Source organism: Pinus tabuliformis, chromosome X (genome assembly GCF_031772625.1).
Source record: "Pinus tabuliformis cultivar Carrire ecotype Pingquan chromosome X, CPIR1, whole genome shotgun sequence".
Taxonomy (NCBI): Eukaryota; Viridiplantae; Streptophyta; class Pinopsida; order Pinales; family Pinaceae; genus Pinus; species Pinus tabuliformis.
Window position 1 is genome coordinate 689,921,785 of NC_142308.1, and position 576,716 is coordinate 690,498,500.

Here is a 576,716-nt window from a genome sequence, read left to right on the forward strand (position 1 = left end):
AACTACTCCAATACATGGATATTCCTATAGAATAGTTTGTCACAACATATTTTGTATCATATTGAAGTATTTTATTATGCAAGATTATTTCCTTGATCTTAGATTTGTTGTCACTAGATTATTGTTGAAATTTTTGAAAATAATTGAAATGCAAAATAAAAGAACAAGCAAATGAACACACCATCCACACAAACAAACAAAAGATGTATAATAGGAAACTTGAAACAAGAGAAAACCCAACAAGAAGGTGAGGCCCATGCTTTGTTCTCTTTCCTTTAGTTATGAAAATGCGAAGAAAAAGAAAGGGGGCTCTTCTTATGGAGTTGCCTTTCACATTGTAGTATGCATGGCTATCATAGAGTCTTCCTCTTCCTATTTTATGTTCTCAAATCCCACTCCTAGATGCTTTGCTCAACTATGGGACAAGTGCAATGCTAAAAGAATGGAACTCCCTCTCCTCCCAATGGCCCAATATTTAATACAATTTGATAGTTGTCCAGGGTTATGATTTTTGCATACCTTAACCCTCAATCCGTGTCAAGGTTTTGGACCTTTTAAAGTATTTTTAAAAATCCACATGGGACTATCGCTCCATGCAAGTAATGGGGGCTAGCATGGCATCCACTCAATACCATGGTGGTCAATAACATAGATAAACTTGCAGGAGGGGTAACTTTTGCATACAAATTTCATTTGAGGTATTTTTTGTGTCCTTAGAAAGGTCTTGTTATGGATAAGAGCATCAAGGGTTAGGAGTTGTAATTAAAATTCTTGTCCCAAAATGTGTTGTTTGATGCCTCAAAATGGACTTGGAAGGTTCCATACCTCAAATCTCCAAAATTGGACTTGCTATTAAAATGGACCTTGCAAGCTAATTCCTTTGATTGTTCCCCCCTATATAAAGTACCAAAATAGATAGAAAATTATATAATGATATATCTGATATCACATTATGTTAGTAGGAGGACCACCATGACCATGGATACCCTCATTGGCATAAGCATCGATGCATGTTGAGAGTTATGATTTGTCTCGAACTAGGTTTTCAAAACTAACATGGGATATCACACAAGAGGAGATTTTAAAATTTGTGAAGCTACTCCAAGGCATCAAACACATCATATATGCCTATCTACAATCTTGCTTAATATTCATAGCTCATTATAACATACATGCACCTACGCAACATGTTTGATAGAGGAGAGAGTGACCCCACAAACAAGCATATTCATCTTACAACAATCAATCATTATGCTAGTAGGAGGGCCACTAAATTTATGAACACCATCATTAGCACAAGGATCATGTTATGTTGGGGCTTATACACTGGCATGGACCATAAATCACAACTAATGCAGAATAATACACAAGAAGAGGAACCAATTTTAAATTATAGAAAAGAATCTAAAATCCCAAACATAACATATCTTATTATTTATTATCTCATTTGCTCAAATAAAAAATCCCACAAAATAGGAGAAAAAGACCAAACAACTATACATTCAATGTAACAAACATCTTAATGCCATATGAATAACAAGCTTATAAATAATCTGTATTACATTATCTTATACAATCCTTTCAATGATGTTTCATTAGAGTTCTTTATTCTAATACACCTAAAACAATATAATTTTTTTTTTCAACAAGAAAATTACATTTAACTAGTACCAACAACAACAAATACAATAATCCTAGTAAAAATTTAGAACTTAAAAAATTGAAATATTAGAACTGGATTTGTGATGTTGTTCATTTCTTCAAAATAAACTTTTATTTTATTACGTCTATTGACAATATGCGCTGCGAGCCTGCTCAGGCTTGACCTAGCCGCCCCCATCTTCGAGCTGCCCCTGCGGCCTCCCCGCCTAGCAGCCTTCTGCTGCTGGGCTCGATCATCCTCCTCGACACCCCTGGATCGCTCCCATCTGTCGACTGAATTCGCTGAAGTGATAAGCACCTCGGATAAGGGCTAGCACAGGCCCCTGCGCTGCTGTGCTCAGCCATGCCTCCTTCTGAGGACCTGAATAACATGAATCCGCCCCCGCCTCCCCCCCTGGAGGTTACAACCTTCAAAGCAATGATAGCAGCTGGAAATAAGCGCCCGCCATCAGCCATACAACAGAAATTTGTAAAAAAGATGGAATCCATTCCTTCGGTAGCACTCCCGGAAGAAGAAACGTGCAAGGCAGCACTGAATCTAGCTGAGAGAGGACTTATAGGCCAGTTCACGGGCCTCTGGCCCTCTCCCAAATCGGTGGAGGACTAGACTCAAAGGAACTGGAAACCCTTAATCAAAGAAGGTATAAAAAGTTATTTCGTAGGCAAAGGTTTCTTCGTCTTCGTTTTCGAAAGTGCAGAGGATAAAAGCCTAATCTTCAGAAATGGACCCTATTTCATGGGTCCTCAAGGATTATACCTCAACAAATGGTCGCCAGACTTTGATCCAGCCCAGGATGTTCCATCTGCTGTTCCGGTGTGGGTGCGACTCCCCCACCTCCCTCTCCATTGCTGGAATCAAAAGTCTCTCCAGATTATTGGCAATGGACTAGGCAAATACATAGACCAAGCTGTAAGGAAAGATCAATACTCATGCGCCCGCATCTGCGTTGAAGTAGATCTGGAGGAGGGCCTGCCGGAAGCCATCAATCTTACAGTCGCAGGATGGACGCATGTACAAGAGCTGGATTATGAACAACTTCCCTTTAAGTGCAGACACTGCCATGGCTACGGGCATTTTGCCAAACACTGTAAGAAGAAGGCGGATGAACAACCAGAACAACAAAATGGGGAACAATGGACCCGAATCCAAAAAACTACTAATCACAAAAAAGGCAGTGGGAAAAGCATTCAGAAAGAGGCACCAAGCAGCTCCAACCCCCCTCAAGAAAAGAACCAAAAATCCAAAGAAAGCAATCAGAGCATCCCAGTTACAGTAGATACTGAAGATCTGGAACAGATAGATCCCCAAATCCCCAACAAAGAAGACGGTGAAATGGCATATCAGGAAGCTCCTCAAGGGAGCCCTTCTAATCCTTCTTATGCAGAAATCACTAGGAAAAAACTAGCGGACAGTTCTGGTTCATCGGAGGATGAAACCTTCGAGCAGCCCACAAGAAAAGTTGGCAGGAAATCTCGCAAAGAGATAAGAGAAGAGGAAGCGGAAAGGCTTAAAACACAAGGAAGTCAGCCCACAATAGAGATGTCTATTGGGAGAAACTCCAGGAATAGGCCCTCTAAGGGAGGCTCTCAACCCACCTCTGGTAAATAATGCGTCTCGTCTCTTGGAACTGTAGAGGACTGGGGAATCCCTCGAAAGCAGAAGCAGTCAAGGACCTACTCAAAATAGAACCCTCAGACATCCTCTTGCTCCAAGAGACCAAGATAGAGGGGAATACCCTTCTAGATATCAGTAAGAAGAAATGGAAGAAAAGCATGGGAAGAGCAGTCAGCTCAAGAGGCTCAGCCGGAGGACTTGCAACCCTTTGGGCAGAAGATCTCTTCCTTCTGAACAAAGCCCACGAGACTCAGCACTGGATCTTCACAGAGCTAACGCACTGTACAAGTAAGTTGACCATCTCCCTTTTCAATCTTTATGTACCTGTTAATTATTCTGAAAAGAGAGATTGCTGGAATTCCCTCCTTGAATTCTTAGAACAACAATCCCCAAACAACATCATTCTCGCTGGGGATCTTAATATTGTCTTAAAACCAAAAGAAAAAAGGGGAGGAACTAACAACAGAGATCCCATTCTCCCCCTGGTGGAAGACCTTATACAACAGTGGGAATTAATAGATTTTATTCCAATCAGAGGGCAATACACATGGACCAACAACAGGGTGGGGGTGGATCATATCGCGGCCCGCCTGGATCGATTCCTAGTACAAGGCACTCTGATGATGAATAAGAAAATTATCATTACCAAAATTCTCCCCAAGCTGACCTCAGACCACAAACCAGTCCAGCTCATATTGGAAGATGAAGAAGATTTGGGCCCAATTCCCTTCCGATTCAGTCCACTCTGGATAGAAAGGAATGGATTCATGGATACAGTGAGAACAACGTGGGCCAAACCAGTCACTGGGTCCTCCAGCTATGTATGGGAACAGAAGCTCAAAGCTACAAAGTTAGCCCTGAAGGATTGGATAAGGAAGCCTGTCCCGAATCCTACCAGTCAAAGAAAAGAAGCAATTCAGACATTAGATACACTGCAAACTGAAATGGAAAGCAGAGAGATAACCACATCACTGCTAGAAAAAGAAGTCAAAACCCAATGCTCAGCATTCCGATCCTTCAGAACAGAGGAAGAACATTGGAGATTAAAATCCCGAAGCCTGTGGTTGAAAGCTGGAGATCGTAACACCACCTTTTTTCACCGTCAATTTAGAGCAAGACTCTCCAGGAACCACATATCTGAAATCACATCAGCAGAAGGACAGCTATGTAAAGGTTTCAGTCAAATAAAAGAGGCAGCGGAAAGACATTATAAAAGTTTGTATACAGCAGATAACCAAGGCAGTGAGGAAGATACCGCAGATCTTCTCTCAAACATCCCTCTTTTGGTCAGCTCTGAAGACAATTCAGCTCTCACTCAACCTATCACGGAAGAAGAGATCATCAAAGTCATTTGGTCTATGGAACCGGATAAGGCCCCCGGGCCTGACGGATTCACCATTCATTTTTATATGACTTGCTGGGAAATCATCAAAGAAGATCTAATAAAAATGATAAAAGGTTTCATGAAAAAAGCCAAGGTAGGAGGAGGAACCAATTCCACCTACCTCGCCCTCATCCCCAAGGAAACTAATCCTGAAACCTTTGCCAGATTTAGGCCAATTTCGCTTTGCAATGCCTCTTATAAAATTCTGGCTAAGCTCCTAGCTACCAGGATGAAACCATTGCTTAGCAGGCTGATCTCTTGCAATCAAGGGGGCTTTGTAGAAGGCAGACACATCTTGGACAATGTCATTCAAGTTCAGGAGACTATTCACTCCAGCAACCAGCGAAAGGAAAAAGGAATGCTGGTAAAGCTTGACATGGCCAATGCGTTCGACCGAGTCAACCGCTCCTTCCTGTACAAAGTCCTCCTCTCTTTCGGTTTCTCCTCTCATTTTGTCGATCTAATCACTGCCTGCACTCAGAATCCCTGGATCGCCCCCCTTGTCAATGGACGCCCCACCTCCTTCTTCCAAGCTCAGAGAGGGCTCAGGCAGGGATGCCCGCTCTCCCCCTTCCTATATATTCTGATGGCAGACTCCCTCAGCAGAAAGCTATCCATTGAAAAATCCTCAGGCTCCCTTCCTGGCCTCAAACCATCAATCAGTTCCCCTGCTCTGAATCATGCCCTTTTCGCGGACGACTCTCTTCTCTTGGGAGGGGCATCTGCTCGAATTGCTAAAGCTATGGATTCAGTCCTCAAAAGTTATTGCAGGGTATCGGGCGCCTCCATTAACGAAAGAAAAAGTGAAGTATATGGATGGAATATCGGGCAGCAAGAGCTCACAGGCATAGCAAACATTCTGGGCTTCAAAGGGCATGCCCAATGGGATATGATAAAATACCTCGGCCTCCCTATTACTATTGGGACCAATAAGAGGACGTTGTGGACGGATATCATTGGCAAAATTAAGTCAAAAATTACTTCCTGGGGTGGGCACTGGCTCACAAAAGGAGGCAAGGTTATTCTGATAAAATCCGTGTTATCGGCTCTACCAATCTATCAAGCAGCATATCTTCTTGCCCCAAAGAGAGTGACAGATCAAATATCAAGACTCCTGCGCGATTTTCTATGGCAAGGGGGAAAGGGTAACCAGCAAAAAATACACCTTGTCAAATGGGAGACGGTGAAGCGCTCAATTTCAGAAGGCGGACTGCAAATCCGTGATCCAGCCTTGGCAAATTTGGCGATGGGAGGGAAATTATTATGGAAACTGTACAAGGAATCATCGCACCCTGTAAGCGTAACGCTGAAGTCCAAATATGCCTGTAATGTGCCGCTCAGGAATCTTCAGACATGCCAAACTCCCAACAGCACGCAAACTTGGAAACTCTGCAATAAAAGCATAAATTTATTTAAAAGGAAGGCATACAAAATTCCAGGAAATGGCAAACGCACAAATTTGTGGTTTGACCGAATTATGGACCAAAATCCGATCGCAGAGATAGATGAAATTGCAGGAATAAAAGAATGGTTGGAACGCGCAGGGATCACCAGCATATTCGACAGCAGGGATGGGACTTCCTCGGAGTTCCTGAAAGACTTCAACAGCAGAAACAGATTCTCGAAGAACTGTTGGAAGATGCGGCCCCAGTAAATAGGAATGCTAAAGACAGCTGGGGTTGGGGGCGCTCTGGAACATACACCATAGCAGAAGCGTATAACACCATTCAACCAAACAGGAACAGCAACAGAACACCTGAATTCTGGAAGAAAGTTTGGGATCCGCTCGCCTTGCCCAAGGTAAACTTCTTCTTCTGGACGCTGGCGCATGATAAGCTCCTAACCGGAGACAATTTAATGAAAAAAAACATTGCTGGCCCGCACAGATGTGAGATGTGCAGAAGCAGCGTAGAAAGTGCCAAGCACCTATTCATAGACTGTAAGTTTGCGAAAGAAGTATGGGGATTCTCCCTCCATGGGCTACAAATCACAGTTCCGACTCACAACTCAGTAGCTGATCTATTCGACACATGGAACCACTGTTATCCCAGCAAAATTCCTGTCAAATCCATCTGGAGGAAGATCTGGAATGCCATACCCAAATTTGTGTGTTGGCAGATTTGGTTATCCAGGAACGATTTGATTTTCAATGAAAAGGCACACACTCCCCTCTCCGCAGCGGTAAAAGCCAAGTCTCTTCTCCTAGAAGCAGTGCAACAACAAAACAATACAGGTGACCCATTGCTCCTCCCGGAAGAAGAGCGGTGGTTGGGACCCCTCCACACTCAACCAAGGAAGCAGCTATCAGTTCCTCAAGCAGGAAATCAGACTTGGCGCATAAGAGAAACTGAAGAAAAATTTCAAGAATGGTGGAGAATGCAAAAAATTACAACAATATTCTTTGACGGAGCCTCCAAAGGAAATCCCGGGGCAGCAGGTGCTGGAGGGGTCATCTTCGCTCCGAACGGAATAAAAAGGGACAGTTTTAGTTGGGGCATTGGGCAGAAAACCAATAATCAAGCGGAGATCCTAGGCCTTCTCAAAGCTTGTCAAATTGCCAGGGAAAGAGGAGATAAAGAATTTCAAGCGTTTGGAGATTCGGAGATCATAATTAAAAATCTAAATACAGGAAATCTGTTCACTAAAGCATGCCTCAACAAAACTCTAAATAGGCTGAAGAGAGTGCTGCTCGATTTTGACTCCTACAAATTCTTCCACATACTCAGAAATCTGAACAAAGAAGCAGATCAAATGGCGAATAAAGGGTGCACCCTCCGGAAAGATCAACTTCTCACAAACGATGAGAGCTCACTTCATCCCTGCAATCCTTGAGGAAATGGAATTCTGTAACAATCGCTGCCATGGTGTAATTTTGAGTTTCTTATCAAATAAATAAAATCATATCCGTTTGAGTTAAAAAAAAGAAAAAAAGAAAAAAATAAATAAAAATAAATATAAAAATATTAAAAAATACTCCCAAATGGAATTTCTCCTCAAAAACCTATACCTTGAGCCCCCCTCTATAATTTCTCTAGAAAACACCTACACTTTAAGCCTCATTACAACATATTAATATTAATTATTAAGCAAGTAAAGACTCTACCTCTCGTCCTATACCTTGAGCCCCCTCTATGATTTCTCTTCCGAGGAAACACCTACACTTTAAGCCTCATTACAGCGTATTAATATTAATTATTAAGCAGGTAAAGGCTCTACCTCTCTTTAATATTTGAATCCATAAAGAGACACACATTCTTAAACCATACAAAGATAAATTATGAACATTAAGGGTTTGAAGCCTTCTAAGATTGGAATGATTTATTTATAACGAAGGGCAATCAAAATAAAGGTTTTCGCAAACGTTCTTTACAACGAAGGGGCAATAGGGCACTCATAATGAAGGCCTTCGCAATTTTTTTTTATTATGGATGTCCATGTCGACAAGTTCAAAATCGAATATATATATTGTTATATATCTATAAAAGAGCAGCAGCGGGAGCGGAAATTTGTAAGAATTACAGCTTGCCATCGCATTGGCGGGGGCGACAGTGTTTCCATCTCACTCGCAGGTAACACTCTTTCCGGAACGAAGTTATTGTGAAATAAATAAATGGTATGTCTAGTTTCAGCAGGCTAGTCTTACTTGGCTAGTTTCTCAGGTTCATGATCGTCCACCCCCTCCCCCCATCCGTGACCAAAAGCGAGGACACCTTTCTATCTGCTTTGAACCAAATGGTCGGGCAGGGCACAGTTTGATGGCTTTCAGTACACTTCTGGTAAATCCCGAGCTTTTTCAAGTTTCTTAACTCTCTCCTATTCCAGAGCTAGAATAGAATGGAGTGTCTTGGTTTCTTTGAAGGAGGATGGCCCTGCTTTTCGCTTGCGAATTCCGGGAGGACACCCTTCCTATGATATGTAGGCATTTGATCTCAGAGGCATTTTAAATAGCGTACTTCGTGCTGAATCTCGATAGTAGCTACTTTGATTGAATTTTTGTATCCGCTTTGTAAACTTATTGTTTCACATGGCAAGCAATTGTATGGAAGAAAACTTAGAATACAACTGTACAGCTTGAGTATCGAGAAGAATTGAGCTTTCTAAGAAGACATCTACACTGAAACAAACTCTTCGGGAGGTTTTGAAGGACTCTGAAATATGTTAATTTTAATACCAGGTCTGATTTATTTCTCTCCTCAATAGTTTTATATACAGAAAAATATTTATTCTCAAACAAAAATATGAACTTGCTGGAATAAATGCACTAGTATTCATAACTTCACAATAAAATTATGTAGTGGAAATTAATAGGAAAATCAACAACATGACAGCAATATTTTTCTGCCCATCAAATCTTCCTTCGCTTTTAATAATCTAGAAAATTAGGGGCTTGACCCACAGACAAATAAACAGGAATTAGAACATTAAATTGAACCCGGTAATGGCCCTTTGGATTTTCAGCCTAAGGGAAATTCGGCCATTGGAAAATGGTATTGGCAAATCTCGGCCTCTACCTGCAAATTTTGACCCTCCTGTCCGTACGCCCCGTGCACCGGAAGTTTCGGCTTCCTAGCTGAAACTTAGCATCCAAGTCTTGGCCCTCTAGCAACTCGCCCTCTATGCAACCTAGCTGGAAAAACTCAGCCTTCACCCACAATTTTGGCCTGCACAGGAACCTTGGCTTCTCTCATTAAGCTGCACCTTCACAAATTCCCGTCCAAAAAGCCTTTGCTCCACACTTTTTGTTTCTCCCCTGTCAGTAAGCTTCTCCTTGAGAAAATCGTTTCCTTATTCACAATTCCATCGTGAGCTAATCCCTTCACCTCTCCCTTATGCTTATATTATAATTCCATCGTGAGCTAATCCCTAACCCCCAATCTCTAAAGTGATAGATGGCTAGGATTAATTTCTAACACACTTAGATCAATGGTAGAGATTAGATCTAAGTCACTTAAATAATTAGATTGTAAATCGTTAGAAAGTTAGCTCAATAGCCAACATTAATCAATTAAATTAATTAATGTGCTTTTTCTAAATTAGAATTGGAAAAGAAATCGTAATAACACTTACTCCTCTCAAGCAAACACGTAAAGACGGAGTCTGACATCATTTGCATGCTAAAACACCAAGCCTATGGAGAAGCCCCTGTTCGAGCTAATAACATCGTTGCTTTATCCTAGTGAGGAAAGTGTTTTGCACCACCCCCATCTTACCCTTGTAGAAAACAAACTTCCCCTTCACAAGGGGCTTGCTGAGAATATCTGCACCCTACTCATCTATGGTTATGTACTGAAGCTTCACAACTCCCCTCTGGACCTTGTCTTGGATGAAGTGCTACTTGATCTCTATATGCTGGGACTTGTCATGAAACACCATATTTTTCGAGAACTTGATGCAACTCTGATTGTCACAGTGAATCCCTGTCATATCCAACTCTAGAACAAACAATCTTGTGAAGTCAAATTGCCTCACAACTCGCCAAACTTAGTGGGCTGGTTGCAGGTGTTAAGGATAATCGTTCAAAACGAGAAACTATTCCTTCAAGTTCGGGTGGAATTTCTTCTCGGTTTTCCTTTGGAGTATCAGTCATCAACCTCCAAATTTAGCTCTTTTGCTAAAATAGCAAACTTATTTAATTTACCCGATATATGGCAAAACTTCAATTTTTCCACGGAACCAAAAGGAATTTAAAACCCCAGTTCATAACCTTATCACATTCGAAATTTAAATTAACTCACATGCATCTTCCGACACGATCACCGTTAGATCTGACCCCTTCAAGCAAACGGTCACGATTAATTGAGCTATTAACTCAGTTTTATAAATTATCGCGTTCGATTTTGGAATTAACGTTTGCGCTTGTTGGCACGCGATGACCATTAGATCTGTTGGATCTGTCTGATCGAACGATTTTGATCTTCTTCTGGGTTTCTCGCGAATTTGTCAGGTTTCCTCGTTCCGCCAAACTTAGCACTTCCGCCAAGTTTATTTCTCATCTGTCAGATTCAAGATATCGCTAACTAACTCTGTGATTTTGAAATACATCCAAGTTATTTCAATGCACAGTGAGTGAAGATTTAGATGCGACAATGCCAGATTATACAAAATCTAATTCTAAAGGGCTTAAACTGGAAATCAACAAAACCCAAAAAATCTTTCGAAGGAAATTAAAACCTCTGGGATTCGACCATTCATGCACAGTACTCACGAAGATACAAAGAGATTCCATATTTTACATTCCAATCCTCCTCAACCAAAATCCCATTCTACTAATTCAAAACTTACATAAATACCTGTACATACAACAATCAGATCTTAAATCAATGGATCGAATCTGCCTAATTCTAGATAATATCTAGTCTGCATGATATTCTCCTCAAGAATCTCAGCTAAGCCTAAATACTTGAATTAGTTACAAGATAATTCAAATCCCTGAATTCTAGCTCAAATCCTATCTAAAAAGCTTTGTAAAGTGACAGCTAAAGGATCCCACTCCTTTGCTTGTAAATTTTTTTTTTTTTTTTTTTGTATTTTTGGAATAAAATTCGAAGTCTTTTATCTTCAAGCCTCATGCTCCTGCATCAGACCCCTGAGGAAAAAATTCTTCATGGGCTCCTGTCCATGAGCTCTTCTACAGAATTGCTCAACTTTTGTAGCATGGCATCTGTCATCTAGGTAGCATCAACAATTGGTTGATCCTTCCACTTGATCAAATACTAAAAATACTCCTGTCCTCTTGTCTTTTTAAACAATCTCTTATCTAAAATATTTTCTGGCTGCAATGCCTTTGCCGTAGATAACTGTTTTACCCAGTCAACCTTTTGTTCTTCTTTCTCTTCTGCTGTCTCATCTGCATTTCTATTTTCATACCTGTACAAATCAACAACATTGAAAATTGGAGATATTCCAATGTCAGGGGGTAATTCAATTTCATATGCATTTGCAGAAAATTTTCTCAAGATTGCATGGTCCAATTTTCTTAAATTTTAACTTGTTATACTCCCTTTTTGGAAATCTTTCCTTCCTCAGGTGTGCTAAAACCAAATCTCCAACCTCAAAATTAACTTCTCTCTTTTTCAAATCTGCTCTGCTCTTGTACTTTATGTTGCTATCCTGTAACCGCTGTTTTACCTGTTCATGTATTGCTTGAATATTTGAAGCAAAATCTTCTCCTTTAGCACTTCTCATTTCAGCTTTTCCCAAGTCTCTTAATTCAGACACTCCTCTTGGGTGCATTCCATAAACTATATGAAATGGACTCTACCCTGTACTCATGTTAGGAGAATCATTATAAGCATATTTAGCCTGTGCCAAAATTTGATCCCACTGTTTTGGATGTTCACTTGTAAGACTTCTCAGAAGATTACCCAAGCTTCTGTTTACAACTTTAGTTTGTCCATCAGTCTGAGGATGATAAGCTGAACTGAAACTCAGTTTAGTATCAAGTTTCTTCCATAAGGTCCTCCAGAAATGACCAACAAATCTGATGTCTCTGTTTGAAACAATGCTCTTAGGTAACCCATGCAACCTTACTATCTCCTTAAAAAATAGATTAGCAATGTGAGTAGCATCACTGGTTTTATAACATGGAATAAAATGTGCCATTTTAGAAAATCTGTCAACCACAACATAAATTGAATCATTTCCTCTTTAAGTTTTTGGTAAACCCAAAACAAAATCCATACTTATCATATCCCAAGGTTTATCTGGAATAGGTAATGGAACATACAAACCTGTGTTTTGGCTCCTTCCTTTTGCATACTGACAGATTTTACAATTTTTTACATGCTTTTCTGCTTTAGATCTCATCTTCGGCCAAAAATAAAATTGATTCAACTGTTCATAAGTCTTGTCTGCACCAAAATGTCCTCCTAGTCCACCACTATGTTTCTTCTTGATTAATTTTTCCCTCGTAGAGCAATTTGGAATGCACAGTTGATTTCTTTTAAACAATAATCCTTCTTGCAAGAAAAAATCCAGCCACTTACTTTTGTCTAACAAAATAGGATTTTTACAAGCTTCATATGCTTCTTTAAAATCTAAATCTTTCTCATATAATTCTTTAAGAAAATCAAAATCCAACACTTGAATTTGACTTTCCTGAACTAGGATACTTTTTCTGCTTAAGGCATCTGCTACTTTGTTTGATTGGCCATTTATATGTTTTAATACAAAATTAAATTTTGAAGATATTCTACCCATTTTGCATGTTTCTGACTAAGCTTTGGTTGTTGCATAATGTACTGCAATGCATGATTGTCTGAATAAAGTATAAAATCCTTAGACATCAAGTAATGTCTCCACTTTTTCAATGACTGCACAACTGCATAAAATTCCTTATCATAAGAAGAATATTTCTTCTTCGATTCATTCAGTTTTTCATTGAAATAAGCTACAGGTCTGTCCTCCTGACTTAAAACAACGCCAATAGCTTCTCCACTAGCATCACATTTCACTTGAAAAGGTTTATTAAAATTAGGCAAAATTAAAATAGGCTTTTCAGTGATCTTTCTTTTCAACAACTGGAAGTTCTTTTTTGTGTCTACAGTCCATTTAAATCGCTGTTTATCTTTCTTTATAGTGTCAATAATAGAAGCATTGATCTTACTAAAATTCCTTATGAATTTTCTATAAAAACTAGCAAGACCATGAAAACTTCTTACCTCAAAAACACTTTTCGGTGAAGGCCACTCTATGATTGCCTTTATCTTCTCTGGATCCATCTTTAATCCATCAGTAGAAACAACAAAGCCCAAATATACCAACTTTTCCTTCATGAATGAACATTTCTTTAAATTTAGCAGTAACTTTTCTTGTTGCAGCTTCTGTAAGACATAATTCAGATGTCTCATATGCTCCTCTTTAGATTTGCTGTAAACTAATATATCATCCAGATATACTATTACAAATTTACCAATAAATTCTTTCAGCACTTCATTCATAAGCCTCATAAATGTACTAGGAGCATTTGATAACCCAAAAGGCATTACCATCCATTCATATAGTCCTTCATTTGTTTTAAAAGCAGTTTTCCATTCATCTCCTTCTCTAATCCTTATTTGATGATACCCACTTTTTAAATCCAGCTTTGTAAAATATCTTGCTCCACTTAAACAATCCATCAAATCTTCAATTCTAGGTAAAGAAAATCTGTACCTGATTGTTATTTTGTTAATTGCTCTTGAATCAATGCACATTCTCCAACCTCCATCTTTCTTTGGACTCTCTCTAATCAGTCCTTTATCTAACAATTCCTGACCCTGTTTTCTGATTTCTTCATTTTCTGTGGGAGTCATCCCGTAAGCTGCTTTATTTGGCAGATTCGCCCGTGGAATCAAATCTATATGATGATTGATTTTTCTAATGGGTGGTAACTCATTAGGCAAATCATCTACAATGATATCACAATAATTTTCCAGCATCTCTTGAATTTCAATTGGCAAATTAGAAATTTTAGTAGAAGTAGTTATTACCTTGGGTTTGCAAATCAATGCAAAATTTACCTCATTCTCTTCAATCTGCTGCAAGTATTCTTTTCCACTCAGCAATAGAGTCTTTGGATAAGATTTTCTTGATGCATCCTCTTCTTCCATAGGCAGCAATGTATGATTAATACCATCTTTACCAAATTTGTATGTGTTCTTTTTCCCATCATGCATAGCTCCTCTGTCATACTGCCAAGGTCTTCCCAACAATATGTGACACACATCCATAGGCATCACATCACACAGAATTTTGTCTTTGTAGCTGCCCAACTGCAACTCCACTTCACACTGTTCTTTCACTAACAATTGATGTCCTTTTTGAAGCCATGACACCTTGTAAGGTGTTGGATGTTTCTTTGTCTTTAATTTCAACTTTTCCACCACTTCTGTAGAGACCAAATTATCGGTGCTGCCACTATCAATTACCATTTGACAGCATTTTCCTTGAACCTTGCACACAGTCCTGAACAAAGTCTTTCTCTGTGCTGGTTCAACAACTTCCTTTGCTGGCTTTAACAAAACTTTGTTAACTACCAAAGATTCCCCTTTCTCTGGTACATTTTCTTCTTCTGGCACCTTTGCTGCTTCCTCTTTAGTTTGAGCAACAATTACATTTCTCTGATTTGTCCCTGCATTTTCTGGGCACTCATAGGCTCTGTGTCCCAGCTTGTTACATCTGTAACATCTGATTTCTCTTCCTCTGCCTCTGCCTCCTCTTCCTCTGGAAAAACTCCTTCTGCCACTTGCATCACCTTCTGTGGGTGTATGTTGATTTGAGCTGCTGCTAGCTCCATCTCTAGGTGTTGTAAATCTTCCTCTACCACCTTGACTTCCTCTTCCTCGGAAAGTACCTCTACTTTTGGCAAATTGCTTCCTCATGAGTTTTTCTTCAGCCTTAAATACCATCTGATAAGCCTCTTCTACTGTTTTAGGAGACAACACACTTATCTCATCTTGGATCTCCATTTTGAGACCATTTATATATCTTGCAACCTTCTCGTCTGTATCTTGAATTTGTCCAGCTCTTATGCTCACTTTGTAAAATTCCTCTGTGTATTCTTTCACTGTTAGAGACCTCTGTCTAAGATTCTGCATCTGTCTAAATAATGACTGTTGATAATCACCTGGCAAAAACTTACCTCTCAACTTTGCCACCATCCTGTTCCAATTTTTAATTGGCTGCTTACCAAGTCTCCTTCTTTCTGCTTGCACTCCATCCCACCAAAGTGCTGCATGTCCTTTCAATTTTGTGACAACAAATTTCACTCTCTTTCCTTCTTCCATTTCTTCATAATCAAAGAATTTATCCATGTCATTAATCTAGTCTATCAACTCCTCAGGGTTTAAACCTCCTGTATAAACTGAAACCTCAAGTCTGGGTTTAGATGTGGATCCCAACACTGATTTAAAGAATCTCATTTCAGGAGTAACTTCTGCAGGTTCCTCTTCTTCTGCAGCTTCAACTTCAGGCTCACTAACATCTCCAGCACCTGCATCTCTTTGATTTCCCATTTCCATTGCTTCTAATCTAGCTTGCATCTGTTGCATTGCTTCCAACACTTCAACATTTGCAACTGGTCTTCCTCTTCTTTGACTACCACCATGTCTTCCTCCAACTCTAAAAGCCATGTTGGATTTCTTTTTCTGATCTTTGAGATCTTGCTCAGTGTCAATAAGCTGCTCTGATACCACTAATGGTGGGCTGGTTGCAGGTGTTAAGGATAATCGTTCAAAACGAGAAACTATTCCTTCAAGTTCGGGTGGAACTTCTTCTCGGTTTTCCTTTGGAGTATCAGTCATCAACCTCCAAATTTAGCTCTTCTGCTAAAATAACAAACTTATTTAATTTACCCGGTATATGGAAAAACTTCAAATTTTCCACGGAACCAAAAGGAATTAAAACCCCAGTTCATAACCTTATCGCGTCCGAAATTTAAATTAACTCACATGCATCTTCTGACGCGATCACCGTCAGATCTGACCCCTTCAAGCAGACGGTCACGATTAACTGAGCTATTAACTCAGTTTTATAAATTATCGCGTCCAATTTTGGAATTAACGTCTGGGCTTGTTGGCACGCAATGACCATTAAATCTGTTGGATCTGTTCGATCGAACAATTTTGATCTTCTTCTGTGTTTCTCGCGAATTTGTCAGGTTTCCTCGTTTCACCAGACTTAGCACTTCTACCAAGTTTATTTCTCATCTGTCAGATTCAGGATATCGCTAGCTAACTCTGTGATTTCGAAATACATCCAAGTTATTTCAATGCACAGTGAGTGAAGATTTAGATGGGACAACGCCAGATTATACAAAATCTAATTCTAAAGGGCTCAAACTGGTAATCAACAAAACTCAGATATTTCGAAGGAAATTAAAACCTTTGGGATTTGACCATTCATGTACAGTACTCACGGAGATACAGAGAGATTACAAATTTTACATTCCAATCCTCCTCAGCCAAAATCCCATTCTACTAATTCAAGACTTACATAAATACTTGTACGTACAATAATCAGATCCTAAATCAATGGATCGAATCTGCCTAATCCTAGATAATATTTAATCTACACGATATTCTCCTCAAGAATCTCAACTAAGCCTAAATACTTGAATTAATTACAAGATAATTCAAATCCCTGAATTCTAGCTCAAATCCTAATCTAGAAAGCTTTGTAAAGTGACAGCTAAAAGATCCCACTCCTTTGCTTGTAAACTTTTTTTGTATTTTTGGAATAAAATTCGAAGTCTTTTGTCTTCAAGACTCATGCTCCTGCATCAAAACTCGTAGCCATATAGTCGACCTATGCTGAGCTAAGTGCCGTTAAGTTTTGCTTCCTTCTAAACCATGAGATAATTGTTGATCCCAACTAAAGAAACACTTTGAGGTGCTTTTCTTGTTAGTTGCACTCCCAACTCAATACGAGTTCGTACAACCCATTAATCACACTCCAACACCTTTGACATACTTAAGTCCATGCTCCACCATAAACTGGCTCAGTGTATTCACAACATAGCATATATTTGGCCTAGTGTTGATCAGATACATCAAAGAACATATCGACAATCTATACAATGTGGGATTCGCCAAATCATTCTCAGAAGCATTCAACTTCCTCAAGATGGTAATCATGGGTGTCGATATAGGTCTGCAATCTTCTATCTTGTTTCTCTTCAAGATCTCAACTGAAGATCTCTCCTATCTGCTGCCACACCTTCATTTTGAAAAAGTAGTGCATCATGTCGATGTTCTTCATCTCAAACTCTCTCACAAGATCCTGCTTGCACATCTCTGTGAGCTTCTTTGACCTTGTAAGAAAGAGGTCATCCACATACAACATTAGAATTAGTGGATCATCTCAAACAAGTGTGTAGTACAAGTTGGGATCCGCCTATCTGTTTGTGAAGCCCATACTTAGCATATACCTGTCAATCCTTGAGTACCAATAGGTGTTGTTTGAAACCATACAATGCTTTCTTCAACATGCATACATGAGACTCTCTCCCTTGCACCTTAAATCCTTGCAACTGCTCGATGTACACCTCTTCCTCAATAACCCCATTGAGTAAGGTCGTCTTCACATCGATTTGATGTATCCCCCACCCATTTCTCTAGCAATAGATATCACAACCTTAATAGAAGTGTACCTGGCGATTGGAGCAAATGCCTTGTCATAGTCCAGTCCCTCATAGGAGAACCCTCTTGCCATAAACCTAACCTTATACTTCTCGATGTTGCCATCTGCAACATGCTTGAACTTATAGATCCACTTGGAATTGACCACTGATTTCCCCTATGGCCTTGGAACAATGTCTCACACACATCTTCATGATGGAGGCATGCTCCTCCACCGGGCATCTCTCCAAACTTGTTGGTTTGTTGCCTCGTCACAACTACTAGGCTTATAGTCAATGATGTCACTCATGAGCACCATGTAACGAGGAAATTGTCTTGGTGGCCTGCTCTCTTGGAACATCCTCCTAGGAGTCTCCACATGCTCCTCAACATCCCTAATAGTCTTCTCCAGTCATCTCGGCCTCCTGCTAATAGAAGTAGAAGGTGCCTCCCATGCCTTCTCTTGATTTGATGGTTGAGTACTTGCTATTGGTGTTACTGGCCTCTCCTCAACCTTTGGAGCCTCTTACTCCTGATCATCTACCACAAATGGTACTAAATCATGTGACTTCCTCAAGACCATGTGCTCCTCAAATCTCATATCCCTACTTACCATAGTCTTCCCTTGTAATGGGATGTTGTACACCCTGTATGCCTTCGAAGTCTCACTGTACCCTAAAAAATGCCCTTCAATATTGAGGGCTCCAACTTGGTCCGCTTTTCATATGGTACATGGATATATATTGGACACTCAAAAATGCGAAAATGCCCCATCTCTGGTTTCACTCTTGTCAACACCTTCTTAAGATTCTTGTCCCCCAAGACATTGTGAGGAATCTTGTTTTGAATGTAGACTGCTGCATTACATGCTTCTGCCCACAAGAACATAGTAAGATCCTAATCATGAACCATGGCTTTGGTAGCCCCGACGGTTACCCTGATTTTCCTCTCAGGAACCCCATTTTGTTGCAGGTTGTGAGGAATTGTCAACTCCTTATTTATACTTTCCTCTCTGCAAATGTCCTTGAACTCATTAGAGGTATACTCACCCCCATTGTCCGATCCAAAGACTTCGATCTTCCTCCCGGTTTGGTTGTTTGTAATATCCCAGTTTTTGGTTTCACTTATGATGTAGTTAGGGTGGATTTCCAAGGTTTGTGTCAACCATGTCATAGGAACGAGATTATATCATTGGTGGGATCAAAGGGTTTTGGAGGAGTTTTATGGGGTTCAACGGGGTTTGCTTGCTATATTTCATCATTAGGGTCAATTTCACACAATTTGTTTTTGGTTTCATTGCATTTCAATGATTTTCATAAAATGGGGTAATTATCCAACATATTTTAATTAAATACGCTAAAGGTGTTATTTGGGGCAGATTATTTGGAGGAATACATTAGTGTAATAATTCGTTGGAATCAAGATGAAGAGATCTACATGATGGGATGATGAAAAGTGACTTTTAGTGGCTAGAGAGATCGTGGAGGCATATTAATCATTTTCCGAGACTAAAAGCTACTCAAATAAAATAAAATAAAAGACACTCAGATAAAATAAAAGGGAGGAGTTTCTAGAATGAAAATAAAATAATAAAATAAAAGTGCTTCTAGAAGGTTGGAGAGAGATCTATCAAATCTTGTTTTTAAAGGAATAGATTATTAGAGTTTGTATATTAAAAAAAGCGGGATTTTGGGCTAGAACCCTTACAACATTCCTCATGATCCAGATATTCAATACTTTCACTGATCCACAAAATGGAGATTATGTTCTTATGACAACTTTCCCCCCTATTCTAAATACATGCTTACTGAAACTCAATAGAAAACCCCCAATATCAAAATATATTTCCATAACATCATATTAAACCAAAATTTGAATTTTACAGTGTTACTAACAGAGACTTTATCAATTTCAAGCAGTGGTACCAAGCCCATTATGCTCCACCTTTATTCTGAATTTCCAGATGTCCATGTTTGGCGAATTTTCTTCCTCGTAGGATCAGTGCTAGTCCAAGTTGCCTCCACATCATGTTGGTTAGCACTGCTATTAAATTTTTCCAGTTTAGTCACCCTTAGGTCCAATGTCGTCATCTCTGACCGAACTTTAGCCTTGAAGTGCTCCAGGTTGCTTCGTTGCAACTCCTGCTTTGTTTCCAGTAACAATTGAAATGATTGCCATTGCTGCTTTGCTGTGTCATTATGTTGTTGAATGGTTGCCAACAATCCCTCAATAGATTCCAACAATCTCTCCAACAACCGATTGGTTTTGGCATTCTCAGATTATAGAGGAAGTTTTGCCATTGTCGAGGTAAACCGCTCCGTGTGACAAACAACCAAAAGACCAAGCCATCACTGCTCACCGATGCCCACTTGTGACAACAACACACTACGGGGTTGAGGAATCACTAAACAAGACCATTCCTTAAATAACCACGTCTAGGCCATTGCCTTATGCCAGTGTGATGTGGAGCATCCATATCCAGACCGACATCTTGACGACACCAGAGAAGAGATAGTCGAGAGATATGGAGGGATGTCGATATTAACTCCAACCAGTTACAAAATGAATGTATCTCCAGCACTGAGGATATTCTCATCATCGTCTGTCCCTGGCGAATTAACTTCATATGCCACTTGTTACTAGTGCTCCCTTCTTGAGATTGCCATTTATTAAATTAATTAAGACATAGATTTAATGCCTTAAGACTCCGTGGCCGATATATTAATGAACACCTTATTCCAATACATGCTTGCTCTATTTTGCAGGCTGTGATCCTTTCAAAAAATGGGATATGAGCTATATCCACCACGCATGCTTGAGCCATTATTCTATTGCTAAGGCCTTTGAAGATTATATTACAACAACTTTGGTTTTTGCTCATATTTAAGGTATGGGTGAGTGTCGAAGCAAACTTTGATCCAATTCTAATCTTCCTTGCTCCATTGTAGCCCCTTTTTTTAACCATTTTGGTTGCCTCTGTGTTCAAGTGCTTGTACACATGAAAGAACTCAAGTTGTTCAAATTGCCTTGATAGTAAAATAATCCTTTGAAGAATAGGAGGATGGTTTGGATTTAGCATTTCCTTAGTCTTCGACAATTGGCAGATAACGAGCATTGAATCTTCGAACACTAATAATTTAAGGATATTGTTGGCTAGTGCTAGTTCCATGCCCTTCCGTAGTGCTAGATATTTTTCTTGATTATTGGATACAATGCCCAATCCCTAAGCATATTGAGACTCAATTTTACCATCGGGGCAAAGAATAATCCCTCTTGCTCCTGCCTCCCCTGAGATTCGTCAAATCTTTAAAAGAGGGGAAAGCAAGTCATTCGGGATATCTTGGATTTGGAATATTTTCTCCCGGTAGAGTTTTTAAGAACTTGGCTTTCAAGTTCAGAGAGCGCTAGGATGAAAACCCTTGGGTATCTTGGTGTGTTGGACGAAACCCCAACACATTATTGTGGAGATTTCATTGACATCAATTGGTGAGTAGATTTGGAGCAGATCTGTGGGTTGGATGTGGGGATCACCCAAACCTCCAATATGGGTTTCATTTCCAGTGATGTAATGGAAGATCATGAGCTATTGTCAGCCATTTGCTGTTGTTTGTAACAGGTTCTCAAAACTCTATTTTATAAAATGAGGCTGGATTTTACTAAGTTTGCTGCCATTTCTTGTGTGTATTTTTGAGTTGCAACATTTCATTTAATTTCTAGGTTTTATTGCAAATTTGATTAATTTGCTGGCAATATGCACATTTTATGGTGTTTTCGGATGTAATTCACGGAAAAATTCTGCTGAAGAAAAATCCCTAATATTTTAACGAAAGTAAACAAAGGGATATTACAGTGGTATGAAAGCAGTTTTTGTGGATTTGTATGACATTTTATTTTCGACATAATTTATGTTGTAATATTTTATGGGTATTTTTAGCTAAATATTTCCAAAAGGAATATTACAATGGTATCAAAGAAAAAATTGTGGAATGTATTTGTGGGTTTTATAGTAAATTATTTGCAAATTTTTGGGAATTTTAGATAAATTATTAAAAGGAATATTACATTGTCCGCTAGAGCTTTGAACTCGTGAAACTAATTGAAGACTTCTGCCTTGGTCTTCATGAAGTAGATTCATGTCCTCTTGGAACAATCATCTATAAAAGTCACATAATAGTTGTACTCACTCAAGGACCCCACTAACATAGGACCACACATGTTTGAATGCACTAGATCCAACTATTATTTGGACCTAGAATATCTAGTTGTAAAAGCTGTCTTGACATACTTGCCCAAAGCATACCCTTTGCAAGCACCCTGTTGCTCCACATTGAATTTTGGAAGACTAGTGACAATCTGTTGTAATATAGGTAGAGCCCTGTGACTCGAATGTGCCATCTTTCTGTGCCACAACTCACACAAGTTTTCACTGTCATCCACTAATGCTTGCACCGGTTGAACCCTCAACATATATAGGCTCCCTTCCCTTCTTCCAATCACTTGGCCTGTGCTCGAATTGGAATCCCTCAACCTGACAAGTACTTGTCCATCGCAGAAGTACACCTTGTGCCCCTTGTCTTCCATCACTTAGATTGCTAGAAGATTCTTTGTTATCCCTGGTACATATAAAACCTATGTCACCCCCATAGTCTCCCTTGAATCTACCTGAAACTTGATGCTACCAATCCCCTCTGTTGCATACCTGGCATTGTTGTCAAGCCCCCCATGTAGCTTCGAGTCTGACTCTGGCATACTAGTGAACAACTCATGTGATCCTATCATATGAAAAGAAGCAGAACTATCCACGAACCATTCACCCTTGGCAATGGTGCCAGAATGACAAGATACCAGTGAGAATTTGTTATCAACCACGGTGGAAAACTTGCTCGCCTACGTGTTTATTAAAGCTGCTAGCCCAGTCTTCCCCTTGCCTTTGTTGTTCAGACATTGACTTGCATACTGGCCAAACTTGTGACATGCAAAGCACTTGACTTTGCTCATGCCTTTCTCTCCAACTCTTAAGGTACTCTTTCCTCCCGTGCTCCTCTTTCCTCTGCCCTTCCCTGCTTGATTGGCAAAGGCAAGGTCCTATGAAGGGACTCCTGTTGAATCTCCTTCTGTACAAAGTTATTCCATAACCTCTACTAGTTGAGTAGATTCTCACGTGCTATGATCTTTTTGATGAAGAATTCCCATGGCATGGAAAACCTATTTGGTGCTGTTCTCACCATTGCCTTATCTTACACTTCCTCCGCAACTGCAGCCAACTCGTCTCGAACCTGTGTGATCTTGGTGAGATATGTAGCAAGTGTATTTGACTTGGACATCTTGTTTCCCTTGAGTTTCTCCCTCAGCACCCTTATTCTGTTTGCTCGTTGCTTTGATATGGCTTGGTCAAAGCCTCCCACAATTCCTTGGCTGATTTCTTCATGAAGAGATGGGGATCACATGATCCTTCACCCCATCCAGGATAATTCTCTTGGCCTTCACATCTTTTAGGTTAAAGATGGCTAGTTCTGCGACATTAGTAGGAGGAGTGAGAGTGCTACTTGCAAACTCCCAAATTCTTTTCTCCATTAACATGAATGCTATCCTCTCCTTCCAGGGACTGTAGTTGGACACCCCCTCCATCCGATCTTCATATCTCAAACCTATTGTGGCCATCCTTGCAAACCCCACATCAAATATCTAGGAACCCTAGAAAATATACTGTTGGAAAATAAAATTTGTTGCTGTAAGCCTCTATGACCTCTTGATTTTCCCCATAGAGTTTGTAGCTTTGGTACCATGTTAATTTTAATAATAGGTTTGATTTATTTCTCTCCACAATTTTTTTATACCCAAAAAAGTATGTATGCTCAAATAACTTATGAACTTGTTGGAAAATAAATACATCGGTATTTATAACTTCAAAATCAAATGATGTAGCGGAAACTAATAGGAAAATCAACCACAAGATAGTAGGAATTTCCTACCCAACAAATCTTCCTTCACTTGTATTAATTTGTAAAATTAGTGCCTTGACCTATTCAGAAATACATAGAAATTACATCAATAAATTGATCTTGGAAATGGTCCTTTGGATTTTCGGCCGAAGGGAAATTTGACCTTTGGAAATTGACAACTCTGAAAGATAAATCGGCCTTGGCCAATCTTGGCTTCTACGTGTAAATTTTAGCCCTCTTGGCTGTACAACCTACGCACTGGAAATCTTGGCCTTCTAGCTGAAACTTGGCCTCCAAATCTCAACCCTTTAGCAAACTCGGCCTCCATGCAACCCGATTGGAAAAACTCGGCCTTCACCCACAGGTTTGCCTTGCACAAGAATCTCATCTTCTCTCTCCTCAAGCTCGACCTTCAGAAATTTCCTTCTGGAAAACCCTTGCTATACACCTTTACGGACTTTCACCGATGGGAGGAATCCCAGTATGAGAGGAATCACAAGAATAGATGGATCAATCATAAGATATGGGTGATTCCCAAAGCCTATTCACAAGAGAGGCTCAAATAATTGGCTTGCTTGCTGTGAAAGCTTGGTTATGGGCAATCTAAGAAGGGCTAAGAGGATACTTAAGCCTAGGTTTGGATAATATCCCTTGATAAGAAGCTTCCTAGACCTAAGAATCCTTGTGGAGAAATGGCTTTTATGCAATCCTTGTGGAATTTGAGTTATAAAGTTGTAGAACCACAACGAAGCAAAGTGGACCCAAACTAGGTCAAGGATATGGAGTTGATCAACACTATGTTGAAAAGTGTAACTAGGTTCGGTCTTCATAATGACATGTAATTATGATTTTATGTAATAAGATGTAAATAAGAAAAATAAATAAAATGAAATTATCATATTGAATTGCTTCAGGGGTTTCATGAGCAAGGGATTTTGTTTTTGAGTCAAGACTCCCATTGAGAGTCTTTAGGATTTATTTGTCATCTAGTCATAAAATGTAAGAGTCATTGTCATGTAAATGAAGTCATGTTACACTTTGTAAAAGGTCAATCTTGTCTATGTAATGTATCCTCCAAGACCTTGTCACCTATCCTCTTCAAGTCAGCCTACAACGATGAAGGAACATGCTAGAATAAGTCGGCCTAACCTCCAACGGTCATGTTGGCCTAACCTCCAACGGTCATGTTGGCCTAACCTCCAATGATCATGTGGGCCTAAAGAACATGAGAAGAAGTGTATATATAGCCTAACTCGACCTCACTTGAATACACACATTCGATCAAGCAACTTGACTTGACTTCGATAAGCAGAAGTGCGAAGTAGAAGGGAAAGAGAAGTGCGATGAAGGAGTCTAAGAGAAGTACGAAGAAAGAGGCTTCAAGGAAGTGTGAAGAAGAGAGAGAATGGTTTCTTCTGGGCAGTGCGAAGATAGGATTCTTCTGGGCAAGTGAAGGAGGATTCTTCTGGGATCTGCGAAGGAGAGATTCTTCTGGGTATAGTGAAGGAGGTTTCTTCTGGGGCAGCGAAGAGAAGAATTCTTCTGGGTGACCAAGATCTAGAGACCGAGTTTCTCTAGAGACCAGTGAAAGCCTAGAGACCGAGATTCTCTAGAGGAAGCCAAGTAGAAGCAGTGTAAAGTATAGAGACCGAGTTTCTCTAGAAGGAGTCGAGGAGAGCAGTTCTAGATCAAGTAGAAAGTCGAGAAAGGAAGAGGCAGAGCATCAAGGTTAGTGACAAGGTTCTTGGGAGGATACTAGAGTCAAGGGTTTGTGTCATGGTCTTGGTACTTATCAATTGAAGATTAAGAGAAGAATTTTGATCGGGTTTTCCTCTCAAGAGCTGAGAGGTTTTGTCCTTGGCTGAGAAACCTACATACTATGTCACTTGTCTTTTATTGTGCATATTGGTAATTGTCTTGATGAAGAGAACACAATAATAACATATTGAAGAAAAGACTATAAGCTAAGAAGTAAAAGTACATCACAAGCAATTATTAAGGAGACAAATCTTTTAACTCTGAATGTCCTAGATTTCTCAACACACTAGAGGGGCTTGACCTGTTCAGGGAGGAGAATAGGATCAAATGCAAATTTTCTTTTGAAATACAAATGCAATGACCTGAGTGAGGACAATAACCCAAATCAACCTAGGGAAGGAGATGGTCTTGTGGCTAGTGCTTGCTATATGTTGGGATTCCACGTCGGATTCACCTTAAACTTGGAGGACTTGTTGAGAAAACCCTAGCGCGGTAGTGGACCAAAATTCAAGGGTTTTGGATGGCTACAAAGAATTTTGCTTGATGCCCTAGGTGACTTAATAGGGTTAGGCCTAGAAAGAGGAAAAAGGCAATAAAAATATTCTTTTGGGTGACCACCAAGAGGCTAGATTAGTGCCTTGACCTGGGAGAGATGGAGTCAAGGTGATTTTGAAATTTGGAGAGACTTTTATCCAATCAAGGAGTCCTTAGGCAACTTCGCATGCCAAATTAGGGCATGAACTTGACTACCAAAGGATTTTATACTTTGATGTGCAAGAATTGATGACTTATCAAGATGTATTCAATAAAATTAAACCTCTAGGAACATTCATTCGTCATACATGACACATGTAACATATGCAACACTTCAAAAGTCCAAAATTTCCATAATTTTGCATAAATTAGGGAAAATTTCAGATCTAGAGAACAAAAATTCCATACATTGTTCATGTAACAAGATAAATGTAAAGAATAGACATGAAAAATATCACTTACATGTACAACGAGTATATCCTTAATCATCAATTCAAGACAGATTTGAAGCTCCAAGACAAAGGGAATAATATCCAAACATCAAAATTCATCCATGAAACCAAACTTGTTCTCCAAAATGGAATGCGAAATTCTCACAAGAGCTACTAATCCAATGATGATGAGAGGAATGAATGAGCCTCTCATCTATTTATATCCTTCCTAAAGAGTTCGATTTGCCTAATTAGGCCTATTTAAGCCCCAAATAATAAAATAATGCGCAATAATAACATCCCTTGGTGACAAGCCTACCAAGATAGCTCCATAATACAAAAAAAAGCCTCTCAAGAGGGAAAAGTAGTAAACATGATGAGTCGTTGGGCCATTGAGAAGGCCTGGTGGAGTCCAAAGTTTGCAAGTTGAGAGAATGGGCTCCAAACACAGTGATCAAGGGGTTGGCCCCTTGATATCCATGCAAGTCACATGTGGTGTCCCCAAGTTGGTGTGGGGGCACAATGACATCCTCATGGGTCTCCAAGTAGATCGACAATGCCTGTAAACCATCTGTAAGGGTTAGAATGATGACATAAGCCCTCCCTTTGTCTCCCATGGTGAGACACATCCTTGTCTAAGCCCTAGAACATTTGCCAAGTGTATGGTACAATTGTGAAGCCGACTGGGTGTGGTGGTCCAGGGGCATCATCCTCATCCAAAAAGTTGGAATATGAGCAATCAATGGATGGTGCTGGGGATCCATGAAGTGCTCTTTGCTATGGTGGAGGCCCATGGCTCTCAACGTTCACCCTACAAGTGCCAATGTGACCCTCTGGAGGGGTTGGACCCCGTATAGGGAGACCAAACCCCAAATGGAGACCCACCTGCAATCATGCATAAGATCCAATGCATCCAGTTGCCCTCCAATACAACAAATTATTAGAGTAATCAAGTAAAAGAGCTTACAAATCATGGAATCAAATGGACACTTCATGGTGGCATGCCCTTCCATAGTGGGCTTTGACATGTACAGGTGTCTCCAAGTTTAATAAAGGGGCTAACCAAGGACCCTATTAGTTGGTTTCAACCTTTAAAGGGGGTGACATGTCCATGGTGCATCCATCAAGTGGTAGGTGGCATGTGATACAATGATAGAATGGAGTGGTGATCAGGGGAAGGCTCCAAGCCACATGCCATGGTACAAGGGTAGCTATAATAGGGTAAGCCCACACTTGGATATATGAGTGTAGGAGGGAGCAATAGTGGTACATGAGTTACCTCAGCGTTTGTTTTTCCACCCTTCTTCATATGCCTTTTGCCTTTGATTGATTTTTCTTCATCACTGCTTGGGGCTCTAGGGAATGAGAGCATGATGTGTAGGATACAACAGTAGATACCCCTTTTAAGGTGGGGTAGTTCATTGCTCACTGAGGGTTGGAACAATCTTGAGTTCCTAAATGTAGAGGGGGCTCATCTGGGGCCCATAGAAACCAGGGTGATGGACATAGATAAGGGGTAGAGCTTACAACAGTAGATACCCCTTTTAAGGTGGGGCAGTTCATTGCCCATTGGGGGTTGGGACAATCTTGAGTTCCTAAATGTGGAGGGGGCTCATCTAGGGCCCATAGAAACCAGGGTGATGGACATAGATAAGGGCTAGAGCTCATGTTTGGCTTTTGTCCACGCACTAAATTTGTATGTCCCGGCCATCTTTTGCATTTTGTGGTACATTTCATGTTGAAAGTGGCCAAATTATGCTTTTTCTTTTCTTTTTATTTGCATCAACCTCCGGGGCATCGTTTCAGGCCCGACCCAAGGTGTGGACAACAGGAGGAGGAAGCTACGCCTTGTGGACCCAATGGACAAATGCAGACTCGGATGGGAAAAGTGATGAATGGGGTTATAATAAGCAGAGGGGAGTGATGTATAGGGTGTCGGGAAGCGGGACCACGCAACCATTATCGAGATTTCCCATGTAGTGCCAACCCTAAAGCTAATAGCCAGTAAAGGAGATCCCACGAGACTAGGATACAAGGCTAACCACCAAATCGAGTAGAGGAGACAAGAGTATAGACCTAGCTCACTCTTTTCGCTGAATCCCCCCACCAATCCATGCCCAAAGTGTCCATGATAAGTACACAAAATTACTCAACTACACCAATGAAAAGCCATAACTTTGAGATTGGGAGGTCCACCTTCAAACATATCTTAGTATTAGGCCATAAAATCAACAAGAAAATAAAATTTTATTTTAAATGCAATTTTAATCTAAATGCAACTAGTTTATCATGATAATATCATATGATGTTAGTTCTAATGAGAAAATCAAAATGCAATGCATCCTACCCTAACATGCATATGATACAATGTCAAGTGTCAAGGAAAGGGGTGATACGACTCAATTTGACCGGTTGTGGCCAAAGTTCATCGTTAAGTTTGGCAATGTAATAATAATCTTCTCCAACCTTTCCATGAATCTTGACAGGCACAGGGTTTTTGTCTACCAAAACCACATCCCCAACCTTGTATTCTTTCTTAGGCTTCCATTTTTTGTTTTGTTTTGTTTATGACTAGGCCTTTTAAGGATACAAACTTCTTGTGAAGGAAGAATGGGAGAAGGTTTCTCAATCTCGGGCATCTTATAATAAGGGATTGGTCCAGGCTTCACCACATGGGTAGGGTATGCAGGTTCTCTATAAAGGATGAAAGGAGTCCCATCAGACTGCGGAATGGTGACATAAGATAAGTCCATTTGAAGTTGACCACCCACAGTGGCACCCCATTTCCTTGATAATAGCATCCCCCATACATCAGGAATATCTATGACCACAACATCCATGAGTAATGATATATCAGGATTCATAGCCAAAGAAACTTTGAGATCCTTTATGAGGCCCTCTACTTCAATGGGTTGAGAATTGAACCCACAAACCACCTTGTACCTATGAGTAATGCTAAGATTCAATTGCTTCATGACCTTTAGTGGCATAATATTTGCAGAAGCCCCTGAATCTAACATGTAGTTATGCAATAGGAGGTCATTAACAACTAAGGTGAGGAGGAATGGCTCATGCCTTGGGTTTAAATCGGGAAGTTGGATATTTTGCAATGCTACGGGTATGTCTTCTTCTTCAAACCCAAGGGTTTTCTTGGCTTGCCAACGCTGTCGTGGAAGTTTCACAATCTCTTTTAATGGAACCTGGACGGTCATCTTTCCTATAACAACCTCTATATCAACATCAAGCTCGACCTCTTTACCCTTATCCCTTTTTGTGGGTTCCCCCTTTTGAGGGTTCCTTTTAGAATTGACTTTCTTTGGAGGATCCTTCTTAGGGGGCTCTTTAAGGAGAGGTTCTTTGTGAGGGGTCTGCTTAGGAAAAGATTCATTCTTGTTGGTTTCCTTGGAGGTTGTGGGGTTCTCATCATTGTTCTTTCGTGAATATTGGATCCCTTTAAATCTTCCACTATCATCGACGTTGAGGATTGGCTCATTTTTCTCTTCCTTAATAGTCACTTCACTAATGGGAGGATGAGTGTATGAGCCACCTAGCAAAATGTTAAAGGCTTTGGATTCTACGATATTAGCCTGCTCATTGATTTCTTCATCTTCACTCTCATCTTCATCACTTTGTTCGTCCTCAGAGGATGATTCTTGTTCCACAACATTTGTTGGAGCCAAAGTGTTGGGGACTTGAGATGAGCTTGGCTTGTCTTCATCATTTTGCTTCCTAGGGAAAGGCTTGCCTTTGGGAATATAATTTGATTTTTGGGCCCTTTCCAAGGTGGTGAGCTTGTTCATGTAGAGTCTATCTTGTGAGTTCATCTCCTCAGTTAGCTTATCAACTTTCTTAAGGAGCACTAAAAGGGTCTCTTTGGTTTGGTCCTTGGATTTTCCCTTTTTGACTTCAACCTTAGCTTTAGGGTGTTCATCCACATCTGTTTTGGAAATTTGTAGGTTTTGTTCAACGGCGGCAAACAATGTTGTCGCACAAAGTGTCCAGGCACCGTGACAACGCTCAGAATAAGGGCTGTCACTCTAATCCTTACTCATTTTGTTTAGATTCTCTCCTAGACAAGTCAAGGGGGGTAGTCCCTAAGGTGAATGAATGAGAATAGCTTGTGGAACACAGACTTTGGGAGACTTAAAGATGGACAACTTGACGAATGTAAATGAGTCCTGGTTAACTGAGATGAATAAATTAAACACTAATACAACCAAGACACAATCACATGATAGAAATGACTATAGACCAATGCCTTAATATTCAATTAACCATAAACTAAATGAGAACAAGTTACTCAGAGCAATTTATAATGTGATGAATAGTGACGATCATAAATGATTAAATGCGAATGCCCAAAATTTTATCATGCAAGAGATTCTAGCTATTAAATTCTATGAAGAATTATGAAAATTAAATGCTAAGCAATGATTCTAGATTAAAAATGATTTTCTTCAATAACCCAGATCTAGAATTAATCAATAGGCAATATAATTTTTAAAACATTAATCGCACTTGCCAATAGAGAAATCAATACCACAAAAATAAAATTTTACACTTAACAACAATGACAACCAAGGAACTTTAAATTTGAATGTTAATTATCCCTTAGGCAATCAATCAAATGTGGTAAATGAAGAAATTAAATTTTTAATGTGACAAAAGTTAAAAAATAATTTTTTTTTAATCAAATTTAAATTTTTTAATGGGTCGTAGGCCACATAAAAAATTTTAAAATTTTAAAATATGAAAGTTTTGCTTTTGATTTATTTCATTGAATCATTAGCAATCAAAGTCAATTTTTTTTTTGAAATTTTTTAATTTTTTAGATTTTTTAATGTTTTTTAAATATTTTTTGAATGAAAATAAAAAAATCAAAACACAAAGTCATAAAAAAAATAAAAAAATAAAAACACAAAGTCATAAAAAAAATAAAAACAACCCAGGACCCGGATATACAAAAATAAATAAAACCCCTGAAACCCAAGTCAGAAAACCAAAAATTTTTACAGATCTATGTACAAAAATGGTAGATCTATCAGATTTGAGGAGTATGAGTCCAACTCTGCTCCCAGATCTGATAATCTAAGGCTCTTAACAACCAGATCTATCAATTTCCCACATAAAAATTAAATTTTTAAATTTTAAGGAGGTGCTAATTTGAAACCCTTCGTGCATCACCAAAAAAATTCGTATGATAAGTCCGAGAATAATTTTACTGGGCTCTTCAGAAAACACAGATCGAGAGTTGGTTGGTCCAACTGAAAACTTCCCCTAATGCCCGAGGATCTAAAATCAAAATTTCTCTACAAAACTCGATCCAGCCATTAAAAATAGAGCAAGAAAATGATAATAAAACTCAGACAAATAGAGATACTTGCTATTATGTTCAAACTTTAGATTCTTATTCAAACCCCAGCAGCCGAGCAAGATACCTGTACTCAAATCACTTTTTAGAAGCTATCATCAATGGCTTTAGAAAAAAATTATGCATGAAAACAACACATCTTACAGTACTCCCATAAAGAGCAACACTAGCAAAACTTAACCCCAAAGTCTTTCTTTATTATCTGAAAAAGATTACACAAAAGCTTCTTGCTAAGCACACGACTCAAAGGTCGGATAGATCAACTGACAAATGACTTCCTATTTAAAGATAAGTTCTCCAACTGCTAGTTCGAGTGATCCTCGTCAAAGCAATCTTGACCATTGATGAAGATTAAAATTTCTTTTAATCTTATCAATCGAAATATTTAAATATTTGAGGAAATTCGAATTTTTTATTAAATGTATTTTAATTAACTAAAAAATAATTTATTTTGAGTTAATTTCCCTAAAAACTTGACTTTGACTTAACCCCCCAGGGATCAAAGGTTTAAAATTTAACAAAATAATTAATTTACCTTAGTCCCGGGACCTTTTAAAATTTATTTTTTTAGAACCAACGAATTTTTTCCTTTGGAGAATTTAAATTTACCCAGAATCTAGAATTAATTAAATTTTTGGCTTAGGATTTTAATTAATTTTTGGCCAAAAAATTTAAATAATTAACCAATGAGGGGATACATTATTTTTCCAACCCTCAAGACACTTTACATCATGATTCTTATTTTTTTACATCATAAGGGGGAAACCCATTTGTAATAGACCTTCACAGACTACCCACTTCTGCGACACAAATATAATCTAGTAGACCAAGTAATTTGTAATAAAATAATCTAATCAAATAGGTAGGATTATTCTCAAATTACTTTAATCAATTAACCAATGAGGGGATAAATTATTTTTCCAACCCTCAAGACACTTTACATCATGATTCTTATTTTTTTACATCATAAGGGGAAACCCATTTGTAATAGACCCTCACAGACTACTCACTTCTGCAACACTAATATAATCCCGCAAACCAAGTAATCTATGATAAAATAATCTAACCAAATAGTTAGGATCACTGTTGATAATATCGGCGATATTCGAAAATATCGTGATATTTTCGGCAAAACGATATATCGCCGAAAAAATATCGCGATATTTTGAAAATATCGGCAAAATATCGCGATATTTTGAAAATATCGGCAAAATATCGCGATATTTTGAAAATATTGGCAAAATATCGGCTATGTTTAAAAATTTGAATATATATATATATATATATATATATATATTTGCGGATATTTTCGCCGATATTGCCGATAAGATGTTTTCTGGACCCTCGCCGATATTTTGCCGATACCGATATTATCAACACTGGTTAAGATTATTCCAAAATTACTTTAATTAATTAACTAATGAGGGGATAAATTATTTTTCCAACCCTCAAGACACTTTACATCATGATTTTTATTTTTTTACATCATAAGGGGGAAACCCATTTGTAATAGACTCTCACAGGCTACCCACTTCTGTGACACAAATATAATGCAGCAGACCAAGTAATCTGTAATAAAATAATTTAACCAAATAGTTAGGATTATTTCCAAATTACTTTTACATAGACTCGATCTAGAATACTAGGACTCGCCTAAGATCCTAGTGACAAAATCCATTTCGGCTTTGGGGTAAGACTGAGGAAAAACTCTGCCGACCATCCGAGAATGGATCGGTGAGACAAAAAACCTCTCAAAATGGAGAGCGTCACTAGAAAAGTAGGTTTACCTAGGTCGTTACATACATGACACGGATCTGTTGAGATTATATACATTATACACATGCAGAAAGGGTTTACATAATAACATGATGCTCAGGCTAATGTTGATAGCTGGATGACACAGACACATCGATCAGGCGCTATCCCTTTTGCAAAAAAAAGGGGGTGTACTGTTATGGGTCATTGACATGTAGTGGTCAATAGGAGGTATGAGAGGAATAACAAGAATAGATGGATTAATGATAAGATACGGGGTGATTCCCAAAGTCTATTCACAAGAGAGGCTCAAATAATTGGCTTGCTTGCTTTGAAAGCAAGGTGATGGGCTCTCTAAGAAGGGCTAAGAGGATATTTAAGCATAGGTTTGGAGAATATCCGTTGATAAGAAGCTTCCTAGACCTAAGAATCCTTGTGGAGAAACGACTTCTATGCAATCCTTCTCCCTTGATAAGAAGCTTCCTAGACCTAAGAATCCTTGTGGAATTTGAGTTATAAAGTTGTGGGTTTATTACCGCTCAAACTAGCAGGTGTACTAGGAGGGGATCTTATAGAGCAACTACTAGGTCAAGAGGCAACAATGGAGCGATAGACCACTGTCACCTCAGCTAAGGCTCCCTGCTCTTTACGGACTTTCACCAATGGGAGGAGACCCAATATGAGGAATGATGTGAATGAACAAGTCAATGAAAGGATGAAGGGTGATTCCCAAGGCCCATTCACAGGAGAGACTCAATAATATGGTTTTCTTGCTTGGAAATCAAGGTGATAGGCTCTCTAGGAAAGGCTAAGAGGGTTCTTGAGGTTAGGGTTTGGGAGTATATCTTGCCAAGAGGTTTCCTAGACTCGAGAATCCTTATGGAGAATTGGCCTTTATGTGATCTTTGTGAAATTAGAGTTGTAAAGTTGCGGGACCACAAAGACCAAGTGGACCCGAACTAGGTCAAGGGTATGGAGTTGATCACTTAAAGAGGGGCTTGACCTAATTGGGGAGGAGAATAGGATCAATGGACTAATTTTCTTTTGAAATACAAATGCAATGACCCAAGTGAGGACACTAACCTAAATTAGCTTAGGGCAAGAGATGGTCATGAGGCTAGGGCTTGCTATATCTCGGGATTCCACCATCAAAATTGCTTGAAATTTGGAGGACCCCTTGAGCAAACTACAACGCAGTAGTGGACCAATTTTCAAGGTGTTTGGATGGCTACAAAGAGATTCGTTTGATGCCCTAGGTGACCTTCTAGGGTTAGGCCTAGAAATTGGAAAAGTGAAGGAAAGAGAGGTAAATTTGACCACCAAAGGGATACGAGGATCAGTGCCTTATTGCTTGGGCTTAATGGAGTTAAGATACACATATATCATGAATTTTCGTGAGCTAAGGAGCCCTTATTGATCTTCTAGCGTCTCTAAGGGCAACAACTAGATCAATAGAGATTTATACTTCAAATTTGTGAAGGAGACAAATTTTCGAGGTCTTTAACCTAAGAGGTGCCTCTAGGAACATTTGCCCAATCCCTCAAAGGTCAACGCATGCATTTAATCACTTATTCAAGGTCCCAAAAGAATTTCGCATTACATTTAACCCATACAAGAATAAAGATAACAACATACATGCAGTTAACCAGTAAGATAACAAGAATAACATCAAAATTTTGACTTACATGAGAGAGAGTATATCCATTTATCAATTTCGCATTAGAGAAGCTCCAAAGAAAATAGCGAAATCCAAACATCATAGTGCATCAAGAAAAGCTCCAAAAATTCATCCCAGTAAAAAGTGCGAAAATCTCATAAGAGATACTAATCCAATCCAAGTGATGATGAGAGAATGAATCACCTCTCATCTATTTATACAATTTCTAATGAGTTCAATTTGCCTAATTTGGCCTAGATGAGCCCCAAATAATAAAATAATGTGCAATAATAACATCCCTTGGTGACAAGCCCACCAAGATAGCTCAATAACATAAGAATAAGCCTCTCAAGACGGTAGAATGATCAATAAAGTGAGTTGTTGGGCCTTTGAGGAGGCCTAATAAAGTCCTGAGTGTGCCATGATGCAAGAGTGGACCTCAAACATAGTGAACAAGGGGTTGGAACCTTGTTTTCTGAGCAAATCTTTGTGGTGCCCCCAAGTGGGTGTGAGGGGCACAAGGACACCTCATGGGTCTCCAAATGGATTGAAAATGCCTGTAGACCATCTGTAAGGGCTAGGATGATGACATAACCCTCATCTGGACCCCGGATCATCTGCCAAGTGTATGGTGCAAGTGTGGAGCTGACTGGGCACGGTGAACCAAGTGCATCATCCTCATCCAAAAGGTGGAACATGAGCAATCAATAAGTGGTGCTGGGGATCCATGAAGTACTCTCTACTATGGTGGAGGTCCATGGCTCTCAACGTTCACCCTACAAGTGCTAATGTGGCCCTTTGGGGGGGCAAAACCCCGTATAAGGAGACCAAGCCCCAAATGGAGATTCGTCTGCAATCCTACATAAGATCCAATGTGTCCCCTTGCCCTTTAATACAACAAATCATTAGAATAATCAAGTAAAAGAGCTTACAAGTCATGGAACCAATGGTGCATTTCATGGTGGCATGCCATTCCATAGTGGGCTTTGGCATGTACAAATGTCTCCAAGCTCAATAAGGAGGTTAATCAAGGACTTTGTTAGGTGGTTTCAACCTCTAAAGGGGTGACATGTCCATGGTACATCCTCCAAGTGGTAGGTGGCAAATGATATAGGAATGGAATGAAGTGGGGATCAGGGGAAATATCCTTTCCACATGTCATGGTACAAGGGTAGCTATAATAAGGGAAACCCACATCTGGGTATAGGAGTGTAGGAGGGAGAAAATCGTGGTACATGAGTTACCCCGACCTTTGTTTTTCCACTTTTCTTCATATGCGTTTTACCTTTCACTGATTTTTCTTCATAACTGTTCAGGGCTCCAGGGGATGAGAGCATGATGTGTAATATATAACAGTGGATACCCTCATAAGGTGGGGCAGTTCATCGCCCACCAGTGGTTGGGAAAATCTGGGTTCCTTAATGATGGAGGGGGCTCATCTACAACCCATAGGAACCAAGGTGATAGCCATGGATAAGGGGTAAAGCTCATGTTTGGCTTTTGCCCACGTGCTAAATTTGTATGTCCCGACCATCTTTTGCATTTGGTGGTACATTTCCTGTTGAGAGCGGCCAAATTATGCTTTTTCTTTTCCTTTAGATGCATCAACCTTCGGGGCATCATTCCAAGCCTGATTCAAGGTGTGGAGAAGGGGAGGGGGAGGTTAACCCTATTTGGACCTAGTGGACACATGTGGACCTGAATGGGAAAAGAGATGAATGGGGCTTGTTGACTACTACATGTCAACGACCCATAGCAGTACACCCTCTTTTTTCGCAAAAGGGATAGCACTTGATCGACGTGTCCGTGCCATTCATTTATCATCATCAGCCTGATCATCACGTTATAATGTAAACCCATTCCGCATGTGTATATGATGTAAATAATCTCAGTAGATCCGTGTCATGCATGTAATTGTCTAGGTAAACCTACTTTTCTGGTGATGATTTACATTCTGGGAGGTTTTTTGTCTCACCGATCCATTCTTGAATGGTTGGCAAATTTTTTCTTCAGCCTTACCCCAAAGTCGGAATGGATTTTGTCACTGGGATCTTAGGCGAGTCCTAGTGTTCTAGATCGAGTCTATGTAAAAGTGATTTGGGAATAATCCTAACTATTTGGTTAGGTTATTTTATTACAAATTGCTTGGTCTGCTAGATTATATGTGTCACACAAATGGGTAGTCTGTGAGGGTCTATTACAAATGGGTTTCTCCCCTTATGATGTAGAGTGTCTTGAGGGTTGGAAAAATAATTTATCCCCTCATAGGTTAATAAATTAAATTTTTTGGCCAAAAATTAATTAAAATCCTAAGCCAGAAATTTAATTAATTCTAGGTCCCAGGTAAATTTAAAGTCTCCGAAGGCAAAATTCGTTGGTCCTTAAAAATCAAAATTTAAAAGGTCCCGGGACTAAGGTAAATTAATTATTTTGTTAAATTTTAAGCCTTTGGTCCTTAGGGTTAAGTCAGCGAAAATTTTGAGGAAATTAATTCAAAAATTTATTTTTTGAATGAATTAAAATGCATTTAATTGAAAAATTTGAATTTCCTCAAGAATTTAAAATTTCGACGGATGAGATTAAAAGAAATTTTGATTCTCATCAACGGTCGAGATTGCTTTGACGAGGATCACTCAAACTAGCCGTTGGAGGATTTATCTTTAAATAGGAGGTCATTTGTCAGTCAATTCATCTGACCTTTGAGTCGTGTGCTAAGCGAAAAGCTCTCTTGTAAATTTTATTCGGATTATAAAGAAAGACTTTGGGGTTAATTTTTCGCCGGTGTTACTTTTCATGGAAATACTATAAGATGTGCCATTTTCATTCATAAATTTCTTTTTAGCCATTGATAATAGCTTCTGAAGAGTGATTTGAATACAGATATCTTGCTCAGTCTCTAGGGTTTAAGTGATAATTTAAATTTTGAATGTAATAGCATGTATCTCTATTTATCTGAATTTTATTATCATTTTCGCACTCTATTTTAATGGTTGGATTGAGTTTTGTTGGAAAGTCTTGATTTTTAGATCATCAGGCGTTCAGGGAAGTTTTCAGTTGGATCGGCCAACTCCCAATTCGTATTTTCCGAAGAGCCCAACTTGATTTGATCCTGGACTTATCATAAGATTTTTATTGGTGATGCATGAAGGGTTTTGGGTTAAGCACCTCCTTTTAAATTTAAAAATTTATTTATTTATTTATTTTTGTGCTAAATTGATAAATCTGGTTGTTAAGAGCCTTAGATTATCAGATCTGGGAGCGGAGTTGGACTCACACTCGCCAGATCTGGTAGATTTGCTATTCCTGTGCATAGATCTGTAAATTTTTTGGTTTTTTTTGACTTGGGTTTCTGGGGTTTTATTTTTATTTTTTTGTATATCCGGGTTTTGGGTGTTTTTATTTTCAGGTACAGGTTGCAGATCTGAAGGCGAAGTTTGATTTGAAGCCAGATCTAGGCCCTGGAGGGTAAGATCTGGCCTCAAAACCAGCTTTTGCAGGGTCATTATTTCGCAGTCCAAGGGTTTTAAAATATTTTAAATCTGGAAATAATTTTACGAGGGTTTCATTGATAAATCTGAAGCACAAGTGTGAAATTTGTTTTTCTGGGTTTGTCTTGAGTTTGGGCTATAGTTTCTTTGTCTTCCTGAGGTTTTTCGAAATCGTTTTTGCTGCCTGGGGTTTTCAACAGAAAATTTCGGATTTGTTTTGCTGCCTTGGGTTTATTCTTGCTGTGTTTTTCTATTCTCTGGGAGATTTCGAAATTTTTCTGACGTTTTTGTTTCATTTCTGCGTCCCCTTGACTTGCATCTGCTCCCTTGTCATTGCCCTCGCTGCTCCTTCAACCTGCAACAGATCCGTCGAACTTATCTCGCTCACCCTTCACACGGTTCCCTTCCTCGTCCGTTAGCTCTCCTTCCCTTGCGTTCTGTCCATCCTCGAAACCCCTGCCACCTACGTCCATTGTTGCCATCGCATCTTTTATTTGCCGTGTTAACACTCTGTCCCTTCTCGCAGTCTGCTGTCGTAGCTCCCTTCCCCACCTCGCCCTCAACCTACACACATTCTTCACTCCCGCCCGTTCCTTCTACCTCCCCTCTCCGTAGCCTTTCCAACCTTGCTCCTTTTCTCGCCACCGCCATCGAAGTTTGGAACTCCATAAGCCATCAAACCTGCAAAACGATAGTCGACTTACCTTTTGTTTTGTGTAGTTTTAATTTATTTCGATTTCATTTAGTTTAGGTTTTTTTTTTAATCCAATTTTGTCAAATAAAACTTTAGATTCAATTTTTTAACTTTCGATTTTTTGTTTTGTTTTGGCATTTGTTTTTATTTTTATTTTTTTTTATTTAATTTCATTTAGTTTTTTATGATTTTGATTTAAGATATAAAAAATCTAAAAAAATAAATTAAAATATAAATTTTTTAAAAATTCTAAAAAATTTCTAAACATTTCAAAAAACCCTAAAAATAAAATACTAAAAAATAAAAAAGGAAGGGGCTTCATTTTTATTTTTTATGTGAAGTTGAGATATCCTAATTTTTTTTTAAATTAAAAGCCATTTTTCGCATTTAAAGATTTTAAATTTTTTATGTGGCCTCTAGCCCATAAAAAATTTAAAAAATTATTAAATCCTTTTGATTTATTTTGGTCACATTAAAAAGTCTAAATTGATCATTTACCGCATTAAGTCTGTCTTCATAAAACTTAGCACATTGAAAAATTTCCTAAGGACTAATTAAATTGTCAATCTTTAGTTCCTTTTTGGTGTAATTGGGAGCCAAGGGTAAAATCTAAAGAGAACTTTTGTGGTATTAACATTTTTCATTTCTCTATAGTTAAACACGCTTAAATTTTTTTGTATCTAAAGATTAACTATAGGAAAGTGGTAATTTTTTCTAGATTTGGGTCACTAAGCATAAATCATTTTAATTCTAGGATTGGAATTGATTAGCATTTAAATTTCATGGTTGTTTAAAGTATTTGTATCTTGAAAAATTTAACTGCTAGAATATCTTGCATCTATTGAAATTGATCATCATTGCTTGAATCATTTGATGTGTGTTACATGTTAGATATATTGTGAATATTTTCAAGTAATTGTTAAAGTGCTTTGTCATGGAATTATACTAGATTGCATATCTTTGTTTCCTAAGTTGAGTATACTTTTGAGCATCTGTTGACATTGATATTAATTACAAAGAAGTTTTTGTTCTCTTTGAGCTATAATTGTATCAGAAAGATTTGAAATAAGCTTGTTGTTTAATTGTAATATTTTCAGGAGTTTACTTTTAAGTCTTCATCCATAAAGTGAATATTTAATTTTGGTGATTGAGGGCCTCTGCGACACAAGTGTTTTCCCATCCTCGAGTCTAACTTTATTTTATCATCCGGTGCATTTGCATATAAGTTATCTTTGCATAAATAAAATTTACTTCCAAACATAAGCTTGGTCGATAGAGAGATAGGTATCCATCCATCTTTTCTTGAGAAGCTTGCTTTTTATAGTACTTAAAACGGTGACCTTGCAGTCGTTAGAGCCACAACTCTCTGCAGTGCTGGAGGCATCAGGTATGTTAGATTCTTAGGAGAGGTATCGTTAATCACACCTTAATGTGCTTCACCTTATCTTCTTTCTACCAATTACTACGAAATCAGACTCAACACAGAAAGGATCGAAGGATTCACATTTAAGTAGGCATTTAACTAGAATTAACCAATATTCTTGCATCTCACATTAGTTTTAGGATCTGCGTTTCATATAAGATAGTCATTCATCTAAGCAACAGTCGCTAATCGATTACTTTGTCTTAAATTTCCCTAGCAGGATCGTTGACTCCATAAGGCACTGGTATCATTCGTTTAAAATCTAATCAAATCCTATAAGTGTTTCTAAATCTTAATCAAGTACTTGATCGCTTCACTGTGTCACTCGAACTGGTTGGTTTCCAACTAGTTCTTCTTCATTCCATTTTTCCATAGGGTCTACCCCTCTTAGCCTGCTGTAGGGAGACAACTTAAAGAGAGATTGGGGATCAGGGTGACAACCCCTGATCTGAGCCATTGTCGTGGTGCCTAGACATTTTGTGCGACAACAGGGCTAAAATGAGTGGAAGGGGGGCATGTATGTGGTGTCGAGGAGCGGGACCACGCAACCAAAGTCTGCATTTCCCAAGTAGTGCCAACCCTGGAGCTAGGGGCCAGTAAAGGAGATCCGCGGGACTAGGATACCAGGTTAACCACAGAATCAAGTGTTGGAGACAAGAGTACATACCTAGCCCACTCTTTCTGTCGAATCCCCCCACCAATCCATGCCCAAAGTGTCCATGACAAGTAAGGAAAATTACTCAACTATATCAATGAAAAGTCATACCTTAGAGGTCAGGAGGCCCACCTTCAAATATACGATAATAACAAGTGGGCAAGGGACCACATGGCTGGCTTAGGTGGCGGAGATAATGGCACATCGAACTATCTGGTGGTTGCTGGATGCCGGCTAAGGACCATCTAGGAGAAAAAAATATTTCTCCTATATATACTACCCATAGGTGGTGGGTAATAGAGACAACAAAGAACCAAAGTGCACTCGACCTAGGTCAAGGATATGGAGTTGATCAACACTAGAGTGGCTTGACCTGTTCAGGGAGGAGAATATGATCAAAGGACAAATTACCTTTTGAAATACAAATGCAATGACCCAAGTGAGCACACTAACCCAAATCAACCTAGGGAGGGAGATGGCCTTGTGGGTAGGGCTTGCCATATCTCGGGATTCACCTCAAACTTGGAGGACCTCTTGAGAAAACCCTAGCGCAATAGTGGATCAAAATTCAAGGGTTTTGGATGGCTACAAATAATTTTGCTTGATGCCTTAGGTGAATCTCTGGAGGGCTTGGACCCTGTATAAGGAGACCAAACCCCAAATGGAGACCCACTTGCAATCCTGCATAAGGTCCAATGCATCCCCTTGCCCTCCAATACAACAAATCATTAGAGCAATCAAGTAAAAGAGCTCACAAATCGTGGAATCAAATGGACACTTCATGGTGGCATGCCCTTCCATGGTAGGCTTTGGCATGTATAGTTGCCTCCAAGCTCAATAAAGGGGGTGAACCAAGGATCCTATTAGGTGGTTCCCACCTTTAAAGTGGGTGACATGTCCATGGTACATCAATCAAGTTGTAGGTGGCATGTGATACAATGATGGAATGAAGTGGGGATCAGGGGAAGGCTCCAAAGCACATGCCATGGTACAAGGGTAGCTATAATAGGGGAAGCCCACACTTGGGTATATGGGTGTAGGAGGGAGCACTCATGGTACATGAGTTACTCTGCTCTTTGTTTTTCCACCCTTCTTCATATGCCTTTTGCCTTTGATTGCTTTTTCTTCATAACTATTCGGGGCTCTAGGGAATGAGAGCATGATGTGTAGGATACAACAATAGAGTTCATGTTCATTGCCCACCGGGGGTTGGGACAATCATGGGTTCCTAAATGTGGAGGGGGCTCATCTAGGGCCCATAGGAACCAGTGTGATGGCCATAGATAAAGGGTAGAGCTCATGTTTGGCTTTTGTCCACGCGCTAAATTTGTATGTCCCAGCCATCTTTTGCATTTTGTGGTACATTTCCTGTTGAAAGTGGCCAAATTATGCTTTTTCTTTTCTTTTTAGTTGCATCAACATCCGGGGCGTCGTTCCAGGCCCGACCCAAAGTATGGACAAGGGGAGGAGGAAGCTAACTCCTTGTGGACCCAATGGACAAATGTGGACCCGGATGGTAAAAGTGATGAATGGGGTTATAATAAGCGGAGGGGAGTGATGTATATGGTGTCAGGAAGTGGGACCACACAACCATAATCGGGATTTCCCATGTAGTGTCAGCCCTAAAGCTAATAGCCAATAAAGGAGATCTCAGAAGACTAAGATACAAGGCTAATTACCAAATCGGGTAGAGGAAAGAAGAGTACAGACCTAGCTCGCTCTTTCTACCGAATCCTTCCACCAATCCATGCCCAAAAGTGTCCATGATAAGTAAACATAATTATTCAACTACACTAATGAAAAGCCATACCTTTGGGGTCGAGAGGCCTCCCTTCAAACATACGATCATAACAGATGGGCGAGGGACCACATGGCTGGCTCAGGTGGCGGAGATAGTGGCACATTGAGCTATTTGGTGGCTGTAAGGGGTTGCAGGCTGCTGACTGAGGATCATCTAGGAGAAAAATTTCTTGTATGGATGCTACCCACTTGTAGTGGGTAACATGACCATCAATTAAAAAAAAAAACTGGTTGCAGAGGCAAATGATAGTTGTTGATAGGATTAATTTTAGGTACAAGGACATGCACAAAAATAGGTTAGACAGAGAGTCAAATTTCCTACTTTGGAATGTTAGGGTGACCTGGGTACTCAAGGAAAACGATCTCTGAGAGATTGTTCAGACCAAGACCTTGGGGTCGTCAGATCCTTAGTTAAAAGGCCCTTTTGGCAGAGAAGGTGATATAGGCACAAAGGGCACTTATGGATGTTGTGAAGGATCATTTTATCCTTCACTTAACCGAGAAGAAGACAATGAAGGAGTTGTTCGAACTTCGAAGCATTTATGGGATTATACCAGAACAAGATAATAAACAGGAAGATGATTTTGAAAGATATGCTCCAAACTATGTAAATGACCAGATTTGTTTGAGTGATGAGTTATTTGATGAAGATCATGCTGATTCGTGATTAGCTTGTAATAGTGGGAGAAAAGGTAGAAGACTCTGAACTAGTAAATGTGGCATTGAACAAGTTCTCAGAGGCATGGGATTTGTTCATCAGAGGAGTATGTGCTAGAGATAAACTACCCACATTTGATAGGCTCAAGGATGACCGAGGAAATAAGGTTACAGTTGAATAACAAAATTAGCAAATAAGTAGATGATAAGAACGTGGCTTTGATTGCAAAAGGAAAATGCAAGAGCTTGAGCAAGAGTGAGGAGTGTTGATTTTTCAAGTGCAATAGATACAAGCACAATATTTATGAACTATTGGTAATTACTTTGAATGATATAGATCTTCTTTTAACAATTCCAGTTTATCATTAAGAAATTACACTTCAAAAATTCAACCATAAACCATAAAGACAATAGAGATCACAATGCACAAAAAGAGAAAACAAGATTTACCTTGGGAAACCCCACTCGGGGAAAAACCCAACAACCTTTTTTCTTACATAAATTCTTCAGTTCAACAAGAGATACATCTAATGCAGCTAGTCAACTATGACATCATCAAGATCAACAAGCTCTGGTCAAACTTGGTCTCCAACCCTCAAGTCAAGTCAAACTAAGTCAAACATTTGCCCTTCAAAGTTTCAGCCTTCTCAGATTTACCGAAAATTTTGGCCTGCCTAGAATATACTGTCCAGAAGTTACCTAGAATTTTGGCCTACCTAGAACACTGCCTAGAAATTCGGCTTATCTAGAAAGCTACCTAGAAAACGTCACACCCACGAAATCTTTAGAGAGAGAGATAGGTGGGAACTATAGAGAGATCTTGGTCCTTTGTCTTGCTGTTGTCCTTTGCTTGGTTGCCTAGAACTCGTCTTCTTGTGTGATGGTCGAATGGTGCTCTTGTGGGGGAGGTCAAATGCTTTCATATAGAGATCTTCCTGTCCATAATGGGTGTGTCTCTTCACTAGGCCGACTTGACTTGAGGGAGGGTCGACTTGACTAACTTGGGGCCAAAAATTCAAATTTCAATTTTCAAAAATTTCAGTTTTAAATCTGACATGAAGAACATGTCTTATACAAATTCTTTCAAGGGCTTAAATAATCAAAATGACATGAAGAACATATCTTACAAATTCTTTTTGCATTAAAAAGACAAGAATATAATTTGAGAGACCGACCATAGCTACAAAAATTCAACAAGGAGTCAGCGTCATAGTCGAAGAAGAAGGACTTGACTAAGGTTAGGTGTCATTGTTGTGATAAGATGGGACACTATGCTTCACAGTGTTTGGAGAAGAGGAAAGGGGGAAGGAAATGTAGTCAGTTGTAGCCACATTGGTATAAGCTCATGAGGAGTTTGCCAGGCAGTTTGAGTAGAATTTTCACTTGTTACCTAACTTACCTGGAGCACATTACCGGTGTATGCGTAGATAGTGGAGCCACAAGACATGACAGGAACATGAGAGCAATTCACCACGCTGACTGAGTAAGACTCAAAATTGGATGTGAAGTTAGGCATTGATACGAAGCATGCAGTTAGAGAGGTTGGAACAATGTTATTCCAACTTGAGTGAGGAGGTAGGATGGAAGTGAAGGACGTGCTATGGGTGCCAAAACTCAGGTGGAGTTTGCTCTCAGTGTTGATGATCGAGAAGAAGGGGTTTGATGTAGTGTTCCAGGATGGACAAACATTGATCAGACCTAGGGGATTTAGCTTAGACAACGGCCACATCATTGAAGTTAGAGAAAGAAACCTATATAGGCTAAAGCGCTATTCTATTCGAGCAACAACAAGAAGTAGAGTCGTGATAGAGAACAGGGAGCAAGCAACTTTGAAGGTTGAGCAGCTAAGAGGGAGTCAACTTTCAGGTTTGGGGGGGAGGAGCAGTGGGCATATTCCCCCCAATTTTTCAAGGTGGTCTCTTGGTACAAGATGACCTTACAAGATGTTTAAGAGCAGAGGCTTCTAGGAAAAATTTCATATGGAGCGGGTTTTCAAGGATGATGGCAGGGCTTCTAGTTTAGAGGGAGCAACCACGATAGCAGTTGCAGGTCCATGATCAGAGCCAGTCCCAAGTGGTAGAAGTACCTCCCTTGCTAAGAGAGAATGTTGGGTTTTGTAGCTCGGGTAGGTACTTTTGCATAAGCCTATCTGCTTAGGCGTGCAAAAGTTGCCCATAGTCTCCCTAAAACACTTGCTCAAATATGAACAAGTTGCTGATGTAACTTAGCATAAGTCCTACTTAGGAAAAAGCACATATTATTATGTTGGCTTATTGAGCTAAACGAGACTTAGGAAAAGTAAATAATTTACTTTAGTGATTATGTTTTAATCTTAGTTGTCGATCTCAAGTGAGGCAGGATCTAATCTTGGCCATTAACCACTTTGGAGATTAGGGTTATGGTTAGGGATTTAGCTCAATGTAAAGTTATAAAAGCAATGCTAAGGAGAGGAGAAAGACACACTATGACAACACAAGATTGAGAGAGGCATCTCAGTGAGCAGTGTGCTGGGTCCAAGGGAGTAGAGAGAGGTTGGAGGTCCTGATTTGTAGAGAAGGTTGAGCACCGATCTAGGGTAGATCTGCTGGATCAAATCTAGGTTTATTTGTATTATGTATTTTCTTAGTTAGGCCATTATTCTAGGACGAGAGCCTAACTAAGTGTGGTTATTAATTAAAAACTGTGATTGGGCAAAATTTGTTGTGTCATTGTGATTGAGATCAATATATTTTGCTTCTGCTAATTTTATCGTGTTAACGAACCTAGCTATGTATCTAATCAGTAGATCTGTTAACTATGCTAGGAATTATGTGTCAGGTGCTAGGTTTGTAGGAGATGTAACAAGTAACCCCACCATTGTCATGAGGTTCATGGATGACATCTTCTGACTACACATAGATCAGTTCTTGGTGGTTTACTTGGATGGTATTTTAATTTTCAGAAAAATTTAGTCAAATCATTTGCAACATGTTTGAATAATTTTTGACCTCCATTGCCAACATAAGATGTAGGAAAAAATGAAGAAATCATTCTTTGGATAAATCCTTATCCAATTTGTGGGCTTTGTAATTGATGAGATAGGAGTTCACACAGATCTTGCCAATATTTTGGTTTTTAAGGATTATCCCACTCCCATTGGTGCCATAGATCTCTTAAATTTCTTAGATGCATGGATTTCTGTAGAAAATGCATTTGCCATTAGTCCCACATTTGTTTTAGACCAAGCCAACAATCATTAAATTCTTCGTTAAATTCTTGACCAGTTGAATATTTGTTAGAAATTGAAGGATGGTCTTTTCTTTGCCTCGATGTTTGCTCTCTTAGTTCTACATCAACCTTTGAGATTGAGTGTCACATTGCCCCATATGCCATAGGCATTGTCTTCAGTGGGAAGGACATCTAGTAGCATACCATTCAAAGACCTTGTCCTATGCCAAGCTCAAACACAACACTTACAATAAAGAATTTCATGAGATGATCCAAGCAATGAATTAATGGTGACAATACATCCTTGGTAAGGAGACAATCCTACAATCTAATCATCAACCTCTCTAGTTTTTGATCTCACAATTAAAAATTCAAGAGTAGAGACATTTGAGACGGGCTTCTTACTTTCAACAATTTCATTTAGTCATTAAAGATAAGAAGGGTACTAAGATGATCTTGATAAACAAGCTCATATCCATCCAAATGTTGAGGTTTGATAACATTACGAACTATTCATGGAGATCACCCAAATATAGGAACATCTTGCAACCATTGGGGAGAAAGTGGATGAGATTGAACTGATCAACGTGGCATTGAATGGATTCATCTAGCCATGGGAACCATTTTTCAAGGGAGTTTGTGCTCGGGAGAAAGTTCCCAAATGGGAGAGGCTTGGGAAGAGTCTAAGGCCAACAAGTAAGGAGATGGAGAGGAGAACTTGACCTTCGTTAATTTGGCCAAGAAGGGCAAAGGGAAGGGCTCCAAGGGTAATGGTGATGGATCATAGTTGAGAAAGAAAAAAGCGTTGAGCAAACTCAATTGTTTCATTTGCCACAAAAATGGGCACTATGCATCACAATAGACAACAACATCAACACAGGTACAACTTGATGAGTTTGTAGCAAAGTTCATGAAGGACTTCTCATTGGTCTCCTATCTATCCACTAGCACCGTCACCATGAGTTCTTGGTACTTCTGCAGTGGTACATCATGCCATATGATAGAAGCATAAGAGTTGTTTAGCAATATGACAGAGAGAGACTCAAGGGTTCATGTGGTGTTTGGTGAGGATTCCAAGATGTGGTGACAGGTGAGGGAACCATTAAGTTTCAGCTTGAGTCAGGAGGAATGTTGGAAGCCAAGAACATGTTGATTGTACTAGTACTGAAGAAGCACTTGTTGTCAGTCTCAGTGATGGAGGATAGAGGATATGAGGCCATGTTCAAGAATGGGTATGAATCATTCATCCAAAGGATACTAGTTGAGACACATTAGTGGCCATCGGGGTTAGAGAAGGAAACTTATACAGGTTGAAGGAAAACTTATTTAGACTTTGGTACATGATAGTGACAACTTGTGTGAGTTGTGGCATAGGAGGTTGGGACACTTACACTATAGGGTGTTGCCGATCCTGAGGGATATTGTCACTAGTCTCCCAGATGTGAGTATTGAGTAATAGGACATGTGTAGATGGTGTGCATTTGGCAAGAATGCCAAGGCTACCTCTCCAAGCAGTGACAGTAGGTCCAAGGGGATCTTGGATCTCATTCATTCAAATGTGTGTGCACTGTTGTCAATCACATTAATGCAGGGAGTACTATATTATGTCACGTTTATTGATGAATGTTTTAGGAAACTTGAATTTTCTTTATGAAGACCAAGGATGAAGTCTTTAGACAATTTTGGGAGTTCAAGGTCCAGATGGAAAATGAGAGAAACAAAAAAATCAAGGTCAGATAATCGAGGAGAGTACACCTCTAATTAATGTGAGTTTTTGGTAGCATCGGAAGTGCTCTAGCATTGAAAATTGCTAGAGAGGCTAAGGCACATGAGTTCTAAAGAACCCAAAAACCGTTCGGTGAAATTCGATCCGGATTGTATTTTATTAAAATAATTAATATTTCACCAGCTTTTTGTCCAGTATTTTCTCTGCAAAGGATTGCTAGATGATCATCCTAGATTTGTATTCAGATATTTCTCCTGCATAATAATAAACCCTCAAAACTGTTGTGCTGGTTTTCCCGCATTGGGTTTTCCGGGGACTATTGTGTCCAAAAATAAGTGTGTCCTATGTATCTTGTTCTTTGCTCTGTTTTCTGTTTCATGAGATCAAATATTTAATAAGTGTAGGCTGCAAAAGTAATTTGCTTCAGTATTCAGAAGAATAACTTGGTTAATGCATGTTAAATTTCAAGTAGGTGAAGTAGATTCAGATTTGCTGCAGCAGGGGTTCCTTCAAGTCTAGGATTTTTCACATGGTATCAAAGGGTTGATTTTGAAACAGGAAGAGCAGATCAAGTGCTGAGCAGTAAGGTCGAAAGCTGCACTTGGCAACAATTCGAATCCCCTTGGAGGGATTGCGCAATTCTTACCGGGAAGCAGATCCGGGGAAACCTTTGTCTGAGTGAGATGACAGAGAGGTACAATTTCCAGTTCGTGAGTTTGCAGAGGCAGAGGGAGTGACGCAGAGCCTCAACGCTGTTGATTTGGGGTAGCATCGGATGTGCTTTAGCAACGAAAATTAGTGGAGAGGCTATAGCACATGAGATCTCCAAGACCCAGAAATGGTTTGGGTAGAATCTAACCAGTTTGGGAGATATTAAAATAATTAATATTTTTAATGGAGTTCTTAAGTCTAAACTTAGGAAAAATAAAATATTAATGTGAATTAATATAAAACTGAGTTAGAATGGTCCAAAAGTCATGGATCAAGCCAATCTAATCTTAGCTGTTGATTAGAGATTTAATCTCGACTGTTGATGAACCAACGAGAAAAATATTAGAGGAGGCTTGAGGGTCAATTGGAGGACCCACCGAGTTGATCAAGAATTCGGTTTTCTGGGGCAGGGTTTGCTGAGGAAATCGAAGGAGTGATCAGAGTTGCAGCTGAGGGGCAGTGAATACAGTAGCAAAGAGCCAGAGATAGTACGGGAGCATCAGCGCAGACGCTGGGAGAGGGTTGATGCAGAGCCAGCTAGAGGCCACAGAGAGGCAGTGAGAGGCCACGCAGAGGCAGCCAGGAGCTGCGCAGAGTCTGAGGAGGGTTCGCGTGGGAGACGCAGAGGCTCTAGAGGCTGACACAGAGCCCCGAGAGGCTGATGCTGGGAGATTTCTTGGGGAAGATTGGAGTTGGAGAGTCGGATAGGGTGACGCAGTCCCTATCAGGGTGACAAAGAGCCGTAGAAGTGCTGCAGTGTTGCTGTGGGATCGTTCATCCGATGATTTAGCCGGAATATCTGTCTCCGACTGAGAGGTACTACTGCCAAGGGCATTCTCTGTTGGGTGAGCCATTATTGGCACCCAGATTGTATTCTGAAACTGCTTAATAATAAAACCCTCTGATAGCTACACCGGTTTTCTCGCATTGGTTTTTTTTTCCGGGGACATTAGTCCAAAAACAACGGTGTCACTTGTGCTTGTTTTTCTTTCAGTTGATGATCTGTATGTGTTGATACTGTACTTGTATTTATTTTCAGTATTTACATAGTAAATAACTTGTTAAGTAACTGAACAAGTAGGAAGAAATAAATTAGATAGTACAGGAAGAATTTCTAACGGACAGACTTAGAAATTCCAACAAACGCAGTGCTTGAAAGGCGCAGTTTTTGCCGGGGAAGAAATCCGCTGGAAAAGAACGAAGACACGTAGAAGGGGAATTTTCTCCTCAGAGAACTTTTCGCCAAAAAGTTTGAATTTCTTACTTGCTGAGCAGTGACTAGAGGAGTCCGTTTGACAATTGGGTGAGATGGCATCGCCGCATCACATGGGCTCAGAGGTTTGGACAGGTTGGAAGGTGCTTCCAACTATGTCATATGGAAGACCAGAATCTTAGCTATTCTGGAGGAATATGATCTAGAGGCCTACATCAATAGTGTTGTAGCTGTTCCTGTTGACAACGATCAAAAGAAGTACAAGGTCGAGCAGGGGAAGGCAAAGAGGCTCATTCTCGATGGAGTTCGAGATCATGTGGTCTCACACTTGCAGGGCAAGGATATAGCTCGAGAGATGTGGGAAGCCTTGTCTTCTTTGTATGAAAGCTCTTTCGAACAACGAAAGATGTATTTGGAGCAAAAGTTGCAGTGAACTTTGATGCAGAAAGGAGAAGGGGTGAACCTCTATTTTCAATGTGTTTAGGACACCAAAGACCAACTTGCTGCAGTGGGGTCCACTCCTCAGCCAACCGCGGTGGTGAGGATAACCCTGAATGGAGTCTCGAATGAATGGCAAGTTTTCGTCCAAAGCATATTGGGCAGGGAAAAACTACCTTTATGAGAGGAGATGTGGGCGGCTCTTCAACAGGAGGAGTTAAGGAGGGACCTGGTGAAGGTCAACCTTAGTGGCAGCGGTGGGAGTGGCATGAAGACTAAGGAGGAGGAGGAGAACGCAACTCTAGCATCAAAGGGACAACAGAAGCCAAAGTGAAAGGACATTTCGAAGGTGAAATGTTTCAGTTGTGGCGAGATGGGCCACTATGCATCCCAGTGTCCTTTGAAGAAAAAGGACAAGGATGAGAAACATGATCCTAAGGTTGCTTCAGCAAAGATTGACGAGGATGAGTTTGCCATGAGTGCCCACACATCTCTAGTCGGGAGATGGGGCGATATTGAGCTGTAGTCGAGAGGACTACATGTGGGCAGGATCCTTGAGGAATCCACCTCTTGGATCAATTCCTTGCTACGGGAGCCCAAGATTCAGCAGTAGCGAGATGGACTTAGTGTCAGATGATGCAGTGGAGTGTTTGGAGGACAAATGCAGTAGCTGGGGACCAGAGATTGATCAACATAGAGCAACGTTGGAAACAATGCAGTTGGCACAGTGAAAATGTTAGTAGCAACGCAGAAGATTCAGAGGATCAGAATCAGCAGCAGTCAGATTCCAACATTCATTGTATTATGTTGAACACAGTTAAGTTCAACTAAGCTTGGATGTTTTTCAGTTGCTTCTCTCAACAATTGAGTTGCAGTACGATGCAGTGTTAGCAGTGGCAGTGCTAGTAGCATAGCAGATGCAACATTTGAGAGGGAGCTGTAGTACAAATGCAGCAGTGGCAGTGGGAGTGTCATGGGCAATAGTACAGTAGTAGCAGCAACACAGTGTTGGTGGCAGCAACAGTGCAAAAAGGAGGTGCTTCAGAAACAGAGCAGCATGCATGTGGACATTGTTGCTAGAGCACTTTCTTCGCTAAGAGGGACTGTTAGTTTTGGTAGCATCGGAAGTGCTCTATTTTTGAATATTGGTGGAGAGACTAAGGCACATGAGTTCTAAAGAACCCAGAAACCGTCTTGTGAAATTCCACCTGGATTGTATTTTATTAAAATAATTAATATTTTTAATGGAGTTCCTAAGTCTAAACTTAGGGAAATTAAAATATTAATGGGTATTAATCAAATATGGTCCTCAATCATTCCCACCTATAGTACCAATGACTTAGTATCTATGTAATACATTTTGATTTTGATTACTTAATGAGAAACTGCAATTTATGCTTTTAATTTCTTGCGTGTTTGTCATTTGATCATCATTGATGTAGTACAAATGACTAGTTGTATGATTGAATTTATATCGTTTATGTCATATGATGTATCGATATTTTGTAAATGTTCTAGTTCCTGACAAATTTTGAATTTTATGTCTATATTTCATTAAATGTTTTATTTGTGTCTTATTTCTGGGGTCATTGTGTCTCATGTCAGACACACGTATTTCTTTGTCCTCCATGTCTTGTATCCTTGTGTGACGTGACATAGGTTGTCATCCTTATCTACTGATGAGGTGTTGTCTTATCCATTGATGAGTTGTTAGTGAGATCTAGATCTAGATGTGCTCAGTTACATGTACCATATATTGATATCATTGGATGAATACGGGTGTTGAGAATGGCTTAAGCCTTTTCTGCCAAGTTCTTGTCTTGCTTGTTGTATCTCTTAACAACAGCATATTCAAAGATTATACACTTTTCCTTTCACCAATGATTGATATTACCCCTCATTCTCCATAGGTGTTAACAATAGATTTTTCTCAGATATGCTTTCGATATTTAATCCTATATGCATAAACCCCTCCCTTATGATCTGTGTGGATTTTTATGTCTTTTACCTTATTTATCTGGATGATTAGTTTCTCAGTTTTGCATTCATGTCCTGTAGCTTGTGAAGATGATTACTGGTTTTACTAAGCAACAAATGTTCTTGCTGTCAATGTTGTTATGAATTTATCACCTAAAGTTTTTCACATTTGGGGGTTATTCCCTGATTAAAGTTGGATTGTAATTCCAACTAACGCTACTCATTTACCCACTCTCTGCATACCAAATTTTAACTTGTGTTGTATGAGGCGTATTGATTGCTGCATGTAAACTTGTAAAGTGCATATTGAACTCTCTAATTCTCTGCTTGATATAATTTCTTCTCTATGTATGTGTTCCTGCACTTTTAAATCCCACGAGGGTGAAATAATTATAAAGTCGTTCATGACTAATGATATTTTTTTATCCTGAACAGTTTTAAATATTCATGCATTAAAATGGTCACCTGAATTAGCATACTTGCATTAATTAGGATGGTTAAACATTCCTTCCTGCAGTTTGGACAAGATAAGAGTGAAGGAAAATTGGGCTTAGAATACGAAATTTTGTCAAAGGAGTTGACATAGGGAAAACAAAGATGCAAATGTCACAATGTTGTATTTAAATAAAATGCAAATGTCAAAATGAATAGCTTTCAATGCTGTGGTTTTGTAACTTTCTTCTTGGATGTTAGAATCAGGTTTTGTGCAGCTAGAGATAGTCAACAGAATGTGTGGGATTAGCTTGATCGTTTCTGGTTTTCAACTTCATAGTTCATCATCAGATCACATAAATGGTTTCGAAGATGTTGCTTTTGGAAATTTATTGCAGAAGGAAAAATGGGTATGCTCATCATTCCCTTGGCAAGAAACTAGTTACATGTATATTTGGGATTTTCTTTGAGCAGTTTTATGGTGTTTTGTCTTTGACCTTTATTTCCAACCTCATTTCCTTCGTTTCCATAGATAGAATATCAAATCAAGGAATATAATCCTTAGTTTTCCATGTTTTTTCTGCACCTTAATTGAAATATATGTACATGAATATGTGAAATGTTTAACATAGACAGTAAAAGTAATTGAATGGGACTTACAATTGCAACATTAAAATAAACATGTTATAATCCAAGTTACCCAAGATAGCACAGTAAAGACAGAGTAGGCCAAATATAGAAGGGAAGCATGGCTTTCAAGTACAAGATGATGAGTTGCCTCTGCAACTCTAAATAAATAGGAGAAAATCTCATAATCTCAAAAGGTAAGAGTATTGAAGAATCACATACAACTATGTATGAATGACTATAATAATATCCTATACATACAAATGATCACACATTGTTCACGTGTCTCCAGTTACAGGATGACCTACTATTTGTTTATGCAGTTGTTCCTAGGAGCATAACAAAATACATTGAACAACACACCAGATTAGGACCAATCACATTCTCTGAGCGAAACACTTCAATTACACAACAACAAGGTTGACGGGAGGTTGATGGCCAAAGGCCTGGTGATCAGCCAACCTGGCTTTGGTGCCAAATGAAGCGAACAAAGTTCGATCTTCAGGTTAAATACTCCAGAAGACTTGGAATATGCAGATCTCCATTGAGATACAAGATTATATATAAAATGTATGAATAAGAATTGACGATGATCAATGTTACAAATGAGGCCCGCTTATATACCTAAGCAGGTGCCTCTTCATGGAAGGTCATGTCCCATTAGACATGCCTCTTTAGTACTAATTACTAATTAATTATCATTATTTATGATTATTATCATTTACATTATTTTCTATATATTTTATTCATAACAAAAAACCAATTGCCTTAGAGAACATTAAGCTTTACAATGTTAAACTCTTACCCTTTCTCTATCATAATCCACACATTTGTATGGCAATATACACAATCAACTACCCAATTAAGTGTAACTTCTAAATTCTAAGCAACCAACTTTATATGAAAAGTACTATGATTTATTTAAAAATTCCATTGGCATCACCTTGGGTCATTGGTTGGACCATGAGTTGGTTTGCTTGCCTTATAGTGAGTTCGTTGCTAGGAGGGACCGGATCTCATGGATGATGGAATCACTTTAATGGAGTCGCAGTTTGGTGGGTTTAGCTATTTATTGGATTAGCACTCCGTGGGAATTACAACCAAGTGGGTTCATGATTTGGTGGTTCACAGCTTGTGGGTGTTCTTGTGATGGATTAATATCTATTTTGTGTTTGTCTTTTATCTTTGAAACATATAATCAAAAGATAACTGTTAAGAGGGTACCATGCAAATATACCAATTTAGTCACCAAGGGGATCGATGCGATGGTGCTAATAAACCATCCTATGGCACCCCTTGAGCGAGGCAATAAAATATGGCAATCAACTATCCTCCCATTTCGCACAAAATCATTCGACAAACCCTTGTGTAAGCTATCTCATTCTCTCTTTAATGTATTTATACAACATGAAGAGGTTACGGATAGTTCATCTGACTAGCCAACTCTCTTACTAACATAGTAACAAGATAACATAATGACATAGTTGAGGACATGTTATCTTATGGGGTAATGGCCCCAGATAGAGGAATTAATATACAAAGAAAAAAAACAAAAATTGGATTTTTAGTTTTATTAAAGGGCAGCTTGAATAAAGAAATAATGAACATTTTACTAGAGGGTTAACTCAATTAATTTTTGTTGTTGATGAAGACTTCTGGAGAACTGCGTGTTATGATTGTGGATTTGCCCAATGTTTCAGGTGAACCCTTCACCCATCTTTAGGGTCTTGAAGCTTATCATCTGATGTGAAGAGAGCTAGACCAAAATAAATAGATGGCATTAAAATATGACCGTTAGATTATGACCATTAGAGGTTGAAAAATTCTGTAACTGTTAGGGAGGGAATAATGAAGAAACCGAGGATTATTTTAATAAGAGAAAATATGATTATATTGAGTCTAGCTCTCTTCACATTAGATGATAAGCTTCAAGCCCCTGAAGATGGGTGAAGGGTTCACGGGAAAAGTTGGGCAAATCCATGATCATGATTCATAACACACAGTTCTCCAGAAGTCTTCATCAACAACAATTTATTGACTGTGGAAATATTTATGCTAAAATTCAATTGATTTTCACCAATGTTGTTGGGCATTTGGTTAGTTTCATGCTAGCAGGTGCTTGGTTCAAAATTCAAATCCCCCTAGGTGAGGTGCTTTAGTCTATATCAAAATGGTTTTCCTAGGGATGCCATCCATGATGTGGGGCAACATCCCTTGGGTTTTCTTGCGAGGAAATAGTATTTGTTGTAGGAAGGGTTTCCATATTTATGTTGATACAGTGTGTTTCTTTTTTCCTATTGCAGGTTTCTGAAACATTCTCTCCAACAGTGAATGATCTCAAGGAGGTTATCAAGCGGAGGGGTCCAGATCATGTAGGGATTGAAAAGGTGCAACTCAATGTATTCAATGCACATGAACCTGCCTGTAGAGGAGGAGGAAAGACACTTATAAGAGAAGAAAAGCCTCATCTGTTAGAAGAGATTTCATATAAAAGTTCCCTGAAGGAAAAGCTGGAGATCTTTATGCAAGAATCCAATGACTCTGAAATTCAAACTGTATATACTGAGAAGATCAAGAAGGAATCTAGCTGCCAAGAATACATCAACAGTTGTTCAGATTGTAGCTGCAACACTCTTCAAGCGTCAAAAAATTGCATTGTTTCCAGCATTGCGGAAGAAGTTAATGGACAGTCATTCGATGGTTTTCAAGAAAGCACCTTTGCTGAGATGCTGTTCCTGGGTGCCACTTTGCAGCTTCGAGGGGTTCATCCAGTATTTCAGCCTCTCAGGGATTCGTGGATGAATATATTAGTTTACAATGGTGCTCTGTTTTTATTTCACTCTATACTATATTCATTTCTTCAGTGCAATGCTTGGCAAATTCCTTTAAGTTTTTGTTTTCTGAAATCCTGCCTTCGCATAGAAACAACAATTTTTCTGGTTGCTTCCAGCATTTTATGAATGCCTTCCACATCATGAATCTATGCTGTTTCTATCTTTAAATCATCAGATTAAGCATACGATCAAGATTTTTAATTTATGTTCTCTTTAAATATCAGCAGAGAAATTTATCGATGCTTTAATGTTTGAGTTCACTGTCAGTCTATCAAATCATGTTTTGCCTCTTAAATTATGAGTTATTGGTTTCAAAATTTTGTGCCCTGCAGATGGTGGATACATAGGTTGAATGTGCAAGGAGTATCAAAACCACCAAGGCTGAATCAGAAGCAAATGCATGCACTCAGCATTTGCTTGCATGTTCTCACACTTTTAAATATTGTCAAATTGTCTGATCTTCCTGGAGAAGATGAAGTAGGAAGAGATCAGGGCTACAATAGACATCTTCAACAACTAGAATGCTCAATGGCGCCTTGGCCAGTGGAAGATGTGTTCTCACCAACTGCAAATCAATATAGATCACATCCCTTGGAGAGATATGATTTGCTTGCTGTGTTCTCTATAGGAGGTTGAGGATGACGAACATTTCATTTGTAGGTGACTTATTTATTGCGAGATACAAGGGAGATTTCTTTGTCTTTACAGAGATTTGAGGGGATAGCTTCCTAACTCTTTCTGCTGTCCTGATTAGAGATGCTTAGATTTGTTTCTCAGAGACATGATTGCTTCTAGATGACCTACTTCCTTGCTCCTCCCTACCTCCTTGCTTTGTTTACCATGCATGTGAGTTTGGTTTAAGGAGAATTCAATTAGGGTTTGCCTTCCTGCATGGTGGGTGCTTATTAGAGAGAAAAAACAACCACAAAGAGCATTGTTACCACCCAAATTAGCAGATCTCATTAAGTTTTTCATGAGATTCTAAGGCAGCAGCATGCAGGACAAGTGCCCATTGTCACCTTGGCACGAGTCCCCACTCTTAAGGCCAACTCCTACAAAACCAAGGGAGGCCTCCCTACACTGAATAGCCTCCACCACAGGTTAATAGACTAGTGCCTAATAGCACCTTTTGGGTGATGGATTCTAGAGGTTAATTTTAAACACCTTGTTGATCTAGAAATGAGAAATTGACTGCAGAAAAACACAAGCCAATAAAAAAAATAACACTCTAACTACAAGAAATAAGCCTTGAAATAGCACAAAATAGAGTGTTAGGATTCCTTACCGATTTAGAGATGAATACCTTGTTGTAGACCTTGGTAAATGGCTACAGATGACCAATTAGTTTGCCGTCTTGCAACTTCAGAGTTGTAAAAATACAAAGAAAATGTAGAAAACAACAAGCTAAACCCCCTTTTGGGAGCACCCAAAAGTATATAGATACTCCCAGGAGTTGGATCTAGGGGTTGTAATGTTGGGGCAATAAATGAATATCAAGTAAAACAACATAGCATTTTAAATCAATGAGTAAATTGAAAGATAATGCAATTTGGTAAAAGTTTACTCAATGGTCAAAACTCTGTGGGGTCAAAACTCAGATTTTATTTTTATGCAGAAATTTAATTTCTAGCAAGTTGGAAAGTGTTTATCACTTCTAATAATGATGAGTTTATTACCTGGAAGTGAAAATATGATAAGGGTTCACACGTACATACGTTTAAGATGAAACCCTTTCATGAGGGTTTCACTTACCACCTAGAATATGCTACTGTAAATTTGTTGTAGATCTGTAAAACCTTTGGACAACCCGTTGAAATTGCTTAAGATCAACTTTCTTATGCAATGCAAGAGAGTTATACCTTCCTTGTGCTAAATAGATAAGATTTAAGGCTTAAGCATAGCCCAAGTGATGAAATCAATGTTGCACGAAACGCCCCCCCCAACAGATCAAAACCTGGAATTGCGACCTGTTCTCTTAATAGGGAAAACCTCTTCTATATCTTCCTATTGTGAGATTGGGGGAAGTTGGTAAATGTCTGACTCGTGAAATCGGGCTAGGGGCTTGTTTCCCCTAATGTTGTATCTCCTTGCGGACGGGTTGACTTGTTAAATCAGGGGAGTGCATGAAGCCTAAACTTCCCCCTGTTGGATCTGCTTGCATCTTTCCTTAACCCAATGAGGATAAGGATGGAAGAGGACCAAACCTTAGTTAGATTTAATTTATTGCATCAACATTTCATGTTGTGCACCCACACACTAAACTAACCTAAGCCCAAGTGAAATCTAATTTTAACTAAAATGTACCAAGAGACATTTCAAAACATTTCCTATTGCAACATTCTTGTACTTTGTTAATTTCAGAGCACATTTACTTTTAGAGCATTTACATTTCCAAGTTCAAGTATTTTACCTTTCAAGCAATCATCTTTCACTTCAAGGGTTTACTTTTGAACTTTCTGTTTCCAAGTATTTATTTTTCAAAGCACTTTACTTCCACCCAATTATCTCCTATTTTGAGCATTCAAGTCCTCTTACTTTGGCACTGGTCTCTACTTGTTACATCTTTTGCTTTAAGAGTGTTTCATTCATCAACCATTGTAGCTATATCTTTTATGGATGATCATGGTTATTTATGCTAATTGATTTTATTTACATGCTTTGAAGTAACACACTGTAATATGCATATTGATGGTTGAATGTTTCTTGGTCAATCTTAATTAACTCCTAGAACTTTATTTTGTTTAGCTTAGCCTAACCAAGCCTTAGGTTTTGTCTCATAGGATCCAACCCCCTTGGCTTCGCTAGGAGATAGCCTAGACGAAGGAGTTGGGATTTGAGTGGCAACTTCTCAACTATGTACCCATTTTGTACCTCTGGATGTGTATGGGGTTTTCTCCTAACCCCACCCCCAGGTGTAAGTTTGGCCTACCAAGATGGAGAGTAGTATTTTAGCGTAAGGACATATGCCAAGGCATGGAGTGGATTATCATCCCACCTTTTGACCACATGTTTGTGAATATGATCATACAAGATGGCATCCTTCAGTTGAAGAATATCTTTTATTTGCCCTAGCATGCTATCCACCTGCTCGTACACCTTCCCAATCACTGACACATTTGTATCTACAAAATGAAACATGTTATAAATGGGCTTGGTGAACTGCAAAACATATTTCAAACTTCCCAAAACTGACCATCAAGAATGGTGTCCTCCACCTCTTGAAAATCTTCCCTGTTAGATGCGGTTGTAGCCTTGTCCTTTAGTACCTACCATGATTCACTTGATACTTTGCTAGCCAAATCTAGTCTTTGCAATCTTCAACAGCTCCAACCTCTGGATCTATATGGGGTTTTCTCCAAACCCCACTCCCAGGTGCAGGTTTGGCTAACCAAGATGGGGAGTAGTATTATGGCGTAAGGACATATGCCAAGTCATGGAGTGGAACATTAAGATTATCTCACCTTTTGACCACATGTTTGTGAGTATGATCATACAAGATGGCATTTTTCAGTTGAACAATATCTTTGATTTCCCCTAACATGCTATCCATTATCTCATACACCTCCCCATTCACTGGTGCATCTATATCTACAAAACGAATCATGTTATAAATGGGCTTGGTGAACTGCAGAACCTACTTCACCCTTCCCCAAAACTGACCGTTAAGAATGGTGTCCTCCACTTCTTGAAAATATCCCCTGTCAGATGTGGTTGAAACACTGTCCTTTAATACCTGCCATGATTCACTTAATAACATGCTAGCCATGCCTCTTACCTTCAAAAGGTGCCTAAAGGTGAGGTAATAGGTGGCAAATCTAATCTTTGCAATCTTCAATAGCTCCAACCTTGAGTGACTGCGGAAAAGGCCATGTGCATTGCTATGATTGGTAAGAAATCTTATCATGTACTTACCTCTCTTGTACAATGAACCAATCCACTTGTATTCGGATTCCTTTTGTTGGATGAAAGTTGTTATTGATGTCAAAGCCCTAATCTTAGGGATGATGGCCTAACTTTGGGATGATCAAAGCATGTGATAATAGTTCAAGAAGCCCTAAAGAGCAAAAGGGTTTAAGCCTTCAAATGCAAATTGATAGTCTAAAGAAGATTAAGGAAAAGGTGGTCAAATCCAAAGCAAATTCAAGGAAGAACTATATCCTCATGTAGCTCTCATCAAGGCCTTTCCAATGGTATATAACACTCCCTCTAACTCCTCACAGTTGAAGAAAAATGATTTTTGGATTTTTGATGCTCCATTTGGATACCCTATCTTTGAATGCATTTTTACTCCATTTACCTAGCTCAAATGGAAGTATAACATACATGGTTGGAAAGCTTATTTTGAGACCTTTCCAATGGTATATGGAACTCCCTCTAACTCCTCATGGTTGAGGAGAAATGATTTTTTGAATATTCACTATACATTTTGCTAGTTGCACAAGTTGGCCCAGCGAGTGGACAACTTGGCCCAATCTAGACCTCGAATGCACTATATATAGGTGTGAGGAGGAGGCATTTTAGCAATTCGCTTAAGGAAAATTCGGATCTATTTAAACAAGCGAAGAAAAGAAGTGTTTCTTGGTTTCATATCTCATGAACCAGAAGTGAGGAGAGGTTAGATTGGGGAGGCTATCTATGGAAGGACTATTGGCACATTCTTAAAGGATTTTGGCATAGTTTTTGAAATTCTTTTTGGCCTCATTCTTGTAGAAGTTTTGAGCATATCTTAAAGTTATTCTTGTAGACGTTTGGAGTAGATCTTGAAGTTATTCTTGTAGAAGTTTGGAGTAGATCTTGAAGTTATTCTTGTAGAATTTTGGAGCATATCTTGTGTTGAAGAATCTAGGGCTAATGTAGCTAATGAGATTCTTCTTAGCATGATAACTATTTGTGAGGCGTTTTTCAATTTTCTTCTTATTCCAATCTTCACTTATTATTATTAGAGTGTGTCTTCTTTAGTTCATCAAATAGCTACCAAAACAAAGAGACAGGAACACAAGAAGTTGGCATTCTTCTAGGGCCAAAACCTCTCCCTCTTGGAGAGGAAAACTCGCATAAATTTTTTTCTTATAGAGATTCCAATTGACGAATACCAAGACCATGACCCTTGACTTTCTAGACCACTCTAAAAACAAGACACCAATCCTCTTCTTACTGTTGAGATCATCATCACTGTTGGAACACTGAAGTCATCTTTACTGCATCGTTGAGATCATCATTACTGTTGCAACATCAAGGGCAATACTACTTCACTGTCGAGATCTTTATTAAGATTATGATCTTGAGGATCATAACTGAGATCATGATCACCATCATCCAGAATGCTTGCTGATATAGAGTGTCACTGTGAACAACTTCATTATATGTATGCCCGGTCTATCATTGTGTTTTTCTTCATGCAATGAGATCTTTATTATCATACGTATGCTGGGACTGTGTTACGGTTGAGTAACTGCATCATAACACATATGCTAAGACATCATGATCCTTCTTTGCCGAGATTGTAATTATGCCGAGACTGAGAGATTATATTGAGACAATGATTGTGCATTCACTCAGAAAGAATGCCGAGGTTGTATGCTGTGTCAGAACGTGTGACTGAGATATATGCTTCACATATATATCGAGACTGAGTTGAGATCCTATTTATGTTATCTATCCGAAGAACTAATACCTTCTTGAGATTGCGAGGTCTTACTCACTATAATTATCATTGAATAGTCCGAGATCCTGTAGCTGTAACCACGAAGAATCACGGAGAAAATCCGAGTTCTCTTCTCTCACTTTTGTGCAGACCCTATTGGGTATTGTTATCACCCCAAGAAACTCTCCTAGGTTGTATATTAGAGATGCTCGGGAACATTACAAACTCAACAAAATGTTGGATAAATGGTGGATGAATGAAAGAAACGCTGCATATTCAAGCCAGATAACCACTTCTATTGTGCTTAACCCCAGACATGGGTGAACACCCCCAGACTACAAGGCTTTAGACCACCAATTACTCACAATTTTAAAGAAAATGTGATGATGGAGAAGACTGACCACACCAGCAGATGCACAGGACTCTGTGATGGCCAGCTGCAACCAGTTAAAAGGTCTGTAAGTCTGTTTCCTAATACACAGACAGGATGACAGCTCTATGGCTTTAAAATAACAGAAACCTACATACAAATTCAATGATACATGCTAGATTCAAATACAGAGGTGGGATGACAGCCCCTCTAATGCTAAACATCTACAACACATGAATAAATGCATAACAGGCACAACCTAGAACAAAGAAGAAGAAGTCGACAATGAGAAATTAACTGCAAAAGAAGCTTGCATTAGCTGAAAATGAAGACCAGACGCTGCAGGTATCACAGTAGTTACAGTTTCTAGAAGTTGAACCTTACAACAAAATAACACTCATCAACCTATTACATTTTGTCTTCTGGATATATATAGAGGTTGGTTTCAAAATTGCCCTGCTGCGCTATACAAGAAAGGATAATAATGGGCCAACAACCATATTAATTCTTTGGAATGGGCCTCTGCCATGATCTGACTGTGTTAATGAACAAATCGGCCTTTCTTTGGTGTTCTGATGTCCTTCTCGGGTAGCTGGAGTAAATTATGGATTAAATTCCATGCCTGATAAATGCTTGAATTGCTCGAGAGTGTACTTTTTGTCCTTCGGCCATTCTGTTGTTTAATGTGGTTGCTGAGATATTAACTGTGCAGGTACAGGGTGGCTGATCACTTGCTTTCTCCTTCGCGCGCACGGGACAGGCCAAAAACACTGAAAAATGCATGGACAACGAACTAGGAGGTGAGAAAGAATGCTAGTCGTCGGATCGCTTAGACGGACGGCCGAGATCTGATGGCGGGCAGCGATGGGAAGACACAGAGGTGCGATTAAATATAAGCCGTTGGATCTGTCAAATGAACGGCTGAGATCGCATTGGGAGGTGGATGATCAGGGTTAACGAGGGCCGTTGGATCAGGCAGCAGCGGATCCAACAGTGATTGCGCGCGAAAGTTGCGCGAGGTTTAAACAGCGGGGATGGCGGTTTTGCGTGGCGGGCGGTATTCCCTGCATCGCCTATGGACCCTCGGCGGTTTCTGTATTCAACAACGCGATCCAATAAGAAAGCAACACGTGGTAGGTGGGAAACCACTTCCCCGCGGGTTAACGCGTGCGCAGGTCGCGCGATCGGGGGGAGCGTCCACCGTTCGATGGTGCGATGGACGACCAGATTGAGAGGAAATGCACGATGTTTAACGTGCGAAGACAGAACTGTGGAGACTGTTAGATCTTGCGGGAAAAGATTGGACGGATAGGGTTTAAAGAGCGACAAAGAGTTAAAATGGCGCGGGTTATATGAATATGGTCGTGTGGACTTAAACCTTGCACCTGGGGGTTAAAACGAAAAAAGGTTAATACGGGGATTTTAACAGGTTATCGGGTTTTTTAAAGGTTTTAAATAAAAAAGCCCGGGAGCTGGGAAAAAAGGTTTAGGCGGGGTTATGGAGAAATTTAAGTGGAAAACGGAGGAATGGGGAGTTTAAGAGTGTAAGCGGGGGTTTAAGTAAATATGGGTTTACACCGAGCTTAGGAAGAAAACAGAGATTAAGGGGTTACGAGGGAGAATAAGGAGAATGAAGGGGAAGAAGAAATCCACTGCTGCGAACCTCTTGAAAGCACAACCAGCACTGCCAAACCTGCTTTTTTCCCATCAAATGCTGCAAACTGTAGCAGAGCTAACAGGTATATATAGTGGTCTGTCCTGTATGTAAGCCGACTTGTATTCATGAATAGATATGCCACCTTAATTGAGCCAACCTAACTGTTCTTTCATATCGTTTTTCTTTCCGACTTGACTACATTTGACATTGTTTTGTTTGTTGCTCTTTTCAAGAGGACTATGCTTGTTCTTGGAGGGCTAATCTAGTCACTAGGTAGACTTATATTCATTACATATATGACATTGACTCCTAAGGCTCTCAATGGGAGCCATCTATAAAATAAACTTCTCACTCATGAAACCTGTGCACCAAGGAATAATAAATTCATTTTACAAAAATCATAATTACAATGTCATGAAGACCGAACCTAGTTACACTTTCTTCATCATTCCCTCTTAACTAGGGAGATATTCATGATGGTCTTTGGTCATTCTCAATCTGAAGAATTTCTCATAAGAAGAATCATATTAGTAACCGGTCTGTATAACATCATAGTGACCAACATTGTTTCCACAACAAGGCCTTGACTGACAACTCTATCTCTCATTAGATCAAAGCACAATGTTGGCGAGACCAATGATTATAGACACCTTAATCATTGTCTCTCAAGGTACATACCCACCCGGGTGTTCACTGAGTATGACCTTCTAGGACTATTCTTATCTTGGGTTCCCAACCCTCAAAGAATATCGGTCCTCTTGCCTACTCTTGTCTTGGATGCCCTACACATCCTCAAAGAGCATCGGATGCCAGATGATTACTCAATCCTCCATTCTTTCTTCCAAAGTGAAGACAAGAATGTTGTGTCTATCTCTCCCTCTCAACTAGGGAGGATATCATGTGTCTTCATTTCTCTTCATGGCCTTCACCTGGACTTACGACTATTAGTCCTGGTCTAGTGCATGACACATGAAATAGAAAAACACAACTGCCACTCCTTTTTAATCAAGGATGATCCAATCCAAGCTCCCTCTTGATCAGGGACCTATCAGAGCTCCCTCTTAGCTAAGTACTCTTATATACATCAACAACTTCTTTCTTTGTGGGTCCTTCAGCTGCTTGATCAACTTCTCTCCTTGATGTCATGAAAATCAGTTGAGCTTCTTCCTTGTAGGGCAACAACCATCGATCACTTTCCTCCTTAGTTCATTATGTCATTCCTTTCTTCATGGAAAGTGGCCTTCTTTATATCTAGAACCTTCGTTATATGACTACTTCTTTCTCATCATGCTTCTTCCATCCACCACATGAATGCTAGTTGTAATTGTATTTACAACTCTTGTTCGAGTAGCCTTGCATTATCTAGATATTATTCAAGAAATCAAAACATCATATTAAATTAAATCATACCTTATGAGATGGCTCTTCATCATGACATCTTCTTGTAGGTATCAACATCCTGCACACATATTGACATATCTCCCAAAGATATCCATTGTCAAGGGTCTTCATCTTTTTCAGACTTTCATCAGAGTCTTCATATCTTTCTGGGAGATTTCCTAGTCAAATCTTCTTGGTCTTTTGGATGTTGATTGCCTTCATCATGGTTGCATATCTCACGATCTCTTCCTTCCTCACACATTCCATTCCCAGTAGCTTTCAATTAGAGTTTCTTCATTGTAGTCAATCACCTCATACTTCATATGAGGACATATTATGTTGATTTCATCTAGTGTGACTTATGCCTTCCTGCATCTTTTCAAAGGAGGAGATCCTTTTTCTCTTGATCATGCTTCTTAAGATAGAAGCAATGATCCATGTTACCTACAACCATATGACATGACATTATAATATTAAACACAAGCATACATACCTTATTTTACCTTCAGGTCATCAAGGCTTCTTCCAATAGCTTCCTTGATTGAAAAGATCTTCAATCCCTTGATCTGCTTCATGTCATCATATCATCATCTCATGGATTCCATAAGTTGGAGTTCTTGTTGAAACACTTGCTTCCTCTCTAGATTAGTGAACCCTACGATGAGGATTCCATTAGAGAATTTTGAGGATCTTGTATATCCCCAACTGGCAGATGTTTCCTTTTTGACTTGATGTATGATGAGCCTTGTCTTAGATGACTCCTTCCTTTCCTTCAATGTCCACTGAGGTTACCAAGAGCTATATCCTACATGTTTGTCTGCCATGGATTTTTTCCTTCATGATTCCCATGGTGATGTCATGAGCTCTTGTTTCTAATGCTTCCATGATGCCATGATGCATCTTATTATCATTGTCATATCTTATAACACAAGATTTAGGAGCTTATGATAGGACCCTTTTATGAGGGATACTATCTTACTCATAGGAGAGATTTGTTACTCCCTCTTTCCTTGGCCCTTTTCTTCAGCTTCCTCCATCTTTCATTGATATGAGATTTCAAAATATTTCTATAGCATTGAATCTTAGCTATACTTATTCTATCTTGCTTGAGGACCAACCTTGCCTTTCCTTTTTGCACATGGTTGAGTTCTTTTAACCTTCAATATTCTTGCCATCGACTAGTCTTTCTCTATCTAGCATAGAGTGTTGGAATTTCCAAGTCTAACTTGTTAGAAATTCTTCCTGCACTATCTAGTTTATTTCACCTACTTGTTTAATTACTTAACAAGTTATTTAACCATATAAATATTGAAAATAAACACAAGTATAGTCTCAACCATCTACAGATCATCAAATGAAAGAATAGACAAACACACAAGGGACACCGTTATTTTTGGACAATTGTCCCCGGAAAAACCCAACTTGGGAAAACCGGTGTAGCAGTTTTGAGGGTTTTATTATTAAGTAGCTTTCTTGAGTACAATTGGGTGCCAAACTGGCCTACCTGACAGAGAAATCAATCTTGAAGTAATACCTCTCTTCGAAAGCAGATATTCGGTAAGTTTGCTCCACGAAAAATTCTCCAACGCCTTTCTGAGGCTCTGCGTCAAACCTCCTGGCCTTTGCGTTAGCCTGGAACCCTTTGCGTCAGCCCTCTTGGCCTCTACGTCAACCATGAACCCTTTGTGTTAGCCCTCTAATGCTCTGCGCAGGCTCTCTGGCCCTCTGCGTCACTTACACAGGCCCTGGTAGCCTTTGCGCAATCCCTCTGGCCCTCTGCGTGGCTCCTATTGGCTCTGCGTAGCCTTCTCTGCCTCAACGCTGATCCTTCGGCACTATCTCTGCCTCTTTGCTATGCACTCACTGCCCTTCGCTGCAACTCCGATCACTTGTTCGATTTCTTTCAGCAAACCTCGCTCTAGAAAATCGCACTAACTGATCAATCTTGGTGTATTTCCAACTGACCCTCAAGCCTCCTCTTATACTTTTTCTGTTGAGTCTTCAACGACCGAGATTAAATCTCTAATCAATGGCTAAGATTAGATTTGGCTTGATCCATGTCATTTAGAACCTTCTCACACACTTTTATATTAATACCCATTAATATTTTTATTTTCCTAAGTTTAGACTTAGGAACCCATTTAAAATTTTAATTATTTTAATATCACTCTAATTGGGTGGAATTTCCCCAAACCATTTCTGGGTCTTGGAGATCTCATGTGCTTTAGCCTCTCCACCAGTTTTCATGGCTAGGGCACATCCGATGCTACCCCAAATCAACATAGAGACCACAAGTTGTTGAATGAGGTAACCTTCTTGTTCATGGACATTTGTTACCTTGCCTATCAGTTAGAATGATGATGATTATCTTCCTTCCTAGATCTTGTAGATGGGATCTTATGAAGATATCCTACATCCCTTGATACCCTTTTACTTTCATGAAGATTAGATTCCATGTGACCTTCTTCATTGCACCTTCTGAGAGTGAGTTTTTCTTTGATGTCTCCAATATTGCTATATGAGGGGATCTTTCATAAGTATCCCTTTCCATGAATTCAGAGGAGACCTTTTGATGACTTCAGCTACTTAGAGGACTATGTCTATCCTCCTTCTTCATGCAAGGAATCTTGATGACCCATCCAACCTATAGATGTCCTTGCAATCATGAAGTCATTTAACCAAATTTATAAATTGAAAAGATACTTACTTGTCATGTGAAGATGAAATCTTCACCTTGATTGCTTTGATGATGGTTGAAGAAGATATATGATGGCTTCTTCTCCGATGATCTTCTTTCAAATGAGAAAGCCTTTTCCTTAATAGAAAAAGGTTGCTCCTTTTGATAGGGATGATTTGCTGGATGATCTTCTTCTCAGATAAGGAGATGATCCTTGCTTGATTATAACCTTGAAGATGACAATGCCTTCTTTTGTAGGGTAGGTCTGGACTGCTTCAATCTTTTCCAAGATGATAAGATCTTCATTTTGAGGTCCTTTGAGTTTCATAGCTTTGTAGATATCTTGATGAGAGTCTTGTATGTCTCTTATGCTACCCTTCCTTTGATTTCAACACCTTAGCTCTATTTCCGTGTTGAAGAATCTAGGGCAAATGTAGTTAATGAGATTCTTCTTAGCATGATAACTATTTGTCAGGTGTTTTTCAATTTTCTTCTTATTCCAATCTTCACTTATTATTATTAGAGTGTGTTTTTTTTAGTTCCTCAAATAGCTACCAAAAAAAAGAGACAGGAACACAAGAAGTTGGCATTCTGCCAGGGCCAAAACCTCTCCCTCTTGGAGAGGAAAACCTGCTTAAAAATTCTTCTTATAGAGATTCCAATTGACAAATACCATGATCATGACCCTTGACTTTCTAGACCACTCCATGAACAAGACACTAATCCTCTTTTATTGTTGAGATCATCATTACTGCTGCAACAATGAAGTCATCTTTACTGCATCGCTGAGATCATCATTACTGCTGCAACATCAAGGCCAGTACTACTTCACTGTCAAGATCTTTATTAAGATTATGATCTTGAGGATCATAACTGAGATCATGATCACCATCATCCAGAACGCTTGCTGATATAGAGTGTCACTGTTGAACAACTTCATTATATGTATGCCAGGTCTATGACTGTGTTTTTCTTCATGCAATGAGATCTTTATTATCATACGTATGCTGGGACTGTTTAGTATGCCGAGACAGAGTATTACGGTTGAGTAACTTCATCATAACACATACACTGAGACATCATGATCCTTCTTTGCCGAGACTGTAATTATGCTGAGACCGAGATTATATTGAGACAGTGATTGTGTGTTTACTTACAAAGAATGCTGAGGTTGTATGCTGTGTCAGAACGTGTGACTGTGAGATATATACATGCTTCACAATTATATCAAGACTGAGTTGAGATCCTCTTTATGTTGTCTATCCGAAGGACTGATACCTTCTTGAGGTTGTGAGGTCTTAGTCACTGTAATTATCATTGAATAGTCCGAGATCCTGTAACTGTACCCACGAAAAATCACAGAGAAAATCTGAGTTCTCTTCTCTCACTTTTGCGCAGACCCTATTGGGTATATATAGTGGTCTGTCCTGTATGTAAGCCGACTTGTATTCATGAATAGATATGTCACCTTAATTGAGCCGACCTAACTGTTCTTTCATATCGTTTTGCTGGTTGACTTGACTGCATTTGACATCGTTTTGTTTGCTGCTCTTTTCAAGAGGACTGTGCTTGTTCTTGGAGGGCTAATCTAGTTACTAGGTAGACTTATATTCATTACATATATGACATTGACTACTAAGGCTCTCAATGGGAGCCATCTATAAAATAAACTTCTTGCTCATGAAACCCATGCAACAAGGAATAATAAATTCATTTTACAAAAATCATAATTACAATGTCATGAAGACCGAACCTAGTTACACTTTCTTCAACATCTTGAAATCATTCTTGTAGAATTTTGGCGCAAACCCTAATGTCATCCTTGTAGAAATTTTGAAGCAGATCCAAGCTACCTTTTGAGGAAAATCAACAATCTTTTCTGAGGCAGAGTTTTTGAGGAAGATCTGAGCACTAAAAGCACAATTCGAGGTCTGTTCTAAGGCATATCCAAAACAACTGATTGAAGGTATGAATTAGAATCTATTTTGTTGCATTGGAGAGCTACAATGGCATACTTATTGGAGCAGATCTAAAGTTGAATATGTTTAGGAAGAGATAACAATGACTGTATATTGTTGTACTTGGGTCACTATCCTAGGTACGAGAGCCCAAGATTATTGTTTTGTATTTTATTGTTAAGGGTGGTAGGGTAGTGCTAGACAAGGAAGTTGTAGCTTCTTTCAGGAGGTTGTAGTCTCCTTCCAGTGGACGTTGGTAAACCAGGGGTTGTAGCTCCTTCCAATAGTGGCTGGTAAATATCTTGGGGTTGTAGCCCTTCTAGTTGTAGTTGGTAAACCGAAAGTTGTAACTTCCCTATAAATTGTTCATATATTTTTTGTGTACTCTTCATATGATCTGATTAGTTAATGCTTGTGATACTTAAATATTAAGAATAAGTGAAATACTGATCCCCCCCCCATAGTATTTCCAACAATTGGTATCAGAGTAGGCTATCCTCTAACGGTCTAATCATTGGAGGGAAGATTGTGAAAAAATATGGATCATATGGAAGACATCTATTCACGAACAATTATGGTGTTTGATGGAAATGATTATCCACTTGGCGCAGTTGCATGAAAACCTACTTGAAGGCTTTAGGAGTGGATGTTTGGCTCTCCATCGTAAATGGCTACGAAGTTCCTAAAAATCCTCCAACTGATCCAGACAAGAAGAAGTTGTTTAGCTGCGATTCAAAAGCTCTTCATGCCATCACGAGTGGCTTGTCAAGAACCCTTGAAGAAGCTATGAAGTATGAAGAAGCTATGAATGTAGTCCGTAAGATAACTAATCCTGACACATCAAAACTAATTTAAAATTTGCCTAAAATCTACATTCTTTAGTTTTATGGGTGAAGTGTACGAACAAACTTGCGGTGTAGCCATGGGCTCTCCTCTATCACCCATCATTGCTAATTTATTCATGGAGGACTTTGAGACTAAAGCCTTGAATTATTTGCCCTTAAAACCAAAAGTATGGAAAAGATTTGTAGATGACACCTTCATCATATGGCCTCATGGACGTAAAACATTAGAAGATTTTAAGCAACACCTAAACAATCTATCTTCATCAATAAAATTCACCATGGAAGTTGAAGTCAATAATAGTCTCCCTTTTCTTGACATCCTCATAACTAGAAATCATGATGGTTCCCTATCTCACCAAGTATACCGAAAAAAGACCCATATTGAGCAATATCTTCATGCCACCTCACACCATCATCCCACCCAAAAATTTGGGATTCTTAACACTTTAGCAACTAGGGCGTTAAGAATCTCTGCTAAGGAACACTTAGATAAGGAAAAAAACATCTTATAAATGTGTTCTTAAATAATGGTTACAAAAAACATCAAGCCATTAAAGCTCTCCGTAATGCTAACCTAGAACGTAAGAAAAATAAAAATTTGGATAAATCTGGTGGCAAAGTAAACCTCCCTTACATTCTAGGGACCATTGACAAAATAACCCACATTCTAAAAAGAAATAACATTATGACCACCTTCAAACCTTTAAACACCATCCGTAGTTATCTCAATTCTGTTAAATATCCCATAGACCCCAAGTGCCATAAAGGTGTGTATTTAATTCCCTGTTTGTGCAGAATGCCATATATTGGGGAAAATGGTTGATCCATCAATAGTAAATACTAGAATCCAGGAACATTCCGCTGATATAAAGTATAATCGTTCTAAAATTTCAGCGTTAGCTGAATATTCCAATAATACCAAACACCAAATTTGTATTGAAAAGGTATGCATTCTAGATAAAATTGATCACTATTTCCATAGAGAATTTAGGGAGGCCATGCAGATTAATAGACACCCTAAAAACCTTAATAGAGATGAAGGATGGAATATAAGTGAGAATTGGATTCCCACCTTAACATCCAAGTCCTTCTCTTCCCAGAACCCCACCTTATATGAATCCTAATTTATCATTCATTAATTAATTAATTTTTAACCTAATTAAATTTCACCTCTTATTCTATAAATTTATACATGTCTTAACCTCCTATATCATTTAATCTAATCATGTATAATTTGAAATAATTAATTATATTAAAAAAATTAATAAACATTACATTAAGTTCAATCTATGAATTTAAAATTATTAAATTTAATATTTTCAAACAAACATATTATTCAACATTTCTCACATTATTTTCTAAAAACATAGTTCCTTTTCCCCTTAAACACTTTAATTATTTAAAAATTGAAAAATAACATTATAATTAATTTAACATACATATTTTGATTATGTACATTACGTTTAATCTATTAAAATATTCACATTATATTAAATTCAGTATTTCAGCTAGCACATTATTAAACTTATCTCTCATCATTTTCTAAAAAACATTTCTCTTTTTTCCCCTTTTGGATTTTACTGTCGGCCTTTTTTTGACCTATCATTGTCTATTTATTTCAACCCTATGGTTGATCAATTCTCCATATTTTCTTCTTATCCTGAAGATGAACCACAGTTGAGGGTTCGAAACGTCTATCACAAAACATTGTTGAATGCGATGGATCCGGAAAGCTATTTGAAACAAGAGCCATTAAGTCCAAGCTGATGTCCTGCACCATAGCCATAAAAGTTTGGGATAAACTTAAAACTCTGTATGAAGGTGATGATAAGGTCAAGCAAGTCAAACTTAAAAAATATAGAGCTCAGTTTGAAAACCTGAAAATGGATGAGAAAGAAGACATTGTGACTTATTTGCTCATAGTAGATGAAGTTGTCAATTCCATTTGAGGATCAGGAGAAGAATTTAAAGATTCTTTGATCGTACAAAAGTTCCCGAGATCGCTTCCCTTGAGATACGATGCCAAGGTATTTGCCATAGAAGAAACCAAGGACTTGATCAAGATGACACTGGAAAAACTACATAGCACTCTTTCAGCATCACAAAATCTAGTAGAAATGTTGCAATCCTGCCAATTGTGAAATCTTGAAAACTGTAAAGCTGCTGAATTTTGAATGGGATCTAAAATTGTAATTTCTCCATATGAAATTCAATGCGATTGTAACTACTCTCAAACATACTGAAATAGTTAATGGCAATGTTAAAAATTTAAGTGAAAGTGGATGAGAATGAAAGATAAAGGAGAATGCCACTTTAAGAATTTAATTTTAGCATTAACTACTCTTGAGATGAACCATGGGAAATGAAAACAATAGATTTCTGCTTGTGTGCTTTATGTAAAATAGTCACAGTATCCTTAGAGCACAATCCCCTAACTCACTTTTAAAAAGTGATGGTTTAATGACCAAAAATTTGGTTATAAGGTAATAAAGACATATAGAGCCATACTTTCCAAATTATTTCAATAATCACCTAAATTATCATGGTAATTTCAAAAGGGAAACTTATCATGATGTATACTGCTGATAATATTTCCAAGGTTGGTTTTGGCGATATTATCATCACAATTATGAAAATATTGCTATAAGTGCAACAATGGTTTTGAGTGTATGAGGTTGTGATGCATTAGGGTTTTGGTGGATGACTCCACCCAATCCTTACATTTTTGGGCCTCTTTTTTAATTAAAAAATAGAACCATTTTGTGGAGGATGCACTCCTAGATTATTTTAAAACCACTCGAAATTCGGGTTTGAGTTCCTGTTTCAAGGTGCTGTCACCACCCATGTGCTGGGGAAAGCCTGATTGTTAAGTGAAGAACCTGGTTTATGTGGTTCTTGAGATGAAATCCTTGTTCCCAAATCTGGTGTATGAGAAAGGAACCTGAGACGAATATTTTGACACCCTTATTCTGGCTGTAGGTACCCATGCAACTTAGTGTTTAGGTTGTAATATCATTTCCATTCTAAAGGGAAAATTCTTCTTCACTCGAGGATAAGTGACTTTTGGTAGCTCCATCCCTCCTGCAATATTTTTTTATATATTTTTTTAAGTAATCACAAAAGTTTCTTAAATACTTTTAACAAGTTTAGTTTTCTTTCTTTAATAAATCACAAATGATTTCGTGTATACATGTAATATGTATGCCTTTTCCTTTCATAGTAGAGTAGGTAAATGGTAAATATCATGTCCAATGGTACTAATATGTTCGTGTAATGCCCCTTTTTCTGAGCATTGGGAACTAAGACTAACTTAGTAGCCTAGCCATTCCCGTAGGCTACAATTTAAAAAAGTAATGATGAAATGTTAGGGAATTAGTTAAAAAATGACTAAGGGAAAAGAATATTATAAGTCACTTTTATTAAAAGAAGAAAACGACCCATGGTATTCGGATTGCCATCTTAGTAAATGTAATATCCCCAATTTGATTTTTCATTTGAGGGGATTAATGGAGTTTATTGGGGAGGTGCTAAGCATAGCACAATTTTGTCATTTGGGCATTGGAGACATTTTTGGAGCATGTGACTTAGGAGAAATGGAAAATTATAGCTCTAGTGGAATGTGGGGGTCACAAGAGAAGGAAATTTGACCCAATGGAGCAAATCACATTAGTGAGAAGAGAGAAGAAGGAAGGGGTGCAAATTAGTGGAAGGTGGGGACCCCCAAGGGAAAGAGGGCCAACAATTATAAATAAAGCTTGGAGGCCTCCATTTGGTATCTTTGATCATTTGACAATTCAACATTAGTTCTCTTGAGCTGCTTAGACAAGACAACCGTGCTGTTCAACACAAGGAATTTCCAAGTGGGAATACCACCCTCGTTTTGGAGAGCTTCGAGTGTCTCCGTAGTGAGACAATTTGGGGAGCTCAATTCAGAGTTTCCATTGGGCGTATTTGCAAGTTATTTCAACTGGTACGTTTTTCTTCCAGGGCACAAAAGTGGTTCAAATTGCTTGTGGGGAGATCCATTACAGAGGAGTAGAACACCAGAGGATTTGCAGGGGTTTTTCCCCTAATTTAGCCAAAGATTTTGTGGTGATTAGTAGGGCTGAGTTGAGAGATTTCTTGGGGCCGAAATTCTACATTTTTGGAATTGCACAGGGGCTGGAGGAATATAGGTTGAGGAGAGATAATGGTCGGAGATTGGAGGTATTCCTCTGAGAAGAATTTAGCCAAAGCTGGGAGAGATTTCCAGTGGTGGATTTGGGCTTAATTCGGCAGTATCAGTTTTGTGGGGCGTTTTCTGGCCAAATTGGGCAATTTGCACTTATTAGGTCCTGAAATCCTAATTCTTATCGCTGGGGAATTTGCATCATTTTGTGGGTTTGACTTTGGCTTGGAGATAAGCCAAACCTTTTCTGGGTATTTTCAGGTTTGAGAAGAGGAGCTTGCGGCTGCAATTTTAGAGCATTCCAGACATTATTTTGAGCAGGACGATTAGTTCCATTCAGCAGTCTGCAATGGAGTTTCTGGGCGAGTTTGAGCTATAGATTTGGGCCAATTCCAGTACCTGATCCTACACATTCTAACCTGGGGATTGCGTTGCTTGCTGTAGCAAGCCCAGGTTCTATGGATTTCATCCTCTTGTACTTGATTTTCCATGCATAATTAATAAAATGGCTCAGGACTATTGCCCAGATTTTGGGGTTTTCTGATTTGTGCTCTTGTTCAATTTTTTATTGTTGTATTTTAGTTCATGCATCTGTTATTTGCTGTAAATTTCAATTTGGAATATTACAGTAAAAGGAAAGAGGAGCTCATTCGGGGGATGATTGGATGTTTTGGTAAATTGATTTGTGGGCTTGTAGAGCTTGTGTGAGGGTTTGTAACCTTGAGTGTGGATTTTCTTCTGGAGTGAAGCTATCCTCCCTAGGGATCAAAACTAGTTTCGGTGGTGAAACATCCACCCTAGCTAGACAAGAGGGAGAACCACTTTAGGTTCTTCATTGGTGCTTAGCAAAGGAGGAGGATCAAGAATCGTCAGAATCTAGGGTTCGGGAGATCGTTGTATTTGCAGCAGACCGGGATTATTTTGGCGAGAGCAATTACATTACAGAGGTTGAGTTAATTGGGGGCCGCGAAATATCTTGAAGGAGGTTGAGTTGATTTAGGGGTAACCAGCCAAATTTTGCTAACAGGTTCTGCTAATAATTTGTGTAAAAATTGGGTGGAATTTGGTGTGGAATCTCATTTGGAAATTACGGTTATTGGGTCTTATTTTTTCTGTGTGGATTTAAATGTGGTTTCTCCAAATCTATCCTGTTGAATTTAATGGAATTTTATGGAAAAACTATAATTAATTAATTAATTAATTTTTTGCTTTTTTGTTCTTCTGGGAAAATTTGGGGAAAATTAAAAAAAATTAAAAAAGGGATATTACAGTTCATATAGGATCAACTGTTTCAACTTCTTAATAGCTGCCCTTGACAGCAAAATAGAACAGCATTGATGGAGAAATATGGGATCCATTTCTTGATTCTGATTTTTATATATCTTCTTCAGTTGATTGAAGATTCTATTTCCTGAAGTAAATTGTTCGTACTTGTGAAAAATAGGTAGTTTCTCCACTTCTATGCTATTGGACATACTAGTCTACAGTGTCCTATGGATTGATGGATCAGATACATTCCTAAAAATATTGTTGAAATTGTTTCCGCTGCCAAAGATACATTCCTATAATAGCCTCCTATTGTTTTCCATCTGAGTGCATTGAGTTTTCCTTTGCTTTCGTTTTATTTTGGTTTTCTCAATTGATCATTTTTTCCTTATCATGTTTGAATTTTTTGTTTGTTTGTTTGTTTGGTAGGTAAGAACCCACGGGGGATTTGAACCAGTGACCTATCACAAGGAGTGCCTTAACAGTGCACCCATTCACCGTCAATCCAAAGCCCTGTGGGCTTATCATGTTTGAATTTCATTTCTACCATCTGACAAGACTTTATTCTACAGAACATGAAATATCTTCTAATCAATAATTAGACTGCCATGCTATTTAGATTCTAGAATGCTAATTACAGACTTATTTATGGAGTTACCGTTCAGTGCTAATTTATGACAATTTAGTTGTGTCCATTTTAGGTATGACAGCTGAGTCCTTCCATATTTTTTGTCTTTGACATGTTTGGCCTTGGAGCTACTCCAGGGTCTCTCGAGGATATAAATGCTTTCTGTATTTGCATTTCGTTGGGCCCATTTTAGTATTTCAAGGAAATTAATATAAATTTCATTTATTTTCTTGAAACAATCAATATGCTATTGATTCTCATTTCACATAAGTTTTCCTTGTCCTAAGACAGGTGAAAGTCTTTGTAAGTGAAGCTATACGAGTCATCATTGCATCCTGTATGATCAAAGAAATCTTCAGCATTGTGTGGTTCTGAATATCTTGGATTTCTGAACAGGTGAAATCTTTGGAGGCATTTTTGTTGGAAAGGAAGAGAATGATACAAAAGTATTAATGGATGCTTTACAAGGGTGCTGTTCCTGTCCTTGCCATGCTAATGGAAGTGACTGCTGCTCTTGTGTCCAAGAAGATCATGTATCTGTACCACAATTACTATCGAAAATAAAGGGTCCCTGGGCTTTGATTTATTGGCAGGTATTTGAACATCTTTAGATTGGTTACATATGTGATCCTTTTGAAGCAGTCCGTTGAAATTTAATGGTAGCAAAACATTTCCATTAATACACTTCAACATGACTAATTTAAATTTCTTACTTTTCAGGCAAAGTCAAAAATTTTGTGGTTTGGAAGAGATGCTTTTGGGAGGCGGAGCCTTTTAGTACATTGGCCTTCTTTACGTGACTCGCGACTTTTGCTTTCATCTGTAGCACCTTTTGAAAGTAATAAGAAAGGTGGCTGTGGAAGGTAAGGTGGAAGTAACAGTTCAATAAATTTCTCAAGCACTTCCATTAAAATGTATGTCAATGGTATTTGTAAGTATTCCAGATATGAATATGGTAACCTTTGTTACTTGAAAAGACACATTGAATAAATAGAAGAACAAGATGGAAGATGATACCGGCACATAGTGGAAACCGATAATGGAGAGATAATTGCTCTCGAATTGTATGTCTTTGTATTACGCAACAATACATATTTATAGTGAAATATTCGTTAAAATTAGGTAGCGAGATATAAATAGATCTTCAACTTTTAGCGATTTATCCTGGAGTAGACCAAACAATCATTAACAGCTTTTCAATTTTCTAACATGAGGAGCACTAAAATGGACATGGCAATAATAAAATAAACTTCTAAAAATAGACTAAGTGCTTATCAAAATTGTCCTCAATTTCAACTAGAGATAGGTGAACCATTGTCTGACTTATTTGAGAAATCTACTTGGCTTACAAAGGCAATCTGTAAATCGTCTTGGACTTGGTGTCAAGCTGTAAATTGTCTAAGAGGAGAGGTAAAAAATATGAAAAATTGTCTCTTGGATGCACTTGCAAAGGCAGGTCCTTGTTCTTTCAATCAAGTTTTTAGTATTTTGATTGCTTTGTGAGGCTTCGGGCATGGTGTTCAGCATTATATTGCCCAAGAGGGGAGGTAGAATATGTGTGTTAGTTTTTGGTAGCATCGGAAGTGCTCTAGCCTTGAAAATTGGTGGAGAGGCTAAGGCACATGAGTTCTAAAAACCCAAAAACCGTTTGGTGAAATTCCACCCGGATTGTATTTTATTAAAATAATTAATATTTTTAATGGGTTTCCTAAGTCTAAACTTAGGAAAATTACAATATTAATGGGTATTAATAAAAATATGGGTGAGAATGATCTAGAAGGCAGATCAAGTCATGTTTTAATCTTATCCGTTGATTAGAGACTTAATCTCGGCCGTTGAAGACTCAACAGGAAAAGTATAAAATGGAGGCTTGGGGTTCATTTGGAAACACACAGAGAGAGATTGAGGAAATCGATTTTCTGAGGTGAGAAGTTTTCAAGAGGAAAATCGATTGGGGAGATCTTGCAGCTGAGGGGCAGAGAGAATTTGGGAGAAGGGCTTTCTGGAAAATACAGAACAAAGAGGTGGAGAGAGCTTTCAGAGAGGCAGCGCAGCAGCCGGGAAAGCTAATGCAGAAAAGATGCCTGCCATGCAGTATCCAGAACAGCCAGGAAAGCTGACGCAGAGGACAGAAGTCGGAATTGCCGGGAACAACCGGAACTGTCGGCAGCTGCCAGAACAACTGGGAAAGTTGATGCAAAGCGCAGAAGCCAGAAATGTCGGTAACAACTGGAACTACCATGAATTGCTAGAATAGTCGGGAAAGATGACGTAGAGGGTAGAAGCCGGAACTGCCGGAACAACCGGGAGAGCTAACACAGAGGGCAAAGAAGGTGACGCAGGGCTGACGCAGAGCCAACGCAGAAATAGTTGGGGTTAGCCAGTCTTGTGCCGGATTAGTCAAAATTTTGCCCGGTGAAGTGAGGTAAAGCTCACTCAGATTTTCTCCAATAGTTTCTCTGTAAAGGATTGCTAGATGAGCATCCTAGATTTGTATTCAGATATTTCTTCTGCATAATAATAAACCCTTAGAGCTGCTACACCGGTTTTCCCACATTGGGTTTTTCCGGGGACTATTGTGTCCAGAAATAAGTGTGTCCTATGTATCTTGTTCTTTGCTGCGTTTTCTGTTTCATGAGATCAAATATTTAATTAGTGTAGGCTGCAGAAGTAATTTGCTTCAGTATTTAGAAGAATAACTTGATGAATGTAATTTAAAAAAAAATCAGGGAGGTGAAGTAGATTCGGATTTGCTGCAGTAGGGGTTCCTTGGACTAGGAATTTTCACAATGTGAAATGGTATAATATATCAAATTATAAATTTGCTCCAAAATTTACACCGTCAACTTGATAAACAAATTATGCAGATTGAATCACAAAATTAATGACAAAACTGGAAAAATATATTCTGCAATTGAAGACTAAACAAGATAAACATGCAGAAGAACTCAACCTTATTTTATTGATATAAATAGTACATGCAAATACTGGAAATGGTTGAGAGGATGGCCTCCCACAAATATCTGCTACAAGCTATACCCGACCTCCAAAATGAAAGCTAAATTGATAAAGCACCAGTGAATTCTGGATGAATTCACCAAGGGGAGATGGGTTCTTGCCCACTCTCACTAAATCACCCGAGGGTTTTCGTCCTGAGGCTACTATGCAGAGAACTAAATTCTCCAATCTACACCAAAGACAAGTCCTCAAAACCAAGATGTCCCAAATGATCTCCTCCTCCTCCTTTTAAAGGGCCGATAGATAGATCTCCAAACTTATAGAAGAATTTTATTATATTATTATTCTAGAAACTCCTCCTTGACTTTTTAATTTATTTAAGTCACTTTTGGCCTTTTCCCTTTGATTAATCTTTTCACTTTTTAATTAAGTGATTAATTTGTTAGAAAATCATAAAGCCAAAGGGATTTCTTATCTTGATAGTTACTTGTGATTTCTTTGAATTCTTATTATCTTCTTATATCATCAAGCTGCTACCAAAAACATAAGTACATGAAGACCAACACAACAGAGACACAGGATGTAGGCTCCAGCCAGGGCAAAACCCCCCTCTAGGGGAAAACCCAAAAACTTCTCTTCTCTTCTTTTAGAACCAAATCAAATGAGGTAACTACCATGTTTGTCTTATCATCGAGGTTGCATCTATCATGGCTCAGAAAATAACACGAACGTCCTTGTACTACTGTCAGACCTTGGCATCACCTTGGATTTCTTTTCATCATAGTTGGAATAAGTAGTATCTTTGTCATGTATCTTGTATCTCTGAAATGTAACTCGCATGAGTAATTTGTTATAACTCCTTTGCATTTCAATCAGGTTATGAATCTTGCATGTTATGGCTTTTAATAGTTTTACTGTCATCCTTCACTGTATCATTAGTATGTATTGAAGCAACCTATAATTCATATTTTGTCTAGCTAGTCAACCGAAATAGATAATCCTTTGAATTGATTTAGTGACGTGCTAATGATGAGAGCCAAAGATCTTCAAGCTGCCTTTTCCTTTCTCCTCCACATTGCACGGATACCATGTTAGAAAATCATAAAGACATAAATTTTTTTCTTATCTTGATAGTTACTTGTGATTTCTTTGAATTCTTATTATCTTCTTTTATCTTCTTATCATCAAGAAACTACCAAAAACACAAATACATGAAGATCAACACAACAAAGACACAGGATGTAGGCTCTCAGCTAGGGCAAAACCCAAAAAATTCTATTCTCTTCCTTTTAGAACCAAATGAAATGAGACAACCAAGACTATTAGACCAAGACAAAGATCTTCTCCAATCCACCAAGTCAACCTCCCAAGATGATTGGCTAAACTCCAAAAGTCAACTCAAGTCAAACTGCATCAATATTGCATCATTCACAAAATTTCGGCCTCCTACATCAAGAATTTCGGCCTTACTACAGGTCTGCAACTTTGGCCCTCCTGCAACTTCAGATCCTCGCATGTGTGAGCTGGAAACAAGAGAAAAATATCCTTTCTTCCTTCGCTAGAGTTTCTTCCTTCTTCGCTAGGGTTTCTTTGTCCTTTTTCAAGCCTTGTCACTTCTTTTCCTTGTCTTCACACCTCCTTAGAATTGTAGATCGAACTTCTTGAGTGGATGCACCAATAGGTCGAGTTGCACTACTATTTATAGTGGTTGTAGCTCCCTTAATGAGGCCGACTTAATGAAGGGTAGGCTGACTTGGTGGAAGGTTTACATGACCAATTACATAAAATAAATTTTGTTTCTTTGACACAATAAGCCTAAGAAGGGTCTATTACATGATGACATGGACAATGACTCATGACACAAACCCTAGAAGCACTCAATGGGTGCTTTGACCTAGAGACAAAATAAATAGAGCATGAAACCCGTGCTTATAAATGAATTTTCTTTTCTGTCTTTTGATAAATACATTACATCATGACTCAAATACAATTATGAAGACCGATACTAGTTACATTTCTGAACATAATTAAAGTCACTTTTTAATCTGGGAAAATGGTAAATTGCCCACCATATTTTATCTAGCCTTTGGAAGTCACTTCTTAGTACTTATCCTGTGGATCTTACCATTTCAGTTCTGACGAGCTATTACACTAAGGTGTTTCATCAAATATTCCTCTCGGAATGCCACCTCAAACTTAATTAAGTTATGCTCAATAAGAACTTTGTTTTATGTGAATTATCAAAAAGCAACGAAACCAAAAACAAGTTGTGCGAAACTGCTCTTGATGATGAATATGCTAAGCGAACGTCGTTGGATCCCATAAAAACTCCTCAAAACCCCTCCGAGACTCCTGATGACATAATCCTGCTCGTGTGACTTGGCCATCACGTACCATGAAAATCCATCTTGGCTGTACCATAGAGGACTTTGAAAATGGGGACATTACAGGTCCTCTCGCCCCAAGATTGCTTGTCCTCAAGCAATCCGTATCTGACCGTTGCAAAGACAACTGTATAGTGATACCAAGATCTTAGACAAATGCCTCCGCGTTATCCAATCATGCATGGATCCCTTAATACTTGGATCCCAAACAAATCTCTAGCTCACCCCGCTACCAATAGATCCACTTGGATCCCAATTCCACCATGGTCAATCATCTCCACCCATATCCTGTGGCTCTTTAATGTCCCAAACTGAAAAGTTTGGTGAATTCTCAGAATTTATTCAAAATAATGCTTCGTATAAAAATTTCATTCATTTGACAGAAAATTGCTAGTAAAATGGGGACATTACAAGTCCTCCCACCCCAAGATTGCTTGCCCTCAAGCAATTTGTATCTGACCGTTGCAGAGGCAATTGTATACCGTTACCAGGATCCTAGACAAATGCCTCCATGTTATCCAATCATGCATGGATCCCTTCATACTTGGATCCCAAACAAATTTTTGGCTCACCCTACTACCAATAGATCCAATTGGATCCCAATGTCACCATGGTTAATCATCTTTGCCCATATCCCATGGCTCTTTAGTGTCCCAAACTAAAAAAATTGGCGAATTCGCATAATTATTTCAACAAGAATGCTTCAAATAAAAATTTCATTCATTTAACAGAAAAGTACCAGTAAAATGGGGACATTACAAGTCCTCCCGCCCCAAGATTGCTTGCCCTCGAGCAATCCGTATTTGACTATTGCAGAGGCAACTGTATAACAATACCAGGGTCCCAGACAAATGCCTCTGCATTACCCAATCATGCATGGATCCCTTAATACTTGGATCCCAAACAAATCTGTGCGTCACCTTGCTACCAATAGGTCCACTTCGATCTCAATGCCATCATGGTCAATCATCTCCGCCCATATCTTGTGGCTCTTTAGTGTCCCAAACTAAAAAATTTGCAAATTCTCAGAATTTATTCCACAAGAATGCTTCATATAAAAATTTCATTCATTTAACAAAAAATTGCCAGTAAAATGGGTACATTACAAGTCCTCCTGCCACAAGATTGCTTGCCCTCAAGCAATCTGTATCTGACCATTGCATAGGCAACTGTATAACGATACCAGGATCCCAGACAAATGCCTCCGCATTATCCAATCATGCCTGGCTCCCTTAATACTTGGATCCCAAGCAAATCTCTGGCTCACCCTGCTACCAATAGATCCACTTGGATGCCAATGCCACCATGGTCAATCATCTCTGCTCATATCCTGTGGCTCTTTCTTGTCCCAAACTGAAAAATTTGGCGAATTCTCAGAATTTATTTCAACAAGAATGCTTCATATAAAAATTTCATTCATTTAGCACAAAATTGCCAGTAAAATGGGGAAATTACAAGTCTTCCTGCCCCAAGATTGCTTGCCCTCAAGCAATCCATATCTGACCATTACAAAGACAACTGTATACCGATACCAGGATTCCAAACAAATACCTCCGCGTTATTCAATCATGCATGGATCCCTTAATACTTGGATCCCAAACAAATCTCTGGCTCACCTCGCTACCAATAGATCCACTTGGATCCCAATGCCACCATGGTCAATCATCTCCGCCCATATCCCATGGCTCCTAGATAACCGGATTCGTCCTATAGGCCCCACGAATCCCGAATCCATCGTGTCCGACACGATTCTCTCAAGATTCGTGTCCAAAAACCATGACACGTCGTGTCCTATTTTGACATGTCGAATCCGACAGCGTGTCATGATTTTGGCAGTGTGTCCTGTTTTCCAGGACTCGTTAGGCGGCAAAAGTGACCTGCACGGGTATGAAAAGGCAGCATTTGGTCATTACAACCACGCATATTTTCATTTGGCAAGTGTTTTGGCAGCTTAATGATCAAGTCTAGGCCCTACTATTGGTATACTATTCATGGTGATGTTAAATTCTTAAAGTAAAAGTGACATTCTCCTTAATCTTCATTTTCATCCTTTTACTTAAATTTTTAACATTACCATGAAATGATTCAGGATGTTTGAGAGTGGTTCCGACCTCATTGGATTTCATATGGAGAAAGTAGAATTTTAGATTTCATTCAAAATCCAACAGACTTATCAGTTTTTCAGGATTTTAGGATTGGGGGATTGCAATTTTTCCATTGAATTTTGTCATGTATTAGGGTATGGAACTCGTATTTAATAAAGAGCACCAATCCCTCTATGTACCTTGATGTTAGTGACATTGGTTGTCGAACTTTTGTATCATGACCCTCCTAAAAATGTACACATCACTCAAACAAAATCTTGACTTGACATGTTATGCTTGTTCTATCTTATGTTAATGCTTAAAGGGTGATATTAATGACAAAGATCCATATGCAGATACAGAGGTAATGACAAAGATACCTCTGGATATTAATGCTTAGAGGGTGATATTAATGACAAAGATCCAGATTTTCCAACAAGACTAAAAAATTAGACATTTCTCATGGTGGCAAGAGGGCCAAGCATAAGAAATAGATAATAGATTGACATGTATTTGAATTTTGTATGTACTATGCATCCTAATAGCTATAGATGAAGATCTATATTTGAAATCAATAAATTTGTATCATTAATTAAAATTTGTGTAAGAAATATCTAATTTTTAATATATATATATGTATTTTAAATATATATATATATATATATTTAAAATACATATATATATATATTTAAAATACATATATATATATATTTAATAAAATAATATATAATGAATCCTATGTGTCTTGTTCCGGGGGGTCAACGTGTCCAAATCTGACACCACAAATCTGGAATCCTACGTGTCCCGAATCCCCGTGTCAGGTGACTTAGCATGGCTCTTTATGTTGAGAAATCTAGGGGGACATAAGTGAAGGTGATTTCTCTTACTTTGATAACTACTTGTGATGTATTTTTGCTTAACTTGATTAGCTTCTTTTTACACTTGATTATTATTAGTGTTCTTTATCATCAAACAACTACCAAACAATAAAATCAATGTGACAATAGGACACAACATGTAGGCGATCAACCAAGGCCAAATCCTCTCCAACTGAGAGGAAAACCCACAAAAATTCTTCTCTTCTTATAGAAATTCAATTGACGAATTGCAAGACTTATGACCCTTGACCAAGACCTTCCAAGACCAAGTCAAACCTCGCTTCCAACAACTTCTGCAATTTTTGACTTACCCAACAGATTCTTTTGGAACTTCGACCTGCCCAACAAATTCTTCTACAACTTCGACCTACCCAACAAACTTTTCTGCAACTTCGACTTGCTCAAGAAATTCTTTTGCAACTTCGACCTGCCCAACAAATTCTTTTGTCTAGCAAATTTTTCTGCCCAACAAATTTTTCTGCCTAACAAATGTAGAAGTCCTAACATGAGAGAGAGAGGCCCAAAAACTTCGATCTAGTTCTTCTCCTTCTTTTTCATCCTTTCCAGCTTCTATCTTAAGAAGATTGAACTTTCTTGAGTGAGTCTCCAAATGAGGTTGAGTTCCTTCTTATTTATAGGCTTGTGAGGGGTAGGAATTGCTATCTTTAGGCTGACTTGTCTCTTCATGTAAGCCGACTTGATCTTTGCACCATGACGAGGTCTTGGAGGGTCTTTTGACTTTATTTTGACTCAAATAAATTCTTTTTACAATATGTAACATACCCAAATGGGTCTTCAATACATGACAATGACTCAATTGACTTGTAGACTAAATAACAAGCTCTAGAAGCACTCAATGGGTGCTTGACCTAAAAAATAAATTTCCCTTGAGCATGAAATCCATGCCTCAAGAGAAACAAAAATAGATTTATTTTTTTGTTTTCATTAAATACAAAAATCATGATTACATATGTTATTATGAAGACCGAACCTAGTTACATATTTCAACACTCCCTCTTAACTAGGGAGGTATTCATAATTCATACAAGGTACTTGGACATTTTCAATCTGAAGAATTCTCATAAGAAGAGTCGGATTGGTAACCCATCTGTTTAACATCATATCATCCAACATTGTCACATAGCAAGGCCTTGACTAACAACTCTATCTCTCCACAAGATCAGAGCATAACGCTGGCGAGACCAATGATTTATAGACACCTTCATCATTGTCTCTCAAGGAACATACCCCACCCTGGTGTTGGCAGGGTATGTCTTTCCAAGACTATTCTTACCTTGGATTCCCAATCTTCAAAGAATATTGGTCCTCTATGACTACTCTTATCTTGGATGCCCTACCACATTCTCAAAGAGTATCAGATGCCAGATGCTTACCCAATCCTCCATTCTTTCTTCCCAAGTGAAGACAAGAATGATGTGCCTATCTCTCCCTCTCAACTAGGGAGGATATACCTATTCCTATGAAGGAATATACCCATTCCTATAAAAGGAATATACCCAAGTTCCCTCTCAACCAGGGGCTTGTCCAAGCTCCCAATTAGATAGGGACTTGCTTTCCAAGTTTCTTCTTTACCAGAAACTTGCTTCCAGGCTCCCTCTTAACTAGGGAGTTATTTCCAGTAGCAGTTATCTCTTCTTTGGTGAAGATCATGGGACCTTCAGCGACTTGTAGAGCTCCTTCATTCGATGTCATGAATTTTTACATTCATTATTATGGAGCCTTCATCTTGTAGGGCATTGACCATCCATCACTTTCCTCGAGTCAGTCATGTCGTCCTTCCCCTTATTAGAAAGTGATTTTCTAGTCCACATCTGTCTTTCCTTCATAGAGCTACCTCTTCCACATCATGTTTCCTTGAGGATCTTCCATCCCACCACATGAGTGCTAGTTGTAGGTGATGTTGTCGCCTAGAATGTATAGGCATTGCGACAACGCTCAGGACGAGGGCTGTCACTTTGATCCCCGCCCACTCTGTTCTATCTGTCTCCCTATAGTAGACTATGGGGGGTAGTCCCTATGGAATGAAGTGGAGGAAAGGAAGTTGAGAATCAACTTACTTGGGAGACACGGATGAGTGGCCTAGCCACTTGGTTGAAATTAAGCAAGATTGTTGATTAAATTAGATTTTCTATTATGAGACCAGTGCCTTAATGGAGTCACAAATTCTTGCTTCTTATGAATTGAAATCAAATGACTGGATGGACACCTGTTGCTTGAATGATTGACTAACTTATATGATTTGCAAATCCTAGGACCTATGTGAGATGCAATGATCCTGGTAAATTTTAGTTAGATGCCTAGTCTATGTGTAACCTTACTTTAACTATCTTGAAGTTGGGCTCCAAGGTAGGTTGTGGGAGGAGGCTAACAGGAAGCAGGCTAGGGCTTGATTAACGATACCTTCTGTTAGACTTCTATAATCCGATGCCTCCGGTGCTGCAGAGACTGTGGCTCTGACGATTGCAAGGTCACCGTGTTAACCACTGAAGAGTTGCCGAGGCCCCTCAAGTTAGATAGGAAGGGTTGACATATATCTCTATCAACCTAGCTTATGCTAGGAGGTAAATTATTAATGCAAATTTAGATCTAGAATGCTTATGCAAGAGATTATGAGTGAGATCTATCTTGAGTTAAGATTTTCTTAAGTTGTTTAAATTGTTTATAGATACAAGTGCATATTTCAACAAAATTTCACAAGATACCAAATAACCCAAGATGCCAAATGCTAACAATAGTCAATCAAGATGCTAATCACATATTTATGACAGTTTATATCAACAATACTACTTCAGAAAATTTAGATTTATCAATGTTGTAGCAGTAGTGCATAAACTACTTCAAATGACGAAATTTGCCCAACACATTGAAACATAAAATTTCCAATTTGACTAACAATGTAAATTAGCTTCTTTAGCACACTTTATGATGGTGTATTCAACAATATTTCATATTTGATTTTGACATTACAACAGTAAGTAAAGATAGATCAGTAAGATATAACTGCCCAAGATAGATGGCCAATATGTCCAAAAATAGCAAAATGCACCAGAATTTGAAAATTTCAATTTTAGGGCTTTTGGTGAGTTTGACTTAGCGATTTTCAGATCTGATATGATTATTACAGCAGTGAGTAACCACAGATTAACAAATTAATCTAGCCAAAAATAGATGCCCAATATGGCAATACTTCTAAAAATAGAGAAATTTTACCAAATTCGGAAAAATTAATTTTTTGAGTTTTTTAGAGAATGTGATTCAGAAATTGCAGAACTGATAAATTAATTACAGTAGTAAGTTAGCTACAGATCAACAAGCTAAAATAATGAATATGCTGCCCCAAATGTCTAAAAATAGTAAGTTTTTTGCCGGGAATTGAAAATTCAAAATTTTTAGTCCTTATCAAGTATATGCTTCAGAAATATTTTTAGACTTGAATTTCACAGTTATGTAGTAAATTCTAGAAAACTAAAATGTTAGATCCAGATCAAATTAGAGATGCCCAAGTGGCCAAAACTTGTCAGAAATTAGATTTTGCAATTTTAATCGATTTTGACCAATTAAAATATGATTTTAAGGCCTATAAATTAATGATTTCACTGTTGGAATGAAACTGAAGCAAAATAAGGGTTTGGAGGTCAAACCTTAGGCCCAAGGCCTTGAAGATCCCACCATTGAAAATCGTTGAAACTTTGGGATTACCTTGCTTCTTGTGAGATATGAATTTTGAGATCTTAATCCTGCAAAACTGTCGAGTATTTAGCCTTAAAACTTTAGGTTAGGGTTTCAGGTCAATTTTGTGGCAAAGGAGGCCAAAAATTGGAGAACAAGGTCAAGGGAAGCGGATTTGCGGGGATAAATGGGCTAGGATGATAGATCGGGGCACAAGGATGGAGAAAATGGCCAAGAAGGGCCAACATTTTGCCCAGTGAGGTTAGCATTTGGGAAATAAGGGTTTAGGGGCTAAGGCCTAAATGATTCACAAGGGCGCCGTAAGCCCTTAGAGGGCTGCGGCCAAGGAAGAGGAGGAGATGAGGGCCGAGGGAGGAGGGTCGAAAGGAGGAGGGGAGGCTGAGAAGGCTAGGAGAGGAAGACGCAAGGGAAGGAGGCCGAGAGGAGGGAAGCTGAGAGGAGGAGGGGCTAACGACTAGCCTAGGAGGGCCAAGGAGAAGAGGAGGAGGGAGGCCGAAGACTCAAAACCCCACGACGAGGCCTAGAGAGGCCCTAAACCAAGACACAAAGGGTAAAAGGGGAGACACTAGGGATAAGGAGAGTAGAAATGGGCCAGAAGCCCTGAAAAGTTTGAAACCCTTGCTCCAAATTTTTTTAATGCTTCAGCTCTTTGATTTTTTGAAAATCCTTTCGTGGGAACCCTACAAAAAATTCCAAGAGACTAGATCTTACTCTCAAGGGCCTAGATTTAGCTCTTCTTCCACTTAACTCCTTGATCTAACCTGCAAAAATGAAAATAGAGACACCCAAACCCCAAATATATACAAAATAAATCTAAAACCCCAACCCAAGTTAGAAAAATAAATTACAATTACAATTTACAATTTTATTTACAAAATATACATGGGTTTTCAAATGGATTTTGAGAAAATAATTTTTTTAATATTTTTTACTTGAAAGAATGGCTAAAATGCTTTAGAAAAATTAATGATCACTATAGCCCAAGCGAAGATTAAATCCACCATATAAAAACTAGAGATCCAAGCAAAGTAACCCTTGCCCACAGTGTGTGAACTTGAAGACCAAGGATCGAGTACCTGCAAACACTGTGTATTATCTCAAATATAATAATCATAAAGCTCCACATATGAAGCCTGTAGTCAATACAAATTGTTGTTGTAAAGCTCTTCCTTTGTAATATAATAAGAAAGATCTTGTCCTTTGAGGAAGCTTAGGATTTCAATCCCATGGTATCTTGCCTCCTTATTTAAAAGGGAGGGTTTCTCCTTCTTCTTCTCTTAGTCTTTAGATCTAGCTTACTAACTTGTCTCTCTTGCATTCATAGTTTAGATCTGATCTCTTAAATTGCATTCATTAATTGGCTATTTGATCTATTGCATTTGAAATAGTTCTTGTCTTTGTTTCACTTGCAATTGTAGATTTAAAGTAGTCTCTCTAATCTATAATTTCTTGTTAGCAATCTCATTTGCCATCATTCACTTGTGCTTTTATCATATAACTTTACTTGTTTCCATTGTCTAATATAAGTAAAGAACATCTTAAGAAGCATTTCTTGTTAAAGGCATATTGAGATATTGCTCTAACATCCAAATCTAATTGCATCTCTCTTGTTTCATTGAGTAATCTTAAAATTTGCTTCATCGATCATCGTTGTAAGCTAATAATCTTGTGTTTTAAGTGACTATCATAAATCTTGGTTATAAGTTCTCTTTATTGAAGCATTATTGTTATTGAATCTCATTGAAGCATTTGCATTTGCATCCTAGATCTAGATTTGCATTCCTAAAATTTACCTCCAAGCATAAGCTTGGTTGATAGAAAGATATGATAACCTTCTTCACATTCAATTTAAGGAGCTTGACCCTTAAACAACAGTTAAAACGAGTGACCTTGCAGTTCTCTTGCGGTCGATCCCTTGTAGGAACAGAGGCACTTGGGTTGCTAGAAGTCCCGGGTAGGTATCATTAATGAGGTCGTAGCTTCCTTCCTCAACACTTCTACCAACAACCTTGTTCTAAGACTTGCTTTGATAATTGAGGAGAAGGCTTTCACCCTTAGCTTAGGCATATAATTAAAATTAACAAGACTTTGCATCTCACATAGATTAGTCTTGCATTCATCTTGCATTTCAATTGATTATTTGTAATTGGAATTGTGGGCTCATTCTATACTTGCAAGTTTTATATTGTTACACTTGCAAGTTTTATATTGTTACACTTGTCAATTTCAAGCTTATTGTCTCTTGAATATCATCTTGAAGTACAAGTTTTATTTCTCTTGCAGGCTTATCTCTTGTTGCTCATATCTTTAATTGCTGATAATCTCTTGATTTCTTGTACTAACACCTTTTTGCAACATTGCCTACCTTATAGCTTGATATTGTATTGTTATCTGCAAGTACATGAGCATTGTTATTAAGGCACTAGTCTCTCACTTTTAAAATCTCATTAAGTGTCATATTGATCTAATCAAATCTATCTTTTAACATTCACCTTGCTCAATAATAATAATCTTACTTGCTAATCCTTAATCAAGTTGTCTAGAGAGGTGATTGCCTTGCCCTTAGTCTCCTAGAACTTGTTGTTTCAACAAGTTTTCCTTTTCCATTGATTTTTAGGTACTACCCCCCATAACTTGTTTAAGAGAGCTTAAACAGAGTGAGTGGGGAATAGGTGACAACCCCTACATTGAGAATTGTGCCTTAGGTGTACACTTTGGGCAACAACAGGATCAACATTAGTCTTCAAGAATTCAAGCCATCTTCACATCATGGATCAAGACATGCTTCAATTAGACTGATCATGTCTCCTCCCTTTGAGTCCAAAGCCTCATTCAATCACGAGTCCTTCTGTCACTTTGTTCTTCCATCTTTTCAATGATTGCCATAGCCTGGACATACTTCATCATGTACCTGAAATTCTTACTCAGAGGCCATGGAAGAACAAATACAACCAAGCAAGAGATACAAAGATGAGTGACTCATAATGAAACAATCAGGAAAGTACTTATCTCTTGAGAGTGTGTCATCTCCCTCTTGATCTTAGTCTTCTTGGGTCCAATCAACCTCATTCAACTCATCAAGGAGTTAATTTCGTCCACATCATTATCATCAAAGAGTCCACATCATCAAGGAGTCCATATCAAGAAATCCACATCATCAAGAAGTCTACACCATTAAGGAGTCCACATCAAGAAATCCACATCATTAAGGAGTTAGGGTTTCTTCTTTCAAGAGGTCATAATTTAGATTTTCTTCTCCAAACCCTACCCAGGGTTCATACACAATCCAATGTCAGTAATGATTAAAATAATAAAATTTATACAAGATACTTACCTTTTGAGATCATGACAACTCCCCCTTGATCTTTAATCTTCTTGAATCCAACCTGAAAATCAATCTGATCATCAAGATGTCAAACCTTTCTAGGATCTATGATCTCTTGTTCTTTCTTTTAAGTGGAAGCGATCAATCCATAAAGCCTTTGGCCCCTTTTTTTCTTGATAGGGTTAACCATTGTTTGGCTAGGGTTTTAACTCCAAACCCTAATGATCTTTTAAGTTTAGTGTAGGGTTTACAAACCTTAGATGAATAAAGTTTATCTTCACCAAATCCTATTGTTTCACAAACCCTAGGGATTTCTTGATCAAACCCTCACTAGGGTTTCTGCAAACCCAAAATATTTCAAGAATCTAGACATAAGCCTTAGGTGATGCAAACAAGTTCTTAGATCCTTAGCAATAATCTGATCATACTTTAGGCTTAGAGGTGGAGTAATCTTGACATCCTTGCATCAATGTCCATGAATCATATCACAATGTTTCAACTGCATTGCCTTTTTGCAAATACGTTTCATCATTCAGGTCAAGACTTATTCAACTATTCATGTCAAGACTAAGGGATGATGGGATTGAAGAGAGACAAGTAGCATCTATAGATTTAGTAGACCTTTTGCTTCTTAGAGTCTTGACACTTTTCCTTAGACTTGCAACTTGATCATCTTTTACATAGCCACACATCATTGTTTGATTGTTCCATAGGTCAACACAAACTTGAAGGGAGATCATTAGTGAGACTGACAGATCATATTCTTGAAAACTTGCGAAGAAGCATGGCTTTCGAACATACATAATAGACCTTGCAGAAGGCACGGTCTTGGATCTGAAATCTATGAGGGTCGACTTCTTGTTTTTAGATTACTCAGGTCGGCCTTATTTGTAATGTAGGATTTGTTCTTCGTTTATTTATAAAACCTTAACATCAGATGGAGAATTTATTTCCATAGAGATGTCTTCAGACTTGAATGAGATCATAGAGACACAAGCAAGAATCCCTTCACAATAGCATTGGATGAATCAATATAATATTATGGCATAATGAGCTCGAATGGTAATTACAGGGACTTGGATTCATCATAAAGATATAGAATTCAACCCGTGCCATAGTCTCAAATCTTAGCCTTCAAACAAATTTAAGGAATTGTTCGACCTTCATTACTTGAATAACAATACTTAATACAGAGAAATGTCATCATAATTTTAATATTGGATAGAGACTTAGATTCAGCTCATATCAAAGTTGCATGATGATACTCACCTTATTAAATTACGTCACACAACTCGGTCACCCTTTTTGATTTATCAAAGATATACATCACAAAGGGAGACTCAGACCTACTCTTTTCATAGAGGTATATAAGATTGGATAACGGGGATCTACAGGCTTCGAACCTTCCTTCACTTTGTCAATAATATATATATATATATATATATATATATTTTGACCACTGAGATGCCGTAGACATATACCATATCCCGTGGAGCAATTTTGCATAAGAGATGTGATTTGGTCAAAATACAAATCTTAGTGCTCAAACTTAACTTAGATCACGTGTTAGGATACAAACAATAGAGGACAATACAAATTACAAATAAACTCGAATCAATTTCAAATAGAATTTGGACTTTTTCAATTCAGAACATTGATCTCTTGAAGTTGGGATTACCCATAAAGGAAGCTCAGACATTGCATAAATATCTTTCACATATTCAATGTACGAATCACATACTTTTGCATCTTCAGAACTTCGCATAAGAAAATAGGTGACTTGGATTGATCATATGACTCTTAGATTAAATCAATCTTTAGAGAGGAAACCAGGACGCCTTAGAGAATAAAATGAACCCAAATTTCAGATCTTCGGATCAATTGCACACCTCGTTTAGGTTATACCTCAGTGCATGGTTCAAGGTTCCATAATTTTCCTTAGGTTTGCAAATTTGAAGAAAAGTTATTGAACATTTCTTTACAATGAATAACATCACAGAGAAGCTTGCATACAATACAGAGAAACTCGCATATGGTAGGAGAATATAAAGAAGATCGTATGAATTGAACTTATAGAACTCGCAAATTTACTTATCACGGACGTAAAGTGCCTATACCATGCCACGAACTCATCTAACAGAGAATGCGTGCCACAGGAAATGCTTTGCAGAGAATACATGTAACAGGAAGCTTGCATAACATAGATTTGAGGTGTGGATCCTTACAAGTGAACTCTTTTGTAGCTTGCATATATACAATGAACTTTAGCTTCGCACTATGATAATACTTGAAATTCGGCCTTTTACAAAACTAGGTTTCCTGGATCCACAGAGGTTCAGCCTACTAGCAGAGAGAGAGATTTCATTCTTTTTCAAGAAATATAGTCTTCAACTTCTCTTTGACTGGCTCTAATGCGATGTTGAGTTTTGTAGGACATTTCCTTCATTATGATAACTACTTCTAATGATCAATTAACATAAATTCCTATTAAAATTGGAAACTAGGGCCAAACTCCACATGGGTCATCTTATTTATGACAACTGATATTTTTCTTGGATTCCTCTCTTCGAGAGTTGTAGGATTGATCTAAAGATTATCCGATTCCGACATGTACAAATGAAGTTATGAATTTATTTTGATTATGGACAAATTGTCAAGGTCGGCCAACAAACTTATGTAGGCTCAGAAGCCCAACAATCATGTCTATTCATCCTCAACGCTTGCTATAAATACATGATGCCTTAGCCTCATTTGGACACACTCATCTTCACACTTCTCTCTGTCTCTCCTCATTGATTGGGTATGAATTTCTGGGCCTCTCTCTCTCTCTCCATATGTCCGAAATTTCAGGAGAGCGAAATTTTAGGAGGCCGAAATTTCAGGAGACCAAATTTCTGGACAGTTTGACCAAACGTTGACCAACATGCGTTGACCTCCTTTGACTGCATTTTTGTGAGGGCTATCTCTGTTTGGGCAGGCCACATTTCTGGGCACAGAAAGCGAGGCTAAACATTGATTGTTGACCAACGTTGACTGCAACTAGGGCTGGTCGCAAGTGGGCTGTTTGACTAGACTTTGACTGGGCTGAATTTGACTGTTTTGAGGGCTGTTTTATCTTGCTGTTTGGAGGCCGAAGTTGACTAATTTGCTGAGGGTCAAATCTACCCTGTTGACCAACGTTGACTTTTTTGGTTAGGGCTCTTTTTCTGCAGTTATAAATTATCAGATTTGTAAATTGTACTATCTCTCTCTGTGCTGGACTATTGAAGGCTATAAGAAGAATTGATGAAGGGTTCCCCACATTGGGGTTTGTCCCCAGCTGGTGCCACATCTTGTGTCCTCTTGTCTTGACTTGTCTTCTACTATTTATGTTTATGTTCTATCTGAATTTTACTTTCATGTTGATGTGATTGCTAAACTGAATATTGATATTGGGCTAATAAAGAAATTGAAGTGAAATTGCTCTTAAGCATAGAACATACCATTGTTGCCTAAAATTAACATGGTATCAGACTGAGGTGAAGACAAATCCCAAGCAAGAGTGAAAGAGCAATCACCAAAGACAGTTGGACAAGGACAAAAGGCTCAATGGGTTCCTCATCCTACTTCCCGGCTGAAGACAAGCTCCATGATAAATCTGACTATCATGGATGGAAGATGTTTCTTGATTTGACCTTGGAAGAAAAAGAAGTGATGGATTATGTGTAGGGTAAAATTCTTGAGCATCCTTCAAATGCATCGGCTCTTGCGAAGACCAAGTACAATAGGGCTGAAGTCAAAGCGAAGAAGATTATCAGGGATTCCATTGACAAGCATCTGGTGGCCTACATCTCTGAATTGAAGACCTCCAAGGAGATCTATGACAGGTTGGTCGGCATGTTCAAGGTTAGTAATGCTAATCAAATTCTATTTCTCAAGAATAAGTTGAAGGATATTAAGAAGGGCAAGGACGGGGATATTCATTACTGAGATCAAGAATGATCTACTTTCGATTGGAGAAGTCATTCTTGGTAGGGAACGTACTCTCACCACCCTTGGAGGACTTCCACCTGAGTGGTATTTATTTAGAAACACTATACTCAACAATAATCGAATTCTAGGGTTTGAAGAATTGATGTTGAGATGCATTTAAGAAGAAACAAGAATAGTGGAGCAAGAAATGCCTTCTAATAGAAGCAACCCCACTGCATTCTCCGCTCATGCCAAGAGGAAGAACAATGCAGGTTCAAGGAAGTAAAGTCAAAGAAGACCGAGATTCAAAAATGGAAGCAAGGGAAGATGCCTTGTTTGCAATAAGTTTGGCCACTATGCAAGGGAGTGTACAAATAGAAGGGACACATCGCATGATGATGATTACAATCATTCCAGGGGCAACTTCAACAACAACGATCAAAGGAATGGCAAGTCCAATGGCAAAGGAAAAAGGAATCCGAGACATCAAGGAAATGTTCGACCCTCCAAGAAATCAAGGAAATACAGGTATGAAGAATCCAATGTTGTTAACAATAAGCAAAAGGAGTACTATCTTATATCGGCCCTCTCCACTGCCTCTCCTTCAGACACTTTGGGAAATTGGCTGATTGATAGTGGTGCCTCAAGGCACTTCACCAGATATATGGAAGCCCTCTCTAATTTGATAGAAAAGGAGACAAACTTGGAAATCATCCTTGGAGACGATGCCACCTATCCCGTGAAAGGAGTAGGGAATGTTACCCTTCAATTGAATCAAGGTAACACTATTCATTTGCAAGAAGTACTATATGTACCCGATCTCAAGAAGAACCTAGTGTCCATTTCGGCAATGGAAGACAAAGGATTCAAGGTGGCTTTTATCGATGGAAAGGTACATGTTTGGAAAAGAAATTTTAAAGATGCTTTTACTCTTGGGTTTAGGGTTGACACTTTATATCAAGTTGGAGGAAGTCCATTGGGAGCCATGTCTTGTGACACATCTCTACAATCTGAACTATGGCACCAGAGGTTTGCCCATCTTCATTATAAGGCCCTACCCGATGTGAGACAGATGGTGACAGGTATGCCCGAGTTCAAAGTAGAGCATGAAGGTGTATGTCCGGGATGTGCCGAAGGAAAACTTACAAGGGGACCATTCCCCTCAAGTAATAGCAAGACCACATATATATTGTAATTGATCCACTCCAACATATCTGGTATGATGCCCATAAACTCTTTGGGAGGATACTTATATTATCTCACCTTTACGGATGATTATTCTCGCAAGACCTGGATCTACTTCTTGAAAAAGAAGGATGAAGTGTTCACTTGGTTCCAACACTTCAAAGCCGGATCGAAAACCAATTCGAGAAGAAAATCAAAATATTGAGTACTGATAATGGGACTGAGTACGAATCCAATGAATTCCAAGATTATTGCAGAGAAGCTGCCATTAAGAGGGAGACTACAACGCCATACACCCCCGAGCATAATGGTGTGGCTGAAACGAAGAATCGCTTTATTGTAGAATGTTATGCTCTTGGCTTGCGAGAAATTCTAGAATACCAAATATGCGAAGAAATACAACCCAGAGCACAGAATAAAATGAGAAAAACAACAAGTATTTTATTATTCAGAGATAAAAGCAATGTTCACTTGCCTCTTCGAGGGGGCAACCTCCAGCAGAGCAGAGATCGATTACAAAATAAGACTCGATGATCTTTTCCTTCTAACTACGACTATTTATAGCTAAATGACCTTCAACAACCTAACGACTAGTGGTACTTTGCATAACAAGGTTAACCACTTTATTTATTAATTATGGCCCGTTGCAACTAACTGTGGTCCCTTTCTTAAATGCGGGTCAACCACTTACAATTATTAATACGGGCTTTATTGACTCCTTAACTAACTATGACTATGACTCGACCCTATTGGGTTTATTACATAAATAAAGGGGTTAGGGTTGGACCCTAACATGCCCTCCCCCATCAAAAGCAACCTTTTCCTCAAGGTTGAAGCTGTGGAAACTGTTGAAGAATAGTGGTTGGTTCCTAGGTCGCATCTTTTAGAGAGGTGTCTTTCCACTTGACGAGGACTTCCTTGATCGTGCGGCCGCACATATGTCGTTCTCGAGTATCGAGGACCTGTTCAGGTTGGAGCCAGAGTGAACCTTCTTCATCCAATTCAGGTAGACTGGTTTGAATTATGCAATTGTTCCCCACCACTTTCTTGAGGCATGATACATGGAAGACTGGATGGATTTTTGAAGTTGGTGGCAAGGCCAGCTTGTAGGCTACTGCTCCAATGCGCTGAATTATTTGATAAGGTCCGTAGAATTTGGGAGCTAATTTCTGGAAGCCCTTTTCTTTGAGCGATGTTTGCTTATATGGTTGCAGCCGCAAGAATACCTGATCCCCTTCTTGAAATGTGCACTCTGAACAATGCTGGTCGGCTTGTTGCTTCATTCGATTATGAGCTTGATGGAGATTATCTTTGAGACAAGCTATCATGGCGACATGGTTCTGTAGGAGTTGATCAACTGCTTGCACCTTAGAGCATCTAGGGATATAAGAAATAGGTGAAGGTGGGAGTTGGCCATACACTGCTTCATATGGAGTCATCTTGGTGGCTTCATGATAGTTAGTATTATACCACCATTCAGCTAAAGGTAGCCATTGTACCCATTGATGCTGCTTTTCTGAAGTGAAGCACCTTAGGTATGTCTCCAAACATTTGTTGACTGCTTCAGTTTGACCATCAGTTTGGGGATGATAGGCAATACTTAGTTGGAGTTGGGTGCCTTGTAGCTTGAAAAGTTCTTGCCAAAATTTGCTGGTGAAAGTCGGGTCACGATCAGACACAATGGAAGTTGGCATGCCATGCAGTTTGAAGATCTGGTCCATGAAAGCTTGAGCCACCAAAGTGGGGGTAAATGGGTGGGGAAGAGCGCAAAAAACAACATATTTAGAAAGTTTGTCCACAACCACCACGATGACTAATTTGTTGCCCAACTTTGGTAGACTAGTAATGAAATCCATAGAAACATCCGTCCAGACGGAGGCAAGGATTGGCAATGGTTGTAAGGTTCTTGGTAACTTGACTGTTTCTCCTTTGTGGCGTTGACACACATTGCATTTAGCTACAAAGGTAAGAATGTCATTTTTCATGCCCGTCCAAAAGAAAGAACGACGAGTGCGAGCATAAGTCTTCTTAAATCCTGCATGCCCAGCAGTGGGAGATGAGTGCAACTTTGCCAAAATGCGAGTTTTGAGGGTGGATGTCGACGATATCACTACTCGATCCTTGTAGCGAAGAATCTCATCCTTCCAAGAGTAGCCAACTGAGGAATTAGGATCTGCTCTCAAGTTATTAATGAGTTGAGAGAGAGAGGGGTGTGAAAACCATTCCTTGCGGGCTTCTTCAATCTAATCTGGTATGGGAAGAGAGATTGATAGCAGGGTGCTTTCATCTAGTGTTGCGAAAATCGCGATTTAATCACGATTTTTTGACTCAGCTGATATTATCGCTCGATTTTTACAAGGTTTTTTTTGTTTTTGTTTTTTTGTTCCTTTGTTTTGTGGTTCGAAAAAATTGCTGAAAAAATCGCGACCCTCTGGGACAATGCATTTTATAAGCAAATTGATAAGTTTTATTTCTCATTTTGAGCAGACAACAGACTTGTTTGAGAGTTGAGGAGGAGAGGAAGGCGTCTACTAGGGCAGAGGAGGAGAAAAACGGGAGATTTAGCATCCCAAGCAAGAGAACTTCGTGTTTGGACCAAATTTCTTCGACAAACCGTGGTTTCTAGGTATGGGCAGCAAATTTGGCCATTTTGTTTTGGTTTTTTTCTTGTTTTTGTTTGGGTTTCTATAACCCATTGATTATCAATGATTTTTGAGTGGATTTGATGCTTATGGAGAGGCACCCTACTTCATTTTGGACACCTTGTGCTGCACATTGTATTGATTTGATGTTGGAGGACATAGGAAAAATTTCCTTTGTCAAAAATATTGTTGACTCATCAAAAAGCATTACAAAATTTATATAAAATCATGCATCTGTTCTTAGCTTGATGAGAAAATTCACCAACAACAAGGAGTTGGTGCGCCCTACCATTACACGGTTTGCCATCAGTTTATATCTCTTCAATCCCTCTTGAATTCTATGTGGGATGTGAAGAGCATGTTTCTTTTAGATGAGTGGCGTGCTTTGACATTTAGCCACAAACTAGAGGGAGAGCCCATATGTAGATTAGTTTCATACCAGGAAAACTTCTGGGTGGGAGTGCAAGAGGTATGCAGCGTTACTGAACCTTTGGTAAATGTTCTTCGATTAGTTGATGGTGAGAAGCCCACAATGGGCTATTTGTATGAGGCCATGGACAGGGCCAAAGAATCCATCTGGGCCTACTATGATGATAACAGAGATGAGGGGTTTCAGAAACAACTCCTCCTATGGGAAGTGATTGATGAATGATGGAACAACACACTCCATCATCCCATTCATGCTGCAGGGATCTACCTGAACCCCGCATTTTCTTACCCATGTGGGTTCTTATTTGATGCTGAGATCATGGATGGATTCTTAACCTGTCTTTAGAGGATGGTTTGATCTCCAGCAGAATGTGCAGAAATTTCCAAAGAAATGGAGATATACAGGATGGCAGGTGGTACATTTAGCTTTGAGATGGCTGTGGTTGATAGGAAGACTAAAATGCCAGGTATTTTTTAGTTTGTTTCAAATTTCATTGTCTCTTCAAGTTCATAACTTCATACTTTGCTTCAACTTTCAAATTTCATTTTTTTCTTATGTTTATCTTATTTGTAATTTTGTTGTAGATGCATGGTGGACTTGATATGGTGCCAGAGTACCTCATCTGCGAAAGCTTGCCATTCGAATCCTTAGCCAAACATGTGGCTTCTCAGGATGCGAACGCAACTGGAGTGTATTTGAAAAAATACACTACAAGAAGCGTAACAGGTTAAACTTAAAACTAAAATATTCCAAATTTCCAATTAATTTTTTGAATTCATTAAATAATATATATTTTTTTATAATTATTATTTTATGATCTTCGTACAGGTTGGAGTTCCAGCTACTTAATGACATGGTCTACGTCTACTATTATCTTCGATTGTGGGTGAGGCAACTTGAGAGGATACCTGATATGGAGGCCATCTCAATGGATGGGATTGACACCACTACGGCATGGAGGGTTCAGGTCAACAGGCCTCTCATGGAGTCTGCCGATGATTTGTTAGAGGAAGAGGTAGTGGAAGGCGTAGAGGGGTAGGAGGAGGAGGAGAAGCAACAAGAGGAGGAGGTGACACCACCTACCCTAGCACCCCTGCCACCCGTAGAGGATGTGGTCTACCTCCTGTAGCTCCTAGTTCTTCAGCTTCTAGAGAACAGCAAAGTCCACTGCCAACTCCACCGACATCTACATCTAGAGGGAAAGGGAAAGCTATTGCGTTTTCTCGCAAGAGGGACAGAGGAAATAAGTAGTATTAGTTATTTGGTTCATTTCATTGTATATGACATTATGACTCATGATATGAGATACATTATTATATTTTTTGTTGATATTTTGAGGCTGAGTTGGGACTTAGGAGTCAAGACTGACTATTCAGGACATGATTCACTGTTATGTGTGATTGAGCACTATAAATGATATTACACATCTTATATATTAGTTATTTTATCATATTTATGTGTCAATGTATTTATTTTATGTTGTAGATGCTTTAGATATTAAAAAAATTGAAAAAAATGAATATTTTTGTATTTTACGATTTTTTCCCTTTTTTTACCGATTTTTTCCCGATTTTTTCCGAATTTTTCCCCTCGTCGATTTAACTCCGATCGCGATTTTCGCAACATTTCTTTCATCCTCAAATTGGCGCGATAAAGCATTCACTACTACATTGTCATGCCCTTTCTTATAAATTATCTCATAATCATATCCCAACATTTTGGCCAACCATTTATTTTGTTGTGGCGATGAAAGACGTTGCTCCAAAAAATATTTGAGGTTTTGATGGTCTGTGCTGATTTGGAAACGCCATCCCAATAAGTATGGTCGCCAGGTATCTACTGCACGTAAGATGGCTATCATCTCCTTCTCACAGGTAGATTGTCCTAGATGTTTCCCACTTAGTTGTTGGCTCGTGAAAGCCAAGGGTCGACCTTCCTGCATTAAGACAACACCAATACCAGTACCTGAAGCATCACATTCAATCACAAATGATTTGGTGAAGACGGGCAGTGCCAATACTGGAGTGGAACACATGGCTTGTTTGAGAGCCACAAACGCCTGTTGTGCTGCATCAGTCCAGAGGAATGAATTTTCCTTGAGAATGTTAATGAGGGTTCTATTGAAAATGGCAACAAGAAATGCTAAAAATAGAAATGCTAAAAATAGCATTGCTATAAATAGCATTTCAGGATAGATTCCAATTTTAATTAGTTCTTGAATTAAAATTCGAATTTAGTCTCACTAGTTGTTTGAAAAATAATTAATTAATTCATCTTGAGTTAATTAGTTGGAGAAAATCAAACATGAAGTCTATGTGAAGACATGTAACAATTATTACTTTGATTGAGGAAGTTATCCCTTAATTAAGGAGATAAGGATGAGTTGTAATTAGTTAGCTCAGTTAACTGAGTTAAGTCCAGTTAAGTTAGTTCCAAACAGTTGGAGGAACTAATTGTGAGTTCAGTCAGTTAATGCATGAATGCATGCAACTAGTGTTCTCCAAATAACTGAATATTCTCTCATAAATAACTCATGCATGTCAGTTCAGACAGAGACCCAGTTGAGATTAAAGGAAGGCACATTGTATTATCAGTTGGAGGAATTTTTCTATAAAGGAAACTCATCCATGCAGAAGGAATTATCTCCTTCAGGATTGCGCAGTTATTTCAGAGGTCAGTGTTGTGTGTGAGGTGAGAATCACACAAGGTGCAACTGGAGGACCCAGGAGAAACTGCGCAAGGAAACAGGAGGCTTGGAGGACTGAAGGAAGGCATATGTGTTGTCTATTCTGTCTATGAGCAGCAACGAGGGATTGTACTGAGAGCTGGATAGCTTGTGAGCTAAAGCTTTGTGTAATCCTGAGATATTTCCAATTGTATGATAATACAAATAGCGGGGTTTTTAGCTGAGGCTTTCCCTAGAGCATTTTTCTGTGTTTCATGTGTGATTGAATCTTCTTCTTTGTTATATGTGTTCTGTTTGATCTTGCTCAAAATCGATTAAGCTTCCGCAAGTTTGATGGTAGAAGTAGATTAAGTATTTTGCTTTTAGTACATTGCATAATCAGTTTAATCTACAGTGAAATTTCTACATGGTATCAGAGCTAGCTGATCTATAGAGAAATTTCTACATGGTATCGGAGTTGAGTTTATCGGAGCTGTGAATGGTATACGAAGAAGAGAAATCGAAGTAAAAAAAATAAAAAATGAGCTGCGAGTTTGCAGAGCAGATCTGAATTTTTTTTTACAAAATTTTCAGAAACAAATAGCAGATCTAGATTCCTTGCGAAAAAATACCCAAATTCAAAAAAAAAATCGGCTGAATCAGAGTTCGGATGAGGGAGATATCACTGATTTAAAATCAGCTCTTTTTCTAGAAAATTTCGTGACGGTGGGAAAGATGAAACAGATTGGTGTGCTAGCCAAGAACCTGTATGCTCTTGAGGTTCAAGATGCATGCAAAGCCTTGAGGAGCAAGGCAAAGGTTAGAGACTTGGTGGTTGAGAGGGAGAGTAAATTACCTCTCAACATGCAGCCCCAGAAGAAGTCTCAGACAATTGTGGAGGAGCCACAATTGGAGATGTTGAGAGGAGATCGAGTGAAGGCATCCACTCATGTAGAGACCTCCAGTGGGGGGCAATTTCGAGCCAAGTGAGCAGAGGGATCACATGCAGCCATACCTCCAAGTGGAGGTGGGGCGATATGAAGTGATATTTCCAAGAAGGCTGAAATAGGGGCAGGATCCTTGAGGTACCCAACCTTTTTGATTAGACCTTGCTACGGGAGCCCCGACGAGGAGTAGCAGGACTGGTTGAGTGGGTAGAGACAGATGCGGATGGAGCGACAGAGAGAGCTACACTGTAGGAGTCCCAAGACAACACAGAGCTAGCAGGCTGCAACAATGCGAGAGGCACAGGAGTGTTGCACCAGTGCAGGATGGCACAGAGAGGTGTGCAACAGTGTGAGATGTAGGGAGTTGTTGCAGCAGCGCAGAGGTCAGAGAGAGAGCACTTATCAGCGATAGAGGGAGATTCAGCATCAGAAGGTGTTTCTAGCCCAACAGGGAGGTCAGTTGGGAGATCAGTTATTTACTTCTGAGTAACTAAGTTGCAGTGCAGCACGATGCAACATGATGAGAGGAGATGCAGTGCAGATGCAGTGTTGGGAGATAGGACCAACAATAGCACGGATGCAACATGAGGAATCAGTGTGATTGATGCAGTCAGAGATCAAAGTGACAGATGCTAGAGCAGTCAGATTCTGAAGAGCACAGAGGTGCAGAGTTTTCAGTCGACAGAGGCAATAGCAGTCAGAGACTTTGATGACAGAGGCATCATTCTGATTCAGGTTGGATATGTTTTGTTTCTGGAGTTGCTGCAACAACAACACTTGAGAGAAGTGTTGCATGCAGAACATTCCAAAGGTTTAGGATTGGGTTTTAGTTGAATGCCTTTCTTGTTGTGAGGGAGTGTTGAAAATGACAAGAAGAAATGCCAAAAATAGAAATGCTAAAAATAGCATTGCTATAAATAGCATTTCTGGATATACTCCAACTTTGTTGGAAATTGCAAAAAATAGAAATGCTAAAAATAGCATTTCAGGATAGATTCCAATTTTAATTAGTCCCTGAATTAAAATTCGAATTTAGTCTCACCGGCTGTTTGAAAAATAATTAATTAATTCATCTTGAATTAATTAGTTGGAGAAAATCAAACATGAAGTCTATGTGAAGACATGCAACAGTTATTCTTTTGATTGAGGAAGTTATGCCTTAATTAAGGAGATAAGGATGAGTTGTAATTAGTTAGCTCAGTTAACTGAGTTAAGTCCAGTTAAATTAGTTCCAAACAGTTGGAGGAACTAATTGTGAGTCCAGTCAATTAATGCATGCATGCATACAACTAGTGTTCTCCAGATAACTGAATATTCTCTCATAAATAACTCATGCATGTCAGTTCAGACAGAGACCCAGTTGAGATTAAAGGAAGGGACAGTGTACTATCAGTTGGAGGAATTTTCCTATAAAGGAAACTCATCCATGCAGAAGGAATTTTCTCCTTCAGGATTGCATAGTTATTTCAGAGGTCAGTGTTGTGTGTGAGGTGAGAATCACACAGGGTTGCAGCTGGAGGACCCAGGAGAAACTACACAAGGAAATTGGAGGCTTGGAGGACTGAAGGAAGGCATATGTGTTGTTTATTCTGTCTATGAGTAGCAGTGAGGGATTGTACTGAGAGCTGGATAGCTTGTGAGCTAAAGCTTTGTGTAATCCTGAGATATTTCCATTTGTATGATAATACAAATAGCGGGGTTTTTCGCTGAGGCTTTCCCTAGAGTATTCTTCTGTGTTTCATGTGTGATTGAATCTTCTTCTCTGTTATATGTGTTCTGTTTGATCTTGCTCAAAATCGATTAAGCTTCCGCAAGTTTGATGGTAGAAGTAGATTAAGTATTTTGCTTTAGTACAATGCATAATCAGTTTAATCTGCGGTGAAATTTCTACAGGTTCTAGCAATGCAACCATAATTGCGGACAAATTTGCAATAGTAGCTAGTGAGGCCCAAGAATCCCCTCAAACTCTTCAAGGTTTTTGGTTGGGGCCAATCTTGCATTGCCTGTATCTTTTTGGGATCAACCTTGACACCTTCACGACCCACAATGTGTCCCAAATACTCAACTTCTTCCACGCCAAAAGAGCACTTGGACAATTTGACAAATAATTTGTGATTCCGGAGCAGTTGCAAGATCAGGTCTACATGATGAAGATGTTTTTCCCAGGTTAGGCTGTAGATGAGAATGTCATCAAAGAACATGAGGACAAATTTTCAGAGATATGGTTTCAACAGGTGATTCATGAGGCTTTGAAAAGTGGATGGAGCATTACAGAGACCAAATGGCATGACCAAGAATTCATAATGGCCTTCATGAGTGCGGAAAGCAGTCTTGGGAATGTCTACTTCTTTCATGCGTATTTGGTGATAGCCAGAGTGAAGATCTAGCTTGGTAAAGAATTGAGCACCATGTAGTTCATCAAGCAGATCATCAACAACCGGGATAGGGAATTTGTCTTTGACAGTGAGCTTGTTGAGGGCCCGAAACTCTGGACAAATGTGCCATTCTCCATCTTTCTTGAGCACCATGACCATTGGTGATGAATAGGACTGATGCTAGGACGAATAACACTGGCTTCAAGGAGTTCCTTGGTGATTTTTTCAATTTCATTCTTTTGGGCGAAAGGATATCGATATGGGCGCACATTAGGCGGTTGGGCCCCAGGGACCAAAGTGATGCTATGATCATGTTCTCCTCTAGAGGGTGGAAGCTCTTTAGGTTTTTCAAATATCGACTGGTGGCGGTTTAAGACCTGTTGCATCTCAAGATGAATATGAAGAGGAGTGGATTCTATGGCCTGGATGGCATTAAATTGGGCGATGACTCCATGATGGCCCTTTTTTAACAACTTTTCCATTCGATGCGAGCTGATGATAGAAGGCGCACCTGCCTGGAGTCCACGGAGTGTATGAATGTGGTCATTCTGCTTAAAGCTCATATATAACTCCTGGAAATCCATTGTGATTGGGCCTAGTGTGCGAAGCCATTCAACACCCAAGACAATGTCACAACCACCCATGTTAATCACAAACATGTGGGTCTTTAGGTGGTAGTCTCCCATTTGAAGTTTAATATTTTCGCATCGGCCTTCACATTTCATTGTACCCCCATCAACAATAAGGACCTGGAAATTAGAGACTGCCCTTACAAAACAATGAACAGCTTTGGCGACTCGCTTATGGATAAAGTTATGAGTGCTGCCACTATCAATCAATACTACTACAGGGCGATGTTTAAGAAAGCCTCTGATTTTGAGAGTTTGGGGTGCAAAAATGCCCACCAAAGCATGTAGCGAGATAACTGGTTCATCTGGCATAGCTGTGAGATCATTGTCCTGCTGGGTCTCCTCAACTTCGTCCTCTGGCCCCCCAAGGGGTGGGGCTTCCTCAGATGAGCTGTGATCAGTAACATCAATTTGAAATAATTTTGGCTCCTTGCATTTATGCCCCGGGGAGTATTTGTCATCACAGTAGTAGCACAATCCTTGTTTTCTTCTTTCAGCCATTTCTGCTGGAGACACCTTTTGAACCTTAAGTGTTTGGGTAGGGCCCTGAGCCTGGGTGGAACGCCCCTTGGCTATGAAATTTGGACGAGTAGACTGGGCAGCTAAGGCAAGTTCTACCTCGACAACCTTTTTGCAAGCGTCTATCCATGTAGGAGGGTGGTGCATTCAGACATGTGCTTGGATGGCTTCTTTGAGACCACTGATGAAACACTCCAAGTAGAATTCATCTCCTAGACCTTCTGTTTTGAAGGCCAATGTCTCAAAGGCTACAATGTAGTCTTTTATTGTGCCTGTCTGTCGGAGCTTAGTGAGATGGCCCAAAAAATTAGATTCTCTGTCAAAGCGGTCACAAAGGGATTTTGAGAACACGTGCCACGTTATGTTCCCGGGATAACATTTCCAATGCCACTGCCACCATTGCCATCTTTCTTGGTCCAAGTAAAGGGCTCCCACAGGTAGTTTAGTTTGATCATCATAGATATCATTCAGGGTGAAATATTGTTCCATTTGTGCTACCCATACTGCCGGATTAGAGCCATCAAATTTATACATGTCTAGCTTGGGTGGCTGAGGGTGGGAATGTTGGTGATTTCCATGGAAGTGAATATGATGGCTAGATTCTCCTTCAAGGTGTTCATCAATACTAGGCACCTCCTGATGATACCCCATCCTGCTCTTGGTGAATTGTTCAAGCGTTTTTGTAATGTTGTCCAGTTGTTCCCTGAACGAATCCAATGTTGTTTCAAGGCGCTTGATCTTCTCATTGGCCATGACTTGAGCTGTGGTTTCTACCATGCACAGATCCCGGTTACTTGAAGTCACTCCGAAAAAATTTGGGACCGCCCGAAAATTGAGGCTGACCAGTGAATGGTACCACTGCGATCAGCTCGTTGTCCTGAATATTATGGGCTAAGTCTCTTGTAAGCGTCCCGGGGAGGACTCAAACTTTTTTTTTTAATACTCCGAACGAAGTTTTACTCCCCGTGGATCAATACTGCAGTGGCCAAATTCCAGAAAACTTGATCCTGCCCAATGTCCTGCGAAAATTGGCCCAGACTATAGCAGCAACAAGCCTCACTACGCAGAGAGTTAGATCTGCCTGCAAAACCCCAACTGCTGAATGTGTGTTGTACTGCGGCGGCAGAACCCCAACTGGTGGATCTGATTGGTGCGGCGGCGACAGAACCCCAACTGCTAGATCTGAATTGAACTGCGGTGGTAGAACCCCAATTGGTGGATCTGATCTGGTAGATAAGATAATGGGTGATCTTTAGAGAGCCGAGGGAACTATGGTCACAAAGGAGTGTCAGGTGCTACAGATCGCAATATACATAAGGGTCCAACAATAGTACTCGGCCCAATCTTTCAGGGCACTAACTAAGGAGGATCAACCGTACCCTTAGCCGTACTACCCGACTACCCTATCGTACGCGCGAGTAATCTCCCCGAGTGCTGTTCTCAGTGTACTGTAGCAGCAAGACGACCGACGGCTTATCTAAGGCGAGGTTTCAGGTGAGCCTAGGGGGCTTCCGATATACCCAGAGGGTACGTGGAAGTGCAGTCCGTGCACGGTTTTGTCTAATGCGCTACTACTCAAAGGGGTACCCACAGGGGTTACAAGGGAGTCCAACAAGCGTGACCACCTCTTGTATTTCCTGCGTGCATGCCTTCCCAAATCCACAGATTTATGCGCTCAACGACAGATCACGTGGTTTAAAGACGCTGGAACACGTCTCTAGCCTAATTTTTTTTTTGCAAAAATGGAGGTACCACTGGCCTTGGAAAGTGCTTTGATACCACTTGTTATGCTCTTGACCTGCGAGAAATTCTAGAATACCAAATATGCGAAGAAATACAACCCAGAACACAGAATAAAATGAGAAAAACAGCAAGTATTTTATTATTCAGAGATAAAAGCAATGTTCACTTGCCTCTTCGAGGGGGCAACCTCCAGCAGAGCAGAGCTCGATTACAAAATAAGACTCGATGATATTTCCCTTCTAACTACGACTATTTATAGCTAAATGACCTTCAACAACCTAACGACTAGTGGTCCTTTGCATAACAAGGGTTAACCACTTTATTTATTAATTATGGCTCGTTGCAACTAACTGTGGTCCCTTTCTTAAATGCGGGTCAACCACTTACAATTATTAATACGGGCTTTATTGACTCCTTAACTAACTATGACTATGACTCGACCCTATTGGGTTTATTACATAAATAAAGGGGTTAGGGTTGGACCCTAACATAGAAGCTGTTCGTGCCATGCTTCATGATCAGTGCCTTCTGAAGTTTCTATGGGCTCAAGCTGCAAATACTGCTGTGTATGTTCAAAACCAATGCCCTCATCAAGCATTGGACTCCAAGACTCCCAAAGAAATGTTCACTGGTAAGAAACCCGATTTCTCTCATTTTGGCATTTTTGGAAGTCCCGTATATTTTCATGTGCCGAAAGAGAATAAAGCAAATTGGGTGCATCTGGGAAGAAAGGAATCTTTGTGGGCTATAGTGAAAATTCCAAGGGATATAGAATTTATGTGGCTGGTCAAAAGGAAGTTGAGATAAGTCATGACGTAACCTTCGACAAAGATATGGCCTTTAGGAAGATCAACGACCTTCCTATCCTAAGGAAGGACAAAGAAGCTGACACTGGAAATCAGGGTGAAAAAGAGGACTAAACGATGCCTGATGTTGATGAACCTATGGATCCTATAGATCCTCCTCCTCATGAGCCTTCCTCCTCCAAGAGGAGACCCTCATGGCTTAGGGAGACTCTGGAAGATGTCGAGAGACATATTGCACCAAGGGGGACTTTTCGTCAAAGCAAGAAGCCAGACAGGTATCAAGGATACTTGACCGTCATGAGCACTATCATTCAAAATGAGCCTTCATCATTCGAAGAAGCCGTGAAGCAACAAGTATGAAAGGATGCTATGAATGAAGAATACAAGTCAATTATGAAGAATGATGTTTGGGATGTGGTCCCTAGACCCTAGGACAAATCAGTTGTCACCTCCAAGTGGCTCTTCAAAATCAAGCATGGCGCTGATGGAAGTGCATAAAAGTTCAAGGCTCGCTTTGTTGCTCGAGGCTTCTCTCAAAAAGAAGGTGTAGAATGCGATGAGATATTTGCACTTGTTGCCTGATACACCACCATTCGCTCGATCATAACCCTTGTTGCCTCGCAAGGATGGAACCTACATCAGATGGATGTCAAGACCGCTTTCTTGAATGGTTCAATCAAAGAGCAAGTCTATGTGGAACAACCCGAGGGGTTTGAGGTTCATGATCCAGAATCTCATGTATGCAGGTTGAAGAAAGCTCTCTATGTGTTGAAGCAAGCACCTCGGGCTTGGTATGAGAGGATCGATAGCTATTTGATGAAGTTGGGATTCACTAGAAGTGAAGCCGATCTGAACCTTTACTTTTAGGTTGAAAATGATAAATCTATCATTTTGGTACTTTATGTGGACGACCTCTTTCTGACAGGTGTAGACCCTCTCATTCACAAATGTAAGAGGGAGTTGGCTTCTGAATTTGAGATGAAGGACCTAGGATCGATGCAGTACTTCCTAGGGTTGGAGGTTTGGCAAAAGCTAGGTGAAATTTTCCTATCTCAAGGAAAATATGTTGTGAAGATATTGGAAAGAATTGGGACAGTGGATTGCAAGCTTGTGACTACTCCAGTGGAACTTAACTTTAAGAAGTTATGTGGTAGTGCTGCTGGACCTGAATTGGGAAATGCTTCTGAGTATCGTCAACTCATAGGAGCACTGATGTTCTTGGTGAACTCCCGTCCAGACATTTGTTTTGCAATTAACACATTGAGCCAATACATGGTTGAGCCTCATCATATACATTGGATTGCTGCCAAGAATCTTCTGAGATATCTTCGGGGCACAATCACTCATGGACTGAGATACACTGCTGGAAATGTGAGGCTGCATGGTTATTCTGATGTTGATTGGGCTGGTAGTGTGGTGGATCGCAAGAGCACTTTTGGATGCTGTTTTTCTTTGGGTTCTGCTTCGATATCTTGGATGAGCAGGAAGCAGAAATCGGTTGCCTTGAGCACCGCCGAGGCCGAATACATAGCTGCTAGTATGGCCTCCTGTGAAGCTGTTTGGTTGAGGAAGCTCTTCAGTGAGTTGTTTGGACATGTGCTGGATACCACCATGATCCTCTGTGACAACCAGAGTGGGATCTGATTATCAGTTTCATGATTGCTCCAAGCATATAGATATCAGGTACCACTTTATCCGAGACATGGTAAAACGAAGAGCAATAAGGCTCCATCACATTGGGATTGATAAGCAGGTCGCCGATATTTTGACGAAGCCCCTGGGGAAGGTCAAGTTCTTGGCCTTCCGAGAACGACTTGGAGTCATGGAGAGACCCTCTTATGAGGGTCCTGTATGAGATGGACATTGAGCTCTGGGAGCTCTGGGGGGCTTGGGGTACTTCTTGGAGCGATGAGCAACCATAGGGTGAGTGGTTCAACCTTCCCCTAGTGGTTTGCTGTGTACAGGGTGAGTGGTTCAGCCTTCCCCTGCGATACCCCTTGGCGACATGTAGGCAGGATGAGTGGTTCATCCTTCTCCTGCTGAGACATCCTACCCATGTAGTCTGGGACTCATGGGAAGTACCTCTCATCTGGCCAATGAGTAGGGAAATGAGGATAGGGACCATAGTACTATCGATAGATGCATTGTGCACTACAGTACTCTCTATGCTAGGATGACCGATATTGATCTGGGATCAATGAGAACTGACTTCGGGTCAGTAAGAGTGGTATGAGACACTCTCTTTTGATTGGAACCGACTTCGGGTCAGTAAGAGTGGTATGAGACTTACTCTTTTATTTGGGATTGATTTCGGGTCAGTAGAGAATGGTATGATACATTCTCGATCACTTCTTCTTCTTCATAGTTCAATAGAGTAGAGCAGTGCATTGATGGCATAGATAGTACAGACTGGCAGATGGATTAGCAGATGGAGTTCTCCCTAGTTGAGAGGGAGTGTTAAAATTGACAACTAGGGCCAAACTCCACATGGGTCATCTTATTTATGACAACTGATATTTTTCTTGGATTCCTCTCTCCGAGAGGTGTAAGATTGATCTAAAGATCATTTGATTCCGACATGTACAAATGAAGTTATGAATTTATTTTGATTATGGACAAATTGTCAAGGTCGGCCAGCAAACTTATATCAGTGTTCCACGGGGACACATCCCCCAGGGTCGGGTGTGCGCGCCCCTCGCACCCTACACACCTGGGACGAGGGGACGTTTGGGGAAACGTTTCCCCATGTCCCCCTTTTGGGGAGACGCAGGGGGGGACGTTTCCCAGTGTGGGGGACGTGACTCCCCAAAAGGGGGGCGTCCCCCCTTAAAATGGGCTATGCGTCCCCCCTTAAATTTGCTTGTAAACAATGATTTATGATAGGGAAAACCTAGTATTTGACCATATTTCCCTACTAATGCTACGCAATTCATGGTAATGTTAAATTCTTAAAGTAAAAGTGACATTCTCCTTTATCTTTCATTTTCATCCTTCTACTTAAATAATTTTTAACATTACTATGAAATGACTCAGGATGTTTGAGAGTGGTTCTGACCTCATTGGATTTCATATGGAGAAAGTAAAATTTTAGATCTCACTCAAAATCCAGGAGATTTAACAGCGTTTTAAGAATTGAGGATTCGATGGATTGCAATGTTTCCATTGCATTTTGTCATGTACAAGGGTATGGAATTAGTATTTAATCAAGAGCACCAAGCCCTCTGTGTATTTTAGAGTGACTTTTAGACTCATCACTCCACTATTTTTGAGTTTTAGCTATATCAATTTACTATTCCAGACTTTAGATTTCAGTATCTATTATAGTCTATTTTTCTTAGTACTAATTAGATTCTAGAATGATGAATGATGAATTTAAATTTTAAATCAATTTAGAATCTAGAATGATGAATTTAATTTTTAAATCAATGTAGATTCTAGAATGGTGAATAATGAATAATGAATATGGATTAGAGTATTTCATTATTGAATCTCGTGGTCTATGGATGAATCATGTATGTATTAGTAAGGATGATGAGTATGGATCAATGTATTTCATTATTTAATTCAAATATGTATGTATTATTGTATTTATGCTTTCATTATAGAATATGAATTTGATATATATATATATATATATATATATATAATATTAAAAAGGAAAAAAATTATATACCCCAACGTCCCCCCGTCCCCCCTAAATTTCCCTAAAATTTGAGGGTACTCCCACACGTCCCCTTTGTGCGTCTCCCCGCACCCGCGTCTCCTCGTCTCAGAGTCTTGGTGGAACATTGACTTATATAGGCTCAGAAGCCCAACAATCACGTCTATTCATCGTCAACGCTTGCTATAAATACATGATGCTTTAGCCTCATTTGGACATACTCATCTTCACACTTTTCTCTGTCTTTCCTCATTGATTGGGTACGGATTTCTGGGCCTCTCTCTCTCCACACGTCCGAAATTTCAGGAGGCCGAAATTTCAGGAGATCGAAATATCAGGAGATCGAAATTTCAGGAGATCGAATTTCTGGACAGTTTGACCATGTGTTGACCTCCTTTGACTGTGTTTTTGTGAGGGCTATCTTTGTTTGGGTAGGCAACATTTATGGGCACAGAAATCGAGGCTAAACGTTGACTGTTGACTACAGCTAGGGTTGACCACAGGTGGGCTGTTTGACCAGACTTTGACTGGGCTGAATTTCACTGTTTTGAGGGTTGTTTTATCTTGCTGTTTGGAGGCTAAAGTTGACTGAAGTTGACCAATTTGCTGAGGGTCAAATCTGCCCTGTTGACCAACGTTGACTTTTCTGGTTAGGGCTCTTTTGTTGCTGTTATAAATTATTAGATTTGTAAATTGTACTATCTCTCCCTCTGTTTAACTATTGAAGACTATCAGAAGAATTGATCAAGGGTTTCCCCACATTGGGGTTTGTCCCTGGCTGGTGCCACATCTTGTGTCCTCTTCTCTTGGCTTGTCTTCTACTGTTTATGTTTATGTTCTATCTGCATTTTATTATCATGTTGATGTGATTGCTAAACTGAATATTGATATTGGGCTAATAAAGAAATTGAAGTAAAATTGCTCTTAAGCATAGACCATACCATTGTTGCTTAAAATTAACAATTCCATATAACATTCATTAAAAAAAATCATTAAGCAGTTATACAAAAGAAAATATCAACCATTAAACATGAAAGAGCAACAAAAAATAACCATGAAACCATGAGACAAGAGACTTGGGCCCCAGTTAAGTTGCCCAACCCATAAATCGAACCATCTACCGATTGCACAATATGTTGTGCTGCAACTTTCATCATCAGATACATTTAATCATTTTTGTATCTATGTGAACCAAGCTTGCAAGTAATGGGCAATTTGATATTTTATACAAGGTTTCCCATCCAAATTTGAGGCTTTGAACTCACAAAGGTGTCACCTCCCTAGGTAGGAGTGGTTAATAGGCTACCCTATTAGGTGCTTCCAGCCCCTAAGGGGATGTAACATGTCCTTGTTCCACCCTTCTGTAAATAGGTGTCAGTGAATGTAATGATAGAACGGAGGGGAGAAGACTTCATGGCCAAGTGTCATGGTCAGTGGGACCAACAATATGTTGAATTCGACATCCAGAGTGTATAGATGTAAGGAGGGGGCAATCGTAGATGAGTTACCAATTCGGCTTTTGTTTTTCCACCCTTCTTATTGCCTTTTTCTTTTTCTTGACTTTTCTTTTTATTACTGCTCATAACTCAAAGGTTTTGGAGCTTCCTTTGTATGAGGTGTAACAGTTATTACCCCCCTTAAGGGTGTGGCAGTTCATTGCCCATCAAGGGTAGGGACATGCAAGGGTTACTTATCTTCTATGAGATGGGCAACATTGGGCCGAGAACCGAATGATGGCCATATGAGTGCAGTAGAGCTCATGCTTGGCTTTTGCCCACATGCTAATTTTAATGTTCTTTTTCTTTTCTTTTGTGGCTGTCATATGCTCTTTCTTATTTCTTTTAGCTGCATCAACCTCTCGGGTAATATTTCCAAGCTCAAATAAGATATATGGATGGGGAAAGGGGTATGCCAAATGCCAAAGGGCCCATGGTCAGTTGATCCAGAAGAATGGAGGTGGAACAAGGGCTTATAATGTGAGATGGAAAGTGGTTAGTATGGAATAGGGAGATATGGGACTATGCTATCTCAATCGGGGTTTCCCAAGTAGTGCCTTTCCTATATCTATTGGGCCATTGGGGGAGGTCCCACTGGACTAGGGTTGAAGATAACTCGCCATTTAAGGTGAGGGAAATCGAACCCTTCCTTCTTTCAATTCACCCCATAATCCATGCCAAATGCCCAATCACAAACGAGCATAAACAATGACTACAAATATGAATAAAGTACCTTTTGATTAGAAGCTCACCTTCCAACATGCGATATCGACAAATGGGTGAGGAAACATATGATTGGTACAGGTGGCAGAGATATGATTGGCACATTGTCATCGACTATAGGTGGCTGTCAGGGGTTGCTGAATGGCCCGCTGGAAGAGATGATGAAAAATTCCTCCTATGGGGTCATCCATTTTTGGTGAGTAATAGATCCCACATTGTATAGGAAAGCTAATTGGGTCTGTTGTCACAGAATGTCTAGGCACCGCGACAACAACTGAGATTGGGGGCTGTCACCTTGATCCCCAATCTCTCTGTTTAAGCTGTCTCCCTACAGCAGGCTAAGGGGGGTAGACCCTACAAAAATGGAATGAAGGAGAACTAGTTGGAAAATAGCCAGTTCGGGAGACACAGTGAAGCGACCAAGTACTTGATTTAGATTTAGCAAGACTTCTAGGATTTGATTAGATTTTAAACGATTGATACCAGTGTCTTATGGAGTCAACGATCTTGTTAGAGAAATTAAGACCAAGTAATTGATTAACAACTGCTGCTTCGATGAATGACTATCTTATATGAAATGCAGATCCTAAAACTAATGTGAAATGCAAGAATCTTGGTTAATTTTAGTCAAATGCCTATTTAAATGTGAATCTTTCAATCTTTTCTCTGTTGAGCCTAATTTCATAGTAATTGGTAGAGAGAAGATAAAGCGAAGCACACTAAGGTGTGATTAATGATACCTCTTCTGAAAATCTAACATACCCTGTGCCTCCGGCGCTGCAGAGAGCTGTGGCTCTAACGACTGCAAGGTCACCGTTTTAAGTACTATTAAAAGCATGTTTCTCAAGCAAAGATGGATGGATACTTATCTCTCTATCGACCAAGCTTATGCTTGGAAGTAAATTTTAGTTATGTAGAACTGACTTAATACGCAAACGCACGAGATGATTAGAATTTGAGATGAAGTTAGATTCAAGGATGAAAAGTGATTATGCTATGATCTGATTCAGAGTTATATATCAAAGCCCTTAATTATCAAAATGAATGTTCACTTCATTAGACAAAGATTGAAAGATAAACTTTTTAGCAATATCATAATTATACCACAAGCTTACTTCAAATCTTCTAGATTCTTTCAAATGCAATTATAGTTCAAATAGAACAAAAACATCTTCACAAATTAATATCAGATGCTCGAAAAATACTCAATATATGAAACAAAAGATATGCATTTTATCACAATTTCATGACAGAGTACTTAATTTTCAAAAATTAGTTTTTAGGACAGTAGTAAGAAAAACTTTATGAGAGCAGTGATATGACAATGAAAACAATAAGCTATCAATGATATCTTTATGCCAAAAATTTACCGAAATTTTACCCAACTTGCCCACATGAATTATCAAAAAATTTCAGCCTGTTATGATGTGATCTCCAGAATTATATCAGATCTGATATACTTATTATAGTCAGCAATTAAAACATGAAATAAGCCTAATGATGAATGTCCATCTCAAGAAATTAATTCTTTAATGTATTAGACAACTTAGGAATTGATTTTAGGCTAACCCACATGAAATTTTCCTCCTGTTATATTTCAGACTTCAGAAACAGAATTATTCAGAGATAACAGTCACCCAAAATGTAGATCTAGGTCAAATTTTTGATACACATCAAACATAAATGACTTATTAATGTATTTAGTAATTTTTTTAGTTAAGTTCAAACCACTTAGATGTGTTTTTCACCACTATTAGAAATGTATATGACTGCTGTAGCAAACAGTGAGGAAAAAGATGGTTTAGAGATCAAACCCTTAGGCTCTAGGCCTTGAAGATCACTTGCCCAAGTTGCAAAAAAAATTTCAATACCTGAAACACAAATTTTTACTAAATTTTCTGCAAAACCCACCAATGATCAGTGTCAGAAAATTAAATATTCAAATAAAAAATGGAGCAAGGGGGAACCTAGGGCCAATGAGAGCTAGTACTAGGCCCAATAGAACTAGTGTTGGGCTAGGAGAAGGCAGATCTGGGCTTAGGAGCCCCAAAACTTGAAACCCTTGTTCTGAAAAACATTATTTTGCTTAAGATCTTCAGATTTATTGCAAAATCTTTAATCGCTGGCCTTGCAAAAATATTTGGGACAAGATATTTCCCTCCAGAGCCTAGATTTGTTTCAAAACTGCTAGATCTGCTTGAAAAAATCTCAGATTTGAAGATTTTCTTAGCTTATTTTTCAGATCTATTCCTATAAACAATCTTTGAGCCTAGATCTTGTCCTCCAGGGTCTACATTTAGCTCAGATTTGAAGATTTTTTTGGCTGATTTCTCAGATCTATTCCTGCAAACAGTCTTTGAGCCCACATCTTGCCCTCCAAGGTCTAGATCTAGCTCTGATTTTTCAGATCTATTCCTACACAAGTGAAAAGAGAAAATCCCAATACCCAATATGTACAAAAATAGAGAAAATCCCAAAACCCAAGTGTTAAAATTCAAAATTATGTTACAAAATTTCAGATCTACACAAGTAAATAACAGATCTATACAAATAATTTATAGATCTATCAGATCTGAGGAGTATGAGTCCAACTCCGCTCCCAAATCTGATAATCTAAGGCTCTTAATAGCTAGATCTATCAAAATTTCCACAAAATATTTAAAAGATTTTGAAATTTTAGAGAGGTACTAGCCCAAAAACACCCTGCATAAAAGAGATTATCGTTAGATAAATCCTGAGACTTATATGAAGTAGGCTCTTTAGAAAATATGTGTTGAGAGTTGGCTGGTCCAACCGAAGATTATCCCCAAATGCTCGACGAGAACTTGAGAGATCTTTTGCAAACACTAGATCAACCATCAATTCAAGTAGAGAAATAGAACAACAATAAAATTATGAAGAAATTGAGATACCTGCTACTTTAATCAAAATTAAAAATGTTACCCTAGATCCAACAAACTGAATAAGATACTTGTATTCAGATTATTCTAAGAGAGCTAGTGATTGATAGGTTTCACATAATATTAAGCAGAAATTAAAACAATGTTACCATAAATTCATGAAGAGGAACACTATAGCATGTTGAAACCCCAAAGACTTTTGTATTAAATCAAAAAAGTATACAAGAGAGCTTGAGAGCTTAGTACACGATTCAAAGGTCGGTTGAATTGACTGACAAATGACTTCCTATTTAAAGATAAATCTTTCGATGACGAGTTCGAGTGATCTTTGTCAAAGCAATCTCGATCGTTGATGAGGATCAAAATTTCTTTTAATCTCATCCATCAAAATTTTAAATTCTTGAGGAAATATAATTTTTTCAATTAAATGCTTTTTAATTAATTTAAAAATTAATTTCCTCAAAATTCTGACTTTGACTTAATTCCAGGGACCAAAGGCTTAAAATTTAGCAAAATAATTATTTTACCTTAGTCACAGGACCTTTTAAAATCTGAATTTTAAGGACCAACGAATTTTGCCTTTGGAGAATTTAAATTTACCTAGGACCTAGAATTAATTAAATTTCTGGCTTAGGATTTTAATTAATTTTTTGGCCAGAAAATTTAATTAATTAACCTATGAGGGGATAAATTATTTTTCCAACCCTCAAGACACTTTACATCATAATTTTCATATTTTTACACCATAAGGGGGAAAACCCATTTGAAAAATACCCTCACAGACTACCCATTTCTGCAACACAAATATAATCAAGAAGACCAAGCAATTTGTAATAAAATAACCTAACCAAATAGTTATGATTATTCCCAAATCAATTTTACATAGACTCGAACTATAACACTAGGACTTGCCTAAGATCCCAGTGACAAAATCCATTCCGGCTTTGGGGTAAGGCTGAAGGAAAACTCTGTCGACCATTCGAGAATGGATCGGTGAGACAAAAAACCTCCCGGAATGTAGAACATCACCAGAAAAATAGGTTTACCTAGGCAATTATATACACGACACGGATCTGCTGAGATTATTTACATTATATACATGCAGAATAGGTTTACATTATAACATGATGATCAGGCTGATGATGATAGTTGGACGACACAAACACATCGATTATGCGCTATCCCGTTTGTGAAAATGGGGTGTACTGCTATGGGTCGTTGACACGTGGTCAACATCTGGCTCTACTTGGGGACATGTTGCTGCATCAGAAGAATGTGAGAATCCAAAATCTGCATCCATGCAACACACAACATAACATAAGTAACGTCCATCCAAAAATCATCATATAACGTTAAGCACATAAAAGATATAAGCTTTTCATTTATTAACTATCCTAATAACTTGAAAAACACAAATCTAACTACAAAATGAAATACTGAAATAGCAGGGTATAAGGTTAGAAATACAATACAAAGATGCCCCATGGCATCAGGTGCATTCAATATAGTGCATACTGAGCATTTGCCCGCTTTCAGGCAAATCTGTCGGCTGTTTCTCAGATGTGCCATGTCTAATCCTGCACATGGTAGGACTTCTTCCTATCCGAAAATCAAGCTTCTCGCGACCATCTGATGCATCAAATCGCTTTCTCATTCTCTTTCTCTTGCATCTTTTCTTTGTGGCAGACTGTATCACTGATGATGTGGAACATTCTGCTTCAAAACTCTCAGATGAAGTATGTAAGATATGCATGACATGTCTTTCTTCATTCTGCATCTGCTCTGTTAAGAATGATGGATCAGTCTCACAGGTGTCATGAGTTATAACTTGATCTTTTATGACCGGTGGATCGAACATGCAAGCATCAACTTGATTCTTATTAATTTCCATTTTATCTGAGTCACCTTCAATTAACCACTCTTCATTGACCTCATAATAAGATGGAGCTTGTTGCAGCAGATAGGGAGGCTTATGATCTGTCGACGTTTCCTTGTTTCTTTCATCCTTTGACTGATTCTGAAGTTTCTGTACCTGTATTGTTATGGCATCCATCTGGGTAGAGTGTTCAACCTTCATAGCACTGACTTCCTTGGCATGGTTTTCCTCCATGGTCAATAACTTATTTTGAAGACATATCTGACCAATGTCCATATTTTTTATTACTTTGTCGTTATCTGCTTTTATGGTCATCAAGCAATGTTGCATAGAGTTTATCTCTTTCTCATGATTTACTTGTATGATAGTTAACTGATTATTATAATCGAATCTCATGATGGTCATTTCTTTACCCATAGTTGATAATCTGTTCTGAATCGAACTTATTTCTTCTTGGTAACTTGTTTCCATGACAGTCACGTGATTTGAATGATTAAATTCCATGATCGTCATATTTTCCTTTAGGGCTAATAACTTGCTTTGCATAGAATTAATTTCCCTGTCATGATTAGCTTTCATGGTTTCCATTTCCTTAGCATGCTGACTCTGCATGTCGGTCCTCATATCCTCCATATTCTGAGCACACTTTTCTACTGCGGTGGCTACGTGATCGAAGTGTTTAATTTTCATGATTTCCATCTCCTCATCATGTTTTTCTAGTTGAGTGTACAAAGTTCTCATATCCTTGACGTAATCAGTTATAAATTTTTCTTAATTAAGCTCCATATTTTTTATCAGCTATGTTTGACTGAACTGCATGTCTTTAACCAACTACTTTAGTTGTTTTGTAAGATGCTTATCATTCTCCCTTTCACTGTCGACACTGATTTCATAACTTGTTCCCGCTTTTCCACTATCATGGATTCGTCTTGCAACGGTACAAGTGGATGGCACATTCTGATATGGAGAATTGTCTTGAAATCTTTCATTGACAGCTGGATCCTTTACAAGATCACTCTCATTCTGTTGCACAATGTTAGGGGCACAAGACGAGCTACCTTGATCACCATATTTATCTATAAAAGCATTGATGATGTTTTGTAAAGAAGCGAAAGAATCTTCAGGACAATTATGAAACCAATTCAAAGCATCACCCTCTAAAGAAAAGGCAAATAGACGCATTTTGACATCTTCATGTTTATATTGGGGAGAACTACAATATTTGATTATTGTATGAGTAAACTTGCGTAGATGCTTTCTAACAATCACTGAATCACCACTCGAGAACAAAGGCAATTTATGAATGGCCTCTTTCGGCATATCATGGAGAAAATTAGTAAAATGACACGGGGTAAACAAGTCATCCATGGTGATGTTGAAGTTTCTAAATTTACTTAGTTTAGAAACCTTTCATGCACTTTTTCTGATTTATTCCTACCTACTTGTTATTTTTCTTTAACAAGTTATTTACAAACTAAATGATGAAAATAAACACCAGTGCATGCTCAACATATTACAGATTAGAAACTAAAAGAAACACGAACAAACATACCACATGACACCATTATTTTTGGACCAATGTCCCCGAAAAAACCCAATGCGGGAAAACCGGTGCAACTATTTGAGGGTTTTCTTATTAAGCAATATCAGAGTACAATCTGGGTGCTGAAACTGGCCTACCCAACAAAGAATTTCCTTAGCAGCTATACCTCACAGTTTGAGAGAAATCTCTTGGCTGAAACCCTGGAAAATCCTTCCGGCAGCTTCTCAGCACAAAATTGCTCTGTAACCCCAGCGTTTGCCCAATCTGGACTGCGTTAGCCCCTCTCTGTCTCATGCTGGCTCTGCGTCAGCCCCAAGAGGCCCCGCGTCAGCTTTCTGGGCCTCTCCGTCAAAAACGCTGGCCTCTCTGGTGCTCTGCGCAGCACTTGGCTGCCTCTACGTGGCCCTGCGTGAGCCCTTGCTGGCTCTGCGTCACTCTCCTTGGCTGCTGCGTTGCTCTCTCGGCACAATCTCTGTATTCTTTGTTTCTCTGTACTCAGTGCCCCTCAGCTGCTCTCCCGACCACTGATTCTATCTCTCTTAGCAAACCCCGCTCTAGAGAATAGAATGACTGATCACTCTGGTGTCCTCTCCAAGTGACCCTCAAGCCTCCTCTTATACTTTTCCTGTTGACATCTCAATGGCCGAGATTAAGTCCCTAATCAACGGCTAAGATTAGATCTGGCTTGATCCATGTCTTTTGGACCATTCTAACACAAATTCATATTAATACACATTAATATTTTATTTTCCCTAAGTTTAGACTTAGGGACTCCATTAAAAATATTAATTATTTTAATATCTCCTGATCTGTTTAGAATCTGCTCAAATCCTTTCTAGGTATTGGAGATCTCATGTGCCCCAACCTCTATACCAAATTTCGTGGCTGGAGCACATCCGATGCTACCCCAAATCAACACTCCCTCTTAGCGAGGACTGTGCTTTAGCAATACTCCTGAGTATTACTTTGATCAATCGGCATCGGTACCTGTGTTGATTCTAGGCCTTCCTGCCCAACATCCTCTGCATTGCTGCCTCCTGTACTATTGCCCATGGTTCTGCCACTGCCACTGCTGCATCTGTATGACAGCTTCCTCTGCATCCATGTTGCTGCTGGTCCTTTCTCCCAGCACTGTATCCGCACTGCACCTCCTCTCATCATGCTGCATCGTGCTGCCCACTGCTGCACTGCAACTCAGTCACTGAGAAGTAAGTAACTGATCTCCCAACTGACCTCGCTATTGGGCTAGAGACACACACTGATGCTGGAGCTCCCTCTGCGCTGACAAGTGCTCCCTCTCTGACCTCTGCGCTGCTACAACAACTTTCCTACATCTCGCATCGTTGCACACCTCTCTGTGCTGTCTTGCACTGGTGCAACACTCCTGTGCCTCTCGCATTGTTGCAGTCTGCTAGCCTCGAGACTCCTGCATTGTAGCTCTCTCTTTTGCTCCATCCGCATTCGTCTCTACCCACTCAGCCAGTCTTGCTACTCCTCGTTGGGGCTCCCGTAGCAAGGTCTAATCCAAGAGGCTGTGTACCTCAAGGATCCTGCCCCTCATCGCTTGTAGTCCGCCTACAGCTCGATGTCTCCTCACTTCTGCTCAAGTGGCGTGTGTGCACTCATGGCACAATCATCATCTGTCAAAACTTCCTTCTCTGCCCGTGCTGGCACTGCCTTAGTCTCGGAAGACTCTCCCTTACTCTTCTTCCTTGGGCACTGGGTCGCATAATGACCCATCTCCCCACAGTGGAAGCACTTGATCTTGGAAAGATCTTTCTTCTTCCGCTTCTCCTTCTTTCCCTCAGATGTTAGGGCCACATCCTCCTCCTCCTGCTTGACCTTGATCCCTTTGCTGCTGCTACCTGTCTTCGATTGCTGTCTGATCTCTTCCTGGTGAAGAGCTGCCCACATCTCGTCCCAAGGTGGGAGAGTCCCTCTGCCCAGGATACTCTGGACAAACACTTCTCAATCTTCTGAGATAACATTCAGGGTTGTCCTCACCATAAGCTCCTGATCTGGTGTCGCTCATATAGCAGTCAACTGGTCTCAGATCTCATTCAGTCCTCCGAGGAAGGTGTCAATCGATTGACCCTTCTTCATCTGATACGACCTCATTTGGTTCTCGAGCAACATTCTTCTCTGCACAGAAGTATGCTGGTACAAGTTCTTGAGAGCCTCCCACATCTCAACTGCCATTTCCTTCTCGGCTATATGTGGTACCACATGATCCTTGACCCCGTCAAGGATAATGCACTTGGCCCTCGCCATTGCCTCTTCGTACTTGTCGTTATCATTGAGGTCGACTGGGATAGCTATAACCTTCAAGGCGAAGTTATTGACACGATTCCTGTCAAGCACTGATAAGATTCTGGCCTTTCAGACTGCGCAGTTCGATGCTCCGTCTAGTCTATCCTGGTCTCTTACCTCGTGTAGTGCCATGACGCCCCTCAACTTCCCTCCTGGAAGTTCTCTGTTCGACTCCTCTGAGTCTCTACTTCCCGTCTGGAAGTTCTCTTCTGGACTCCCTCTGAGTCCTGATTTCCCTCCTGGAAATCCTTCTGCTGCTTGTCGAGATGCCCCCTAGTCTGATCGTCTTGTGCAACTGCACTGCTGAATATGGTTCCTCGGCTAGAAACCCTCGGTAGCAACTCCTCTGGCCATGCTTTGTTAGGTACTGTTCTGACTATAGTACCTCACCAGCTGCACTTTGCAATATTTCTGCAACCTTCTGGACTCCAGCAACTGCCTCTCTGTGAACTGCGTCAGCTTCTCTCTGCCTCACGCTGGCTCTGCGTCACCCCAGATGGGTCTGCGTCAGTCTTGGGATGCCCTGCGTCAGCCCTCTGATCCTGTGCGTCAGCAACGTTGGCCTCTTTGAGGCTCTGCGCAGCTCCCAACTTCTTCTGCGTGGCTCTGGCTGGCTTTGCGTCACACTTCTTGGCTTCTGCACTGCTAGAAACAACTTTTGTCACCTTGGGACCACTGTTTTTTGCTGCTCTTGCTCAGCTCGACTGATGTCTTTTAGTCCACTTGTGATTTGCAATCACGCTCTGATACCATGTTGAAGTTTCTAAGTTTACTTAGTTTAGAAACCCTTCATGCACTTTTTTTGATTTATTCCTACCTACTTGTTATTTTTCTTTTAACAAGTTATTTACAAAGTAGATACTGAAAATAAACACCAGTCCATGCTCAACATATTACAGATCAACAACTAAAAGAAACAAGAACAAACACACCACATGACACCATTATTTTTGGACCAATGTCCCCAGAAAAACCCAATGCGGGAAAACCGGTGCAACTATCTGAGGGTTTTCTTATTAAGCAATATCAGAGTACAATCTGGGTGCCAAAACTGGCCTACCCAACAAAGAATTTCCTTAGCAGCTATACCTCACAGTTTGAGAGAAATCTCCTGGCTGAAACCCTGGAAAATCCTTCCGGCAACTCTTTAGCACAAAACTGCTCTGCAACCCCAACATCTACCCAATTTGGATTACGTTAGCCCCTCTTTGTCTCACGCTGGCCCTGCGTCAGCCTCAGGAGGCCCTGCGTGAGCTTTCTGGGCGTCTGCATTAGACACACTGGCCTCTCTGGTGCTCTGCGCAACACTTGGATGCTCTGTGTGGCCCTGCATGAGCCCTTGCTGGCTCTGTGCCACTCTCCTTGGCTGCTGCGCTGCTCTCCCGGCACAATCTTTGCCTTCTTTGTTTCTTGTTTCTTTGTACTCAATGCCCTTCAACTGCTCTTCGATCACTGATTCTATCTCTCTTAGCAAACCCCGCTCTAGAGAATAGAATGACTGATCACTCTGGTGTCCTATCCAAGTGACCCTCAAGCCTCCTCTTATACTTTTTTCTGTTGACATTTCAATGGCCGAGATTAAGTCCCTAATTAATGGCTAAGATTAGATCTGACTTGATCCATGTCTTTTGGACCATTCTAACACAGATTCATATTAATACACATTAATATTTTATTTTCCCTAAGTTTAGACTTAGGGACTCCATTAAAAATATTAATTATTTTAATATCTCCTGATCTGTTTAGAATCTGCCCAAACCCTTTCTGGGTATTGGAGATCTCATGTGCCCCAACCTCTCCATCAAATTTCGTGGCTGGAGCACATCCGATGCTAGCCCAAATCAACAGGTGTTTTTCTTAAAGGGATAAGGAAGGACCAAATGGATGCTAGAGAGAGACCCCTGCTCAAGAAAATCAAGAGATACACAAGAAGCGAGCTTCTAGTAGAAATTCTCGTAAGAAATGAAAGAAGTGGAGTTGCCACTTGAACATGAATCTAGCTCTAGGATCCAAAAGGCAAAAACAAATGGATATAAGGGAGGGCTTCTTGTCTGAGAAATAATAAATGAAAGAAGTGGAGTCGTCACCCAAACAAGAAACGAACCGATATGTCCAGGTGCTAAAAGTGCAGATGAAACGATTAATGAGATGACAAAAGATGAAGCGATGAAAAGATCAAAGGACGCCAAAAAATGTTGTGCTTCTTGACAGGCTAATGAATGGCGGAAAAGATGAAATGATTAAAATGATGTCGAGAAAACCAAGGACAGAAAAACTCTATCCCCGGCAATGGCGCCAAAAAATGTTGTCGCTGTCCGCTGAAATGAAATGATGAGGAAATGTCGTTGAAGCGTCGAGAATAAAATATCCCTGGCAATGGTGCCAAAAAATGTTGGCGTTGCTGGCTAAAGTGAATGATAGAAAGATGTAAGATGAATGTCGTAGAGCCAAGGCCCAATAAATCGGTCCCCTACAACGATGCCAAAAAATGTTGGCGTTGCCGGTAAAAATGATAAAGATGATGAGGAGAATGAAGATAAAATGTTATTGAAGTGCCGAGAATAAAATATCCCTGGCAATGGCGCCAAAAAATGTTGTCGCATAGAATGTCTAGGCACCGCGACAACGGCTCAGATCGGGTGCTGTCACCCTGATCCCCAATCTCTCCATTTAAGCTGTCTCCCTACAACAGGCTAAGTTGGTTAGACCCTATGAAAATGGAATGAAGGAGAACTAGTTGGAAACCAGCCAGTTCAAGAGACAACAGTTGCAAATCAATTACTTGGTCCTAAATTTCCTAGCAAGATAGTTGATTCCATAAGTCACTGGCATCAATTGCTTAAAATCTAATCAAATCCCATAAATCTTGCTAAATCTAAATCAAGTACTTGGTCGCTTCACTGCGTCTCCTGAACTGGCTGGTTTCCAACTAGTTCTCCTTCACTCCATTTTCGTAGGGTCTACCCCCCTTAGCCTGCTGTAGCCTGTAGGGAGACAGCTTAAACGGAGAAATTGGGGATCAGGGTGACAACCCTCGATCTGAGCCGTTGTCGCAGTGCCTAGACATTCTATGCGATAACAGGGTCCTTGATGTATCCATCAATGCTAGGCCGAATAATTTTTTTGCTGTGAATACACTTGGCTAGTTCATGGTGGAGCCGAGATAGTTTCATTGGGTGGTAGCAAAGCATGGGTTGAGATATCTGCAAGGTACAATGGGCTTTGGATTAAGATATGTTGGAGTTGGTGGAGTAGAGTTGTAGGGGTGCACAAATTCTGATTGGGTTGGGATTGTCGTGGACCAAAAGTCCACATTTGGATGTTATTTCAACTTAGGATTAGTTGTGATCTTGTGGTGTAGTAGGAAGCAACAATCAGTGGCATTTAGCTCAATAGAGGTAGAGTACATGGCAACAAATGCTCATAGGATTATTTGGTCTTGAGTTGGATTCCACAATGGTTCACTGCGATAGATAGAGTTGCATTAAGCTCTTTGAAAATCCCGTGTTTCATGGCATATCCAAATATATAGAGATTTCAGATTAGATATCATTTTATCAAAGACAAGGTCTAGAGGTGCTGTGAGATTGCAATACATTTCCACAAAGGAGCAGGAAGCAAATATTCCCACCAAGCCTCTAGTGAAAGGGAAGTTCGAGTTATATAGGGACAAGTTGGGGGTGGTGAAGAATCCCTTGTTGAGAAATCTATAGGGCAATGATTAGAGTGATTTCTCTTTCCTTGATAACTGCTTGTGATGTATTTTAACTTTTTTCTTACTTATTAACTTCTTTACTTATTATTATGTTTGTATATCATCAAACATCTACCAAAACAAGAAGAACAAGAACACATAATATAGGTTGCAAGCCATGGCCAAAACCTCTCCATCTGAGAGGAAAACCTGCAAATCTCTTCTCTTCCTTATAGATTCTTCAATTGACAAATTCCAAGACCTCTAAACCAAGACCAATACCCTCCAAGACCAAGTCCAACCTTTTTGGATGATGTGCTTTCCTTGAACAAGTCAAACCTAGTCAAATCTCTTCCAGTAGCACAACTTCGACCCCTAGCTGCAGAATTTCGGCCTCCACTGCAAACCTGAAATTTTCGGCCCTCCTACAGTTGCTGTTGCCACACGTGTGAGCTTTGTTTAGCCTTCCAAGGCTTCCTCAGACCTTCGCTTGGCTTTCTCTTCCTTTTGGAGCTTGAGGATGGCTTCTTGTGACCTTCACTTGACCTTCTTTCCTTCCCTTCTTCAAGATCGAACTTGTAGAAGAAAACCCTAGATCTGTTGCAGAAACCCTAGCCTTCCTTCGCACGTGTGAGAGAGAAATAGCCCAAAAAAAGTCTCCTTTGTCCTCTTCCTTCTTCGTTGCCTTCTTCTTGTTCCTTCTTCGCTTGGATGAATGTGCTTCAAGGAGGTCGAGTTTCCTCCTTTATATAGGCTTCTCAAGGTGGACGTGGCTCCTCAAATTAGGCTGACTTGCCAGCTGCTAGGCCGACTTGGTCTTGAAGGGTATTTTGACACTTTTAAGGACAAAAATAATTTTCTTTACAAGTTACAATGTGCCCGATGGGGTCTTCAACTTATGACAATGACTCTTTTGACTTCTTGACCTAGGACCAACCCTAGAAGCACTCAATGGGTGCTTGACCTATAAAATAAAAGACCTTGAGCATGAAACCCATGCTCCAAAAATAATAATAATAATTTTCTTTCATTTTATAATTTACAAGAATCAAAAGTACATTTCATATTTATGAAGACCGAACCTAGTTACACATTTTTCAACATCCCTTCCTTGCTAGGAGGGATTGTTGAAGGTTTTGGTAGTTTCGAAAGGTTTTCTACATGAGCTTGGTGCCTTAGCATGTAGGAGATGGTTGATTGCCTCTTTAGGTGCTTGCTTGGTGGAGTAAGTGATTTGTGACTTCTTTCCTAAGTCTAACTTAGGAAAAGTACAATAATTAATCCCAGTTAATTATTGTGGACTATTAAGCCAAAGTACTAAGGGTAAATAATAAATTTATTGAAGTGACTTAGATATGATCTTAACTATTGATTTGAAGTGAGTTGAGATCTAATCTCGATCGTCAATCACTTAGGAGAGTAGGATTAGGGATTTGGCTTAATGAAGTTATAAAATAAGCCTAAGGGGGAGGCAAAGACACACAAGAAGAGGAAGTGATTTTCTCTAGACCAAGAGGCTCAGCTAGATTGAAGAGAAGGGAGGAAGAGCCTGAGGGAATTTTAGGAGTATTTCCGGGATGGCGAGTTTAGGAAATCAAGAGGCTGAGTAGCTGAAGTGTAGAGGAGGTTGAGTTGTGGAGAGACAAGTTCCAGTGGGGGGCAAGTTACAGGTTCCAACAATGCATTTTTTCTTCTCTGTCGGTCTAGGCCTGTATTTTCCTGAGAATTTTAATGAAGGAAAATTGTTACGAGTGCATACTTACTGTTGTCATGTGATTGATCCCTCTGATTTTATTTTTCTGCTGTAAATATTTTATTTCAGAATTTAAATACCATTGATTTTATTTTCGTAGCAATTCAGAATTTTATTTAATAATTTTCTGGGAATAAAAAATTGTTGAGGTGTAAATAGATCTGGACTGATATTGGAAATTTAACACTCATTATTAGACTCCATTTTGTTTCTGTTGAAAATTTTCATTAAAGGTTACTTTGATTATGAAGCTTATATAACCCTTGATACCAAAAACGTTAATCATTCCCTTAATAGAGTCCTATAATATATCCTCCTTACGAATGGTATTGTTTAAATTTGAATCACCCCCTTGTTTAACTCATATTAAATGATTCTTTTTAACTGTTTTTTGTTTCGTTTGTTTTGTTTTTTTTTTTTTTTTCCGTTAATTATTACTTTGACCTTTAATTTGGTATGCTTACCAGTGATCCTATTAACCTTTGACACTTCTAAATTAAAGTGAAAACCTTGGCAAATTTGGATGTACTTTTTATTTTTTTGAAAGACTTTGGTGCTTTGAGCATTTAGTCATGTTTAAACCCCTAATAATTAATTAATGGTCATGACTTGGAATGGGAGATGGGCAGCATTCGATCTAGGTTAGTATTCATCTTGATGATTTTGTATTTATCTCTTATGGACAGTGCGTCTCTGTGAATAATTACAGCAATAGAGGATGGTAGTATTTGGATCAGGGTATGATTATGTGTGGTGCTGAGAACTGTTTGCGCTGCCCCTTTATTTTACCGATAGTTACAACATATAACCCTATTGCCGGTAATAGAAACGGGAAATGAATTCCCATGAATTCCCATGAATTTGAAAACAGTGATTTGGACTTAGTTTAATTCTGGTCATTGAATGATATACTTCTCTTATAATTATATTGGATGGTGGCTCAATTGATGGTTGTCACTGCCACAGTTGGTAGATGCACAAAGAGACTCCTGACATAGACATTTTACAATTATATTGACTAGGCTTTTACTCGATTATCCTTGCACTGATCTTTATGAGATGATTTGTAACCTAGTTATGAGAAATTGAATTGGCAAAACAGACCCTACCAATGCAGTGTGTATCTTTCAATGATCTATTTTTTGTCGAGCTTTTGTTTGTAGACTTGTGGCTTTAGACATACACTCTGATTTTCTGTTCTTATTGATTATTTCTTCCACAGTGCTTCTTGAGAATGAAATAGCCAAATGCTAGTTTATGGTCAAAGACCAAGATCAGGGGAACACTGATAATTGAGTGGTCAAGGTCTAGATCTGAAACATAGCTCTGATACCAAATGGAATGAACAAAGTTCATTTCATGAACATTACATGAACAACTTGGTTCATAAACTGAATATCCAAAATAAATGGGTTAATATAAAATAATCCAGACAGATTAAATAATATATTGAAAGTATGATATGAGGGATGATGATTACAGTGATGAATGGGCTAGGCATTCGTAAGCCTCAAGGTAACCTTTCATGTAAAGCCTAAAGGTGTGTCTTTATGCAACACACCTTTTAATTATATTATTTAAGTTCTATACTATATGTATATATATATATATATACACCTTTTAATTATATTATTTAAGTTCTATACTATATATATATATATCTATATATATATATATATATATATATATATATATAACCCTAGTTTTTCCTTGCCCTGAAGCTCCATTAACATCTTTTCCTTGTATCAGAACCTTCATTAGTAATTTAAAATTTGAAACACCTCATAAACTGCTTGTGTGCCTCTCGTAGGATTTTTTAAGCAGAGTAAGTTGAGATTTAACGTTTTTATGAGCTTAAAGAACAGTTTGGATTATGGAGGGATCATGTCTGCTTTTACACATCTAAAATAATATTATCAAATTGAAATCTCCCAAGCAGATAACATGTATCTAAGGTCGAATTGGAGTACTGATTTTTCTCCTACAGCAGGTTATGGTTACATGTGAGGGTATTTTTATTTCTTGATAGTAAAGATTGTTGCTGTTCTTTTGCTGCACCCAATTCCTTTACATTTTCTGTGTGTGGTAGTCTTTCATGTCTTTCTTTGTTTTTCCTCCTTATTGTGATCCATAAAGTGGATCTTGAGCATTGAGATTTTTTGAGTGTAACTTGAAACAGTATTTTAAGTTTGAGATCCTAAGAGCATGCAATTTGTTTGTTTTAATGCCCATGAAAGTTTTTGAATTTCATTTTCAAATTTGCCTCACATAAAATTCCTGGATATAGAAGTTTCAGCTTTTGTAAATGTTTTCATTGAATTTAGCCTTCTGGCAGTGATTAATCATTTTGGGACGTACATGAAGCATGGATTTAGATTGTCGGATGCCACCTGTGGCAGGAATGAAGATGTAGGTGCTCAGTATCAAAGTTATAATTATATGCTGGTGAATGGAACTGAAGGTTCAGATGATCTTGAGTACTGGGATGAATTGGCATGTGGAATTTACAGTATATCCTTGGAAACTACTAAAGGCTCTGGCTGTAATGGAAGAGATTCCTCTCTTATGCTTGTTGGCAGAGTTAAAAAGCATAGCTGGTCTAATCCCCAATTGAAGAAACTGCTAGAATGGCAACGGGATCTGGTTGAGCCTGGATCAAATGATAGCATTATAAGCAAGTCCAACTGTTGTAACCTGGATGTAGACAACATTTTCAGCAAGGACAATTTCTGGAAATCATCTGTCACAGAGAGGAAATCAGCAAAGTTGGGCTATCAGGAGTTCTGTAATGCAGATCAAACGAAAGGTAGGGTTGCTGTGAAAGATAGCGAGGGCAATGGAAAAATGGTTTGCAGAGGTTCTTTAGGGCAACTAGCAATTGACAAAGCACATCAGTCTGAAGTGATTCAGCTGTTTAAAAGCATGTATTATATTTCTGTGAATTCGTCTGTGCAACAAAATAATGCTAACATGCAGGTTTCTCTTGGATTATCAGATTCTCAGATTCCATGTGACTTGTCAAACTTTGCGACCATTAGCGGTGACATTCATATCGACTCTTCCTCCACACAAGCTACTGGATTTCAGCAAATGGCAGAAATTCTTAAAGATTCCAATATTTGTTCAGTACAACGTGTTGTTTTTGCACTTAAGCAAGCTGTTATGCGTCGTGCATGTCAAAGCCAATCTAACAAGGTTGTAAAACTTTGGTCCCATATTTTTATTTGGAAATGCAACAAAAGCTATTTTGTTTACATTAAGGCAAACTACATGCAAATTGAATATTTTGTTGTTCATTTTAGGAGCAGACTACACATAATATCTCTTGTTTACTTCATGATAAGTGTGTAAATCTCCTTTACTGAAATTTTTTGATTAGTATTCTGTATTTTGCATTGTAAATATTTTCATATTATATGTTTTAACTTGCTCTGTGATGACTTGCCTTTTGCTGTTGACACCTCCTCAATTTCATTGTCATTTTTCAGTAATTCATTATATACTAGTGAATGTGTTGACATCACAATAATAACTCTTTAAATTGAGTAACGATTGGTGCTTGTGTTTGTTGAACACCTTACTAATCTCATATTGGTGTGGCTTCATTTTCATAATTTGCTTGTCCTGGCAGATTGTGTGAGAGGCACTCGCAACTAAACTGGACATCAGCCTAAGTTCTGTGATTTTCTACAGAGAGAGACTTCTCCAAGACTGCAGTTCTTAGCCAAAAGGTGTATCTGCTGGAATTGATGCAGAAAGAGGTACCTTTGAGACTGCAGTTCTTAGCTAAAAGGTGTCTACAGGGAAGTTGATACTGAAACTTATTACCACATGGAATAGAAGTCTTGCAAAGATCTGGCAAGATGCTAGAGTGGCACCACACATGACAAGTGCCCGTTGTTGCCTCAGCACGAGTCCCCATTCTTTAGGCAAACTCATAAAATGCCACAAGAGGTTTCCCTAAATATTCCACCACAACATTAGTGGAATGGTGCTTATGAAATCTCTATTAGGTGATGGGGTCTAGGAGCGAGTTTAAACAATTGCCAATCTGAAAATAATAATTTACTGCAGAATAATGCAAACGAACAATCAGAACACTCAATAAATGAAGAATAAATTCTTTAACAAAACACAAAATTGAGTGTAAGGCAATCCTTACCAACTCTAGGATGATTTTTGTTGATATTAACTTTGGTGTGAGGCTATAAAATAAACTTTTTGCTTGCTGTTCTGGACTTGCAAACCTGCAATTCTGTAATATCCTCTTTTCTAAAATTTGCTATTTTAACCCACAAATTTTCAAAATTTTCTTTGAGGACTTTTGTCAAACTTTTAGTGAGCAAACATTTTCACAAACACTTGGCAAATAAAATAAATAACATGTAAAGAAAGAATATTGCAAGGGCAACCAAAAATTTTATTAGCTGAAATAGAGGGTTTACATGCAAATATCAGCTTTATGAACTTGGACACCTCTCTGGCAAATGGCTGAACCAACTTGACCTCCAAAGATAATGACTTCAGCAAAATGAATCAATTACCAGCAAATGAATACACACTTTGGCAAATGGATCTAACCTTGGCAAATGAATATCAACCCTAGCAAAATGGATAGAACCTCAACAAATAAGTGTCAACTTTGACAAGATGGATAAAACCCCAACAAATAAATATCAACGCCAACAAAATGGATAGAATTCTCAACAAATACCACAACCCAGTAAATAATATCTGCAAACAAACTCGACTCTGATTAGTTAATGAAGCTCGACCTAGTAGTTGAGATGAATTTGTCCGAATGAAGATGGTGACAAGAGATAAATTTAGCCTTCTCAATAAATTTGATCCCAATAGCAGCAACTCGATCTCCGAAAAATATATATAAATTCACCTATTTGAGATATAGCTGCAAATTAACTTGCAATTCAAGCACAAATTGAAATCTGAATAATTTCCCCACAATGCCAACTAGGGTGGCAATGGTTGTTAGAAAACCACGAAGGCAGAAATATTTTCTTTAGTTGATAATCACTTGTGATATCTTTGAATTCTTTTGCATCTTTCTTATGTTATTCTTTTATCTTAGTTCATCAAGCAATTATCAAAAACAAAATATGAAGATCAGGGACACCAGATGTAGGCGGACAGCCAGAGCTAAAACCCCTATATAGGAGACAACTCAGTCAAGAACTCTTCCTTCAGTTATTCAAGTTGAGATGGACTAAGACCCTAGACCAACAAACTTTCCTCCTCCACCGAATCAGTCTTCTAAGAAGATATAGTAGTCTCTTCTTATCCAGAAGCTCCAGCCCAACAACGATCCAAAAATTCGACTTCCCAGTTGCAGTTTTTCTCTGGTTTATTTCTCCTACTTGTTTAATTATTAACAAGTTATTTAACCATATAAATATCGAAATAAACACAATACAGTCTCAACCATCTATAGATCAGCAACTGAAAGAAATGAACAAACACACAAAGGACACTGTTATTTCTAGACAATCGTCCCCGAAAATACCCAACTTGGGAAAACTGGTGCAACAATTCTGAGGGTTATATTATTATGCAATCTTTTTGAGTACAACTGGGTGCCAAACTGGCTCACCCGACAGAGAAAATAATCCTGTAGTAATACCTCTCTATTCGGAAGCAGATATTTGGAAAGTCTGCCCGACAAAACCCTCTCCAGTACAATCTGAAGCTCAGTGTCAGCCCTCCTGGCCTTTGCGTCAGCTTGAAACCCTCCGCATCAGGCTTCTAAGGCTCTACCCAGCCTCTCTGGCCCTCTGCGTCACTCCTGCAGCCTCTGCGTGGATGACGCAGGCCCTTCTGGCCTTTGTGCTGTCTCTGCTAGCCTCTGCGTGGCTCCCTCTGGCTTTGCGTCTGCCTCTCTGCCTCTGCGCTGGTCTTCCAGCACTATCTCCGCCTCTATGGCTCATACTCATTGCCCCTCTTTGCAAACTGATCACTGATTCGATTTCTCTTAGCAAACCCTGCTCTAGAAAATTGAATGACTGATCACACTGGTGTATTCTCCAACTGACCCTCAAACTTTCTCTTATACTTTTCATGTTGGTCCTTCAATGGCCGAGATTACATCTCTAATCAACGACTAAGATTAGATTTGGTTTGATCCATGTCATTTAGAATCTTCTAACCTTGTTTTATATTAGTACCCATTAATATTTTTTTTTTCCCAAGTTTAGACTTAGGAACTCCATTAAAAATATTAATTATTTTAATATCTCCTTAATGGGTAGAATCTGCCCAAACCATTTCTGGGTCTTGGAGATCTCATGTGCTTTGGCCTCTCCACCTAAGTAACTAGATTCATTATATAGGGGCCACGTGTCAGAATCCGGCGTGTCAGACACGATTCGTCCAAAAAACGTGTCCCAAAAACAGGATTCGTCGAATCCTATCAGGATTCTTCGAATCCCAAACGTGTCCTGAAATTCTCCAATGTGTCCCGATTTTTCACTGCGTGTCCCAATTTCCAAGATTCGTTTAGCGGAGGTATGCCAACGGATTTTCTAAATTTGCACGTCCTAGTAGTATTGTGCTAAACCATTTCACTAGTTTTGCAGGGTTCCTCTAGCGGCAACAGAACCCTGGCAGACATAGAACCCTAATTTTGAAATAATTTGTTTCTTTCTGCATGCACTCGCAGAAATAAGTGTCTCGTTTATTTCCTTTGAATAAAATATTTAACGAACAAAAACGATCGAATCGATGCGCTTTCTCTTTTACTGATGTTCAATCCGCACCCTGATTCTTTTTAACTGGCTTTCAATTTGTACCCTAGTTCTTTTAAATAATAATTTGTTTGGAGGGACAAATGGATAAAACTGCCAGACCGACCATCACCGGAGGTATGCCCACGGATTTTCTAAATTTGCAGGTCCTATTTGTATTGTGTTAAGCCATTTCACTAGTTTTGCTGCCTCTACGGGCAACACAACCCTCGCATAGATAAGAACCCTAATCTTCGCAAACCTAATATTTTGAAATACTTTATTTCTTTCTAGATGTTTAATTCTTAAATAGCTTAGGTTTTGGGTCAATGTTTTTTTCTTTCCTGCTAAATCATTGGTCAATTTTGTAAAGAGGTGGCATCCTCACCAATTCTAGCAGCATAGATTATTACCAATGTTGGTAGCATATCCTCACCAATGCTGGCAGCATAGATTGTTACTAATATTGATATCCTCTATGTTTGAAATCAATAAATTTGTATCATTAATTAAAATTTGTGTAAGAATTATCTAATTTTTAATATATATATATATATATATATATATATATTTTTAATAAAATAATATATAACGAATCCTATGTGTCCTGTTCCGGGGGGTCAACGTGTCCGAATCCGATACTACGAATCCCGAATCCTACGAATCCCGAATCCCAGTGTCAGGTGACTTAGCTCTCCACCAATTTTCATGGCTAGAGCACATCCGATGCTACTGCAAATCAACACTTGATCCCTATTTCTCTTCTTATTTCTTGGATTCTCAGGACAATGACTCTTGTAATGACCCATCTTGTGGCAATTGTAACATTCAACCTTGGATAGGTCCATTTTCTTCTTTGGTCCTTTGAACTTCTTGAAGGTTCCCTTCTTCTTGTGATGAGAAGAATACACATTCGAGGTGTTTTCTTCATCCTCCTTTTTGCCACTGATATTCTAGCTTCTTCTTGACTACATGCATTCCACATTTGTTCAAATGTTGGAGTATCCTTCCAACTGTTAAGTCTTGATGCAAAAGCACTCCAAGATTTAGGTAGTCCTAGAAGGGCAGTAATTACGAGCTCCTTTTCTGGGACAACTTCATCTATTGCTTGGAGTTCATCCCTGATTCTAGATATCCTTATAAAGTATGATGAAACAATATCATCATTTGAAATCTTAACAGTTCTTAGTTCATTCTTGATGCTTGCTATTTGATCAATGTTCTTGATTGTGAATAACTTGGAGAGAGCCTCATACATTTCTTGAGCGAAATTTATGTTGGATATGTATGGAATTAAGTTATCCTTAACTCCATCCACTATTAGATTCATAGCCACGATTTCAAGTTCTCTAAACTTCTTTCTCTGCATTACTTGATTCATCAATAGGATTCTTGACTTTTCCTTGAACAAGATCTACAACTTTGTTCTTTTCCAGAATGAGATCTGTTACCTCTCAAACTAGCAGGTGTCCTAAAGGGGGATCCTTGAAGGGCTACTACTAGGCTAAGGGAAACAATGGAGCAATAGCCCACTGTCACCTCGGCTAAGGCTCCTTGCTCTTTACGGACTTTCACTGATGGGAGGAGACCCGTTATGATGAGGATCACTAAATGGATAGACCAATGATAGGGTGAGGGGTGATCCTAGAAGCCTATTCACAAGAGAGGCTCAAATATGTGGCTTGCTTGCTTTGGAGGCAAGGTTTAAAGCTCTCAAGGAAGGGCTTAAGGGGAATTTCAAGGTTTAGGTTTAGGGTATGTATCTTATAATGGAGGTTCCTAGGCCTTGAAATTCTTGTGAAAGCTTGGATTCCCAGTGATCCTTGAAGAATTACCCTTAATAGTGTATGGGACCACACAGGGCCAAGTGGACCCGGGGTAGGTCAAAGGGGTAGGGTTTAGCAACCAATGATATGCTTGACCTATTCCGAAGGGGGAAAGGGACCAAAGAAATAATTTTTAATGCAAGACAATGTGAGGGTCCCAATGAGGCTTCTAGCCTAAGGAAACCAAGGGCAAGATTCAATCTCGAGGTTAGGGCTTGAGATATCTCAAGATCCCATTGTCAGAATTTCTTCAAAATTGGAGGGCACCTAGGAGACACACCAACGCAATAGGGTCCAAGAGATCGAACTTTTTTGATGGGTGGTTTACAAGATAAATGATGCCCTAGGAGACCTAATGGGCTAGGCCTAGAAAAGGAGAGGGATTTGGATAAGAAAGGTTTAAGATGATTACTTTTGGTGGACAAGTGCCTAATCCTTTGGGGAGAAATTGAGTCAAGTAGAATTATGACTATGGACCTTTGAATTTTCTAGGTCAAGGAGGCCTCTGTTGAATTTTCTAAGTCTATCCGTTAGAAAATTAATCTGTGTTATGACGATTTATTTCTTCTACTTGTAAATTCTGAACAAGTTATTTAAAACATTTAAATACCGAAATAAACACAATACAGTCACAATGTCTACAGATCATCAACTGAAAGAAAACAAGCACACAAGTGACATCGTTATTTTTGGACAAATGTCCCCGGAAAAACCCAATGCAGGAAAACCGGTGAAACTATTTTGAGGGTCTATTATTATGCAGTATTTCCTTGAGTACAACTGGGTGCCTAACCGGCTCACCTGACAGAGAAAAATACACAGCAACAATACCTCTCTATTTGGAAATAGGTATTCAGAAAACTTGTCCACGAAACCCTCTCTAGCACAACTGAAGCTCAGCGCTAGCCTTTCTGGCCTCTGCGTCAGCCTCCTGCTGACTTTCGTCAGCCCCCGAACCCTCTGCGTCAGCCTCCTGTTGACCTGCATCAGCCCTAGTACCCTCTGCGTTAGCCCTTTGAGGCACTGCGCAACCTCTGGGACCCTCTACATCACTCCAGTAGCCTCTGCGTGGATGACGCAATCCCTCTGGGCTCTGTGTTATCTCTGCTAAGCTCTGTGTGGCCTGAACTAGTTGCTGCTCTCGCTCTCCTTGCTTCTGCGCTGGTCTCTCAGTACTGTCTCAGCCTCTCTGCCCAATACTCACTGCCCCTCACTGCTGATCATTGATTCAACTTTTCTTAGCAACCTCGCTCTAGCAAAATGAATCACTGATCACTCTGGTGTATTCTCCAACTGACCCTCAAGCCTCTTCTTATACTTTTTTCGTTGTTCCTTCAACGACTGAGATTAAATCTCTAATCAACGGTTAAGATTAGATTTGGCTTGATCCATGACTTTTGGAACCTTCTAACCCAATTTTATATTAATACACATTAATATTTTATTTTTCCTAAGTTTAGACCTAAGTCACTTGACACGGGGATTCAGGATTCGTAGGATTCGGGGATTCGAGTGTTGGATTTGGACACGTTGACCCCCCGGAACAGGACACGCAGGATTCATTATATACTATTTTATTAAAAATTAGATATTTCTTACACAAATTCTAATTAATGATACAAATTCATTGATTTCAAACATAGATCTTCATCTATAGCATGCATAGTACATACAAAATTGAAAATTCAAATACATGTCATTGTCAGTGGTCACATAAATCATGATTCATAATTCATAAATGAAAGACAACTTACAACTACAAGATAGTAAGATAAAGACACTGACAACTGTAGTTTTCTCATTAAGTCATCAAATCAAAATGTGTTACATAGGTAGTGCTGGTGCAATGCCAATGGCAAATAGAAATAGAAAATATAAAACAACTACATGTATACAAGCCTCAAGGCAATAGGTAGTCATCAATCCTCAGAGTCATCATCAAAATCAGCATCAATGTCCTCATCATCATGGTCACCACTGCTCTCCTCTGCATCCTCCTCCTCCCCTATATCCATAGTCACCTCTGCATCTGCTGGTGTGGAGGATGACCCCTCTAAATCATCAAATCTAACATGCTCTAGCACTGGATCATTGAGATACATGTTGGCCAATGCCAACTCAACACTGCTGTCCAGACCCATATCATCAGGAAAGACATCCCACATCTTTGTCTTTCCCCTCAACCACTCTTCCCTTTGCTTGTAAATAAGACGAAGGTTGGTGTGCACATACACCATTGTCTCTGCCCTGGACTGTTTAAGCCTGCTCTTCTTCACACTATACAAATTCCCATATGTGCTCCAATTCCTCTTGCAACAAGAGGATGAAGTCACCTGAGAGAGGAGCTTCATGGCTAACTGCTGAAGAGGAGGGCTTGTTGCCCCATGATTTGCCCACCAAGAATAGGGCTTCTTAGCCCCCCTGTCTCTAATCACATCATATCCTGCAAATCGACCAGTGCCAGTGGAAAACTCTGCAAAGGCATCCTCCACCTCATCAAGCAATGCACTATCCTGAAAAACCCGCCTGAATGCCTCTTTCCTCCCCTGTGAGATTTCACCATCCATGTGAGGAGGGAATCTGCAGGAAGGTCCACCATTCAGCCACTCATGGCTATAGTATTTTGGGTTCAATGAGTGAGCCAAACAATGTAAAGGTGTACAATTCTTGTCCCATCTGCTGACAAGAATATCCTGTATAGTATCACAGAAGGCCTCTGGTGATGTCTCATACTCGGGGCACTCACTCTGTAGAATAATGCTCCTCACAGACTCAATCATGGAATCCCATCCCTCATAAACCTCTCCTAGGATGGGTTTGTCTGTATCTGCAAATCGAAGCAAAGAAATGATAGGGTCCATGATCCGAATAATTAGATCTACCCTCTCCCACCAAGCATCATCTAGCACTGTGTCCTTCACTCTTTTAGAGGCTACCTGATCTGTCTTTCTCCAAAAAGACCAAAACTCAGAAATAACCATGGACCCAAGAGCGGTCTTGACCTCCCTCAACCTCTTCAACATCATGAATGAAGAGGCAAACCGTGTATCAACAATCTTCAACAATGATAGATTGGTGTACTCCTTGTAGATAGTGAGGGCATTTGTATGATTTTGCACAAAGTTACGGATATGTCGTGCATCCTCAATAATGTTACCAATCCAAAGCACATCAGAAGCAATGGATTTTAGTGCTAAGTTCAATGAATGGACAATGCAAGGTGTCCAAAACACTTGTGGATATTTAGCTTCCACAATCATGCCAGCAGCCTTGCAAACAGGTGCATTATCTGTAATGATTTGCACACAAGAATCAACACCTACATCTTCAATAACTTTAATAAATAACTCACCAATAAATTGTGCATCCTTGTATTCTCCAAGTGTATCCACTGTTTTCAAGAAAACTGGACCATTCAAGGAAGACACCATGAAGTTGATGATTGGGTGTCGTGCTGGATCTGTCCATCCATCAGAAACAATGCTAACCCCAGATGTTGGCCATGATGCTATAATAGGCTCAAGCATTTTTTGCACCTCTTTTTTTGCCTTCGTCAACAATGTGGTTCTCAGCTTCTCTGACCTAGGAGGCACATACCTTGATGGAGCCCCTTGAGTTAGAGCTCGACACATCTCAATAAATAGAGGTGAGCGTGCAACATTAAATGATATGAAGTTTTGATAGAAGAAGAAGGCAATGGTGAGATCAAGCTCTGCCCGTCTCTCTTTTTGGAAAATCTTGCCCATTGGACCAAGTGCAATTGCTCTTCTTTTTGCTGCTTGTCCCCCAACAAAAGTAGAACTCTCAAATGGAAATTTGGTGGTTCCTTTCCTCAAAAATGGAAGGGGGTTTTCATTCTTGGTTTTTTTTGATTTTGCAGCCACATTTTCCATACCAACATTGGACTCGTCCATTTCTTTCCTCTTTTATAAAGGAGCAGCTTTACAAGCTCCAATTCCACAACCTGGTAAAGCCAACAAATGGCCTTTCACACAGAAATATGTACTTTTGAAAGCAATGTGACAAAAGTTGCATCTCCATTGCACATTGCCTCCTCCCTTCGCCTTGGTGCTTGTCCCATCCTCTCTTGTGACATATTTCCACAAGGGATATTTCTCAATGTTGTCTTTAGGTCCTCCTCTTCCCTCAACATTACTTACAAAAGACTCTGATGATATTGGGGGAGGAGGGGCATCTCCAATGGAGACATTTTTCCCCTTCCTTTGCCCCCTAACTGCTACCTTTGATTGAGCCATGAATACTGTAAAAAAAATGAACAAAACATGCACAAATTTGTAAACAAAAAATCATATACAAACTGTTGTAATAGAATAAGAAATGCAAAAAAATGGAGCTGAAATGCACTTACCTAGTGCTTGAATCTCCTTGTCGAACGCTCTACTCCCTTAGCTCCTTGCCCACAGCTCAAACTATGCAAAATGAAATGAGAAACAATGTGAATGAATAAAGGAACAACGTGCTTTTTAACCCGCGGAAGTCATTTTTTGAGATACGAATCCTAGAATCGGGATTCGATGTGCCCGTATGGGATTCGTACGAATCTTGTTTGGACATGTTGAATCCTGTCCTGGGATTCGAATTCCCATCGAATTGTATTCGATTCGTATGATTCGGATTTGCCAGGGGTTTCAACGAATCCGGTTACTTAGGTTTAGACTTAGGAACTCCATTAAAAATATTAATTATTTTAATATCTCCCAAACCGGGTACAATTTGTCCAAACCATTTCTGGGTCTTGGAGATCTCATGTGCTTTAGCCTCTCCACCAATTTTCATGGCTAGAGCACATCCGATGCTACCCCAAATCAACACTCCCTCTTAGCGAGGACTGTGCTCTAGTAATACTCCACACTGAACATCACACTGATTATCCGACACCGGTACCTGTGCTGATGCTAGGCCTCCCCGCCCAACATCCTCTGCACTGCTGCATCTTATACTGCTGCCCATGGCTCTGCCACTGCCACTACTGCATCCGTACGACAACTCCCTCTGCATCTGTGTTGCTGCTGGTCCATCCTCCCAGCACTGCGTCCCCCTCTCATTATGCTGCATCTTGCTACTGCATTTCAACTCAGTTACTATGAAGTAAGTAACTGATCCACCCAACTTCTGACATCTCTGTCAGGCTAGAAACACTCTCGATGTTGAAGCTCCCTCTACCGCTAACAAGTGCTCCCTCTACTGACCTTTTCATGCTGCAACAACTCCTTGCATCTCGCACCGTTGCAAACCTCTCTGTGCCATCTTGCACCGTTGCAACACTCCTGTGCCTGTCGCACTGTTGCAACCTGCTAGCTTCGCGCTACCCGGGGACTCCTGCACTATAGCACTTTTTGCTGCTTCATCCGCATTCTTCTCTACCGACATCCGCCAGTCCTGCTACTCCTCTTTGGGGCTCTCATAGCAAGGTATAATCCAAGAGGTTGGGTACCTCAATGATCCTGCCCCTCATCGCCTATAGTCCTCCTGACTACAACTCGATGTCTCCCCACTTGTTATCAAGTGGCATATGAGCACTCATGGCACAATTGTCATCCTCCTCGACTTCTTTCTTCGCCTTCGCTGGCGTTGCCTTAGAGTCAGAAGCCTCTCCCTTACTCTTCTTCCTTGGACACTGGTTCGCATAGTGATCTAGTTCCCCACAATTGAAGTACTTGACCTTGGAGAGGTCCTTCTTCTTCCTCTTCTCTTGCTTTCCCGCAGATGCCAGAGCCACATCCTCTTCCTCTTCCTTCTTGATCTTGACCCCTTTGCTGCTACTCCCCGTCTTGGTCAGTAGTCTGATCTCTTCTTGACGAAGAGCCGCACACAGTTCTTCCCAATCTCGAAGACTCGCCCTGCCTATTATGCTCTGGACAAATGTCTCCCAATCCTCGGAGACTACATTAAGTGTGGTCCTCACCATCAACTCCTGATCCGGCGTGGCCCTTATGGATGTCAATTGGTCAGGGATCTCCTTCAACTGATCGAGAAAGACATCTATCTTCTCTCCCTTCTGCATCTGGTATGTCCTTAGCTGATTCTCCAGGAGCATCTTCCTTTGCACGAAAATATGCTGGTACAATGTCTTCAAAGTGTCCCACATCTCCTTTGCCATTTCCTTCTCGGCAATAGGTGGGACCACATGATCCTTGACCCCATCAAGGATGATGCACTTTGCCTTAGCCATTGCCTCCTCGTACCTTTCATTAGCTACGGGTCAATTGGTATGGCCATTACTCTCAAGGCAAAGTCCTTGATATGATGTCTGTCTAGAATGGACAAGATCCTGGCCTTCTAGACCACAAAGTTGGACGCTCCGTCTAGCCTGTCTTGATCTCTCAGCCCATTCACGACCATCTCGCTGCTCTTCTGTCGATTCCTTCGAGTCTCTCTACTTCCTGCCTGGAAGTTCTCGGTTCGACTCCTGCCGAGTGTCTCTACTTCCCGCCTCGAAGTTCTCGGTTCGACTCCTGCTGAGTCTCTCTACTTCCCCTCTGGAAGTTCTCGGTTCGACTCTTGTTGAGTCTTTCTGCTTCCCGTCTGGAAGTTTTCTTCTGGACTCCCTCTGAGTCTTCATTTCCCTCATGGAAATCTTTCTGCCAACTGTCAAGTTGCCCCTCTCCAATTGTCTGTGCAAATGCAACACTGATCCAGATTCCTTGGCTAGAAATCTGCCTTGGCAACAACTTCCTCTACCTTGGTCTTGCCCTATTAGGTACTGTTCTAACCACAATACCCCACCAGCTTCGCTCCCGCAAACTGCCCACAGCTTCCTTCGCCCCAGCAATTGAAGGATTGAGCCTCTTGGCTCTGCGCAATCCTGACATCGACAAAACACCTCCTTCAGCCATCTTCGTCAGCCCTCCTGGCCTCTGCGTGAGCTTCTCTCTGCCCTCCTCAGCTTTTGCGCTCGCCTCTCTCTGGCCTAGACTGATGACGCAGTCCCTCTGCACCAATCCTTCCTCTTTCGCTTCTACAAGGATCAACTATTGTCACTCGGGACAACTGATTCTGCTGCAAATGCTCTGCTTAGCTGATGCCTTCAGCTCTCCTGTGATCTGCAACCACGCTCTGATGCCATGTTGAATTTTCTAAGTCTATCCGTTATAAAATTAATCTGTATTCTGCTGGTTTATTTCTTTTACTTGTAAATTCTGAGCAAGTTACTTAAAACATTTAAATACCGAAATAAACACAATACAGTCACAACCAATGTTGCAGTTATCGTTATCGGGATAACATCGGCAAGGGAAAAAATCGTAAAATACAAAAATATTCATTTTTTTTCAATTTTTTTAATATCTAAAGCATCTACGACATAAAATAAATACATTGACACATAAATATGATAAAAGAACTAATATATAAGATGTGTAATATCATTTCTAGTGCTACATCACACATAACAGTGAATCATGTCCTGAATAGTAAGTCTTGACTCCTGAGTCTCAATTTAGCCTCAAAATATCAACAAAAAATATAATAATGTATCTCATATCATGAGTCATAATGTCATATACAATGAAATGAGCCAAATAACTAAAGTCTAATACTATTGATTTCCTCTGCCCCTCTTGCGAGAAAATGCAATAGCTTTCCCTTTCCCTCTAGATGTAGATGCCGGTGGAGTTGGTAGTGGACTCTGCTGTGCTCTAGAAGCTAAAGAACTAGGAGCTATAGGAGGTAGACCACGTCCTCTACTGGTGGCAGGGGTAGCCCGGGTAGGTGGTGTCACCTCCTCCTCCTGTTGCTCCTCCTCCTCCCCTTCTACGCCTTCCACTACCTCCTGCTCTAACCAATCATTGGCAGACTCCATGAGAGGCCTCTCGGCCTCAACCCTCCATGCAGCAGTGGTGTCAATCCCATCCAATGAGATGGCCTCCATATCAGGTATCCTCTCAAGTTGCCTCACCCACAATCGAAGATTGTAGTAGACATAGACCATGTCATTAAGTCGTTGGGACTCCAACCTGTACAAAGATCATGAAATAATAATTATAAAAAAATATATTGTTTAATGAATTCAAAAAATTAATTGGAAATTTGCAATATTTTAAGTTTTAACTTTTAAGTTTAACTTGTTGCGCTTCTTGTTGTGTATTTTTTCAAATACACTCCAGTTGCGCTCGCATCCTGAGGAGCTACATGTTTGGCTGAGGATTCAAATGGCAAGCTTTTGCAGATGGGGTACCCTGGCACCATACATTCTCCACCATGCATCTACAACAAAATTACAAATAAAATGTTAAACAATGTTAATTTTAGGTATGTTCTATGCTAGAGCAATTTATTTCAATTTTCACAGTTAGCTCATTATCTTTTCCAGATTAGCAATCACATTAGCATTAAAGTAAACTGTAGATAAAACATAGATATAAATCGCAGAAGACAAGCCAAGACAAGAGGACACAAGATGTGGCGCTAGTCAGGGACAAACCCCACAATGTGGGGAAACCCTTGATCAATTCTTCTTTTATGTTCTTCAAAGTTTAGTAGAGAAAGAGAGAGAGAGATAACACATTTACAATAGAAGTCAACACTTTGACTTATCTAGATAAGAGCATAGATCATCTCTAAGAAGATGATACATGAGATCAGTTGAAGACATGCTGGCTCAACTGATTCTCCAAGGTGACTCCTTCACCTATTGTTGTGCTGCATTTCGTCATCATGCTGCACCTCACCGCGCTACACCATGCTACACCCATCATCACTGTACTACATTATGTGCCATTGTTGCACCATGTTGCCTTCCCGGCAGTTCCGGCTGTTCTCGGCAGTTCCTGCAGTTCCAACAATTCTAGCAGTTCTGGCTTTTCTGAATTTTCTGGCAGTTCCGGCTTTTCCGACAGTTCCGGCTTTTTTGGCAGTTCCAGCTATTCTGGCTTTTTCGGCGTTTCCAGCTTTCTGGATCAGAGCAGCGTTATCCCTTAGGATCTCTTATCCTACTAAATCCCAAAGACAAGTAGAAAGAGAAAGAGATCCCAAGTGTGTCTTGAAATGACTTGAAGTCCTCTATATTTATACTAAAACGTAGATGATGAATAGGCATGTCTATTGGGCTTTTGAGCCTACTCAAGTTGCTAGTCGGCTTGATAATAATTCCATAATCAAAATAAATTCATAACTCCATGAATACTTATCGGAATCGGATGATCTTTAGATCAATCCTACACCTCTCGATGAGAGGGATCCAATAAAAATATCCGCTGCCATAAATAAGCTGACCCACATGGAGTTTGGCCCTAGTTGCCAATTTTAACAAATAAACATAAGGAAAAAATGAAATTTGAAAGTTGAAGCAAAGTATGAAGTTATGAACTTGAAGAGACAATGAAATTTGAAACAAACTAAAAAATACTTGGCATTTTAGTCGTCCTATCAGTCACAACCATCTCAAAGCCAAATGTGCCACCTGCCATCCTGTATGTCTCCATTTGTTTGGAGATTTCTATACGTTCTATTGGAGATTGCACCATCCTCTGAGTACAGGTTAAGAATCCATCCATGATCTCAGCATCAACTACGAACCCACATGGGTAAGAAAATGCGGGGTTCAGGTAGATCTCTGCAGCATGAATGGGACGATAGAGTGTGTTTTTCCATCGTTCATCAATCACTTCCCATAGGAGGAGTTGTTTCTGAAATCCCTAATCTCCCTTATCATCATAGTAGGCCGGAATGGATTGTTTGGCCCTGTCCATGGCCTCATACAAATAGCCCATTGTGGACTTCTGACCATCAACTAATCGAAGAACCTTTACCAAAGGTTCAGTAACGGTACACACCTCCTGCACTCTCACCCAGAGGTCTTCCTGGTATGAAACTAATTTGCATATGGCCTCTCCCTCTTGTTTGTGGCTCATTGTCAAAGCACGCCACTCCTCTGAAAGAAACATTCTCTTCACATCCCACAGAATTCAAGAGGGATTGAAGAGATATAAACTGATGGCAAACCGTGTAATGGTAGGGCGCACCAACTCCTTGTTGTTGGTGAATTTTCTCATCAAGCTAAGCACAGATGCATGATTATATATAAATTTTGTAATGCTTTTTGATGAGTCAACAATATCTTTGACAAAGGAAATTTTTCCTATGTCCTCCAACATCAAATCAATACAATGTGCAGCACAAGGTGTCCAAAATAAAGTAGGATGCCTCTCCATAAGCATCCTGCCAGCAACAACATAATTTGCAGCATTGTCCGTTATGACTTGGACAACATGTTCTGCACCCGCCTCCAAAATAATCACATCCAGCAAATCACATAAAGTTTTTGTATCTTTGATATGTGAAGATGCATCAACAGATTTCGTAAACGTTGTCCCCTTGGGACAACTAACCAAGAAGTTTATAAGGGTTCTCACCTTTTGGTCAGTCCAACCATCTGACATCACAGTGCATCCTGTATGTGCCCATGATGCCCTAAACTCCTCCAATCTTTTGGTGCAGTCAACCTTTTCATTTTGAAGAATCCGGCCTCTAAAGTCATCATAAGAAACGATTTTGTACCTTGGGCCAATAGTTGCAACAGCATCAACAACAGGCTGGAAAAATGGATTATTCTTTGCAACGCTGAAAGGAATATCACTCCAAAGGAGAAATTTGGCCAACAACTTGTCAGCTTTTTCTTTCTCAGTTTTTTTAAGCATTGAAGTGATAGATGGTTGTGAACCAGGCGTGGTTCTAGGAACAAAAAATGATGAGGCAGCTACCGGGTTGGTTGTAGATATTGATGCTAAAGTAGAACCAGTGCCACTTCCTTGTTCACCTGAGCCTAACACCCTCTTTGCTAGTTGCTTCTTCATTTCTGCTTTGGCCTCTCTCTCGTGCTTTAATTCTTCCAATGATCTCATGGCTCTTTGGATGATTTCCGGATTTGTATTTGTGCAAGGCCCTACATCAAATCCAGGGATTTGTGCAAGGTGATACTTCAATCTATAACCCCCTGACATATGATACCTACACAACTTGCAACTCAAGTTTATTTTATCAAACCCTCCATTGGGTTCACCAAATTCCCACAGAGGGTCCAATTTCCTTGGCATGTTTGTAACTTGGTTGAACTCTTGACTCTTGAGTTTTAAATTTGTAAAATGAAGTTTGAAGTCTGAACTTTGAAGTTGAACGATGAACCTATGGCAAAATAAGGATTGGAATTTACAAAAATTAAAAAAAATTACATACATGAGTAACATGACAAAATACATTGAATTTTTGACAATTTAACAAGCAAAAACAGTATCAAATCAATTCAAAAATATTTGATAAACAATGGGTTATCCAAAGTGATTCCAAACCCAACCAAAAAAAAAAAAAAAACCAAAACAAAACACATAAATCTGGTGCCCATACCGGTTTGCCGGAGAATATTGATCCTCTTCTCCTCAGCTCTTAATCCACCAGGGTTTTCGAGTCATTTTTCTCCTCCTCAGCTTCCAATCGACCAAGTTTTTTCTCCTAGGTCACTCCCAATCCACGCCGCTGCCGTTGTCTGTCCAAATGAATTAAAAAAATTTCGTTTTTTGGTGTTATAAACCTGCTATCCGCCGGCCCAGTGATAAATACTGATCGAATCGCGAATTTTTCGTTTTTATCGTGAGTTTTTGAAATTATTGCGATTTTTTCAGAAAAATAATGAAAAAAATATGTTTAAAAATCCAGCGATGATATTGTTAAATTTTAAAAATCGTGATAATCCGATATTATTGCGATAATATCGCGATTTTCGCATCACTGGTCTCAACATCTATAGATCATCAACTGAAAGAAAACAAGCACACATGTGACACCGTTATTTTTGGACAAATGTCCCCAGAAAATCCAAATGCGGGAAAACCGGTGCAACTATTCTGAGGGTCTATTATTATGCAGTATTTCTTTGAGTACAACTTTGTGCCTAACTGGCTCACCCGACAGAGAAAAATATATGGCAGCAATACCTCTCTATTCGGAAACAGGTATTTAGAAAACCTGTCCCACGAAACCCTATCCAGCACAATTGAAGTTCAGCGCTGGCCCTTTTGGCCTCTGCGTCAGCCGCAGGACCCTCTGCGTTAGCCCTCTGAGGCACTGTGCAGTCTCTGGGACCCTCTGCGTCACTCCAGTAGCCTCTGCGTGGATGACGTAGTCCCTTTGGCCTCTGCGCTGTCTCTGTTGGGCTCTACGTGGCCTGAACTGGATGCTGCTCTCGCTCTCCCTACTTCTGCGCTGGTCTCTCAGTACTGTCTCAGCCTCTCTGCCCAGTACTCACTGCCCCTCATTGCTGATCACTGATTTAATTTTGCTTAGCAACCCCGCTCTAGCAAAATGAATGACTGATCACTCTGGTGTATTCTCTAACTGACCCTCAAGCCTCTTCTTATACTTTTCTCGTTGGTCCTTCAACGACCGAGATTAAATCTCTAATCAACAACTAAGATTAGATTTGGCTTGATCCATGACTTTTGGAACCTTCTAACCCAGTTTTATATTAATATCCATTAATGTTTTATTTTTCCTAAGTTCAGACTTAGGAACTGTATTAAAATATTAATTATTTGAATATCTCCCAAACCGGGTACAAGCTATCCAAACCATTTCTGGGTTTTGGAGATCTCATGTGCTTTGGCCTCTTCACCAATTTTCATGGCTAAATCACATCCGATCCTACCCCAAATCAACAGCCTCAAACACAACTTTGCTTGGCACTATGGCAGCAGCAAAAGCAACTTCAAAGACTTTATACTTCGTTTTGCAAGATAAATGGCTTATCAAGATGAATTTCTTTAATGAAACATCCCTAGGAACATTCATTCATTATACATGGCCCATACATGAAGCATTCACTTTTTAGAAACAAAATTTCCACAACTTTGCATAAGAGATGCAACAAATAAGCCTTAGTATAGCGAAATCCTAGCAACAATGTATGTGACAAAATTACAAGGAAAGAATAGCATTATAATGTACTTACATGTATAAGAACATGTCCAACTATCCAAAAACTTGCCATCAAGAAGTTCCAAGACATATGAAAACTATCCAAACATCAAAATTCATTCCATGTTCCAAAAATTCTTCCTCCAAGAAGGATACTGGAAATCTCTAAGGAGATACAAGTTCCAAATCCAAGTGATGATGCTAAAATGAATCCTCATCACTTCTATTTATACACTTCTACTAAGTTCGATTTAGCTACTTGGGCCTACATTAGCCCCTAAAATAAAATAATGTGCAACACAACTAACTTTTGGTGACAAGCCCACCAAACTAGCTTATAAACAAAAGAATAATCCTCTCAAGAGGTCGAATGATCAATAATACATGTCGTTGGACCTTCTAAGAAGCTTGATGAAGTCCATAAGTGCCACAATGATGAATAGGACTCCCAAAAGTAGTGAACAAGCAGTTGGCCCCTTGTTCTCCAAATAATAAACCTATGGTGCTCCCAATGGGTGTGAGGGCAAACAAGTAATTTCATGGGTCTCCAAGTAGGTCGAAGATTCCTTTAGACCATCTGCAAGGGCTCAAATGATGGTGTAAGTGATGCAACATCAATATATAAGACCTGGATCATTTGCCAAGTGCATGGTACAACTGGGGGGCTGGCTGGGCATGGTGAATCGGGTGCATCTTCTTCGTTCAGAAGGTGAATCTCGAGCAATCTTTGAACATCTCTGGGGATCCATGGACTACTGTTTATTGTTGTGGAGGCCCATGGCTCTCTACACGCACCCTACATGTGCCAATGCAGCCCTTTGGAGGGTTAGGACCCCGTATAGGGAGACCAAACCCAAAATGGAGACCATCTGCAACCCTGCATAAGATCCAATGCGTCCTCTAGCCTTCCAATACAACAAGTCATCAAAGGAAATCGAGTTAAAAATCTTACAAACAATGGACAACAGGTTGGCACTTCACAATGGCATGCCCTTCCATAGTAGGCTTTGACATGTGCTAATGTCTTTAAACTCCAAATGGGGTTAACCAAGTATCCTGTTAAGTATTTTCTACTTTTGAATGGCCAGGTACATCCTTCAAAGGGTGGTGGCATGCGATAAATAGATGAATGGAGTAGGGAATGAAAGGAGCAACTCTGGGCCACATGCTGGGGTACAATGGTAGCTAATAAAAGGGAAGCCCACACTTGGGTATATAATGTATACGAGGGAGAAATCGTGGTGCATGAGGTGCCCCGACTTTGATTTTTCCACCTTTCTTTATATACCTTTTGCCTTTTATGATTTTTCTTTAATTAACTGCTCGGGGCTCAAGGGATAAGAGCATGATGTAAGGTATAGTAGTGGATACCCCGTTTAAGGTAGGGTGATTCATTGCCCACCAGGGGTTGGGATAATCATGGGTTCTTGAATAATAAAGGAGTATCATCTAAGGCCTATAAGATCTAGGGTGATGGCCATGATGATGGGGTAGAGCTCATGTATTAGCTTTTGCCCACGTGCTAAATGTGTTTGTCCCGACCATCGTTTGCATTTTGTGGTACATTTTCCTGTTGAATGTGGCCTGTTGCGCATATTTTGTCAAAGTTCCAAGGAAACGGAAGTGCCAAATTTTTTCAACATGATCGGGTCATCTACCAAAAATTTACATGTCATTGTAAACCCATTCTGCAAGTTATGTAATGTAAATGATCCTAGTAAGACCTTGAGTATATGTAACAACCTAGGTAAACCTATAATTTTGATGACGAATTTCATCCTAGGAGGTTTTTTAACCTCGCTGATTACTTGTGTTTCTAAACACGGCTAATCAGAAGAGTTTTCTCCCTCCAGATTAAAACCCCAAAGCTAGGGTGAAATTTATTTTCAGAATCTTAGGTGAGTCGTAGTGTTTTTAGTTGAGTCTGATGTAAAAGGATTTGGGAATAATTTAAGCTAGTTGGCTTAATTATCTTATTACAAATCACTTGGTCTACTAGATCATATTTTGTCATAGATGGGTTGTGTCTTATTCCCTTTTTGAGGGTTGTAAATGTAAAATCCCATGTATTAGAGGGTGGAAAAATAATTAAATCCCCTCATATGTAAATTAATTAATGTTTTTGGCAAAATAAATTTAAATCCTAAACCAAAAAAATATTTAATAGAGTCAAAATTAAATTGTCTTACGAAAATAATTCTCCAAGGAGAAAAATTTGTGGGTCTTAAAGAAATCAGTTTCTAAAGGTCTTCCACCAAGGTAATATTGTATATTTCAAGAATATTTGGACCCTTGGATCTTGGTGGTTAAGTCAAAGTCAAATTTTTGAGGAAATTAGCTTAAAATAATTAAATTTTTGCTAGTAAAAATGGAATTAAATGATAAATTCTAAAATTATTTAAAAATAAAAAATCAAGGGCCAAGATTAAAAGATCTTGAAGTGTTTATCAATGACCAATATTATTTTGATAAAGATCAAAGAAACTAGCTGTTATTTTTCCACTTGGAGGATAAATCTATAAATTAGAGAGTCATTTGAGTCTCTAGCATCTTGATCTCTGGCTAGAAAATTTCTGCTAAAGCAACTTTGTAACTATTGTCCTGTTGGGAACTATTTTTTCAATCATAATAAAGACTTTGAGGTGCAATTCAAGGTGTTCTTGCTTATTGATTTGTGATATGTGCTGACTACAAACATCTCTATGTTGTGTTGAATATTGGTAAGATTTGTTTTTTTCATTAGATAGAGATAAAACTATACTATTGATAGTTTTGGGCTAATCTTAGGTGGTTTGATTCCCCATGTGATTTAACAAATTATTTTTGAGATAAATTCATAGCGCTGGTAGGTACTTCAGTCCTTGGCCTCCAAGTTCACAAACTTGGGCAAGAATCACTGTTACTTGGATTTCAAATATTTATATGATGGATTAAATCATCGTTAAGGCTATATTATACGTTGGGGTTTCTAAAGTATTTTTAGCTATTCTTCAAAGAAAAAAAACTCCATAAAAAAATTTCTCTCAAGATTTTAAATTTTTTAAAACCCTTGTATATTTATAAATCTTGTAAATAAATTTGTAGATCTAACTCGTAAATTATTTTTTCTAACTTGGGTTTCGAGGATTTTTAGTATTTTGTATATATTTGGGGTTTGGGTGTTTTATTTTCATTTTTGCAGGTTGGATCAAGGGATCAAGAGGAAGAAGAACTATATCTAGGGCCTTGAGGGTAAGATCTAGCCTCTAGACACTTTTGCAGGATTGTTCATTGAAGATTTTGCGGCAAAATTCAGGTCCAAAGAAGGAAATTTTTTTGAGACAAGGGTTTCTGTTTTTGGCCTCCCCAGGACCAGATCCGACCCCTTCAAGCCCATCGTCAGCCTCCTTTTGGCCAGCGTCACCCCTAGAGCCCTTAGCGTCATATTTTTAGGCCGTTTTAGGGCTGGTAGTAGCCTTTAGGGACCTCGACCTTCCCTATTTGGCCATGTTTCAAAGGTATTAGGCTTCTTTAGGCCTAGCCGTGGGCCTAAGAGGCCTCGTCCTACCTCCTTCACCCTAGACGACAACCTTCTAGGCTTGCCGTGGAATTTTTGGCCCTTAAACCCTTGCTTTTCAACCCTTTTTGGCCAACGTCTAGCCTTGAGGTCATCTCCTCCTACAACGTTAGCCCTCTTGAGTCTCCTCTAGTCATTTCAGCCCCCGATTTGCCTTCCTAGCCTCTTTATCAAATTATGTTACTGTTTACATAGGTAGTGCAATGCCAATGGCAAATAGAAATAGCAAATACAAAACAACTACAACTACAAGTCTACAAGTATACAAGCCTCAAGGAAGTAGGTAGCTCATGACTCATGAGTCATCAATCCTCATAGTCATCGTCAAAATCAGTGTCACGTTCCTCATCATCATGGTCACCACTGCTCTCCTCTGCTGCATCCTCCTTTGTATCCAAAGTCATCTATGCATTTACTAGTGTGGAGGATGCCCCCTCTATAGTATCACCAACATCAAATCTGACAGGTTCTAGCACTTACCTGTTACTTGAATCTCCTTGAAAATGTTCGCACACCATTTGTTCTTTGCTCCCAAACACCCATAGCAAACCCACAACAAACTAAACAAGTGAATGTGCAAATAGAATGGGGAAATACGCCTTTATAACGCCGCGCGGGTTCTTGATTTCTAGATTCGAAGTGTCCTAATCGGGACACGTTCCAGATTCGAAGTGTCCTGATTGGGACACATTCCGGATTCGAAGTGTCCTGATCGGACACAACGTGTCCCGATTTTTGGACATGAATCCGCCCGAATCGTGTCCGATTCGCCAGATTCGGGACATGTAGGGCCTGGGGGACGAATCCGGTTTCATAGCTGATTTTCTATGTTGGATGAGCTTCTGGGACCGGGGAACTTTGGGAACTTGGGTATGAGTGTCAGGAATGGCTAGAAGTTTCCCCATAATTTACAGGAAACGGTTGATCAGGAGCGACAATATTTTATGATTAAAAAATAAAAAAATATAAAAAATAATTATATAATTTAAAATTCTTGTATTTTTAAACTTTTAAATTAACTTTAAATATAATAATATTAAAGATATTAATAATATCTATACAATAATAAAAATTTGTTTAGAACAACATTCGAGATTCATTGAAACATGTTTTACAATGCCATTAATTAAAACTAACCAAATATGTATACTTATTTTTGTTTTTTAATTATAGTAGGCATTGTTTTCTTATTTAATAAACATTTTATTTTTATTATAAAAGGGATACATGTAGACTTCCAATTGAACATAAAAAGAATCACAAATTTTCCTTATATTAAGTTATAGAATACACCTCTGGACGTTTTATATATGTCATAGTATTTCCCAGAAGAAAGATTGACAAAACAAAATTTTTAAATTTTATACCCAAATTCCATAACCAAGAAAAAGGACTTGTACTTCAAATATGCACAAATTGTGAAGAGATTTATCTTCTCTGAAATCACTTATATTGGAAATTGAAGTTGGAACAAGTTTGAAGAGGAGAATTAAACTTGATTGGAAGCTTAAAAACCAATTTATCCATTTCCATTCATTTCATAGGTCTTGACTCCACAAGTTTTTTTTTTCTTAAATCTTGCTTGCTGGTAAATGGAACTGTATCTCTCCTTCTAAAATCAATGGCTCACTCTATCAGCTCATTTCTACTGATCCCACTAAGTAGCCAAATACTCTTCCACATTATCTTGGTGCATGAATGCCTTCAACTAAATCCAATTAAAAAAGGAAACCCATTCAAAATAAAAACTATGAGTTGCATATTTCAATTCTGGAGGTTAATTCTCTTCCCTAGGCTTATTCTGGATGTTCGCACAGTGGGGCATTGAGGCTTCCATTAGTGGCTTCTCAACACGAGGTCGCACACACTATGCTAAGGAAATTACCAAGAAACAGAGTTACCCACCTCAGGTTGCGCACACTACAATCTATGCTAACAAAATTACCAAGAAACAGAGTTGCCCACCTCAGGTTGTGCACACCACACTCTATGCTAAGGAAATTAGCAAGAAACTATCACCTTCCCATTCTCGTGGCTGAACTATCACATTAATTATTCCCATACCTCGTATCATCCAACGTCTACGACAAAAAGGAATTCTACATACTGGCTGGATCAATGGGCGCATGGCCATTCCCACAGCTGGAAACGCTGAAAACACCACTCCCACGTTCCCCGATCAGAGTCTTCCATGTGCCAGAAATGTCCCCTCATTCCTGTTGTCGTTCTGCAGGAAAACGGAACGTTTCTCTCCTGTTTCACTGCTCACGGGAATGCACAAACTGCTGGAACGGGTTCCCTACATGTTGGGAGCGGTTCCTGTGTAACTAAGCTGATTTTAGAAATCCATCAATGGTTCATTGTTTCTTATAACATTTCATGGCATTAAATTTCTGCTGTGGGTTACTGCAATGCAAACTGTCTGAAACATTAACACTGATATTGTTCTACTTTCTTGCAGCATCGCTGATTGAATTATAATTAACTTTACTGGTTGTTCAAGATTTATTTTAAAGTCTCGATATTTAAATAACTAATTTCTGGCTTCTGAAGTGCGTGTCAACTAAGTCACCTTTTAAGAATTTAGATCATATTGATTATCATTTTCCCGATATTATCAATGAGATTCACTTCTGAACTTTTGGTTCTAGTTATCTTTGGCTATGATATTGATCCACCTACACGTGTACCAGATAATAGAAAAGGAGGAAAGGATAGCAAAATGTGCGCCGATTGCTGTTCTCTTCTCTGGTGGATTGGACTCAATGATATTAGCAGCTTTGTTGGACCAGTGCCTCGCTCCCAATTGTAAGTTGTTTTAGCTGATCTATGTATCTCCTTTTCAGTGTGGGTCTGTTTGCTTGCCAGATGGAATTTATTTTCCACATTTTTCCTTGAAACATTGTTGGTACCCTAGTTCTGTCTCCTTATTTCATATTATAGCAGTGATTCTCTTAAGTTCTGTTAAATGCCTAAAACAGTATCTTTTATGAAGAATCTTTTACTATTTTGAGAGCAAAGTCTCCGTCAAGGTGATTTTATGAAAAATTGTCGAGCTTTAACAAGAATAAATGGGTTATTTTTGAGGCAAATGGAAATTCCTTAGTTTTCTGAAACAGAGATTTGATAAGGGAAAAGGAAAATCATAGATCCGAATAGTGTAAAGAAGCTGAGCTGATTTTCATGGCAATGGGAAAGGTATATATACTTATTATTATAAGTTCATTCATGGGGGAATAAAGCTATACTCTCCTATATGGCAGGTCCACTATAAAAGGATATATTACATTGTATTAGAAATGTTGCTTAAATTGATGTTAATGATTAAGGGAAAATTGACAAGCCCCTAACTGTTGTGAGACCTATAATAATGTTAATAAAGGCTTACCTCAAGTACATCACAGTCCTTTTGCAACAATTCTTTCCCAGTTTAATGCTAAATGACTCGTACAAAGCTAAAATTTTGCTGCTGCTAGAGTACATTAACGAAAATTTATAGTGAAATGAGGAAAGATGGGGTAATTGTAATGTCCCTTTTCGAGAACAAAAGAAAAGAGAAATTTAATTTAATTATTTAATGACATCTTAAAGGTGATAGCAAGTAATTAAATTAAAATGGGGATTATAAGTGACTTTTGATTAAATTAAGAAATATAACTTATAAAGTCACTTTATTGTTAAAATGGTGACACATGGTATTTCAACAACCCATGGTATTTGGATGAGGGAAATTTATAAAAAGAAAGATAAGAGCTTATTGAAGGTATGGATGAGCATTGATGTTTTGTTAATTGCTTTGAGAGCTCTAGTAGCTATGGTGGGAGGGCGAAACCCTCATTATACTTCCTAGTTTCACTGTTGAAATACAGACCCTAGCTAGTGGCAATGGTTTCGGTGGTTATAAAACAAACCTAGCTAACCATTAACCTTCCAAGGAGTTTGTATTGGTCTAGCGAAGAGTTCGTTTATCCATCTTGTTGCCACAAAATCTAGCAGGCCCTGGAGAAGGGTACCTTACAAGGCTATCACTAGACCAAGTGACAACAATGAGGTAGTAGCCCACTGTCACCACGGCTACTACCCTTTGCTCTCTATGGATTTTCACCAATGGAAGGAGTCCCAGTAGGTAGGTCACCTAATATGTATTCTAAGCTTAGAGGTACAAGGTTACTAAAGGGCTTCCAAGGGAAAGTCACAATTTAGGTACAAGGCTCAGACTATGAAGAGGAGGAAATTTGCTTTCATTATAGAGGCCGAAAAAGGGCAATATAAGTCTTGGGGTTTGATTGGTGAGTTGTGAATTGGGGTGACTTGAGGTCAAGATGCCAAGAAAGAGTTTTCCACAATGTATTTTATCAAGGTTATGGCACATGAAACCCTCAAGAAGCCCTCAAGTTGAAGCTAAAAACCCTTGGCCATGGGGTTTTGAGGGTTAAAAACCCTAGCAACAACCTCTTAGAGGTCATTCTTGACATGCCACATACCTAATTAGGCCTCTAAGGCCTAGCTGCAACCCTAAAGGGGCTCATTCTCTTGCAAGTGATTTCTAGGCCTAATTCTTTATTTTGCAGTTGTAAGGAAATTTCTGATAAGGGTTTTCAGTGAATTTTCATGTATTTGGTCTATTTGCGGGCTCTTTGTTTTGCAAGCTTATCATCCATCAAGTAAGGTTTTCAAGGGCCAAAATTTGATTTGATTCATCATTCCAGCCCTTGGAGGCCTAGCCGCTAGCCTCAAGGCCATTTTTTAGACCTAGTCGCAGCCTTAAAAGTCCTCTAAACCCTAGCCATCTGTTTAATTTGCCATTCAAATGATTTTTTAAGGCTAATCCTTGTGTTTGCAGGAGCATTGCACTTGTTGGAGGCCCCACATTACTATTTGGAAGCCATTTTCCCTAGCTGCAGCCTTGGAAGGCGTTCTCTAGCTTGGCCGTGGGGTTTTTGGTGGTTGGTCCATCATATTTCAGACTTGCATTTATGGTTGCAGGTGTTGGGGAGCTCATCAAAGTGCATTCAAGGCCAAAACTAGCCTCATTAGTGCCTTGACTAGCTAAATCAGCTATGGGACAAACGTCTAGAGGCCTATAGAGTTTGATATCTTTCCTTATCTTCTCTTTCACCCAATGATGCAGTAATCGTTTTCGGGATATTATCGGCGAGGGGAAAAAATCGGAAAAAATCGTAAAAATCGGTAAAAATCAAGAAAAAATCGTAACATACAAAAATATTCATTTCTTTTTTCAATTTTTTTAATATCTAAAGCATCTACAACATAAAATAAATACATTGACATATAAATATGATAAAAGAACTAATATATAAGATGCTTAATATCATTTCTAGTGCTACATCACACATAACAGTGAATCATGTCCTGAATAGTAAGTCCTGACTCATGACTCCCAAGTCAGCCTCAAAATATCAACAAAAAATATAATAATGTATCTCATGAGTCATAATGTCATATACAATGAAATGAACCAAATAATTAAAGTCTAATACTACTGATTTCCTCTGCCCCTCTTGTGAGAAAATGCAATAGCTTTCCCTTTCCCTCTAGATGTAGATGCCGGTGGAGTTGGCAGTGGATTCTGTTGTGCTCTAGAAGCTGAAGAACTAAGAGCTATAGGAGGTAGACCACGTCCTCTATTGGTGGCAGGGGTAGCCCGGGTAGGTGGTGTCACCTCCTCTTCCTGTTGCTTCGCCTTCTCCTCCTCCTCCACTACCTCCTGCTCTAACCAATCATCGGCAGACTCCATGAGAGGCCTCTTGGCCTCAACACTCCATGCAGCAGTGGCGTCAATCCCATCTAATGAGATGGCCTCCATATCAGGTATCCTCTCAAGTTGCCTCACCCACAATGTTAGGGTCCCATCCTAACCCCCTTATTTATTTAATAGGATCGAGTCATAGTTATAGTTAAGTAAAGAGTCAATAAAGCCCATATTAATAATTGTAAGTGGTTAACCCGCATTTAATGATGGGACCACAGTTAGTTGCAAATGGGCCATGGTATTAGATAGATGGTATTAATAAGAACCATGTTATTGCCCCATGGTATTGCATGTATGAATCCTATATAAAGGATAGAGACTCCCTGCGAGGAGCATCGTGTCTTATTTTGTAATCGAGCTTAGCTCTATTGGAGGTTGCCCCCTCGAAGAGGCAAGTGAACTTTGCTTTCTGAATAATAAAATACTTGCTGTTATTGCTCATTGTTCTATGTTCTGGGTATATTTCTTCGCATATTTGGTATTCTGGTATCATCTTGCAGGTTAAGAGCATAACAAGTGGTATCAGAGCACTTTCTAGGGCTGGTGGGATCTCCAATTTTTAGCAAATTTTTTTTTAGCTAGAGACGTGTTCCGGCGTCTTTAAACTACGGGATCTGTTGTTGAGCGCATAAACTTGCGGATTTGGGGAGGCATGCACGCAGGAAATACAATTGGTGGTCACGCTTGTTGGACTCCCTTGTAACCCCTGTGGGTACCCCTTCGAGTAGTAGCGCATTAGATAGAACCGTGCACGGATTGTCTTCCAAGTACCCTCTGGGTATATCGGAAGCCCCCTAGCTCCCTTGAAACCTCGCCATAGATAAACCGTCGGCCGTCTTGCTGCTACAGTACGCCGAGAACAACACTTGGAGAGATTACTCCCCCGTACGGTAGGGTAGTCGGGTTGTACGGCTAAGGGTACGGTTGATCCTTCTTAGTTAGTGCCCCGAAAAATTGGCCCGAGTACTACTGTCAGACCCTTATGTATATTGCAATCTGTAGCACTTGACACTCTTGGAGACCATAGTTCCCTTCTCTGTCTCGGGATCACGCATAATCTCTGCCAGATCAGATCTCGCAAGTGGGGTTTTTCAGCAACAGCAGCAATCAGTTCCACCGTTTAGATCTATCAGATCAGACATTCAGATTTCTCAAATCCATCAAATCCGCCATCCAGATCTGAGTAGTTGTGTGGGTTCCTATAGCGGGGCGCGATTTTCGCAGGACTTTTGGTAGCATTGACATTTCCGGGATTCGGCGAATGCAATATTCCTAAGCAAGGAGTAAAACGCCGTTAGGAGTAAAAAAAAAAAAAAAAGGTTCGAGACCCCCCGGGGCGCTTATTGGTGACTTAGCCCATAAGAATCAGGATGACGAGCTGAGCAAGGTGGTACCATTCAATTGTTAGTGCCAAAAAATTCGGGCGGTCCCAAATTTCAAGTAAATCGGCTCGGTGCATGGTACAAACTAGAAATCAAGCTATGGCGAATGAGAGGATGGATAGCCTTGAATCATCCTTGAAAGAAATCCAAGCGCAGCTGAAGGAAATAACTACAACACTCTCTAAGGGCAAGGTGGAGGCACGCGAGGAGGCATATATTGGCAATGAAAACAGTGAGGGTGAGTCTAGCCAGTCTCTTCACCTCTTTGGCACCCCCCAACCATCCCATCCGCGACCTCCCAAGTTGGACATGTATAAATTTGATGGCTCTAACCCGGCCACATGGATAGCACAAATGGAGCAATATTTCACACTGAATTACATCCTGGATAATGCGACTCAGCTTAGTGTGGGTATCATGTACTTGGACAATGAAAGATGGCAATGGTGGCAATGGCATCAACGTTGCTATGGAAGGCCCTTGACGTGGGATACATGTTAGAAAATTATATATTACGGAGCAATGGAACACATAAAATATTGCAGAAATATAAACACAGAGAACGCATAAAACAAGAGACACAGATATACGTGGTTCACCCAGTTTGGGCTACGTCCACCCCGAACAGCCAGTCCTTCCTTTCTATTATCCAGCAAAATGAAGAGACACAACCTACAACAAATCCGCTGTAATATCCTCTGTTTTCTCTCACAGTCTCACCTCTTAGTTTCTCGCTCACACAGAATACACATCTATCACACGGCCTCAAATACAATGTCCTCATACAAAGAGAGGGGTTGCCTTCTAGGGCAAAAAACCCTAAACTAAACATAAGTTCTACCGTCAGATCAATCTGCCTAATGAACGGCCCAGATTGACTAGAAATTACTATACTTTTACAAGGGAATTTTACATTTGTTTTTAGCTTCGGGGGCGCTGCCCCCGAGCCCCCGCTGGCCCTCGGACCCCCCAGCCAAGGGGGATCGGCCCCCCCGGACCCCCCCCGCGTGGAGGGGTGTACAAGACTTCCTGGGGTATACATCCGGCTGAAACAAAGACCTTTGAACAATCATGCTCCACACACAACAATACATTCAAAAAAGCTCTTATGGATTGCTTTGACCATGAATCTAACTTTTTGGGCTGTCTCACTAAGCTCAAACAGACAGGAACAGTGGATGAATATATTGCAGCCTTTGAAGCCTTAGCTTTCCACACTGGTGGTCTACAAGATGAGTTCTACATGGAATGTTTTGTCAGTGGTCTCAAAGAAGCCATACAAGCCCACGTCCGACTGCACCACCCTCCCTCATGGCTGTAGGCTTGCAGGATAGCTCGTGAAGTAGAACGTGCGTTAGCGGCCCAATCCAATCGCCCAAATTTCACCGCCAAGGGTCGCCCCCCACAGGCTCACAACACTACCCAAACACTCAAGGTTCAAAAGGTGTCACCTGCAGAAATGGCGGAAAGAAGAAAGCAAGGATTATGTTACTACTGTGATGAAAAATACTCCCCTGGGCATAAATGCAAGGAGCCCAAATTCTTTCAAATTGATGCTACTGATCACAGTTCATCGGAGGAAGCCCCACCACTTGAGGAACCAGAGGAGGAAGAAGAGGACAACCAGAAGGACAATGTACCTGAAGAACCAGTTATTTCGCTGCATGCTTTGGCAGGGATTTCTTCGCCTCAAACTCTCAAAATCAGAGGTTTTATTAAGCATCACCCAGTAGTAGTCTTGATTGATAGTGGAAGTACACATAATTTTATCCATCAAAGAGTCGCGGAAGCAATGCATTGTTTTGTACGAGTAGTTTCTAACTTCCAAGTCCAAATTGTTGATGGGGGAACAATGAAATGTGAAGGCCGTTGTGAAAATGTCAAACTTCAAATGGGGGATTATCAGTTAAAGACCCACATGTTTGCCATACACATGGGAGGGTGCAACATTGTCCTAGGTGTTGAATGGCTTTGCACACTTGGCCCAATCACAATGGATTTCCAGGAGTTATATATGAGCTTTAAGCAGAACAACCACACACATACCCTCCGTGGACTCCAGGTGGGAGCTCCCTCTATCATCAACTCACATCGGATGGAAAAATTGTTAAAAAAAGGGCCATCATGGAGTTATAGCTCAATTTAATGCCATCCAGGCCTTCGAACCCCATTCTCTTCAGATTCATCCTGAGATGCAACAGATCTTAAATAACCATCTGCCAGTCTTTGACAAGCCTCATGAGCTTCCACCCTTGAGAGGGGAACATGATCATAGCATCACTTTGGTCCCAGGGGCCCAACCACCAAATGTGCGCCCATATAGATATCCGTTCGCCCAAAAGAATGAAATAGAAAAAATAATCAAGGAACTTTTGGAAGCAGGCGTCATTCGTCCCAGCATTAGTCCTTATTCATCACCGATGGTCATGGTGCTCAAGAAAGATGGGGAATGGCGTATGTGTCCAGACTTCAGGGCCCTTAATAAGTTGACAATCAAAGATAAATTTCCCATCCCGGTTGTTGATGATTTGCTGGATGAATTAAATGGGGCTCAATTCTTCACTAAGCTTGATCTTCGCTCAGGCTACCACCAAATTCACATGAAAGAAGTCGACATTCCAAAGACTGCTTTCCGAACTCATGAAGGCCATTATGAGTTCCTGGTCATGCCATTCGGTCTTTGTAATGCCCCATCCACTTTTCAGAGCCTTATGAACCACCTGCTCAAACCATATCTCAGAAAATTTGTCCTTGTTTTCTTTGATGACATCCTCATCTACAGTTGCACTTGGGCCGCACATCTTCAGCATGTAGATCTGCTCTTGCAACTGCTCCGCGAGCATAAATTATTTGTTAAGATGTCCAAGTGTTCTTTTGGCATGGAAGAAGTTGAGTATTTGGGCCACATTGTGGGGCGTGAAGGTGTCAGGGTGGACCCCAAAAAGATCCAGGCAATGCAGGATTGGCCTCAACCTAAGACCTTGAAGAGCCTGAGAGGATTTTTGAGTCTCACGGGCTACTATTGCAAATTTGTCCGCAATTATGGTCACATTGTGAGGCCCCTCACTCAACTCCTCAAGAAAAATTCATTCCTCTGGAATGATGAGGCACAACAGACCTTTACAACTCTCAAAAATGCCATGTGTTCCACTTCAGTCTTAGCACTACCCGACTTCACCAAATCTTTTGTCATTGAATGTGATGCTTCGGGTATGGGTATTGGGGCGGTCTTAATGCAGGAAGGTCAACCCTTGGCCTTCACAAGCCAACAACTAAGTGGGAAGAGTCTGGGACAATCTACCTATGAGAAGGAGATGATGGCCATCTTACATGCAGTAGATACCTGGCGACCATACTTATTGGGGCGACACTTCCAAATCCGCACAGACCATCAAAGCCTTAAATATTTTTTGGAGCAACGCCTATCCTCACCACAACAAAATAAATGGCTCGCCAAAATGCTGGGATATGATTATGAGATAATTTACAAGAAAGGGCGCGAAAATATTGTAGTAGATGCATTATCTCGCCAATTTGAGGAGGAAAGTACCTTGCTCGCAATTTCCCTTCCCATTCCAGAATGGATTGAAGAGGCTCGCAAGGAATGGTTTTCACATCCCTGGCTCTCCCAACTCATTACTCAATTGCAGGCGGATCCAAATTCCACCGAGGGCTACTCGTGGCAGGATGAGATTCTTCGCTACAAGGACAGAGTCGTAATATCACCAACATCCACCCTCAAAAGCCGCATTTTGGCGGAGTTGCACTCATCTCCCACTGCAGGACATTCAGGCTTTCAGAAGACGTATGCTCGCACTCGAAGATCATTTTTTTGGACAGGCATGAAAAAGGACATTCTTACTTTTGTAGCTGAATGTGACGTCTATCAGCGCCACAAAGGAGAGACAGTCAAAGCACCAGGCACATTACAACCATTGCCCATCCCGACATCAATATGGATGGAGGTTTCTATGGATTTCATTACAGGTCTTCCAAAGTCAGGAAACAAGTCAGTCATCATGGTGGTTGTGGACAAACTTTCTAAGTATGCTCATTTTTGTGCCCTACCCCACCCTTTTACACCGACTTTGGTCGCTCAATCTTTCATAGATCAGATCTTGCATGGCATGCCCACTTCCATTGTGTCTGATCGTGACCCAGTCTTCACCAGTAACTTTTGGCAGGAACTCTTCCAGCTACAAGGTATCCAACTACAACTCAGTACTTCCTATCATCCACAAACTGATGGTCAAACGGAAGCAGCCAAAAAATGTCTAGAAACCTACCTTAGGTGTTTCACTTTAGAAAAGCAACATCTCTGGGTACAGTGGTTACCTCTAGCTGAATGGTGGTATAACACCAACTATCATGCCACCACCAAAATGACTCCATATGAAGCAGTTTATGGTCAACTCCCTCCTTCCCCTACTTCTTATATCAAGGGGTGCTCGAAGGTACAAGCAGTGGATCAACTCCTACAGAACCGCACAACCATGCTGGCCCATCTTAGACAGAATCTTCATCAAGCTCAAAACCGTATGAAGCAACAGGTAGATCAACATCGCGTAGAACGCCAATTTCAAGAAGGGGATCAAGTATTTTTGAGGCTGCAACCATATAAGCAAACATCACTCAAAGACAAGGGTTGTCAGAAACTATCTCCAAAATTCTATGTAGTATGTACTGTATCAAGTACTTTAGCGCATTGGAGAAGTGGCCTACAAGCTAGCTTTGCCACCCATTGCAAAAATCCATCCAGTTTTCCATGTCTCATGCCTCAAGAAAGTGATTGGGAACAATTGCAAAATTCAAACCAGTCTACCCGGACTGGATGAAGAAGGGTCAATTTGGCTCTAACCTGAATAGGTCCTGGACACACGAGAACGACACCTGCGTGGCCGCATGATCAAGGAAGTCCTCATCAAATGGAAAGACACCTCTCTGGAAGATGCAACCTGGGAACCAACCGCTATTCTTTAGCAGTTTCCGCAGCTTCAGCCTTGAGGACAAGGCTATTCTTATTGGGGAGGGCATGTTAGGGTCCCACCCCAACCCCCTTATTTATGTAATAGGATCGAGTCATAGTTATAGTTAAGTAAAGAGTCAATAAAGCCCATAGTAATAATTGTAAGTGGTTAATTCGCATTTAATGATGGGACCACAGTTAGTTGCAAATGGGCCATCGTATTAGATAGATGGTATTAATAAGAACCATGGTATTGCCCCATGGTATTGCATGTATGAATCCTATATAAAGGATAGAGACTCCCTGCGAGGAGCATCGTGTCTTATCTTGTAATCGAGCTCAGCTCTATTGGAGGTTGCCCCCTCGAAGAGGCAAGCGAACTTTGCTTTCTGAATAATAAAATACTTGCTGTCATTGCTCATTGTTCTATGTTTTGGGTATATTTTTTCGCATATTTGGTATTCTGGTATCATCTTGCAGGTTAAAAGCATAACACACAATCGAAGATTGTAGTAGACGTAGACCATCTCATTAAGTTGCTGGGACTCCAACCTGTACAAAGATCATTAAATAATAATTATAAAAAAAAATATTGTTTAATGAATTCAAAATATTATTTGGAAATTTGCAATATTTTAAGTGTTAACCTGTTGTGCTTCTTGTTGTGTATTTTTTCAAATACACTCCAGTTGCGCTCACATCTTGAGGAGCTACATGTTTGGCAAAGGATTCGAATGGCAAGCTTTTGCAAAAGGGGTACCCTGGCACCATACATTCTCCACCATGCATCTACAACAAAATTACAAATAAAATTTTAAATAAACATAAGAAAAAAATGAAATTTGAAAGTTGAAGCAAAGTATGAAGTTATGAACTTGAAGAGAATGAAATTTGAAACAAACGAAAAAAATACCTGGCATTTTAGTTATTTTATCAGTCACAGCCATGTCAAAGCCAAATGTGCCACCTGCCATCCTGTATGTCTCAATTTCTTTGGAGATTTCTGTACGTTTTGCTGGAGATAGCACCCTCTGAACACAGGTTAAGAATCCATCCATGATCTCAGCATCAAATACGAACCCACATGGGTAAGAAAATGCGGGGTTCAGGTAGATCCCTGCAGCATGAATGGGACAATGGAGTGTGTTGTTCCATCGTTCATCAATCACTTCCCATAGGAGGAGTTGTCTTTGAAACCCCTCATCTCCCTTATCATCATAGTAGGCCCGAATGGATTCTTTCGCCCTGTCCATGGCCTCATGCAAATAGTCCATTGTGGACTTCTCACCATCAACTAATCGAAGAACCTTTACCAAAGGTTCAGTAACGGTGCACACCTCCTGCACTCCTGCCCAGAAGTCTTCCTGATATGAAACTAGTCTGCATATGGCCTCTCCCTTTGGTTTGCAGCTCATTGTCAAAACATGCCACTCCTCTGAAAGAAACATTCTCTTCACATCCCACATAAAATTCAACAGGGATTGAAGAGATATGAAACTGGTGGCAAATCGTGTAATGGCAGGGCGCGCCAACTCTTTGTTGTTGGTGAATTTTCTCATCAAGCTAAGCACAGATGTATGATTATATATAAATTTTGTAATGCTTTTTGATGACTCAACAATATCTTTGACAAAGGAAATTTTCCCTATGTCCTCCAACGTCAAATCAATACAATGTGCAGCACAAGGTGTCCAAAATAAAGTAGAATGCCTCTCCATAAGCATCCTGCCAGCAACATTATAATTTGCAGCATTGTCCGTTATGACTTGGACAACATGTTCTGCACCCACCTCCAAAATAAACACATTCAGCAAATCACATGAAGTTTTTGCATCTTTGATATGTGAAGATGCATCAACAGATTTCATAAACATTGTCCCCTTGGGACAACTAACCAAGAAGTTTATAAGTGTTCTCCCCTTTTGGTCGGTCCAATCATCTGACATCACAGTGCATCTTGTTTGTGCCCATGATGCCCCTAACTCCTCCAATCTTTTGGTGCAATCAACCTTTTCATTTTGAAGAATCCGGCCTCTAAAGTCATCATAAGAAGGGATTTTGTACCCTGGGCCAACAATTGCAATAACATCAACCGCAGGCTGGAAAAATGGATTATTTCTTGCAACACCGAAAGGAATATCACTCCAAAGGAAAAATTTGGCCAACAACTTGTCAACTTGTTCTTTCTCAGTTTTTTTAAGCATTGAAGTGATAGATGGCTGTGAACCAGGCGTGGTTCTAGGAACAAAAAATGATGAGGCAGCTACCGGGTTGGTTGTAGATATTGATGCTGAAGTAGAACCAGTGCCACTTCCTTGTTCACTTGAGCCTAACACAGTCTTTGTTAGTTGCTTCTTCATTTCTGCTTTGGCCTCTCTATTGTGCTCTAAATTTTCCAATGATCTCATGGCTTTTCGAATGATTTTCGGATTTGTATTTTTGCAAGGCCCTACATCAAATCCAGGGATTTGTGCAAGGTGATACTTCAATCTATAAACCCCCCTGACATATGCTGCCCACACAACTTGCAAGACAAGTTTATTCTATCAAACCCTCCATCAGGTTCACCAAATTCCCACAGAGGGTCCAATTTCCTTGGCATGTTTGTAACTTAGTTGAACTCTCGACTCTTGAGTTTTAAATTTGTAAGATGAACTTTGGAGTTTGAAGTTTGAATTTTGAAGTTGAATGGTGAACCTATGGCAAAATAAGGATTACAGGTTACAAAAACTAAAAAAAAATTACATACATGAGTAACATGACAAAACACATGGAATTTTTGACAATTTAAGTTTTTAACAAACAAAAACCCCATCAAATCAATTCAAAAATATTTGATAACCCATTGAAATATTTGATAAACAATGGGTTATCCAGATTCCAAACCCAACCAAAAACATAAAAAAAAACCAAAACAAAGTTACAAAACACAAAATTTTGGTGCCCATACTAGTTTGCTCGAGAAAATTCCTCTCCTCCTAGCTCTCAATCTGTTTTTTTCCTCCAATCAGCTCCCAAATGACCAAGCTTTTCCTCCTAAGTCACTCCAAAACCACGTCGCTGCCGCTGTCTGTCCAAATGATTAACAAAAAATCATTTTTTGGTCTTATAATAGCGCTATCTGCCGGCCCAGCGATTACTACCCATCAAATCGCGATTTTTTGGAAGTTATCGCGAGTTTTTGAAAAAATCGCGGAAAAAAAACCGGTTTAAAAATCGTGCGATTTTTTCATTGAAATGTGGAAATTGCGATTTTCGCATCACTGCTTTCCCCTATTGCATAAATCAAATCAGATTTGAAGCTAATATAACAACGACATAATCAATTGCTAATCGCTCTAAAGAAGCTAAAACATATCTCCAAATAAGCCTAATCACTTTAACAAGTAACACTCATCACTCAAGGGCTTAATTTTTATTGTGTTTCCTAGTTTCTCATTCAAGCTTTGGGATTATTTTCATTTTAGTTGCTTGCTGGTCTGATTTGCTTACGTCTGGTGCATTTTCAAAGTGATAGCATTGTGAGAAATCTATTGGTGAATTGGTCTTATATGTCTTGCTTTGGCTTTCTTCTTGCATTTTTGCTTTGTCATCTGTGATGTTCCTACTTAGCAATTTTGGTAAGTAGTTACAATTTTGCACAATTTTGAGTTTTGCTAGGATGGACTTAGGAAAAATGGGTTAGGAGGACCCCACTTTGCAATTTTTGGCTAAGGGAGGCTCCAACATAGGAAAAGGGGAACAAATCAAAATTCTAGTGGATGGTGGGGGCCACCCCAAGAGGAATACACACCCCTTGGAGCAACACGCACTTGTGGAGAGAGAGGGACATGAGGGGGTCGATGTATGGGACCCACATGGAGAGAGAAGGGGCTCAATGATAAATAGGAGGAGAATACATCATTTTGGGGCTTTTGGTCATTTGATAACTGAACTCTCTTGTACGCTTGAGTTGTTGAGCCAAGTATACAAAGTGTTGTTCAACACACGAGATTTTCGAGGGTAGATCTCACCTCCATCTTGTGTGGACTGTGAGTGCCACCCTAGGGGAGCTAATGCTACACTTTGGAGATTCGATAGGGGAATTTGAGCCATTCTTGGAGCAAACTGGGCGCAGAAGGGCACACACACTCTTGAGAAGAAATAGCTTCAGTGCAAAGCTAGTTCTAAGCTTTTAGGAGAACATTTCCTTGGTATTTTGTAGTAGTTTTGCATTGGTCTAGAGGGCTGACTTGGTTGCCATTCCTCAAGCCGAATTTCTCTCATTCTGGGTATGCGCAGAGGGGGTCTAGCTGGGCCTGTGCAGTTCCTTGAGGAGTGAGGTTGTTGTGAGAAGTTTGACTAGGGGTTTGAGTCTGAGATTTTCCAAGAGTCATATGGGAAATTTTGGGGAGATTTCTCAGCATTTTGGGGGCCTTTTGGCAGTAGATTCACAGGTGGTGCAAATACCCAATTGGAGGAGGAACTCACACTATTTGGGGCTTTTCCAGGAGGTTGGAACGAGGCCCAACCCTTTCTGGGTCTTTGTGGGTTTTGTGAGGAGAGCCCACAGTTAATTTTACAGAATTTTTTGAGCACTCTAGAGGGGTCAAACACCAGTTCCTTTCTAGCTAGCAACAACAGAATTTTTGGGCCAGCGCAGGGGTTGAAGGAGAAGTACTTCCTAGCATCCAGGCAACACCTTTTTCTCACCTGGGACTTGTCTAGCTTGCTTTAGCCTGGGTGCACATACTCCATACATATATTGTACTCTCCTTGATTTGATAATAAAATGGCTCAAATTGGCACAATTTTTGGGAATTTTGTGGCAGCCTAATTGCATGTTTGAATTTTGTGTTGCATGTTGTGTTTTTCTTGATTACCACTATTAATTTCTTAGTAGGAATATTAGAGTGGTATCAGAGCACCAGTCTTGGTTCAGTGGTGGGAGAAATCGTCTATGACCCCAAGAGACAAGCAAAACATTACCTACAAAAGGCATAAGTACAAGAGAGAGTTGGAGATCACATTGGATTCGGAGGTCCCTGAATAGGAGCAAGAGAAGGCAGATATGGGAGAACCGATCAGCAAAGAAGAGACAACCTTCAATGAACTTTTGAAGCAAGCTTGTGGGGAGCAAACCCCCTCCTTCGAATTGCTCTCGAAGCGCACTTCGAGTGGGAGTGAATCAGGAGCGACTCGGGAGTGCTCTCCCAAAATTCACCCCCGTCGCGCTCCTACAAAAAAAAATCGCCCACACACTTCGAGTGGGAGTGAATCAGGAGCGACCCGGGTGTGCTCTCCCAAAATTCACCCCCGTCGCACTCCTACAAAAAAAAATCACTCCCTAGTTTTTTTTCACAAAATTTTTGTCACAAAGATGTTCAAAACACAATTTTTTTTCAAAGAAACAAGATTTTTTGAGTAGGGAAACCTAATATTCAAGCTTATGGCCCTAGTATTGATATGCAATTCATGGTAATGTTAAATTCTTAAAGTAAAAGTCATTTTCATCCTTAAATTTTTAACATTACCATGAAATGACTCATGATGTTTGAGAGTGGTTCCAATCTCATTGGATTTCATATGAAGAAAGTAAAATTTGAGATCTCACTCAAAATCCAACAGACTTATCAGTTTTTCAGGATTTCTGGATTGGGGGAATTGCAATGTTTCCATTGGATTTTGTCATGTACTAGGGTATGGGACACATATTTAATCAAGAGCACCAAGCCCTCTATGTAGCTTCATGTTAATGACATTGGTTGTCGAACTCCTCTATCATGACCCTACTAAAAAATGTACCCATGGCTCAAACAAAATCTTGACTTGATATGCTACATTTTTTCTATATTATGTTAATTGCTTAGACGGTGATATTAATGACAACGATCCAAAGATAGGCAATGATTCTGATGATATGTAGCTATTTGTTGTAGCATGATTTTTTTGGATGTTAGAGGCCATCTAGAGCCTATTTGTTGATGTATTTTTAGTTTAGAGATGGGTTACACTTGATGCTATTTTGGTTATGTGCACCCTTACATGCTATATAAATGAGAACTTGTAACTTGTGGATGTGGTTGATGAAGATTATAACTTCTAGATTATTGATGTTATATGGTGTAATCCATGTTTTTATGCTTTTTATATCTAATTCATCATTTTACATGCTTTTGTTGACATATATGCATCAAAATATATAAAAATATATATTATATAAAAATTCGCTCTCGGTTTGCTCCCAAACCGGAACTTTTGAAAATTTCGCTCCTCGCTTCCAAGTAACCTTGTTTCAAAGGCCTTGAGTGAATTGGTCAAGGGGCAAAAAGAAGTGTTGGAGGAGATGAAGCAGTAGAATTGCTGCAGAGAGCCTCACAGGGATTTCATTGTGGGAGAGAGTTCTGGGGCATCCCACCAGTTCAATATCCACTCTCCTCATAGCCACCCTCACATTACAGTGGGCCCTCTAGGGCTACTATACCCACGTTCTAGCTACAATGATTGGGGAGCAGCAAAATCAGGAAGATATGCCCATGGGGGAGTATTTTTGTGAGTGGCAGTCCCAAGGGGAAGAATTTCGAGCTGCCTTGAGGTTCAAGGACTATTGCTTGCTGAAGCAAGGCAATAAGGGCAAGGGAGTAGGAGGTTCATACGTGCAGGGCTCAGATCTACAATGCACAATTGGGAGGTTGTACCTTCCTACATTTGATGGCTCCTCCAAGTGCACGACTAGGGCTTGGGTGGAGAAACTAGATACTTATTTCCAGCTCAACTAGATGACAGAGGTGGAGGCCATTAAAATGGCCACATTGCATCTAGTGGTGAGGCACATGACTGGTGGTTCCATGGATTGGCCGTGCTAGCGCATGCAGGTGTAACCTCTTATGAGGAATTTACAGGGAGTGTTGTGGAGCGATTTGACAGGAGGGATCCATAGGCTCATTTTAGAGAGCTGACTTAGATCAAGCACACTAGCAACCCAAATCAGTACATATTGGAGTTCTTGAGGGTGTCCATGATGGTGCCAGATTTGTCAGAGGCCAGGAGGGTTTATACATTTGTGGAGGGCTTGGTTGAGCCTTAGTGTGGATTGGTGAGGTCGAGCAGGCCTGCTACTCTTCAAGAAGCAGTGAACTCCACGTAGGATTTGCAGGACGTAATTCCTAGGACGAGAGCTCCAGTGCCTCCTTGAGCTCCTTTCCCATAGAGAGGTTGAGACACTAGACCCCCACGACAGAGAGATGTTCAAGGGCGTGGGCAATTGGATGATGAGAGTACGAGAGACCCCGTAGGAGGAAGCTGTGCTTCACCTGTCATGAGCCATGAACACCTGGGCATAGGTGCACTAAGGGCAAGGCCCATTATATTGAGGTGTTTTTAGATAACGAGTTGGAGGACGACATTGAGCAAGAGGCTGATGTAGGAGGCGGTGAGTTGCAGACTATTGGGGGAGGTGGAGGAGCACCACCCCCACCTGATGGAGGCCCTTTTAGACCCACTGGAGGGGTCATCGCTTCACTGAGGGGAGTCCCCAAGTACTTAACATTGAGGATCAGAGGCACAATGCAAGGGCAACACGTAGCAGTTTTGGTGGACAGTGGGGCGACCTACAATTTCATTGATGCGCAAATGGTGGAGTGGACAGACATACAAATTGAGGACCTTGAGGGTTTTCAGTCCTAGTGCCAGGAGACAGGACTATGCAATGCACTAGGTATGTCCATAGTCTGTCAATGACTATGGGAAATTACACTGTGATCGATGTTCTGGACACCAACGTGGTGATGAGTGCCCAATGGCTCTATTCCTTGGAACAAGTCACTATAGATTGGAGGAAATTGGAGATGGAGTTCATGGGGCCAGATGGGAAGCTAGTGGTGTTGAGAGGGATGCATTCACACCCACCACAGATGGTATCGACACATTAGATGGAGGCTGATTTACGACATGGGGACATAGAGTGGGCAGTGGAGCTTAGGATTACAAAGGCGACAACTTAGCCACGGCCAGTGCACCCAGACATCTAGGAGATATTGGATAGGTACCCAATAGTCTTTTGAGACATTCCTCCAGGCAGGCCACTTGATAGGGGATTTGAGCACACAATTGAGTTAGGGTGTGCATGCCATGATCACCACTCCATACTGACATCCCAAGGCTTATTGGGATGAGATTGAGCGTGCCATACACGAGCTGTTGGTCTAGGGCACATTAGGCCTAGTTTGAGCCCCTTCCCTTCTTTAGTTGTGTTCGTGAAGAAGTAGGATGGGACATGGTACCCACCATTTTGTGGATGATATCCCTAGGAGATTTTTTTTTCCAAGATGGTCCTCAGCTGGTAGCCACCAGCCCCTTGCAGTCACCAACTAACTCTTTGTGCCACTTCTCCGCCACCTGAGCCAGCCATGTGGTTCCTCACCCATTTGTCATGACCATATGTTTGTAGGTGGTCCTCCCAAACCTAAAGGTATGCCTTGTCATTTGATAATTGAGTATTGTAGTTTACTTATCATGGAGGCTTTCGGGCATGAATTAATGGGGGGATTCGGCAGAAAGAGTGGGCTAGGTCTGTGCTCTTGTCCCCTAGACCTCTTTGGGACATTACCCTTGGACCCTAGTCTTGTGGGACCTCTTTTACTGACCTTTGGGCTCTTGGGATGGTACTTCATGGTAGACCCCGATTTTGGTTGCGTGGTCCCACTCCCATATCCACATACATCGCTCCCCCTCCTCTCATTATAACCCCATTCATCATTTCTCCCACCTCGGTCCACTTTCCTCCACTAGGTCCACGTAGGGTTAACCTCCTCTTCCCCTTGCCCACACCTTGGGTCAGACTTGGAACGATGCCCCAGAGGTTGATGCAGCTGAAAAAAAAAGTAAAAGCATAATTGGCCACATTCAATAGGATAGTGTATCACAAAATGCAAAAGATGGCCAGGACAAACACATTTAGCACGTGGGAAAAAGCTAATGCATGAGCTCTACCCCTTTCTCATGGCCATCACCTTAGTTCCTATAGGCCCTAGATGAGCTTGTTTTATCATTCAAGAACTTGTGATTGTCCCGACCCTTGGTGGGCAATGAACCGTCCCACCTCAAAGGGGTATCCATTGCTATACTTTTCATATCATGCTCTTACTCCTTGAGCACCGAGCAATTAACCAAAGAAAAATCATAAAAGGCAAAAGGCAAATGAAGAAGGGTGGAAAAATCAAGGCCGGGGTAACTCATGTAGCACGATTACTCCCCGCTATACATTATATACCAATGTGTGAGCTTCCCCTTTATTAGATACCCTTGTACCTTGGCATGTTACCTAGGATTGTCCCCCTCCATCCCCTACTTCGTTCCATCACTTTATCACATGCCACCACCATTTGAGGGATGTACCTTGGACATATCATCCCCTTTAAAAGTGGAAGCCACCTAATAGGGCACTTGGTTAACCCCCCTTGGAGCTTGGAGACATTAGCACATGCCAAACCCACTATGGAAGGGCATGCCATTATGAAGTGCCCACTTATTATCCATGGTTTGTAATCTCTTTAACTTGATTTCTTTAAATGACTTGTTGTACTGGAAGGCGAGGGGATGCATTGGATCTTATGCAAGATTGCAGATGGTCTCCATTTTGGGTTTGCTCTCCCTATACGGGTCTTAACTCTCTAGAGGGCTACATTGGCCCTTGTAGGGTGTGTGTAGAGAACCATGGGCTTCCACAACAATAGACAACATTCCATGGATCCCCAAAGATGTTCATAGATTGCTCGAGTTTCATCTATTGGGCGAGGAAGATGCACCTGGTTCACCATGCCCAGTTGGCCCCACAATTGTATCATGCACTGGTTGATGACCCAAGACCTATATGTTGATGTGGCATCACTTATACCATCGTCTGAGCCCTTCTAGATGGTCTACAGGCATCTTTGATCTATTTGGAGACCCATGAGGACACTTGTGTGCCCCTACAACCATTGGTATCACCATAAGTTTATTATTTGGAGAACAAGGAGCCAACCCCTTGTCCACTACTTTTGAGAGTTCTATTTCTCATTGTGGCACCTATGGACTTCATTGGGCATATGAGAAGGTCCAACGACATGTACTATTGATCATTCGACCTCTTGAGAGGCTTATTCTTTTGTTTATGAGCTAGTTTGGTGGGCTTGTCACCAAAAGTTAGTTATTTTGCACATTATTTTATTTTAGGGGCTAATGTAGCCTAATTAGCTAAACCGAAATCATTGGAAGTGTATAAATACAAGTGATGTGAATTCATTTTAGGATCATCACTTGGATTGGACTTGTATCTCTCTTGAGAATTTCACTATCCTTGTTGGAGGACGAATTTTGGAGGATGGAATGAATTTTGATGTTTGGATTATTTTCTCTTGTCTCGGAACTTCTTGATTGGCGAATTCTTGATGGTTGGATATACTCTTAATACATGTAAGTGCAATTTAATGCTATTTTTTTTCTATTTTTGTTACATACATTGTTGCTGGGATTTCGCTATACTAGGGCTAATTTACTGCATCCATTTATGCGAAGTTCTGGAAATTCGGTTTCTAGATAGTGATGCTTCATGTATGGGCCATGTATTATGAATGATTTTTCCTAGAGATGCTTCATTGAAATTCATCTTTATAAGCCATCAATTTTGCAAAACAAAGTATAAAGCTCTTGAAGCTGCTTTTGCTACTGCCCTAATGCTATGTGAAGTTGTCTTTGAGGCCTCCTTGACATAGAAAATTCAATGTCCATAGTCATAATTGCTCGACTCCAAATATCCCCAAAGGATTAGGCACTGGTCCACCATAAGGTGATAACCTTAAACCTATTTTCCTTCTCCGCTTTCCTCTTCTCTAGGTCTAGTCCTCTAGGTCTCCTAGGGAATCATTTATCTTGAAAACCAACCACGGAAAAAATTTGATCTCTTGGCATCCTCTGTGCTAGGGTTTCTCCTAGGAACCTTCCAATTTTGAATCAATTCTGACGGTAGGATTGTGAGATACCTCAAGCCCTAGCCTCAAGGTCAATATTGCCCTTGGTTCCCTTAGGCTAAAGATCTCATTGGGATCCTCACATTGTCTTGCACTAAAAATTATTCCTTTGATCCCTTTTCTCCTTCCAGAATAGGTCAAGCATATCCTTGATTGTTAAACCCTATCCCCTTGACCTAACCCCAGTTCCACTTGGTCTTGTGTGGTCCCATACGTTATTAAGGATAAACCTTCAAGGATCACTTGGAATCCAAACTTTCACAGGAATTTTAAGGCATAGGGACCTCCACCATAAGATACCTACCCTAAACCTAAAACTTGAAATTCACTCTAAGCTCTTCCTTGAGAGCTTACAATCTTGCCTTCCAGAGCAGGCAAGCCACATATTTGAGCCTCTCTTGTGAATAGGCTTCTAGGGTCACCCGTCACCCTATCATTGGTCCATCCTTTGTGTGATCCTTATCATAATGAGTTTCCTCTCGTCGATGAAAGTCTGTAAAGAGTAGGAAGCCTTAGCTGTGTTGATTTTTGAGTAGCTTGGGAGGTACTCCAAGCCCTAGGGTTCAGGGTTTGGAGGGTGGAGCACCACAAGAGTCATTTGTGGGCTTGGAACCCAAGGTTGGGGTTTTGTACCCAAAGGAGTTGGGCCAAAACCATGAGGAATTTGAGCATGAGAAAATTTGAGGTGATAGAGGATGGTGTGGTGAATCCAACACTTTGAAAATCACTCAAATTGGAGCTCTAGAACTTGAGATATTAATTTTTGAATGTCACTGTCATGATTTGTGCAAGTCGGCTTGGCTTTAGAAAGACTTGTTGACAGTTGGCATGAATTCGTTGGAGCCACATGTGAAAGGTATAAATTAGGCACATGTGTGAGTTCATTTACTCATCCAAATGTGCAACAAACATAGAAGATCAACTTCAGAGGTAGTCACAGCTCTAGAAGAGGGAAAATCGAGTTTCCACAGATTGGGTTTCTGCAGGCAGCGAGTTTCTGCGCACTGTGTTTCCGCAGGTAGCCAGTTTTAGCAGACTGGGTTTCCGCAGGCAGTGCATTTCCGCAGACTAGGTTTCTGCAGGTAGTGCGTTTCCACAGATTGGGTTTCCGCAGGCAGTGTGTTTCCATAGGCTAGGTATAGGCCGAGTTTCCGCAGGTAGGGGCCACAATTTGACAACAGATTTGAGGTATGGTGATGTTGATTTTATGTTTAATTTGTTGCTAGTTGGATGGTCTTAGTGTGGACAAATTTGTTGCAGCTTGTGAGGGCCATGAGTGTTGGCATTATGACTAATGTGTTGTCCTTGATGGCAACCTACTTGATGAGTTGCCTTTTGATGGTAATTTACTTAATAAACATGTCAACATGATGGTAGTAGGATGAGTATTCAGGCTAGTATAAATGTGACAGAAAGATTGGACAAAGGAATATCAGTCAGAGATAGAGGAATGATAACGATGAAGTTTGAAGAAATAGACACAGGTTCTATGAAGCAAATCCACATATATACTCAGGTTTGGTGAAACAAAGTCGTGTATATGCAGGTTCTATGAAGCAAAGTTGTGTACACATGCGGGTATGAAGAAGAAAAGGTGCGTACAGTTTCCACACCATGGTATTCTAAATACCAAGGGTCTTTACCATGGTATTGACCCATAGTATTGAGCCCAACAACGAATATTTGATCCTGTCAAAGAATACCATCAACATTAGTGTGGTTTTGACCTGTGGTATTGGATAAGGGCTAAGCTATATAAGGAGATGAAGGTCAAAGTGTTTTTGTGTGCAAGTGATGAATATTTCATGAATAGTTAGATCTGAAGCAAGTGTGCATGTAATGGGCTATTAATGAATTGTTTGATTTGAAACTAAGTATGCATCGAAGTTTGATGAAGGATCAGATCCAATAGATCTGAAATGATATATTGATAATGGATTGATTTGATTAGTAATATTTATGTCTGACGCATTTTTATTATGTATGCGGAGAGATGGGTTTATTCAGAAGGTCTGATGTGTAGCGAAGCTATAAGTCAATAGTTGCAGATATGTACGCGGGTTTTATAACCTAAAAGGTGTGTACATACGCTGGTTTGATGTTGGTAAGTCATGTACCTATTCAGATCTATGTGCGGGTTTCATTCTTGAAAAGCGTGTATACATGCGGAAACACTTTGTGGAAAGCACGTATATAAGCTAGGGTTTTGTTGAAACGAATGTCTGATCAGTGTAACCAGTCTTGTTGTGTTTCTGCTGTCTGTCAATGAAGTCTTTCTTGATGATCTGGGTTTAAGAATGATATTCAAAGTTGAATTGATTGATTGGAGAATGATGATGCTGTTATATGTATGTGATTGAAGATCTGTGATTATTCCAGAATGGTTCAGTGGTTCTGTGTGCGACTCAAAGTTTATTTCAGAATGATAGTGATTCAATTTCAGGGTTCAGTGTTTTGAGATCTGTACACGGGTATGCTTCAATGAAGTCACGTATACACACGGATTTGCTAAAGTAAAGTAGCGTATATATTTTGACATTTTATTGATCAGGGTTTTCAGTTGGTTCGGTGAGTTGATTTAGTGTTTTGGTACAATATTGGTATTCTGGTTACAATAATCTAACTGCTTTGATTGTTTGAAAATAAGTTGATTGATTTGAGTCTCAGTTGGTTCAGTGATTGGTTGATTCAGTTGGTTCTATGGTTGGGTGATTTGTTGCAATGATTAGTTTCAGTTTTGATATTTGGTATTGGGCTTAAATGATGGCAGTGGGTCTAGTCTGAAAATTTGATGAAAAGTGGCCTACAAATTTGATGTTTTGGTTCAGGTGGATCCAGTGTAAAAATTTATGAAACGTGGTCCACGATGGTGTTGAGGGTTGAAGCCTTCAGTAAGGAAGTCGAAACTTCCTTCCAGTGGTAGCTGGTAAATCAGATCAGGGGGTAGGAGCTCCCTTCCAGTAGGTGCCGATAAACGAGATCAGGGGGTTGGAGCTCCCTTCCAATGGGTGTTGAAGAACGAGAGAAGGTTGTAGCCTTTTGCAGGTGGGTGCCTGTGTGCTGGTATGAGTTTGCGCCAATACAAGATTGTAAGAAGTTTTTCTTTATAATAAAAATAAGACAGAGACGACAGCAGCAGTGGTTTTTTCCCACATTGAGTTTCCACCTACAAATCCTGGTGTTCATGTGTGTTGATGTGTTGCTTATGTGTGATGGTTTATTCTGTTCATACTACGCATGGTTACTGATTAATTAATGCTTGTTGAAGTACTGATACACTGGTTTAAGTTAAACATATGATGAATTAACTAAAAAGTAAGATAACTGGATATACACTAGTTGTCTTCATAACAGTCGTGTACATACACAGGTTTCTTTCAGTAAAGTAGCATACATAAATGTAAGTAAAAAAATAAAAGTTTAAGTGGTTTTATAATACAGATTCACCCCCCCAACTTAGTATTTTTCCCAACAATTGGTATCAGAAAAGGCCCTTTGGAAGAAACTTAATCGCTTGAAGTGGATCAGGGATGATGGGAAAGAAGCAAAAGAAGAAAGCAACTCAAAGGAAGAAGACAACTCAAAGAAATTGTGGCAGTGAATATTTTCTATCATATATACTAAAAGATGGAAGCAAATATTCAGATTCAGAATAACCCCGCTTTGTATTGATCAAGAATGAAGATGATAAAGCAAAAGAATTATTAGGCACTGGTTTTTGTTCCACTTGTGATCCATTTTCCTGTTCATGTAATATTGAAGATAGTGAATATGGCTTTGAATCAACTGAATTTGCTCTTATGGGTAAAAGTGAAAGTAATCTAATGGCCCTAGAAGTAGAGGTTAAAAGGCTCACAGATAAAATTAGAGATTGGCAAAATCTATTTGATAAAAAGGACTGTACCTACAAAGAAGAGATTACCAGGTTAAAGACTCAGTTGTAAGAGGGAAACAAAGTAAGGAAACAGTACAAGGAAAAGGAATATCAATGTTGAAGGCTGCAGGGTGAAGTAACATCATTAAGAAATAAAGTAAATGAAAAGGATACAACAACCAAGGAACTTAAAGAAAGAACCAATTACTGTGAAGGACTTGAAGCAGAAATCATCTCTCAAATCCGATCTTGAAACAAACGATATGAGGAGACTCTTCAAGTATTTGAAGAACAAGAAAACAGGTTTAAGAAGGAAATCATTGAGTTAAGAACTCAATTGGAAAAGACTAGAGGTGAAAAAGAGGTTGAGGTAAGTATTCTAGAAGGTAAGTTAGCAGAAAAGGATAAGCAATTGAGATTTCAAGATAGCTCAAAGATATTGGACAATATCCTTAGTAATCAAAGGTCTCCCTCCATCAAAACTGGTTTTGGATTTCTTTGAAATGAAAAAGGAGAATCTAGCTCACAAACTTGTGTAAGCAATCATAGGGCTATCGAAGCAAATGCTGAAAAACCAGATAAAGAAGTGAAAAGTCAACCAATACAACAACCAAAGAAAGAAAATCTTGAAAGGAAATCATTTTCTCCTAACTATAGAAGTAACAATCAATTCTATTCTCTACACAAGAATGTTGAATGTTTTATCTATCATAACTTTGGACATGTTGCAGCCAACTGCAGAAGTAGATTGTTTCGATCTCAAGCAAATAGCCACTTCACAACAAGATCAACTCCTAGGCATAAAGGATGGTTTTATGGATATTGCTTTTCTTGTAACTCATTTGGGCATAAGGCCACTAATTGCAGGTCTAGTATGTAGAACAGAACCAGGAGATGGGATAAGTTCCAACACATGGGTAGAAAGTGCAAACAGATTTGGAGGAAGAAGGAACATCAGTTAGAAATGTAGGGAAGATTGACCGTGCAATCCATTGATTCTTGAAGCTTACTTCTCACAATGACTGCAAAAGTGATGTGAGGTACATGATCTCATAAGAAAAGAAGATGATTATCAAGTCCTCAGTATTATTGATGTATAATCTCAGGGGGAGCAATACATGTTTTGTCTTGATGACGATTCCTATGATTGTTTTGATATTCATATCGCTTATACTACTGACAATGCATCTAGTGTAGTAACAATGAATAGGTACATATAGTACAGGCTCAGGGGGAGCTGAAGTTGTGAAGTTTTAGTATTTCACTTTTTGTACGCAGATCCTATGAAGTCAAGTTGCTTATATACGAAAGTTCTGATTCGAACAATCGCGTATGTTTTGCTATGATGAAGAAATAGTGAGATGACAGAAAGATTGGACAGCCTGTGAGAGACTCATGATAAGTATCACTCATTGCTTTTATGCTGCTGTCATTATGCCTTCAAAGATGCATAAGTTGCATATGGTGCAGTTATGGATGATGATTCCTGTAGTGCTTGGTTCTCACATGTACATGATATGCTATACATGGTATATTGTTTGAGGATTGTTTCCCTTGATGGTATCAAGGAGATGGGTTACTAACAAAGTTTGATAAATGATGGTGAGCTCATGGTTTGCTATTGATGACTTTTCTCATTGATGAAAAGCTAGATACATACTGCTATCTCTATGTCCTGGGATATCATTGATGGGCGAATTATAGATAAGGATCTTATGGATGATTACTTAAATTGCATGTTGATGAAGTGATGTTGGTGTGATAGTTCTCCTTGCATGAAGAAAATGGGCCAAGAGAATGATGTTACTGCAGGCTTCATGAAGACATTTGCTAAAGGTTATTGCAGGAGACATGGTTATTTCAGAATGACAGTGATTCAGTTTCAGGGTTCAATTTTTTGAGATCTGTACGCGAGTATGCTTCAATGAAGTCACGTATATACGTGGATTTGCTAAAGTAAAGTAGCGTATATATTTTGACATTTTATTGATCAGGGTTTTCAATTGGTTTAGTGAGTTGATGCTGTGTTTTGGTATAGTATTGGTATTCTGGTTGCAATAATCTAACTGCTTTGGGTGTTTGAGAATAAGTTGATTGATTTGAGTCTCATTTGGTTTAGTGATTGGTTGATTCAGTTGGTTCTATGATTGAGTGATTTGTTGCAGTGATCAGTTTCAGTTTTGATATTTGGTATTGGGCTTAAATGATGGTAGTGGGTCCAGTCTGAAAATTTGATGAAAAGTGGCCTACATATTTGATGTTTTGGTTAAGGTGGATCCAATGTAAAAATTTATGAAACATGGTCCATGGTGGTGTTGAGGGTTGGAGCCTTCAGTAAGGAAGTCGAAGCTTCCTTCCAGTGGTAGCTGGTAAATCAAATCAGGGGGTAGGAGCTCCCTTCTAGTGGTTGCCAATAAACGAGATCAGGGGGTTGGAGCTCCCTTCTAGCGGGTGCTGGAGAACGAGAGAAGGTTGTAGCCTTCTGTAGGTGGGTGCCTGCGTGCTAGTATGAATTTGCACCAGTACAAGATTGTAAGAAGTTTTTCTTTATAATAAAAATAAGACAGAGATGACAACAATGGTGGTTTTTCCCACATTGGGTTTCCACTTAAAAATCCTGGTGTTCATATGTGTTGTTTGTGTGATGGTTTATTCTGTTCTTACTGCAAGTAGTTATTGATTAATTAATGCTTATTGAAGTAGTGATACACTGGTTTAAGTTAAACAGATGATGAATTAACTGAAAAGTAAGCTAATTGGATATATGCTAGCTGTCTTCATAACAATCACGTACATACACAGGTTTCTTTCAGTAAAGTCACGTACAAAAGTGTAAGTAAGAAAATAAAAGTTTTAAGTGGTTTTAAAACACTGATTCACCCCCCCCCCTCAGTATTTTTCCCAACAATGTTTTAAGGTTGTATTGGGTGTTAAGAAACCTTAACTAGGAGCAAATTTCACAGTGGAGGTATTGGGCACTTAGTGGTTGGTGGAGGGCAACAAGAAAGTGACCAAAGTAGTCCTTGACAAGCAGTGATAACGAGAGCTTGACGACTGAAGGATTGAGCCCAATGTGTAGCTCTTTGATGGACGAAAGAAGCTACTATATTAGCAGATTGGATCTCAGGTGTTGGCTAGCCTAGAAGAGTAGATTGGATTAGGCCGTGTTCATTGAAGCAAAAGTGACATGCAGCAATGATAGGCGACAACCCTCTTGGAGACTATGTGTTGTCCTTTGATGGACTAAGGGGCAACTAGAGAGCAGAACAAAAGTGAAGGACCGATAGGACAAGATACGACATAGAGAATGCAACGAGATTGTCATTGTATCTTGTATTCCTGGTAAGGGAGCCCTAGATTGTTGTATTATTTAGTTGGTTTAATATAACAAAGATTGGGATGTTGTACATATTGGTACAATATTTTGTAAAAAGTTGTCTATACTTGTGCATGTGTGATTTACTGCTTTATATTGTTTCCGTTTTGCAAAGTAGTTTTGTTGAGATTCTTGGTTTGGTAATGTAAGAGATTCTAAGATTCCATCCCTAGATCCAAGATCTTGTAAAATTCAACAAGCCAAGGTGACAGTGGGCTATTGTTCCATTGTTTCCCTTAGCGTAGTGGTAGTTCTTTAAGGATACCCTTTTAGGACCCCTGCTAGTTTGAGCGGTAACAAGACCCTTCATATGTGTATTGAGTATCGGGCCTTGAATAAGAAGACGTTGAAGATCTGGTACATAATCCCGCGCACGGATGAGCTGTTGGACAAGCATAGAGGAGCTAAATACTTCTCTAAGATTGATTTCTGCTTGGGCTACCACCAGATCAGAGTTCGGGAGCAGGACATCCCAAAGACAACTTTTTGCTGCCATTACGGGCATTTCGAGTTCTTGGTGATGCCCTTTAGGCTAACCAATGCCCCAACTACTTTCTAGTCTTGCGTGAACCACATGTTCTGTAAGCAGCTTCGCAGGTTCATGATAGTGTTCTTTGATGATATTTTGATCTAAAGTAGGACTTAGGAGGAGCACTTGAGGCATTTGGAGGAGGTGCTTCATATCCTTGAGGAGTAACAGTTGTATGCCAAGGTGTCCAAATGTGAGTTTGGGCTAACGAAGATGTTATATCTTGGCCACATCATCGGAGAGGATGCAGTGCGAGTGCATAAGGAGAAGATTAGGGCCATACTCGATTGGCCTACACCCAGGATTGTGACTGGGCTAGGTGGATTTTTGGGCATTTGCACCTATTATAGGAAGTTCGTGAAGGGGTTTTCACAGCTAGCAGCACCCCTCACCGAACTAACCAATAAAGGTGCATTCGAGTGGACTGATGTAGTGTAGGAGAATTTTGAGCGCCTCAAGCAGGTGTTGAGAAACTGTCTAGTGTTAGCACTTCCGAATTTTACATAACCCTTTGTTTTGGAGTGTGTTGCCTCTAGGGAGGGCATTAGGGCGGTTTTGATGCATGGTGGGCATCCTATTGCTTTCGAGAGCCATAAGCTGTAGCCCCATGGGAGGTTGTATTCCATTTATGACAAAGAGATGTTGGCCATCATTCATGCATTGGCCAAGTTTCGGTAGTGCTTGGTAGGCAACAGGTTCAAGGTAAAGACTGACCACAACTATCTTAGATTCTTTTTGGAGCAGAAGCAGCTGCAGGAGAGGCAACAAAAGTGTGTGAGCAAGATTCAGGCATACGACTTTGACATAGAGTATGTCAAGGGGCGACAAAACGTTGTGGCAGATGCGCTGTCTAGGAGGCCTGCTGCTCTCTCACTTATGGGCATTACCTTGGATTGGAAGGCGCAGCTGTTGGTTAAGTACTCTAAGGATCGTCATGCATCGAGATCCTTGATGGAAGGGTAGAGGATGATTGGCATTGTGTGATGGACGAGGTGATCTATTACAAAAACCATATCTATTGGTACCTGGTTCATAGTTGAGGGAGAGGATTATGTAGGCTACGCATGACTCTCCACTAGCAGGACATCAAGGGGTCCCCAAGGCATATTGAGCTATTCGGGAGCGTTTCACATGGAGGGGCCTCAAGGGGGATGTTTTAAGGCACGTGCAGGAGTGTGATACTTGCGGAAGGAATAAGGGAGTGCAGATACACCTCGCGGGGTTTATTGCAACCTCTTCGCATTCCTGTGAGGAAATGGGAGAGTATATGTATGGATTTTATTGCAGGGCTTCTAGCAACACAGGGGCGAGATTGCATATATGCGGTGGTCGACAGATTGATCAAGTACGACCATTTCTTTGCCATACCTTCATTGTCATCAACTTCACAAGTGGCCAAGTTGTCTTTCAGGGAGGCGTTTAGGCTGCATGGTCTCCCCAAGATCATAATGAGTGATAGGGACAACAAATTTATGGGGTGATGAGCAATTGTATGGTGTTGGCTTTGCCTGATTTTACGCAACCATTCACCTTGGAGTGTGATGCATCAGGGGAGGGCATTGGTGCAATGTTGTCACAGGGAGGCCACCCAATAACTTTCGAGAGTCAGAAGCTCCTTAGTCATGAGAGGCTTTATTATATCTATGACAAGGTGATGTTTGCCATCATGCATGCATTGGCCAAATTCCGACAGTACTTGGTGGGCAATAGGTTCAGGGTGAAGACCGATCATAACAGTGTTCGCCACTTTTTGGAGCAGAAGGGCCTCAATGAGAGGCAACAAAAGTAGGTCAGCAGGATTTTGGCCTACAACTTCGACATAGAGTATGTCAAGGGCAAGCAGAACATAGTGGCACATGCCTTATCCACGAGGCCCTCGACACTTTCACTCATGAGCATTTGCCATGACTGGAAGGCACAACTTTTGGTGGAGTACTCCAAGGATTGACAAGCGTGTGAGATCTTGGATGATACTCATGGGGATGAGTGCTACAGGGTGATGGCCGATGTCATTTACTACAAGGGCGCATATATCTTGTGCCTGGTTCACAGTTGAGGGAGAAGAGTCTCCATGCAGCCCATGATTCACCTTTGTTAGGACATAAGGGGTTCTTGAAGACTTACAGGACAGTCAGGGAGTGTTTCACTTGGAGGGGCCTCAATGGGGATATGTTGAGGCATGTGCAAGATTGTGAGGCCTGCTAGAGGAACAAGGGGGAGTTGACTCATCCCGTTGGATTATTGCAGCCGCTTCCCATTCCGGAGGGGAACTGGGAGAGCATCTCGATGGACTTCATCACAAGACTCCCTATGGTGCAGGGCTGAGACTGCGTATATGTGGTGGTGGACCGGTTGACGAAGTATGCTCGCTTCTTTGCTATCCGCACTTGATACACTACTTCGCAAGTTGTAGAGCTATTTTTCAGGGAGGTTTTTTGGTTGCATGGTCTCCCTAAGACCATAGTCAGTGACAGGGACAACCGCTTCATGGGGGCTTTTTGGCAGGAGCTCTTCAAGCTAGTGGGCATAAAGCTCACTCCTAGTACCAGCTACCACCCCTAGACAGATGGGCAGACTGAGATAGTTAACAAGTGGTTGGAGGGGTATTTACAAAACTATGTGACAGGGCAGTAGCAGGCTTGGGCGAGATGGCTACACTTGGGGGAGTATTGCTACAATACTAGTTATCACATGTCTATCGTTTTGTCACCTTTTCGAGCCTTATATGGATATGATGCTTTATCTTTTGCTGACCTTGTTTTTGGAGATAGTCGGGCCCCAAGGGCCAAAGATTAGATACAAGAGAGCCAAAACATCCTTGAGGCTCTCAAAGATAACTTGCAAACAACCCAAAACCAACAGAAGATGTATGCAAACAGGCATCGGGTTGAGAGACATTTTGAGGTGGGAGACTTGGTTTTCTTGTGTCTCCAATCTTACAGGTAGTTCACACTGAGGCAGAACGGGGCCAAGAAGCTACAAGCATGTTTTTATGGGCCCTATAGGGTGATCAGAAGGATTGGTGAGGTGGCATACGAGCTAGAGCTTCCACCTGGAAGCAAGGTGCATAATGTCCTCCATGTCTCATGCTGCAAGAAGGGATTGGGACAACATGTGATAGCAACTACTGAGCTACCTCCATTGAATGATGATGGGCAATTGGTTCTCGAGCCTGAGGCTATTTTAGAGACCAGGGAGAGGAGATAGAAGAGTAGAGTTATAAGAGAGTTTCATTAGGTGGAAGAACCTGCCCGATGAGGATGCCAATTGGGAAGGTGAGTAGATACTTCAACACCCATCACTGTAGTTGCTTGAGGGCAAGCAACATTTTGGTTTCCAACTTAGGAAATAGTGGGTTGTAGGCAGTGTTGCACGAAGCGCCCCCCCCCCCCCCCCCCCCCCCCCCCCCCCCATGGTTCCAAGCCCCGAAGCGCGTCCCGTATGGAAGCGCCTAGGAAGCTTGGCCGGAATTCGGAAGCGCCGCTTCGGCTTTTTTAGCCGCTTCTTGGAAATTTGGAAGCGCTGTATGGAAGTGCCGCTTCCGAAGCGCCGAAGCGCGCTTTGGGCATCGAAAGTGTGGCGCTTCGGAGGAGGAAGCGTACGCTTCCAGAAAAGCTTCCGGAAAAGCGTTCAGAAAATGGTTTTTTTTCAATTTTTTTTTTAATTTTAGGTGAGTTTGCTTGTTGGGGGTGGGTCCACCTTGGGTTAGGGTGACGAATGAAGGCAAAAAAAAATATAAATATAGCAGATGCTCCCTCATGGTAATGTTAAATTCTTAAAGTAAAAGTGACATTCTCCTTTATTTTTCATTTTCATCCTTTTACTTAAATTTTTAACATTACCGTGAAATGACTTAGGATGTTTGAGAGTGGTTCCAGCCTCATTGGACTTCATATGGAGAAAATAGAATTTCATATCCTATTCAAAATTCAGCAGACTTAATAGTTTTCAGGAATTCAGGATCAATGGGATTGTGGCATTTCATTAGATTATATCAAGTATCAAGGTATGCGATTAGCATTTAATCAAGAGCACCAAGCCCTATATGTACCCTAGTGTTGGTGGTGTTAATTGTTGAACTCCTTTGTCACGCGGCACGCCCTTAGCAAAAAATTACCTTTCAATCAAGTCAAAATCATCTATCAAACATGTTAAGCTTTTTCTACCATGTTTTAAGTCTTGAATTAGGTAGTTTGATCAAAATTGGGCAATGTTGACTAATATCCCTAGACAATCGAGGTAGAGGCAAAGGCTAGACAAGAGGAGAAGAATCTAGATTCTAGATCATTAATGTACAATGGATGTTATATCTATCTTGATTTATGCAAAAATATGAATGTTTTCATGTCTTTTACAATTAATTTGGTATTTGGGATGTTTGTTTTGAGTATAAATGCAAATATATATATATATATATATATATATATATATATATATAGCAGACGCTTCCGCGCACGCTTCGCTTCCTAGATTTTTGGAAAATGACGCTTCGGCGTCCCCGCTTCCAAAAAACGCTTCCGCTTCGCTTCCGCTTCGTGCAACATTGGTTGTAGGGCCCTGTTACCCACCATTTTATGGGTGATATCCCTAGGATATTTTTTTCTCCAAGATAGTTCTCAACCAGTAGCCAATAGCCCCTTGCTGCCACCAACTAGCTCGTTGTGCCATTTCTCCACCACCTGAGCTAGCCATGTGGTCGCTCACACATCTGCCATGATCGTATGTTTGAAGCTGGGCCTCCCGAACCTAAAGGTATGCCTTGTCATTTGGTAATTGAGTATTGTAGTTTGCTTATCATGGACAATTCTGGGCATGGATTAATGGGGGTAATCTATAGAAAGAATGGCCTAGGTTTGTGCTCTTATCCGCTAGACCCCTTTTCGATGTTAACCTTGGACTCTGGTCCCAAGGGATCTCTTTTACTCACCCTTTGGCTTTAGGGATGGTACTTCATTCGAAACCTTGATTTTGGTTCCATGGCCCCACTCCCTCATCGACTTATATTGCCCCCTTTCCACTCATTATAACCCCATTCATCATTTCTCCCACTTGGGTCCAGATTCCTTTGTTGGGTCAACATAGGGTTGGTTTTCCCCTTCCCTTTGCCCACACCTTGGGTCAGGCTTGGAATGGTGCCCTAGAGGTTGATGCAGCTGAAAAGAAAAGCAAAAGCATAATTGGCCACCTTTAACAAGAAATGGTACCACAAAATGCAAAAGATGGTCCGGACAAACACATTTAGCACATGGGCAAAAGCCAATGCATGAGCTCTGCCCCATCATGATGGCCATCACCCTCGTTCCTGCAGACCTTAGATGAGCTTCCTTTATCAAATAGGAACCCATGATTGTTCCAAACCCTGGTGGGCAATGAACCGCCCTACCATAAAAGGGGTATTCACTGCTATATCTCACACATCATGCTCTCACGCCTTGATCCTCGAGCAATTAATTAAAGAAAAATCATAAAAGGCAAAAGGCATATAAATAAGGGTGGAAAAATCAAGGCGGGGCACCTCATGTACCATGATTGCTCCCTCCTATACATTATATACCCAAGTGTGGGCTTCCTTTTTCCTAGCTACCCTTGTACCCCAGCATGTGGCCTAGGGCTGCCCCTTTTCATTCCCTATTCCATTCATCTCTTTATCACATGCTACCACCTTTAAAAGGATATACCTTGGACATATTGCCCCCTTTAGAAGTAGAAACCACCTAGTGGGATACTTGGTTAACCCTATTTGGAGCTTGGAGACATTAGCACATGCCAAAGCCCATTACGGAAGGGCATGCCATTATGAAGTCCCCACTTGTTGTCCATGGTTTGTAAAATCTTTTACTCTATTTCCTTGATGACTTGTTGTATTGGAAGGCTAGGGGACACATTAGATCTTATGCAGGATTGCAGGTGGTCTCCATCTTGGGTTTGGTCTCCCTATACGGGATCCTAACACTCTAAGGGCTACATTGGCACATCTAGGGTGTGTGTTGAAAGCCATGGTCCTCCACAACAATAGACATCACTCTAGGGATCCCTAGAGATTTCAGCGATTGCTCGAGATTCACTTATTGGATGAGGAAGATGCACTTGGTTCACCTTCGACCAACCAGTGCCACAGTTGTACCATGCACTTAGCAAATGACCCAGGACTTGTATGTTGATGTGACATCATTTACACCATAATCTGAGCCCTTACAAATGGTCTATAGGTAGCTTCGACTTACTTGGTGTTGATTTGGGGTAGCATCGGATGTGCTTTAGCCATGAAAATTGGTGGAAAGGCTAAAGCGCATGAGATCTCCAAGACCCAGAAATGGTTTGGGGAAATTCTACCCGGTGAAGGAGATATTAAAATAATTAATATTTTTAATGGGTTCCTAAGTCTAAACTTAGGACAATAAAAATATTAATGGGTATTAATATAAAACTGGGTTAGAAGGTTCTAAATGACATGGATCAAGCCAAATCTAATCTTAGCCATTGATTAGAGTTGTATTCTCGGCCGTTGAAGATTCAACAGAAAAAGTATAAGAAGAGGCTTGAGGGTCAGTTGGAGATACACCGGAGTGATCAGTTAGTTCAATTTTCTAGAGCGGGGTTTGCTAAGAGAAATCGAACTAGTGACCAAAGTTGCAACAAGGGGTAGTGAGTACAAGGTAGAGAGCCAGAGATAGTGCCAGAAGATTAGCGCAGAAGCAAAGAGGCAGACGCAGAGCCAGAGGGAGCCACGCAGAGGCCAACAGTGATTGCACAGAGGCTAGAAGGGCCTGCATCATCCACGCAGAGGCTGCAGAAGTGACACAGAGGGCCAAAGAGGCTGCGCAAAGCCTCAGAGGGCTGACGCAGAGGGTTTCAGGCTGACACAGAGGCTAGGAGGGCTAACGCAGTGCCTCAGAGAGGCGCTGGAGAGGGTTTCGTGGAGCAGACTTTCAGAATATCTGCTTCCGAAGAGAGGTATTACTGCCATATTATTTTCTCTGTAGGGTGAGCCAATTTGGCACCCAATTGTACTCAGAAAAGCTGCATAATAATAAAACCCTCAGAACTGCTGCACCGGTTTTCCCAAGTTGGGTTTTTCCGGGGACGATTGTCCAAAAATAACGGTGTCCCTTGTGTGTTTGTCTATTTCTTTCAGTTGTTGATCTGTAGATGGTTGAGACTAAATTGTGTTTATTTCAGTATTTATATGGTTAAATAACTTGTTAAGTAATTAAACAAATAGGTGAAATAAACCAGATAGTGCATGAAGAATTTCTAACGGGTTAGACTTAGAAATTCCAACATGGTATCAGATCATTGCAGATCACAGGAGAACTGAAGGCACTAGCTGTGTCAAAGAATTTGCAGTAGAAACAACAATCCCGAGTGATAGAAGCTGTTCCTAAGCAGAAAGCAACGGAGAGGGGTTGACGCAAAGGGCCTACGTCATCAATTTAGTTAGAGAAGGGGCCAACGCAGAAGTAGAGAGAGGCAGACGAGGCTCATGAAGAGCCACGTCATCCTGCTCAACCAAGTAGGAGTGACACAGTTGGCTAGTGGAGCAATTCAGCCACTGCCAGGGCTGTGCAGAGCCTAGAGGCTCAATTCTTTAGTTGCTGGCGCATAGGAAGCTGTGGGCAGATTATGGATTGTGAGGCTCGTGGGGTACTGTTGCTGTTGAGGCAGAACAATACCTAATGGGATAGAACCAAGGTAGAAGGGAGTCGCTACCTAGGCGAATTCCTAGCCAAGAAATTTTGATCAGTGTTGCAGGAGCAATGGAGATCGAAGAGGTGTAATTCGACTGTTGGCAGAGGGATTTCTAGGAGGGAAATTGAGGCTCAGAGGGAGTCTAGGAGAGGACTTCCAGGAGGGATGTAGAGTCTTAGAGGGAGTCTAGCAGAGAACTTCCAGGAGGGAAGTAGAGACTCAGAGGAGTCGAAAAGAAAAGCAGAGATGGCCAGGAACGGACTGAGGGATCAGGACAGGTTGGACGGGGTGTCCAACCTTGTCATCTGGAAGTCCAGGATCCTATCCGTTTTAGATAGACATCGCATCAAGGCCTTCGCCTTGAGAAATGTGTGTTTTGTTCCCTGTACGACATAGACATATCATTATTGGCGACTCCATTGGAAGAACGAAGCCGTGGTTCTTCATTAAACTTCAAAGTCAATGCTTGTAGGGTGAAGCAAGCATTTGTTAAGGCTATTTTAGTTCACCCTGGCGACTCCCATGATATCAATATATAATGATCAATGGATTCTAAAAATCTTCATGAGTGGTTTCCTACTTTGGATATCACGTGGGTTATTGGATACCCAAATGACTTGGATTGGAAGTTTCTGCAAAATATGCCACAATTCAAGGGTGATCCATCCACAACAATGGACCACATAGCAAAACTTATGAAGCATGCTTTCGAAGTTAATGTGGTCCATCTAGACAACCTCATGGAGTTATTTATTGCCTCTATTGAATACAAGCACCGAGGTCAGCTCGACTTGTGTGAGCCTGAAAGTATTTCATTGTTTATCAAGTTGCTCAACGAATTCATAGAGTATTAGGGACCCAAATTCCAATCTAAAGAAGCTACTTATGAAAGCCTAAGGGAAACCCTCCGAAGGGAAGGTATTATTAGTCAAGATGAAGAAGTTGGAGATAACCTTGGGGATCTTATTGATGAGCAGGAAGATGAGACCTCATTAGGTCCACATAATGAACAAGAAAGCACAGGTGCTGGGAAGGATGAGTTTATGGAAAATGAAATTGAGACCAACCTTACCTTTCTCAAGGATATTACTCCCGATGACTCCTCTTTTGAGAACCTTGAGAAAGCTGATCCCATTAGCCCCTTGGAAGATGACATTGAAGATTATTTCCGCATTGAAAAGGAGAAATGGGAAGTTGTTGGGCCTCAATTTGATTATGCTCCCATTTATGATACCGACAAAGAAGATGAGGCTGAGATTGGTTTTCCCTTTATCTCGGGCATTACTTGCGATGACATATCCATCGATACCCTTGGGAAGGAGAATTATTATTTTCCCTTGCATGAAGAGGGACAATTGGAAGTAATTGATTCTCATTTTAATGAAAACCCAATCTTTGGTGCTTATAATGAGGAAAGCAATGAGGCTCCTACCTACCCACCTTATGATTATATACTCAAATCACTTGAGCCTTAAGATTATGATTTTGGGGAAGGATAACACGTTGAATATGACACTTCACCCTTCCCTTTGCCTTTTCCTCTTATTCATCATCTTGAGTCTTCCTCAAGTGAGCCCCTCATTTTTTCTGGTATGACCTCGACTGACCATGACCCTTTCCCCCCTTCTGAATATGCTGTCAAGGAAGAACCCTTCATTGAATATACTCCATCCCCTTTGACTCATCCTTAGGATTATGATCACTCTGAGACCTTTTCTCCCCAATGTGACCATCACCATGGGCGACGTATTTGTTGCACTCCTCTTGTCCCTCACCCTTCATTCCCCTCTCATCACCACCTTGTGGTATCTACAAAGCATAATATTGTAAGCAATGATTGTGATCGGGAGTTTTGGAGAGTGATTTTTCATTCCATCATTGCGTACTTAGAGCGAAAGCCCTGCACTTCTAGATCTACCTATTCTCCTTCTCTTAGGGCCTCCTTTTGCATCAAATGAAGATCAAGTTTTCCCACCTCCCACACACTTCACTCTCCATGTGATTTTGTCCATATTTGCTTTGGGTTTTGTTTCATGAGTAATCATACCGATAGGCATATGTATAGTGACATGATGGTATGTTGGTTGCACTGACTTTATGATTATATTTAGTATTGCTCTTACTATATGCTTGTAGAGTAGGATGCATTGCATGTTGATTTTTGCATTAGAAGTAACATCATTTGATATTTCTCATAATAGATTAGCTGCATTTAGATTAAAGCTTGCATATTTTATTTTTCTATTGATATTATGACTTAACACTAAGCATGGGTGATCATAAGACACTGTGAAAAACATGTTGCCCCGTGGGTTCAATCGTTGATATGTGCAGGTAATGTTGATTTTTGGTAGCATCGGATGTGCTCTAGCCGTGAAAATTGGTGGAGAGGCTAAGGCACATGAGATCTCCAAGACCCAGAAATCGTTTGGAAGGATGAAGAGATATTAAAATAATTAAAATTTTTAATGGGGTTCATAAGTCTAAACCTAGGAAAATTAAAATATTAATGTGTATTAATATAAAATGGGTGAGAAAGTTCTAAATAAGGAGGATCAAGCCAAATCTAATCTTAGCCATTGATTAGGGACTTAATCTCGATCGTTGAATCGTCAACAGAAAAAGTATAAGAAGGGACTTGAGGGTCAGTTGGAGATACAGCAAGACCCATGAGATCTCCAAGACCCAGAAATCGTTTGGAGAAATTCCACCCGGATGAAGAGATATTAAAATATTTAAAATTTTTAATGGGGTTCCTAAGTCTAAACTTAGGAAAATTAAAATATTAATGTGTATTAATATAAAATGGGTGAGAAAGTTCTAAATAAGGAGGATCAAGCCAAATCTAATCTTAGCCGTTGATTAGGGACTTAATCTCGACCGTTGAATCGTCAACAGAAAAAGTATAAGAAGGGGCTTGAGGGTCAGTTGGAGATACACCAAGTTGATCAGTCAATTCGATTTTCTGGGGCAGGGTTTGCTGATGAAATCGAGTTAATGATCTGTTGCAACGAGGGGAAGTTCGGCAGGAGGCCGAGAATACATATCAGAGAGGCAGAGATAGTGCCAAAGAGAGTGCAGAGCGTAGGAAGGCTGACGCAGAGGTAGCAAGGGTTGACGCAGAGGCTGAAGAGGCCAGTGCAGAGGACACTGGAGGCCGAGAAGCTGACACAGATCTGACGCAGGCAAACGCAGAGGCTAGCAGAGCTGACATTGGGCTGAAGGAGCTGCGCTGTGGTGTTTCTATGGGGTAGACTGAGAGCTGAGAGGCAGACGCAGAGCCATAGAGGGTGACGCAGTTCCAGAAGATAGCTTGGAGCATCTTTCGTTGTCCAGCTGAGGAACAATCGAAGTTGCCGTGGGACCAATCATCCAGTTGCTGATTAGCCGAAATATCTGTCTCCAGAAAAAGGTACTTCTGTCGAGGATAATCTCTGAAGGGTGAGCCATTTCTGGCACCCTAGTTGTATTCAGAAAATTGCATAATAATAAAACCCTCATATTTGCTGCACCGATTTTCCCGCATTGGGTTTTTCTGGGGACAATTGTCCAAAAATAATGGTGTCCCTTGTGTTGTCTCAATTTATTTCAGTTATTGATCTGTATATTTGTGAAGGCTGCAATTGTGTTTACTTCGATGTTTATGTTATTAAATAACTTGTTAATGTAAAGAACAAGTAGGAGATAGTAAACCAGATATTGCAGTAGGGGTTTCTAATGTGTTAGATTCAGAAATTTTCACATGGTATTAGAGCGATTGCAAATCATAGGAGGACTGAAGATGCCAGCAGGAGAAATCTGAAAAATTTGCAGCAGAAGCAGTTGTCTTGAGAGACAACGTTGTTTTAGAGCAGAAGCAGGAAGAAAAGAGGTGACGCAGTGCTTAGACTGTGATGCAGAGGCTCACGCAGAGCCTGCGTCAGTATTTCGAGCCAAAAGAAGGGTTAGCGCAGAGGCAGAGAGAGGCAGAAGAGGCTCATGCAGAGCCACGTCATCCTTCTCAGCTAGGTAGGATTGATGCAATTGGCCAGAGGAGCAGATTCAGCCTTCGCCGTGATTGCGTAAAACCTAAAGGGCTTAGATTCTTCAATTGCTGGGGCTAAGGGAGCTGTGCAGATTGTGATTTGAGGAGCTGGTGGGACGTTGTTTCTGTCTGAGCAAAATAATGTCTAAGGAGATAGAACCAAGGTAGAGGGAAGCACTACCTCGACAGATTTCTAGCCAAGAGATCCAGATCCAAGTTACAGCGGGAAAGGAGGATTGGAGAGGAGTGGTTCGACAGTTGGCCGAAGGATTTCTAGGTGGGAAGTCGAGACTCAAAGGGAGTCTAAAAGAAGAGCAAGGATGGCATTGAACACATTGAGGGATCAGGACAAATTGGACAGGGCTTCCAATTTTGTCATCTGGAAGGCCAGAATCCTAGCAATCCTGGATAAACATCGCATCAAGGACTATGCGTTGAAAACCGTATGTATCCTAGTTGACCCAGCTGTTAATGAGACGTATGAGGAGGCTGAGGCGAAGGCAAAATGCATGATCTTAGACGGGGTCAAAGATCATGTCATACCACATATTGCTGAGAAGAACACAACAAGGGACATGTGGGAGGCCTTGACCACCTTATACCAGGGCTCTTCCGTGTAGTGGAAGATGCTGTTGGAGAATCAACTGAGATCATATAAGATGCATAAAGGAGAGGAGATAGATCACTTCCTCCTTAGGTTGCAAGGAATTCGCGACCAACTTACTTTTGTGGGGTCTACACTGGATCCATAGTTTATGGTCAGGATTGCTCTGAATGCAGTCTCTGAGGACTAGGAGACATTTGTCCAAAGCATTTTTGGCAGAGCGACTCTCTCCAGTTGGGAAGAGATGTGGGCAACTCTTCGACAGGAAGAGATCGAGAGGTTGACTAAGGCGGGGAGTAGCGGTAAAGGAGTTCGAGTCAAGAAAGAGGAGGAGGAGGATGCAGTTCTAGCATCTGCGGGATAACGGGGGGTTCAGAAGAGGAAGAAGGATATCTCCAAGGTCAAGTGCTTTAATTGTGGGGAGTTGGGACATTATTCATCTCAGTGCCCTAGGAAGAAAGGCAAGGGAGAAGCTTCTGACTTAAAGGTAGCTCTAGTAAAGGCGGAGAAGGATGTCGAGACTGATGACGATTGTGCCCTGAGTGCTCATGCGTCTTTAGAGAAGAGGTGGGGTAACATAGAGCTGTAGTCGAAAGACTATAGAAGAAGGGCAGGATCCTTGAGGTGCCTAAACTCCTGGATCACATCCGGCTACGAGAGCCCTTAATGACAGTAGCATGATGACAGGTGTCGGGTGGAGCAAGGTGTGATGGAGCGGCAAGACAATGCTACAGTGCAGAAGTCTGTAGTGCGAGAGGCACAAAGGTGTTTGCAGCAGCGTAGTGGCACCAAAGGGAGCACAAGATAGTTGCAGAGGTAGCTTCAGCACCACGAGGCTTCTAGACTGACCAGGATGTCAGTATTTGGGTGAAGTCAGTTACTTCTCGGTAACTGAGTTGCAGTGCAGTAGTTAGCAGTGGCAGTGCTATGGGCAGCATGAGGCAACATGTTGAGAGGGAGCTGCAGTACAGATGTGGCAGTAACAGTGTCATGGGCAGCAATACATGAAGCAGCAGTGCAGGGGATGTGAGGCAGCATGCCAAGCATCAGCATAGGTACCAGTGCGGAGGATTAGTGTGATGTTTCCATGTTGAAGCATTACTAGAGCACATTCCTCGCTAAGAGGGAGTGTTGATTTTTGGTAGCATCAGATGTGCTCTAGCCATGAAAATTGGTGGAGAGGCTAAGGCACATGAGATCACCAAGACCCAGGAATCGTTTGGAGAAATTCCACCCGGATGAAGAGATATTAAAATAATTAATATTTTTAATGGGGTTCCTAAGTCTAAACTTAGGAAATTAAAATATTAATGTGTATTAATATAAAATGGGTGAGAAAGTTCTAAATAACAAGGATCAAGCGAAATCTAATCTTTAGCCGTTGACTAGGTACTTAATCTCGGTCGTTGAATCGTCAATAGGAAAAGTATAAGAAGAGGCTTGAGGGTCAGTTGGAGATACACCAAGTTGACCAGTAAATTCGATTTTTTGGGGCAGGGTTTGCTGAGGAAATCGAGTTAGTAATTTGTTGCAGCGAGGGGCAGTTCAGCAGGAGGTCGAGAATACGTATTAGAGAGGCAGAGAAAGTGCCAAGGAGACAGCGTAGAGCCTAGGAATGCTGACGCATAGGCAACAAGGGTTGACACAGAAGCTGAAGAGGCTAGTGCAGAGGACGGAGGAGGCTGAGAAGCTGATGCAGGCAGACGTAGAGGCTAGCAGAGCTGACGTTGGGTTGAAGGAGTTGCGTACTGTGCATAGCCAGCATAATAACAACAGATATACCAAGGAAACAACAACCAAATAATCCACATATAAACCAATATAATACTCATGAATTAACAAGGAGAAATAACCTCATATTAATATGCAAAGGCCAATTACGTTTGGGACTTCCACCAACCACCCGACCATAGATTGGCTGAAACAAATCTTTCTTTCAGCGAATCACCCTGTGCCATATTCCAAGCATGAATGTGGGATCTCATGGAACAATCCATCAAAACCGAACCTGGGATTCTAGACGCCAAATCACTTCAATCCATCAAACAATGATTCCACCTCATGGCCAAACATCACAAACCATCACCAAATTGGTCTCTACCCAAGCTTTCCAGGGTTCTAGAGCGTTTGTTCCAACCAACGCTTCTAGGAATAGTAACTCAACCCACAGTTGCCGCTGGGCTCCAGAGCATTTGTCTAGCCAAGATTCCAGAACTAGTAACTCAACCCACCAAGGGCTCCAGACTGTTTGTCCAACCAAGGCTCCAGGACTAGTAATTCAACCGAAGTTGTTACAGGGCTCCAGAGCGTTTGTCCAACCAAGGCTCCATGAACTAGTGATTCAACCCACAGCTAAAGGAACATGAGAACCAACCTGAAAACAAAGAAATGAACCCACAACACCATGGCTATCCTGGAAATGGCAAGGCTAGGCAAATCCAATATCTATCTAGGCAATCCTCCATGCCAATGACAGATCATAACCAAGAACCACATGCATATGCCATGCATGCCAAAAGTAGTGAGGAAAACATACATGCAACTCAGTAGCTACAAGCAAAACCCGTTGTCGCTGCTGATCCCGATGTCCTCTTATGCTTTCCTGCTCTTCCTTTGCCTTCTTCTCCAAGCATCCAAGTATGCCACACTCTCGAAGAGTGCTCCAAGAAAACTTCAAGTGTCCAAGAGTATGAGAGAGATGGAATAGAATGAAAGATCCAAAACTGAACTGACAAAAAGCTACACTGACCAAACCTAAGCAAAAGCTTCCCAACTGATCCTCAGAAGCCTTTTTATCAATGAGGCCTCTATTTTCTTCATTTTCCATTATTTTCTTTCAATTTCCTCTTCACATGCAACCTGTGACCTTTCACTTTCATTTTCTCCTAATTTCCTTTATTTTCATAAATAAAATGCCAATAAATGCCTCATGGCTTTCCAAAGCCTTTGCCAATTTTCTTAGCCATAATAAATCGAAGTGACACCCCACCATGATGTTTTTTCCCAAAATTCAACTTGGAATAAGTGTCCAATGATTTTGGTCTTATTTTTTCCTTTATTAACTTTTACATGGAATTTTGACCAGTGCTATTGTAGAACCCTACCCCCTGTGGGAACACTGTCTTCGATGTTCAATGACACCTATAACCAACAAGTCCGCTAAAAACAAAACATATTGCCCATGGAGCTTTGTAACATAGCTCATTGTAGTATTTACAATAACCATCTGCTAAAACATGATAAACATACCGTTTACTGGAGCTTTATAACACAACTCATTACGATATTTACAATAATAACCACATATACACACATACACATTTGATTCACCCAACAAATAATCATATTGTCTATGGAGTTTTATAAATCTAGCTAATACAATATTTACAATAATACACTGATATACACATGTACATTTGGTCAGCTAACAAATAAAAGATACAATTCCTGCATCCGCAACAAGGGAATCCAAAGGCTCACACCTCCACCCTCAAAGTAATTCCAAGATTTACCTCCTTCCCAGGAAGTCCAGAATCCACTGTAAGGTCAAATCTGCATCCAATGTCCAATGCTATAATCTTGCGCCACTTGTCCTCTCAGTGAACAGTTAACAGTTCATTGTTCCGGGGCACACTTCCAATGTGCATTTGATTCCATTTGGTAATGCTAATGACCAAAACAGATGTATCCCCAACCTTCCCTTCTCTTCTACATAGTCCCTCGGGCAATCCGGTCACCCCCTTCCATGCAGTCACACACCTTCCAAGTTTCGCTGACACCCCCATCCCGGGCAGTGCATCCCTCGCATCGGAAGGTCCAAACACCAAGGCCTATCCCTGCCTTAAAACCATCATACCTGTCATAGCATGCTCATGGAAATCAATGGATACTATTGGGTACCAGTGTCTTACAATGACTCTGCTCCTGAATGCTTTACCAGCAAACTGCTTCCTGTTCCAATTTCTTTCATTGCTATTGCTAATTCTTGCTGTCAGTTTTGACCACCCAATTGGAAATTTCATGCTTTCCTGTACCAAGCACATAATTTCCATTAGATTCAAAATAAATTGAAATAACTTCAAATCATACCTCATTGGTGGCCCGTCAACAAGGTACACTTGCAATTCTATTTGCTTCCTGTCACAACAAGTCAAACTAGCATCTTTGACCAAATCATCATGTATAAACATATCACATCAAGTTAGCTCAAAACACAACCATCATAGATCAAAATCATAAATCACATGTAACCATCATAAACCAGAATCATAGATCACATGTAATCATCATAGACCAGAATCATAAATCACATGCATAATAAAATTGAAATAAAATACTGATACTTATCCTTTAATCAATCCTTAGCTTCTACCTTTGTCCTTTCTGTACACACACCGGATTGGTTTCCATGCATGGCAAGCATCCAGTGCCTTTGTTTCTCTTCAATCACGTACACATACACATAGTGGGCATCACACGCATACAACACCATGCAATACATGCACCTACACCTAACATATCACACATAAACCTACAACCAGTGTACAACACAACACAATACATACTCTTACATCCAGTGTACACCACAACACAAATATGTACACAAAGTACAACACAATGAATACATATGTCGCGATACCATGATTACACAATGCAAATACATAGTACCACATGCTTGCTGTTGATTTGTGGTAGCATCAAATGTGCTCTAGCCATGAAAATTGGTGGAGAGGCTAAGGCACATAAGATCTCCAAGACCTAGAAATGCTTTGGGGAAATTCCACCCGGTTGGAGAGATATTAAAATAATTGATATTTTTAACGAGGTTCCTAAGTCTAAACTTAGGAAAATTAAAATATTAATGGGTATTAATATAAAACTGGGTGAGAATGTTCTAAATGACATGGATCAAGCCAAATATAATCTTAGTCGTTGATTAGGGACTTAATCTCGGTCGTTGAAGACTCAACAGGAAAAGTATAAGAGGAGGCTTGAGGGTTAGTTGGAGATACACCATATTGATCAGTCAGTTTGATTTTTTGGAGCAGGGTTTTGCTGAGAGAATCGAGCTAGTGATCTATTGTAGCAAGGGGCAGTTCGGCACGAGGCCGAGAATACATAGCAGAGAGGCAGAGATAGTGCCAGAGAGACAGCGCAGAGCCTGGAGAGGCTGACACAGAGGCAACTGGGAGCTACGTAGAGGCTGAAGAGGGCAGCATGGGTGATGCAGAGGGTCTGAGGGCTGGCGCAAAGAGCCAAGGGGATGACGTAGAGGCTTCAGTAGCTGTGCAAAGGCTAGCAAAGCTGACGTAGGGCCAAGAGGCAGCGTTGGGTGAATTTTCGTGGCGCAGACTGAGTGCTGGTGAGCTGGGAAGGGTGACGCAGTCCCTGCAGAGTGACGTAGAGTAGTAGAGAAGCTTGGAGTAGCTTTCGCTGTCCAACTAAGGAGATGCCATAGTTGCTGTGGGATCGTTCATCCAGTGACTGATCAACCGAAATATCCGTCTCCGAGGAGAGGTACTTCTACCGAGGGCATTCTCTGTTGGGTGAGCCATTTTTGGCACCCTAGATGTATTCAGAAACTGCATAATAATAAAACCCTCATATCTACTGCATCGGTTTTCTTGCATTGGGTTTTTCTGGGGACGATTGTCCAAAAATAATGGTGTCCCTTGTGTGTTTGTCTCAATTATTTCAGTCACTGATCTGTATATGAGTGAAGGCTGCATTTGTGTTTATTTTAATATTTATATTTATAAATAACTTGTTAATGAAATAAACAAGTAGGAGAAATTAAACCAGATAATGCAGTAGGGATTTCTAACGTGTCAGACTTAGAAATTTCAACATGGTATCAGAGCATTGCATATCACAGGAGAACTAAAGGCACCAACAGTAATCTGGAGAATTTGCAGCAATAGCAGTTGTCCCGAGAGACAACATTGTTCCAGCAGCAGAAGCAGTAGAGAAGAAGTGACGTAAAGGGCTTGCGTCATCATTTCGAGCTAGGAGGAGGGCCAACGCAGAAGTAGAGAGAGGTAGATCAAACCTATGCAGTGCCCGGTCATCTTTCTTAGCTAGGAAGGATCGACGCTGTGGCCAGGAGGAGCAGATTCTGCCGTTGTCGGGATTGCGCAGAGCTTGAAAGGCTCAGTTTCTTCAGTTGTCGGGGCTTGGGGAGCTGTGGGCAGATTGTGATTGAGAAGCTGGTGGGGTGTTGTTTCTATCGGTGCAGAACAATACCTAAGGGGACAAAACCAAGGTAGAGGGAGTCACTACCTTAACAGATTTCTAGCCAAGAAATCCAGATCCGAGTTGCAGTTGCAAGGAGGATTGGAGAGGAGCGGTTCGACATTTGGCGGGAGGATTTCTAGCAGGGAAATCAGGACTTATTGGGAGATTTCCAGGAGGGAAGTGGAAACTCAGAGGGAGTCCAGAAGAGGAGCGGAAATGGCAGTGAACAAACTGAGGGATCAGGACAAGTTGGACGGGGCTTCCAATTTTGTCATCTGGAAGGCTAGGATCTTGGCAGTCCTGGATCGACATCGCATCAAGGACTTTGCCTTGAGAACTGTGGCTATCCCGCTTGACCCAGCTGAGAATGAAAATTGTTAGGATGCAATGGCGAGGGCGAAGTGCATGATCCTTGACGGGGTCAAAGATCATGTCGTTCCACATATTGCTGAAAAGAACACGACAAAGGAGATGTGGAATACTTTGAAGAACTTGTATCAGGGCTCTTCCATGCAACGAAAGATGCTATTAGAGAATCAATTGCGATCGTATCAGATGCAGAAGGGAGAGCAGATAGATCTGTTCCTTCTTAGATTGCAGGAGATTCATGACCAACTTACTTCCGTGGGGTCTACACGGATCCGAAGTTTATGGTGAGGACCGCCCTGAATGCAGTCTCTGAGGAGTGGGAGACATTTGTTCAAAGCAATGTTGCACGAAGCGGGAGCGAAGCGGAAGCGCGGAGCGCGGAAGCGTCATTTTCCAAAAATCTAGGGAGCGAAGCGTCCGCGGAAGCGTCTGCTATATATATATATTTTTATATATTTTTTTGCATTTATACTCAAAACAAACATCCCAAATACCAAATTAATTGTAGAAGACATGAAAACATGCATATTTTTGCATAAATCAAGATAGATATGGCATCCATGATTCCATTGTAGTTACTAGTATGTACAACAATCATCTATATTCTAGCTATTACAAACATACATCAAATTTTTAAGCATATTATAAAACATAAAACTATAAAAAGTATTAACCCGCGTATATGAAGACCTAGACCTTGCTGTAGCAAAACCGTGAATTGTAGGAGGCTTGAGGAGGAACCTTAAGGCTTAAGCCCCACCAGCAGTACATTGAATACCTAGTAGATCAGCATAGGTGGAAGCATAGTTGGACATAAGATCACAGTGATTTGAAGCAAGGTAAGGGCAACAAACTACATTAGCAAGAATTGCAGACTTTACAAGGAAGTCTCTCAGATCTACTCTCACAGTGTATTGATAATTTGATACTGCACCTCTGGAATAATTGGACGTTCGTTATATGGCTATGCTCTTGCTCCTGGTATGATTTACCAATAGTGTCATATGATCATTGGCATATGCTTCAGTATGATTCTTTGCATTATGACATTTGTTCATGACATCAATTCAATATGGACATGTCACTTGCTTCAGTCATATATATGTTATCGTTTCTCATATAGATCAATATTGGTATGGCTTCCCAATATTGGCAATGATGGGTATAAACCTATAAGCAGAGACTTCTTCATTCTTATATGCACTTAGCATTATGTATGGATATCACTGCTCAAATAGCTTGAGTATGGTATTGCTATGTTCTAATTACAGCAGTATATGAATATATAGAAGTGCATCCATCAGTTCAGTAGATGACTGCGCTTCCGGTTGCGCCACGCAATCCGCCCTTTTTCAATGTATATTCATTGAGTTGACATTGTATTCAGAGCAGTAAGACCGTATATTCAGGCTACAATGCTCAAGTTATATGGTATTAGGAATCCTATATGAGAATGATGTCATATTGGTGGGTTGCGTCCAGGTTGCGTGCAGGTTGCGTCCAGGTTGCGTCCAGGTTGCGCGATTCCGGGGGGCCGCAACCTCAAATGGCAGGAATCGTTTTTTTAACCCGGAATCGCGCCACCTCAAAAACGGAATCGCGCTTCCAGTGTGGATTCCGGGACGCTTCGCTCCGATCCGCGATTCTGGGTTTGGATCCGGCGGGGGGGGGGGCGATTCCTGCAACACTGGTTCAAAGTATTTTGGGCAGGGTTACTCTTCCAGGATGGGAGGAGATGTGGGCAACTCTTCATCAAGAAGAGATTGGTAGGTTGACCAAGGGGGGTAGTAGTGGCAAGGGAAGTTGAATCAAGAAAGAGGAGGAGGATGCGGCTCTAGCATCTGCGGGACAGCAAGGGAAGAGGAAGAAGAAGGACATCTCCAAGGTGAAGTGCTTCCATTGTGGGGAGCTGGGACATTATGCATCCCAGTGTCCAAGGAAGAAAAACAAGGGAGAGGCTTCCGACTCCAAGGCAGCTCCAGCTAAGGCGGAAAAAGAGGTCGAGACTAATGACAACTGTGCCATGAGTGCTCATGCACCTCTGGAGAATAGGTGGGGAGACATCGAGTTGTAATCAGGAGGACTACACACTAGGGGTAGGATCCTTGAGGTGCCCAAACTCTTGGATCATATCTGGCTACGGGAGTCCTTAACGATAGTAGCAAGAATATAGAGGTCGGGTGGAGCAAAGTGTAGCGGAGTAGCAAGGCAGTGCTTGGGTGCAGAAATTTGAGGCAACGCATTGGAGGTTGTAGCAGTGCGAGAGGCACAAAGGTGTATGCAACAACGCAGTGGCAGCAGAGGGAGGACAGGATAGCGGTAGAAGCAACTTCAGTTTCACGAGATTTCTAGACTGACTGGGATGTCAGTATTTGGGAGAAGTCAGTGACCTACTTCTCGGTAACTGAGTTACAGTGCAACAGTTAGGAGTGGCAATGCCAGGGGTAGCATGGGCAGCATATTGAGAGGGAGCTGCAGTACAAATGTAGCAGTGGCAGTGGCAGTGTCATGGGTAGTAGTATAGGAAGCAGCAGTTCAGATGATGTGAGGCATTAGGCCAAGCATCAACACAGGTACCGGTGGGGAGGATGAGTGTGATGTTTTAGTGATGGAGCATTACTAGAGCACATTCCTTGCTAAGAGGGAGTGTTGATTTATGGTAGGATCGAATGTGCTCTAGCCATGAAAATTGGTGGAGAGGCTAAGGCACATAAGATCTCCAAGACCTAGAAATGGTTTGGGGAAATTCCACTCGGTTGGAGAGATATCAAAATAATTAATATTTCTAATGGGGTTCCTAAGTCTAAACTTAGGAAAATTAAAATATTAATAGGTATTAATGTAAAACTGGGTGAGAATGTTCTAAATGACATAGACCAAGCCAAATCTAATCTTAGCTATTGATTAGGGACTTAATTTCGGCCGTTGAAGATTCAACAGGAAAAGTATAAGAGGAGGCTTGAGGGTTAGTTGGAGATACACCATATTGATCAGTTAGTTCGATTTTCTGGAGTGGGGTTTTGCTGAGAAAATCGAGCTAGTGATCTGTTGCAGCGAGGGGCAGTTCGACACGAGGCCGAGAATACATAATAGAGAGGCAGAGATAGTGCTAGAGAGACAACGCAGAGCCTGGAGAGGCTGACGCAGAGGCAGCTGGGAGCTACGCAGAGGTTGAAGAGGGCAGTGTGGGTGACACAGAGGGTCTGAGGGCTGACAAAGAGAGCCAAGGGTATGACATAGAGGCTAGCAGAGTTGACTCAGGGTGAAGAGGCAACGCTGGGTGATTTTTCGTGGGGCAGACTGAGTGCTGGTGAGCTGGGAAGGGTGACGCAGTCCCTTGCAGAGTGACGCAGAGCAGTAGAGAAGCTTGGAGCAGCTTTCACTGTCCAGCTAAGGAGCTGCCATAGTTGCTGTGGGATCGTTCATTCGGTGATTGATCAACTGAAATATCTGTCTCCGAGGAGAGGTACTACTGCCGAGGGCATTCTCTATTGGGTGAGCCATTTCTGGCACTCTAGAATCTAGATGTATTCAAAAACTGCATAATAATAAAACCCTCATCGCTGTTGCACTGGTTTTCCTGCATTGGGTTCTTCTGGGGACAATTGTCCAAAAATAACGATGTCCCTTGTGTGTTTGTCTCAATTATTTTAGTTGCTGATTTGTATATGAGTTAAGGTTGAATTTGTGTTTATTTCAATATTTATATTTATAAATAACCTTTCATTGGAACAATAAAGTAGGAGACATTAAACCAGATAATGCAGTAGGGATTTCTAACGTGCCAGACTTATAAATTTCGACACCCGCAACACAACATGTACGACGTGCACACACTACCACATTTACACCAGCCATATGTACAACATGTACACAGTACCACCTGTACACAACACCACCTACACAACATGTGCACAACATCACTTGTACACGGCACCAACTGCACAACGCATACACAATGCCACATGTACACTGCACCACCTGTAGAACGTGTACACAAAACCACATGTACACAGTACCACATGCACAACATGTACATGACACCACATGTACGTAACATCACATGCACGACATCTACACAACTCGCTCTTCACATAACACCACATGTACAACATGTACACAACACCACATGTACAATCATGCACACAACACCATATGTACATAGTACCACTTGTACAACATGCACACAACACCATATGTACATAGCACTGCATATACAACATGTACATAGCATCATATGTACACAACACTGCATATCCAACATGCGCACAACACCATATGCACACAATGCCGCATATCCATCATGCACACAGTACGATATGTACACAACACCGCATATCCAACATGTACATAGCACCATCTATACCCAACACTGCATATGCAATATGCACACAACACCATAGGTACAATCACTGAATATAAAATATGCACAATATATACATAACAATAGCACTACACATCCAAGACCACACTGCCTCTACCAAGCAACCTTGCTTCCAATGTCTCTCTGCCATCCATGCTTATCCTAGCATGCCGCGGATCACACTGTTTTCATTCCGTTAATGTATCTCTCAGCATTAGCCTGTCCATAACATAAATATAGACATAGTATAATCACATAATATCAATTCATATCCACATGATATTGACCAAAGAAATCTGTCAGGTTACTCTTCCCACTTGATTCCTCATGAACCAGGAATCTCTTCATGCCATTCACCTGCATAAGCAATAATTCCTCCATAAGAATGATTCCTAACGATCCTGTCAGACAACATACATACATACATACATACATACATATAAACATTAGCATAAAAACATTCATGATCCATGATGACTCTATCTGACATGACATACATACATATATACATGTATACATAATACCTATATAGACGTCAGCATAATCATGATCACAACATAATTACCGGATATCATAAGGTCAAGGTTAAGAGAACTCCCTTTATCCATGCACAACATGCACAACATTAAGAACAACCGTTCCCAACATAGCCAAGGAATCGGGTGCCTCACATCCATTTACTTTACCTTTCCTCTTAGCTTTCTCATGATTGTCCTACCACCATCCATTTACACTAATGGACCCAACCAACTTCGCCAATTGTCATACTCCCTTTAGCTGCCCTTACACATGCACCAGCTTCATCTGAGGCTTTCATTACTTGTTGGGTTGCACACAACTCTACCAGAGTTCCATCAACTTTCTTCTTTCCCAACTAGTGTTGCGGGGGAGCCCCCCCCCTCCTCGATCCCACTCCCAATTCGCGCTCTGGGCGGGAGCGACTCAGGAGTAGGTCGGGAGCACACTCTCGAAATCGCTCCCTAATTTTTTTTTCGCTCCCTGACTTTTCGAGACCGTTTTCGGTAGCGTTTTGTCTTTTTTGCAAATTTTTTTTTTTAGTAATGTTCGAAATGCAATTTTTTTAAAGAAACAAATAATTTTTGAGTGTGGCAGCTTAATGATCAAGTCTAGGCCCTAGTATTGATATGCTATTCATGGTAGTGTTAAATTCTTAAAGTAAAAGTGACATTCTCTTTAATCTTCATTTTCATCCTTTTACTTAAAATTTTAACATTACCATGAAATGACTCAGGATGTTTGAGAGTGGTTTCGACCTCATTGGATTTCATATGGAGAAAGTAGAATTTTAGGTTTTATTCAAAATCTAGCAGACTTATCAATTTTTCAGGATTTTAGGATTGGGGGATTGCAATGTTTCCATTGAATTTTGTCGTTTATTAGGGTATGGAACTCGTATTTAATCAAGAGCACCAATCCCTCTATGTACCTTGATGTTAGTGACATTGGTTGTCGAACTCCTTTATCATGACCCTCCTAAAACTGTACGCATCGCTCAAACAAAATCTTGACTTGACATGCTATGCTTTTTCTATCTTATGTTAATGCTTAGAGGGTGATATTAATGACAAAGATTCCTATATAGATACAGAGGTAATGACAAAGATACCTTTGGATATTAATGCTTAGAAGGTGATATTAATGACAAAGATCCTAATTTTCCAACAAGACTAAAAGATTAGACATTTCTCGTGGTGGCAAGAGGCCCAAGCATAAGAAATAGATAATAGATTTACTTCTATTTTCTAGTTTCTAGTAGATTTTATAACTATTGAATCTTTCATATTTATTATGATATTTTTTTAAACAATATATGACAATTTAAGTTTGAAGTTGGCAATTATAACTCATTAGTAATGACTTATGAATATGATGCTTCATAAAAGTTGAAAGTTGTTTCATTTCATTTCATTTTATAACATTTCATTTCATGTTAGTTATTATTTGTTGTAATGGTTACACTTAGCTTACAAGTACAACTTTGGTGATGAATGATGATAGATGTTATATATTGAATTTTGAAAGCTTGAAACTTTAAGATTGATGAATCATGGGACTCAATATGTTGTATGTTACTATGTTACTAACTTGTGGACGTGGTTGATGAAGATTATAACTTCTAAATGATTGTTGTTATATGGTTCAATCTATGCTTTTTTATGTTTTTTATATCTAATTCATTATTCTACATGTTTTTGTTGACATATATGTATCAAAATATAAAAATATATATATTATATAAAAAACGCTCCGGGATTCGCTCCCAAACCGGGAGCTTTTGAAAATGTCGCTCTCGCTCCCGCTCCCAAGTAACATTGTTCCCAACCAATTCCCAGGACCCCCAAAACATAAAATGAAAGAACAAGAAACAAACAAAAAACAAACCATGAAAACCAATAACAATACGATACCACAACAAAGTGGCAAGGTCTTGCACCAGACATAAACAAAACCGCAAATCAAGCTCAACAAATCACAAAATACCAAAAACACAAGACTCTCAACAGACACCATGACTCAATCCCCATGGGTTCCCAGTGCTTCCAAGGGAAAGCTCAACCTGAGCCTTCTTTAAGATTCCATGGCAATTTATTTGCCATGCAATTCTCTGTATCATACTTCCATAACACATAACTGTTAGTGCATAAATAAATGTAACAATATACCAATTATCTTACCTTGTTATGCCAATCACATTGCCTTGTAACTGAAAACACATGTCAGCGACATGTTCTAAAGATCAAGACAACATATTTACTAATTTGAAATCAACATTTACAAAGACTAACAATCATGTGACATGTCATAATCCATAGTCAACTCGTAGTCATTAGACATAATGCTACAACTGTCACCTACTTACACTCAAGTACATTTCAACTATCTCGACACATGTGTGAGTAAAGTCATCTTAAAACAAGATCATCCCTTCGAGCAATCCTACATACATAGTCATATTATGTAATTCATCAAACATTCAACCAACTTGCAAACATACCGTGTTCAATAAATCAAATAGAGGACATAATCAAACGCTCAAACATCAAATAGATGACATAGTCAAACTCATACCTTAATGTCATAACCCTAACCATCTGCATAGGCCAATCTAATTTAGTATGATACATATAACATCAATATCTTAATGCAATAACCCTAATCATTAACTAACATATAACAACAATAAGTTAACATATAACATGCTCATCAACAACATATAACATAATCATCAAGTTAACTATCATAAAAAAACAATAATAATGCATACAACCACAGGATAATATCATTCATGACTATTCGACACGTGCATATGACTACACTAATCAACTAGCATTTATCATACATGTAACCATAATAATAGTAGAATGACAAGCATATCAGTAACCCTAATACGTATAGCAAACATTAACCAACATATTTGCATGCCCACCATACAAATCTATATGATAGTCTTCTCTTACCTCGAATTCCATTGTTGCAACTTCACTTTAATGATCTGCATCTCTTGCTCTATCTCAGCCAACACATTAGCATCATAACATACCAATATCATCATGATGACCTAATTGCATACAATGACCTTATGCACAACAACCTTCACCATGAAAATGAATGCATAACAACATATAGACACTGACATGCATACCAAATGCATATACAACCATACACTCATGGTGACATCACTACAACCATGATCAACACCATGCAAATGCAACAAGCACATGGACTACAAGCATAAGGAACACATATGTAACCGACATGAATGCATGACCAACACCCTGCCCATCCAGTTTGAGTGGTGAACCATGTTCTGACACCACTCTGTGGTATCAGATATCACCCAAAAAGAACAGAAACCAGACACTGCCTAAAGAGAACAGATACCATATGACCCAAAGAGCGCAACCCGCTTTGATACCACTTTGTGGTATCAAATATCACCCAAAGAGAGCGCAACCCTCTTTGATACCACCCTGTGGTATCAGATAACACCCAAAGAGAAGATAAACCAGACATTACCCAAAGAGAATGAAACCCTCTTTGATACCAAATGTCACCCAAAGAGAGCACAACCCTCTTTGATACCACTCTGTGGTATCAGATAACACCCAAAGAGAAGATAAACCAGACATTACCCAAAGAGAACGAAACCCGCTCTGATACCACTCTGTAACACCCTCCTCCCACATCTACCTAACTAATCGATCAACCAGGGTAAACATGTGATGAGAAGTTACTATGATATGATTCGGCTCCCTATGTGTTAGTTAAGAAAGTGGAACTGGCAGAACACATCACGTAGAACTTTCACATCAACAACAAAACTCCTAGGAGCCATCCCAACCACTTAGGTAACCAACCCCTGAGACCAACTAAAGTTTTAGTGCATCAAACCCCCGGATGCTCCCTTGATATGGACAAGGGTGTGTCCGGGAGGCTCCAGACACTCCCACAACAAGGGTAAGGGAGCTTCTGGGGAATTTTCTCCCTAGTGCTGTGCCTGCAACTCCAGGATTTGTGCCACTTTTTTAGGCCTAGAGCCCAGGTCACTGCCCATGATCAATTACACCTTCAGAAATGAAATTTCACAGCAGAACAAAGATACATTTGCAAAAGCATCAACAAGGACTAAACTAGGCCCCTACTAGCCATGACAGGTATTTTGTCAAACATGTCACAAACATGAAAGCTACAGGTCCTAAGCATAGAGATCTCATACTTATCTGAGAATCGCTAAGAAGCATTGATGCCTAACACATTGGCTGCAATTTCATGTATTAGGCCATAGATACATTGTTCATTCATTTACAAGTAAAAACATGATGAGAGCCATACATAGCCACTGTCATAATACATGTGCATAACCAACATAATAACAACAAAAATACCAGGAAACAACAACCATATAATCCACATATGAACCAGTATAATACTCGTGAATTAACAAGGAGAAATAACCTCATATTAATGATGCAAAGGCCAACCAGGGTTGGGACTTCCACAAACCACCCGACCATAGATTGGTTGAACCAAATCTTTCTTTCAACCAATCACCCTTGTGCCATATTCCAAGCATGAATGTGGCATCTCATGGAACAATTCATCAAAACCGAACCAGGGCTTCCAGAGGCAACCCGTCAAACAGTGATTCCACCTCACGGTCAGACATCACAAACCATCACCAGATTGGTCTCTACCTAAGCCTTCCAAGGTTCCAGAGCATTTGTTCCAACCAACGCTTCCAGGATTAGTAACTCAACCCACAACTGTCGTCGGGCTCTAGAACGTTTGTCCAACCAAGCCTCCAGGATTAGTAATTCAACCCACCAAGGGTTTCAGAGAGTTTGTCCAACCAAGGCTCCAGGACTAATAACTCAACCCACCAAGGGCTCCAAAGCATTTGTCCAACCAAGGCTCGAGGGCTAGTAATTTAGCCCAAACTGTTACAGGGCTCTAGAGCATTTGTCCAACCAAGGCTACAGGAACTAGTAACTCAACCCACAACTAAAAGAACATGACAACCAACCAGAAAACAAAGAAATGAACCCACAACACCATGGCTATCTTAGAAATCGAAAGGCTAGGCAAATCCACTATCTATCCAGGCAATCCACCATGCCAATGACAGATCATAACCAAGAACCACATGCATATGCCATGCATGCCAAAACTAGTGAGGAAAACATACATGCAACTCGGTACTTGCAACCAAAACTTGTTGTAGCTGTTGATCCCGATATTCTCTTGCACTTTCTTGCTCTTCCTTTTCCTTCTTGCTCCAAGCATCCAAGTATGCCACACTCTCCAAGAGTGCTCCAGGGAAACTCCAAGTGTCCAAGAGTATGAGAGAGAGAATAGAATGAGAGCTCCAAAACTGAACTTACAAAAAACTACACTGACCAAACCTAAGCAAAAGCTTGCCCACTGATTCTCAGAGTTCTTTTTATAAATGAGGCCTCTATTTTCTTTATTTTCCATTATTTTCCTTCACTTTCCTCCTCACATGCAACCTGTGACCTTTCACCTTCCTTTTCTCCTAATTTCTTTTATTTTCGTAAATAAAATGCCAATAAATGCCTCATGGCTTTTCAAAGCCATTGCCATTGCCTTTGCTAATTTCTTTAGCCATAATAAACTGAAGTGACACCCCACCAGGATGTTTTTGCCCACCATTCAACTTGGAATAAGTGTCCCATGACCTTGGTCTTATTTTTGCCTTTATTAACTTTTATATGGAATTTTGACCAGGGCTGTTACACGATCCTTCTTCATAATTCTTCCGGACTGCATATCCCCAAAAGGAATTAGGCACTGATCCACCATAAGTCGATCACCTTAAAACCTTTTTCTTCACCTTTTCCCCCTTTTTCTAGGTCTAGCCACGTTGGGCCACCTAGGGCATCACTTTCTTAACAAAGTAGCCATAGAAAAAGTTCAATCTCCTAGCTTCTATTGCGTTGGTGTGTTCTCAAGGTCTCCTCCAAATTTGAAGAAATTCCGACAGTGGGATTGTGAGATACCTCAAGCCCTAGCTTTGAGATCAAACTTTGCCCTGGTGTTCCCTGGGCTAGTATTTGATAGGATCAATTTGAGACCTCTAAGTGAAAACTCTTGTTTTGATCCTTTCCTCTTCCTTGTCTGGGTTAAGATCATCATTGGTTGCTAAACTCCCTCCCCTTAACCTAGGCAGTGTCCACTTGGCCCTGTATTGTACCATACCTTTGAAAGGATAATTCTTCAAGAACCACTCGTGAAACCAAGTTCAATAAGGATTTTAGGGATTGAGAAACTTTTTTACAAGGCATATTCCTTAAACCTAACCCTTGAATCTTCACCTCCTCCTAGAAAGCTTAGTACTTTGCTTGAAGAGCAGGCAAGCTCCATACTTAACCTCCTTCTAGGAAAAGGATCATTAAGGTCACTTCGCATCCATTTATTGATTCATCCTTCACAAGTGACTTTCCATATTCTGGGTCTCCTCCCATCGGTGAAAGTCCGTGAAGGGCAGGGAGTCTTAGCTGAGGTGACAGTGGGCTACATCTCCATTGTTTCCCTTGATCTAGCAATTGTCCCTTTAGGAGTTCCTTTTAAGCTAATAGGTCACACCTGCAATTTTTGACTAAGGGAGGCTCCAACATACGGGAAAAACGACAAATCGACTTCTTAGTGGATGGTGGGGGCCATCCCCAAAGGGAAATACGCGCCCCTTAGATAACTTGCACTCTTGGAGGGAAATAGGCAAAGGGGGTCGATGCATGGGACCCACAAAGAGAAAATGAAGCTCAAGGATAAATAGGAGAAGAATGCATCTTTTTGGCGCTTTTGAACCTTTGTTAATCGAACCTACCTAGCATGCTTGAGCTGTTGAGCCATGTCTGCAAGTGCTGTTCAGTACATGAGATTTTCAAGCAAGAATCTCACCCTACCTTCGGTAGACTTTGAGTGCCAGCGCACGGGGGAAGATCTGCACTATTTGGGAGTTGTTCCGGGTGTTTGCATCAGGCATTTCGTGAGATTATTCAATAGATTGGGTGTAGTAGATAAATACACACTTCTTGGGAGAGCTGGTTGTGGAGCTGCAATTTTGTTGGGCTTTTCAGCAGAGACTTGGACCATCTTTTGCTGAAGATTTGGAGCGCTAGCCAGGCACATTTTTGTGGGAATGTTGCTGTAGCATTAACTCTTCTTCAGGGACCGTGTAAGCTTGTGCAAGGGCATTTCCTGGTCCACACGTGGGGGCTAGGTGGATAGATACTTGGGGTTGAATTGAGTTGGGATTTGTGGAGACATCTAGAGGGGAGTTTTACTAGCATTTGCTATCATTTTGGAGGAGTTGGGCAATGTCATTTCCAGGTGGGTCGAATTACTCAGCGAGTGGAGGAGCACGTGGAAATTGAGGGTAAATTCGGAGGTCAGAACGAGGCCAAACCCTTTTTAGGTTTTGTGGGTTATTTGAGGAGAGACGGAGATTAATTTCTCGGAATTTTCTGAGCACTGGAGGAGTGCCAAACAACAAATCCTTACCAGCTAGCAGTGTGGTTTTCCAGGGCCAGTACAGAGCATTGAGGAGGATACTCTTTCTGCATCCGGGCACTTGTTTTCTTTATCTGGGACTTGTTTAGCTTGCTTTTGGCAAGCCCAAGTCCATTCTCTCGATGCTTATATTGTACCCTCATTGATTTATAATAAAATGGCTCAGCTTGGTGCAGTTTTTGGAACATTTCTGGGTGTTTAATTATATGTGTGAAATTTTGTGTTACATGTGCTGTTAATGCTTTGTATATCATTGTTAATTTTCCCTTAGGAATATTACAAAGTGCTGAAGACAAAAAGAGTACATCTAGAGGTTGCTTTAGTTTGGGCTCTGCTATGATTTCGTGGATGACCAGGAACCAGACATTTGTCGCACTCAACACTGCCGAGGCAGAATATATTGGAGCGAGTTTAGCGAGTTGTGAAGCAGTATGGCTTCAGAAGTTACTCGTGGGATTATTTGATCATGTGCTCGAGCCGTCTATGGCCGAATTGTGATCTCTACTATCCTTATGCTTGTATGGTTGAATTTCTGAAGTGTAAGTGCTTATTGATAAACTGGAATTGTTAAAAGAAGATCTACATCATTTGAAGTAATTATCAATATTTCAGAAATTTGTGCTTGTATCTGTTGCACTTGAAAAATCAACGCACTTGGGAACAAATCACTTAAATTTTGAGCAATTAGCAAATAATTATAATGTAAATTTTTGCTCACTGTTCCTGAGATGATGATGGTAATTTTTTTTCAAAACATGTAACTAAGGGTTAAATCTCTCACAATTCTCTCACTGGGATCTGGAGCCATTTATACTTGCAATATATCCAATCCAAAATACACAAAACACAAGGAATTCGATACGAATCCGAGATTCCAAGATTTCTAGGTGATTCAGATGGAGGTATGGGATGACATTTCAACATTTTTCCAAATCATTTCTGTATGAGGCCTGCATTTGCTTGTTGGGTGAGTATTGCTGTGTTTTGGCATTTGTGACGAGTGCAAATTGATTTCAGCAAGTTTTGGTTGGTTTCAGGATGGGCTTTCACCTGTTACTTGTTTCAGGATGGACTTGGCAAGACTTGGCAAGATTTGTGGGTCTTGGCTGAGTCTCACAACACTGGGAACATTGGGACATAGCATGTAAGCTTGAACTTAGGCTCCCAACTTATGTATCCTTTGCTGCACATGATATGTCATACAGACATAGGTTACACTTTGACATTGTCACTGATTTCTAAAGTGTAATTTATCATTCAAATGGTTGTGCACTTTACTTCAAAAATATAAAACTTTCTCAAGTGTAATTTATCATTCAAATTGTTGTGCAGTTTCGTTAAAAAATAGAGACATAATAAGATATCAAACATTTAATATCTAACTCATAATGATGCTCAAGTTGCCTGTTTTTTTTTTATAGTTACGAAGGTCTTTTCTTTAATATATTTTGAAAGATCTCTCTTACTATTCGGGATGGATATAACTTGCTTAGGTTTTCTCCATCTTGCAGGATATCTTAATGGAGATATTAGAATTAAGCTTTAATTATTTTGCTTGAATAATATTCTTCCCACTACCAACAGGTCCAAACTTATCAGGTTAAAAACTTTGCAGGTGAGATAGATCTGTTGAATGTTAGCTTTGACGGTCCTCATGCACCAGATAGAATTTCAGCAAAAGCAGGAGTAATTGAACTTCAAAGAATAGCTCCATTGAGAAGGTGTATTTTGCTTCCCTTATTTGCATGTTAGAGTGGAAAACTTCGTATATAGATGTATCTAATATTCTTCTAAATAATTGAAGCCAATGTGATCAATTGTGCAAATTCAAGCTTTTGTTAATATTTCATGGTATATATTGTGATGTTTTTTAATACAACCATGAATGCTAAATAGAACTGAAGTTATGGAAGAGTAAGTAAAATAAAAGGTGGTAAGACCTTGATACCATAGACGATATCTATGCAAATGCTTGATGCCAATATTGCTATATACTCCTGATTTAATGATAAGCTGTTAGAAAAGCAAGACATTACTGTATGTGGATATTTGTTTAGCTACATGGTCAATGAAAGCTTCCATGCAGGCATTTTGTTAGACAAGCATTGATTCTGTTACCAAAAACTAAATACTCAAAGAAACCAAGAAAACAAGAGAACTTGAAAGAGAAAATACTTTTTAGATAATAAAATGGAGAGAGTATGTGTCCTTTTTATTAGGAAAGAAATAACATAAACCATAGATGCATAAACCTAAATGACTCAAATTTACTATTAAGTTATTGATACAACAATGAAGAATGAATTGGACTAAGTCAAAAAGTAACTTTGTTAATATGCCTAAGACTTAATTCAATGAACTAAAATACTCCAACATCCTCTCTTAATGGTCATTCTAGAAACTACACCAAGTTTGTCTCTAAAGTTTATAAATTTATCCAAGACAAGAGACTCGCTGAGAGGGTTTGTAGTCTGTTTTTGAGTGGACTTGGGTGTGAAAATTTCAAAATAGAAATCCTACTGCAGTGATAATATTATTTCTTCTGCTTATTAACTCAGAATAAGTTATTCATAGTGTTCTTACGATGAATATCAAAATAAATTCCATTGCAGTCTTTACAAATAAAATTCTGAAAGCGAATGCAATAACAACACATAAGTATAACCGCAATGATACAATTATTTTTGGACAATCGTCACCGGAAAAACCCAATGTGGGAAAACCGGTGCAACAGATTAGGGTTTCTTTATTATTCTTCAGCAAAAATCTCCTATACAATATACAACCAACAAAACAGAAGTGAGAAAATTTATAGACGCTTCCTGACAAATCTCTGATCCAGAAGTGCTCCTCAGCCCTCCTCAGCCCTCTGCGTCCCTCTGCATCACTTTTCCCACGCTGGCCCAATGTCAAACTGCTCACGGAGTCCTAGCGTCAGCCTGCCTTGCGATGCCTCTCACTGCGTCACACTTCTGCATTGGCTCTCCTTGCTCTGCTTCTTCTTGCCTTGTACTCCCGATTGATGCTGATGCCCTCTCTCTCTTTGTCACCTACAACTCTCCCTCTAATTTGATTTTCTCTTGCCGAACTTCGACTAGTGAGAAAATCGATTTTTACTCTGGTAACTGAGTATCTGCCTTTGGTGTATTCTCCAAGTGCCCATCAAGCCTCCTCTTATAATCCTTTCGTTGATCAATCAACGACCCAGATTAAATCCTAATCAATGGCTAGGATCATATTGACTTGATCTCTGCCTTCTTCTAGAAGTTTCACCCACAATTTAGATTAATACCCATTAATTATTTTAAATTCCCAAGTTTAGACTTAGGGTCCTATTAAAAATAATTAATTATTTTAATAAAACTGTCTCCAGGTGGAATTTCCCAAAACGATTTCTGGGTTTTAGAGAATGCATCTGTCTAAGCCTCCTTGCAAAATTTGAGACTTAGAGCGCATCTGATGCTACTAGAAATCAATACTCCCTCTTAGTGAGGAATGTGCTCTAGCAATGCTTCCAATTGAAGCATCACACTGACTTCATAACATCTTCCTCTGCGCTGTTGTTCACCAACTATTGCGCAAATGCTTCATCTGTATTGTTGTTGACCCTGCCATTGTCAACCCTGCACCCATACTACAATTCCCTTTGTCACCATAACTGAGAAATCCCCTGTTTTTGCTATTGAAAGCGATTCTCTACCATACCCATCTGCTCCCTGAGCTGAATGAACTTATCTCTTTCTAGAGCCTTCGTGAGTATGTCTGCTCCCTGATCTCCTGTGGGGACATATTGTAGTTGTACTGCCCCACATTGAACACAGTCTCTGATAAAGTGATATTCGATATCAATGTGTTTTGACCGAACATGAAATAATGGATTCTCAGAGAGTTTGATAAAAATCTGATTATCACAGTACACCCTGGTCGCTTCCATCCTTTTTTTGAGCAAGTTCGCAAGCAATTTTCTGAGCCATATAGCTTCACACGTAGCTGTGCTGGTTGCCATATATTCTGCTTCTGCTGAGCTCAGAGCTACTGATTTTTGCTTCTTGCTGCACCAAGATATCATCCCTGATACAACACTGAAGTAGTAACCCGAGGTACTTTTTCGGTCTACTGAACTACCTACCCAATCTGCATCTGTGAACCCATTCAATCTGATGTCCTCCCCTAGGGAGTATTTCAACCCATATCCGACTGCTCCGTGTACATACCTAAGAATGTGTCTAGTTGCCGCCCAATGCATTGTTTTTGGTTCCACCATGAACTGACTAACGGTGTTGACATCAAAGCAAATGTCTGACCTAGTGTTGACCAGATATATGAGCGACCCAATGAGCTGCCTGTATAAGGTGGGGTCGACTTCCTTGTCTCATGATGCATCTATTTCATTCCAGTTGGTGATCACGGGAGTAACCATGGGTAGATAATCCTGCATTTTGAACCTCTTCAGAATTTCTGTAGCATATCATCCTTGTCCAAGGAAGATTTCTCCATTCTTCTGCCAAACTTCCAATCCTAGAAAATAATGCATCAACCCCATGTCCTTCATGTCGAATTCAACCTCAAGATTCTGCTTGCAATCCTGTATGAGCCTGGGTGACCTTGTTAGGAACAAGTCATCTACTACTAAGTTGCACACAACGCTGAAACATCTACAAGTTTCTGAAATAGGGATCGTTCGAAACGCGACCCCTGGAAAATGGAAACGCGGTCGAAACGTCATATATATATATATATATTATAAATAGTCAATATTAAATAAGTTATAAATTATTTTGCAAGAAAAGAAAGAATGAGACATATAAATGATATTTTAGAAGGAAATCGAAATTTATTTTAAGTCCAACAAATGATTACATGATGCAAATACCCAAAAGTAGCCTTTATAGATGAGGCTTTACATCCAAGACTACAAAATCAACCTTTATATGTGAGGCTACATTAACATATCATTACTATTAGAGCTCGTCATCCTCATTAGCAAAGATAGAACAAGATGCTTGTTCAGCAGAAGAGGCAACTCTACTGGTGCTTCCAGTTGCACTTGCATCACCGCTGACACAAATATCAAGAGCATAAAGAGAGAGCTCTAAATCTGGACATTCTGCATCCACATCCCATTCTTTATGAGGTCCACTTGTATATTCTTCACCCCTATGAGACACAAGGCGTAGGTTTGAATGCAAACAACCACATAAAAATTAGTTTATTAGTGTTTTGGTGTTAGATGGGGCCCATTCCCTCTTTCCACTCCTTGAGATGGCTGAAAAAGGCCCAAAACAATTTCTATTTTTCTTTTGGGCCGTCGAAACTCGGCCTGTTGCCGCCGAAACTTTGTCGAAACTCCACTAGCCATACCGTCTGGCGTTTTGAAATCACGAAATGCCGTACAGTACGACCGACAATGTTTCAATCAAGTTTCGACGTTTCAGGCTATCCCAAGTACTAGTTTGCCACTAAATCTGGCGTTTCCTGCAACATAGTCTACATATAATACCAGAATAAGTGGCTCATTCTATACCATCAAATAGTAGAGATTGGGATCAACATCACTCTTGACAAATCCCAACTGCTGCAAGTAACTATCAATCCGACCATACCATGCTCTGGGTGCCTGCTTGAGCCAATACAACGCTTTCTTTAATCTGCAAACATGAGTTCTCTTCTCATGAGTTTCGAAGCCTTCGGGCTATTCTATATACACCTCCTCTTCTATCACCCCATTCAAGAATGATGCCTTGACATCCATTTGGTGAATCTCATTTGGTGAATCTCCCATCCCATTTGAGCTGCTAGGGATATAACGGATGTGATAGAGGTGTATTGAGCAATTGGGGTGAAGGTCTCTTCATAGTCTATTACTTCTTTCTGTGCGTATCCCTTTGCCACCAACCTAGCCTTGTACCTCTCTATACTAACATCTGTAGCATACTTGATCTTGTAGATCCATCGTGATCCTACAACTAATCTATCTTTTGGTCTAGGTACTACTTCCCAGACATCATTCGTCATGATAGAGTTGTATTCTTCTACCATGGCATCCACCAATACTTGGTGTTGAATAACTTCCTGAAAGCTAGAGGGTTCTTCAACTTGAGCTACCAATGTCTGGTATCTGTCAAGTTGTCTACGCTACCTTTTCTTGGTTCTAGGAGCTCCAACAAACTCCTCTGTGTCCCTCAGTGTCTGCCGTACTTCTTTGCTGGTTCTACCACTAGTGGTGGGTAGCTCAATCAACTCCTCCTCCTGATCCTGTTGTTCCATCTACTGAGAACTATCTGGATTTTGTCCTTCTGAGGAGATATTGGTCCTAGTTACTATATTCGATTCAGGTGTCTGTCCTCCTGCATGTCCTCTTTGTTGCCCATGATTCTCCTGGACTAGTGGAACGTCTCCTGACTGATCTTCTGTAGGCATCTCACGAGATTTCCTAAAAGCTTTATCCTCCATGAACTTAGCATCCCGTCTCACTACAATCTTCCTGCTGCTAGGAATGTAGATCCTGTATGCCTTTGAGGTCTCTTGTATCCTATGAGATACCCCTTTTCTGCAGTCTGATTCAGTTTATTGTGCTTCTCGTCTGGAAGCTGACAATAAGCCACTCTTTCGAATATCCTGAGATCACTGACTTCTGTCTTCTTCCCTGTGAATACCCCTTTGGGCATTTTCTTCCCAATGCTCTATGAGGAGTTCTATTATGGATATACACTGTTGTGTTGCAAGCTTCTGCCCATAAATACTTAGGTAGATCCTGATCATACAACATAGCTTTGGCTGCCCAACAATAGTTCTATTTTTCCATTCTGCTACTCCATTCTGCTTCGGATTATATGGAGCTGTCCACTCTCTTTTGATGCCCTCCTTTGCACAGAAATTTGTGAAGTCTTTGTTCGTATATTCTCCACCATTATTTGAACGCAATACCTTTATCTTTTTCCCTGTCATATTTTCAACAAGAGCTTTAAACTCTCGGAAACGATCAAAGACCTCATCCTTGGTCTTTAAGAAATAGATCCATGTTTTTCTGGAGTGATCATCAATAAAGGTGATGAAGTATTTGCCACCACTAAGAGCTCTTGTGGACATAGGACCACAAATATCTGAGTATATCAATCCTAATACACATTCTGCTCTATTGTTACTTCTGGAAAAAGTTGCTTTAGCGTACTTCCCTAGTACACACCCTCTACATAAGTCATCATGTTTGCTACTAAGGACTGGTACACTTGTAACAGTCTCTATGAGCATCCTCAGTGATCCATGGTGTAAATGTCCCATTTGCCTGTGCCATAATTCATTTTTATTCCTTTTCACCATCATAGTTGCTGCCTATAAGTGCCATTGGAGACTCAAGCTACAACCTATACAATTTGTTGCTTTGAGTTCCAATTTGTCTTTTCTTCTTCCAACTTGGATACTTGACGTATACTTCGTCTCCAATGAAGTATACATCGTATCCCTTGTCTTGTAACTGGGACATTGAAATCAGATTCATTCTTAATCCCGACACATGTAGAACATTGGTGGCTCGGATGTTGGTTCCTGCTTTTGTTTGAAATGCTATGGTGCCCCTCCCTACTAGAGTACACTTTGTTTGATTTCCCATAGTAATATGGAAATCCATTTGTTCTTGTTGATAGCTCGAGAAATATTCTTGTACTCCAGTCATATGAGTTGAAGCCCCGCTATCAATATAGCAAACATCTACTGACGCTGATCTTGCAAGTCACGCGAATTCTTCTTCTTGTATAGAAGCCAATTCTGAGTTACTTTGAGTGTGCATCTTAGTGTCGTTTTCTGACGCTATCATACCCCAACAACTATTGTAGAATAAACTGTGTCCTTTCCTGAGAACTACGCAATTCTCCGGGGTTTCGATTTTTTGCCTTTGCAGTAATTTCAGACTCCCTCATTTTCCTCAACGTAGGTTCTTCTGGTTTGCACTCCTGCTTGACCAAGCTCTGATAACATGTGAAAATTTCAAAATACAAATCCTACTGCAGTGATAATATTATTTCTTCTACTTATTAACTCAGAAATAAGTTTTTCATAGTGTTCTGAAGATGAATATCAAAATAAATTCTACTGCATTCTTCACAAATATAATTATGATAGCGAATGCAATGATAACACATAAGAATAACCACAATGATACAATTATTTTTGGTCAATCGTCCTCGGAAAAACCCAATGTGGGAAAATCGGTGCAGCAGATGAGTGATTCTTTATTATTCTTCAACAAAAATCTCTTGTACAATATACAACCAACAAAATAGAAGTAAGAAAATTTATAGACGCTTCCTGACAAATCTCTGGTCCAAGAGAAGTGCTCCTCAGCCCTCTGAATCCCTCTGCATCCCTCTACGTTACTTTTCCCACGCTTCCCTAACGTCAGACTGCTCACACAGTCCCAACGTCAACTTGCCCTGTGCTACCTCTTACTGCGTCACACTTCTGCACTGGCTCTCCCTGCTCTGCGTCTTCTTGCCTTGTACTCCTGACTGATGCTGATGCCCTCTCTCTCTTTCTCACCTGCAACTCTAAATGGGAAACTAGGGCCAAACTCCATGTGGGTCATCTTATTAATGGCAACTGATATTCTTTTTGGATTCCTGTCGTCGAGAGGTGGAGGATTGATCTAAATATCATCCGATTTCGACATGTATTCATGGAGATATGAATTTATTTGTGTTATGGGACAATTTGTCAAGGTCGGCCAACAACCAAATTGCCCCCACTTGTGCTCAACGTTTTAGTAAAAAAAGAGGTTCATTGCTAGTCATTTGAACACACTCTTCTTGTGATCTTTTCATCTCCACTTGTCTTTGGTTTTTGGTGGGAGGAGCGATCTTAAGAGATATACGCTGCCCGAAGAGATATACACTGCCCTAAGAGGAGTTGCCCTAGAAGCTGCCATGGGAAAGAAGGATCTACGCTGCCCTAAAGAAGATTCCCTTGCCCCTAACTCTGGCATGGAGATAAAGGCTTAACGCAGTCAAGAAGATGGGCTTCTAATGTTGTTCTAACGCTGCCCTAATGAAGCCCTAGGGTTGCTCTAATAAAGAAGCCTTAATGCTGCCCTAATAGGAAGACCTAGCCGCAGTAAAAAGAGAAGGTTACAGTCACCAAAATAGGGGACTATAGCAACTGTCCCTTTGTGCTTCTAACTGCAGCTAAAGGAGGGCTAGTCTCAGCCCTCAAGGAGGTCATCATGGCTGCAGTTGGAGAGGACCCTATCAACGAAATGAAGGAGACGTTGTAAGGAAAGTCAACTATCATATCACATTTTGGAGGATATGTCCTTATGCCACTTTGCTATAGGTGACAGCGTGGGTCATTTAGGATTGCTGAAGAAGGGTGACCATAGCCTTCGGAGGGATGTTGCAGCTGATGTTTGAAGGCTAGTAGGACTTCATTGATGCCCTAATCAGTCCATGACCACATTGTGAAGGCTGTCCGAATTGCTGTTTGAGTCCAGCGATGCAACAAACATCAACATGATATGATATGATGTGAAAACATTGTAATAAGGTGTAGCATGATGATGAATGTTGCAGCATGATGATGGGCAGAGTGATGAAGTGTATCATAACATGATGAGTGCAACACAAATGTAACAAAGTGCAACACATTGATGATGAATGTTGCAATGAGGTGCAACAATATGATGTATTGCAACAACAAAATTGTGATATATTGCAGTATGCATTGAGTGTTTAAAAGGTACAGCATAGTGCAGCATGAAGGATGCAACAGAATGTTGAAGAAGTACAACATGATGGGCACAACATGATGATTGGGTGCAATGTAGTGATGAGAGCAACATAGTGATGGAGAGCAGCTCAGTAATTGGGTGCAACACAGTGACAGGTGCATCGCGATGATGAGGTGTAGCACAGTGCTGCATGGTGATGGAGTCACCTTGTAGGATCAGTTGAAGCAGTATGCCTTCACCTGAGTTCAGATCAGCTACCTCATGTGCCGTCTTTTTAGAGAAGATCTCTGCTCTTACTTAGATAAGTCAAAATGTTAACTTCTGATGTATATGTAATATCTCTCTCTATTGAACTATTGAAGAACATAAGAAGAATTGATCAAGGGTTTCCCCACATTGGGATTTAACCCTGGCTGGCGCCACATTTTGTGTCCTCTTGTGTTGGCTTGTTTTCTGTGATTTATGTTTATGTTCTATCTGCATTTTACTATCATGCTAAATGTGATTGCTAATCTGGAATTGATATTGAGCTAATATGGGAAATTGAAGTAAATTTTCCCTCAGCATAGAACATACCTAAAATTAACATGGTATCAGAGCTGAGGTGAAGACAACGCCCAAGCAAGAGTGAAAGAGCAATCACCGAAGACAGTTGGAAAGGACAAAAGGCTCAATCGGTTCCTCATCCCACTTCAAATTCACGAAGGGTGAAGTCGAAGCAGAGAATATTATCCGAGTGCACAATGGAAGCATCTGATGGCCTATCTAAAGATCACTTCAATGGGAAGTCTGGATCTAAGGGTGGAAGGAAAGGCAGATGCCTTGCTTGCAATAAGTTTGGCCATTATGCGAAGGAGTGTCTGAATGGTTGGGACACATCACTTGATGATGATAACAATCATTCCAAGGACATCCTCATTGATCGGAGGAATGACAGGTAATGTAGGTCATCAAGGAAATGGCCGACTCTTCAAAGAAAGCAAGGAACTCCAGGTATGAAGAATCAAATGTTGTTTCTGATAAGCTAAAGAAGTATTATCTTATATTGGCCCTGTGCACTACTCCTCCAGAATATTTTGGAATCTGGCTTGTTGATTGTAGTGCTTCAAGGCACTTCATTGGATAGAAGGAAGCTCTCTCTAATTTGGTAGAGATGGAAACAATCGTGGAGATTATACTTGGAGTCAGCGCCACCTATCCCCGAAAGGGTGTATGGAATGTTACCCCTCAATTGAATGAGGGTAACACGATTCATTTACATGAAGTTCTTTATGTACCTGATCTCAAGAAGAACCTGGTTTCCATTTCAGCAATGGAAGTCAATGGTTTCAAGGTGGCATTCATCAATGGAAAGGTACATGTGTGGATAAGGAATTTTTAACAGATGCTTTTGAGTTCAGGGTTTGCAATTTGTATCAAGTTGCAGGAATTCCATTGGGGACCATGTAAGTTGACACATCTCTTCTATAGTGCTAAAGGTCTGCTCATTATGGGGCCCTACCCAATGTGTGTCAAATGGTGACAGGAAGAGCTAAACTCAAGAAGAGCATGAAGGTACATGTCTGAGATGTACCGAAGGAAAACTTACAAGGGGACCATTCCCCTCATGTAGCAAGTCCACAGATTTGGAACAACTCGAGGGGCATGAGATTCATGATCAGGAATCTCATGTATGTATGTTGAAGAAAGCTCTCTATGTTTTAGAGAAAACACCTCGGGCTTGATATGAGAGGATTGATAGCTAGCTGATGAAGTTGAGATTCACTAGGATTGAAGCTGATCCAAACCACTGCTTGAAGGTTGTGGATGATAGACCTGTCACACTGGCACCTTATGAGGACGATCTCTTTCTAACAGGTGCAGACCCTCTCATTTGCAAAAGTAAGAGGGATTTGGATTCCGGATTTGGAATGGTGAATTGCAAGCCCGTGACTACCTCGATGGAGCTTAACTTTAAGAAGTTATGTGGTAGTGATGCCAGATCTGATTTGGGAAATGCCTCTAAGTTTCATAAACTCATTCGCATTGATGTTCTTGGTGAACTCCCGTCCGGATATATGTTTGCAGTTAGCATGTTGGGCTCATATATGGTTGAGCCTCATCGGATTGGTGCCAAGAATCTTCTAAGATATCTTCAGGGAACAATCTCTCATGGATTGAGATACATTGTCAGAAATATGAAGCTGCATGATTATTCTGATGCTGATTAAGCAGGCAGTGTGGAGGATCGCAAGATCACTTCTGGGTGCTGGTTCTCTTTGGGTTCTACTTCGATATCTTGGATGAGCAGGAAGAAAAATTCGGTTGCTTTGAGCACCGATGAGGCCAGATACATAGCAGTAAATATGGCCTCCTGTGAAGCTGTCTGGTTGTGGAAGCTCTTCAGTGAGCTGTTTGGACACGTGCTAGATTCCACCGTGATCTTCTGTGACAACCAGAGGGGGATTCCATTGTTGAGGAATCCCGTGTTCTATGATCGCTCCAAGCATATAGACATCAGGTACCACTTTATCTGGGACATGGTACAACAAGGAGAAAGGAGGCTCCTTCATATTGAGACTGATGTACAGGTTGCCAATATTTTGTCAAAATCCATGGGAAAGATCAAATTCTTGACTTTCCGAGAACAATTAGGAGTCGTCGAGAGACTCTCTCCTAAGGGTCTTGTATGATTTGGACATTGAGCTCTGGGAGCTTCGAGGGGCTTGGGGGTACATCTTGGAGCGATGAACGATCATAGGGTGAGTGGTTTAGGCTTCCCCTAGTGGTCTGCTATGTAGGCAGGAAGAATGGTTCATCCTTCTCCTGCTGAGACACAGTCATATGGTGAGTGGTTCAGCCTTCCCTTGGGATATCCCTAGCGACATGTAGGCAGGATGAGTGATTCATCCTTCTCCTGTTGAGACATGTAACCCATGCAGTCCCGGACTCATGGGAAGTGCCTTTCATCTAGCCAATGAGTCGGGAAATGAGGATAGGGACCATAGTAGTTTTGATGGACGCATCGTGTTACTACCGTACTCCCTATGCTAGGATGATATTGATCAGGGATCAATTGGAATTGACTTCGGGTCAGTAAGAGTGATATAAGTCACTCTGTTTTGGAACTAATTTCGGATCAGTAAGAGTTGTATGATACACTATCTTTATTTGGAACTGATTTCGGATCAGTAAGAGTGGTATGAGACACTGTCTTTTATATGGGACTGACTTTGAGTCAGTAGAGGATGGTATGATACATTCTCGATCACTTCTTCTTCTTCTTAGTTCAGCAGAGCAGAGCAGAATAGAGCTGAGCAGAGACATATAAATGACATTTTAGAAGGAAATCAAAATTTATTTTAAGTCCAACAAATGATTACATGATGCAAATACCCAAAAGTAGCCTTTATAGATGAGGCTTTACATGCAAGACTGCAAAATCAACCTTTATATGTGAGGCTATATGTGTGAAAAGCCTAAAACTGAAATAAAACATGAACTAAAGACAATCATGTCTACATTAACATATCATTGCTAATTGAACTCGTCATCCTCATCAGCAAAGATAGAACAAGATGCTTGTTCAGTAGAAGAGGCAACTCCACTGGTGCTTCCAGTTGCACTTCCATCACCACTGACACAACTATCAAGAGCATAAAGAGAGAGCTCTAAATCTGGACATTCTGCATCCACATCCCATTCTTTATGAGGTCCACTTGTATATTCTTCACCCCTACGAGACACAAGGCGTAGGTTTGAAGGTTAACAACCACATAAAAATTAGCTTATTAGTGTTTTGGTGTTAGATGGGGCCCATTCCCTCTTTCCACTCATTGAGATGGCCGAAAAAGGCCCAAAACAATTTCTATTTTTCTTTTTGGCTGTCGAAACTGGGCTTGTTGCCGCCGAAACTTTGTCGAAACACCACTAGCCACACCGTTTGGTGTTTTGAAATCGCGAAATGCCGTACGGTACGACCGACGATGTTTCAATCAAGTTTCGACGTTTCAGGATGTCTCGAGTAATGGTTTGCCACTAAATTTGGTGTTTTGCTGCAACATAGTCTACATATAATACCAGAATCAGTGGCTCATTCTATACCATCAAATAGTAGAGATTGGGATCAACATCACTCTTGACAAATCCCAACTGCTGCAAGTAACTATCAATCCGACCATACCATGCTCTGGGTGCCTGCTTGAGCCCATACAGGGCTTTCTTTAATCTGCAAACATGAGTTTTCTTCTCATGAGTTTCGAAGCCTTCGGGCTATTCTATATACACCCCCTCTTCTATCACCCCATTCAAGAATGATGTCTTGACATCCATCTGGTGAATCTCCCATCCCATTTGAGCTGCTAGGGATATAACGGATGTGATAGAGGTGTATTGAGCAATTGGGGTGAAGGTCTCTTCATAGTCTATTACTTCTTTCTGTGCGTATCCCTTTGCCACAAACCTAGCCTTGTAACTCTCTATACTAACATCTGTAGCATACATGATCTTGTAGATCCATCGTGATCCTACAACTGATCTATCTTCTGGTCTAGGTACTACTTCCCAGACATCATTCGTCATGATGGAGTTGTATTCTTCTACCATGGCATCTACCCATACTTGGTGTTGAATAACTCCCTGAAAGCTAGAGGGTTCTTCAACCTGAGCTACCAATGCCTGGTATCTATCAAGTTGTCTATGCCGCCTTTTCTCGGTTCCAATTGATCCCGTACTTCTTTGCTGGTTCTACCACTGGTGGTGGGTGGCTCAATCAACTCCTCCTCTTGATCCTGTTGTTCCATCTGCTGAGAACTATCTGGAATTTGTCCTTCTGAGGAGATATTGGTACTGGTCACTATATTCGATTCAGGTGTCTGTCCTCCTGCATGTCCTCTTTCCTGCCCATGCTTCTCCTAGACTAGTGGAACGTCTCTTGACTGATCTTCTGTAGGCATCTCACGAGATTTCCTGAAAGCTTTATCCTCCATGAACTTAGCATCCTGTCTCACTACAATCTTCCTGCTGCTAGGAATGTAGATCCTGTATGCCTTTGAGGTCTCCTTTATCCTACGAGATACCCCTTCTCTGCAGTGTGATCCAGTTTATTGTGCTTCTCCTCTGGAATGTGATAATAAGCGACGGTTCCGAATATCCTGAGATCACTGACTTCCGTCTTCTTCCCTGTGAAGACCCCTTCGGGCGTTTTCTTCCCCAATGCTCTATGAGGAGTTCTATTATGGATATACACTATTGTGTTGCAAGCTTCTGCCCATAAATACTTACGTAGATCCCGATCATACAACATAGCTTTGGTTGCGCAAAAATAGTTCTATTTTTCCATTCTGCTACTCCATTCTGCTTTGGATTATATGGAGCTGTCCACTCTCTTTTGATGCCCTGCTTTGCACAGAAATCTGTGAAGTCTTTGTTCGTATATTCTCCACCATTATTTGAACGCAATACCTTTACCTTTTTCCCTATCATATTTTCAACAAGAGCTTTAAACTCTCGGAAACGATCAAAGACCTCATCCTTGGTTTTTAAGAAATAGATCCATGTTTTTCTGGAGTGATCATCAATAAAGGTGATGAAGTATTCGCCACCACTAAGAGCTCTTGTGGATATAGGACCACAAATATTTGAGTATATCAATCCTAATACACATTTTGCTCTATTTTTACTTCTGGAAAAAGTTGCTTTAGCGTACTTCCCTAGTACACACCCTCTACATAAGTCATCATGTTTGCTACTAAGGACTGGTATACTTGTAACAGTCTCTATGAGCATCCTTAGTGCTCCATGGTGTAAATGTCCCATTTGCCTGTGCCATAATTCATTTCGTTCCTTTTCACCATCATAGTTGCTCCCTATCAGTGCCATTGGAGACTCAAGCTGCAACCTATACAATTTGTTGCTTCGAGTTCCAATTTCTCTTTTCTTTTTCCAGCTTGGATGCTTCACGTATACGTCCTTTCCAATGAACTATACATCGTATCCCTTGTCCTGTAACTGGGACACTGAAATCAGATTCATTCTTAATCTTGACACATGTAGAACATTGGTGGCTCGGATGTTGGTTCCTGCTTCTGTTTGAAATGCTATGGTGCCCCTCCCTACTGGAGTACACTTTGTTTGATTTCCCATAGTAATATGGAAATCCATTTGTTCTTCTTGATAGCTCGAGAAATATTCTCGTACTCCAGTCATATGAGTTGAAGCCCCACTATCAATATACCAATCATCTGCTGACGCTGATCTTGCAAGTCATGCGAATTCTTCTTCTTGTCTAGAAGCCAATTCTGAGTTACTTTGAGTGTCCATATTAGTGTCGTTTTCTGACGCTATCCTACCCCAACAACCACTGTAGAATAAATTGTGTCTTTTCCTGAGAACTACGCAATTCTCTGGGGTTTCGATTTTTCACCTTTGCAGTAATTTCAAACTCCCTCATTTTCCTCAGTGTAGGCTCTTCTGGTCTACACTCCTGCTTGACCAAGCTCTAATACCATGTGAAAATTTCAAAATAGAAATCCCACTACAGTGATAATATTATTTCTTCTACTTATTAACTCAGAAATAAGTTATTCATAGTGTTCTGAAGATGAATATCAAAATAAATTGTAGTGCAGTCTTCACAAATATAATTATGAAAGCAAATGAAATGACAACACATAAGAATAACCACAATGATACAATTATTTTTTGTCAATCGTCCCCGGAAAAACCCAATGTGGAAAAATCGGTGCAACAGATGAGGGATTCTTTATTATTCTTCAACAAAAATCTCTTATACAATATACAACCAACAAAATAGAAGTAAAAAAATTTATAGACGCTTCCTGACAAATCTTTGACCTAGGAGAAGTGCTCCTCAGCCCTCTAAATCCCTCTGCGTCCCTCTACGTCACTTTTCCCACGCTTCCCTAGCGTCAGACTGCTCACGCAGTCCCAGCATCAACGTGCCCTGTGCTACCTCTTATTGCGTCACACTTCTGCACTGGCTCTCCCTGCTCTGCGTCTTCTTGCCTTGTACTCCTGACTGTTGCTTATGCCCTCTCTCTCTTTCTCACCTGCAACTCTAAATTGGAAACTAGGGCCAAACTCGATGTGGGTCATCTTATTCATGGCAACTGATATTTTTGTTGGATTCCTGTCGTCCAGAGGTGGAGGATTGATCTAAATATCATCCGATTTCGACATGTATTCATGGAGATATGAATTTATTTGTGTTATGGGACAATTTGTCAAGGTCGGCCAACAACCAAATTGCCCCCGCTTGTGCTCAATGTTTTAGTATAAAAAGAGGTCGATTGCTAGTCATTTGAATGCACTCTTCTTGTGATCTCTTCCTCTCCACTTTCCTTTGGCTTTTCGGTGGGAGGAGCGATCCTAAGAGATATACGCTGCCCGAAGAGATATACACTGCCCTAAGAGGAGTTGCCCTAGAAGCTGCCATGGGAAAGAAGGAGCTACGCTACCCTAAAGAAGATGCCCTAGCCCCTAACGCTGGCATGGAGATAAAGGCTTAACGCAGTCAAGAAGGTGGGCTTCTTTTATGTTGTTCTAACGCTGCCCTAATGAAGCCCTAGCGTTGCTCTAATAAAGAAGCCTTAATGTTGCCCTAACAGGAAGACCTAGCCGTAGTAAAAAGAGAAGGTTAAAGTCACCAAAATAGAGGACTATAGCAGCTGTTCCTTTGTGTTTCTAACCGCAGTCAAAGGAGGGCTAGTCTCAGCCCTCAAGGAGGTCATCATGGTTGCAGTTGGAGAGGACCCTATCAGCGAAATGATGAAGGAGACGTTGTAAGGAAAGTCAACTATCGTATCACATTCTGGAGGATATGTCCTTATGCCACTTTGCTATAGGTGACAGTGTGGCTTATTTAGGATTGCTGATGAAGGGTTACCGTAGCCTTCGGAGGGATGTTGCAGTTGATGTGTGAAGGCTAGTAGGACTTCATTGATGCCCTAACCAGTCCATGACCACATTGAAGGCTATTCGAATTGCTGTTTGAGTCCAGTGATGCAACAAACATGAACATGATATGATATGATGTGTCAACATTGTAATAAGGTGTAGCATGAGGATGAATGTTGCAGCATGATGATGGGCATAGTGATGAAGTGTATCATAACATGATGAGTGAAGCACAAAGTGCAACACGTTGATGATGAATGCTGCAATGAGGTGCAACAATATGATGTATTGCAACAACAAAATTGTGATATACTGCAATATGTATTGAGTGCTTAAAAGGTACAGCATAGTGCAGCATGAAGGGTGCAACAGAATGTTGATGAAGTACAACATGATGGGCAAAACATGATGATTGGGTGAAACGTAGTGATGAGAGCAACATAGTGATGAGAGCAACATAGTGATGAAGAGCAGCTCAGTAATTGGGTGCAACACAGTGACAGGTGCATCACAATGATGAGGTGTAGCACAGTGCTGCATGGTGATGGAGTCATGTTGTAGGATCAGTTGAAGCAGTATGCCTTCGCTTGAGTTCAGATCAGCTACCCCATGTGCCATCTTCTTAAAGAAGATCTCTGCTATTATTTAGATAAGTCAAAATGTTAACTTCTGGTGTATATGTACTATCTCTCTCTCTGTTGAGCTATTGAAGAATATAAGAAGAATTGATCAAGGGTTCCCCACATTGGGGTTTGTCCCTAGCTGGCGCCACATCTTGTGTCCTCTTGTCTTGGCTTGTTTTCTGTGATTTATGTTTATGTTCTATCTGCATTTACTATCATGCTAAATGTGATTGCTAATCTAGAATTGATATTGAGCCAATATGGAAAATTGAAGTAAATTTTCCCTCAGCATAGAACATACCTAAAATTAACATGGTATCAGAGCTGAGCTGAAGACAAGGCCCAAGCAAGAGTGGAAGAGCAATCACCGAAGATAGTTGGAAAGGACAAAAGGCTCAATGGGTTGCTTATCCCACTTCAAATTCACCAAGGGTGAAGTCGAAGCAGAGAATATTATCCGAGTGGTGCAATGGAAGCATCTGATGGCCTATCTAAAGATTACTTCAATGGGAAGTCTGGATCTAAGGGTGGAAGGAAAGGCAGATGCCTTGCTTGCAATAAGTTCGGCCATTATGTGAAGGAGTGTCTGAATGGTAGGGACACATCACTTGATGATGATAACAATCATTCCAAGGACATCTTCAATGATCGGAGGAATGATAGGTAATGCAAGTCATCAAGGAAATGGTCGACTCTTCGAAGAAAGCAAGGAACTCCAGGTATGAAGAATCAAATGTTGTTTCTGATAAGCTAAAGAAGTATTATCTTATATTGGCCCTGTCCACTACTTCTCCTCCAGATTCTTTGGGAATGTGGCTTGTTGACTGTAGTGCTTCAAGACACTTCATCAGATGGAAGGAAGCTCTCTCTATTTTGGTAGAGATGGAAACAATCGTGGAGATTATACTTGGAGTTAGTGCCACCTATGTCGGAAAGGGTGTATGGAATGTTACCCCTCAATTGAATGAGGGTAACACGATTCATTTACAAGAAGTTCTTTATGTACCTGATCTCAAGAAGAACCTGGTGTCCATTTCGATAATGGAAGTCAAAGGTTTCAAGGCGGCATTCATCGATGGAAAGGTACGTGTGTGCATAAGGAATTTTTAACAGATGCTTTTGAGTTCAGGGTTTGCAATTTGTATCAAGTTGCAGGAATTCCATTGGGGACCGTGTAAGTTGACACATCTCTTCTATAGTGCTGAAGGTCTGCTCATTATGGGGCCTTACTCGATGTGTGTCAAATGGTGACAGGAATAGCTAAACTCAAGAAGAGCATGAAGGTACATGTCTGAGATGTACTGAAGGAAAACTTACAAGGGGACCATTCCCCTCATGTAGCAAGTCCACAGATTTGGAACAACTCGAGGGGCTTGAGATTCATGATCAGGAATCTCATGTATGTAGGTTGAAGAAAGCTCTCTATGTTTTAGAGAAAACACCCCGGGCTTGATATGAGAGGATCGATAGCTAGCTGATGAAGTTGAGATTCACTAGGATTGAAGCTGATCCAAACCACTGCTTGAAGGTTGTGGATAATAGACCTGTCATACTGGCACCTTATGAGGACGATCTCTTTCTAACAGGTGCAGACCCTCTCATTTGCAAAATTAAGAGGGATTTGGATTCCGGATTTGGAATGGTGAATTGCAAGCCCGTGACTACCTCGATGGAGCTTAACTTTAAGAAGTTATGTGGAAGTGATGCCAGATCTGATTTGGGAAATGCCTCTAAGTTTCATAAACTCATTCGCATTGATGTTCTTGGTGAACTCCCGTCCGGATATATGTTTGTAGTTAGCATGTTGGGCTCATATATGGTTGAGCCTCATCAGATTGGTGCCAAGAATATTCTAAGATATCTTCAGGGCACAATCTCTCATGGATTGAGATACACTGTCAGAAATATGAAGCTGCATGATTATTCTGATGCTGATTAAGCAGGCAGTGTGGACTATCGCAAGAGCACTTCTTGGTGCTGGTTCTCTTTGGGTTCTACTTCGATATCTTGGATGAGCAGGGAGCAAAAGTCGGTTGCTTTGAGCACTGATGAGGCCAGATACATAGCAGTGAATATGGCCTCCTGTGAAGCTGTCTGGTTGTGGAAGCTCTTCAGTGAGCTGTTTGGACACGTGCTGGATTCCACTGTGACCTTCTGTGACAACCAGAGGGGGATTCCATTGTTGAGGAATCCCGTGTTCTATGATCGCTCCAAGCATATAGACATCAGGTACTACTTTATCTGGGATATGGTACAACAAGGTGCAAGGAGGCTCCTTCGTATTGAGAGTGATGTACAGGTTGCTGATATTCTGTCAAAATCCCTGGGAAAGATCAAATTCTTGACTTTCTGAGAACAACTAGGAGTCGTGGAGAGACTCTCTCCTAAGGGTCTTGTATGATATGGACATTGAGCTCTGGGAGCTTCGAGGTGCTTGGGGGTACATCTTGGAGCAATGAACAATCATAGGGTGAGTGGTTCAGCCTTCCCCTAGTGGTCTGCTATGTAGGCAAGAAGAATGGTTCATCCTTCTCCTGCTGAGACCAGTGTTGTTAAAATCCCGATAAAATCGCGATTTTTTCAAAAAATCGCGATTTTATCCATAACCCGATCAAATCGCGATTTTTATCCATAAAAATCGCCAATTTTTTTTATACCCGATTTTTTCGAAAAAATCGGGATTTTTTGTGAAAAAATCCCTACTGGCGCGGGCAGCGGGCTTTTATATGCAAAAATCGATTTTTTTTTTTATTCATTTGGCTGTCCGCGCGGAGGACATCAGTGAAAGCAGTGACATTTTCTCGCAAGAGGGGCAGAGGAAATCAATAGGATTAGAGTCTTAGACTTTCATTTTATTGTATATGACATTATGACATGATGAGATACATTATCATATTTTTTGTTGATATTTTGAGGCTGAGTTGGGACTCAGGACTTACTATTCAGGACATGATTCAATGTTATGTGTGATTTTAGCGCTAGAAATGATAGTCAACATCTTATATATTAGTTTTTTTATCATATTTATGTGTCAATGTATTTATTTTATGTTGTAGATGGTTTAGATATTAAAAAAATTGAAAAAAAATGAATATTTTTGTGCCAAACGATTTTTTCCCGATTTTTTCCGCTTTTTTCCCGATTTTTACGATTTTTTTCGCTTTTTTCCCGGCGCCGAATAAATCCCGATCGCGATTTTAACAACATTGGCTGAGACACAGTCATATGGTGAGTGGTTCAGCCTTCCGCTAATGATTTTTTATGTTAAGGGTGAGTGGTTCAACGTTCCCCTGGCATACCCCTGGCGACATGTAGGCAGGATGAGTGGTTCATCCTTCTCCCGCTGAGACATCCTACCCATGCAGTCTGGGACTCATGGGAAGTACCTCTCATCTGGCCAATGAGTAGGGAAATGAGGATAGGGACCATAGTAGTATTGATGGACGCATCGTGTTACTACTGTACTCCCTATTCTAGGATGATATTGATCTGGGATTAATTGGAACTGACTTCGGGTCAGTAAGAGTGATATAACTCACTCTGTTTTGGAACTAATTTCGGATCAGTAAGAGTGGTATGATACACTATCTTTATTTGGAACTAATTTCGGATCAGTAAGAGTGGTATGAGACACTCTCTTTTATATGGGACTGACTTTGAGTCAGTAGAGGATGGTATGATACATTTTCGATCACTTCTTCTTCTTCTTAGTTCAGCAGAGCAGAGCAGAATAGAGCAGAGCAGAGACATATAAATGACATTTTAGAAGGAAATCAAAATTTATTTTAAGTCCAACAAATGATTACATGATGCAAATACCCAAAAGTAGCCTTTATAGATGAGGCTTTACATCCAAGACTCCAAAATCAACCTTTATATGTGAGGCTATATGTGCTAAAATTGAAATGAAACTTGAACTAAAGACAATCATGGCTACATTAACATATCATTACTAATAGAACTCGTCATCCTCATCAGCAAAGATAGAACAAGATGCTTGTTCAGCGGAAGAGGTAACTCTATTGGTGCTTCCAGTTGCACTTGCATCACCACTGACACAAATATCAAGAGCATAAAGAGAGAGCTCTAAATCTGGACATTCTGCATCCACATCCCATTCTTTATGAGGTCGTCTTGTATATTCTTCACCCCTACGAGACACAAGGCGTAGGTTTCAATGCTAACAACCACATAAAACTTAGTTTATTAGTGTTTTGGTGTTAGATGGGGCCCATTCCCTCTTTCCACTCCTTGAGATGGCCGAAAAAGGCCCAAAACAATTTCTATTTTTCTTTTTGGCTGTCGAAACTTGGCTTGTTGGCGCCGAAACTTTGTCGAAACGCCACTAGCCACACCGTTTGGCGTTTTGAAATCGCGAAATGCCGTATGGTACGACCGACGATGTTTCAATCAAGTTTCGACGTTTCAGGATGTCCCAAGTAATGGTTTGCCACTAAATCTGGCGTTTCCTGCAACATAGTCTACATATAATACAAGAATCAGTGGCTCACTCTATACCATCAAATAGTAGAGATTGGGATCAACATCACTCTTGACAAATCCCAACTGCTGCAAGTAACTATCAATCCGAGCATACCATGCTTTGGGTGCCTGCTTGAGCCAATACAGGGCTTTCTTTAATCTGCAAACATTAGTTCTCTTCTCATGTGTTTCGAAGCCTTCGGGGTATTCTATATACACCTCCTCTTCTATCACCCCATTCAAGAATGATGTCTTGACATCCATCTGGTGAATCTCCCATCCCATTTGAGCTGCTAGGGATATAACGGATCTGATAGAGGTGTATTGAGCAATTGGGATGAAGGTCTCTTCATAGTCTATTACTTCTTTCTGTGCATATCCCTTTGCCACAAACCTAGCCTTGTAACTCTCTATACTAACATTTGTAGCATACTTGATCTTGTAGATCCATCGTGATCCTAGAACTGATCTCTCTTCTGGTCTAGGTACTACTTCCCAGACATCATTCGTCATGATAGAGTTGTATTCTTCTACCATGGCATCCACCCATACTTGGTGTTGAATAGCTTCCTGAGAGCTAGAGGGTTCTTCAACCTGAGCTACTAATGCCTGGTATCTGTCATAAGTCATCATGTTTGCTACTAAAGACTGGTACACTTGTAACAGTCTCTATGATCATCCTTAGTGCTCCATGGTGTAAATGTCCCTAGCTGGCGCCACATCTTGCGTCTTCTTGTCTTGGCTTGTTTTCTGTGATTTATGTTTACGTTCTATCTGCATTTTACTATCATGCTAAATGTGATTGCTAATCTGGAATTGATATTGAGCCAATATGGAAAATTGAAGTAAATTTTCCCTCAGCATAGAACATACCTAAAATTAACATGGGATCAGAGCTGAGGTGAAGACAAGGCCCAAGCAAGAGTGAAAGAGCAATCACCGAAGACAGTTGGAAAGGACAAAAGTCTCAATGGGTTCCTTATCCCACTTCAAATTCACCAAGGGTGAAGTCGAAGTAGAGAATATTATCTGAGTGGCGCAATGGAAGCATATGTTGGCCTATCTAAAGATCACTTCAATGGGAAGTCCGGATCTAAGGGTGGAAGGAAAGGCAGATGCCTTGCTTGCAATAAGTTCGGCCATTATGCGAAGGAGTGTCTGAATGGTAGCGACACATCACTTGATGATGATAACAATCATTCCAAGGACATCTTCAGTGATTGGAGGAATGACAGGTAATGCAGGTCATCAAGGAAATGGTCGATTCTTCAGAGAAAGCAAGGAACTCCAGGTATGAAGAATCAAATGTTGTTTCTAATAAGCTAAAGAAGTATTATCTTATATTGGCCCTGTCCACTACTTCTCCTCCAGACTTTTTGGGAATGTGGCTTGTTGATTGTAGTGCTTCAAGGCACTTCATCGGATAGAAGGAAGCTCTCTCTAATTTGGTAGAGATGGAAACAATCATGGAGATTATACTTGGAGTCAATGCCATCTATCCTGGAAAGGGTGTATGGATTGTTACCCCTTAATTGAATGAGGGTAACACAATTCATTTACAAGAAGTTCTCTATGTACCTGATCTCAAGAAGAACCTGGTGTCCATTTCGGCAATGGAAGTCAAAGGTTTCAAGGTGGCATTCATTGATGGAAAAGCATGTGTGTGGATAAAGAATTTTTAACAGATGCTTTTGAGTTCAGGGTTGGCAATTTGTATCAAGTTGCAAGAATTCCATTGGGGACTGTGTCAGTTGACACATCTCTTCTATAGTGTCGAAGGTTTGCTCATTATGGGGCCCTACCCGATGTGTGTCAAATGGTGACAGGAATACCTAACCTCAAGAAGAGCATGAAGATACATTTTTGAGATGTATCGAAGGAAAACTTACAAGGGGACCATTCCCCTCATGTAGTGAGTCAACAGATTTGGAACAACTTGAGGGGCTTGAGATTCATGATCAGGAATCTCATGTATGCAGGTTGAAGAAAGCTCTCTATGTTTTAGATAAAACACCCCAGGCTTGATATGAGAGGATTGATAGCTAGCTGATGAAGTTGAGATTCACTAGGAGTGAAGTCGATCCAAGCCATTGCTTGAAGGTTCTGGATGATAGACCTGTCATACTGGCACCTTATGAGTACGATCTCTTTCTAACACTTGCAGACCCTCTCATTTTCAAAAGTAAGAGGGATTTGTATTCCGGATTTGGAATGGTGAATTGCAAGCCCGTGACTACCTCGATGGAGCTTAACTTTAAGAAGTTATGTGGTAGTGATGCCAGATCTGATTTGGGAAATGCCTCTAAGTTTCATAAACTCATTCGCATTGATGTTCTTGGTGAACTCTTGTCCGGATATATGTTTTGCAGTTAGCATGTTGGGCTCATATATGGTTGAGCCTCATCGAATTGGTGCCAAGAATATTCTAAGATATCTTTGGGGCACAATCTCTCATGGATTGAGATACACTGTCGGAAATATGAAGTTGCATGATTATTCTGATGTTGATTAAGCAGGCAATGTGGAGGATCGCAAGAGCACTTTTGTGTGCTGTTTCTCTTTGGGTTCTGCTTCGATATCTTGTATGAGCAGGAAGCAAAATTCGGTTGCTTTGAGCACCGATGAGGCCATATACATAGCAGTGAATATGGCCTCCTGTGAAGCTGTCTGGTTGTGGAAGCTCTTCAGTAAGCTGTTTGGACACATGCTGGATTCCACCGTGATCTTCTGTGACAACCAGAGGGGGATTCAATTGTTGAGGAATCCCGTGTTCTATGATCGCTCCAAGCATATAGACATCAGGTACCAATTTATCTGAGATATGGTACAACAAGGAGCAAGGAGGCTCCTTCGTATTGAGATTGATGTACAGGTTGCCGATATTCTGTCGAAATCCCTGGGAAAGATCAAATTCTTGACTTTCCGAGAACAACTAGGAGTCGTGGAGAGACTCTTTCCTAAGGGTCTTGTATGATATGGACATTTAGCTCTGGGAGCTTCGAGGGGCTTGGGGGTACATCTTGTAGTGATGAACAATGATAGGGTGAGTGGTTCAGGCTTCCCCTAGTGGTCTGCTATGTAGGCAGGAAGAATTGTTCATCCTTCTCCTGCTGAGACACAGTCATATGGTGAGTGGTTCAGCCTTCCCCTAGTGATTTGTTGTGTACAGGTTCAGTGGTTTAACCTTCCCCTGGGATACACCTGGCGACATGTAGGCAGGATGAGTGGTTCATCCTTCTCCTGCTGAGACATCCTACCCATGTAGTCTGGGACTTATGGTAAGTACCTCTCATCTGGCCAATGAGTAAGGAAATGAGGATAGGGACCATAGTAGTACTGATGGACGCATCGTGTTACTATCGTACTCCGTATGCTAGGATGATAGGGATCAATTGGAACTGACTTCGGGTTAGTAAGAGTGATATAACTCACTCTGTTTTGGAACTGATTTCGGATCAGTAAGAGTGGTATGATACACTATGTTTATTTGGAACTGATTTCGGATCAGTAAGAGTGGTATGAGACACTCTCTTTTATATGGGACTGACTTTGAGTCAGTAGAGGATGGTATGATACATTCTCGATCACTTCTTCTTCTTCTTAGTTCAACAGAGCAGAGTAGTGCAGGGCACTGATGGCAGAGATAGTACAGTTTGGCAGATGGATCAACGTATGGAGTTCTGCCTAGTTGAGAGGGAGTGTTGAAATTGGCAACTAGGGCCAAACTCCATGTGGGTATAACTATGTTGTAGTATCCTACAACATAGTTATACCTCAGAAGTCCATCCCTTATGTTCACATGTGTTACCGCAGTATAATGTCCCCGTTTTCAGTTTCCTCTATAGTATAGTCAGGATGGATTTCCAAGGTATGTGATGGCCAGGCCACAATAGTAGGATTACATCATTGGAGGTCCTAGACTGGTTTTGACTCTTGAGGGCTTTTATGGGATCCAACGACATTCGCTTCGCATATTCTATTATCCGCACGGCTTGCTTTTGGTTCTGTTGCATTCTGATAATTCCAGTAAAATGGGGTTATGATTGAGCCTAACTTAATAAATTACGCTTAAGGTGGCATTCAAAGAGGAATATTTGATGGAAAACCTTGGTGTAATAGCTCATTGTAACTAGAACGAGAAGATCTATAGGATGGGATGATGTGTAGTGAATTCCAACGGCCAGGGAAAGTATGGTGGGTGATTTATCATTTTCCCAAATTAAAAATGACTTTAATTGGTCACTTAATTAAATAAAAGAGGGAGAAAAAGATTAATTGAAGGGAAAAGGCCAAAAGTGACTTAAGTAAAATAAAATAACAATAAAAGTTACTTAGATTAAGTCAAAGAGGAACTTTTAGAACAATGTTAAAATAATCAAAATAAAGTCACTTAGATGAAGTCAAGGAGAAGCTTCTAGAACAATGTTAAAATAATCAAAATAAAATACTTCTAGAAGATTGGAGATCTACCTATCGAGTCTTTAAAAGGAGGATGAGATCATTTGGGACATCCTGGTTTGGTTGTTCATTTGTTATAGTGAGGTTTGGAGAATAGAGTTCTCAGCTTCAACAAAGCCCCAAGACGAAAACCCTTTGGTTTCCATTGTGTGTATTGGATGAAACCCCAACACTCCTTTAGGAAACCTCATCTAGAAGTCTCACAAAGCTTCAATGTTGCCAGTGGATTGGAGTGGGGATCACACTGATCTTCAATTCGGGCGTCATTTTTAGTCGCAACTTTGGAGCCCAGGTTCAATGATGCAACAAATATTTTCGGAGGCTGCATTTGTTATGTCTCAACTATTTTCCAATTTGTATTGGCATGTAAAACCTTATTCTAGTTAATATAATAAAACTGAGTTTATTTCCATTCCTTGTGTTATTGAGTTGCAACAATTTTGTTTGTTTCTGGGTTTATTAATTTATTTGCAACAACAATTATCTTGTTTAATTTTGCAAATTTGTGTGGTGCTCTAGATGGAATTCGTGAAATAATTTGGCCAACAAAAATTCCTTCGTAATTTTGCCAAAAATAGGAAAAGGGATATTATAGTGGTATCATAGCATGATTTTGGCCAACTGTGGGTTAAAATCGAAGTGTCGCAGAGAAGAAAAATCCCAAGACTAGAATCAGAAGGAGAAACCCATATCCTAAGGGTTGATTTTCTAAGCTTCATTCACTATTACAAGACATTCGTTGGGATAAATTAATTATACCAGGCCAAGTCTATTAATGATGAAAGCAAAAATTTTATTGGAGGGCCAAGTTTTCTAGCTGGACGAATTCACTGAGAAATTTGTATCCTTCCAGAGACCAAGTTCAGTCAACCAGGAGGGTCAAAACTCATCATTTGCTGAAAGATAAAACTCTGCTCATGACATATTTATTGCCCAATTTCGAATTGGAGGAAACATCTATAGCACTTAGGGATACATTTTTTATGTTGGCAGGCTTCATATAAAGTACGAATTGGAGGCCAAAATATTTTCCAAATCTGAATTTATATTGCCGTATTCCAGAGGTTGAATTACATTCCTTGTGGGGCCGACTACTAAATTTGGCGCTGCACGATCATTTAGGAAGGTTGTACACCCTACAGGGAGAACTTTTAAAATCTGGATGCCTGTGAGCATAGAAATTTCACATGACTAGGGCTAAGCTAAGTCACGTGGGATTACTAGATCACTATCTCTTGGATCGATCTCTCTCACGTTGGGTCGTTGGGTGTTAGGAGGGCCAATAGTATAAATTGTATAAGGGCCACGATGTCAACTGGTGGCACGCACGTAGCACCAAAACTCCAATGGTTTCAAGGAACCAATTTCACGAACAATAGTACAAGTTACAGGAGATTTGGGACATGGCTAGGCATGCGTAGGACTAGTCGTGGCGGCTGGGTGCAAACTGGGTGAGTCAAGTATGAGTTTCATCTCTGCACAGAGAAAATAAAGTTAAAAGTTGATGCGACTTGAGCACAATTTTATTGGCAGTTTGGTGCGTGTACACCTAACTGCACTGTGCTCTCAAATAGATGTTGTGCTATGCAATGAGATCGGAGGCAAGTCAATGTTGTATGGAACAAAGTAGCGATTGGCAATTTTTAATCGATCCTGTAGGTGACTGAGCATGTAATCGCAAAAGTTGACCGAGACATATGTAGCAGAGTATGGATTGTTGACAGAGGACCTATGTGCATGGATTGGATCAGATACTGCGATCGGATGTCTAATTGTTACATGACTTTTGTTCTTTTCTGGTGCGATTGATTGTTTGGTTTCTGTATTCGGTGATGTGATACGACTGCCTTTATTCTGTCTCTGTTCTAGTCCAGATATGGTTGTACAAATCAAGGAAAGTCAAATATCAAATATGCAACGATGATTAAAATGCTCAAGGTATTTTTAGGTTGTATAAAGAAGCGATGAAACAATTGCAAAGAGTATAAGACTGATAATTGCCTACAATTAGAGGTCGATGAAGAGTATGATGGTTGCTTATGGAGTAAGGATATATATACCAATGTTGAACTAGTCAGCCTCTGAATTGTTGCAGAGAAGATAGCTTGTGAATGCAAGTATTGTTGCTGTAGTGACTTAGATATTATGTGTTGATAGTCACAATGCCGCTGTTAAATCAGAGAGATACAGGTAGATATAGTGCGCATTTAGAGAATGGTGGACCCTTGTACGTGATCTGGTTGACTGAGAAATGATTTAAACGAAATGTTGTGCACACATGGTGACTTATGCGATGGTCAAACAAATGGTGCGAGTGGAGTCCAACCTCAATGCATGAGACCAATGCACATCTGTTCATGTGTAGCAGAGTTTGTATGCCTGTAGTGGCCGAGTGCAATCTGATGTGATGGCAGTAGCATTGAAAAAAATGGTTTCAAATATTATATGCGCTGAACAGTGAGAGTGTGTGCATTTGGGTGCCAAAAAGGTGAAATGTAGAAGGTTGTCGCAAAAATGAAGTCTTAGTTGTAACGTGTGCTTGGAGAATGAATCAGAGAATTTGAGCCAAATTAGATACCCAGTGCATGCACGGGGCTTTGTTTTGGTTGTTTGTTAATCCTTGGATAAGAGTGCACGCGATTTGCTGTGTTCTTGAACAGGGATCGTGGGGTTGCCAGTATCTTGTGTACAATTGATACACAACAGTGACTAACGACAAAGAGGCAGAGTGTGAGCTGGTGCAAAGAGAGTGAGCATAGATTAGGGTATGCAGCGTGCATGCGACAGATCAGAGACTGTGTGTGCACAATAGAGTGACAAAACCTCATAATTATGTCTGTAGCAGAGATCAAGACAAAGATGGTGCACCCAATGTAATGACGAGACAAAGTTTTTATATGGTTGTTGTATCCCTCGTTGCAAAGGCAGAGGCTGATGACTGAGTTTTGTTTGTGTGTGACTTGCATGTCTAGAGGGATTGTTGGAGACATGACCGAGTGCCTATTTCTTATTATTGTATAGTCATATACAACTGAAAACCCTGTATTGTTATGGCTTCTTGAAGGTTATGGCTCCCTAGTCCTCATCAAGTGACAATGCTTCTAGGCATAGTTCTACGACATCTCGTCCAAGCTCCACCTCATGGAGACCATTATCAAACCCATTGTCCTCTATGGTTCCGAGATTTGGGGACCTAGTTTACTACAATAGATTGGGTCACGATAGAGAGGGTCCATACCCTGCTTCTACAATGTATCATTTGCTGTAAACGCAGAGTTCCAAAGTCCATTATTCAGGTAGAGTTCGGGTTCCACCCATTTCGCCTTGAGGTCATTTTCCGCTTGGTCTCTCTCCTCCATAGAGTCAAGGCTTACAGAGACTTTGCTATTGGGAGAGTGAAATACCCCTATCTTGTGTTGAGTTTTATAGGGCCTTCTATTCTGACAATTACTTCAAATGATCTAGATGTTTTTCACATTCTTATCCATTATTCCATCGTTAAGCAGTTACACAAAAGACATAAACAACATAATATTTATGATAGTAGGATCGTGAAGCGACATCCACACAAAGAACACAAGTGTTTACCTTGGGAAAGCCCACATGGGGGAAAACCCAACAACCTTTCCTTTAGAGAAGTCATCAAGTTCAACAAAGATACATTAGTCAAATACAAGATCAAACAAACGAACAATATAGCTAGGTCAAACCTGGTCCCACTCCATCCTAGTCAAGTCATAAGTCTATCCAATAAGCTCTGAGTAATCTGATTAGGTACAATTTCGGTCTCCTTTTTCGTCCATAAATTCAGTCTTGCAACATAGTTACACCTCAGAAATCCATCCCTTCTGTTCATAGGTGTTACCACAGTATAATATCCCCATTTTCAGTTTCCTCTTATGGTACAGTCAAGATGGATTTCAAGGGTATGTAATGGCCAAGCCACAGTAGTAGGATTACATCTTCGGAGGTCCCAAACTAGTTTTGAGGGATTTTATGGGATCCAATGACGTTTGCTTGGCGTATTCTATCATTCACACAACTTGCTTTTGGTTCCATTTCATTCTGATAATTCCCGTAAAACGGGGTTATTGTTGAGCCTAACTTAATTAATTACGCTTAAGGTGGCATTCCATGAGGAATATTTGATGGAACACCTTGGTGTAATAGCTCGTTGGAACTAGAACGAGAAGATCTACAAGATGGGATGATGACAAGGGAATTCCAGTGCTCAGAGAAAGTATGGTGGGTGTTAATCCTCGGATAAGAGTGCATGCAATTTGTTGTATTCCTGAATAGGGATCGTGGGATTGCTAGTATCTTCTGTACAATAAATACACACTAGTGACTAACGACTGAGAGGCAGAGTGCGAGCTGGTGCAAAGAGAGTGAGCTAAGTTTTTCCAGATCTGGTGAGGCGGCAACACGTGGCAGAAGTATTCCATGGAGAAGCTGTGAAAGGGATGCGCAAAAGCTTCAAAAAAGCAGTTCGATTTAGCTGGAGAGGAAGTCGATTAAGCTTACAGAGGTCGGGAAAGTCTTCCAGAGGCCCAAAGATTCGCTTTTAGCAACAAAGATAGGCTAGATGGCTTGATTTGAGACTAGCATGGGACTTGGGCATCGTAGTACTGGACAACTCAACGACCTTGAGGGATGAGTTGGCTACCACAGGGTGAGATCATTCAGATCTTCCATTAGGCTTTTGTGACTCGCTCATGGCATGGGGGCTTCATCAACATGGTTGGTTGGTCAGCAGGAGGATATCAGGGGAAGCCCATGTGGGAGAGATTTCATGCCCACGGGGATTGGATTGCATCTTCAAGAGTTTACTCTTGGAGTACTGGATGTGGACTACTTGGCAGGGCAACTTCATGGGGAGTTAGACAGAGACATAGATTTTGTTAGATCTTAGACTTTGGTGATCCATATTGATAATAAGATTTTCTTTCAGATTAATCACATTCTTGAGATTTGGTTGACGTTTCAAACCAACTAATGTGGTTCATCCTCAGGACAAAGGTGAAAATATCAATCTTCACAATTGTTTAAATAGCAGAGAAGCATACTTGCCCGGAATTAACCATTATGAAATAGCAGTTATAAACTAGCCATTATGAGCTGGCCATTTGGAAAAAGTTATTAATAATTAGTTAATGGGATACAAAATAATTAATTAATTATTTATTTATTTACATATTCAATAGACTAAATTAAAAAAGATTATAATATAATATAAATCTAAATTAATGGGATAATATTTATTTATTAAATATTTCTATTCATTTTCGGTGTTATAAACTAAAAAGAAAAGGGATGTTGTATTTATGGATTAATTAATTTTATTTTTCAAAGTAATAATGTAGTACAATTAATTATAAATAGAATAAAGAATAAGGATGAAATCATATTAAAGTTAAATTAATATTGAATAAAAATAAATGAAACTAAAACTAGTTATTATATATTAAAAAAAAATTAGGAAAGAAGAATAGAAAGAATAAAATAAAATGAAATGAGAAAGAAATGAGAAAAGAAATAAAATTACAAATTTAGAGGATAAAAATGAAAATAGTCAAGAGGAAAGGGCAGGGATCCAACTCCTGCTTAATTTCCAACCATCATCTCTGTTGAGATTGATCGCATGCTTCTCAATCTCAATGGCTTCTCTTAGCTTCCTATGATGGAAATGATCAACCCTAGCGATGACATGGGTATCCTCAATGTGGACATGGTGCTTAGATTTTACCGCATGTTCGGCTAAAGCTGAGGAACGAGAGCGACTGTGTCTAATGTCTGCTGCATGTTCTTGGATTCTTTGGTTTATGGATCGACCAATTTCACCAATGTAAGGAATCCCACATGAGCAAGTAATTGAGTATACCCCTTTCATGTCTTTAGGGTTAATCGGGTCTTTAACAGATCTAAGAGAGTTTCTAATGGTAGTAAGGGGCTTGAAAATTGCAACAACTTTATTCTTTTTAAGAATATGAGCAATCTTATCTGTGGTCCCCTGGATGAAGGGAAGCAACACATTGGAATTATGATCATCACGAGCAGGCTTAACTTGAGACTCTTTATAGGCTCTTTGAAAGTCTGTGAGGCCTTGCTGTTTGCTATAGCCATTATTTTCAAAAAATCTCAAAAGATGAGATTTCTCTTCTTCAAGGTGATTCTCATCAGAAATCCTAAGAGCCTGGGTGGCAAGAGTGTTAAGAACTCCCATTTTTTGGGCCAGAAAATGATGAGAAGCGGCATGAAGATATTGTTCAGTGTGAGTTTTTTTGTGAAAAACTTGGTGAGAAACAGAACTATCATCCATCCTAGAGAGGAGAATATCAAGGAAAGGAAGGCACCCATTAACTTCGACTTCCATCGTGAATTTGATGGATTCTGATTGGGAATTAAGATGATGGAGAAACAAATCTAATTTCTCACAACCATGAGGCCAAATGACACAAGTGTCGTTAGCAAACATTTTCCATTTCTTAGGGCAGAAGGGAGAAGAGGCCAAAGCTTTGGTCTCAAAATCTTCCATGAATAAGTTAACAACTATGGGGGAAAGAGGAGAACCCATAGCAATCCCACAAGTATGTTCAAAGAACTCACCTTGGAAGCTGAAAAAAGTGGAGGTGAGGCACAAACCTACTAATTTGGCTGTGTCATTATCGATTATTTGATTAATGACTCTGATGGTCTCTTGGATGGGGATTTTGGTATAAAGGGAAACAACATCAAAGCTCACTAACAGATCCCCTGGGTCAAGCCTAATATCTTTCACCTCTTTGATAAAGGAAGCAGAGTCTTTGACAAAGGACTCAGTGCGACCAACAAGAGGTTTGAGCTTTTGAGCCAGGAATTTAGCAAGAAGATAAGATGGCCCACCTATTGTGTTGACAATAGGTCTCAGGGGGACCCCAGTTTTATGGACCTTCGGAAGGCCATAAATTCTGGGGGTAAGAGGATTGCTCTCGATAAGCTTTTTGCTAAGGGGATTAAGAGAAACATTAGATTTTATGGCTAGCGCGACCATCTCATCTTCTTGCTAAATTCTTGGCTCCAAAGGTCAAACCTCTTGTTGGTTGCACCGAGTCTTTTGTCAAAGAATATTTTTCCTTTATCAAAGAGTTGAAAGATATTATGCTTGACCTAGGGGATCTGTTAGTGAGCTTTGATGTTGTTTCCCTTTATACCAAAATCCCCATCCAAGAGGCCATCAGAGTCATTAATCACATAACTGATAATGACACTACCAAGTTAGTAGGTCTGTGCCTCACCTCCACTTTTTTCAACTTCCAAGGTGAGTTCTTTGAACATACCTGTGGGGTTGCTATGGGTTCTCCTCTTTCCCCCATAGTTGCTAACTTATTCATGGAAGATTTTGAGACCAAAGCTTTGGCCTTTGCTCCCTTCCACCCTAAGAAATGGAAAAGGTTTGTTGACGACACTTGTGTCGTTTGGCCCCATGGCCGTGAGAAATTAGATTTGTTTCTCCATCATCTTAATTCCCAATTTGAATCCATCAAATTCACGATGGAAGTTGAAGTTAATGGGTGCCTTCCTTTCCTTGATATTCTCCTCTCTAGGATGGATGATGGTTCTGTTTCTCACCAAGTTTTTCGCAAAAAAACTCACACCGAACAATATCTTCATGTCGCTTCTCATCATTTTCCGGCCCAAAAAATGGGAGTTCTTAACACTCTTGCCACCTGGGCTTTGAGGATTTTTGATGAGAATCACCTTGAAGAAGAGAAATCTCATCTTTTGAGAGTTTTTGAAAATAATGGCTATAGCAGACAACAAGGCCTCAGAGCCTTTCAAAGAGCCTGTAAAGAATCTCGAGTTAAGCCTGCTCGTGATGATCATAATTCCAATGTGTTGCTTCCCTTCATCCAGGGGACCACATATAAGATTGCTCATATTCTTAAAAAGAATAAAGTTGCTGTGATTTTCAAGCCCCTTACTACCATTAGAAACTCTCTTAGATCTGTTAAAGACCCAGTTAACCCTAAAGACATGAAAGGGGTATACTCAATTCCTTGCTCATGTGGGATTCCTTACATTGGTGAAACTGGTCGATCCATAAACCAAAGAATCCAAGAACATGCAACAGACATTAGACACAATCGCTCTTGTTCCTCAGCTTTAGTTGAACATGCGACAAAATATAAGCACCATGTTTGCATTGAGGATACCCATGTCATCGCCAGGGTTGATCAATCTCAATAGTGATGATGGTTATAAATTAAGCAGGCGCTGGATCCCTACCCTTTCCTCTTGACTGTTTTCATTTCTATCCTCTAAATTTGTGATTTTATTTCTTTTTTCATTTCTTTCTCATTTCATTTTATTTTATTCTTCTTTCCTAATTTTTTTAATATATAATAACTAGTTTTAGTTTCCTTTCTTTTTATTAAATATTAATTTAACTTTAATATGATTTCATCCTTATTCTTTATTCTATTTATAATTAATTGTATTACATTATTTCTTCGAAAATAAGATTAATTAACAATTTAATTAGTAATACATAAATACTACATCCCTTTTCTTTTTAGTTTATAACACTGAAAATGAATAGAAATATTAAATAAATAAATATTATCCCATTAATTTATTATTATATTATATTATAATCCTATTTTAATTGAGTTTATTGAATATGTAAATAAATATTTAATTAATTAATTAATTTTATATCCCACTAACTAATTCTTAACAACCTTTTCCTAATGGCTAGTTCATAACGGCTAATTTCGGACAAGGATGCTTCTCTGCTATTTAAACAATTGTGAAGATTAATTTTTTCACCTTTGTCCTGAGGATAAACCACATTAGTTGGTTCGAAACATCGACCAAATCTCAAGAATGTGATTAAATTTGAAAGACAATCTTATTATAGAGACATAGATTAGCATGATTCTTTACTTATTGATAGTATGTAGAGGGCTTCTGGTACCTATACCTTGCTAGACAGTGAGCGTAGCAAGCGGAACTTCACAGTGATTAGGATGGCTTGGGATCTAGGGATCAAGGGATTCCTTCATGACTAGACAATGCAGAGATGTGGGGTGATTCGTGGCACATTTGGGACCCTGGTATTACTGATGGTGATAGTGTTTATCAACAGTGAGAGCGGGTGCTTATTCAGGCATTGCTTGAGGACAAATAATTTTTGGCGGGGAGGACTGTAATATCCCCAATTTTGTGAGCATGAGAATTTTTCCCAATTTTGTATTAAGTAAAAGGGGCAAATATTATTTTGGAGAATGGTGGTAAGTATTATTTTATTGGAGATTGGCGGCAAATGATTATTTTATTAAAATGGAGGAAAAAGTCACTTAGTGTTAAATGACCGCCATCAATAAAATAATAATTAAAAAAGGAGTCTAGGAGTATGGGGAAAAATTATAAAAGGATGATGGATTTATTTGCTAATCATCTTTTAACTATTACATTTCACATTTCATCTTCTCTTGGGGCTGTTTAACACAAGAAGAAAAGTGTTGTTTAGGACCAGAAATTCCAAGCAGAATTCCACCCTCATTTCGGAGAACTTCGAGTGTCTCCCTAGTGAGGTAATTTGGGAGTCCAATTCGGGGCTTTCCTTGAGCTTTATTGGAAGTGTTCACCCAGTTCTGTGCACTTCCTACGCGCAAAGGCAATTTGTGTAGCACAAATTTCTTCAACTAGAGTGAGTCGGGAGATCTGGTGATTTGCAGAGAGATTTCCTAGATTGAGACTGGAATTTTGGTAGTGTTTTATAGGGCAGAAGTCTTGGCTATTTGGTGGGCTGAATATTTGCATTCTGGCAGTGCACAGAGCTCACTAGAGAAAGCTTGCATAGGGGAAGAGGGAAACTAATTCTGGAGGAGATTGGCTGGGGGAGAAGGTAGATTCTAGAGGGGATTTTGTGTGGAATTTTAGTGGCATTACAACGGAGGATTTGGGAGTTTCTGGAGCATTATTTCTCAACAATGCGTGTAGTTAGTCAGAGGGTCACTTGCACTATTTGATGGGCTCTCTCATCACTCGGAATCAACCCAAACCTTTTCTGGGTTTTTGTAGGTATTTGGAGAGGAGTCTGTGGCTGCATTTTCAATGTGATCCGGGCAATATTCAGGCCAAAAATCCACTTTCTTTCAGTAGTGTGTTTTACTAGTCAACTGACAATTTGTGCCACTTTGTGGGTTCCCTAGATAGTTGGTTTGGGGCCAACCCTTTTTGGGTTTTGTTGGCCTTGTTGAGAAAATGCACCAGCTAATTTCTCAGAATTTTCTGAGCACTTTTGAGGGCAAATTTTCCATTTCCTATTTGGCAGCAACAACATAAATTTATTAGATCAATGCAGAAATTCGGGAGGAGCTTCTACAACACTTGGGCTTCATTATTATCACGTGAATTTTTCCTTGCTTGCTTGTAGCAAGCCCAGGTTCTACTATTACCATCTATTGTACCCATTCTGCTCATATTAATAAAATTGCTGAGAGCTTGGTTCATATTTCTGGTGTTTAATTCATGTGCTTGCTTGTTTTTGAGATTGCAATTTGTAGTTAGTTCATAGCCTATGCTACTTCCTGTATTTTCCTATTAGGAATATTACAGATTCAATTGGTAAGTTAGAAACATATGCTTTTAAGAAATAGTTTGACTTTGTTGAGAGTTTGACCTTGTATATATGAAGTAGACAAAATTAATAAAATCTGTATCAAGTCCTCATAAATGACTATTGTGAAAAGTAAGAGCTACTTGATGCTTTAGAAGAAGAGGTTAAATGCCTTTCTTGGCAATGTATTGATGATTATGATGCTTCTTGAGATGGTTGTGATGGTAACTCTAACGATATTTCTATAGTGATCATTATTGTATTGATAAGAAGGGAAATTTTGATGTTATTCATGTATTGTTGGCTACTAATGAACTTGTTTCTCCTAAGTTTGAGAAACATATTAGAGATATTAGGTCCTGGTTGTTGTGCTAGATGGGATATACAAGTGGAGGACATAGGAAAAGTGGACAAGGTGAGATGGTATCATTAGGAGCAGGACTTGGATATGGTAAGATTGCTTAGCTGGATAGAGGTCATTCTAAGATTGATTTGTAGGAACGTTATTCTATTCTCTTTATTGTTTTGTTTGTTGCCTAAAATCATTCTATTGAGTTTTAGAGACCACAAGTTTAACCAATTGACAATTTGGTTTATGATAGTATGTCTGTGTTGGAGATAGACTATAGTGTTGTTGATTTGTGAGGACACCCTACACCTTTTGTTGAGAAAGGAATTACATCCTGCACTATCAATTCAATGTGCACCAAATTGTTTTACATGTCAACATCTTCATCTTAGACACATGAGGAGTTAATCTAAGAGTAAAAGTTCTTGTTATGGTAGTATTGATGTTAATAGATCTTTGCAAAAGAGGGATAAGAGGACAATTTTTTGACCAATGTTTACCACTAGAATTGATTGTGGTTGGATTGGTTATTGGTTGTGGCAACATTTGAACTGGTGTTTGAGGACTTCATATGGACGTGTATCATCACCTATGCACATGTACAATGCTCCTCTTTATTTCCATTGATCAATTCATTCATTGTTGTCATGGTATCTATTGGATTGTTTTGTTGGATAGTCTTGTTGTCATGTTGACATGTTATGCATGAAAGACAAGCTTGATTGGAGTCCTTGTAAATGAGCCTTATTAATTGTTGTAATTTGTCATGCCATGTTTAAGAGGGAATGTATAAACCCAACTTGATGTTGCTGAGGACCCACTAATAGTTTCAATTGATTGTCAAACATTAACAAAGTTGTTTGACGATAAGATGATGATGGAAAATCGAAGAAGAAGAGGATGAAGTCCTAGGAACCACAATTGATTAGTGATGATTGAAGGAACTTCTTTTTGATACACACCAAGAAGTTGAAAGGGCTTTTGAGCAAATGAAGCTAATTTTATTTTGTTTTCAATATTTTACTATTGTTGACAACTCAGTTGACTAAGGTTGATTCTTTTACTCCATGATTTGGGAGCATTTATGTTTGTAGCTTCCATGTTGAAATGCTTGGTTGATAGCACTATTATTTTGGAGACTATTGTTGACAATTATTTTGTGGGGAACCTATCTTAACCATTTGTTTATAGGATTTGGTTCCTCCACCTTTGTGTGTGGATATGTTTGGAAGGTTCAAGTTCTAAAAATCTCTACACTGTAAGTCTTGTTGAACAAGTTATATTCACTATGTTACGAAAAAGATTTGGTGGAGGTGTTGTGGAGGTATGTATTTTGGTTGTCAACATCTCTATCCTACTTGTGTTTATGGGTGGATGATGGGAGACACGATCTTGAGAATTTTTCGGAATTGCATTAGCGATGTTCACTGTAGGAAGCTACCATTAAAGGGTGCTTTTGAGATATTGCCATGTTAATATATCCTTCTAGTTATGCTTAAGGGAGGATGTGAAAATATTGAATGTTCATGGGATTATTTATAATGACCCATCTACAATTACAAACAAAGTGCGATTACTAGCATACATGCGAGGCATGCATATGATAGCTACATATCCATGCACTACATGCACTGCATTAGTATACATATTAAATTACAAAGAATGTCCAAGTATAGGATAAATGAATTAATAAATACCTAAATTCGCAAAAATATAATGAATATATTGAGTAAGGTATTTATGTATGTACCACTATCATAATAGGTAACTATAGGAGATTATACAAAAAAAATGTTAATGCAATATACTATACAAAATGAAATGAAAATATAATTTGTACAAAATGAAATGAAAATATAATCATATAAAATACAAAAAAGGAAAATATATTATGTATAATACGAAATGAAATGAAAATATAATTATGTAAAGTGAAAAAAATATAATATATACAATACCATTGACAACATACTTTATAAAATAAAATAAAGTATAGTATATATCATAGCAAACCAAGCGTAATAAGTTATTACCCGCTACGCCATTTAATATTTGGAAGGCGGTAGATATTATCCGCTCATGTTTCAAAAAAGAAATCAGATTGTAAACCTGTTGTTATTTCAGATGGACCACCGCCTAGGTATCATAAAGATCCTTATCCTCTTGACAAGCGATGAATGGAGAGGGTAGATGATTCAATAAAGAGGCGGTGGGGAGGGGACTTGGAGGGAGGAACCTCACCGTTATAAGAGAAGGGAACAAGGGGAAAATTTGGAGAGGGAGACTAGTTACAGGAGATGGAAATTAATCTAGTCTGAGGGATGAGTCTGGGCTTGATATTGGAACTAAAAATTCGGAAACTTGAGCAATGTTCTTGGTGTTTTGGGCATGGGGGCTAGAAGACTTCAAGATTGAAGTTTTCTAGATGTTGGAACCTGAGAGGTTGATCCTAGATAGGCAGGGAGGAATCAGTCGGTTTGGTAACGAAAGTAGAGGACTTGGAGCAATGTTAGCAAAGGATTGACATCAGACGGGAGAATCAGGGATGTACTTGAGTTTAATTTGATAGAATATACGTTAAATTTGCTTGTCTGGTTAAACTATAATAGCAGACTCTACATTATTGGACCTTTGGGAGTGCTTGATCACCCCCATGGTTGATCTAGCAACTAAAAATTCCTCTCCTCACTGATAAATATTGAATGTTCGTGGGATTATTGGACCTTTGGGATTGCTTGATCACCCCCATGGTTGATCTAGCAACTAAAAATTCCTCAACTTTCCTTGGGTTGGTCGAGCAATACATTCCTCTCCTTACTGATAAATGAATGTCTGAGCACTTCATTTCTCCTTAATTGGTCAAGGGTTGAAAGAGCTTTGTTAGGGGTTTTATATGTTATTTAATCTCCCTTCTCTAAAATGTCAACCGAGGTTTGTAAACTTCGAGCTGCAAGGCATCACTGATCTAGGTACGCTTCAACAAGTTTATTTTATATGCCAATATTCTATACTTAAATCTGTCCAACTACTCAAGCCAATCTGTCTCTCACTAGTACATTGTATTTACTCTGGCTAGTACAGAATTAAGTACCAACTGCATCAAACTCAGATCTCAATCTTAATACCCAAGTCTAAAATCACTCAACTTTTTTTAATTAAAAATCAAAGTTTTATGAAGTTAAGAAGCCTATTAAACCTCTCTCTAGAAATAGCAGAATATGAGAAATAGAAAGATTTAATTCTATTACTTTGTGAACACAAAGTGATTACTTGAAAGTTCAATTCATTCAATTAACTAAACATATCTCTGTCAATCCAAATAGAACAATAGCCCCATACAAATCCAACAGTATCCAGATAATCTAACTTATTTCAATTAGACATTAACCAAAAGAATCTGAATTACTCATAGCTCTGACCTATGATTTTTAGTCAAACATGAATGAAACAGAACATTCATGCAAACCTTAACCTACAACAATCAATATAAAACCAATCCTAATTCTGGTTTCAATCCTCTAATCAACAATATGCAAATCTAGGAAATAGCATTCAATTCAAAAATAAGAAATAACTGATACTATTAAATGAAAGGTACAGTTACTCTGCACTAGATCTAAACATACATATTCAATCTAACTAAAACTATCTTTACAAGGCTTGGCCAGGATTGATGGTGGGCCCTTGCCAATGACCTGTGTCAAGCTTAATTAACTACAGTAAATCAAATTACTCACAACACATCAACAATTAGGAAATAGAAGCCGAAATACTATATTATAGAGTCTTCAATGTAGCTGATACATCATAGATCCCAAAGTCAAATAAAAGACACAAATGTTCTGGAAGAAATACTGTCACTAACTTTCTTCTCTCCTCTCCATCTTCCTCTCTAACCTATGACACTATTGCTGATTCCCTTTTGAAGAGATCACTGTATTACTACTGAATTTTCAAGAATAGTACAAAATAATTTGATAGTGTCATAATAAGGTAAAATCAGATTTCTTTAGAACATTGTTCCAGTCCATACAAATCGTTGCCCACAGGAACTGGTCTCCTTGTCAAATATAGCCAGATGTCTTCTATACCAGGTCTAGAAAATTCTTGAAAAATTTGACTTGACTCCATATTTAGTTAAAAGGAGGTACCACACAGATGTTGATCATTGCCTGAGAGGAGCGGGAAGATATACTATTGGCTTGCTGGTGCACGACCCACCAAAAAAGTGGCAACTAGGGCCAAATTCCATCTTGGGACAACTCATATGATGGGGATGATTATTGCATTGGATTCCTCTTTTCGAGAAGTTCAAGTTTGATATAAAGATCATCTCATTTGGACAAGTAGAAGGGAAATTTGGAATTTATTCTTTCACATGCACGAATTGTTAAGGTCGGCCTCAGCTTAATGTAGGCTCAAGAAGCCCAATAGATGTGTCCTTTCACCCTCATCAAATTGTATAAATAGGAGTGACCTCTCACCTCATTTGGACATCACTCACTCATCTATTCTTCTCTCTCCTAATCAGATTGGTTCGTATAGCTTGGTGATCATCTCTCTCTCACACGTGTGGATGAAGGACGAATTTCTGGGACAGTTTGCAGGCCGAAAATTTCAGAGTTTCAGGACAGCGTTGACCAACATTGACCGAAGGGATATTTAGTTATTTACCAAGTTTGACTGTGTTTTTGAGGGCAGAAGTTCGATCTCCTTAGGCCGCATTTCTGGGCATAGAAACTGAGATTTTCTGGGCATATTGACCAGTGTTGACTTCAGGTTGACTTTTGTTTTGACCGCAGAAAATCACAACATATTTTCTCTCTCCTTTGACTGAGTTTGACCAAACTGTTTTGGGCAGCATTTGACCTCCTCTTCAGGTCGAGTTTGACCAAGGAAGACCGAGCTGCATTGGTGAAGTTTTGCTGCTGTTTTGACCAGCGTTGACTTTCTGGTTAGGGCTGAAGTTTGACTGCAGTTGACTGCAGAATTTGACAAGGCTTTTTTGACTGTGTATTGGGAAAGTGAATTTGATTTTTGTACTCTCTCTCTCTCTGTTAAACTATTGAATAATAATAAGAAGATTTGATCAAAGGGTTTTCCCCACATTGGGGTTTTTCCCTAGCATCCGCCAAATCTGGTGTCCTCTTGTCTTGGCTTGTCTTCTGCATATGTTTTTATGTTCTATCTGCATTTACTGTCAATGTGATTGCTACTAAAAATAATTGGAAATTGTCATTGGGTTGCTAAAGGAACATTGAAGTAAATTGTGCTAAGCATAGAACATACCATTGTTATCTAAAATTAACATGGTAACAAAGCTCAAGTGAAGACAAAGCCCAAGCAAGAGTGAGGAAAAACAATCACTAAGGGAAGCTGTTGGACAAGAATTTGGAACTAGTCTCAATGACAACTACATCTTACTTCAAATCCAAGGACAAGCTTAAGGAGAAATCCGACTATCATGCATGGAAGATGTCTTTGGATTTGACTTTGGAAGAAAATGATGCTATGGACTATGTCAAAAGAAGAGTGGAGGAGCCTCCTTCAAGTGCACCCGCTGCTGTAGAAACAAAGTACAAGAAAGGTGAGGTTAAAGCTAAGAAAATTATTGTTGATTCTATTCACAAGCCTTTGGTTGCCTATCTTTCTGATTTGGAAACATCTAAGGAGATGTCTGACAAGTTGGTTGGGATGTTCAAAGTAAATAATGCAAATCAAGTTCTCTTTCTCAAGAACAAGTTGAAAGTCATCATGATGGATAGAGGAGAATCCATTCAATCCTACTTCATAAGGATTATCGAAATCAAGAATGATCTCCTATTTATTGGAGAAGTTGTTGGTGATAGGGAGTTCACTCTTATTGCACTTGGAGGCCTTGCAAGAGAATGGGATGTGTTTAATACTACAATCATCAACAATGACATGATTCCGGGATTTGATGAATTATTGGCTAGTGCACTCAAGAAGAAATTAGGATGATGGAAAGTGACAAGCCCTCAAATGGAAACAATCCTATCGCCTTCTCCGCTCATGCAAAAAGGAAGAACAATGCTGGTCCAAGAAGACAAGGTCAAGGGTTCAAGCTGAGATTCAAAGAAGGAAGCAAATGAAGATGCTTCAATTGCAACAGGTTTGGCCACTTTGCTAGAGAGTGTCCTCACAAGAAGGATACTCCAAGAGATGATGACAACAATGACAAGAACTAGAAAAGCAACGACAATCAAAGGAACATCAGGTTCAACAAAAAAGGAAAGAGGAATGCTCCCATTTCTCGATATGGAAATGGTTTCCCTCCTAAGAAGTCTAGAAACTCCAGGTATGAAGAAGCTAATGTTGTAAAAAAATAGAAAGAAGTTTATCTTATTTTTGCCCTCACCACTGCCTTTCCTCCGGATACATTGGGTCACTGGTTGGTTGATAGTGGTGCCTCAAGGCACTTCACTGGGTACAAGGAGGCCCTCTCAAACTTGATTGAAAAGAAGAAAAATATGGAGATTATACTTTGGGATAATTTCACTTATCCTGTGAAAGGAATTGAGACTGTTACTCTTCACTTAAATGAAGGTCAAACCCTTAATTTACAAGAAGTGTTGTATGTAGCTGATCTGAAAAAGACCGTGGTCTCTATTTTTGCGATGGAAGATAAAGGTTTCAATGTGACATTTGTTGATGGGAAGGTTCGTGTTTGGCAAAGGAACCCGAAAGATGCATTTACACTTGGATTTAGGGTTGAAGGTCTCTATCAGGTTGGAGGAAGTCCGTTGGGAGCTATGACTTGTGATAGTTCTCTTCAATCCGAATTATGGCATCGAAGATTTGCTCACCTTCATTATAAAGCCTTACTTGATGTAAGGAAGATGGTCACAGGTATGCCCGAATTCAACTTAGATCATGAAGGAGTGTGTCGGGGTTGTGTAGTTGGAAAACATACAAGGGGACCATTCCCTTCAAGTAAAAGTCAAACTACCGATATTCTTCAATTGATCCATTCTGATCTATCAGGTATGTTGTCCATAACATCTTTGGGTGGATATTTGTACTATGCAATTTTTGTGGACGACTTCTCTCACAAAACATGGATCTATTTCTTAAAGAAGAAGGACGAATTGTTCAAATGGTTTTGCTCTTTCAAATCCTTGGTCGAGAATCAAACAGGGAAGAAGATCAAAATATTGAGGACCGTTAATGGAACCAAATATGAGTCAAATGAATTCAATGACTATTGTAGAGAAGCCGACATTAAGAGGGAGACCACTGCTACATATACTCCTGAGCAAAATGGAGTTGCCGAAAGGAAGAATCGAACTATGATAGAAGCCACCCATGCCATGCTTCATGACCAAGGCCTACCGAAGTTCTTATGGAGAGAAGTTGCCAACACCGTTGTGTATGTTCAAAATAGATGCCCGCATCAAGCATTGAACTTCAAGACACCCACAAAAGTTTTCACCGGTAAGAAAACTAATGTTTCTCATTTTAGAATTTTTGGTTGTCCCGTATATTTTCATGTGCCAAAGGAGAAAAGAAACAAGCTAGATGCATCTGGGAAGAAAGAAACGTTTGTGGGCTATAGTGAAACTTTGAAGGCATATAGAATTTATGTCCCTGGTCAAAGAGAAATGGAAATAAGTCATGATGTCACTTTCGATGAAGAATCTGCCATTGGGAAAGTCCGAGATCTTCCTATCCCTAGGAAGGACAATGATGATGATACAGGAAAGCAGAATGAATCTCCGACTGATGATCCGATGGCTGATGTTGAAGGTTCGATGGATCCGATTGATCCACCTCCTAATGAGCCCTCTACTTCAAGAAAAAGACCTTTGTGGCTCAAAGATACTCTTGAAGATGCTAAGGGACATATTGCACCAAGGGGGAAATCTGAGCTGTGTACATTCGAAGAAGCCGTGAAGCACCAAGTTTGGAAGGATACGATGAACGAGGAATAATAATCAATAATGAAGGATGATGTTTGGGATGTGGTTCTTAAACCCAAGGACTAGTCAGTGGTCACTTCAAAATGGCTTTACAAAATCAAACATGGAGCTGATGGGAGTGTTGAAAAGTTTAAAGCCAGGTTCATTGCTCGAGGCTTCTCTCAAAACGAAGGAGTAGACTATGATGAGATATTTGCACCAGTTGCAGAATATACCACCATCCGTTCAATTATAGCTCTTGTTGCCTCTCAAAGATGGAGCCTACATCACAATGTTACTTGGGAGCGGGAGCGGGAGCGAAAACGGGAGCGGGAGCGACCATTTTCAGAAGCTCCCGGTTTGGGAGCGAATCCGGGAGCGATTTTTTAAAAATATATATATTTTTTATATTTTTTAATTTTTGATACATATATGTCAACAAAAACATGTAGAATGATGAAATAGACATAAAAAACATAAAAAAACATAAATTGATCATTGAACCATATCACATCAATCATCTAGAAATTATAATCGTCATCAACCATGTCCACAAGTTAGTAAAATACATATTACAACTGCAACATATTGAGTCTTATAAATCATGATTCATCAAATTCAATATTAAAGTTTCAACTTCAAGCTTTCAGAATTGAAAATTCAATAACATTTATCATCATTGATCACCAAAGTTGTACTTGTAAGCTAAGTTTAACCATTACAAGAAGTAATATCGAAGATATTTCTAAGTCCTAACTTCTAACTGTTAACATGATATGAAATGTTAAAAATTTATAAAATGAAACATGAATAATGAGATGAAATGAAACAACTTTAGTCTTTCACAAAGCATCATATTCATAATTCACAATCATTACCAATGAGTTATAATTGCCAAGGCCCAACTTCAAACTTCAAATTTTCATTGTCACAGTGATATAATGTTTACAAAAAATATCATAATGATATGAAAGAGTCAAGAGTCAAGAGTCAAGGACTCAAAACTCAACAGTTATGAAAACTAATGTCTAATAGAAACTAAAAAAGACAAGTAAACTGTAAATCTACATGTGGCCGCTGCCACGAGAGTCTCTAGGAGTATAAGCAGGTCGTGGTGGTCTTCTAGGAGTCTCCCGCACAGACCGATGACCAGAACTAGAACCTCCACACGAGGGTGTAGATGGAGGTGGCGACAGCAAAGGAACAAGACTCGGACCTCAAGCACTGCTACTGGATGGTGGAGGTGGAGGTGGCATGGCTGCTGCAGCTGCTTCATTTTCATCCCTTACAAGTTCCTCTTCTAGTTCTTCAATATGTACAATGCCATCCTCCAAATTGTCGTCCTTTGGGTGATTGTCCCAAATTTTATATGTGGGATCCTCATTAGCCCGATCACAGTAATGACTCAACAACCTCAAGTTGTAGTGCACATAAACCAAGCTTTCTGCTCGGTTTTCGTTGAGTCTGTTTCTTTTCACATTATGTATATAACTGTAGGTGCTCCAACACCTCTCTGCAGAAGAAGAATTTACAACCTGTGAAAGAACTTTTTTTGCCAATTTTGGCAAAAGTCCGTGGCCGCCATATGTTTCCCACCATGTGAGAGAATCAAATTTATCTTTGTCGTCCATTGCATGGAAGTTACCATACAAACCAGTGCCACTGAAGTATCTGCCTATTTCAAGGCGCACAACTGCACATTCCTCCCTGTCAGGCACCAACTTTTCTAATGCTTCCAGATATCCTTTAGTTACCTCTTGATCTAAATGGGGTTTGGTCCTAACCCCATCCCCTGCTGCAGGTTGGCCCAACCAAGATGTAGAGTAGTATTTTGGCGTAAGGATATATGCCAAGCAATGTAGTGGAAGGTTAAGCCTATTCCACCGTTCACACACACAATCATGAATCAGTTTGTACAAGTTGGGATCTCTATTATGAACAATGTCTTTTATTTCCCCCAACATGGTATCCATTTGCTCATACACCTCGCCAATCACTGGTTTGTCTGTATCTGCAAACCGAATCATGTGATAAATTGGCTTGGTGAAATCCAATACCTGCCTCACAGTTGGCCAAAACTGCCCATCAAGAGCGGCCTCCTCCACCATTTCAAAACCTGCCATGTCAGCTACATTTGTAGCCCTTTCCTTTAACACCTGCCAATGTGGACTTGATACCATGCTAGCTAATGCCTCTCTTACCTTCAAAAGGCGCCTGAAGGTGAGGTAATAGCTACCAAATCTAGTCCTCGCAATCTTCAGCACCTCCAATCTTGAGTGACTGCGGAAAAGGCCATGGGTATTGCTATGATTTGTAATAAATTTTATCATTTGTTTTCCTTTCTTGTACAAATTACCAATCCATTGGTATTGTTCATTTTTGTTTTTGACAATATCATGCAACAGAAGGTTCAATGTGTGAACCAAACATCCAGACCAAAATATGTTCGGGTATTTATCCTCAATAATTGCTCCCGCTGCCTTACAATTAGGAGCATTATCAGTGATGACTTGGATGACATTGTATGGGCCAATACGCTCAATTGTTTCAAGTAATGCTTCTGCAATGTTGATGGCGGTCTTGAACTTGTCTGAGTAATCATGTGCAGCTAGAAAGATGGGACCACTAACAGACACATCAAGAACACTTATCAATGGCTTGCCTTTTACATTTGTCCATCCATCAGATACAATGGACACCCCATTGTCAGTCCAAGAACTTGTCATTTTATTCAAAGAATATGATATTTTTGCTTTTTTATGATCAAGACCAACAGTTCTTGCCTTGTCATACCCAGGGCTCTTGTATCCTTTAGGGGCATCATTTATGGCAGAAACCATTTCGTGCCAATAAGGTGAGCGTAGAACATTGAATGGTATCCCACATGCATAGAGGAACCTGTAAACTTTTGAATCCACATCATTCCTACACCCCTCATCAAGGAAATCTGATATGGTTCTACGCCTTAAAGATGATGACCCTGTGCCTCCATGTCCATATCCACTGCCTTGGGAGGATGCTGAAGGAGTTCTTTGTGATTGTGAGCTTGGTTCAAAGAAACCCCTTGATCTTTTTGTTCTGTATTCGGCGTCCTCCTCTTCCTTTATGTATTTGGCTCTATCTGCTGTTGACACCGCTGCACAAGTTTTGATTCCTATTTGTTTCTCTCCATCCCATGGCCTTTTCCCGCAGAGGTGTCTTCTAGCACGAGTGTATGAACCTGTGTAATCAGTGTTGCAATGGGGGCAATGAAATTTAGTGGTTCCACCCCTTCTCCCTGTTTCAGCCCTGTGAACATATTTCCACAATGGAGTTTGGTCTTGTTTAGTTTTTTGAGGGTCATGTTCACCCTCCTCCGCCTCCTCCTCACTGGGGTTTTCACCCATTTGACTTTCTCCGGCTTCTTCATCCCCCTCTTCAGTTTGGGGCCCCCTCCGTTTCCTACTCTCCAGCACCATAATAACCATAAAAGGGACCAAGAAGAGGAAAATGCCAATAAATATCGCCAGGTCCATGGTTTTTGATGTTTGTAGGGTTTTGAATCTTGAATCTGCAAATTAATTTAATTTATTGGGATTAATTAATTTAATTTATTAATTTAATTTAAATACATGATTTTTAAACAGTTAAACTCAAACAACTAAATTAAATCAACTAAATTAACTACCTAACCAGCTAACCTAACTAGATTACTAAGTTACTTACCTCTGCAGGCTTGCTCCTCGCTCCTTGGCACTTGATCCTCGCTCCTCAGCACTTGCTCTTCGCTCCAATGCTCTTGCTCCAGCTCCAAACTTGCTGAATGAAGTTATAATGAATGTTTTTTGGCCCATTGGCCTTATAAAACAATTTTTTTTTCTAAATTTTTTAATTTTTTCGGGTCCGGAGGATTTTTTTTCCGCAGAACCGCTCCCGGCCCGGCTCGAATCGCTCCCGGAGCGATTTTTAATGCCCGAGAGCGATCAGGGAGCGAGCGATTTTTAATGCCCGGGAGCGATCGGGGAGCGATCGCTCCCCGATCGCTCCCGGGCATTAAAAATCGCTCCGAGAGCGCGGGAGCGATCGCTCCCTGTGTCGCTCCCTAACAGACCAGGGAGCGCAAATTTTTTTACGGGAGCGCGCTCCCGAAAATCGCTCCTGTCCGGGAGCGATTTTTGGAGCACGCTCCCGAGCCGCTCCCGCCCGGAGAGCGCTTTGGGAGCGGGTTCGAAGGGGGGGGGGCGCTCCCCCGCAACATAGCTACATCAGATGGATGTCAAAACCGCTTTCTTGCATGGTGATCTGAAAATGGGGCACTTAGGCTTCTTGTCTAACTTAAAAGAACCTCTCCCACTCCCAAAGCTTAAATTATTCTAAGTCCTTATGATTAACCAATGTGGAATTGATAATATGCTTGAAATAAAGGTGTATACTTATGTCTATTTTAGAACTGTTCATGTGGTTTTAATATTCTGTTGTTATGTTGATACAACATATATATAACAGTAAACAATGCAGCAAGAACACAAAACACACAGAACAACAATTTAATTAGGAGTTCACCCAAAACTCTTGGGCTACGTCTCCGTGAGCTCTAGTCAACTCAACTAGGCTCTTTGGGAGTATGGCAAAGTCATTTTTACAAGAACTTGGCTCAAATCCACTGTTTTACATAGAAACGATGGGTTTAGACACCATTTTATCCCTGGCTCTTGAAGCTCTCAGCTTTTTGGCTCTTGGCTCTAGCTCTGGCTCTTGGCTCTGGCTCTAGCTCTTCGGCTCTGGCTTTGGCTCTTTGGCTCTGGCTTTGGCTCTTTGGCTCTGGCTTTTTGGCTCTCTGCAACCTTCAGTTCTCTGGCTTTTCACTTGAACTTCAAGTGACCCCAAAGGCTCCCTCAGCTGCTCTGCGCAGTAGCTCTTCGGCTCTCTCTGCTCTCTTGGCTCTGCAACTGCTTTCAACATTCAGCTTGCTCTCAATTGAGCTCTCTGGGCTCCTTTGAGGCACTTTCCCGGCTTTTCGGCTTCCCCAACTGTTTCCCTGTGTTCAATCATTCCCCTGCGGCTCTGTGGCTTCTCTGCGCTATCTATTTCGCTGGCCATCTGGCTCTGTGGTTCTGTGGCTTTCAAACGCCTCATCGTTTGCCAAAACGCCTGCTTGTAGCTTGGAATGATGATTAGGGGCGTTATAGAAGGAATCGGGGCCGTTTCATAGGGAAAAACCCACAAATGGTCGTTCTTTGTTTACACAGAGAAATACACGAATACACAGGAAAATCTGCCCAAACGTGGTCTATTGGACTTCAAAAATCATTAGTTCCGCCCTATATTGCATTGGGTCTGCCTTTTAAATCACTTATCGCATCCCCACCGTTGATCTAGGAGATCTGGATCCAACCGGTGGTGGTTCATTTCGGGCGGCTCTTTTGTACGGGGGTTAACCGCCCGATAAGGGTGGTTTTCTCTCTCCTCAGCATGGACACGTGGCAGCCATTGTATGGGATCGGGCGGAGCCCGACTCAAACCATTTACCGCCTTTGGTCCTCCCGAAATCCTGCTTGTTTCTTAATTTCCCTTGTATTTTAAAAATACATTAAAACATTGAAATATCGCAAAACGACTTTATGGCGAACTTGAAATATTTATGAAGTGGCATTTACAAACCTTTTCGGGTCCGGTTTCATCGCATCGGCACATCCCTTTGTATTTTGTTTATTAAACGAAATACGCGAAATACATAGCAAAATGCCTTTTTACAGAACTAAAAATATTTTGAACTTGGTCCATAACCCCGTCGGGTCCGGCCATCGCATCGCATATGGTATCGGCCCCACTCCTTTGAATAACTCCGAGACTAATCGCAATTGCATATCCAACAGACCCGGGGTCTTGCCTTAAGCCTCATGCTATCGCCGATTGCGATCCGCTGATATCGGTGATTGCAATATCGCTCGGCCTGGTTCTTATGCAACATCACTTGTCTGCCTCCGACCCGATATGTCGGGGATCGGCGATTGGGGGTTTCCCCTTTTCACTTAAATCTGCTCTTTTGCCCTGGTCCGATGTGATTTCTCTTTTGAAGGGTTTTTTGCCATTTTTAAAGGATTTTGCCTCTTTTTCAAAGGATAAAGGGAAACTTCTTCCTGCGATAACTTCTTCATCTGAAGTCCGTTTTTGCCCATTCAAGTTGCGTTGGATTCAGAATGAAGAGATCTCTGCAATGAGACTATTTCTGTGAGCAGCCAACGACTTTCATTTTCCCCTGATTTACAAAGGATTTGTGCGATTTGGCACCTTTTTACCTCTCATATGAAGTCTTTTAGACTTAGAGGTTTGTTCAGGATCCATTCTTGGATCACGCCTTCCCACTAAAGAACTTTTGGTCTCCAAAACACTGATATACTTATTTGAACAGTAAATGAGAGTGACTCACCCTCTTCTTTCAACCTCCCTACACTTTCCTTGCATAGTGCCTCTGAACCAAAGTTTCTGACCACTTCCCTTCTGGATGGGCTGGTCTTTCCGGGAAGAACTGTCTTCCTCCTTGCCTTTCTACAAAACTCCTGCTGAAATGGACATAGAAGGTAGTTTGAACTTCTCTGCCTTGACCATTGATCCAAGGTGGCTCAAAGCAATGTGGAGTTATATCTGCTCCACAAAACTTTCATTTGTAACTATTTGAAACGCTGTCAACAACAACTGGTAACAACAACAGAAACACAGACAACAACTGGATGGCCTAAACTCCTGCTTCAACAAAAGAAACAGATTTTCACATCTTGTGAACTCCTCCATGTCTTACATTTGCATACAAATGATGGACTAGATAACAAGCCCACAAAACATGCCTTTAAACAAATGACCCTTCAAGTCAAACATGTAGAAAAAGACCGTTTTTCAAAAGATGAAACACTTCATCATTATCTCCATTTGGAGACCAAGTTTACTTCTCCCAAGTCAATCATGGCATCACATGCATGTCAAAGCAATCAACCCTGCAAGTTAATTACACATACATGTTCAAAAACAAAGAAATCATCAACATCCCTATGTTCATGCATCTCATTCTCATGCATGCATTTCATACCTCAACTTTCACTTAAGCACACTGTACTTTCGAAGCTGAAATGAAATATAATGTAGATGCATCAATAAACATGCAATCTTAATCGGATAAGAACTCTAACCGTTCCTTACCAATCCTCTTCAAAGGTACTGCCTTTGTCTACACATCAGCATCAACATGTGAATCATCCTGAAACACATCCATCAAGGAATCTTCCTTTCCATTTTTGCTATCTTCTCTTTCTACTTTCTTCAACTTTTGTGGAAGCATCGCTGGATTCAGAGTCCAACATTTTGCAGCAAGATGTCCTTGCTTATGGCAGTAAGTGCAACACATGTGCATCCTCTTGATAGCATGATTTGCCTTGTCCAATGGACCTTTGGCTTCTTGCTTCTTTTCCTTCAAAAGTTTCCTGTATGTGGCCATTCTATTCCAACATCTAGAAACATGATGGTTATCCAAACCACAAAAGGAACATGCAATTCTTTTTCCATCTCTATGTGGAAATTTATCAATTTTCCTCTCGAGTGTGAAAATTCTATTACTGCAGCAATTGATTTATTTTACCTACTTATTTTCCAATAAGCTATTTACGAAATCCCTTCAGTAAATATTAAAATAAATTCTATTGCAGATATCACACCATTATACAGAAACAAATACATGCACAAGAATCAAACACATCAACACAGTTATTTTTGGACAATTGTCCCCGGAAAAACCCAATGCGGGAAAACCAGTGCAGCAGAGGAGGATTTTATTAATCAACTTTTCTTGAGTACAACTAGGGTGCCAAACTGGCTCACCCAACAGAGATAACCACATGGCAGTAATACCATAAAATCCTTTGACGCTTCTCCTAGGCTCAACGTCAATTCAGCTAGCCTCTGCGCAGCTCCCAGACCCTCTGTGTCAACACTCTGCCTCACTGCGTCAGCAGTTGGCCTCTTTGCGTCACCCACACAGGCCCTCCAGTCACTGCGCAATCCAGCTACCTCTGCGTCTTTCTAATTAGTTCTGCGTTTGCCTCTATGATCTCTGCGCCGGTCCTCCGACACTATCCCTGCCTCTTTATCATGTACTCGCTGCCTCTCACTGGAGTCCAGACCTCTAGTTCTAATTTCTCAGCAAACCCTGCTCCAGAATTCGAACTGACTTGTCTCCCCCTGGTGTGTCTCCAATTGACCCTCAAGCCTTCTCTTATACTTTTCTTGTTGATGAATCAACGACCGAGATTAAGTCCCTAATCAACGGTTAAGATTAAAATAGACTTGATCTTCGTCTCTTAGAAGTTTCTCATCTTTATCTTTATTAATACCCATTAATATTTTTATTTTCCTAAGTTTAGACTTAGGAACTCATTAAAAATATTAATTATTTTAATAGCTCCTCATTTGGATGGAATTTTCCAAAACGATTTCTGGGTCTTGGAGAGCTCATGTGCTTTAGCCTCTCCACTAATTTTCATGGCTAGAGCACATTCGATGCTACCCCAAATCAACACTCCCTCTTAGCGAGGAATGTGCTCTAGTAATGTTCCACCACTGAACATTACCTTGATCATTCGGCATTGATACCTGTGCTGATGCTTGGTCCGCTGCCTAACATCCTCTGCACTACTGCCCATGGCTTCCACCACTGCCACTGCTACATTTGTACTATAGCTGCCTCTACATCTGTGCTATTGCTGGTCCTTCCTCCCAACACTGCATCTAGACTGCAACTCCCTCTCAAATGCTGCATCATGCTGCCCATAACACTGCTAACTGCAACACCTAACACATACCCATTTCTGCTACTGAAATGGATTCTTTATCATCCCCATCTTCTCCTTGGAATAAGCAAACTTTGTTCTGCCAAGAGCCTTGGTAAGAATGTCTACCACCTGTTCTCCTGTAGGAGTGTAGCTCAATTGTACAACTCGTCGTTGGACACAATCTTTGATAAAGTGAAACCAAAGATCAATGTGCTTTGACCGATCATGAAACACTGGATTCTTAGAGAGCTTGATGCAACTCTGATTATCACACATGATCCTGGTCGCTTCCATCCTTCTCTTGAATAAGTTCATTTGTACTTGTTTGAAAAGTTGAGCTCAGAGCTACGAATTTCTGTTTCCTATTCCACCAGGAGGTCATCCCCGATCCAATGTTGAAATAGTACCCAGAGGTACTTTTCCGATCTACTGAACTTACAACCCAATCTACATCAGTAAACCCACTCAATCTGATATTATTACTTCTGGTGTACAAGATTCTATAATCGACATTTCCCTGTATATATCTGAGAACATGTTTGGCTGCTGCCCAATGAGCCCTCTTCGGTTCCACCATGAACTGACTAAGGGTGTTGACAGCATAACAAATGTCTGGTCTGGTATTGACCAGATACATCAGGGACCCTATGGGTTGCCTGTATAAGGTGGGATCAACATCTTTGTCATTTGATGCATCAATTTTCTTCTAGTTGGTGATCATTGGAGTAGCCATCGACCTATAGTCCTGCACCCTGAATCTCTTCAGGATTTCTGTAGCATATCTCCCTTGTCCAAGGAAGATTTTATCCTTCTGCTACCAAACTTCCAACCCTAGGAAATAATGCATCTGTCCCAAATCGTTCATGTCAAACTCTGCGGCTAGATTCTTCTTGCAGTCCTCGATGAGCCTGGATGATCCTATCAGGAAGAGATCATCCACATATAATACTAGGACTAGAGGCTCATTCTCTACAATCAGATAGAAGAGATTGGGATCTGCATCACTCTTGACGAACCCCATCTTTTGCAAGTAGCCATCAATTCGACCATACCATGCTCTAGGTGCCTGTTTGAGCCCATACAAGGCTTTCTTCAATCGGCATACACGAGACTTCCTCTCATGCATCTCAAAGCCTTCTTGTTGTTCAATGTATACTTCCTCTTCTATCACCTCATTCAAGAATGCCATTTTGAGACCCATCTGATGAATCTCCCATCCCATCTGTGCTGCAAGAGATATCATGGTTCTAATAGATTTATACTTGGCGACTGGGGCGAAGGTCTCTTCGTAGTCTATTCCTTCCTTCTGAGCATACACCTTAGCCACAAACTTGGCTTTGTATTTTTCCACACTGTCGTCTACAACGTATTTAATCTTGTAGATCCATCTCGAACCTACCACTGATCTATCCTGAGGCCTAGGCACTACTTCTTAGACATCATTCACCATTAGAGTTGTACTCCTCTACCATCGTATCTATCCAAACTTGATATTGAGCGGCCTCCTGAAAACTGGAAGGCTTCCCATCTTGAGCTACTAAGGCTTGATATCTATTTGGCTGTCTTCGCTCCCTTTTATTGTTCCTCGGTGCACCGATGAAATCTTTTGCATCCCGCAGAATCTGTCTGGGTTCCTAGCTCGTTCTTCCCCTGGTAGTAGGTGCATCTGTTAGCTCTTCCTCTTCCTGTGATTCTTCCTGTTCTGAAGGAGAATCCTTGGCTTCCGCTGGTTGAAGTGGTTTGACCAACGACTCATCTTTTGATTGCTCCTCGGAAGGCATTTCTCGAGATTTTCTGAAGGCCCTATCTTCCATGAACTCTACTTTCTCACTCCCTGGAAGATAGATTCTATATGTCTTAGTGTTCTCGCTATATCCCACTAGATATCCTTTCTCCGCAGTTTGATCTAACCTCTTCCTCTTCTTTTCGGGTATATGACAATATGCTAAACTCCCAAATATCCTGAAATGACTAACTTTAGGTGTCTTCCCGGTGAAGACTTTCTCTGGAGTAATCTTGCCCAATGCCCTATGAGGCGTTCTATTTTGGACATAGACTACCGTCTGGCATGCTTCTGCCCACAGGAATTTTGGCATATCCTGATCATACATCATGGCTCTAGCTGTTTCCATGATAGTCCTGTTCTTTCTTTTTGCTACTCCATTTTTCTCCGGATTGTAAGGAGCTGTACACTCTCTTCCGATGCCCTCCCTAGCGCAAAAAATGGTGAAGTCCTTATCGACATATTCTCCACCATTGTCTGAGTGCAAAACTTTTATTTTCTTTCCTATCAGATTCTCCACTAGAGCCTTGAACTCTTTGAATTGACAGAAAACCTCGTCCTTGGTTTTCAGAAAATAAATCCAAGTTTTCCTGTAGTGGTCATCGATGAAGGTGATGAAGTATTTGGCACCACTAAGAGCTTTAGTGGACATTGATCCGCAGATATCTGAGTGTATCAATCCTAGTACACTCTTGGCCCTGTTTTTACTTCTAGGAAATGCTGCTTTGGCATACTTGCCCAGAGCACATCCTTTGCATACATCATCTCGTTTTGTACTAAGATCTGGAACTCCTGTTACAGTTTTCCTAAGAATTCTCAGAGCCCCATGGTGCAAATGTCCCATTCTTATGAGCCATAGTTCATTCAAATACTTGTCTCCATTACTGCCTATCAGTGCCATTGGTGATTCTCGCTGTAACCTGTACAACCTGTTACTTGTGATTCTCATCTGCACTTTCTTTCTCCAACTTGGCTGTTTGATGTATACTTTTTCCTTAATGAAGAAAACATCATAGCCCTTGCTACGGAAAGTAAGTTCATCCCCAGGCCTGACACATTTAGCACATTGGTAGCTTGGAACTGCTCCCCCGTTTTTGTTTAAAGAATTATGGTACCCTTCCCTATTGGAGTACACTTTGCCTTATTCCCCATGGTGATATGAAAATTCATTCTTTCCTCCTGATAATCTGAGAAACATTCCCGGATTCCTGTCATATGCCAGGAGGCTCCACTGTCTATATACCATACCTCTAATGATGCAGAGTTTGTTATGCAAGCAACTTCTTCTTCCAATCTGGAAGACAGCATAGAGAAATCAAAATTTCTATGTCTTGTGCAATTTTCGGAAAATCTGAACGAGTCTCTTGACGTAGATGCCTTTGTATCATGATCTTGACCCATAATTGATTTTCCCTTCCTGTCTCTTATACTTTTCTCCGATACCATGTGAAAATTATATTGCTGCAGCCACTGATTTATTTTACTGTTAGGCCCCTATACTATTAGTGTAACCCCTTATTGTTATTAGTACAACCCCCTTATTATATTGTTGTACCCATGTAGTCCCCATATTGTTACTATTGTGCCCCATAGAAGCCCACTATTGTTATTATTGTGCCCTTACATTATTATTGTTATGTCGGCTCTGATTATATTATGACTCCTTAGACTCCTATATATAGAAAGGAGGTCTTGTTATTTGTATCGTCCAAGAATTGTTCATTTGTGTAATGTAAAGGAGGTTGCCCCCTCGAAGAGGTTGGATTCTAAGGCGTTAAACTATCTTTTCTATCTTTTTTTGAGCTGGTTTTATAATATTTGGTATCAGAGCTTTGATGCTAGGGTTTCGCTACTCCAAATAAGTCATCATGGAATTTTCACTATAATTTTTTTTTTTTTTTTAAATTCTGCGATGTTTTAGAAGCGAAAAAAAACCCATTTGAGACGAAATTGCACTGAACCTCGGGTCCGAATTTCAGAGCTTTTAGCGCTATATTTGCGGAGATATGATCTGAGGAAGTTGGTCTTTTTGTAGACTCTTGAATTACATTCCAAATAGGTGACCTGGGGAAAATCGTCATAACTTTCTCTCTGAGCATCGGATTGAAATTTCGTAAGAAGGTACAGAAAGAGGACGGACTGTAGTTTCTTGTATATATTTTCAGAGCCAAAGGTCGAAACATTGACACATGGTACATCGTACAAGTTCGCTCTACTGAACTAGTCTATAATCAGGTCACTGTGGGAGATTTGGCATAACTCTTCCTTGGAGAATCCAATTTGGATCAGACTAGTGGGATTGGAAAGAGGACGCATAGGGCTATTGCAGGTCACAATTTCAGAACTGGAAGAAACGAAATTACAGAGTTATAGTCATTTCAAGATCGAGCTCCTAAAATCAAGAAAAGGCGATATGAGGAAGTTTGATGGAAAAGATCCGATAAATTGGATACTTCAGATGGAGCAATATTTTGATCTACATGGTGTACCACTGTTACAAAAGGTATGTATTGCATCTTCATATTTAGAACCGGATCAATTTTTATGGTATAAAGGGCTTTGTTCTCGTAAACAACTTGTTATGTGGTCAATTTTCTCGGAGGAAATGATAGCACATTATGAGGATACAAAGAACAACACCTTCTTTAGAGCAACACCACAACAATTGGAAAGAGTAAAAGGGCTTTGTTACATAGTGGAAAGTAAAATTGTGGCAACAAGGAAGTCTACCCCTCACAACTATAAAGAGGGAAGTGTTGTTTCTCCTAGCCTTCCACAACCTACAAGGGTTACACCACAATAATTGAAAGAAAAAAGAGAAAAAGGGTTTTGTCACAATTGTGATAGCAAATGCACTAAAGGTCATAAGTGTGCTGAGAAGAAATTATTTTACATAGAGTATGAAGAGGAGGAAGAAAATGATCAAAAAACATCAAAAGAAGAGGATATACGCCAGGACCCAACCCCAGAGAAAGAAGAAATGAATCAGACCATATTTTGTAAAGCATTGACAAGAATTACCACTCCTCAAACTCTCAAGATAGAAGGAAATATCAAGAAGAAAAAGGTTCAAAAAATGAAAGATCACATTGAGAAAGAAGAAATGAATCCAACCATATCTTGTAATGCATTGGCCGGAATTACCACTCCTCAAATTATCAAGATAGAAGGACATATTAAGAAGAAAAATGTTCAAGAAGTGAAAGATCACATCGAGCATCAAGAAATGAATCCGACCATATCTTGTAAAGCATTGGAAGAAATTACCACTCCTCAAACTCTCAAGATAGAAGGACATATCAAGAAGAAAAAGGTTCAAGCAGTGAAAGATCACATTGAGCATCAACAAGAAGTTCTCCAGCTTTTAAAGGATAACGCCACTTTGGTGCAAAATCGAATGAAACAACAGGTAGAAGAACATTGTAGTGAAAAATATTTTGATGTAGGTGATTGGGTATTTTTACTGCTACATCTCAAGCAAGCTATTTATGAGAAGGAAATGTTGGAAATACTACATGCACTTAAGAAATGGCGACCTTACCAAATGGGAAGACACTTCAAGGTAAAAATGGATCATGATAGTCTTAAATACTTTTCAGAACAAATATTATCTATAGAAGAACAAAAAAAATGGGTCACAAATATATTGGGTTATGAGTTTGATATCATCTATAGAAAAGGGAAGCAAAATTTTGTTGCAGATGCACTCTTAAGAAAGGATGAGGATGTGGAAGCATTGTTTTGTGCTATTTCTATTATCCAACCAGATTGGATAAACGAAGCAAGGGATGAATGGAAGAAGGACGAAGAAGTGTGGCAACTCATTCAAAAGTTGCAGAAGATCCCAATTCAAACAATATTGCCAGAACTTGAAGAGGAAAGAAAAATCATATTGGAAGCTGGAGCAGTCACAGAAACAAGAACCTGACAGCTACGAAATCAGTCAATTTCAGAGTATCTCATCAAGTGGAAGAACTTACCCATTGAATATTCCACATGGGAGGACAAGAATATTCTACAAAAGCATCAAGAACTATTCAAGCGTTGAGGACAACACTTTTTGAAGGAGAGGGGCATGTTAGGCCCCTATACTACTAGTGTAACCTCTTATTGTTATTAATACAACCCCCTTATTATATTGTTGTACCCATGTAGTCCCCATATTGTTACTATTGTGCCCCATAGAAGCCCACTATTGTTATTATTGTGCCCTTACATTATTATTGTTATGTCGGCTCTGATTATATTATCTCTTTAGACTCCTATATATAGAAAGGAGGTCTTGTCATTTGTATTATCCAAGAATTGTTCATTTGTGTAATGTCAAGGAGGTTGCCCCCTCGAAAAGGCTGGATTCTAAGGCGTTCAACTATCTTTTCTATCTTTTTGTGAGCTGGTTTCATAACATTTACCTACTTATTTTCCAATAAGTTATTTACGAAATCCCTTCAGTAAATATCAGTGTTGCGAACATCGCGATGTTTTCAAAAAATAACGTTTTTTCGAGCTGTCAATTAAATAGGATGATTTTTTGAGCGTATTTTTTATTTTCAAAAAATTGTTAGTTGACGGGAAAAATCGCGGGGGTTCGAAACATCGTGTTTTTAAAGAAAATTTTTGGTTTTTATTTGTCATTTTTTGCACACAGCAGGCTTGTTTGAGAGTTGAGGAGGAGAGGAAGGCGACTACTGGGGCAGAGGAGGAGAAAAACGGAAGATTTTAATATTCCAAGCAAGACAAATTCGTGTTTGGACCAAATTTCTTCGGCAAATCGTGGTTTCCAGGTATAAGCACCAAATTTGGCCATTTTTTTGCGATTTTTTCTTGTTTTTGCTTGGGTTTCTATAACCCATTGATTATCAATGATTTTTGAGTGGATTTGATTGCGTTTTCTTCATTTTTGTTGCATAGAGTGGAAAGGGTTCATTTTAGTCAAAAATGCAAAAACTTGATTGTTAGATTTGCTAGTTTAATTTCTTTTTGTGCTCTATTTTTTTGCATCATTTTTGTTTGGGTTTGAATGTGCATTTTTCTATTATTGTTGCATTGAGTTGAGGTTTTTTTTTTTTTGTCAAAAATTCAATGTGTTGTGTCATTTATGTAATTTTTTTTTAAATTTTTTTAACTTGCAATTCTTCTTGTGGCCTAGGTTCAACTTCAAACTTCATCTTACGTTAAAACTCAAGAGTTCAACCAAGTTACGAACATGCCAAGGAAATTGGACCCTCTATGGAATTTCGTGAACCTGATGGAGGGTTTGATACATAAAACTTGTCTTGCAAGTTGTGTGGGCATTATATGTCAGGGGGATTTATATATTGAAGTATCACCTTGCAAAAATCCCTGGACATGAGGTAGGGCCTTGCACCAATACAAATCCGGAAACCATCCGAAGAGCCCTCTGATCATTGGAAGAATTAGATCAAGCAGAACTGTCCAAGTCAGATTTGAGGAATCAACTAGCAGGAAATAGAGTGTTAGGAGGTGAATATGATCGTGGCATTGGTTCTACTTCAACATCAGTATCTACAGCCAACCTTGTAGCTACCTCACCATATTTTTTCCTAGAACCACGACTGGTTTACAACCATCTATCTCTTCAATGCTTAAAAAAATAAAGAAAGAAGAAGCTGACAAGTTGTTGGGCAAGTTTCTTTTTTGGAGTGATATTCTTTTCAGCGTTGCAAGGAATAATCCATTTTTCCAGCCTGCTGTTGATGCTATTACAATTGTTGGCCTAGGGTACAAAGTCCCTTCTTATGATGATTTTAGAGACCGCATTCTTCAAGATGAAAATGTTGACTGCACCAAAAGATTGGAGGAGTTTAGGGCATCATGGGCACACAGGATGCACTGTGATGTCAAATGGTTGGACCAATCAAATGGTTGGACAATCAGGCCGAGGAAGAAATTCCTGTGTAAATGGTTGTTTATTAATACAGATAACTCGATTCTGAGTTTGTGTGATGTGTATTTGAATTATAAGTTGTGTGTGAACTTGAGTAATTTTGCGTAACGTAGGTTGCAGGTGTGTAGAATCAGAGAAGAAGTGCAGAGAGGAGTGTTATGGTTTTACACACAGACAGTATTGGAGAAAGCATTTAATGTTACAGCGAAGGTGAAGGAAGCATAAAGGCGCGAGTGGAGATCGAGATTAGAACAAGTGAAGATCGTGAGGCGAAGACAAATACACAAGCAAAAAGCTGAATGGGTGATTACACATTAAGAACCAAAAGAACGTAACAATGTTCAGAAATCGTTGGATCCATTTGATCAACGGACGAGATTGTGTGCAATACAAGGATAAGATTAAGTCACGCGAAATAAAGTCAAGAAGATGAATGGCGGAGATTAACACCACGTGTTAGTAGAAGGATGGAGTGGTATTTGCAAGGGGTAAGCAGTTTCTCGCGCGCCCTAAAGGTGGTAAGCGGTCTTTCAAAATTTCACGCGATTACCTTTAGCGGCTGACACGTAGCAAACGATGGAGAGAGAAAACCACTTTTCTCGCGTGCTTCCAATTTGATATCGGTCGTGCAAATATCTGCGCGAGATTGCGCAATAACCGTTGGATCGAGTGGGATTGATCAACGATGGTGATCAACCAAGTTTGTTGATGAGCGGATGATGCGATAGCCGTTGAATCAGATGAGATAAATCAACGGTGGGGATTGGCTAAGTTAGTTAGCAATCGGGTGACACGATAACTGTCAAATCGAGGAATGAGATTGACGACAGAGATTTAACGCACTAAGGAGAGCATCGATGTATGTGCAAAGGTTTGTGTAAGGGCAAAAAGGTAAGGTTTAAGTGTGGTTTATGAGATATTTCTATTATACAGAAATTATAAAAGAAATAAGCGGATTAATGTTTTATGGGTTAAGTTTGAGTTTAACCAAAGTCTAAAGACTAGGGTATGTTTGATAAGTGTCGGAGGTGAAAAGTAACCCAAGTTATAACCTGTGTATAGTTAAATGAATGTTTCCACGTAGTGTTTAATTAAGGAGCCTTAAACCTTGATTTGTGAAGGTTTTACTAAGACAAAGGAATATTAGAAATTCCTGGGACATGTACACACATAGTGTGACATGCAATCTTAATTGCATACTATGGGTATATGCGTCTTAGGCAACATCATTGGGTTATTTGCGGCTTAGGCTTGCATCAATTGGTATCAAAGCATGATTCTTTGAGAAAACTTAGAACAGAGTTATGTTTTGAAGGTATGTATGCAGGCAAGAGGAGATCAGATTTTAAATCTGACAAACAGTGGGCACACAGAGATAAAGTGTAGCAGAATTGCAGATGCAAAGGAAACATAGAACAATCCATTCAAAGTGCAAGTGAATGGTAGAACAAGATCATGCAAAGGTCTTGAAGATAGCAGGTGAGAAGATTGCAACAACCTAGAGCAAGGAGTGCTCAATTGGTTCCAGAGGAGAGAACCAGAGAGATGCCAAAAGACTGAGCTCAGAGGAGAGAAGCTTAGTGAGGTATCATGTAGCAAGAGGGACTTGTTACTGCAGAGGTTTTGTTGCAGCTCACGGAAAGATCATCAAGGCAATTCCACAAGGATGTGGGTAGAATTGCTAAGGGATGAAGAAAGGTCGTAAGAATTTCTGAGTGAAAGAAGAGGTGGTCAAAACCTAGTATTTCATTGTGATTGAAATACAAGAGAACAATTGTGTTCTTAAAATGTCCAGTTGAGTTGAGGCCTAGAAGGAGCAGAGAGAGGTGCTCAAAGAGGTTCGAGAGAATAGAGAACCAAGTGCTTGTCAAAAGACCAAGTACAGAGGAGAGCTTGGTGAGGTAAGTGGCAGCAGGGAGGACTTTCTGTTGCAGAGGCTTTAGTACAGCTCATAGTAAGTGAGTGAGGAACTCATGAAGATAGAGAAGAAGATGACTATTGATGGTCATGACAAAGATAACAGAGGTTCCGAGGAAGACCACAACAGAAGAAAAGTGAAGAAGGAGGATGCCAAGGAAAAGGGCAAGATAATGAGTCAAGAGGAGCGTGACAAAGAGATTGCAGAGTTGAAAGAACAACTCAATGTATTAAGGATGATACTAGAGGAAAACCAAAGACAAGGTTGGGTCTTGAGGAAAAAGGCAGTGAAATGGTCTAAGTTACAGAAAAGGCTACAACAGAAGCAAGTGAAGTGGCTGGTGGAAGAACTTAGAGAAGCTGAGTTGGAAATGGAAGTTTTCATTTGTGAAACCGAACAGGGTGAAGTTCTGGGTGAAGATGAAGATTGGAGATCTGTGGAAGATCTTATGAATTATTGTGAGAATTCAAGAAAACAAGGAGATATGATGACTGAAGCATCTAGTGAGACCAAAAGGTCTTATGTTTTTAAAACTGATAGTTTGTGTATGATTGTAGGTATTGCAGGAGAAAAGAAACTTTGTGAAGATGTCTTCAGGATGGATGAAGATCTTGAAGTGAAAGGTGACAAAGAATATTTCTCAGAAGAGGAAGAATTTCACTGGTTACAGCAGAAAGAGTCTATGGATGAGTTACTCAATGAGAGAAGACAGTCATTTAAAGCTGTCATAGAGATGGAAGATCAGGATCTTATTCTGATGAAGAATGAAGGAATATTGTCTCAGAGAGGTAATCTAATGAATTTGATTAATGTTATTGATGAAGAACAAATGCAGGAGAATATTAATGCAGATGATGAGACAAGGATAGCTCTGGAAGAAGGGTTACAGAGGGACAACAAGGAAAAATGTATTGAAGAAGAAGGACATCTACTGAAAGATGTTAAGAAAGAAGAAGTCTATGCTAAAGATTTAGCAAAGGGAGAAAGGACATCTGATGATTGGTCACTAACAAAGGAAGGTTTTGCAGAGGATGAGCAGTCTTTTGAAGCTGTCAAAAGTATGGAAGAGTATCTTTTAGAAGATGAATACTCTGAAGTAAAGAAGGATGGAGAATGTCTCTTAAATGGGAAAAACAATGAATTATTGTAGCAGAAAGAATTTAGTAATACATTGATGTTTGAAGCTGTTACAATCCAAGAACAATTTCTTGTGAAAGAAGGAGATGAGAATCAGTCTGAAGAGCTGATATGTGAAGCAACAATTGAGACTGTTGAACCTTGTAATTCTCAAATTGATAATTTGTGTATAAATGCAGGAATTATAAGTGATGATGAAATACTTATGAAGTGTCACAGAGAACTTGAATTGCTGGAGTATTTGCTGAAAAACTCAGAGTATGACAGTGTGATTGTAGATGAAATAGTTCACTACAGTGGACAAGAACAGAAAGACATCATTGAAGCAGATGGTGTGGAAGAGAGACTTGCTTACAGTTTTGAGAGTCCTTTAGAGAATTCTTTAAAGAGGTTGAATCAGCATACTGATGTGTTGATAGAGGAGGAAAAATCAGAGTAGCATACTGAAATGTTGCCAAAGGAAGAAGAGGCACTGAGGCCTTATGTTTTTCATTTTAATAATTATTTTGTGAGTGCAAGTTTTGTTGCAGATGCTGGAGAAAATTTGGCACATATGAGCAGCCAAGTAAAGAAAGAAGAGGAAGGAAAATATGTTGGAATTGATGAACAACATAGTAATGTATTTGAGGGGAATCAAGTACAAAGGAAATTGGAGGACAATTTACTTTTTGAAAGTAAATTTACAGATATTGAACAGAGGTTGTTTGGACAACAACAAGAGGGTAAGGATGAAAGGGCGGTAGTAAGAATCCAACAACTTCAAAGAGAAGACAACAAACAACAGTTTGAAGATGAGTGGACAGAGTACAACAAAAAATGGCAAAGTAATTATCAGTCAAAAGATAAATTGGACATAGAGATTGAAAGAATAATAAGATTGATGATGAAGGTGTCTTAGAAGAAAGCAGCAGTAAGAAGACCAAGCAACAACAAGAGAAAGATAGCCGTAGACTGTGAAAGTATAGCTAGTGGAGCAAAGCAACATAAAGTGTGGAAACCTGGAGAACAACAACAAACAACAGCAACAACCAAAGACAAATTACAGAGCAAAGTATGGGATCCAGCAAGACAAAGGTCGGAAACACATGATCAGGAGCTCATGATTATTTTAACCTTGGGAGTTTGATGTAGGAGCATTTAGCTCAACAATTTCATTATATTTTAGTTAACCTAGGGGGTCTTGTGTTTTCAAGGAAGTTGGATTCCTATGTATGTAATTATTAATGTTTTGAGTGATTAGAATAGGAATTAATTAGATATTGTGAGGATATTTGTAAATGCTCTCGAATGTAGGAGAACATGAGTGATGATGAGTGATTAGTGGAGACTGAGAGAGTTGGAAATCAATTATAAGTCTTAGACTAGAAAGTGGTGTCATGATTCGTGGAACTAGAGAGGATTCTTAGGGATTACTGGAGTTAAAAGTGGACTTAGAGGATATTCAGGATTTAGTTCAGCAGATTAAGGATCTGAACCAGAATTGGTTAAACAGAACCTTTTGTATAAATGTAAGCTTAAAAGGCATAGTAGTAAGGTAGAGAGTTAGTCAGTCACTCAGGAGTCAGAGAGACAGTCATTTAGGCCTATGGGCAAGAAAGGAAAGGCCACTGATATTGAAAATCAGGCCGAGGAAGAAATTCCTGTGTAAATGGTTGTTTATTAATACAAATAACTCGATTTTGAGTTTGTGTGATGTGTATTTGAATTATAAGTTGTGTGTGAACTTGAGTAATTCTGTGTAATGTAGGTTGCAGGTGTGTAGAATTAAAGAAGAAGTGCAGAGAGGAGCGTTATGATTTTACACACAGATAGTATTGGAGAAAGTCTTTAATGTTACAGCGAAGGTGAAGGAAGCATAAAGGCACAAGCGGAGATCGAGATCAGAACAAGTGAAGATTGTGAAGCGAAGACACATACACAGGCAGAAAGCTGAATGGGCAATTACACATTAAGAACCAAAAGAACGTAACAGTTTTCAGGAAGTTGTTGGATCCATCAGATCAACGGACGAGATTGTGTGCGATAGACGGATAAGATTAAGTTGTGCGAAATATAGTCAAGAAAATGAATGGTGAAGATTAACACCATGTGTTAGTAGAAGGACAGAGTGGTATTCGCGAGGGGTGAGCAGTTTCTCGCGCACCCTAAAGGTGGTAAGCGATCTTTCAAAATTTCACGCGATTACCTTGAGTGGTTGACATGTAGCAAACGATGGAGAGAGAAAACCACTTTTCTCGCGTGCTTCCAATCTGATATTGGTCGTGCAAATATCTGCGTGAGATTGCGTGATGACCGTTAGAACGAGCGAGATTGATCAACGGTGGTGATTAGCCAAGTTTGTTGGCGAGCGGATGATGCGATAGCCATTGGATCGGATGAGACAGATCAACGATGGAGATCGGCTGAGCTCATTAGCGATGGGGTGACGCGATAACCATCAGATCGAGGAATGAGATCGACGACAGAGATTTAACACACTAAGGAGAGCATCGATGTATGTGAAAAGGTTTGTGGAAGGGCGGAAAGGTAAGGTTTAAGTGTGGTTTATGAGATATTTCTTTCATACGGAAATTATAATAGAAATAAGCAGGTTAATGTTTTATGGGTTAAGTTTGAGTTTAACCAAAGTCTAAAGACTAGGGTATGGTTGATAAGCGCCGGAGGTGAAAAGTAACCCAAGTTATAACCTGTGGATAGTTAAATGAATGTTTCCGTGTAGAGTTTAATTAAGGAGCCTTAAACCTTGATTGTGAAGGTTTTACTAAGACAAAGGAATATTAGAAATTCCTGGGACATGTACACACATAGTGTGACATGCAATTTTAATTGCATACTGTGGGTATATGTGGCATAGGCTGCATCATTGGGTTATTTTCGGCTTAGGCTGGCATCAGTGCGCCCCGCCATTACATGGTTTGCTACCAGTTTCATATCTCTTCAATCCCTCTTGAATTCTATGTGGGATGTGAAGAGAAAGTTTTTTTCAAATGAGTGGCGTGCTTTGACATTTATTTGCAAACCAGAGGGAGAGGCCATATGCAGATTAGTTTCATACCAGGAAAACTTCTGGGCGAGATTACAAGAGGTGTGCAACATTACTGAACCTTTGGTAAAGGTTCTTCGATTAGTTGATGGTGACAAGCCCGCAATGGGCTACTTGTATGAGGCCATGTACAGGGCCAAAGAATCCATTCAGACCTACTATGATGATAAGGGAGATAAGGGGTTTTAGAAACAAGTTCTCCTGTGGGAAGTGATTGATGAACGATGGAACAACACACTCCATCGCCCCATTTATGCTGCAAGGATCTACCTGAACCTCACATTTTTTTACCCCTGTGGGTTTTTATTTGATGCTGAGGTCATGGATGGATTCTTCACCTGTGTTTTAGAGGATGGTGCCATCTCTAGCAGAACGTGCAAAAATCTCCAAAGAAATGGAGATATACAGGATGGTAGGTGGCACATTTAGCTTTGATATGGCTGTGGTTGATAGGAAGACTAAAATGCTAGGTATTTTTTAATTTGTTTCAAATTCCATTGTCTCTTCAAGTTCATAACTTCATACTTTGCCTTAAATTTCAAATTTCATTTTTTCTTATGTTTATCTTATTTGTAATTTTGTTGTAGATGCATGGTGGAGAAGCTATGGTGCCAGAGTACCCCATCTGTGAAAGCTTGCCATTCAAATCCTCAGCCAAACATGTAGCTCCTCAGGATGCGAGCGCAACTAGAGTGTATTTGAAAAAATACACACCAAGAAGCGCATCAGGTTAAACTTAAAACTTGAAATATTCCAAATTTCCAATTAATTTTTTGAATTCATTAAATAATATTTTTTTTATAATTATTATTTTGTGACCTTTGTACAGGTTGGAGTCCCAACGACTTAATGACATGGTCTACGTCTACTACAATCTTCGATTGTGGGTGAGACAACTTGAGAGGACACTTGATATGGAGGCCATCTCATTGGATGGGATTGACACCACTACTGCATGGAGAGTTGAGGCTGAGAGGCCTCTCATGGAGTTTGCTGATGAGTGGTTAGAGCAGGAGGTAGTGGAAGGCGTAGAGGGGGCGAAGGAGGAGGAGGATGAGCAACAGGAGGAGGAGGTGACACCACCTAGCGAGGCTGCCCCTGCCACCAGTATAGGACATGGTCTACCTCCTATAGCTCGTAGTTCTTCAACTTCTAGAGCACAATAGAGTCCATTGTCAACTCCACCAACATCTACATCTAGAGGGAAAGGGAAAGCTATTACATTTTCTCGCAAGAGAGGCAGAGGAAATCAATACTATTAGTTATTTGGTTCATTTCATTGTATATGACATTATGACTCATGATATGAGATACATTATTATATTTTTTGTTGATATTTTGAGGCTGAGTTGGGACTTAGGAGTTAGGACTTACTATTCAGGACATGATTCACTGTTATGTGTGATGTAGCACTAGAAATGATATTACACATCTTATATATTAGTTCTTTTATCATATTTATGTGTCAATGTATTTATTTTATGTCATAGATGCTTTAGATATTAAAAAATTGAAAAGAAATGAATATTTTTGTATTTGCCAATTTTTTCTCGATTTTTACGATTTTTTCCGTTTTCCCCCCGCTGATTTAATCCCTATCACGATGTTTGCAACATTGGTAAATATTAAAATAAATTTTACTACAATATCACACCATTATACAGAAACAAATACATGCACAAGAATCAAACACATCAACACAATTATTTTTGGACAATTGTCCCCGGAAAAACCCAATGTTGGAAAACCGGTGCAGCAGAGGAGGATTTTATTAATCAGCATTTCTTGAGTACAACTAGGGTGCCAAATTGGCTCACCCAATAGAGATAACCACCAATGTTTTACAAAACGGACTCGGATTCGGACTCGGCCGAGGATCGACTCGGAAACGGAAACGGAAACGGCAATGACTCGGCCGGCTCGATTTCAATGACTCGGTCGTTGTAAAAAATACATTAAATATTTATTTTTTTTATAAAAAAACATAATTTTAAATAGTTTAAACATAATTTTAAATATTTTCATTCAAGTTTCCAAACACACAACATTATAATATACATGGAAGACAACATATGATCAAAGTAGGCTCATGAACCAATCCATTATATCAAAATGGTACGGTGTACCCAATGGCAATAGTAAATACATAGTCAACTGTAGTCTGTCATACATGATCAAAGACTCAAGAGTCAAAACAAAATACAAATAACCAAGGAGGCTAGTAGCTACTGGCTACTGCCAGAGGAGCCAAGATCATCTCGACCAATCTCTGGATCATCATCATCAGAGGCAGAGCCAGACAAGGGGCCCCATGGCTCCTCCTCATCATCATCGTCTCCAACTGCAACTGTAGAAGTGGTGCCAGTACCAGTACCACTAGGCTGTGAAGCAGATGCAAGCTGAGATAGAGTACAAATGCGGCTGCGCTTCTGTCGTGGCTGAGCAGAGGAAGGCGAAGCACCTACAACTGGAGTCCTACTAGCTGGCTGTGAGACTGAGGCTGGTGGATTGGGATCTGCATTCAACTGAACACGCTGCAGTGGATCTCCAACATCAAGTTCATCAAGATCCTCATCAGGATCAAACTCTGGTAGACGACTCTCCACTACCCAATCTGATGTTGGATCAATGTCTTCCAACACAATGGGATCTGAATCAGGTCTTTTGTTCAGCAATTGGTTCCGTCTGAGCCGAAGGTTGTATTGGACAAAAACTAGATCATTCAACCGTTTTTGCTCCAAACGGTTTCTCTTCTTTGTGTGAATCCTCTCAAAGACAGACCAATTGCGCTCACACCCAGATGCACTGCAAGTTTGACTCAAAATACGAATTGCAAACCTTTGCAATTCAGGGCACTGGCCACCAAAGGCCTCCCACCATTGTGCTGCAAAAAACATAGGAGTGTAATGAATTATGAGTTAGATGAAGGCTGAAGCTCAACAAAATTACAAATTATATCTAACTTGAAATTGAGAAATTGAAAATTGAAATTTTTGTTTACCTGGCTCATCTGCTTCTCTTGCAATCTTTGCTAGGTTCTTCCCTAAGGTACCTGTTGCATTGGTGAAGGATGTGACCTGCTGATGTATCAGTAGCTGATCAGACTCCGATGGGACCATGCGCTCAATGCAATCAACCAGTCCATCTCTGACCTCCCCCCTCAAAGCTCCTGACTCCTTAGCTTTATAATGATACCGTGGGTTCAAAAAATACCCAGCTGCATGTATAGGGCGATGGAGTTGATTGTTCCATCTTTCATCAATGATTGCCCAAATGGGCCCATACTTTGCCACTCTATCCTTGTATGCTGCCTTTATTTGCTCCTTTGCTTGATCCATAGCCTCATAAATGAAGCCCATAGCCAACCTTTCCCCATCCACCAACCGCAACACCTTAACTAGTGGCTCAGCAACCTTCACAATCTCTGTTGCCTTTCTCCAAAAAGTTTCATCATGGACTTTCCTTCTCAATTCTCTGCCTTCTGGTTTGTTAGACCAACTGCTATTATTCCAATCATCACTGGAAAACATCTTTTGCAAGTTTCTATGTTGGGAAAGCATAGATTGCAATGTCAAAAAATGTGTAGCAAATCTAGTGATGGCAGGCCTAATAATATCCTTGCCTCCAGTGTGTTTCCTCATGATACTCAAAACCAGTGTATGATTGTAGATAAATTTTGTTATGCTTTTGGCATTATCTACAGTGTTTCTGACCCAATCTAATTTCCCAATATCCTCAAGCATGAGGTCTATGCAATGTGCAGCGCATGGGGTCCAAAAGATGGTCTTGTGTTTTTCCTCTAACAGTCTACCAGCAAGAACATAGTTAGAGGCATTGTCTGTGATGATTTGAACAACATTAGCCACCCCCACACCCTGAATAACCTCATCCAATAGCTGAAACAACAAGTGGCCATCTTTTACCTTATCAGATGCATCAACTGATTTTAAAAACATGGTTCCCTGTGGGCAGAAGACAAGAAAGTTTATGATGGTACGGTTTCTTTGATCAGTCCATCCATCTGACATGATGGTACACCCTGTTCTTGCCCATGATTCCTTGAAATCTTGCAAATACTCATTAATTGATGTAATTTCTTTCTGCAAACGAACCCCCCTTAGCTCTTGCATAGTAGGGCCTTTGAAGCCTTTTCCAGCAGCATGTATGGCCTCAAACATAGGCTCATAATATGGTGAACGAGCAGCATTAAAGGGGATATCAGCATCATACCACCATCTAGCTATGTAGTCACAAGCAGTCTCCCTCAATTCTTTCTTCCAATGGTCATCTAAAGTGGGCTGAGAAAGTCCTTTACTAACTTCAGGACCATGTGCATCTGATGGAGAGGAGCCTGAGTGAGTGAAAAAACTTTTGATAGTCCCATCACCCTTCATTCTACCCTTTCCCTTATCTTGAACAGAAGCAAAAGAGGGAGGAACATAACGGAAAGGGTTTGATGCATCAGTTTGAGGGATAGAGGAAGAACCCTCAAACTCATAGTGGGGGTTGGCAGCCATCATTCTTTGTATCTCCCTCTTCCTCCCAATTTCAGCCTGTATCTCTTTTTGCCTAGTCTTATCTGCTTCAAATTTTTCAAAGCTTTCCAACAAAGTCTTTCTAATCTCCCCAATTTCGGGGGATTTACATGCAGTAATATTGCCTTTAATCCCTGCCAAGTGTTGTTTCAGCCTATGAATCCCCCCAGGACCTGACTTAATTTTCCTATGGCAAAACTTGCAACACATCTCATCATCAACCATTTCAACATATGCCCAAGCAGCATCTTTTGCTCTAGGTGCCATTTTTTGACTAGGAAAACAATCTGAAAATGAAAAAAAAAAATAAAAATTGATTCAATGTTCATTTATTTGACTAAAAACACTCTCTAAGCTATCTTTATATGCACCTAAAATTTAACAAGTAAAAACAGATTTATAGAGGTGGAAAAAAATACCTCCAGGCACAAACTGCCTCCTCAAACTTGCTCCAAAAATCAGCTCCTCAATGCTGCTCCAAATGGCTGCCCAAGAAGCTCCTCACTCCAGCTACAATGCTCCTCCAAGACTCCTCACTGCTGCTCCAAAACAAGCTCAAGAACTGCTCACTAACTCTCAAAGAAGACTCTCACTCAAATGCATAAGACTGCTGTGAGTGAAATGAGAGCATTTGGCTGTCTTAAATAGAGTTTGGGAGGGGGAAATGGACCCCAAATGCATTTAACTAATCACATAAACCTTTTCATGTCCACAAACCCTAACCAAATCAGCCAAAAATCAGCAAAAAATTAATTTTTTTCAAGTTAAAACGCTGCCCAGCGGGTTCCAAACGGTACGGCCGTTTTTTGACGTGACCCGGCCGGGTTGACCGGGTCAGCTATGACCCGGCCGAGTCATTGGCTGACTCGGCCGGGTCATAGCTGACCCGGTCACCGAGCCGGGTCATGGGGCCGAGTTGAAATTTTTTTTGTTGACCCGGAACGAAACGGCCGTTTCGGAGTCAACCCGGCCGTTTCGTAAAACAATGATAACCACACAACAATAATACCATAAAATCCTTCGGCGCTTCCCCTAGGCTGAGCGTCAGTCCAACTAGCCTCTGTGCAGCTCCCAGACCCTCTGTGTCAGCACTCTGCCTCACTGCACCAGCACTTGGCCTCTTTGCGTCACCCACGTAAGCCCTCCAGTCATTGTGCAGTCCAGCCTCAAGAAGAGCTTCATACATGACATAGACTCTTTGACTTTTTAGAAGCACCTAAACATGTGCTTGACCTATGTAATGAGCAAGAAACTCATTTTATAATTTACAAAAAATATTATTTCTTTTCTTTTACAAGTGCAAAGATCAAGATTACATTTACGAAGACCGAACCTAGTTATACTTTCTTCAACAAATAGGAGTGACCTCTCACGTCACTTGGACATCACTCACTCGTCTATTCTTCTCTCTCCTTAGTCAGATTGGTTCGTACAACTTGGTGATCATCCAAAAGGGGATACCAAAAAATGAGGCACAATGACTATGGAAAATGGTAGAATAGAGTATCAAATAGAGGCCAAAAACAAGTCTGAACGAGCTTCCTTCTTATCTCTCTTGTTATGGAAGTCACATGCTTTATTACATTATAGAAACAACTATTACCAATTATCGATGTGATAGAGATCCTTCATAAAATTAGAGGCTACTTAAAACCTTATATTTCATCCCCTCAAAGGATCACTTTGTTATAAATTTTAGTCTTAATTTCTTTTCATTTATGGTTAACCACTTTAGTGGTTATTGCGGTCCCACCCTTTGGGGTCTTAAGGGTAAACCCTAAACATAGTTATTGGAGAGGCCTTAGCCTCATTTGATATCACATTGCATACACAATGCATCGTACTTTTTGGGATCATCTTATGAAGACATGCTTCATTGTTTAAAGGTGTTTCTCAATATGACCATTCCATTTGGATACTTTGGGCTTATCATGAAATCCTTTCTCTTTGCACGGTGATTTGTAGGGCTTTCCCAAACCCTACAAGATGCCATTATTTAATGCCCATTTTTGCAATTCAAGTCTTGTTGATTATTGAGTTACTATATGAAGAGGTTGGATTATTGATGTATGACATGTGTATATATGGAAGGATACTTATATCAATGAAGGATATTGGATATACACATATATGTTCAAATACATAGATCTATGCTTATGTGTAATGTTCCATGGGGATGTGTCCCCTAGGGTGGGGTGCACACACCTCTTGCACCCCATGCACCTAGGATGGGGGACGTCTGGGGAAACGTTTTCACACATCCCCCTTTTGGGGAGATGTGGGGAGATGCAGGGGGGATGTTTCCCCAGTGTGGGGGGCGTGATTCCCCAAAAAGGGTGCTTTTGGGCATCCCCCCTCAGAAGGGGCTAGGCATGCCCCCTTAATTTTTGCTTGAAAATAATAATTTATGAGTGGGGAAGTTTAATATTGAACCCTAGGGCCCTACTAATGCTATGTAATTAATGGTAATGTTAAATTGTTAAATTAATGACACTTTTATTTAAATTTTTAACATCACCATGAAATGACTCACGATGTTTGAGAGTGGTTCCAACCTCATTGGACTTCACATGGAGGAAATAGAGTTTCATACCCCATTCAAAATTCAACACACTTAACAATTTTCAGGATTTTAGGGTTGGGGGGTTTGCAATGTTTCCATTAGATTCTATTAAGTATGAGGGTCTAGAAATACCATTTAATTAAGAGAACCAAGCCCAGAATCACCCCTTTTGAGGGGGGGACATTCCCCCCTCAATTTTGTCTAATAACCCTTGAGATTAAAAAAAAATAAAAAATAAAAGAAAATTAAGACTATAAAGAAAAATACATAACAAATATCAAAACTTAAACTAATTTGCAACCCCTAACTCACTCATTCGACTTACCTAACTTACCTCTACTTGGCTTACCGCAAAGAGCTATCTGACTTACCGGTTAATTGTTGCCTCTCCTCCCTCACAACGCACCTTCAATGTTCATTGTCTATTTTTAATTTTAAGTTTTAACTTGTTAGTCTTGACTCTAAATATCAATGACCTTAGATTGATTCTTTGACTCGTCACTCTTTACTATTTTTGAGTTTGAGTTATATCAATTTACTATTCTAGTCTTTAGACTTCAGTATCTACTATAGTCTATTTTGCTTAGTACTAATTAGATTCTAGAATGATGAATTTAAATTTTAAATCAATTTAGAATCTAGAATGATGAATGATGAATTTAATTTTTAAATCAATGTAGATTCTAGAATGATGAATATGGATCAATGTATTTCATTATTGAATCTTGTGGTGTATGGATGAATGATATATGTATCAATATGAATGATGAGTATGGATTAGTGTATTTCATTATTTAATTCAATTATGTATGGATCAATGTATTTATACTTTCATTATTGAATATGAATTTGAATATATATATACCTCGACGTCCCACCGTCCCCCCTAATTTCCCTAAAATTTGAGGGTACTCCCACACATTCCCCCTTGCGTCTCCCTACACCTGCGCCCCTTGTCCTGGATTCTTGATGGAACATAGGTTATGTGTTAGATAAGGATGCCCATCTTTCCCATAAGATTAATGGAATGTGGGTGAGAACCTTCTTTTCCAATTAAGTTCCTAACTTCCATTGATGAGGCCAGGATCCTTCTTAATATACTTATGGGGTAAGTCTTTAGGTCACCCCTTTTTGAATCAAAATTTCCCTTTGGGATGAAGTGATGTTTATCCAATAGATGTTGTCTTATAGATGCTACAAGTTCCTCTATGGCAAGGCTAATTTCAAAAATTTTGTGAGAAAAGTATAATGTGAAGATCCTTTCGAGTCAAAACATCCATTGAAATGAGGTGTGTTTCACATTTGTATTAGTGTTATGGTTAACAGAGTTCTTTTGCATTGAGGTTATTTCTAATAGCACACCCGTAAGGTACCTTACAATGAAATATAACCAAGTCATTGTTCATTCTTTCATGTGCTTATGTTTTTCTAATGTTCTAGAGGGTATGATTGTCATCTTTTTATTAGATAAAACTAACATACTTGAATGGCCTTCAAATGTTATTCTGTAGGTTTTAGGTTAGAAGTTGTTATGAATTATTAATCTCTTGGCTAGTGTATTCGTTGTCTTCCAAAATTTCTTAGGTTTGGTGTTGCACTCCTTATCCCTAAACATGCCTACAGTGTAATAGATTACATCCTTAGCAACCTTTTTGTGTAACTGAATGGCTTCGTGCTTCATCTTGTCTTGTAACTACTACTTCAAGATTTTCTTTTAACCTTCATGATATATGGTCTAGTGTTGAGTTAATTTATTAACACAAATTAACACAAGTATTCATTATCAATCCAGGTTTGTAAAACTTGGAGGCATGTCCACAGTAAATGGATATCAGATATAGCCAAGCTTAGAAGACAAAATATAAGGAATTAAGGAAGTGCATATTACAAATATAAATCTATTTAAACAGTTTCTAATTTACTTCTGCAATGTATGTGAGATGAAGTGGCTTTTAACTTAAGATATCCATTTGTGTCCTTCTTCTATAATATCGCTTAATAAATATAAAAAATCATTAATCAACAACAGTTCAAGATGCATGAATAAACAATGAAGGAGACTCCTAACTTAAGAGATCTTTGGTATTCCTCATCACAATTCACTCATCATTATGCTATTGTTAGAAAACTGAAATTGCATAAAACTGCTTAAACACACTAAAGATGAATTCTAGTTTTGATCCATTAATTCAATAGAAGGAGGATTTAACTTGAACCCTTTGTTGTCCCTTCTTATCAAAGTGATAAACAAACTAAGATTCATCAACAATATAAATCATTACACATCAATTCAAGTAAGCAAATCTGAAACAAAACAAGTAAATAATTCTGAAGCAACTAGTACATGAAAATTAAGCTAGTTTAACAATGAAGTGTACTTAGCTTGGAGTGGAGGCCATCCACCATTGCCTTGCACACTTGAGGATGCTATCGACTACTGAAACTTCAGTCATTCATCTACACCAATGAACAACAAAATGGAAGTAGAACAAGTTCTTCAAATTTACTTTAAAATATTCATATGTCTCAGCATAAAGTTATATAAAAACTACATACATAAGCCTTCAAAGTTTTGGCTTTAAATAGAAGATCATGAAACAAATTGATATAAAGTATCTCTAACAATTCTTTCTACTCATATCCATCTATCCAAGCTGAATCCATCTAATCGACCAGTAAAAATATGGAGAGTCCTATGAATTCATAAAATTGCCCTATTTCCTAGGGATTTTCTGGATCACTGGTCCTATTTGACCAGTGTTGACCGAGCCTGATTTAGCTTGTTTTGACCAAACCAATTGGAGTTAGTTCAGTCCTAGTTCCCAAGCTTTCCATTCATGTATCCATCTCGAGCCCAGGTGTCCTACAAATATGACATCCATATAGCTATTACGGGAATTTCTGATTCTGTCCAAAAATTGCACTTGAAATTCAATTTTCATAAAAACTTCTAGAAATTGCAAAATTAAAATTAAATACCTGAATGTGCATAAAATACATCAAAATGAGGTGGATGTGATGGAAAATGGATGGATAATATAAGAGTTAAGTAAGTTTCCTTAAGCAAAAATGGACCAAAATTGAGGGCCAACATCTAGCACAATATTCTTTGCCCAATCTCCCTTTCATTCCTTTAAAAATAGACATTTTTTGATCCGTGACTTTTACTGCTCCAATGAAACATAGTTTTATTCATTGATTGAACTCATTTAAATGCTAATAGCATATAAATAGTAAATACACAATTTTGGAGCTTTCTGATGTTTTAAATGCACTTGTGACCCTGGGTCCTAATAAAATGCTTTATCCTGGAAATGGTACGAGTAAACACGCAGTAAGTTTATATCAAATTACCTATCGTATGATATCTGCAATTTTCAGAAGATACAAAAGGGCAATGCACTAATTTCCTGGCAGCTCCATGTATGTCCAAGATTTTGTCTTAGAATTCTTGTTTTCAAGTATGAGAAGGAAAAAGACTCTTTCCTTGCAAATCTTGGAGATTGCTTGGAACAGTTCTCCTTGATCCATACCTCTTCATGTGGACACAGAAATGACTTTTTCTTTCTTTTGCTCAAATGCAGATGGCGTTTGGTTGAAATCGATGCAGATCCTTCCAATTTGCAGCCAGAGACAAAATATTTGACTTCAATTATCCACCCAGCAAAGACATATATGGTGCTGTTATAATATGCTTCAAACCTTATTGTCCATGTCTAATACATTCCCATTTTTTGAATATGTTCTACTAGACTACCAGTTTTTGATGGTTGCAGTATTTTCTAGTTAAAATGTTTGTATTTAAAGGACTCTCCTCATAGTTTTCCAAAGCCTTTGATCATCAATTCAAGATGAAAACTATACATAGTATCTCACCATTCATGTATGAAATTTGTGTGTTGCATAGACATATTTCGTTGCTGATTGTTGATTAGAGAGTTTTTTTTGTTTTGTTTTTGTTTCTTAAATCTGAATAAGCACATTGTCTGACCTCTAGTTTCTACATCAGATAGCTTTGTATTATGTAGCTTAGCTATGATAGTGTCAACCCTGTTTTCTTGCATTATGTAGTCCACACTATTTTTCTCACTAGATCACATACATAAATGATAAAATAGATCCATAAAATTAGCATTCTTGTAATCAGCCCATCTTGAGTTTAGATGGAATATCTGACAAGGTTAAATTTAAGAATTTAATTTTTTGTGCCTATCAACAAGAAATTCCTCTAAGGATAGGTATTCAAAAAATCCAAGAAAGTTATCCCTAAGTTACACTACAGAATTTGGTATTTTGGGGAATCAAAGTGACAAACTATCTCTATTGCTTTTTTGATGAATTTAATTTGCTTCCATTTAAAAGCTTTCAGCTTTTCCAATCATTTTAAAATTGTGTTTTCAGAATTTGAAAATATATGTAGCTTTGAGAATATTGTTTTTGTCTAATTTTGTTTACAATTTGAAATTCAACTAGAATGATTAAAGGTACATTTTAAATAAAAAAACATGCCTTATGAAATGTACAGATGTTTATTCTTCCATACATTCTTGCTATTGGATTGTATTTTTGAATTCTTTGGATGTTTGAAATGAACATCTGAAAATAATTAAATTCCATATAGGACAGATGATATATAAAAATAATAGAAAAGATATTCATTGAATGATATGAATACAATGCCATGTGATTTTGTACTTATACACATTGACCAATCACAATGGTTGATTGGTCAATGTAGTTATGATGTTTTAGTTCATTTATTGTCATCATTTATTATTTTATTATTACTAATAATTATTCTTTATTTGACATTTATTTATATATTTAATATTTATGTTCATTACATTGCCTATCTCTTCAATGATGCTTTGTCCTCAAATCATATTATGGACAAACTTTTGTCTTTGTTATGACTTGCAATGCCTTCTTATTGTGCTCTTTTCTTGAAGCTGTGACGGTTGACGATATGAGATGATATAAGTTACGAAGTGTTGAGCAGAACTATCTTATTATAAATGGGTTAGACAACTTTAATTCAATTTTTTGCAAGATTATGTGATGATGGTTTCGAAGATTTGGGAATTCATTAGATTCCATGCTTGAACTTCATTGACAGTCTTATTCAGATGCAGGACACTTTTGGGGAGGCGGCCCCACCATCTCCATTGGTAGCAGGAATTGTAATGGCATGTTTTTGTCTTCACCAGGTACAGTTTGAGATGCTATTGGGTCACGTGACCTTTTCCTCACATAGACACATGTGAGTCCCATGCGGACACCACCCCCAATTCAGGGGTACCACTGGATATGGTCATGCAGATAGGAGACAAGATCTAACAATGTCAGAGGGTCACGAGGGATGGCTTGCCTTGTACAAGACTGTCTTAGAAATCGAGCCACAATGATATCATCGGACAACTATACTAGATATCTGTGGGTTCGGATCCATCATAAGGGTTCTCTGCTCAGAGACATTTATATTGTGGTCTACTATTTCTCCCCCATCCTTGTCACACTTTGCACTTTTTAGTGAATCTGAAGGGGACCCCATCCTTGAACTTTACGCAAACATTACTCACTACTCCACTCTTGGGGAGATCATTCTTTTAGGTGACTTCAAGGCCTGCACCAGAAGCCTTCAAGTACCCATACATGATTGAGTTGAGGATGCACTTTGCCTCTAGGAGATAGAGATGGAATTAATGGGTTTCCAAAGATGTTCACAAGACAGGAATGGGCCCCTCATAGGGTATGGGAGGCATCTCCTACAGTTAGGGGAATCCCATGGTCGTTTGCTTCTAAATGGGCTTCCTTGCTTGCCATGTTTAGGTGACTTCACTTGTTTTCCCCACAATAGGGGGCCAATGTGGTAAATGAAGTTTTTGGTCAGCCAAGACTTCCTCCCATGCATCCAACACCACTTTGTATCTCGTCTCCCTTTGGCAGATCACGCTCTTCTCACTTTCACTCTCTCTACACCTCCTGTCCCTTCCTCCACCCCCCAATCCACCCCTTTGTCCCCCCAAACCACCTTCCTTTTTTATAGTGATTATGCCATCTCCTACACTATCCGCCTTAAGGAGCTTCTTCGCTCTATTTCCCACTTCAGATTGATAGACACAACCACAACCAAATACGAGATACTCTCCACGACCCTTGAGGAGGCTTCCCTTGATTCTTATCCCCACACCTCCCGCAAACATGTCCATAAGTTTACCCTGGGATCTTGTCCCATGAACCATTGGTTTGATGAGGAATGCAAATCCTTTCATAAAAGGCTTCGCTTCACCATCACACATGACCCCTCATCCTCTCCTCACCTCGGCAAAGCCTATTCCCAACTACTTCACTGTAAAATGTGAGCATTTCTTTCCCAAAGAAGATGTGAGCTTTGTGCTGCCCTCTACCACTCCTCAAAATCTCTCTGGTGTGTTCTTTTTCCTCTCTGGTGTGCTCTTTTTCCTAGACACCATGATACCTCATTTGACCTTGACCTCAGACCATGTTTTCTCACATCACCTCCCTTTATGACATTCCCAGATAAACCCCGATACACATCCCTTCCCCTCCCTCCTCTTGTCACCTTTTCTTAGAGTGGGATATCAGAAGAGAAGTTAGAGCTATGAGCACCAACTAGGCAATGGACAAGGAAGGCTTCTAGGCTGATCTCCTAAAACATGGTATCCAGTCTCTCAAGTCTTATATAGCCGATCTATTTAACCAGGTGGTATGTTTTTCTTTCCCCTCCGCATGGACACGACACATTATCCATCTAATCCACAAGTCAAGGAGTAGTTGCGATATAAACAACTATGAGACTATTATGGTAGGCCATACTTTCTCTAAGCTGTATGCCACGATCTTACATCAACGACTTTCCAACGGGCTAGGTTTCCTTCATTTCTTCAGGAGGAGATTCACATTGTGATTTCTAGCAGTAGCATTTCCTTCCAGGTGGTATTTCTAGAGGATGCAGTGAGAGAGGAGGTCAAGTTGTTTGTGGAGTTGAGCAGTGTAGCTTTGCTGTGAGATTTTTCGGAGGAGAGGCTAAGGAGGGTTGTCAGCCTTTGAGGGAGTTTGGGAGTTGATTGAGCTTCAGGCTAGCAGTGTACTGTGTGACTTTCACACTACCTAGGTCAGCGCAGAGGCAATGTTTGGGGAGCTCATTTGGTGGGTAGAGTATTAGCCCTTGAGGCCGAACTTTACTGTGGAGGTTGAAGGAGCCCAATGTTACTTGGGAGCAGGAGCGAAAGTGGGGAGTGGGAGTGACATTTTCAGAAGCTCCCAGTTTGGGAGCGAATCCCAGAGCATTTTTTATATAATATATATATTTTTTATATTTTGATAGATATATGTCAACAAAAACATGTAGAATAATGAACTAGATATAAAAAACATAAAAAAAAATAGATTGAACCATATAACAACAATCATCTAGAAGTCATAATCTTCATTAACCACGTCCACAAGTTAGTAATATTGAGTCTCATGATTCATCAATCTTAAAGTTTCAAGCTTTCAAAATTCAATATATAACATTTATCATCATTGATCACCAAAGTTGTATTGTAAGCTAAGTGTAACCATTACAACAAATAATATCTAACATGAAATGAAATGTTATAAAATGAAATGAAATGAAACAACTTTCAACTTTCATGAAGCATCATATTCATAATTCATTACGAATGAGTTATAATTGCCAACTTCAAACTTAAATTGTCATATATTGTTTAAAAAAATATCATAATAAATATGAAAGAGTCAATAGTTATAAAAGCTACTAGAAACTAGAAAAGAGAAGTAAATCTATTATCTATTTCTTATGCTTGGCCCTTTTGCCACCACGAGAAATGTCTAATTTTTTGGTCTTGTTGGAAAATCAGGATCTTTGTCATTAATATCACTCTCTAAGCATTAATATCCAGAGGTATCTTTCTCATTACCTCTGTATCTGTATAGGTATCTTTGTCATTAATATCACCCTCTAAGCATTAACATAAGATAGAAAAAGCATAGCATGTCAAGTCAAGATTTTGTTTGAGTGATGCGTACATTTTTAGGAGGTCATGATAGAGGAGTTCGACAACCAATGTCACTAACATCAAGGTATATAGAGGGATTGGTGCTTTTGATTAAATACGAGTTCCATACCCTAATACATGACAAAATTCAATGGAAACATTGCAATCCCCCAATCCTGAAATCCGGAAAAACTGATAACTTTGCTGGATTTTGAATGAAATCTAAAATTCTACTTTCTCCATATGAAATCCAATGAGGCCGAAACCACTCTCAAACATCTTGAGTCATTTCATGGTAATGTTAAAAATTTAAGTAAAAGGATAAAAATGAAGATTAAGGAGAATGTCACTTTTACTTTAAGAATTTAACATTAACATGAATAACATATCAATACTAGGGCCTAGACTTGATCATTAAGCTGCCCCACTCAAAAATTATTTGTTTCTTTAAAAAAAAATTGCTTTTCGAACATTACTACAAAAAAAAATTTGCAAAAAAGGCAAACGCTCCCAAAAAGGCAGGGAGCGAATTTTTTTTTAGGGATCGCGCTCCCGACCTGCTCCCGAGTCGCTCTCGTTAGGAGCGCAGATGGGGAGCGGGATCGGGGGGGGGGGCGCTCCTCTGCAACACTGAAGGATCTATTTGTGGTGAAGTTTGCTCCCTTTCCAGAGCTGGGAGGAGGACTTTGTGGCCATTTCTTGTAGGCCGATTTGTTGGAGTTGCTTGGAGGGCATAGGCCATAGAGGAGGTTGAATTTGGGTGGTTGGTTCTAGGCCAAACCATTTCTGGGTTTTTCTGGGTTTTGGCCAAGGAGTTTGTGGCTAAAGTTTCATCATTTTCCGAGCACCGGAGGCGGGGTTTCTTGCAGCTCCTTTCCAGCCAGCAATTGCCGTAACTAGGAGACAGCGCAAAGCTTTAGAGGAGCAGTTGCTTTCTAGCATTTGGGATTACTGTCAACACCTGGGTTCTGTCTAGCTTGCCCTTGACGCAAGCCTAGGTGCTCTTTCCACACTATTGTACGTTGATCCATTAATAAATAAAATGGCTTAGCTAGTTCCCATTTCTGTTGTGTATTGACTATTCGTCTGTGCAAAAATTGAATTGGCTTTTGTATATCATTGTTTATTTAAGTTTGGAACATTACAATGTGTGTGTACTTCATCAAATCGCTACCAAAACATAAGAACAAGAACACAAGATGTTGCCTCTTTGCCCAGGCCAAAACCTCTCTTCTCTAGAGAGGAAAACCCTTTCATGAATTTCTCTTATTGAAGCTTCTATTGATTAATGCCAAACCCTAGACCCCTGACAAGAATATCCTCCAAGCACAAGTCAAGTCCTTTCTTCTTTCTGCACTTTGTTTCCCGACACATAGGCTTCCTTCTTTTGGCACTTTGCCCCCCAACACTTCGTCCTCCTTCTTTGTTTCTTGTCTAGAGATAGACCTTCCTTGAGTGAGCCTTCTAGATGAAGTGTTCCTCTTCTATCCCTTGCTCAAGTAGACTTCTTCTTTGACCAAGTGAGATCCTTCTTGATGTATGGGTGTATGACTGTACTGCTGTTCTGCTGCCCTAGTTTTCTTATGTGTGGAGGGTACCCTTAGTGAATTAGGGTCCTTTCACCTTCGCTAGAGAGATAGGCTCCTTTTGCTAGGCTTGGGAGTCCTTGTAGACTTGATTTCTCACCCAAACAATGATATTTCATGGACTGTTCACTAGCTGCTGTTATGCTGTAGACATACCCTTCTCTTTTCCACACATGTGACTGTTTCTAGCCCTAGAAACAATCCTCTTCTCCTCGACCTTATTCTTTCTTCCTTCATTTGTGAGAGTCTCTTCTTCGCTCTTAGAGGGAGGCCTTATAGACCTTAATTTCTAGCCCAAACAATGATAAGTATGGGACTGATGTACTGCTGCTGTTATGACCGCAGAGAGGCCTCCTTTCTTCGCACGTGTGGCTGTGTTTGACCCTTAGAACAACCCTCTAACCTTCGGTCTTGTCTTCTCCTTCTTTGCTGCACTAGAGGCTCCTTAAACTCGTCTTCTTTCCCTCCTTTCTCAGCTTCCCTTACTCGCTGATTTCAGAGATGAGTTGCATTGTCTTGGAGAGGTGAAATGACCCTTATATATAGGTGTCTGCTCCTTCTTTTAGGACGGATTGAGGCCGACTTGACTTTTATGCTTCAGATTTCTTCCTTTTAGGATGTCGTTGCTTGGAGGAGGCTTGTGACTTTGCTTGGAGGTATTCTCTTGACCATAATACATACACATACAAGGTGTAACATGCCCTTAAGGTCTTCAACCTTTTCTTTTGACTATTTGACTCACCTATAGCACTTTAACTAGTGCTAGACCTATTTCAATGAGCAAGAAACTCATTGACATATATTATAAAAATAATATTTCTTTTCTTGAATAAATACAAATATCAAAAGTACATTTATGAAGACAAAACCTAGTTACATTTCTTTGAACTGGACAAACTACTATATATACATGGCTAGGGTCTTCGCATTTAAACAGTTGAAAAATTCAGACATCTCTCTGTAATTCGAGTGAATAGTCCGGTGACAAGTTTGGATCACAGAGATGACATAGAAGGAGCTTGGATAGATGAGAGAAGGATAGCGAGGATCTCAGTTTGGGCTAATTACTGAAACCGAAGTTTGGATCTCTGAGTAAAGGTCTCAGTGCTACAAGCAAAGGGATAACGTTCAGATAAGGGTATATATACCACAACTAGATGATATATAGAAGCCATAATTCAGTGCTAGTTCGATGCTATTAAGGAGCTGCTATTCTATGATATATTATAGTATTTCGGTACTACTGCAGTAAGGACATTTTGGTGATAGTACAATGATATGGTTCAATACCATCTCAAGTATGTCTATAGTTTGTTGCTATCACATTATGCTCAGAAAGGAGATGATCTCAGTTCTAAGAAGGTCAAAGCGAAAGAGGAATCGAAAAGTGGAAGGAGACGACAGTCAAGAGAACTAGTGTCTTGGTCATGGAGTGGCTAATAGGTCAAGGGTCTTGGTCTTGGTATTCGTCAACTGGAATCTCTATAAGAATAATTTGTGCGGGTTTTCCTCTCAAAGAGTGAGAGGTTTTGGCACTGGCTCATAATCTACATTCTATGTCTCTTGTCTGTTGATTTTAGGTAGCATCGGATGTGCTCTAGCCATGAAAATTGGTGGAGAGGCTAAAGCACATGAGATCTCCAAGACCCAGAAATGGTTTGGGGAAAGTCTGCCCGGTTAGAGACATATTAAAATAATTAATATTTTTAATGGGTTCCTAAATCTAAACTTAGGAAAATAAAAATATTAATGGGTATTAATATAAAACTGGGTGAGAAGGTTCTAAATGACATTGATCAAGCCAAATCTAATCTTAGCTGTTGATTAGAGATTTAATCTCGGCCGTTGAAGACTCGACAGAAAAAGTATAAGAAGAGGCTTGAGGGTCAGTTGGAGATACACCAAGTTGATCAATCAGTTCGATTTTCTGGAGCGAGGTTTGTTGAGAGAAATCGAACCAGTGATCATAGTTGCAGTGAGGGGCAAAGAGTGCAAGGTGGAGAGGTAGAGATAGTGCTGAAGGACCAGCGCAGAGGCAGAGAAAGCTACGCAAAGCCAGCAGAAGCCACGCAAAGGGCCAGAGAGATTGCGCAAAGGCTACCAGGGCCTGTGTGAGTGACACAGAGGGCTAGAGAGCCTATGCAGAGCATCAAAGGGCTGACACAGAGGGTTCTAGGCTGACGCAGAGGGTTCTAGGCTGACGCAGAGGCCAGGAGGGCTGACGCAGAGCCTCAGAGAGGCGTTGGAGAGTTTTCCGTGGAGCGGACTTGCCGAATATCTTCTTTCGAACATAGGTATTACTGCCAGATTGATTTCTTTGTTGGGTGAGCCAGTTTGGCACCCAGTTGTACTAAAAAAGCTGCTTAATAATAAAACCCTCAGAATTGCTGCACCGGTTTTCCCAAGTTGGGTTTTTCTGGGGACGATTGTCTGTGTGTTTGTCTATTTCTTTCAGTTGTTGATTTGTAGATGGTTGAGACCGTACTTGTGTTTATTTTCAGTATTTATATGGTTAAATAACTTGTTAAGTAATTAAACAAGTAGGTGAAATAGTTTCTAATAGGTTAGACTTAGAAATTCCAACATTGTCTATTTATGTTCATGCATTGGTAACTGTTTGATGAAGAACACTAATAACTTAAGCAACTAGAAGATCCTAATCTAAAGAAGTAAAAGTCACTAACAAGCTGTTACTAATTAAGAGAAATCACCATATATATGATGCCCTAGATTTCTCAACATGATATCAGAGCTAAGGTGACAGTCAAGGAAGGGGATCTATTCAAAGGGACACTCAAGGATCGAGTTTCAAGAAACGAATCAAAGAAAGTTGAAGGATATCAAAGTGAAGTCGAAATCTACATCGAAGTATCAAACCCTAGATCGAAGAAGAAGTCTATACCAACAAAAGTTTTGAATCCTCTAGTCATCATCAAAAGACCACGAAGACCCTTATCAAGTTGAAGAGATCTACAAAGCAAGGTAGCCTAAAGAATAGACATTCGAGAGAAGCAATTCAAGGACAAAGATCACATCATCTTGGAGAAAGTCGAAATCCTAGAAGCATTTCTGGATCTGCATTCATTCACCACTGAGGAAGTCGAAGTGTCTTGAAGTTTGAAAGACTATAAGGCAAGTTCCCTCTCATTGAAGCAAGGACCTCCTTATCATTAAATAAGATCATCTGAGGAAGCATCAAGACATCCTCTCAACAAAGGGAGCTAGAGTAAAAAGGCGTTGTCATCATAAAAGGGGGCAATCTCCTTTTAGAAGGAATTTCATTTGGAAGAAGATCATCCGAAAGGGTACTAATACATCTTCGTCAACCACCATCAAGGGGATCAAGTTGAAGATTTCATCTTCACTTGTTAAGTAAGTATCTTTTATTCTATAATCTAATCTAGTAAAATTACTTCGTTTTGTAAGGAGATCTATAAGTTGGTTGGGTCATTGAACTTCCTTGCATGGAAAAGAAGGATAAACATAGTCCTTGAAGAAAGTGAAGTCATTGTTCATATCAATGGAAAGGTCTCCAAACCATCCGAAGGTCAAGCATTATCTTAATACATGGAAAGGGATTAAAGGGCTCAAGGGATTCTTATGAAATCAGTCAAAGGTCCCCTCATATAGCAGAATTGGAGACATCAAAGAGATATATATGATAAGCTTGTAGAACTATTCTCTGAAGATGCGAAAAAGTAGGTCATATCACTTAGATCTGATCTACACAAATTAAAGGTATCAAAGGATGAAGGGATATCTTCATAAGATCTCATGTGGAAGATCTGGGAGAGATGATTTCAGATAAAGAAATGATCTCCTTTGTTCTAAATGTACTATCTAATGAACAAGGTAACAAATGTCTATGAGGATAAGAAGGTTATCCCATTCAACAACTTGTGGTTTCTATGCAAGATAGAAGAAGACAGGTTGAGGGCAAAAAAGATTCAGACATTTGTAGAAAGAAAAGAAGAACATAGCTAAGATTCAATGCTATGTGCATTTCAGTAAAGATTGTCCTAAGCTTAAGAAGGGAAATAATAAGGAAGATAGAGAAGAAGTCCATTTCATCGAAGAAGTGGAGGAAGCTGAAAGAAGGAAGTCTAAGGAAGAGGAAAAACATTAGAAGTAAGAGCTCATGACATCACCATAGGAAACACGAAGGATGTCTGATAGTCAACTATGAAGGATATAGCTCTTGAGAACCTCATTGAAAACTCAACTAACACTTATGGGAAAAAGGGAAGAAGTCATCCAGGACAAGTGTCATCTTACATCAGTCAAAAGGAAACATCTGCTAGATAACGGTATGCAAGATCCTCAAGATTCTCTGATGGAATCCTCATTAGAGGGTTCACCGATCTAGAGAGGAAGCAAGTGTTTCATTAGGAACTCCAACTTGTGGAATTCATGGGATGATGGTATGATGACATAAGAGATGAAGCAGATCAAGGGGTTGAAGATCTTTTCAATTAAGGAAGCTGCTGAAAGAAGCCTAGATGACCTAAACGTAAATGAGGTATGTATGCTTGTATTCGATATTATAAAGTCATGTTGTATGGTTGCAGGTAACTTGGATCACTACTCTATTTTGAGAAGCATGATCAAAGGAAAGGAATCTCCTCCTATGAAAGAATCCCGAAAGGCACGAGTCACACTAGATGAAATCAATATAATATGTCTTCATATGAAGTGTGAGGTGATTGACAACAATTGAGGAACTCTGATTGGAAGCTCCTAGGAATGAAATGTGTGCAGAAAGGAGGGAAGAGATCGTAAGATATGCAGCCATGGTAAATGCAATCAACATCCGATAGACCAAGAAGATTTGACTGTGATATCTCCCAGAAATATTTGAAGACTCTAATGGAAGTCTGGAAAAGGTGGAGTCCCTTGACAATACATTTCTTTAGGAGATGTGTCAACTATTGAAGAATCTAGGGCAATTAGAGTTAATGAGATTCTTCTTAGCATGATAACAATTTGTGAGGTATTTTTTCTTTAGCTTATTAGCACAATTTTTTCTTGATATCATTAGTGTGTGTATTTCTTACTTTATCAAATAGCTATCAAAACAAAGAGACAAGGACACATGATGTTGGCTTTCTGCCAGGGCCAAAACCTCTCCGTCTTGGAGAGGAAAACCTGCACAAAAATTCTTTTTATAGAGATTCCAATTGACGAATACCAAGACCATGACCCTTGACCTATTAGGCCACTCCAAGACCAACACACCATTCCTTTTCTTACTATTGAGATCATCATCACCATTTCAGCTTCACCTAGATCATCATCATAGTACCACAGAGGTCCTTAGTTGCACCATTGCCTGCTTCATCATCATGTCAATGAGGTCTTTCTACCTGGATGTGAGCTGCACCAAGGACTTGATCATGACCTTGTCTTCATTAAGAACAAGACCATGATTGCTACCTCACTAAGATCTTGACTGTGTCTAGAATGTTGGGAATGTGTAACTGTGAAGTCACCATCATGTTGAGATTGTGACTGTTTAGAATGCCGAGAATGTATGTGCTACAGTGGGATCCAAGTTCACATTCATTACCAAAACTATGAGTGTGATTTCATCCTTCATCGAGATCAGTACCAAGGAGGAGACCCTGTAGTTACTTGCTGTCATTATCACCGAGATCACAGAGATGTCCGAGATCATGTACCCATCCGGAGTTCTGTACCTTTGTGCTCATCCGAAGTTTCAGAGAAGTCCGAGTTTTCTGTGGTGACCTCAGCGGGGTATTTATAGTTGTTTGTCCTTCATAATTAGGCGGCATGTCAGAGTGAATTGATGTGTCTCTATTTTGCAAGACGAAATGACTTCTTTAGCTTATTTAATTCATTTGCAGGCTGACATGATTGTGTTTTATATTGTTTTGGTTGCTGCATTCTTCAAGAGGATTGTGCTTGTCTTGGAGGGTTGATCTAGACTCTAGGTTGACTCATATACATTACATATATGCTCAAAAAGAGCTCTTTATCAGTTTCTTTGACTCTTTGACTTTCCTGTAGCACTTCAATATGTGTTGGACCTATGTAATGAGCAAGAAACTCATTTTATAATTTACAAAAATAACATTTCTTTTCTTTTACAATTACAAAGATCAAAATTACATTTATGAAGACCGAACCTAGTTACACTTTCTTCAACATTCCCTCTTAACTAGGGAGGTATTCATAATGGTACTTAGTCATTCTCAATCTGAAGAATTTCTCATAAGAAGAATCGGATTGGTAACCCATCTGTATAGCATCATAGTAACCCATCTGTACAACTCTATCTCTCATCATATCGGAGCACAATGTTGGCGAGACCAATGACTATAGACACCTTCATCATTATCTCTCAAGGTACATACCCACCCGGGTGTTCACTGAGTATGACCTTCTAGGACTATTCTTATCTTGGGTTCCCAACCCTCAAAGAATATCTGTCCTCTTGCCTACTCTTGTCTTGGATGCCCTACACATCCTCAAAGAGTATCAGATGCCAGATGATTACCAAATCCTCCATTCTTTCTTCCAAAGTGAAGACAAGAATGTTGTGTCTATCTCTCCCTCTCAATTAGGGAGGATTCATTCATCATGTGCCTACATTTCTCTTCATAGTCTCCACTAAGAGTTATGGTTGTTAGTCCTAGTCTAGTGCATGACACATGAAATAGAAAAACACAACTGTCACTCCATTTTAATCAGGGGTGATCCAATCCAAGCTCCCTTTTAATCAGGGACTTGTCTTTTCATCAGCAACTTCTTCTTTGTGGGTCCTTCAGCTGCTTGATCAACTTCTTTCCTTGATGTCATGAAATTCAGTTGAGCTTCTTCCTTGTAAGGCATCAACCATTGATCACTTTCTTTCTTGGTTCGTCATGTCATTCCTTTTGTCATGGAAAGTGGCCTTCTTCATATCTGGAACCTTCGTCATATGGCTACTTCTTCCTCATCATGTTTCTTTCAGGAGTTTCCATCCACCACATGAATGCTAGTTGTACTTGTACTTACAACTCTTGTTTCAGTAGCCCTGCATGAACTCATCCAGATATTATTCAAGAAATCAAAACACAACTTTAAATCAAATAGTGCCTTACGAGATGGCTCTTCATCATGACATCTTCCTGTGGTATCAACATCTTGCCTAAATGTTGACACATCTTCCAAAAATATCCATTGTCAAGGGTCTTAATCTTTTCAGAGTCTTCATATCTTTTCTGGGAGATTTCCTAGTCAAATATTCTTGGTATTTTGGATGTTGATTGCCTTCATCATGGTTGCATATTTCATGATCTCTTCCTTCCTCACACATTTCATTCCTAGGGGCTTTCAATCAGAGTTTCTTAGTTGTAGTCAACCACCTCATACTTCATATGAGGACATATTATGTTGATTTCATCTAGTGTGATTTATGCCTTCTTGCATCCTTTCAGAGGAGGAGATCCTTCTTCTCTTGATCATGCTTCTCAAGATAGAAGTACTGATCCATGTTACCTGCAACCATATGACATGACTTTATAATATTAAATACAAGCATACATACCTCATTTTACCTTTAGGTCATCTAGGCTTCTTCCAACGACTTCCTTGATTGGAAAGATCTTCAATCCCTTGATCTGCTTCATTTCTCATGTCATCATACCATCATCTCATGAATTCATAAGTTGGATTTCCTGATGAAACACTTGCTTCCTCTCTAGATTAGTAAACCCTCCATTGAGGATTGCATTAAAGAATCTTGAAGATCTTGCATATCCCCATCTGGCAGGTGTTTCCTTTATGACTTGATGTATGATGAGCCTTGTCCTAGATGACTTCTTCCTTTCCTTTAATGTCCAATGAGGTTCCCAAGAGCTATATCCTTCATGTTTGATTTTTTGAAGGAAATGTAACTAGGTTCGGTCTTCATAAATGTACTTTTGATATTTGTATTTATTCAAGAAAAGAAATATTATTTTTATGATATATGTCAATGAGTTTCTTGCTCATTGAAATAGGTCTAGCACTAGTTAAAGTGCTATAGGTGAGTCAAATAGTCAAAAGAAAAAGGTTGAAGACCTTAAGGGCATGTTACACCTTGTATAAATATGTATTAAAGTCAAGAGAATACCTCCAAGCAAATTCAAGTCTCCTCCTATGCTAAGGCACCATCAAGAAGCTCCTTCAAGCATGCAATACCACCAAAGAAACCATCCAAAGTATACTCTTCAAGTCGGCCTACAAACAGGTGACAAGTCGGCCTTCTAGTCGGCCTAAATGGAGGGATAGTCCTCTATATATAGAGGTTGTCCACTCCTCTATAACGCATTCAATCAACTCTGAAATCCGCAAAGGAAAGGAGGAAAAAGAGGAATGAAGGAAGACGAAGTAAAGGGTCTACAAGGGCAACGAAGTAAGGAGGAAGAACAACGAAGGTAGGGGATTGTTTCTAGGGCTAGAAACAATCACACGTGCAAGGAGAAGGAGGAAAAATCTGTGGATATGACAACAGGGACAAGAAATCCATAATCTTGTGTTGTTTGGGTTTGAAACTAGGCCTACAAGGCCTCCCAAGACAAGCGAAGAAGCCTATCTATCTAGCGAAGGAAAAGGACCCTAATTCTCTAGGGTACCTCTCACATGTGCGAGAATTAGGGCTGCATTGCTGTCATAACAACCCTCCCTTGACAGTCATAAAAGTTCATTGGTTGGCTAAGAGAGTGAAGGGATCACCATAAGGGAAGGGTCTCATCAAAGGCATGTCTTCTAGAGCAAGTATAACAAGACTTACCAACAATTGAAAGAAGAATGAAGTGCTGGAAGAAGTGTCGGGGAACAAAGTGCTGGGAAACAAGGTGCAGAAAGAGGGAAGGACTTGATTTGTGCCTGGAGGATATTCTTGTGCTTGTTATGACATTGATCAATAGAAGCTTCAATAAGAGAAATTCACTAAAGCGTTTTCCTCTCAAGAGAAGAGAGGTTTTGGCCCCTGCAGAGAGACAACATCTTGTGTTCTTGTTTTGATGTTTTGGTAGAAGTTTTATGAAGTACACTCATATGCACTAATAATAATAAGAAGAAGAATAAGCTAATAAGGAAAAGTAAAAATACTCCACAAATTGTTATCAAGTAACGAAGAATCACACTACACTACTTTGCCCTAGATTCTTCAACATGATTGTCATGGATTTTGTCCTTCATGATTCCCATGTTGATGTCACAAGCTCTTGTTTCTAATGCTTCCATGATGCCATGATACATCTTATTATCATGGTCATATTTGTAACAAAAGATTTAGGAGCTTATGATAGGATCCTTTTGTGAGGGATACCATCTAGATCATAGTATAGATCTGTTACTCCCTCTTTGATTGGCCCTTTTCTTCAACTTCTTCCATCTTTCCAGTGATATGAGCTTCTTTGTATAATCTTTCCATAGCTTGAATCTTAGCTATACTATTTTGTCTTGTTTGAGGACCAAACTTCCCTTTCCTTTCTTGCCTATCAGTTAGAACAATGATGATTATCTTCTTTCCTAGATCTTGTAGATGGGACCTTATGAAGATATCCTACATCCTTTGATACCCTTTACTTTCATGTAGATTAAATTTCATGTGACCTTCCTCATTGCACCTTTAGAGAATGAGTTTATCATATACATCTCTTTGATGTCTCCAATATTGCTATATGAGGAAATCTTTCATAAGTATCCCTTTCCATGAATTCAGAGGAGACCTTTTTGATATGTTCAATGACTTTAGCTACGTAGAGGACTATGTCTGTTCTCCTTCTTTATGCAAGGAATCTTGATGATCCATCCAACCAATAGATCTTCTTGCAATCATGAAGTCATTTAACCAAACTTGATTATAGAATGAAAAGATACTTACTTGTCATGTGAAGATGAAATCTTCACCTTGATTGCCTTGATGATGGTTGAAGAAGATATATTAGAGCTTCTTCTTGGATGCCCTTCTTACAAATGAGAGAGCCTTTCCTCAATAGAAAAGGTTGCTCCTTTTGATGAGGATGATTCACTGCTTCCTTGAATGATCTTCTTATAGGGCAAGGAGATGATCCTTTGAAGATGTTCATGCCCATAGTTGCGGGGGAGTGCCCCCCCCCTCGAACCCGCTCCCGAATCGCGCTCCCGAAAAAAAATTTGCGCTCCCTGCCATTTTCAGGAGCGCTGTAGGGAGCGGTCGCTCTGTCGCTCCCAGAGAAAAATTTTAAGCCTGGGAGCGATCGCTCCCGATCGCTCTCGGGCATTAAAAAATCGCTCCGGGAGCGTTTCGAGTGGCGCCGGGAGCGATTTGGCGGGAAAAAATCGCGGACCTAAAAAAAATTAAATTAAAAAAAAAAAGTTGTTTTAAAAGCCCAATGGGCCTAAAAAAATTTCATTATCATTTCATTGAGTTGAGTTTGTTGGAGAGCAAGAGAAAAGGAGCAAGGAGAAGCGAGGAGCAAGTGCCAAGGAGCGAGGAGCAAGTGTCGAGGAGCGAGGAGCAAGCCTGCAGAGGTAAGTAACTTAATAATTTAGTTAGTTTAGTTAGTTTAATTTAATTAGGTAGTAATTTAGTTAATTTAATTTAGTTTATTGAGTTTAAAAATCATGAATTTAAATTAAATTAATTAATCTCAATAAATTAAATTAATTTGCTACTTTGCAGATTCAAGAATCAAAACCCTACAAACATCAAACACCATGGACCTGGCTATATTTCTTGGCATTTTCCTCTTCTTGGTCCCTTTTATGGTTATTATGGTCCTGGAGAGTAGGAAACAGAGGGGCCAAACTGAAGAGGGGGATGAAGAAGTTGGAGAAAGTCGAATTGGTGAAAACCTCGGCGAGGAGGAGCTAGAGGAGGGTGAACATGGCCCTCAAAAAACTAAACAAGACCAAACCCCATTGTGGAAATATGTTAACAGGGCTGAAACAGGGAGAGGGGGTGGAACCACTAAATTTCATTGCCCCCATTGCAACACTGATTACATAGGTTCATACACCTGTGCTAGAAGACACCTCTGTGGGAAAAGGCCATGGGATGGAGACAAACAAATAGGAATCAAAACTTGTACAGCGGTGTCAGCAGCGGATAGAGCCAAATACATAAGGGAAGAGGAGGAAGCCCAATACAAATCAAAAAAATCAAGGGGTTTCTTTGAACCAAGCTCACAATCACAAAGAACTCCTTCAGGATCCTCCCAAGGCAGTGGATATGGAGGCACAGGGTCATCATCTTTAAGGCGTAGAACCATATCAAATTTTCTTGATGAGGGGTGTAGGAATGATGTGGATTCAAAGGTTTACAGGTTTCTCTATGCATGTGGGATACCATTCAATGTTCTTCGCTCACCTTATTGGCACGAAATGGTTTCTGCCATAAATGATGCCCCTAAAGGATACAAGAGCCCTGGGTATGACAAGGCAAGAACCGTTGGCTTTGATCATGAAAAAGCAAAAATATCACATTCTTTGAATAGAATGACAAGTTCTTGGACTGACCATGGGGTGTCCATTGTATCTGATGGATGGAAAAATGTAAAAGGCAAGCCATTGATAAGTGTTCTTGCTGTGTCTGTTAGTGGTCCCATCTTTCTAACTGCACATGATTACTCAGACAAGTTCAAGACCGCCATCAACATTGCAAAAGCATTACTTGAAACAATTGAGCGTATTGGGCCATACAATGTCATCCAAGTCATCACTGATAATGCTCCTAATTGTAAGGCAGCGGGAGCAATTATTGAGGATAAATACCCGAACATATTTTGGTCTGGATGTTTGGTTCACACATTGAACCTTCTGTTGCATGATATTGTAAAGAAAAAAAATGAACAATACCAATGGATTGGTGATTTGTACAAGAAAGGCAAACAAATGATAAAATTTATTACAAATCATAGCAATACCCATGGCCTTTTCCGCAGTCACTCGAGATTGGAGTTGTTGAAGATTGCGAAGACCAGATTTGGTAGCTATTACCTCACCTTCAGGCGCCTTTTGAAGGTAAGAGAGGCATTGGCTAGCATGGTATCAAGTCCACATTGGCAGGTATTAAAGGAAAGGGCTACAAATGCAGCTGACAGGGGAGGTTTTGAAATGGTGGAGGAGGCCGCTCTTGATGGTCAGTTTTGGACAAGTGTGAGGCAAGTATTGGATTTCACCAAGCCCATTTATCACATGATTCGGTTTGCAGATACAGACAAACCAGTGATTGGCGAGGTGTATGAGCAGATGGATACCATGTTGGGGGAAATAAAAGATATTGTTCATAACAGAGATCCCGACTTGTACAAACTGATTCATGATTGTGTGTGTGAACGGTGGAATAGACTTAATCTTCCATTACATTGCTTGGCGTATATCCTTACGCCAAAATACTACTCTGCATCTTGGTTGGGCCAACCTGCAGTAGGGGGTGGGGTTAGGACCAAACCCCATTTAGATCCAGAGGTAACTAGAGGATATTTGGAAGCATTAGAAAAGTTGGTACCTGACAGGGAGGAATGTGCAGCTGTGCGCTTTGAAATAGGCAGATACTTCAGTGGCACTGGTTTGTATGGTAACTTCCATGCAATGGACGACAGAGATAGATTTGATACTCTCACATGGTGGGAAACATATGGCGGCCATGGACTTTTGCCAAAATTGGGAAAAAAAGTTGTTTCACAGGTTGTAAATACTTCTGCAGAGAGGTGTTGGAGCACCTACAGCTACATACATAATGTGAAAAGAAATAGACTCAATGAAAACCGAGCAGAAAGCTTGGTTTATGTTCACTACAACTTGAGGTTGTTGAGTCATTATTGTGATCGGGCTTATGAGGATCCCACATATAAAATTTGGGACAATCACCCAGAGGATGACAATTTGGAGGATGGAATTGTACATATTGAAGAATTGGAAGAGGAACTTGTAAGGGATGGAGATGAAGCAGCTGCAGTAGCCATGCCACCTCCACTTCCACCTCCGCCATCCAGTAGCAGTGCTCGAGGTCCGAGTCTTGTTCCTTTGCTGTCGCCACCTCCATCTACACCCTCACGTGGAGGTTCTAGTTCTGGTCGTTGGTCTGTGCGGGAGACTCCTAGAAGACCACCACGACCTGCTTATACTCCTGGAGACTCTCGTGGCAAGGGCCACATGTAGATTTACAGTTTACTTGTCTTTTTTAGTTTCTATTAGACTTTAGTTTTCATAACTGTTGAGTTTTGAGTCCTTGACTCTTGACTCATGACTCTTTCATATCATAATGATATTTTTTGTAAACAATATATCACTGTGACAATGAAAATTTGAAGTTTGAAGTTGGGCCTTTGCAATTATAACTCATTGGTAATGATTGTGAATTATGAATATGATGCTTCGTGAAAGACTAAAGTTGTTTCATTTCATTTCATTATTCATGTTTCATTTTATAAATTTATAACATTTCATATCATGTTAACAGTTAGAGGTTAGGACTTAGAAATATCATAGATATTACTTCTTGTAATGGTTAAACTTAGCTTACAAGTACAACTTTGGTGATCAATGATGATAAATGTTATTGAATTTTCAATTTTGAAAGCTTGAAGTTGAAACTTTAAGATTGAATTTGATGAATCATGATTCATGAGACTCAATATGTTGCAGTTGTAATATGTATTTTACTAACTTGTGGACATGGTTGATGACAATTATAATTTCTAGATGATTGATGTGATATGGTTCAATGATCAATCTATGTTTTTATGTCTAATTCATCATTTTACATGTTTTTGTTGACATATATGTATCAAAAATTAAAAAATATAATATATATATATATATATATATATATTTTTAAAAAATCGCTCCCGGATTCGCTCCCAAACCGGGAGCTTCTGAAAATGGTCGCTCCCGCTCCCGTTTTCACTCCTGCTCCCCGCTCCCGCTCCCGTTTTCGCTCCCGCTCCCCGCTCCCGCTCCCGCTCCCAAGCAACATGGTTCATGCCTTATTGCCTTCAATTTTCCTTCTTTTGTAGTTTATATCAAGACTACTTCTAGGACTTTGACCTTCTTCGAGATGATGTAGTCTTCGATTCTGAGGTCCTTTGATCTTCATTGCTTTATAGACATCTTGATGAGAGTCTTGGTGGCCTTTTGATGATGATTGTGAAGACAAAAGATCTTACTGTTGTAGATTGTCTCCTTGATTGCATAGACAAAAACCCTTGTTGATGTAGACCGTTGTTGTGGACTGATCCTTCAATTTTGTCAAAGCCTTTCAACTTGCTTTGATGCCCTTCTTGAAGCTGATCCTTGAATGTCTCTTTTTGCTTCCCTTCCTTTGATTTCAACACCTTAGCTCTGATACCATGTTGAAGAATCTAGGGCAATTAGAGTTAATGAGATTCTTCTTACCATGATAACCATTTGTGAGGTATTTTATCTTTAGCTTATTAGCACAATATTTACTTGATATCATTAGTGTGTGTATTTCTTACTTCATCGAATAACTATCTAAACAAAGAAACAAGAACACATGATGTTGGCTTTCTACCAGGGCCAAAACCTCTCCCTCTTGGAGAGGAAAACCCGCACAAAAATTCTTCTTATAGAGATTCCAATTGATGAATACCAAGACCATGACCCTTGACCTATTAGGCCACTCCAAGACCAAGACACCAATCCTCTTCTTACTGTTGAGATCATCATCATCATTACTGCTTCACCGAGATCATCATCATAGTACCACAAAAGTCCTTAGTTGCACCATTGCCTGCTTCATCATCATGTCAACGAGGTCTTTCTACTTGGATGTGAGCTGCACTAAGGACTTGATCATTACCTTGTCTTCATTAAGAACGAGACCATGATCGCTACCTCACTGAGATCTTAACTGTGTCTAGAATGCTGAGAATGTATCACTGTGAAGTCACCATCATGTCGAGATTGTGATTGTCTAGAATGCCGAGAATGTATGTGCTATAGTGGGGTCCGAGTTCACCTTCATTACCGAAACTATGACTGTGATTTCATCCTTCATGGAGATTAGTACCGAGGAGGAGACCCTGTAGTTAATTGCTGTCATTATCACCGAGATCACAGAGATGTCCGAGATCTTGTACCCATTCGAAGTTTCGTACCTCTGTCCTCAACCAAAGTTGCAGAGAAGTCCAAGATTTCTGTGTTTCCTGTGGTGACCCCAACAGGGTATTTGTAGTTGTTTGTCCTCCATAATTAGGAGACACGTTAGAGTGAATCGATGTGTCTCTATTTTGCAAGCCGACATGACTTCTTTAGCTTATTTGATTCATTTGCAGTCCGACATGACTGTGTTTTATATTGTTTTGCTTGTTGCATTCTTCAAGAGGATTGTGCTTGTCTTGGAGGGATGATCTAGAGTCTAGGTTACTCATATACATTATATATATGCTCAAGAGGAGCTCTTTAATATTTTCTTTGACTCTTTGACTTTTCAGTAGCACTTCAATATGTGCTGGACCCATGTAATGAGCAAGAAACTCATTTTATAATTTACAAAAATAATATTTCTTTTCTTTTACAAGTACAAAGATCAAAATTACATTTATGAAGACCGAACCTAGTTACACTTTCTTGATCTTCAACACCAACATGTACGTTGGATGTTGATGCCTACAAGAAGATGTCATGAATCATGATGAAAGACCATCACAAAGGTAATTATGATTTAAGTGTTCATTTCTTATTTATGAACTAGTATCTGGATGGGCTTATGCAGGGCTGCCAAGGGAAGAACTGTGAATGTCTTCCAAAAGGACCATATAGAAGGATGTAAGATCCTTCCGGAAAATATGACATGAAGAAGGTAGCATGACATGAAGCAAGACCGAATTTAAATTGATGGATTTCTTTTTGATGAAAGGAATGATGACATGACTGACTCATGGATGAAAGTGATGGATGGTCTATGCCCTATGAAAAAGTCCCAAAAGATGAAGACTCCGTGACAAAGGAATTCATGACATCGAAGGAAGGAGTTCTTCTAGCAGCTGGTTGTCCCATAATCTCCACCCGAGGAGTTGTTGTAGGTCCCTAATTAAGAGGGAGCCTGGAAACAAGTTTCTTACTTGGAAGAAACTTGGAAATTCCTAAGCCAAGAGGGAGCTTAGGTACATTCCTTCTGTAGGAATGAGTACATTCCTTTATTGGAATAGATATGTCCTCCCTAATTGAGAGGGAGAGATAGACACATCATTTTGGTCTTCACTTGGGAAGACAAAATGGAGGATTGGGTAATCATTTAGCATCTGATGCTCTTTGAGGATGAGATAGGGCATCCAAGATAAGAGGAGTCATAGAGGACTGATATTCTTTGAGGACTTGGGAGTCCAAGATAAGAATAGTCTTGATGGAACACACCTTCATAACCCGGGTGGGGTATGTTCCGAGAGAGACAATGATGTGAGTGTCTATAAATCATTGGTCTTGCCAGCATTGAGCTCAGATCTTGTGGAGAGATAGAGCTGTTAGTCAAGGAATTGCTATGTAACAATGCTGTTTGATGTGATGCTATACAAATGGGTTCCCAATCCAATTCTTCTTATGAGAAATTCTTCAGATTGAGAATGACCAAGTACGATTATGAATACCTCCCTAGTTAAGAGGGAGTGTTGAAAAGTGTAACTAGGTTCGGTCTTCATAATGACATGTAATTGTGATTTTTGTAAATGATGAAAAGAAGAAAATAAAATTATTATTGTAATGCTTGCTTCATGGGTTTCATGAGAAAGAAATTTTATTTTTAGTGGCTCCCATTGAGAGCCTTTAGGATTTGTCATTAAAGTCAAAGAGTCAATGTCATGTATGAAGAACCCTTCTTGGGGATATGAAAAATGTATATGAGTCTATGAAAGTGTCTAGAAGCCCTCCAACAACAAGCACTAGTCCTCCTCTTCCATTCGGCCTTAAGATGAAGTATAAGATCATGTCGGCTCACCTAAATGAACACACACCCATTTGGATGCACATGTCGGCTTATTATATAGGACAAGCTACTATATATACATGGATAGGGTCTTCGCATTTATACAGTTAAGAAATTCAGACATCTCTCTTTAATTCGGGTGAATAGTCCCGTGACAAGGTCGGTTCGGAGTTCAGATGACATAGGAGGAGCTCGGATAGATGAGAGAAGGATAGCGAGGATCTCTGTTTGGGACGATTACTGAAACATAAGTTCAAATCTCTGAGAAAAGGTCTTGGTGCTACAAGCAAAGGGATACAGTTCAGATGAGGGTATATATACCACAACTAGATAATATATAGAAGCCATAGTCCGGTGCTAGTTCGATGCTATTAAGGAGTTGCTATTCAGTGATATATTACACTATTTTGGTACTACTGCGGTAAAGACATTTTGGTGACAGTATAATGATATGGTTCAGTACCATCTCAAGTATGTCTACAGTTCGTTGCTATCACATTATGCTCAGAAAGAAGATGATCTCAGTTCTAAGAAGATCAAAGCGAAAGAGGAACCGAAAAGAGGAAGGAGAAAACAGTCAAGAGAACTAGTGTCTTGGTCTTGGAGTGGCTAATAGGTCAAAGGACTTGGTCTTGGTTTTGTCAATTGGAATCTCTATAAGAAGAATTTGTACGGGTTTTCCTCTTAAAGAGTGAGAGGTTTTGGCCCTGGCTCATAGCCTACATTCTGTGTCTCTTGTCTATTTATGTTCATGCATTTGTAATTGTTTGATGAAGAAGAACACAAATAACTTAAGCAACTAGAAGATCCTAATCTAAAGAAGTAAAAGTCACTCACAAGCTGTTACTAATTAAGAGAAATCACCTAATTAATGATGTCCTAGATTTCTCAACACCACTGGCCCAACAAGGTGATTTTTTGAGGTATTTGTGGCAAAATTTTGAGTTTTGGCTAATTTTCCTTGTGTTTTCATGGGTTTCAATTTTTTTTAGGCCTCCAAGGCCTAGCCATGGCCTCCTTAGCCCTTGCCGTAGGCCTCTAAGGAGGTTTCTCCTTCAATCCACAGGCCTTTTAGGCCCTACTTTCGGGCTTCTTCCCTTTGTCGCAGGCCACTTTCGACCTTTTCCCTTTGCTGCAGGCCTATTAGGCCTTTCATGCCCTAGCCACAGGCCTTTCTTCCCCCCTTCATTGTCCCTAGCCTAGCCTTCTAGCTTCATCGTTGACCTATTTAGCCCTTCCTTAGCCCTCATTTAGTCATATCTTAAGTTAGCATTGGTTTTGTGGCTCTAACATCTTGTTTTGCAGGCATCCCAAGTGGTTTTGGAGCTAATGGTTGTGGTTGCAGGTGGGCAATTTCTTTGAAAGGTTCTCATTGTCCTAACAAGGCCATAAGGCCTAGTGATTTGAACAATGTTGCCAACATCATGATCAAGATTAAATCGGCAAGTGTCTGAAATTGGAAAAAATTGTAAAAATCGGGAAAAAATTGACATATACAAAAAAATCATTTTTTTCCAATTTTTTAATATCTAAAGCATCCACAACATAAAATAAATGCATTGACACATAAATATGAAAAGAGAACAAATATATGAGATGTGTAATATCATGTCTAATGCTACATTACACATAACAACGAATCATGTCCTGAATACTATGTCTTGAGTCCCAACTTAGCCTCAAAATCTCAACAAAAAATATAGTAATGTATCTCAAATCATGAGTCATACTGTCATATACAATGAAATGAAGTTTGAACCGAATAGCTAATACTACTGATTTCCTTTGTCCCTCTTGCAAGAAAATGTAACAACTTTCCCTCTAGATGAAGGTGGCGCTGGGGCTGGCACTAGCAGTGGACTCTGCTGTGCTCTAGAAATTAAAGAACTGGAGCTATAGGAGGTAGACCACGCCCTCTACTGGTGACCATGGCAGGTGGTGTCACCTCCTCCTCCTCCTCCTCTGTAGCTGCTACCCCCTCCACTAGCTCCTCCTCTAACCAACTAGGGGTTGAATCCATGACAGGCCTCTCGGCCTCAACCCTCCATGCAATAGTGGTGTCATTCCCATCCAATGAGATGGCCTCCACATTAGGTGTCTTCTCAAGTTGCCTCACCCACAATCAAAGATTGTAGTAGACGTAGACCATGTCATTGAGTCACTAGGTCTCCAACCTGTACAAGGGTCATAAATTAATAAACTATATATAATAAATTAATAACTATAAAAAAATATTATTTAATCAATTCAAAAAATTATTTGGAATATTTTTAACTTGTTGTGCTTTTTGGTGTGTTTTTTTCAACTACACTCGAATTGCGCTCGCATCCAGAGGAGCTACATGTTTTGCTGAGCACTCAAATGAAAAGCCTTTTGAGATTGGGTTCTCTGCTACCATAGTTTCTCCACCATGCATCTACAACAAATAAGATAAACATAAGAAAAAATTGAAATTTGAAGTTTGAAGCAAAGTATGAAGAGACAATGAAATTTGAAACAATTTAACAAACTAAAACCTACCTGGCATTTTAGTCTTCGTATCCAAAATAACCATCTCAAAGCTAAATGTGCCACCTGCCATCCTATATACCTCCATTTCTTTGGAGATTTCTGCACATTTTGCTGGAGATAGCACATCTTCTGAACACAAGTGAAGAATCCATCCATGACCTCAACATCAAATAAGAAGCCACAGGAGTAAGAAAATGCTGGGTTCAGGTAGATACATGCAGCATGAATGGGATGATGTAGTGTATTGCTTCATCGCTCATCAATCGCTTCCCATATGAGTTGTTGTCTCTAAAACCCCTTATCCCCCTTATCATCATTTTAGCTGCGAATGGATTCTTTGGCCCTATCCATGGCCTCATACAAGTAGCCCACTGCGGGATTGCCTCCATCAATTAATCAAAGAACCTTTACCAAAGGTTCAATATTGCTACACACCTCCTGCACTCCCGCCCAAAAGCTTTCCTGGTATGAAACTAGCCTGCATATGGCTTCATCCTCTGGTTTGCGGTTATATGGAAAAGCACGCCACTCCTCTGAAAGAAACATTCTCTCCACATCCCACATATAATTCAGGAAGGATTGAAGAGATATGAAGCTAGTGGCAAACCATGTAATGGCAGGGCACACCAACTCCTTGTTGTTGGTGAATGTTCTCATCAAATTAAGCACATATGCATGATTATATATAAATTTTGTAATGCTTTTTAATGATTCAACAATATCCTTGACAAAAGGAATTTTTCCTATGTCCTCCAACTTCAAATAAATGCAGTGTGTAGCACAAGGTGTTCAAAATAAGTTGGGATACCTCTCCATAAGCATCCTGCTAGCAACAACATAATTTGCAGCATTGTCCTTATGACTTGGACAACATGTTTTGGACCCACCTCTTGAATGAACACATCCAACAAATCACATAATAACCGTGCATCTTTGATTTGTGCAAATGCATCAACAAATTTCATAAACATTGTCCCTTTGGGAAAATTAACCAAGAGGCAAACCATGTAATGGCAGGGCGCACCAACTCCTTGTTGTTGGTGAATGTTCTCATCAAATTAAGCACATATGCATGATTATATATAAATTTTGTAATGCTTTTTGATGATTCAACAATATCCTTGACAAAATGAATTTTTCCTATGTCCTCCAACATCAAATCAATGCAGTGTGTAGCACAAGGTGTTCAAAATAAGTTAGGATACCTCTCCATAAGCATCTTGCTAGCAACAACATAATTTGCAGCATTGTCCGTTATGACTTGGACAACATGTTTTGGACCCACCTCTTGAATGAACACATCCAACAAATCACATAATAACCGTGCATCTTTGATTTGTGCAGATGCATCAACAAATTTCATAAACATTGTCCCTTGGGACAATTAACCAAGAAGTTAATAAGGGTTCTACCCTTTTAATTGGTCTAACCATCTGACATCACAGTGCATCCTGTGTGTGCCCTTGAGCCCCTAAAATCCTCCAATCTCTTAGTGCATTTAGCCTTTTCATTCTGGAGAATGCGCCTTCTAAAGTCATCGTATGAAGGGGCTTTGTACTCCGGGCCAACAATAGCAATAGCATCAATCACAGGCTGAAAAGATGGATTGTTCTTAGCAATGTTGAAAGGAATATCACTCCAAAGAAGACACCTATCCAACAACTTGTCAACTTCTTCCTTCTCCCTTTCCTGAAGCGCTGATGTGATAGATGGTTGTGCTCCAGGTGTGGTTCTAGGAACAAAAAATGATGAGGCAACTATGGGGTTGAGTGTAGATGTTGATGTTGAAGAAGAACCAGTACCGTTGTCATGATCACCTCTTAATCTTGCCACCCCAAACCCTGCCATTCGACTCTTCAAAGTTGCCTTGCTTACTTTGGTTGTCTCTATTTCTTCCAATGATTTGATGGCTCTGTGAATGATTTCTAGATTTGTGTTTGTGCAAGGCCCTACCTTATGTCCAAGAATTTGTGCAAGGTGAAACTTTAATCTGTATACCCCCCCTGTCATATAACGTTCGCATAACTTGCAAGTCAAATTTGATCTGTCAAACCCTCCATCAGGTTCACCAAATTCTCACAAAGGGCCCAATTTCTTTGACATATTCGTAACTTTTTGTTGAATCCTGAGTTTTAATGTAAGATTGAAGTTTGAACTTAGGGCACAAGAAGAATTGCAAGTTAAACAAATGAAAGTGAAATTTACATACAACATTTTAAATTTTTGACCAAAAAGAAAACCCTTAACTCAATGCAACAATAATGTAAAAAAAACACATTCAAACCCAAGCAAAAATCATGGAAAAAAGTTAAGCCACAAGAAGAAATTAAACAAACAAAACTAACAATCAAGATTTTGCATTTTTGACAAAAAAAATTCTCCACTAATTGCAGCAAAAATGACAAAAAAATACACACTCAAATCCAAGTAAAACTCATGGAAAATATATTGGTAATAGAAACCCAAGGAAAAACAAGAAAAAAACAAAAAAAAATAGGGTCAAATTTGATGCCTATACTTGAAAATCACGCCCTGCTGAAGAAACTTGGTCCAAACTTGAATTGTTTTTGCTTGGGTCCTGGGATGCTAAATTCCTTCACTTTTCTCCTCTCTTGCCCTTGTAGATGAGTTCTTCTCCTCCTTAACTCTCACCTCCGCCCTCTGTCTGCAAAATGAGAGAACAAAAAAACCAAATTTGATTTTTAAAATTGCTCTGTCATGTGACCTGTCGATTTTTTTTCCTATTGGATCGTGATTTTTTCAAGCCGAAAAAAGCGACGATTTTATCGGCAACGCAAAAAAATCACGATTTTTGCAACATTGGGTTTGACCTCCCATCCCTCTTTTCTCATCATCGTTTCATATATAATTCTGAAGCATATTGTGACAGTGGTATGTTCAAGGCCTAGCCACACATAAATCAAGTCTAAACTCACTAATCATTCTCCTAACTTCTAAGGCAATACATATTTATCTTGTGGTTGTATTGATTGCATAAGAGTGAAATTTTGAGGACTGTGGTTGAATATCAGTCTGATATATCACCTACAGCCACCATAAGTCAGCTACAACAGTGACATAAACACCTAACAGTGGCATAAAGGCTAGAAAATATTCATATCATATCAGTGGTAAATCATTTTTGTGGTTGTGTTTGCATTTGCTTGGCATCTCTTGGCATTTTGGAAAACTGTCATAGTAATTGCAGATCATAAGCATGACAATGATATGAGAAGTTGTTGACATTCATTAGATTATGCATTAGACTTGGTTACCACAAGGCCTAGATTATACATTAGACTTGGCCGCTATTTCAACTAACATAGGATAGATTTGGCCATCAATTTAGCTGCTACAGGAAACTGTGCTAACGCAATGGACTCAGCATCGCAAGAATTGATTCGGCCCTTTAAAATCAATGTAGTCTTCAAAGAACTTCTGAATTATATTAGTTTTGCCTTCCACAAGTAAGATTCAACTTTTTTCAAGGGTTTGCTCTACCTCTAGTATTTTGCCTGTGTAGGGGAATAACAATTCTACCAAATAACGCTCGAGCTGGAGGACCTTTAAAAATTGACTCTTTTAAGACCCACAAATTTTTCCATTTGGAAAATTTATTTTTCTAAGACAATTTAAATTTGACCCTAATTAATTAATTTTCTGGCTTAAGATTTAATTTTATTTTGCCAGAAAAATTAATTAATTTACATTTGAGGGGATTTAATTATTTTCCAACCCTCTAATACATAAGATTTTTCATTTACAAGACTCAAAGAGGGAATACACATTTGGTTTAGACCCTCAAGACACATAACCCATCTGTGACCCAATATGATCTAGTAAACCAAGTGATTTGTAATAAAATAATTAAGCCAATTAGTTGAGATTATTCCCAAATGTTGAAGTTTCTAAGTCTACTTAGTTAGAAACCCTCCATGCACATTATCTCATTTATTCCTACCTACATGTTCTGTTACTTAACAAGTTTTTTACAATGTAAATACTGAAAATAAACACTAGTGCATGCTCAACATATTACAAATCAACAACTAAAGGAAACAGAAACAATCACACCAAATGACATCGTTATTTTTGGACCAATGTCCCCGGAAAAACCCAATGTGGGAAAACCGATGCAGCTATTTGAAGGTTTTCTTATTAAGCAATATTAGAGTACAATCTGTGTGCCGAAACTGGCCTACCCAACAGAGAATTTTCTTGGCAGTAATACCTCTAAGTTTGAGAGAAATTTCCTGGTTGAAACCCCTGATAATCCTTCCGGCAGCTCCTTAGCTACAATCTGCCCCAGAAGCCCCAACGTCTACCCTTTCTGGACTGCGTTAGCCCCTCTCTACCCAGCGCTGGCCCTGCATCACCCTGAATGGGTTTGCATCAGCCTTCTGGCCCTCTGCGCCAGCAACGTTGGCCTCTCTGAGGCTCTGCGCAGCTCCCGGATGCCTTTGCGTGGCCTTGCGTGAGCCCTGGTGGCTACTGTGTGACTCTCTCTGGCTACTTGTTGCACTTTTGGCACTATCTCTGTCTCTCTATACTCAATGCCCCTCAACTGCAACTCCGATCATTGATTCTATCTCTCTTAGCAAACCTCGCTCTAGAGAATAGAATGACTGATCACTCTGGTGTATTCTCTAAGTGACCCTCAAGCCTCCTCTTATACTTTTCCCGTTGACATATCAACGGCCGAGATTAAGTCCCTAATCAACGGCTAAGATTAGATCTGGCTTGATCCATGTATTTTGGACCATTCTAACACAATTTCATATTAATACACATTAATATTTTATTTTCCCTAAGTTTAGACTTAGGGACTTCATTAAAAATATTAATTATTTTAATATCTCTTGAACTGTTTAGAATCTGCCCAAACCCTTTCTGGGTATTGGAGATCTCATGTGCACCAACCTCTCCACCAAATTTCGTGGCTAGAGCACATCCGATGCTACCCCAAATCAACACTCCCTCTTAGCGAGGACTGTGCTCTAGCAATACTCCTCACTGAGTATTACTCTGATCATCCGACATTGGTCCCTGTGCTAATGCTAGGCCTGTTGCCCACCATCCTCTGCACTGTTGTATCCTATACTGCTGCCCATGGTTCTACCACTGCCACTGCTGCATCTGTACGACAGCTCCCTTTGCATCCGTGCTGCTCCGGGTCCTTTCTCCCAGCACTGCATCCGCATTGCACCTCCTCTCATCATGTTTCATCGTGCTGTCCACTGCTACACTGCTTCTCAGTTACTGAGAAGTAAGTAACTGATCTCCCAACTCTGACCTCTCTATTGGGCTAGAGACCCTCCTGATGCTGAAGCTCCCTCTGCCGTTGACAAGTGCTCCCTCTCTGACCTCTACGCTACTGCAACAACTCCCTGCATCTCGCACCATTGCACACCTCTCTGTGCCATCCTGCACTGGTGCAACATTCCCATGCCTCTCGCACTGCTGCAACCTGCTAGCCTCGCACTGTCTCGGGACTCCTGCACTGTAGCTCTCTTTGCCGCTCCATCCGCATCCGTCTCTACCTGACTTAGCCAGTGCTGCTACTCCTCTTCGGGGCTCCTGTAGCAAGGTCTAATCCAAGAGGTTGGGTACCTCGAGTATCCTGCCCCTCATCGCCTGTAGTTCACCTGACTACAGCTCGATGTCTCCCCACTTCCGTTCAGGTGGTGCATGTGCACTCATGGCACAATCATCGTCTGTCAACACTTCCTTCTCTGCCCTTGTTGGCGCTGCCTTAGTCTCAAAAGACTCTCCCTTACTCTTCTTCCTTGGACACTGGGTCACATAATGACCTAGCTCCTCACAGTGGAAGCACTTGATCTTGGAGAGATCCTTCTTCTTCCGCTTTTCCTGCTTTCCCTCAGATGCTAGGGCAACATCTTCCTCCTTCTGCTTGACTTTGATCCCTTGCTGTTGCTACCCGTCTTTGATTGTCGTCTGATCTCTTCCTGGCGAAGAGTCGCCCACATCTCATCCCAAGGTGGGAGTGTCCCTCTGCCCAGTATACTCTGGAAAAATACCTCCCAGTCTTCTGAGAAAGCATTCAAGGTTGTCCTCACCATCAACTCCTGATCCGACGTGGCTTTTATAGCAGTCAACTGATCTCGGATCTCATTCAGTCCTCCGAGGAAGGTGTCAATCGGTTCTCCCTTCTTCATCTGATACGACCTCAACTGATTCTCTCGTAACATTGTTCTCTGCATAGAAGTATGCTGGTACAATTTCTTGAGGGCCTCCCACATCTCATATGTCGTTTCCTTCTTGGAAATCTGTGGTACTACATAGTCTTTGACCTCGTCAAGGATGATGCTCTTGGTCCTCACCATTGCCTCCTCGTACTTGTCATTATCATTGGGGTTGACTGGGATAGCTATAACCTTCAAGGCGAAGTTCTTGACACGATTTCTGTTAAGTACGGATAAGATTTTGGCCTTCCAGACTGCGAAGTTCGATGCTCTGTCCAGTCTATCCTGGTCTCTTACTCTGTGTAGTGCCATGGTGCTCTTCTACTTCCCTCCTGGAAGTTCTCAGTTCGACTCCTCCGAGTCTCTACTTCCCGTCTGGAAGTTCTCTTCTGGACTCCCTCTGAGTCCTGATTTCCCTTCTGGAAATCCTTGTGCCGCTGTCGAGATGCTGCCTACTCTAATCGTCTTGTGCAACTGCACCACTGATCCGGGTTCTTCAGCTAGAAAGCCTCAGTAGCAACTCCCTCTTCTTGGCCTTGCTCTATCAGGTACTTTTCTGACTACAGTACCTCACTAGCTCCACTCTGCAATATTCCCACATCCTTCTAAACCCCAACAACCTGAAGGTGAGAGCTCCTAGGCTCTGCGCAATCCCGGCACCAGCAACCCGACCTCCTCAGCCAATTGCGACAGCCCTCCCAACATCTGCGTGGCTCTACATGAGGCTCCCTTTGCCTTCCTTAGCCTTTGCGCTGCCTCTTCCCAGCATAATATTTGCTAACCGGTTACCAATCTAACCGCCGGTTAGTAGGCCCACCAGTCGAAATTGGCCAAAAAACCCGGTCAGAGGGGCCATTTCTCCATTTTTTGCAAAAAACCGGTCCTAACTGGCCGGTTTAGGACGGAACTGGCCGGTTTCTATCAAACCGGCTAGTTCCATCCTAAACCGGCCGGTTAAGAGGCACGCCCACTGTGAGCCCAAAAAACGACTTTTTGACTGTGTTTTAGGGTTTTGGAGGGAAACTAAGGGTGCTTTCCCTCCAAAAACACCCTCTCCAAGCCTTTAAGAGGCCCCTCTCCCTCTCATTTGTCTCACACATCTCATTTGGAGAGTTTGTGAGTGCGCTTGGGAGCTTGGAGAGTGTTGAGTTTACCTGGAGTAGTGGAACAACAGAGTTTAAGCTAAGTAGTAGTCATCATGCCTCCAAAAGCCAGAGATACTGCATGGGCTCATTGTGATATGATTGATGGCAAAATGATCCGCAAATATTGCCAAAAATCCATTCAAGGAGGGGGTATTAATAGGTTCAAGCAACACTTCGTTGGGATAGGAGGCCATGTAAAGCCATGTGGAGCACCAAATGAAATAATAGGGCATATTAGTGCAGAATACCTTCAGAAGTTTGAGACTCAAGTTACTAAACCAATAGAGAAGTTTGTGACTACAATGTTTGAGAGTCGAGATTCAACCAACTGAGTTTGATCATGATGACTCATGAGAAGTTTCAAGTGATAATGTTTATCACTATTATAGTATTATCATATATGTAGACTTGAGTCTTGTAGTAGGCCACTGGCCCCATAGTTTGTAGGCTTTGTTTTTGCACTCTAGAGGCCATTTAGAGCCTCATTGCTTATGTATTTTGTCGATGATATGTATTGCACTCGGTGCCATTTTGATATATTCACCTTTACATGTTATATAAATGAGCAATCTTTCCATATTTTGTCTTTACTGGCTTGGAATCATGGTTTTAAATCTTAAAAGTAGATTTTTCATTAAAAATTAATTATTTAATGTATTTTTCGAAAATCGGTTCGTTTAGACCAAACCAATCTCGGTTAGACTAGTTCCGGTCGGTAAACTGGTTCATTAGGTGGACCATTCCGATCTCCTGATTTTAAAAACACTAATTCCCGGCTCACCCTTGATGATGCAGGCACTGCATCACCCTTCCCTTGTTGCTGCTCTGCTAGAAACAACTTCTGTCACCTCGAGGCAACTGTTTTCTGCTGCTATTGCTCCGCTCAAGTGATGTCCTCAGTCCTCCTGTGATCTGTAATCATGCTCTGATACCATGTTGAAGTTTCTAAGTCTACTTAGTTAGAAACCCTCCATGCACTTTATCTTATTTATTCCAACCTACTTGTTCCGTTACTTAACAAGTTATTTAAAATGTAAATACTGAAAATAAACACTAGTGCATGCTCAACATATTAAAGATCAACAACTGAAGGAAACAAAAACAATCACACCAAATGACAATGTTATTTTTGGACCAATGTCCCCGGAAAAACCTAATGCGGGAAAACCGGTGCAACTATCTGAGGGTTTTCTTATTAAGCAATATCAGAGTACAATCTGGGTGTCGAAACTGGCCTACCCAACAGAGAATTTCCTTGGCAGTAATACCTCATAGTTTGAGATAAATTTCCCGAATGAAACCCCGGATAATCCTTCTGACAGCTCCTCAGCTACAATCTGCCCCGGAAACCCCAGCCTCTGCCCTTTCTGGACTGCGTCAGCCCCTCTCTGCCCACCGCTGGCCCTGCATCACCCTGAATGGGTTTGCGTCAGCCTTAGGAGGCTTTGCGTCAGTCTTCTGGCCCTCTGCATCAGCAACGCTGGCCTCTTTGAGGATCTGCGCAGCTCCCGGCTGTCTTTGTGTGGCCCTGCGTGAGCCCTGGCGGCTACTACATCACTCTCTCTGGCTACTTGCTGCTCTTCTGACACTATCTCTGCCTCTCTATCTCTCTATATGCAATGCCCCTCAACCGCAACTCCGATCACTGATTCTAGCTCTCTTAGCAAACCCCACTCTAGAGAATAGAATGATTGATCACTCTGGTATATTCTCCAAGTGACCCTCAAGCCTCCTCTTATACTTTTCCCGTTGACATATCAACGGCGGAGATTAAGTCCCTAATCAACGGCTAAGATTAGATCTTGCTTGATCCATGTATTTTGGACCATCCTAACACAGTTTCATATTAATACACATTAATATTTTATTTTCCCTAAGTTTAGACTTAGGGACTCCATTAAAAATATTAATTTTTTTAATATCTCCTAAATTGTTTAGAATCTGCCCAAACTCTTTTTGGGTATTGGAGATTTCATGTGCCCCAACCTCTCCACCAAATTTCGTGGCTAAAGCACATCTGATGCTACCCCAAATCAACACCAAACTACTTTTACATTAGACTCGACTAAAAACACTAGGACTCACCTAATAATTTGACAATAAATTTCACCCTAGCTTTGGGGTTTAAGCTAGAGGGAAAAAACTCTTCTGGTTAGCCATGTCTAAAAACACAGGGAATCAGCGAGGTTAAAAAACTTGCTAGGATGGAATTCGTCATAAAATTATAGTCTTACCTAGGTTGTTACATAGGCTCAAGGTTTTACTAAGATCATTTACAATATATGACTTGCAGAATGGGATGATGATGACACATGGACTGCTGATAGGTGATTCGATCTTGTTGGAAAAAATTGGCACTTCTGGTTCCTTGGAACTTTGACAATTTCAGTGGAACAAGCCTCCATACTTCAAATTTTCGCTTGCCACTTAGATTCGACCTAGCAACTAGTTTAATTTAGATTTTCTCAACGTGAAGAAAACTTCCCCATAATTAATTTGGTCTCTGACAAATAGGAAGTCCATCTCCATAAAAAAAACTTTGTCTCAAAATTAAGAGCTATTGCACTAAATAAATTGTTGATCCTTCCATCTCCCACGAACTCCTACGAATGTACTTCTTCGGTTGATCACCTGTGAGGAATCTGCATTATCCTTCGTTGTTGATGGGTTAGGGTGGATAGTTTCACCAGTGAGCCAATCTTGATCAGCTAGGGTGGATGGTTTCACCACTGAAATTAATCTCCATGAGGGTTTCACACTCTTACACAAAGCTCTGAGAGCCCCCCAAATCAAATTCACAAATATCCATTTACATGCCAAGAGTGTTTCCAATCTTTCTTTTATTGACATGGGTCATGAGAATCCCATGGGTTATTTGAAGACCATGGGTCTCCCTTTTCTTTTACCCTTTTCCATATTGATAATAATATAAAAAGACTTTATAAAATTTTCATATATTTTTCCATGGTCACCGTTTAGTTTAATTACTCATTGTCACTTCTTCATGTTTCTCTTTTCACCCCAGTGACATTCGACAATAGATTAATGGAATCCCTTCTTTCCCCTATAGCCTACGGGAATCAAATAGGCTACTGAGTCAGTCTTCGTAATTGACATTAGGAAAAAGGGACATTGCAGTGGACATGAGTGTAAACTCTTCCTTTCTTGTATATGATGTATTTGACAATCCCGTTGACTGCTTTCTGGTCATTTATGGAATTTAGTTTAAGGTTGTTCAGTTTTAATTCTAGTCACATTAAGGACTCTGGGCTTCCTCCTAGAGGAATTTTTTATGAAAGAAAATCCAATTTTAGCATGAAAATATATTCAGAATATCATAAATGAACTGATAAGTCTTCATTTTGAAAATCCCGTTACCAAAGATGTTAGTTCTGACCCTAGGATCCACAAGAACAAAATCACCTTTGAATATATTTCGTCAAAGAACAGAAGTTTGGAAAGAGTTAAACTTCTTTATTTTGTCCATTATGATATGTCGGCTGTTATTTCACATGATTAATAGCCATTTTATAGCTTCTTTGAATCTGGATATTTATGACAGGACATTAGATGGGATGCTGTTGATATTGAAGCTTTGATGGAGTTTTAATATTTAATATGAGAATTGCAAGTAATCTGATTGATTTACAGGGAACTTTTCTTTCCTGTCTGTTAATCTTGTGTGTATGAGTTAGTATTATGGAAATGATTCAGACATTTGAATATTTATTTCCTAAGAACTTATGTGATATGTTTGTTTTTCCAAAGAAGTTTATAGTCTTGACTCTTATGCATATGTTAATAATACAGGTTTCCTGTAATTATTATGACTTTTTATGTTTATGCTGCAGGATCTGAATATTGGAACTGCATTATGGCTAGCAGCTTGTGGTGAAGGATGGGTGGAGGAAGTTGAACTCCTTCAGGGAGAAGATGACTGTTGCCTTTATGAGTCTCATTCACTCTCTACTAGAAATAACAGATTCAAGCGCAAAAAGTATAGGTCAGAGGCTAAAATCTTGTTGATTGGTTCTGGAGCAGATGAGCAATGTGCTGGATATGGAAGGCACCGGACAAAATTTAGACTAGGAGGGTATGTTCTCTTCAAAATATCAAGCTTGCTCAGCTCCATTTGAGAGTTGGAACTCTGTGGGTTCTGTAACTGAGGTTAATAGATGTGTGTTAGCCAGTTCCCAATTTTCTGCTTGTTTTATATACCTCTCCTTTGAAATAATTTATAGTTTTTATATTTTTTGTTTTTTTTTCTTCACAAGAAGTTAGTATTTTTGTATTCAGTCAAATGGGTTTCAATGAATTCTTTCTTATTGAAATCTCCTATATAAAAATAAAATATAATTGTTGAGGACAGATAATTCCAAGAATGGATAGTCAATAGGGTGTGACTCTGGACAGGTTTGGTATACATCCAGATTTGGATGGTGCTGTGTCTCCTATGCTTAATAGTTTTTGAGAAATGATGCCGAGGAGGAATTATTTAATGAAGTTAGGATACTTATATCTGCCTGTGAAATGTGTTCAGTATCCCATTATTGGTGTTATTTCTAAGGCAAATTTGACCAGGAAGCTGATAGGGTGCATGGAACTGCAATAGCTATAAGCAATTTGACCAGCATTGAGACATTTGAAAGAAGATTTATGTGATTCTTGGCAACATGCAGCTACTGGTAGATTTTAAAGTTACCTGATTTTCCATTGCAGGCAACAAGATATACAATTTGCATTGTGGATCCTATCTAGAATGAGAATGGCCCATGTCCAGCAGGATATGACTCTGTATCTAGGAATAGCGAGCATAAGGATCTGTATCCTACCAAAAGAGAAAAGAAAAAAGAAGGAAGGCTAAGTTGCAGGAAACGTTGCCCAGGGGTCTGTTTCAAGCCGGAAACGAGGAAACTCGTACTGTACGGCTTGGAAACTCGTTTCCGGCCGTACTGGCTTGTTTCACATTGGGGAAACGTGGCCAGTACGGCCGGAAATGAGTTTCCAGGCCGTACGGCGGAGTTTCCAGTTAACACTTGACGTTTTATTTTATTTTATTTTTAATTTTTTCACCTCTAATTTTTTGTTGGGCGACAAAATTATCTTCTGGATGCTTCGAGATGCCTCTCTCAAGTAATAAAAAAGATGATTTTTTTGAGTGGGGCAGTCTAATGTTCAAGCCTATGGCCCTACTGACATTGTCCTTTATCTTTCATTTTCATCCTTTTACTAAAATTTTTAACATTACCATGAAATGACTCAAGATGTTTGAGAGTGGTTGCGCCCTCATTGGATTTCATATGGAGAAAGTAGAATTTTAGATCTCACTTGAAATCCAACAAACTTATCTGTTTTTCAGGGTTTCAGGATTGGGGGGATTGCAATGTTTCCATTGGATTTTGTCATGTACTAGGGTATGGAACTTGTATTAAATCAAGAGAACCAAGCCTTCTATGCAAGGGAGACTCCCAATAATCAAGAGCACCTAGGGTACTAGGGTATGGAACTTGTATTTAATCAAGAGCACTAAGGTCGTTCGACTATGTAGGCGGAGGCTCCCAATCAAGCACGAGACAAGAAATTAGAAATTTCTCGTGGCTGATTTTGGATATTGCTATTTTCATTATGTGATCTTTCATGAGTAAATGTGATGTAAATTTAGAGACTTATAGTTTATGCATTGACAATTGACAATTTAATCATAATGTAATAAATTAGAATGCATCATGTATGCTTTATGATTGCACATATTTCTTAAATGTCCCCCCAAATTTTGGAAATGGGGAAATGCAATATATATATATATATATTTTGTCCTTCTAAGTTGCACGATATGGGGAAATGAGTACGAGTTTCCAAAACGGGAATGGGTACGAAACGTGGACCCCCCAAATTTTGGAAACGGGGGGGGGGGGTCACGTTTCGTACCCATTCCCGTTTTGGAAACTCGTACTCGTTTCACAACTTAGAAGGAAGGACAATTTATACTGCTCCATGGTTTATGTGTCCCCTAATTGTATGGTTTCAACATTTCTGTGTTTCACAGCATAAAATAAACAAAAATGAAAATTTTCTATGTTTCTGTTTCATATTGAAGCTTAGAGACAAAGTTCTCACTGGTATGCAATTACTAAGATAAGGCTCACTTATAACAATAATATTCCCTTTGGATATTTTCCTTGTGGGTATGTGGGAAACATGAATTATTATTGGTCACATCTTGACGGGAATACAATGCACAGTGAGTTGTCAACCACCTTGTTAAGCGTAAGGTAGATTGGAAAGGGAAGCAAACATTGACATGGACCATCAAGAGTGACAAATAAGAGCTTGCCAATAGCTAGTTCCTTCCAACAAGAAATGCATGTAAGTTTGGGATGTACTGGACTGAATTGAGAGTTGTTTGCAATTGCTATGTGGGAGGATTTGGGGGAAAACTTTCTGATTCTTGCTATAAATCATTTTTGATTGACTAAACTTGCTTTTCTAATCCAAGCCTTAAGGACACAAAAGGAACACCATATTACTTTTACACTCATTATAATATGCAAACTGCATCATTGTGTTCAATTGACGAAGGTCCTGTCATGCAAGATAATGGATCACAGAAATTTTGAAAATCACCATTTCTAACAATCCGTATCATCACTGATCTCAAACAACATTTTTATGAAATGAATTGAAGTACAAGATTTTGGAAGAGTCATGTTATAGCAGTGTTGAAAATATCGGTATTGGCAAAATATCGGTGAGGGTCCAAAAAATATCTTATCATCAATATTAGCGAAAATATCGGCAAAATATCGACAAATATCGGCAGGCATAAAAAATGCATAATATATTCATTTTTTTTTTCCAGATTTCTAAACATTTAAAGCAATAACAACATGATCTAAACACATTGGCACATAAATATGAAGAAGGCACTGATATATATGGTGTCAAATAGAAATGATACATCAAACTTCAAAGGCGATACCAAATCCTGTTGATCCCTGATAATTGTCCAATCAAGGACTCAAACAAAATAACATCACATACATAAAACTTTACAAGTATTTTATCATCATGAGTTATAAACTTATATGTAGCAATAGTTGCAAAACAAATAAAACTAGCAGCTATCTATCTGAGACCATTGGCCTCTCCTTAGTAGCTTTCTTTCTGTCTTGTTCAGCAATTGCTTCAAGAGCTTTTTGTATAACCTCTGCACTAGAAACCATACAAGGCATTACATCTGCATCATGTGCAGAGAGTCTAGCCAGATGGTATTTACATCGTGTAACCCCTCCTGACATCTTGGTCCCACACAATTTGCATGATATATATGCCTGATTTGCCCCACCAACAACCTCCCCATACTCCCAAAATGGGTCCAAGGCTTTTGGCATATTTGACATTTGTAGTGAACTAATTCAAACCTAGGGCACAAAAAAAACAAAAAATTGGCATTAAACCCCCCAACACAAAAAATAATAAGTAATAACCACCTCATTTAAAAAAAATAACTACATTATTTGCATTTTGCAATGTGAATGAAAAATGGCAATAAGAGGGTGCATAAGAAAGTTGAAAAAAAATGAAGCTTGCTGTCCAAATATGGAGAAAACCCTTGCATTGGCTCATGGGCATGAAAATCATAGCAAATGGAAAAAAACAAAGAAACAAAATGTTGGTAGGCAAAGAGGCAAGCAAGCATAACCCTAAATCTATGAAAAAACATTAACATAGGGGTTTTTAAGAACATACCTGTTAATGGAAGAAATGAAGTTTGTCTCACTATTCTTCAGTCTTTGATCCACAAAAAAATCCTAGTTGGTGGTGATAATCGTTATTTGATCCTCAATCCCTCCTTGACAACCACCACAAAACTCTTCTCCTTCCTTCTCCAACACTGAGAAACAAAAATGAAGAAAAAAAAACTATTTTTCCTTTCTCTAGCCGCGGCAAAACACGCCCGACGATATTTTATATCGTCTTGTGATATTTTGCCGAGATATCGCCGATATCTCGGAAATATCGCGATATTTTCGGGAGCCAAAAATATCGCGATATTTTTTTGGTGATATTTCGGCTCACCGAAAATATCGCGATATTTCCAATATTCGGCAATATATCGCCGATATTATCTTCACTGTGTTATAGTATTCCCTTATCTATATCATATGTTGAAAGAGAATGACATAGTCCCAAATAAGCTGTTCCATCCATAGTTGCAACAACCATGCAGCCTTTTTACCGGGGGGCTATTTCAACTTTTTTAGGTGATTTGGGACCTGAAGACAATAATGGGAGTGTTTGCCACATTGACCTCAGAGAGTGATATTTCTTTCCATCTTTCATTCTAACTTTTTTGTTGTAATGTTTATTTATTGCTTCCAAGGACCGTTTTCTTTTTCCACATTCATTTTATCTTTTGTTAGATCCTTTGCAAGTTTACTGGGCTCTTGAAGGTGAAGACTTGTTTTTGAGACAAATGACCAAAAAATATGTCAATGGGACTAAGAAGTACTTCAGTAATACCAATCTGTAGGGATATCCTAGGCTACCCTGAAAGCATAAATCAAAATTAAACAAGAGAGAACATAAAATACTGAACTAAATATTACATCAAAGAAGAGAGAAGAAAGAGAGATAATTATCAACAAGATGCCCGTCAGACAGGATGAGGAGGTAGAGCGTGAGGAGTAATGCATTTTGTTATGAGTTTCATGCGTCTTGGAGACCATTTAAGTTTCCATGTGGCTGAAAAGGATATTATTTAAATTTTTAATTTGTGAGGTTGCCAAACTATCAGGGGTACAAAAGCTAACTCTGTAGATTTATTAATACAAGCCTATCTCAAATCTCAGTCTAGACATTAGATGTTAGCAATTTTAGATATTATGTGTTGATGAATTTCAGTTAAGAGATTTGGAGATCATTGATATGATATATGAGCATTTATTTTGAAGGTGGGTTGCATTGCAAGAAGAGATGAAGATTGATATTCAAAGGATTTGGAAAAGAAACCTTGGAAGAGATGATAGATGTATAGCTGACCACGGCAAGGAGGTGGGATTTGAAAATACTTATTTGTCAATTAGATTCTTTGAGATTTAGAACTGCTAATTGAATTAATTGTCTCAAGGAATATTCATGTCTCACAGGCCAGGTTCCCATTCTTAGATGAGGATGTTATGAGCACTCTTCTGGATATTCCTCTCTGGGAAATTGCAGACCTTGATAAACCTGCGGGCCAGGGTGATAAGAAGATTCTTAGACAGGTATGTTTCCGTTTATAATTCCACCATTGTGGATGCTGGAAGAAAAGAAATTGTACTATTTCTCTATCAATGTTGTCTAGGCAATATATTGATGATAGTGAATATTCTAATAGTGAGTATACAGGAAGTGGCACAAACACACTTTTGCACACCAGATCTTAGAAGAATGATGTTGATGATGACTTACGTGTTGAAATTTGATGATATGGTTGATCTTCTAATTTATAATTGCTAGATTCTTCATTTTATCTGTGTCCTAAATGGTGGATACTCTAGTGATTAATCTACAAAGTATTACATTTCTAACTTCTTAAGAAAATTCCTCTAAAAGTAGCATGAAAATTATGTTTTCATATTTTCTGCAACTCATTTGGTTGTGTATTTCTTTTGAATGCATGCATTAAAATATATAAAAAATTATATTATATAAAAATACTCTGTGATTGCTCTGCTCCTGGAGTTTTTGGGAGTTGATGCTCCTGTGCTCCTGCTCTCCATTCCCTGCTTCACCCTAGCTCCAAACATCACTAAAATAGCTCATAGCATAATTATTCCATGTTCCTACAGGTATCTATCACATAATTGGTTTCACTGTTCACAATGTAGGCTACCAAAAAGAAATGGAAAATGACAATACAGTGAGAAAAGAGGGCTAGAGGATTTTGGGATTAAAAGAGTCTCTCCTGAACTGTGCAGGTATTACACGTAAGAGATACCTTATTAATCGAAATGTGTTCAAGACTCAAAATACCCAATAATATGAAACATACCAAGGTTATGAATCAAGCTACATTTGGATGAAATTTCTAAGGTGGTACCCTAGATTGAATTCCTTGACTTAGATGTCATCCTTGCTACTTGTGGCGACAACCAAAAGCTCATTCGATTCACTATTCTTAGCTGGCAAATATATTATTTATATGAAGTCAAAGTTTAGCAAGCATATTTTATATCCTAAACAGCTTAGTTTGACCCTATGTCACAAGGTTTGCTGAACATCAACCTTGAGGCTTGAAATTTGGCGAACCTAAAAAACATTTTGAGGTTCAGTGAACCTCTTTGAATGTTGTGGCCATTGACCAAGTCCATAGCTCAAATTCATGACCTCATGTCATAACTCAAGCTTGTAATTTATCCTTGTAGTTTCCAAGTCCATGATAGCATTTTTTATGTTTATTGATGTTGATTTCTTATTATTTTATGCTATATTTATTTTAAAGTGTATATATATATATATATATATATATATATATATATATATATATATATAAAGAGAGAGAGAGAGAGAGAGAGAGAGAGAGAGACCTAATAAAATCAAAACCTGAACCAAACCAAATCATTGATGAACCCAAACCATGTGACTTAGGTTTGACCTCCCTTTTGTAAGTGGATTTTCTTGCCAATAATGCAGAAGTAATAAATTTAAGTCGATGGTTAATTTATGCATGTAACCATTCTTGAAAGTGTAGTTCAAGTCTTTGTCCAAAACTGCCATGAAATATATTTGGAAACTTTATTTTCCATGAGAAAGTTTACTGGACTAGTTTGTTGTTGAATTTTCTACAAAGATGCACAGTAGGAACCAATCTTCTGATCTGATAATTACTACCTAATGATCTTCAATTAATTTATTTCATCGCACTGATATCATTACGGAATTATATAAAGAAAAATCTCAGCAGTAAGACAACCATGCACAATAAAGACAACACATTTACCCTAGGAAAACCAAACTTGAGAGAAAACCTAGCAACTTTTCTTCTAGGAGAAATTGTTCTTTAGCAAGGTTCACAATTACAATAAATTGTCTAGAAATTTGTGCCAAAATCCAAGTCCAAATAGCAGTCAATCCTGGTCAAAATTCCAGCCAGTCAATCCCAATCAATCTTTGTCAAAATTCCAGCCCGTCAATCCTAATCAATCCTGGTCAAATTCCAGCCAGTCAGCGCTGGTCAACAGTCAAAATTCGGCCCGCAGTCAAGTTCAGACCTGTGGTCAAGTTCGGTCTGGGTGAAATCCATATTGCAGTCTGATATGGTCAAAGGTCAAACTCAGATTCGGTCAAACATTGTCAATTTGTCCTTTCATCTTCTTTCTGCGGCTGCTTGAGAAAATATGTTGTGTGTTGTTGTGAGGGGTCAAAATAAGGAACTCTCATTTTATACACACACACACACTAGTCAAATGGGGTGAATTTGACCAAGAGTCACACCCTTCCATGGTGGGGCCAACTTAGGAGGCCTCTTGGCATATGGGAACACCCCTGATGCTAAAAAAAAAATCAACACTCACTCTTAGCGAGGGAGGTATTTTCCTTGACTGCAACAAATTTCTCTTTAGCTGAAATTTCTCCTTAATAAGAAAAGTTCATGTGACATGAGCATGCCATGTTGATGTATGTCTATAAATAACTCCATCTTGGAGTGGGCAATGTAATTATCTAGGGCTTTTGGTCAAAGTCCTTTCTGGCTCCTTAGACAAATGTATTAATTTCCTATGGTCAAAGTCCTTTATGACCTAGCCAAGTCCTTCTAGCTTCGTCGGAGAGAATCTTCCCTTGGACCATTCACCTAGCGAAAGTTCTTTATGTCTTTTTAGGTGAATCACATCTCTCTCCTTTGGTCAAAGTCCTTTATGGCCTAGCCAAGTCCTTTTGGCAACCAAGTCCATCTGGCTTCTTAGGAGAAGATCTGTCCAATCCTGTAATTTTCCCTAGGCTTGTTGCTGCACAAAGCAAGGCTTGTAAAGAGGCAAAAGCTAGAGGGAACAACAACACCTGGGACAGAGGCCCACTGTCACCACAACCTAAGTCCTCTGCTCCTCAGATTTTCACTGATGGGAGGAGTCCCAGTAAAACTCACTCGTGATAAATGTGTGTAAGATTGGTTTGGAGTGAGGTAAGGTAGTTCATTCGATGGAAAGGTTCAGTGAAAGGGCAAGCTTTGGGAGGAGCTATTAAGACTCTCCACGAAAAATCCATTTGAAAAGAAACTACACAAGACCTACGGTTGAAATTTGATACTATATATATATATATTGTGAAAATTCCTAAATCGAAAACCCTACTGCAACAACTGATGATATTTATCATACTTGTTAGATTTACATGAACAAGTTATTTACAGTTTCCTATGACAAATATTGAAATACATACACTGCAGCCTTCACTTAATTAATTTATATATGGAAACAAGAGACTGAGCAAGAAAGAAAATACAACACAATAACACCGTTATTTTCGAGCAAATGTCCTCGGAAAAACCCAATGCAGGAAAACCGGTGCAGCAGATCTGAGGGTTTATTATTATTAAGAAATAGCAAATTCTGAATACATATCTGAAATTTGAATACCTCAAGGGTTATTCAATTACAGTGAGAGAAATACTGGCAGAAAGATTTGTGAGATTACCTCACACAATCACTGAAAAAAATCTCGGTTGATTCAGTCACTGGATGAGATGCCTCTGGCAGGCCCTATGCTACCTCTGCGCAGTTCTCATTCAGTCCTTGCGTTAGCCCCTCTAGGCATTGCGTCAACCAACCAGCGGATCGATTTGCTGCCCAGAGTCACTGCTCTTAGCCTCCCGGTCTCACACCGCGGCTCCTGACTTCTGAAACTGTTGAAATTTCTAAGTCTGACACGTCATAAATTCCTACTAGATTATCAGGTTTATTTCACCTACTTGTTTATTCCTTAACAAGTTATTTATTCATATAAATACTGAAAATAAACACAAATGCAACCTCAACTCATATACAAATCATCAACTGAAATAATAGACAAACACAATTGAAAAGCCCAATGCGGGAAAACCGATGCAATAGTTCTGAGGGTTTTTATTATTATGCAGATTTCTTGAGGACAACTAGGGTGCCAAACTGGCTCACCCAACAGAGATTTTTACATGGCAGTAATACCTCTTCTCGGAGACAAATATTCAACAAGTCAGCCCCACGAAAATCCTTCCGGCACTTCTCCAAGTCCCTACGTTAGCCCTGCTAGCCTCAGCGTAGCTCTAGAAGTCTCTGCGTTAGCTTTTTGCTTCTCTGCGTTAGCTCTCTAGCCTTCTGCATCACCCACGTAGGCCCCTCAGCCTCTGTGCAGTCTCTAGCTGCCTCTCCATGGCTCCTGCTGCCTCTATGTCAGCCTATTCAGTCACTGCACTAACCCTCAGGTACTATCTCTGCCTCTTTGCTATGTACTCACTACCCCTTGCCGCAACTCAGATCACTTGTTCGAATTCTCTCAGCAAAACTTGCTCCAGAAAATCGAACTGATTGATCAATCTTGGTGTGTCTCCAACTGACTCTCAAGCCTCTTATACTTTTCCTGTTGAGTCTTCAACGGCTGAGATTAAGTCTCTAATCAACGGCTAAGATTAGATTTGGCTTGATTCATGTCATGTAGAACATTCTCACCTAGTGTTATATTAATACCCATTAATACTCTCATTTTCCTAAGTTTAGATTGAGGAACCCCATTAAAAATATTAATTATTTTAATATCTCTCTAATCGAGTGGAATTTCCCCAAACCATTTCTGGGTCTTGGAGATCTCATGTGCTTTAGCCTCTCCACCAATTTTCATGGCTAGAGCACATCCGATGCTACCAAAAATCGACACTCCCTCTTAGCGAGGAATGTGCTCTAGTAATGCTCCACCACTGAACATCACACCGATCATCCAACACTGGTACCTGTGTTGATGCTTGGCCTATTGCCCAACGTCCACTACACTGTTGCTTCCTGTACTGCTGCCCATGGCTCTGCCACTGCCACTGCCACTGCTGTACTGCAACTCCCTCTCAACATGCTGCATCATGCTGCCCATAGCACTACCACTGCTAACTGCTGCACTGCAACTCAGTTACCGAGAAGTAAGTAACTGATCTACCCAAATATTGACATCCTTGTCAGTCCGGAAGCCTCTTGATGCTGAAGCTACCTCTGCTGCTATCCTGTGCTCCCTCTGCTACCTCTGCACTGCTGCAACCACCTCTGTGCCTATCGCACTGCTGCAAATACCTCTGTGCTTCTCGCACTGCTGCAACCCCCACTGCGTTGCTACAGACCTCTGCACTCTAGCATTGCCTTGTCGCTCCATCCACATCTTGCTTCTACCGACATCCGTCATCCTGCTATTGTCATTTGGGGCTCCCATAGCTGGATATGATCCAAGAGTTTGGGTACCTCAAGGATCCTGCCCCTCGTGTTCTGTAGTCCTCCTGACTACAGCTCGATGTCCCCCCACCTCTTCTCTAGAGGTGCATGAGCATTCATAGCACAGTCGTCATTAGTCTCGACTTCTTTCTCCGCCTTAGTCGGAGTTGCCTTGGAGTTAGAAGCCTTTCCCTTATTCTTCTTCCTAGGACACTAGGTTGCATAATGACCCAACTCCCCACAATGGAAGCACTTCACTTTGGAGATGTCCTTCTTCCTCTTCCCCTGCTGTCCTGCAGATGCCAGAGCCGCATCCTCTTCCTCCTCTTTCATGATTCGACCCCCTTTGCTGCTACTTTTTTCCTTGCTCAACCGTTTGATCTCTTCTTGGCGAAGAGCTGCCCACATCTCTTCCCATCCTGGAAGATTAGCTCTGCCCAAAATGCTTTGGACAAATGTCTCCCAATCCTTGGAGATTGCATTCAGGGCGGTCCTCACCATGAACTCCTGATTCGACGTGGCCCCTATGGAAGTAAGTTGGTCCTGAATCTCTTGCAATCTGAGGAGGTATAGATCTATCTGCTCCCCCTTCTGCATCTGATACGACTGCAATTGATTCTCTAATAGCATTTTCCGTTGCACAAAAGTGCCCTGATATAATGTCGTCAAAGTATCCCACATCTCCTTTGTCGTGTTCTTCTCGGCAATATGTGGCACGACATGATCATTGACCTTTTTAAGGATTATGCACTTTGCCTTTGCCATTGCATCCTCATAGTACATACTTTCCTCATTATCAGTTGGGTCGACTGAGACAGGACAATTGTGCCATGAGTGCTCATGTGCCACTTGAGAAGAAGTGGGGAGACATCGAGCTGTAGTCAGGAGGACTACAAGCGATGAGGGGCAGGATCCTTGAGGTACCCAACCTCTTGGATTAGACCTTGCTACGGGAGCCCCGAAGAGGAGTAGCAGTACTGGTGATGTTAGTAGAGATGGATGCGGATGGAGCGACAGAGGGAGCTACAGTGCGGGAGTCCCAGGGCAGCGTGAGGCTAGCAGACTGCAACAGTGCGAGAGGCACAAGAGTGTTGTACCAGTGCAGGATGGCACAGAGAGGTGTGCAACGGTGTGAGATGTAGGGAGTTGTTGCAGCAACGTAGAGGTCAGTAGAGGGAGCACTTGTGAGCGACAGAGGGAGCTTCAACATCGAGAGTGTTTCTAGCCTGACAAGGATGTCAGAAGTTGGGTGGATCAGTTACTTACTTCTCAGTAATTGAGTTGCAGTGCAGTAGCAGTTGGCAGTAGCACGATGTAGCATGATGAGAGGGGATGCAGTGCAGCTGCAGTGTTGGGAGAAAGGACCAGCAGCAGCACAGATGCAGAGGGAGATGCCGTACGGATGCAGTAGTGGTAGTGGCAGAGCCATGGGTAGCAGTATAGGATGCAGCAGTGTAGAGGATGTTGGGCGGGGAGGCCTTAGCATCAACATAGGTACCGGTGCTGGATGATTAGAGTGATGCTCAGTGGGGAGTATTACTAGAGCACATTCCTCGCTAAGAGGGAGTGTTGATTTGGGGTAATATGGGATGTGCTTTAGCCATGAAAATTGGTGGAGAGGCTAAAGCACATGAGATCTCCAAGACCCAGAAATGGTTTGGACTGATTGTACCCGGTTTGGGAGATATTAAAATAATTAATATTTTTAATGGAGTTCCTAAGTCTAAACTTAGGAAAAATAAAATATTAATGGATATTAATATAAAACTGGGTTAGAAAGTTCCAAAAGTCATGGATCAAGCCAAATCTAATCTTAGCCATTGATTAGAGATTTAATCTCGGCCGTTGAAGGACCAACGAGAAAAGTGTAAGAGGAGGCTTGAGGGTCAGTTGGAGAACACACTAGAGTGATTTGTCATTCATTTTGCTAGAGCGGGGTTGCTAAGCAAAATTGAATCAATGATTAGCAGCGAGGGGCAGTGAGTACGAGGCAGAGAGGCAGGGACAATACTGGGAGACCAACACAAAAGCGAAGAGGGCCAGAGCAACATTTAGTCCAGGCTACGCAGAGTCCAGCAGAGGTAGTGCAGAGCCTAGAGAGATTGTGTCATCCAGGCAGAGGGTAGAGGGAGTGACGTAGAGGCTCCCAGAGGCTGCACAGTGCCTCAGAGGGCTGATGTAGAGGGTCCTGGGGCTGACGCAGGTCAGCAGGAGGCTGACATAGTGGCCAGAAGGGCCAGTGTTGAGCTTCTATTGTGCCAGAGAGGGTTTTGTTGAACAGGTTTTCTGAATACTTGTTTCCGTATATAGAGGTATTGCTGCCATATATTTTTCTCTGTCGAGTGAGCCGGTTTAAGCACCTAGTTGTGCTCAGATAAACTGCATAATAATATAACCCTCTGAATAGCTGCACCAGTTTTCTCGCATTGGGTTTTTCTGGGTTCATTGGTCCAAAAATATCGGTGTCACTTGGGTGCTTGTTTTTCTTTCAGTTGATGATCTGTAGAGGTTGATACTGTACTTGTGTTTATTTTCAGTATTTACATGGTAAATAACTTGTTAAGTAATTAAACAAGTAGGAAGAAATAAACCAGATAGTACAGGAAGAATTTCTAACGGGTTAAACTTAGAAATTCCAACACACAACAATTCATATTCTCATGTCGGCTTATATGCATGACTAACCACTATAAATAGGCATGTAAGATCCACATTACAGGAGCATACAATTCAGACATCTCTGCAACTTCAGATGAGGTTGAGGATCTCAGATGCCTCTGAAATCTCAGGGAAAATTATAGTGAGTACAGTCTAGAGAACTCGGATACTTTTGATGTTTCAGAGGGCAGTTACAGGATGGATTTCGAAAGTCTGTCTACTATATTTTCGGCCTCTTCCTAGTCTCGGTGATCACAATCATCACTTAAGCAACATTATAGTCTTGACATAGAAGTGACACTCTTTGTCTCGGCCTACTCTCTAGATACAGTCACAGTCTCGGCATAATTATGATGAGAAGGATTCCACTGATCCCACAGAAATTCACTCTGTCTGATAAACACAGTCATGATGTCGTGATAGCGATCTCAGTCATAATGAAGATATAGTTTCAAGGTCATGATCCTAATGAAGATCTCGGTGGTGTAGCGATCCGAATTGGCTCATTATATTGTTTGTCATCCATTTCGATGCATTTGGAGTGGAAAAAGTGGAGGAATCAGCTCATGAGACCGTTTTTACTGGCAAGACCCAGTTTGGCAAAACAATGTCTGAAACCTTTCGGGAGCGTTTTGAGGCATCAAATGAAGTTTTTTGGGGGTAAAACTTTGTTGTTAAAGCACATCACCTTTTCATGCGATTCTACAAATAGAGAGCTTTTCAACGGCGCAAGAATCGCGTCAATCGGAGTCCGTATGCAAAAGTTATGCCACTTAGAAGTTGACCTTCCTGTTTTCACACCTATAGTTCGGGAGGATGCCGTGTCAGCCCCATTATTCATGGAAAAGGGGATAACCATGTGTTTGTGATGTAAAAGACTCTAGAAGAATCTATTTTGTAACTCTAATTAAGAGTTGATGTAGTCAAAATTAACCACTGGTAGGCTATCGCGCTGTGTTATAACTAGGCCACTAGGAGGTAGAGGCATTCCATTCTTTCGAGATCATTTTGTTCCATAGCTGAGAAAATATAGCCAAGAGAGATAGATTGTAGAGCATACAGAGAGGATTTGTGCACTGTAGCAGCCCACGGGCCACAAACTTTACTTCTTTGTATGGGCAGCCATATTTCCAAACAAAGAAAGAGAGCGAAGCGGCCTCACCTTCTAGCTGGATTTTCTCCCGAAAGGGTTCATCAAAGAGCATATCTTGTGATTCTCTACTTTTTCGCTTGATTTAGTTTTACATGCATGCACTAATTTCGTAATTATAGTTAATTTTATGGATTTGGAAATCAAATAAAACTATAATAGTGTAGCTATGGTGAGACAATCATGATCTCGGTGTATCTAGGTGCAACTCTCATTCATGTGTATGGAGATCTCGTTGTTATGCTGAAGACCTCGATGAAGGGGCAATAATGGTGTTGCAGCAGTAATGAAGATCTCAGTGGTGTAGTAGTGAAGCCCCAGTGCTGTTGTAGTGATGATGATCTCAGTAATGATGAAGAAGAGGATTGGTGTCTTGGTCTTGGAGTGGCTAAATAGGTCAAGGGTCATGGTCTTGGTATTCATCAATTGGAATCTCTATAAGAAGAATTGTGTGCGGGTTTTCCTCTCAAACAGAGAGGTTTTGGCCGTGGCTAAAAGCCAACATCTTGTGTTCTTGTCTCTTTGTTTTGGTAACTATTTGATGAACTAAGAAGACACACTCTAATAATAACAAGGGAAGATTGTGCTAATAAGAAAAGTTAAAAATACCTCACAAATAGTTATCCTGGCGAGAAGAATTTTATTAACCTAATTTTCCCTAGATTCTTCAACATGGAGCAATTAGCACAAGTGAGAAGAGACAGAGAAAGGAAGGGGCGCAAATTAGTGGAAGGTGGGGATCACCAAGGGTGAGAGGGCCAACAATTATGAATAGAGCTTGGAGGCCTCCATTTGATACTGTTGATCGTTTGACAATTTAACATTAGTTCTCTTGAGTTGCTTAGCTAAGACAACCGCGTTGTTCAGCACAAGGAATTCTCGAGCGGGAATTCCACCCTCATTTTGAAGAAATTCAAGTGTCTCCCTAGTGAGGCAATTGGGGAGCTCAGTTTAGAGTTTCCATTGGGCACATTTACAATCATTTCCTTCAGCTGGAGTGAGTTTTCCTTGGACGCAAGAGAGAAATTTGTGGCTCTTGGGAGGGCCAACAAAAAGGGGAATTTGGGCCAGCCAATTAGCAGAGAATCCTTCCACAAAGAGGGTTGGAGTTTCTTGTCAATTTGCAGGTCTGTTGGTGAGGCGTTTGGGAGAGTTGAGCTGCTCCAATTCTTGGCTTGCGCAGGGGCTCACTGGGCATTGTTGCATAATGACTTGGGCAAGGAGAATCTATGGTGTGGCTACGGAGGAATAAGGGAAAAATTTGGGAGGAAGTGACCTGGTGGGAAGGTGATTTTATAGGAGAGATTTGGAGCATTTTGTAGCAGATTTCATCTATTGCCTGTTTGCTAGCCAGTTAGAGGTGTACTTACAAATTGGGGTCACCGGGGCATGTTGGACTCGACCCAAATCCTTTTTGGCTAAGTTGCAGGAAACGTGGCCCTAGGGGTCGTTTCCTCCCGGGAAACGAAACGAAACGCGTTTCCGCGTACCGTACGGCCTGGAAACGCGTTTCCGGCAATACGGCCGGAAACGCGTTTCCAGGCCGTACAACCCGCGTTTCCCAATTGAATTGTGTTTTTTTTTTTAATTTTTTGTTTTTTTCAAATTTGTTTTTTAATTTTCTAGATGTGTGTCTAAAGTTATAAAAGTGAATTTTTGCCCTAGTGTTGACATGCAGTTCATGGTAATGTTAAATTCTTAAAGTAAAAGTGATATTCTCCTTTATTTTTCATTTTCATCCTTCTACTTAAATTTTTAACATTACCATGAAATGACTCAGGATGTTTGAGAGTGGTTTCGCCCTCATTGGATTTCATATGGAGAAAGTAGAATTTTAGATCTCACTCAAAATCCAGCAGACTTATTTGTTTTTCAGGATTTCAGGATTGAGGGGGTTGCAATGTTTCCATTGGATTTTATCATGTACTAGGGTATGGAACTTCTATTTAATCAAGAGAACCAAGCCCTCTATGCAGGGGAAACTCCCAATAATCAAAATCATGTAGGGTACTAGGGTATGAAACGTGTATTTAATCAAGAGCACTAAGGTCGTTCGACTATGTAGGAGGAGACTCCCAATACAACAGTGGTCCTTCTAAAGAATGGATGTGGATGCAGAAAATCCTGATTTGGATCTCTCTCTTGCAGCCTTATAGTCTTTATTGTACTTGCAGCCTCATATATTAATATAAATAAAGGTTGATTTTGAGATTTGGATATCTAATAAAGGTTGCTTTTGGATATTCCGATATTTTTATTTTCATTATGTGATCATTCATGAGTAAATGTGATGTAAATTAAATCTTAATGTTTAAGTGTAATAAATTATAATGTATCATTTATGCTTTATGATTGCACACACACACACACACACACACACATATATATATTTAAATATTTTATATATATATATATATATTCGCGTTTCCCCGTTTCCAAAATTTGGGGAGGTCGCGTTTCGTATCGCTTCCCGTTTCGGAAACTCGTACCCGTTTCCCCGTTTCGTGCAACTTAGCTTTTTGGGTTTTTGCGAGTTTTATGAGAGGAGACTAGGATTAATTTTGCAGAATTGTCTGAGCACTCCTGAGGGCAGAATTCCTAGTACCACTTAGTAGTAGAAATTACTGGAGGAGGACACACTTTATTCTGGGAGCTTTTCTACCACTTGGTTCCATGAGATTTTTCTGGGTTATTCTGGGTTCCTTGTGAGGAGGCTCTAATTAATTTCCTCGAATTTTCTGAGCAGTTTAGAGGCCTAAAACACCAATTCCTTTCTAGCCAATAGAAGTAGAATTTCCAAAGCAACTTAGAGCATAGAGGTGGAGTCACTTTCTAGCGTTTGGGCACCCTGTTTTCTCACCCTAGCTTTTTCTAGCTTGCCTTTGGCAAGCCCATGTACACTTGTTCATAACTTCATACCCATTGTACTCCTACCATTTCATATAATAAAATGTCTCAGATTGGTCTAGTTTTTGGAAAATTTCTGGGTGTTTAATAATGTGTAAAATTTTTGTGTGCATGTGTTGTGATTGCTTGTTATCACTGTTAATTTTCCCTTGGGAATATTATAGTGGTATCAAAGGATTATCTTGGCCAAGTTGTGGGCCTTAAGCCTAGTGATTACAAGACCAGGATAAAAGGCTAAGAAATCATGGGATCCAAAGAAAGGTTAAAATCAAACAACATGGTAGTAACCTTGAATGAGGTGATTAGGATGCAACAAATGATGATTGATGTGGGGGAGCACCTGATTCATGCTACAATTGGGAATCAAGACCATTCTCAATTATACAACAAATCCACTATGCCCAAAATTATGGATAATGCATCAAGATGGCAAGACATGATTGTAACTGATGTGGACTTATTGGCAACAAATTGGAGGGCATACCAATCATTGGGACATGGCATTCATGCGTCCCTCTCCTTTTGGGAGTTCTGTGAACTAAGAGACATGCACAAATCAGTTAGAATTCAGTGGAATTATGCTGGGATGATGAGAAGGATCAAGGAAAAATATGAAAAAGTAGTTGAAGGTGTGAAAATTCCAATATGGAATCCTATTGCAACAATTGGTATTATTTCTTTTAACTGATAAATTAATTATTCAGTTTATTGCTACAACAACATCGAAATAAACACACTGCAACCTTCACAAATAAAACCGCGGAAAATAATAGTTGGAAACTGAGAAATGCTAGCACACACATAAAATATGAGACAATTATTTTTGGAGAAATGTCCTCGGAAAAACCCAACTTGGGAAAACCGGTGCAACAGTGAGGGTTTTTATTATTATGCAATAGTGAAAATCTGAGTACAATCTCGATGCCTGAAGCTGGCAATCCCTAACAAGAAAATGTGGGCAAATTATTGAAGGGAATTACCCTTCCTCCACAAGCAATCCCGACGCACCCTACCTACAGAGAACTTGGCCTCCTAAAGCCTCTACGTCAGCCTTTGCGCTGCACTGCGCAGTCTCTATGACATCAAGCCTCTGATCTATCTCTGATGAAGTCGTTCTGCCTTCTGCTGTTGAGGAAATTGTCTCTCCGACCCTTTGGAACCTCTGCCCGACCACTAGAACGGAGAACGAATTTTCTCCTCAACAAATCGAACTGCCCTCTCTGAAGCAACTGTGTAGTCCTCTGCGTTGCCTCACTGGGAAAACTTGGCCCTCTTGCTGTTGCCTCACCGGATCTAGAAAAACTTCCTTCGGATCACTGTCCTTGCCTCTCTGTAATGTTCCAAACTTAAATAAACAATGATATGCAAAACAAAATCGATTTGTGACACATGAAATTAAAACAATCAACAAATGCTCATTAAAACTCCAGAAGTGAGAACCAGTTGAGCCATTTTATTAATGAAATGGAGTAAGTACAATAATATGTAGAAATGCACTTGGGCTTGCCTCAAGGGCAAACTTGACAGGACCCAGGTGATAAAACAATAATCTCAAAGTTGGAAATGACTGCTCCTTTAATGCTCTGCGTTGTCCCTAGAAACTACATATATGGGATCATTGTCAAAAACCTAGAAAGGGTTTGGCCTATCTCCAAGCCAAAGTTGAACCCATGAAATGGTGTAAATTCCCCAGCTATTAGCAATTTGCTTTGTTATAAGAATGATGATTTCATACCCGAATATCACCCGAAAAATTCTAAAATTTTAACCACAAACTCCTTTCACAAAACCCAGAAAAACCTAGAAATGGTTTGGCCAGATTTTGACCTTCCAAAATCGATCCCCAATGGTCCTACGTCCTTCAAAACTGCTGAAGCACACTGTCTGCCAATATGCCAACAAAATCCTCCTCAAACACTCTGGAAAACTAGCAATCACCTCCACTAATGCTTTCCTTATCTGTCCCGAGAAGGATCAGGCTCAATCGCTGAGTCTCCACCTCCCACGCAAGCACAAAATGTTGCCTCTGCGCTGGCCCAGGAAGTGTGAAAGTCACACTAAATGGGAGCACTCTCTTCCAGCGCCAAAACTCTCCAAAATGGCAGTAAAACTCCTATGCCTCCTCTCTGGAAATTCTCCCGACCAAAACTCCTCCACAAGATGCCACAAACAAACTCAACCTCCCTCCACTACATCCTCCAGAAATACGCACTACCTGGAGATGGATACAACTGCTGGAAACCACAATGAAATCTTCCTATGGAAAAATGAAGATAAACCTCTCTATGGTGGCACTCGAATTCCCCTAAAGAAAGGGTGACCTCTTCGCTTGAAGAATTGTTGCTAAACAACGAGTGACTCGGCTAAGCAGCTCGAGCAACTAAAGAGAAATTCGATATGCCAAAGATGATGAAATGAGGAGAGCTATCTTGCTTTTATAGATTTCGTGGAGCACTTTACCCTCCATCGTGGGCCCTCACTTAACGATTGACTTTTCCCCTCCAAGCAATTCGAACTAGGGAGTGCGTATTCCCCTAGTGTGGGTGGCCCTCACGTAGAACTTAACCATAAAAAAATAACTTCTCCTAAGTCTAATCTCCTAATAAAATTGAATGGGCCCCACTATCTCCAAAATTTGCCCCAAAATGCAATAATTAGTCTTGTTCCAAATTAATTTAGGAAGGGACATGACAGTCCACCCCTCCCAAATGTTGCTTGTCCTCAAGCAACTTCAGTGGTGGATGCTCAAGTATGTGCTCGCCCTCCCAAGTAGCATCCTCATCCGACAAGCTCCTCCAATGCGCCAAAAATTGCTTGTCGTCAAGCAGTGCTGATCAAGTGCCCTCTCTGATGGTGGATCCCCATTGTTGCTGCAAACTTCACCAGGGTCCCAAATATGCCATTGGATCGTCCCTGATCGTTGTATTATCCTATAGTGAAGGAGTCCCTCGATACCAGGATCCCAAGCCAACCTAATCAACATGGAGCACCCCTTGCTCTACTCACTATCCTGCCAGATAGGGGCATTAGAACCCCTCTCTCTACTGCCAATAAGTAGAGCATCTTGACGATGTAAAACTTTGTCCAAATCCTCATGAAGCTGCCCTACTGAATAGTCCACCCCATGTACTCTGATTGTGGGCCCCTAAAGATACAACTCAATCCCCATGCGAATGAAGCCTCTCCTGCATGAGCTCATCCTGAAATCCTCTTGTTGTCCAACCTGCCATGTTGATGAAGTCTCCCATGCCATCTGCGAATCATAGAAACCTGATGGAAAATCTAGATGACCCTCTCCTATAGAGACCAGCTCACCCCTATGGGTAGCTGAACCGCTAAGTATTGTGATGCTAGGCCCCCCTGCCCAACGTAGTAAGAAACTATGCTGTTGACCCCATGACACTCTGGGCATCACTAATTGTCTAGCATGTTCGTACCATAACCTCCTCTCGCATAACTCTCGACCACAATCTATCGCCCCATGGCTGGCCCCAATCCTGAGCAACAATCTGCCTCACTCTATGGTGAGGGCTTTGGTGACTCTATTGATTTGGGGTAGCATTGGATGTGCTCTAGCCATGAAAATTGGTGGAGAGGCTAAAGCACATGAGATCTCCAAGAGCTAGAAATGGTTTGGATAGATTGTACCCGGTTTGGGAGATATTAAAATAATTAATATTTTTAATGGAGTTCCTAAGTCTAAACTTAGGAAAAATAAAATATTAATGGGTATTAATATAAAACTGGGTTAGAAGGTTCCAAAAGTCATGTATCAAGCCAAATCTAATCTTTGCTGCTGATTAGAGATTTAATCTCGGCTGTTGAAGGACCAACTAGAAATGTATATGAAGAGGCTTGAGGGTCAGTTGGAGGATACACCAGAGTGATCAGTAATCAACAATGAGGGGCAGTGAGTATTGGACAGAGAGGCAGAGACAATACTGAGAGACTAGCGCAGAAGCAGAGAGAGCAAGATTAGCAGCCAATGTTGTGGGGGAGCGCCCCCCCTCGATCCCGCTCCCAATCTGCGCTCCGGGCGGGAGTGACTCGGGAATGTGCTCCTGAAGTCGCTCCCGAAAAGGGAGTGATTTTGGGAGTGCGCTCCCTAAAAAAAATTTATGTTCCCTGCCATTTTCCAATTCGAACTAGGGAGCATCGCTCTCGTCGCGCCAAGTGTGATTTTTCCAACCGAGTGGTTTGGGAGCGATCGCTCTCGACTGCTCCTGGGTTGGAAAAATCGTTCCCGGCGGCGGTGAGTGACACCCGCGGAAAAAAAAAGCGACGACCGAGAAAAAAATCCGACAGTGAGGAAAATAAAGGGAGGGAGGGAGGGAGGGAGGGAAGGGAGGGGAGGGGTGTAATATAAAATACCCTCTTCCTCATATTCATTTCATTTTACATTTGAGAGAGTGAGAGTGAGAATGAGAGAGAGAGGAAGAGAGTGAGAGAGAAAGAGAGCAAGAGAGAACAAGGAGCAAGGAGAGGCATCCAAGGGGAGATTGAAGAGCTTGCAAGAGTTTGCAAGGGGAGATTGGAGGCCAAAGAGGTAGGCTCTACACTTTATTTTAGCAATATTTTTTTAATGTTCATTCCTAAATAAATAGATATTATTTTTTCTCTATTTCCCATTCCCATTCCCATTCCATTTTTTGCAGATTCAAAACTTCAAATTTCAAACATCATGGCTATATTTCTTGACATTTTCTTCTTCTTGGTTCCTTTTTTGGTTATTATGGTGTTGGAGAGTAGAAAAATTTAAGGACGGTTGAAAATGAAGGGGATGAAGAAGTGGGTTATAGTGGATTTGATGAAAGCCCCGGAGAGGAGTACCTTGGTGAGGAGGAGCTGGAGGAGAGTGAACATGAGTCAGCTCAACAAATTAAACAAGACCAAACCCCATTATGGAAATATGTTAATAGGCCTAAAGCAAGGAAAGGGGGTGGAACCACTAAATTTCATTGCCCCCATTGCAACAATAATTACACAGGTTCATACACCCGTGCCAGAAAGCACCTTTGCGAGAAAAGGCCATGGGATGGAGATGAACAAATAGGAATCAAAACTTGTATAGGTGTGTCAGCAGCAGAAGAGCCAAATACATAAGGGAAGAGGAGGAAGCCCAATAGAAATCTAAAAATCAAAGGGTTTCTTTGAACCAAGCTCACAATCACATGCACAAAGAACTCCTTTAGCATCCTCCCATGGTAGTGGATATGGAGGCACAGGGTCACCAAGTTTAAGGCGTAGAACCATATCAGATTTTCTTGATGAAGGGTGTAGGAATGATGTGGATTCAAAAGTTTATAGGTTTCTCTATGCATGTGGGATACCATTCAATGTTCTTCGCTCACCTTATTGGCATGAAATGGTTTTTGCCACAAATGAAGCCCCTAAAGGATACAAGAGCCCTGGGTATGACAAGGCTAGGACCGTTAGACTTGATCATGAAAAAGCAAAAAATCACATTCTTTGAGTAGAATGACAAATTCTTTGACTGACCATGGGGTGTCCATTGTATCTGATGGATGGAGAAATGTAAAAGGCAAGCCATTGATAAGTGTTCTTGCTATGTTTGCTAGTGGTGCCATCTTTCTTTCAACGTATGATTACTCAGACAAGTTCAAGACCGACATCAACATTGTAGAACCATTACTTGAAACAATTGACTGTATTGGGCCATACAATGTCATCCAAGTCATCATTGATAATGCTCCTAATTGTAAGGCAGCGGGAGAAATTATTAAGGATAAATACCCCAACATATTTTGTTCTGGGTGTTTGGTTCACACAATAAACCTTTTGATGGATGATATTGTTAAGAACAAAAGGCAACAATACAAATGGATTGGTGATTTGTACACGAGAGGCAAATAAATGATAAAATTTATTACAAATCATACCAATACCCATGGCCTTTTCCACAGTCACTCAGACTGGAGTTGTTGAAGATTGTGAGGACTAGATTTGGTAGCTATTACCTCACCTTCAGGCGCCTTTTGAAGGTAAGAGAGTCATTGTCTAGCATGGTATCAAGTCCACACTGGCAGGTATTAAAGGAAAGGGCTACAAATGCATCTGATAGACAAGGTTTTGAACAGGTGGAGGAGACCGCTCTTGATGGTATGTTTTGGGCACATGTGAGGCAAGTATTGGAATTCACCAAGCCCATTTATCACATGATTCAGTTTGCAGATACAAATAAACCAGTGATTGGGGAGGTGTATGAGTAGATGGATACCATGTTGGGGAAAATATAAGATATTGTTCATAAAGATGATCCCAACTTGTATACACTGATGCACAATTGTGTGTGTACACGGTGGGATAAACTTAAGGTTCCACTACATGCCTTGGCGTATATCCTTACACCAAAATACTACTCTGCATCTTGGTCGGGCCAACCTGCACCAGGGGGTGGGGTTAGGGTCAAACCCCATTTAGATGAAGAGGTATCTACAGGATATTTTCAAGCATTAGACAAGTTGATACCTGATAGGGAGGAATGTGCTAGTCTGCGTCTTGAATTAGGTAGATACTTCAGTTGCACTGGTTTGTTTGGTTCCTTCCATGCAATGGAAGATAGAGACAGATTTGATGCTCTCACATGGTGGGAAGCATATGGCAGCCAGGGACTTTTGCCAAAATTGGCAAAAAATGTTCTCTCGCAGGTTGTAAATACTTCTTCTGCAGAGAGGTGTTGGAGCACCTACAACTTCATACATAATGTGAAAAGAAAAGACTCAATGAAAACTGGGCATAAAGCTTGGTTTATGTGCACTACAACTTGAGGTTGTTGAGTCATTACTGTGATTGGGCTAATGAGGATCCAACATATAAAATTTGGGACAACCACCCAGAGGATGATAATTTGGAGGATGGCACTTTACATCTTGAAGAACTGGAAGCGGAACTTATGAGAGAGGAAGATGAAGCAAAAACCATGCCACCTCCACCATCCAGTCGCAGTGCTTGAGTTTCAAGTCTTGTTCCTTTGCTATCGCCGCCTCCATCTACACCATCACGTGGAGGGCATGTGCCTTTTGGTTCTGGTCGTGGGTCTGTGCGGGAGGAGACTCTTAGAAGACCACCGCGACCTACTCGGAAATTAAACATTTCTCGTGGCAAGGGCCACATGAAGTAGTAGATAATAGATTTACTTGTCTTTTCTAGTTTCTAGTAGTTTTCATAACTGTTGATTCTTTCATATTTATTATGATATTTTTTGTAAACAATATATGACAATTTAAGTTTGAAGTTTGAAGTTTGAAGTTGGCAATTATAACTCATTGGTAATGAATTATGAATATGATGCTTCATGAAATTTGTTTCATTTCATTTCATTTTATAACATTTCATTTCATGTTAGATATTATTTGTTGTAATGGCTAAACTTAACTTACAAGTACAACTTTGGTGATCAATGATGATAAATGTTATATATTGAATTTTCAATTTTGAAAGCTTGAAGTTGAAACTTCAAGATTGACGAATCATGATTCATGAGACTCAATATGTTCTATGTTACTAACTTGTGGATGTGGTTGATGAAGATTATAACTTCTAGATGATTGTTGTTATATGGTTCAATGATCAATTTATGTTTTTTTTATATCTAATTCATCATTCTACATGTTTTTGTTGACATATATGTATCAAAATATAAAAAATATAAAAAATATATATATTATATAGAAAACACTTCGGGAATTGCTCCCAAATCGGGAGCTTCTGAAAATGTCGCTCTCGCACTCGTTTTTGCTCTCGCTCCCAAGTAACACTGGGCCACGTAGAGCCCAACAGAGACAGTGCAGAGGCTAGAGGGACTGCGTCATCCACGTAGAGGCTGCTGGAGTGACGTAGAGGGTCCCAGAGGTTGCGTAGTGCCTTAGAGGGTTGATGCAGAGGGTCCCAGAGGTTGCGAGTGCCTCAGAGGATTGATGCAGAGGGTCTCGGGGCTGACGCATGTTAGCAGGAGGCTGACGTAGAGGCCAGAAGGGCCAGTGCTGTGCTTTAGTTGTGCCAGAGAGGGTTTCGTGGGATAGGGTTTCTGAATTCCTGTTTCCGAATATAGAGGTATTGCTACCATGTATTTTTCTCTATCGGCCCTCGGGTGAGCCGGTTAGGCACCCAGTTGTACTCAAGGAAGGACTGCATAATAATATAACCCTTAGAATAGCTGCATTGGTTTTCCCGCATTGGGTTTTTCTGGGGATATTTGTCCAAAAATTATGGTGTCACTTGTGTGCTTGTTTTCCTTCAGTTGATGATATGTAGATGTTGTGAGTGTATTATGTTTATTTCGGTGTTTAAATGTTTTAAATAATTTGTTCATATTTTACAAGTAGAAGAAATAAACCAGTAGAATACAAATTAATTTTCTAACGGATATACTTAGAAAATTCAACAGATTCCCCATGTGTTGGCCTGTGAATGAATCAGTTTGCCTGTTATTTTGATTAGGCTCACTGAGGAGTGGAGTATCCCAACAATCCACTGGATCCCTGGATCCCATAACCATACTAGAGGTCCACAACCCCAAATCCTCTCTGCTTGTTGCCATGTTATGCTGCTAGCTGTTAGGACCCCTCTGTGCCCCGTCTTTGTCTCCTGGAGGTATCTAATGGGTAGACACTGAGCATCAAGAACATGTGTCGTGAATATCCAACTGCTTTGTGCCGGCCAAATCACAAAGCGAGATCTACTGTCTCAGCTCCTGATGATGTGCCCAGGTACTGCCAGAACCCTAGGCATCATCCTGCCAACAACGATTGCCATCCTCCGCACCTCATGCTCACCTAACGCCTTGAGCTGTCCAACTGAAAAAACACCATGTAACTCCCTCTCGGTCACCTCCCCAAGTGTGAGCCTAAGGGTGGAACATATGCTACCTCGACAATCAACCATGCCATCCCTAAGCCTGTATTCGTCAACTCGTGCACCTACCAAGTGTCTCAACTGGAGAGTCTCCTCTCGGCTCATGACACGAGGTGTCTCATCCAACTACCTAGGGTGAACCTCCCAAGCCCTGTTACCTGAATGGAGAGTGTCAAGGGGCAACAAACAAACACTCTGCAACTGTAAACAACACCAAAGGAGGATGGGTATGATCAAGAGTCCATCGGAATGCTCAAGAGTAATCCTACAAATGACCCCCTCTGTCTCGGATCTACTGATAACCCCCTCGAAGCCCTGTCTCCACTAAACATGGTGTCCCTAGATGCTCAATAGTGTCCTCATTGATCCTAGGTGGTCTGCATCCAATGGTGCATGTGGTGCCCCTGTCCATAAGTCTCCTGGGAGGCAACGCTCCAAACACCCGCTACGCCACATCATCTGCCACTGCATACCACCCTGTATGGCCGCACTCCTTGACATGCCACTGTATGCCGCAACCTGTCCTGATACACCACTGGATACTCCTGGCTATGCTTATACCATCCTGTACCATCCTCTGTCCTGCCTGTGTCACTGCACTTGTCACTCCCCGCATGTCCTCAATGCAATGTGAGTCACTCCTCCTACCCCACAGTGTAAATTGGCATGTTGTGGTATACCACCATGCATCTCCATGCTCCTTTGCAGGCCACTGCTCCTCGCTGCATAGCCCTGCACACCATTGGGCGCTATGGCCTAGAATTGTGTCTGTATGCATCAGGCCACATCCCTCTATATAACACTGGACGCTACGACTTGACTCTGTGCAGTCTTGTGTACCACTACCTACTGTCATACCACCTTGTAACATATGGTATCCTACATGTGCCAAAGTATCCGCCACTTTGCTAGTGACCACACCATGACACGTGTCATGTCCCCTCGTCCATCCTGGTACACCTGAGCACCCTAACTCCACTCCCGCTAGAGCAGATATCTCTGTTGTGTCGATCCTCTGTGACCCTTGAGTCCTCAACCTTAATGGGAGAACATCGTCTCCATACAATATCTGGTCTGGTGGCATACCCATGCCACCTCCTCCAACCAGCTTTTGCTAGAGAATGATAATCATTTGGCAACCCCATGCGCAACCAACATGCCAATACAATCCATGGAGCGAATGTGTGTGCTCAACCACTAGGCCAACTACACCACCATGGTCGTAGTCAATTGGTATATCTAGGGAATGATAGGTAGTCCCACCTGGATCCCAATGCCAGTCTAGGCTTCCGGTATCCCTAATGCATGAAAGCTCCTGCTGAGCTTCATGTCGGTCCACTACCATCTCCATAGCCCATTGCAGTGTTGCGGGGGAGCGCCCCCCCCCCTTCGAACCCGCTCCTGAAGCGCGCTCCGGGCGGGAGCGGCTCGGGAGCGGGTCGGGAGCGCGCTCCCGTAAAAAAATTTGCGCTCCCTGGTCTGTGAGGGAGCGCTTCAGGGAGCGATCGCTCCCGCGCTCCCGGAGCGCTTTTTAATGCCCGGGAGCGATCGGGGAGCGATCGCTCCCTGATCGCTCCCGGGCATTAAAAAACGCTCCGGGAGCGAATTTTAAAAAACCGGGAGCGGTTCGGCGGAAAAAAATTCCGCCGGACCCGAAAAAACAAAAAAATTTAACTAATTTTTTTTGGTTTATAAGCCCAATGGGCCAAAAAAAAATCATTTCAATGAGATTGAGCTTGAGCTTGAGAGCTGAGGAAGAGCAAAGGAGCAAGGAGCAAGAGCTGAGGAGCAAGGAGCCAGAGCTGAGGAGCGAGGAGCAAGTGCCAAGGAGCGAGGAGCAAGCTTGCAGAGGTAAGTAACTTAATCATTTAGTTAGTTTAGTTGGTTAGGTAGTTAGTTTGGTTAGTTTAATTTACCTGTTTGAGTTTAAAGATCATTAATTTAAATTAAATTAATAAATTAAATGAATTAATCCCAATAAACTAAATTAATTTGCAGATTCAAGACTCAAACCCTACAAACATCAAACACAATGGACCTGGGGATTTTTATTGGCATTTTCCTCTTCCTGGTCCCTTTTCTGGTTATTATGGTGGTGGAGAGTAGGAAACGGAGGGGGCCTGAAACTGAAGAGGTGGATGAAGAAGCCGGAGGAAGTCAAATAGGTGAAAACCCCAGTGAGGAGGATGTGGAGGAGGGTGAACATGAGGGTCAAAAAACTAAACAAGACCAAACTCCATTGTGGAAATATGTTCAGAGGGCTGAAACAGGGAGAGGGGGTGGAACCACTAAATTTCATTGCCCCCATTGCAACACTGATTACACAGGCTCATACACCCGTGCTAGAAGACACCTTTGCGGGAAAAGGGCATGGGATGGAGAGAAACAAATAGGAATCAAAACTTGCAACGCGGTGTCAACAACAGATAGAGCCAAATACATAAAGGAAGAGGAGGACGCCCAATACAGAGCAAAAAGATCAAGGGGTTTCTTTGAAAGCTCACAAAGAACTCCTTCAGCATCCTCCCAAGGCAGTGGATATGGACATGGAGGCTCAGGGTCATCATCTTTACGCCGTAGAACCATATCAGATTTCCTTGATGAGGGGTGTAGGAATGATGTGGATTCAAAAATTTACAGGTTCCTCTATGCAAATGGGATACCATTCAATGTTCTACGCTCACCTTATTGGCACGAAATGGTTTCTGCCATAAATGATGCCCCTAAAGGATACAAGAGCCCTGGGTATGACAAGGCAAGAACTGTTGGCCTTGATCATGAAAAAGCAAAAATATCACATTCTTTGAATAAAATGACAAGTTCTTGGACTGACAATGGGGTGTCCATTGTATCTGATGGATGGACAAATGTAAAAGGCAAGCCATTGATAAGTGTTCTTGCTGTGTCCCGAAGTGGTCCCATTTTTCTAGCTGCACATGATTACTTAGACAAGTTCAAGACCGCTATCAACATTGCAGAAGCATTGCTTGAAACAATTGAGCGTATTGGCCCATACAATGTCATCCAAGTCATCACTGATAATGCTCCTAATTGTAAGGCAGTGGGAGCAATTATTGAGGATAGATACCCGAACATATTTTGGTCTGGATGTTTGGTTCACACATTGAACCTTCTGTTGCATGATATTGTCAAAAACAAAAATGAACAATACCAATGGATTGGTGATTTGTACAAGAAAGGAAAAAAAATGATAAAATTTATTACAAATCATAGCAATACCCATGGCCTTTTCCGCAGTCACTCGAGATTGGAGTTGCTGAAGATTGCGAGGACTAGATTTGGTAGCTATTACCTCACCTTCAGGCGCCTTTTGAAGGTAAGAGAGGGTTTAGCTAGCATGGTATCAAGTCCAAATTGGCAGGTGTTAAAGGAAAGGGCTACAAATGTAGCTGACATTGCAGGTTTTGAAACGGTGGAGGAGGCCGCTCTTGATGGGCAGTTTTGGACAACTGTGAGACAGGTATTAGATTTCACCAAGCCAATTTATAACATGATTCGGTTTGCAGATACAGACAAACCAGTGATTGGCGAGGTGTATGAGCAAATGGATACCATGTTGGGGGAAATAAAAGACATTGTTAATAACAGAGATCCCGACTTGTACAATCTGATTCACGATTGTGTGTGTGAACGGTGGAAAAGGCTTAACCTTCCACTACATTGCTTGGCGTATATCCTTACGCCAAAATACTACTCAGATTCTTGGTTGGGCAAACCTGCAGCAGGGGGTGGTGTTAGGACCAAACCCCATTTAGATCGAGAGGTAACTAAAGGATATCTGGATGCATTAGAAAAGTTGGTGCCTGACAGGGAGGAATGTGCAGCTGTGCGCCTTGAAATAGGCAGATACTTCACTGGCAGTGGTTTGTATGGTAACTTCCATGCAATGAACGACAAAGATAAATTTGATTCTCTCACATGGTGGGAAACATATGGCGGCGACGGACTTTTGCGAAAATTGGCATTGAAAGTTCTTGCACAGGTTGTAAATTCTTCTTTTGCAGAGAGGTGTTGGAGCACCTACAGTTATATACATAATGTGAAAAGAAACAGGCTCAACGAAAACCGAGCAGAAAGCTTGGTTTATGTGCACTACAATTTGAGGTTGTTGAGCCATTACTGTGATCGGGCTAATGAAGATCCCACATATAAAATTTGGGACAATCACCCTGAGGACGACAATTTGGAGGATGGCATTGTACATATGGAAGAACTAGAAGATGAGCTTGTACGAGATGAAGCTGAAGCAGCTGCAGCAGCCATGCCACCTCCACCTCCACCATCCAGTAGCAGTTCTCGGGGCCCAAGTCTTGTTCCATTGCTGTCGCCACCTCCATCGACACCCTCGCGTGGAGGCTCTAGTTCTGGTCGTCGGTCTGGGTGGGAGACTCCTAGAAGACCACCACGACCTACTTATACTCCTGGAGACTCTCGTGGCAAGGGCCACTTGTAGATTTACAGTTTACTTGTCTTTTTTAGTTTCTATTAGACTTGTCACTTTAGTTTTCATAACTGTTCAGTGTTGAGTTTTGAGTCCTTGACTCTTGACTCTTGACTCTTTCATATCATTATGACATTATGATATTTTTTGTAAACATTATATCACTGTGACAATGAAAATTTGAAGTTTGAAGTTGGGCCTTGGCAATTATAACTCATTGGTAATGATTGTGAATTATGAATATGATGCTTTGTGAAAGACTAAAGTTGTTTCATTTCATCTCATTATTCATGTTTCATTTTATAAATTTTAACATTTCATATCATGTTAACAGTTAGAAGTTAGGACTTAGAAATATCTTCGATATTACTTCTTGTAATGGTTAAACTTGGCTTACAAGTACAACTTGTTACTTTGGTGATCAATGATGATAAATGTTATTGAATTGAATGTTATTTTAATTTATTATTTTACTAAGGTTGATGACGATTATAATTTCTAGATGATTGATGTGATATGGTTCAATGATCAATTTATGTTTTTTTATGTTTTTTATGTCTATTTCATCATTCTACATGTTTTTGTTGACATATATGTATCAAAAATTAAAAAATATAAAAAATATATATATTTTTAAAAAATCGCTCCGGGATTCGCTCCCAAACCGCGAGCTTCTGAAAATGGTCGCTCCCGCTCCCGCTTCCGCTCCCGCTCCCCGCTTCCGCTCCCGCTCCCAAGTAACACTGGCCCATTGCATCGGGTACCAACTCAGAATCTCTCGCCATCCAACCCCATGGGAGAGATTTAATATGCGAACTCTCATGCGTAGGACAAGCTCTCCATCCAGCGAATGTTGCACCCTGCACTGCTCATGTTGCCTCATCTCATCGGCCTGGTCAAAATATGTCAAAGTGGCTTTGCCTCTCTCCCTCTAAGGTGTAGAGGTAAACTACTGATGCTACAAGCCCCATCTATGTATGTTTGAAGAGGGCTACTCTGATGCTCTAAAGTGCACTCTAGTGGTACCATTGGGGAATCCAATTGTTCCGTAATGTGAGTCAGTTTGGAGGTTGACTCGACACAAACCACTATCATGCTCTCCAGCTCCTTGTTTTGTTGTAGAATGGCCTCTCATACTGTGGTGACCTTCTCTCTCAATGCTAGAAGGTCGGCCAAGAACTGATGAAACTGCCATGGGTATCTATCACCTGCACACTCAGAGACAACTTTGGATACGTCAACAATTATTGGTATCTCATTCATGGGTAGTTCCTCCTCAAAAGATGGCTCTATGTGTGTAGGCTCTATCCTCTCCACCAAGGTGTCAACTGGGGCTATCAAAGAGGTCTTGAATAATGGTGACTCTTGTGCCACACCGAGTAAATCGATGTGCTCCTCACCATCATGTGGGCTCTCAACATCATGCTCAACCTCCTCCTCAGGCTCCTGATATCTAAAGCTAGGTCTCCACCAACAAAAGCGCCCCCTGGTCTCACCCTCTAACTGTCCCTATCTTACCTGCTCCTTTTCAGGAGATCTGGTGCCCAGATTCTGTCGGCTTTCCCCACATGTTGTAGGTGGTTGTACTCCCACAGCTTGTACACCTCTAGTGTTTCTGCTGTAAGGACAAGGATGGATCTAGTTTGACACATTCCTCAACTGAGCCAACCTCTCATCATTCCAGTGGATTCCACCCCATAATTCCTGCATACTGAATCTCCCTTGAGTCATGGGTGGTGTATGGTGTAACCCGTCATCATGCTCAACCTCCTCCTCAGGTACCTGATATCTAAAGCTAGGTCTCCACCAACAAAAGCGCCCCCTGGTCTCCCCCTCTAAATGCCCTTGTCCTGCCTACTCCTTTTCAAGAGATTTGGTGCCTAGATTCTGTCGACTTTCCCCACATGTTGTAGGTGGTTGTATGTTAGGATATTCCGACACATAGGAAATAGTTAAGTATAAATTGGTCTAGTGTAGAGTTAGGTAAAGTGCGTTTCTTTACTATGTACTTTTGTAACTTACAATCCGACGGTCACGATATGTAGTGATCCGACGGTTCATTCTCTCCTCGGTATTACCGACACTTGATCCGTGGCTTAACACCCGATTGGTCCATGATCTCTATTTAAAGAGCATGAAGGGTCATTTGTAGGGTAATCATTCATGAGAGAAGCTTATGTAAATTTTCATTCTTTTATTAATAAATTGCTTGAAGTGGCCGCGTTGGCTCAGGCCGTGGACTGTTTCCCTCTTTGAGGGTTTTAACCACGTCAACAATGCTGGTGTATTGATCTGTAATCTATTTGTGAGCGGTGTCCTTTGGTGTTTTGTTTGAGGAACTTACCCTGTAAATTCCTACATGGTGTTAGAGCTATTTGAGGGTTGCATTCGTTGGTGATCCAAATTTGAAGGCGGTAGACCTGCATCCGACTGTCGTTTCCTAGATCTACTGTTACTGACTGCTTTCGGGCCGAGAGGGCTACTCTATTGTGTTAGAAGCATCTGTTCCAGTGAAGAACCCCTTTCGTTTGACGCAAAAAGGTTTCCAGTAGCCCTAGCTATGTCATTTTTAAGATTTGGAGGTATACGGTGTTTATTTGTAGTTTTTAGTTATTTTCTCTCTGTTTATTTCGATTTATTTAGCTCTTTGTTTTTTTTATTACCACATCTATATCTTTCAATTTTGCGTATGCTCTTTGCCCTGCGACTTTGTGCGATATGGCCAAATCAGAAACAAAAAGGAAGGATTTTTCCCATGCGTATGCTCTTTTTCGTCGCGCCTTAGTGCGATCTCGGAAAATCAACATTGAAGAAAATATTTAGTTTCCGACTAAAGCTAACTTCAAGCCGTAAGGCTTTTTTTTGTATGTCCATGTTTGGTTGCGTGTTTTTTGTTTTGCAAGCAAAAAAGAGTTTTCTCAAGTAAGCACGCACCCAAAAAAAAAAACCTTCCTCTTTTCGAAAAATTACTAACCTTTTAATCTAGGTCACTTGGTCCAAAGATACTTAATGAGAATAGAGGTCTTGAGTTCACGTCTTTCTTTTTGTTGAGCTAATTAGATTAAGTTTGGAAAGAGGGCAACTTTTTTTTTTGAAATATAACATTATCATTCATTTCTGCACATTCCCGCACTTCATTGGCACCTTCAACAACTTTTCTTCAAAAAGCCATATCTTCTTCATCCAGAAGCCGTTTTTAGAGCTGTTTTTTTTTAATCAGCGTAATTTTTCGAGATCTTTCCATTGGAACACTTAGTTTCAGCATCTATAGCTTCAGTTTCTGTTAAAATGGAAAGTCCATGCCAAGTTATTCTTGACAGCACCAACTACTTCCAATGGTGGTCCTACATTGTGGATTTACTTGGAAGTAAAGGTCTTTACAGAATAGCCTCTGGCCAAGAAACCAAACCGAAAGACGAAGATAAGGCAGCCAAATGGGAAAATAGGCAAGATCAAGCATGTCGGTTGATAGGGATGTCTATTTCTCCAGACTTTAGATTCCATATCGCAGAACTTGATACTCTTAATGAAGCAATGAAACAGATCGCTAAAGCTTTTGGAATTAAAAATGAACTTAGAGCCCATCAACTCGAAAATGAGTTGTTTACATTGGACCTGAATAATTTTTCATCCATGGAAGATTTTTTGTCCAAGTTCAAGACCCTTAGACTTCTCTTGGAAGGTGTTAAGGTTAAGAAAGAAGATGGTAACCTTATCTATTCCATTCTTACTAAGTTGGGACCAGCCTACTTTGTGTTTGTTTCCACCTTCCATTCTACAAGAGAAGCTTTCATTTCTTAAGGACAAGACTACAAGTCCCCTTCCTTTGATGCCTTTTGTGATTCTTTAATAAGAGAACAAGAAAAACTCTTACATTTTGGTCTTCTTAATCTTGGAAACTCTTCTAAAAAACCTTAGCTACCCAGCAGCAACCAAATTCAAAGAATCCTAAGAAGCCGTATCCTAAAAAGAATGGTCCTAAACCAAACAAGGGTCCTAGGCCATTTCAGTCTCAAAATGAAAAATTATTTCAACAAAATGATAAGGCAAATAAAAACAAAGGGAAGAAGACTGATAGACATTGCCACTTTTGTAATTGAGATGGCCATTTAGAATCCAAATGCTTTAAGAAGATGGAAGCCTTGGAAGCAGCAATGAAGAAGCATAACATCCATTTGGAGCACTCAGCAACTTCAACTTCATCTTCAGGAATAGCACTTTCTGCATGTGGTTGTTAAGCATCTCGGTCTGGATATGCACTAAATGTATCTTCTTCTCATTCTCATGAATGGCTCATTGATTCTGGAGCTTCTTGTCACATGGCCAAAAACAAAGCCATGGCTTCTTCTTTAAATGATTGTAACACCAAAAATATATATGTTGGTGATGATAGATCTTTTAGTGTTGTAGGGACTGGAACTGTTCATATAGACAATGGTCAATTCAATGAATTATTATGTGTTCCAACCTTATCCTGCAACCTTCTATCTGTATATCAGATAACTCATTCAAGTGAAGGTAAAATCGTTGAATTTTCACCTCACGATGTTGTAATTAAGGACCCAAGAGATCCTAGATAGATTTTAGCTACTGCCATTGCTGATGATTCTACAAAGTTGTATAAGTTTAACAACTTTGGGTCATCAAATCTTCTCTCGGTATTTGTTGCTCATAATGATGAAGTGAGCAAACTTTGGCATGAGCGATTTGGTCACTTAAACTATCGCTCCCTTCAGAATCTATGTAAAGAAAATATGGTGACAGGTCTTCCAATGGTATCTTGCAGAGATGGTGTTTGTTTCGGATGTGTACTCGAAAAACATCATCAGGATAGTTTTGAAAAACGTGCCTCTTGGCACGCCTCAACCCCTTTACAGCTTGTGCATAGTGATTTATGTGGTCCACCTCCAGCTGTTTCATTGTCTGGCTACAAGTATTTCTTAGCTTTCATTGATGATTTCTCCAGACACACTTGGGTATACTTCTTAAAACTAGAGAGTGAAGTATTTAACATGTTCTTGGCCTTTAAGGCCTTTGTTGAAAAACAATCTGGACATCAAATTCTTAAGCTAAGATCTGATAATGGTGGAGAATATGTTAACAACAAATTCATCAACTTTTGCACTGAGAATGGAATTCAAATGCAACATACTGTTCCATATACTCCACAACAAAATGGTGTAGTTGAAAGGATGAATCGCACCTTAAAGGAAATGGCTAATTGTATGCTTCAATTTAAAGGACTTAGTCTTAATTTTTGGGCAGAAGCAATTAATTGTGCAAAATACATAATAAATCGCACTCCTACTAAGGTTTTAAAGAATATCACTCCAGAAGAAGCATGGAGCTCAATTAAACCAGATGTAAGTCACTTTCGTGTTTTTGGAAGTGAAGCATGGGCCCATATTCTAGATGAGAAACATAAAGCTTTAGAACCTAAGAGTGAAAAATGTATTTTTGTTGGATATTCTAAAGATGTCAAAGGATACAGACTTATTCCACTTAAGTCCAAAAATGTTATCATTAGAAGAGATAAAAGTTTGCTGAAAATATGTCGGTGTACGACTCTAGTTCGGCGGATGTGCTACCTCTCTCTATCCCTTTTACTTCTGAAAATATTTCTTCTTCAGATGATGACAGTGAGGATGACAATCCTCCCCCACCTTCTCAGGTTCCTCCTTCAGCTCCTCAATTTCCAAAATGGGTCCGTGCTATGCGGGATGCAGCAGGTGGTCTTGCCGGTGATCCTACAGATCAACGACGTACACGTTCTCAATTCGATAGAGCCTCTTCTTTACTAGCTCAAGCTTCAGCTATTTATGATCCTGACACCTTTGCAGAAGCTTTAGGCCATCCAGATTGGGATGCAACTATGAATGAAGAATATCGTTCATTATTGGCAAATGATACATGCGATCTTGTTCCCCTTCCAAAGGGACGAAAACTTGTTAGATGCAAATGGGTTTACAGAACCAAGTATGGACTTGATGGAAAAGTTGATAACCATAAAGCTCGTCTTGTTGATAAGGGTTTTTCACAAGTTGAAGGCATTGACTACACTGAAACATTCTCCCCTGTTGCCAAAATGAACTCTATCCACCTTGTTCTTTCCCTTGCTGCCTCTTTCAAATGGGAAGTCCATCAGATGGATGTTAAATTTGCCTTCTTGCATGGGGACTTGCATGAAGAAATCTATATGGAACAACCTATTGGATTTATACAAACAAACCCTAGCCTTGTATGTCGGCTTAAGAAATCCCTTTATGGTCTCAAGCAAGCCCCTCAGGCTTGGTATGCCAAAATGGATAACTTTCTTTTAGAAACTGAATTTTCTAAGTGTCTTTCTAACAATACTGTCTACACCAAGAAAGTGGGCAAGTCTCTTATCATTCTTATTCTTTATGTTGATGATCTTATCCTTACTGGTAGTGATCCCAACCTTATAAACCATGTGAAGTCCAACCTTAAAAAGAAGTTTGAAATGACAGACTTAGGACACTTGCATTATTTTCTTGGTCTTCAAGTCTTGCAATCCAAGGAAGGTATTTCCTTTTCCTAGTCCAAGTATGCATGTGATCTTCTACGCCATTTTCACATGGAAGACTATAAGCCAGCCCCTTCTCCATTTCAGTCTGGAGCCAAACTTTCAGTCACTTGTACTTCCCCTGAAGTTGATACTACCTTATACCATCAACTTGTAGGAAAACTTTTGCATCTGACCCATACTTGTCCTCACCTTTCCTTTACTGTTGGCCTTGTTGCTCGGTCTATGCAAAACCCACATGAAAGTCATTGGAAAGCAGCTAAAAGAATACTTCGTTATGTTCGAGGTACAGTTTAGTTTGGGATTCATTACGGTGCCAAAGCATCTCCTCTATTGGTTGGTTTCACTGATTCTAATTGGGTTGGTGTCCCTGATGATCGGAAGTCTACTGCAGGTTATTTGTTCACTCTTCGTTCAGGACCTATTACATGGGCTTGCAAGAAACAAAGTGCCATTTCTCTTTCTTTAGCAGAAGCAAAGTATCGTGGTGCCGTAGAAGCTAGTAAGGAAGCCCTGTGGCTTCGTCAGATCCTGTCAGAGTTTGGCTTTCAGCAGCAGCATCCGACTACACTTTGGTTTGATAATTAAAGTGCCATTCAACTATGCAAAGATCCAGTCCAACATCAACGCAGCAAACACATTGAACTGCACATGCACATCATCAGAAAGCTCATTCACGACCATGTTCTTGAAGTGCAATATTGTTCAACAAATGATCAAGTTGCAGGCATCTTTACAAAGGCTCTCAAAAGCGAAGTTTACTAAACTTCGATTTATGGTTGGAGTTCAGGAAGTTGTCACTAAGGGGGGATAGGCTCTAATGCCTCCTTCCTTCTCTTGTTGTGTCATATTTGTACATTCTTCAATCCTATCCCAAGTTGTTCTTAAGGGCGGATGTTAGGATATTCCAACATATAGGAAATAGTTAAGTATAACTTGGTCTAGTGTAGAGTTAGGTAAAGTGTGTTTCTTTACTATGTACTTTTGTAACTTACAATCCGACAGTGACGATATGTAGTGATCCGACGGTTCATTCTCTCCTCGGTATTACTGACACTTGATCCGTGGTTTAACACCTGATTGGTCCATGATCTCTATTTAACAAGCATGGAGGGTCATTTGTAGGGTAACCATTCACGAGAGAAGCTTATGTAAATTTTCATTCTTTTATTAATAAATTGCATGAAGTGGCTGCGTTGGCTCAGGCCGTGGATTGTTTCCCTCTTTGAGGGTTTTAATCACGTCAACAATACTGGTGTATTGATCTGTGATCTATTTGTGAGCGGTGTCCTTTGGTGTTCTGTTTGAGGAACTTACCTTGTAAATTCCTACATTGTACTCCCACGACTTGTGCACCTCTAGTGTTTCTGCTGTAAGGACAAGGATGGATCTAGTTTGACACATTATTCAACTGAGCCAACCTCTCATCGTTCTAGCAGATTCCACCCCAGAATTCCTACATACTGAATCTCCCTTGAGTCATGGATGGTGTATGGTGTAACCCGTCACTCTACATACATGCCCAAATCTCCTATGATCATACTGGTTACCCACAACTGGGCCAAGATCATGCTCTGATACCACTGTAATGTTCCAAACTTAAATAGACAGTGATGCAAAACAAAATCGATTTGTGACACAGGAAATTAGAACAATCAACAAATGCTCATTAAAACTCCAGAAGTGAGAGCCAACTAAGCCATTTTATTAATGAGATCGAGTAAGTACAATAATATGTAGAAATGCACTTGGGCTTGCCTCAAGGGCAAACTTGACAGGACCCGGGTGATAAAACAATAATCTTGAAGCTGGAAATGACTACTCCTCTAATGCTCTACGCTGCCCTCAGAAACTACATTACTGGCTGGAAAGGAACTGTAAGAAAACTTGTCTCCGGTGCTCAAAAAATTTTGAAACTTTATATATGGGATCCTTGTCAAAAACCTAGTGTCAAAAACCTAGAAAAACCTAGAAAGGGTTTGGCCTATCTCCAAGCCAAAGTCGAACCGATAAAATGGTGCAAATGCCCCAGCTACTAGCAATTCGCCCTGTTTTTTTTTTTTTTATTAGGCTGTGTTTCTCGGACACCCTGGTCAACAGGTGGCGCTACGTCCACGGAAAACTCTGGGCTGATCGACCCTGAAGGGAATCTAGCCTTGCGACTCACTAGCAAGCCCTGACCCTAAGGGCTTCAGGGTGATTAGACCCTGTGACCTCCCAATTGTGAGTTACTGATTTTGACCAACTGAGCTAACCCTTGGGGCTATCAATTTGTCTTGTTATAAGAATGATGATTTCATACCCGAATATCACCCGGAAAATTCTGAAATTTTAACCACAAACTCCTCTCACAAAACTCAAAAAACCCCGAAAATGGTTTGGCCGGTTTTTGACCTTCCAAAATCGAACCCCTAAGGCTCTACGCCCTCCAAAACTATTGAAGCACTTTGTCTGCCAATACACCAACAAAATCCTCCTCAAACACTCTGTAAAATTAGCAATCATCTCTTTCCACTAATGCTTTCCTTATCTCTCTCCGACAAGGATCAGCCTCAATGGCTGAGTCTCCACCTCCCACGTGAGCAAAAATGTTGCCTTTGCGCTGGCTCAGGAAGTGCGAAAGTCACACTGAACGGGTACTATCCTCGAGCTCCAAAACTCTCCAAAATGGTAGCAAAACTCCTATGCCTCCTCTCTGGAAATTCTCTCGACCAAAACTCCTCCACAAGGTGCCACAAACAAACTCGGCCTCCCTCCACTGCGTCATCCAGAAATACGCACCACTTGGAGATGGACACAACTGCTAGAAACCACAATGAAATCCTCCCATGGAAAAGTGAAGATAAACCTCTCTAGGGTGGCACTTGAAGTTCCCCGAAGAAAGGGTGAGGTCTTCGCTTGAAGAACTCTTGCTAAACAACAAGTGACTTGGCTAAGCAGCTTGAGCAACCAAAGAGGAATTTGATATACCAAAGATTATGAAAGGAGGAGAGCTGTCTTCCTTATATAGATTTCGTGGAGCACTTTTCCCTCCATCGTGGGCCCTCACTTAACGATTGACTTCTCCCCTCCAAGCAACTCGAACTAGGGAGTGCGTATTCCCTAGTGTGGATGGCCCCCACATAGAACTTAACCATAACAAAATAACTTCTCCTAAGTCTAATCTCCTAATAAAATCGAATGGGCCCACACTATCTCGAAAATTGCCCCCAAATCGCAATAATTAGTCTTGTTCCAAATTAATTTAGGAAGGGACATGACACCCTCACTCACTGCTTCGATCCTTGGCTCTCTTTTAGGCAATTGACTGCTACTACTCCCGAAATCGATCTTCCAAGGAAATCGAACTGGTCAAGTTTCTTCTCCATCACCACATCGACCTCTTCTTATAATCCACTGTTGGAGCACCAACGACCAAGATTAAAACATAATCAATGGTTATGATCATCTCTGGATCGATCCGTGTGAGTTTCTAGATGATTCTCTCATTATCTCAATTAATTAACCATATTCCCCAAATTTAGACTTGGGGAATATTTAAAAAGCAGTTAAAAATCTAATTGAGACACTTCTAGGGGGATTTCCAGAAATGATTTCTGGGTTTTGGAGATCTCATGTATTGTAGCATCTCCACCAAATTTCGTGGCTAGAACACATCTGATGCTACAAAAACTAACACTCCCTCTTAGCGAGGAATGTGTTATAGTGTTGCACACCTTGCCACAACACTCTGTCTCTGTATCATCTCCTGTCACATTGCTGATGTTTGGTTGTTGCTGCCCACCAACTATTGCGCAACTCTGATATACGCTACATCTGTGCTGTTGCTGACACTACCATATTGTTGCCAACACTGCATCTGCACTGCAACTCCCTCTCATATGTTGTTGCTGCAACTGCAACATCTACAACTGAAAAACATCCAAAATACTGAATCAACTGTGTTCAGTATGATGCAACCCTCTCCCGAGTTTCTCACTGCTACTAGCATTTGCACTATCACTGAAAAATTTGCTGCTGCCAACTCTGCACTGAGCCACCTGCTCTATTGTCAACACTGCACTGTGCTCCCCAACCTTTGACTGCTACTAGTCTGCAACTGTCACTCTGGTACTGACTGGTGAAGAATCAAGGGCAATGATGTATATTAGGATTCTTCTCTACTTGATAACAATTTGTGAAGCATTTTTACAATTATCTTAGCTTGATCTTCTTCTTATTATTAGTGTGTGTGTTTTCATCAAACTGCTACCAAAGCCATACAGGCAAGAACACAGAAGTTGTCTCTCTGCTAGGGCCAAAACCTCTCTCTTAGAGAGGAAAACCCTTCGATAAGTTTCTCTTATTGAAGATTCTTTATTGATCAATGCCAAACCCTAGACCCTTGACTAGGATGTCCTCCAAGAACAAGTCAAGTTCTTCCTCTATTCTGCACTTTAATTGCTCCCTAGCACTTCGTCCTCCTTCTTTGTTGCTTGTCTAGGGATAGACGTTGCTTATGTGAGCTTCTTGATGAGATATGCTTTTTCTTCTCTTAGATATGTTCTCTGCTTAAGGAGACACCCTTCCCTTGATCTAACGAGATTCTACTTGAGGTAGGTCTGCAAACTGATGTGACTGAACAACAACCCTAGTTTTGCCATGTGTAGTAGGAACCTTAGAGAATTAGGGTCCTTTTTCCTTCGCTAGAGAGATAGGCTTCTCAGCTTGACTTGGGAGGGCTTGTAGGCCTAGTTTCTAGCCCAAACAATACTAGTTCATGGGTTGTTTTGTCACCGCTGTCATACCTGTAGACTTGACCTCTTTTATCTCGCACGTGTGACTGTATTCTGCCCTAGAAACAATCCTCTTCACTTCGGTCTTCTTCCTCCTTTCTTCGCTTGTCTTGGAGACCCTTCGACTTGCCTTTTCCTTCACTTTCCTCGGCTTCTACCTTCGCTGATTTTAGAGCTGCTTGTTTTACGTTGAGAGGGAGTGGACAACCTCTATATATAGAGGACCGCCCCTCCTTTAGGCCAACATTAGGCCGACATGATGTCTTTTGGCCGACTTGACTGTTTCTTCATTATTTTCATCGTTTAGCTTCTTTTGGAGGACGTTGTTGCATGGAGAGGATTTGCACTTGGCTTGGAGGTATTCCTTTGACCTTATACAATTTTTATACATAGTGTAACATGCCCTCTAAGGGTCTTACATAAATACATTGACCTTTTGACTTCCTAGAAGCACTTAAACATGTGCTTGACCTACTTCAATGAGCAAGAAAGTCATTGACAAATAATATAAAAATAATTTCTCTTTTCTCGAGTAAATACAAATGTCAAATTTACATTTATGAAGACCAAACCTAGTTACATTTCCTTCAATACTCCCTCTTAATTAGGGAGGTATTCATACAACATTACAAGCAGTGTTTTCAAAACCGTTTTTAAAAACCGGTTACCGGTCTAACCGGCCGATTAGCAAGGCTGCCGGTCTAAACCGGCCAAAAAACCCAGTTGGAAAGGCCATTTCGCCATTTTTTTGCCCTACCCGGTGAAAACCGGCCGGTTTAGGATGGAACTGGCCGGTTTGTATCAAACCGGCCGGTTCTGTCCTAAACCCGTTGGTTCTGTCCTAAACCGGCCGGTTTTAGGCACGCCCACCGTAAAGTTAAAAAAGCATATTTTTGACTGTGTTTTAGGGGTTTTGGGGGGAAACTAAGGGTGTTTCAACCCTAACAATGTTGGAAATTAATGGTAATGTTAAATTCTTAAAGTAAAAGGATGAAAATTATGTGGTGGCATCAGAACCAGGATCAGTAGTGGCATCAAGGAAAGGCAAAGAACCAATGGAAGGCACTAGTCATGTAGGTCGACAAACTCGTGCTTCCATTAGGTCCACTTCTATTGTCATTGGTGGCATTGATACTGAGGTTGCAGATCAGGCTGAGGCATCCTCAGACTCTGAACCAGATGATGTCTATGTAGCTCCTGATGATGATCCTGTGTCTAGTAGTGGTGATGAACTTGATGATTGATCATGTGTACACTGTAGACTTGTAGTAGGCCAATGGCCTCATAGCTTGCAACATTTTTTTTGGACTTTATAGGCCATTTAGAGCCTCATTTCTTATGTATTTTGCTATTTTGTCGATGATATGTATTGCACTCGGTGCCATTTTTGATATATTCATCTTTACATGGTATATAAATGAGCAAACTTTGCATATTTTGTCTCTATTGGCTTGGAATCATGGTTTTACATCTTAAAAATAGTTTTGTTTCATTAAAAATTAATTATTTAATGTATTTTTTTAAAACTGGTTCGTTTAGACCAAACCAGTCCCGGTTAGACCGGTTCCAGTCGGTAAACCGGTTCATTAGGTGGACTAGTCCGGTCACCGGTTCCAGTTTTAAAAACATTGATTACAAGGTATTTGGCTATGTTTCAATCTCAAAGAATACACTAAGAGAAATGGATTGGAAATCCATCTTTATAGCATCATAGTAACCAACATTGTTTCCACAGCAAGGCCTTGATTGACAACTCTATCTCTCAATAGATCAGAGCACAATGCTGGCGAGACCAGTGACTTATAGACACATTAGTGATTGTCTCTCAAGGTACATACCCACCTGGGTGTTCACTGAGTATGACCTTCTAGGACTATTCTTATTTTGGGTTTCCCAGCCCTCAAAGAATATCAGTCGTCTTTCCTACTCTTGTCTTGGATGCCCTACACATCCTCAAAGAGTATCAGATGCCAGATGATTACCCAACCCTCCCATTCTTTCTTCCCAAGTGAAGACACGAATGCTGTGTCTATCTCTTCCTCTCAATTGAGGAAGACATGCCCAAGTATCCTCTGACAAGGTACTTGTCCAAGTTCCTTTGTAATTGGGAACTTGTTATAACTCCCTCCTAGCTAGGGACTTGTCCATTCATCAACAAATTCTTCTTTGTGGGTCCTCCAACTGCTTGATCTCCTTCCTTCCTTTGATGTCATGAAGTCTTTGGTCAAACTTCTTCTTGGTAGGGTACCATCCATCCATCACTTTCGTTCTTGGTTTGTCATGTCATTGCTTCCTTCGTGGAAAGTGGTTGTCTTGTCATATATTAGGTTCTCTTGTCATCTTGTCTATGCTTCAGACTACTCTTCACATGGATGTTTCTTTGTACTTGCTTTTTCCCATGCTTTGATCTAGTAGCCCTTCATGACTTCATCCTGATATTGCTTCAACATTAAATGGTGCTTTTGTTGGATGGCTTCTTCACCATGACATCTTCTTAGAGTAGAATCAATTATCTCCAAGGCCTTCATAGGTGTCAAGGGTCCTTTGATCTTTTCCTTTCTTAGTCAGAGTTGTCTTGCCTTCTTTCGGGTGATGTCTTTCAATGGTTTTCCATGTTGCGGGGGAGTGCCCCCCCCCTTCGAACCCGCTCCTGAAGCGCGCTACGGGCGGGAGCGGCTCGGGAGCGGCTTCGGAGCGTGCTCCCAAAATTGCTCCCGGACGGGAGCGATTTTCGGGAGCGCACTCCCGTAAAAAAATTTGCGCTCCTTGATCTGTTAGGGAGCGACATAGGGAGCGATCGCTCCCGTGCTCCCGGAGCGATTTTTAATGCCTGGGAGCGATCGCTCGTTGATCGCTCACGGGCATTAAAAATCGCTCCGGGAGCGATTCGAGCCGGGCCGGGAGCGGCTCGGCGGAAAAAAATCCGCCGGACCCGAAAAAATTAAAAAATTTAGAATTTTTTTTTTGTTTTATAAGGCCAATGGGCCAAAAAACATTCATTATAACTTCATTGAGCAAGTTTGGAGCTAGAGCAAGAGCATTGGAGCGAAGAGCAAGCGCTGAGGAGCGAGGAGCAAGTGCCAAGGAGCGAGGAGCAAGCCTGCAGAGGTAAGTAACTTAGTAATCTAGTTAGTTTAGCTGGTTAGGTAGTTAATTTAGTTGATTTAATTTAGTTGTTTGAGTTTAACTGTTTAAAAATCATTTATTTAAATTAAATTAATAAATTAAATTAATTAATCCCAATAAATTAAATTAATTTGCAGATTCAAGACTCAAAACCCTACAAACATCAAACACCATGGACCTGGCGATATTTATTGGCATTTTCCTCTTCCTGGTCCCTTTTATGGTTATTATGGTGCTGGAGAGTAGGAAACGGAGGGGGCCCCAAACTGAAGAGGGGGATGAAGAAGCCGGAGAAAGTCAAATGGGTGAAAACCCCAGTGAGGAGGAGGCGGAGGAGGGTGAACATGACCCTCAAAAAACTAAACAAGACCAAACTCCATTGTGGAAATATGTTCACAGGGCTGAAACAGGGAGAGGGGGTGGAACCACTAAATTTCATTGCCCCCATTGCAACACTGATTACACAGGTTCATACACCCGTGCTAGAAGACACCTCTGCGGGAAAAGGCCATGGGATGGAGAGAAACAAATAGGAATCAAAACTTGTGCAGCGGTGTCAACAGCAGATAGAGCCAAATACATAAAGGAAGAGGAGGATGCCCAATACAGAACAAAAAGATCAAGGGGTTTCTTTGAACCAAGCTCACAATCACAAAGAACTCCTTCAGCATCCTCCCAAGGCAGTGGATATGGACATGGAGGCACAGGGTCATCATCTTTAAGGCGTAGAACCATATCAGATTTCCTTGATGAGGGGTGTAGGAATGATGTGGATTCAAAAGTTTACAGGTTCCTCTATGCATCTGGGATACCATTCAATGTTCTACGCTCACCTTATTGGCACGAAATGGTTTCTGCCATAAATGATGCCCCCAAAGGATACAAGAGCCCTGGGTATGACAAGGCAAGAACTGTTGGCCTTGATCATGAAAAAGCAAAAATATCACATTCTTTGAATAAAATGACAAGTTCTTGGACTGACAATGGGGTGTCCATTGTATCTGATGGATGGACAAATGTAAAAGGCAAGCTATTGATAAGTGTTCTTGCTATGTCTGTTAGTGGTCCCATCTTTCTAGCTGCACATGATTACTCAGACAAGTTCAAGACCGCCATCAACATTGCAGAAGCATTACTTGAAACAATTGAGCGTATTGGCCCATACAATGTCATCCAAGTCAACACTGATAATGCTCCTAATTGTAAGGCAGCGGGAGCAATTATTGAGGATAAATACCCGAACATATTTTGGTCTGGATGTTTGGTTCACACATTGAACCTTCTGTTGCATGATATTGTCAAAAACAAAAATGAACAATACCAATGGATTGGTAATTTGTACAAGAAAGGAAAACAACTGATAAAATTTATTACAAATCATAGCAATACCCATGGCCTTTTCCGCAGTCACTCAAGATTGGAGTTGTTGAAGATTGCGACTAGATTTGGTAGCTATTACCTCACCTTCAGGCGCCTTTTGAAGGTAAGAGAGGCATTAGCTAGCATGGTATCAAGTCCACATTGGCAGGTGTTAAAGGAAAGGGCTACAAATGTAGCTGACATGGCAGGTTTTGAAATGGTGGAGGAGGCTGCTCTTGATGGGCAGTTTTGGACAACTGTGAGGCAGGTATTGGATTTCACCAAGCCAATTTATCACATGATTCGGTTTGCAGATACAGACAAACCAGTGATTGGCGAGGTGTATGAGCAAATGGATACCATGTTGGGGGAAATAAAAGACATTGTTCATAATAGAGATCCCAACTTGTACAAACTGATTCATGATTGTGTGTGTGAACGGTGGAATAGGCTTAACCTTCCACTACATTGCTTGGCGTATATCCTTACGCCAAAATACTACTCTACATCTTGGTTGGGCCAACCTGCAGCAGGGGGTGGGGTTAGGACCAAACCCCATTTAGATCAAGAGGTAACTAAAGGATATCTGGAAGCATTAGAAAAGTTGGTGCCTGACAGGGAGGAATGTGCAGCTGTGTGCCTTGAAATAGGCAGATACTTCAGTGGCACTGGTTTGTATGGTAACTTCCATGCAATGGACGACAAAGATAAATTTGATTCTCTCACATGGTGGGAAACATATGGCGGCCACGGACTTTTGCCAAAATTGGCAAAATAAGTTCTTTCACAGGTTGTAAATTCTTCTTCTGCAGAGACGTGTTGGAGCACCTACAGTTATATACATAATGTGAAAAGAAACAGACTCAACGAAAACCGAGCAGAAAGCTTGGTTTATGTGCACTACAACTTGAGGTTGTTGAGTCATTACTGTGATCGAGCTAATGAGGATCCCACATATAAAATTTGGGACAGTCACCCAGAGGATGACAATTTGGAGGATGGCATTGTACATATTGAAGAACTAGAAGAGGAACTTGTAAGGGATGAAAATGAAGCAGCTGCAGCAACCATGCCACCTCCACCTCCACCATCCAGTAGCAGTGCTCGAGGTCCGAGTCTTGTTCCTTTGCTGTCGCACCTCCATCTACACCCTCGCGTGGAGGTTCTAGTTCTGGTCGTCAGTCTGTGCGGGAGACTCCTAGATGACCACCACGACCTGCTTATACTCCTGGAGACTCTCGTGGCAAGGGCCACATGTAGATTTACAGTTTACTTGTCTTTTTTAGTTTCTATTAGACTTTAGTTTTCATAACTGTTGAGTTTTGAGTCCTTGACTCTTGACTCTTGACTCTTTCATATCATTATGATATTTTTTGTAAACATTATATCACTGTGACAATGAAAATTTGAAGTTTGAAGTTGGGCCTTGGCAATTATAACTCATTGGTAATGATTGTGAATTATGAATATGATGCTTTGTGAAAGACTAAAGTTGTTTCATTTCATCTCATTATTCATGTTTCATTTTATAAATTTTTAACATTTCATATCATGTTAACAGTTAGAAGTTAGGACTTAGAAATATCTTCGATATTACTTCTTGTAATGGTTAAACTTAGCTTACAAGTACAACTTTGGTGATCAATGATGATAAATGTTATTGAATTTTCAATTCTGAAAGCTTGAAGTTGAAACTTTAATATTGAATTTGATGAATCATGATTTATAAGACTCAATATGTTATAGTTGTAATATGTATTTTACTAACTTGTGGACATGGTTGATGATGATTATAATTTCTAGATGATTGATGTGATATGGTTCAATGATCAATTTATGTTTTTTATGTCTATTTCATCATTCTACATGTTTTTGTTGACATATATGTATCAAAAATTAAAAAATATATATATTTTTAAAAAATCGCTCCCGGATTCGCTCCTAAACCGGGAGCTTCTGAAAATGGTCGCTCCCGCTCCCCGCTCCCGCTCCCGCTCCCAAGTAACATCGATGGTTCTTGTTAGATAATGATTCTATATGTTCATGGTGTCCTTCACATGCTTGATCTCTTTCTTCATTTGCTTCTTTATGGATAGATTGATCAACCACCTTATGCTCCTTGTGGAAGCACTTCTTCATTGCTTGCTTCTAGGACTAGTCAACATTCCTTCTTCACTTGCTTCTTAGTCAGCAATCTTATACTCCTTATGTGAGTATTTCCTTTTGTTGACCTTCATTGCATTGTATTGCATGCCTTCGAGCATGTCATTGGTGATAGAGATTCTTTTCTTCTTGATCATGTTATAGAACTATTCCCATGACTCAATAATATACATATGATAACATGACTAAACTTTGATGCATACATACCTCATCTTGATTCTCCTTTGATCATCTTAGCTTCATTTGGTTGTCCTTGATATGGCCCTTCTTGCTCCATCTTAGCTTGCCTGCATATCATCCTTTTCTTGAATCCCATGAATGGGATTCCCAATGAGACATCTGTTTCTATTTATGAATCTTCTTTTGAAGATTCCATCATAGGATCTTGAAGACCCTTACCCTGCAAATGTTTCTTTCCTTTTGATGATGGAGGTCTCCTAAGATTCTTAATCATGATCAATTTTCTTTCATTGTGGATGAGGTCCTATTCTAGGTATGCTTCTTCTACATGAATATCTTGAGCTATATGTACCATGCTCCTATATTTTAGAAGATATTTCTAACCATGCATTTAGTTCTATTTATAAATGCTCCTTCTACATGAGTATTTCGAACTCTATGTACATTATGCTTGTAGATTCTAGAAGATGTTTCTAGCCATGCAATTTTATTCTAATCCTACATGCTCCTATATTACTCTAAACTTTGAAAGAAGACTTTAAGTAATGAAGTAGACTTAGTCATAGTAGAGATCCGGAGGACCTTCCTTCTTTTGCTTCTTGTCTTCTTCTTTCATTTCTTGAGTCACATGAGCTTCTTCCCTTTCTCTTTCGTTGTTGTTGTCCTTCTTTTGTTTTAGACAATTCCTCTTGTAGTGTCCATATTCTTGGCATCCATAGCATTGGATTTTGGACATATCTTTGTTGTTTGTTCTTCGTGGACCAAATTTGCCAAAATTTCCCTTTCTCTTGGCCATGGTAGCAAATGCTTGCTCCTTTGATACCACATCTTCCTTTGCTTTAAGTCTTGTTTCCTCTATCTTGCATATAGACCACATTTCACTTAGTGGGGTGGCTTCCTTCTTGGTATATATGCTTGATGTGAAGTTGCCCCAATCCTCAGGTAGAGCATTGAGTACTACGGTTGTCATTTCTCTGTCAGACATGACTTCCCCTAGCTCTTGAAGTTGATCCTTCATCTCAGAGATCTTCATGAAGTAGGGAGCTATTCCTTCCTTTGATATCTTCATCTTGTATAACTCATTTCGAAGAGATATCACTTCTCTAGCTGTGCTTACCGAGAATAGCTCTACTAGTTTATCATAGATTTCTTTTGATGTTTCAAGTTTGGAGACATAAGGGATGAGAGAGTCTTTGATGGATTCTATTAGAATCCTTTGGGCTCTTGTCTCATCCTTATTGTACTTGGATAAGGCTTGAGTTTGTTCCTTAGCAGGAATAGTAACATTCCCTTTGATGTGTTCTAAGAGTTCATTGTCTTTGAGAAGTAAATCAGTCCTCTTCTTCCATGCAAGAAAGTTATTGGTAGCTACCAATTTATTGCTTTCCTTGCAAAAAGATATTGATGTATATTCAGAAGGGGACATATACTTGATAGATTTTGAGATGTAGTAGACTTTCTTTCTCCTTGAATACTTGATGGCTTGCCTTCCTTAGATCTTGATGTTTTTCAAGTTGCTTTCTCGAAGTGGGCTTTGCTTGATGATGAGTTTTGCTTGATGACTTGTAGCTTGACGTAGGTCCTTCTTTGATCTGCTCTTCTTGCAAGTGCCTTTGTGTAAGGCTCTTCTTCTTGCTTTGTGTTGATTTGCGGTAGCACTAGATGTGCTCTAGCCACGAAAATTGGTGGAGAGGCTATAACAGATGAGATATCCAAGACCCATAAATGGTTTGGGTAGAATCTAACAAGTTTGAGAGATATTAAAATAATTAATATTTTTAATGGAGTTCCTAAGTCTAAACTTAAAAAAATAAAATATTAATGTGAATTAATATAAAACTGGGCTATAATGGTCCAAAATTCATGGATCAAGCCAAATCTAATCTTAGCCGTTGATTAGAGATTTAATCTCGGCCGTTGATGGACCAATGAGAAAAGTATGAGAGGGGGCTTGAGGGTCAGTTGTAAGACACACCGAGAGTGATCAAGAACTCGATTTTCTGGGGCAGGGTTTGCTGAAGAAATAGAGTGAAGTGATCTGAGCTGCAGCTGAGGGGCAGTGAATACATAGCAAAGAGGTAGAGTTAGTACCGGAAGCATCAACGCAGAAGCTGGGAGAGGGTTGACGCGGAACCAGCTAGAGGCCACGTAGAGGTATCCAGGAGCTGCGCAAAGCTTGAGGAGGGCCAGTGTGTGAGACGCAAAGGCTCCAGAGGCTGACGCAGAGCCCCGAGAGGCTGACGCAGAGCCAGATAAGATGACGCTGAGCCAGAGAGGCTGACACAGACCCTAGAGGCAGTGCATGGAGATTGCGTGGGATAGATTGGAGTTGGAGAGCTGGATAGAGTGATGCAGAGCAGCAGAAGCTGCATTGTTGCTGTGGGATCGTTCATTTGATGATTTAGATGGAATATCTGTCTCCGATTGAGAGGTACTACTACCGAGGGCATTCTCTGTTGGGTGAGCCATTTATGGCACCCTAGTTGTATTCTGAAACTGCATAATAATAAAACCCTCTGAATAGCTGCACCAGCTTTCCCGCTTTGGATTTTTCCGGGGACATTACTCCAAAAACAACGATGTCACTTGTGTGCTTGTTTCTTTCAGTTGATGATCTATATGTGTTGATACTGTTCTTGTATTTATTTTCAGTATTTACATGGTAAATAACTTGTTAAGTAACTGAACAAGTAGGAACAAATAAATTAGATAGTACAGGAAGAATTTCTAACGGATAGACTTAGAAATTCCAACACTTTGTAGTCTTTCTTGATGAAAGATAGATGGTAGACCTTCTTGTCCTTGATGTGATAGAGGCTTTTTGGCTAGATGCTTCAACTTTTGTAGATGTTCTTCCTTGATGAGTGTTCTTGAGATGCCCTTTCCTTGATGCGTCAACTTTGCTCTGATACGATGTTGAAGAATCAAGGGCAATGATGTATATTAGGATTCTTCTCTATTTGATAACAATTTGTGAAGCACTTTTACAGTTATATTAGCTTGATCTTCTTCTTCTTATTAGTGTGTGTGTTTCATCAAACTGCTACCAAAACCATAAAGACAAAAACATAGATGTTGGCTCTTTGTCAGGGCCAAAACCTCTCTCTTAGAGAGGAAAACCCTTCGGTAAGTTTCTCTTATTGAAGCTTCTTTATTTATCAATGCCAAACCCTAGACCCTTGACTAGGATGTCCTCCAAGCACAAGTCAAGTTCTTCCTCTATTCTACACTTTATCCCCAGCACATAAACTTCCTCCTTCCGACACTTTGCTCCCCAACACTTCGTCCTCCTTCTCTGTTTCTTGTCTAGAGATAGACCTTGCTTATGTGAGCTTATTGACGAGATATGCTTCTTCTTCTCTTATAGATGTTCTCTGCTTAAGGAGACACCCTTCCCTTGACCTAACGAGATTCTTCTTGAGATAGGTCTACAAAATGGTGTAACTGAACAATAGCCCTAGTTTTTCCACGTGTAGTAGGAACCCTAGAGAATTAGGGTCCTTTTTCCTTCGCTAGAGAGATAGGCTTCTTCGCTTGACTTGGGAGGCCTTGTAGGCCTAGTTTCTAGCCCAAACAACACTAGTTCATGGATTGTTTTGTCACTGCTCTCCTACTTGCAGACTTGACTGCTTTTATCTCGCACGTGTGACTGTATTCTTCCCTAGAAACAATCCTCTTCACCTTGGTCTTCTTCCTTCTCTCTTCGCTTGTCTTGGAGACCCTTCGACTTGCCTTTTCCTTCACTTTCCTCGGCTTCTACCTTCGTTGATTTCAGAGCTTGCTTGTTTTACGTTGAGAGGGGGTAGACAACCTCTATTTATAGATGACTGTCCCTCCTTTAGGCCGACATTAGGTCGACATGATGTCTTTAGGTTGACTTGACTGTTTCTTCATTTTTTTCATCGTGTAGCTTCTTTTGGAGGACTTTGCTGCATGGAGAAGACTTGTACTTGGCTTGGAGGTATTCCTTTGACCTTATACAATTTTTATACATAGTGTAACATGCCCTCTAAGGGTTTTACATAAATACATTGACCTTTTGACTTCCTAGAAGCACTGAAACATGTGCTTGACCTACTTCAATGAGGAAGAAAGTCATTGTCAAATAATATACAAATAATTTCGCTTTTCTTGAATAAATACAAATGTCAAAATTACATTTATGAAGACCAAACCTAGTTACATTTCCTTCAATATTGACTGCATCAACTGTCATTGATCCATCCTACTCCTGAATAATATGGGCCAATGTTGCACGAAGCGGGGACGTTTTTTGGAAGCGAGGACATGGAAGCATCATTTTCCAAAAATCTAGGAAGCGAAGCGTCTGCTCTATATATATAGATATATAGATATATATATATATATATATATATATATATATATATATTTTTTTTTGCATTTATACTCGAAACAAACATCCCAAATACCAAATTAGTTGTAGAAAACATGAAAACATGCATATTTTTGCATAAATCAAGATAGATATAACATCCATTGTACATTAATGATTAATTATTCGAGCATCAACCATTTAGATGCATCAACCATCTAGAATCTAGATTCTTCTCCTTTTGTCTAGCCTTTGCCTCTACCTCGATTGTCTAGGGATATTAGTCAACATTGCCCAATTTTGATCAAACTACCTAATTCAAGACTTAAAATATGGTAGAAAAAGCTTAACATGCTTGATCGATGATTTTGACTTGATTGAAAGGTAATTTTTTGATAAGGGCGTGCCGCGTGACAAAGGAGTTCAACAATTAACACCACCAACACTAGGGTACATATAGGGCTTGGTGCTCTTGATTAAATGCTAATCGCATACCTTCATACTTGATATAATCTAATAAAATGCCACAATCCCATTGATCCTGAATTCCTGAAAACTGTTAAGTCTGCTGAATTTTGAATAGGATATGAAATTCTATTTTCTCCATATGAAGTCCAATGAGGCTGGAACCACTCTCAAACATCTTGAGTCATTTCATGGTAATGTTAAAAATTTAAGTAAAAGGATGAAAATGAAAAATAAAGGAGAATGTCACTTTTACTTTAAGAATTTAACATTACCATGAGTGAGCATCTGCTATATTTATATTTTTTTTTTGCCTTCATTCGTCACCCTAACCCAAGGTGGACCCACCCCCAACAAGCAAACTCACCTAAAATTAAAAGAAAAATTGAAAAAAAAAACGATTTTCTAAATGCTTTTCCAGAAGCATACGCTTCCTCCTCCGAAGCGCCACGCTTCTGACGCCCGAAGCGCCGTACGAAATGCGCTTCGGCTCTTCGGAAGCGACGCTTCCGTACCACGCTTCTGAATTTCCAGGAAGCGGCAAAAAATTTGGAAGCAGCGCTTTCGAATTTTGGAAGCGCGCTTCTTGCCAAGCTTCCTAGGCGCTTCTGTACGGGATGTGCTTCGGGGCTTGGAACCGAGGGGGGGGCTTCATGCAACATTGATATGGGCCCGTGTAGCTAGGTACTGATCCAAAAGGTGGATTCCTCATGGACCCTGCCCATTCGTAGCTCTCTAGGGCTACAACTCCAAATCACCCCACCTCACTCTTAGAGGTATATGGGCAATCATAGCGAAGTCTTCCTCCAACCTGGAGGACAACAGATTGATCTTAGCTGAAGCTGCCTGCTGGTCATGCTTCTCCTCCTTGTCCTTGTTCTTGAGAGGACACTGGGTACTGTAGTGACCAAGCTCTTCACATCTGAAGCATTTGACCTTTGACAAGTCCTCCTTCTTCCTCTGTTGCCCTTGTCCCTGACTGGGACCCTTTGATGCGAGGGCCACATTCTCCTCCTCCTTCACCGTCTTTGATACGCTGCTGCTATTGCCACTGATGGAGCTCTTTAACAAATTCATCTCAACTCCTTTGGCCACAAATCGGCCCACATCCTGTCCCACTCTAGTAGCCTATCTCTGCCCAATATGCTTTGGACAAAGACTTTCCACTCCTTTGAGACACTGTTGAGTGCCAATTGCACTAGCTCCATAGGTTGAGGCGCTGCCCCAATAACTTACAACTGGTCTCGAACATCCTGAATCTTGGTAAGGAAGGGATCTATGCCTTCCCCCCTCTGCATCCAGATGCATCTCAACTTCTCCTCAAGAAACATCTTCAGGCCATATTCATCTAGAAGGAAGGACATCTTAGCCTTCTAGATGACATAGTTGGAAGCTCCATCCAACCTATCCTGATCTCTAAGCCCTGCAGTGGCCATCTCAAAAACTGTCAAAAATCCCCTCTTTCCTTCTGCTTGGCTACAGCTTTGCTACTCGCACTCCCTTATGGAGTGAGATCTGCTCACAACTACTACCAATCTGCAAGGAAAAATTGAACTTCTGAGACTCGAAGTTCCCTGAGAGAAATTTTCCCTTTGGTTAATTTTAGGTATGTTCTATGCTTAGAGCAATTTATTTCAATTTTCATAGTTAGCTCAATATCTTTTCTAGATTAGCAATCACATCAGCATTAAAGTAAATTGCATATAGAACATAAACATAAATCGCAGAAGACAAGCCAAGACAAGAGGACACAAGATGTGGCGCTAGCCAGCGACAAACCCTAATGTGGGGAAACCCTTGATCAATTCTTCTTTTATGGTCTTCAATAGTTCAGTAGAGAGAGAGAGAGATAGTACATTTACAACAGAAGTTAACACTTTGACTTTTCTAGATAAAATCAGAGATCATCTCTAGGAAGATGATACATGAGATCGGTTGAAAACATGTTGCTTCAACTGATTCTCCAAGGTGACTCCTTCACCTCTCATTATGCTGCATCTCATCATCATGCTGCACCTCACCGTGCTGCACCATGTTGCACCCATCATCACAATGCTGGACCTCATTATTGCTGCACCGCTGTCCCATTTGCCATGGTTGAACCATGTTGTCATATTACATGTCTCATGTGCTTGCAGCACCATGCTTGCCACTGCTATCCATGTTGTCCATGATAGCCATGCTGTCCATGCTTGCTGTTGTACCATGCTTACTGCTGTACCATGTGCCTTCTGCCATGTCACAGCGGTTGTCTCACTTTGCCTTGCCATACCTTGCAGCTGTCCCATATGTCTTAGCATACCTGGTTGCTGTCCATGTGTCTTAGCAACACCATGTCACCTTGCTGTCCCATGCATGTTAGCAGCACTATGTCACCTTGTTGTCCCATGCATGTTAGCAGCACTATGTCCTTTGTTGTCCTATTAGTACTGCAGTCCCAACATAGTTTCTATACCTTGTTGCTGTCCTATGTGACTTTGCAGCACTATGTAACTTGTTGTCCATGCATCTTGCCAGCACCATGTAGCCCAGTGGTATATTTCCTTTGTTGCACTAGTTTGCAGCACCATGTAACCTTGCTGCCATGTGTTGTTTCACAATGCTACACTACTACACTGCATCACTGGATAGGGCATCACCCTACAGGTCTTATCTTCCATACAAATCAACAAGGCAACCTTCTAAAGACTGCGGTTCTCCAAGGGGATAACCCTCCATACCTATGCTATTTCTTTAGGCCTTGTTTGACTGCGGTTAAAGCCACACTGTCCCTTCAACTCCTTCATATTGCGGGCTAAGGTCACACTGTCCCTTCAGCTCCATATTGCGGCTAAGGTCACGCTGTCCATTCAACCCCTTTACATTGTCTAGGGCAGCCTCCATGCTGTTCCTTTGACCCCTTATATTGCGGCTATGACTCCGCTGTCCACACAACTATTCCTCGGCCTAATCTGCCCAACATTATGCACTTGGAACAACCCTTACTTACCATGCTGTCACCTACAACAAACCCTCACTGCGGCCCATAAACTTGACTGTGTTAGGGCTGAATTAGATCAGCATTTAGGGCTGGATTAGACCAACGTTTAGGGCAGCCTTAAGGTCTATGTCTAGGCCAGCCTCTTTTCCTCCAACGTCTAGGGCTTCCACTCCTAGACTTCTCTTCCACTAAAACCCAAGACAAGTGGAGAGAGAAATCAAGATAGAAGTGTGTGTGTGAAATGAATCTCAAGTCATCTCCTTTTATACTAAAACGTTGAGCACATGTGGGGTTTATTTATTTGTTGGCCGACCTTGATGAATTGTCTTATAACCCAAATAAATTCATAACTCCATGAATACTTATCAGAATCAGATGATCTTTAGATCAATCCTACACCTCTCAATGAGAGGGATCTAAGAAAAATATTAGGTGCCATAAATAAGATGACCCACATGGAGTTCGGCCCTAGTTGCCAATTTTAACACTCCCTCTCAACTAGGGAGAACTCCATCCGCTGATCCATATGTCTGACCGTACTATCTCTGCCATTAGTGCCCTGCACTGCTCTGCTCTGCTGAACCGTGAAGAAGAAGAATTGATCGAGAATGTCTCATACCATTCTCTACTGACCCGAAATCAGTTTTATTGATTCCAGATCAATATCACAAGAGAGTGTCTCAAACCACTCATGTTGATCTCAGATCAATGGAGGTCATCCTAACATAGGGAGTACAGTAGATACAACGATGCATCCATCGATAGTACTACTATGGTCCCTAACCCCATTTCCCTTCTCATTGGCCAGATGAGAGGTACTTCCCATGGGTCCTAGACTGCATAGGTAAGATGTCTCGACAGGAGAACCATTCATCCTGCCCCTAAGTCGCCTCGAGGTGTCACAGGGGAATGCTGAGCCATTCACCCTATACACAACACACCATTAGGGGAGGGTGAGTCGCCTTATGGTCGCGTGTTGCTCCAGTAAGTACCCCAAGCCCCCCGAAGCTCCCAGAGCTCAATGCATGCAACATGCATGACCCTCATAAGAGGGTCTCTCAACGACTCCAAGTCGTTCAGGAAAGTCACAAATTTGACCTTTCACCGAGGCTTTGACAGAAAATCTGCGACTTGTACATCAGTCTGAATGCGATGGAGCCTCCTCACTCATCGACGTACCATATCCCTAATAAGGTAGTATCTGATGTTTATCTGCTGGAGCAATCATAGAATACGGGATTCCTCAACAATTGAATCCCCCCTGGTTGACATAGAAGATCATGTGTACAAACAACTCACTGAAGAGCTTCCACAATGAGGTAGCTTCATACGAGATCATACCCATAGTTATGTATTTGGTCTCGGTGGTGCTTATAGCAACCAACTTTTGCTTCCTGCTCATCCATGATATCGAAGTAGAGTCGAAAGAGAACCAGCACTCAGCAGTGCTCTTGTGATCCTCCACACTGCCTGCTTAGCCAGCATTTGAATAATCATGTAGCTTCACATTTCTAGCAGTGTATATCAATTCATGAGAGATTGTGCCCTAAAGATATCTCAGAAGATTCTTGGCACCAATTCAGTGAGTCTCAACCATATATGAGCTTATCATGCTAACTGCAAAACATATGTCCAGACGGAAGTTGACCATGAACATCAACGCGAATGAGTTTATGAAACTCAGAGGCATTTCCCAAATCTGGTTCGGCATCACTACCATATAACTTCTGAAAGTTAAGATCCTCGAGGTAGTCACGGGCTTGCAGTTTACCGTTCCACATCTGGAATCCAACTCCCTCTTACTTCTGCAAATGAGAGGGTCTGCGCTTGTTAGAAATAGGTCGTCCTGAGAAGCTGCCGGTATGAGAGGTCTATCATCCACAACCTTCGAGCAATGGTTTGGATCGGTTTCACTCCTAGTGAATCTCAGCTTCATTAGACAGCTATCAATCCTTTCATATTGTGCCTGGGGTGTTTTGCTTCAAGCCATAGAAGGCTTTCTTCCACCTGTATACATGAGATTCCCGATCATGAATCTCAAACTCCTCGGGTTGTTCCAAACATGTGGACCTGCTACATAAGGGGAATGGTCCCCTTGTAAGATTTTCCTTCGGTACATCTCAGACATGTACCTTCATGCTCTTCTTGAATTCAGGCATCCTTGTCACCATCTAACTCACATCAAGTAGGGTCCCATAAGTAGACCTTTTGTGTTATAGATGAGATATGTCAATTGACATGATCCCTAATGGACCATCCTGCAACTTGATACAAATTGCCAATCCTGAACCCATGAAAAGAAGCATCTTTGAAAATTGTATTTTCAAACACATACCTTTCCATCGATGAATGCCACCTTGAAACCTTTGACTTCCATTGCTGAAATGGACACCAGGTTCTTCTTGCGATCAGGTACATAAGAGAAATTCTGTAAATGAATAGAGTTACCCTCATTCAATTGAGGGGTAACATTTCCTACACCCTTTCCGGGATAGGTGGCATCAGCTCCAAGTATAATCCCACGATTGTTTCCATCTCTTAACAAATTCGAGAGAGCACCCTTCTATCCGATGAAGTGCCTTGAAGCACTATAATCAATAAGCCAGATTCCCACAGAATCTGAAGGAGAGGGCCAATACAAGATAACGCTTCTTTATCTTATCAGAAACAACATTTGATTCTTCATACTTGGGGTTCCTTGCTTTCTCTGAAGAGTCGGCCATTTCCTTGATGACCTGCATTACCTGTCATTCCTCTGATCATTGAAGATGTCCCTGGAATGATTGTTATCATCATCAAGTGATGTGTTCCTGCCATTCAGACACTCCTTCGCATAATGGCCGAACTTATTGCAAACAAGGCATCTGTCTTTCTTTCCACCCTTAGATCCAGACTTCCCATTGAAGTGATCTTTAGGCCATCAGAAACTTCCGCTGCGCCATTCTGATAATATTCTCTGCTTCGACTTCACCCTTAGTGAATTTGAAGAGGGATGAGGAATCCATTGATCCTTTTGTCCTTTCCCAACTGTCTTCAGTGATTTCTCTTTCTTGCTTGGGCTTCGTCTTCACCTCAGCTGTGATACCATGTTAATTTTAGGTATGTTCTATGCTTAGAGCAATTTATTTCAATTTTCATAGTTAGCTCAATATCTTTTCCAGATTAGCAATCACATCAGCGTTAAAGTAAATTGCAGATAGAACATAAACATAAATCGCAGAAGACAAGCCAAGACAAGAGGATACAAGATGTGGTACTAGCCAGCGACAAACCCCAATGTGGGGAAACCCTTGATCAATTCTTCTTTTATGTTCTTCAATAGTTCAATAGAGAGAGAGAGAGAGATAGTACATTTACAACAGAAGTTAACACTTTGACTTTTTTAGATAAGAGCAGAGATCATCTCTAGGAAGATGATACATGAAATCAGTTGAAGACGCGCTGCTTCAACTGATTCTCCAAGGTGACTCCTGCACCTCTCATTGTGCTGCATCTCATCATCATGCTGCACCTCACCATGCTGCACCCATTATCACAAACCTGGACCTCATGACTGCCACACCTTATGCTGCACCGCTATCCCATGTGCCATGGTTGAACCATGTTGTAATACTACATGTCTCATGTGATTGCAACACCATGCTTGCCACTGCTATCCATGCTTGCTATTGTACCATGCTTGCTGTTGTACCATGTGCCTTCTACCATGTCACAACGGCTGTCTCATTTTTCGTTGCCATACCTTGCAGCTGTCCCATATGTCTTAGCATACCTGGCTGCTGTCCCTGCGTCTTAGCAGCACCATGTCACCTAGCTGTCCCATGCATGTTAGCAGCACTATGTCCTTGCTGTCCCATGCATGTCCCATGCATGTCCTTTGCTATCCTATTAGTACTGCTGTCCCAACATAGTTGCTATACCTTGCTGCTGTCCTATGTGACTTTGCAGCACTATGTAGCCTGTTGTCCATGCATCTTGCCAACACCATGTAGCCCAGTTGTATATTTACTTTGCTGCACTAGTTTGCAGCACCATGTAACCTTGCTGCCATGTGTTGTTTCACCACGCTGCACTACTACACTGCATCACTGGATAGGGCATCACCCTACAACCCTTATCTTCCATACAAATCAGCAAGGCAACCTTCTAAAGACTGTGGTTCTCCAAGGGGATAACCCTCCATACCTACGCTATTTCTTTAGGCCTTGTTTGACTGTGGTTAAGGCCACGCTGTCCCTTCAGCTCCTTCATATTGCGGCTAAGGTCACACTGTCCCTTCAGCCCCTTTACATTGTCTAGGGCAGCCTCCACGCTGTTCCTTTGACCCCTTAGATCGTGGCTATGACTCCGCTGTCCACACTGCTGTTCCTCGGGCTAATCTGCCCAGCATTATGCACTTGGAACAGCCCTTACTTACCACATTGTGACCTACATCAAACCCTCAATTTGGCCCATAAACTTGACTGCGTTAGGGCTGAATTAGATCAGCATTTGGGGCTGGATTAGACCAACGTTTAGGGCAGCCTTTAGATCTACATTAGGGCACCCTTTAGTGTGCTTCTAAGGTTTCCTTCCATCTGCGTCTAGGGCTGCCTTCTATCTGCATCTAGGGCTGCCTTCCATCTGCGTCTAGGGTAGCCTCTTTTCCTCCAACGTCTAGGGCTTCCACTCTTAGATTTCTCTTCCACTAAAACCCAAGACAAGTAGAGAGAGAAATCAAGATAGAAGTGTGTGTGTGAAATGACCCTCAAGTCATCTCCTTTATACGTTGAGCACATGTTGGGTTTATTTGTTCGCTGGTCGACGTTGACGAATTGTCTTATAACACAAATAAATTCATAACTCCATGAATACTTATCAGAATCGGATGATCTTTAGATCAATCCTACACCTCTCAATGAGAGGGATCCAAGAAAAATATCAACTGCCATAAATAAGATGACCCACATGGAGTTTGGCCCTAGTTTCCAATTTTAACAACTTTGTTGTGTGTGCTTTTGTCTTTTCTATCTGACGCTGGTTTTGCTCTAGCGAACTGCTGCAAAACCCTCTGCGTCAGCTATAAATCTACCCAACGAAAGATCTCAGCTGCTCCCTCTGCCTCTGGAATCACTCGATCCGGAAAATCGAAATTTTTTCCCTCTCTGCTGAGAAAAACTTCCTCAAGTAACTCGGCCTTCTGGCAAGGGACTGCATTTCTTGTGGGAATTTCGGCTTGCTGCTCTTACTGAATAGTGAAATTCCTTCTTTCGCCTCTGAGCTCTTGGCTGATAAACTGCGCTCTGATACCATGTGAAAATTCCAATATGGAATCCTATTGCAGCAACTGGTATTATTTCTTCTAACTGATAGATTGGTTATTCAGTTTATTGCTATGCCAATATTGAAATAAATACACTACAACTTTCACAAATAAAACTACAGAAAATAATAGCGCTGGAAATTGAGAAATGCTAACACACACACACATAAAATATGAGACAATTATTTTTGGACAAATGTCCCCAGAAAAACCCAACTGGGAAAACCGATGCAGTAGTGAGGGTTTTTATTATTATGCAGCAGTAAAAATCTGAGTGCAATCTGGATGCCTAAAACTGATAGTTCATAACAAGAAAATATGGGGAAAATTATTGAAGGGAATTACCCTTCCTCCACAAGCAATCTCGACACAATCTGCGTACAAAGAACTCAGCCTCTTGAAACCTTTGTGTCAGCGTCTGTGCTACACTGTGCAATCTCTATGACGTCAAGCCTCTGGCTGGTCTTTGATGAAGTCATTCTGCCTTCTGCTGTTGAGGAAGTCGTCTCTCTGACCCTCTGGAACCTCTCCCTGACCACTGGAACTGAGAAAACTCGACCTTCTTGCTGCTGCCTCCCCAGATTGGAAAAACTTCCTTCGGATCACCATCCCTATCCCTCACTCACTCCTTCGATCTTTGACTCTCCTTCGAACAATTGACTGCTGCTATTTAGGAAATCGATCTGCCAAGGAAATTGAACTGCTAGATAAAAACTTAATCAATGGCTAGGATCATCTCTAAATCGATCTGTGTGAGTTTCTAGATGATTCTCGCCTTATCTAATTTAATATTGATTAATTAACCATATTCCCTAAGTTTAGATTTGGGGAATATTTAAAAATCAGTTAATAATCTAATTGAGACACTTCTAGGCACGATTTCCAGAAACGATTTTTGGGTTTTGGAGGTCTCATGTATTCTAGCCCCTCCACCAAATTTCGTGGCTAGAACACATCCGATGCTACGAAAACTAACAAAAGGGGCCGTGGTTGGCAAGTAGACAGTTGAGCATACACCCGTTGATGAAATGCTGACAATTGATGAAGTACCCAGTGTTGTGATCGAGTTTTCAGGTGATAGAAGCACACCACAGGTTGATGAGGTGCCAGAGGACATCTCCACCATTGATGAGGAACCGATAGGTACAGGGGCATCCAGATCTATGACAGAGTTGTCGAATGACAATTACCTACAGCTGATTGGTGAGGATGTTTTATATGACGGGTTGTTGGTGGAGGAGGATGAGGCCGTGATGGAGGAGGATGCACAATTGTCCTTGGGGCTAGACATTGATGAGGGGCAGCGTGGAGAGCACACATTGGGATTCCAGCATGGTTTGCTTTAGAGGCACGCTGATGGGGTCCATAATGTTATTATCTCACCCTTATGCATTGGATGGAGAGAGGTAGAGTTGTCTAGACAAATCATAGGGGTTGACTAGGTCAACATGGGCTAGCGGCTTGAGTTGAGTATGGCAGGACATCAACACGGAGGGCTTGTTTCGTACATAGGAGATTGTACATTTTATCCCTCCTTTGGGATTGGATGGCGAGAGGTACTAAGCTGTGACACGATGGAGTAGGTTAGGCAATTGGGTACATCCATGGTCGTATTTCAACAAAAGTCGTGGATTACTATAGGAGTACGAGGGTCAGATTGTTGTTGGGATACAAGTGGGATTCCTCGTCACAACATGGGCTTGGTTAGTGATGGTATTAGCAGTACGAAGGATCCGCTGATCGAGCACCCACACACTTTTAGCTCTCCATCAACACTAGTGTCAGGTTGGATCCACAAGGGGGTAGGCGTTCTCCGCGGGTTGTTCGGGGGTGTTGGGCATACATGGGATTATAGGATGATCAGCATACTCTGGCAGGGGTTGGTCGAAGGAGGTGCCATCAGTAGGCCATCAGTCAGGGCACTGTATGGAGATAGTTCTCTCTTATTGGCATATTGGATGCAGGAGCTACTGATCTAGGCATAGTAGTATCATTTCCGTTAGCATGTAGCGGATTCACTAGTAGAGTAGTGGCTGCATGGACGCATGTGGGATGGTCGAGTATGCAGGGTGGTGCGGAAGTTGGTGTAAGTGTTTGGTGGTGCGCAAAGTCATGCCACAGAGTTTAGTGTTCTGCAGAGGAGCAAAAAGGTGCACGAAGGAGTGCTGTGTTGTGCGGGTTTGCACTGTGGAGTAGGAGGAGCAATTCACACCACCTTGAGGTTTTGAATGGAGTGACAACTACTTCATCACAGGAGGGATACCAGACGATTCGAGATGATATGGCGAAAGGTAGTGGTGTCCAACATTGCACAGAGGTGTGCAGTTGGGTGCATTTGTGTGCCAAGGGCAATGTTACTTGGGAGCGGGAGCGGGAGCGGGGAGCGGGAGCGAAAACGGGAGCGGGAGCGACCATTTTCAGAAGCTCCCGGTTTGGGAGCGAATCCGGGAGCGATTTTTTAAAAATATATATATTTTTTAATTTTTGATACATATATGTCAACAAAAACATGTAGAATGATGAAATAGACATAAAAAACATAAAAAAACATAAATTGATCATTGAACCATATCACATCAATCATCTAGAAATTATAATCGTCATCAACCATGTCCACAAGTTAGTAAAATACATATTACAACTGCAACATATTGAGTCTTATAAATCATGATTCATCAAATTCAATATTAAAGTTTCAACTTCAAGCTTTCAGAATTGAAAATTCAATAACATTTATCATCATTGATCACCAAAGTTGTACTTGTAAGCTAAGTTTAACCATTACAAGAAGTAATATCGAAGATATTTCTAAGTCCTAACTTCTAACTGTTAACATGATATGAAATGTTAAAAATTTATAAAATGAAACATGAATAATGAGATGAAATGAAACAACTTTAGTCTTTCACAAATCATCATATTCATAATTCACAATCATTACCAATGAGTTATAATTGCCAAGGCCCAACTTCAAACTTCAAATTTTCATTGTCACAGTGATATAATGTTTACAAAAAATATCATAATGATATGAAAGAGTCAAGAGTCAAGAGTCAAGGACTCAAAACTCAACAGTTATGAAAACTAAAGTCTAATAGAAACTAAAAAGGACAAGTAAACTGTAAATCTACATGTGGCCCTTGCCACGAGAGTCTCCAGGAGTATAAGCAGATCGTAGTGGTCTTCTAAGAGTCTCCCGCACAGACCGACGACCAGAACTAGAACCTCCACGCGAGGGTGTAGATGGAGGTGGCGACAGCAAAGGAACAAGACTCGGACCTCGAGCACTGCTACTGGATGGTGGAGGTGGAGGTGGCATGGCTGCTGCAGCTGCTTCATTTTCATCCCTTACAAGTTCCTCTTCTAGTTCTTCAATATGTACAATGCCATCCTCCAAATTGTCGTCCTCTGGGTGATTGTCCCAAATTTTATATGTGGGATCCTCATTAGCCCGATCACAGTAATGACTCAACAACCTCAAGTTGTAGTGCACATAAACCAAGCTTTCTGCTCGGTTTTCGTTGAGTCTGTTTCTTTTCACATTATGTATATAATTGTAGGTGCTCCAACACCTCTCTGCAGAAGAAGAATTTACAACCTGTGAAAGAACTTTTTTTGCCAATTTTGGCAAAAGTCCGTGGCCGCCATATGTTTCCCACCATGTGAGAGAATCAAATTTATCTTTGTCGTCCATTGCATGGAAGTTACCATACAAACCAGTGCCACTGAAGTATCTGCCTATTTCAAGGCGCACAGCTGCACATTCCTCCCTGTCAGGCACCAACTTTTCTAATGCTTCCAGATATCCTTTAGTTACCTCTTGATCTAAATGGGGTTTGGTCCTAACCCCACCCCCTGCTGCAGGTTGGCCCAACCAAGATGTAGAGTAGTATTTTGGCGTAAGGATATACGCCAAGCAATGTAGTGGAAGGTTAAGCCTATTCCACCGTTCACACACACAATCATGAATCAGTTTGTACAAGTTGGGATCTCTATTATGAACAATGTCTTTTATTTCCCCCAACATGGTATCCATTTGCTCATACACCTCGCCAATCACTGGTTTGTCTGTATTTGCAAACCGAATCATGTGATAAATTGGCTTGGTGAAATCCAATACCTGCCTCACAGTCGTCCAAAACTGCCCATCAAGAGCGGCCTCCTCCACCATTTCAAAACCTGCCATGTCAGCTACATTTGTAGCCCTTTCCTTTAACACCTGCCAATGTGGACTTGATACCATGCTAGCTAATGCCTCTCTTACCTTCAAAAGGCGCCTGAAGGTGAGGTAATAGCTACCAAATCTAGTCCTCGCAATCTTCAACAACTCCAATCTCGAGTGACTGCGGAAAAGGCCATGGGTATTGCTATGATTTGTAATAAATTTTATCATTTGTTTTCCTTTCTTGTACAAATTACCAATCCATTGGTATTGTTCATTTTTGTTTTTGACAATATCATGCAACAGAAGGTTCAATGTGTGAACCAAACATCCAGACCAAAATATGTTCGGGTATTTATCCTCAATAATTGCTCCCGCTGCCTTACAATTAGGAGCATTATCAGTGATGACTTGGATGACATTGTATGGGCCAATACGCTCAATTGTTTCAAGTAATGCTTCTGCAATGTTGATGGCGGTCTTGAACTTGTCTGGGTAATCATGTGCAACTAGAAAGATGGGACCACTAACAGACACAGCAAGAACACTTATCAATGGCTTGCCTTTTACATTTGTACATCCATCAGATACAATGGACACCCCATTGTCAGTCCAAGAACTTGTCATTTTATTCAAAGAATGTGATATTTTTGCTTTTTCATGATCAAGGCCAACATTTCTTGCTTTGTCATACCCAGGGATCTTGTATCCTTTAGGGGCATCATTTATGGCAGAAACCATTTCGTGCCAATAAGGTGAGCGTAGAACATTGAATGGCATCCCACATGCATAAAGGAACCTGTAAACTTTTGAATCCACATCATTCCTACACCCCTCATCAAGGAAATCTGATATGGTTCTACGCCTTAAAGATGATGACCCTGTGCCCCCATGTCCATATCCACTGCCTTGGGAGGATGCTGAAGGAGTTCTTTGTGATTGTGAGCTTGGTTCAAAGAAACCCCTTGATCTTTTTGTTCTGTATTGGGCGTCCTCCTCTTCCTTTATGTATTTGGCTCTATCTGCTGTTGACACCGCTGCACAAGTTTTGATTCCTATTTGTTTCTCTCCATCCCATGGCCTTTTCCCGCAGAGGTGTCTTCTAGCACGGGTGTATGAACCTATGTAATCAGTGTTGCAATGGGGGCAATGAAATTTAGTGGTTCCACCCCCTCTCCCTGTTTCAGCCCTGTGAACATATTTCCACAATGGAGTTTGGTCTTGTTTAGTTTTTTGAGGGTCATGTTCACCCTCCTCCACCTCCTCCTCACTGGGGTTTTCACCCATTTGACTTTCTCCGGCTTCTTCATCCCCCTCTTCAGTTTGGGGCCCCCTCCGTTTCCTACTCTCCAGCACCATAATAACCATAAAAGGGACCAGGAAGAGGAAAATGACAATAAATATCGCCAGGTCCAAGGTGTTTGATGTTTGTAGGGTTTTGAGTCTTGAATCTGCAAATTAATTTAATTTATTGGGATTAATTAATTTAATTTATTAATTTAATTTAAATACATGATTTTTAAATAGTTAAACTCAAACAACTAAATTAAATCAACTAAATTAACTACCTAACCAGCTAAACTAACTAGATTACTAAGTTACTTACCTTTGCAGGCTTGCTCCTCGCTCCTTGGCACTTGCTCCTCGCTCCTCAGCACTTGCTCTTCGCTCCAATGCTCTTGCTCCAGCTCCAAACTTGCTCAATGAAGTTATAATGAATGTTTTTTGGCCCATTGGCCTTATAAAACAAAAAAAAAATTCTAAATTTTTTAATTTTTTCGGGTCCGGCGGATTTTTTTTCCGCCGAACCGCTCCCGGAGCGATTTTTAATGCCCGGGAGCGATCAGGGAGCGATCGCTCCCCGATCGCTCCCGGGCATTAAAAATCGCTCCGGGAGTGCGGGAGCGATCGCTCCCTGTGTCGCTCCCTAATAGACCAGGGAGCGCAAATTTTTTTACGGGAGCGCGCTCCCGAAAATCGCTCCCGTCCGGGAGCGATTTTGGGAGCGCGCTCCCGAGCCGCTCCCACCCGGAGCGCGCTTCGGGAGCGGGTTCGAGGGGGGGGGCGCTCCCCCGCAACATGGGCCAAGGGGCACAAAGATACATGTTCTTATGCAAGGGAGTGTAGGGATGCTTGGTCATATGTAGTGATGTGTGATGCTTCCCATTGAGATTTTGGAGCATTACCACCAGGGAGACCGCCTGATAGAGACGACAAGCATGCCATTGGGTATCGATCACCCAGGATCGATGAGGACGTGGATGAGCATCATTTGATGATATCCATGGGGACTTGCGTGCCTCTCTCACTTCTACATTGTTTGCAGGTGCAGAGGAGTTGGGTGTTGTCCCTTGATACCTTCATCACGAGCAGTAGGACACGAGAGGCTCTCTCGAGATAGTTAGTTGGGACAAAAAGTATCTAGGGGGAGACTTCTTAGTGGTGGTATTTGGTCATGGCATGAGTTGAGGGTGTAGGCTTAGGGAGGTAACCGTGAGTGAGCTGCTGGGTGCACTATCGATAGGACAACCCGAGGTGTTATGTGAGCACGAGGTACAGGGGATGGTAGTCCTCGTTAGCAGGAGGATGCCTGGGTTCCGGGCAGTATCTGAGTACATCATCAGGAGTTGGGACAACAGATTTTGTTGTCTGGTCTCGTAGGAGCAGAGAAGTTTCTCATATGTGGGACAAATCCTTGATGTTGGGTGCCCATCCATTGGATACATACAGGGGTCAAGGATGAGGCATAGGGGGGTCCCAAGCAGCATGTCACAGTAGTAGGCAATGAGTATGGGGAGTCATGGACCTCCAGTATGGGTATGAGATCTAGGGATCCAGTTGATCAGTGGGATACTCCACCACTTAGTGAGTACAATCAAGATAGCAGGTGATCCGGTTCATTATCAGGTTGACATATGGGGGATCACTGAGGTCGTCATTATATGGCGAGGTAGGTGGTGGTTTAGGATTGGGGGCCAACCATGGAGTGATAGGCACAGGCATTGCTAAGTCACCTTGGCAAGTTCGGCATAGCCTCAATCATCACATATACTATGGCTGAGAGTTACTAGAGAGGAGGTTTTGGTACGAGCATATTAGGTACTTCTTATAAGATCAATGCCCTTCTGGCGAGATTGATGTCATCCTTGATTTTCTTTAATGTAGAGACCCTTCTTTCTTGATTAGTAGGTCTTCTTCCTTTTCTTCTTCTTGAGATTCTTACTTGAAAGTTTCCTTTTTCCCTTCCCCTTGACAAGTGAATCCTTTAGATGTCTTTCCAGTTGCCTTCCTTGCTCACCTTACCTCTGATACCATGTTAGAAAATGTAAAGTGACAACTTATTAATCTTATTTTCTTTAACCTTGATATTTGCTTGTGAATTTTTAGTTATCTTTTTATGTTCTTTAGTTAGATCTTTTCATCAAACAATACCAAGAAACAAAAACAACAAAGGGGGACATAGACATAGGCTCTCAGCGAGGGAAAAACCCCTTCGAGGGGAAAACTCGGAAAACCTTCTCTTCCTAGAATCTGCTTCAAATGAGATACAAAGACCCAATGCATAGACCAAGTCCTTGTCCCAGTACCAAGTCAGCCCTTCCTCAAGTCCTTTCTTGAATCTGGACAAAACTGCTACACATTGCAACTTCGACTTGCCAGCTACAATATTGCTACTCGACCTGCAACTTCGACTTAGCGATTTCGGCCGTATAGCCCCTGAGGAAACCCTAATTCAGACTCCTTCTAGGACCTTCCAGGAACATGACAACACTTCCTTAGGTTAGCGAAGTCCAGACAAAATTTCCTTCCTCCCAGCTATAAGATACTGCACTTCATCCTACTACAACACGGTCTTGCAGCTTCAACATCTTCTTGCAGCCTATAAACCCGAGAATTTTGCACGTGAGGGAAAGATAGAGCCCAAAAACCAAGAAAATTTGTTGTCCTTCCTCTTCCCTGACCTTTGCTCTTCTTTTTGCAGCTTCCCAGCTTTAGATCGAACTCTTTCTTGGAGATCAAACTTGTGAGTGTGTCTCCAAATGAAGTCGAACTACTCTTATATAGCCTTCTCAAAAGGTCAAATTCCCTCCTTTAGGCTGACTTGAGGATCCCAGGGCTGACTTGTACTCTTGGAGATTGCGAGACTTTCTAGACTAAAAAATAATTCTTTTTACAATTACAAATTGCCCAGAAGTGTCTTATAAACATGATGTTGATTCCTTTGAATCATGACAATAAATCCTAAGACCTAACAAACCCTAGAAGCACGAAGAACATGCTTTTACCTAAAAGACCATCAATAATGAGCATGAAACCCATGCTATAATAATGACAATTTTCTTGTTCTTTTTTTTGTTTGTTACGTAGGATACATATTGAAATGAGTACAACAATTATGAAGACCGAAACTAGTTACATTTCTCAACACTAGGCTAAAGCATCCACCTGTTGTGCCTCTTCCATCTGTCCCACTGCCTCCCCAATCTTAATCTGTATATCCCATGAGTTGGATTTCATTACTAGTATACCAGAGGCAGTGAGGTATGGTTCCATGCAAATATCTGAGGATATGCTTGGCTGCAATCCAATGATTATGTTTTGGCTCCATCTGAAATTGACTAAGGACATTCACTGCAAAACAAATGTCAGATCTTGTATTTACCAAATACATCAACGACCCAATTAACTGTCTGTAGCAAGTAGGATCTACCGAACTAGAATTTGAACTCCTCAACTTCTTTAGATTGGTAATCGTAGGAGTCAACATAGGCTTGCTATCCATAATGCCAATTTTATGAAGAATGTTGATCACATATTTACCTTGACCAAGATATATTTCACTTAGCTTCTGCCAAATGTCTTGTCCCAAGTAGTAATTCATAATCCCAAGATCCTTCATATCAAACTCGGTTGCTAACTGCTTCTTGCATTACTGAATTTAATGCTCTACACCTGTAACAAGTAGATCATCCATATACAAGATTATGAGGACTGGTTCACCCTAGACCACCCTGATATATAGGTTAGGAATATGCATAGTTCGTGGTAAAACCAAGTCTCAACAAGTATGCATCCATTCTTGCATACCAAGTTCTAGGTGCTTATTTTAAGCCATATAGAGCCTTCTTCAGTCTGCAGACATGAGTCTCCCTCTAATTTATTTCAAATCCTTGAGGTTGCTCAATGTAAACCTCTTCATCAATAGTCCCATTTAGAAAAGTTGTCTTAACATCCATTTGATGGATGTTCCATCCCATAGTAGTAGCCAAAAAACAAGTGATCTTATTGTTGTATATCTAGCTGTAAGAGCAAAGGTTTCTTCCTAATCAATACCTTTTTCTGAGAGAAGCCTCTTGCAACAAACCTTTCTTTGTATTTATCAATGCTCCCATCTGCAGCATGCTTTATCTTGTAAATCCATTTTGAAGTGACTATGGATTTGTCACTTGGCCTAGGGACAATTTCCCAGACATCGTTCTTCATGATTGACTAGTATTCTTCTTGCATTGCATTCCTCCATTCTTGATGTTCAGTTGCATCTCATAGGAGGAAGGTTCTGCTTCAATGAGCTTTTTCATGTATGTAGCATACCTAGAATACCTTTATGGTTGTTACTTTCTTTGAAGATCCCCTTTGCTATGTGTCCTTCTGCTTCTTGTAGAGTAGCTCTGAAACAAGCAGGGGTCTTTCGATTTTCTGGAACAATTACTCATTGCATAGGCTCACTAAGACCTTCAACATCTTCTTGAGTATATGTTGGATCTTGACCATCATTGCCCCTTGAGATATCCTTGAAGATAGGTATCTCTTATTCATCAGAGTCGACTGGAACATCTCTTGATTTCTTGTATGCTATACTTTCATCAAAGATGACAACCTTGCTTACTTCAATTCGATGAGCCTCCTTAATATAGATTTTGTATGCCTTAGATGAAGCACTATACCCAACAAAGATGCCCTTTAGACTGGTAGGATCCAACTTCTTTCTTTTGTCCTTGGATATATGTATATACATAGGACACATGGCTTCTTTCCTATAAATGCTTCTTCTAGAGTCATGTTGTTGAGAGTCTTGTGAGGACTTTGGTTCTGCAAGTAAACAACTGTCACACATGCCTCTCCCCATAGGAATTGAGGTAGATCTTGATCGTGAAGCGTGGCTCTGACACATTCTTCAGTTGTTTTGTTCTTCCTTTTAGCCACACCATTTTGTTCAGGATTGTAAGGAACAATAAGCTCCCTCTTATCCCTGCTTCCTTGCAAAATGCTATTAGTTCCATGGAGGTGTATTCTCCACCATTGTCGGACCTTAAAATCTTGATGTTTCTCTCAGTAAGATTCTCCACTTCATTCTTGAATTCATGAAACTTCTCGAATACTTCATCTTTGTTCTTGAGTAGGTATATCTAAGTTTTCCTTCAGAAATCATTAATGAAAGTTACATAATATTGATGCCCACCAAGAGATTTTACTGCCATAGGTCCACATAGATCTAAGTGAATGAGATCTACAATTTCCTTAGATATGGTATTACTTTTTGCAAATGGTTTCTTTACATTCTTGCCTATAGCACACCCGTTATAGGTCCCCTCATGTTATCCTTTCAATTCAGGGATGCCATTGGCCATTTGACTTAGAGATGGGAAAATCTTATAATGAAGGTGTCCATACCTTCTATGCCATAGTTCAGAAGGATTCACATCCAAGTGGACTAGGGCTTGAGATAGAGGTGTAAAAATTCTATATAATGTCCCCTCATGAATCCCAATCACCCTAGCATTATCAATACTAGAGCCCTTACCCCAAACCAAAACCTTGTCACCTACAAAAGAAATTTTATCACCCTTATCCTCTAGACAAGAAATAGAAAGTAAGTTTTTCTTCGAACTTGGAACATATAGATTGTTGTTGAGGTGAATACTTCCACCAAACTCAAGCTCCCACGAAGTAGATCCAATCCCTTTTTTTGGATAACTCTTCTTGTCTCCGAGTTCGATTAAGTGAGAGGAGGTTCCTATTGACATGGTCTAAACTTGACTTCAATCTCCTGTCATATGTCTAGAGGCAACACTGTTAATAACCGATACATTCTCGTCCTTGAAAGTGTTGGATAAAGCAAAGAACAAGCTTCCCTCTATTATTTTCTTTGCTAGCTTGGAGATGATCTTCAATATGCAAGCTTTGATGGATGTAGTGAGATTCCCAAGAACCTTCAAACCCTTCTTCATAACCCTTGTCATAGTCCCAACTAGGATGTGATCTTCAGTCTCCTTGCACCTTACCTCTAATACCATGTTGGAAAATCAGGAGACTTAGAGATTATATAGATTTTCCTTAACTTGATAATTACTTGTGATATGTGTTGGACTTTTATTACTTTATTAGATATTGTTCATCAAGAAATTACCAAAATAATGAAGATCACAACAAGACAAAATACATAAGATATAAACTCCAAGCCAGGGCGAAACCCCTCCAAGGGGAAAACCCAAAAAAATGCTTCTCTTCTTATAAAATTTGTTCACAAAGAGACTTCTAAGACCGAAAGACCAAAGCCCAAAATCCTCCCAAGCACCAAGTCAATCCCCCGGCAAGATCTTCTTCAAGGCAACGTCCAAACTTTGACCTACTACAACTTTGCTCCAAAATTTCGGCCATGCAACTGCTCCTTAGAATTTCGGTCTGCTGTAACTAACGCTGCACAGAAACCCTAACTTCGCATGTGTGGACACAGAGAGAGAGAGAGAGAGAGAGAGATTATCACAAGAAACTTTGATTCTTCCTTCTTGTCTTGATCCTTCTATCTTTTCTTTAGCTTCGCTGCTATAGATCGAACTTGTGTTGAGAGAGTGTGTCAAATGAGGTCGAGCTCTTTGTATTTATAGCCTTCTTGAGGGTTTGAATAACCCTTCCTTAGGTTGACTTGTCCTTGATTGGGCTGACTTGGTCTTGGAGAAATAAATGGCCTTTTCTTGACAAAACAAATATTTTTCTTTGTTACAATGAGTCCTGTTGACCACTACATGTCAACTACCGCTAGAAGTACACCCCCTTTTTTTCATAAAAGGGATGGTGCTTGATCGACGTGTCCGTGCCATTCGATTATCATCTTCAGCCTGATCATATTATGTTGTAAACCCAGTCTGCATGTGTAAATTGTAAATAATCTTAGCAGATCTGTATCATGTATGTAATTGCCTAGGTGAACCTAATTTTCTAGTGATGATCTACAGTCCGGAAGGTTTTTTGTCTCACCGATCCATGATCGGCAGAGTTTTCCTTCAGCCTAACCCCAAAGCTGGAATGGATTTTGTCACTAGAATCTTAGGGAGTCCTAGTGTGCTAGGTCGAGTCTATGCAAAAGTGATTTGGGAATAATCCTAACTATTTGGTCAAGTTATTACAAATCGCTTGATCTGCTAGATTATATTTGTGTCGCAGAACTGGGCGGTCTACGAGGGTCTGTGTCAAATGGATTTTTCCCCCTTAAGATGTAAAATTGTACTAGTCATGATGTAAAGTGTATTGAGGGCAGTGTTTTTAAAACCGTTTTTAAAAACCGGTTACCGGTCAAACCGGCCGGTTAGCAAGGCTGCCAGTCCGAACCGGCCAAAAAACCCGGTTTGATAGGGCATTTCGCCATTTTTTAGCCCTAACCGGTGAAAACCAGCCGGTTTAGGACGGAACCGGCCGGTTTGTATCAAACCGGCCGGTTCTGTCCTAAACCGGCCGGTTTTAGGCACGCCCAGTGAAACATGCAAAAAGGTGGATTTTGACTGTGGTTTAGGGGTTTTGGGGGGGGAAGTAAAGGTGTTTTCCCTCCAAAAGGCTATATAAATGAATGTAGGCTCTTTGAAAATAGAACCAGCCCAAAACACCATAGAACCAATACCAACACAATTACACAACAAAGAAAGGGGGGCTTCTTGAGGAAATCTAAAAGAGAGACCGTTGAATTAGTATGGTCAACTATAGGAGCACCAAGCAGCAAGATCTGTTGATGAGAATAACATTGCCACTGAAAGTACATCCGAGAGAAACCAAGAGAATGATATTGTAAATAGTATGTCCAAGAAGGAAAAACATCAGTGTGGAAGAGAACGATCCACACAAAAAGCTAATCCATTTTTAAAAATCTCAGAAGATGATAAGTCCTACAGAGCTTAGTAGAAACTTCAGCAAAAGCATTAAGAGGAGTCCCCCTTTTCAAACAACCAGCCATACGTGTGAGAGAGGTGGAGTCAGTACCAGGAATATCATCTTCTAAAGTTGTTACAGCCCAATCTGAAAATTAACTGTCATAGAAATAGTCCATCCAGTCCAACAAGAGGTCAGTCTCTTTGAAGACTTCAAGACAGCCTGCTAAAATGTGGCCAGAAGGAGGGTTTGAAACCCTACAATAAATACAATCTAGAAAACCTAGTTGCACAAACATTAGGGAAAATGCCACTAGTCAACAGTCTCTTGAGTCACTTGTATAACACAAAAAATTATACTGCCAAACAATCCATCAGATCAAATATCAGAGGTGGATCCAGTTCAACAAAAGGTCAGTCTTTGTGAAGACTTCAAGAGAGCCTGGTAAAAGGGCCAGAAAGAGGGTTTGAAACCCTACAATAAAGACAAGCTAGAAAGCCTAGTTGCACAACCATTAGGGAAAATGCCATTAGTCAATAGTGTCTTGGGTCAATTGTATAACACAAAAAATTATGCTGCCAAACAATCCATCAGATCAAATATCAGAGTTGGACCCACCTAGTGGCTCTAAAGAAGAAATTTTAGCTGTGACTGTTGGCTTAAACAGAAAGAAAGATATGGTGCACCTTAGAAGAGCAGCAAAAGAATACTTGTAGATTCCAACAGTACCCATAACTGTATAGACATCAACTAAGCTAAGCAACTGAACCTAATTGTGTACCCCACTCCATAGTTAAAATCATTGATCGATAAAAGGTCAAGACAATAAAAAGATTCCATAAAGTCATGGTTCAAATACAAGAATTGGAACATTTAACACAACTCTATGCTCTTCAGCTCAATTAGATGGGTAGGGTACTAGGTGTTGAATAGTTGATGCAGTGGGGTGCTTATAACATTAACCTTGAAGAATAGTTCAAGTAATTTAACTAGAAAAGACAACATTATGAACTATATGGGTTGAAAGTTCCCATCACAAATGATCTACAACTAATAGAAAGGGGGCAAGAAACACAGACAAACATATAACCGCAAAGAAAGTATGTTACCATGGATTATCAAGGTTTCACATTGAATAACTAGGCCAAAAGACTTTAGAATATGATGTGCACACTGCAAAGGAACCTCACCGTCACTCAAATCAAGAACTGAGTCAAACTCCCACAACCAAATAAAGATGATGCTACCAAGAAAGCATGCTCAGCAAGAGAAAATCTCATTTACTATGCTTTGAGGACAAAACATTCTTAAGAGGGTGGCAATGTAGTAGGAACAGTACTAATTATGCCAATGAAAGGTCAAAGGCCACACACCTCGTGACCAATCACTGTATATCTATACACAGTCAAGAGGCCCAATGTTGATATCATTCTTAATAAATTCTTATCAATCAATCATTATCCAGTATTTTAATTTACAATTGCAGATATACTCTATCAATCTTAGTAATAAACAAGGACTATTTATTCCAGTCTCCATCCATGAGGTGGTTATGGGACCCCACATTAGTGCTTACAGCAACCTTAGTCACCTAAACTAATTTAAAATAATGGTCAGCTCTTAAACCATAGCAATACAAGTAATGACGGTGCAAAAAGGCGGATTTTGACTGTGGTTTAGGGGTTTTGGGGGGGGGGGGAAGTAAAGGTGTTTTGATATATTCACCTTTACATGGTATATAAATGAGCAAACTTTGCATATTTTGTCTCTATTGGCTTGGAATCATGGTTTTACATCTTAATTATAGTTTTGTTTCATTAAAAATTAATTATTTAATGTATTTTTTTAAAACCGGTTCGTTTAAACCAAACCAGTCCCGGTTAGACCGGTTCCGGTCGGTAAACCGGTTCATTAGGTGGACCGGTCCGGTGGCCGGTTCCGGTTTTAAAAACATTGATTGAGGGGTAGAAAATGTTTTATCCCCTCATAAGTCGTAGGTCTTAGATGTTTTTTCTTTTCCAAAGGCTAAGTTCGAGGGTCTAGTAAAAATAATAAAAAATAATAAAATTAAAAAATAATTAAAAAATAAAAAATAAATTAAAATAAAATTTAAAATAAATTAAAAAGATAAATAAAAATTTGAAAAATAAAATAAAATAATAAAATAATAATAAGTCAAAGTTTTGAGGAAATAAATGCAAGATTTTAATTTTTTAATATATTAAAATGCATTTAAAATTTCGACGGATGAGATTAAAAGAGATTTTGATCCTCATCGACGGTCAAGATCATTTTGACATGGATCACTCGAACTAGCCATTGGGAATTTTTCCTTTAAATAAGGTGTCAGGGGTCATTTGAGATCATTCGATCTGAGAGTCGTGTGCTAAAGAAAGCTCTCTTGTAGTCATTTTTCATGTGCAATAAAGAAAGACTTTGGGGTTGAAATCTTGCTAGTGTTACTCTTCCGAAAATGCTGTAAGATGTTTTATTTCTGTGCATGATTTTAATTTCAGCCATTGATGATAGCTTTCTGAAGAGTGATTTTAAACACAGATATCTTGTTTAGTCGCTAGGGTTTGAATGGTAGTTAAATCTTTGGTATGATGGCAGGTATCTCCATTAGATCTGGATTTTAGTATCGTTTTCTCCTTCGTTAATGGTTGAAGTAAGCTGTGCAAGAAAATCTAGATTTTGAAGTTCAACGGGCGTTTGGGGAAGTTCTAGGCTGAACCAGCCAACTCTCGAGAAAGCATTTTCTAAAGAGCCCAGCCAGTGTTGATCCCGGGCTTATCATTTGAATTTTTCTTGTGATGCATGAAGGGTTTTTTGGAAGCATCTCATGTTAAAAAATTTTAAAAATATTTCTGTGGCATACCGACAAATCTGGCTATTTAGAGCCCTTAAACTGTGAATAGTGTAATTATTTAGCAGGTTTTAGGGTTTTTAGTTTTGTTTCTTGCACATGTTCTTTCTGGGTATTCTGTTTTACCATTGCAGGTTGCAGGTCCGAGAAGAAATTTTTGTTTGAAGCCAGATCTAGGCCCTGGAGGGTAAGATCTGGCCTCAGGATCAGTTCTTGCAGGGTTTTTCTGAAGGAATTTGAGGGTTTTTTCAAGCTTTTTGCTGTTGCCCAGGGTTTTCGTTTCTGCAAGAAAAATTTCAATTTTTTTTTTAAGGGTGTTCACTGCCCTGGGCCTGCAACAGTGTCCCCATCAATTTCCAACGCAACCTCATCCTCAAAGATTGCAAAGCTTTCGCTCTATGTCCACCAAATTTTCACCTCCTGCACGTTGCAAAGCCAACTCCATCGCACTTGGTTTCGTCATCCCACATCCCTCATTCCTCTGCCAGCTCTCACACAGCACCATACTTTTGCCACAAAACGCTACCACAATTCCCTACGTGCATTTCTCTTTCACTCATTGCCTCCATCGAATCCATCCACTGGCCATTCTTTTTGTCGCTGCCAGTCCCTCTACGCAGCAAGTTTCCCCGCTTCCTACGCTCCTCAGTTGCCTTCGATTACCTTCTCCAGCAAACCCCTCCGTTGCCAATCCGATCTCTCATCGCAACTCCCGTTCCATCGACTGGCACGCACTCACGTTCCCTATCCATGCAAATCCCTTGCTTTCAAACACAGTTCTGTTGCTCCTCCTCCCTCTGCAGTTTCAACTCTCACACCTGCAAAACACATCGAAACCCTCCTCATGCCTCTGTGTGAAGCATTTCCTGCCCTCGTTGCAGTTCTCTTCATGCTCTGCCAAACCTGTAGGACAAAAAAAGAAAAAAAACACATTTCGATTTTTATACGCTGGTTTTAATGTGTGAGGGTTAGATTTCCTTTACGCTTTCGATTTTGTTATATACATTTCATTAGCCACAATTTCCTTGTTTAGTTTATTTTTATAATATGAAGGGTCTTGTTTCTATTGAGGCTAGGTTAATTCTTTTATTTATATTTTAGTTAAGAGTTAGGATTAACATTCTAGATTCATTAGATTTTTAACTTAGGGTTAGGTTCTTAAATTTTGATTTATTTCTTTGTATATTCGATTATGGAAAATTTTAGTTAGATTTCATTTAATTTAGTCTTAGGTTAGCGTATATTTCCTTTTTTTATGAAGTGTGTTAATATATAAAAATTTAAAATAAAAAAATTCGATTTTCACTTTGTTATATAGTTTTAGAATTAGACTTTTTTACTTTTGATTTCTTTTAGCTTAGAATTAGCTTAGTTTAGTTTAAAGGATTCTAAAGCTTTAGAATAAAAAATCTAAAAAATATAAAACATAAAAAATATAAAAAAAATATAAAAATATAAAATATAAAAAAAGGGCATTAAAAAAAATCTCTTTCAAGTTTTTTTGATTACGCTTTAGTTTAGATTAGATTTTAATTTTAGTTTTGTTATATGTTAATTTTAAAATTAGAACTTTATATCATAAAAAATTTAAAAAAATCATAAAAAATAAAAATAAAAAATTGGAAATTCATTTTGGTGTCTTTTGTGGTATCTATGTTCCACTTCTCTATAGTTAAATGCGCTTAAATGTCTATTTAAAGATTAGCCATTGAGAAGTGGTGAATCATTTTTGTGAACTGGTTAGCATTTAAAATTTCGTGGTTTCTTTGAAGTATTTGATCTTTTGAAATTTATTTGCTAGAACATTGCGCATCTTTTGAATATCTTGCATTTGGTGAAATTAATCATTGCCTGGATTATATAATGCTCGTTCAATGTTGGAAATTTTGCAAATACTTTCAAGCAATCGTTAAATAGCTTCATAAGCAGCAACAACTAATTAATTACTTGGTTTTCATTAACTCCATAAGGCACTGGTCTTAAGCATTTAAAGATCTAATCAAATTCTAAAATCGATCAAGTGCTTGTTTCCCCCTGCTGTTTCTCCCAACCCAATTGGTTCCCAGTTGGTCTTCCTTTTACCCATAGGGTCTACCCCCCTTAGCCTGCTTTAGGGAGACGGCTTAAACAGAGAGATCGGGAATCAGGGTGACATCCCTTGGTCTGAGTGTTGTTGCGCTGCCTTGACAATCTGTGAGACAACAAGTCCAAATGGGACTATAATACATGACATAATTTCTTCTTTGACCTAGAAAGACCTAAAAGCACGAAGAACATGCTTTTGACCTAGACTTGAGCATGAAACCCTAGTTACAATTTCCAACACTTGTTAGGCTCGCCGTCACGAGATTTGCAACTCACTTCCTCACATTGCAATTTCTCACTTCCCAACAACAAAAGTTGTAGAATATGTTTTCTAGTGATGATTCGAATTCATCTCGGCGGGCTTGCAGAGTAGATGGAAAAGACACCAAAAAGAAAGTTTTTGACAACACTTTTTGGAAAAAAATAACAAAGCTTGTGAAATTTGGTGAGCCCCTTGTTAAGGTGTTATGGTTGGTGGATGGGGAAAAGTTGTCCATGGCCTACATCTATGAAGCTATGGATCAGGCAAAGGAGTAGATACAAGCAACCTACAAGGACAAAGTAGGTAAATATGGGCCTATTTGGGAGATCATTGATAACAAATGGAACAATCAACTCCATCATCCTATACATGCAGTCGGGTATTTCCTGAACCCAAAGTATCATTATAAAACTAAGCTAGGAGAAGATCATACTGGGGAGGTCATAGATGGGTTGTACGAGTGTGTGGAGTGTCTGGTACCTAATGAGTCATAGCAGTTGGAAATACATCAAAAAATCATTGCTTTTCTCTAGGGCCATAGAGACATTTGGCAAAAATCTGGCAAAGATTGGAAGAGATGTGGATTAACTACATAAGCAATTCTATTTTTTTCTTTGTTTTTTTGTAAAGTTCAATTGTTTAAAATTGAAAATGTAATTTGTAAATTGTTCAAACTTACCATCTAAATTGTTGAACAATGAACTAACTCTAGTCTTTGTCTTTGTAGTTCATTGGTGGGAGTTGTTTGGAAGCAAATGTCCTCAACTGCAAAAGTTTGCAGTTAAAGTTCTTAGCGAAACTTGCAAGTGCTTCTGGGTGTGACTGCAATTGCTCTGTTTTTGAATGGATTCACACAAAGAAGAGAAATCATTTGGAACAAAAACAATTAAATGATCTTGTCTTTGTGCAGTACAACTTTCGACTAAGGCGCAACTAGTTGTTGAACAAAAGACCTAATATAGATCCCATTGTGTTGGATGATATTGATCCAACTTCAAAATGGGTGGAGGAGACTCAACTAGCTGAGTTTGATGCTGATTTTGATATTGATGCCATGGAGTTGGGGGGTGTTGATCCCAATGTAGATTTGGTAGTTGAACTAGTAGCTGGAGGAAGTGAACCACCAAGACCAAGCATGGCACATAGTATTTGTGAGGGGAGCATTAGTTGTGCAGCTCAGCCAACTCATGCGTCTATTTCTTCTTGGCCTAGAACTGCTATTGAGTTCGGAGAGGAGTATGAGGAGTCCTCAGACTCTGATCCAGATGATGTTTATATAGCTCCTACCGATGATCCCATGTCTAGTAGTGGTGATGAGTTTGATGAGTGATCATGTTGATCAATGATTTGTAGTAGGCTAGTGGCTAAGAAGCTTGAGTTTTAGCATTGCTTTTGGACTCTAGAGGCCATTTAGAGCGTCGTTGGTTTTATATTTTGTTGATGATATCATTGATATGTATTGCACTCGGTGCCATTTTGATGTATGCACCCTTACATGGTATCTAGATGAGAAGACTTTCCATATTTTGTCTCAAATGGTTTGGAATCATGGTTTGTAATCTTAAAATAAGTTTTTTCATTAAAAAATAATTATTTTATGTATTTATTTCAATTCTGGTTTATTAAATCTGGTGTGATCCAGTTCCGGTTCGAATCACGGTTAGATAGGTGACCAGTTCGATGCCCAGATCCAGTTTTTAAAACTATGCTATCGATATCATTAATGAGCAAAAAAATCAAGATAATAGGCATACGTGCAGTCTACGTAATAGTTTTTCTGTAGCTGTTGTGATGATATTAAATGATTTTGTAATTCAATATGATTTACCTTTCTTTTACAATAAAGATAATTGAGGAAGAAACAATCAGCAAAGCAGTCAGTTTGCAGACCTGCAGTCTACATAACACTTCTCTGTAACTCTTTTCATGATATTACGTGATTTTGTATTCTTTATGATTCCATTTCCTTTTACTTCAAATTCAAATCATAGTTTTTGCTGGTTTTTTCTGTGTAGGTTGCACGGTTATTGGGATTAGATGGAGCATCTATTATTCCAAAACGAGCTATACAGGTGACTGAATTGTATCTGTATTCCCCATGAAAACAGACATTTTCTGGACACTTTTATGTTATTTTTGTTTTTGGCGTCACCTATGCTTAAGTTAATGACAATGATTATACAAATAGATGGATCAGACAAATATTTGACTAGAAGTTTATTGCAAAAATTAAAAAAGATGGTTGAGTCTTGACCTATTGGACTATTTGAATTTTGAAGATAACATTTTACAGATCTGTTTAAGACCTCAAAATTAATTCAGTACAAGTTTCACTGTATTTGTCAATTGTACTTCACTGTGGATAGTCATAACTTCATTCTCATGAAAGAATACTTAGAAGACAACTATTATTGTAAATGACCCGTAATCTATGTATATTATCTGATCTTGATGCCAGTGGCTACTGCTAAATAGGAAAAGAATCTGATGTAAACATAATGCCCTCTACAAATAATCCTTCTTTTCAAATTTTGAGAGAGCATGGCTCTGGTTTCATAATTTTGCATACACTTCGTATCTAATGATGCAGTCAAACATTCCTACATGCAAAATGCAAGAAACTTTGCCAGGTTGCTGTCTGGCTAAAAAATTATCATACTGTAATTCCTTGCTGATAATGGATAAACTATCTCCGTGGTGACTGAGATTTTTCTTATAGTGTTGCCTTGTAGTATATCATTAAAATAATAGGTCCATAACTGTAATGTCCCGAATGGAACAATTTGGGGTTTTCTTCAAATTCTAACTCAAAATTTCTTCAGATAAAACTTTCATTCATAAATTTGCAGCAATCGAACTCAACCCAAATTTCACCATTAATTTATCATTCATTTAACAGAAGATTGCCATGTAAAATAAAAACAAATAGAGCACTGCAATCCAATGACACAATGAACAGGAAATTCTCAGTTTTTATTATAATAGATAAACTGGGGTTACGTGCATATACAACCCAAATAGCTAAGATGAAAATCTGGCCTCCAAGATAATCTGTTACACTGCTATGCTGGCCCTCCAAACTGAACTGAACTGTACTGCTGAGCTCTCCTGTGAATTCTGGATGAATTCACCAAGGGGAGATGGGTACTTGCCCAATCTCACTGAATCACCCGAGGGTTTCTGTCCTGGGGCTACCAATGAAGTAGAGAATCGGGTTCTCAACCTCTCATACAAGAAACAATATCAAATCCAAGATGTCCTCCAATGGCTTCCTCCTCTTATTTTATAGATCTGATGGACCCCTCTAGAACCTCCTATTTTATTATTATTTTAATCATGGGGCACTTTTTCCTCTTTTATTTTATTTAAAATATTCTTTTTAGTTCAGGAGAAGGCTAAATTGGCCACCATGCCTCCTCAGGTCACTAAAACTCACATCTAACTATCCCATCACGTAGATCTTCTCGTTCCGGTTCCAATGAGCTATTACACTAATGTGTTATGTCAAGTATTTCTCCTGGAATGCCACCTTAAGCGTAATTAATTATGTCAAGCCCAATAATAACCTTGTTTTCTGAAAGTTGTCGGAATGCGCTGGAACGAAAGACAAACTGTTTGGATGATGGAATATACCAAGCAAATGGCATCAAATCTCATAAAAAATCCTGAAAACCTTCCAAAAGCCACTGGGCCCTCTAATGACACTAACTTGTGCTTGTGACCTGTCTGCCCCCAACTCTGAAAGTCCATCCTAACCATGTCATAAGGAACATTAGAAAAATGAACATTACAAGTCCTCCCGCCCCAAGATTGCTTGCCCTCAAGCAATCCAAACATGTGGACCATTCTAGTGGCCCAACGCAACTGAGACCCAATGCTCGGATCCCATATGAACCACTGAGTGATGCTTTGCCTCTTTGTCAACCCATCATGAATGGACCCCTCAATGTCCGGATCCCGAACGGATCTCTGAATGTACCTATCATCAACTAACCCTCCTGGATCCCAATGACACCATGGTCAATCATCGCCCAAGTCCCGTGGCTCAGACTGTGCTCTATCTCCTACTATAACTGTTGCTCCATAAAACGAATACCAACTCATCAACTCTCTCCAATCCCGCCTTTGGCAAAGGACGAGGTCACCCCACTCTGCTGGTGCTGGGCTATTGCTATTGAAATACTGATGCACTATCGGTCCATATCCCACTGCCCACTGAAACATGTAGTAACTCCCTCATCTAAGCACCCCTACTGTATTGTGCCCCGGACTAAGGTTGATACTCCATCAAAAGGATACCAACTCATGATCTCCCACTAGTCTAAGGCATGGACTCTGGTGTGAGGAACAAGTCTACGATGCTAATGCTGGTCCACACTCAACTCATGATAATCTACGTGGTCCATCGACAATATCCATTGGGAGAACCCTACCTCTCTCCCTACAATGGGTACAAGTGGCCAAACTGTGTTGCACACCTTGTCTATGTACTCCTGGAGAGGGCTGCTGCCTGGAAACACTGTAGCTCTGTTGGCTGCCACTGCACCTATTGACACCTCATAAATGGGTAGGCCCAAAGATGGGTGCACCACCATCTCTAGAAGATCCTCTCTCATATGTCTGAAAGCTCCATACTCCTCTGGTCTACTCGTCACCTGCAAAATTGTCCTGTCAAGTCCCAACGCCTCCTAATGACCAATATCTGCAAACACTACCTCCCTAGTGGTTGCCTGCACATCTGCCTGCTCCCCTCCAATGGTTGGCCCCAAGGGTGTCTGCTCATCCTCCTCCATCATGGGCTCAATATGAACCTCCAACTGACTCTCCCCAAAAGGCTCATCATGCAAACACTACCTCCCTAGTGGTTGCCTACACATCTGCCTGCTCCTCTCCAATGGTTGGCCCGAAGGGTGTATGCTCATCCTCCTCCATCATGGGCTCCATATGAACCTCCAACTGACTCTCCCCACTGGAAGCCTGTTGGTAGCTAAGAGGAAGGGCTTCGTAGGTGTTCGATGCCATAACCAGAGTGCTCATGCTACAACAAGGATTGGTCACTCGTGGTCTGTTGGAGGGCAGTGTGAGAGTGGACCAAGTGTGGATGTGGATTGGGCATTTATGGTCTGTTGGAGGGTAGCGTGATAGTGCCCAAGTTGGAGCTCAGTGTGCACCATCTTTATAGACTAGATGGTTGCTAGAGTGGCAGTAATTTAGCAGCCCTAGACTTGTGTGTGGAGAAGGAATTCTACAGCAGATGATGGGCAATCTTCCTAGCCCGTGGTCATTGTAGGAGATGGACATCTTGCAGTGATAGGTGGTAGCCCTCCGTGCCCTATGTTGGTCTTCATTGGAGCAACGCAAGAAGACCATAGTGGGCTGAAGTCCCTGAGTAGCTGAGGAGCAGCAGTGGGAAGATTGAGAGTTGTTCACAAACAGAGTTGTGAACAACTCAACAGAAGTCTTGACGTGTTTTTCCCTTGATGGACTAAGGCACAACTAGTGAGCAGATTGGATAGTCGAGGTTCAGTGGCCCGATGGACTTGGATCATTGATAGAGGCAATGCTTCTGATCAGGAGCCAAATGATTGGGCAGGTACAGGGTACGACCGAGAGGAGCTGAGAGAGCATGCGACAGCGAAATGGTCAGAGTATCTTGTTGAGGGTAGATTGGTTGTCGATGGACTAACACCAAGCCCCAGTTTTGTATTCTTGTACTAGTGGATGTATGAGGGCCATTATCCTTGGCACAGTAACCCTAGATTGTTGTATTGCTCAGTTGGATTAATATAATGAAGTTGGGTTATTGTACAAAATTGTGTAAAAAGTTGTATATATTTTGTGCACTAGTAGATTTACTGTTATTTATCTTCCACCATGAAAAATGGTTTCTTTGTGATCTTTGGTTTGGTAGCGTCAATGATTTAAGATTCTATCCCAAACACCAAGATCATGGAAAAACAACATTTGGGACATGCAAAGCTTCCTTTCGATGGAAAGGAGCATCATATGCTCAAGAACCGGGTGATGGCCAATGAGGAGGGTAGAGATCATGCTAGGCTTTTTCCCACGTGCTAATCTTATGCCCTAGCCATCTTTTGCATTTTGACTTTTGTATTTTTCTTTCACTGCGGCCATGATATTCTTTTTCATTCTCTTAGCTGCATCAACCTCCATGGCAACAGTTTTTCAGCCCTACTCGAGTGTGAACATATAGGTGTCAAATCCCAAAGAACCAATGACAAGTTTGACTTGAAGAATGGAGGTTAAGATATGGGGCTTGTAATGTGTTATGAAAGTGTCAAGTATAGTGTAAGGGGAAAATGAACATGTTATCTCAATCCCGGTTTTGCAAGTAGTGCCCCTCCTATAATCATAAGGCCATTAAAGTAGATCCCACTAGAGTAGGGCTAATAATTAACCCCCTAGTAAGGTGAGAGAACAAATTTAAAGTCATGATTGGTCAATCTTCCAAATCAACCCTTTATATGTACTAAATGCCCAAAACAAACAAGAGTAAGCGCCCAATTGCAAAATGATCAAAGTACCTTTTGAATAGCAGCCCACCTTCATCCAAGTGTAATTGCATGATGGTGAAGCCCAAGGGGCACTTGGCTGATGCAAATAGCGGAGTCGCATGGAATATCATCGTCAAATGGCACTGTCAGGGGCTGCTAGTTTACTGGCTGGCTGTCAAATGTAAGAGAATTTTTTTTTCCTACGGGGTTACCTATTTTGGTGGGTAACATGGCCTATATGCTTGCTACATGGTCTTATGCTTCGTCTATTCTACTCACAGTATCCCACTCCCCTTTTTTCAACTATGGAACAATAAATCAATACAACAAGAATGGAACCCCTTCTTTTCCTAGCAGTCCAATATTTAGCATGTCCTTATAGTCATCTAGGGTCATGGTTAGGGTTTTTGCATGCCACATCTACTGGTCAGGGTTAGGGTTTTATACCCTTTAGAATCTTCTTGAAAGTCCACACATAACTAGCTCTACATGTACGAGGAAGGGAAGATAACATGGCGTCCACTTGGTACCATGTTGGTCAAAAGCATAGGTCAACTTTTGAGAGCATAACTTCACCAAATCGACTCCAATTGAGGTTATCTGTGTGTTGTTGGAAAGCTGTCAACATGTGGAACAGCAATGGAGGGCTGTGAATTATGTTCATAAAGTTTTGACCCCCAAACAGTTTTTCACTGCCCCAAATGGGCTTCAAAAGTTTCAGAAATCCAAATCACCAAAATAGGACCTGCCCCTAAATAAGGCCGTACATGTCAACAGCTCCAATTTTTCCACTCAGAAAATACCAAAATAGATGACAAATTATATAGTGATTCATTTCAATTCAAGTTTTAATAGAAGAAAATCATGGATATTGCTTACCTTATTGTTGAGAAAATATAAACCCAGAGTCCACTGTGTTTAAAAGGATTGTTTTTCATGAGAATCAACAATGTGGATTTAATTATATAAACAGCCAGTACTGATCAAACTCAATTGTTCATGCAAAACAAAGTTTTACAACAATTTGTTAATTTGACCTTTTTGATATTTTTCGCAGCATCATATTTCAACTTAGCTTTTATCTCTTTTGTTGTGATCTCTGAATTTAGAGTTGATAACGTCAGTTTTCAGAGCATTAGGGTCAATGCTTTAATCTTGTAGACTTAAATCATGCTCCTTGCTGCTTAATGGTGCTAACGGTGTTGCATTTTGATGCAGTTTGGTAGTAGAATAGCAAGGGAGTCCAATCGGAGAAACTTTGGTAGCAACCGTGCAGCAAACCAAGCGTCTGCAGGGAGTACAGTGATCCATTGTTTGAGAGAATGAGTTAAATGAACGGATGCAATCATTTTTTTGGGTGATTAATTTTCCTTTATATTGGGAGTTGTGTATATTAAGAGGGCAGCACTTAGCTGGAAAAACAAACTGTGCTAAGCAATACCAACATTTTGATCACTGATGTGTTGTCTACTATAATTTGCATGTCTAATGGAACTAAACAGCGCAATAAAATTTTCAATGACTTCATTGGTGAAGCCTATCAAATTTGAGGTTGAAATCAAATGTTATCAGCCAATTCTGGTTTGTCCCAACTTTTAAAAATATCTAATAGTTTAGAAGTTTCATTCATTCAACTGATGTATTGTGTCCAAGGCTGCATACCTTGATACTAAAGTTGTACAAATATTTGCAATAAATGTCTTTTTTAATTATTCTGTTAACTCAAAGAGTGGAACAAACCATGCTAGAAATCTTTTAAAAAATTTTAAGTCCTTTTCCATCACTAGTATATTATTCCTTTGTGGCAGAATAGAAACTAGAATGAATCATACACAATTTTCCCAGTGGCAAGGATTTCTATCTTCTTCCTATAACGCTACTGAGAAATCTGTGGGAACTCGCTATTGATCCACAAGGCTTTCTCAACTGTATCAGTGATAGACTTGCAGGTGGTTTCTCCTCACTAGGTGAAATGGTCGAGCAGTCTCCATTAACTCAGAGTGTAAACCTCAATGCCTGCAAGCAAGCTGGTTATTAATTGTATAAATTAGTATGTCACAGAGGAAGTTATTATCCTGCATGAATACTCTGGCATAACTGCCTACCTTATTGTCCGTATTACCCTCAGAAATATCTGCAATGCTTGTTATAGTGTCAATGTTTCGAACCAGTACATCATGATTCATCATCAGGCTCTGTCAAATTGATTGAAATTGCCAATCAGCTTAATGGATATTCCTGATGATGAACAGAGATGTAATGGTTCAAAACATTGGCACTATAACAAGCATTTTAGATATCCGTGTACATAATGTGGACAATAATAGAGACTGCAGAAATCTAAAAACTGCCTATATGATTGATTAATCAGAAAAGCCGTCTGGGTGTGGATGTAATGTGCTTGCTCTGGGATACAGGCTTTTCTTTTACTGTTTAATGAAATCAATTGTCCTGTTGAGTGTATGGTTTAAGGTCTAACACATTGACATGATGATGGAGTCATGGATAAAGAGAAGAAACTGTTGGAAACACTGAGGGGGTGAATCAGTATTTCATTTATTTTTCGTGCAATTGGTTAGTTTATTAAGTTAAACATTAAGAGCTTAATCTATAACTCAGAACATTATCACATCAAAGACAGTGCACAAAGAATTTCGTCTCAAAACAGGCTTTGCATTATGTATGTGTTACATAGAACAATTTTCCAGTCAAGCTGGAAGGAAGTACAAGACTTCCCAGTGGTTTCTGAAGAGTTTACAGACATAATCTGAAGGGGTCTTCAGTCCCCTAGTACAAGCCAACTCTATTATTCATACTTCAACTTCTGCTTCCTGCTGCACCTACTGTCACTGTCATCCACTGCTACCTCTATCAGCTGCAACACCTTCCTCCACTGCTGTTGCTACCACTTGCTTCCACTTCTACCTCTGCTCCCTTGTTTACTGCTGTTAATGATGCCCACTGCCCACTTTTCTGTTCATTGCTACTTCTGCTACTATACACTACTGCTGCTGTTAATATAAACTGCTCAAATGATCAAGGCTGCAGAGAATAGAAGGATATTCATTGAGTTGTTTTCCATGGAGTTAATGATGTCTTTCAGGTCTTTAAAAACATGACCTTCCTGCAATATACGAAACCCTGACCAAACAAAATAAAAGCTTCATCGCTGGTCTTCAGACTCGTGAATTCCTAGCCGCAGAAGAAATCATTGTGAGTTTCTATATATCTTGGGAGGAATCGAGCCATGAATTTATAGTGGAGGAGGTGGCCTTTAAGAGGGCTGACATACCCAAGATCATGGAGTCCACATGTTATCTTTAGAAGGAAAATTCAATTTTTTTATTTGAATTTTGTTCTGAATATCATTTTAATTAAAAACCCCTTGACTTTTGACTTTTGGAGTCACATAAAAGTTCTTTCCTTGATTTTAATAAATGTTGAAACCCTCCTCGAACACCTGCTTTTCCATTACATCGTTCAATTTAATTTATAACCAAAGTCCTTATGATTATCCTACATTACCTAAATATGGTGCCACCTCAGCAACCCTTGGGGTTTTGGAAGACAAACTGGGTCTTCAACTCTGAGTGAGTGTTTGTCTCAAACCGTGAAGGCCCACAGGATGCTCCACATATCACTGAAATCAACATGACTAGCAGAATCTAACGGCAAGGGTCTCCAATGCAACCTCGGTGATCTGCTACTACAAAAACCTCCATCAAGTGCGGGGTATGACCATTATCCAAGGTATCCAAACCCTAGAGTTAGGGTTTCATCATTGCTACATCAACTTGACACCAATGATGATATCTCGCATCCGCTATGCCATCTACTTGTCATTCGACATCTTCCACTTGCTCAACATCCTATTCTTGTTCCCGCTTTGACAACATACTCAACAATCTCCCCCTTTGTCATTGATGTCAACACACCTAGTATAACAAGACGTTGCATCATGCATCTCTCTCTCCTTTGTTCCTTCCAAGTTTCTCTCCCCCTTTGACATCGATGGCAAAGAGTGGTGGCTAATACGTCCTTGATGATATCTCCTAGTGATGTGCCTCCCCTTGTCAACATGCTTACCTATTGCATCATCTCCACAAGCTCCCCCTGACAATGTGTTTTCCGATTGCATTATCTGTTCTAGGCTCCCCTTCATAGTATGCTCTCCTGTGACGTCATCTAATCTTGTGCTATAGCTCCCCCTGAACAATATGCTTCTCCTACAAACTCCCCTTGTCTCTATGCATCTACCAATTGTGTGAGAATTCATTGAGAAACATGTTTTCTCTGCCAGACCCTAGTGTTCTTGTCTTCCTTCTTGGTGAATGTCTTTCGTTCTTGGTTCTATGGAGTCCACGCCAAGCCACTTCTGCAATATCGCGCAAAATGGCCAAAATTATGGCATAAATAACACTCTACATTTGACCTCAATAATGGAGCAAAGGTGTTGTAACTTTTGTTGTCATAGGCATATGGGACTTTGTCTTGTCTTCCAAAAAATATGCTTCTAGGGCTTTGATAGAAACTTCTATCAATATTGTTGCTATATTCCCTACAGTTTGCAACTGTGTCCATAGTTAGAACATGCATAACAATAACCATAAAATGTGTTTGTATACCTAGGTGTATATGGTGAAGATCTGTTGAAGGTGTCTCGTCCTTGAGAATATCTCTGTCGCTCTCCACTTCTGAATGCTCTATTATAATTTGGTGTTTTGAATACATCATCTTGATTCCTTGAGGCACTTTCCTTCCAGCTTCTAGTGTTGGCTGACTTGTGCAAGACTCTGACTTTAGGCGTCTCTCCATTTTTGGCATGAGTCTCCCCTTTGTCATGAGGCTTCTTTTCTTCCTTGACATGTGGTTGTTCATCATTGGAGCATGAGGATTCACCAACATATCCAATACCTGTCTTGATAAGTGGTGGCCTTTGGCAATTGGGAATGTCATCCAAGACCTGTGAACTCCTCAATTTTTGAGTTAGTTTCTCTACTTCTACTTTCAAGGTGGCCCTTTCCTGTTCATGTTTTTGCAGTCTTCTTCCTTCTGCTTTATTTGACTTCTTAAGTGTTAAGTTTAGGTATGTTCTATGCTTAGAGCAATTTATTTAAAATTTCACAGTTAGCTCAATATCTTTTCCAGATTAGCAATCACATCAGCATTAAAGTAAACTGCAAATAGAACATAAACATAAATAGCTGAAGACGAGCCAAGACAAGAGGACACAAGATGTGGCGCTAGCCAGGGACAAACCCCAATGTGGGGAAACCCTTGATCAATTCTTCTTATATGTTCTTCAATAGTTCAGCAGAGAGAGAGAGAGAGAGAGGGAGAAAGAGATAATACATTTACAATAGAAGTCAACACTTTGACTTATCTAGATAAGAGCATAGATATGTTGGAATTTCTAAGTTTGAAACGTTAGAAACCCTTCATGCACTTTACTGATTTATTCCTACCTACTTGTTCTGTTAATTAACAAGTTATTTACCATGTAAATACTGGAAATAAATACAAATGCATGCTCAACACATCACAGATCATCAACTGAAGGAAATAGAAACAAGCACACAAGTGACATCGTTGTTTTTGGACTAATGCCCTCGGAAAAACTCAATGCGGGAAAACCGGTGCAGCTATCTAAGGGTTTGATTTATTAAGTAGTTTCAGAATACGATCTGGGTGCCAAATCCGGCTCACCCAATAGAGAAAAAATCTCGGCAGTAGTACCTCTCTACTTGGATGCAGATATTCTGGCTGAAACCCCGGATAAACACTCCGGCAACTCCACAGCTCCAATCTGCCCCACGAAACCCCAACGTCAGCCTCTAAGGATTGTGTCAGCCTCTCTCTGGCCCAGCGTTAGCCCAGTGTCACTCTGGCTTCGCCTGCGTCAGCCTTTGGAGGCATTGCGTCAACCCTCTGACCCTCTGTGTCACCCGCGCTGGCCCTTTGAGGCACTGCGCAGCTCTTGGCTGGCTTTGCATGAGCCCTGGCTGGCTCTGCGTGAGCCCTGGTTGGCTCTGCGTGAGCCCTGGCTGGCTTTGCGTGAACCCTTGGCTGCTTCTACGTCCCTCTCTTCGGCTACTGCGCTGATCCTCCCGGTGCTATCTCTACCTCTCTGCTTCTGTATTCACTGCCCCTTAGCTGCAACTCTTATCACTCTCTCAACTTTCTCAGCAAACCCAGCCCCAGAAAGTCAAAATCTTGATCTCTTGGTGTGTTCTCCAAGTGACCCTCAAGCCTCCTCTTATACTTTTCTCGTTGACAAATCAACAGTCGAGATTAAGTCCCTAATCAATGGCTAAGATTAGATCTGGCTTGATCCGTGACTTTTGGACCATTCTAACACAGTTTTATATTAATTCACATTAATATTTTATTTTCCCTAAGTTTAGAGTTAGGGACTCCATTAAAAATATTAATTATTTTAATATCTCCCAAATTGTTTAGAATCTGCCCAAACCCTTTTTGGGTATTGGTGATCTCATGTGCCTTAGCCTCTCCACCAATTTTCGTGGTTAGAGCACATCCGATGCTACCCGAAATCAACAATATCATCTCTAACAAGATGATACATGATATCAGTTGAAGGCATGTTGCTTCAACTGATTCTCCAAGGTGACTTCTTCCCCTATCATTGTGCTGCATCTCGTCATCATGCTGCAACTCATCGTGCAACACCATGATGCACATGCTTGTTGTCCCATTGTGCCACTGCTGCACAATGTCATGGCTATCCCGTTGTGCCACTGCTGCACTATGTTATGGCTGTCCCATTGTGCCACTCCTGCACAAAGTCATGGCTGTCCCGTTGTGCCACTGTTGCACTATGTCATGGCTGTCCCATTGTGCCACTACTGCACAATATCATGGCTGTCCCGTTGTGCAACTGCTGCACTATGTCATGGATGTACCATTGTGCCACTGCTACACAATGTCATGGTTGTCCCATTGTGCTTGCCATACCATAGCAACACCATGAATTTGCTGCACTAAATATCCATGTACCATACCACTAAGTACAGCCACCAATTTGGTTCCCACAGTCTGCCCAACAATCTGGTTCAATCTGATCCTCATCTAGGATCCAACACCTATAAGAGATGTCATAGACAACATGCCTTAGCTCACTGTATTAAGGTATGATATGTTTGCAACAAACTGGTTAGGACTTCCTAACAGTTTTTGTTAGACCCTCCAATCAGTGCCTAAGGCCTCCTACAATGGCGGTCTTCCCTTCTAAGCTTGCTGCTCCAATACGCTGTCCTTAAGGCTAATTCCTAGCCCTAAGACTCTCCAACTAGCCCTCTGATTACTTCAGAACATGCCTCGGTCTCTTGCTGTAGCAGCCGCTACCCTAGATCACAGGAAGACAACCCTCAAACTCATCACAAATAGCCTAGATCTCCCTTACACAACTCAACCCTCCTGCTTGGTTGTCTAGCCCTCAAAACAGTGATGAAAAGGCTACAGACCTAGCCTTTTCTCCTTCGCTGAGGTGCCTACTAACTTGCGGCCTGAACATAAGATCTCCTCTCCAAAATGCGAGTTCTCCTTCTTATGTCTTCTCCAAATCACGCTGTCCAGAATTTCCTCGGCCTCCCTAACAGCCAAGTTAGGACAGTGTATAGGATTGTTGTGTCATCCCTTATTACCTAGGGCACCTAACCCTCCTTGACTGCGTGTGTGAGTCTTCTTTAGATTAGCGTAGATAGATCCTTCCTTGATTGCGGCTAGGTGTCATGGCCTCTTTAGGACAGCGTTTAGATCTCTCCTCCATGGCTGCGTTGAGAGCTAGATCATCCTCCTTAGGACTACGGCTAGGGCATCCACTTTAGAACTGTGTTTAGGGCTTCCTCCTTAGGACTGCGTTTAGGGCTTCTACTCCTAGATTTCTCTTCCACTAAAACCCAAGACAAGTGGAGAGAAATCAAGAGAGAAGTGTGTGTGAAATGACTCTCAAGTCATCTCCTTTTATACTAAAATGTTGAGCACATGTGGGTGTTATTTAGTTGTTGGCCGACCTTGACGAATTGCTTATAACACAAATAAAATCATAAATCCACGAATACTTATAGAAATCGGATGATATTTAGATCAATCTTACACCTCTCGATGAGAGGGATCCAAGAAAAATATTAGCTGCCATAAATAAGATGACCCACGTGGAGTTTGGCCCTAGTTGCCAATTTTAACACTCCCTCTCAACCAGGGAGAACTCCATCCGCTGATCCATATGTCTGACAGTTGACTGTACTATCTCTCCAGCAGTGCCCTGCTCTGCTGTGCTCTGCTCTACTTTGCTGAACCATGAAGAAGAAGAATTGATCGAGAATGTCTCATACCATTCTCTACTGACCCGAAGTCAGTTTTATTGATCCCAGATCAATATCACAAGAGAGTGTCTCAAACCACTCATACTGATCCCATATCAGTTTCATTGATCCCAGATCAATGGAGGTCATCCTAGCATAGGGAGTACAGTAGATACAATGATGCGTCCATCAATAGTACTACTATGGTCCCTAACCCCATTTCCCTGCTCATTGGCCAGATGAGAGGTACTTCCCATGAGTCCCAGACTGCATGGGTAGGATGCCTTGATAGGAGAACCATTCATCCTATCCCTAAGTCACCTCGGGGTATCACAGGGGAAGGCTGAGCCATTCACCCTGTACACAACGCACCATTAGGGGAGGGTGAGTCGCCCTATGGTCGCTTGTTGCTCCAAGCAGTACCCCAAGCCCCCTGGAGCTCCCAGAGCTCAATGCATGTATCATGCAAGACCTTTATAAGAAGGTCTCTCAATGACTCTAAGTCGTTCAGGAAAGTCACAAATTTTACCTTTCCCCGGGGCTTTGACAGAATGTTTGCAACCTATACATCAGTCTCAATGCGATAGATCCTCCTCGCTTATCGACGTACCATATCCCAGATAAGGTAGTATCTGATGTCTATATGCTGGAGCAATCATAGAATACGGGATTCCTCAACAAGCGAATCCCCCCAATGGTTGACACAGAGGATCCTAGTGGTATCCATCATGTGTACAAACAGCTCGCTGAAGAGCTTCCACAACTAGGTAGCTTCACACGAGATCATACTCGCAGCTATGTATTTAGTCTCAGCAATGCTTATAGCAACCGACTTTTGCTTCCTACTCATCTAGGATATCGAACAGAACCCAAAGAGAACCAGCACTTGGAATTGCTCTTGCGATCCTCCACACTGCATACCCAGTTGGCATTCGAATAATCATGCAGCTTCACATTTCCGGCAGTGTATCTTAATCCATGAGAGATTGTGCCCTAAAGATATCTTAGAAGATTCTTGGCACCAATCCGTTGAGGCTCAACCATATATGAGTTCATCATACTAACTGCAAATCATATGTCCGGATGGAAATTCACCAAGAACATCAACGCGAATGAGTTTATGAGACTCAGAGGAATTTCCCAAATCTGGTCCGGCATCACTACCATATAACTTCTTAAAGTTAAGATCTTCGAGGTAGTCACAGGCTTGCAGTTTACCATTCCACATTCGGAATCCAACCCCCTCTTACTTCCGCAAATGAGAGGGTCTGCACCTGTTAGAAATAGGTCGTCCTCAAAAGGTGTCGGTCTGAGAGGTCTATCATCAACAATATTCAAGCAAAGGTTTGGATCGGCTTCGCTCTTAGTGAATCCTAGCTTCATCTAACAGCTATCAATCCTCTCATACTATGCCCGGGGTGTTTTTCTTCAAGCCATAGAGGGCTTTCTTCCACCTGCATACATGAGATTCCCGATCATGAATCTCAAACCCCTCAGGTTGTTCCAAACCTGTGGACCTGCTACATGAGGGGAATGGTCCCCTTGTAAGATTTTCCTTCGGTACATCTCAGACATGTACCTTCATGCTCTTCTTGAATTCAGGCATCCCAGTCACCATCTGACTCACATCGTGTAGGGTCCTATAATAAGTAGACCTCCGGTGCTATAGATGAGATGTGTCAACTGACATGGTCCCCAATGGACCATCCTGCAACTTGATACAAATTGCCAACCCTGAACCCATGAGTAAAAGCATCTTTTGAAAATTCTATTTTCAAACACATACCTTTCCATTGATGAATGCCACCCTGAAACCTTTGACTTCCATTGCCGAAATGGACACCAGGTTCTTCTTGCGATCAGGTACATAAAAGAGATTCTGTAAATGAATCGAGTTACCCTCATTCAATTGAGGGGTAATATTTCCTACACCCTTTCTGGGATAGGTGGCATCGGCTCCAAGTATAATCTCATGATTGTTTCCATCTCTACCAAATTAGAGAGAGCACCCTTCTATCCATTGAAGTGCTTTGGAGCACTACAATCAATAAGCCAGATTCCCAAAGAATCTGAAGGAGAGGGCCAATACAAGATAACACGTCTTTATCTTATTAGAAACAACTATTAGAATATATCTCTATATCTCTATTTAGTAATGCTCAGTCTTTTTAGATGTTTCTATTCTTATTCTTTTAGCAGTTTCTTAGATGAAACTGTTTGTTCGATATTCTACATAGAAACCTGATGTTTCTATTCTTGTAAATATCTTTGTATTATCATTGAGCTGTTTGCTCCATGTGAATTAATTCATTGAACATTCTTTTATGGTATCAGAGCAAGGTTAAGAGATTCTTCTTGAAACAGTAATTCTATCTGCATCGTAATCTCTTGAGTCCTTTCTAAGGTCGAGCCCTCTGTAAGCCAGGCAGCCTTCACTGAGTCTTAGCCTCGGCTTTGCTCGCTGTGATAAAAGCTTACAGTCGTCCATCTCGATACAGAAATGGATTCTTCCCTTGCATGATCTTTTTATTAAGAAAATAACTTTGGGGCGGTGACTGTTTTCATGGGAGCGGAATTTTTTTTTGGCTGACCAGTTTTGCTTAGAATTGTGAATCCGGCTATCTTCGTCTTCGTCTGGCGGCTACTCGACCACAACGTGGAATTCCTCAGCAATCGTGATCCAGGTGTTTTCCCTCAAAACTCATTCTTGAAAGTCAGAGTCGTGGTTTGAAAATTCGATCTGCAGGCAAAATCGTGGTTTCAAAATCGTGTTTTTTATTTCAACTCTGTCAAAATCCCGTAGATGGAAATGCACCCTATTTTTTTTATCCGCTATGCTATGAGATAAGAGGAGGATATCACTACAGGCGTCTTGATATTTGAAACCCGTGGCTAATATATATTTTTTTTGAAACCCGTGGATATATTCTGCCGACCCGTGAATATATATTTGCAAACTGTGGTTCATTCCGTGGATACATTTGAAACCCGTGGTCATGATATTTCAATCCCGTGGATAGATATTTGAAACCCGTGGATATATTCTGCCGACCCGTGACATTTGAAACCTGTTATATATATATTTCAAAAATCCGTGGATACAAAATCTCGCAGGTGGTTAATATATACTGCAGACCCGTGGATACTTGAAAACCGTGGTTCATTCCTGAGACGTATATACCTGAGACGTGAGACGTATATACCTGAGACGTGACACGTATTTCAAACTCGTATATACCTGAGACGTATATACCTGAGACGTGACGTGAAGCTCACGTGGGCCAATACATCTGTGGTGTTTGCCGGAAGCATAGATCGTATTTGTTTCAGATCTGCGTATTTGTTTTGTGGGCCAATATATCCGTGGTATTTACCAGCAGTGTAAACGTGAAACTGAGACAGCATATGTGGGTCCGTATTTCAAATTTTGTATTTGCTGTATGTATGGTTCTGATTGCCGGCAGTGGGTTACCAATCAGCGGAAATTTTTTCTTGTGATCCTGACAGTCTTCATTACAAACTCAGACCTGTGACATCTGTTTATTGCATCAGTATACTCTTATGGTAGACCGGCATTTTCTTGTGGCAAACTGTATTCTCAGAACTGTATTAGCAGTACTACTATTGTTTTAGACAGCTGAAAGTCCGTTCTTTAAATTTTCACCAGCATAAGCAGTCAGCTACATTGTTCTTGTGTGTCATACTTTTGTATTCTCTTTGTGAAAATGGCCACACTTACCAATCTGATGTTAGAAGGAAATCAACGGTTTAATGGCAGCAACTATAACATTTGGAAACAAAGACTGCTGACCATTTTTGAGTACAGGCGTCTTGATCAACTCATTTTGGGCAAAGAGCTTCGTCCAGGTACAGCCGGGACCGATCAAGATAAATTTGATGATCGCAATCGAGAGGCTGTTATGCTTCTCAAGCTCTCTGTAGCTGATGATCAGTTACCACAGATCCCTTCTGGCAAGACAGCTGCTGAAATCTGGGAACAGTTGAAAGAATTGCATGAGACATCTGATAAAAGCAGAGCTTTTTTTCTAAAAAATCAGTTGTTCTCCATCATGATGGATGAACATATGTCTTTACAGGAACATCTCAACAAAATTAAAGACATTCGAGATCAGCTCGACGCCATTGGTCGGACCATGGAGGAAGAAGATATGGTAGTCATTACCCTGAAGAGTCTACCAAAATCTTATGAACACTTCATTGAAACACTCAACATTACAACCACAAATGTTGATCTGAAGTTTTCAGATTTATGTACCAAACTTCTGCAGCAAGATAGGTGGAAACAGCAGTTTGGTAGTGGTACTTCATCAGTGCCCTTGGAAAATGCATTTGCTGCAAAATATCAGTCCTCTCAGTCTTTTCAGCAGAGAGGATCATCTCAGTCTTTTGATCCTAACAGGAAGAAAAGTGTACAGTGTAATTACTGTCACAAGTTCGGTCACATGAAGAAAGACTGCAGGCAGAGGATTGCTGCTGAACAAAAGAAACAGGGAGGGTCACATCAGACAGCGAATGTTGCAGAACATTCCGAGCAGACAGATTCTGCGTTTTACGCCTTTATGGCTAAAAGGTCTTCAGAACATGTACCTTCCTCTGCATGGTACATTGATTCTGGTGCATCACGCCACTTCTCTCACAGGCGTGACTGGTTTATTGACTTTTCACCTTTCAGTGATTCAGTTGTATTTGGTGGAGGTGAAAAGTACACTGTTGCTGGCAGGGGTACAGTTCAAATTCAGTCTGGTGGACGCACGCTCATATTTCTAAATGTATACTATGTTCCTGGTATGGAGATTAATCTGCTCTCTGTCAGTCAGATTATGAGGAATTCTCCTCAGCTTGATGTTATGTTCAGTGCACACAAGTGCTCCATCATTGACAGGGAGACCAGTCTGACAGTTGCTACTGGCCTCGAGGACCATGGTCTATACAGGCTACTTGACACCGGTGACTTTCCAGAAGTGGCACTAGCAGCTCGTGTCTCTCCCATCAGTACTCTATGGCATCAGCGATATGGGCATCTCAATATGCAGTATCTCTCTCAGCTCTCTCGGGAGGGACTTGTGTCAGGATTACCTGATATTCAGACTCAGCAGTTGGGGGTATGCAGCGCCTGTCAAGCGGGAAAGCAACATCGGTCATCATTCAAAAATGGAGAATCTTGGCGCGCATCCCAGGTACTTCAGTTACTTCATGCTGATATTTGTGGTCCTATGAATACAGCTTCTATAACTGCTTGCAAATACTTTTTACTTATTGTAGATGACTTCAGTCGAAAGATGTGGGTGTATTTTTTAAAAAATAAATCTGATGCTCTTAGTACCTTTCAGAAGTTTAAAACTTTAGTTGAAAACGAATCTGGTTGTAATATCATGACCCTTAGGACCGACAATGGGGGGGAATTTTGTTCCTCAGCTTTTGCCAACTTCTGTGATATTCATGGCATCAAACGTCAATTCACCACACCTTACACTCCCCAGCAGAACAGTGTTGTCGAGCGTCGCAATCGCACGGTTGTTGAAATGGCTCGTTCCATGTTACAACACCGGAGTGTTCCAAACAAATTCTGGGCTGAAGCAGTATTTACTGCTGTTTACCTTCTTAACCGATCCCCTACTCAGGCTGTTAAAGGGAAGACTCCTGAAGAAGTGTGGTCTGGTCGTAAGCCTAAGATCAGTCATCTCAAAGTTTTTGGCTCAGTTGCATATGTTTGGATTCCATCTGCTAAACGATCTAAGTTGGATTCCAAAAGTCAGAAACTCATGATGACAGGATACAGTGATCATCACAAGGCTTATAGGCTGATAGATATAGCCACTGGTCGACTTAGCTTCAGTCGAGATGTAGTATTTGATGAAGACAGAGGATTCTTTCAGTCTTCTTCTTCTGAGCAGCGTTCTGAGGATCCGCCTCACAGTGTTCTTCTTCCAGTCAGTCCATCTGATGGGAGGGATGATGTAGCATCAAGATTTGATACTACTCTATCTGAGCTTCCTCCAGAAGCTAATCCCCCTCTTGCTATCCCTATTGCTCTTGAGCCTGCTTCTCTTCCTCCTGATATTGGTCCCTCTAATCCTGATATTGGTTCTTCTTCTCTTCGGCCAAAATGGTGGGCTAAAACCATAGGTGATCTCCGGGATGATGAGCTCCTTGAAGGTAGAACTTCTAGGCATAAGAACAGACAACAATCTACAGTCAATTTGCTCTTATGGCTAACCTTCACAATACTTTTGAGCCTCAAACATATTCAGAAGCTAAGGGTATATCTGAGTGGGAACAGGCTATGGAAGCAGAATTTCAGAGTCTTCAGAAGAATCACACATGGGCTCTTTCTGATCTTCCCGCAGACAAAAAACCCATAGGCTGCAAATGGGTGTATAAAGTCAAATACAAAGCTGATGGAACCTTAGACAAGTATAAAGCTCGGCTTGTGGCTCGAGGATTTTCACAGCAGGAAGGCATCGACTATGAGGAGACTTTTGCTCCTACAGCCAAGATGAGTACTATCAGGCTTGTGCTTGCCCTAGCAGCTCAGTTCAATTGGAAAGTTCATCAGATGGATGTAAAAAGTGCTTTCCTAAATGGTGATCTCCAAGAAGAAGTCTACATGACGCAGCCTCCAGGATTCAAGGTTGCTGGTCAAGAACAGAAAGTGTGTCGGTTAGTTAAAGCCATCTATGGATTGAAACAAGCTCCTCGGGCTTGGTACATAAAAATTGATCAGTATCTGACAAATCAAGGTTTTCAGAGGAGTCCATCTGATGCAAACCTGTATATCAAGCATACTGATGATGATATCTTGTTTGTAGTTGTCTATGTGGATGATCTTATCATTACTGGCAGCTCTGCACATTTGATCCATGGGATCAAACAAGATCTATGCAGAACTTTTGAGATGACAGACTTGGGACTTCTTCATTACTGTCTGGGGGTTGAAGTATGGCAGACTGAAAATCAGATCTTTCTTTCTCAGTCCAAGTATGCCAAAAATCTTGTGGAAAGGTTCAGAATGCAGGATTGCAAACCGGCCACGACTCCTATGGAACCAGGGCTCAAACTTTCAGCACAGTCATCCTCTCCTCTTGTGGATGAAACTTTATTCAGGCAATTAGTGGGCAGTCTCATCTATCTTACTGCTACCAGACCTGACATCAGTTTTGCAGTAAGCTACATTTCTCGCTTTATGTCAGCTCCTAAAGCTGATCATTGGATAGCAGCAAAGCGGGTGCTACGATATGTGCGTGGTACTTCTGATTATGGCCTCTTATATACTCACAGCTCCACTTCTACTCTCAGTGGCTACACTGACTCTGACTGGGCCGGTTCGGTTGATGACCGTAAATCTACAGCTGGGTATGTGTTTAGTCTAGGATCTGGAGCTGTTACTTGGACTAGTAAGAAGCAACAGGTTGTGGCTCTCTCCTCAACAGAAGCATAGTATCGGGGAGCAGTTAAGGCAGCCTGTGAGGCAGTTTGGCTTCGTCGTATGCTTGCAGATATGCATGTTTTTCAGACAGGGCCTACTTCTTTGTTTTGTGATAATCAGGGAGTGCTCAAACTTGCCAAGAATCCTGTCTTTCATGAACGAACAAAGCATGTGGAAACTCACTGCCACTACATTCGACAGTTGGTTGAAGACGGCTCAGTTCAGTTGCACTATGTTCCCACCACAGAGCAGCCCGCCGATATCTTTACCAAGCCTCTTGGTCCTGATAAATTTGTAAAATTTCGCGGGTCTATTGGTGTTGTAAATAGATTGAGCATTAAGGGAGGGTATTAGAATATATCTCTATATCTCTATTTAGTAATGCTCAGTCTTTTTAGATGTTTCTATTCTTATTCTTTTAGCAGTTTCTTAGATGAAACTGTTTGTTCGATATTCTACATAGAAACCTGATGTTTCTATTCTTGTAAATATCTTTGTATTATCATTGAGCTGTTTGCTCCATGTGAATTAATTCATTGAACATTCTTTTAACAACATTTGATTCTTCATACCTAGGGTTCCTTGCTTTCTCTGAAGAGTCGGCTATTTCCTTGATGACCTGCATTACCTATCATTCCTCTGATCATTGAAGATGTCCCTGGAATGATTGTTATCATCATCAAATGATGTGTCCCTACCTCGGACACTCCTTCGCATAATGGCCAAACTTATTACAACTAAGGCATCTGCCTTTATTTCCACCCTTAGATCCAGACTTCCCATTGAAGTGATCTTTAGGCCATCAGAAACTTCCCCTGCGCCATTCTGATAACATTCTCTACTTCGACTTCACCCTCGGTGTATTTGAAGAGGGATGAGGAATCCATTGATCCCTTTGTCCTTTCCCAACTATCTTTGGTGATTGCTCTTTCACTCTTGCTTGGGCATTGTCTTCACCCCAACTCTGATACCATGTTAAGTTTAGGTATGTTTTATGGTTAGAGCAATTTATTTAAGTTTTCACAGTTAACTCAATATCTTTTCCAGATTAGCAATCACATCAGCATTAAAGTAAATTGCAGATAGCACATAAACATAAATCGTTGAAGACGAGCCAAGACAAGAGGACAAAAGATGTGGCGCTAGCTAGGGACAAACCCCAATGTGGGGAAACCCTTGATCAATTCTTCTTATATGTTCTTCAATAGTTCAACAGAGAGAGAGAGAGAGAGAGAGAGAGAGAGATAATACATTGACAACAAAAGTCAACACTTTGACTTATCTAGATAAGAGCATAGATAATCTCTAACAAGATGATACATGAGATCAGTTGAAGACATGCTGCTTCAACTGATTCTCCAAGGTGACTCCTTCACCTATCATTGTGCTGCATCTCGTCATCATGCTGCACCTCATCATGCAGCACCATGCTGCACATGCTTGTTGTCCCATTGTGCCACTGCTGCACAATGTCATGGCTGTCTCGTTGTGCCACTGCTGCACTATGTTATGGCTGTCCCATTGTGCCACTGCTGCACAATGTCATGGCTGTCCTGTTGTGCCACTGTTGCACTATGTCATGGCTGTCCCGTTGTGCCACTACTGCACAATGTCATGGTTGTCCCGTTGTGCCACTGCTGCACTATGTCATGGTTGTCCCATTGTGCCACTGCTGCACAATGTCATGGTTGTCCCATTGTGCTTTGCCATACCATAGCAGCACCATGAATTTGCTGCACTAAATACCCATGTACCATACCACTATGTACAACCACCAATTTGGCTCCCACAGTCTGCCCAACAATCTGGTTCAAACTGATCCTCATCTAGGATCCAACACCTACAAGAGATGTCATAGACAACATGCCTTAGCTCACTGTATTGAGGTCTGATATGTTTGCAGCAAACTGGTTAGGGCTTCCTAACAGTCCTTGTTAGACCCCTCCAATCAGCTCCTAAGGCCTCCTACAATTGCGGTCTTCCCTTCTAAGCTTGCTGCTCCAACACGCTGTCCTTAAGGCTAATTCCTAGCCCCAAGACTCTCCAACTAGCCCTCTGATTACTTCAAAACAGGCCTTGGTGTCTTGCTGTAGTGGTCGCTGCCTTAGATCACAGGAATACAACCCTCAAACTCGTAACAAATAGCCCAAATCTCCCTTACACAACTCAGTCCTCCTGCTTGGTTGTGTAGCCCTCAAAACACTCTTGAAAAGGCTACAGACCTAGCCTTTTCTCCTTCACTGAGGTGCCTACTAACCACTGTTTTCAAAACTGGCCGGCTCGGAACCGACTTGGCCGAGTTGGTCTGAGCCAGGCCCTCAAACTTTGACTCGGCCTATGCAATGGTTCGGTTGGCCAAGTTAATACCAAGCCTGCCGAGTTGTCTAACAACTCGGCCGGCTCGGTCGAGCCTGCATTAACTCGGCCGAGCCTACATTAACTCGGCCGAGTTAGAAACAATGGCCCATTCCTCTACCATTTCTTGTTCAATCATAATTTTCTTACCAACCATCAGTATAATTTACTCTGTAAAACAATAATCAGTTACAACTAGTTACTCATAATTTCTTCCAAATCCTGTAAATCATTTCCAAAGCAAATAAATTGGCCTATTAAATCCAGCTGTGCTATTTGGCACATGCACATTGCATACTGATCATTTCCATTGACTTGAAAGTTGAAACCAATCTTGTCAAGCAGAATATCGCTAAAAGCATCTAGCTTGAAAATAATTTCACGGAAATTTTCTACCACAACCTCGGAAATGAGGCATTTTCTTTCACGGGATTTCCAAGGTTGTGGTTCTAGCAACAAAATGCCACCTAGCCTCAATATTTGCCATGTCTTTGCAAACAGACAAATCAAACCTTCATCACCCCAATTAAGGTGGACCCATTTGGTGACACTTAAGCACAGTATTGTTACCTGTATCATATGTTGCATCCAATACAGATGGGAATTTCTGAATGAAATTTTCAGTTCTAAAACACACCCTTTCAAGCAGATTAGGATCTTTGAACTTTCCTTCTACATCATCTGAACCAAAACCCCTGAACAGTTGACTCACTTCATCCCTTAAAGATCTGTTGTCTGCATCTCCCAATTCATTTGTTGTATCTTCAGATGATTGTTCCTCTCTTTCTGTAACTATGAATTCATTTGATCTGGCTTCATCTCTGTAACTTTGTTACATTGCTCCATCCTGTCTGACTCTGTATCCTCCAGCTTATTTACTTTGTTTCTTTCTTCAGCGGACTGTTTAATTGTTTCACCATTTTCCTCAAAACCAAAAAATCTTTAAAATTATGTTTTTTTATTAAAAAAAAATTAATGTATTTTTTACAACGACCGAGTCATTGAAATCGAGTCGACCGAGTTGAAACCGAGTCGGAGTTTTAAAACATTGCTACTAACTTGCGGCTTGAACATAAGATCTCCTCTCCAAAATGTGAGTTCTCCTTCTTATGTATTCTCTGCTGTCCAAAATTTCCTCGGCCTCCCTAACAGCTAGGTTAGGACAACGTATAGGATTGTTGTGTCATCTCTTATTACTTAGGGCACCTAACCCTCCTTGACTGCATGTGTGAGTCTTCTTTAGATTAGCATAGATAGATCCTTCCTTGACTGCAGCTAGGTGTCATGGCCTCTTTAGGACAGCGTTTAGATCTCTCCTCCATAGCTGCGTTGAGAGCTAGATCATCCTCCTTAGGACTGTGGCTAGGGCATCCACTTTAGAACTGTGTTTAGGGCTTCCTCCTTAGGACTGCATTTAGGGTTTCTACTCCTAGATTTCTCTTCCACTAAAACCCAAGACAAGTGGAGAGAAATCTGGAGAGAAGTGTGTGTGAAATGACTCTCAAATCATCTCCTTTTATACTAAAATGTTGAGCACTTGTGGGTGTTATTTAATTGTTGGCCGACTTTGACGAATTGTCTTATAACACAAATAAATTCATAACTCCATGAATACTTATCGGAATCGGATGATCTTTAGATCAATCCTACACCTCTCATTGAGAGGGATCCAAGAAAAATATCCGTTTCCATAAATAAGATGACCCACATGGAGTTTGGCCCTAGTTGCCAATTTTAACATTAAAGCTTCCTCAATTCTTTCGGATTCTTCAAGTTCCCTCTTCAAAGAGTTGACTTGCCTACCAAGTTCTTCAGCCTGCTTTTCCTTTTCGTTGAGTTGGTTTCTCAAGGTGTTTTCCCTGTTGTTCGCCTCTCGCAACATGCTCTTGAGGTGATCAAGTTCATGATCCTTCTCTGGTGTATGTATCTGCTTCTTCTGCAATTCAACTTCTCTTTTCAGCCTGATTATTTCAATAAGAGCAAAAGCATATTTAGACTCATTCAAATTTTCAGCTTCCACAAGTTTGCGTTTGAGTAGCAATTTCATCATTCTCCATAGACTTCCCCATCTCAAATGCTACGGATCTGCCTTCAAGCAGTTAAGCCTTAAAGAAGTACCCACTCTAATTCCAATTGTTGGAAATACTGAGAGGGGGGTGAATTAGTATTTCCTTTATTTTTCACGCAATTGGTTATTTTATTAATTTTAACATTCAGAGCTTAATCCATAACTCAGAACATCATCACATCAAAGACAGTGCACAAAGAATTTTGTCTCAAAACATGCTTCCAGTTGCTACATACAACAATTTTCCAGTCAAGTTGGAAGCAAGTACAAGACTCCCTAGTGATTTCTGAAGAGTTTACAGACATAATCTGAAAGGGTCTTCAGTCCCCTAGTACAAAACAACTCTATTGTTCATACTTCAACTTCTGCTTCCTGCTGCACCTACTATCACTGTCATCCACTACTACCTCTATTAGCTGCACACCTTCCTCCATGGTTGTTGCTACCACTTGCTTCCACTTCTACCTCTGCTCCCTTGTTTACTGTTGTTATTGACACCCACTTCCCACTTATCTGTTCACTGCTACTTCTGCTACTATACACTACTGCTGCACTCACTACTGTTGCCGCTAGTATAAACTGGTTAAATGATCAAGGTTGGTTTTTTCTGTCATCATGATTAGAATGTCACCATCATCAATAAGTTCACTGTTATGTCTAGGACATTGTTGCACTAATGTTTCCACACATCTACCATCTAAGAACATTGTCTCAAAGGATGCCTTACTACTATCTTAAAGCTTCTATCATTAGGGTCACTGCTGTATTATTAAGTCAGGGTTACTGTCACATTAGACTTTGTTGTACTGCCCATAGGTCACTGTCAAATACATATAAATGCCAGGGTCGCTACTACAGGTCTCAAGTACTCTCACAAGCATAAGGATTTTCCAAGTTAGTGTCACATGCCAAAGACAATGTCATTTCAAAACTCATCACCATGATGTACTATATATCACTAATATCACCTTGGGACTGGGATATCACAATAGTTTCTTTACTATCATTCACCTTTACTACAAATCAGTCTAGGGTCCACATGTGTTTTATGTTTCCTCAACTTTCAATTAGTGTCATGCTCAAATGAAACCTGAGTGCCAAACCATGTCACGGTAAGGCCACAAACAAAGTCATAGAACTGCCTTTACAAATCCAGTGAAAACCTGCTAGCAAACAGTAGCTAAAACATCTGTGAAATCTTGATCTGAGTTATCGCAATCATGCTCCAAATTCATATATCAAATGAGAAAAGAAAACGTCTACTAACAGCTGCAATGTATAGACAAGGATCAAGAAGCTTGTTAACAGTCAGATATGTCTTGCTAGTTATTGGTAATTCCACAGAAAATGCCCTTTAAATGTTCTGAAACAATACTTCAGAGATATGTTGCTTTGCTAGATCAGAGGCCACAAACATTTCATATGTCACATGGGATTTTAAATAGGATTCTTCACTGGTCTAGTTGCAACTGATCTTTGAATTTAAGAGACAAATTCAATACAGTGAGATACACCTATGAACATGAATAATGTGATTTCTATGCTTCACTGAATCCTGCAATGAAGCTACCCTCAACAAACCCAATATAAACCTTCAATATCCTTCGTGTTAGAAAATCAGAAAAGCAGAAAGATTTTTTTTATGTTGATAATTACTTGTAATATTCTTGTGTTTTTTATTAACTTTCTTATGTTTTTCCTTTATCTTTGTTTCATCAACCAGTTATCAAAAGAAGAACATGAATATTAGAAACAAGAGATGTAGGCGGACAGCCAGGGCTAAAACCCCTATATAGGGGAAAACCCAGTCAAGAACTCTTCCTTCAGTAATTCAGATTGAGATGGACCAAGACCCTAGACCAATAGACCTTCCTCCTCCACCAAGTCAGCCTTCCAAAATGATGTAGTAGTGTCTTCTTATCCAACAGTTTCAAGCCAGCAACAATCCAACACTTCGACTTCCCAATTGCAGAATTTCAACCCCCAATAGCGGAATTTCAGCCTTCCAGTAACTGCAAAATTTCGGCCCCCTTCCAGCAGCTTCACATGTGTGGGAAAGAGAGAAAATTTTCACTTCTAATGCTTGTGAGAGACCTTCGCTATCCTTCTTCTCTTCCTTGAAATTCACAACTATTTTTTGGCCCCAGAAGTTGCAGATCGAACTTGTTGTATGTGAGTCCCAAATGAGGTCGAGTTGTTGCCTTTATATAATGATTTTGCTGCTCATTTTAGGCCGACTTGTCTAATTTGAGGCCGACTTGGTGGAGGAGGCTTAGAAGACTTATTTTAATAGAAAATAATTTTTTTTCTTGACAAATAATTCCCTGGAAGGGTTTTAGATTATGACGTAGACAAGGACACTTGACATAAACCCTAGAAGCCTACAATGGAGGATTCGACCTAAAAACAGTTGACCCAAGCATGAAACCCATGCTTTAATAAGTCAATTTTAATAGTAATAAAATTTCATTTCCTTTCTTTTGGAAAATACATTATATTGTGATTTAAATACATTTATGAAGACTGAACCTAGTTACATTCTTCAACATGTTGAAGAAAGTGTAACTAGGCTCGGTCTTCATAATGACATGCAATTATGACTAATGTAAATAATGTAATAAAGAGAACAAAATATATTTATTGTATTCCTTGCATCATGGGTTTCATGAACAAGAACTATCATTAATAGGTCAAAGACTTCTTCTTGATGTCTTTAGGATTTGTCATAATGAATAAGAGTCATTGTAGTATTTATAAAGTCATGTTATCTTTGGAAGAAGCCCTCCAAATGAAAAGCACAATCCTCTTCATCACGTCAGCCTGCAAATGAATTAAAAGATAGTCATGTTGTCTCAATAAAGAGACAAAACGGTTCACGATGTCATGTTGACTCAAATGTAGAGGCAGACTACTATATATATGCGGCTAGGGCCACCATAGAAGGAGCAAAAAAACTCGAACTCTCTGTAATTTCGAATGGGTGCAGGAAGCTCAGAATTTTGGATAGGTACAGTGGCTCGGGAATCTCGGATGAAGACAATATTACAATGTTTCGGTTGGAGAAGGATTCTATGGTTTTTGGATGTATTATAGGGGTACACACTCTCTCACAGTCTCGGCATGATTATGATAAGAAGGAACTCAGTAATCCCACAGTGATGTATTCTCGGCATAGCTATGACAAGTAAGATATCGGTGCAAAGAGAACACAGACACATTCTCGGTGAAGATCTCAGTGCAGTGTAATAAGGATGATCACAAGAATCCCGTAGAAGCACACACAGTCTTGGCATAATCATGATGAATAGATCTCATTGTGACACACTTTGTCTCGACATACTTCAAGGTGCAGTCATGATCCTAACATGGTTATGATCTCGGTGAAGGAACAACTATGATGAGACAGTCATGATCTCGGTGGATCAAAATGCAGGTCTCCTATACATATCTCAATATGGAGATCTAGTTGATGAAGACCTCCGTGAAGGTACAGGAAAGATGTTGCAGCAGTAATAAAGTAGTGTAGTAGTGATAGCCTCAATGGTTTAGCAATGATGATGAACTCAGTAGTGACAAAGAAGAGGATTGGTGTCTTGGTCTTGGAGTGGCCTAAGAGGTCAAGGGCCATGGTCTTGGTATTCGTCAATTGGAATCTCTATAAGAAGAATTTTTTGCGGGTTTTCCTCTCAAAGAGTGAGAGGTTTTGACCCTGGCAGAAAGTCAAGCATCTTGTGTTCTTGTCTCTTTGTTTTTGGAGACTATTTGATGAATATAAGAAGACACACTCTAATAAGAACAAGTGAAGATTGTGTTAAGAAGAAAAATTAAATTACTTCACAAGTAGTTATCATGCTAGAAGAATTTCATTAATTCTAATTGCCCTAGATTCTTCAACACAACACTCCCTCTTAACCAGGGAGGTATTCATAATTGCAACCATATAAAGGTACATGGAAGATCTACAATATGAACTACAAAGAGATCAGGCACACTAAGTGCCACATACTAGATACTTGACTTGTTGAAGTGTCTAAGTCTAACCACTAGAAACCGTCCATGTACTTTCTGATTTATTCCTTCCTACTTGTTTTGATTAATTAACAAGTTATTTACCATGTAAATACTGAAAATAAATACAAGTACATGCTCAACACATTACAGATCATCAACTGAAGGAAACAGAAACAAGCACCCAAATGACACCGTTATTTTTGGACTAATGTCCCCGGAAAAACCCAATGCAGAAAAACCGGTGCAACTATCTAAGGGTTCGATTTATTAAGCAGTTTCAGAATACAATCTAGGTTCCAAATCCGGCTCACCCAACAGAGAAAAATCTTGGTAGTAGTACCTCTCCTTCGGAGACAAATGCTCCTGATAAACACTCCGACAACTCCTCAGCTCCAATCTGCCCCACGAAAAACCCCAGCGTCAACATCTAGGGACTGTGTTAGCCTCTTCTGCCCTCTGCATCGGCTTCCGTGACAGTTCTGGTAGTTCCCGACAATTCCGACTATTCCAGGCAGTTCCGACTTCTGCCTTCTGCATTAGCTTTCCCGGCAACTCCGGCTATTCCCGGTAGTTTCAGCTTCTGCCCTCTGCGTCAGCTTTTCCTGGCAGTTCCCGGTAGTTTTGGCTTCTACCCTCTACATCAGCTTTACTGGTTGTTCCGGCAGTTCCCTGCAGTTCCTGCTGTTCTCGGTAGTTCTGGCTTCTGCCCTCTGCGTCAGTTTTCTCGGCTGTTTTGGCTGTTCCCGGCAGTTCCGACTTCTGCCCTTTGCGTCAACTTTCCCAGTTGTTGCGCTGATCCTCCTGGCACTATCTCTACCTCTCTGCTTCTGTATTCACTGCCCCTGAGCTACAACTCCAGATCACTCTCTCAACTTTCTCAGCAAACCTAGCCCCGGAAAGTTGAAATCTTGATCTCTTGGTGTGTTCTTCAAGTGACCCTCAAGCCTCCTCTTATACTTTTCTCGTTGACAAATCAACGGTCGAGATTAAGTCCCTAATCAACGGCTAGGATTAGATCGGGCTTGATCCATGACTTTTGGACCATTCTAACACAGTTTTATATTAATTCACATTAATATTTTAATTTCCCTAAGTTTAGACTTAGGGACTCCATTAAAAATATTAATTATTTTAATATCTCCCAAACTGTTTAGAATCTGCCCAAACCCTTTGTGGGTATTGGAGTCTCATGTGCTTTAGCCTGTCCGCCAAATTTCGTGGCTAGAGCACATCTGATGCTACCCCAAATCAACACTTCCTCTTAGCGAAGACTGTTTTCTAGCAATACTCCTTACTGAGTATTACTCTGATCATCTGGCATCAGTCCCTGATGCTAGGCCTACTGCCCATCATCTGTATTGCTGCATCTCGTACTACCACCCATGACTCTGCCATTGCCACTGCTGCATCTGTACAACATCTCCCTCTGCATCTGTGCTGCTGCCCATGGCCCTGCCATTGCCACTGTTGTGTCTGCACTGCATCCCCTCTCATCATGCTGCATCGTGCTGCCCATAGCATCGCCACTGCTAACTGCTGCACTGCAACTTAGTTACTAAGAAGTAAGGAACTAATCTCCCAACTTTGACATCTCTATCAAGCTAGAGAAACTCCCGATGCTGAAGCTCCCTCTATCGCGAACAAGTGCTCCCTCTCTGACCTCTGCACTACTACAACTCCCTGCATCTATCATCGTTGCACATCTCTCTGTGCCATCCTGCATTGGTGCAACACTCTCGTGCCTCTCGCAGTGTTGCAACCTGCTAGCCTTGCGATGTCCTGAGAATTCTGCACTGTAGCTCTCTCTTCTGCTTCATCCGCATCCGTCTCTACCCACGTCTGCTAGACCTGCTACTCCTCTTCGAGGCTCCCGTAGCATGGTCTAATCCAAGAGGTTGGGTACCTCAAGGATCCTGCACCTCAACGCCTGTAGTCCATCTGACTACAGCTCAATGTCTCCCCACTTCCGCTCAAGTGGCATGTGTGCACTCATGGCACAATCATCGTCTGTCTCCACTTCCTTCTCTGCTCTAGCTGGCGCTACCTTGGTCTCGAAAGCCTCTCACTTGCTCTTCTTCCTCGGAAACTGGGTTGCATAATGACCCAACTCCCCACAGTGGAAGCATTTGACCTTGGAGAGGTCCTTCTTCTTCCGGTTTTCTTGCTTACCCTTAGATGCTAGGGCAGCATCCACCTCCTCCTTCTTCTTGATTCTGATCCCCTTGTTGCTGCTTCCCGTCTTGGTCACCCTCCTGATCTCTTCTTGGTGAAGAGCCGCCCACATTTCCTCCCAATCTGGAAGGGTTGCCTTGCCCAGTATGCTCTAGACAAACACCCCCTAGTCTTCTGAAACTACATTCAGGGTTGTTCTCACCATCAACTCTGGATCTGGTGTGGCCCCTATGGAAGTCAGCTGATCTCGGATCTCCATCAATCGATCGAGGAAGGTGTCGATTTGTTCGCCCTTCTGCATCTGCTATGATCGCAGCTGATTTTCTAGGAGCATCTTCCACTGCACGGAAGTATGCTAATACAATTTGGTCAGGGCCTCCCACATCTCTCGTGCTGTATTCTTCTCGGGTGGTACCATATGATCCTTAACCCCGTCAAGAATGATACTCTTGGCCCTCGCCATTACTTCCTCATACCTATCATTGTCAGCTGGGTCAGCTGGTACCGCTATCGTTTTCAAGGTGAAGTGCTTGACATGATTTTTGTCAAGTACGGATAAGATTCTGGCCTTCCAGACTACAAAGTTTTAGGCTCCATCCAGTCTGTCCTGGTATCTTACTCTGTGTAGTGCCATTCCGCTGCTCTTCTACTTCCCTCTTGGAAGTTCTCGATGTGACTCCCTTTGAGCCTCGATTTCCCTCCTAGAAATCCTTTTGCCGATGTCAAGATGCCCCCTACTCTGATCGTCTATGCAACCACACCACTGATCCGAATTTTTCGGCTAGAAACCCTCAGTGGCAACTCCCTCCTCCTTGGCCTTGCCCTATTAGGTACGGTTCTGACAACAGTACCCCATCAGCTCCACTCTGCAACTTATCCACAGCCTCCTAAACCCTGAAGGTGAGAGCTCCTAGGCTCTGCACAATCTCAGCGCGGCAAACTAGCTCCCTAAGCCAACTGCGTGAGCCCTCCTAGCCTCTATGTGGCTCTACATGAGCCTGTCTTTGCCTCCCTCAGCCTTTGCAGAACCTCTTCTTGGCCCGAACTTGATGACGTGGGCACTGTGTCACCCCTTCCTTGTTGTTTTGCTGCTAGGAACAACGTCTGTCACTCGAGACAATTGTTTTCTGTTGCTGCTGCTCTGCTTGGTTGATGTCCTCAATTCTCATGTGATCTGCAACCACCCTCTGATACCATGTTGAAGTTTCTAAGTCTAATAGTTAGAAACCCTGCATGTACTTGTTGATTTATTCCTTCCTACTTGTTTTGATTAATTAACAAGTTATTTACCATGTAAATATTGAAAATAAACACAAGTACATGCTCAACACATTACAAATCATCAACTGAAGGAAACAGAAACAAGCACACAAATGACACCATTATTTTTGGACTAATGTCCCCGGAAAAGCCCAATGGAGGAAAATCGGTGCAGCTATCTGAGGGTTTGATTTATTAAGCAGTTTCAGAATACAATCTGGGTGCCAAATCCAACTCACCCAATAGAGAAAAATCTCGACAGTAGTACCTCTCCTTCAGAGACAGATGCTCTGTCTGAAACCCCGGATAAACACTTTGGCAACTCCTCAGCTCCAATCTGCCCCACAAAAAACCCCAGTATCAGCCTCTAGGGACTACGCCAGCCTCTTCTACCCTCTGTGTCGACTTTCCCGATAGTTCTGGGTTTTGCCCTCTGTGTCAGCTTTCCCGGTAGTTCCGGTAGTTCCAGTTGTTCTCAATAGTTTTGGCTTCTTCCCTTTGCATTAGCTTTCTCGGCAGTTCCCGGCAGTTTTGGCTTCTGCCCTCTGCGTCAGCTTTCCCGACTGTTCCCGCAGTTCCTGGTTGTTCCGGTTGTTCTTGACAATTCTGGCTTCTGCCCTCTGTGTCAGTTTTCCTGGCTATTCCAACAGTTCTGGCTTCTGCCCTCTGTGTCAGCGTTCTCACTGCTGCGCTAATCCTCCTGGCACTATCTCTACCTCTATGCTTCTGTATTCACTGCCCCTCAGTTGCAACTCCAGAGCACTCTCTCAACTTTCTCAGCGAACCCAGCCCCGGAAAGTCGAAATCTTGATCTCTTGATGTGTTCTCCAAGTGACCCTCAAGCCTCCTCTTATACTTTTCTCGTTGACAAATCAACGGCCAAGATTAGGTCCCTAATCAACGACTAAGATTAGGTTTGGCTTGATCCATGACTTTTGGACCATTCTAACACAGTTTTATATTAATTCACATTAATATTTTAATTTCTCTAAGTTTAGACTTAGGGACTCCATTAAAAATATTAATTATTTTAATATCTCCCAAACTGTTTAGAATCTGCCCAAACCCTTTGTGGGTATTGGAGATCTCATGTGCCTTAGCCTCTCCACCAAATTTCGTGGCTAGAGCACATCCTATGCTACCCCAAATCAACATGACCAAGGTTATATATCCGAGTGGAACTGAGATGGACTAAATTTTTCAACCACTCTAGGTACTGTCAGGCTTACTAACTAACCATCAACCCAGGCATCTAGGTGTGTATCCAAGGTCAGAGCTCCAAGACCAATGCCACCCTCCCTCTTCGGGATCAGGACATGAAACACACATAGGTCGGCCAGATGTCCTCCCAAGCATCCACCATTAGATGCTTCAACTCTCCTTGTCAAACTCGATACACGCATGCTTTCAGAGTGTTCAACATATTTATGGAGAGATTTACCTATACAAACACAAACCCCAATCAATAATAAACTTTCAAATATACATACAAGTAGACACAAACCTTTAGGGTCTTCATTCATTCAGATGTGCTTATATCAATTTATCCAAATACATCTTGTTGGAAGCTTTCTTCTACCATTTAAAGTACTTATTGTCATAATATGCCCTCCCTCTCAACTGGGGAGATATACCCTTTCTTCTATCCCGACTCCCTCTTAACTTAGGGAGATCAATTACTTTCTTCTTCTATAACATCAAAGAAGTTTTAACCTTTCATAACTTCATCAAGGTCATCTTGATCATGCTTATACGGACATCATGTGTACCTGCAAAACTTTAATAGCAAGTACAACCAAATATATATAGAAACATGAAGTTAACAGTATCAAAGTTATGTCAATATAATGGAAGCATCAAAACAATCAAATATTTTAGACATCAAACACCTAAACCTAGTTAGGTTCATAATCAGTGAGAGACATATACTTCTAAACTTCAACTTCTTGCTAGGGCTTTGTTATAAACCCTAGACTATAACATAAAGTAACTTGGGTCAATCCCATTCGATCTAGGGCCTCAATATTACTTTCGTAGATATATGACAGATTCTACTATGATTCATTACAAACCCTAGATTCCATCTTAGAAGCACAGAGCCTTAGATATCAGTGATTCAATCAAATAACAATTCTACTATACAATTTAGACTCCATTAGGGTTTGTTGCAAACCCTAGATTTAATCATCATATCGGAAACAATATCATCATATCCTAGAATATTAAAATCCTACTAGGGCTTAGTTACAAACACTAGAATTCACAAACTATGAGCATCAACAATTAGGTTAGCATATATACATATCTAGGATTTCATAATCATGCACAAGCATATCACAACAATATCTACTAGGCAAACCCAAGACACAAGTATCAATACATTAAAGTTAGACATACAACAATTTTGACCAGGCAAGGGTTTCGATCAGACAAACGAACATACACGTAGGGCTTCATTCCTAGAATCTTACTATTATAAGGGTTTTGCTCATAAACCCTAATTTACTAAACCCTAAAGGTCTAGGTCTTCATTTTAAACATTAACGACAAACCATGAAGGACTAGGGTTTTATTATAACAATACCAAGACTCTAAATAAGAGAATAGGATTTCTAGACTTCATCATTAACCCTAAGTAGACTAGGGCTTCATGACTATAGACATACCCTTAGGTTAGGGTTTTATAGAGAACCTTGTAGGGTTCCATACGAATTATCAAAATATAATGAGGGTAGATTCAATCTAATGATTAATTACCCAAACAAGAATCTCTTACCATTCAAAACCCTAGACATAACGATGTTAGTAATGTAGAGCAAAATTTAAAAGAAGAATGACCATACTTTCAAAGAGATCTTTGTAACACAGTGTATAGGCTAAGACATACCTTGGGTTGTTTCTTAACAAACCTTGTATGACATCAATTCTTGAAGGAACTTCTATCCTTTGAAGTCTCCTCCATAACCCTTGAGTATTCAACAAGCTTTTCTAACGCGAAAAATATAAAAGGTTATTAGCATATAATTCAAACACATCTTGATAAGAGAGGAAACCAAACATAAAAGATAAGACAAGGAGTAAGATACTTATCTTTGGTAAAATGGTGAGGACTCCCTCTTAATCCAATCTAGAGGGATACCTACAACTTTATCAAAATAAAATGTGTTCTAACAATACCTATTAGACCTACAAATTCTAGGGATCAAAATATACATGAAAACAATTCAAAGCTTAGTATAGAAGATTAAGGGAGGATATGTGTAAGGGAGGACTTAGTAGTATAAGTCCTTGACTTCTGATTCTTCTCCAATCTTGTTCTTATTTGGTGGTCCTTCATCAACAACATTTTTTTGATCCCTATTTATTTTCTTATTTCTTGAAATTCTAAGGACAATGACTTTGGTAATGTCCCAACTTATGAAAACTGTAACATTCAAACTTAGATAGGTCCATTTTCTTCTTTGGTCCTTTGAACTTCTTGAAGGTTCCCTTTTTGTGATGAGCAGAGTAAGCATTCGAGGTGTTTTCTTCTTCATTCTCCTTTTTGTTGTTCACCATCGATATTTTGGCTTCTTCTTGGCTACATGCATTCCACATTTGTTCAAATGTTGGCATATCCTTCCAACTATTGAGTCCTGATGCAAAGGAACTCCAAGATTTAGGTAGTCCTAGAAGGGCAATAATTACTAACTCCTTTTCCGGGACAATTTCATCTATTGCTTGGAGTTCATCCCTGATTCTAGATATCCTTATGAAGTATGATGAAACAGTATCATCATTTTTCATTTTGACAGTTCTTAGTTCATTCTTGAGGCTTGCTATTTGTCCAATGTTCTTGATTGTGAATAACTTGGAGAGAGCCTCATACATTTCTTGAGCATAATTTATGTTAGATATGTATGGAATTAAGTTATCCTTAACTCCATCTACTATTAGATTCATATCCACGATTTCAAGTTCTCTAAACTTCAGTTTATTTGCATTACTTGATTCATCAGTACGCTTCTTGACTCTTCCTTGAACAAGGGTTTATTATTTTTGAGAATCAGATCTATTCTCTTTTTCCAGGCCCTGTAGTTGGAGGCTCCTTCTGGTTTGTTCTCTTCCTTCATTGAGTTTGTCATTGTTCTTGTATATGGTAGACTTATCCCTTTATATAATCCTCTTTAATGACCTTTCCTTGGATATTTTCTTCAATAGATCTTCAGGCTTCCTTTTTCTTCTTTTTTTCACCTTAGCTCTAATACCATGTTAGAAAATCAGAAAGACAGAAAGATTTTTCTTATGTTGATAATTGTGATATTATTATGTTCTTATTAACTTTCTTATGTTCTTCTTTTATCATTATTTCACCAACCAATTATCAAAAGAAAAACATGAAGATCGTGGACACCAGATGTAGGCAAACAACCAAGGCTAAAACCCCTATATAAGGAAAAATTCAATCAGGAAATCTTCCTTCAATAATTCAAATTGAGATGGACCCTAGATCAATAGACCTTCCTCCTCCACCAAGTCAGCGTTCCAAAATGATTTAGTAGTCTCTTGTTATCCAGTAGCTTCAGCCCAACAATAATCCAGCACTTCAACTTCCCAGTTGCAGAATTTTGGCCTCCCAATAACTGCATAATTTCACCCCCTGTTGAAAAGTGTAACTAGGTTTGGTCTTCATAATGACTTGTAAATACAATTTTATGTAATGAGATGTAAATAAGAAAAATAAAATTATTTTATTGACTTGCTTCATGGGTTTCATGAGCAAGGGATTTTGTTTTTGAGTCAAGACTCCCATTAAGAGTCTTTAGGATTTATTTGTTATCTATTCATAACATGTTAGATTCATTGTCATGTAATGAAGTCATGTTACACTTTGTAAAAGGTCAATATTGTCTATGTAAAGTATCCTCCAAGATCTTGTTATCTATCCTCTTCAAGTCAACCTACAACGATGAAGGAACTCTCTAGAAGAAGTCGGCCTAACCTCCAGCAATCATGGTGGCCTAAAGGACATGGTATGAGATGTATATATAAGCACACTCGGCCTCCATTTGAAGTAAGTAACTTGACTTGAATTCAGTGAAGAAAAAGTGTGAAGAAAAGAGAAAGCAGAAGTGCGAAGAAAGGGTAGCGAAAGAGTTTCTTCTGGGGAACAAAAGACATTCTTTTGGGGCAACGAAGAAGGGTTCCTCTAGACTAGCAAAGAAGGAGGTTTCTTCTGGGCAGCAAAGAAGAGATTCTTCTGGGGCAGTGAAGAGGAGGCTTCTTTTGGGTAGCGAAGAAGAGATTCTTCTGGGGTAGCGAAGAGGAGGTTTCTTCTGGGGCAGTGAAGGAGAAGTTTCTCCTAGGGTAGTGAAGGAAGGATTCTTTTAGGAGACTGAGATATAGATCTAGAGACTGTGATTCTCTAGAGGAAGTCAGTGATATCATAGAGACTGAGTTTCTCTAAAGGAAGTCAAGAAAAGGAAGTGTGAAGGATAGAGACCGAGTTTCTCTAGAAGGAGCCGAGGTGAGCAGTTCAAGATCAAGAAGAAAGGTGAGGAAGGGAAGAGGCAGAGCATCAAGGTTAGTGACAAGGTGCTTGGGACGATACTATTGTCAAGGGTTTTTGTCATAGTCTTGTTACTTATCAATTGAAGATCTAGAAGAAGAATTTTGATCGGGTTTTCCTCTCAAGAGGTGAGAGATTTTGGCCCTGGCTGAGAAGCCTACATACTGTGTCACTTGCGTTTTTTGTGCATATTGGTAATTGTCTTGATGAAGAGAACACAATAATAACATAACAAATAAAGGATTATAAGCTAAGAAGTGTAAGTGTATCACAAGCAATTATCAAGCAGAGAAATCTTGTAACTCTGAATGCTCTAGATTTCTCAACATGGTATCAAAGCTTAGGTACTGAAGACAAGAAGGGGTAGTCAAAAGCAAGTGGACACACAAGAATTGAACTTCAAAGAATGATCAATCAAGAAATCAAGATCTACCAAATCCCTAGATAAAAGAATACTCCAAGCAAGAGTTTTGAAATTATCTTCAAGAAAGTAGCAGGAAGAAAGATTGAAACCCTAGAAGGACTTCAGAGATCATCACTTATACATCATCAAAGGAGTGGAAGCTTTTCAAGCGAGAAGGAAGACTAGGACATTCAAGAAGGGTTGTGAGTCAAGCTCTCCCTCATTAATCACTCAAGAAGAATATCCTTTATCAACATCGAAATTGAGGAAGCAAGCAACAGTTACTCAAGTAAGTCTATGACTATATCTGATAATATCAAAATGTCTTTTTGCAAAGAAAGTAATAAATTGGTTGGGGTTGTAAATTACCTTGCATGGAAGAAAAGGGCAAACCTAAATCTTATTGAAAATGGGGTCATGGATCACATCCAAGGATTGGTAACCCAATCTCCAAAGGAAGATACTCACACACATGTTAGATATATGAAGGAAGAAGTGTTAAAATTGGAAACTAGGGCCAAACTCCATGTGGGTCATCTTATATATGGCAGTCGATATTTTTCTTGGATCCCTCTCATCGAGAGGTGTAGGATTGATCTAAAGATCATCCGATTCCGATAAGTATTCATGGAGTTATGAATTTATTTGTGTTATAAGACAATTCGTCAAGGTTGGCCATCAACCAAATAAACCCCACATGTGCTCAACGTTTTAGTATAAAAGGACATGACTTGAGAGTCATTTCTAACACACACTTCTATCTTGATTTCTCTCCACTTGTCTTGGGTTTTAGTGGAAGAGAAATCTAGGAGTGGAAGCCCTAGACGTTGGAGGAAAGAAGACTAAGGGAGCTGCCCTAGAGGAGATGCCCTAGCCCTAGACGATGTCAAAGAAGAAGTCAAAAACATTGTCAAGGAATCATGCCCTAATCGCAGGCTTGGAGGAATCTTATCACAACAAAGAGATGCCCTAACACTGTCCAAAAAGGGAGCCCTAAACACAGAGTAAGAGCAGCCCTAAATGATGTCAAAAGGCAACTCTAGACACAGTCTAAGAGCAACCCTAAATGCTATCAAAAGGCAGCCCTAGACGCAATCTAAGAGTAGCCCTAAACGTTGTCAAACGACAACCCTAAAAGTTGTCAAAAGGCAGCCCTAGATGCAGTGTAAGAGCAGCGCTAAACACTGTCAAACGCAACCCTAAACACAGTCTAAGAGCAGCCCTAAACGCAGTTTAAAGGACAACCCTAAACGATGTATAAATGCAGCGCTAACACAATCTAAAGGGAGACCTAACGCTAACCTACGGTGCCTTAGATGCAAGCCTAATATGGCTAAAAAGGTGGGCTGTAGGTGACCCTTAAAACAAGGACAGCATGAGAGTTTGAGGACTCAAACATGCCTAGGACAACAATGCTAATAAATGGGACAGTTGGGCTACATGGTGCTTCCAAGACACATGGGACAACAACAAGTATTGCAAGGCAAAGGGGACAATAATGATAAGGCGAGCATGGCAAGCATAGTGCTGCAAGTACATGAGACATGCTGTGTGTCAACATGGTTCTTCATACCACTTTGGACAATTGTGTGTCAACATGGTTCTTCATACCACTTTGGACAGTTGTGTGTCAACATGGTTCTTCGTACCACTTGGGGCAACTGTGTGGCAACATGATCAGCTTCAGAACAATGATGGGACAACAACATGCTGGGACAGAACTATGATGGGACAACAATGGCATTGATGGGACAACAACATTTTGGGACGGAACTATGATGGGACAATGATGACATTGTGTAGCAATGGCACAATGGAATAGCAACAACAACAAGGTGCAACAAGTACATGGTGCAACTAGGTGCAGCAGTAGTACTTGGGACAACAATGATGCTTGGTACTGCAAGTACATGGTACAGTCATGATTGGTGATGCATGATGAGATGCAACATAGTGATGATGGGTGCAACATGGTACAACACAGTGAGGTGCAGCATGATGACGAGATTCAGCACAATGATAGGTGAAGGAGTCACCTTGGAGAATCAGTTGAAGCAGCATGTCTTGAATTGATGTCACGTATCATCTTAGAGATGATTTATGCTCTTATCTATATAAGTCAAAGTGTTGACTTCTGTTGTAAATGTATTATCTCTGTTTCTCTCTCTCTCTCTGTTGAACTATTGAAGAACATATAAGAAGAATTGATCAAGGGTTTCCCCACATTGGGGTTTGTCCCTGGCTAGCGCCGCATCTTGTGTCCTCTTGTCTTGGCTTGTCTTCTGCTATTTATGTTTATGTTCTATCTGCAGTTTATTTTAATGCTGACGTGATTGCTAATCTGGAAAGAATATTGAGCTAACTGTGAAAATTGAAATAAATTTCTCTAAGCATAGAACATACCTAAAATTAACATGGTATCGGAGTTGAGGTGAAGACAATGTCCAAGCAAGAGTGAAAGAGCAATCACCAAAGACAGTTGGGAAAGGACAAAAGGATCAATGGATTCCTCATCCCTCTTCAAATTCACCGAGGGTGAAATCAAAGTAGAGAATATTATCAGAATGGTGCAATGGAAGTTTCTGATGGTCTACCTAAAGATCACTTCAATGGGAAGTTTGGATCTAAGGGTGGAAGGAAAGTGATGCAGGAGCATCCAGCGCCCCTCATTAAAGGAGGAACCCAAAGCGGAAAAAGGAGGAAGACATGGACCATCGAGAAAACAGGGAAAAATTCTGTTATAGGAGAGCTTAAAAGATGGAATGGATAAAAGTCTCGAGGAGACTTATTAAATGTAATCTGCCATGTGTGCATTGTTAGTGGGTTGTTAGAGGAGACCAAGGAGAGGATTGATCGGATCATTCATAGTGATCTGATCCAATATTCCTATAATGATGAACCAAATGTGTTCTATATATATGTAATGAGAGAGATATAGAGGGAGACAGAGTGATAGAGATAGAATTTGTGAAAATAGAGTGTTAAAATGTAGTTGAGAGGAGAACCCATGCTAAGGCTGAAATGCCTTAGATTTGTAATTATGTTGTGCATAATATATAGTGTGTTTAAGTGTTGAATTGTGCCTGTGTGTTGTATTTCTTGAACAGTCTGAGTATGTGGTTTTGATCGACCATCGAACACTTAAGGATCGATGGCGATCCACTGATTAATGGGTTGTTGTTGTATATGAGTGTTCGTGCATAAACAAAGAAATGGCAGAGGAAGTGGATTCAGCGCAGATTCAATCAAAAAACAAGCGAGATTAAGTAAAGGAGGAAGTGGGCGAGAATGCATAGGAACTTTTAGATCTCTTATAGATCAATGGTTCAGATGATGTCGTGAGGAGAAGGGTGAAGCATCGCATCGACGGAGTAATTGGGTAATTTTGGGCCGCAAGCAGAAAAATTCAGTTTACATTGAAAATTAGTGCAAAACATAGTCGGATCCGAGAATCCGGACTTGAAACCTTATCAAATGTGGCTGATATCTAGGTCGGGTCTGCAAGCACTATCGCATCGCAGTGCTTGAGTGGAGAGGGACTGACCTTTGGAATCGTCGAAGTCCGAAGTAGCGATACCTCGGACCCAAAATATTATAGAGGAGACTTTGATAAGCTATTGGGTCCGCAAGCTTATCGCATCGCAAGACCGGAGCAGAGGAACCTGGCATTGGAGTGTTGGAATCGCCGATAGCGATTGCCGATAACCACGTGTTATCGCATCGGGGAATGGCCGATGTTAAAGCGTCGATAGTGTTATTTCCATTCTCGTGAAATAACTGTCGATAGTGTATTTAAAACTTTCAATAGTGTAAAAGGGCTCCAATAGTTGAATGGTTCATGATTTTAAGGCTCAAGGGCCTATATTAATGCTTCCGATAAGGCTTGTGGGCCATAACCCACAGGCCTTAGGATCGATTTTTTTAAGGAAAATGGATTTTGGTTAAACCCCAATTTCTTGCACCATCATTTGGTATCAGAGCAGACGAAGATTCTGCGTGCAAGAGAAGGGAAAGTTTTCCTGCGAGAAGAAGGAAGAAGGAGTGCTAGCAGAGGAGAAAGAGGTACAGTTGATAGAGATGGAGAGTTATGGTCTTACTGTCACACAGAGAACGACAACAGAAGGTGAGAAGATTGCAGCAAACCTAGAGCATGGAGTGCTCATATGGTTCCAGAGGAGAGAACCTGAAGGATGCCAAAAGACTGAGTGAGGAGAGCTTGGTGAGGTATCATGTAGCAGAGGAAGACTGTTACTGCAGAGGTTGGGTTGCAGCTCAGAAAATCATGAAGGCAGTTCCACTGAAGAAGTGCAATGGCCAGAATTTCTAATGACAAGGAGAAGCATATGACCAGGAGGTCATAAATTTTTGTACCTTGGGAGTCTGATGCAGGAGCATCCAACACCCCTCGTTAAAGGAGGAATCCAAAGTGGAAAAAGGAGGAGGACGTGGACCATCGAGAAAACAGGGACAAATTCTATTATAGGAGAGCTTAAAAGATGGAATGGATAAAAGTCTCGAGGAGACTTATTAAATGTAATCTGCCATGTGTGCATTGTTAGTGGGTTGTTAGAGGAGACCAAGGAGAGGATTGATCGGATCCTTCATAGTGATCCGATCCAATATTCCTATAACGATGAACCAGATGTGTTCTATATATATGTAATGAGAGAGATATAGAGGGAGACAGAGTGATAGAGATAGAATTTGTGAAAACAGAGTGTTGAAATGTAGTTGAGAGGAGAACCTGTGCTAAGGCTGAAATGCCTTAGATTTGTAATTATGCTGTGTATAATATATAGTGTGTTTAAGTGTTGAATTGTGCTTGTGTGTTGTATTTCTTGAACAGTCTGAGTATGCGGTTTTGATTGACCATCGAACACTTAAGGATCGATGGCGATCCACTGATTAATGGGTTGTTGTTGTATATGAGTGTTCGTGCATAAACAGAGAAATGGCAGAGGAATTGGATTCAACGCAGATTCAATAAAAAACAAGCGAGATTAAGTAAAGGAGGAAGCAAGTGAGAATGCACAGGAACCGTTAGATCTCTTATAGATCAATGGTTCAGATGATGTCGTGAGGAGAAGGGCGAAGCATCGCATTGGTGGAGTAATTGGGTAATTTTGGGTTACAAGCAAAAAATTTAGTTTACATTGGAAATTAGTGCAAAACATAGTTGGATCCGAGAATCCGAACTTGAAACCTTATCAAATGTGGTTGATATCCAGGTCAGGTTCGCAAGCACTATCGCATCGCAGTGCTTGAGTGGAGAGGGACCGACCTTTGGAATCGCCAAAGTCCGAAGTAGTGATACCTCAGACTCGAAATATTATAGAGGAGAGTTTGATAAGCTATCAGGTTTGCAAGCTTATCGCATCGCAAGACCAGAGCAGAGGAACTTGGCATTGGAGTGTTGGAATCGCCGATAGCGATTGTCGATAGCCACGTGTTATCGCATCGGGGAATCACCAATGTTAAAGCACCGATAGTGTTATTTCAGTTCTCGTGAAATAACCGCCGACAGTGTATTTAAAGCTTTCGATAGTGTAAAAGGGCTTCAATAGTTGAATGGTTCATGATTTTAAGGCTCAAGGGCCTATATTAATGCTTCCGATAAGGCTTGTGGGCCATAACCCACAGGCCTCAGGATCGATTTTTTTAAGGAAAAGGGATTTTGGTTAAACCCCAATTTCTCGCACCATCAGAAAGGCAGATGCCTTGGTTGCAATAAGTTAAACGATTATGCGAAGGAGTGTTTGAATGGCAGGGACGCATCTCTTGATGAAGATAACAATCATTCCAGGGACATCTTCAATGATCGAGGGAATGACAGGTAATGCAGGTCATCAAGGAAACGGTCGACTCTTCAAGAAAGCAAGGAACCCCAGGTATGAAGAATCAAATATTGTTTTTGATAAGATAAAGAAGCGTTATCTTGTATTGGCCCTCTCCTTCAGATTCTTTGGGAATTTGGCTTATTGATTGTAGTGCTCCAAAACACTTCAACGGATAGAAGGGTGCTCTCTATAATTTGGTAGAGATGGAAAAAATCGTGGGATTATACTTGGAGCCGATACCACCTATCCCGGAAAGGGTGTAGGAAATATTACCCCTCAATTGAATAAGGGTAACTTTTATGTACCTGTTCGCAAGAAGAGAACCTAGTGACCATTTCGGAAATGGAAGTCAAAGGTTTCAGGGTGGCATTCATCGATGGAAAGGTACGTGTTTGAAAATAGAATTTTCTAAGATACTTTTACTCATGAGTTCAGGGTTGGAAATTTGTATCAAGTTGCAAGATGGTCCATTGAGAACCATGTCAATTAACACATCTCATCTATAGCACCGGAGGTCTATTATGGGGCCCTACCCGATGTGAGTCAGATGGTAACATGGATGCCTGAATTCAAGAAGAGCATGAAGGTACATGTCTGAGATGTACCAAAGGAAAATCTTACAAGGGGACCATTCCCCTCATGTAGCAGGTCCATAGGTTTGGAACAACCCGAGGGGCTTGAGATTCATGATCAGGAATCTCATGTGTGCAGGTGGAAGAAAGCCCTCTATGGCTTGAAGCAAAACACCCTAGGCTTAGTATGAGAGGATTGATAGTTGTTTGATGAAGCAGAGATTATTCGAATGTTGACTGGGCAGGCAGTGTGGAGGATCACAATAGCACTTCTCAATGTTGGTTTTCTTTGGGTTCTGCTTCGATGAGCAGGGAGTAGAAGTCGGTTGCTATAAGCACCGCTGAGACCAAATAAATAACTATGAGTATGATCTCATGTGAAGCTGTTTGGTTGTGGAAACTCTTCAAGCAAGTTGTTTGTACACATGATGAATACCACCATGATCCTCTATGACAACTAGGGGGGGATTTGATTGTTGAGGAATCCTGTATTCGATGATTGCTCCCGCAGATAGACATCAGATACTACCTATTTGGGATATGGTACGTTGATGAGCGAGGAGGCTCTATCGCATTAAGACTAATGTACAGGTTGTAGACATTTTGTCAAAGCCCCAGGGAAAGGTCAAATTTGTGACTGTCATAGACGACTTGGAGTCATTGAGAGACCTTCTTATAAGGGTCCTGTAGGTTGCATGCATTGAGCTCTGGGAGCTCCGAGGGGCTTGGGGTACTTACTGGAGCAACACACGACCATAGGGTGAATCCACTCCCCTAATGGTGCATTGTGTACAGGGTGAATGGATCAGCCTTTCCCTTTGATACCCCGAGGTGACTTAGGGACACGATGAATGGTTCTCCTATCAAGGCATCCTACCCATGTAGTCTGGGACTCATGGGAAGTACCTCTCATCTGGCCAATGAGCAGGGAAATGGGGTTAGGGACCATAGTAGTACTATCGATGAATGCATCGTTGTATCTACCGTAATCCCTATGCTAGGATGACATCCATTGATTTGGGACCAAGGAAACTGATCTGGGATCAGTATGAGTGGTTTGAGACACTCTCTTGTGATATTGATCTAGGATCAAAAAACTGACTTCGGGTTAATAGAGAATGGTATGAGACATTCTCGATCAATTCTTCTTCTTCATGGTTAGGTAGAGTAGAGCAGAGCAGAGTAGAGCAGAGCAAAGTAGTGCAAGGCACTGATGCCAGAGATAGTACAATCGGACATATGGATCAGCGAATGGAGTTCTCCTTAGTTGAGAGGGAGTGTTAAAATTGGCAACTAGGGCCAAACTCCATGTGGGTCATCTTATTTATGGCAGCTGATATTTTTCTTGGATCCCTCTCATCAAGAGGTGTAGGATTGATCTAAAGATTATCCGATTCCGATAAATATTCATGGAGTTATGAAATTATTTGTGTTATAAGACAATTTGTCAAGGTCTACTAGCAACCAAATAAACACCACATGTGCTCAACGTTTTAGTATAAAAGGAGATGATTTGAGAGTCATTTCTGACACACACTTCTATCTTGATTTCTCTCCACTTGTCTTGGGTTTTAGTGGAAGAGAAATCTAAGAATGGAAGCCCTAGACTTTGGAGGAAAGAAGACTAAGGGCGTTGCCCTAGCCCTAGACGCTGTCAAAGAAGAAGTCAAAAACACTGTCAAGGAAGCATGCCCTAGCCGCAGTCTTGGAGGAATCTTATCATGGCAAAGAAAGGCCATAACGATGTCCAAAAATGGAGCCCTAAATGCAGTCTAAGAGCAGCCCTAAATGTTGTGAAAAGGCAGCCCTGGACGTAGTCTAAGAGCAGCACTAAACACTATCAAAAGGCAGCCCTAGACGCAATCTAAGAGCAACCCTAAACACTGTCAAACGACAGCCCTACACGCAGTCTAAGAGCAGCCCTAAACGCTATCAAAAGGCAGCCCTAGATGCAATCTAAGAGCAGCCCTAAACATTGTCCAATGGCAGCGCAGTCTAAGAGAACCCCTAAACGTTGTCTAAAGGGCAGCCCTAAACGTTGGCTAAAGGCAACCCTAACGTGGTCTAAAGGGAGCCCTAACGCTAACCTACGGTGCCCTAGATGCATGCCTAATATGGTTGAAAACGTGGGCTGTAGGTGACCCTCAAAACAAGGACAACATGAGAGTTTAAGGACTCAAACATGCCCAAGACAATAATGCTAATAAATGGGACAGTTGGGCTACATGGTGCTACTAAGACCATGGGACAGCAGCAGGTATGGCAAGGCAAAGGGGACAGCAACAAGGTATAGCATGACTATTAGGGACAACAACTACACCTATATATCTAGACAACAGTGGCAAGGGACAATTGTATAGTAAATGGGACAACAAAAGAATGCTAATGCAAGCATGGCAAGCATGGCGCTGCAAGTACATGACACACGATGTGTGTCAACATGGTTCTTCATACCACTTGGGACAACTGTGTGGCAACATGATCAGCTACAGAACAATGATGGGACAACAACATGTTGGGATAGAACTATGATGGGACAATAGCATGTTTGGACAGAACTATGATGGGACAGCAATGACATTGTGCAGCAGTGGCACAATGGAATAACAACAACAACAAGGTGCAACTAGGTGCAACAATAGTAATTGGGACAACAATGATTCTTGGTACTGCAAGTACATGGTACAGTCATGATTGGTGAAGCATGATGAGATGCAACATAGTGATGATGGGTGCAGCACGGTGAGGTGCAACGTGATGACGAGATTCAGTGCAATGATAGGTGAAGGAGTCACCTTGGAGAATCAGTTAAAGTAGCATGTCTTCAACTAATCTCACGTATCATCTTAGAGATGAACTATACTCTTATCTAGATAAGTCAAAGTGTTGACTTCTGTTGTAAATGTACTATCTCTCTTTCTCTCTCTTTGCTGAGCTATTGAAGAACATATAAGAAGAATTGATCAAGGGTTTCCCCACATTAGGGTTTGTCCTTGGCTAGCGCCACATCTTGTGTCCTCTTGTCTTGGCTTGTCTTCTGCGATTTATGTTTATGTTCTATCTGCAGTTTACTTTAATGTTGATGTGATTGCTAATCTGGAAAAGCTATTGAGCTAACTGTGAAAATTGAAATAAATTGCTCTAAGCATAGAACATACCTAAAATTAACAAGAAGTGAGAAGCCAAAGGATTCTTATAGAATCTATAAAAGACTGTCTAATCCCATATGTATCAAAGTTGGAAACTACAAAAGCTATATATGACAAATTGGTAGATTTGTTTTTCATAAGTACTGTAGGAGAAGTAACCTCATTAAGGTAAGAACTCTACAAATTGAAGATATCCAATGAATATGGAACAACCTCATACTTCATGAGGATATCAGAAATTCGAGATCAACTGCAAGAACTAGGAGAAGCCATGTTTCATAGGGAGATGACCACAATGGTACTAAATGCACTACCGGAAGAATGAGGTAACTTCACTTCAATCTTATATGGGAAGAAAGAGACTACTCCATTTGAAGATCTGTGGTCACTCTATAAAATCGAGGAATCCATACCGAAGGCAAAGGTTGATGTCGGGCCAAGTGAGCAGAATCAAACATATGCTAGTATGACAAGAAAGAAACAAAAATTTGGAAAATTCAGTCCTCAAAAGAAAAAGAGGAACAAGGATAAGATAAGATGCTATGGATGTCAAGGACTTGGGCACTACATAAGAGATTATCCTAAATATAGTAAGGACAAGAGGAAGAGGGAAGAAGCCCACATTACTGAAGAAGTGAAAGAGCCTGAGTGAAAGAAATGTAAGAATGAAGAAGTAAAAGATCTCTACTATGACTGAGATGATCTTCTTCATTGAAAGGTACTTTTCACTTGTAAATTATAGATACGAAGCAATGTATATAAAAGAGGATGCATTAGATTAGAAAATGGCATCATGGTAAAAGCATTTAAGAGTTTGTGACGTGGGAAGCAGAAAATATGTTTGGTACAAATTCTACTGATTACAAAGAATGGGAACTCTTGGAAACCTCATTGATATTTAGAAGCATAAGTCATCATCAATTGGGATCATCATAATCAATAAGGAAACATCTGTCGAATGAGGATATGAAAGATCCTCAAGTTTCTTAAATGGAATCCTCATCAAAGGATTCACCGATCTAGAAAAGGAAGCAAATGTTTAATCGAGAATTCCAACTCATGGGATTCAAGGGATGATAGTATGATGATATAACAGGGAAGTAGGTCTAAAGGATAAAGTTCTTTCAAATGAAGCTCCTACAGGAAGTCTGGATAACCAAAAGAAAGATGAGGATTATTATGAAAGTCATGTCCTATGTGCTGGAAAATCATAAAGGCAATAAAGATTTTCTTGATTTTGATAATTACTTGTGATGTTTCTTATTATTACGATTCTTTATATCTTATTTCTTTAGTTCATCAAGCAATTACTAAAAGCAACAACACATAAAACAATGGACACAAGATGTAGGCACATGGCAAGGAAAAACCCCCATCGAGGGGAAAACCCAGTCAAAGTAATTCTTCATTTCAATAGTATTCTTTGAGACTCTTCACCCTAGACCGAGACTAGACGTTCCCTCCACACCAAGTCAACCTCCAGAAGTTTGACCTCTTCCAAGTAACTACGACTATACAACAACTTGCAGCAACTAACAGCTTCCGACAACAATCCAACTTGGAAGACTTTGATCTCCCAATCGAGAGCATGAAACAAAGAGAGATCACCACCAAAATTCGATTTTGCTTATCTCCTTAGACTCAACCAAACTCGAATTCACTTCGGCTTCCCAACAACAGATTTTCCTAGCAACAAGAGAACTCCACACTTCTGCCCAATAAACAGAATTCGAACTTGGTGAGAAGTGATGCTCCAAATGAATTTGATGTCCTTCCTTTTATAGGCTTCTTGTGGGGTCGAATAGGGTCTTAGGCCGACTTGATCTTCCCTTAGGCCGACATAGTGTGGAGGTTCCATAATTCATATTTGACTCAATATTAAACCTTTTTACATGATTCAAAAGCTCAAGAAGGGTCTCTTTAAATATACAATAATTTTATAGACTCAGAATAAATCCTAGATGTCCTCAATGGGGAATTTGACCTAAAACATGGTGACCCAAGCATGAAACTCATGCTTTAATAAGTCACAATAATAATAATAATAACTAATTTCTTTATTCTTTTGACAAGTACATTACATAATGACTCAAGTACATTATTGAAGACTGAACATAGTTACATTTTCCAACACCCACTCGTAACTAGGGAGGTATTCATAATGTACAAATACAATGGAAGATCTCAAACTATATGAAAACATGAAGAACCTTTAGGGACCGCAATGCCATGGACTAGATTCCTTATTGAAGGCACTGTGACTAGGTTTGGTCTTCATAAATGTATTGATATTTATATTTATTCAAGATAAAAAATATTATTTTTATTATATTTGTTAATTAGTTTCTTGCTCATTGAAATAGGTCAGCACATGTTAAAGTGCTATAGGTGAGTCAAAGAGTCAAAAGAAATGTTGAAGACCTTAAGGGCATGTTACACTATGTATACCTATGTATTAGAGTCAAAGAATATACCTCCAAGCAAAGTCAAGTCTCCTCCATGCAATGGCACCATCAAAAGAAACGATCTGGAATAAGTAGAGCAAGTCGTCGTGCAGTCTTCAAGTCGACCTTCAAGTCAGCCTAAAGGAGGGACAAATCTCTATATATAGAGGTTGTCCACTCCTCCAACGTCAAGCTCTCTCACCTCTGAAATCAGCGAAGATAGAAGACCGAAAAGGAGAGAAGAAAACACAAATTTAAGGAGCCTCTAGTGCAATGAAGAAGGAGAAGTCATCACCAAGGGTTAAGGATTGTTTCTAAGGTAAAACACAGCCACATGTGTGAGAAAGGAAGGGTCTTCTTGCGGTCATAACAACATCAACTCACAATCAATATATCTCATCTTTTGGGCTAGAAACATAGGCCTAAAAGGCCTCCCACTCAAGCGAAAAAACAAGGAAGAAAAGTCAAGTTAATAGGATTATCCTAAAGCCTATTATAGTCACACGTGTGAAGAGAAGGAGGTTGTCTCTATTGTCATAAAAGCCCTCCCATTATAGTCATACAAGTTCGTTGGTTGGTGAAGAAAAGGAAGACACCATCCCATGTGAAAGGGTCTCATCAAAGACCAAGGATAAGTGTCTCTTCTAGAGCAAGTGCAACAAGATCTATCAATAGTTGAAAGAAGAACGAAGTACCAGAAGGAGGATGAAGTGTCGAGGAACGAATTGCCGGAAGGAGGAGGACAAAGTATCGGGTAGACAAGGTGTAGAAAGGAGGAAGGACTTGACTTGTGCTTCGAGGATACTCTGGTTAGGGGTCTAGGCATTGGCATTGATCAATAAGAAGCTTCAATAAGAGAAATTTACCAAAGGGTTTTCCTCTCAAGAGAAGAGAGGTTTTGGCCCTGGCAAAGAGCCAACATCTTGTGTTCTTGTTCTTATGTTTTTGGTAGCAGTTTGATGAAGTACACACACATGCATTAATAATAAGAAGAAGAAGATTAAGCTAACAAGACAAATTGTAAAAGGACTTCACAAATTGTTATCAAGTCAAGAAGAATCACACTACACCTAATTGCCCTAGATTCTTCAACATGGTATCGGAGCTAAGGTGACACATCAAGGAAAGGGCATCTCAAGAACACTCATAAGGTGACTCATCAAGGAAGAAAATCTCAAGAACATCTACAAGGTTGAAGCATCAAGCCAAGAAGTCTCAATCACTTCAAGGACAAGAAGGTCTACCATCTATCATTCATCAAAGAAGACTACAAAGCAAGAAGAAGAGCATTATATAAAGGCACCTACAAGAAGAGAAAATCAAAGGACCTACATCATCTACAAGCCATCAAGCAAATCTCATCATCAAGCAAGTCCACTTGGAGAAAGCAACTTGGAGAACATCAAGATCTAAGGAAGGCAAGTCATCAAGTCTTTAAGGAGAAAGCAAGTCCACTACATCTCAAAATCTATCAAGTAAGTATATGACCCCTTTTGAATATACATCAATGTCTTTTTGCAAGGAAAGCAACAAATTGGTAGGTAACAATAACTTTCTTGCATGGAAGAAGAGGACTGATTTACTTCTCAAGGAGAATGAACTGCTAGAACACATCAAAGGAAATATCACTATCCCTGCTAAGGAACAAACTCAAGCCTTAGCCATGTACAATATGGATGAAACAAGAGCTCAAAGGATTCTAATGGAATCTATCAAGGACTCTCTCATTCTTTACGTCTCCAATCTTGAAACCTCAAAAGAAATCTATGATACACTAGTAGATCTATTCTTGGTAGCCACAGCTGGAGAAGTGATATCTCTATGAAATGAATTGAACAAAATGAAGATATCAAAGGAAGGAATAGTTCCCTACTTCATGAATATCTCTAAGATGAGGGATCAACTTCAGGAGCTAGGGGAAGTCATGTCTGACAGGGAAATACAATTGTAGTACTCAATGCTCTACCTGAGGATTGGGGCAACCTCACATCAAGCATAGATGCCAAAAAGGAAGCCACCCCACTAAGTGAAATGTGGTCTCTATGCAAGATGGAGGAAACAAGACTCAAAGCAAAGGAAGATGTGGGATCAAAGTAGCAAGCATTTGCTACCATGGCCAAGAGAAAGGGAAAATTTGGCAAATTTGGTCCACGAAGAACAAGCAATAAAGATATGTCCACAAAGAACAACAAAAGAAAAAGGGAAGAAGCTCATGTAACTCAAGAAATGAAAGAAGAAGACAAGAAGCAAAAAATGGAAGATCCTCCAGATTTCTACTATGACTAAGTCAAAAATCTCTACTTAAGTCTTCTTTCAATATTTTGAGTAGTATAAGAGCATGTAGAAATAGAATAGAATGCATGGTTAAAGATATCTTCTAGAATATAGGAGCATGGTAGATATAGCTCAAGATATTCATTTAGAAGGAGCATACCTAGTATAGGACCTCATCCACAATGAAAGAAAATTGACCATGATTAAGAATCTTAGAAGGCCTCCATCATCAAAAGGGAAGAAATGTTTGAGGGGTAAGGATGTTTGAGGGGTAAGGATCTTTTAGATCCTCTGATAGAATCTTCAAAAGAATATTCATAAACAAAAGCAGATGTCTCATTGGGAGTCCCATTCATGGGATTCAAGAAAAGGATGATATGCAGGCAAGCTAAGAAGAAACAAGAAGGGCCACACCATGGATAATCAAATGAAGCCAAGATAATCTAAGGAAAATCAAGATGAGCTATGTATGCATCAAAGTTCAGTCATGTCATCATATGTATATTATTGAGTCACGGGAATAGTTCTATGACATGATCAAGTATGAAATAATCTCTTTCACCAATGACATGCTCGAAGGCATGTACTACAATGCAATAAAGGTCAACAAAAGGAAATGCTCACATAAGGAGTATAAGATTGTTGACCAAGAAGTACATGAAGAAGAAATGTTGACTAGTTCAAGAAGCATGCAATGAAGAAGTGCTCTCACAAGGAGCATAAGGTGGTTGACCAATCTATCTAAGAATATGAAAATGAAGAAAGAGATCAAGCATGTGAAGAACACCATGGTTACAAAGAATCACTATCTGACAAGATACTTTGAAGACATCTCCCAAAAGAAGGCATTAAAAATCTGATAAAGGAAGAAAAAGATCAAAAGACCCTTGACACCTGTGAAGGCCTTGGAGATATGAAAGGTGCATATAACTAATTCTACTTTACAAAGATGTCATAATGAAAAATCCATCCAACAAAAGTACCATTAAATGTTGAAGCAATATCAGGATGAATTCATGAAGGGCTATTAGATCAAAGTATGGAAACAAGCAAGTACAACGAAGCATCCATATGAAAAAGTATTATGAAGCATAGAAAAGATGACAAAGGAATAGCCAGATGACAAGAGAACCTCATATATGACAAGAAGGCCACTTTCCACGAAGGAAGCAATGACATGACAAACCAGGAAAGAAAATGATTGATGGATGGTGCCCTACCAAGAAGAAGTTCGAATAAAGACTTCATGACATCAAAGGAAAGAAGGAGATCAAGTAGTTGAAGGACCCATGAAGAAAAAGTTGTTGATGAATGGACAAGTCCCTAGCTAAGAGGGAGTTCTAACAAGTTCCCAACTACAAAGGAACTTGGGAAAGTTACTTGTTAGAGGAAACTTGGGCATGTCTTCCTCATTCAAGAGAAAGAGATAGACACAACATTCTTGTCTTCATTTGGGAAGAAAGAATGGGAGGATTGGGTAATCATCTGGCATTCGATACTCTTTGAGGATGTGCAGGTCATCCATGATAAGAGTAGGCAAGAGGACCAATATTCTTTGAGGGTTTGGAACCCAAGATAAAAATAGTCCTAGAAGGTCATATTCAGTGAACACCCGGGTGGGTATGTACCTTGAGAGACAATGACTAAGGTGTCTATAAGTCATTGGTCTCGCCAATATTGTGCTTTGATCTCTTGAGAGATAGAGCTGCCAATCAAGGCCTTGCTATGGAAACAATGTTGGTTACTATGATGCTATAACAAATGGATTGCCAATCGGTTTCTCTTATGTGAATTCTTCAAGATTGAAAAATAGCCAAACGCCTTGTAATGTTGTATGAATACCTCCCTAGTTAAGAGGGAGTGTTGAGGGAAATGTAACTAGGTTCGGTCTTCATAAATGTACTTTTGATATTTGTATTTATTCAAGAAAATAAATATTATTTTTATTATATTTGTCAATGAGTTTCTGGATCATTGAAATTGGTCTAGCACATGTTAAAATGCCATAGGTGAGTCAAAGAGTCAAAATAAATATTGAAGACCTTAAGGGCATGTTACACTATGTATACTTATGTATTAGAGTCAAAGAATATACCTCCAAGCAAAGTCAAGTCTCCTCCATGCAATGGCATCATCAAAAGAAGCAATCTCAAATAAATAGAGAAAGTCGGCATGCAGTCTTTAAGTCGGCCTAAAGGAGGGACAGACCTCTATATATAGAGTTTGTCCACCCCTCCAATGTCAAGCTCTCTCACCTTTGAAATCAGCGAAGGTAGAAGACCGAAAATGAGAGAAGAAAACACAAGTTTAAGGAGCCTCTATTGCAACGAAGAAGGAGAAGTCATCACCAAGGGTTAAGGATTGTTTCTAGGGTAAAACACAGCCACACGTGTGAGAAAGGAAGGGTCTTCCTGCGATCATAAAAGCAGCAACTCATAGTCAACATATCTCATCATTTGGGCTAGAAACATAGGCCTAAAAGGCCTCCCACTCAAGCGAAGAAACAAGGAAGAAAAGTGAAGTTAATAGGATTGTCCTAAAGCCTATTACAGTCACACGTGCAAAGAGAAGGAGGTTGTTTATGTTGTCATAACAACCCTCCCATTACAGTCATACAAGTTCGTTGGTTGGTGAGAAAAAGAAGACACCATCCCTTGTGAAAGGGTCTCATCAAAGATCAAGGATAAGTGTCTCTTTTAGAGAAAGTGAAACAAGATCTATTAACAGTTGAAAGAAGAACGAAGTACCGGAAGAAGGAAGATGAAGTGTCGAGGAACGAAGTGCTGAAAGGAGAAGGAAAAAGTGTCGAGGAGACAAAGTGAAGAAAGGAGGAAGGACTTGATTTGTGCTTGGAGGATACTCTGGTCAGGGGTCTAGGGTTTGGCATTGATCAATAAGAAGCTTCAATGAGAGAAATTTACGAAAGGGTTTTCCTCTCAAGAGAAGACAGGTTTTGTTCCTTGCAGAGAGCCAACATCTTGTGTTCTTGTTCTTATGTTTTTGGTAGTAGTTTGATGAAGTACACGCACATGCATTAATAATAAGAAGAAGAAGATTAAGCTTACAAGACAAATTGTAAAAAGACTTAACAAATTGTTTTTTTTTTGCTTAAGCGAGTATGGATCCTTCTATATTATTGCGTCAAAAAATATTGTACAGTAAAAACCACCATCCACTTGACGATGAAGAGAAAGAAAGGCAAAGAAAGCCAAGCCTCCAAGGGCTACCCTGTATTGCAGTACGTAAAAAAGAAATAGCCTAAGACAATACTGACAAGACCAGACCCACCTACGGAAAACCCACGTGCTAACGCGTGGCCCCCTCCCGGAAAACCCCTACCCAACACACCGACCCATCTAAACAAGAAGATCGACGGCCGAGAAAAGACGCGCTTCTCCAAAGAGCCAGAAGTTTACCACCCCGGCCGCACCAAATTGCACTTCGAAAGACCACCGTTGATTTGCAACACCCGAATCCAATGGATGAGAAGAATTTTGCGAAGTTTAAATAGGTGGAATGTTATTTCGCGATGGAGGGCGCTTTTCCGCCCCCCACCCTGCCACGTGTCACCAGATGAATGGGATCGCTGGGACCACGCGAAAATCATTTCCGCTCCGAGGGCAGCGCGATCAGTCTAAAACTACCGGGGAGGTGGTTTTTCAATCTAGACTTCATTGACTGAAACCTCTAGTTACCAAAAGACCTGATTCCTCTGTCAAAGACAGAACTACCTCGCCTTGGATTGGGAAAAAGCAAGAGTAAAAATATTCCATCGAGCCAAGGCTTACGAGAAACATCTGAGATCCACATTACTTTTACACCTTGAGTTTGGGTAACCAGACAAGGATCATTTTCTTCTGCAAACATTACCCAAAAGGGAGGCTCAACCAGGGGAAAAACCATTCGAGCTATTTCCCAAGCTGTTGAGTCTAAACACCTCCCTGTCATCTTCCTCCTGATCGTCGCATTGAGCTTTCAGTCTACTAGGCCTCAACTCCTACCACTTCGTCAACCCATTTTTCCTTGTGCAGCTGACCCCCTAGTTAGCCAGAAGATCCGCCATCTTGTTTGCCTTTCTACGAACATGGTGGAAACTGATAGTGCGTAGGCCCTGAAGATGGCTTTGAATCCTTTAGAAAACTTGAATTAGTTTCCAATGTTTAGAGACTTTATCCAGTGCGGTTCCATTGTGAATTTTTTGCATTGAGTTGATAATTAACTCTAAATCTGCCTCTATCATGACATTTTGACAGTTATCCTGCTTCAGCAAATCCAGGCATTGCTCCATAGCCATAAGCTCGGCCATGTTGTCGGTGGCTATACCTAGGTGGTAATGAAAGATGCTAAGTATACTTCCCTCTGAATTTCTGAGAACACCTCCATACCCTGTTGTTCTTGGGTTCCCCTTAGAAGCCCCATCAATGTTGTATTTTAAATAGCCTACCGGAGGGGGATGCCAAAATTCTTTTTCCGAATTCGACAAAAGGATCCTCCTATCAATACCTAGGAGGGAGAGCCTCTGCAGCGCTAGCTGCCTGAGAATTTTTGAATCTGTGTCTGAGAGGGGTTTTTTGGGGAGGTTATGAGCAATGGTTCCCATAGTCTCCTTGAGTTGTTTCAGGATTAACTCCAGCAGGTGTTGAGGGGGCTTTTTTTTCTCCCTTAAAAATTCTTTTATTCCTCTCCTTCCACACGTTCCATATGATGAAGCTTGGTACAAGAGCCCATGCTGAGTTAAGAATTTCATTATCCGAAAATTTTTTCCTCCAATTGATGAGGGTACTAATGATGCTCCTTCTGTCCCTATCATATTGTTGGAAGATTGCAACAAATAAATCCCATAGCCAGGATGTGAAAATGCAATTGTTGAGTAAATGTTCCAAGGTTTCTTCTTGATCTTCACATAGCAGGCATCTTGAAGGCCCCTGTACACCTCTCTTCCTTATGTTGTCCCAAGTCAGAATTTTCCTGTGATAAACAACCCACATGAAGATTTTGATTTTCATCCACCCTGGATGTTTCCAAAGGTTTTGCCAGATTTTGTCTGGAACCAGGGGATCCAACCCAAGGAGAATGTTTTTAGCTTCCTTAAGATTAAAGGTGCCCTCTTTGTTCTCTCCCCATCTCAGTTGGTCTTGTCCCTCTACCACTAAGATCTTCCTTTGTTCTATAATTTTCCTGAGTTCCTCTGCTTTAGTTTTCAGGAGATTGTTATTACTGCAATCTATGTTTCTCCAGACTCTCCACTTTTCCGTGAGATGAGGATGTGTCCAGAAATATTTAACCTTTATTAAACCTTGGGACTTCGACTCCTGTTTAAGATCTAGAAACTCTTCTTTTACCAGAATTGATTCTTGCTGCCATTTATCTTCCTAGAAAAGAGCAATATTTCTATCTCTGATTTCCCAGAAGTTATTCTCTTGTACTAGTCTTCTATTTCTCAGGCTTTGTTCCAAATATAAGAACCCTTTATATTTCTCGACATTCTTATAAGATCATTGTTTTGCTAGGAATTAGCATATTTTTCTTTCCAGATCTTTGCCCATTGAGTTTATGGTTGTTGGACCCAGTGCCACCAAAGTTTGGCTCCTAGAGCCTTACTGAGAATCTCTTGATCATCCAATCCAAGCCCTCCATGGTTCTTGGGCTTACAAATTTTATCCCAAGACACTAAGGGCCATTTTCTCTTGGTCTCCTCCCTACCCCAAAGGAAATTTCTTTGAATATCTTTGAATTGCTGAAGGACCCCTTTTGGAGATGGGAGGGCTGATAACATGAAGATGGGGATTACTTGAAGCACTTCTTTGGTAAGAACTAGTCTGCCAGCAAGGTTTAAAGATCTGATGGTCCATTTACTGACTTTATCCTGTAATTTTTTGATCAAAGGTTCCCATATACTTTTGTGCATTGGTTTTTTCGTTAGAGGAACTCCTAAATATTTTGAAGGAAGAGAATCCCTTTGGAAGCCAAGAATTCTGGAGATGTTTTTTTGAATAGCAATATTGGTATTGAAGAAAAAGATTTTAGATTTGGAGATTTACTTCCATACCTAAAGCCGAGGCAAAAAGATTTAGAATTCTTTTGTAGTTTGAGGCTTCTTAGACTGTGGGGAGTCCGTGAAGCATGTAATCATCTACAAATTGTTGGTGAGTCAGAGCTTGCCCATTATCCGTAAGCTACAGGCCTTTAATATTTGCTATAGATTGCGCCTATTTTATAGCTCTCCCCACCCTTCCATCATGATAATGAAAAGGAAGTGGCAGAGCAGGACCCCCTATCTGAGGCCTCTAGAAGGATTGAAAATCTCTAAGGGGGAGCCATTAACCAATATAGACAAACTGGAGGAGGTCACCAGTGCCATTACCCATCTAACCCAGAGATGATCAAAACCAAATGCAATCAACATTTTCTTTAGGTAGACCCAATTTACTTTGTCATAAGCCTTGGCAATATCTAATTGCATGATCATGCCCGCCTGCTTCTTACTAGTTAAAGAGTGCACCACTTATTTTGCTTGAATAATATTATCCCGAATTTGTCTACCTTCCACATACCTTGATTTCTCCCCAGAAACCAAGACTGGAAGCAAAGGTTTGAGTCTGTTAGCCACAACCTTGGATATAATCTTGTAGATTACGTTGCATAGGGCTATGGGTCTGTATTTATCCAGTGTAAGAGCAATCTCCTGTTTGGGGATCAGGGCGATGAAGGAAGTATTGAGGGCTTTCAGAATAGTTTTATTTGACCTGGAATCCTCCACAACATTCAATATGTCCTGCTTAACAATGTTCCAACAAGCTTTGAAAAAGTCCACATTGAAACCATCCGGGCCCAGTGCTTTGCCATTTTGCATGTCTTTGATTACATCTCTTAGCTCCCCTTCCGTTACTGGTCTATTAAGGTTGAAGTTGTCCTCCCTGGATACCAGTTTCGGTATGTTTCTGGTAATTTCCCTGATGGCTTGCTCTCTATCTGAAATGTTCTCCTGTGTTATACCTTGGAAGTGGTGGACTAACACAACTTCTATAGCTTTATGGGATATCTGAAGTTCCCCTACTTCATTCTTGATTGAAGAGATATTGTTGTGAACTCTATTGGCCATGGTGGTTCTATGAAAGAACTTAGTGTTGCGCTCTCCTTCTTTTAACCATTGAACTCTGGATTTTTGTCTCCAAAATATTTCCTCTTGTTTACATAGATCCTCCCATTTTTGATACTGTTTATCCGCTTGTTCACTGATCTCTTTATCAAAGCCTTCCTTGATTAGAGCTTGGTTGAGAGCCTGCATTTTGTTTTCAACTGCTCTCTTTTCTTCGAAAATATTACCAAAATCCTTCTTATTCCATTCCTTAAGCCGACATTTTATGTGCTTTAATCTCTTGTGAAGAAGATACATTCTGGTTCCCTGAATCTGCAAGTCCTCTGACCACCATTTCTCAATGTTGTTTGTGAAGTCTGGGTGAGACAGCCAGATATTTTCAAATCTAAAGGGTTTATTTCTAGGAGTACCTATGCCCTTGATTTCCAATTAGATTGACCAATGATCTGAGCCACCAAAGGGAAGAACTCGTGCTGTTACCTCTTTCCCATCTATCATAAGATTCTCAGAGATGAAGAATCTGTCTAGCTTTGAGGCGACTAGGGCGTCTCCTCCTCGCCTGTTATTCCAAGTAAATAGGCCAGTATTCCAATTAGTATCCACTAAATTAATGTTGTCAGAGAAAGTTTGGAAAGCTGTGGAGTCTCTACTTAGAGATCTTGTTCCTCCTTTCTTCTCTGAAAGGGATTTAATCATGTTAAAATCCCCTCCCATGATCCAGGGTATGTCTGCATGTCTGCCCCTGAGATCCACCAAGGTATCTAGAAACTTAAGTTTGTCATCTATTCTCTGAGGGCCATAAACATTTGTGACCAGAAAGGTATCTCTTTCTCCTACTGGTTGAATGACAATCAATAAGTAATTTTTGGATGCCTCAGCATCCAGAATGCCAATTTTGTGGGGATTCCATAGAGTGAGTAAACCCCTTGTTGTATTCTCTACTTTTACTTCAAGAAACTCATAGATGCTGAGCCATTTACTGTGGATTTGTCTTACCTTTTGAATGGAACATTTCGTTTCTTGGATAAACATTATATCCAGCGTTTCTTATTTCATTTTGTTGCTAAGCATTCTCTGCTTTCTCTTACTCTCTAGACCTCTAATATTCCAAGATGTCAACTTCATTATAAGAGATTTGTAAAGGAGTAACTAGCTAGATCTTTCATCTTACCTTAATCAATCATCAGTTTTCCACACTCCATCAAGAGGTCATTTTTCTTTTTCCTGCCTCTTTTCTTGCTTGGGTTTCTATTGACTAGTCCCAATGTAGTTTTCGTCGTTTTCACTCCTCTACTGTCCTGCTTGTCTATGTTGTTACATCGCTCTGGCTCCCCAGTTTGCGATCTCCATAGAAACAGTTGTTGTATTCTGCTGAGTTCCTCTTGAGGTAGCGAATCCACTCCCCCCGTGGTGCCCTGCCTCAAGAAGCCTTCTAGGTCTAGGTTTTCTTTATCAAGAATTTCTAGTAGTTCATGGTCCTCTGGGTCCGTGTTGTTCTTGGTCATTTCTTGATCCATTTCTTGTTCAACATTACTCATAGTGGCTTCTTTCTAGTACTCATCATTTTGTGTTTGTTCTGGGTTTGTCCCTTCCTCCTTTTCTGCAGAACTCCCTTCCATTGCTTGTTCTTCTTTAGTATTCTCTTCCTCTTCTTGAAGCACCTGGAAACTATTTTCCCTGACTTGTTGTTCTTCGCACTACTGATTCTTCGGACCTCTCTTACTTCCTTTACTTCAATTAACCACTTTCTGAAAGCTATCTGATTCTTTCACTGTATTACTTCTGCGTTTATTTATTTCTTTGTTGAGAGCATTGTCTCTAAAAAGATGTCCATGTTCATGGCATTTGCAACATCTGAATGGAATATGCTCATAATCAATTGTTTGCACCCATTCTTCATCAAAAACTTCCAAGATTATCTCCTCCGGTAGAGCTCTTGATAGGTCCATTTCCACACAAATTCTAGAAAAATGAAGTATATTTTCCCCTTCTAGTGGCTTTAGAGGCTTTAACATAGCATCCTAATTTATTGCCTATGGCCGCTAACGATTCATTTTGCCAGTAATCAAGAGGTAGAGAGTAGAGTCTTACCCAAACCAGAACTGAAGTAAAAGTCTCCTTTTCTGGGACAAAGTTCATTACCCAAGGTCTCATATAGAGCCCTGCAGTAGCATAGAAGTAGGGCCCTCCTTCAAATATTTTGTCCTTGTCTTCAATATTTGTGAACACCACCGTAAAGAAACCCTTAGACCCAAGGTGAAGATCTATGCTTCCTTTAGGTTTCTAGTGGTATCTGATCCATGATTGTAGAGTTTTTTCAGTGGGCCATAGTCCCATAAACTTACAGATGATGGCATATGTCCCCATGTGTTCCCTGTACGCCTGCAGCTATGGATTATTTAAAATCACCCTCGGAGTTATATCTTTTTTGGGTTTGCAGGGTCCCTTGTGTTTCTTGTCTTTAGTTTCCTGTTTTTTGTCTTCTACCTCCTTGTCTTTTGTGCCATTTTGATCCTTTTCTGTGGGTTCCTATGTTCCTTCTTCCATGCTCTTTTTTCCTTCCACCCCTGTTTCCCTAACATCTTCTAGAGGATTTTTCCCCCTGCTAGCCAGGGCCTCCTTGTAGGAGGGAGTGGAGTCTCCTCCTCGTCCACCATTCATAGGGTTCTTAACTACCCCTGCACGCGCTGAACTCTGTTCGCTCTTCCCTGCTCCTGCTCTACCTCAAGCCGTCATTCCCTTCTACGGTCAAGCTCAAGACACTGGTATTCTCAACAATCATTTTTGACTTAACAAATTGTTATCAAGACAAGTAGAATCACATTGTTGGCATTATGATACAAGTGTTGTCCTTGATGGCAACTCACTCACATGTCAGTTCAATTTTGATGAAAGACAACCCACAGTGTAACAGGTCCATTCAGATGTAACAGGGCATTGGTACTGAAGAACAGGAAGATGGAACTAAACTCTACCAATCAGAATGAAGAAGTTGATGGTAAAGGATGGTGAAAAGCAGTTTAAGATGTATACGCAGGTCCACTTAGTCAAAATAGTGTATACATGCTAGTTCACAGAACAAAAAGAGCGTATACGTATACATGCACTTTCACAAGAAGAAAAACGTGTATATGTTGGAAAATCAAGGAAATTCAAGAGGAGACAATACCAGGGGTCAATACCATGGTATTAGCCCACAATATTAAGCGGAGTAACGACTATTTGATCCCATCCAAGAATACCACAAGTCCTAAGTGGTTTTGGTTCGAGGTATTGAGAAAGGCCTAAAACTATATAAGGAGGAGAATATCATAAGGCTAGGGTGTGCAAGTGAAAGGGTTTCTAAGGAATACTTCTATCTGAAGTATATTTTATGTTGCAGGGGTTATGTTTGTGATTTGATCTGAAATATTTTGTGCACCTTGAATTCAATGTTGGATCAAGATCATGAGACCTGAAATGACTTATCATTGAATGATCTGATATTGGTTGGGCAAAATATGATTATGTACACGTGTTTTATTCTTTAAATGTCATGATCTGGGTTTGTTTGAAGTCCGGAATAGCAACGAAGTTATGAGTTAATATTTGCAGATCTATACGTTGGTTCGTCTTGGTAAAAGCGTGTGTACATGCAAGTTCTACTCTTCCAAGTAGCGTATACAAAGGAAAAGCCTATTCTTCAAATCTGACTGATTTATCTGATCAGTTCTGTTGTTTTACTGTTATCTGCCAATGAAGTCTTCTTAGATCTGAATGTAAAACTGAATGCATAAGGAGTTTGATATCTGATTGATTGATTTATATAAGTGAGAAGGGTGATCTCTGCTACTGCCCATGTAAAGCTCTGTAAATTGATAGTAGATGTTCAATATATTGCTGGTTGGTACAAACTTGATTCAGAAGTTTTATGTTTCAGTAGTGTTTAGGTATATGCAGGTTTGATTAAAGGAAGCAGCATATACGCGCAGGTTGGGTTCAGTAAAGTAGCGTATACATTCTGATGCATGATTTTTGAGGTTGCAGCTGGTTCTGAATGATGATGTAGGTTTTTGGGTTCAGCACAGTGTTCTGGTGATAGTGATCTGACTGTTCAGATTAACTGATTATTGGTTGATGCAGTTTGAAAGTTCTGATGGGTCTAGTATGAAAATTTGATGAAATGAGGCCTTCATGTGTATTGTTGTGTGCTAGGAGCATCCAGTATGAAAATTTATGAAATGTGGTCCCTGTTATCACTCTAGGAAACTCTCCTAGTTTGCAGCTCGAATATGCCTAGTAACATATAATCTTCAATATTGTTCTCTGAACTATTGGAATGAATGATGGTTTGGATCAAGCCAGATAACCATTTCAACTCTATTCTTACTCAAGACATGCATGAACACCCTCGGCTTTCTAAGGCTTTAGACCAGTAATGTTCAATGGTTTGTAGATTCATTGGATAGATGGAGAATACCGATTGTACTAGCAGATGCATATATAAAAACATATGAATGGCCAGCTACAAGAAGTAAAAGAAGCTTGCAAATCTAATTTATCAACGCAGAGATAAGAGGACAGTTATCTGGCATTAGACACAGAAGAAACATGAATAACCTATTCAATTGCAAATCCAATTTACCAACGTAGAGATAAGATGCAAGTTATCTGGTATTAGACACAGAAGAAATCATGAATAGACTATCCAGGTACAAGCTTAAAACAGAAGAGAAATGGATATTGAACATGTAACAGCAAAAAAAGCTTATATTTGCTAGAATGAAGATGAGACGCTTGAGTAGCAAATTCTCTACAGTCTCCAGAAGTTGAACCCTTGTTACATTTAACTTTCAGCCATTTATAGGCCTTTTACAATGCTCTTGAGCTCTCAAACGCTTGGAGTGTCTTAATCTATCCTCTCCGTCTTGTTAATTGTTTGATGCCTTGACTAGGCAAGCATGGCTCGGAGGTTTCTTCTTCTGATAGAAGAATAACCGCATTCTGGTATTTTGGTTGCACTGGCAGGGAGCTCTCTCGTGCCAGAGATGCCCCATGATCTCTTTAGGTTGATTTGACAGTGTTGCGCTGTGCTTTTACCCTTTTCGGCCTTTGTTCGTTCGCTGCTGTCTCCCGGCCGAATCCCTCTTCTGGCATGTAAACATTATTGCAAAACAACTTTAAGGATGGTTGGCCACTTGTACCTGCAATGGAGTGGCTATCGAGCCTATGAAATCCTTGCAACGACCCCTTTCAAATGATAACCATGAATGTTTTTTGTTTTACACAGAAAACGCTGCAAACTGTAAAATCTCGCCCATCTCTGTTCTTTCGGACTTAAAAAGTCTTTAAACATGGCTTATTCCTCTATCGGGTCTGCCCTCAGGGTTTCTATTGCATGTCGCAAGTGGCATGTTCCCTTGCTTCCTTTTGTATTTGGAAATATGTCGAAAACACTGAAAATACATGAAAATTTGGCTTTTAGCGGACCTGAAAAATTATATATTTTCATTCTCGAACCCTTTCGGGTCTGGGCTTTATCGCATCGGCGCTGCCCGAGGCTCCCTTTGTATTTCGTTATATAATGAAAATACATGAAAATGCATTAAAAACGGCCTTCCCGTGGACTTCAAATTTCATGAAATATCATATATATAACCGTCGGGTCTGCTCATCAGGGTGCATTGGGCCCACGATTAGCGCTCCTTAATTATCTCCAATAGCGATCTTGTGATGCGATGTGGGCTATCGATCTACATGCTTGATCGACGATCCACATTGCATCGCTAATCGCAATCGAAACTTCCATACTATCTGCATCGATACTCGCCGATTTGCCTTCGCCGATTGCGATTGCCGATTGCGATTGTCGATTGCAACCACCGATTGCGACCTGCTGATCATATATGGACCGTTGATCGGCCAAATCGGATGGCTGCTGTGCATTTCTCAGTTTAAGCCTCTGATACTTGGTTTTTCATGGTTTTCTCTAGTTTTTGCCTCCCGATAGTGCTTTTCCGCCCTTCCAAGGGCTCTTGGCATGCGATGGTTTTGATCTTTGAATGATCCTTAAGAAGATTTTGAAGACTTCAAGAGCATATTTGGATCCATTGGCATGATTTTTCTGGCTTATGGAGACTTTAAAGAGCATATTTGGATCTATTTTTGGGCCATTTTCCAACAAGGCTAACACTAGCTCCTTCTGGGGATGAAAGCCTCCCTGTGATGTTTCAAGAACTACAGAACAATTTCTTTCCCGTAAAAACAAGATCAAATCTTCCTCATAGTGTTCCATTGGGCATGGATTCTATTTTGCAATGAAATAAAAACTGGAAAAAACATATTTGCAATACCAAGGCTTTAAAGCCTTAAATGAAATAAAGTTTCAAAAACCGCCCATTGACTGGGCTACCAAAAACACCTTCCCCCTCTAAATTGTGCAGAATGAAAATGTTGCCCATCTGAACATGAGCGATGACAAACAGACCTGTCCATAAGGCATCATGGTTGCCCTTCCTAGTAGAGATGGTCTATATTTCACCTCATCTTTGTATGCTTTCAGCCTTGGATGTTTTGCTTGAAAGGTTTTGTTCACCTAAAAAGTTAATATAAAAGATGAATCAATGCATTCCTGTGTGGGGGACACAAGGACTACACCTACTCCTACAGCTTCCTTAGAGCAAGCTCCATCAAAGAACATATCCCAAATCTGTGGGCCTTCTTCCTCTGTGATCTAGCAAACTGGTTTTTTAAGCTGCGTAGAGGCCAACTAAGATTCTTCAATCTGAAGAAAACAAGCTCCAAAATCAGTGTCGACAACATAGATGGGATGATTAGTGGGATTCCTTTCATCACTGATTATATAAGCCAACTGAGCTTCTCTGTATAATCTCCTATTTTCACCTCCAAAAACTGGGACAGTAGCATAGGACAGATCATTTTGCAACGTTGCACCTAATCTCTTGATCCAACCTCTGGAAAACAACATGCCAGACTTGGGGGGTACATCTGCTACCACAATATCCATCATCATGCTTTTCATGGGTAGTTGAGACAAGGTGATGGCTAGATCCTTGATTAATCCTAGACATTTCACTTTTCTAGAGTCAAAAGAAAAGAGGGCATGATAAGGCTTGGTAATGTCAAGACCCAATTTATCCATGACAGCTTTGGTCATTAGATTATGGCTGGCTCTAGTGTCCAGAAGGCAATTATGAAGGATTTTTTCATGAATAGTCAAAGAGACATAGAATGATGGGGAGTTGTCTTCACAATTTTCAATCATTGGGCTGAGAATAATAGTTGGTTGATCATCTTGCATATTTACATAGTCAATGGAGGCTTGGATGGCTTTAGGCTCAAGGGCTTCGAGGATGGGTCTTTTGAAGGACTCATTCTTCACTAGTTCAATCAAAGGCATAGGTATTCTTAGCGTCTGAATTTATGATTGAAAACTAAAATGAGAAGGAGACTTGTCAAGGCCTCTTACCTTGTGAGCTGGAGCTTTGAGCATGATAGGATCAACTGTTGATTGTTTCTGCTTATTAGCTTTTTGTATTGTAGGGATATCAGCTCTTTAAATAGGAGTTTCCTCGGCATTATTCATCTTTGACCTCAGATTATATCTGTGTTGATCTTCAGTTTGTAGAACAGCTTCACCGTCCCACTCTTGGTTGAGCTGGTCATTGAATAATGACTTTTCATAGGCAGCTTTGGTCAAAAAAGGGGCACTGCCTTTGTCTTCCATACAATGGATCTCATCATCTTCGTCAAACTGCTCTTCCTCCATGACTGCATTTTGAAAAGGGGTGTTCACCCTTTGGTCTTCATTGGCATCTTTGCTTCTTTGCAAAAGCTGCAACTGCTCATTAGCTCTTGGATATTGATTTGGATTTCTAGGAACAAAGGTATTAGGAACCCTTCCTTTCCTGGGGTGCTGCTCAACCTTTAATATGGAGATCTCAAAGGCTAATGACTTTATCATCTTGGTCATTTTATCGATCTTGGGATCTAAAGATGATGAAGACTCGACCCTCTGTCTTCTTCTATCAATATTTCCCTTGAGATTCTCTGTAGCCATGATGTTTGATTCTACTTCCAAGGCTGCATCTTGCATATCGGGCAAAGTAGCACATCGCCTCTCCCTCAACAGTAGGTATAAGTCGGAATCAAAAGCACTGGCATAGGTGAGTTTAGCAGAGGTAGTGGTGGGTTTTACTTCAGCTGGTATCTTGTTGTACATGCAGTTAAACCTCTTGTTAAAATCAGACAACAACTCACCATTTTCCCTCTTTAAGTTGCCAAACTCAGTGTGGTAGTAGAGGAGATCCTTCTTATTCCCCCAATGCTTTAGGAATGCATCATCTAAAACTTCAATATCTACTATAGATCTTGGGGTCAGTTCTCTGAACCATTTTCTAGCCTCTCCATCTAGGCTTTAGATAAAGACTCGCATCCACACATCACCTTCACTAATGTCCAGGTTATCAGCATAGCTATAGAATGACTCAAAATGTTTTTCAGCTATAACACCTTCAGTTCAGTGCCAGTGAACTTAGGCCTATACTTCTGATATTATCTAGTAGGCATGGCATTCAAAGGAGTGGGCAGTATTAGAGGTCCATACCTAGCAGCTATGATTCTTTCCATTTTGGTGGGTGCTTGTGGACCTGCCATAGCTGTGGTGGCTAAAAGAGTACTGGAAGTCTGAATGATAGAGGGTTGAGGAGTGACTGATAAGACTAAAGGAGTATGATGGATAGGAGGTGAGGTTTCCTTTGGGCTTACAACAAAAGGAGAACCTAAAGAATAAGGAGCTTTATGAATCTCTGAGATTTTTTCTTCACTGCTAGTATTAGAAGCTATACTCTCAACATGTATTTGTTCTATTACAGGCCTTTCTTGAAGAGATATAGAATATTGTTTAGGTTTACCTGAACCTGATGCTCCTTTCTGCAATGCCTTTCTTTCTTTGATGATTTTTTCAGGGTCAGGTACTGGATCAGCTTGTGGCTTCTAAGAATTTCTCCGAGTATGCCTCACAAACTGAGCTAGAACTATGAAGTGGAGTTGCCAAGAGGTGCGGCCTCCAGTAGAGTGGTTTGAGACACTCTCTTGTGATATTGATCTAGGATCAAAAAACTGACTTCGGGTCAGTAGAGAATGGTATGAGACATTCTCGATCAATTCTTCTTCTTCATGGTTAAGTAGAGTAGAGCAGAGCAGAGTAGAGCAGAGCAAAGTAGTGCAAGGCACTGATGCCAGAGATAGTACAGTCGGACATATGGATCAGCGAATGGAGTTCTCCTTAGTTGAGAGGGAGTGTTAAAATTGGCAACTAGGGCCAAACTCCATGTGGGTCATCTTATTTATGGCAACTGATATTTTTCTTGGATCCCTCTCATCAAGAGGTGTAGGATTGATCTAAAGATCATCCGATTCCGATAAATATTCATGGAGTTATGAATTTATTTGTGTTATAAGACAATTTGTCAAGGTCTACTAGCAACCAAATAAACCCCACATGTGCTCAACGTTTTAGTATAAAAGGAGATGATTTGAGAGTCATTTCTGACACACACTTCTATCTTGAATTCTCTCCACTTGTCTTGGGTTTTAGTGGAAGATAAATCTAAGAATGGAAGCCCTAGATGTTGGAGGAAAGACGACTAAGGGCGTTGCCCTAGCCCTAGACGTTGTCAAAGAAGAAGTCAAAAACATTGTCAAGGAAGCATGCCCTAGCCGCAGTCTTGGAGGAATCTTATCATGGAAAAGAAAGGCCATAACGATGTCCAAAAATGGAGCCCTAAATGCAGTCTAAGAGCAGTCCTAAATGTTGTGAAAAGGCAGCCCTGGACGTAGTCTAAGAGCAGCACTAAACACTATTAAAAGGCAGCCCTAGACGCAATCTAAGAGCAACCCTAAACACTGTCAAACGGCAGCCCTAGACGCAATCTAAGAGCAGCTCTAAATGCTATCAAAAGGCAGCCCTAGATGCAATCTAAGAGCAGCCCTAAACATTGTCCAACGACAACGCAGTCTAAGAGAACCCCTAAACGTTGTCTAAAGGGCAGCCCTAAACGTTGTCTAAAGGCAACTCTAACGCGGTCTAAAGGGAGCCCTAATGCTAACCTACGGTGCCCTAGATGCATGCCTAATACGGTTGAAAAGGTGGGTTGTAGGTGACCCTCAAAACAAGGACAACATGAGAGTTTAAGGACTCAAACATGCCCAAGACAATAATTCTAATAAATGGGACAGTTGGGCTACATGGTGCTACTAAGACCATGGGACAGCAGCAGGTATGGCAAGGCAAAGGGGACAGCAACAAGGTATAGCATGACTATTAGGGACAACAGCTACACCTATATATCTAGACAACAGTGGCAAGGGACAATTGTATAGTAAATGGGACAACAAAAGAATGCTAATGCAAGCATGGCAAGCATGGTGCTGCAAGTACATGACACACGATGTGTGTCAACATGGTTCTTCATACCACTTGGGACAGCTGTGTGGCAACATGATCAGCTTCAGAACAATGATGGGACAACAACATGTTGGGACAGAACTATGATGGGACAACAGCATGTTGGGACAGAACTATGATGGGACAGCAATGACATTGTGCAGCAGTGGCACAATGGAATAGCAACAACAACAAGGTGCAGCTAGGTGCAACAATAGTAATTGGGACAACAATGATTCTTGGTACTGCAAGTACATGGTACAGTCATGATTGGTGAAGCATGATGAGATGCAACATAGTGATGATGGGTGCAGCACGGTGAGGTGCAACGTGATGACGAGATTCAGTGTAATGATAGGTGAAGGAGTCACCTTGGAGAATCAGTTAAAGCAGCGTGTCTTCAACTAACCTCACGTATCATCTTAGAGATGAACTATACTCTTATCTAGATAAGTCAAAGTGTTGACTTTTGTTGTAAATGTACTATCTATCTTTCTCTCTCTTTGCTGAGCTATTGAAGAACATATAAGAAGAATTGATCAAGGGTTTCCCCACAATGGGGTTTTTCCTTGGCTAGCGCCACATCTTGTGTCCTCTTGTCATGGCTTGTCTTTTGCGATTTATGTTTATGTTCTATCTGCAGTTTACTTTAATGTTGATGTGATTGCTAATCTGGAAAAGCTATTGAGCTAACTGTGAAAATTGAAATAAATTGCTCTAAGAATAGAACATACCTAAATTAACAAGAAGTGAGAACCCAAAGGATTCTTATAGAATCTATAAAAGACTGTCTAATCCCATATGTATCAAAGTTAGAAACTACAAAAGCTATATATGACAAATTGGTAGATTTGTTTTTCGTAAGTACTGCAGGAGAAGTAACCTCATTAAGGTAACAACTCTACAAATTGAAGATATCCAACGAATATGGAACAACCTCATACTTCATGAGGATATCAGAAATTCGAGATCAACTACAAGAACTAGGAGAAGCCATGTTTCATAGGGAGATGACCACAATGGTACTAAATGCACTACCGGAAGAATGAGGTAACTTCACTTCAATCTTATATGGGAAGAAAGAGACTACTCCATTTGAAGATCTGTGGTCACTCTATAAAATCAAGGAATCCATACCGAAGGCAAAGGTTGATGTCGGGCGAGCAGAATCAAACATATGCTACTATGACAAGAAAGAAACAAAAATTTGGAAAATTCGGTCCTCAAAAGAAAAAGAGGAACAAGGATAAGATAAGATGCTATGGATGTCAAGGACTTGGGCACTACATAAGAGATTCTCCTAAATATAGTAAGGACAAGAGGAAGAGGGAAGAAGCCCACATTACTGAAGAAGTGAAAGAGCCTAAGTGAAAGAAATGTAAGAATGAAGAAGTAAAAGATCTCTACTATGACTGAGATGATCTTCTTCATTGAAAGGTACTTTTCACTTGTAAATTATAGATACGAAGCAATGTATATAAAAGAGGATGCATTAGATTAGAAAATGGCATCATGGTAAAAGCATTTAAGAGCTTGTGACGTGGGAAGCAGAAAATATGTTTGGTACAAATTCTACTGATTACAAAGAATGGGAACTCTTGGAAACCTCATTGATATTTAGAAGCATAAGTCATCATCAATTGGGATCATCATAATCAATAAGGAAACATCTGTCGAATGAGGATATGAAAGATCCTCAAGTTTCTTAAATGGAATCCTCATCAAAGGATTCACCGATCTAGAAAAGGAAGCAAATGTTTAATCGAGAATTCCAACTCATGGGATTCAAGGGATGATAGTATGATGATATAACAGGGAAGTAGGTCTAAAGGATAAAGTTCTTTCAAATGAAGCTCCTACAAGAAGTTTGGATAACCAAAAGAAAGATGAGGATTATTATGAAAGTCATGTCCTATGTGCTGGAAAATCATAAAGGCAATAAAGATTTTCTTGATTTTGATAATTACTTGTGATGTTTCTTATTATTACGATTCTTTATATCTTATTTCTTTAGTTCATCAAGCAATTACTAAAAGCAACAGCACATAAAACAATGGACACAAGATGTAGGCACATGGCAAGGAAAAACCCCCATCGAGGGGAAAACCCAGTCAAAGTAATTCTTCATTTCAATAGTATTCTTTGAGACTCTTCACCCTAGACCAAGACTAGACGTTCCCTCCACACCAAGTCAACCTCCAGAAGTTTGACCTCTTCCAAGTAACTACGACTATACAACAACTTGCAGCAACTAACAGCTTCCGACAACAATCCAACTTGGAAGACTTTGAGCTCCCAATCGAGAGCATGAAACAAAGAGAGATCACCACCAAAATTTCGATTTTGCTTATCTCCTTAGACTCAACCAAACTCGCATTCACTTCGGCTTCCCAACAACAGATTTTCCTAGCAACAAGAGAACTCCACACTTCTGCCCAATAAACAGAATTCGAACTTGATGAGAAGTGATGCTCCAAATGAATTTGATGTCCTTCCTTTTATAGGCTTCTTGTGGGGTCGAATAGGGTCTTAGGCCAACTTGATCTTCCCTTAGGCCGACATAGTGTGGAGGTTCCATAATTCATATTTGACTCAATATTAAACCTTTTTACATGATTCAAAAGCTCAAGAAGGGTCTCTTTAAATATACAATAATTTTATAGACTCAGAATAAATCCTAGAAGTCCTCAATGGGGAATTTGACCTAAAACATGGTGACCCAAGCATGAAACTCATGCTTTAATAAGTCACAATAATAATAATAAAAACTAATTTCTTTATTCTTTTGACAAGTACATTACATAATGACTCAAGTACATTATTGAAGACTGAACATAGTTACATTTTCCAACACTCACTCGTAACTAGGGAGGTATTCATAATGTACAAATACAATGGAAGATCTCAAACTATATGAAAACATGAAGAACCTTTAGGGACCACAATGCCATGGACTAGATTCCTTATTGAAGGCACTGTGACTAGGTTTGGTCTTCATAAATGTATTGATATTTATATTTATTCAAGATAAAAAATATTATTTTTATTATATTTGTTAATTAGTTTCTTGCTCATTGAAATAGGTCTAGCACATGTTAAAGTGCTATAGGTGAGTCAAAGAGTCAAAAGAAATGTTGAAGACCTTAAGGGCATGTTACACTATGTATACTTATGTATTAGAGTCAAAGAATATACCTCCAAGCAAAGTCAAGTCTCCTCCATGCAATGGCACCATCAAAAGAAGCGATCTGGAATAAGTAGAGAAAGTTGTCGTGCAGTCTTCAAGTCGACCTTCAAGTCAGCCTAAAGGAGGGACAAATCTCTATATATAGAGGTTGTCCACTCCTCCAATGTCAAGCTCTCTCACCTCTGAAATCAGCGAAGATAGAAGACCGAAAAGGAGAGAAGAAAACACAAATTTAAGGAGCCTCTAGTGCAATGAAGAAGGAGAAGTCATCACCAAGGGTTAAGGATTGTTTCTAGGGTAAAACACAGCCACATGTGTGAGAAAGGGAGGGTCTTCTTGCGGTCATAACAACATCAACTCACAGTCAATATATCTCATCTTTTGGGCTAGAAACATAGGCCTAAAAGGCCTCCCACTCAAGCGAATAAACAAGGAAGAAAAGTGAAGTTAATAGTATTATCCTAAAGCCTATTATAGTCACACGTGTGAAGAGAAGGAGGTTGTCTCTATTGTCATAACAGCCCTCCCATTATAGTCATACAAGTTCGTTGGTTGGTGAAGAAAAGGAAGACACCATCCCATGTGAAAGGGTCTCATCAAAGACCAAGGATAAGTGTCTCTTCTAGAGCAAGTGCAACAAGGTCTATCAATAGTTGAAAGAAGAACAAAGTACCAGAAGGAGGATGAAGTGTCGAGGAACGAATTGCCGGAAGGAGGAGGACAAAGTACCAGGTAGACAAGGTGTAGAAAGGAGGAAGGACTTGACTTGTGCTTCGAGGATACTCTGGTTAGGGGTCTAGGCATTGGCATTGATCAATAAGAAGCTTCAATAAGAGAAATTTACCAAAGGGTTTTCCTCTCAAGAGAAGAGAGGTTTTGGCCCTGGAAAAGAGCCAACATCTTGTGTTCTTGTTCTTATGTTTTTGGTAGCAGTTTGATGAAGTACACACACATGCATTAATAATAAGAAGAAGAAGGTTAAGCTAACAAGACAAATTGTAAAAGGACTTCACAAATTGTTATCAAGTCAAGAAGAATCACATTACACCTAATTGCCCTAGATTCTTCAACATGGTATCGGAGCTAAGGTGATGCATCAAGGAAAGGGCATCTCATGAACACTCATAAGGTGACTCATCAAGGAAGAAAATCTCAAGAACATCTACAAGGTTGAAGCATCAAGCCAAGGAGTCTCAATCACTTCAAGGACAAGAAGGTCTACCATCTATCATTCATCAAAGAAGAATACAAAGCAAGAAGAAGAGCATTATATAAAGGCACCTACAAGAAGAGAAAATCAAAGGACCTACATCATCTACAAGCCATGAAGCAAATCTCATCATCAAGCAAGTCCACTTGGAGAAAGCAACTTGGAGAACATCAAGATCTAAGGAAGGCAAGTCATCAAGTCTTTAAGGAGACAGCAAGTCCACTACATCTCAAAATCTATCAAGTAAGTATATGACCCCTTTTGAATATACATCAATGTCTTTTTGCAAGGAAAGCAACAAATTGGTAGGTAACAATAACTTTCTTGCATGGAAGAAGAGGACTGATTTACTTCTCAAGGAGAATGAACTGCTAGAACACATCAAAGGGAGTATCACTATCCCTGCTAAGGAACAAACTCAAGCCTTAGCCATGTACAATATGGATGAAACAAGAGCTCAAAGGATTCTAATGGAATCTATCAAGGACTCTCTCATTCTTTACGTCTCCAATCTTGAAACCTCAAAAGAAATCTATGATACACTAGTAGATCTATTCTTGGTAGCCACAGCTGGAGAAGTGATATCTCTACGAAATGAATTGAACAAAATGAAGATATCAAAGGAAGGAATAGTTCCCTACTTCATGAATATCTCTAAGATGAGGGATCAACTTCAGGAGCTAGGGGAAGTCATGTCCGACAGGGAAATACAATTGTAGTACTCAATGCTCTACCTGAGGATTGGGGCAACCTCACATCAAGCATAGATGCCAAAAAGGAAGCCACCCCACTAAGTGAAATGTGGTCTCTATGCAAGATGGAGGAAACAAGACTCAAAGCAAAGGAAGATGTGGGATCAAAGTAGCAAGCATTTGCTACCATGGCCAAGAGAAAGGGAAAATTTGGCAAATTTGGTCCACGAAGAACAAGCAATAAAGATATGTCCACAAAGAACAACAAAAGAAAAAGGGAAGAAGCTCATGTAACTCAAGAAATGAAAGAAGAAGACAAGAAGCAAAAAAAGGAAGATCCTCCAGATTTCTACTATGACTAAGTCAAAACTCTCTACTTAAGTCTTCTTTCAATGTTTTGAGTAGTATAAGAGCATGTAGAAATAGAATAGAATGCATAGTTAAAGATATCTTCTAGAATATAGGAGCATGGTAGATATAGCTCAAGATATTCATTTAGAAGGAGAATACCTAGTATAGGACCTCATCCACAATGAAAGAAAATTGACCATGATTAAGAATCTTAGAAGGCCTCCATCATCAAAAGGGAATAAATGTTTGCAGGGTAAGGATATTTTAGATCCTCTGATAGAATCTTCAAAAGAATATTCATAAACAAAAGCAGATGTCTCATTGGGAGTCCCATTCATGGGATTCAAGAAAAGGATGATATGCAGGCAAGCTAAGAAGAAACAAGAAGGGCCACACCATGGATAATCAAATGAAGCCAAGATTATCTAAGGAAAATCAAGATGAGCTATGTATGCATAAAAGTTAAGTCATGTCATCATATGTATATTATTGAGTCACGGGAATAGTTCTATGACATGATCAAGTATGAAAGAATCTCTTTCACCAATGACATGCTCGAAGGCATGTACTATAATGCAATAAAGGTCAACAAAAGGAAATGCTCACATAAGGAGTATAAGATTGTTGACCAAGAAGTACATGAAGAAGAAATGTTGACTAGTTCAAGAAGCATGCAATGAAGAAGTACTCTCACAAGGAGCATAAGGTGGTTGACCAATCTATCTAAGAATATGCAAATGAAGAAAGAGATCGAGCATGTGAAGAACACCATGGTTACAAAGAATCACTATCTGACAAGATACTTTGAAGACATCTCCCAAAAGAAGGCATTAAAAATCTGATAAAGGAAGAAAAAGATCAAAAGACCCTTGACACCTGTGAAGGCCTTGGAGATATGAAAGGTGCATATAACTAATTCTACTTTACAAAGATGTCATAATGAAAAATCCATCCAACAAAAGTACCATTAAATGTTGAAGCAATATCAGGATGAAGTCATGAAGGGCTATTAGATCAAATTATGGAAACAAGCAAGTACAACGAAGCATCCATATGAAAAAGTATTATGAAGCATAGAAAAGATGACAAAGGAATAGCCAGATGACAAGAGAACCTGATATATGACAAGAAGGCCACTTTCCACGAAGGAAGCAATGACATGACAAACCAGGAAAGAAAATGATTGATGGATGGTGCCCTACCAAGAAGAAGTTCGAATAAAGACTTCATGACATCAAAGGAAAGAAGCAGATCAAGTAGTTGAAGGACCCACGAAGAAAAAGTTGTTGATGAATGGACAAGTCCCTAGCTAAGAGGGAGTTCTAACAAGTTCCCAACTACAAAGGAACTTGGGAAAGTTACTTGTTAGAGGAAACTTGGGCATGTCTTCCTCATTCAAGAGAAAGAGATAGACACAACATTCTTGTCTTCATTTGGGAAGAAAGAATGGGAGGATTGGGTAATCATCTGGCATTCGATACTCTTTGAGGATGTGCAGGTCATCCATGATAAGAGTAGGCAAGAGGACCAATATTCTTTGAGGGTTTGGAACCCAAGATAAAAATAGTCCTAGAAGGTCATATTCAGTGAACACCCGGGTGGGTATGTACCTTGAGAGATAATGACTAAGGTGTCTATAAGTCATTGGTCTCGCCAATATTGTGCTTTGATCTATTGAGAGATAGAGCTATCAATCAAGGCCTTGCTATGGAAACAATGTTGGTTACTATGATGCTATAACATATGGATTGCCAATCGGTTTCTCTTATGTGAATTCTTCAATATTGAAAAATAGCCAAACACCTTGTAATGTTGTATGAATACCTCCCTAGTTAAGAGGGAGTGTTGAGGGAAATGTAACTAGGTTCGGTCTTCATAAATGTACTTTTGATATTTGTATTTATTCAAGAAAATAAATATTATTTTTATTATATTTGTCAATGAGTTTCTGGCTCATTGAAATTGGTCTAGCACATGTTAAAATGCCATAGGTGAGTCAAAGAGTCAAAAGAAATATTGAAGACCTTAAGGGCATGTTACACTATGTATACTTATGTATTAGAGTCAAAGAATATACCTCCAAGCAAAGTCAAGTCTCCTCCATGCAATGGCATCATCAAAAGAAGCAATCTCAAATAAATAGAGCAAGTCGGCATGCAGTCTTTAAGTCGGCCTAAAGGAGGGACAGACCTCTATATATAGAGGTTGTCCACTCCTCCAACGTCAAGCTCTCTCACCTTTGAAATCAGCGAAGGTAGAAGACTGAAAATGAGAGAAGAAAACACAAGTTTAAGGAGCCTCTAGTGCAACGAAGAAGGAGAAGTCATCACCAAGGGTTAAGTATTGTTTCTAGGGTAAAACACAGCCACACGTGTGAGAAAGGAAGGGTTTTCCTGCGATCATAAAAGCAGCAACTCATAGTCAACATATCTCATCATTTGGGCTAGAAACATAGGCCTAAAAGGCCTCCCACTCAAGCGAAGAAACAAGGGAGAAAAGTGAAGTTAATAGGATTGTCTTAAAGCCTATTACAGTCACACGTGCAAAGAGAAGGAGGTTGTTTATGTTGTCATAACAACCCTCCCATTACAGTCATACAAGTTTGTTGGTTGGTGAAAAAAAGAAGACACCATCCCTTGTGAAAGGGTCTCATCAAAGATCAAGGATAAGTGTCTCTTTTAGAGAAAGTGAAACAAGATCTATCAACAGTTGAAAGAAGAACGAAGTACCGGAAGAAGGAAGATGAAGTGTTGGTGAACGAAGTGCTAAAAGGAGAAGGAAAAAGTGTCGAGGAGACAAAGTGAAGAAAGGAGGAAGGACTTGATTTGTGCTTGGAGGATACTCTGGTCAGGGGTCTAGGGTTTGGCATTGATCAATAAGAAGCTTCAATGAGAGAAATTTACGAAAGGGTTTTCCTCTCAAGAGAAGACAGGTTTTGTTCCTTGCAGAGAGCCAACATCTTGTGTTCTTGTTCTTATGTTTTTGGTAGTAGTTTGATGAAGTACACACACATGCATTAATAATAAGAAGAAGAAGATTAAGCTAACAAGACAAATTGTAAAAAGACTTAACAAGTTGTTTTTTTTTCTGCTTAAGCGAGTATGGATCCTTCTATATTATTGCGTCAAAAAATATTGTACAGTAAAAACCACCGTCCACTTGACGATGAAGAGAAAGAAAGGCAAAGAAATCCAAGCCTCCAAGGGCTACCCTGTACTGCAGTACGTAAAAAAGAAAGAGCCTAAGACAATATTGACAAGACTCCAGACCCACCTACGGAAAACCCACGTGCTAACGCGTGGCCCCCTCCCAGAAAACCCCTACCCAACACACCGACCCATCGAAACAAGAAGATCGACGGCCGAGAAAAGACGCGCTTCTCCAAAGAGCCAGAAGTTTACCACCCCGGCCCCACCAAATTGCACTTCGAAAGACCACCGTTGATTTGCAACACCCGAATCCAACGGATGAGAAGAATTTCGCGACGGATAAAAAGGCGGAAAGTTATTTCGCGATGGAGGGCGGTTTTCCGCCCCCCCACCCTGCCACGTGTCACTAGATGAATGGGATCGCTGCGACCACGCGAAAACCATTTCCGCTCCGAGGGCAGCGCGATTAGTCTGAAACTACTTGAGAGGTGGTTTTTCAATCTAGACTTCGTTGACTGAAACCTCCAGTTACCGAAAGACCTGATTCCTCTGTCAAACACAGAACTACCTCGCCTTGGATTGGGAAAAAGCAAGGGTAAAAGTATTCCATCGAGCCAAGGCTTACGAGAAACATCTGAGATCCACATTACTTTTACACCTTGAGTCTGGGTAACCAGACAAGGATCATTTTCTTCTGCAAACATTACCCAAAAGGGAGGCTCAACCAGGGGAAAAACCATTCGAGCTATTTCCCAAGCTGTTGAGTCTAAACACCTCCCTGTCATCTTCCGCCTAATCGCCGCATTGAGCTTTCAGTCTACTAGGCCTCAACTCCTACCACTTCGTCAACACATTTTTCCTTGTGCAGCTGACCCCCTAGTTAGCCCGAAGATCCGCCTTCTTGTTTGCCTTTCTACGAACATGGTGGAAAGTGATAGTGCGCAGGCCCTGAAGATGGCTTTGAATCCTTTAGAAAACTTGAATTAGTTTCCAATGTTTAGAGGCTTTATCCAGTGCGGTTCCATTGTGAATTTTTTGCATTGAGTTGATAATTAACTCTGAATCTGCCTCTATCATGACATTTTGACAGTTATCTTGCTTCAGAAAATCCAGGCATTGCTCCATAGCCATAAGCTCGGCCATGTTGTTGGTGGCTGTACCTAGGTGGTAATGAAAGATGCTAAGTATACTTCCCTCTGAATTTCTGAGAACACCTCCATACCCTGTTGTTCCCGGGTTCCCCTTAGAAGCCCCATCAATGTTGTATTTTAAATAGCCTGCCGGAGGGGGATGCCAAAATTCTTTTTCCGAATCCGACAAAAGGATCCTCCTATCAATGCCTAGGAGGGAGAGCCTCTGCAGCCCCAGCTGCCTGAGAATTTTTGAATCTGTGTCTGAGGGGGGTTTTTTGGGGAGGTTACGAACAGTGGTTCCCACAGTCTCCTTGAGCTGTTTCAGGATTAACTCCAGCAGGTGTTGAGGGGGCTTTTTTTCTCCCTTAAAAATTATTTTATTCCTCTCCTTCCACACGTTCCATATGATGAAGCTTGGTACAAGAGCCCACGCTGAGTTAAGAATTTCATTATCCGAAAATTTTTTCCTCCAATTGATGAGGGTACTAATGATGCTCCTTCTGTCCCTATCAGATTGTTGGAAGATTGCAGCAAATAAATCCCATAGCCAGGATGTGAAAATGCAATTGTTGAGTAAATGTTCCAAGGTTTCTTCTTGATCTTCACATAGCAGGCATCTTGAAGGCCCCTGTACACCTCTCTTCCTTATGTTGTCCCAAGTCAGAATTTTCCTGTGATAAACAACCCACATGAAGATTTTGATTTTCATACACCCTGGATGTTTCCAAAGGTTTTGCCAGCTTTTGTCTGGAACTAGGGGATCCAACCCAAGGAGAATGTTTTTAGCTTCCTTAAGATTAAAGGTGCCCTCTTTGTTCTCTCCCCATCTTAGTTGGTCTTGTCCCTCTACCACTAAGATCTTCCTTTGTTCTATAATTTTTCTGGGTTCCTCTGCTTTAGTTTTCAGGAGATTGTTATTACTGCAATCTATGTTTCTCCAGAGTCTCCACTTTTCCGTGAGATGAGGATGTGTCCAGAAATCTTTAACCTTTATTAAGCCTTGGGACTTCGACTCCTGTTTAAGATCTAGAAACTCTTCTTTTACTAGAATTGATTCTTGCTGCCATTTATCTTCCCAGAAAAGAGCAATATTTCTGTCTCTGATTTCCCAGAAGTTATTCTCTTGTACTAGTCTTCTATTTCTCAGGCTTTGTTCCAAATATAAGAACCCTTTATATTTCTCGACATTCTTATAAGATCATTGTTTTGCCAGGAATTAGCATATTTTTCTTTCCAGATCTTTGCCCATTGAGTTTCTGGTTGTTGGACCCAGTGCCACCAAAGTTTGGCTCCTAGAGCCTTACTGAGAATCTCTTGATCATCCAATCCAAGCCCTCCATGGTTCTTGGGCTTACAAATTTTATCCCAAGACACTAAGGGCCATTTTCTCTTGGTCTCCTCCCTACCCCAAAGGAAATTTCTTTGAATATCTCTGAATTGCTGAAGGACCCCTTTTGGAGCTGGGAGGGCTGATAACATGAAGATGGGGATTGCTTGAAGCACTGCTTTGGTAAGAACTAGTCTGCCAGCAAGGTTTAAAGATCTGATGGTCCATTTACTGACTTTATCCTGCAACTTTTTGATCAAAGGTTCCCATATACTTTTGTGCATTGGTTTTGCCGTTAGAGGAACTCCTAAATATTTTGAAGGAAGAGAATCCCTTTGGAAGCCAAGAATTCTGGAGATGTTTTTCTGAATAGCAATATTGGTATTGAAGAAAAAGATTTTAGATTTGGAGAGATTTACTTCCATACCTGAAGCCGAGGCAAAAAGATTCAGAATTCTTTTGTAGTTTGAGGCTTCTTGGACTGTGGGGAGTCCCTGAAGCATGGTATCATCTACAAATTGTTGGTGAGTCAGAGCTTGCCCATTATCCGTAAGCTACAGGCCTTTAATATTTGCTATAGATTGCGCCTATTTTATAGCTCTCCCCACCCTTCCATCATGATAATAAAAAGGAAGTGGTAGAGCGGGTCCCCATATCTGAGGCCTCTAGAAGGATTGAAAATCTCTAAGGGGGAGCCATTAACCAATATAGACAAACTGGAGGAGGTCACCAATGCCATTACCCATCTAACCCAGAGATGATCAAAACCAAATGCAATCAGCATTTTTTTTAGGTAGACCCAATTTACTTTGTCATAAGCCTTGGCAATATCTAACTGCATGATCATACCCGCCTGCCTCCTGCTAGTTAAAGAGTGCACCACTTCTTTTGCTTGAATGATATTATCCAGAATTTGTCTACCTTCCACATACCTTGATTTCTCCCCAGAAACCAAGACTGGAAGCAAAGGTTTGAGTCTGTTAGCCACAACCTTGGATATAATCTTGTAGATTACGTTGCATAGGGCTATGGGTCTGTATTTATCCGGTGTAAGAGTAATCTCATGTTTGGGGATCAGGGCGATGAAGGAAGTATTGAGGGCTTTCTGAATAGTTTTATTTGACCTGGAATCCTCCACAACATTCAATATGTCCTGCTTAACAATGTCCCAACAAGCTTTGAAAAAGTCCACATTGAAACCATCTGGGCCCGTTGCTTTGCCATTTTGCATGTCTTTGATTACATCTCTTAGCTCCCCTTCCATTACTGGTCTATTAAGGTTGAAGTTGTCCTCCCTGGATACCAGTTTCGATATGTTTCTGGTAATTTCCCTGATGGCTTGCTCTCTATCTGAAATGTTCTCCTGTGTTATACCTTGGAAGTGGTGGACTAACACAACTTCTATAGCTTTATGGGATATCTGAAGTCCCCTGCTTCATTCTTGATTGAAGAGATATTGTTGTGAACTCTATTGGCCATGGTGGTTCTATGAAAGAACTTAGTGTTGCGCTCTCCTTCTTTTAACCATTGAACTCTGGATTTTTGTCTCCAAAATATTTCCTCTTGTTTACATAGATCCTCCCATTTTTGATAATGTTTATCCGCTTGTTCACTGATCTCTTTATCAAAGCCTTCCTTGATTAGAGCTTGGTTGAGAGCTTGCATTTTGTTTTCAACTGCTCTCTTTTCTTCGAAAATATTACCAAAATCCTTCTTATTCCATTCCTTAAGCTGGCATTTTATGTGCTTTAATCTCTTGTGAAGAAGATACATTCTGGTTCCCTGAATCTGCAAGTCCTTTGACCACCATTTCTCAATGTTGTTTGTGAAGTCTGGGTGAGACAGCCAGATATTTTCAAATCTGAAGGGTTTATTTCTAGGAGTACCTATGCCCTTGATTTCCAATTGGATTGGCCAATGATCTGAGCCACCAAAGGGAAGAACTCGTGCTGTTACCTCTTTCCCATCTATCATAAGATTCTCAGAGATGAAGAATCTGTCTAGCTTTGAGGCGACTAGGGCGTCTCCTCCTCGCCTGTTATTCCAAGTAAATAGGCCAGTATTCCAATTAGTATCCACTAAATTAATGTTGTCAGAGAAAGTTTGGAAAGCTGTGGAGTCTCTACTTAGAGATCTTGTTCCTCCTTTCTTCTCTGAAAGGGATTTAATCATGTTAAAATCCCCTCCCATGATCCAGGGTATGTCTGCATGTCTGCCCCTGAGATCCACCAGGGTATCCAGAAACTTAAGTTTGTCATCTATTCTCTGAGGGCCATAAACATTTGTGACCAGAAAGGTATCTCTTTCTCCTACTGGTTGAATGACAATCGATAAGTAATTTCTGGATGCCTCAGCATCCAGAATGCCAATTTTGTGGGGATTCCATAGAGTGAGTAAACCCCTTGTTGTATTCTCTACTTTTACTTCAAGAAACTCATAGCTGTTGAGCCATTTACTGTGGATTTGTCTTACCTTTTGAATGGAACATTTCGTTTCTTGGATAAACATTATATCCGACGTTTCTTGTTTCATTCTGTTGCTAAGCATTCTCTGCTTTCTCTTACTCCCTAGACCTCTAATATTCCAAGATGTCAACTTCATTATAAAAGATTTGTAAAGGAGTAACTAGCTAGATCTTTCATCTTACCTTAATCAATCATCAGTTTTCCACACTCCATCAAGAGTTCATTTTTCTTTTTCCTGCCTCTTTTCTTGCCTGGGTTTCTATTGACTAGTCCCAGTGTAGTTTTCGTCATTTTCACTCCTCTACTGTCCTGCTTGTCTATGTTGTTACATTACTCTGGCTCCCTAGTTTGCAATCTCCATAGAAACAGTTGTTGTATTCTGCTGAGTTCCTCTTGAGGTAGCGAATCCACTACCCCCATGGTGCCCTACCTCAAGAATCCTTCTAGGTCTAGGTTTTCTTTATCAATAATTTCTAGTAGTTCATGGTCCTCTGGGTCCGTGTCGTTCTTGGTCATTTCTTGATCCATTTCTTGTTCAACATCACTCATAGTGGCTTCTTTCTGGTACTCATCATTTTGTGTTTGTTCTGGGTTTGTCCCTTCCTCCTTTTCTGTAGAACTCCCTTCCATTGCTTGTTCTTCTTTAGTATTCTCTTCCTCTTCTTGAAGCACCTGGAAACTATTTTCCCTGACTTGTTGTTCTTCGCACTTCTGATTCTTCGGACCTCTCTTACTTCCTTTACTTCAATTAACCACTTTCTGAAAGCTATCTGATTCTTTCACTGTATTACTTCTGCGTTTATTTATTTCTTTGTTGAGAGCACTGTCTCTAAAAAGATGTCCATGTTCATGGCATTTGCAATATCTGAATGGAATATGCTCATAATCAACTGTTTGCACCCATTCTTCATCAAAAACTTCCAAGATTATCTCCTTCGGTAGAGCTCTTGATAGGTCCATTTCCACACAAATTCTGGAAAATGAAGTATATTTTCCCCTTCTAGTGGCTTCAGAGGCTTTAACATAGCATCCTAATTTATTGCCTATGGCCGCTAACGATTCATTTTGCCAGTAATCAAGAGGTAGAGAGTAGAGTCTTACCCAAACCAGAACTGAAGTAAAAGTCTCCTTTTCTGGGACAAAGTTCATTACCCAAGGTCTCATATAGAGAGGCCTTCAGTAGCATAGAAGTAGGGCCCTCCTTCAAATATTTTGTCCTTGTCTTCAATATTTGTGAACACCACCGTAAAGAAACCCTTAGACCCAAGGTGAAGATCTATGCTTCCTTTAGGTTTCTAGTGGTATCTGATCCATGATTGTAGAGTTTTTTCAGTGGGCCATAGTCCCATAAACTTACAGATGATGGCATATGTCCCCATGTGTTCCCTGTACGCCTGCAGCTCTGGATTATTTAAAATCACCCTGGGAGTTATATCTGTTTTGGGTTTGCAGGGTCCCTTGTGTTTCTTGTCTTTAGTTTCTTGTTTTTTGTCTTCTACCTCCTTGTCTTTTGTGCCATTTTGATCCTTTTCTGTGGGTTCCTATGTTCCTTCTTCCATGCTTTTTTTCCTTCCACCCCTGTTTCCCTAACATCTTCTAGAGGCTTTTTCCCCCTGTTGGCCAGGGTCTCCTTGTAGGAGGGAGTGGAGTCCCCTCCTCGTCCACCATTCATAGGGTTCTTAACTACCCCTGCACGCGCTGAACTCTGTTCGCTCTTCCCTGCTCCCGCTCTGCCTCAAGCCGTCATTCCCTTCTGCAGTCAAGCTCAAGACACTGGTATTCTCAACAATCATTTCCGACTTAACAAATTGTTATCAAGACAAGTAGAATCACATTGTTGGCATTATGATACAAGTGTTGTCTTTGATGGCAACTCACTCACATGTCAGTTCAATTTTGATGAAAGACAACCCACAGTGTAACAGGTCCATTCAGATGTAACAGGGCATTGGTACAGAAGAACAGGAAGATGGAACTAAACTCTACTAATCAGAATGAAGAAGTTGATGGTAAAGGATGGTGAAAAGCAGTTTAAGATGTATACGCAGGTCCACTTAGTCAAAATAGTGTATACATGCTAGTTCACAGAACAAAAAGAGCGTATACGTATACATGCACTTTCACAAGAAGAAAAACGCGTATATGTTGGAAAATCAAGGAAATTCAAGAGGAGACAATACCAGGGATCAATACCATGGTATTAGCCCACAATATTGAGCGGAGTAACGACTATTTGATCCCATCCAAGAATACCACAAGTCCTAATTCGTTTTGGTTCGAGGTATTGAGAAAGGCCTAAAACTATATAAGGAGGAGAATATCATAAGGCTAGGGTGTGCAAGTGAAAGGCTTTCTAAGGAATACTTCTATCTGAAGTATATTTTATGTTGCAGGGGTTATGTTTGTGATTTGATCTGAAATATTTTGTGCACCTTGAATTCAATGTTGGATCAAGATCATGAAACCTGAAATGACTTATCATTGAATGATCTGATATTGGTTGGGAAAAATATGATTATGTACACGTGTTTTATTCTTTAAATGTCATGATCTGGGTTTGTTTGAAGTCCGGAATAGCAGCGAAGTTATGAGTTAATATTGCAGATCTATACGTTGGTTCGTCTTGGTCAAAGCGTGTGTACACGCAAGTTCTACTCTTCCAAGTAGCGTATACCAAGGAAAAGCCTATTCTTCAAATCTGACTGATTTATCTGATCAGTTCTGTTGTTTTACTGTTATCTGCCAGTGAATTCTTCTTAGATCTGAATGTAAAACTGAATGCATAAGGAGTTTGATATCTGATTGATTGATTGTATAAGTGAGAAGGGTGATCTCTGCTACTGCCTATGTAAAGCTCTGTAAATTGATAGTAGATGTTCAATATATTGCTGGTTGGTACAGACTTGATTCAGAAGTTTTATGTTTCAATAGTTTTGAAGGTATATGCAGGTTTGATTAAAGGAAGTAGCATATACACGCAGGTTGGGTTCAGTAAAGTAGCGTATACATTATGATGCATGATTTTTGAGGTTGCAGCTGGTTCTGAATGATGATGTAGGTTTTTGGGTTCAGCACAGTGTTCTGGTGATAGTGATCTGACTGTTCAGATTAACTGATTATTGGTTGATGCAGTTTGAAAGTTCTGATGGGTCTAGTATGAAAATTTGATGAAATGAGGCCTTCATGTGTATTGTTGTGTGCTAGGAGCATCCAGTCTGAAAATTTATGAAACGTGGTCCCTGTTATCACTCTAGGAAACTCTCTTAGTTTGCAGCTCGAATATGCCTAGTAACATATAAGCTTCAATATTGTTCTCTGAACTATTGGAATGAATGATGGTTTGGATCAAGCCAGATTCAACTCTATTCTTACTCAAGACATGCATGAACACCCTCGGCTTTCTAAGGCTTTAGACCATTAATGTTCAATGGTTTGTAGATTCATTGGATAGATGGAGAATACCGATTGTACTAGCAGATGCATATATAAAAACATATGAATGGCCAGCTACAAGAAGTAAAAGAAGCTTGCAAATCTAATTTATCAACGTAGAGATAAGATGACAGTTATCTGGCATTAGACACAGAAGAAACATGAATAACCTATTCAATTGCAAATCCAATTTACCAACGTAGAGATAAGATGCAAGTTATCTGGTATTAGACACAGAAGAAATCATGAATAGACTATCCAGGTACAAGCTTAAAATAGAAGAGAAATGGATATTGAACATGTAACAGCAAAAGAAGCTTATATTTGCTAGAATGAAGATGAGACGCTTGAGTAGCAAATTCTCTATAGTCTCCAGAAGTTGAACCCTTGTTACATTTAACTTTCAGCCATTTATAGGCCTTTTACAATGCTCTTGAGCTCTCAAAGGCTTGGAGTGTCTTAATCTATCCTCTCTGTCTTGTTAATTGTTTGATGCCTTGACTAGGCAAGCATGGCTCGGAGGTTTCTTCTTCTGATAGAAGAATAACCGCATTCTGGTATTTTGGCTGCACTGGCAGGGAGCTCTCTCGTGCCAGAGATGCCCCATGATCTCTTTAGGTTGATTTGACAGTGTTGTGCTGTGCTTTTACCTTTTTCGGCCTTTATTCGTTCGCTGCTGTCTCCCGGCCGAATCCCTCTTCTGGCATGTAAACATTATTGCACAACACCTTTAAGGATGGTTGGCCACTTGTACCTGCAATGGAGTGGCTATCGAGCCTATGAAATCCTTGCAACGACCCCTTTCAAATGATAACCATGAATGTTTTTTGTTTTACACAGAAAACGCTGCAAACTGTAAAATCTCGCCCATCTCTGTTCTTTCGGACTTAAAAAGTCTTTAAACATGGCTTATTCCTCTATCGGGTCTGCCCTCAGGGTTTCTATTGCATGTCACAAGTGGCCTATTCCCTTGCTTCCTTTTGTATTTGGAAATATGTCGAAAACACTGAAAATACATGAAAATTTGGCTTTTAGCGGACCTGAAAAATTATATATTTTCATTCCCGAACCCTTTCGGGTCTGGGCTTTATCGCATCGGCACTGCCCGAGGCTCCCTTTGTATTTCGTTATATAATGAAAATACATGAAAATGCATTAAAAACGGCCTTCCCGTGGACTTCAAATTTCATGAAATATCATATATATAACCGTCGAGTCCGCTCATCAGGGCGCATTGGGCCCACGGTTAGCGCTCCTTAATTATCTCCAATAGCGATCTTGTGATGCGATGTGGGCTGTCGATCTACATGCTTGATCGACGATCCACATTGCATCGCTAATCGCAATCGAAACTTCCATACTGTCTGCATCGATACTCGCCGATTTGCCTCCGCCGATTGCGATTGCCGATTTCGATTGTCGATTGCGATTGTCGATTGCAACCACCGATTGCGACCTGCCGATCATATATGGACCGTTGATCGGCCAAATCGGACGGCTTCTGTGCATTTCTCAGTTTAAGCCTCTGATACTTGGTTTTTCATGGTTTTCTCTAGTTTTTGCCTCCCGATAGTGCTTTTCCGCCCTTCCAAGGGCTCTTGGCATGCGATGGTTTTGATCTTTGAATGATCCTTAAGAAGCTTTTGAATACTTCAAGAGCATATTTGGATCTATTTTTGGGCCATTTTCCAACAAGGCTAACACTAGCTCCTTCTGGGGATGAAAGCCTCCCTGTGATGTTTCAAGAACTACAGAACAATTTCTTTCCTGTAAAAACAAGATCAAATCTTCCTTATAGTGTTCCATTGGGCATGGAGTCTTTTTTGCAATGAAATAAAAACTGGAAAAAACATATTTACAATACCAAGGCTTTAAAGCCTTAAATGAAATAAAGTTTCAAAAACCGCCCATTGACTGGGCTACCAAAATCACCTTCCCCCTCTAAATTGTGCAGAATGAAAATGTTTCCCATCTAAACTTGAGCGATGACAAACGGACCTGTCCATAAGGCATCATGGTTGCCCTTCTTGGCAGAGATGGTCTATATTTCACCTCATCTTTGTATGCTTTCAGCCTTGGATGTTTTTCTTGGAAGGTTTTGTTCACCTAAAATGTTAATATAAAAGATGAATCAATGCATTCCTGTGTGGGGGACACAAGGACCACACCTACTCCTACAGCTTCCTTAGAGCAAGCTCCATCAAAGAACATATCCCAAATATGTGGGCCTTCTTCCTCTGTGATCCAGCAAACTGGTTTTTTAAGCTGCGTAGAGGCCAACTAAGATTCTTCAATCTAAAGAAAACAAGCTCCAAAATCAGTGTCGACAACATAGATGGGATGATTAGTGGGATTCCTTTCATCACCGATTATATAAGCCAACTGAGCTTCTCTGTATAATCTCCTATTTTCACCTCCAAAAACTGGGACAGTAGCATAGGACAGATCATTTTGCAACGTTGCACCTAATCTCTTGATCCAACCTCTGGAAAACAACATGCCAAACTTGGGGGGTACATCTGCTACCACAATATCCATCATCATGCTTTTCATGGGTAGTTGAGACAAGGTGATGGCTAGATCCTTGATTAATCCTAGACATTTCACTTTTCTAGAGTCAAAAGAAAACAGGGCATGATAAGGCTTGGTAATGTCAAGACCCAATTTATCCATGACAACTTTGGGCATTAGATTATGGCTGGCTCTAGTGTCCAGAAGGCAATTATGAAGGATTTTGTCATGAATAGTTAGAGAGACATAGAATGATGGGGAGTTGTCTTCACAATTTTCAATCATTGGGCTGAAAATAATAGGTGGTTGATCATCTTGCATATTTACATAGTCAATGGAGGCTTGGATGGCTTTAGGCTCAAGGGCTTCGAGGATGGATCTTTTGAAGGACTCATTCTTCACTAGTTCAATCAAAGGCATAGGTATTCTTAGCTTCTGAATTTATGATTGAAAACTAAAATGAGAAGGAGACTTGTCAAGGCCTCTTACCTTGTGAGTTGGAGCTTTGAGGATGATAGGATCAACTGCTGATCATTTCTGCTTATTAGCTTGTTGTATTGTAGGGATAGCAGCTCTTTAAACAGGAGTTTCCTCGGCATTATTCATCTTTGACCTCAGATTGTATCTATGTTGATCTTCAATTTGTAGAACAGCTTCACCATCCCACTCTTGGTTGAGCTGGTCATTGAATAATGACTTTTCATAGGCAGCTTTGGTCAAAAAAGGGGCACTGCCTTTGTCTTCCATACAGTGGATCTCATCATCTTCGTCAAACTTCTCTTCCTCCATGACTGCATTTTGAAAAGGGGTGTTCACCCTTTGGTCTGCAACTGCTCATTAGCTCTTGTATATTGATTTGGATTTCTAGGAACAAAGGTATTAGGAACCCTTCCTTTCCTGGGGTGTTGCTCAACCTTTAATATGGAGATCTCAAAGGCTAATGACTTTATCATCTTGGTCATTTTATCGATCTTGGGATCTAAAGATGATGAAGACTCGACCCTCTGTCTTCTTCTATCAATATTTCCCTTGAGATTCTTTGTAGCCATGATGTTTGATTCTACTTCCAAGGCTGCATCCTACATATCGGGCAAAGTAGCACATCGCCTCTCCCTCAAAAGTAGGTATAAGTCGGAATCAAAAGCACTGGCATAGGTGAGTTTAGCAGAGGTAGTGGTGGGTTTTACTTCAGCTGGTATCTTGTTGTACATGCGGTTAAACCTCTTGTTAAAATCAGACAACAACTCACCATTTTCCCTCTTTAAGTTGCCAAACTCAGTGTGGTAGTAGAGGAGATCCTTCTTATTCCTCCAATGCTTTAGGAATGCATCATCTAAAGCTTCAATATCTACTATAGATCTTGGGGTCAGTTCTCTGAACCATTTTCTAGCCTCTCCATCTAGGCTTTAGATAAACACTCGCATCCACACATCACCTTCACTAATGTCCAGGTTATCAGCATAGCTATAGAATGACTCAAGATGTTTTTCAACTATAACACCTTCAGTTCAGTGCCAGTGAACTTAGGCCTATACTTCTGATATTATCTAGTAGGCATGGCATTCAAAGGAGTGGGCAGTATTAGAGGTCCATACCTAGCAGCTATGATTCTTTCCATTTTGGTGGGTGCTTGTGGACCTGCCATAGCTGTGGTGGCTAAAAGAGTACTGGAAGTCTGAATGATAGAGGGCTGAGGAGTGACTGATAAGACTAAAGGAGTATGATGGATAGGAGGTGAGGTTTCCTTTGGGCTTACAACAAAAGGAGAACCTAAAGAATAAGGAGCTTTATGAATCTCTGAGATTTTTTCTTCACTGCTAGTATTAGAAGCTATACTCTCAACATGTATTTGTTCTATTACAGGCCTTTCTTGAAGAGATATAGAATATTGTTTAGGTTTACCTGAACCTGATGCTCCTTTCTACAATGCCTTTCTTTCTTTGATGATTTTTTCAGGGTCAGGTACTGGATCAGCTTGTGGCTTCTGAGGATTTCTCCGAGTATGCCTCACAAACTGAGCTAGAACTATGAAGTGGAGTTGCCAAGAGGTTCGGCCTCCAGTAGAGTTGCCAGATAGATGATTACAACAAAAAAGTGCCAAGACTTTGTCTATCATCAAAGTTGGATCTGTGTCGTATCCCAGGGAAGCTGAGCTTCAATTTCCTCTCCCCGACAACGATGCCAATTATGTTATCACTCCAGGAAACTCTCCTAGGTTGCAGCTCGGAGATGCCTAGTAACATATAATGTTCAATATTGTTCTCTAAACTATTGGAATGAATGATGGTTTGGATCAAGCTAGATAACCATTTCAACTCTGTTCTTACTCAAGACATGCATGAACACCCTCAGCTTTCTAAGGCTTTAGACCACTAATGTTCAATAGTTTGTAGATTCAATGGATAGATGGAGAATACCGACTGTACCAACATATGCATATATAAAAACATATGAATGGCCAGCTACAGGAAGTAAAAAAAGCTTGCAAGTCTAATTTATCAACGCAGAGATAAGATGACAGTTATCCGGCATTAGACATAGAAGAAATCATGAATAGATTATCCAAGTACAAGCTTAGAACAGAAGAGAAATGGATATTGAACATGTAACAACAAAAGAAGCTTATATTTTCTAGAATGAAGATGATACGCTTGAGTAGCAAAGTCTCTACAGTCTCCAGAAGTTGAAACCTTGTTACATTTAACTTTCGGCCATTTATAGGCCTTTTACAATGCTCCTGAGCTCACAAAGGCTCGGAGTGTCTTAATCTATCCTCTCTGTCTTGTTAACTGTTTTATGCCCTGACTAGGCAAGCATCGCTCGGAGGTTTCTTCTTCTGACAAAAGAATAACTGCATTTTGGTATTTTGGTTGCGCTAGCAGGGATCTCTCTCGTGCTAGAGATGCCCCATGATCTCTTTAGGTTGATTCGGCTATGTTGCACTGTGCTTTTTCCCTTTCCGGCCTCTGTCCACTGGCCGTTGTCTCCGTGTCGAATCCCTCTTCTAGCATGTAAACATTATTGCACAACGCCTCTAAGGATGGTTGGCCACCTGTACCTATAATGGAGTGGCTATTGGGCCTATGAAATCCCTGCAATGACCCCTTTCAAATGATAACCATGAATGTTCTTTGTTTTACACAGAAAACGCTACAAACTGTAAAATCCCGCCCATCTCTGTTCTTCCATACTTAAAAAGTCCTTAAACATGGTTTATTCCTCTATCAAGGCCACCCTCAAGGTTGCTATCGCATGTTGCAGTGGTTTGTTCCCTTGCTTCCCTTTGTATTTGGAAATATGTCAAAAACACTGAAAATACATGAAAATTTGGCTTTTAGCAGACCTAAAAAAATTATATATTTTCATTCCTAAACCCTTTCGAGTCCAGGCTTTATCGCATCGACGCTGCCCAAGGCTCCCTTTGTATTTCATTATATAACAAAAATACATGAAAATGCATTAAAAACGACCTTCCCACAGACTTCAAATTTTATGAAATATCATATATATAACCGTCGGGTCCGGTCATTGGGTCGCACCGGGCCCATGGTTAGCTCTCCTTAATTATCTCCCATAGCGATCCTACGATGCAATGTGGGCCATTGATCTGCGCACTTGATCGACGGTCCACATTGCATCGTTGATCGTAATCACAACTTCCATACTATCTACATTGATACCTGCCGATCAGATCTGCACCGTTGATCGGCCAAATCGGATGGCTACTGTGCATTTCTCAGTTTAAGCCTCTGATACTTGGTTTTTCATGGTTTTCTCTAGTTTTTGCCTCCTGATAGTGCTTTTCCGCCCTTCCAAGGGCTCTTGGCATGCGATGGTTTTGATCTTCGAATGATCCTTAAGAAGCTTTTGAAGACTTCAAGAGCATATTTGGATCCATTGGCATGATTTTGCTGGCTTATGGAGACTTTAAAGAGCATATTTGGATCTATTTTTCGGCCATTTTCCAAGAAGGCTAACAGTCCCTGGAAGAAGAGAAAAGGTCGTAGCCTTTTGTAGGTTGGTGCTTACATACTAGTAAACACATTGGCTAGTATAAGAGCTAGGGGGTTGTAGCTCCCTTCCAGTAGAAGCTGGAAAACGAGAAAAGGTTGTAGCTTTCTGCAGGTGGGTGCTTGTGTATTGGTATGAGACTGCACCAGTACAAGATTGTAAACAAGTTTTCTATTTTTTAAAAGAAGACAGAGACAAGAGCAACAGGTGGTTTTTCCCCACATTGGGTTTCCACCTTAAATCTTGGTGTTCATGTGTGTTGTTTATGTTTGATTTTTTATTTTGTTTTTGCTGCACTGTTTAATAAGTTACTGATGCACTAATTAAATATCAACACATGATAAATTGACTAAATCATAAGTTTTCTGGGTATACACGGGTTTCTCTAATCACATTAGCGTGTACACGCTAGTTCACTTCACAGAAGTAGCGTATATAAATCTGTTTGGGAAATGAAAAATTATTAAACTGATAATACTAATTCATCCCCCTCTTAGTATTATTTCCAACAATTGGTGTCAGAGTCGGTCCTTCAGAAAAATCTTGATCGCTTGAAGGAAGAGCTTTCAAGATGAATAATCATGAAAGCATGGGATCTATCAGACCGCCAATCTTCAATGGAAGCAACTTGGTATATTGGAAAATAAGAATCAGAGCCTATCTACAATTTCTTGGAGCCAATGTTTGGGAAATTGTGGAAGGAGGATATCAATTTCCAACACCAATTTCTGTAGACTCTGCAGGTAAGAAGTTATACGAAACCAATGCCAAAGTTGTCAATACATTATTTGGAAGTCTGTCAGAATCAGAATTTGTCAAAGTCATGCAACTCAAGACAGCCAAAGAGATATGGGACAAAATCATTCAGAGCTACAAAGGAGACTCTCAGGTAAAACATGTTAAGCTTCAAACTCTCAGAATTCAGTATGAAACTCTTAAGATGCATAGTGATGAGAGTGTTACTAGTTACTTTTTACATATGGATGAGATTGTTAATTGTATGAAGAATCTGGGTGAAGACATAAAGGAAGCTACTTTAGTTGAGAAAATCTTTAGATCTTTGTCTTCTAAATTTGAGTCAAAAGTTTCTACCATAGAATAAAAATAGGATCTTCAAACTATTACTATGACTCAACTCCATGGAATCCTAACTGCCTTTGAAATGAGAAAGGGAGGTCCATCAAATATGAGAGAAGCCACTTTTAAAGCGTCAGCAAAGGGAAAAGAAAAGGAAGAGCACAATGAATCAGGACACATTTCAGAAGAAGAAGATGAGGTAGATTTTGTCAAGAAGTTTCAACGGGGTTCCGGAGGATTCATAGGTAAGCTACCTTTAAAATGCTTTGCTTGTGGTAGAGTTGGCCATTATGCTGCCAAATGTCCTCATAAAGATAAATATGAAAAAGGAAAGGAATATGCAAAAGGAAATAGAAAACAGGTTGTGAATAGGAGTTACTATATGCATGAAGATAGTGATGGGTTATTCAATAGTGATGAAGATGAAATTAAACAAGATTATAGACTACTCATGGCTTATGACAATTATGATTTTTTTGATGCCTTAGAAGAGGAAGACTTTCTTGAAGAAATCAATAAAATCAAAATCTGTTTAGAAGAAAAGAATATGATCATAGATACATTGACACACCAACTCATTGAAAAAGAAAGACACAATGAAAATCTAGAATGTGAAATTGTGGGTCTAAGAAAAGAACTTGAGAAGACAAAATCTCTTAATCTTAGATTTGCTAAAGGATCTGAAACTTTAAATGAAATCATCAAAGTTCAGCGTTCTCCTCTGATAAAGATAGGTCTTGGATATACTGAAGAATCATTTCAATCATAGAAGTCGTCAGCTTCCACCAGAAGCTATCTTGATGCAGCAAAGACCAGTGAACAATATGTCAACCGTCAGCAAAGGCCTAAAATTACTCATCAGGTAACTCATACTCAATTTTCTCCAAGGATGAATAACAGTAGAAGCTTCAACCAACCGGTAAATAATGCCAAAAGATTCTATGATCGCAGAAACTTCTTTAATGGGCAGTGTTTTTCATGTCATAACTTTGGGCATAAGGTTGTGTTGTGCTATACAACAACCACCCCCCCCCCCCCCCCATTTCAGTTTTTAAACTTTTAGTCTTAAAAAGCTAAATAAGAAATGGGTCCCCTTTAGAATATAAATAAACTTTTGAGTATAATAAATTTTCCATAAAACTCCTATGAAAATTGCTTTTAGAGTATTTAGGACTGCTAATTGCAAATCGCATTTCTTTAGAACCCGTGAAAATCCATATGGAGAGTTTGTGATGCGATAATAGTCATAACAAAACCCTAATCGCAAATTTTTATCAAGGTAAGCCTTTTATACACACAATGTAATAAAAGTATCGCATCTCGCACAACATTAATCCCACGGAATGACTTAAAGAGGCATTGAAACTTTGCAATGCGATAAGGCTATTGCAAATCGCATATCGTTGATTCATAGTGAAGCGTCCATAAAACTCCATTGAAATCTTAAGATGTGATAAGGCTATCGCAATCGCATATCACTTATTCATAAGGAAGTATCCAATATATTGCATTGGAGAATAGTGATTGAAATAATTATCGTAGGACGCACTCTCGATAAAAATAAAGTGATAAATATTATGCATACATGTCGTAAAGGGATAAATCGATTACAAAGAAATAGCGTGATTTTCCAAGATTAAAACCTGTTGTCTCCCCATGCCAGCTCAACACTCATGGCAATCGCAACTATGCAAAAAAAACTTTTGAGTGTGGCGCTTGTAACTCCCAATTTGCAATACACGATTATTACACAAATATTAAAATAATGAAATCATTGATTGCAAATCGCAGAGTCACGACACCTATTCTACAAAAGACCGTTACAAGACTTGTGATGCGACATATGGTTTTAGCATTAAAGTTTCACGTTGGAAGTTACGGTAAAACATTAAGGAGCAATTATGGGTAAGTCCTTTGAAGATTTCATCCGTGATAGCTAAGTACAATATAACATCTCATGCATCTAATGTGCTTAACTGCGTTTGGTCCGTAATTTGTATTATCTCTTCTCAAGTTTTTCGATTGTTATGCTCCTCTTTCTCATTTTGCAGAATTGACTGAGAATCACACAATCAGGCAAGATGTCTAAGAAATCTCAGAAGGCAAAGGCCCCTGTTGTAGTGGAAGATGCACCAGTAAAATTGGTGGTAATTGCAAATACTACCTGTCTAGGCTTCGGCAAAATCTCGTGGGAAGGCATTTATGCTTTACTTGAAGCAGAAAATCCAATGGAGATAGAAGAAGAAGCAACAACGGATGGAACCGATCGAACAGAAAGCATGCTCAATGATTTGGCCAGTTCCTTCCTCCATAAAATAGCACCCTGAGCCAAAGTGTTACCATATAATGATCTAGCAAGATGGGTAATCGGAAGTATTAATATAACAGATAGAGCTTTTTTCATAGCCAATGGGAGGATGTTCGGGACATTCAAGCTTGTAGATGTCAAGAAGATGTATCACTTGTCGGATCCCCAGCGGCTCTACAACAAGGCATTTATGGAAGCTTTCGCTAAAGAGGATGACATAGAGTCAGACCCTATCAAATAGTGGAGACATTTTCCAAACAAGCATAAACACGAATCCTCAGGTATGTACTCTGTGGACTCCTTAGCATCTTCGTATTGTTATGTTGCTGCAATGGTATGTAGGCTCTTTGGAAGCCCAGATTTTGCTAGGTTTTCTATAGAAATGGTCCCATTAATAGAAGTAACAGTCAACTCTTTTATTATGGATTGGGCAACCATTCTATTAGATAAAATGGCCAGTCAAATATTAGATTATAGAAGAAACAAATTTGTTACCACTCGAGCTGTGCCTCCATTTTATATGAGTGCCTACATAATGGACACAATCTGTTTTAATTCTGACTTTCCCATTCTGGGTTGGAAATGGACTGTTCAAGATCCAACCCCCATTCATATTTATCATAAGTATCTATGGAAGTCTGACTACAAGAATCATATATACAAAATTTGCCATGGTTTTGTTTTACCTATTCATCAAGCCATTTTTAACAAACCTGCTCCTCAGGTCTCTGACGAAGCCAACATTGACTTAACTTCAATCGGCAGTTGGTTCGAGGAGGAAAATTTCACCTATATTAGGGTTTTTGGGAGTATTACAGACCCTCATGTCCTTCCACTCTATATCCCAGACAAGCTATTAGCTAGGGAAATAGCATACCAGATGGTGGAAAAGGGGATGACTAGAAACCTTAAAGACTCTAAAAAACAAGTGTGGCCTCCATTTCCCCTCTGCTGTGGCACTTATACATTGCATGATTTTAAACATGCTGAGAAAGAAGCAAAGAAAACTAAGGACCTGAGTCTAGCAGTGATTCCTAAGAGACAGTATGATCCAAACAAGGTCGCTTACAATTTCACCAGTCAGGTGAAAATTAACAAATTTATCCATGAGGAGGATGAGTTTGATGATTTATTCACTTCAGCAGAGTTATTCTCACAAGTAACTCATTTAGCAAGATTCAAACTAGGAGCCGCAAAGATGGATAAATTCATGGAATACAGGACATGGAGGTTACAGACATTGCCTCTAGATTTATTGAATACTACCCCTACTGTTCAACAAGCAGAGCATAGCGGGGAGCAGACTATTGAAGAGATTTTCGGGGAAGGGGAAACAATTGAAAAAAACTAGTGAACCCCTTAGCACAGATGTTAATATTGACCCCATCTTGATAAAATAATGGGAGCAGTTTGATCAGCAGATCAAAAGCCATAGCAATCCCCAAAAACAGTATCACGTCAGCATCACCCGCAACACAACAACCCATTGTTACTGAGAGCACAATTGAAGGGACACCCAGTACAGACATAGCTCAGAAAGAGATTGAAATAATCCCTGAAAATCCTTCAAGTGAAATAACATTAAATATTGAGGAAATACCACCTTTGGATTTCTTTTACAATGCAAAGCACAGGGTTGTAGTCAGGAAATAGAGAAAAAAGAGGAAAATTGACCAGACATCATCCATAGCTCCTCAATCTGAATTTATGAATGTTATATGGAAGGATTCAGAGGTCAATCCTTCTGAGGATTTGACTAAGTTATCCCAATATGCAGGGGCATACACAGCTGCCACAATTGATAAGGCCACTGAGGTTAATCTATTAATCAAAGAAAAAGATCAAAGGATTGCTCAGCTTGAAGAGCAAACAACAATAGAAAAACAGAAGATTAATCGGCTTGAGGAACAGTTGGCGGAAGAAAAAAAAAGAACGAGCAGCTTAAAGTGCAATTAAACCTGGAGAAACAAAAGATTGACCAGCATGCCATCCAGAAACAACAATAGTTGTCCCAGCAGCTCGAACAACTTCAATTGACACATCAACAAGGAATGAAGGCTAAAGAGGAGCAAATCTCACAGCTACAACTATATACAGAATAGTTCAGAGATTATCCCAAGATCGAGGAATTTAAGAAGGAATCCCTAGAAGCAAATAAAGCCTTATCGCAACAACACAATTTACTTTGCCATAAAATATCTCTTGTCAACCCATTATGCATTATAACTACATCGCTGATCGATCAGGTAGTTAATACCAGATTAGAATTTGAGGACGCAGATGACAAGGTCACAAATTTCCTCAAATGGCAAAGCACAGTGGAAGGCAGAGCTGCTAATCTACCAAAAATTCAAGAGTCGCATAAAGAAGTATTGTTTTCAGAATGGGAAACACAGTTAATAAAGGCAGAAAGGGCTACTTCCAGGGCCAGAGCTATAATGAACAATGTGATAGAGTTGGTAAATGATAATTTATATGGAGTCAATTTGATTTCTGACTGTTCCCCTAGAAAGCTCCCAAAAGCGAAAATGTTAGAAAATCAATGGAAGCAGGATTTGGCCACCAAAGAAGAACAACTCAGCAGAGTACAAAGCCTTACTTGGGATGCATATTGGTCCTTTTTTATCAAGCCGCATAGTCAACAGATGACCATCAAATGCCTTGCCGACACTGTTGATCGCATGGTGCCTGAGCTTTCAAATGCCACGTACACGGGACAACTACATTCCAGGATGAGTCATCCTCCAGAAATTCAAAACATGCTCTCAATTTGTCAGTTGCGGATACAGGAGAAGAAATAGATACAATGAATCTTTTCAAAGGCAATCACACTACTATTTTTGCAATTCAAATCCCAGATTTTAATGTTTACAGTTCCAACAACTCTAAGCGATTTTTGTTGACAATTTGTTTTAGTTCTATTATATAAACCCTTCTATGTTATTGAAGAAGGGGTCCTCAATTTTTACAAAAAACTAGACATGAGAAGTTGCACTTCTGCACTTCTGCACTTCTAAATTTATATTTTTTATGAGCAGTGGATCAATGTTTCAGACTTTTTGTGAAAGAAGTTTTTCGAGACCTGCATTTTTGTATCTCTTGGAAGTTTCTGGAATAAAGAGGTGGAACCGGAATGTTAGTTACATATCAAAACTCAAATGCATGCGGCATTTCTATCAATGTTCTTTTTTTGTCTTGATTTAATTAGCATTTCATTTAATTTGCTATTGTTGATGTATTCACACACTTCAAAAAATTCTATATTGAGTCACTTCTGAATGATTTAGAATTGTTACACTAGAGATATATGTCAGCAATAAATATTACAATGTCATGCGATATGTTTTTATAATTACTTTGTTTAATTTCTTAAACAAAGTAATCATCATTTAAATGCATCTTTCTATGGATAAGTAAATCATCTATATGATTGTTTGTCTGCTAGGAATTATCAAGAATCGCATTGTTATAAGATTACCCGGGTTATGTAGGTATATTTTTATACTTTAAAGTCATAGATAAAACCATCTACCACCTTCGATATACGTTTTAAAACACTCATTAAACCACACATTATTGGGAAACTGGTCCCATAACCCCCAGTTGGAGCCACCATCCCAAACGGAAAAGGAGTTGTACTAAGGTTCGGACTGGGTGGTTATCCCCCAATGTTGGTGCTATGATTTTAGAGGCATCAATAGGTTGCTCAATGTGTTGCTTACAAAACCATCGTGACTAGAGAAGCACAAAATCAAAGGAGTGTAACAAGAATCAAGAAAAGTTCCTATAATAACTTTTCTCCTCTCGAAAATGAAGTAGAATGTTCAATTTGTAACAACTTTGGTCATGAAGAATCTGAATGCAGGAGAAAATTTTAGCCATCACTTCAAAAGGAGCAAACATCATTAAATCCCAAGATATGGAGAAAGAAGGAATCTCAATCAGAAAGATGTGGCATAACTTTGTATGTAGAAAGACAAAAAAATCAGTGGTACATCAACAACGAATGCTCCAAACACATGACAGATGATAAAGAGAAACTTCACTCATATAATGCTTTAGAAAAGGAAAAGAATGTCTCATTTGGAAATGACACTCCAGCTGTCATTAAAGGTAAAGGTTTTATCTTCTTGAAAAAAAAGGTTAAAGTTGGAAATGTCATGTATGTAGATGGTTTAAATCATAACATGTTGAGTGTTAGTCAAATGTGTGATCAAGGAAATGAAGTTGTGTTTTGATCAAACAAATGTGTGATTCGTGAGCTTGATACAAGAAAGACTGTGATCAAAGGTACAAGAACTCCAAACAATTTATACATACTCAAATGAGGACAACAATAATGTTATTTAAGCAAAATAGATGAAAAATGGCTATGGCATAGAAGATTGGGACATCTAAGCTTTTCTCAAATAAGGAAAGCATGCAGGCTCAAGGCAGTTCGTGATCTTCTAGATATCAACATCCTAGAAAATACCATATGCAAACCATGTCCGGTCGGTAAGCAAACCAAAGTTCACTTCAATGGAAAAGAAGGATTAGCAAGTAAGCCTCTTGAACTCATCCATACTAATTTATGTGGAGCAACAAGGAAAAAGTCACCTCGTGGAGAAGAATACTTTATTTTATTTATTGATGATGTTTCTAGGATGTGTTGGATAGGTCTACTAAAGTATAAAAATGAAGAATTTGAAAAGTTTAAAGCCTTCAAAGCTTTAGTTAAAAATGAATCAGATCAAAAAATCAAATGTCTCAGATCTGATCAAGGGGGAGAATTCATATCAGATGAATTCTTTGACTTTTGTGAACAACATGGAATAAAGAGACAATTCTTTGTCGCTAGAACTCCTCAGCAAAATGGCGTGGTGGAAAGAATAAACAAAATAGTTCAACAAATGGCTTGAGCAATTCTTGATGAATCTGGAACTCCTGCAACCTTCTGGGGTGAAGCTGCATTTGCTATCGTGACTATTATCAACAAAGAGAATGTTCAGGTAAATAGTAATCAAACTCCATATGAATGTTGGTATGGTAAGCCTCCTAGTGTAAAACACTTTAGAGTGTTTGGAAGCAAATGTTTCATCAAAAGGACTGATGAAAAACTTGGTAAGTTCGAACCCAGAGCAGACGAAGGAATTCTTCTTGGTTATTCATCCAGAAGTAAATGATACAAATGTTATAATAAAAGACTTTGGAAAATTGTTGAAAGCATTGATGTTGTAATTGATGAAGCACGCAGAAATCCGGAACAAATGTAATCAACAGAGGAATATGACGGTGAGGAAGATGGGGAATGCTTTCCCGAATCAAATCAAAATGATATAGAAGAAGAAACCAATGAAGCACTAGAAGAAGATACAACAGACAGGGAAAAGACTCCATCCAGGTATGTTCAGAAGAATCATCCAGAATCTCAAATTCTAGGAGAAAAAGGGTCTGGAGTACAGACAAGAAGAACTCTTACATGGACCTCAAGTTATCTAGCATTACTATCTTCCACAGAACCTCAAAATGTAAGTGAAGCCTGCAAAGATGAATGTTGGGTCAAGACCATGGATGAAGAATTGGACCAAATTGAAAAGAATGATACTTGGGAATTAGTTCCTAGACCTCATGATAAAAATGTTATAGGAACAAAATGGATATTTAAGAATAAGTTGAATGAAAATGGAGAAGTTATTAGAAACAAGGCAAGACTTGTTTGTAAAGGGTATGCTCAACAAGAAGGTATAGATTTTGAAGAAACTTTTGCACATGTTGCCAGACTTGAAGCCATAAGGATGTTTCTTGCTCTTTCTAGTTTTCGAAAGTTCAAAGTATATCAAATGGATGTAAAATTATCTTTTCTTAATGGAGATTTAGAAGAAGTTTCTATTGAACAACCAGAAGGATTCATTCTTGGAAATGATGCAAAACTCGTATGCAAGCTCAAAAAGGTTCTCTATGGTCTGAAACAGGCTCCAAGGGCTTGGTATTACTGCCTTGACAAATATCTACAACAACAAGGTTTCACAAAAGGTTCTGCAGATAGCAACTTATACACAAAGATTGAAAATGATAAACTGCTAATTATTGTTGTTTATGTTTATGATATTATCTTCGGTAGCAATGAAGAATTCATGAGTCAGAATTTTGCTTCAGTAATGCAGCAAGAATTTGAAATGTCCTTACTTGGTGAACTTACTTATTTTCTTGGTATACAAGTACAACAAACAAAATAGGGTATCTTTCTTTCACAAACCTAATATCTCAAGTAGATCTTGAAGAAGTACGAAATGGAAGACTCTAAACCGGTATGTACTCCAATGGTAACAGGATGCAGTCTCAGTTCTAATGATGAATTACCAACAGTAAGCCAACCAACTTACAGATCTATGATTGGAAGTTTGTTTTATCTAACAGGTACCAAATCTGATATCATGCATGCAGTAGGAATTGTTGGAAGGTTCCAATCAAATCCAAAGGAATCACATCTCCAGGCAATCAAAATAATTTTCAAATATTTTTAAGTAACTTAGGACTTTGGACTATGGTACCCTAAAGATACAAACCTTACTCTTCATGCATATACAGATGCAAATTGGGCAGGAAATGTTGATGATCAAAAGAGCACTAGTGGAGGTGCATTCTATATGGGTTATCGGTTAGTGTCTTGGTTCAACAAGAAACAAAGTTCGATTGCCTTATCTACAGCTCAAGAAAAATATGTCGTTGATGCATCTTGCTACACACAACTACTTTGGATGATGTAAACATTGCAAAACATTCAGATCACATGTACTCCACCCATTTCCATTCTATGTAATAATACAAGTGCTATCAGTGTTTTGAAAACTCCTGTCATGCACTCCAAGACCAAGCACATACCCATTAAGTACCATTTTCTACGAGAACAAGTGTTTGAACAAAAGGTTAAACTGGAGTATGTTCCCTCCAAAGAACAGGTTGCCAATATATTCACTAAATCGCTTCCTAGAGAAACATTTGAATATCTCAAACAAAAGCTGGGACTAGTTGCTACATCATCTTACTGTTAAATCTAGTTTTTAGAGGAAGGTTATTATATGCGGGTTTCATGAAGTATAGTCGCGTATACAAGTGAGTTTATGTGGCTGAAGGAGCGTATATGTTTTTCTGACAGAAAAATAGTGGGTCAAACTCTGATATGTGTAGCATAGGTTCGAGGGAGCATTAGCCTTCACACACATTCTGCATTGTTGGCATCATGGTCACTGAGTTCAGTTATGGCTTTAGATACTTATATCATTTGTTGCATAAGTCATGGGTGTGATATGACTTCTTCTGTCATGGTCTATATTTGGATGAGTCTTATTGGACATATGATGTAATTTGTATCCCCACTTTGCATGGGATGGATGATGTAATAATTGTTGTATTTCTCTTATGTATAAACAATTGGTATATCCCCACTTGGTTGGGTGGATGAGTCAAATATGGTGTATCCCCACTTGGTTGGGTGATTGACATATGTATGAGTCATTGGTCATAGGGAGGTCATACTCACTTAGTTGAGTTATAGAGTCATGTTATTCTTTTGAAACATATCTCTGCAGACTCGGCATGTACTCAGGGGGAGCATGGACAGCATAATGTATATCAAAGGGGGAGAATAGCTTGGTCCACCCTTTGCCCTTGATGTCAAAAGGGGAGAGTATTTTGGTGTTTCTTGTTATCTCTAATAGTTTCTACAACTTGCAGTAATCAACACCAGCATGGTTGCCATCAACTCCAAAGGGGGAGATTGTTGGCATTATGATACAAGTGTTGTCCTTGATGGAAACTCACTCACATGTCAGTTCAGTTTTGATGAAAGGCAACCCACAGTGTAACAGGTCCATTCAGATGTAACAGGGCATTGGTACAGAAGAACAGGAAGATGGAACTAAAGTCTACTAATCAGAATGAAGAAGTTGAAGGTAAAGGATGGTGAAAAGCAGTTTAAAATGTATACGCAGGTCCACTTAGTCAAAACAACGTATACATGCTGGTTCACAGAACAAAAAGAGCGTATACGTATACACGCACTTTCACAAGAAGAAAAGCATGTATATGTTGGAAAATCAAGGAAATTCAAGAGGAGACAATACCAGGGGTCAATACCATGGTATTAGCCCACAATATTGAGTGGAGTAATGACTATTTGATCACGTCCAAGAATACCAAAGGTCCTAAGTGGTTTTGGTTCAAGGTATTGAGAAAGGCCTAAAACTATATAAGGAGGAGAAGATCATAAGGCCAGGGTGTGCAAGTGAAAGGGTTTCTAAGGAATACTTCTATTTGAAGTATATTTTATGTTGCAGGGGCTATGTTTGTGATTTGATCTGAAATATTTTGTGCACCTTGAATTCAATGTTGGATCAGGATCATGAGACCTGAAATGTCGTATCATTGAATGATATGATATTAGTTGGGCTAGATCTGATTATGTACACCTGTTTTATTCTTTAAATGTCATGATATGGGTTTGTCTGAAGTCTGGAATAGCAGCGAAGTTATGAGTTAATATTTGCAGATCTATACACTGGTTCGTCTCGATAAAAGTATGTGTACATGTAGGTTCTACTCTTCCAAGTAGTGTATACCAAGGAAAAACATATTCTTCAGATCTGATTGATCTATCTGATCAATTATGTTGTTTCACTGTTGTCTGTCAATGAAGTCTTCTTCGATATAAATGTAAAAATGAATGAATAAGGAGTTTGATATCTGATTGATTGATTGTATAAGTGAGAAGGGTGATCTCTGCTACGATGAACCACACTGGTTGGTTCGAAACGCGTCGACAAATGTCTCTCTTTATGTGATTTACGCCGAAGCTCTACGTATTAATATTATGGATCACAGAAGCCTCAATTCAACAATTGACAGTATATGTTCAATATATTGCTGGTTGGTACAGACTTGATTCAGAAGTTTTATGTTTCAGTAGTTTTGAAGGTATACACAGGTTTGATTAAAGAAAGTAGTGTATACACGCAGGTTGGGTTCAGTAAAGTAGCGTATACATTCTGATGCATGATTTTTGAGGTTGCAGCTGGTTCTAAATGATGATGCAGGTTTCTAGGTTCAGCACAGTGTTCTCGTGATAGTGATATGACTATTCAAATTAACTGATTATTGGTTGATGCAGTTTGAAAGTTTTGATGGGTCCAATATGAAAATTTGATGAAACGAGGCCTTCATGTGTATTGTTGTGTGCCAAGAGCATCTAGTCTAAAAATTTATGAAACATGGTCCCTAGAAGAAGAGAGAAGGTCGTAGCCTTCTATAGGCTGCCACCTACGTACTAGTAAACACATTGGCTAGTACAAGAGCTAAGGGGTTGTAGCTCCCTTCTCGTAGAAGCTGGAAAACGAGAGAAGGTTGTTGCCTTCTACAGGTGGGTGCCTGTGTACTGGTATGGGACTGCACCAGTACAATATTGTAAACCGATTTTCTTATTATTAAAAGAAGACAGATTCGATAACTGCAGGTGGTTTTTCCCCGCATTGGGTTTCCACCTTAAATCTTAGTGTTCATGTGTGTTGCTTATGTGTGATGGTTTATTTTGTTTTTATTGCACTGTTTAATAAGTTATTGATGCACTGATTAAAGATCAATACATGATAAATTGACAAAATCATAAGTTCTCTGGGTATACGTTGGTTTCTTTAATCACAGTAGTGTGTACATGAAAGTTCACTTCATAGAAGTAGCATATATAAATCTGTTTGGGAAATGAAAAATTATTGAATTGATAATACTGATTCACCCCCCCTCTCAGTATTATTTCCAACACACACTGCACCTAATTTCCCTAGATTCTTCAACATTCCTGACCAAGGCAATCTAACCAACCAGTCACTCAACAATTTAGGCGTCAAAATTCCATGGACTAGCTTCCTCACCAGGGAAATCTATCCAGGTGGGACTAAGGTGGACTCAAGATTTTAGCCCCTCTAGGTACCATTAGGCTTACTTGTTAAGCACCAACCCAAACATATAGGTGTGTATCCAAAACCAAGTTCAATAAACAAAAACACCTTTCCAACTTCGGGACTCAAATATCAACAGAAAGTGTGAGCCAGAAGTCTTCCCAAGCAATGCTTCACTCACAAAGCCTCAACATCCCTTGATCCAGCAGATCAAGAATGACCAATCTCTCCCAATCATACTGATTGGTAACCAGCATGTTATCAAAATCCTCCGAGAGATTCACCTGTACAAACATAACCCCAATCAATGATATACTTTCACATGTACATAACCAAATATAAACCTTCGGGGTCCTTTAGACAACTTGATGTTGCTTCTCAACTTTCCATAGTATGACTATCAACTGAATATTGGACAAAAGATTCCTCAATCATATGTTTTCCTTACTACTTCTCATGCAACAGCATATCCTCCAAAATTAATTCTTCAATTAATCCTAAGCTATGCCCTCCCTTTCAACCAAGAAGCATCTTTTTATCCAGACTCCCTCTTAATCTTAGGGAGATCTCTTCTATTCATGCTTATTCTGGGAGATCAGTTCTTCCTTTTCAACATCAAAAAATCTTTCATGGCTTCCAACCATTTCATCAGAGTTATTATCATCCCCATCATGCTTATCACATCAATGAACATCTTCACCGAGTTGAAGATTGTGTACCTGCACAACTTCAATAGAAAGTAAAACCAAAACTATAGAAGCATGATGTTAGCCATATCAGAATCACAAAAACATTTCATATATATATCAGATACCCAAAATTAATTATAAACAAGAGCCATGTACTCTTCAACATCTTTCTAGGGACTTTGTCATACACCCTAGACTACAACTTTCATTCCATTTAGAGTTTCAATGTTACTTCCAAACGTATGACATACCTTCCTTCAACATATAATAAACCCTAGAAACAATTTCACAAATATAGATCTACAAAGTATCTAACAATCTTTCAAAATACATATGTTATAATTCTCACTAGGGATTCATTCAAATCCTAGATTTCATACAAACAAATCAATCAAGTCAATCACAGCTTAGTCATTAACTTGACCAACTTACACTAGGGTTAGTTCTAACCCCAATATTTCCAATCAACCATCAAACAATCAATAACATGAACAACTACCACTAGTGTTAGTTTGCAAACTCTAGATTTCCGAGCAATCATCAAACTCAACCAAAAATTAAAATTTCAACAATCTCTCCACAAATCTCAAATTATCATATAGTCAATCATTCATCAAAGGTTTCTACTTCAACTAAGGTTCAACTCCAAAACCCTAGAATTCCATTTTCACAAATTCAACAACGTTATACAAATCTCAAATCATCATATTCCAAAGATTTTACTTTGAATAAGGTTTAACTCAAAACCCTAGAATTCCACAATCTCAACAATCATTAAATACATAGATATCAGATTGTTATATTACGCGCTAGACAATGTCACTACTAGGATTTAACTGCAAAACCCTAGATTTTCGTTTCCAACAATCACTTAATAGATTTAAAATTGTTATATCACACATACTAGACAATTTTACTTCATTAGGGTTTAGCTACAACACCCTAGATTTCCAAATATCATCATCCTAGAATCTTAGACAAGGACTTCCATTAAATCCTAAGACTTATGACCATCAATGACTAGGTCAACACACAAAACTAGGAATTCATAATCATTCATAAGCATATCATATGTCCAACAACATTAATACATCTCACCTAGACCAAGCTAGGGTTTCAATCAAAAGAACATATCTATACATGCTTAGATTTCATCATCATGCAAATACATTTCATATCATGTGTTAGTCAAACCCAACTTCACAACAATATCAAATAAGAGTTAGACACACAATCATTTTGATTACATTAGGGTTTGATCAGACAAACACACATACCAAAGAAAACATTTTTAAGACAATGTAAGGGTCTTGCTCACACATTCCACCAAACCTCAATGAGTTAGGGTTCCAATGTAGAATCACACTTTCTACCAAACCTTAATGAGCTATGGTTCCTGTTAGCGCTTGGAATTCACCTAGGCTGAGATAGACAAACTCTCAAGGCTACATCAAACCATTTCACCTCGTAGCTAGCCCTACGAGGTATGAGAAGGCTCTCTCGGGTCAGATTTGATAGATCTTTCAATAGGATTAGGCTGACCAATTAAGAATAAAGATTTTAGGCTAGTAAATTGATAGGGGGTTTGATTTAATGATTTTTGGGGTTTTTTAATGGAATGACGGGGCTTTTCTGGGCTGCATGGGCAAAATCACAGCTTCAAACAGAGAAATATAATGACTACACAGGTTATCAACTGAGGCAAGGTAGGCATGCAATTTAACACCAAATCTGGTTTCAAATGGGATGGCAAGACTGGTGAGGAGCTAAGGAGGGCAAATAATACTTCGAATCCTCCTTAAACAGAAGAAAACATTGAATTGAACAAACTTATAGGAGGAGCATATAATACTATGAATTCCTACCTAATCACTTCATTTGCTCAAATAGATATGATCATGAGGTGAATGAAACAAAACAGTTTACATATGAGACAAAGGGAAAAACTTATGCTAAATCAACATACCACATGAATCTCAGCAAACAGAGCTGTGAAATTCCATTAAATTCTCTGCAGAAAACTGTACAATACAAAGCTCTCTGCTTCTCCAGAAGCTCCCAGCGCTCAGAAAAACTCCCCTCTCTCACATTCTACTTACAAATGACATTTTTAATACAATAAATAAAACTGCTGCCCAAAATAGGGGCGCTGTTTTAACTAACATCACAAAAATATGAAACAAAATACAGCTGGGGGAAAACAAGTCGACCCCAAGACCAGGAATTTGTTTTTATCCTTATTTAACAAAATAAACTAAAACAAAACAATCAGCGCTCTTTCTACTTGATAACTGATGAAGTAGCATTTACAGGTGTCAATCCCGACTGAAGACAAGCATAGGCAATCGCTCCTCGTTCTCTGCCACTTTGCATATGCTGGAAATTACAACTGCTCCCGAATTTCTGGAAATACATTGGCGATTTTAATAAAACAAACTTTAAACTAACATTCTGTTGATGATTTGGCTAATTATGAGGCAAAACTGGAGCGCAGATCTCCATAGGACCAAGATTGGAATCAAATCGCATTCTCTGGCTGTAATGGATAATCTTCACTTTAGTTTGGTTTGCCACGTTGCATAACCTTCAAGCTAGTAGTCCACTGGTTCAGCTGATAATGACAACAATCGCTGGCAGTCCCACAAAATCTCCAAAAGATTAATTGCTGGCGGAAATCATGGAACAACATCCTGTATGGGGTAATGAGGCCAGTCACACGATTTCGGTGGAGCTAAGATGTCGCTACAAATCGTTATCAAAAATAAAGGCAAAGCCCAATTACCGCCGTGGCAAACCAAATACCCAATCATTACCATGTTTTTCTTTTTAATGATACTACAGCTTTTATATCAGCAACACGGAAACATCAAACAACAGCTGCTATGACAAGGAAAAATCCACCAGTCATAGACCACATCTCTACCGTGAATGGTTGCAGAAAAGCCCAAGCGTCACTGGAATTTTTCTCTCACAGCAGAGCCACCACAGCAAGGCCAGCTTCTATGTAAGGTTGTGTGAAGTCCACAAACCTTGACCGATGTGTCACAATCGTAATGTCCCCAACTACTGCATCAAATTTCTTTAAGGCAACCTGTTGCACAAGCTCGTCGTAATCGGGATTTTTATGGCCATTTCCAAAAGCTACAATCGTGTAGGGAAGAGCATAATATAATAAGCTCGCTGCAGCAATAAATACATTAATGCAGAAGCCATCGAACACGTTGTTATCTTCTACTTTCACAAACTCTTGAAATCCAACCTTTCTGGGCACACCTATGACAAGATTTTTACCATTGTTTGGGAGGGCCCATCCTCATGGCACAAGTTTGTTTTCACCCGGCCATATTACATCATACAGTTTCTGACCTACACTATGTATGGCGTGTGAGTTGGAACCCTTTATTACTGGAGGCGTAACAGATAGACCTGATTTATTTACCCAATAACCCACCTTGTGATACCCTGTTCCAACAATATTGATGATCTCAAAACTAGAACCATTTAAGTCCCCTCTGTTATCACACTCACTGGACCGGTTAATTCTGTAAAATTAGTTTGTGACACTATCTTCAGCAGTTTTGGACCTTCGTCAAAGGCCTTGAGTTTTGCTAGCTCTGTTTTGTTTCCACTTGCGCTGGATACCTGAGGATACTCTGTAAAAGACACAATTCCCCCTTCACTTATGAAAGTATGTAAAGAGTGAGCAATTACCCAGACAGCATCGTAAGCATAGTATCCAAATGCATTTAAGCGAGCATCAACACTCCCAGCTTTATGTAGATTGTTCCATCTAATAGTGAAATCATGCTCCTTATCTGAAACTGGAATATGCCGACGTAAACTGATGACTCCTTGGAGTGAGTTCATGGTATCATAATCAAGAATGCTAGAATCCAAAGCAGAAAACAGCTAATCTGTAGCTATCCAAACATAGCCACTGTTCAACATTCCAAGGTACAGTGCTTCAGAGAAAAGATTCAGACCTGCATCAGGATTCATATGTACCACAAAGATTCGTGACTCCATCAATGCTAACTGTACCAAGACACTACCGATGTCACTTTCACTGGCTCCAGAGGCAACGCTTCTTTACGATAAATTTTAGATCTTACATCTCTAGGTGCATCACTGAGGGCCGATATTCCATTTCTCCCATAGTCATCATCTATATACACAGCGACAACATTCCTCCACTCATAAGAGCCAATCACGGCAGCAACTGCTGCCATTTCATAGAAATCACTGTGCGCTATGCGAAAAAATAAAAATAAAATAAGGGTATTGATATGAGGCGAGAGTTGGGTCTATTGCTCCAAATGACAGAGTTGATATGTGGAGTTCACTTGTTACATACGAAATGACATGAGCAAGAACAGAGTACTGTGGCCCTAGTATTGCCACATTGTTCCATTTTATTGTCTCCATAAACTATCCAAGCAAGATTACGAAGACCATAACGCCTCATTGTCTCTATTTGCAAGTGTTGCATCTTTATAACCATCCGTGTACCATCTTTCAAAATACCATCATGAACTTGTGCAATTGATACTGCTGCAATTGGTATTTTCTCCACATAACTCTTTGCCTCTGATTGCTAATGATATTTCTGAATTGTGCTTGTGCAGATAGGAGCTTTGAAGTCGCTGCGGCCTTTTGAAGAGCTGGAGCATATTACATAATTTAAACAATACATTATGATTTCTTCTTCAAAACAGGGTTTTGAAGAAGAATCAATCTCTGACGTGAGACGGAGTCTAACATTGGCTCCATTTGGGATGGCAGCTGCAGCTTCCTGGAGGTGCCAAGAACCGCAGAACTTTGGGAGAGCAGACAGTGCCTCCACCATTGGGCAATGGAGTCATCATCAACACAACTCTTGACTTATTTTCACACTGAAACTGAACTGAAACAATCTTCAAACAAACTAAAACAAGATGCTGCCCTTATGGCTGCTTATTTATGTACATAACCTATTCTAATCTGTTGTACAAACAATAGATCAGGTAATGCTAAAATGCCATATTAACCATTCAATTAAACCTGACAATGAAGCCGCTTGAGAATGCTGCCACGAAGTCACAGATGCAATTGCTGGCAGCCCTTCATGCACATACTGAGCCCGGTCACGGAAAAGACAGCCTGATCTGTCCATCAGAGTGAAAAATATGTCCATATATGCCGCAATAGGATCACGGACACCGGACTCTGTTGGCTGCCCCAACTCTGCAATGCATACTTCCAGCTGCACATTATCAATGTATACATCTATAGGCAAGTCTGTTGTTTCTTGTTGCGAAGGAGGAAGGATTTCCAAGAACTTTTTAGGGTCTTGGAAATCATAAGACTGAATTTGCTCATCGAGATACTGAATCTCATTTTCAACTCTTTCAACAACTAACTCATAAAATCTAGTTTTGCCTTCAAGATGAAGCTTCGGAGATTTCAAACATTGAAGGAAAATACTGAAAAATTCTTCATTAATTTCAATATCCGCTAACAACTCTCTAACGCCATCTAGAGCTTCACAAAGTGCAGGGTCTGCCACATACCCTACCATTGCATGAACATATCAACAGGCACTGGAATGTCTGGATCGAGTTGGAGTCGCCAGGTGAATGGTTCAGCCTGCATAAGTATCTGACTGCTGTCCACCATCAGCATCAGATCTGAAATTGATACATGTACTGGGGTAAAATGCAATCGAAGTGGTCGTATTCACAAGCTCACGGAGATTGACTGAAGCAGCGTTTATCTACTTGCGCTGATGTAAAACAAGAGCGTTTTCGAAGGCTTCTGGCGTAACTTCAGGCTCCGTCTAAGACTTATGAAATAACACGACAATGAGCAAACGATTAATATGTTCTCCCCAGTATGGTCGCCAATATGTTAGCGCTTGGAATTCACCTAGGCTGAGATAGACAAACTCTCAAGGCTACATCAAACCATTTCACCTCGTAGCTAGCCCTACGAGGTATGAGAAGGCTCTCTCGGGTCAGATTTGATAGATCTTTCAATAGGATTAGGCTGACCAATTAAGAATAAAGATTTTAGGCTAGTAAATTGATAGGGGGTTTGATTTAATGATTTTTGGGGTTTTTTAATGGAATGACGGGGCTTTTCTGGGCTGCATGGGCAAAATCACAGCTTCAAACAGAGAAATATAATGACTACACAGGTTATCAACTGAGGCAAGGTAGGCATGCAATTTAACACCAAATCTGGTTTCAAATGGGATGGCAAGACTGGTGAGGAGCTAAGGAGGGCAAATAATACTTCGAATCCTCCTTAAACAGAAGAAAACATTGAATTGAACAAACTTATAGGAGGAGCATATAATACTATGAATTCCTACCTAATCACTTCATTTGCTCAAATAGATATGATCATGAGGTGAATGAAACAAAACAGTTTACATATGAGACAAAGGGAAAAACTTATGCTAAATCAACATACCACATGAATCTCAGCAAACAGAGCTGTGAAATTCCATTAAATTCTCTGCAGAAAACTGTACAATACAAAGCTCTCTGCTTCTCCAGCAGCTCCCAGCGCTCAGAAAAACTCCCCTCTCTCACATTCTACTTACAAATGACATTTTTAATACAATAAATAAAACTGCTGCCCAAAACAGGGGCGCTGTTTTAACTAACATCACAAAAATATGAAACAAAATACAGCTGGGGGAAAACAAGTCGACCCCAAGACCAGGAATTTGTTTTTATCCTTATTTAACAAAATAAACTAAAACAAAACAATCAGCGCTCTTTCTACTTGATAACTCATGAAGTAGCATTTACAGGTGTCAATCCCGACTGAAGACAAGCATAGGCAATCGCTCCTCGTTCTCTGCCACTTTGCATATGCTGGAAATTACAACTGCTCCCGAATTTCTGGAAATACATTGGCGATTTTAATAAAACAAACTTTAAACTAACATTCTGTTGATGATTTGGCTAATTATGAGGCAAAACTGGAGCGCAGATCTCCATAGGACCAAGATTGGAATCAAATCGCATTCTCTGGCTGTAATGGATAATCTTCACTTTAGTTTGGTTTGCCACGTTGCATAACCTTCAAGCTAGTAGTCCACCGGTTCAGCTGATAATGACAACAATCGCTGGCAGTCCCACAAAATCTCCAAAAGATTAATTGCTGGCGGAAATCATGGAACAACATCCTGTATGGGGTAATGAGGCCAGTCACACGATTTCGGTGGAGCTAAGATGTCGCTACAAATCGTTATCAAAAATAAAGGCAAAGCCCAATTACCGCCGTGGCAAACCAAATACCCAATCATTACCATGTTTTTCTTTTTAATGATACTACAGCTTTTATATCAGCAACACGGAAACATCAAACAACAGCTGCTATGACAAGGAAAAATCCACCAGTCATAGACCACATCTCTACCGTGAATGGTTGCAGAAAAGCCCAAGCGTCACTGGAATTTTTCTCTCACAGCGGAGCCACCACAGCAAGGCCAGCTTCTATGTAAGGTTGCGTGAAGTCCACAAACCTTGACCGATGTGTCACAATCGTAATGTCCCCAACTACTGCATCAAATTTCTTTAAGGCAACCTGTTGCACAAGCTCGTCGTAATTGGGATTTTTATGGCCATTTCCAAAAGCTACAATCGTGTAGGGAAGAGCATAATATAATAAGCTCGCTGCAGCAATAAATACATTAATGCAGAAGCCATCGAATACGTTGTTATCTTCTACTTTCACAAACTCTTGAAATCCAACCTTTCTGGGCACACCTATGACAAGATTTTTACCATTGTTTGGGAGGGCCCATCCTCGTGGCACAAGTTTGTTTTCACCCGGCCATATTACATCATACAGTTTCTGACCTACACTATGTATGGCGTGTGAGTTGGAACCCTTTATTACTGGAGGCGTAACAGATAGACCTGATTTATTTACCCAATAACCCACCTTGCGATACCCTGTTCCAACAATATTGATGATCTCAAAACTAGAACCATTTAAGTCCCCTCTATTATCACACTCACTGGACCGGTTAATTCTGTAAAATTAGTTTGTGACACTATCTTCAGCAGTTTTGGACCTTCGTCAAAGGCCTTGAGTTTTGCTAGCTCTGTTTTGTTTCCACTTGCGCTTGATACCTGAGGATACTCTGTAAAAGACACAATTCCCCCTTCACTTATGAAAGTATGTAAAGAGTGAGCAATTGCCCAGACAGCATCGTAAGCATAGTATCCAAATGCATTTAAGCGAGCATCAACACTCCCAGCTTTATGTAGATTGTTCCATCTAATAGTGAAATCATGCTCCTTATCTGAAACTGGAATATGCCGACGTAAACTGATGACTCCTTGGAGTGAGTTCATGGTATCATAATCAAGAATGCTAGAATCCAAAGCAGAAAACAGCCAATCTGTAGCTATCCAAACATAGCCACTGTTCAACATTCCAAGGTACAGTGCTTCAGAGAAAAGATTCAGACCTGCATCAGGATTCATATGTACCACAAAGATTCGTGACTCCATCAATGCTAACTGTACCAAGACACTACCGATGTCACTTTCACTGGCTCCAGAGGCAACGCTTCTTTACGATAAATTTTAGATCTTACATCTCTAGGTGCATCACTGAGGGCCGATATTCCATTTCTCCCATAGTCATCATCTATATACACAGCGACAACATTCCTCCACTCATAAGAGCCAATCACGGCAGCAACTGCTGCCATTTCATAGAAATCACTGTGCGCTATGCGAAAAAATAAAAATAAAATAAGGGTATTGATATGAGGCGAGAGTTGGGTCTATTGCTCCAAATGACAGAGTTGATATGTGGAGTTCACTTGTTACATACGAAATGACATGAGCAAGAACAGAGTACTGTGGCCCTAGTATTGCCACATTGTTCCATTTTATTGTCTCCATAAACTATCCAAGCAAGATTACGAAGACCATAACGCCTCATTGTCTCTATTTGCAAGTGTTGCATCTTTATAACCATCCGTGTACCATATTTCAAAATACCATCATGAACTTGTGCAATTGATACTGCTGCAATTGGTATTTTCTCCACATAACTCTTTTCCTCTGATTGCTAATGATATTTCTGAATTGTGCTTGTGCAGATAGGAGCTTTGAAGTCGTTGCGGCCTTTTGAAGAGCTGGAGCATATTACATAATTTAAACAATACATTATGATTTCTTCTTCAAAACAGGGTTTTGAAGAAGAATCAATCTCTGACGTGAGACGGAGTCTAACAGTTCCAATGTAGAAACATAGCAAGTCCAACATTACCAAAACTTCAAAGGTTCGATATTTTAGACCTCATCATTCAACCCTAACAAGTTAGGATTTCAAGAATACACCAAAATTCCAAACAAGACATCATCAATAAAACTTCAACGAGCATTTCACAATCACCCTAAGCATCTTAGGATTTCAGACATCCACGTTAGCATACCCTTCGGTTAGGGTTTTCCAGAACCTGTCTAGGGTTTTCCAGAACCTGTCTAGGGTTCTATATAGTCAATCAAGAATATGAGTAGGGTGGGTAGATTTATCAAGAGATGAATTACTCGAACGAGAATCACTAAGATTCAATGCAACTATTCATAACAAAGTTAGTGATAGATCATCAAATGAATAATCCTTTCAATCAATGTATTTAAAGCATGCCTTTGTTTCTTAGCTAACCTTGTCTTGAGAGATCCTCCTTCTTGTAGATGTTTTCCCTAAACAAGACAACATAGGGAGAAAGGTGATTAGTATTTAATATAATCAAAACTAAATCAATACATGAACCCAAAACTGAGATACTTATCTTTGAGAATTGTTGGGAGTGTTGTACCTTTGTAGACAATTCTAGGTTAAGGAATTATGCCAGAGCATCTAAAATGTTTTGTTTTGTTTTGGATTTTTGGATGATCAATGCTTTAAATTGTTAAACAGCTGCACTTTAAATTGTTAAACAACTGTAGATTCTTAATTATTTATGATATGTTAAAAGGTTTATTTTTCACCTTTAACATAAATTTAGCTTTAAAAAAATGTGTAAGGTTGAACTAAAGAAGATATATGATCTATTAAACCTTGAAACAGGGTATTTAACTAATCATATAAAGGTGATGTGTGTAAAATCCTTTTACAACGAAACAAAATATATTTAAAGCTTAAAGGGAAGTGACAATTAAAAGATATAGAGGAATTAATTAAAGCATAAAGTTCTAATTAACAAGGCTCTATAATTGATCATAACTTCATAGGGGTTTTCAAATAGATTGATATTTAGTCTTTTCTTACCCAGATTTCCCATTAAATTTAAACATATGCAAAATTAAACAAAAATGAAAAACATAAGTAACATAGAAGTACTCATAGAAACACATAAGTTTTTTCGAAATGAATCCAAAATCCTTCTATTAATCTCAAAAAATAACTTAGAGGATTACAATTAAGCTCAGTGGTTTATCACAAGGGTTCAACCTTGATACTTCGAGTTACAAAGTATTTATACAACTTTCTTCAAAATATCTTGATTTAAAAAAAACAAGGTTTATTTACAAAATATCTTTGAAACTTATTACAAAAATAGAATTATAAAATAGGAAACTTGAACTGTTTGGACATCCTGCACCGAATTTGAGGCTTCTAGTGATGACTAAGGCTATAAAAGTTGTTGTTTGTTGCCTTTCCTAATCATTTGTTCTTTTGCTCCTATAAATCTGCATCATGTTGTTGAAAAATTGTTGTTTGCTGCTGGAAAACTGTTGTTTGTTCAGTCAATGAGTTGACATATCTTTTCCCATCTTTCTTCATCAGGAATGGAATATTTTATTATTTTTTTGTAAGTCTCATCCACTTCAGTGTATTTTTGAAAGGTGGGTTTGACTATGAACAAATGTTTGATTTCATGTTGGATTAACAAATCAAAACTCAAACCTTCAATAAAAGCCTTCCCTGTAATGGTTCCCTTGATCTTAGCAAATCTTGATTTGTCCACAGCTATAGAATGCAATCTACACTAGTATTCTTCAAGGGGAACTAGTTTGTCTCCCATTCCTCTCAAACCTGGAAGTCCTTTATGATGAAGCACATTAATTTTTTTATGAAACTTCTGAATATTAGCTTCTAAATTATGACACTTATTTTCTAATTGCAGCATTAAATTTCTTTTGGTAAGTATCCTTCTAACTTCCAAAATAGTTTCAGTTTTGTCTTCAATGTCATAGTCTTCTAGCTCTTCCCTTGTTTTTGAATTCAAAATTCTGATCAATGTTGTTGCATCTCCTGGTTTATGACCTAGGTCTTTCTTTACTTCTGTTATTACCTCCTTTGACCTCTCCAATAATTCTTCCTACTCAAAAATGATTTCAATTGAAGGCCATAAATTAGTTATGGACTCATTGATATCTAGCCAGATATTCTCTTTGGCTTGTGCAATGGTTTGAGCAATAACAGTCTCATTTTCAAGGGTCTCTATTCTCTAAGTTAGCCTATGGATTTTCTGAAGCTCTGCCAAGTAAGCATTATCAATTTTGATTTTCTGCTCTTGAAGATTGCTGAGTTGAGCCTTTAGCTTTTCAATTTCTTAACCCTTTAAGGATAAATATCTCATAGCTTTAGCTAGATCAGTTGCTAAATCTGTGGACTTTGTTTCCACCATTATGGTTGCTACAATAGAAGTCCTTGTTGTTGAAGTACCTGCAATAGAAGTTGTTTCTATAGGAATAGTTGTTGGCTTGTTGTTCTTTTTCCGTTAATAAATTTTCTAATTCAATCTCCATCTTCTGTATCTGCAAATTTTATTCAACATTAATCTTAAACATGCTTTCTTTCTCTTTCTCCAACTCACCAACTTCTTTGGTCCGTGGATCTTCTATGGTATGGAGTTTTAGTTGTTTTCTTAATGTTAGGATATCAACATTTTTACTCCTGATCATTTCTTCGGTAGCCTTAACATTATTGGGATCATATCCCAATTTAATTACCAGATCCTCGAAGGAATTTATCTTGGTATCCTTGGCTAAGGATGATACCTTTTCTAACTTTAGTTGTGACTGAATATTGTTTAATGAAACCTGCAACTTAGACGTTGCCATTGCTCAACTAGTCAAAGTGGAATAAATCATTTCTCCAGCTTGCTTATGTAAATCAATTTTGTCAATAGGATGAATATGTTTAGTATCAAAATCAAAAACATACTTTTGTAGTCGTTTGCAGTCTTAGGGAAGGGAACCTCAGGTTCCAGGAGGGGCATCTGAAACTATCCTTTAAAAATATCCAGTGCAGAAAGAAGCCTGTGCTGGGAAGCTAAAGTTTGCTTCCAGAATTCAGAATAAGTGGTGGCCTTTAGTGCTTCATTTTTCTTCTTGATTTCCCTGTATCTAGCAAAGATACTTGGTTCTGTTGCACTATGAGTTAGCTCTCCTGTCTGAGTTGTTTCTAATGGGTCTTGAGAAACTGAAGATATAAGAGAGCTTGAGAAAATTTCCTCAATCCTTGGAAAAGTTGCAGCATGGGGACCTGTGAGAACCAATGTTGTTTGTTCCTATGAACTCTCTTCCTGAAATGGCTCTTCAAGAGTATTATTATTCTTCTTCTTGTACATTATGAACTTTATCTCTAGAACTTCTGAAACTGAAGGGGAAACACTTTCCCTTGTCCTCTTAGCATGTTTCTCTTATGGAATTGGAGTCTATGATGTTGTTGAAATGAAGACCTGCTCTTCTGCCTCCTGCAATGTATTCTCCTGCCACTCCTCTTGATTCATGTATTGTTCAATTTCTGGTTTGGGAGTGTGTGCATAAGGAGTAGTTTTTTGTTCTACCCTTAGCTTATAAATAATCCCCAAGGGATCATAAGACCAGGTAAAACTTAATTTGAACTTCATTTGTTTCAAAAGAAGATCTGCCTCCTTCGCTGCTGCTCTAGTGTTGCAAATAAAGGGTCCAATCTGGGATTTTAACTTGAATTGAGACTTCTTCTTAGCTGACACAAAGTGCAGCTCATCCATGTTCATCATCTGCCTGATATACTCTAATGCAAAAATCCTTATTGGCACAAACTTAGGCAGCTTATATGGAGGAAGCTCACATCCATATACTCTGATCTCTGTGTAGTTTTAATACAGGTACCAATCTCTAGCCTTTGTTTGCTCACTGAGGTGGAGAATTCTCTTGATTTCAGGTGAAATCCTAGGAACAACATCACTATTGAGCAAGCATGAAACCATATATAGGAATTGATTTGTGTAATCACTGAAGGAAAATTCATTGGTGTTCTTCCTTACCAAGGAATTCCAATGAATTACAGATTGAGGATTACCATGTTCATCTAACTTCTATAATGGAAGCTGAAATTTATCTGCTTGATGAAACAAGAACAAATATACAAGAACTTGTGTGTATTTAAATGCTCCTTCAGTATAAAACTTCAAGAATTGATCATGTATAGCTGTTGACAAAAATTCACTGCAATTGAAGATAATTGAGGGTTTTTCACTTATTGAAAACATTGATAGAAATCCTAAAATAATTTCATCAGCCCACTAATCAGTTGGATAACCTAGTAGACAAGAAACCGTTCGGACAAGCTTCCTAGTCATCTCTAAAAACATTGAGGAAGGGTATGGAGGATTTGTTCTTGGTAATTCTACATTTTTAGGTAAAAATGTCTCAAAAATCTTAGCTCTTTGAGGGAAAGTGAGTTTTTTTATAGATTTCCATGAGGGAATCTATAGAAAAAAGGTGCAGAGGGGCTGAAGGTTTAACTTGAAGCATTTGGCATATAGACTCAGGGGATACTGTGAACAAAATATCATTGTTTTGAGCAATAATGACTCTTTGACTTGGAATGTACCTAAAATGACACCAGGCTACAAATTCTGGAAAGAAATGGGTTTGAGGGAAGATGAATTGAGGCAGGAAGGAGTCCCACATACTCAATTCATCACTAGCATCAACGAATTTATGTTTGGCCCAATTGTGTAGTTCATAGAGATCGAACTCACATTGGGTCTCAGAAATTTTGTACTGCTGGTCAACTAAGGGTAACTTATCTAAGTCTACAACAGGGGAATCATTGGATTTTCTTCAACCATTTTAGATTTTCCTTTAGAGGAAGACATGTTGAAGATATAATTAGGTAAGGACTATCGTTTTACCAGGTGATTAGTTGATTGATGTAGTGACGAATGTTGTGTTTCTGATGCTAGTTGTACCAAACCTGTGGATGCAGCTGGTAGATGGAATAAGCAAAAGAAATGGAAGTAAAATGTATATGTTTTATTTATGCATGAGGATTAAACTGTTTGGAGGGATAACCGTTGACAGGAGCAGGGTATTTATTGGGGGAAGGCAATGGTCATGGTGGAGTGATTGGATAATATAACGGTTAATAATGGATGAATGAGAGTTGAACAAATGGCACAGGTGACGTGGCATTTTATTTTTGGTGGGAGCGAAAATGGTCAATTAGCAGTTTTCAGCGGGGGTGGATGGTAAATGGTTTTGGAGAGGGGGAATCTGAAATGAACGAGAGGAGGACACATTGGTAGCAGCAGTTTTATGAATTCATTTTTTCAGACCCCCTCCCCCACCCTTGGTTAAACTTTAGAAACACGGGGTGGAGAGGGGGACTGAAATGTTCCCCCAGTCGTTGATCTGGGCGAGGAACACCCCAACAGTCAAAAATACCATGTTTATTACAATAAATGATGAAATGTCAAATCAGACTTTATAAAAGTATTTTAATTAGTTGCTAATTGATGTTTAAATTAATCAACAACTAATTAATTATATATGTGGGCATTTATATTAGCACGCCTTTTGTACAAGATTTATTTATTTTTTACTTCTTTTTTTTGTTATTTTTCTATATTTTTTATATACCTTTATTTTTCTATTTTTTCTTTATATATATATAGATATATACATTCTTTTTTCAACAAATAAAATGTAAAATACAAAGTAGGTTACAACATTGGCTCCATCTGGGGACTGCTTCCCCCTGTGGGATGCAGAGAACATGCAAATCCATGTGCCTTCTCCTCAGGCTATGGAGTCTTTGCTGTGAAAATCACACTTGACAACAAAATTTAAATAAAAACCGGTAATGTACAATGGACTATGACTGTAGCAACTTCAATATTGAATGTAGTGTTTAAGATATTGTCCATTGACAGGCAATGAAGAATATCTTCCTTCCAGATTCTGCAAGATAAAATTGTTATTTCCCTTGACTTCTGCAATGTTGAATGGTCCTAACCAGAGATTATCAAATTTACCATGTTTTCTTCTTTCCTCTCTTCTGGCATCCCATCTTAAGACTAAATCTCCTTGCCTGGAGTCTCTTTCCCTTGCCTTTCTGTCAAATAAGTTCTTCATCTTGTTCTGATATTGACAAAGCTTGTACTGAACTTCATCTGTGTCTTCATTCAACTCAATGATTTGATTGATTCTTCTTGAAAAATCATTAGGTTCCTCATATGATTCCTATAAAATTTTCATAACAGGAAAAGCTAGTTGTGTAGGAAAAATTGCCTCAGTTCCATAAACAAGTTGGAAAGGGGATTTACTAGTAGATATCTTAGGTGATACTTTGTTAGCCCAAACTGCATACTTGAGATGACTATCCCAATTCTTTTTATGATCTATTAGTACCTTCTTGATAACTTTGACTAGACCCTTATTTGATGTTTTGCAAATCCATTTCCTTGAGGGTAATATGGGGTAGAATGATGCAATAAAATCTAATACTTTTGGAAAAACTCTATCATTTTGATACTACTAAATGTTTGTGCATTATCAATGACTATTTGTTGTGGACAACCAAATATGGATAATATGTTTTCAAAAATGAATTTAATGACAACAGTGTTTGTTGTGTTCTTGACAGGGATGGCTTCAACCAACTTTGTGAAGTAGTCTGTAGCAGTTAAGATGCATCTGTGATGATTACTGGATGTTGGAATTATTTCTCCTATGAAATCTAATCCCTGCTATAAAAAGGGTGCTTCAATCAATACTAGAACCAATGGAAGTGTTTCTAACCTTTGCTTGCTTGCAAATATCTGACATGGAATACAACTTCTGACCTTTGTTTGAACTTGTGAAAACAATTTCAGCCAATAAAATCCTACTCTCATAATTTTATATGTTGTTTCTCTCCAAGTATAGTGTCCTCCACATATATCTTCATGAAATTTTTCTATAACACCTTCTGTTTCATTTTCAGTTAGACATAAAAGAAGAATATTCAATGGATCTTTCCAATATAGATTGGCATTTATGATGCAATATTTCATAGCTTTTAGTCTAAGAGTTCTACATTGATTCTTTGTGAATCTAAGAGGATACTCAAAGTCACGAATAAAATGTATAATATCAGCATACCATTCAGATCATGGGAACTTTTCATCAATATGAAGTGGAAGAGGAATTGAATATGTAGTAGAGGAAGGTTTGTGTGTGTTCTTCTCTCCTGAACTTTGAGAAGGTTCTTGTGTGTTCCTCTCTCCTGATATTTGCATGATAGTATTGATTCCCAGGACTTTACAATTTGATTCAGCCAAGAGTTTGGCTAAACCTTTACCTTTCACCAATTTGGTAGATTTGATATATAAATCAAATTCTAGTATTTTTTCAATCCATCTTCTTCTCCTACCATCTATATCAGATTGTGTTAAGACGGTCTTTACAACATTATTTGGGACATAGGCAGTAATAGGAGAATGAAGGACATTAGTTCTGAAGGCTTTTAGGGCTTTCACCAAAGCATAGGCTTGTTTTTCAATGATATCATATTTCAACTCAGCATCTCTCATTACTTTTCTGAAAAAGGCAATAGGTTGGTCATCTTCATTATCATTCTTTTGTAATAAGACAGCAGCTAAGGTAGTATCAAAGGCAAAGGAGAAAATGCTAAAAGGTTTTGAATAATCAGGACTAGCTAGTATTGAGGCTTCAGAAATAGCTTTCTTCATCTGTGTAAAAGCATACCTTGCATGCACTGTCCATTTGACTTCATGATCTTTCTTTAGCATATCAGTAATATCTTTTACTATCTCAGTATAATTTGGTATAAAGCTTCTCAAAAAATTTATCTTTCCTAGAAAAGTTCGAATTTCCTTTTTATTCTTAGGTAGGCTAATTACCTCAATGACCAAGACTCTTTTTGGATTGATCACTACTCTCTCCTTTGAAATAATGTGTCCAGATAGTTTTCCTTCCTTTATAGCAAACATAGATTTATTTGGATTGAGGGAAATTCCATATTTCTTGCATCTGTTAAAAACCTTTCTCAAGTGTTTTAAATGTTTCTCATCAAAACTTGAAAATACATTGAAATCATCAAGATAAATAACGACAAATTTGTTAACTTTACCAACAAATGCTAGGTCCATTTCTCTTTGAAAGGTAGCTCCCTACATTGGTTAGGCCAAATTCCATTCTAGCCTACATAAATGTACCCCAAAGAGTTGTAAACGTTGTTTTTTCCCTATCTTCTGGACTTACCAAGATCTGATTGTATCTAGAAAAGTCATCCAACATTGAAATCTTATTTGAGCCTGAAACTTTTTGGAGCAATTGATCCATCTTGGACAATGGATAATTATCCTTTAAAGATAGTTTATTTAGGTTCTCAAGTCTACACACAATCTTATCTCACCATTTTTCTTCCTGATAAGAACTAAGTTTGTTATCCAATCTAAGTATCTTAGGGGAACAATAATTTTTGCATCCAGTAATTTCTTAAGTTCTTTTTCAATAGTTGGAAGCAAAACTAGATTTATTCTTCTCAATTTCTGTTTGGAAGGTTTAGCTTCTGGTTTAAGAGGAATTTTATGTTCAATAAGAGTTGTGTCATAGGTTTTAAGTCCTTCACATGACCAAACAAAGACATTTTTATGATGTTTCAGAAGATTAACATATTTGTCTTTTGTTTCCTGAGGTAATGCTTGTATGTCCTCTTGTTGTGAATTTGATAATGAAGTTTTTGAAACATCATTATTATCAAAAAGTTTTCCAGAGGAATTAATCCTTTTGGAATGTAATTATTAGGCAACTGAATGATATTATGATCAACTATTTTATGATTTAATTGTGAAGTTTCATTTTCATTATTTGACTTATGTTCATTGATTTGTTCTTCTTCAATTTGTAGAGCTGAAAATTCATCAATTGCTTGTAAGAAAATCTTTAATTGCTCATCATCTTTGAAAACTTGCCAATGTTTAAGGTTGTCAGAGATTGAAGGTCTATACTTTACTTGAATTTGATATTGCAATTGCATAGGATCGGGAATTTTGAAAGAGCTAGCAGACACTGCTAAAGAGTCTGCATAAATGTTTTCATCTCTAGGGATTGTGTAATGTTAAAAGCTTGAAAGTAATTGTCCATAGAATCCCATACCTCATTCCAATAAGGGCTAAGCCTAGGATGTTTTGTTTGGCATAGATTTCTAATTTGTTTCACAATAAGCTTTGAGTCACTAAACACACCTAAGTTTTGGACTTTCAAACTTTTCGCTAACTCTAGTCCCAAAAGTAAGGCTTCATACTCTGCTACATTGTTTGTAATATCAAAGTCTAACTTAAAATATTGGGTTATATTTTCTTTATCTGGAGAGATAAGTACAATTCCAGTTCCAGCTCCATCTTTGGAAAAGGATCCATCAAACTATAACTTCCAAACATCAGCTTTTATAGATTGGGGTTTATTCATAGTTTGTTCTATGCTAAGTTGAGAATTTTTTAGGTTATTAGTTGTTAAAGTAAAACACTCAAAATCTTGATCAATAGCATAAATAGGATGATTTATTGCTTAATCATCTTTGCAAACAGTATTAATAAATCGCACCTCTCTGTATAATCTCAAATGATGTCCTCCATAAATGGAAATTGTAGAAAAAGACATATCCATTTGCAGACTTCCCCCTAACTTGGCACAACAAGATTTGGATAATAACATTCCAAATTTTGGGGGAATATTTGTATCAACAATATCTAAAACTACACCCTTAACAGGGATCTGAACAAGTGTTACAACTAAATCTTTGATCAATCCAAGACAAGGTATTTTCTTTGAATCAAAGGTATATAGATCATGATAGGGTCTTGTGATTTGTAATTGAAGTTGGTCCATAATTACTTTAGGCATTAGATTATGAGAGGCCCCAGAATCTAACATACAATTATATAAGAGAAAATCATGAACCTTCAAAGTAACATAAAAGGGAGGGACATTTTCATCAATCATATCAGAACTAGGACCAAAAACCACTGAAGGTTTTTCATCCTATAAACTAATCACATCTCCCTCAGCATCAATACTTGAAGATTGAATCCATTTTGACACTTGATTCTTGTAACTTGGATTTTTGGAGAGTTCAGATAATGGAATAGGAATCTTGACTCTCTCTAATTCTTTTTCCACATTAAAAGCTATTGAAACGGTCTTTTCGAATATATTTTGTTCATTTGGTGGATTTAATGGTTGAATCATTGTTGTTTGTGTTTTAGTTGTTTTGACTGAAGGTTCATTAATAATGAAATTTTTAGCTAGTCTACCAGGTCCTGGTCTTGGTCTCAAATCATATCTTTTGTTTAATTCTGCAATAAGAAATTCAGAGAAGGCCTGATATTTAGAAACTTGGGAAGCCTCTTGATTTTGAACTAAAGGTTGATCATGAGAACTGGAATTATAACATTTTGTGATGATGGATCATCAAAATAATTGATATCATTTGTAACTAAAGGACCAGTTTCTTCAGGTTCCTGATCATCAATCATCAATGGGGGTTGAATTTGTTGATCAGTATTAGGTCTTTGTAAGATTTGAGGCTGAAAAGGTCTCTTATATTGAACTTGAGGTCTATTTGATACTAGTTGAACTACTCTAGGTTGTGCTTCCATTTTTGAAATTCTATTTGAAAGATTTCTTAGTAGAGAAGTAATTTCATCTATTTTATGATCTTCACTCTTATTTTTAGAAGAAGACGTAGCTTCTTCCCAAGCTTTCATCTTTCTCTCAGTTTTTTCTACATTTGCCTTAAGTTTAGTTGATGTTGATCTATTAGCTTCAACTTCAATGGCATTGGTTTGCATGTCTGCTAGGGTGACAAATGTTCTTTCTCTAAGCATAACAACAAAATCATCATCAAAACCTTTAGAAAATCTAACTTTAGTTGCAGCCACTGGTGGTTTACAGTCTGGTGGCATTTTGTTATCAATTATATTAAATCTTTTTATGAAATCAGCCACAGGTTCACTAGGATTTCTTTTGAGATCATCAAATTCTATGAGATAGTAAACAGTTTTTAACTGCCCATTGGTTTTTAAAGATAGTAATCAATTCATTCCATGTAGGGATAGAACGAGCTCGCAATTGTCTAAACCAAATCCTAACATTTCCCTCAAGAGATTGAACAAATAGCCTCATGTACACATCTTCATGCTCTATGTTCATATTATTAGCAAAGTCCAAAAAGGTAGCTAAATGATCCTCAGTAGATAAACCAATTTCCCCATTAAACCTAGGTAAGTGCTTTAGATATCCATCTAGAAAATTATTAAGCTGACCAGGAAGGACTAAGGCTGCATAATGAGCCTGAATGATAGGTTGAAAACCAACCATTTGATTAGGTGAAGATAGTGAAGATGAAGATGAACTTTGAGGGGATGGGGAAGGTGAAGATGAAGATGAACTTATGGGAGATGAAGGAGGTGAAGATGATTGAGTAGAATTTCTGGAAGTTTTTATTAATGGTGATTGAATAACTAACTTCTGCACTTCTGGACCAAATTTTCCTTCACTTTCAAATAAAGGATTTGTATAAACAGAGAAGCTATCTTCAGGTTTAGCAAAAGTAGATGGATATGTATGAATGACAAAAGAAATGAAATCACTAGGTTTTAATTCAGGTAATTCTAAACCTAATTCTGCTTCTGATTTTGGAGATTTTGAAATATTTTCAGGAATTTGATAAGATTCTAACTAATAAACAAGAAGAGCTGACTGCAAATCAACCCCTTTAGGTAAAAGTTCTAATGCTTTTGGTGGTAGATCTGATAGTTTAGTAGGAAATGGAACAGGTCTAAAAGGATCAGTTTTTGAAACAATCTGAGGTGGAAGTGATACAAGAGTAGAAGTAGAGACTTCTAATCATCGTCTTAAAGAGGCAACTCTCACCAACCTCTTTGGATATGACAATGGAGAATAAAGATGAGGATCTGAGAGAGATTTGGTGTGCCTGCGTGAAGCTAGTTTTGTTTTTTGGAATCGCTAGGTGAAATATTTTAACCTACTAACCTTTTATTCACCATTAAAAGGAAATCCTAATCATTGTCTGAGGGAAAGATAATTCAAAAAAATTCGCTCCTCGGAAATGGCACCATTCTGATGTTGTACCTCTGTAGACAATTCTAGGTTAAGGAATTATGCTAGAGCATCTAAAATTTTTTGTTTTGTTTTGGATTTTTGGATGACCAATGCTTTAAATTGTTAAACAAGTGCAGATTCTTAATTATTTATGACATACTAAAAGGGTTGATTCTTCACCTTTAATAGAAATTTAGTGTTTAAAAAAATGTGTAAGGTTGAACTTAAGAAGATATATGACATATTAAACCTTCAAATAAAGTATTTAACTAATCATATGTAGGCGATGTGTGTAAAATCATTTTACGTCCAAATAAAATACATTTAAATCTTAAAGGGAAGTGACAATTAAAAGATATAGAGAAATTAACTAAAACAGAAAGTTCTAATTACTTAGTCTCTATAATTGATCATAATAATAGGGGTTTTCATATAGCCTAATATTTAGTCTTATCTTACCCATATTTCCCATTAAATTTAAACATATGTAGAATTAAACAAAAATGAAAAACATAAGTAACATAGAAGTACTCAGAGGAACACACAAGTTGTTTCAAAATGAATCCAAAATCCTTTTATTAATCTTAGAAAATAACTCAGAGGATTACAATTTTTCTCAGTAGTTTTTCACAAGGGTTCAACCCTTCATACTTCGAGTTACAACTTTCTTCAAAATATCTTGATTTAAAAAAATCAAGATTTATTTAAAAAATATCTTTGAAACTTATTACAAAAATAGAACTATAAAATAGGAAACTTGAATTGCTTGGACATCTTGCACAGAATTCAAGGCTTCTAGTGATGACTAAGAAGTTGTTTTTTGTTGCCTTTAATCATCTGTTCTTTTTCTCCTATAAATCTACATCATGTTGTTGAAAACCTATTGTCTGTTGTTGGAAACATGTTGTATGTTCAATCAATGAGTTGACTTATCTTTTTCTATCTTTCTTCATCAAGAATGGAATATTTTATCAATTTTTTGTAAGTCTCATCCACTTCAGTGTATTTCTAAAAGGTGGGTTTGACTATGAACAAATGTTTGATTTCATGTTGGATTAACAAATCAAAACTCAAACCTTCAATAAAATCCTTCCTTGTAATGGTTCCCTTGATCTTAGCAAATCTTGATTTGACTACATCTATAAAATGTAGTCTATGATGGTATTCTTCAAGGGGAACCAGTTTGTCTCCCATTCCTCTCAAACCTGGAAGTCCTTTCTGATGAAGCACATTAAACTTTTTATGAAACTTCTGAATATTCGCTTCCAAATTATTACACTTATTTTCTAATTGCAACATTAAATTTCTTTTGGTAAGTATCCTTCTAGATTCCAAAATAGTTTTAGTTTTGTCTTCAATGTCATAGTCTTCCAGCTATTCCCTTGTTTTTTAATTCAAAATTTTGATCAATGTTGTTGCATATCCTGGTTTATGACCCAGATTTTTCTTTACTTCTGCTATTACCTCCTTTGACCTCTCCAATAATTCTTCCTTCTCAAAAATGATTTCAATTGAAGGCCATAAATTAGTTATGGACTCATTGATATCTAGCCAAATATTCTCTTTGGCTTGTGCAATGGTTTGAGCAATAGCAATCTCATTTTCAAGGGTCTCTATTCTCTAAGTTAGCCTATGGCTTTTCTAAAGCTCTGCCAAGTAAGAATTATCAATTTTGATTTTCTACTCCTGAATATTGTTGAGTTGAGCCTTTAGCTTTTCAATTTCTTAACCCTTTAAGGATAAATCTCCCATAGCTTTAGCTAGATCAATTGTTGAATCTATGGACTGTGTTTCCACTGTTATGGTTGTTGCAATAGAAGTCCCTGTTGTTGAAGTACCTGCAATAGAAGTTGTTTCTATAGGAATAGTTGTTGCTACATCGGCTTGTTGTTCTTTTTCCTTTAATAAATTTTCTAATTCAGTCTCCATCTTCTGTATCTGCAAATTTTGTTCAACAATAATCTTAAACATGCTTTCTTTCTCTTTCTCTGACTCACCAACTTATTTGGTATGAGTATCTTTTGTGGTAGGGAGTTTTAGTTGTTTTCTTAATGTTAAGATATCAACGTTTTTACTCCTGATCATTTCTTTGGCAGCCTTAACGTTACTGGGGTCATATCCCAATTTAATTACCATATCCTCTAAGGATTTTATCTTGGTATCCTTGGCCAGGGATGATATCTTTTCTAACTTTAGTTGTGACTGAATATTGTTTAATGAAACCTGAAACTTACATCTTGCACAAAATTTGAGGCTTTTAGTGACGAATAAGGTTGTAAAGTTGTTGTTTGTTGCCTTTCCTAATCATCTATTCTTTTTCTCCTATAAATCTACATCCTGTTGTTGAAAACCTATTGTTTGCTGCTAGAAACCTATTGTTTGTTCATTCAATGAGTCAACATATCTTTTTCCATCTTTCTTCATCAAGAATGGAATATTTTATTAATTTTTTGTAAGTCTCATCCACTTCAGTGTATTTTTGAAAGGTGGGTTCGATTATGAACAAATGTTTGATTTCATGTTGGATTAACAAATCAAAACTCAAACCTTCAATAAAAGCCTTCCCTGTTGTTAGCGCTTGAAATTTCACCTCAGGCTGAGAAAGGTAAACCTCAAGGCAACATCAAACCATTTAGCCTCGTAGCTAGTCCTACGGGGCAGGAGAAGGCTCTCTCCGGTCAATCTCGGTAAAATTTTCAATAGATGAGATGACCAATAAGGTATCACTGATATTAGGCTAGTAAACTGATCAAAGAGTTTGATTTGGGGTTTTTTGGGTTTTTGGTGGCAAATTGAGGAGAAGGCAATTTCGGGTGCGGGGATTGGACACAGTTTCTGCAAGGGGTTCCTTGGGGCGAGGTAGGAGACAGTGTTGATGCCTTTAACTGAGGTGGATGGTCAGGAATGAAAGATGAAGAGCTAAAGAGAGCAAACAATAACTTTGAATTCTCTTTAGACAGAAGAAAACATTGAAATTAAACAAACTTAAAAGCAGAGCATGGCAGGCATGAATTCTTACTTTAACACTTCATTTGTTTAATGTGCAGAAGTAAAAGAAAGGAAATGAATCACATAACAAGTTTACAAGTACATTGAGAAACACACCATCAACACATGAGTCCACAAGAATCCCAAAGAGGACTGCAAAACCCTGGTCTTCCTTAGCCAAAAATTGCAGAGATACAGTGAATAATACAATGAAAGCTTATCCCTCAAGAGTCCAACCATGAAAATGAGAAAAAAAGTACATAATATAGATGATCTAACCTCTTTCCCTGCCTCCATGGGTCGAGCTCACTATCCTAGGAGCTGTTTCAACCACTTCTAAACTAAGCACTACAAATTAGGCAGTCAAAACAACTTGCCTCTATAAACTTGGAAACCAATTCATTCATTTAACATTTACCCTTTTCATGAATGAATGTTCTAGAAGTGTTACATAAGAGTAAAAGTGTCTAAAAAGTACAATAATTATATCAAAGAGAATCACATTTCATCCCAAAAAGTCAAACTGAGTCAAATCTGCGTTTTCTGGGCTGTACAGTGCATTTCTGGACAAAACTGCCTGACAGGTCGCGCGCCCCTGCCTGACGGGTCGCGCGCCTTTGGAGCCACTTTTTGGGCACTTGCAGGTGTCCAAATTGGGCAAGAGTAGGCTTGTTGGAAAGGTCTGTGAGTCTACTTTCCAACAACTGGAATTTTTGAATTTGGAGTTCATTTGCCCTGTCAAAAATCAAATCTCCCAAGACTGCTTTCTGCAATTCAAAAAAGTGGCAGAAAGTCAATTTTTGCATGTATTTTGACTTTCTGGAGGCCTAAAACTTCACCAAATCTCAAGTCCATCCATGAGCATATGTAACTTTGCATGACAAATCTAGAAATGCTGAGTTTTGGTCAAAAGGAGTTGCCCTGATGTAGGGTCGCGCGGGGGGTGAGACCCGTTAATGGGAAAAACCTGCAAATTACCAAAAAATGCCAAAATTCACCCAAAATTCTCAAAATTTCTTGGGATTTGTGGTGTGGCTGGGCTATTTAGTGCCTTGATCCTTGAGTGAAGCCTCAGCCAAGATACAGAGGGGATTTGGCCTCTTTCTCCTTTTCAGTGCCTCGGTTAACCGCCTTTGAAACATTTTCATCTTTGCCTTGCACACATGCATTCTTGCCCAGTAATGGTTCTTCATGTTCCTTAGCAATCTCTTCTCTTGGTTGGCCTTAACCAACAACCTCTCTAAGTGTGCATTGACCTGGATGAGCATGGACTCTCGGTCAGCGGGCAATGGGTCACCGGGTCTTCTTCGGTTCAAGATTTGGTCACTACGAATCCTCCATAGCTCATCAAGTGCCTTCTCCTCCTCCAACTGTTTGTTGTGCTGCTCCAGGTATGTAATGGTCCATTGTGCACCCTCTAATCTCCTCTGTAAGGCATCATTTTCAGCTTTGAGATGCTGAATGACCTCCTTTGCCTCTTGGCTCGGAGAAATGGCCTCAAGATCAACAAGCTCAATATCTGGAACTCCTGATGGCCCCTCATCAATCATGGGTTGTTTGCCCCTCTGTGCTGCCTGTGCTGCTGAAGAGAGCGAGGCCCCTTCCACCTGATGTGGATATAACACTCGCTGAGCTGATGATGAAGGCGAGATCCCTTCCACCTGCTGTGGAGATAGTACTCGCCTAGCTGCTGCAAATAAGGCCCTCAGGCCTTTCTGATAGGTGACCAGAGGTAAGGAGCTGACATGTCTAGTGACAGGGATGTCATGCTGCTGAGATGGTCCTCCCTCCTCGTGAACAACCTCGAGATGTGGCGAGGGTGGTGCTGTGAAAAACTCCCGAGAGATGAACTCCTCCCATGAGATACCCTGCTGAGTTAACTGATGCAATACTACAAGCTGAATCAAACCATAATGATAAAGGCTCCTGTACTGCTGTGCCGGGCTCTTCCTCTGTAACATGGGCACCATCCTCTGAATGTTCTGATAGAAGAAAATCGGGATGTTCATCATCCTCACTAGGGTGAAGTGCATCATGAGGCGAATATGATATGAATACACCTGTGAAAATCTGCCCTCACAGGTAAAATAGTGCATAATGAGCCTCATCATGGGAGCATACTCGCTCCTGAGAAACCTGAACGGAAACACACCTGCCAAATGTCTCATGAATGGTGGCCGGACAAAAGGCTCAAAATGAACATAATCTAGCACCTTGCGCTTGTTCCACACCTCCCCAACATTAGGTATCCCTGTGGCATGTGAGATCACCTCGGGTGTCAATGTAAAGTCCACCCCTGCAAGGTTGACATGTCCATCATGCAAGTGTAAAACAAAAAGGCGGGCCAACTCTCTGTGGTGTTGAATCCGAGAGATCCTCTCACAGAACTCATAACAAGACATATACTGAAAACATGTGACTGCCATAGGACAGACCTGTAACTCTGCTAAAGAGGTGGGCTCCTCTCGCTTATGATGTCCACCCTTTCCACCTTTATGAGGCCTCCTCTGTACCTCAATCTTTGAAGCTGATGACTGGTCATCACTTTTCTCATAGGTTTCCGTTTCTGACATGTTTAAAGAGCAAAGTGGACAAAATGTACTGCTGCTTCTGCTTTATAAAATGCTGATTTCTATGTTGTTTCAAGGGGACAAGGACATGAGGGAAATGTTAGGGGAGGGACCTTTTTACAAGGAATTGGGAATATATGAATATAACAGGGAATTTAAGGAAAACATTGCAAACAATTATTGCATATAGGAATACATGTTTATAATCAGGAATATTGGGAAATCATTTGCAAAAATCACTGCATATGGGAATACATGTATAGAAAGTGAACATATGGGAATATGAATACATGCACTAACAGGGGAAGATAGGGAAACATATTTACAAAACTCTTTACATATTCACCAACAAATTCTTGTGTTTACACATGCATATGGTGCAGCAAGATTAGGGTTTGAGTTTTTGATGCTTTGGGAGAGGGGTAGGGTTTGCATTTTATTTATAAAATAGTATGGGAAAATACAAATGTGAGTGGAAAGGGGAAGGAGGGAAACAATTACAAAGGGAAAAGACCTTGAAACAACATAAACCCTAGCACATTTTAACCATTAATATTGCAGTCATATGAAGTCTCTTCCACTTGCACAATTTGATTCTTAAACACAAGCATGAGGGCCTTCAATCATAACCAACAACCAAATTGAAGTGTAGAGGGCCTACCTCAAACAACTTGAAGATTTGGAGAGAGTTTGAGTGATTTTGAGTTGAGTTTGCAGGGGAAACGTTGACGGGTCGCGCGCCTTACCCAACGGGTCGCGCGCGCTTGACGGGTCGCGCCCGTTACAAAACAACACTGCTGGATGCTCGCTGACGGGTCGCGCGCACCTGACGGGTCGCGCGCCTGGCCTGACGGGTCGCGCGCCTGTCTTGAGCCCGAATTTGACCAGATTTTGCCCAAAGCTCTTGGATACTTGCTCACTCGCACTTGCCAATGCCTTGGATGCATAATGAGAGTAAAAGGAGGGAGATTGGGTTTTTATAAACTCCATTTGAAAAAATTTCATGCTCAAACCCACTTTCTAAAGTTTCTCATTGACACTTTACAAAACTGACTTTTTGGCTTCCTTTGTCCTGAAATTGACTCATTTAGTGCTTTGACTTGATTCTTTTTGCAGGTAGATCATCTGAGGGATCTAGGTAAGGGGACCAGGGTTGCATTTTGTCCGCTGAACACTTTTGAAATTTCATCACTGTTTACAAAAATTTAAAATGACCTTGGCTTTAAAAACAGAGTTTTTAAATCCAAGGTGAAAATTAACTGTACAAGATTGAAAATCTCGAATAAACATCTTTACAATCATCCCTCTGGCTTGCTGAGCACTTATTGACCTTCAAAACATGACCTTGTAGACATTTTTGACCAAAACCCTAGACCTAGGAAATTGACCTCAAGACAAGACAATACAAGCTTAAAAGAGCTTAATGACTGAAATGACCTGAGCCAACAATGCCAAGAGGGGTATAAACACACCAGCTCCTCCATCAGGTTTTTGGCATGCCTAATGGGATGCAAAAAATTGACACTGATGAGACACCTACTAATGCAAATGCAAAGAGTTTTGATCGCTGATGGAGGGCTCAAGACCGACTCTAACATTGGCTCCAATGGGGATGGGAGCTCCTTGGAGGTACCAAGAACCTTAGACCTCTGGGAGAGCAGACTAGTGCCTTATTAACATTGGGCAATGGAGTCAACTTCAACTCATGTAACCAAACTTGAACAACTTTATTTGACTTGGACAATTGACTGAAATCTTAGACTTACTTTGACACTAACTGACTCACTTTATGCATAAAATAGACTGACAAAAACAACTTTAAAAACTCACACCAACTAATCATCATCTTCAGAATTATAGCCTTCACCTCGGGCCCCAAACTGCAGATGGGAGATCAGTTCACACTTGCTGCAGAATGAAAGTAAAATGGTAATTACAATGAGAGTGATTAGAGAAGAAAATGCTCAAGCATGATACCTTTTGAGCAACCGGCCATTCACCGACCCACCAAGACATTCATCACCGTTCATTTCTTTGAGAAGAAAAGCATTTGGACCACGGTATGCTGCAATTTTGTAGGGACCTTTCCACAAGTTGTCAAATTTTCCATGTTTCCCTTTGTCTTCATTTCGGGCATCCCATCTCAACACAACATCATCAATCTGAAAATCCTCTGATTTAGCCTTTTTGTCATAGATTTTCTTTATGCGCTCTTGCAACTTAAGGGAATTTTGATGAACCTCCTCTCGTGTCTGCTGTAAATGAATCATTTGACTGATCCGCCGTTGCATAGGATCCTCCTCACCACCAGCTTCTTGAAACAACTTAGCTACTGGAACACTGAGTGAAGTAGGAAACACTGCATCAACTCCATAAACCAGCTCAAAAGGTGACATACCAATTGACTTCTTTTGACTTACCCGATCAGCCCATAATGCATTTACTAACTTTTTGTGCCAGCTTTTCTTATTTATTTCCAACAATTTCTTTATGATGTTCACTAGAGACTTGTTCGAAGATTCAGCCAGCCCATTACCTTACGGATGGTAGGCAGTCGAATGCCCCAAGCTGATGTTATATTTATAGCAAAAATCAACCATTTTCTTCGATTTGAATGCTGCATCGTTATCTGTAATCAACTTATGTGGACAGCCGAAACGTGACAATATATTATTTTCAAGAAAAGAGATAATTACCGAATCCGTGGCTTGCCGGGTGGGAATGGCTTCTATCCATTTCGTGAAGTAATCTGTGGCGGTCAAGATCCATCGATGCTGCCCGGAAGATGTTGGGTGGATTTCGCCAATAAAATCCAAGCCCCATTGCTGAAATGGTGCGCTGATTTCAACGGGCTTGAGAGGCAACGGCTGTAACTTTTTCTTTCCTTGAAAAATTTGACATTCATGACAGCTCTTTACCGCTTTATACACATCAAAAAATAAAGAAGGCCAATAGAAACCAGCTCTCAAGATCTTATTAGCCGTGGTCTTCCAAAACAAGTGACCCCCACAGTCACCTTTATGAAAATCTTCTACTGTTGTCTTAGCTTCTTCTTCGACCAAACAGTTCGGCAATATGCCACCGGGATCTTTCCAATAAAGTGCTGATTTGATAATGCAAAATTTGGCAGCCTTTAGCTTCAATGTTCTAGCTTTGTTTCTAGGCATCCCAGGAGGTGAAGACAAATTTTGGAGCACATAAACTATATCAGCATACCAAGGAGAAGACACAAAGATATCGGATACCTGTAGAACTGAATTTTCTTCATCTTCATCGGACAAGGCAGCAATCAAATTAATATCAAGGACGTGAAGATTTGTTTCAGCCATCAACTTAGCAAGACCTTGACCTTTAATCAACTTGGTAGGCTTAATTTCTACATCATACTCTAATAGTGCAGCGATCCACTTACCCCTTCTTCCTTCCGGTTCCGTTTGCACTAAAACATCCTTAACAGCTGCATTAGGAACATATGCTAAAACATGAGAATTCAATATGTATACCCGGAAATCTTTCAAGGCTTTGATCAGCGCCAATGCTTGCTTCTCAATAATATTATAATTCAGCGCTCCATCCCTTATGATACGGCTGAAAAAAGCGATGGGCCTCTCAACCCCATCTCTCTTTTGCATCAATACGACTGCCAATGTATGCTCAGAAGCAAATGAAAATAAAATAAAATCCTGTGTATAATCTGGGCTGATCAAAGTTGGGGTTGAAGATAAGATTACCTTTATAAATTTAAAAGACTTTACCGCCTCTTTGGTCCATTTGAGCTCGCTGTCCTTCTTGAGCATGTTGGTTATCTCTCTAAGATGTTCGGCAAGATTGGGGATGAAGCGACACAGAAAATTCAATTTGCCATTGAAGGATTGAATTTCTTTCTTGCTACGGGGCTGCTCTAATTGCTGAATTGCTTCCACCCGTGCAGGATCTATACGAATGCCATCTTTAGAAATGATATGGCCCAGCAGCTTGCCTTCGCTCATAGCAAAAAGACTCTTCTTCGGATTCAATGAGATGCCATACTTTCTGCACTTCTGAAACACCTTAGTCAAATGAAACAAATGCTCTTCATCTGATTTAGAAAACACGGTCAGATCATCAAGATAAACAACTAAAAAGACATCCTTCTCATTTGCAAAGGCCATGTCCATTGCCTGCTGAAATGTGGCACCCGCGTTCTTCAATCCAAATGGCATCTTGGCATAATGAAATGTACCCCATGGAGTAGTAAATGTTGTCTTGTCACGGTCATCTTCATGTACTAAAATCTGATTATACCCGGAATAACCATCAAGCAATGACATCCTTGATGCCCCCACTACCCGCTGCAATATATGGTCCATTTTGGGCAGCGGATAATTGTCCTTTAATGACACCTTGTTCAGATTTCTGAAGTCTATGCACAATCGAATCTCGCCGGTCTTCTTTCTCACGGGCACCAAGTTGGAAATCCAGTCAGAAAACCGGATTGGCACTATGATTCCACACTTATACAACCTGTTGACTTCCTTCTCAATCAATGGCAGCAATCTAGGATTAATCCTTCTCAACTTTTGTCGGAAAGGCTTTTGATTTGGCTTTATAGGAATGGTATGTTGAATGATACTTGTGTCATAAGTTTTCAAGTCTGAATAGTCCCATGCAAAAACATTAGAGAAGGAAGACAATAATCTGATATACTCTTTCTTTACCTTTGGCGGCAATGCTTTCGAGAGCTTCACCATCTTTGGATTTTCGACTGTCCCAAGATTGACATCTTCAACACCTTCGTCCGTTGGCCTCAAAGTTGGCTTACGGGCCACATCATCTTGATCGAACAATTCTTCCAAAGGAATTAATCCTTTAGGAATGTAATTGTCCTTGAGCTGCAATACATCCATCTAATTTACTCCTTCAGCTTCCGTGTCTATGGAAATGTCTTCGAATTTACCCTCAATTTGCAGAAAATCCTTGATTTCTTCGTCATCTTGAAAAACTTGCCAACACATTTGATTATCTAGAACTGTAGGACGATGCTTCACATATATCTCAAACTTATTGTTGGAATTCATGGGTATTTTCAAATTACTTGCTGCCTTTGCCAATGCATCCGCAACACCATTTTGAATCCGGGGCACACATGTCAAAGTATGTTCTGAAAACCGCTTTAAGATATCTAGGACAGCATTCCGATATGCTCGCATACGAGGATGTTTGGCCTGAAATTCACCTTTCACTTGCTTGATAACCAACTCGGAGTCGCCATATACCGCTATCTTCTTTGCCTTCAACTTCCGAAGGATTTTCAGACCAGCAATAAGAGCTTCGTATTCCGCCTCATTATTTGAACAATCAAATGCCAATTTATAAGAACATACCCGTACCTTGCTTGGAACTTGGTTTTGGACTGAAAATGGGCTTCGAATCCACACACCTATACCAGCACCATCGCTGCCCACTGCGCCATCAAAATCCATGGTCCAAAGACCATCCTCATCATCTTCTAAATGCTGAAAATCTGATGTTGTTGCATGCTCTGTTTGCTGTCCACTTGTTTCAGCAATTGGCCTTATGACAGCAGACCTTTCTTCACTTTCCTTTGTCAAAGCTTCTCTGAAATTTTCTGAAATGCCTGGTATATCTTCTACTTGCACTAACTGACTATCTACCTCATTGAAATTATCCGCAAACAAAACAAAAGATTCTAAATCTGTTTGTACATAATTTACAGGATGATTGACGGGCTTTTCCTTACTAGTGATCATGTATTTCATCTTTTGTTCCCGATATAACTTCCTCATTTGACCGAAAACTGGAATTGTAGCATAAGAAAAATCAAGCTGAAGTGTACCTTTGAGCTTGGCTCCCCATGATCTCGACAGCAACATGCCAAACCGTGGAGGAATATCCGCCACCACCACATCCATCAAAACATTCTTCGCTGGAATTTGATCTAGACTCACCACCAAGTCTTTAATCAAACCAATACATCTTACCCGGCTGGAATCAAACGAATACAAATCATGATACTTCCTTGTTATGTCAAGTCCCAGCTTCTCCATGATCGTTTTCGGCATCAAATTATGAGAAGCTCCCGAGTCAAACATGGCATTGTGCAACACAAACTCATGCAATCGCAAACTGATATAAAATGGAGGAACATCACTTTCAGGAGACTCACCATTTAAAGCTGGCCCAAAAATCAACTCTGGTTGATCATCTTGTACATTCACCGTGTCTATCATTAGATCAAAATTCAACATCTTGGAGAGCTGACCTCGGTAGGTGCTATTCTTCATGATTTCTGTCAAAGGAATGGGCACTTTCAACTTTGCAATCTCATTCTCCAAACTGAAAACTGAAACCTTCTCACCTTCTTTAGCCGGATTATCTCTTTTTTCAGCTTTATCTTTTGGTGCATTTGATGGCTGATCCATCTTAGCAGCTGGTGATGATTGACTTGTTGAAGGACCGACTATGTCTTTTCCTTTTGCGTGTGAGGAAGCTGAATCATTCTTTGCTGATGTATCTTTCCTTTTCTGAATGGGATTTATGGGAATAGCTCGGTTTCTCAATTGCCTTTGTTGGCCTTGCTGGGCTGATAACGCATGCAAATACCCTCTTTGATACTCTTCAGATTCTTCTTCAAGTATTGCATTGTTTGACAAAATATAATGCTCATCTTGGGGAATGACGGAATTACTCACCAACTCATCTTCTTCTGTAATATAAGTGGGCATGTCATCAGGAGTGAAGAAGTGGTTTTCCTCTCCAACATTATCACCTTCATCATCAGATTCTTGACTAACAAAATTCTGCTGAAAAGGAGGTTTCATTTGCTGTTGAACTGCTGCCTCTTGTGCCTTTGTTTCACGCTGCTTGATCCTATATTGTTGCTGCTGTTGACCTCTGAAATTTGGATTACGAATCTGAGGCTCCGGCTTGTCAATAGTAACCTTTTCAACTGCCCTTTTAAGCTGTTCAATTTCACGGAGAACCTGATTTGATGTGGATGCTTCCTCCTTGATTGTGACTCGCTTTTCAGCCTTCATTCTTGCTCTTTTGTCATTCAAGTTTGCCTCAACGCTGACAGCAATCTTCTGCATATCCTCCAAGGTAGGTGGATCTCTGTCTCTCAATGAGTAGGCCATCTCCGGATCAAAACCATCCGGGAACTTAAGAAGTGTTGATTTTCTTGACGGTCTCAAGTCATCGGGAATAGCATTGTAAACTGTATTGAATCTGATTATATAATCTTGAACTGACTCACCCGGATTGCGTTTGAGGTTGTTGTATTCGGCATTAATCTGAAGCGGATCCTTTCTGATTTCCCATCGATCTAAGAATTGATTCTGAAGTGCTTCCAAAGTGGCAATGCTGTTAGCTGTCAACCCTCTGAACCATTTTCTAACTTCTCCGGCAAATGTTTGCACGAACAACCGCATGGTAACATCTTCTTCATCTAACTCATATAGATCAAAGAAAGTGGTCATTTTGTCGATATGTTGCTGAGCAGTAATACTTTGCGGAGTACCATCAAACATGGGAATTTTGCTTTGATAATCAGCTGGCATATCATGAAGATTTGCAGGCAAAGCAAGTGGGGCAAACCGAGCAGCCATTGTTCTAGGAGGGGGAGTAGGATGAGTATGAAGAGGAGGAGCTGTGATAGCAGGGACTATAATAAGAGGAGGCTGTGGAGTCGGGGGAGTCGGAGGGGTAGGAGAAGTAGGAGGAGAACCGACTGTGGATTCGGGATAGGTGATTATAGGCGAAACTGAAACATAAGGAGGATAAGATTCTTCGTGAGCCGTGATAGTGGATCCAATATGATCAGAGATATTCTCAACAAAATCAGCAAGGGTAGTAGCTTGAATATGTGTCTGGAGATGTCTCAAGATGAAATTTTCGACCAATTTGTTATGTTTCTCAAATTCAATAGCAGCTGCAAAATCAGGGTCAAGGACTAGAGAATCGAGCGCACTTTCAGACTTGGCTTTAAACAGTGACAACTCAAAGCTTTCGTCAAAATCTAAATCTTCAAGATAATCAAAAATAGCTGGGCATGAATGAGATCTGAAAATGGGTTTAGAATCTGTAGCCAGCTTGTTTTTCTCAAAAAGACTAGGAAAGAAAAACCATTCAGCCTATGAAAACTCTCAACCTATCATCCACGGCTCAGAGTTAACAATTATACTGGGATAAAGTGTCAATGAAGCACTACGTTCACAAGCTCACGGAGATTGACTGAAGCAGCGTTTATCTACTAACGCTGATGTAAAACAAGAGCGTTTTTGAAAGGCTACCTGGCGTAACTTCAGGCTCCGTCTAAGACATATGACTTAACACGTCAATGAGCAAACGATCAGTGTGTTCTCCCCAGTATGGTTGCCAGTATGTTAGCGCTTGAAATTTCACCTCAGGCTGAGAAAGGTAAACCTCAAGGCAACATCAAACCATTTAGCCTCGTAGCTAGCCCTACGGGGCAGGAGAAGGCTCTCTCCGGTCAATCTCGGTAAAATTTTCAATAGATGAGATGACCAATAAGGTATCACTGATATTAGGCTAGTAAACTGATCAAAGAGTTTGATTTGGGGTTTTTTGGGTTTTTGGTGGCAAATTGAGGAGAAGGAAATTTCGGGTGCGGGGATTGGACACAGTTTCTGCAGGGGGTTCCTTGGGGCGAGGTAGGAGACAGTGTTGATGCCTTTAACTGAGGTGGATGGTCAGGAATGAAAGATGAATAGCTAAAGAGAGCAAACAATAACTTTGAATTCTCTTTAGACAGAAGAAAACATTGAAATTAAACAAACTTAAAAGCAGAGCATGGCAGGCATGAATTCTTACTTTAACACTGCATTTGTTTAATGTGCAGAAGTAAAAGAAAGGAAATGAATCACATAACAAGTTTACAAGTACATTGAGAAACACACCATTTACACATGAGTCCACAAGAATCCCAAAGAGGACTGCAAAACCCTGGTCTTCCTTAGCCAAAAATTGCAGAGATACAGTGAATAATACAATGAAAGCTTATCCCTCAAGAGTCCAACCATGAAAATGAGCAAAAAAGTACATAATATAGATGATCTAACCTCTTTCCCTGCCTCCATGGGTCGAGCTCACTATCCTAGGAGCTGTTTCAACCACTTCTAAACTAAGCACTACAAATTAGGCAGTCAAAACAACTTGCCTCTATAAACTTGGAAACCAATTCATTCATTTAACATTTACCCTTTTCATGAATGAATGTTCTAGAAGTGTTACATAAGAGTAAAAGTGTCTAAAAAGTAAAATAATTACATCAAAGAGAATCACATTTCATCCCAAAAAGTCAAACTGAGTCAAATCTGCGTTTTCTGGGCTGTACAGTGCATTTCTGGACAAAACTGCCTGACAGGTCGCGCACCCGTGCCTGACGGGTCGCGCACCTTTGGAGCCACTTTTGGGGCACTTTCAGGTGTCCAAATTTGGAAAGAGTAGGCTTGTTGGAAAGGTCTATGAGTCTACTTTCCAACCCAACTGGAATTTTTGAATTTGGAGTTCATTTGCCCTGTCAAAAATCAAATCTCCCAAGACTGCTTTCTGCAATTCAAAAAAGTGGCAGAAAGTCAATTTTTGCATGTATTTTGACTTTCTGGAGGCCTAAAACTTCACCAAATCTCAAGTCCATCCATGAGCATATGTAACTTTGCATGACAAATCTCGAAATGCTGAGTTTTGGTCAAAAGGAGTTGCCCTGATGTAGGGTCGCGCGGGGGGTGAGACCCGTTAATGGGAAAAACCTGCAAATTACCAAAAAATGCCAAAATTCACCCAAAATTCTCAAAATTTCTTGGGATTTGTGGTGTGGCTGGGCTATTTAGTGCCTTGATCCTTGAGTGAAGCCTCAGCCAAGATACGGAGGGGATTTGGCCTCTTTCTCCTTTTCAGTGCCTCGGTCAACCGCCTTTGAAACATTTTCATCTTTGCCTTGCACACATGCATTCTTGGCCAGTAATGGTTCTTCATGTTCCTTAGCAATCTATTCTCTTGGTTGGCCTTAGCCAACAGCCTCTCCAAGTGTGCATTGACCTGGATGAGCATGGACTCTCGATCAGTGGGCAATGGGTCACCGGGTCTTCTTCGGTTCAAGATTCGGTCACTACGAATCCTCCATAGCTCATCAAGTGCCTTCTCCTCCTCCAACTGTTTGTTGCGCTGCTCCAGGTATGTAATGGTCCATTGTGCACCCTCTAATCTCCTCTGTAAGGCATCATTTTCAGCTTTGAGATGCTGAATGACCTCCTTTGCCTCTTGGCTCGGAGAAATGGCCTCAAGATCAACAAGCTCAATATCTGGAACTCCTAATGGCCCCTCATCAATCATGGGATGTTTGCCCCTTTGTGCTGCCTGTGCTGCTGAAGAGAGCGAGGCCCCTTCCACCTGATGTGGAGATAACACTCGCTGAGCTGATGATGAAGGCGAGACCCCTTCCACCTGTTGTGGAGATAGTACTCGCCTAGCTGCTGCAAATAAGGCCCTCGGGCCTTTCTGATAGGTGACCAGAGGTAAGGAGCTGACATGTCTAGTGACAGGGATGTCAAGCTGCTGAGATGGTCCTCCCTCCTCGTGAACAACCTCGGGATGTGGCGAGGGTGGTGCTGTGAAAAACTCCCGAGAGATGAACTCCTCCCATGAGATACCCTGCTGAGTTAACTGATGCAATACTACAAGCTGAATCAAACCATAATGATAAAGGCTCATGTACTGCTGTGCCGGGCTCTTCCTCTGTAACATGGGCACCATCCTCTGAATGTTCTGATAGAAGAAAACCGGGATGTTCATCATTCTCACTCGGGTGAAGTGCATCATGAGGCGAATATGATATGAATACACCTGTGAAAATCTGCCCTCACAGGTAAAATAGTGCATAATGAGCCTCATCATGGGAGCATACTCGCTCCTGAGAAACCTGAACGGAAACACACCTGCCAAATGTCTCATGAATGGTGGCCGGACAAAAGGCTCAAAATGAACATAATCTAGCACCTTGCGCTTGTTCCACACCTCCCCAACATTAGGTATCCCTGTGGCATGTGATATCACCTCGGGTGTCAATGTAAAGTCCACCCCTGCAAGGTTGACATGTTCATCATGCAAGTGTAAAACAAAAAGGCGGGCCAACTCTCTGTGGTGTTGAATCTGAGAGATCCTCTCACAGAACTCATAACAAGACATATACTGAAAACATGTGACTGCCATAGGACAGGCCTGTAACTCTGCTAAAGAGGTGGGCTCCTCTCGCTTATGATGTCCACCCTTTCCACCTTTATGAGGCCTCCTCTGTATTTCAATCTCTGAAGCTGATGACTGGTCATCACTTTGCTTATAGGTTTCGGTTTCTAACATGTTTAAAAGAGCAAAGTGGACAAAATGTACTGCTGCTTCTGCTTTATAAAATGCTGATTTCTATGCTGTTTCAAGGGGACAAGGACATGAGGGAAATGTTAGGGGAGGGACCTTTTTACAAGGAATTGGGAATATGAATATAACAAGGAATTTAAGGAAAACATTGCAAACAATTATTGCATATAGGAATACATGTTTATAATCAGGAATATTGGGAAATCATTTGCAAAAATCACTGCATATGGGAATACATGTATAGAAAGTGAACATATGGGAATATGAATACATGCACTAACAGGGGAAGATAGGGAAACATATTTACAAGACTCTTTACATATTCACCACCAAATTCTTGTGTTTACACATGCATATGGTGCAGCAAGATTAGGGTTTGAGTTTTTGATGCTTTGGGAGAGGGTTAGGGTTTGCATTTTATTTATAAAATAGTATGGGAAAATACAAATGTGAGTGGAAAGGGGAAGGAGGGAAACAATTACAAAGGGAAAAAACCTTGAAACAACATAAACCCTAGCACATTTTAACCATTAATATTGCAGTCATATGAAGTCTCTTCCACTTGCACAATTTGATTCTTAAACACAAGCATGAGGGCCTTCAATCATAACCAACAACCAAATTGAAGTGTAGAGGGCCTACCTCAAACAACTTGAAGATTTGGAGGGAGTTTGAGCGATTTTGAGTTGAGTTTGCAGGGGAAACGTTGACGGGTCGCGCGCCTTATCCAACGGGTCGCGCCCGTTACAAAACAACACTGCTGGATGCTTGCTGACGGGTCGCGCGCACCTGACGGGTTGCGCACCTGGCCTGATGGGTCGCGCACCTGTCTTGAGCCCGAATTTGACCATATTTTGCCCAAAGCTCTTGGATACTTGCTCACTCGCACTTGCCAATGCCTTGGATGCATAATGAGAGTAAAAGGAGGGAGATTGGGTTTTTATAAACTCCATTTGAAAAAATTTCATGCTCAAACCCACTTTCTAAAGTTTCTCATTGACACTTTACAAAACTGACTTTTTGGCTTCCTTTGTCCTGAAATTGACTCATTTAGTGCTTTGACTTGATTCTTTTTGCAGGTAGATCATCTGAGGGATCTAGGCAAGGGGACCAGGGTTGCATTTTGTCCGCTAAACACTTTTGAAATTTCATCACTGTTTACAAAAATTTAAAATGACCTTGGCTTTAAAAACAGAGTTTTTAAATCCAAGGTGAAAATTAACTGTACAAGATTAAAAATCTCGAATAAACATCTTTACAATCATCCCTCTGGCTTGCTGAGCACTTATTGACCTTCAAAACATGACCTTGTAGACATTTTTGACCAAAACCCTAGACCTAGGAAATTGACCTCAAGACAAGACAATACAAGCTTAAAAGAGCTTAATGACTGAAATGACCTGAGCCAGCAATGCCAAGAGGGGTATAAACACACCAGCTCCTCCATCAAGTTTTCGGCATGCCTAATGGGATGCAAAAAATTGACACTGATGAGACACCTACTAATGCAAATGCAAAGAGTTTTGATCGCTGATGAAGGGCTCAAGACCGACTCTAACACCTGTAATGGTTTCCTTGATCTTAGCAAATCTTGATTTGTCTACAGCTATAGAATGTAGTATACGCTGATATTCTTCAAGGGGAACCAATTTGTCTCCCATTCCTCTCAAACCTGGATGTCCTTTGTGATGAAGCACATTAAAATTTTTATGAAACTTTTGAATATTCGCTTCCAAATTATTACACTTATTTTCTAATTGCAACATTAAATTTCTTTTGGTAAATATCCTTCTAACTTCCAAAATAGTTTAATTTTTGTCTTCATGTCATATTCTTCCAACTCTTCCCTTGTTTTCTAATTCAAAATTCTGATCAATGTTGTTGCATCTCCTGGTTTATGACCCGAATTTTCTTTACTTCTGCTATTACCTCCTTTGACCTCTCCAACAATTCTTCCTTCTCAAAAATGATTTCAATTGAAGGCCATAAATTAGTTATGGACTCATTGTTATCTAGCCAAATATTCTCTTTGGCTTGTGCAATGTTTTGAGCAATAGCAGTCTCATTTTCAAGGGTCTCTATTCCCTAAGTTAGCCTATGGCTTTTCTAAAGCTCTACCAAGTAAGCATTATCAGTTTTGATTTTCTGCTCCTGAAGATTGTTGAGTTGAGCCTTTAGCTTTTCAATTTCTTGATCCTTTAAGGATAAATCTCCCATAGCTTTAGCTAGATCAGTTGTTGAATCTAGGGACTGTGTTTTCATTGTTATGGTTGTTGCACTAGAAGTCTCTATTGTTGAAGTACCTACAATAGAAGTTGTTGCTATAGGAATAGTTGTTGCTACATCAGCTTGTTGTTCTTTTTCCTTTAATAAATTTTCTAATTCAGTCTCCATCTTTTGTATCTGCAAATTCTATTCAACAATAATCTTAGACATGCTTTCTTTCTCTTTCTCCGACTCACCAACTTATTTGGTTTGAGTATCTTTTGTTGTAGGGAGTTTTAGTTGTTTTCTTAATGTTAGGATATTAGTGTTTTTACTCCTGATCATTTCTTTGGCAGCCTTAACATTATTGGGATCGTATCCCAATTTAATTACCATATCCTCTAAGGATTTGATCTTGGTATCCTTGGCTAGGGATGATATATTTTCTAACTTTAATTGTGACTGAATATTGTTTAATGAAACCTGCAACTTAGATGTTGCCATTGTTGAACTAGTCAAAGTGGAGTAAATCATTTTTGGTTAATAGGATGAATCTGTTTAGTATCAAAAGCAAAAACAGAGTTTTGTAGCCTTATGCAGTCTTAGGGAAGGGAAATTTAGGCTCTAGGAGGGCCATTTGAAACTATCCTTTCTCAATATCCAATTCAGAAAGAAGCTTGTGTTGGGAAGCTGAAGTTTGCTTCCAGAATTCAGAATAAGTGGTAGCCTTTAGTGCTTCATTTTTCTTCTTGATTTCCCTGTATCTTACAAAAATACTTGGTTCTGTTGCACTATGAGTTAGCTCTCCTGTCTGAGTTTTTTCTAATGGGTCTTGAGAAACTGAAGATACAAGAGAGGTTAAGAAAATTTCCTCAATCCTTGGAAACGTTGTAGCATGGGGGCATGTGAGAAACAATGTGGCATGTTCCTGTGAACTCTCTTCCTAAAATGGCTCTTCAAGAGGATTCTTCTTCTTCTTCTTCTTTCACATTATGAACTTTGTCTCTGGAACTTTTGAAATTGAACGGGAAACACTTTCCCTTCACCTCTTAGCATGTTTCTCTTGTTGAAGAAAGTGTAACTAGGTTAGTTCTTCATAAATGTACTTTCGATATTTGTATTTATTCAAGAAAAGAAATAGTATTTTTATATTTATCAATGAGTTTCTTACTCATTGAAGTACGTCAAGCACATATTTAAGTGCTTCTAGGAAGTCAAAGAGTCAATGTGTTTATTGAAGACCCGTAATGGCATGTTACACGATGTATAAACTTGTATAAGAGTCAAAGGAAATATCTCCAAGCAAAGTCAAGTCCTCTCCATGCAACGAAATCCTCCTAGCAGCAAAAATTATGAAGAAACACCAAGTCGGCCTACAGTCAACAAGTTGGCCTCAAGTTGGCCCAGAGGAGGGATAGTCCTCTATATATAGAGGTTGTCCACTCCCTTATAACGACCGATACTCACCTCTAAAATCAATGAGCAAGAGAAGTCAAGGAAAAGTGAAGAAGGATGAAGTTTAAGAGATCTCCAAGTGTAGCGAAGAAAGAAGGAAGAAAAGTGATGTTTTGGGATTGAATCTAGGGCAAAGTATAGTCACATGTACGAGAAAAAGGAGGGCAGTCTGCGGTTATATCAGCAGCAAAATCATAGTCATATATTCATTTTGGTTTGGGCTTGAAACTTAGGCCTACAAGGCATCCCACTAGAGCAAAGAAGATACTCTCTCATACGAAGGAGAAAGGAACCAAATACACTACTAAGCCTCCCACACGTTCGAGAATTTAGGGCCACAAAACTATCATATCAAGTATGCACTTACACATTGAAGGAGGAGCTTGGTTGGTCAAGAAGAAGAAATCATCATTAGTGAAGGGCTTCACTAGAGACCAAGGATAAGTGTCTCTTCTAGGAAAAGTAAAACAAGGACTACCAACAATTGTATGAAGAGCAAAGTGCCGGAAGAAGGAGAACAAAGTGCCAGAAGAAGGAGGACTAAGTGTCAGGGAACAAAGTGCAGGAAGGAGGAAGGACTTGACTTGTGCTTGGAGGATATTCTATTCAAGGGTCCAAGGTTTGACATTGATCAATAAGAAGCTTCAATAAGAGAAATTTACGAATGGGTTTTCCTCTCTAAGAGAGAGAGGTCTTGTGTTCTTGTTTCTTATGTTTTGGTAGCAGTTTGATGAAGTAAACGCACACACTAATAATAAGAAGAAGATCAAGCTAAGATAAATTGTAAAAGTGTTTCACAAATTGTTGTCAAGTTTAGAAGAATCCTATTATACATAACTGCCCTTGATTCTTCAACATGGTATCAAAGCTTAAGTGACACATCAAGAAAAGTGCATCTCAAGAACACTCATCAAGGAAGGACATCTACAAAAGTTGAAGCATCAAGCCAAGAAGTCTCAATCTCATCAAGAAAAAGAAAGGACTACAAGAAGACTACAAAGAAAAAGGAGAAGCCTTTTGTATAAAGGCACCTACAAGAAGAGAAAATCAAGGAGGGACCTACTTCACGCCACACCACCTTCAAAAGGAAAAGAACTACAAGCCAAGTCATCAAGCAACCAATCAAGTCCATTTGAAGAAAGCAACTTTAAGAACATAAATATCTAATGAAGGCAAGCCATCAAGTCTTCAAGAAGAAAGCAAGTCCACTACATCTCAAACTCTATCAACTAAGTATATGCCCCCTTCTGATTATAAATCAATGTATTTTTGCAAGGAAATAAATAAATCTCAAACTCTATCAACTAAGTATATGTCCCCTTCTGAAAATACATCAATGTATTTTGAAGAAGAGGATTGATTTACTTCTCAAAGAGAATGAACTTCTAGAACACATCAAAGGGAATATCACTATCCCTCCTAAGGATGATATCCTTGCTAAGGAACAAGCTCAAGCCTTAGCCAAGTACAATAAGGATGAGACACGAGCTTAAAGGATTCTAATAGAATCCATCAAAGACTCTCTCATTCCTTATGTCTCCAAACTTGAAACATCAAAAGAAATCTATGACAAGCTAATAGAGCTATTCTCGATAAGCACAACTGGAGAAGTGATATCTCTTTGAAATGATTTGTATAAGATGAAGATATCAAAGGAAGGAATAGCTATGTATTTCATGAAGATATCTGAGATGAGGGATCAAATTCAAGAGCTAGGAGAATTCATGTCGGACAGAGAAATGACAATCGTAGTACTCAATGCTCTACCTGAGGATTGGGGCAACTTCACATCAAGCATATATGCCAAGAAGGAATCTATCGCACTAAGTGAATTATGGTCTCTATGCAAGATAGAGGAAACTAGACTAAAAGAAAAAGAGGATGTGGGATCAAAGGAGAAATCATTTGCAACCATGGCCAAGAAAAAGGGGAAATTTGGCAAATTTGGTCCACGAAGAACAAACAATAGAGATATGTCCAAAATCCAATGCTTTGGATGCCAAGAATATGGACACTACAGAAGGAATTGTCTAAAAATTAACAAGGACAACTACAACAAAAGAAAAAGGCAAGAAGCTCCCATGACTCAAGAGGTGAAAGAAGAAGACAAGAAGTAAAAGAAGGAAGATCCTCTGGATCTCTACTATGACTAAGTCTACTTCTTTACTTAAAGTCTTCTTTCAAAGTTTTGAGTAATAGAGGAGCATGTAGGAATAGAATAAAAATGCATGGCTAGAAACATCTTCTAGAATCTAGAAGCATGATGTACATAGATTTCAAAATACTTATGTAGAAGGAGCATTTAGAAATCGAACAAAATGCATGGTTAGAAATATCTTCTAGAATATAGAAGCATAGTGTACATATAGCTTAAGATATTCATATAGAAGGAGCATACCTATTATAAGACCTCATCCATGATAAAAGAACAAGTGATCATGATCGTAAATCCTAGAAGGCCACCATCATCAAAAGAAAGAGACATTTGCAGGATGAGGATCTACAAGATTCTATGACAAGAATCTTCAAAAGAAGGTTCATAAATAAGAGCAGATGTGTGAACAAGAATTCCATTCATGGAATACAAGGAAGAATGATGTGCAGGAAAGAATGGATGAAACAAAGAAGGGCTACATCAATCAAGAAGGACCATCAAATGAAGCCAAGATGATCAAATCAGAATCAAGATGAGGTATGTATGCACTAAAAGGTAAAGTCATTTCATCTTATATATTATTAAAGTCATGGGAATAGATCTAAGACATGATCAAGTACAAAAAGATCTCTTTCACCGAAGACATACTCATGTACAGGTCAATAAGAGAAGTGCTCACATAAGGAGAATAAGGTTGTTGACTACTCCATGAAGCAAGTGAAGAATAAAATACTCTCCTAAGGAGTACAAGATTGCTAACTAAAAGACATGTGAAGAAGAAATGTTGACTAGTTCAAGTAAGCAGGAAAAGAAGAAAGTGCTCTTATGGGGAAGTATAAGGTTGTTATCTAAACAACTCAAGAAGAAGCAAATGAAGAAAGAGATCAAGCGTGTGAATAACACTATGGTAATAAGGAATCGCTATTCGACAAGATCCATTAAAGATATCTACCGAAAGAAGGCATGACAACTCTGACAAAGGAAGAAAAAGATCAAAGGAACCTTGATACCTATGAAGGCCTTGGAGATATCAAGGTGCAAATAGTTGATTCAACTCTACGAATATGTCATGATGAAGAGGTCATCCAACAACAACACTATCTAATGTTGAAGTAAGTCATGATGAAGTCATGGAGGCTACCAAATCGAAGCATGGAAATAAGAAAGTACAAATAAGCATCTATGTGATAAGTATTCTAAAAGCATAGATAAATGAAAAAGGAGTAGCGAGATGATGAAAGAACCTGACACACATCTAGAAGGACACTTTCCACAAAGAAGCGATGACATGACAATCCAAGAAGGAAAGTGATCGATGGTTGGTGCCCTACCAAGAAGAAGTTAGAACAAAGAATTTATGACATCAAAGAAGGAGATCAAGCAACTAAAGGACCCATGAAGAAGAAGTTGTTGATGAATGGACAAGTCCCTAGCTAAGAGGGAGTTATAGCGAGTTCCCAATTACAAAGGAACTTGTACAAATGCCTTTTCAAAGGATACTTGGGCATATCTTCCTCAATTGAGAGGAAGAGATAGAAACCACATTCTTGTCTTCACTTGGGAAGAAAGAATGGGAGGATTAGGTAATCATATGGAATCTGATACTCTTTGAGGATGTGTAGGGCATACAAGACAAGAGTAGGCAAGACGATTGATATTCTTTAAGGATTGGGAACCCAAGGCGAGAATAGTCCTAGAAGTTCATACTCAGTGAACACCCAGGTGGGTATGTACCTTGAGAGACAATGACTAAGGTGTCTATAAGTCATTGGTCTCACCAACATTGCGCTTTGATCTAATGAGAGAGATATGTTAGTCAAGGCCTTGCTATGGACAATGTTGGTTACTATGATGCTATAACAAGTGGACTGCCAATCTAGTTTCTCTTATGTGAATTCTTCAAGATTGAAAAATAGCCAAACACCTTGTAATGATCTATGAATACATCCCTAGTTATGAGGGAGTGTTGATGTTAAAATTGGAAACTAGGGCCAAACTCCATGTGGGTCATATTATTCATGGCTGATAATATTTTTATTAGATTCCTCTCATCGAGAGGTGTAGGATTGATCTAAATATCATCCGATTCATGGAATAATTATCAAGCCGACCTACAACTCATGTAGGCTCAGAAGCCCAACAGACGCATCTATTCAATCATCAATAGTTGTGTATAAATATAGGAGGTCTTTTCCTCATTTGGTCTCACTCTCAACTCATCACATCTCTCCCTCTCTCTGGTGCGCGGCGAAATCTTGCACTGGTGCGCGGCGAAATCTTGCACTGGTGTGCGGCGAAATCTTGCACTGGTGCGCGGCGATATCTTGCACTGGTGCGCGGCGAAATATTCCACTAGTGCGCGAAGAAATCTTGCACTGGTGCACGACGATATCTTGCAATGGTGCACGACGATATCTTGTACTGGTGCACAGCGAAGTCTTGGACTGGTGCACAGTGAACAACTCACCGGTGCAGACTTGACAAGTTCGATCTAAGGTCTGCTGCCCTAGCTTAGGGTTGATCTGGGGTTTGCTACTGCTGATATAAATCAGATCGTTGTACTATTTCTCTCTACTAAATTATTGAAGATAAAGGAAGATTTGATCAAAGTGTTTCCCCACATTGGGGTTTGTCCATAGCTAGCCGCCACATCTTGTGTCTCTTGTCTTGGCTTGTTTTATGTCGATCGTTTAATGTTCTATCTGCACTTTACTTTATGTACATGTGATTGCTAATCTGTGGATAATAATAAGAAAAAGAAGTAAATTTCTCTAAGCATAGAACATACCATATCTTAACATGGAATTAGAGTTGAGGTGAAGCCCAAGCAAGAGCAAGAGCAATCACCGAAGAGAAGATTGGCAAGGCTATCCTAAAAGAACTATGGGTTCCTCAACACTCTTCCCTGCTGAAGACAAGCTCCATGAGAAAGCTAACTATCACGGATGGAAGATGTCTCTCGACCTAACCTTAGAAGATCAAGGAGTGTTGGACCATGTGAGAGGCAATATTGTTGAGCCTCCATCAAATGCACCCGCTACTACCAGGAACAAATGGAAAACCAGCGAAGTCAAAACAAAGAATATCATCCAGGACTAAATCAAAAAGAAAGATTGGACCTAAGGGTGGAAGAAAAAGTTGATGCTACATTTGCGATAAAGCAGGTCAAATCTAATAGCAGAGGTAAAAGGAGTGCTAGAAATCAAGGAAGAGGACAACCATTCAAGAAGGCTAGAAATTATATATGTACCTGACCTCAAAAATAACCTGGTGTCCATCTCGGCGATGGAAGACAAAGGCTACAAGGTGACCTTCAGCGATGGCAAGGTACGTGTATGGAAAAGCAATGTTAAAGATTCCTTCACTCTTGGGTTTCGAGTTGATTCATTATATCAAGTCGGAGGAAGTCTGCTAGGTGTCATCCGAAAGGAAGATCAAGATCTTAAGAACTCATAATGGGACTAAATATGAATCTAACGAGTTTCATGACTTTAGTAAAGAGGTTTGCATTAAGAGGGAGACTACGACACCATATTCTCCTGAACGGAATGGTGTGGTGGAAAGGAAGAACCGTACAATTGTGGAAGCTAACCGTGCCAAGCTCCATGATCAAAGACTTCTCAAGTTTCTTTGGGTTGAAGCTGCAAGCACCGCCGTATATGTACAAAATTGATGCCCTCATCAAGCATTGGGTTCCAAGACTCCTAAAGAAATGTTCACTGGTAAGAAACCTGACATATCTCATTTTAGAATTTTTGGAAGCCCTGTATATTTTCATGTGCCAAAAGAGAAAAGGAATAAATTGGGTGCATCTAGAAAGAAAAAACTCTTCGTGGGCTATGGTGAAAATACTAAGGGCTATAGAATCTATCTAGCTGATCAAAGGGAAGTCATGATTAGTCATGATGTCACCTTTGACGAAGATATGGCTCTCAGCAAGGTGAACAATCTTCCTACAGTGAGGAGCTCTCAAGAAGTTGACACCAAGGAACTGAAAGAAAAAGAGTATGACGAGATATTTGCACCTGTTGCCAGATATACCACCATCCGCTCAATCATAGCCCTTGCGGCTTCACAAGGATGGAACCTACATTAGATGGATGTCAAGCCCGCATTCTTGCATGGTTTGATCAAAGAAGAGGTCTACGTAGAGTAACCTGAATGATTTTAGATTTATGATCGAAAATCTCATGTATGCAGGATGAAGAAGGCTCTTTATGGATTGAAGCAAGCACCCCAAGCATGGTATGAGAGGATCAACAGCTACTTGATGAAGATGGGATTCACTAGGAGTGAAGCTAACTCTAACCTCTACTTTAAGGTTGAAGATGACAAACCTCTCATACTTGTGTTGTATGTGCATGACCTCTTCCTAACAGGCGCAGACCCTCTCATTCACAAATGTAAGAGAGAGTTGGCTTCTGAATTTGAAGTGAAGGACCTAGGACTGATGCACTGTTTCCTAGAACTTGAAGTCTGGCAGAAGCCAAGGGAAGTTTTCCTATCTCAAGGAAAATATGTGGTGAAGATATTGGAAAGATTCAGTATGGTGGACTGCAAGCCTGTGACTACCTCGAGGATCTTAACTTTCAAAAGTTATATGGTAGTGATGTCAGACCAGATTTGAGAAATGCCTCTGAGTTTCATAAACTCATTCACGTTGATGTTCTTGGTGAACCTCCGTCCGGAAATATGTTTTGCAGCGAGCATGGTGAGCTCATATTTGGTTGAGCGTCACTGGATTGATGCCAAGAATCTTCTGAGATGTCTTCAGGGCACAATCTCTCATGGGCTAAGATACACTGCCAGAGATGTGAGACTAGTTGGATACACTAATGCTGATTGGGTAGGCAGTGTGGTGGATCGTAAGAGCACTTTCGGGTGTTGTTTCTCCTTGGGATCTACTTCGATATCTTGGATGATCAAGAAGAAAAAGTCGGTGGCTCTGAGCACCATCGAGGCAGAGTATATTGCTGCTAGCATGGCCTCCTGTGAGGCAGTCTGGTTGTGAAAGCTCTTCAGTGAGCTGTTTGGATTTACATTGGATACCATCGTGATCCTAGAGTAGGATTCGTTTGCCAGAGAATCCTGTATTTCATGATCTCTCCAAGCATATTGATATCAGGTACCACTATATTCGAGATATGGTGTAGCGGGGAGCTATAAGGCTCCAACATATCAGTACAGATGAACAGGTTGCCGACATTCTAACAAAGCCCCTAGGAAAGGTCAATTTTTTTACGTTCCGAGAATGACTTGGTGTCGTTCAGAAACCCTCTGATGATGGTCTTGTATGATGTATGGATCTCTTGTAGCTCTGGGGGGTACAAGGTACTTTTTGGAGCGACATATGACCACAGGGTGATTAACCATCCCCTGGTGGTATACATGTACACCCCGTGGCGACTATGTAGCAGGATGATTGGTTTTCCTGTGAGGTTTGGATGATGTGTTCTCCATGATGATTATGTAGCAGCATGATTGGTTCTCCTGTGAGGTCTAGATGATGTTTTCTCCATGATGACTATGTAGCAGGATGATTGGTTCTCCTGTGAGGTCTGGATGATGTGTTCTCCATGACAACCATGTAGCAGGATGATTGGTTCTCCTGTGAGGTCTGGATGATGTGTTCTCCATGACAACTATGTAGCGGGATGATTGGTTCTCCTGTGAGGTCTGGATGACGAGTTCTCCATGACGACTATGTAGCAGGATGATTGGTTCTCCTGTGAGGCCTGGATGATGTGTTCTCCGTGGCATTATGTAGTAGGATGATTAGTTCTCTTGTGAGGACATGATTGATTAAGTTCTCCTGTCAAGGCATCCTACCCATGTAGTGTGGGACTCATGGGAAGTACCTCTCATCTGATCAATGAGTAGGGAAATGAGGATAGGGACCATAGTAGTACCGATGGATGCGTCGTTGTATCTACCGTACTCCCTATGCTAGGATGACCTTCATTGATCTAGGATCAATGATATTGGTCTGGGACCAGTGGTAGGAGTTGTACCCACTATGACGCTGACTCTGGGTTGGTTGACACTGGTCTGGGACGAGTGGTACACACTCTGAGACTGACTTTGAGTCAGTGGAGGACGATACTAGCCTAGGACCAGTGGTAGGAGTTGTACCCACTGTGACGCTGACTTCGAGTCAGTTGAGACTAGTCTGGGACGAGTGGTACACATTCTGAGACTGACTTTGAGTGAGTATGATACATCCTCGATCATTTTTTCCTCTTCATAATTCGGACAAAGAAAATTAGAGCAGAGCAGAGCAGATCAAAACAAGGCAGAACATAACAGAGCAGAGCAGGCAAGATAGAGTAGAGCAGAGTAGGGGTCAAGCTGTACAGGGTAGTGCATTTGATGGATGAATAGTAGCGACCGACAGACAAATTGCAGATGGAGTTCTCCCTAGTTGAGAGGGAGTGTTAAAATTGGAAACGAGGGCCAAACTCCATGTGGGTCATCTTATTCATGGCTGATAGTATTTTTATTAGATTCCTCTCGTTGATAGGTGTAGGATTGATCTAAAGATCATCTTATTTCGATAAGTATTTATGGAGATATGAATTTATTTATATTATGGAATAATTATCAAGTTGACCTACAACTCATGTAGGCTCAGAAGCCCAACAGTCACATCTATTCAATCATCAACAGTTGTGTATAAATACAGGAGGTGTTTTCCTCATTTGGACTCACTCTCAACTCATCACATCTCTCTCTCTCTCTGGTGCGCGGTGAAATCTTGCACTGGTGCGTGGCGAAATCTTGCACTGGTGCGTGGCGAAATCTTGCACTGGTGCGCAGCGAAATCTTGCATTGGTGCGCGGCGGTATTTTTCATTGGTGCACGGCAATATCTTGCAATGGTGCGCAACAATATCTTGCACTGGTGCACGGCGAAGTCTTGGACTGGTGCATGGTGAACAACTGACTTGTGGAGACTTGACAAGTTCGATCTATGGTCTGCTGCCCTAGCTTAGGGCTGATCTGGGGTTTGCTACTGTTGATATAAATCAGATCTTTGTATTCTTTCTCTCTGCTAAATTATTGAAGATAAAGGAACATTTGATCAAAGGGTGTCTCCACATTGGGGTGGGTCCTTGGCTAGCCGCCACATCTTGTGTCTCTTGTCTTGGCTTGTTTTCTGTTGATCATTTAATGTTCTATCTGCACTTTACTTTATGTACATGTGATTGCTATTCTGTGGATAATAATAAAAAAAAAAAAGTAAACTTCTCTAAGCATAGAACATACCATATCTTAACATTTGAAGAAAGTGTAACTAGGTTAAGTCTTCATAAATGTACTTTTGATATTTGTATTTATTCAAGAAAAGAAATATTATTTTTATATTTATGAATGAGTTTCTTGATCATTGAAGTAGGTCAAGCACATATTTAAGTGCTTCTAGGAAGTCAAAGAGTTAATGTTTTTATTGAATACCCTTAAGGGCATGTTACACTATGTATAAACTTGTATAAGATTAAATGTAAATATCTCCAAGCAAAGTCAAGCCCTCTCCATGCAAAGACATCCTCCTGGCAACAAAAATGATGAAGAAACACCAAGTCGCCATACAGTCAACAAGTCAGCATAAATGAGGGATAGTCCTCTATATATAGAGGTTGTCCACTCCCTCATAATGACCAATACTCACGTTTGAAATCAGTGAGCAAGAGAAGTCAAGGAAAATTGAAGAAGGACGAAATTTAAGAGATCTCCAAGTGCAGTGAAGAAAGAAGGAAGAAAGGTGAATTTTTGGGATTGCTTCTAGGGAAACATATAGTCACACGTGCGAGAAAAAGGAGGGCATTCTATGGTTATATCAGCAGAAAAATCACTGTCATATATTCATCTTGGTTTGGGCTTGAAACTTAGGTCTACAAGGCCTCCCACTAGAGTGAAGAAGAGACTCTCTCATATAAAGGAGAAAGGAACCAAATACACTACTAAACCTCCTACACATGCGAGAATTTAGTGTTGCAGAACTGTCATATCAAGTCTGTACTTACACATTGAAGAAGGAGCTCGGTTGGTCAAGAAGAATGAAGAAATAATCATTAGTGAAGGGCTTCACTAGAAACCAAGGATAAGTGTCTCTTCTAGGGGGAAATTACAACAAGGACAACCAACAATTGTAAGAAGAGCAAAGTGTCAGAAGAAGGAGAACAAAGTCTGAGAAGGAGGACTAAGTGTTGAGGAACAAAGTGCGGGAAGGAGGAAGGAATTGACTTGTACTTGGAGGATCTTCTAGTAAAGGTTTTAGGGTTTGGAATTTATCAATAAGAAGCTTCAATAATAAAAATTTAAAAAATGTTTTTCCTCTCTAAGAGAGAGAGGCTTTGGCCTTGGTAGAGAGTCAATATCTTGTGTTCTTGTTTCTTATGTTTTGGTAGCAGTTTGATGAAGTAAACACATACACTAATAATAAGAAGAAGATCAAGCTAAGATAAATTGTAAAAGCGCTTCACAAATTGTTATCAAGTTTACAAGAATCTTATTATACATAATTTCCCTTGATTCTTCAACATCTCCTGTGGAATTGGAGTTTGTGATGTTGTTGAAATGAAGACTTTCTCTTCTTCCTCCTACAATGTATTCTCTTGTCACTCCTCTTGATTCATGTACTATTCAATTTTTGGTTTGGGAGTGTGTGCATAAGGAGTAGTTTTTTGTTCTACTCTTAGCTTAGAAATAATCCC

The 576,716-nt window shown here is 40.0% G+C and overlaps 1 protein-coding gene and 1 pseudogene across 5 annotated transcripts; one reads left to right on the forward strand and one right to left on the reverse strand.

Annotated features, from left to right (window-relative positions):
- The first annotated feature begins 8,100 nt into the window (after window positions 1–8,100).
- LOC149141853 (Asparagine synthase family protein) lies at window positions 8,101–422,394 on the forward strand. Of its 5 annotated transcripts, none has more exons than XM_089450142.1 (16): window positions 8,210–8,230; window positions 8,321–8,437; window positions 53,895–54,037; window positions 56,558–57,074; window positions 78,078–78,274; window positions 78,402–78,544; window positions 133,269–133,675; window positions 133,865–134,064; window positions 158,609–158,723; window positions 219,754–219,859; window positions 297,456–297,549; window positions 334,110–334,351; window positions 339,213–339,312; window positions 339,408–339,524; window positions 416,491–416,547; window positions 422,209–422,394. In XM_089450142.1, exons 3-16 carry the CDS (start codon window positions 53,924–53,926, stop codon window positions 422,314–422,316), a joined length of 2,517 nt encoding a protein of 838 aa, XP_089306268.1. In that variant the 5' UTR covers window positions 8,210–8,230; window positions 8,321–8,437; window positions 53,895–53,923; the 3' UTR covers window positions 422,317–422,394. The 5 variants fall into 5 exon arrangements, with proteins under 5 accessions (XP_089306270.1, XP_089306268.1, XP_089306271.1 ...); XM_089450143.1 differs by having other exon boundaries at window positions 8,212–8,230; window positions 53,889–54,037; XM_089450144.1 differs by lacking the exon at window positions 53,895–54,037 and having other exon boundaries at window positions 8,101–8,230.
- A 108,833-nt stretch (window positions 422,395–531,227) lies between these two features.
- On the reverse strand, window positions 531,228–532,786 carry LOC149141854 (glutamate receptor 3.5 pseudogene; annotated as a pseudogene).
- Between the last annotated feature and the right edge of the window lie 43,930 nt (window positions 532,787–576,716).

Coding starts and splice junctions, on each gene's coding strand:
- LOC149141853 (XM_089450142.1), top strand. CDS start 53,924: ATGTGTGGGATTAGCTTGATCGTTTCTGGTTTTCAACTTCATAGTTCA. Junction 78,545..133,268: donor AAGAAAGGTGGCTGTGGAAG/GTAAGGTGGAAG, acceptor CACCTGTGGCAG/GAATGAAGATGTAGGTGCTC. Junction 334,352..339,212: donor ACAAAATTTAGACTAGGAGG/GTATGTTCTCTT, acceptor TTTATTTTGAAG/GTGGGTTGCATTGCAAGAAG.